The sequence below is a fragment of the Mus caroli genome, unplaced genomic scaffold (assembly GCF_978045245.1).
Source record: "Mus caroli unplaced genomic scaffold, Mus_caroli_1 scaffold_18, whole genome shotgun sequence".
Taxonomy (NCBI): Eukaryota; Metazoa; Chordata; class Mammalia; order Rodentia; family Muridae; genus Mus; species Mus caroli.
Genome location: NW_028227273.1, coordinates 9,862,941 through 10,439,656, shown reverse-complemented (window position 1 = coordinate 10,439,656; position 576,716 = coordinate 9,862,941). Strand labels below are relative to the sequence as shown.

Below are 576,716 nucleotides of genomic sequence, written 5' to 3'. Positions count from 1 at the left end.
GTCACTGAGGTCCATGTGCAGTGTCCTTACACAGTCACTGAGGTCCATGTGCAGTGTCTTTACACAGTCACTGAGGTCCATGTGCAGTGTCTTTACAGTCACTGAGGCCCATGTGCAGTGTCCTTACACAGTCACGGAGGCCCATGTGCAGTGTCTTTACACAGTCACTGAGGTCCATGTGCAGTGTCCTTACACAGTCACTGAGGTCCATGTGCAGTGTCTTTACACAGTCACGGAGGTCCATGTGCAGTGTCCTTACACAGTCACTGAGGTCCATGTGCAGTGTCCTTACACAGTCACTGAGCTCCATGTGCAGTGTCTTTACACAGTCACTGAGGTCAATGTGCAGTGTCTTTACACAGTCACTGAGGTCCATGTGCAGTGTCCTTACACAGTCACTGAGGTCCATGTGCAGTGTCCTTACACAGTCACTGAGGTCCATGTGCAGTGTCTTTACACAGTCACTGAGGTCCATGTGCAGTGTCCTTACACAGTCACGGAGGTCCATGTGCAGTGTCCTTACACAGTCACTGAGGTCCATGTGCAGTGTCTTTACACAGTCACTGAGGTCCATGTGCAGTGTCTTTACACAGTCACTGAGGTCCATGTGCAGTGTCCTTACACAGTCACTGAGGTCCATGTGCAGTGTCTTTACACAGTCACTGAGGTCCATGTGCAGTGTCCTTACACAGTCACTGAGGTCCATGTGCAGTGTCCTTACACAGTCACTGAGGTCCATGTGCAGTGTCTTTACACAGTCACGGAGGTCCATGTGCAGTGTCCTTACACAGTCACTGAGGTCCATGTGCAGTGTCTTTACACAATCACTGAGGTCCATGTGCAGTGTCTTTACACAGTCACTGAGGTCCATGTGCAGTGTCCTTACACAGTCACTGAGGTCCATGTGCAGTGTCCTTACACAGTCACTGAGGCCCATGTGCAGTGTCTTTACACAGTCACGGAGGTCCATGTATTTGGATCTAATAATGTTTTTCCAGACACATTTCCTTCTTACACTGTACAAAATCTTTCTATGCATTTCTCTTTAAGAAGACAAAATAAAGAAAGTGCATAGCAATAAATCAAGTTTTATTGTCCTTTTTAGATTGGATTTCTCGCATGTACCCAGGTCTACTCATCCACTGTGCCTTTTAAAGAAAACTTCCCTTCAATATTCCACTTAGCTTTCCATTTATAAATATCTACAGAATTCAGTACTTGTATCATGTTATGCAGATAATGATGGTATATATTTTCCATTTCACCTGGTTCCCAGTCTCAATCTTTGTGTCCTCAGCTGAACTGTAAGCTCCTTGCTTCTAGACCAGGCTTCAGGCCCTCATTTGCTCCTCTCCCAGTTAACACAGTGAACAGTGCTAACAGTTCACAGTAGGTGCTTGCCATGAGCGCCACACTGCATTAGGAATGTGCAAACGCTACCCTAATTCACTCTCTTCCTCTCCACTGTGCATATGGATGTCATATGGTCAAAAATAAAGCTTTTCAGAAGATTATCCATCGACATTGGTTATAGAGCTTGAATAAGACTACTTGAAGGTTAATTCACATAGGGTTTAATGAAATCGGGGAAAGACCGACCTAGAGTTAAAGACCACATATATTTTGCTTCTGCTGTATGAAAGGAAGAGTCATGAAGGACCCCCACCCTCCCTGTGCAGATGGAGCTGTTTGAGAAAGCATGGTCAGAGCTCTGAGTCAGGCTGAGTTCTAAGTCTGTTAGATGACAAGAAACACAGGAAATGGCTTTTAGAAAATCTAAATAAAATATTACTCAAGAACACAACACATAAGGGGCTGGAGAGATGGCTCAGTGATTAAACAAGAGTATCGGCTGATCTCCAGAGGAACTGGATTCCATTACCAGAACCCACATGGCAGCTAACAAGCACCTGTAAGTCCAGTTCAGAGGACCTGACTCTTCTGGCCTCAGTGGGTACTACATGGACATGTTGCACAGACACACAACACACGTAGGCAAAACACCCACACACAAAATATAAATAAAAAATTTTAAAAACTCGCCACTCAATCCAGGGAAGGGAAACTCTGTGGTTATACAAATATATGAATGGCCGTCACAGCTTTATCTGTTAACAGTTCAAAACCACAAACAACACAAGATAGCCTTCAATAGATGCACAGTTTAAAACATGCAGACAGATAAAATGGACCAAAGAATACATATAAAACACGGCCAATGAGCTCAAAAAGTACCTTTATTTTAATACACTTACAAAGGAAGATGGACTCTCGATCACTTCTTTATTTATGAAAGTAGGTTTTGTTTGTTTGTTTGTTTTACCCAACTATGTGGCAGGTCTATGCACTAGGAACTGCACTTAACCGAATCTGCAATTCTAAGAACTTTACGGAAAGCCCGAGCTTAGCATTTAAAGAAGGATAGACAGCAGGGATACTCCAAGAACCCTCATTTTACAGAGGAAAACTCCAGGCACAGAGAGATCAGCTAGAACTTGTTTCAGTCAATTACTGCAGCCATCTGGGGATAAAAGCAGGAGAAACCAGTTTCTTCTTCCTTTGTTTAGCACCAAGAATGTGTTTATGAAGCAAGTCTGTCTGTTAGTCTCCTACATGCAAGAGAGTATGAGAGGCACCAAGTATACAAACAATGTCAAGACACTGACAGCTAACTTTTCTCAAAAACCTGGCAGCACGGATGCAGGGCAAGGATGGCAGAAGCAGGACAGAAGGAATAGCAAATGCGTCTGTGTGCGTGCAGGACTCCAGCCCTGTCAGAGGAAAAGGCAGTCTAGTGCTTAGTTCTCTGCTCACAGTAGCCCCACGAGGACAGAAGCCTAGGCCTCAGTACCCTAGGATGGTAGTGGGGAGAGGCTAAAGGGGTTTATGAAGGTCACTGCCAGTGGCAGCAGAAAGCCTAGAAACCAAGCTGTTTACTCCAAGAAACAGGATTTTCACAGCTGATGAAAAAGGCAGGTGTTCTTTTCCTGTCGACTCCTTCCTGACCAGTAGCACACAGCTGTAGTTCTCTGGAAGAGCAGCGACCGTGTGAAAGCAAACATCACCATCCTGTGAGATGTCACCAGGTGAGTTAGCTTACCCGACTGCAAAAACCAAAAGTCAAGCCATCATTTCCAGCAAACACCAAACAATAGACGGAAAGGCCTCAGTATGAACAAGCAGATGTGCACTGCAGCAGAGAGCGACGCAACTAAGTACATCTCGTTTGCAGACCGACTGCTGCTGCAAACTGGAGGCCATGAAGGCGTTAGAGTGCAGCTCCAATGACAGTAAGACAGGCTTCCCAGTTGGGAGAAAGCAGAAGCCTGTGTAAGGATGGTCCTGACAAACCTTCAGATGACAAACATAAGGGCTCTGACCAAACTCGGCCATCACACTGAATAAAGAATCCATTTCCTCCTTTTCCTCGCTTCCCTTCCACTGCACTAGAACCATTCGGCTTCTTTCTCTCCAGGAAAGTTCACATTTCCTACCCTTTCCAACTCAAAGAGAATCAATGTACAGAAGGAATCTCCATCAGTGTAACATTGGTAAAACCATGTTTATCACTGCCATATTCTTCCCCCCTTTCAACCTAAATTAAACAAATCTCATCATTTTCTCTAGTACATAGTAAAATCTGTATGCACTTCACAACTATAAGAAGAAACCAATTATATTTGCTTTTCCAAGACAAAGTTCCCCGTAGCACAGGCTGGCTTCAAACTAGCTATGTAGCCCAGGCTGACTTTCAGCTCCAGATGCTCCTGCACCGGCATCCTGAGGACTGAGGCTACAGGGCTCAGTTTGTATCACCAGTAGTCACGGTTTTATAAGCTGATTGAACTATGTGGAACCTTAGCACACTGCAGAATTATGCCCCAGGTGCACAGACCTAAAGAGAAGCAGCACTAGTCATTTTAAACTACTCAATGGACAAACTACTTTAAGAAAAGCAAAAATTATCATCATCCTTCCAAACAAGCAATGTTTTGCTTTTGAACTACAATTTGGATTTCAGAACAGACTAAGAACTAGAGAAATGCCTCAGCCATTAAAAACAGTTGCAGCTCAATTGTGAGAATCTGGGTTCAGATGCCAGCACTCACATCAGGTGGTTCACAGACTCTTGTAACTCCAGCTCCACGGGGCCTGATGCCCTCTTCTGGTCTCTGTCGGTACTGCATACATGTGTACATATTCTCACATAGATACACAGAAAAATAATAATGATTAAAAAATAGTCTAGTATTTTCATCAAATTCTTAGGTGATTCATAATTATATCCAGTTACCTCCCTTTTAAATATATGGTGAGTTTTACAGAGTGGTAAATAGATTTTTAAATTACAATTCAGAGTGACACAAAGTTCCACTGACAGCACATATCTCATAACCTTTTTTTCCTGGGAGACATGGTTTCCGTCTGTAGTCAAGGCTAGCCTCAAATTCACAATCCTCCTACCTCAGCCACTCTAGCACTGGTATCACAGTGGTATGCCTCAGTGTCACAGTGTCTAGCATACTTTTTAATTCCTAAGACTTAGTTCTATCACAAGAAAATATATTCTGTGCTGGAGAGATGGCTCAGTGGTTAAGAGCACTGTCTGCTCTTCCAGAGGTCCTGAGTTCAAATCCCAGCAAACACATGGTGGCTCACAACTATCTGTAATGGGCATTCGATGTCCTCTTCTGGTGTGTCTGAAGACAACTACAGTGTACTCATATACATGAAATAAGTAAATAAATCTTAAAAAAAGAAGAAGAAGAAGAAGAAGAAGAAGAAGAAGAAGAAGAAGAAGAAGAAGAAGAAGAAGAAGAAGCAGTAACAACAGCAGCAGCAGCAACAGCAGCAGCAGCAGCAGAGAAACACTGTGGGTGCTGGAGGTGCAACAGATCATCTTAGGAGTGGTGTGCAAAGCATCCAAATGACGTGCTGATAGCTGGGCAATAATGGAGCAGGCCTTTAATCCCAGCACTCAGGAAGCAGAGGCAGGTGGGTCTTTATGAACTCAAGGTGGGCCTGGTCTACAGAGAGAAGTCTAGAACAGGCAAGGCTACACACAGAATCCCTGTCTAGAAAACAAAAACCAAAAAGAAAAAGGGAAAAATAAATTTTATTCTTTAAGTAATTAGCCTAAAACTTAAATTTGGAGCATGGCAACCTTTTTAGGTGAGAGGGAAAACTAAAGACCACTTAGCCAAGCAAACTGGATCCTCAGTCATGGTAAGGGAGCAACTGAACACAAAACAACAGTGACACCTGGTGTTAGACAAGCACCAACTCCTCTGCAGTGGAAACAACCCCCTAGTTAATTGCTTCTCTTCTAGAAACGGATACAACCTCACCGTGCATTTAAATTGTCTATAATCAAAATGTGTGCACAGGTTCACTAAAGATATCATGTCAAGAGAAAATATATCCCAGAGAGTAAACTCCAAAAAGCCAGAAGTACTGATTCTTCCACGTGTCTGAGTCTCTAACTTCTCCACATACAAAGGAAAAAGGAGTCAGTACATACACTGAACACATACAAAGATGGCTACGTCTCTACCTGGACACGACAAGATGACGTGCTGAATAGTTTTTTAAATACAACTAGAAAGAGTAACTGGGGGCACTTCATCAATACTTGAAGAAGATAACAAGTACAGACAGAAGCCTTGCTTATGTACCCAGAGGTAGTCAGTCTGCACTACTTACTGCCCTGCAGCCCTGCCCTGCTCCTGCTGCCTCCCAAGACCTGCTCATTACACAGTTGATCCGCCCATGGATGCAGACTAGGGTATGGCTGAGCCCACTGGAGCACTTGTACAGTCTTAGCTCACTGACGACTCTGTGAATCAGCACCTACATTAGCCTGAGCAGGCTGTGTGAAGGTGAGGTTGCACTCGGCTTACCTATTTGTTTTGGAAACTTCATCCTTTCCTCTCTTAACGCCAAAAACTCTTGTGATCAAGGAACTAAAGAGAAGTGTGGATGAATTTCTCACCTAATGTAAAATAAACAGAAAGTAAGAGTTAGAAAGTAGTTACGGCATGAAATCCATTTATAATGTTTAAACTAGATATTCAAAATCATTACCTAATTGGGTGTGGCTAAAGAAAATAAGGATTGTGTTCATAAAAAAGGCAACTGAGAAAAAAAATTCTGATAATTCATTCAATGACTTCCTTTTCAGCTGTACCAGCTGTGCAAGTCCAACCACTGCACACAACAGAGACTTTTCTAATACCATATTTCTAAAACCAAAGTGGACTTTTACTTCCCACGTCTGACAATGAGCACACCAGGGAGACCCGAGCTCCTCCTTTCATCTGTGAAGGACACTTGTGAGGTTTAACTTGATAGAATCCATGAATTAAAGCAGCCAAGACAGCGGTTAGTATTCAGGATGGTATTATTAATCTTACAATGCCAATTAGCCCCTCAAGTAATTTAACTCAGAAGATTTCTTTTCTTTCTTTGTTTTTAATTTATTATTATTTTTCCCACCCAAAATAGGGTTTCTCTGCATACATAGTCCTCCTGTCTGTCACGGAACTCCCTCTGAAGACCAGACTGGCCTTGAACTCACAAGAGTTCAAGAGTTCACCTTCCTCTGCTGGGACTAAGGGTATGCAGTTCCATCACACAGCCTCTGAGATTATTTTATGATGATTGATTAGTGAAAAGTAAAACAACCAGTCAGTGCAGCACAAGCTGTAAGACCAGGATTTGGGAGGTCAAAGCAGGAGAATCATGAGCTGCAGGCCTGCTTGGGTAATATAATGAGGGTATATAATGTCTTTCAAAAGAAAAGGGGGGAAGATCATGTGGAGAGATGGCTCAGCAGTTGTAGGACTGGGTGTTTTTGAAGAGGACCCATGTTCAGTTCCCAGCACCCATCTGATTCCTCACAACCAATCACAACTCCAATTTTAGATCTAATGCTGTTTTAACTTCCTTAAAAACAGGCAGACATGTGGTGCACACATATACATGCAGGCAAAACATTCACACAGGTAAAATAAGCAAATAAATCTCTTAATAAAGGAAAAACTATTATGAATAAAGCATAATTATTACTCCAACATACTAACAGAGCCTATCTTCACTAAGCCATCATGTCAAGATCCTTCAGAGTCACAAAAAAATCTTCACTATCCTAATATTAGCCTTCCTCAATTATCTTATCAAATGAGTGAGCACTGCGTTATACCAGAATCATGAAGAACATTCAGAATCAGAAATTTTAAACTTCTATAACAGAACCTATAGTAAAAGGAGGCATCATCATAATAATGTATGTCAACTAGTAATATAAGCAGAGAGATTATCAAAACTAAGAATGTGAGCCAGCAAAATGGCTCAACAGATAAAGGCACTTGATGCTAAGTCGGATGACATAAGCTCCGTGCCTGGGACCTCTCTGGTGGAAGGAATGCTAGGAAACACTTTCCCATGTGTCCTTTGTCACTTTAATATCGTCTTTGGAGAAATGCATGTACTTTTAATTGGGGTGTCTTTTTCTTACTGAGTTTTAAATAACCTTTATGTAGAATGTAGGATCTTGCCCATGCTAGGCAAGTGTTCTATCACTGACCCATAACCCCAGCTGTTACTTTGTTTTCTTCTGCTTTTTAATAAGCTCTTAACAATTATAATGTGACTGACTGCTACACATGAGCTGTATAATTATGTACGCAAGCACAGGAAAGTGCAATGCATATTTTTGAAGAAGGTAACAATAAAGGCAGTACAATTAGAAAGGGGCTTCCGAAGCCATTGCACTGGGAGCCACAGACTCAGCTGTCCAGAGTGCTGGCAACAGAAATGGCAGAGCACTGTGTCTAGGCCAGTTAATATCCAGCTCAGGCTGACTAGTGGCCTCCAGGGAACAGAAGACCAGTGTTGCCAGATCTTCTGTGTTTTTCAAGGGAAGCCAGAAACCTCAATTTTTATGTGAAATCTCACTATTTGGAAATGCTGGCAACAAATTAAAGGAAAGGGAGGCACCATCTTGTGAGCCAAATAAAACACAGGAGTAGACCACATCTGTCCTAATGGCCACCCACTGCCACCTCTGCTCTAGATGTGTGAATTGCCAATTCATCCACAATCACCGTGAAAATGGACTTTATACCATTCACAGTGTAGTCCCTAAACCACACAGAGATTTCCACTCAATGGTAGGCAAATCACAGAGCTCTTGTTGTAATAAGAGCAGTCAGTGTCCCCAAGCAGCACACCATCAACTGTCACCTGCAATTCTATCACTGGGATGCCCCTGCCTCAGGTCAGACCTATAGTACATGAATATTTGTTAGTGTGCTGTTGTTGCTGTTTTTACATTCTGTGGATGGCTTTGATGTGCATTTCCCTAGTGACAAAATGCTAGGGAACACTTTCCCCTGTGCCCACTGATTACTTTAATACCTTCTCTGGAAAATGCATGTACCTTTTAATTGGGTTGTCTTTTTCTTACTGAGTTTTAAATAATCCTTATTTAAAACCCAGGGTCTTGACCATGCTAGGCAAGTATTTTATTATTGACCCACAACCCCAGCTGTTATTTTTTTGTTTCATTTTTTTTTTAAAGATTTATTTATTTATTATATGTAAATACACTATAGCTGTCTTCAGACATTCCAGAAGAGGGCGCCAGATCTCGTTGCGGATGGTTGTGAGCCACCATGTGGTTGCTGGGATTTGAACTCTGGACCTTCGGAAGAGCAGTCGGGTGCTCTTACCCACTGAGCCATCTCACCAGCCCCCTCATTTTGTTTTTTAATAAGACATGATCTTGTTATGTGACCCAAGCTATCCTCTTGCTCCAGTTTCTCAAGGACTGGGATTATTGATATAAACCTGCCATACTTTGGTCATTTGAACATGGTATTAAACAGGTGTTAGACTAGTCATACAGGAAGGAAGAGTTTATTCTGGGTTACAGTTCTGTCATGGTACAGAAGTCAGGTGACAGGAATAGGAAACTGGCTGGTCACACTGTATACATAGGCAGGAAGCACAGAATAAACAGGAAGTGGGACAAGGCTATAAAGCTTCAAGACCTGCTCCCAGTCACCAGTTTTAAAGGCTCTACCGAGTAGAGTTTCACAACCTTCCCATACAGCGACACTGTGTGGAAACTCAAGTACTCAAACACATGAACCTATGGGGCACCTGGGTTATTAAAATCTCAGTGCCAGGTAGAAAGGCCAGAGAAGTCCCCAAACAACAAAGGCTAGTGCATTGTTCTTCGTTGTCTACCAGGACTAGAAGGGAAGACTCTACTGCTGAAGGTACGACACACTGTGGGTAAAGGAATCCACAGACTCTGAAAGACCTACGAAGATATTAAGAGCTGCTCTGTTTGCAGACCATCATTACTAATCATTTTAGAAGTGCAAATCAAAGCCAGAATGGGAGGGGCTAGGGAGTTAAGAGCTTTGCTGCTCTTGACCGAGGGAGGAGCTAAGTATGGTTCCCAGGTCCACACGGTGGCTCACAAACATCTTTATCTGCACTTCTAGGAGATCCCATGCCCTCTGTCGACTTCCACAGGCACCAGGCATGTTATGGGGTACATGTATACATGTGCAAACACAAAACATTCACACACACACAATGAGTCTGAAGATTTTTTTTAAAACCAGAATGGAATACTTTTTCACACTTATTAGAACGGGCTTTCAATGAGGTTTCACCACCTCACACACACAAAATTAGCTCATTTTAGTTAGTTCTTACAACATATTAGACATATACGCCTACACAAGATTGTTTGGATATTTTTGAGAGGAAGCCCCTATGGTAGAAAATATTATCTAGTATAACTCTACATGAGAATAATCAAAGCTTAGCATTATATATGACATGAGAAAATCAAAACCGAGTCTCTGTAAAGAAGCAGCAACCATTATGCTGGCATTTCTTCCTTACAGACACAGCTAGAGATTGACTGTGTCTTAGGAGTTCATTGACAACGATTTTTCCTGAAGAGAATAATTTATGTGAGTCAAAAAAATTCAATAAGAACATAAAAATCTAAAGCTGAGTATCTTCCTTTTCTCAATCGGTTTTGAATCTTCAACGCCAACTTTACACCTAAGAGATCATGTGTTTTATTCAAATCCTATTAACAATTTAAAAATACAGGGGAATGCTGGGGTGATGAGGCAGGAGTGGGTGGGGGGAGCTCCCTAACAGAAGCAGAGGGGGGTTACGACAGGGGGTTTGCGGAGGGGAAACAAATAAAGAAGAAAGAAAGAAAGGAAGGAAGAAAGAAAGAGAGAGAGAGAGAGAGAGAGAGAGAGAGAGAGAGAAGCTCTGCCGCTGTAGGAAACAAGTTCTAACAAAGGGAGCTGAATGCCCACGTGTTACAGCCAAACTGAGAGCAGAGATTCCGACCACGGTCATTTACTGCTTCATCACTCACAACTGAAAACTTGAAAACAATCTCAATGTCTATTGATATCATCTTATCAACAGAATAAGGAAAAATGGTCTATTGGCATACCAGAATATTATTCAGCCTTAGAAAGTAGAGAAATTCTGATCCATGCGACAACATACTAGAAACACATCAAACACAAAGGGACATATATTGTATTGTTTTACATATTTGATGTGCCAGGGCAGGCAGATTCAGAGAGAAACCTCTGCAGGAGCACAGGAAGGAAAGAAGGAAAGACCAGGAGTTGGTGGACAGTCTCAAGAACCCTTCTATTTGTAATGAGAAGGTCAGAAAACGGGCAATAGTGCCAACTTCTCTGTACTTGATGCAGTGAGCTGTGCATACTTACAGATGGCTGAAGTGGTAAATTAAAAAGTGATAATGGACTATTAAAAGAGGTAGCAGCCTAGTATCAATCACTGTGTATCACAGAGAAAACTATAGCAGGAACAGCCCAAAGATAAGACTATTAGAAAGCGCTCACATTTTATGTGGCGTACGTTAAAGACACACAAATGCCATAGAAACCACAAAATAAAGTCATTATCAATTAGAAGCCAACAAAGGAGAGAAAATGGAACCATAAAGGAATAAAAATGTATCCTGATCCAAAATCATCCCCTGAAAAAGTTACAAGCTTATAAAAACCTACTATTCAAAAGCATAAGTAACTCAGTGGGGATGCATGGCAAGAACACTCACTGCCCAGACAGGGGATGTAAAGCCCAGAACTGCAGCCTTAGCTCCACCAGCAACATAGGGGATGATGTTTTCTCCCAGACGGGTATCTCTGAACAAGGCTCTGAGAATATTTAAAGCATGAACCTAGAATGAAAAGTTCAAAAATTAGTGATGGATTTAAAACTATGGTAATTCTAAATATGTACACAAATTACCAGAAATGTAGAGTTCTCAAATAAACTGTACATTTAGGAGAATACCCCTAAGAACTGAACATCTACGTAAGCAGTTTACAAAATGAACAATGCAACCAAAAAAGCTTCATCCACTGAACATATGCACAATTCTGTGCCTAATACGTAAGAGTAGCAGGTTCTTTCCAAAGATACATGGAACATTTAATTTTAAAAAATGGTCATAAACCCATTCACAAACAGAATCTCAATAAATATCAACTACTGCTATCTTGTAGATTATGCCCTGATAACAGAGGAATTGGGTAGAAATACTGTTTTAATATTTTAACAAAAATGCATTTTATTTTGCTTTTTGGTTTTTTTCCCTCCAAGACAGGGTTTTGCTACATAGCCCTGGCTGTCCTAGAACTTGGTCTGTAGACCAGGCTAGCCTAAAATTCACACATATCTGCCTGGCTCCCTAGTGTAAGTCTTGAAAGGGTATATCATCACTGCCTGGCTGAAATAAATACATTTTAAAACGCTGGTCAAGGGGTTGGAGAGATGGCCCATAGCACTGGCTGTTCTTGCAGAAGACCCAGGTTCAGTACTCACAAGGGGGCTTACAACCCCAGTAACAACTTATCTAATTCTAGTTCCATGGGATTTGACAGCCTGTTCTGACTTCCATAAGAACCAGGCACATACACGGTACATATACATGTAGGAAGTCAAAGCATACATACACATAAAATAAATAATTATTAGAAATATTAAGCAATATTCAAAATATTTTAATATTTATAGTTGAATACTACAAAATCTTTTTGTTCTATTTCCCAAAGAATTATGTTACAGTAATTGGCCCCTATGTATGTATGTATGTATGTATGTATGGTGTTTAATCAGCACCAGACTTCGTCACAGTCACAGTCCACATGACGGCCCATGGCACCTGACACCACCTAAGACTTAAAATCCTATCAAGTTACTTCTCTTTTCCCTCACTGAGCACAGGCCTCCCACAGTGCAAAAGGAGCTTCCTACTAAAAGGTACTTTCCAGGGATGGAAAGGTGCACAGATTCTTCTCTATCTAGTGGTGGGGAATGGTTGTGAGCAGTGTTTGAACCCAAGGAATTAAAATATTACTTAAAATTAAAATATAAAATACTAAAATTCCTACATTACATTTTAAAGAAAGATTCAATTGTTCAGCTACAAAATGTACATTAACTCAAAAAAGCTCACACAAAATTCAAGTGTGACTCCATTTTCATTTTCAGGTTTTTAGGTATAATAGCAACACTGTGAAATATCTTGTCAAATGAATGTTTTCAAGAGTTTTAAAGTTGTCCACTTTCATCACTACATATCAACCATGGCAAGTTTATTTTGTAGATAAGAAAGACTAAAAGGGGGAGAAAACAAAAAAGTAAAAATAAGCCAAATCTCTAAACACGTCACAGTAACCTGTCTTCAGGAATTCTGTATCTTCAGCAGATACTTTAAAGAAATAAAGGTAGAGGAGAGATTTAACGGAGACTTAAGTCCTCCGTTCTTACCTGGGGGACTCTGCCCTTTGAGTCATCTGCAGACAAAGCCAAGGAGATCAGCTCCCTCATTGTTATTTTCAGCAAGTCCATTCTACCCTTCTTTGGTTCAGATGCCAACAATGCCTATGGGGGAAAAAATCCCCAAATCAAGGGGCTTTTATTTTGCACACACCTATTTGCTGGCTTTGGAATCAATCCCCAAATTTAAAATACCCTCTATTAAAAATAAGACTATTGAAGTAAGTTAATTAAGCCAGGCTCCTTTAACCAGGTAGCTTAACTTTTCTAGCCTGTTCCTGTATAAAATTAGGTTACATGTCAACTCCACAGCCCCTTCTGTCTGTTGGTTAATTATATAATAATAAGCAGCTGGTGAATAAATGGTTCTGATTGGCCACTTTGTAAGGACCAAAATTAGGTAAAACATCAGATACAATAAGCAAGGCATTCAAATAAGAAAATTTTCTCTACTTAAATAATGACAAAAATATACTGGATTAGATTTCATCTAAAGGTTTATAGTCCCTCTAGAGACTAATTAACAATTTAATTATTCACAGAAGAGTTAGTCTAATCACACCACAGCATTTGAAACAACACAGGACAAAAAGAAACATTACAAACTCCAAGGGATCATGCATTTGGATTTCAAAGGAGTGTCTTGCTTACTGTGTGACTAGCATCCCATAACATACCCATAACATAATAATGGACTTTCAGCACTTGAGGCAATGTAATAAAAATGAACGAAGTATAGACATATGTGACAACATGAAGGAACTGGGAAAATACACTGCAAAGTGAAAGAAGCCAGACACAAAAGACTGAGCACTATAAGATTCCACTTACATGAGATGTCCACCACAGACAACTCTACAGAGAAAGATTAGCTGGTTGCCTAGGGCTGGGGACAGCAGAGGGAAGGAGGGTGACATGGGAAGTTACTGCTAATGGGTAGGAGTCAGGAGATATTCCAAAATTAGATTGTGCTAATGGTTCTCGAGCTGGGAGGATATACTGAAAATCACTGTGTTGCATGCATCAGATGCATAAACTGTCCACAGGTGATTATATGTCAATAAGCTGTCAAAGGGAATTCACTTCAGTCACATTCCTGGACTTTCTTCCTTCACCTGTATGTCGTTTTGCCTGCTTACACAGAGGGAACTCACGCACTGAAATGGTAGGTTTTGCCGTAGCTGACTTTAAACTGAAGTTGTCAACAGAACAAAAGATATTACTTTATTTGTAAGTCATGTTAAGAAAAGTAGGATCCTTTTGAACACATTTTTCTAACAATTAAAACTTTATTCCACTAAGATAAAAAAAGAAAGCTACACTCCATGCCTGAGAGGTTTTGTTCCTAGAAACATGACTTGACTCAACTTCACCCAAGAACTGGGCAAGCAGTATGGCAATGCTGCCTGCTGGGCTTGGGAAATGGACTTGCTGATCACTCCGTAACCATGGGCACTGGGCACAAGATTACTATCAGCGGGAATAAGCACATAGCACAAATACTGGACAGGACATTCAGTTGCCTGACATCTGTCCTCAACAAAGAAGGCCACATGAACACAGCAGGTCTGCAGGGATTGCAGATAGGAAACTAAACCACACTCAACCAAAGTAGCTCAGCTCATCTCTCAGGCCTATCTAGTAATCTCAGTCAATCACTTCTGCAACTGTGCATCAAAAAGTCATGAAAATATTGGGAGTACAAGAAAGAAAACAGAGAAAGAAAAAAACCACAGGGGGACTAAAAGATTCCTACTTTACTTCCACTGCACTTATTACACGACCCGTTTTGTGGATTTTTGTCTTACTTTTAACAAGAATGGCATCTGATTTAGTACTGTGAGTGTACTGGGGTTTACTCTTCAGGATAATGAAAGCAACAGTCTCTAACTCTCTATCCTGTGAGGTATAATTACTTTAAAAAGCAAGAGGTTGAGCATGTTTTCATCTGTGTTTAGGAACTGTATTCATATAGTCTCATATGAAGATCTGGTCAGGGGTCAGATGGACTAGGCTTAGCAATTCTAACATCCCTTTGGCAAGTCACCTCTATATCCCTAGTCTCATATAGGATATCTTTATATGATAGCTGTACTTAGCTCATAGAGTTTAGGTAGGGATTAAATGATGTAATAGGCTCAACATAGCCACACTACCCGAGAGCTACTATTAATATTGTGATTTTTTTTTTTTTTAGGCTGTGTGGTAGTGGCACACTCTTTATTACCAGCACTCAGGAGGCAGAGGCAGGCAAATTTCTTTGAGTTAGAGGCCAGTTGGTCTATGAAGTGAGTTCCAGGATGAGCAGGGCTACACAGAGAAACTCTGTCCAAATCAAACCAAACCAAAAACAAATAAACAAAAAAAGATTATGTTTTTTATGATGGATACTTAATAAAAGGACTCAAATATGGAGACTTCCTAAGTAAGCAATCACTACGCCCACAGCGATCCCTGACTACTGAATACATGGATGGAAATCTATGCTGCCCTCTGTCTATATTACAAGACTGATCTCCTGCTCCACGAACAGACCTGACACAGAACATACTGTCCACACAGTAATACAAAGTCATGCAGGAAGACAGAGTATGGCACAGCCAGGAATGGTGCTTGCCACCAATGTTAACAACCTAAATTCAGTTCCTGGGGTCTGAATGATGGAAGGAGAGACCAACTCCAGAAAGCTGTCCTCTGATCTCTATGTGTACCATAGCATGTATATGCCTGTATACACACATAAATCACTAAATGTAATAAAAAATAAAAAGAAAAAAGTCACAAAGGCTATGGTACTGAAAGACAGAAACATCTAATACTTTCACTCACACAGTAAGAAGAGAAGTACAGTGTCCAAGCCCGGACAGACAGTGCTGCTCTTAGGGGAGTACCTGTATGTAGAAGGGAATCCCAGCACTGCGCCTCGTAGCACAGAGTTTGGATGAGGGATCACTGCCTTTAATCTCCTCCAGAACGCTCCACAGCCACTGCTCTGGCAGCTTTTGCAGACTCACATTAGAGCACCTGAAAGGTACAAGCGAGTAAATGCTTGGAATCATCCGGTACTAACAGGTAAACGTACACTAGTGATAGACGGTAACACTGTTACAAAGAAGAGACATTTTACACTGAGAAGACTAAAACTAAAAAGCTTCTTACTACACCCTATGACTACACTATTACACACACACCTATTGAATCTGTCAGTCTCACTGTCAGCCTCATGAACTCTAGAATGACCTGAGAGCCGCCCGCCTCTGGGCATGCCCGGGAAGGATCACCCTTTCTGGGGTGAGAAGACCCACCAGCCATGAGTGCGCTTTCTCAGAGGAGACAGTGAGCTCAGCACAGACTCCCACCACTCTGCTCTTCCCTTTCTGCTTTTGGATGGAGCCACTTGCAGTTCCTGGTGCCTGGCCTCCCCTGTCACGACATTCCTGTCCATGAACCACACAACAGACCCCAATTCCTTAAGCAGCTTTTTATAAAATATTTCAATCACAGTAGCAAGAAAGTTCCTAAGACACCCTCTTTACTGTGTGTCTTGGGACTGGAAGCTATTAAAGGTTCTACCTACTACAACTACTGTGTGCAGAGCATTATCTACAAATAGGTTTGATCACATAGGCTTGCCTTCATACTCACAATGGTCTGAAGAAAGCTTACTAAACTCTTACAGATATTCCAGACGATAAGATTCAAGGGTTCCAACAAAAACATCACATACAGTTTTCTGTAATTTGTTTTTTATTTATAGATATTATACACAAAGTAAATATATTTAGGCTTACATTTTAATAATTATTTGTATTGCACTTAAAATGTAGCTTCTCAAAAATAATTTTTTTCAAATCTGTAAAATATTAAGAATGAAATTTATCTAGGGAGAGGCAAGACATGTTAAAAGTTCATCTGGACACTATCAAAGGATGCTCTTAAAATTGTGTGTGTGTGCTGGGCGTTGGTGGTGCACGCCTTTAATCCCAGCACTTGGGAGGCAGAGGCAGGTGTATTTCTGAGTTCGAGGTTAGCCTGGTCTACAGAGTGAGTTCCAGGACAGCCAGAGCTACACAGAGAAACCCTGTCTCGAAAAAAAAAAAAAATTGTGTGTATGTGTGTGTGTGTGTGCAAGTGCTTGTGCATACACAAACAGGCAGGAATGCCTTGCAGAATAGTCTCTCCTGCTACCTCAGGGGATCTGAGGCTCAGTTGTCAGGCCTATGCTTAAGCCCTGCTGGCTGCTGACCATCAATCACACTGGCCCATCAGAAGACTTTTGCGCTATTGTATTAGTATGAGCTGAAGCAGCAGCATACTCAATGACAGGCAAACAGCCACTATGGAAAGTAGGCACCCTGACTTAAGGGAGTGGTGCTTAGGGATTAGACGGGGGCTTTAATGCACAGGCAGAAGCTCCACTGCTGAGCGAGCCCCTAGCCCCTTCCAGTTCTTATTTTGAGAAAAGATCTCAATGAGTTGCCCATCCGAGCCTGGAACTTGGCAATCCCATTATTCAGCCTTCCCAAGTAGGAAGTAAAGACCAGGCCCTGCTTAACTGAAATTAACACAGTAAAGTAAACAGATATCAAGTTGGAAAAATGCTTTGATTTTAAGCAGAGGAAAAAAAAACATCAAAAAGACAGCTGGCTGTAATTTGGAGCAGGAGTCACACCTTACTCAAGACACACATTTGGGATTTGGTTTTTTCTGTTGAAGAACAGTGAACTTCCATTTCTGACTATTCCAAGTAGCAACTGAAATTTAAAAATACAATTCAGACTTAAAAATAGAACTAATACTACTTAAAATGAGTGATTTTAAACCTTGACATGGGCACATGAGGGAAAGAGCCAACAAACTCCAACACGCCAGCCTTGTTTAGACCTCGATTTGAGCAAATACAATGTAAGAATACTGACAAATAACATAAAAATGTGCAAGTAGTGCAGATACAACACACACCAAGCATGGACCAGTGCAACATGAGGGAAGGTGTCTGCATGTTAAGAGACACAGCACAGGAAGGCCTAGGCATAAAATTCACAGACCAAGACTAATTATTTCAATACTTCAACAACTACCATGCAAACGTACAAAGCACGAGTGGCAAGGTCCATTACCTGAGCAATAATAAAGATAATTGGATCGATTATTCTCTCTACTTTTAAACGTGGTTTACACTCATCTACATACATACACACATTTCTATTGTAAGGACTGAAGTTGCTTCTTTCTCTATCATTTTAAAGACAAGTGTCCTATGTTGACAGAACTGAGGAGGAATCCTGCACCCTCACTGCCAGGTAACTATTCTCCCAGCAAGCTTCATTCCTAGCCACAGCTAGTAATCTCTTTAGCTTACATCAACATTACCAACTTAGAGGCCCAAGAGATGGCTCAGCAGTTAAGCACACGTACCACTCAGGTAAGAGGACCTGAACTGAGTTCCCAGCACCCACAATCCTCGAGCTCCAGAGGACTCAGCACCCTCCTCTGCCCTCTGAAGGCATCCGCACTCACATGAACATGCTCACTCATAAACACAGAAATAAACATTAAATCTAACTCAGTATAATCTTTCATTTCACTATGGAAATCAAAAACCAAAACCCAAAACCTCCAGCTTCCAGACTGCACAAAGCAATTCCTTAAGTGCTAACAGCACAGTAAGAGCTTGGGCTGCCGCCTTCTCTAAGCTTCCATTATTAAAAACAGGAAGAACATATATGGGCTAATTTAGCTCACAATAAGTAGGCAGGGACATTAAGGAAGAAAAAAAAAAAAAAAACCTAAAACAAAAGGTATTGCGTGTGTGTGTGTGTGTGTGTGTGTGTGTGTGTTGGAGTTACATACAGAAGTTAAGAAAGTCACTTTTACAGTGACTTGATGTAGAATCCTCTATAAATTTCATTTCCTTGCATTTTCTGCGCCGCAGTCTAGGGCAGGTGTAATCTTCCGATAAAACCCACCACATAGAGACAGGGAGAATCAAAGTACAGCGATGACAGGAGCTTGTGTTCCTATCAAATCACTGCAGCTCTACTCCACAGCACAAGCACAGGTGGACGCTTCTCCACACAACATCGCCTACGCCTTCCTGGGCCGTCAAATGAAGGCCACAGAAGCCAGGCAGGTCTTCAAACCTGGGTCATCCTATGAACTGAGAACTGTTCTACACTACTAATCAAATCTTGATTTAAATGACAATATTCTCCTTAATTTGAACAGCCACATAAAACCTTCATACTTTAACTTCATCAATTTCTACAAAGTCATTTTTTAATAAGGTTCTTGCCTTTGCTGGCTTCTACAAGAGCATACAACATGCACACCAAATATGCACACAAGCCCGTATTTCCAACTAAGCATCTGTTTATAGTCCCCACATCCCTCTTTATCAAAACTCATACATTTTCTAACTTATACAGAGCAGTGACTAGGCACAGCTGTACAGAGGGTTGGTGGTGTCATGGAGGAACAGGATATAAGCCAGACTTTGAAGGTTGTTCGGAAGAATGGTGGAGAATCTGCAGGGTAGGGTGCAGAAAGCAGGAGATGACCAGGGAACAAACATTAGTCAAGGTCCCAAAGACAATTCCCTCATTTAGATTCTTGGCTATCTGAACTGTAAACACTTAGCCAGGCCTATTTATTCCCTTGAGTATTACATACTAAGGACCAAATGTTCCTTATTAATTTGGGGATTTCCAAAACAGACCCAGAAGAATGTTGTACAAGTTTACAGCTGGCAAAGTGTGCTCAAAAGAGCCCGTGTGCCCACTGAAGACCTGAGACCTCAGGAAGGAGCTCTGAAAAGTGCTCAGGGCACTGCCTCCTGCCACTCCATCCAGAGCCTGCTCTGCCTCGGAATTCCCCAGCACCGAGCCAGCTTTTCTGAAGAACTCTCTCCCACTGGCTGGCGTCCAGTCCAGGCTCTGCCTCTGAGCTCTCCTGCTTTGATTCCTTGCTTCCTAGCTCTGCTTCTCTCTTGGACCAGACCCCCACCCCCCACCCCAAAGTCATATAGGAAAATCTCACTTAACAACATAACTCTTACTTGTTTTATTCATATGAAACACTGTAATTTAAACAAAACATCCTGAAAATCTATTTTCCTGCTACACTGAACTCATTTATTGTATGTCTATTATGCATCTAGCACATCAAGCTCCACACATCTGATCTTGCATCATTCTTGTAACAAACAAATGCATGTACAAATATTGATTCCTGTCAGATGAAGGTATGAACACAGTGGTTAAGGCCACCAACTAGGAAAGTCAGGGCGGACAAGCATCTAAGCATCTGGGTGTTTAGGAATCCCAACTAAGGAGCCAAGTTACAGGACCCATCCCACCTGTGCCATATAAAAGCTCTGTGATCAAGGACAAGTTACAGAGTTCTACTTCCTGTTTTTCTCTTCCATCACATTCATGAAGTTACCTTGGAGCATCCTTAAGAAGTTCTTCGGGGGCACTTTATAAAAATATTAGCTGACTATGAGAAATTTAAATGAGATACAGTAAGTGACTTCCATGTGAAAAGGCATCCCCCATGTGACACAACAGTCCCGCCTCATAACATCCAAAACACACAGAGGGAAGCCCTAAAACCAGTTCAGCTGAAGAGCAAGGAAACCACAGGGGGTAACGGCAGGTGAGACTGCTGACACATCAAAGGGGTCACAGCAAGGCACATTCAGAAGCAGCAGTGGTGACCACAGAGTTCTCTAGGGAAGGGAATTTCAGTGGCTCCCTCTCCCAGGAGAGAGGACAGAGCTGGGGCTGTAGAGAAGAAAATCCAAAAGCCCCGGGAAACTCTGAACCAGGCTGCCTAGCAACTTTTAGTTACATCTGTGATACTCCAGAGGGACTAGGATGAGATGGACCAAAACGACAATATCTGATCTATCTCCTCAGAGACAGAATCCACATAAGTAACAAAGTAATCAAAAGGTTCCTAATTATAGGCAGAAAACCAACTCTCACAACACACACACACACACACACATACACACACACAATAACTGGAACATAAATTAACTCTAAAAGAAAGCAGTTGTATAGGGCAGACTGGCAAAGACCCTAACATAACTTGGCTTTATTACGCTAAAGAAACCCTGAAGGAATGATGTCTTCTTAAGTAGCATAGGAAAGCTGCGGATGTAGCTCAATGGTAGAGAGGCCTGCCTAGCATATGCCAGGCCCTGGGTTCAATATCTTATGACAAAGGAGAAAACACAAAAGGAATATTTGCCTGCCAGGTATGGTACATACCTGTAATCCCAGATTTTGGAAGATAAAAGCAGGAGGATCATGAATTCAACAACAGCTCTGGCTACACAGTAAGTTGGAGGTCACCCTTTGCTACAAGAAACTCATAAATTTTTTAAAATGCAAGAAATTTGGAAAAAACAGTGTTGAAAAATAAAACAGACACATATAAAAATACTAGAAATATTCTGTATCAAAGTATAATTTCAAAAAAGATGATATCGATGCTAAAAAACAAATTGTATCAAAAATTTCTTTATTTTCAAATTTACTTATGTGTGTATGTATGTATTTATTTTACACTCCATATTTTATTCCCCACCACCACCACACCCATTCCTCCCCGCCCCACCATCCACCCTCCTACTGCTCCACATCCCATACCTCCTCCCCACCTCACCCCACCCCCGTCTCAATATGGATGCCCCCACTCCCCACCCCTCCTGACCTCTAAACTCCCTGGGACCTCCAGTCTCTTGAAGGTTAGGTGCATCATCTCTGAATGAACACAGAACCGGCAGTCCTCTGCTATATGTGTGTTGGGGGCCTCATATCAGCTGGTGTATGCTGTCTGTTTGGTGGTCCAGTGTTTGAGAGATCTCGGGTGTCCAGGTTAATTGAGACTGCTGGTCCTCCTACAGGATCGCCCTTCTCCTCAGCTTCTTTCAGTTTTTCCCTAACTCAACAACAGGAGCCAGCAGCTTCTGTCCATTGGTTGGGTGCAACTATCTGCCTCTGACTCTTTCAGCTGCTTGTTGGGTCTTCCAGAGTACAGTCATGCTATGTCCCGTAATAACAAGGGACACAGTATATTAAAAATGCTGAAGGATAACTAACCATTGTTGAATATCTACACCACACTAAACTATATTCAAAAGTAGAAGCAAAACCTGGATTGTTTGAGACACATTAGAAACCTATCTGCCAGGGGAACTAGATGTCTCAGTGGGACCTATGGTGGAAAGAGAAAGCTATCCTCTAAAAAGAAAGTTATCCTCTAACCTCACATACTCACAAGTGAGAAACACACAAACACACAGAGCTAGTTAATTAATTAATTAATTACTACTACTGATGATGATGATGGTCTCCAGGGACTCAGAATGAGAGAAAGCCTAGAAGATGTACTTTAGCAATTTACTCAAAGTAAACCAAAATAGTGTTTAAAGAATAATAACTTTCTTCCAGAGCTCAAGTCAAAAATCTTGGCATCACTGCTTGGCATCAAAGCTTCCTATCTGATATGTCAATGCCACAGGCATTTTACTTTGAAACGATGCAGATGCTGGTCAGGTTTTTCCATCTCCACCATCCTTCAAGCCACTGCCACCATCTCTTTCTAAATTAAAGTCATACTGTGTAACTTCCCAAATGGTCACTCTACTTTTACCAGTATCATTTATTCTCAACACAGTATTCTTAATAATCCTTTTAAATGGCCAGATCAAACTAGGTGTAGCATAATTCTAGCACTTGAGAGGCTGAGACAGAAGGATCCTGAATTTGAGGCTACTCTGGGCTAAGTAGTACCCAGCCTTAAAAGAAAGACTCCACAAATCCAGCTTATTTCTCAGTCATGTCTCAAATCTATTTACAAACCTCAGCTATGCATCCCCAAGTTCCCCCAAGAAGTAACTGAAGTCTAAATTGGTCTCACCTCACCATCTATCTACACATATTAGTTATACATGGCTTATCTGTGTTCCCTCATCTCAATCAGCCAACTGTGGTCCCCCAGACTTCTGCACTTTTGCTAACTGGGTAAAAAAGCAAAAACAGAAAACCAAGACTTCAGCTCAATTAAGAAAGCATTACTTCAAGGGAGATGACTCTATTTTCCACTAGAATTTTGGCTTAATCTGGCTGGTAATAAAGACACTACCAGTTTTTAGTCTGTTATTTGTTTCAGTTTTCACTCCCAACAAACAAACAAACAAACAAACACCACGAAGAAGAACTAGCTGGTTGTGTTCCCTGAAACCAACTTCCAAAAGACACTCATCCAGAAGGTGCTTTGGGGTGCACTGTTATGAGAAAAGTATCTTCCTAAAGGTAACAAAACACAAGTTATCTTCCAACTCATGTTATATTCAGGTTATTTTCAGAGTCACTTCAGTCTCTGAACATGTACTGTCAGAATTAAAAGGCTAAAATAGTGCTCAATGGACTAGGTGGTACAGACAGAAAGCAACCTGGCAATCGGGACAGTCTACAGAGAACTCTGACAGGGAAGCCACTTGTGCCCGGCACGAAGTGAACTGTGTCTCAACCATTCTGGAGGCACTCCAAGTCCCCTGGGAACCCGGGGAGACTTATTCTTGTTGATACGCCACTTTCTGATATTAACTGAATCATTCACAATGGCCTAAGGAAACTTTCACCTACAAACAGAAAGCAACCACTCTCACAACGAAATGTGAAGAACGTGAAAGTGAATGTATGAAACAAATTCCCAGAAATGCACCAAGACATGTACTGCCAAGAAATTAATCATGTACAAGCCCACTGGCACAAGGCCAAGGCTTGTACCTATACTTTTGTTTACCAAATAATTCACTTACCAGGCTACCATCTCTAAGGACTTTTAGGACAGAAAGAAAGCCCTTCCCCCTTGTTCATCAACAGAAGTAAAGTTGAAAACTGTCAGATTTAAAACAGCTCTAAGTAATAATTTATTCAGTTAAGTTATGCTGTCAAGATTTTGCTGAGGGGGACCCTGGTATAGCTGTCTCGTGTGAGGCTATGCCAGTGCCTGGCAAATACAGAAGTGGATGCTCACAGTCATCTATAGGATGGAACACAGGGCCCTCAATAGAGGAGCTAGAGAAAGTACCCAAGGAGCTAAAGGGATCTGCAACCCTATAGGTGGAACAACAATATGAACTAACCAGTACCCCAGAGCTCATGTCTCTAGCTGCATATGTATCAAAAGATGGCCTAGTCAGCCATCATTGGGAAGAGAGGCCCCTTGGTCTTACAAATTTTATATGTCCCAGTACAGGGGAACACCAGGGCCAAGAGGTGGGAGTGGGTGGGTAGGGGAGCAGGGCAGGGGGAGGGTATGGGGGACTTTCGGGATAGCACTTGAAATGTAAATAAAGAAAATATCTAATAAAAATTTTAAAAAGCAACTAAAATTATCAAAAAAATGAAAGAAAAAGAAAAAGGCACATCAATAAAAATGAAGTTATAGAGAGGCTGGCTGCTGATAAATTTTCATATTGCCACACCCCTTTACTTTTCTTTCCTTCATTTACATTTGACAATCATTTAACTAATTTATTATATAATGTCAAAGTGTGATTTGATATAAAATAAATGGTATGTGTTGGTTTAAGTTCAGCACCATCAGCTGCTCAAAGCGATATCTGAGGGACCAGACTAACCCCTCAGACCGGCTATTTAGAAGATCAAGCTTCGTGACCCTGAAACGCTGTGCAAAGACAGAGAGTCTTAGTCACGTTAGGCAGTGCCAGGCAGCCTCTTCTGCCCGCCTGCATACCGAATCCATTCTGAGTGCGTCTCACAGGAAACCAAAACCCGTGCACCTCCATACGCATCTGATCCATTATCTGGCCTTACAAAGCCTTATGGATTTGGACAATCTCATTAAATTCCATTTTATCCATTTTTCTCTTAGGTACCCAAATACTTATGACCAGTCCCTAGAATTCTGCTGCTTCCAATCATTTGGGTTCTTTCAAATACTACTTGACTTTAAATGAAAAAAGAGGCCTTTCTCTACCACCAAACTTTCTCACATCAAAATAAACATTGCTAAATGGGGTTTGGCGGTCACCCCTGCAACCCCAGCACTGGAAAGTAGGGAGAAAAGATCACATGTTTAATGGTACCTTCAGCTAAACAGTGAGCTCAAGCCTGGGCTATGTGAGGCCCTGTCTCAAAAAACAAAACCAGGCAGGCAGGGTAGTTCAGTAGGAGAAGTAGCTATGTATGCAAGCCTGACCCTCGGATCGCTAGATGGAAGGAGAGAACTGATTCCCAAGAATTGTCTTTTGATCTCGCAAGTGCTAGTGTGCACACACAGGGCTAGTTGACAGTGTGCTATGATTTCCTTTAAAATAAAAGCTCCGAGGAACCCAGGGCATAATCCCTCCCATCCATTTTTAACTCTCAAGTACCTACAACAGGGCCTGGCACCCAACTGGGAGGCGTATAAAAGAGCCACATGCTCTGCAATCCTCAGCATTGGTAAAGCAGAGAAGGGGAGATCCTTGCAAGGGGCTGGCCGGCCACCCAGCATGGCCTGCCTACCTGGTGAGCGCCAGGTCAGGAACAAGGTGAGGGTTTCTAAGGAATAACACCTTGTAGCTTCTACAAGGACCTGTATGCAGGTGGACCCACATGAACACATACACAGACTCAAATAAAGCTCTTCTGTACCATTCAAGTAAGGCTCACGCTTTACCGTATTGTTCCCCTCTCCTAACAGCCTCCTGTCACAATTCCTTACATCCAGTAAGATCAACAAGGGTCTCCTCAGCTGCAGCCTAGATAAAATACTCGCCCTCCCCTCATTTGGATTTTAGTTCGGGTTTTATCAGCTACTTGTGTGGCATGAACAGAGGGTTTAAAAAAGAAAATCATTACAAAGATGCTTTGAAAAATCAAGACACATGGTGTGGCGGGCAAGCTCTTTTCATCTCAGCACTCAGGAAGCAGAGGCACAAGGTCCTCTGAGTTCAAGGCCTAGTCTACACAGCTCCACTACAGTCAGAGCTACATAGAGATTCTGTCTCAAAGAGATATTCTTTTGCTTCTTTAGTGACTGCTACTAATAGAGGAGGTACCACCCTAAACATACAAAGTTCCTAAAGGCCCTGGTGAGAACTGCCCCTAACACCTTACCATAACCTCACATAAGCCTTCACGCACAGGCTACAAACATGCTCTAGGTTCCCAGTCACTCCAGCCTAGGACATCGTATTTTCAGTGGTCCCAAGAGCTTGTTCAGCACAACATCTAGCATACTTCAGAAGATGTTCTAGAATCTTTGTTGAATGACTAAATTCAAATAAACCAAACAAGCAGGGTAGGTGGCAGCTGCTGCACATTAGTTGTGTCTTCGGGTGGGCACAAAACTGCAAAGGCAGGTGTAGAAGGAGAGGCTACAACCTTAAGACTTCACAACATGAGATCGCAATAGCGAGAAAATGAAAACACCTCAAGTTCTTGCTCGTCAATGGATCTTCTGTCATCCCCAGCAAGGAAAGGTTGCTTTATAAGGATGTGATTTCAAAACATCAGGGTTACTGTTGTGGTAGGAAGAAACTGCCAGGTAAAATGAAGCCAGGAAAGACGCCCAAGAACAATGCAGCAAATTCTAGTTGTTTGTTCTGGTTCCTCATCACACAATCCAGGGGTCAGTAAGGAGAGGGGGAAATATCCTGAGTGAAGAGATGGCTTCTGCCCATACTATGTCATCACCAACCACAGAGCAGGGGAATTCCAATGTCCTGCTTCTGTCAGCAAATGCCTTCCAGTTAAGGAGGAGACAGCATGTTTGTCTGAAGACTCTGCTGCTGTGACAACCTTGTCAACCTCATACAAAACACACCGGATGTCTTTAGTCTCAAGACTACCATACAACTTCAAGTTCCTTCCTAAGAAGTGTTCAAGTCTCATCAAAAAGGAATTTAGTACTTAAATATTATTAATTTACACATAACACGTATAAAATCAGTGTACCAATTCTAAAGGAAACTTACAAAAATGCCCCCAATTCCAAGGCTGTGGAGATGGCTGATCAGATAAAGTTATTTACCACATGAGACCCTAGGATCCATATAACAGAGAGAGTTAACCAGCTCCATCCCACAAGCTACCCTCTGCTCTGCACGCACACACACACGACAGTGTGTGCATACCCACACATATACATCATCCACAAAAATAACAAGAATTAAAAAGAAATAATCTCTTTTTTTTTTAACAAGAAATGTGTCTTTTATTACTATTATTTGCATTAGTATAAGTTACAATAACAGTCTAAGTTCTCTCTACAGCCAATTTCCCATAAATATTAAATTACCAAAAGTAATGGTATTTTCTAAGTTTTCAAATGATCCTTAGATTTTTGTATCATTTGGTAGAAAAATAAACCAGCCAACCACATTTATTAATTTAGGCAATGTTTCCCAATAAAAATGTAGAAATATTTAAATTACATATTACAGTGTACCAACATGAAGTCAAACTCCACAATTACACACTCATAAAAAACCTAAACATCACTCTCAGGAGAGACGCTTCTGTACAGGATTTACACACATCTCACTACACACTGAGGTCTCAGTGTGCTACGGAGTTCAGAGGTTCTGCTCGGATGTTCCCCAAGTCGAGTGCAGAATCTGTCTCTTCATCTATTTCCCCAATGACTGCTACATTGTCGCCCCTCACAATGTATAACCCCAACACCACTTGTTCTACTCCCTGAGAAGAGCTGAACACCCGCTCATGGCTTTCATCCAAAATCAAGTTAATGGTCTGGTCAAAACCTTTTAGTGTTCCCACAATCATTCTGCCATCAGAAGTAATAACAGCCACAGTTCGGTTGATGTAGTTCTCCAAAGCAGACGTCATGCTGCTGGGCCCGGAGGTCCCGGGAATCTGCGAGGGCTCGGCAACGAGGAGACCAAGAAATAATTTCTTAAACTCTTTCACACCTAAAACTCCCTAGACTTTCACAACAAATCAGAAGGCAGCATTGTATGTAGGGAGTGAAATTCCACTTACTGAAAAAGAGTATTTATCTCACACAGGTTAGATATTTTACTATTGTTAGCAAGCTAGTGGTGGAACTTCACTTAAATTTCTACCTTTTTTTTTCTGTCTATTACTTCAAACCAAGGTGGCAAAAACCAAGCCACGGTGACTTTCTCCATAACAATCCAGAAGGGGCCAGAAGAAAGGTTTGCATGATTGTTCTCCTCTTCAAGTGGCACAGCCTGAGCCCATAGTAAAGGTAACAGAGAGCTGGGGTTAACCTCAATGGAATAGCACTTTCCTAGAATGCCAATGCTTGAGATTCAATATTCAGAACAGAAAATAATAATAATTTTCAACATGTTAAAGTTAGAAAAGTAGTAGAAATGCACAAGACTGGTGTCCAGGCCTCTGTGTTATCATGAGCAGAACACTAAAGCAATTTATTGTTCCACAAACAGATTAGTCCAGCATCCATCCATCTATCTCAGTCCTAGTAGACAAGTACCTTAAGATAAGAAAAACCCCACAACCCGAGATCAAGTTACATACGTCATACATCCACTAATTGGTCATTAGACTCTTTTGTACCAATAAATTAGATTCTCTGGGTATAAATCAGCTTTTCAGCTGCTTCTTCCATCCACCATGGCTCCATCCACCTACATCCACCATGGCTAGCTCCTAGTTGAGTTTGGATTTTATTATATTACTTGTTAGTTGTTGTTAATTGAGATATTCAACTTCCTGAAACCCTTTTGGTAATCTCCAATTATTTCATAAGTGAAATTCTTTATTCATTCTTTTTTCAGGTATTATGTTCATTATTTAAAGGTTCATGTTTTTTCTTTCGAATAAACTAAACAATGAAAGATGTGGACAGAAGACCGTATGCATTACAAAACAATGTTTAAAAGGGGACATAACTCTGAAGTATGGAGAAACTTTAAATCAGAAGAGGGATTTGCACACATGCAAGCTGGTAAAAAGGTGACATTATCAACAGAGGCCACCTTACCTCCACACTGGATCACAGCCTGTGCGTTACAGCATCAGGAGACGACGCTGGCCTTAGCTGCAGGCTCAGGCAACAATGAACAGAGGAGTGAGTAAAGAGGCCACAGTAAGAGTAAGGATGTCCACTCAAGTGCTGAGAGAAAGGGCCCAAAGAGTGGCTCTCTTAGTGTTTAGTATCATTTCCCAGAGAGCAAGGAGGAAATCCTGAAGAGTTGATTTTTTAAAATCCAGGCTACAGATGACTCACTGAGAACGAACAACATATTATGAAGACTTTGAAAACCAGTGTTACATTTTCCAGAAAAAGGGATATGATCTGACTTTACAGGGGTAGACACATGGCTCACAGAGGATACCGTCACTTGTCACTCTTGCTGAGGGTACAGGTATGGTTCCTAGCACCCACAGGGAGGCTCACAACTGTACCTCCTGCTCTAGCAGATCTAATGCCCTTTCCTAGCCTCTGTGGGTACTACATGCACCTGGAGTATTTACACACAGGCAAAACACTCAGGTAAAATAGATGTGAAAAACAAAAATTCAAAGGTCACTAGCAAGTCAGTAACACAAAATGACTTAGGAAATAAACAAGGCATCCCAGTTTTCACAAAATCTTTTAAATCCACTAGAGAACTAGAAGAAAGGACTCGGCAGAGCGGCACTTACTACCCTGCCGGCACTTGTACAGCAGAGGCACAGCACCTCTGTGAGTCCTAGGCCAGCACTGCCTACTGTGAGTTTACGGTGGCCAGGGCTAAGTAGTGAGACCCTGTCTCAATACCCACCACTCCCCCAGTTCATATGGCTTTTTAAAAAAAGATTTATTTATTTATTTTATGTATGTGGATCCACTGTTGCTATCTCTAGCCTCTTATATTCCTAATTTAATCATTCACATTTCAAATAAAATTCATAGGATATTTAAGTGAGCAATAAGTATCTTATCAAAACTTTAGACAATATAATGTTAATCAAAGTGAAATAAATTTCTTCCCCCAAAATATTACACTTAACATTTATTTTTGTCCAATTCTATGAAGATACATTCTTTTGTTTTGCAGAAAGGTAGAAGAACTTAGTTTTTATTATTATATTCCAAATGCTCAAAAAGCTTTCACTTTAATTGCATCACAGGAGCTAGAGTTAAGTGGTAAAAGATTAAATATTTAAATTATTTCTGCCATAACTATTAATATCACAAATCATCACTAGTACTTTATAACTAAACCTGCTAGCTATCAGCAGTTCATTTAGGGGTTAATAAAGTAAATATGGCTATAATTACTATAGAGATTATTTGTAGAATAACCACACTTCAGCAGGCAGCGCAATTCTCATGAGGAGCAGGATATCACAAAAGTCCCTCCTACACTTAGAATTCCCGCCAAGAATTCCCCCATACTTGGATAAATCAAAGGCCCCACTCTAAGTTTGGGAATCTTTAAAACAAAACGAACATCTTCAAATACAAAAGAGAGTTCTATGTATGAATTTCACCAGAAATTTGAATTTATTCCTAATTTAAATGTACTTAACTACTCCATTCAAACATCTGGGTAGCTGACTATGCATAAATAATCACAGTTTTAGTTTGTCTTGCTGTTGTTTTCGCTTGGGAGGAGGCGTGCTGTGTGGAGCCTCAGCCTCAGCCTCCAGAATACTGAAGTTACAATGTGCACACGGCCATACTTGGCAGTTACCGAGTTTTTAAAGAAAGTCTGACTATCTATCTCATCAAGTTCCAAACAGAACTCATTAAACGAGAAAATCAGATTACAGAAAATTAACTCCACATTTGTTTGTGTTATATATATAAATATTATTTTCAAAAAAATTTCCCAGGAAAAAAAAGAATAATATCTCTCCTGGTCTTGTTTATCCTGGATAATTGTTTAATAGTAAAGTCAGTTTACATTTGAAGACATTTTGAATAATCCTATTAAAAATCAATTTATATGATATAGTTCATGTTTAACTCTCCAGTTAATTGCCAATTAATCTTTTTAAGTGCTTTCTTCCTTAACACAGCTGTAGTGCAAAGGGTGGCCAGCAACCGGCCTTGATTTCTATGAGTTCTCACCAATGCCCAGATTTCTTTCTTGCAAATGTTTTCTTAAATGCTATATGCATAAGCAAGTTTGCATCATTTAAGCAGTTATTATTCCCTCCCCACTAAAAAAGCCCATGGGAAACAGATTTTCTTTTAAAATTAAAAACCAACCAACACCCCCTCTCCCCCCAAGAAAGTGCTATACATGATAGAGATGCTCTGTATTAAAGAAGTCACATTTGAAATGTTCCTGAAGGATCAAAATCACCAGGCATCAGACAAGAAGCCTGACAGATGGGTTCTAAGCCACCAGTAACAGCCATGACAGGATCTCTAAGACAGACTAGAAACGGACAATACACCAGGCACTGGGCCTTTCCTCTACTCTGCATTTCGTCTCCTGGAATGGACACAGTGGTTCGGGAACTGACACCAAGACATCGTGTTTCCTTTCATGCTCAGACTCACACAAAGCCTCTGTCCTTGGCTCTCTGTCCTTCTTCCATCCCCACTCTTCAATCCGACTAAGAGTGATGACTATGAAAGCCATTCCCAGACCTGTCTCAGCTGCCTCACCTCAGTCACACACCTACTCCAGCTGCAACGGGAGGTCCACTGCCAGGACAGTCCAGCACTGTCTCACACTCAAGACTGGAAAAATAAACTTACTACTCTTTTAAATTCATTTATTTATTATGTATACAGTGTTCTGTCTGCATGTATGCCTGCAAGAAAAGGGCACCAGATTACATTATAGATGGTCATGAGCCACCATGTGGCTGCTGGGTCTTGAACTCAAGACCTCTGGAAAAGCATCCAGTACTCTTAACTTCTCCAGCCCAAACTTACTATTCTCTATCAAACAAACAAAACCAAAGTTTCTCTGTTTAGGTAACATCGATTCCATTTCTGGCCACCTACAACCAGAGGAACCATCACAGATTGCCTAGTGACCTCTACACTTGCATTCAACGTCACAGATTCATTTTTCAAAGCTGGCCACTACAATAGCTTCCATCCACATACATTTCCACACAATGGTTTTGCCACTGTGCAATCAAAAAATGAACTATTCACAGAGAAACCCTGTCTCAAAAACAAACAAACAAACAAAAAAAAAACCAAAAAAACAAACACACACACACACAAAAACCAAAAACAAACAAAAAAATGAACTATCTCCAGTCTGACCTGAAGACTCTTTACAACCCAGAGAATGGGACTGGAGCAATGCTTTAAGCCTTGCCTGTCTGCTGGGGGACTGCTGCTATGCAGAAGCAGTTCAGCCACTTCAAACCTGTCATGCTGAATAAGAGGCTACTTGTGGTCCCATCTGTTAGGTCCAAAGGAAACTCCAATTCCCCAAACTCCAAAAGGCAGTCCAAATATCCAGAAATGAGTTTAACCTGGATTACAGGAAGACTTCTGTTAGATAAAAGTCAGCATTCCTCAGGAACTTGTAAAAGTGGTTCTCATTGCCAAAAGGAGTCATTTCCTTTGCCCTTGGCAAAAGGGGCATGGGGCTCTCCAACTAACCTCTAAGCACACTGAGGTCCATGCTAGCCCCCAGGTTCCCTCAGTCCCTATTCACAAGGATTTATTATACACTTCAAAGCCCATCCTAGCATCCTAGCCCTCCTCGCTCCCCTTCTACTCTAGGCTCACTGCCACAGCCCAGCTCTGTTCTCAGCTGTTCTCACTGTTCTCAGCTCCTGCTCTCACTGCTCACAGCCCCAGCTGGCATCGTAATACTCTCTCAAGTCTCTGTCCCCTGCTCGTCTCCCCTCCCTCACAGACAGCAGTCTCCAGTCTGCTGGCCTTGTTCAGTGTACTTCTTTCGCTCTGCTCTGGACTCTTCCAAGTGTCTCTGGATATTTTTTTTCTCTCATTAACAATAAAGAGCATCCCTTTAACTATATCAAGGAATGATTGTAATCGCTGGTTTTGTGTATCAACTTGACATGGGCTAGAATTATCACAGAGAAAGGAGCTTCAATTAGGAAAGTGCCTCCATGAGATCCAGCTGTGGGGGGCATTTTCTCAATTAGTGGTCAAGGTGGGAGGGCCCCTTCCTCCTGTCTTAGTCAGGGTTTCTATTCCTGCACAATCATGACCAAGAAGCAAGTTGGGAGGAAAGGGTTTATTCAGCTTACACTTCTACATTGCTATTTATCATCAAAGGAAGTCAGGACTGGAACTCAAGCAGGTCAGGAAGCAGGAGCTGATGCAGAGGCCATGGAGGGATGTTCTTTACTGGCTTGCTTCCCCTGGCTTGCTCAGCCTGCTCTCTTATAGAACCAAGACTACCAGCCCAGAGATGGTCCCACCCACAAGGGGCCTTTCCCCCTTGATCACAAACTGAGAAAATGCTTTACAGCTGGATCTCATGGAGGCACTTCCTCAACTGAAGCTCCTTTCTCTATGATAACTCCAGCCGTGTGAAGTTGACACATAAAACCAGGCAGTGCACCTCCCCAACTTGGTTCTTGGTCATGATGTTTGTGCAGTAATAGAAACCCTGACTAAGACAATGGTCATGTTGGCAGTTTATATATATGTTTTGATACTGAACACTCCAGAGAGGCACAGCCTCCCTAATCAAACCAAGCTGCTGACTTGAGTCTCCTAAGGTATGGACCATTTGTTTCTGCTACCTATCATCTTCAACTTCAAATGTCTGAGTCCGTCTCTTCAGCCACTTCTTCCCTCCATCTGTTCTCTTCTGGTACTCAGGTGTCACCATAGAGCTGCCTGATCTGTCTCTGTTGGCTCCAGGAGCCTACTACTGCTTCAAAGGTGTGCCAGGCAGCTTCTCTTGCCCTACAGAACACCCACAGCATGGCAAGAGATGCCTCTCCTTTGTGATGTGGGGCACTTCCTCTGACAAGTCTCTACACCCTGCTATTTCCCTGTCTCTTGGATAGATCTGGCTCTGTCCAGTCTGCTGACCATGTCAAGTCTATTTTATCTCTGTTCTAGACTCTTTCAGATGTCTCTGACTGTTCTCTCTTGGATCAACAATAAAGTCTTCCGTACCATGGAGTGGTCATGTCCCCAGTTTATATACCCAATGGGTCCAGTCTTCTAGCTATACCACTATCCAAGGGGCCAGAAATGTGTGCACGATTAAAAGAAGCCCCCTCACCACTTCATGTGCCAGCTACATGGTACCAGTTAGACTCAGTAAATCTCTCAAGGAAAACTATCCTTGCCCTAATTCCTACCTCCTAAAACCAAAAAATGTAATAAAATGCCTACAGTTTTCCTGTATCATTCAATAAGTCATGTGTGGAGTTGTCTACATGAGGCCAAATGTTAAGTGAAATAGCCCATCTTTGTTTCAATCTCAGAGCCTGAATCAACAAGGAAGAAGCCCCCATTAGCTCAGACTTCAATTGCTAAAGCTGGGCTAAGCTGTAATCTAGTCCTTCTTGAGCTGAACGTCCCAACCGAGGCCACAACACCTCACAGAGCCCTAAACAAACAGCAACCTCACAGTGTTTTACGTTTGTAGGAAACTATACATTCCAAAGTATGTTCAAAAATAATTTATTTGCTCTATACAACAGAAGTCAGTGAGCTCTTCAAATGGATCTCTCGCTAACCACACATCCTTGTAGTTTACTCTCTCGGCATTCCTGTAAGAGTTATCAATTTCATACACTATCTTGTAGTTTTATCCTGTTCACACACAGAGATCTGACTTTCTCAGCTGGTATGAAGCTAACACACATCCACTGCAATAGAGAGTGCTTATACCCAGTAACTCTTGGGACAGTAGAGACCTATTACACACTTCCTGGCAACACTCTGAATTTTACCCTTGCTTATTTTCCAAACTAAACCATAATCTCTTGTTCAGAGGTAAAAACAAAGGACACGTATCCTTATACTCTGGAAGAAAGGACAGTCCTCCATTTTGGGGAAGGCTCTCCTCTTTAGGGAAGGACATCCTTTCTGCAGTGAGGATGCAGCTTCAGAGAAGACACACAGGGAATCGGCTTAGTTTGGGTTTTATTGCTGTACAGAAACATCATAACCACAGTAACTCTTATAAAGAAAAATATTCAACTGGGGCTGGCTTACAGTTTCAGAGATTTAGTCCATTATCATCACGGCAGGAAACATGGCAGAATGCAGGTAGACATGGGGCTGGAGAAGGAGCTGAGAGTTCTATATCTCTATCCTCAGGCAGAAGAAGGAGACTGTGAGCCACACTGGGTATAGCTTGAGCATAGAGACCCCAAAGTCTGTCCCCATAGTGACATGTTCTTCCAAAAGGCTATATACCTCCTAAGAGTGCCACTCCCCATAGGAGACGCATTCAAACGCATGAGTCCAATAGACCCTATTCCTATGTAAACCACCAGAGAACCATTAAGGAGTCACAGTGTCTAGCAAGAAAGAATAGCTAAATCAATCCTATCCATCAACATGGTGCCAAGTGTCGCGGTCAGACTGCCCTGACACCTCAAAGGTTCTTTAGTAACAGAAACTGTGTCTCATGATGAGTTATGCTATTCTTTAACCCAAGCATGATGCAAAAGAACATGGCTAACATTCATTAACTGATCTGAAGGAATCACATACATTGCACTGTGAGAAAAGAATATTCACAGCATGACTATAAGGGAAACAAAGAATTAAAATGATAAAGTATTTTTAGAAAGACTTATTTATGTACATAAATGCTCTGTCTGCATACACACATGGTTGTGAGCCACCATGAGGTTGCTGGGAATTGAACTCAGGACCTCTGGAAGAGCAGCTAGTACTCTTAACTGCTGAGCCATCTCTCCAGCCCAGAAAAGATAAACTATTTTCAAGGTCAGCAGTTTATAGGGCTAGAAAGATGGCTTAGCATCTAAGAGCCTAACTACTTCCCAGGACCAGAGTTAGTTTCTAGTCCCTGTATATCTGGTAGTTCACAATCCCCTCTAACTCCAGATTAAAGGGAGTCAATGTCCTTCTAGCCTTCACAGGCACCTGCACTCCTGTCCACATACCCACTCAAACTGACTGACAGACAGACACATGCACAATAAAAATAGCATATTTAAATATCAACAGTTTAATGTTAGAAAGATTTTTAAAGCACCATCTAAAGAAAGTCTGTGAATGACAGAGTGTTTTTAGAGCTGTTTTACCAGGGGTGGAGGTGGGGAACATGACACAAATCGCAGTGCACAGAAAAAGGGTCACCAAAGCTACAAGACTGGCCACGCCACTTCAAACGTTTAAGGCAACAGAAATGTTTTCCTGGAAAATGCTACCGTTCTTTAGAGAATGTTTGCCACAAATACTTAAGTCATTAAGTAACTTAAGGTTTCCTTACAAGTCATTTAGAGGAAATCTACTATATGAATAAATGAAATTATCAGCGCCCATAAAGTTAAAAATACACATTTGGTTAAATACATGAGAGTTATCTAAATATTTTTTCCAGGTAAGATGAATTATGTCTATTTATTGTTATTTTAAGATTTTTCTATAAAATAAAACTACAAAAAGCTTTATGGTATTCCGTGAAACCCACATAAACCCAAAGAAGTCCACGTTTATTTGGTTCCAAATGCCAAGTTATTTTCAAACAGACAAAACATGCATTTCATCTGATGAAAAGATCAGTAACCTCAGTGCCATTTTTGGCAAAGTCTTTAGATCACATCAAATCAGCCTTGAGTGTGAGAGCAGCATAGGCGGAGACTGGAGTCAGCCATCTGCAGGCTGTCACACATGGAACCTGAGAAAGCTACCCTGTGGCCAAGCAGGCTTCCTTCTCTCCAGTATTAAAGACACACGCAATACCTACTCCTGCACATGGTCTGTAGTCTGCTCTTAAAAGAAAACCCACCCATTTATTTTACCTGTTCAGTATTTCAGTGAGTTTCACAAAGCCAGTATACGCCAGTTCAAATGCTCCTCTGTGTCTGGACTGCAGAAGGTGTTGTTTAAAGTACTCTCCTATTTCTTTAACCTTTAAAAAAATGAAAAACATTCAATTTGTGGGCAATTTATCGATTCATTAATATATCAGCAATATAATTCAGAACCAATGCTTTGGTATCCATTTAACACGGACTTAGTAGGTAACAAATCATGTTTTAAGCACCTTCCCGTTGTTTTTTGAGACAGGGTCTTGGGTAGCTCTGGCTGGCCTTGAACAATGTAATCAGGAATAACCTGAACTCTTGTTTTTCACACCTTCAGTGGGAATTATGTGTTCTACCACACTTGCCTTAAACCTTTTAAAAATGCCATCTCACTTAATATTATATGATCGATATAGCATATTTATATATTTATTGAATGTATTAATTTTATAATATATTAATATTACATTAATATATAATATATTAAATTTTCCTATGCCAGACTTGCAAATTTCATAGTATGGCCTTTTAGCTCAACATAAAACATAAAATCACAAAAAGTAGCAAACTCACATACATGATTCTGAGATAATTATGTTTACTCTTCAAATATTTTGCAATTATTATGGTAAATATACATAAGAAACTTACGATTTCAACCATTTTACAGTGTATGGTTCAATGATAGGAAGAACAGTCACACTGCTGAGCAACTGCTAACACTATCTGTGCGAAGAGCTTCCCCTCCAAACCTGAGAAGCCACATCCATTCCCCTCACATGCTAGCGATAGAGTAAGGCGACAAGTGAAGCTCAGTGAAAGGCATCCTGAAGGTCTCCCAGGCCCTTCTAAGTCAAGCCATGGACCCTGCCAGAATGCCCCACTATCAATTCCCAACGGATAGGCCGGCCGGCTTGCTCTAGGTAAGACGAAACACAAAGTACACCCATTAATTTTAAAGAAAACAACTAAGAATTAGTTGTGTCTGCTGTTCTGAACTAAAAGAACTGCCGAGCTAGTTAGCCCAACTGGGCTTTCTGTTACTTGGTGACAGATTTGGTGGCTGTTGACTTTAGAAAATCCAGACTATATAAACTGTATCTGTTCACTGTGCATCCACAGCTCACAGTATGGCAAACAGGGAAGCTGCCCCACAGTGTCTCAGATCTGCTTACCCAGAAACTTGCTCACCTCAGCAGTGACTGGGTTAGTGCTCTACATACATCAAGACACACTAGAATGAGCAGTCTCATTTTCTTCTTCTAGATGCTAAGGGCACTTGCCTCATCGGTGATTGAGTTTAAATGAGTTAAATACCAAGTTCAGAACAGACCAATTATCTATAACCTAATTTAGTTCAATATGAGCTGTCTGTTCTAAAGAGGGGGTATCTGTTATGAAGAGTGTGCTCAGTGTGTATCTGCTATAAAGAATGATACACACAGAATCAGAGACCAACAAAGCAGTACTTGATGGATTTTTAAAAACTATTTCAGAATAAATAATATGCTATGTCCTTCAGCTTAAGCTTTTTTTTTTTTTGTCAAGTATTTCTATCATTACAAAAATAATAGGTTATTATGAAGGCATTTCAGAGCAGAGAAAATAAGGACAAAAAAAAAAATAGCTTTTTCCCTAAAATGGAGTACAGATATTGTGACGTACTTCGATAAAAACGAACGCTGTTCACAGAGGGTTTCTGTGAGGGCCTGCAGAAGCCCACTATCTTCTCCTTCAGCAGACACCGCTTTTCCACCGCTTCTTTATGCTAACTCCCTTCAAATGGTATAAATAAACAGCATATCATACAACTAAAGCAGTCACACGTTTGCCTGGTGAGTGGTCCTCTCCAGTAGACCACAACCTAGGTAACCCTGACCACAGGAGTCAGAGCAATACTCTAAGGGCAAGAGTGATACATAGACAATTTTTCTTCATATTTTAATCTCCAAACAAATGTGAATTTTTGCCCTGGCTGACTGACTATATAAAATTTATTGTCACGTGTTTTTTGACATCCTGTCCAATGTTTTGCCGCTTACTGCTGTGTAAGATGAAGAAGCTGAAAAGAACATATGTGACTTCCATAGGCTTTCAGTAGAAAAAATTAATATGCTGGGTAGTAATGACAGCTGCCCTAAGATTAGAATAGTGTTCATGCTCATATCTCACACAGGGTATACATGCTTAGGTAGAATATTAGTATATGATAAGGCTCCAATAAACAAACAAACACTCACTAAGTAACTGCTATCGACCAGACAGATCCTTCGCTGGGTCCAGATCTACTCTACAGCTGCTAGGTTGGGCGGACCCGGATGATGACTTAGAGGCTTTATACCAGACAGCAGGGAAAGCTAGGCATGGCAAAGAGGGATGAACCCAGTCCCTAAAGGTGGTAAACTGAGCAGAGTAATGGGCCTTGAGAGCAAGCAGCAAAACAGAAGCACCCTGCTGACACCCTCTCAGTAGATAACCAGAACAGAGGTGACAAATAGCATCAGAAAGCAGGTAAGAAATGTGGTCAGAAATGGTCAGAAACCAAATGTATTCATTTGTGTATATGTATGTGTATGGGGTGCCTATGGAGGTCAGAGGACAGACTGTGGGAGTCCACTCTCTCCTTCCACTACATGGGTCCCAGGGATTAACCCTGGCAGAAAGCACTGAACCCAAAACTTCTCAATTTCCTTTTTAAAATGAAAAGGTCATCTGAAAATATAAGTGTTTCATTAGAAACTAAGTTTCTAAGGGTCAAAAAGTTTTATTTTTCAGTTTTTTTAAAAAAACAAACAAACAAACTTTTAACATAAAAAATAAATTCTCGCTGGGTGGTGGTGGCACACGCCTTTAATCCCAGCACTTGGGAGGCAGAGGCAGGTGGATTTCTGAGTTCGGGCCCAGCCTGGTCTACAAAGTGAGTTCCAGGACAGATAGGGCTACACAGAGAAACCCTGTCTCAGGAAAAATAAAATAAAATAAAATAAAAATTCTCCCAGAATATTTTATTATTATATTTAATTGAGCCAGGATCTCATTTACAGTTCAGGCTGGCTTGAAACTCACTACATAGCTGAAGCTGGCCTTGACTTTCTGATGATCCTCCTGCCTCAGCCTCAAAGTACAAGGATTACAGGCACAAACCAGCATACACAGGTCCCAGGGATCCTGAAGGAAACCAAAGCTAAAGTGAAATAAAAGAAGATACTGATTTCTAATCTTAAAATTAAACATGGCACTGCCCTTTAAATTTAACATATTCTACTTCTGACTTTTTATAAAACTCTAAAGCAAATTAGCAATGTTTTACAGATTTATAGGTCACTAGTCCACAGGGGAAAACAGCTACTTGCTATGTCTCCAGGCATCTATAGCTTACCATCAGATAAACTAGCAGTCTATAAATGTCTACTTTTGGTTTGACATTATACTATAAAATAGTAACCCTTAATTTAAATTCCGAGTTTAAAACAGAACCATTTCTTATAACACTGGGACTGTCTTCAGCTGGAAGACTCTAATTCCATTTTGTTTACATGAAACGCTCCATAGAACTTTAAAGCCTAATAAAATGACTATGTTTAAAAGCAATCCTTCTCCTTTATAATGATTTCTTACTAACAATGAGAATTTCTTCAAAATCTAAACATTGTTCCTCTATATCATTATAAAGGCTTTCTGGTGTGCAGACACTGTCTTAGCAGAAAGTCTATTTTCCTTGTTCTAGCAAATGCTCAGCACAGACCACCTGAACTGTTACCCTTCAGGCCTGAGCTCTCCAAGTGAGGCACTGCTCTGCTTCATTAGGGTGTACCTCAGCTCTGGGTGATCAGAAAACCACATCTGAGTCTTCTCTGTGTTCCCGCAACACCCATGCAGTAAGACAGTCTGTAAACAGGCGACTAAATGATGTGGTCTCTCCTGAAGTTTAAAAGTTATCACTGGACACTCGCCAACTGCCCACAACACCCGCCACAGGATCTTAAGACTTCTGGTGAGGGGAGCACAGCTTCTGCTCCAATCCAATTGCGCGGGACCTGAGACTGCATTAGTTAGGGAAGCAGAAACCAGCCTGAGTAGGGCCGCAGGCCTCACCCGGCCGGATCAGCGCCAGGGTAGCGGGAGCGCAGGGTTGCCTGACACCCGCCAGCTACCCACGACCCCCGCCGCAGGATTTTGGGACTGCTGGTGAGTGGAACACAGCTTCTGCTCCAATCTTTAAATAGTGACAACGATAACAACTAACCCCAGAGATTACCAGATGGCGAAAGGTAAACGTAATAATCTTACTAACAGAAACCAAGACCACTCACCATCATCAGAACCCAGCACCCCCACTTCACCCAGTCCAGGGCACCCCAACACACCGGAAAAGCTAGACACGGATTTAAAAGCATATCTCCTGATGATGATAGAGGACTTCAAGAAGGACGTTAATAACACACTTAAAGAAATGCAGGAGAACACTGCTAAAAAGGAAGAAGACAATAAAGAGGAAGCACAAAAATCCCTTAAAGAATTGCAGGAGAACACTGCTAAAGAGTTACAAATCCTTAAAGAAAAACATGATAACATAATCAAACAGGTAGAAGTCCTTACAGAAAAGCAGGAAAACACATCCAAACAGATGATGGAAATGAACAAAACCATACTAGACCTAAAAAGGGAAGTAGACACAATAAAGAAAACCCAAAATGAGGCAACACTGGAGATAGAAACCCCAGGAAAGAAATCTGGAACCATAGATGCAAGCATCAGCAACAGAATACAAGAGATGGAAGAGAGAATCTCAGGTGCAGAAGATTCCATAGAGAACATCGGCACAACAATCAAGGAAAATGGAAAATGCAAAAAGATCCTAACTCAAAACATCCAAGAAATACAGGACATAATGAGAAGACCAAACCTACGGATAATAGGAGTGGATGAGAATGAAGATTTTCAACTCAAAGGACCAGCAAACATCTTCAACAAAATTATAGAAGAAAACTTCCCAAATCTAAAGAAAGAGATGCCCATGAACATACAAGAAGCCTACAGAACTCCAAATAGACTGGATCAGAAAAGAAATACCTCCCGACACATAATAATCAGAGCAACAAATGCTCTAAATAAAGATAGAATACTAAAAGCAGTAAGAGAAAAAGGCCAAGTAACATATAAAGGCAAGCCTATCAGAATTACACCAGATTTTTCACCAGAGACTATGAAAGCCAGAAGATCCTGGACAGATGTTATACAGACACTAAAAGAACACAAATTCCAGCCCAGGCTACTATACCCAGCCAAACTCTCAATTAACATAGATGGAGAAACCAAAGTATTCCACGACAAAACCAAATTCACACATTATCTCTCCACGAATCCAGCCCTTCAAAGGATAATAACAGAAAAAAACCAATACAAGGACAGGAACCACGCCCTAGAAACAACAAGAAGGTAATCCCTCAACAAACCTAAAAGAAGACAGCCACAAGAACAAAATGCCAACTTTAACATCAAAAATAACAGGAAACACCAATTTCTTTTCCTTAATATCTCTTAATATCAATGGACTCAACTCCCCGATAAAAAGACATAGACTAACAAACTGGCTACACAAACAAGACCCAACATTTTGCTGCTTACAGGAAACTCATCTCAGAGAAAAGGATAGACACTACCTCAGAATGAAAGGCTGGAAAACAATTCTCCAAGCAAATGGCATGAAGAAACAAGCTGGAGTAGCCATTCTAATATCTGATAAGATTGACTTCCAACCCAAAGTCATTAAAAAAGACAGGGAGGGACACTTCATACTCATCAAAGGTAAAATCCTCCAAGAGGAACTATCAATCCTGAATATCTATGCTCCAAATACAAAGGCAGCCACATTCATTAAAGAAACTTTAGTAAATCTCAAAGCACACATTGCACCTCATACAATAATAGTGGGAGACTTCAACACACCACTTTCACCAATGGACAGATCATGGAAACAGAAACTAAACAGGGACACAGTGAAACTAAGAGAAATTATGAATCAAATGGATCTGGCAGATATCTACAGAACATTCTATCCTAAAACAAAAGGATATACCTTCTTCTCAGCACCTCATGGTACCTTCTCCAAAATTGACCACATAATTGGTCACAAAACAGGCCTCAACAGATATAAAAATATTGAAATTGTCCCATGCATCCTATCAGATCACCATGGACTAAGGCTGATCTTCAATAACAAAATAAATAATAGAAAGCCAACCTTCACGTGGAAACTGAACAACACTCTTCTCAATGATACCTTGGTCAAGGAAGGAATAAAGAAAGAAATTAAGGACTTTTTAGAGTTCAATGAAAATGAAGCCACAACATACCCAAACTTATGGGACGCAATGAAAGCATTTTTAAGAGGAAAACTCATAGCTCTGAGTGCCTCCAAAAGGAAACTAGAGAGAGCACACATTAGCAGCTTGACAACACACCTAAAAGCACTAGAACAAAAGGAAGCAAATTCACCCAAGAGGAGTAGACGGCAGGAAATAATCAAACTCAGGGGTGAAATCAACCAAGTAGAAACAAGAAAAACTATTCAAAGAATCAACCAATCAAGGAGCTGGTTCTTTGAGAAAATCAACAAGATAGATAAACCCTTAGCCAGACTCACTAGAGGGCACAGGGAAAGCATCCTAATTAACAAAATCAGAAATGAAAAAGGAGACATAACAACAGATCCTGAAGACATCCAAAACACCATCAGATCCTTCTACCAAAGGCTATACTCAACAAAACTGGAGAACCTGGATGAAATGGACAAGTTCCTAGACAGATACCAGGTACCAAAGTTGAATCAAGATCAGGTTAATGATCTAAACAGCCCTATATCCCCCAAAGAAATAGAAGCAGTCATTAATAGTCTCCCAACTAAAAAAAGCCCAGGACCAGATGGGTTTAGTGCAGAGTTCTATCAGACCTTCAAAGAAGATCTAATCCCAGTTCTTCACAAACTATTCCACAAAATAGAAACAGAAGGTACTCTACCCAACTCATTCTATGAAGCCACAATTACTCTGATACCTAAACCACAAAAAGACCCAACAAAGATAGAAAACTTCAGACCAATATCCCTTATGAATATTGATGCAAAAATCCTCAATAAAGTTCTTGCTAACCGAATCCAAGAACACATCAAAACAATCATCCATCCTGACCAAGTAGGTTTCATCCCAGGGATGCAGGGATGGTTCAATATACGGAAATCCATCAACGTAATCCAGTATATAAACAAACTCAAAGATAAAAACCACATGGTCATCTCCTTAGATGCGGAAAAAGCATTTGACAAGATCCAACACCCATTCATGATAAAAGTCTTGGAAAGATCAGGAATTCAAGGCCCATACCTAAACATGATAAAAGCAATCTACAGCAAACCAGTAGCCAACATCAAAGTAAATGGTGAGAAGCTTGAAGCAATCCCTCTAAAATCAGGGACTAGACAAGGCTGTCCACTTTCTCCATACCTATTCAACATTGTACTTGAAGTCCTAGCCAGAGCAATTCGACAACAAAAGGAGATCAAAGGGATACAAATTGGAAAAGAGGAAGTCAAAATATCACTTTTTGCAGATGATATGATAGTATATATAAGTGACCCTAAAAATTCCACCAGAGAACTCCTAAGCCTGATAAACAGCTTCGGTGAAGTAGCTGGATATAAAATTAACTCAAACAAATCAATGGCCTTTCTCTACACAAAGAATAAACAGGCTGAGAAAGAAATTAGGGAAACAACACCCTTCTCAATAGTCACAAATAATATAAAATATCTTGGCGTGACTCTAACTAAGGAAGTGAAAGATCTGTATAATAAAAACTTCAAGTCTCTGAAGAAAGAAATTATAGAAGATCTCAGAAGATGGAAAGATCTCCCATGCTCATGGATTGGCAGGATCAACATTGTAAAAATGGCTATCTTGCCAAAAGCAATCTACAGATTCAATGCAATCCCCATCAAAATTCCAAATCAATTCTTCAACGAATTAGAAAGTGCAATCTGCAAATTCATCTGGAATAACAAAAAACCTAGGATAGCAAAAACTCTTCTCAAGGATAAAAGAACCTCTGGTGGAATCACCATGCCGGACCTAAAGCTCTACTACAGAGCAATTGTGATAAAAACTGCATGGTACTGGTATAGTGACAGACAAATAGACCAATGGAATAGAATTGAAGACCCAGAAATGAACCCACACACCTATGGTCACTTGATCTTCGACAAGGGAGCTAAAAACATCCAGTGGAAGAAAGACAGCATTTTCAACAAATGGTGCTGGCACAACTGGTTGTTAACATGTAGAAGAATGCGAATCGATCCATTCCTATCTCCTTGTACTAAGGTCAAGTCTAAGTGGATCAAGGAACTTCACATAAAACCAGAGACACTGAAACTTATAGAGGAGAAAGTGGGGAAAAGCCTTGAAGATATGGGCACAGGGGAAAAATTCCTGAATAGAACAGTAATGGCTTGTGCTGTAAGATCGAGAATTGACAAGTGGGACCTCATGAAACTACAAAGCTTCTGCAAGGCTAAAGACACCATCAATAAGACAAAAAAACCACCAACAGATTGGGAAAGGATCTTCACCTATCCTAAATCAGATAAGGGACTAATATCCAATATATATAAAGAACTCAAGAAGGTGGACTCCAGAAAGTCAAATAACCCCATTAAAAAATGGGGCTCAGAACTGAACAAAGAATTCTCACCTGAGGAATACCGAATGGCAGAGAAGCACCTGAAAAAATGTTCAACATCCTTAATCATCAGGGAAATGCAAATCAAAACAACCCTGAGATTCCACCTCACACCAGTCAGAATGGCTAAGATCAAAAATTCAGGTGACAGCAGATGCTGGCGAGGATGTGGAGAAAGAGGAACACTCCTCCATTGTTGGTGGGATTGCAAGCTTGTACAACCACTCTGGAAATCAGTCTGGCGGTTCCTCAGAAAACTGGACATAGTACTACCGGAGGATCCAGCAATACCTCTCCTGGGCATATATCCAGAAGATGTCCCAACCGGTAAGAAGGACACATGCTCCACTATGTTCATAGCAGCCCTATTTATAATAGCCAGAAGCTGGAAAGAACCCAGATGTCCCTCAACAGAGGAATGGATACAGAAATTATGGTACATTTACACAATGGAGTACTACTCAGCTATTAAAAAGAATGAATTTATGAAATTCCTAGCCAAATGGATGGACCTGGAGGGCATCATCTTGAGTGAAGTAACACAATCACAAAAGAACTCACACAATATGTATTCATTGATAAGTGGATATTAGCCCAAAACTTAGGATACCCAAGATATAAGATACAATTTGCTAAACGCATGAAACTCAAGAAGAATGAAGACCAAAGTGTGGACACTGTGCACCTTCTTAGAATTGGGAACAAAACACCCAGGGAAGGAGCTACAGAGACAAAGTTTGTAGCTGTGATGAAAGGATGGTCCATTTAGAGACTGCTGTATCCAGGGATCCGTCCCATAATCAGCTTCTAAACGCTGACACCATTGCATACACTAGCAAGATCTTGCTGAAAGGACCCAAATATAGCTGTCTCTTGTGAGACGATGCCGGGGCCTAGCAAACACAGGAGTGGATGTTCACAGTCAGCTATTGGATGTATCACAGGGCTCCCAATGGAGAAGCTAGAGAAAGTACCCAAGGAGCTAAAGGGATCTGCAACCCTATTGTTGGAACAACATGATGTACTAACCGGAACCCTGGAGCTCTTGTCTCTAGCTGCATATGTATCGAAAGATGGCCTAGTCGGCCATCAATGGAAAGAGAGGCCCATTGGACTTGCAAACTTTATATGCCCCAATATAGGGGAATGCCAGGGCCAAAAGAATGGGAATGGGTGGGTAGGGAAGTGGGGGGCGCTATGGGGGACTTTTGGGATAGTATTGGAAATGTAATTGAGGAAATTATGTAATAAAAATATTTAAAAAAAAAAAAAAGTTATCACTTCTGCTCATCAGAGTTCAATACACTCATAATTTCTAAAATCTAATATAAACAAAATAAAAGAGGCAATTCCTTTGTGACTTATGAATACTAATGAGTGAATTCCACTTGTAATCAATCACAAAAAAAATTTAAATAATGACCCAGCAGAGGAAATGCACCAAGCCAACCGAGGACCCCTGGTCACCCAAGCATCAGCAGAATCTAAAGCAGAAGGCGCTACCAGCTGGCAATGCTTCCTCACACGCTTTCTGTGGGGACAACTACTACAGAGTGTGATGCAAGCAGGTGTGAGGACAACTTACCCAAAAGCCTGCTCTTAGAAATATTAGGTGAAATCTACAAAGACACTGATATTCAACACAGGAGTTTATTTAAAGATCAGTATCAGCATTGCACTGGAAAGAGGGCCAGCAAAATGTCCAGCAGGTCTGTCAGCAGAGCAGCAAGCTAGAAACCTAGACACACACCAGGGAGTCAGGAAACAGGAGATAAGCTTGTGTGCACTGCTTACTCGTGAAGGGTCTCAGCTTACAGCCCTCAAAGCGGCTTTATCTCTGCCACCAGCGCAGGACACTATAAAAGAACCTTTCATTGTGTGACTACAGAGCAGGAGGACAGTCAGACATGCCACCAGGTGAACAATTTTCTCTTGAAGAAGCTGGGGAGAGCACACTGCCTCACAAGAAATGCTCTATAGGAAGGATCAGGTACTCAAAACTCCAGTAGAAAGTTATCTTTCATTCCTTGAGAGAACTGGTGTGGGTAATGGGAAGGGGAAAATTAACTTAAAGAAACCTAGGTGAGCCACTCAGAACAAAGGGAGCACTGTGCCACTCGAACCCATGAGGGGAAGGACAGAGGCCAGAAATCAGCTTTGGGATCTTTGTCAACCCAGGTAATGAATCCATTTCCTCATACTGAAGGGAGCTGGGGAGTATCACAGCAATGTTCCTTCAATGAACCAAGCATTAAAAAAATCAGAATTAAAAATAAGCACCAGCTCTCCTCTCCAGATAGCAACAAAGTCCCCACCTTGTCCTCCTGCCTCCTGTCAGCCGTTGGTGTGTGTTCCTTGAGTAGTGAGCCTTTAACAGAGGTCAGGAAAGCAGGGAGATCTGGGTGAGGACAAGAGCACTACCTCCAGAACGGAAGAGGGGAGGTGAGAAGGAGACTCAGGCTGACTTTAGCCTTACAGAGAGAAGTCTGCCAGCTTCACACTCACCTAACTGAGTGGTGACCTCTCAGATTGGTGGGTTTTGTCAGCAGGTACAGCAAAGGTAGCTTTGCCAAGTGACTATGTTCTTGGAAGCACCAAGAACGTATGGATTTACCTTAGGTACAGCCAGTCACCCTGATACAAACTAATGTCCTCTGTCATTTCCATTTTTAATTCTTGAAAGAATTAAATATATGCGATCACTAGGCCAGCCTGGGCTCCATAACAAGGTCGTGTCTCAAAAGTCAATATGACGAAGAGCTAGACAAGCTGCCAAGAGCACTTGCTGCTCTGCTAAGAGGACCCAGGGCTCAGTCCCCAGTATCCCCACATGGTGGCTCCCAACCATCTGGAATTCCAGTTTCAGGGGATTTGGTGCCCTCTTCTGGCCTCCACAGGCACTGCACACACTTCTGATGCATAGCTATATGCAAGCAAACACCCAGAAAATAATCAAATCTGAAATATTTAAATTAAAAAAAAAAAAAACATTTTTTAAAGAAGCAATTTTATGTTCAGTAAAACAGAAATCCTATAGTAATGTAAATGGCATTACTTTCTGGATGGCAGCATTTTCATGGATTAAATGTTCCTAAGCTAAGACACTGGTTTAAAAGCCAACAAAACCGAGAATAAAGTTTTTCACAGAGAACAGTTTGGGTCAGCACTCAGCAATTGCTTATACCCCAGCCTTCCCCAAGCCTGTGATGTCTTCTCTCTGCTCCATATGAGGTTATCATGTAAAGGCCATCACATGTGGAAGACCAGGCAGCTCATCCGACGGGGGCGCTTCTGTTAGTGGGCAGGAGTCTCTTCACTGATGCACACAGTCACTGAAGAATTCTTCAGACTGTAAGTCTGTGTAGTTGCTATTTTTAGTTTCTTTTAAATTTTTTTTCTTTATATTAGTTCTCAATTTTAACATAGTTGTTCCACATAATTTCATTATAATATATAAACTTTGGGTGTGGTGGGGAGGGAGTCAAGGCATAATAATTTTCATAGAGAACTTCCAAGCCTTTCTCATTTATAATCAAAAGCACAATGCATTCCTTTAATTTGTCCTTGAAAAGAGAAGTTGACAAGTCAAAGGATTTAGCCTGTGTTTACTTTGTAAAAAGACGGGGCATTCACACTAGTAAAATAGCTAATCTGGATTCCTCGGCCAGAAGCAGGCATTGGCACATTAGCGCTGGAGTAACGGCTCCCAGTAAGGCAGGGACAGCAAGGCCTGCTTGATGGGATGGAGGAGACCAAGGAGACGCCCCACCCCCACCCCCCAATGTGCTGCTTGCCTTTGCCCTGTGCTGTTTTTCCAAGGCCTTGCGACATCCCTGGCCCAGCTGTTAGCCAGAGTGTGAGAATAAACATATCAGCATTCTCTCCATGGTGCGAGTCATGTGGTTACTGTGGGATAACCAGCATTAGCATACGACAATATTTGTTTTGTCCTTGAATGTTCTAATACCCCATGGGGGGATTATCTTTCTTTGAAAAGGTTAAAAATGAAAGTACATACATCTTTGCTGGGAAACTGTGGGAAGTGGATTTGTTGAAACCATATGGAAAGGAAGAAGGAATCAATTAAAAGCAGAAATCTAATAAATCTAAAATATTTCTAAATGAAATGCTTGTGGTAAGCTAATTTCTTGTAAACACTGCACTCGATCCCTTGAACAGTCCCAGATGCTGGGCTAACTTTGTGGTCTTAAATGAAAGTCAGCCAAAAACACTAAAGTGACTACAACTTTATTACTGAAGTAGTGGGAAACATGAGAGCCATGATCAGCTAATGTTTCTTTTTATTTCTTTGAAATTTTTAAGAGACCTGTGGAGTCTTACAAAATAGACATTTTCAGCTAAAATCCAAGTTTATGTATGTTAAAGAAATTTAAAAAATAATATTGCAGTCAAAAATGAGGTAAATCTATAGTTACTGATGCAAAAATATTTCTTAAAATAACACTTTTTAAAAATAAAGTGCACCATCTACTATCCTAAAATCTTCATGAACCTTTCTCAGTTGGCACCTGTAAAATATTTAAGGTTCAAACCTTTTTTTAAAAACTGGTCTACAAATAGCAGCTTGTGCCTTGGCCACAAATGCCACCTGGAAGTAGAGCGATGAACCTCACCTGCTGCACTGTTAGGAACACATTAGAAGATTCTGGCCCAGGCTGCACAGGGAGAAGCTGGCAGAGCGTGCCGAGAAGCAAAGCCACTTCCTTCATGCTCCTCCAGCAGCACGCGAGGACCATCTGAGCAGTTACGTCACACGCTTTTTCTTCTTTACCTTAAGGATTAAAACAAAAGCTATTGAACATGCCAGGCTTTTTAAGCATGTCAATGCATAATTTCCCCAAGACTGATCGTTTGAACAAACAAACAAATCTGCGTATATTCTGTTTATTCAGAGAAAAACAAAACAAAACACACTAACATTTGTAGAGCAGGAAGCATGCTGACTTCTTAACTTGTTTCAAAAACAATTAAAAAGAAACAGTACTTCCTCAAACTTGGGACTACTGCTTGAACGTTACTGGAACGAGCTTTCCAACTCTCGCTACCCATAAAGAATTACTAACGCGGCTGGCTACAAAAGAAAGAACTTTGTGTTTACGTTGGTGAGAAGGGCTGTTTGATCAGTTGAGGAATGGAGAAAACTTTTGTTGCTGTTCCTGCTTTTGCTTTTTTAGACCCAGGGTCTCCTTATGTAGCCCAGGCTACCTCAAACTCATTCACAACACTCCTCACTGAGCCTCCTGGGTGTCAGTCAGCATTACAGCGTGGGCCTCCAGAACTAGCTGAGGACGGACCTTTCTCTCTTGGTTTTTTGACAATTTTATTTTACTTACTTTATTTAGTGTAGGTGAGGGTGTATACCACATGTATGAGAATGCTGCTGGAGCTGGTCGTTGTGAGCCACTTGACATGGGTGCTGGATGGAGACCTAACCCAGATCCTTAGGAGAGCAATTGCTCTTAACTTAGCTGTTTCTCCAGAGCCTGAGATACAACTTTTAATCAGTTAATCTTCCTTCCTCCCTTCCTCCCTCCCTCCCTCCCTCCCTTCCTTCCTATGCTCATTTAAAAGCAAGCCTTACTTGCTTGTGTGCCTATTGCTCAGAGGCCGAGGGCAGGCACTAGGCCCCTGGAACTAGTTATAGGCGGTTCCAGTGAGCTAGTGTGCGGGTGCTGGAACTGAACTCAGGTCCTTCTAAACAACAGCCAGTGCTCCTAACTGCTGAGCTATGTCTTTAGCTTCAACACAGAACTCTTAAAATTAAACACAGAAAATACCAATTATATTTCAAAATATATTTTATAAACATGGCAAATAAACTAAATGTATTCCTACCTATCATCTTATCTGGTTTGAGGTGTATTTTAGCACTGATATTTACAAAGTTCCATGAAGATGAAAACGGACGTTAACCAGAGTTTCTTCTATCTTACTTGCTTTTATAAGAAAAGTTTCTAAGCTAAAAGAATAAATGCACTTACAAATACACAGCATGCACAGAACGGCTTATACACAAAAGGGGTGGGGTGGGTAGAACTGGGGAGGAAATGGACATGACTTTATTTTAAATTCATATTTCACTGTTACACTGAAAACATATTTTTTGTAATTTAAAAAATACAATTGCAAAGAGAATTTTTTTGCTAGATAATAACTCCACCTAGTGGAAAACATAGCCACAGGATAAATCATTAAGAAATCACTTCTAGCGATAAATTTTTTCAGTAGCTGTGCAGACTGGAATTCTAGAGACTTGGTTTCGTGAGAATTTTGGTTTCTCTAAAAACCCAGTTGTACTATGTTTTGGCTTTATGTTGTGGGCTATGGGGCTGCTTCAGACTGTCCACAGCAGCTGACTGGGATTTATCTCCTGCTCTGGCTGGGGCGTGGGATTCTGCCAGCTGAAGCTAGTTTATATTTGGAATTCTGGGGACTCTTTAGAGGGTACATAAATGCCAGAGTCCTGAGAGGGGTGGCGGCTCCCGCTGCCGCTGCTGCTGCCCAGCACTGCTATTTTGCTGGTTGCTGGGTCGCTGGTTGCACATATCCTGATTACAAAGACTGGACTTGCCCCTAGAAACTCAATGCCCCTAATCATCAGAAAGTAGTCTAAAAAGATCTATACCCCTCCCCCGTCTAGGCTTCTTTCTTCTACCAGTGCTGGGGATAGAAGGGACTGGGGAGAAGGATGGCAGATAGAAGAACCCAATAAAGTAGCCCAAAAGCACGGTTATACTTGCTGTAGCACAGAAGCACACGCTCCGCTCAGAAGTCAGGTTTCCTTTAAAAGGATGCTCACTTCAAGCATTGTCCAGCAGATGCCAGTGAGCAGTGAGACAGGGAGGTGGTGATGCTGCCCGAATCTATCACCATGTGTCCCTGCTCTTCCATCAGAGGGACTGGTAAAGGGTCTTATGCTCAAAAGCTATGTGTTATAGCAGCAGCTGTGTTGAAGTAAGGCACACCATTTTATTATAAGGCTCTTATAAATTCATTCCAAAACCCAAATTAAGAAGAAAAAAATTTCGTTTTCCAGAAATGTTCTGCAAATCTGCACTTTCTTACATTATCAAAAGGGCTTTGCTTTGTGAGGCTGGAAAGAAAGACGGTGTGATGGTTTGTATATTCTTGGGCCAGGGAGTGGCACCATTTAGAGGTGTGGCCTTGCTGGAATAGGTGTGACCTGGTTGGAATGGGTGTGTCACTGTGGGTGTGGGCTTAAGATCCTCCCCCTAGGTGCCTGGAAGTCAGTCTTCCACTAGCAGCCTTTGGATGAAGACATAGAACTCTCAGCTCTGCCTGCGCCATGCCTGCCTGGATACTGCCATGCTCCCACTTTGATGATAATGAACTGAACCTCTAAACCTTTAAACCAGCCCCAATTAAATGTTGTATTTATGAGACTTGCCTTGGTCATGGTGTCTGTTCACAACAGTAAAACCCTAAGACAGATGGCTTAGCAGTTAAAAGTGTGTACTGCTCTTTCCCAAGTGAGGTTAAAGCATCCACATCAGACAACTCACAACTACCCGTAACTTTAGCTCCAGAAGATTCTGATACCCCTAGCCTCCACAGATATCAGCACTTAGGTGTGTACACATACACATAATCTAAAATAAAACACTTTTTAGGAAGGAAAGTGTGCATTTTACATTACTGAAATACTTGTGGTCAGTTGGTGTACACTGGTATAGGCTCATCAATACAACCCTACATAGAATGCCTTACAAGGCCCCAGCACCATACACATACATACACATATACATGTGCACACATACACACAAGCATACACACACACACATATACACACATACACACACACACCACTGATTACACTATCAGTTTTATGTATCTTACCTTTAATTTCTGCAGAACTATCAATATTTGAGACACTGGTACTCAAGTCCCCCAAATCAAAGCTATCACATTCTTTCAGTATTTTGGTGTGGTTGAAGTAATCGTTAGTATCCCGTGGCTGAATCTCATTGAGAATGAGTTGCAAGCGGCTTGCTGACGCTGAATAAAAGATAAATGTGCATGAACGCTCAGTTCGATATCATGCGCAGATTTCCTCAGACTAATTCACAGTTGCCGTAATTTTTAACAGTGACAATCAGCTGTACCCACAAGATGGATAATGTGAAAGTTACTTACTTACACAGGCTCTTCATGATATTAGTGTGCACTCTTTGATATGAGAGTTTACACTGAAGACATGACCAAAACAAAGCTCAAACATCTACCACTCAAAGGTTGCCATCACTCTTCTTCATAGTTATCTAGACACTTGTGTACAGTGCTTAGTCATGTGGCCAGCAGAACCTGTTTCCCTAGCTCACCATATAAGATACCAACATTAAACGATAAAACTGTGTTTTAATATCTAAAAAAGTAACCTCAAGGCCACACAATCTTTCATAACACAGGCATATAAAGAGTTCCTATTTAGTTTAGAAGAGCATGGTGCCCAGTGCTAATGCTTGGTGAAGGGTCTCTTCCTCTGCCCTCTCTTGTCCTCACTTCTGTGGATCCCTTCTTTATCCTGACTAAGTCCCCCAGCTATTTCACGGCTCTCTCTTTTTCCTTTAGGGTAACTCAATGCTTACACTAGGTCTGCTTACAGGAAGATGAGTGAGTTTGTTTACAGGAACAAGTTCACCTTACCAGTGACAACACCACTGAGCAAAAAGTCTCTCCTGCTGGGGGCCATTTTTTAATAGTTACAAAGATTACTAAAAAAATGAGAAATAGCATGAAAAAAGATTCTTCCCTGAATTTAGTTTCTGTATCTCTCCAAAGAAATAAGTAAGGGAAAGATGGAGACAGACGCGCACTGGCCCTTGCCTGCTAACCTGAGTCAGTGTCCACAGGGATGAGGCCTTCAGGAGAGGAGCTCTGGATGACAGGGGCCACCACAGTGGAAAGCCTGTAGGACAGCAGCAGAAGCCTCCCCAGCACCGGCCTCCACTCGCTCGCCAGCCGCAGGCCACTGCAGCAAACACAGTACAGACATTTACACTAAAAGCAAAACCTCACCTGACAAGGAAGAGTAACACAAAGAAGGACCTGAAAGAGTCTGGGGCTCACAACTGGGTTATGTATGAAATATAACGAACTTAAAAACATGTGCATATGGGTATATAATTAAATCTAATTTTCAATTCTTCTTAAGGCAATGGACTATTCTTTTCCCAAGACGCGCTCCAATAAGAAGCTAAAGGTAGGGCGTTAAGTCTATTTCTCAAACAAGACATAGCTGTGAAGTCTTACTTTAGAGGCAACCTCTGAAAAGCTCTTGTTATACAGTGGACTCTCCCATACATTGGAAATGAAGACGCAGCCTGAAGCAGAGAGTTCTCAGCTCGAGATATTTCATCCTCAAGGTTTTCCATCAAGCATTTAATAACTAAAAAAAGCAAGCAGAAAACTGAAATGGCCTCAGTTATAAAACACATTTATAATTCATTTACAGAGAAAGAGTATACTCAGGTCAACTAGAAGTTATATTAGAGGGTGTGTGTGTGTGTGTGTGTGTGTGTGTGTACACATTTACACCTGTGTGGACATCTGCACAAGTAGAAGCCAGAGGTCAGTGCTGGGTGTCTTCTCCAGTCCCTCTCGACCTTATTTCTGAAAGCAAGCTCTCTCACTGAACCTCAGGCTCACTGCTTCAGTGGGGCTGGCTGGCTGGTTAGCTCTGAGAAGGTGGCTTGCCCTTCACAGATAGCTGGTGATTCCAACTCAGGTCACCCAGTGTGTCTCCCGAGTCACTGTTTCAGAGGTTTGGAATCAAAGATTTTTCAGGGATATCAGCCCATTACCAACTTGTAATTAAGGCAATTTTAAAGAATGGAATGCAGTCCCTAATTGCTGGAGTTAGTGATGACATGCACTCTGAACCAATCCTTCTCCATACCCTCCACCCAGGTGTCAAACTTCAGGACAATGTAGTATGACTGTGTGGCCGAAAGATAATATTTAGTAACAGTATAATCAAGATACAATTGGGAAATCGTGCAATTCATATGTGTACAAATTAGTAAAATGGCTCGGTGGGTAAAGGAGCTTTCAGTCAAACCTGATGACTTGAGTTAGATTCCCAGATCCGATGCAGTAGAAGAAAATTAGCTGCTGAAGTTGGCCTCTGACACCCACATGGTTACAAACTTACACACACACACACTCTAGATGTAATAAAAAAAATTAGAGTGTAAAACTCGATCAATTTTTCTATCATCAGCTGTATGCAAACATAAACATTATTCTAAAGCATTCTTACTGCCTGCTGTCTCTGTCTCTATCTCTGTCTCTCTGTCTCTGTCTCTCTCTCTCTCTCTCACACACACACACACACACTGTCTCTATCTCTGTCTCTCTGTCTGTCTGTCTCTGTCTGTCTCTCTCTCTCTCTCTCACACACACACACACACACAACTAAAACAAAAGGCTTTAACCAGCAGCAGCAACAGTAGTAGTCACTCCTCTATGGTAGCTCCACCATGCTCTGCTATAGGTAAGCACTGATTTCTTTTGTCCCTATAGATTTTCCTACTCTTAGCCAAATGTGGTGACATGTACTTGCAACCCTAGAACTTTGGTGAGCTGAGGTGGGAGCTCAGGAGCTCAGGAACAGCCTGGCTACACAGTAACCTGGCAGCTAGCCGGGGCTATGTGAGGCTCAGGTTCAAGAAACAAAAACAAATTAAAACAAAAAACCCAAAATGGAAACAACAAACACACTAACAAACAAAGATTCTAGACATATTATAAATAAAATGAACAGTGACTGGGTACAATCACTTGTCATATGTTTTCAAAGTTCACCAAAGCTACTACTTCACTACTTCATTCTTTCATATGGCAGTACAGATCTAACAGACTTTTTCCTGATGTGCACATGGCTTATTTCTACTTCTAGACAAGTATGAAAAATGCTGCTATGGACATTCTGTAGTCTCTGCCTAGGCTTATGCTTTCATTTCTCTAGTTATTTACAGGCTGAATGCTTGTCCTCAATCCTAGAAGTACACATCCTAGTTTCTCTTCAACCTAATTAACGCTTACAATTTGGGTTTTTTGTTTTTTTGGTTTTTTTAACCATTCCAATTGGAATGAAGTCTTTCCTCTCTGTGCTTCTGATCTGTATCTCCCTAAAGGCTGATGGTGCTGAGTGCTGCTCCGTGGAGTTGCTATTCATTTACTGAGCATGTGCAAAGTCCTGGGCTCAATCCCTGCTACAGCCATGCATAAAAATGGGTATTGTAGCTCATGCCAGTAATCCCATCACTCAGGAGAGGAAGGCAGGATGAGCAGCAGCTTAAGATCACCCCTGACTACACTGCAAGTTTCAGGCCACCCTAGGCTACACGAAATCCTATTCAAAAATAGGAGGAATAATAGGAGGGTGGGTGGTGGAGAGCTGCCCTGTTACAGAAGCATACAGACCTTAGTTTGAATCACTAGCCCTGACTGGTGTAGTGACACATGTTTGTAACTGCAGTGGTGGAGTAGGAAGCAGAGACAGGCAGATTCTGCAGCCAGTACAGCAGAAACAGCACCCAGGTTCAATGGAGAAGCTGTCTCAAAAATTAAGGTGGAGGGGTGGAGAGACACTTAGATGCTATCTTGTTCAGGTGTGTAAACCTGAGTTTAAATCCCAGAGCTGTGCATGGCCAGGCCCTGTGGAAGATGAACAGGAAGATCTCTGGGTCTTGCTGACCACTAGTGTAGCTACAGGTTCAGTGAGAAACCTTGCTTCAAGGGAAGAAAACAGAGTGATAGGACAGGACACGAAATCTTCTTCTCTAACCTCTGTGCACACACTACAGGCATACACTCACATACACAACACTTAAGTTTCAATGTTTTTAAAAATAATTTAAGATAATAAGGTGGAGAAGTGTTAACTCAGCTCTGTACAGTCACAATGAGGATGACCTAACTGCAGCCATAGAAACATGGCCATAGGCAAGAGCTGAGAGAGAAAACTGCCCTTTTAGAACATGTGTCTCATTAATGGACATTTGTGTACTTATTTAGCATAAGTCTTCTGTTTTGAAATAGGTCAGTCAGGTGGTGTTGGCTCACACCTTTAATCCTAGCACTCAGGAGGCAGAAGCAGGTGGATCTCCAAGTTTGAGGCAAGCCTGGTCTACAAAGCTAGTTCCAGGATAGCAGGACAGCCAGGGCTACTCAGAGAAACCCTGGCTCAAAAACAAAGTGTGTGTGTGTGTGTGTGTGTGTGTGTGTGTGTGTGTGTGTGTGGGAGGGAGGGGGGGTTAAAGGTGAGTAAATATTAATTTGCATGAATAATGCAGGCATTCTCCTGTGTGCTGATAAATTCTTAAGATAACAACAAGTGACTCTTAAGCCAAAGAGTGCTGACCAAATAGAAAATGAAACCGAGGGTTTGCTAAGTTACAGCCAAAGGTCACTTTCTCAATACAAACCCACTAATGTGTTCCTTTCCACCACAGCAGACTTCTCTCCTGCTCCGCGTGTGAGCTGCTGTGGGGAAGAGGCAGACAGGGAGGCTGGCAGAGCATCCTGCCATATCAGCAAGTTCAGCAGGTAGGAGGCTGTCACACAGTCATACGGTTTGGTGCTAGTGCTGAGCTCCAGCGCTGCCTGGAACAGGTCTTGCAGCTTCTCAGAATCCTAGAGAAGAGCACAGTCTTGGTCACCATGGCAGAAAGCACCTTGAAGGAACCACGTGCTTAAGAATGCCCCACATCTGGCTGACAGTCAATACGAACAGTGATGTGCACGGCCTGCTTCTCTCTATGAACATAGACTTCTTCTGTCATAGGACTTGGTGATCATCACTGACCACTTTAGAGATGAAGCCCTTTAACATCGTTTCATTGGGAAACTCAACGGGAAACAGATTAACTCTGTGCATTTGCTGTACTTCTGAGCTGTGCCACTGTCACCATGGCTACTCCGAGCACAGGCTTTAGTCAGCATTGTTTCTCCCAGTGTATGTTCTGTCTGAGCACCACGTCCTTGTCCTTTTTCTTTTTCCCTTCCATAGAACTGTTGCTTGAATGACACAGCCATAAAAAGGCTCCTCATGGTAAAACTCCATACATGAGTGGAGAACAGAGGACCAGATAGGATTCAGAAATCTGGCATCCAAATTCCTATACTGTGTAATAAGTAAGAAAACAGAACAAGGGAAAACTCACTGTAACAACTAGGGAAAGAAAGTCACTGGATTGGCAACAGGACACATGGATCCCAGTCCCAGTCACACAGCTGACAAGCCGTGTACTCGCCACTCTGAACATCAGTGTTTAGTTGATCAATAATATTATGATTCGTTTCGACTGTCCCATAACTACCTATTAGAAAGAGTTAAAAACTTATCTCTGAATTTTATTATTAGTACAATGACATTTAATGATGACTAACAATTTCAAAACAGTAGATAGCAAATGTACTGACTGTAATGTCAGTTTATTTCTATCTAAATTTTTTTCTACTTGACCTTAGAGTAAATCTTTTTTTTTCTTTTTTTTTTTTCTTTTTTTATTGAGACAGGGTTTCTCTGTATAGCCCTGGCTGTCCAGCCTGTAGACCAGGCTGGCCTCGAACTCAGAAATCCGCCTGCATCTGCCTCCCAAGTGCTGGGATTAAAGGCGTGCACCACCACGCCTGGCTTAGAGTAAATCTTAAACTACCCTACCTATAAATCAGTAAGAAGCAAAATAAACAGTCTTAAAACTGAGAACACTTTTATTCCACTTAGATCAATATATTAATATAATGAACCCTAGATAAGGTACCATGCTTAAGGAGAATCAACTTGCATAATTTGTCCTTTGACCTACACACGGACACACACATACGTACATACAGTGTCACACAGAAAAAAAAATAGATGAAAATGTAATTCAAAAACTTAAAATATTAATGTACCATTAAGATTTGTAGGGGGCTGGAGAGATGGCTCAGTGGTTAAGAGCACTGACTGCTCTTCCGAAGGTCCTGAGTTCAAATCCCAGCAACCACATGATGGCTCACAACCATCTGTAATGGGATCTGACGCCCTCTTCTGGGGTTCTGAAGACAGCTACAGTGTACTTACATATCATAAATGAATAAATCTTTAAAAAGATGGGACGTAAATCAGATGTAGTAAGGACATACGTCAGAAAGACACGCCATCATGGACATGTGTCATACACAGGGTACTAAGCTAGTGTTAAAGGTACTTACTGTGCAAAAGTTAGGGAAATACAGAGTCCATATCTTAAAGGTCTTTTTTAAGTAGGAGGTGATCAATTCTTTTATTTTAATTACACTTATTTATTTTGGGGGGTGGTAGGGAGCTGAAAGAGATTTGCACAGGCTACAGTAGTCACATGGAGGTCAGGGGAAAACAAAAAGAACTATTTTTCTCCCTCTATCATGTAGAGTTCAGAGAAAAACCCAGGTCACAAAGCTTGGTGACAAGCACCTTTACCTACAGAACCATCTCACCTGCCCTACTTTCAAGTCTTAAATGTTTATATGTCAACCATTTTACTAACATGCAACAAGACCAGATACTGTAACCGAGATCCTGACTTAAACCATGTGAGACAAAGTTTCTTCTAATGCTACAGTATCTCTGGGACAAGCACATGTTTACAGATGAAAGGCACACAGGGCCTCTCCAGGCCCTGCACAGGGTCTGTAAGAAGCAGGCCTCTCAATAATTTACTTTCTCACTGCAGATCCTCTCAAAAACCATTTGAATAATCAATGAGGCATAGCTAATCTATATGAGAAAAGGCTACATGTGATAACCAGTAAAGGAAATGGTGCAGACAGAAGAAAATCTAAATTAAATTCTTATAGGGCACAAGAGTTTAGCAGTGAGCACCAAGAACCTTCTGCTCACTAAGGTACCTGAAAAGTTTATGAATACAGGCAGATGCTGGGCAACAACTCCTAACCTGGACCCAATCAGAACAGTGACACCCTAAGATGCTGCAATGCCATACCAAACCCACAGAAGCAACAACACTGCTGTCTTGTACATCTCTGCTCCACTGAATCTTACACCTATAAAATGATGTCAGGCTGTACCTTCATACCCTACATATACCTAACAGCTGCAGTCCCCACAGGACTCTAGAGAGTATTAATAAAAGGCTAAACAAAACTCAACACCCTCTATGTCCCTGCTGACCCAACATCCCCAGAGTAAGATAAAAGGAAAGGAAGAGAACCTGGCCAGGGTTCCCCTGTAGACTTACTCTATACTCTATACTCACTCTATACTCCTACCCAACCTTGTCTCCTGCCACGGCAGGAAGAGTAGTGTCAGGTGGAGGGCTGAGGCCCAGCGCGTCAGCAGAGAACTGCAGCTAACCTCAAAGAGTCTGAGGTTTCAGTCTCGGTTTAGCTACTGCTTACTGGAAGACCGGAGCACATTGTCTGCCTTATTTACACTCAGCTTCTTGGTCTGCTAATCTGGGAGATTATCTTTAAAACCTCAAAATGACTGTAAGTGATATGTTCTGAGCAAGAATTACAAGCCCAAGGGAACTAAGGATACCACATACCTGGAACCTACCAATGAGCTTGACAACAGTAAACCTCCTGCCTCCCACACCTCCACTGCCATCGCAGCAGTTTAAAAAGCAGAGCTCAATGATGTGGATTTGGCCATTTCCCATGCTGGAAAGAGTAAGGACAGATAGCAACTGCAATAAATATCCAAAAGCTGTAGAAGGCGAAGGGCTGGGGGAATCCTGACTGCTCTCCCTAAGGTAAAGTAAAAGTTCTGCATTCACGCACGTTTATGTAGATAACGCCCAAATACCTGGAACTGTCCAGCTGTTACTGATGACAGCCTCATCAGAAGATCAAATGCTAAGGTTTTCACTTCTTCAAAAGTACTAGTGAAACACTCCATAAGTATTTGGTAACGGCCAGCATCAATGTCATGACTCAGCTGATACACTGTTTGGATGTTACCTTAAAATTTAAATAAACAAAAATCAAACTTACCAAAGTTATATGGCCAAATATTTATATAAGAGCAATACAAAAATTCATACTTCCTGCTTCATCTACAGTTAAGATTTCACTTTGTACTTCACACAACATACACTACGCACAATAGCAGAACTGTATCTTCTCAAATGACAACGAAGTACTACAGCTTTAAAAATGTGAAAAGTGATATGTTTTGAGCAAAAATTACAAACCCAAAGGAACTACAGAGACCACATACCTGGAACCTACCAATGAGCTTGCAGTAAACCTCCTGCCTCTTAAACCTCCACTGCCACCGCAGCAGTTTAAAAAGCAGAGCTCAATGGTGTGGACTTGGACCATATATTTTTAAGATTTAAAAGCATTTCCTAGAATCAATGTACATTTCATATAGATAATTTAATTTGTTGGTATGTAATGATTTTTGTATTATTTTATGTGATTTCTAAAAGTGTAGAAATCTTCAAGCAGATGGCATATATGAGAAACCACATTTTAACCACAAAGCCTCATTCATCTTATATATTAAATACAAGATAAGCCATTATGGTTTTCATTTTAAACTTAAGAGATGAAGCCCTTACTTATATCAGCACAAATAAACATGGCAGGGTAGATCAGGCAGTCTTGGTGTGGTGAGCAAGAAGACCCACACCAAGGACCCAGTTTAGTATGTGCTTAGAAAGTGACAAACAGGAGGAGACAGCTCTCTCTCTCTCTCTCTCTCTCTCTCTCTCTCTCTCTCTCTCTCTCTCACTTCCCTTCACTAGCAACTTTACTTGTGCACAAATGAGAGCTATGCATTAAAAGGGAGTCTATATAGAGACAGTAAGACTCAAACGTCAAGCATAGCAACAGCTCACACGGTGCATGTCTCCCGACGTCGCGGCCGCTTACCTTCTGGATCAGGGAACACTTCAGCTACTGAGCCTAAGATGGTTAAAGCTGAGAATCTAGTCGAGTAGGAAGACCCAGGAAACAATGCTTCAAAGAGAATGTTGCAAACAGATGACATGAAATTCTAAAATGAAGAACATATTACAGTTAAGGATAATGAAGTTAACTAGCAGCTGGTCAGGTGGGTTCCTTCAGAACTTAAGTGTGTCTGCTCTATCTGATCAGGGAGAAGGCTGCTGAGCTTGTCCTAGCTGTCCGACTCTTCAGCTTGACACCTACTACAGTTTGGACAGTTTATCCCTACAGATTCATCTGCTTCATGTCTGACCCCCAGTGGGAGGTGGGAGGGCAGGGGCTTTAAGAGACAAGGCCTGGTGGAAGGTAATTAGGTAATTAGGTCTAGAGGGTTCCAACCCTGGGCACAGGAGTAAATCACACTATTAGTTTCCACGGCAGGAGTGCTATGCTACAGATCTATTTTCTCAGCTAGCTGTACTGCCTTCACTCCTGACCACATGCTCCTTCCATGCTGTGCCCACCATGCTGCTATAGCATGGCATGGTCAGCGAACCCTTAACTCTGCTGTTTGGTCTTTCTGGCCACTAACATTCTTCTTCATAACCTAGATCCTTTCAAAGCACCCTCCCTAAGGACTTGATACAGCAGCATAAAATGGACAGTGTTCATGGCACAAACTACATCCATCATGACCTTAATAAACACTGTCTTCACAGACTCAACAAGATAAACCACAAACATAATTTTAGAAAGAACAAGGTTTATTCAGCCCTGTCTACAGCAGGGCTTTATGAATCCTGACTTCTCTGCACATCAGGCATCAGAGGTTTACAACTTTCCAAAGTTTGAGAGTAAACAAACAAACAGCCAAGAAAGACTACCAAATTGACTGTGATACAATTAATCCAAAGATTGTTTTCCACTTGCCTCCTGAGAGTGGCCTTTATTCCTGATGCTCCTGTTTCTACCTTATAAGCACTGAGACAACAGGCATTCACTTCCACTTCTAGTTTATGTAGCCCACATAGCCACGTGTTGGAGCCCACACCTAGGCTGGGATTCACCACATGACTATATGCATAGTAAGAAAGCACTCCACCACAGAGGGACTCAGATTAAGTTTCTAAGGCCTAATGTTCAAATAATGCCTATCTGCTGGACACAGTACCCATAACTATAACACAGCTCTCAGAAAACTAGGCTAGAAGAATCCCAGTTTGAGGCCGCCCTGGGCTATACAGTGAGACCTTCTTTCAAAGGAAGGAAAAAGGAAGATCCCTAAGCAAAAAACGAACTACAAGCTTTGATGAAAATGTAGAATCTCAATCCACACAAGGTTTTATGTTCCTAAGGGCGGAAGTGACAGTTCATGAATGCCATGTCACTCCTTTCAGAAAGAAACAAAAGATAGATATCTCCTCAAATGCAGCAATGATCTAAGGGAGGCTAATAAACATTACACTCACACACACACACACAGGGCAGGGCGCATTATATACTCACTTTTAATGGATCGTAGTGTTTTTTTTTAATTGTTATCAATTTATTTGTTTATTATGTGTGTATTCATACATGGGCAGTACATATCACTGTGCCGTGGCAATCAGATGCCATGTTCATGGGTAGGCCGTCACCATGTGGATTCTAGGCATGGAACTCAAGATGGTAGGCCCAGCAAGCCCCTTTACTTGGTGAGTCAAGTGAAGGCTAAAGAGGGTCTTCTCAATCCTCAAAATCAAGTTGTTCAGAGGTTTTGCCTGATTTGTATGGTTTGGTTGTTTGGGACAGAGCTCACTATGTGGCCCTGGCTAACCTGTATAGCAGGAGGTCAGGAGGATGGGGTAAGTCAGTGTAACAACTGCTATGTCATCATGAGGTCCTGAATTGGATCTGTGGCACCCAAAGCCCAGGGTTGGAATGCACGCCTTCAATCAGTCCTGGGTTAGAGACGAGAGGATGCTTGGGGCTGGCTGCCAACCAATCTAGCTCAATCAACAAGTTCCAGGTTCAGTGAGAAACCTGTCTCAAAAAATAAGGTGGAAAGTAATCAAGGAAGACACTTCCTATCAACCTTTGTCCTCCACATGCATACATGTACACACACACACACACACACACACACACACACACACACACACGCACAGAACTGAAAGTTGTCGATCTGAGCCACAGTCCAAGCAGCATCTTGTGCCATTTGAAGAGGTGGAGTTTAGAGACAGCAACTACCCAAATGTCTGAGTAATAAGTAAACTGGCCCACAAGAAGTGAATTACCAAGGTGAGCCCAGTTACGTCATTCTGACAGAGTCTTCAAGTATTGCCTTGATACTACAACTCAGGCTACCTCCAGTGGAATGCCCAGACCCAGAAGGAATATATAACTTCCAGCTTGAGGAAAAAGCACAAAGCCACAATTCATCAAGGGCTTTCTGTCTGCTACCCTCTGGTGCGTACTCGCAAGTGTGTGTGTTTTCTGAGGCCTGCATGTCTTGTACATAACCTACCTTATACTGCTGTAAAGAGACAGAAGGCTGCTCTCTGATGGATCGGTTCTCTAAGTCAGGTGTAGATTTTCTCTGTTCCAATTTAAAAAGTACCTGCGAACTTTCTTGTATCCTGTAAAACAACTTTTAAGGAGAAAGGACTTTTTGTTTTACCATATATAAGCCACGCAGTAAACTAAAACATCCGCCTGCAAGGACAATTTAAGGCTAAGAGAGAGCCTGGATTTTCAAATATTGAAATCCGCAGTTTCTTTTTCACATAAAATCAACACTTTATAGTTTTACCAAAAACAACGTATTACTGCAATCAGAATTAAACCAGTTTTCCCATTTCCTTTAAATTGGTGTGAACCTGCAAAATGATAATCAATTCTATACCTTACCAATTCCTCACCATAGATGCACTATATGTCTGATTCAGATAAGTTAGTCATGAGATTAGCATTTCATGGGTGCTTCTTCCCCCATCACCAACACTTTCTTCACACCACCTATGCTCTAAGAACCCCAACGCTGAGCAAGTTGGGGTTGGTGCGACAACTTGGCGAATTAGGGTGTATATCACCAAGCCTGACAACCTAAATCTATTCCCAGGATCTACATGACAAATGGAGAGAACCAACTCCTGCAAACTGACCTCTGACCTCCATAATTGCACCCTGGGATACACACCTGTCCCCTAAATAAATGAATAAAATGTTTAAAATTATATTTTTTAAGAGGTCAGGGTTGATATTTTTTTTTTTTAAAACACCCAAATGAAAGAACTCTGTGTGCTGGATTTTAATCCGACAGGTAAACTTGTTGAACTCAGAGTAAAACTCTGAGGCCATGAAGCCAGGTGGTAGCCCAATATCACAACCGTACCACACTCTTCCCAAATCTGGACCTTTTTAAACAGTAATTTCTAGAGCAATTACTATTTTCCCATGCTGATGCAAAATTCTACCTTTTTAAGGAGTGAGCAAATCTGCTGGCGCACCCCTGGAGACTGGCTGTTGAGATTGTAAGTGATAAAAAACTGAACCCACTGCATTTCTTCTGTAGAGACCACTTCTGTGCTCCGATTACTTTCACAAAGCAAGCCTAGTGTATCTATCCGCACCTAAAATACATGAAAATACGTTAATTTTTCTCTGAAATAAAGAAGCCTAAAATACTTATAATTTTGTGTAAACTTCATGTTACCCACATATACCTCAAAAAGGTTTCCCAGTCAATACACCTTGTATCACATCCTGTAAAACGATCTCATTACATGAAGAAGACGGAGGCCTCACAAATCCACAGTCAAAGCCTCACTTCCACAGCACGCTGCCCCACGGCTTTCTTGTCCTCTTAGTGCTACCTTGCTGCAGGCCTCCACAGATCACTTTCAGCTCACACCAGCCAAGCACCATGCACCTGGTCAGGCTCTCGTAAGCCTTACAGATAGATAAACTACCTTACCAGGGCACACTGACATGTAGGATGTGTCTCCGAGTTGTAGTTTCTTTGTGTAAGCTGTCTATGCTGCCACCAGACACTGCATAGACTGAGTACAAGGATGGCACATTCTACTGGCTCCTTAACAGGCTTCTGACAGTGCTAGGTTCAACTCAGGGGCCTCTAGCTGGGCTACTAAAGCAATTAGATTATTAGGAACTATGGATGGAACGAAACTTTCCTTACTTGGCAGTGCTGGTGAATTAAGCCTTGCTTTACCCTTGCACTACACACAAGGTTCTCCCAGGCAGGAGTTGCAGACTGAAGATGTCCATGAGCTCTAGCTGTTCGTAGACATGCCATCAAAGCTCCCAGAGCTCCTCTGTGATTACAAGACCCTAAAAGGAGAAAAGACTATTCTTGTTCCAAAAGCACAAGAGCAGAGACTATTCCTGTGCTATGCAATGACTATGACGTGTCAACTTTTATGATCCAATTAACATTAAACTTTAAATTCTAACATGAATTAAAGTGCTATTCTAAAATAAAAATGACTGGAGATGATTGCTCATGCCAATAATTCCAAGTAAGCACAATTATCTTACTAATTTAAAGAAATCATAACTTATTCACTAATACTTTTACTTTTGGTCTTAACACTGACAAAAAAAATCACCATATGTGAATTAGAGAAAAAAAAATCAGGTAAAGAAAAGTTATAAACAATTTCACAAGAATAGTAGAACACTGTAATTGTTCAAAGACTATTATTTCCTTTAAAATAAAGACTAAGCCAGGCAGTGGTGGCACACGCCTTTAATGCCAGCACTTGGGAGGCAGAGGCAGGCAGATTTCTGAGTTGGAGGCCAGCCTGGTCTACAGAGTGAGTTCCAGGACAGCCAGGACTACACAGAGAAACCCTGTCTGGAAGAGAAAAAAAAAAAGAAACACTAACCCATAACTGGTTTTTGAGTTGTTCTCATTGTAAAGAACACAAATATGCACTACAGAGACTTGCTGACTTTAGCATAGGATCAGCAGCTAAGGAAGGCGTGGGACACTGTGGCTTAACAAAATAAGCACAAGCTAGCATCAGAACAGGTCATATCTCAAGTGGTCGCTCAAAAATGCAAGAATAACTATTAAAAGACTATTATATAATAGATTGTTTTTGTATCAAGAAACCAAAATTTCCTCTCAGAGCCAATAGTTCAAAGTTTCTTCAATTGCAAATAAGGGTATATATTTTTTCTTTATCAAAAGGGTAATTTTAATCTATCCATCCATCCATCCATCCATCCACCTACCCACCCACTCGTCAATCTATCTAGAGAGTTTGTTTCATGCAGTCATGACATGTATGGAACTCACTGTGTATACTGAGCTGGCCTTGAACTGGAAGCAATCATCTGCTTCTGTCTCCCAAGTGCTGGAATTACCACATATGGACGGCCACATATTAATTACAAATCACGATTCCTTTAGCACTCGAGTCTCAGCGGGATGTTTCCCCCAATTCTAAATGACTACATAGTTTGTCTTTAAGTTGTGCTTCCTACTAAGCACAAAAACCCATCTGCTTTATTAGGCCTGCCTACAGCATTTTTAATTGCTATCTCAATCGCCTGGATAAAGAAAATTATATAAAATACAGACAGCATTCCTCTAGCTTGAGAACAAAAAAATAAAGAGATTAAAACCTTATAACTAAGGGGTGGAGAGTATAGTTCTTGAGTTAAGAGCACTGGCTACTCTCCAAGAGAGTAGCCCAATATCTACATGGCAGCTCACAACTGTCTGTAACTTCATTCCAACAGATGCAATGCCCTGTTCTGACTCCAAAGGCACTAGGCACACACATGCTGCACATATAGACACACAAGCAAACCACTCATACACATACAAATCAATCTTTTTCAAAAAACAAAACACAAAAGAAAACCCTACAACTGAGATCACTGCTTGGCTTGTTGAAACTACTTCAGCCAAAAACTCCACTCTGCTACTGAAAGTAAAATGTTTCAGTCTGAAGTGGGTGTCATTAATAGCTTTCTTTACCACTTATAGAAGGGGAGAGAGGACATATTTAAACTAGAAGATGACAAACATCTGCCCAGAGGCTTACATTTAAGTATCCTAAATAGAAATTCATAAAACAAAAATTCTCTCACCAGTTCCAGTATCAGCAGATGCCTGAAGAATCTGCACCATGTAGCGCAGGCTCTCAGGGCTGTAATTCAGTAACCGTGGCAGGTAATAATCAATCACATAAGATCTCTGATCCAAGTTTCCTCCACACAGTACAGAAAGGACAGGAAAAACCCAAGTCTCATGCCACTTGTCCATCCAGGTATTGGTGACAGTTTGGGACTTCAAAAGGCTCTTATGATTTTTAAACATGGTTTCCAAGAGGTCACTTGCATAAGGTACCAATGACTGGTCTCCCATCACCTCTAGAATTTGAGATGGAATAGTTTTATCTATTGCCAAAATATGTTCAATTCCAAGACTCTCCACCAAACAGCTGAGGCAAGCGTACTTCCCTTTAATGTGCCATTCCAGCTGCAGAAGACTCCTAGCCAACTCCAGACAGAAGGGGTCAGTGGCCAAATCTGCCCCTTCCATAGTGAGCCGGTGCATTTGCAAAAGATTTCTGAACATGACTTTGGTCTGATGTCTCAGAGCGTCTAACGGGTGCTCCCAGTGTGTGTAGACATAGTCCAGGAGTCTCCTAGGTACGCACGAGTCCCCATGCAGGTGACCCTTTAAGCCTGAGGAACCTGACTCAAGGATTTGTATGGCTGAATTGGTCCAAGATGCCAGGATTCTAGACAGGAACATTTCTAATGTTGACTCCTTAATCCTGAAGAAAAATAGACCATGATGTGTATGGTTAGAAGCTGCCTAGTAAAAGAAATTAGTATCACGACTTTTTTTATTAAATTAGGTATTTTCTTCATTTACATTTCCAATGTTATCCCAAAAGTCCCCCATACCCTCCCCCCACTCCTCCCATGACTTTTAAATACAAAGAATGAACAAAAAATTTAATGAAATTTACAACAACAAAAACAAAATTATAAATAAGGCCAAACTGAAAGTGAAATTTTCACATGAATATTTTTACTTTATAAAATAAAAAACAAATGAATATAAGGAAACCTTTACAGACCATGAATAAAACTTAATAGCAGTAAGCATTACCTTTATGATAAGAAAAAAAGCTCTAACATAATTTTTACAAGTTGGAGATACAATTTACATACTATAAATTCACAAATTTAAAGGGCACAATTTGTGTCCTTTTGTATGTTCATGGGATTGCACAACCATCACCACAGTCAACCTCAGAACGTTCCTATCTTCCTAGATGGTCATGACATTATCTTTACTGTAATGATGGTTTCATGGGTATGGGGGGAGCATACAAGTGCATGCACATATGCATGCACACAGGACAAGAGAAGATATCTGGTGTCTTCTCTTACAGCTCTTCATCTTATTGCCCTGAGACACTGTCTCGTACTGACCTACAAGCTGGCTATTTCACCTAAGATGGCTGGCCAGCAAGCTCTCAGTATTGCCTTGTCTCCACTTAGCAGTTCTGGGGTTGCAGGCATGTGTATGGCTGGAGAGCTGAACTCATGTCCACGCATTTACACAGCATATGCTCTGTGCCACTGGACCATCCCCTGGCCTCTCATGGAGATCTTAAAACAACCTGCGGGCCCAGCTGAGAAAGGCTGGAGAACCATGCTTTACTCTTGGGGTAGCTATTGTTTTAGGATGATGAAAATATTTAGAGACCAGGTCTCACTGGGTAATTTAGGCTACACTCAAACTCATCTTGCTGCCTCTGCCTCCCAAGTGTACCATCGTGACCATCTAGGAAGATAGGAACGTTCTGAGGTTGACTGTGGTGATGGTTGTGCAATCCCATGAACATACAAAAGGACACAAATTGTGCCCTTTACATTTGTGAATTTACAGTATGTAAATTGTATCTCCAACTTGTAAAAATTATGTTAGAGCTTTTTTTCTTATCATAAAGGTAATGCTTACTGCTATTAAGTTTTATTCATGGTCTGACTTTAAAAAACTTACTATAATTTATGTATTATTTATGTATTGCATATGTGCATGTGTGTCAAGGTCAGAAGTAAACTTGCAAGAGTCAGTTCTCTCCTTCTACCATGTAGGTTCAATGACTCAAACTCAGATCTTCAGGCTTGGCGATGAGAACCTTTAACAGCTAAGCCATCTCACCAGACCCTATTTGACATTTTAAATACTTGCTCATCATCCAAAATGGCCCAACACCAAAGAAACTCAGCTCTGTAAGACCTGACTACAGCATGCTCATCAGCGAGCACTTACTCTAGAACCTCACTTTATCCATCCAGTAAACTGCACCATGTTTGCATAAAATACATTATCTTACTTAGAATTTATGAAACTCATGAAACAGAGTCATGTTTTCTAAAATGGTAGCATGAGTGGAAGATATACTCAGGAGTTAAGCCAACAGACTATGCTTTCAGAGGTCCAAAGTTCAATTCCAAACACTTATGCCTGGCAGGTCACAACCACCTGTAACTCTAGTACGAAGGGACACACTGCCCTCTTCTGGCCTCCATAGCATTTCATACACATGCAAATACCCACCACACATATGCACATAATAAAATAGAAGTAATTTTTTTTAATGCTAGCAAAAATTGGGTGTGGTAGTGTACACTTATTATGGGAGAAGAAGCAGTAAGATCAGGAGTTCAAAACCAGCCTTGGTCACAAAGTTCCAAATAACATGGGACTGACTCAAAACAAGCAGAAGAGAAAGCTGGCATAGATAGTGATTGTTAGAAATGTTCATTCCACATCAGCCTGCACCAGTAATTTCTGTCTTCATCATCTGCTCTTTTTCTCACAAGCCTATTTTATTCTCACATATTTTAATTTATGACTTATCCAACCACATTTAACTGAATTAATTTTGTTGGCTTAGTTGTATCCTTCAAATGTCTTATAAGCAAAACAAAATACGAGATAACAAAGCCAAAACTCACTGTGAACTCAAGGTGAACAAAACATGTACTATATCCAAGAGCAAAGCCTCCCCGCTTGGGCCCATTCTCCCATCCTGCCAGTCCAGCATAGCAAGTGATCCCTGACACAGGAATAAGAGAGTTGAGGCTGGCACATCAGGACAGCAAAGGCTCCCACAGCTATTCGTGAACCACTCAGGGATGCCAGTGCACTCAGCTGACCGGAGAAGCAGGCTGCTGATCTGGAAAACAAGACGTAATAACATACAGTATCTTAAATACAAACCTGAATATTGTAGGAAAACTAATGAAACAGCACAAGCACTGAAATTATTATCCTAACTTTAAAAGTGAGAACAACTCGCTCTAAGCACATCCATCTTTCCCTGCTATGGAAGGTCAGCATATGAGGCAGAGAGGATGGATGCTCTTAGAGGAGTTCTGAGAAAACTCAATTGTACTCAAAGATAATGATTGTGCATGATCTCAGAATACAGACATGTTTAATATAAGTCTGGGCTAAAAGACAAAGTGAGTTTCTAGATAATATACTGAGAGGAGGGGAGACCGTTAGCAGCCATTACAAAGATGTGATTTCCATTACCAAATTACACTCTCCTTAAGAGACCAAACTCACAACCGGGCGTGGTGGTGCATGCCTTTAATCGCAGCACTCGGGAGGCAGAGGCAGGCGGATTTCTGAGTTCGAGGCCAGCCTGGTCTACAGAGAGAGTTCCAGGACAGCCAGGGCTACACAGAGAAACCCTGTCTCGAAAAACCAAAAAAAAAAAAGAGTCAGAGAGAAATTGACCCTCATATGCCTCTCTTGTATTACAAAGAATATGATTAAGTATACTGCAAAGTTTATTCTTAAAAAAAGACTTTCAGAATATTATTACAGTGTATTTAATTGGCCCCTGCATAGTTTTAATGTCAGTCATCACTTACCACACTGACACACAGATCTGAAAGCAGCCCTAGAAACACTCAGGAGCGAGTCCCTAACATGCTGGCAGCAGTTAGCTCTGCACAGCTGAATTCCAGGCAGCTCTGCTCAGCCTGTCCTCCCTGCCCTCACTTCACTTTTATATTTAGAAATGTCATTATAAGAGAAAAGACCTATTGTTAAAACACAAACTATGCTAAATAAATTTTAAAATTCAGCTAATGTGATTTAAAAATTGACGGACAAGTAAAATGGCTTAGTGAGTACAGACATGTCAAATCCAGCAACCCAAGTTTGGTCCTCAGGACCCACATGAAAGCAGGAACAAACTAACAACCACAAGTTTCCACTGACCTATGCGCAGCCATGTGCGCACACACACACAGACACACCACACAGACACACAAAATGACACACGTGTGCCCATACACACGCCACAAATAAATAACTATAAAATAACAAATAAATAACTATAAAATAACAAACAAAATATTTAAAAGTTAAAAAGTGATGTCCATCTAAACTGTCACAGTGAAGGAAAATCCTAAAGAGAAGATGTACTCACCAATCCAGGGAGCTTTTCAGATGGTCGGAACATGGTCTTAATGAAAAGAATGACAGCTAATCCAGATGTACTCTGAACAGTCTGCAGTAGGTCATCTATGGGGTGGAGGGTAGAGCAGACATCACATTTTAAAGGGTCTGGTGTCATACAAAGAACAAGTGATTTGGGATCAGGCAGACCTCACTAGTTCTAGCATGAACATTTCCCAGGCAACTAAATCCCAGACACATTACTTAACCTCCCAGAAACTCAGCTTTTTTTTTTAAAGGGGGGGCGGTTAATAACTCATACCTGATAAGCTGTCATAAAGTTTAGAAGAAAATGAGGAGAAAGTCTAAGCGCAGTACATATTCTCTATACAGAGTATTCCCTTTTAATACTCAATCTTACTATCTACATCTCTGGCACATCTTGTGACACCATCACCTGCCCCTTCCCACCACTGACACCTCTGTACCCCAAACCACAATTTTTCTTAGAGAGCTTTGAAGGTCTATGTGAAAAATATATACCACATTAATTAGAAACCTTGCTGACACAGCATTCAAAGTGACCAATTTTGAGTTGCTAATTTTTTTTTTTTTACATATTACATTAGCCTCCAGTAATGTGAATTCTTCAACTCAGACAGAGACACTGTAAGTTAAATATCCTCTGTCCTCCATATCTGGGAACAATACTGACTTTTGTCAGCCATATGCTTAGCCAGAAGCAGGATCCTTGCTTCCACAATCTTCCTTCCATCTAAAGGCAGCCCTAGAGAGTGTTTAGGCCCAAGGGCCATAGGCACAAATCCCTGGGATCTGTTAGGTTTTTTTCTGATGAAAACGCAATTGTCCCATCATCCCACTTGATGCTTGCAGCTGCAATAGATATCTGCCAAACAGGAGGTAACACACATATGGATAGATACCAGCATGATATAAATGCTAAAGCAGCATGCAGAAGTGGTCCCACATTGACGGCTGTATTTCTGGATCATCTGCCTCTGAACTTCGTGGTACAGGAAGAGATGCATCAGCTCAGCTTTCTGTTACTAGCTACACTGTACTACAGCTGAACACTTTACTACATAAAAAGCTTTAAATTCCTAAGAATGCACTGGTGAAGTGCCATCAACCGCTCAGAAAATAAGCTGTCTCTTTAAAACTCTGTCTGGGACTGGAGAGATGACTCAGCAGTCAAGAGTACTTGCTCTTACAGGGGACCCAGGTTCACTTCCCAGTATCCCCCAAATGGAGGCTCACAACCATCTATAAACCTGGTTCCAGGGATCTGCTGCCCTATTCTGAGCTCCACAGGCACCTAAATTTACATGGTATACATAAACTCATATAATCACACACAATACACATAAAACTAAAATGAATTTTAAAACAGTTTAAAATTGTGTCTTCTCTGTATTTCACCAAAACCTTTTATTTTTCAGATTATCGAATTCCCCTTTTAAAAGGCAACTATCTCGTTCAAGTTAACTATAAATTCTGTCTTGATAAAAGTAACTCACTAGGATCTGGGGAGATGGCTCAGCCATGTGCCATCTGAACCTCTGCTGCTCTTGCAGAAGAGCTGGGTTTAGGTCCAGAGCTTACACTGGATGGGTCACAGCCACTTCCAACTCTAGCCAGGCGTCCTCTCTGGCCTCCGCAGGGGCCCATGTGTACTCATAGACAGATACACATACACAGAAGTCAAAAATTCTACTTAAATTACCCAAGCAATGACGGGCGTGGTGGCTCACGTCTTTAATCCCAGCACTGGGGAGGCAGAGGCAGGCAGATTTCTGAGTTCAAGGCCAGCCTGGTCTACAGAGTGAGTTCCAGGACAGCCAGGGCTACACAGAGAAACCCTGTCTCGAAAAACCAAAACAGAAAACAAAACAAAAAAAATTTTAGTTTCCTTTAAATTCCTAAAAGTCCAAGGTAAAAAGAAAAACAGAAATACTAATTAAACAATAAAGCTATGACTTTTCCTAGTCACCAGTGTTAAATCAAAAAATTACCCCAGCAAAAGCAGAATAATTCTTACAAAGAAGAGTTCTAAACAGGTCCCCATGTTTTGTCTTGGGGGGTGTGTGTGTGTGTGTGTGTGTGTGTGTGTTCACATGCACTGCAGTGTGTATATGAAGCTCAGAGGATAACTTATAGGACTCCATCTTCTCCCATCATGTGATGTGTGTACCAGGGAATCAAGCATCAAACCCAGGTCATCTAACTTGGTGGCAAAGGCTTTACCCACTGAGACATCTTATTCACACAAAGTTTTGTTTTTAGTTTTCTGCTTCTTTAGTTTTTTAATTTTTAAAAATGTTATGTGTATGTGTTTACATCTTGTGTGCACAGTGTCCAAAAGAGCAGAAGAAGGCATAGGATCCCCTGGGACTGGAGTTACAGACTGCTGAGCTGTTATGTGGGTGCTGGGAATTGAACCCAGGTCTTCAGAGGAGCAGCCTGTGCGCTTAGCCACTGAGCATCTCTCCAGCTCCGTGTTGTTGGGTTTTAGTTGCTGCTGTTGTTTTGGCTTTTGCTTTTTGTTCACTTGTTTATTTTTTAATTTTGTTTTTTATTAAAGTTCTTATATACATTACTACACAGAACAGCAGATGAAAGGAAAGGATAATTTAATCTTTTCTGTAATACTTAAATGTTATATAACGCCTGTTTGGTTTTTGGTTTTTAAAAAATACTTTATGTATACATATACAGTTAATAAGTTATAGAAAGTGACCATGCTTGAACTTATCATGAGGAAAAGAGAACTAAGCTTCCCAGCCAGAAGATCTATCCGTGTACCTCATCCCAACCATAACCTCCTATCAGACTCTGAGGAAACACTACTGTGACTTTCACAGACTCTTCAATAGCTTTAACAAATGAGTAAGTATTACTAGACAGGGCAGCAGCCACATCATTTTTCCAATGCCTTTTAGGTATCTTACACTATTTCTTCCTTTATCTGTCTTTATCCCTTTATCTCTAATGAGGAACTCTGGCCCATCTGACTTGCAGAGTTGTCTTCAACCAGGATATTGTGTTTGTTTATTCCTGGTTTATGTCCTCTGTCTAACTCAATGCAGTCCTCTGATTTCTGCAAATTGGCAGCTAACCTAGAGATAGCATCTCTCAAATTCAATCTCTTTGGGAAGATGGCAGGTGGCAGCTACACAAATCTAAGAGATGTGTTTGTCTGGTTTCCTGTTTCTGTGATTACTGATGCCTAATGGCAACTGCATCGATCATCAGTGTTACAAAAGGCCCACAATCAACAACTTTGTCATTGTTTGAATATAATACCACTAAGAGCTCAACTCAGCTTTCCAAATCTTCCTTAAATCTGGTATCTACTTTCTTTATAACCTAAAGGCTGTGGCTTTCCAACACTGAGGTTAGTGGGTTTTCTCCTTTGTACAGAATAAACATGCTGACACATATACAGTCACAAACTGGGGAAAGCTCTTCAACCTCCCTTGCTGAACGCATATATTTAAAAGACAAAAATCAAGCAAACAAACAAGCATTAAAATCATGTACTCCAGGCCCTTTCTCCATTGGCTGACAGAGAAATTCCATATCTAAATTACATGTATGAGCAATTACATGTATGAGCAAACGCTGACTGGCATGCAGTTATAAGCGTCGTTTTGCACACTGATACACTTACCGTCATTTAAGAACTTGGTGAAGATGCTCAGCAAGCCACACATACTCTGCCAGATGGGTGAGCTGGAGTCATTCCAGAGGCTGCCCTGGGGCCCCTGTACTTTCTGTACCAATGTCATGGCAACTCTAACACCTACCAGCAAGTCACTCATTAACTGTGTTTGAACAATACGATTTCCAGCAAACTTCCTACAAAGAAGAAAAGAGAGGATTTCAGAAGGAAATTCAAATATAGTTGTCACCACCTTTGCACCCCCCTAAAACCAGCATGGTCCTGCAGCCGTCTATTTGGGATTAAAGCAGACATATGTCTCCATCTCCCATTTGTAGAAGCACTCCAGTTACACAGACACTAACTGTAAACTTCTAATACTCTTACCTGTGTAGGCCCTTTCTCCTTACCCACACTAACCTTACTCCCTACTTTAGGGCAAAGAGAAGAAATGTTTGAAAAGGGCTGGGGAGATGGCTCAGCAGTTAAGAGCACTGACTGAACTTCCAGAGGTCCTGAGTTCAAATCCCAGCAACCACATGGTGGCTCACAATTCATCCGTAATGAAATCTGATGCCCTCTTCTGGGGTGTCTGAAGAAAGCTACAGTGTACTTACATAAAATAAATAAATTAAAAAAAAAAAAAGAAAGAAAGAAATGTTTGAAAAGACATGAAGACGTAATGAGACAACTACAGACTTGAACACATTTTCTGCACACTCTTTCCCACCTATCTTCAACACGTTCTCCTAGGGTCTGTCCTCAGACATATGACTACATAGTTCTCTTCTCCCTAAACTATTTACCTACATGTCTATGTCTCTCCTCCCCCTCATACCTCGCCCCTTTCTCTCCGGTGTGAAGGATCAACCCAAAGCTTCTGATCCTCTGACAAAGAGATATAGTCCGAGCCTGCCCTCCTCTACATCAAAGCTCCCCAAGATTCAGTTCTCTATCTAATTCTCTCCCTTGATACTGATCTCATATAGCTCTTAAACTTTCAATTATACTCTGTATGTTTACTATTGCCAAAGTTTTGGCTCTAACCAGGTCTCTCCCATTACAAACTTGTATTTCGAACTTCCTACTCACTATCTGCATTTGGGTATCTAATAGGTATCTCAAAATATATGAATTTATACGTGGCTCCAAACCCACACTACCTCCTAGGATCTCTCTCTAAAATACTGTAACCACTCTTGCCGCCTAGCCTCTGTATCCCATCTGTAAGGAAATCTTAGTTCTCTCTTCAGAATATCTCTGCACCCACACTGTGTCCATGTCCATTCTCATGCCTCCTTTGGGTTACAAGAGCTTCCAACTGGTCTCCCATTCTTTAACCTGTCCCTCTTGGGCTACTTTCAATAGAGGAGAACAGATTATTAAAACTCAAGCAAGGGAAAAACAGTTTGTAACTTCCTCAACACAAACAAAATGAGCAAAGGACCCAGCTATTCCACTCCTAGGTATATAATCCCAGGAGCTGACAGCAGAGCCAAGTATGGGAGGCATACTGGAGCTGAAGCAGGGGAACTGCCACAAGTCTGAGACCAGCATAAATGGCAGTTGAGTTGGAAGCCAACTGAGGCAACAGAGTAAGACCCTCCTTTCAAAAACAAATAAATAAGGGAAAAGAAGAGAAAAAAATAAAACAGAAACTGAAACTCTTGTGCACAGCAATGTTTAAGGCTGCATTATACAGCAGCCAAAAGGTAGAAAAGCCAAAACATCAGCATATGAATAGACAAAATGTGTCATAAATACACAGTGAAATATTTGGCTTTAAAAAGGAATAAAATTCTGCTACACATTACTACATAAATCGGTCTTGAAAACATTCCAAGTGAAGTCAGCCTGACCCAAAAGGACAAGCAGGCTGAGCATGACAGTACAGAGTGTGACGGGACAGAGCAGAGCATGACGATACAGAGCATGACGGAATACACCTGTGATCCCAGCACTCAGGAGGCTAAAGCAAGAAAAATCATGAATTCAGTGCCCACCGGGACTATACAGTGAGACTATATCCTAATCACCCAAATATATATATGCAATAAATATACATATATGTGCAAATAAAGAATAAATATTCATATATTATGTGATTTCATTTATATGAAGTATCAATAGTGAACACATTCAAAGAGACAGAAAGTAGGATGGGAGTTATCAGGGTTTGTGTCATCTCAAGGCAGTGAATTAGGAGGGATATACATTTACTTAGAGGCATATAAAATAGCCACATCAAAATGTCTAGGAACCAACTGACTATTGAGTCTACTAAGGAAGAAGAGATCTAACTAGAATCTCAAATATGTAGACAGTGGCTGACACCAAAGTATCAGACAACATAAAGCAACAGGAACGAAATTAAGTGCAGGGTTGGACCGAGGTCCATCAGATGAATCTAGAAATCTGAAAAGGAGACAAGGAGCAGGAGGCCTCAGGTTAAAGTGGACACACAGCTATTACTTCTACTCCACTGCAGAGCTTCCCTAAACCACTCAGGAGTCCAGGTTTCAAATACAAACAGCATGAACAGATGCGTAAGGAACAAGGTCATAACATCAATGTTTTAGAAGATACAAAGCCTGAGACCTTTAAGAAAGCTTCCCTGTACAGAAACAATTTCCGGTGTGCACTCAGACACGTGCACAAGCATGCAAACAAACAGCACTTGCCTGTTTTCTTCCAGGATTTCAATTAAACTCTTCCGCAGAAAATGAAGCACTGAAACAGAGAGACAACAATGACAACCAGAACTCCAACCCGGAACATTTTAAACCGTCTACCACAGACGATGTCAGGAGAAAGCGGAAACCTGAGGGGCATGCGCTACGTTAGTTAGGTAGAGGCCTCTAATATTGCCAAGAAATGTAAAGCAGTCAGCTCTAAAACGCCTCAGAAACACTGTCATCCCTCAGAGCAAAAGGAAAGGTGAAGACTCACCATCTTTAAGCAGATTAACCACACTTGCTCTACCTGCAGGTAGGAAAATAACAATGCTAAGGTGCTTTTGCCAAATGAACAATTAAAAGACAGTAATGTAATCACAGACGTGACGTCACCCAGGAAAAGGCACTGAGGAGGTGCTGGCTTACCCAGGTTAAAGTTCTCCATGCAGGAAGATATGTTATCCATTACTTTTCTATAAGAATATAAGTCAGCAGTATCTAATTCTTCTTGAAGATGAAGAGTAAAACTGTGTGTTGCCTGAGTTAGAAAAACCTCAGGTAGGCCATTGAGTGAGCTGCAAAAAAGAACCAAAGGATGCAAAAGCTTACATCACTGAGTTAAGTGTGGAGGGCGAAAACCATACAACTGTTAAATACTGAACCGCACCTGCAAAATACAGCCTCAAAATTATTACCTCACAGTTATTGTGGCCTCACATGGTTACTATGACCTCACAGTTATTAAGACCTCACACAGTTATTATGACCTCACACAGTTATTATGACCTCATACAGTTATTATGACCTCAGTTATTATGACCTCACACAATTATGACCTCAGTTATTACGACCTCACAGTTATGACCTTAGTTATTATGACCTCATAGTATAACTTCACAAAGTTATTATGACCTCAGTTATTACGACCTCACATACTTACGATGACCTCAGATTTTATGACCTCATGCAGTTACTATGACATCACATACTTACTCTGACCTCACACAGTTATTATGATCTCATATTTACTCTGACCTCACACCACCACCAGTGAAATTCCCTGGCCTACCATTTCTCACCTGTCTCTCTGGCTCCATTTTGCTATTTCTGACCCCAAGGCTGTTCTCAAAGGAGTAGCCAGACAACAGTACTAGAGCAACATGCAGTCACCATCAGAATGGCTTCACCACATGGTGCTGGCTTTTCCATTTTCCCCTTAGAATGTAAGATTCAAGAAGAAAATTGAAAACCCCAGTTCCTAGAAATGTGCTTAAAGCACAATTAAGTGCTCAGCGATAATTTTAATATAAAAAACTAAACTGATGTCAAATTCAGTCCAATGATTTAACTGGAAAGAAGCATATTGTATTTGAAAAGTCCACTGCTTTTCCAGAAGAAATAAGTCTAAAAACTGGAATATCCTGGAAAAGAAAACTTAGGAGAAAGGTAACTCACTCTGTAATTGGGTCATGTTATCAAATAGTTCATGACAGACTGGGATTGGTTCAAAACATATACACAAGCCTAAAACAGTCAAACCCATGTTACATAAAATACATAAAGGTAACACTACTCCAATACAAGGGAACTCAGTGAGCCAATGTCTGGGATACAGAGGCCCTACGTGAAACAGAAAACTGGATCCCTACCTTACCTAACACTAAAACCCATTTCTAGATGGATTTTAAAACTGAGCAAAGGAAGTAAGACAGAGAAAAGGAGCAAAACGATAAACTTAAATATCCATAAAAAGAACTGACCCAGGAGCTAAGGAACTCTGGCCCACTGAATAAATGCCAGCTTTTTTTCTTACCTATAACCTAAGGATTTTGCTTTTTAAAGTTCCTCAGACAGAAGCAGAGACAGACAGTATGGATGAAATGGGTAGCAATATACTTTGGCTTAATTTTACCAAAACAGTGTGCGACTCAAGTTGCCTTTTCTTTCCCTTTCCTCTTTTAAGTGCAGAGAATGGAACCCCAGGCCTTCTGCCTACAAGGTGGGTAAGCACATCAAGTGGAGCCTCGGTCCCTGGTGGTTTTCCTACCATTCACCTTATCTCCCTTCTTTTTCTTTACCTGGCCAAAACTTTCTTCAAGGGGTTCTTCAGAGTCAAGGAAAAATAAATGCCTGCTAGAATCTCCAAACAACTCTGAATGGCAGGATCGCACACGCCGTTTCTATCGACCTTCTCCAAGAGAGGCACAATCTATAATTTAAAAAAAAAAAAAAGTAAATTTTTTCTAATGTCAAATACATCAAACTTACATGACTACAAATACTCTTTTAAGTCATTTCGCTTTCCTTTGAAGGGAATAGGGGTAATAACTTGAACTCTTGATCCTCCTCCTACGTCCTGAAAGTTGAGAGTACAGGCGTGTCTGTCTCACTGTGATGTCTGATTTCTGTGGTGCGGAGGATCAAACTCAGGGTCTGACACATGCAGGTGCTGGACTAAGTAGGCTACATACAAACTCGGGGTCTGACACATGCCAAGTGCTGGACTAAGTAGGCTACATACCGTTCTGATTCCAAGACTTATAAACCTTTAACACCAACACGGCCCTCTTTGCTCCCTGAACCACTTCCACTGAGAGTCACGTGCCTAACGGATGGCAACACAGAAAATCTATAGCATTCTTTAAAAGTGAGTAATAGATTTAACTGGTTTCAAAATAGGTATGCCTGTGTGGAAAATCTAAATGCTCAAAGACAAATAAGAACAATATATTTAAAGTTAACTTTCAAATGTGTCCACTAAAAAGCTTTAAAGATTCAAAATCAATATATATAATGTTTTAAAAAATATCTTCACAAAAATTACACAGTTGTCTCCTATTTATAGTCTCAATGTCAGTAGAAGCTTAGCTACTATTTCTATTGCTGCTCTGAATAAAAGGACTTTATATAATGAACAGAAGAGGAAAACTATTGTTTGGTGACAAATTAGCATTAAGCAACTGCAACCAAACCTGTCAGTTAATTTTTAAAATCTTTACTAGCATGCTAATATTTGAAACACACCCATGAACAAAATCTCAGCTTTACCTGTTTAATAGAGTGGATCTGTGACACTCCATCTGTGAGCTGTACACAATGTAACAGCAAAGAGGCTAGATTTTTCCCTTCCATATCAGCAAAAGCTAAGGAACACACACAAAAAAAAAAATTCAATGATGTAACTACATACAGATTAATAGTACCTGAGTTTCTCTCTCTCTCTCTCTCTCTCTCTCTCTCACACACACACACACACACACACACACACACACACACTCCTAGAACCCAAACAGTAGAGCAGAGAGCCACCTCTCAAAAGTTGTCCTCTGACCTCTCCTGTGTCGGGGCAAGCACGTGCCCACACACACACACTCAGTGTGCTAGTTTGCACTGTACTGCTGAGAAATACCACGACCAAAAGAAGACTGAAAAGGCCAGGGTTTATTTTCTCTCACACGTCCCAAGTCCCAGTCCCTCAGTAAGGGAGGTCAGGTTCCAGCAAGTCACACGCTCTGCTTACAGATCTGTTTCACTGGACAAATGAACTGTAAAAATCACATACATCTCAAAGTTTCCATGTCCTGATGACAGACAGACAGCACAGCAACCTGCATTTCTCTTTTCTTCTTCACACCCATCTTACACAGGATGAACAGCACTCTGTAAGAAAGAAGAACTTAAGGCAGTGGTCCAGTGGAGAGTTTCTCCTGCAACAACAGTGACATTTGAGGCCACGTGTCTCTTACTGAGGACGGTGTGCTGTGCACCGTAGGGTGCTTAGAGCCTCCCCAGCCTGCACCCCATTAGATGCCAGGATTATCTTACTACCAACAAATTAAGATAACCTATGGATGTCTCCCAACAATGCCACTACTGAGTGACAATCACTGAGCTGAGGAGATCTGGTTTGCCAAACAAAACCTGTGGGCTTTTTGTTTAAGGTGTTTACTGCCTTGAAAATGGGGGGTTTCATTATGTTGTCCTTAAAACAGGTGCTGCTTTGAAGGAGAGATTTCTTTTGTCCCATTTAAGAATTAGAAATTCAACGGAAGTTTTGAGGATACAGATTCCAGCTTAAGTCAAAGGCAGACCTCCGTGGTCCACTGAGGAATGGTCTACCTGCAGACCCTCCCAGGCAGAAAACGACTCAGCATGCTTCACTTAAACTCCTGACATAGCTTCCTTGTTGTCCCTACTTGTCTCTGAAGAATCAAAGCAATCTAACCATGCACTTGCTTATAAACTTCCCAAAGGTTTCCCCTTGCACTAAATAAAATGCATTAGTTATAACCAAATTTGGGTATGTGGCCTGAAAACAATCTGGCCCCAGCTTCCTCTGCCATTCATTTCAGATTTCTTTCACAGCATGTACCTAAGATTACACTACCTGGCACACCTGTCTATTGCCTGTTTTTCCTAGCACTTAGCTCCATAAAGATTGCAATGAACTAACTGAATGTTTGTGTTCAGTGTTCCAGTTCTTAACTCCTTAGTCGTTCATGCATGTCGTAAATGCTTTATTAAAATTTCATGAACTAAATCAAGGAATTCTTAATTAACAATTGCTAGAGATATTATAGGAGGGACATATATACTTTTAGAAGAAAGGTGGGCTACGTGGTACCTAAAGGGACACGCTACAGCTAAGTGACATACCGCTCCAGAAACTGAAGCATTTAGTCCATTTGGACGGCAAGTCACTACAGCAACAGCAAATGAGCAGTCAACCAAAACCGTTAATGAACACAGACAGACAGAGAGACAACAAGGAGAGGCCTTGAAGTTCTGGATTAAATTTAGGGAAATAATTTCCCAAACGAGCAGCCAGCGTGCAAAGTACTGAGAAAGTACTGAGGAAGGAAACTGAGGGGACACTTGTGATTTGAAATGGCAAGTTTGCAACAGTATTTGATCCCGGGGTCCTAGGGACTACACAGAGATAGATTCGGTGATTCTGCGCGTTCTAAGGGTAAACGTGTGTTCGGGTGAACTGGGCCGGCCCAGAGCCGAAAATCCCGGTCCAGCCCGATAGGCATCTGCCCATAGGTGCCACTTGCTGCTTCCCGCCCATCTGCCCATCTACATCTGCAGCTTCCCGACCTCCTCCCACGTGGAGTCCAAAGACTGACAGAAGGACAGATGAAAACGTGGTTCAAGGGCTGTCTGTCTCCATGGAGACCTCAGCGCCCGGAAGCCACGGCTGGCACCCTCCGGGTGGCCTGTAAGCTGCCCCGGCTGCGCTGTGGCGAAGTCGGTCCCCCGCGCCCGCGTGCCTGGCAGGCAGCGCGCCCGCGAGCCAAACCTCGTGCCCGAGGACGTCTGCAAAGCGTCGCCACCTCTGGACGAGCCCCGGAAGCCTGTCAAGTCTACGGCGTCCCTGAGGCTTGTAACGTGGTGCGCGATCCAAAACCGGTCCCCGGCGAAGGGAGGCAGGTCTGGAAGCTGGCAAGGAAATATCGCGAGAGCGGCCGAGTGCCGCTCCTCCAATCAGAAGTGAGGCTGGGTTGTGACGTCATCAAAGAGGGCGTTCGCGAGGGGATTTAGAGAGCCCGCGACTAAACAGTTCTTGATAAGCGAGCCTGTGAGGGTGAGTGCTGGGAACTGCGTGTCCCTCACCTCCTTCTGGCTGGCAGAGCTGCAGCCTCCACACCTCTAGGTGTCAGGCCGACATTTCTGTTCCAACCCAGACTTTCTACACTCACTGTGCCCAGCGCAGAGACAGGCAAAATCTACACTCGGGGACGGTTTCACCAGGGATGGGAACTGAAGCCAAGAGCAACGACTTGAACTCCACTGTCTGAGCCTTAAAAGCTGCATCTTTTACACATCTCACAGACTATCTTGCAGTCCAGTCCTTTAAATAAAAATGAGTACAAATTGGAGACCTATATCAATCACCTTAGTAAGGAGCTGGGACAAGGGACAAGATCACAGAACGGACAAGATGCTGAAAAGGCCAGGATGTGAGATGCATAGTTGGGAAAAATGAAAATTAGGTTCATCAGGTGGATGGCTTTTCTATCAATGCACTTCGTATTTCTTTGTGGTTTTGCCACGTGTATTGTGAGACCCCGACTTAAAGCGTTTCTCCTTGAAAGGTAAAGCCCCTAAAACATTTCCCCAAGCTTGTTTTCCCTGACCTCTAAAAATACAGCTAGAAAGAAGCTCTGTTCTCTATAGCCAGCAAAAAGCCTTTTTGTTTCTATACTTTACAACCAGAGATGCGATAATTGTAAAAGATCCAGCCAGGCACTTGCCTGGCTTCCTGTGCCGAGGACATGGAGATAAAAATTCAGAAAAAACTCACTCCCAACTCCTGCCTTGTAAATTTCACCAAGGACACCCGGAAGAGAAGAACTCCGCCCAACTCTTCCCAACTTCTCCCAACTCCTCCCAATTCCTCAGCTAGCTGTTAAAAGCCCCCTACTGTCACCTCTTGCTCAGGGTCAAACTCCCCTGCCCTGCATGGCAGAAAGAGTTCGTCCTCAGCTAGCTGATTTGCCCCTTCTTAGAAATGGGAACAAAACACCCATGGAAGGAGTTACAGAGACAAAGTTTGGAGCTGAGACAAAAGGATGGACCATCTAGAGACTGCCATATCCAGGGATCCATCCCATAATCAGCCTCCAAACGCTGACACCATTGCATACACTAGCAAGATTTTGCTGAAAGGACCCTGATATAGGTGTCTCTTGTGAGGCTATGCTGGGGCCTAGCAAACACAGAAGTGGATGCTCACAGCTATTGGATGGATCACAGGTCCCCCAATGGAGGAGCTAGAGAAAGTACCCAAGGAGCTAAAGGGATCTGCAACCCTATAGGTGGAACAACAATATGAACTAACCAGTACCCCGGAGCTCTTGACTCTAGCTGCATATGTATCAAAAGATGGCCTAGTCGGCCATCACTGGAAAGAGAGGCCCATTGGTCATGCAAACTTTATATGCCCTAGTACAGGGGAACGCCAGGGCCAAAAGGTGGGAGTGGGTGGGTAGGGGAGTGTGGGGGAGGGTATGGGGGACTTTGGGGATAGCATTGGAAATGTAAATGAGGAAAATACCTAATAAAAAATATTTAAAAAAAAAAACTCTTGCAGTTTGCATCAGGTGTGATTTTTCTCTCGAGGCTTTGGGGTGCTGGCCAGCTCATCCTGGGACTTGAGTGGAGGCCCAGCTTCGGGGGGTCTTACAGTATCACTAAACAATAGCTTGGTTGATTTTGTGTCTGTTATCCACCGATTCACATCTTTTAGCATTGCTTTCAGGTCACTCACCTAAAACTGAGTGGTGACAATTCTTTGACCCACTGTTAACATAATATGCTGTTCTCTACTGTGCTGCATTTGTGCTGATATGTATGGACATTTGCTCTGGAGGAGTCCAGAGCAGAGGGGCGGGAGCAGGGCAGGGGACTGGACATGGCCAGGGATAGGGAAGCAGGACGGACGTGGCAAGAATTGTGTAGGTTATTAGTAGGTTATTAGCAGGGAAGCCTGGCTACTGTTAAATTAGAGGAGGAAGTGGAAATGGCCAGGATTCTAATCTGTGCTCTGAGATGCCTAACCAGGACCTGTGGAAAAGGACCAGAAGAGTTTGGAGGCTAGCATTGGCTCTGGTGTGCACCAGAGGTGCATGTCAACAAGGAGGAAGATGTCTTCTTTGTCAGAAGCAGGGGAAATAGGAGAAAGGCTCTTCCTGACAGACAGAAACCATTCCTCAAATTTCCGAGGAACGCTGAAAATGTCAGTCAGCAATTCTATAGGGCAGCATGAGCTGGGCCAAAACTGTCATTTTCGACCAAGTCAGTGGGCATGCTTTTTAGGGCTGCCTGGGGCTTTCCTAATAGTAACAAACTACTGATAGTCAGGGGTCCTGAAATGATACAGTCTAGAGGTTTGGGTTAGGTTAATTTTTTTTTCCAGCCAGCTAAAGAATTAAAAATCAGGAAAAATCTGGAATGCAACAGTAGCAGAAAAGAAATCTCAAACAGCAGACAGAATCAGCAGTTGAAGAAAATCCCTACTCCCTCGTCAAAAATAAGTATGGGAATTCCTGAGGGTGGTTGGATACTGCTGGCCATGAATAATAAGATTTGCTGAGACAGTCAAGCCCCTCTATGCCAGCACATGGAGAGCCCAGTCCTTGGAATGGACTGAGACTGAACAGAGGGCCTTCATAGCCATGAAAGGCCCTGATGTCTGCCCAGCCCTGGCCCTCCTAGACATTACTAAGCCTTGTGCATGAATGATGCCAGAGGCACTGTCAAGGGGATCTTCATGCAGACCCGGGCAGCCTGGAAAAGATTTGGTGGCAGATCTGTTCAAGAAACATGACCTGTTCACAGCTGGATGGCCAGCAGTTATGAGAGTCATTACTGCCACCACTTTGCTGGTAAGAGAAAAAAATCTGACGGATTAACTTTAGCACACAGACAGTCCCACATTCTGTTGAGACCCTCTTGAGGGGAGCACCCATGAGATGGATGTCTAACTCCCAGATGATCCAATACCAAGCCCTGATTTGGGTCAAACCCGAATTCAGTTCCACAAGACATCAGCCCTCAACCCTGCCAGTCTCCTGCCAAATGGCAACTCCTCAGGTCCCCTGCATGACTGTCTTGAGGTGACTGACCCAATTCAGTCTATCAAGCTTGATCGGATTGGTGTACCATTGGTAACACTGGATGAGGCATTGTTCACAGATGGAAGCAGTTTCATCCAAGATGGAATATACAGGGGCAAAAGTAGTGACTTAAGATAGAACTAACTATCTGGGCACAATCTTTAAGCAGGGGAACTTCATCTCAATGAGCTGAACTTTGACTTTGACTCAAACATTCCACTGGGGAAGACAAGGCTGTCACCATATACACTAATAACACATACTGACCTGACTGCCCCAAGAAGTGGCCTTAAAACCAGTGGGGACACTTCAAGTCTTGATAGCTCTGCCTGAGCCCCATTTCCTGGACCACCTGGTATGGGCTAAACAAGAACTGGCTACCCAGCATAAACAAGGATGATGGATGCTGCAAGGCAGACTGAGAAGGCAACTGGCTTTGGATCTCCACCAAGTCACCCACCAAGAGACCACACAAACTGCTGAACTCCTCAGACCCAAGTATTATGTTCCAAATTGGGAAGCCTGACTGAAGACACCACTTTTAGATATGTCACCTGGGCTCAGGTAAATCCCAGAGGGCGAAGGAAGGTCCAACAAGAGATCCAGGCTTGAGGAAATGGGCCTGGAGAACATTGGAAATTTGACTTTACTGAAATTAGGCCTACTGATTTGGCTATAAATATTTGCTGCCATTTGTAGGCAACTTCTCAGGATGGGTAGAGGCCTACCCCACCCAAACAGAGACTCGTCCAATCCTTACTAAAAAAAAAAAAAAAAAAAAAAAAAAAAAAAAAAAAAAAAAACTTCTAGATTTGGACTACCCCCACCCCTAGCTTTGGAGTCTGACAATGGCCCAGCCTTTCATGTCTCAAAAGTGTCTCAAAATCTTACAAAGGTATTAAATATTAATTGGAAATAACAGTGTGTGTAAAGCCCACAGAGCTCATGTCAGGTAGAAAAGATGAATAGAACTCTTAAGGAGACTGACCAAATTGATCCTGGAAAACTGACAAAATATGGGGCTAACTTCCTTCCCATCCTCTGGGCAGGGCCTGATGTGCTCCTTCCTGGGAGGGGCTTCCTCCTTCTAAAGTTATGTTTGGGGGGCTACCTCCCCTCCTCTCCAAACTCTGAGAGACTTCTGAGCAGAAATGTATGATCACCCCTCTCTCCAGTCCTTGAAGGCACTGCAGGAAGCTTGCAGGGCCATTGACTGGACTGTGAAGGAGTCCTGTCATCTCCTGTGTCCAAATCCACCTAGTAGTTCCAGCCAGGAGACTTGGTTTAGGCAAAGAGTTTCCCCGCCCAACCTTGGAACCTGTCCAGAAGGGATCCTACCCAGTTGTGTTAGGGTTTTACTGCTATGAAGAGACACCATGACCAATTCAAGTCTTATAAAGGACAGCATTTAATTGGGGCTGGCTTACAGGTTCAGAGGTTCAGTTCATTATGATCAAGGTGGGAGCATGGCAGTGTCCAGGCAGGCATGGTGCAGGTGGAGCTGAGAGTTCTATATCTTCATCTGAAGGCTGCTAGGAAAATAATTACTTCCAGGTAGCTAGGATAAGGGTCTGAAAGCCCACGCCCACAGTGACACACCTATTCCAACAAGGCCACACCTCCAAATAGTGCCACTACCTGGGCCAAGCATATAGAAACCACGACACCAGTCATCCTCACCACCCTAACTACTATCAAAGTAGCTGGTGTTGTCTCTTGGAAAAAAGGTCACTGGGGATGATGACAGATGGGCCATCACTTGAACTTCAGACCTCTTAAAGATAAGACTGACCAGAGCTTACTAACTCAGGGTACACAATCCCTATTAGCCTCAAACCAGGATGTGGGGTCTCAGAAAAACTGGATAGTAAACTGTTATCTGTTGGGTAGACCTCTGCTCTCTCATGCCCCTTCCGGGGTAGAACAATATGTGTCTAAGGGGTGGACAGGAAATTAGTAAATCAGTTTGTGGAGAAGACTGGCTAGGAAAAGTCCATCAGGGATAACAGCGTTTATACCAAGGACACACAGTGCCTCTGTCAAGGACAAGGTACCTACACCGTGTCCTCCAATCACCTGGCTTGCTTGTACTAACTGGCTAAAGGTCCTCCTCCAACTAACTGGACAGTCGCACTTCACTTCATGTGTGTTATCCCCCAGGCATATGGCTATAATAGAGAAGAGGAGAGAACTCATATTGACCTTGACTCGATGTTAACAAAAGACAAATGGGTCCCAATTCTGGTTCCTGATCCTAGAAGGGGCAGGAATCACCAGTGAAACTACCACAGGCACCCCAGCCTCAAGTGCTAGAGAACCAAAGCTTTAAGGAACTTAGGCTCCAGATAGATTTAGACCTAGATCATTTGGGGAATTCTTTTTCTAGGCTGGAGAGCCAAGTTGACTCCCTTACAGAGGTGTTCCTACAGAACAGAAGGAAGCTGGACCACCTTTTTATAAAACAGGACCTTGCATAGCCTTAGGAGAGACTTTCTGTTTACATGCCAACCAATCAGGAACAAGTAGAGAAAACTTTGCCATAGTTAAAGAAATCCTAAAAGGGAAAAAGAGGAGCCAGGGATCAGGTAAATTAGTCTTGGTCTCTTGTTTACTTGGTCCCCATGGTTGAACATCGTACTGTTGAGCATCCATACTATAGGTTCTTAGTCTGACCAGGCTAAAAGTTGAACCCTGCATCCCCAATTGCATGGCCAACTACATCACAGAGAATAAACTCAGTTAAGCTACTTTCCTTAGGACCAACTGTGCCTCCTAGAATATATGTCGATCATTTGACTCAATCCTATAGAACCAATGGGGAATGTGACAGGATAAGACAGTGCATAGAGAATTACCAAACTCTATCCTAGGAACCTGAGGTCAAGATGCCCCAGCTAACGTAGCTTCTGCTAAACTGCTCGCTTGTGCAAAGACCCCTGAAACTGATGAGCAAAATACCAGGACATAGTGTTCACCTTTGTGCTGTGGACATGAGGGATACACTTAGGACCCAAACACCTGCATGTAGTCCCAGCTGACTAGAAAAAGACTTTCAATATACTGTAAACTGTGTCTAAGTGGGCTGCCTGTAACATACATACATAACTGAAACAAGAATTTTCTTGAAATATTAATCAGGAGCTCTCTGAGGCTTTTTTTCTTAAAGATTTATTTATTTATTTATTTATTTATTTTTATGTAAGTACACTGTAGCTGTCTTCAGATGCACCAGAAGAGGGCATCAGATCTCATTACGGGCGGTTGTGAGCCACCATGTGGTTGCTGGGATTTGAACTTTGGACCTTCGGAAGAGCAGTCGGGTGCTCTTACCCACTGAGCCATCTCACCAGCCCGAAGCTTTTTTTCTTAATTCTGGTAAACATTGTTTTTTACCCATTTTACTGTGTAGTAGAAAGGATTGAACCTGGGGTTTTCTGCATTCTAAGCAAGCACTCTTCCACTGAGCTACATCCCCAGACCTTTTGCCTTCTATTTTGAAAAAGTTTCTCATGGGATGTCTAGGTCTTGCCTCAAGTCTCCCAACAGCTGCAACTGCAGGTCTGTGCCACCAGTTCTGGCAAATGTGTATTTTAATGTAGTAGTTTGTTGATATCGCAGCACTTAAAAGGTGGAAGGTTCAGAGTCAGCTTCAGCCTCATACAGAGGCTCTCCTGGATTCTGTGAGCCCCTTTTATGATTAATGCTGATGGTCAACTTGACAGGACCCAAGGGCATTCCTATAGTAAAGAATTGGCTATATTAGGTTAGCCTCTTGGCAGGGTGTCGGAATGGCCTAGATTAGGCTAATAAGGGGGTGACCTCCCTTACTGTGGGTCCAGGGGATGGGGGTGGGGGGTTGGGAGTGCTGAGGACCAGCACTCATTGCTCTCTGCTTCCTGACAACGGAGTCAGTATGACTAGCTTCACCAGACTCTCACTGCTGGGGCCTCCCCACAGTGATGGACTGTGAGCCAAAAGAAACCTCTCATGGAGTGCTGTATCATAGCAACAAGACAAGTATCTAAAACAAACCCTGTTGCAAGAAAACTCTTTAAGGGCAGGGTATGGTGATCCATGCCTTTAATCCTAGCACTCATGAGACAGAGGCAGGTGAATCTCTGTGAGTTCAAAGCCATCCTGGTCTACATAGTGAGTTCCAGGACAGACAGGGCTATGTAGACAGACATTATAAACAAACGAACAAAACCCAAAAAACCATAAGGCCCAAAAAGTATTTAGGTATATATTAGTATGTATTGCTTCCTATTGCTTCCAACCCACTATAATGAACATATATCTTGCAATAGATTCCAACCATTTTATTTCTTACTAAATTATTTGAAACTATAAAACAGACATTGTGATCTTTCTGCCTACACAATGGGAGGTACTGTTGTAAAGATAAATAAATAAATAAATGGAACTGAGCTGAGATTGTAGCAAAGATTGTTGCTAGTTTGATAGACTGGACAAATAGGAATCACTGAGAAACAATTTCCAAGAGATGTATGCTATGTTGCGGTAAATCTCCAACCCAAATATGCCCCAGCAATGAAAACACAACTCAATCAATAATAATACATGCTGTGCGCCTGGATTGGGCAGATCTACCACTACACTACCATCTTCCACAGCTTATGAGACCCCTTAGAACTTGCAGTTTCTCCAGGCCAGGTGCTTCTGCTCCACTTTTCTTCTTGTTCCTCCTCCTCTGCATCCTCTCCCTCTTCCATTTTCTCCTTCTCTCTCCTCACCTTCCACTCCACCTTCCCTTTTATCTGCCCAATCATCAGCTCTCCTTTATTTTACAAATTAAGGTGGAAAGAGGTTTACAGGAATTGCTGACTCTATCCTAGTTCACAACCCCTCACAGGAGAATGGGATTAACATCAAATATAATTAGCTCCAGGGCTATCCACAGCAGATTCGGGCCCTAAGGGGTGGGGAAGCATTCCATACAGAGAGAAGAGGCAGTACCAAAGTCCTAAGGCAAGCACTTGCGCGTTGGGAGACCAGCAAGGAACTTTACTGCCTGGAGCCAAGAGCACAGAGTTAAATTCTAGGAAATGAGATTAAGGAGTTCTGTCTTGACCTGTGTCTAACTTGTTCTCCTTGCAACCTATCTCTGTAAAACTGTCCCAGTAAAACTGCCATAAACACACACCACACACATCACATATCACACCACAATTCTCTCCCAATGTTCTTTAGTGGCCTCTCTTTCCCATGCTCATGTGAGTTGGACATATCCTATCTCTCTGACTCATTCTGTCACATCTTTCTCTCATTCATCACTTTGTCTACCCCTCAATTAGATGTCACTTTCAAATATGGCTGCTTCCTTCTACAAACTAGCCTTACCTTCCTTGTTAGGGATTAAAGGTGTGTACTGAGGGCGTGTCTACATTCTAGACAGATCATACTAAAATACAGGGAGTGTCTGCATTCTGGCAGATCATATCTTTGGATGTGATCCCTTAACAGAGCAACCATGTTGCTAGATTAAAATGACAGTAACAGTGTCCAACTTGAAAGATCTCTTCAACACTCCTAAAGGCACTGACTGCTATAAACTTCCTTGAGGACAAGGCTCAACATCACTTCTTGAATTAAATCCAAGGAAATGTCCCTCTCCTTTTGTTGTTGGGTTATTTCGTTAGAGCACTGTCACTATGCCAATATATAGAATTTATTTCTGCACATCCATCAGGCCTCCTGCAAAGTTAGGATTTTTCCGATACAGAGACCATCTTTAAATCCCTGGCAACTGAGCTGTACCAAGCATAACTAGCTCCACAAACATTATGCTGAGTTAAAACAAGGCCTGCGAGTTCCCTTCAGTTTTAGTGTACAGAGATATGCCTGCCTTCTTTACCACTGTGTGGCAGCAAAGCACAGAATTCTTGCCCTTTTAGTTAGATGTCAGGCAGCACGAATATTCAAGCTGAAGACACTGGTCATTTTGAGAATTCCTTTCCTGACAAGATGTAAATAACATCTATTTCCTCTACTTCCTTCTCATAAGGTCCCAATGACACATGAAAGTCCCATCCCACCCAAGTTCAACTTGGGAACCAATGAATTTCCTACACTTACAAAGCATACAGTGTGCTTGTTGTTTTTTCATAAACTTAGACAGGCCTAAGACATATCCAGGAGGAGGGAATCTTGGGAAAGTGCCTCCATAAGATGGGCCTGTAGTGAAGTCTGTAAGGCATCCTCTTCCTTAATGATTGATGTGGGAGGTGCCATCCCCGGGTCGGGGGTCTTGGACGGTACAAGAAAGGCCACACAAACCAGGTAGAGCAAACTGCTCCGGCATCCCTATCCATCACTGAAGGAAGTTGGGGCAGGAACTGAGGTGGAAGCCATGGAGGAGTGTGGGTTTCCTTCATTGACAGACTGTGATGTGAAAGTTTAGTCAAAATAAACCCGTTCTTTCTGAGGTCGCCTTTGGATCATGGTGTTTGATTGCAGCAGCAGAATTCCTAAGGTAGCACAGGTGAGGGGCTAATGGCAGAAGTGCAGGTGACCCCAAAGCTGCCACACTGGAAAGTCTTCACCCAGCATGGTTACTGGCTTTTCCATGTCTGCATTGGTACAGCCCCCCTCAGGTGACTTCCCCTAACCAACATGCTGTAGCATTTCCTAAGGCCCATACAGTTAGGGCAGAATTGCAGGCACATGGCTGGGATTAGCAAACGGGCTCTGAGGTGAGGGTCCAATGACCTGCCGTCCTCCTCCTCTATGAGGGAACATCAGCAGTCAACAGGCCAGACTGTGATGGACTCTTGTAAGCAAACACAGCCAATGGCTATAGATGGCACCTACTTTACTTGGAGGCCCACGTTCCACAACACTGAGTTTAGGAGAATGAAATTACAGTACGGCCTCACTGCCAGTACTGTGTAGCTCTATGTTGTTTGAATAAAAGATTTGTTTCTAGAGATAGGTGTCACTGTGTAGCCCAGTCTGGCCTAAAACTCCGGATCCTCCTCCTGCCTCCCATATGCCGAAATTATAGGCAGCTTATAATAACATATTTCAATGTGAAATACAGCTTTGATACCATAAAGTGTATAAAACAAATACTTATTTTAAAAAGACTTTAGCTTATTTACCTCCTATTCAAAAGTATGAAAGAATAACTTGTCAACTCAGTTTAAATAAGTGAATTACCTGGCCTGGTGGCATACTCCTTTAGTCCCCCCACTTGGAGGGCAGAGGCAAGCAAATCTCTGAGATTGAGGCCAGCCTGGTCTACAGAGCAAGTTCTAGGACAGTCAAAAACACACAGAAAAACCCTCTTGCAAAGAAAAAAAATAAAAGAAGAAAGAAATAGAAATATGTATTATGAATAATCACTATGAAATAAAAATTCATAAAAATTGTTTTTTAAAGTCATGAACATATTTATTTAGACTTTTTACTTAAGCAACTATTTAAACCTCATAAGAAAACAGTAATAAGGAAAATAGAAATAATATAGCCTGAAATTATTAGAAAATGAAATTACATATGTAAGTCACTTACAAGTTCATAAAATATGGATGCTGTGAATAAGATTTGAAAAGTAATATGTTAAAAAAAAAAAGAAAAGTAATGTGTTGAGAACAGTAGTTTATCAGACTGGTAACACCTCAAGTTAATTCTCTCTCTCTCTCTCTCTCTCTCTCTCTTATTATTTTTTTTTTGTTTTCAAGACAGGGTTTCTCTGTGTAGCCCTGGCTGTCCTGGAACTCACTTTGTAGACCAGGCTGGCCTCAAACTCAGATATCCGCCTGCCTCTGCCTCCCGAGTGCTGGGATTAAAGGCGTGCGCCACCACGGCCCGGCCATTATTTCTCTTCTTACGCTTTAGTTTTGTAATTCTGCTTTAAAGCATGTATCTTTGTTCTTTTCTAGAATAACAACATCTCACGTAGCTCAGGCTGGCCCTAAAGTCATGATGTAACTGAAGATGGTCTGGAACTCCTGCTTTCCCTGTCCCTGCCTCCAAATGCTAGGATTTACCTGTGTGCCACCATGCCTCCCTGGGTGCGCTTGCCTTTTAAGGCCTTTTTCAGGGGCTGGAGAGACAGCTCACTGGTTATGAGTACTTGCTCCTGCAGAGAACCCGAGTTTCCTACCATCATCCACTTTAGGCAGCTCTGTAACCCACAAGATACACTGTGATCTCCTCTGGCCTCCTCTGGCACACTTAGCAAACTTAGCACACTTAGCATACAAATATACTCATGCATGCACATAAACTAAGAAGTAGTAATGATAATTTAAAAATTTGTGCACATCTTTTGTTTGTTAAGGTCTCACCCTAGTTGGCCTGGAACTCACTATGTACACCAGGCCTCAAACTCCCAGAGATCCACCCGGGTGCTGGAATTAAAGAAGTGCACCAACTGCTTGCCAGCAAGACCTGTTCATATATAGCTGCTAATTGAAACACCTCAAGTTAACAAAAACCAACGAAACAAACAAACAAAAAACCCCTCAAGTCATTTGTTTGCATTTTGTTATTGTCATCTTAAAGATATGAATGGGTTATGAAACCATGCACAGATTTAAAATGCATAGCTTTGAACCAGTGGAAAACATTGCCTGTCCATATGCAATCACAGTTCTCAGTCCTCCCCATGGGCAAGACTAAGACACACAGCTCCATTTGTGGGAGAGAGTTGTGCAAGCTTCTGCACTCACACCCAGATTAACAGCACAGTAACTAGTAAGAACAGGCAGTAAGGCACAGAGATCCTTACCCTGCAGCAGGACTGGCGAAAGGGCCCACAAAACAGCTATCTGGGGGGCATTTTAAAAATGTGCTTGAGAGTTTTGCCTGCATGTCTGTCAGTATGCCACATGTGTGCCTAATGCCCATGGGAGGAGAGAAGAGGGCATCAGGTCCCCTGGAAACAGAGCTGTGGGTACCACCAGGTGGTCCTCTAGAAAAGTGGCCAGTGCTTCTAATGGCTGAGCCATCTCTCGGGCTCATAACTGGGGCAAGTGTGTTAAGTCCTTAAGTGAATGTGTACTGTGGACACGAGCCAGTCATGTGAAGGACCATAGCCTCAGACCCATGGGAAGACAGAAAGCTCCACCCCCTCCACACCTTGACACACACACACACACACACACACACACACACACACACTTGATGAGGCTTGGAGGAACAGCAAAGCTTTCCTTTGGTTCGTGTACAGATGTTGATAGTACACACGGAATATCCCCATTGTAGCTTCCTCTCCCTGGATGTTGATGGCCCAAAGACTGCTCCACTACAGAGACTGTCCCCGCCCAGAACTGCTAGAACTGCCTCTGATTTCAGCCGTATGCGCTAACCCACGCTCCCTGTTCAGCTGTATATAATAAACAGGCTGTGGTTCTGGATACCGAGGGTTCTCCATCAGAGGGCCCAGGCCAGCCAGTCCCCATTCTTCTCTGTGTGCAGCTCCTTTCTTAGCCACTTCGTCAGTCTAGGCAGGTCCATCGCTGGAGCTGTGCTAGGCGTGGCAGACCGTCCTGGAAGAGAATCTGCAAAGGAGGGCCATTTTACTTTAAATTCAAATATTTTATTTTATTTTTTTTAAATCTTGTTATTCTGAGCTACTGAGTGCTAGACTGAGTGGCTCCTGACACCATCCCTGTGGCAATATTAATTTAATGTTAAGTTAATTTCGAAGCTCACACTCACATCTGCCCACTTTGGTTCGATTTGGCTTGAACTGAGTGGGACTCTGCATGCCAAAACGAAAAGGAATTGGAGCCAGGGAATCCCAGGGAAAGATGGGGCTGGCAGAGAGTGACAGTAACAGCCGGACATCGGTAGAGCACTTACCATGAGCACCACCCTTGCCCATTTAGACTTGTCATCTCCGTTCCCACACAAACCCCTTGGCCACTTACCATTTTGCAGATCAAAAACCAATTTGCTTAGGTAGTAAGTGAAAGGATTGAATAATTAAAAAAAAAAAAAAAACCCTAGCACACTTGTAATCTCAGCACTGGGGAAGTGGAGGCACACGGATCGCTGGTGTTCATTAGCCTGAATTCTAGGCCAATAAGAGACTTTGTCCCAAATTACAAGGTGGATGGTGCTGGGGGGAGGGGACGGATATCCAAGGTTGTCCTTTGGCTTCCACACACACGTGCATGTGTGCACACATATGTGCACACATCCACATACGCAAAACACCTTAGCATGAAACTTTGGTACCGAGTAGTAAAATGTTGACTTTCAATTAAAAAAAAAAAAAAAAAAGCCTGAAAGCCATGGACAGTGGCTGACTTATTTGGGAGTAAGACAGGAAGTCCAGGAGGTCAAGACCATTCTCAAGCAGAGTGAGTTCAGGGTAACCAGGGCTACGTGGGACCCCGTCTCCCATAAACAAATAAGACCATAACTAAATAAGTGCAATGGGCTGGCAAGATGGCTGGGTAGGAACGAGATGGTTATACACACACACACACACACACACACACACATACCCTTTGTTGATATATTGGTGTGAGAATTAAATGATATTATACATGGAAAAACCCTACCATCATTTCTGAAACACAAGTAGTCTCATCCTCCTTTGACCCTAGACCATAATCTTTCCCACTAGGCTAAACTGCATGACCCTAAAGGTCATCCTATGGTCATCCCAGGACCTAGGAACGTCATCTCCAAAGCTGTTAAAAAATAAAAGTCAGGGTGGCCAGAGGGTTGGCTCAGTGCTTCAGAGCCCTTGTTGTCGCAAAGGAATGGGGTTCATTTTCCAGCACCCACGTGGAGGATCGGTACCCGCCACCCCCTTGGTCACCAGTCATGCATACGGTACACAGACATACATGCAGACAAACCACTCATACAGATAAACCAGTCAGAACAAATTGAAAATATTAAAAATAAAAATAAATAATCAAGAAAAAGAATCTCCCTGGATCCTTCAGAAAGCAACCAGCTGACTCAGACGCTACTTTGATAATTAAGATTTATTTTATTCTTTGGCCTCCCAGAACAATGCATGTGTGCTGTTCTAAGCCACGAACAGGGTGGTATTTGTTACAGCATCAGTACAAGACCCATACATTCCCTAGGGTGAGAGAATGCCAACAGACTTCCCATTCCATTTGCCTCAGTCTCCAAGCGAGACTGAGCCCCCAGTTCTCACCTGGCTGTCTACCCTCAGCCCACTTCCTTGCCTCACAGACTCCATGTGGAATGAGACACAACTCGAGCAATACTGTACAGAGCAAGCACACTGGGTTTGCTGAGGCTAGTCCCTACCCTTGACCCACCATGGGTGTGAGAATAGAGGGGCATTCAGACAAAGTGGTGTGAAAGGTTCATTCAAGCGCAGTTACCAAGCCATCACGTCACAGCTGCACAAGCAAAAAGGGACCAACATGAGGATTCCTGGAAGAAATAAAGTGTGCTGTGTGCCCCAGCATGGAGGGGACCTTTGTGGTGTTCTGAGAGTAGCCACAAATTTGGAAGGGCCTCACAGAGGAGGAACAGTGCCGAGCCCCGGGTCTGCCTCAGGCTGGCTAAAGGGTATATTATCGGGACCTTGTTAGAGACTCCTGGGTGCCTCAGAGAGACAAGAGGGGCCCAGGCCACTACTCACACAGAGCCTGCCTGAGCTGAGAGGGAGTTCAGCCAAGCACCTAGCCTTCCTCATCACAGATCTACAAAGCCCACAAAGCCCTGGAATTCTCATCTGGTTGACAGATAAAAGTATGCAAGGACTCTGCTGCTCAGGCAAGGGCTCTTTCTAGTGCATTCCACACACTTCTCTTTTTCTAAATGCAAACACCTCTGGCTGTTTGTAGCAGCGACTCTTCCGCATGAAGCGAAACAAAGGTGTAATTACAAGGGCTTGGGAATTAATGGTACTAAATGGGTAATTTGGGTTTCATGTTAAATCCTGGAATGGATGACCCAGGGTCAGAAAGATTGGCTTTCCAAGTGTCACCTCTGCCATCTGGTGGTCAAGTGACAATATAACCACAACAACTGGGCATTGATACTGTCATCACTGCGACCTTGGGGTCGGGTGAATGGATGAGTGTGAGATCTGACTTTGTAAGGCCTGAGATGACAAAATAAAATGTTAAGTACACAAATAAAGGTTAAATGTTTTCCACAGTATTTCAGCTCAGCGTGAGAACTGTGGAAGAGTCCCTTCATTCATTTCTTCAACAAATATTTATTAAACACGATCTTAGTTGGTTTCCCTGGAAACAGACCTCAGGCAGAGACATGTGTGAGGGAGGGTGGATAGAGACTCCTCTTGAGAGCAACCCTTGTAAGGGTTTGAGGGAAAAAAGAACTAGCTGGAAAAAGTTGAACTGAGTTGAACTTGCAACAGAGGTCTGGGCCAGTCCTGCTATGAGCTGTGAAGCTGGCTGGGCATGAAGACCGAGCCTTGACATTTCTGTATCCAGTCGTCCTTAGACTAGCCCTGAGCTACGGCAGACAATGTGACTGTCTGAAGCTCCTTGATCCTAACAGCAGAACCACACCACAGTGTCCACTATAGACATCTACGCTTGCCAGAGCCCTAACCCTAACCCTAACCCTAACCCTAACCCTAACCCTAACCCTAACCCTAACCCTAACCAGGTATAGAGGTGTAGAGTGGGGTTATATAACATCTCTGCCTCTAAAGGGATCCAGAAGCACAGAGAACAGAAAGTGATACACAGGGATTTTCTAAAAAAAAAAAAAAAAAAAAAAAAATCAAAAACCGAAAAGCAAAGATGGTCAGGAAATGTATTCTGTAAGTCTGAGTGGCAAAGAAACATCTTTGCTTTTCATTACAACCGCAGAGAATCTTGAGCATACCTGGGGGAAAACATGAGCTCCTCTCTGCTGATGTAAACAGTGAGGAAAAGACTCTCCCTCTCCTGGAAAGATCCCTACAGCGGTTTAACCGAAACACTGGAGGTTGACTTCTGTAAAAGAGCCTGGCTCCCTTGTTCCCTTTTGTTGCAGCCCGCCCGCGGTCCACAACACGAACGGTTCACTGAGAATGGCAGTTCCCTGCAAAGAGAGGAATCTAGACGGGGCGGAAGAAACAATGGAGTCAAGACAAGACTCTGATCAAGACTCAATTTAATATTTCCAGACACTCAGTTTATAAAGGAAGGGGGAGGGAACCCAATTTCCCGCCAAGTAACTCAGGGTCCAGTAGCAGGACGAACACGTGTGTGACTCCAGGCAGCAAAGGCAGGTTCCAGCAGTAGGTAGGCGTGGCAGGACGAATGAGCCAGTAGCTCCACCCTTGAGCAGGCAGGTTCCAGGCTGGGGGGAAGGGAGGCCACACCCTTTGGCTGTACCCAGGCAGACATGGGGCATTGCCTGTAGCCTCAGCTCCAGGTGTTGTGCGCTGTTGGAAAGGAAGGCTGCCATAGGCAGGTGTCATTCCTGGGGGGACTCTCGTGCTGACGAATCATTTTCCCCATGGGTAGTGCTTTGGTAGCTCTAGGAAAGCTGGCTCCTCGTATCTGTGTAAGTGGGTCCTGAGAAGTTTGCAGCTCTTGGCTCCGACCTATTGTGTTCCCTGATCTGACTTGACTGGTGGTCTCAGCCATTCCTCCATCTGTTTCCTTTTCTTCTTCTTCTTCTCCCATCAAGGTCAACTTTATTTCCTCTCAAAGAAAAGCAATTCTCTCAAGGAAAAGATTCTCACCTGTTGTCCCCAACATGACAGTGAACTCTGTAATTTTGGATATAAGCTTAAATATTTGAAATGGACAAAAATATTTCTGCAAGACAGTTTCCAGGAAATCTTTTTGGAACTTAAAAAAAAAGCTAATATATATAATGTACATTATAATGTCTTTTTTTTTTTTTGTTTGTTTGTTTTTCGAGACAGGGTTTCTCTGTGTAGCCCTGGCTGTCCTGGCACTCACTTTGTAGACCAGGCTGGCCTTGAACTCAGAAATCCGCCTGCCTCTGCCTCCCGAGTGCTGGGATTAAAGGCGTGCGCCACCACGCCCGGCTTACATTATAATGTCTTACACACACACACACACACACACACACTTCTTAGGGCTGGCTGTAGCCTATGCCTTTAATCCCAGCACTCAGGAAGCAGAGGCAAGTAGATCTCTCTAAGTTCCAAGACAGACTGGTCTAAATAGCAAATTCTAGGCCAGCAAAGGTATATAGTAAGACCCTATCTCAAAACACTAGAAAAACTAACAACAACAACAAAAGCATTTCTTCTCTCTAGTTCATCTGTAGGTACCATTCTCTAAGGTAGGAGAGGTGGACTGGCCTGAGTTCTTGGTTTGGCAGAGGAATGAGGAACGGGATGACGTACTGAAATCACTGTCTTCAGAGCTTGCTGTCTGGACCCCCGTACAAGGATCTCTCTCTCTCTCTCTCTCTCTCTCTCTCTCTCTCTCTCTCTCTCTCTCTCTCTCTCTCTCTCTCTCTCTCTCTCTCCCTCTCCTTGGCCAGTGTTTCCTCCCAAATTCTCTACCTGAACCATAAGTGAGAGAAAATTCTGGAAGGCCTTATTCCTTTTACTCCCTTCTGGCTGATGAATCATCACGTTTTTAGACAACGCCATGTTTGCTGCTGCTGTCTAATTTGTGACTCTGAAAATTCCCTCTCCACGGGGGGCTTTGTGGCCTCGGTAATTTTGACATTTCTTTCTTTTTAATTGAAAATAGATTTTTTTTTTTTTACAATATATTCTAATCATGGTTTCCCTGACCCCTACTCCTCCCATTGAGCTACATTCCAGCCTGAGAACATGTGCTTCGGACAGCATATACAGTGATGCCAGAACTCAGGCACACTGAGAACTGATCCTGGAGAACCCTCCTCTGTATTAGTGATTGCGAAAAATGCACACTTCTTTGCTTAACACTATTTCCTATATCCAGGCTTGGTGGTCCACACCTTTAATTCCAGCACTTGGGAGGCAGAGGCAGGCAGATTCCTGAGTTCAAACCCAGCCTGGTCTACAGAGTGAGCTCCAGGACTGTCAGGGCTACATAGAGAAACCCTGTCTCAAAAAAAAACAAAAACAAAACAAACAAAAGCCCACAGGCTCTTTAATAGATTCCCATGCTGGCAGTGTGCCGACGCCACCTGGCTGCCTTTCCATCCTCACCTGCCATGAACATGTGATACAAAAGAAATTTGGGGCTGACTGACTCTTCCAGTGTTTTGAGACTCAGATCATCTGGCACTGCCTTGAGAAATCTTTTTTTTTTAATCTAGATATATTAATTGTCCATAAGAATGAGTTTCATCATGGCACTTTCATGCATGCATATAATGCATTTATTTTTATTTTATGTAAATGATTAGTTTTGGTTTGGGGGGTTTCTTTCCCTCTGCTCTTCTGAAAGACAGATTAGACTCCTAGTACCCACGTTGTAGCTCACAATAACTCCAGTTCCAGGGGATCAAATTCCTGTTCTAGCCTCTGCAGGCAGTGTACACACCATGTGGGACACAGACATACATGCAGGTAAAAAGAGCCATATGCTTAAAATAAAAATAAATATCTTTTCAGAATTAAAAATGTGTAAGTAAAACGAAAAAAAAATACTGAGATAGAGTCTCACTGTGTTGCTGCCTGGACTCGTGCCAAACTTCTGAGCTTATTTTTGCCTTAGCCTCCCCAGTAGTTGCATTATGAGCCTGGCCCACCACCGAGCCCCACCCCCAGCCCCACTGTAATCCTGCCATAATTTCTGTTATGCTGAAAAGTTTCAATAAATCAGTAAAGTTTGTTACTTTAAAAGTCAACTGAAGAAATGCTCTCTACTATGAAAGACTAACACCAAACTTTATAGCATGGGGGTTACAATGTGAAGTCGTTTAAAATTGGCTCAGATAGTTGGCTCCTGATGTCATGGAAAAGGGATGGAAAAACGAAAGTCAGAGGACAGAGTGGTCTGCAGCCTGTCATGGAAACTATTAGACATCTTACGGGATGAAGTAAACCCAAATTCTGGAATAAAAATATTCCCCATCAAATGTAAAAGGAGCCACATGGCAGCAGCCTTAGTCCCTAGTCTCCCTGAAAGAAATATATTCCTAGTATATTTCAAATACAGTAGTTTCTGTTATGCATATTGGATGCTTTTCCATACTTTTAAAAATACATTCTTAGGAATAGGGAGACAGATCTGTGGGTAAAATTACTAGCAAGCAGATGTACAGCATGAGGATAAATACCAGCACCAGTATAAAAAGATGGGTGTGGCCACATGTGCAGCTATAGCCGAGCACTGTCGGGAGGATAAGACAGGCAGAGACAGGAAGATCACTGGGGTTTCCAGCCTGCCAGTCTTGCTCCAGAGGTAGAGTGTGATAGAACAGGACCCCTCTGGTCTACACACACACACACACACACACACACACACACACACACACACACACACACTTTGTCAGTAAAGCAAAATATGCACATCATAAAATCTTTTAGATTTGATTTTATGTGTATGAGTGTTTTGTCTGTGTATATGTATGTGTTCCATGGTACCCACACAGGTCAGTGGAAGGCATTAGATCTCCGGGAACTGAAGCTATGGATGGTTGTGAACCACCATGTGGGTGCGGAGAACCAGCCTCCGGTCCTCTGCAAGAGCAGCAAGTGCTTTATCTCTGAGCCATCTCTACAGTCCCCATGCACTCCTCTTAGAGACTTGGCTATGACCTACTCATTTATCATCATGACTGTATGTTTATATTTATCGGAAAAGACCATGATGGATAGAGAGATCATGCTTCAAGGAAGGACTTGTCATCCTGGCCTTCTTGGATGCTGTGATCAGATTTCTCCAGCTATCACCCCCATCAGAAGCTCTCTAAACTGTTGCCATGGCCAACACACAACCATCCTGAAAACCCTACATCCAACTGCTGATCCTGGGGAGAGGTCTGACTCCCTCGGGTCACTACGAGGCAACACTGACCATGGTCCAATATGTAAGACTCTCTGAATTGACAGGTATGGTGGCACATACCTTTAGTCCAAGTACTCGGGAGGCAGGGGCAGGCAGATCTCTGGGTTTCAGGCCAGCCCGGTCTACAGAGTAAGTTCCAAGATAGCCAGGTGTAGAGAGAATATCTTGTGTATTGTATGGATGCATCATCTGTCAATTAACAATACCTATGGCCACTAGAAAAGGGTAGAAGGTGGGACATCTGGGAGGCAGAAAGAATTCTGGGATAGAGCCAGGTGCAGGAAGATTTGCCCAGGAAGATATAAAGAGACAGGTAACCAGCCACCAGACAGAATGTAGGTTAAAATAAATGGGTTATTTTAAGTTATGATCTAGTCTGAGGAGAGCCTAGCTATATGGCCAAGGTCTTATTTCTGGGAGCAAGGGTCTGGGAGGTAGAATCGGATCCTACCTCTACAGCCAGAAACCCTGCCACAGAGAAACCCTGTCATGAAATAACAAAAGCAAAAACGATTCCTTGACTCCTTGACTGAAGCTTCACAAAGCACAGAACACAGTTTTCTTGCTGGCCCTATGTCCTCTCTGAGTGCCCTGTATTGTCAGCTCCATATCAGCTTCTGATTCCACAGAAGTGAGCAGAGACACTTACTAGCAAGTTGATGGGGAGAGAGGCTCATTTGTGGTTCCTTCCTGCTCTGCTCAGGGGAAGTTAGAACACAGATGGATAACAGCTGCACTTCCCTCTAGAACTGTGCCCACATCTACATTAGTTTTACTTTGCAGATGGCTGACACAATTACTCTTTTTAATTTTAAGACAGGATCTCACCATGTAGACCTGGCTGGCCTGGACCTTGGTATGTAGACCAGGTAGGCCTTGAACTCACAGAGGTCCACTTGCCTCCCCCTCCTCCCAAGTTCGTATTGAAGTTGTATGTAAGTCTCTTATTTCTTTCTTGGTACAGGAAAAATCTGGGCATCTTCTGGTCTTCTCTGGGTAACAGAATCACAAAATTCCGTTCAAATGCACGGCGAATATAAAAGTCTTGGCTGACAACTTGTGGAGATTAAGAATCACTAAGGAAGTCAGGCAGTGGTGGCGCACGCCTTTAATCCCAGCACTTGGGAGGCAGAGGCAGGAGGATTTCTGAGTGTGAGGCCAGCCTGGTCTACAGAGTGAGTTCCAGGACATTCAGGGCTTCACAGAGAAACCTGTTTTGAAAAGCCAAACTCCACCCCCCCACCACACCCCCACCACACCCCCACCACACCCCCACCACACCCCCCACCACACCCCCCACCCCAAAAGAATCACCTAAGAAACAGATCTCTGGGTGTGTCTGTGTTTCTAAAGAGGCTTAACTGTGGTGAGATTGATCTTGAATGGAAGCAATCCACCCTGTCTGCTGGGGTTCTAGACTGAGAGCAGAGTCACGGGTGGGGCACCAATATTGTCTTCCTGAAAGTGGATGTGGTCTGCCTTAGTCCTTTGACTCCTGCTAGCACAGCTACAGATGCCTGCTCCTCCATTCATTCTCCCCCATGAAGGACTGTCTTCCTAAACTTCGAACCAGATAAACCCTTTCTTCCTTGACGTACATTTGCCAGGCATTTTGTCACATCAGTGTCAAAATGAAGCAAAATAACCATTCATCCATTCATCTGACAAACACTGAGTGAGTGTCTATGTTTGCAGTCTTGTTGTCTAAAGAGACAAAGCATGGACAGGATGTGTCCATTTCTATTGAATTTCATCTGCTGTGGAAGGAAAGCAGTGCAAGGGAGACAATAATTAAAAAGCACACATCTATCTACCTGTATGTATGTATATATGTATGTATGGATGGATGGATATAGTATGTATGGTTTGTTGAGGAAGTATCTCACGAGGCTCAAAATGGTCTCAAACTCACTATTTGGTGGAAGCTAACCTTGGACTCGGGATCCTGCTGCCTCAATTCCCCAAGTGCTGGGATTACAGGTGTGCATTAGCGTGTCCCTGTTTTGAAGACGTATATTTCAGATGTATGAAAAGTATCAAAGCTGTGCGGGAGACATCATTAATTGTGTGTGCTTTGCTGTTACTGGGGAAAGAGGCTACAAGTGAAGGAACACGGAAGAAAGCGAGGCTTTTAGTAATCCAGAGAAGCCACCCTCCACAAGGCTCTCGGGATACAAAGGAAAAATAAGTGATCCACAGCTGATGCCCCCTCCATTCTCCAAAGAGGGAACAGTTGCACACAGACCAAACCGGAAGCTGATGCAGAGACCAAACCAGAAGCAAATCTGCAGGTCTGGGGCAAGTGAGCCTTTAGGTCTGGCAACAATGTCTCGATGCTTAGACGTTCCATAGAGGATTGTCTTCCTGAAATAGTCTCCACTCTCACTTTTTACCCAGGTTAACTCCTGGTTTTCCTGTCTTTGTTGAGATACTGCTTCCTCTAGGAAATCTGCGTTCTCGCAAGTCTGAGCTTGCTGAGTCTGACCGGATTTGGGGGGCTGTTCATACTCTGGTAGTTTCTCTGCCTGTCACAGCACTGATCACACTAGACTTTAGTTGATAATTTACTTGTCCATGTTTTCCCCTGACCTCCTTAATGGAAGGGCTTAGGCACCACCGCTGGCCACCAGCTGTCAGCATAGTGCTTCAAGAAAACAGGGACCCCAGGCTTTAACTCAAAGGTAAAGTATTTGTCGCGTGTATGGTCCTAGGCTCCATGCCCAGCATGGGCAAAAAGAAACCATTACTGAGTGTCACAGGTATAGTTTGTGAAACCAATAGATGAATATTTTCAGATGCATCTCGAATCCTGCTTACCCAGGATTTATTATTTTGTGCTTTCCATTTTGAGGTACCAAGAATCACAGGAAGGGATAGAAGACAAAAATCTCATGAAGGTTGAGTTGGTAGCTCATCTCGTAGAATGTTTTCCCAGCATACACGAGGCTCCGGATTTTGACCCAAAGACCACATAAACTTGATAGAGTGGCACACGGCTTTAATTTTAACACCCGTGGGAGATGGAGGCAGGAGGAGCAGATCAAGGCCATCCTCTGTTACACATAGTGCGTTTGAGAGCAGCTTAGGCTACGTGACCTCTCTCTGTCTCTCTCTCTGTCTCTCTCTCTGTCTCTCTCTCTCTCTTTCTCACACACACACACACTTTACGTTCTAAAGTCTATAATTAAAGTAAAGAAGGAGGAGAAGACATTTCTTTAATTTCTTTTTTTTTTGATTTATTTATTTATTATATGTAAGCACACTGTAGTTGTCTTCAGACACTCCAGAAGAAGGAGTCAGATCTCGTTATGGATGAGTCAGATCTAGTTACGGATGGTTGTGAGCCACCATGTGGTTGCTGGGATTTGAACTCCGGACCTTTGGAAGAGCAGTCGGGTGCTCTTACCCACTGAGCCATCTCACCAGCCCGAGAAGACATTTCTTAATCCTACGGGGACTCAGGGAAACCCTTACTCTGAACGCTACACTCCAAGGGAGTGAGGGACTCACTCATGATTACTAGGCAAATACAATATTGGCAACGCTATGAACAATACTTTTTAAAAATCGCTCCATCATGGGCTGGAGAGATAGCTTGGCATTTAAGAGTACTAGTGGCTCTTCCAGAGGACCAGAACTCAGTCTCCAGCAACCACACGGCAACTCATAACTTCTTGTAACTCTTGGTGTCAGATGCCCTCTCTGGCTTCTTCAGGCAATGCCTGCCCATGCTGCACTTCTAGACACCCAGGCACCCACACACATAAACGTAAAATAGTTAAGTAAATTAACAGTCTTTAGAAACAGCTCCACTAATGTGGGTCAACCCTGTGTTAGTCGCTTCTGCATCACTGTGGTTAGATACCTGGCAAACAACTGAAGGACGGAAAGATTTATTTGGGCTCATGGTTTCAGAGATTTTAGTCCACGGTGGGCGCCTCCATTGCCTTTGGACTCGTGGTGAGGTACAACATGACAGCAGCAGAAGTATGCGGAGGAGCTTGTTCACCTTGGGGTCAACAGGATGTAAGAGAGAGAAAGAGGGAGCAAGAGCTATGCATAACTGTCAGAGGCACACCTCCAGTGAGAGAGACCCTATTTCCTAGTTCTTAGAACCTCCCCCAAACAGCTCTACTAGTTGAGGACCAAGCTGTTCACTTATGAACCTCAAGGGATATTTTGAATTTGAACATGGTATGACTGTTCTGGGAGATGTCATGGAGAGATTTTTGCTAAGTGTCTCTTTAGGTCTAACAATAAATCATCACAGGATGTACAAATCGACTGTCCATCTTATAAAGCTTCCCATAATGATAAAAAAAATTCCTGTTTCTAGAACATTTTAAAATCATGGACTAACACAAATAAAATCAACCAGCATAAATTCTATCAGTACAAGTTATCGATTGTTAGCCAGCAAGCCTGAGCAAGAACAATTAATGCGGGTATCTGACAAGATTAGATATCAGTCTGAAGATGTGGCTCAGTGGTTGAGTACTTGCCTGCCATGCATTTCTGGGGTTCAAGCACTGGTGTCATTGCAAACTCAAGGATGAATTCAAGGCTGTGGCCTGATGGGTGGATTTTAATTTTGGGGGCTTTGTGTGTTTGTTTCTTAAGCATAAGTTCTGAGAAAATTAAATTAAGAATTCTTAAGGTCTTAGAAGTTCTGCAAGAAATGGAGAATTCTGACAGGGGTTCATGAAGATCTCTCCTTTTTCAAGGCAGGGGACAGTGAGTGGCTGTACTAGCAGCATTTTATGAAGGTTGGGTGACATGCTACAAGCTGACCCACGGAAGAGTGGAGAACTGATCTCTTCCGCACAAACTCCATCCCCAGAGCCACGAAGAAGCAGGTGCAGTATGTTTGACCCTCTAGAAATGGGAACTAAGTAAACTTCTTTTTAAAAGCATTATTCACCCTTGTGTATTTTGTTACAGTAAAGAAAGATGAACAAATACACCACACAAGTGTGTTGCTACCACGAGTGTTTATTAAGACTTCCTATAAATAAAAAGGGGTTGTGAGCTTAGAATCCTGGGAAAGGGACGGAGGATATAACTCACTGGTAAGCGCTGGAATGCATGAGGCCCCGAGCTTGATCTTTAGCGCTGCAAAATCAGATCTTAAAAAATCCCGAAAAAGTGTTTAGATAGACAGTTAATATACCAGACTTTCATACTTATAAATGTGTAGTGTTTTAACTTGAAAGGTATACAATCACATGGCTGGAGATGGCTCAGCAGCTAAGAGTACTGGCTGCTCTTCTAGAGGTCCTAGGTTCAGTTCCCAGCACACACATAGAAGCTCATAATTAGAGGTAACTCCAGTGCCAGGGGGTTATGATGCCTTCTTCTGGCCTCCTTGGGCACCAAGCATATAGAAGTGCATGAGCATGCATGTAGGTAAGATACTCATACCCATAAAATAAAATAGTATTTTAAAAGTATACAATCATGGAATTGTATTTATAATAACAGAGTTTACCTGAGTACAAATTGCCTAAGAAGAAAAAAATCTTGTCTTTATGGTCCATCTTACTTTTATATTCTAAGTTTAGGATGTTGGGGGTTGGTTCTAATGCTTTGATTTAATCGGGAATCTGCATGTTCAAACTCTGAAGGTCCTTGTCCCCAATTGGTTTTTGATGATTAAATAAAGATGCCAGTGGTCAATGGTTGGGCAAAGGGAACTTAAGATTTGCATGGGCTAGGAACAGAGAGAGAGGAGGAGAATCGCCAGGTTTCAGAGGGAGACAGATCAGATTAGAGCTGCAGAGGGAAAAACCATCTGAAATGTAGGTGAGAAGGAATGCAGCCCCCAGAAGGGCTGCCCAGAAGCATCTTGGGCAGCAAAGACTAGAGGCCCATCCAGAAGGAACAGGGCAGCAAAGATAGATCATAGATTTAGAGGGTGTTGAGTCAGGAGCACCAGAGGGAAATCTATGTTAGCCAGCAGAGGATTTGAACTGCCCAGTCTTTGAGATAGTCAAGGCATTTTTAAAATAAGCTTGTGTGTGTGTGTGTGTATGTGTGTGTGTCTTTCATTTGCAGATTCAAAGAGTTCCTGGGCAGGTGGCTAGAAGCATTGGACCCCCTGAGAGCACAAAGTGGTGTAGCTAAACTCACTGCTACAGATGGCACCAATGTGGTAGGCAAGGACTCACTAGTAAGAGTAATTTAGAGATTCTTTGATCACACACACACACACACACACACACACACACACACACACACACACACAAGTGATATGATACAAGTCTGGGGGCAGGGGAAGTCGTTCCCAAGCAAGCTGCAAAACTAGAATAAAGGAACACAGCTGCCACCAGAGAGAGCCTCAGCTCAGCTCAGAGAGGCTGTGAGCCCCTGCTGTGCAAAGAGGCTGGCTGGTTTCCTGACCTGGTGCTTGGAGGAAGACACTGAGAAGCAGACAAGAAAGACTGCCTGCCTCTTGCAGCCAGATAAATAAAGGACAGAGATCCATAAACTTGATTCAACTGCTTTTAAGGACAGAAGGGATAATTTAGGAAGATTGAATAAAAAAATGCTTTAAAGAAATTTAAGAGTCAGTAGGTGTCATCAGCGCCTAGCTGCTTTTGTTGGCTAAGTACCACCAGTTCCCAGGTTAAACCAGGAGCAATCAGCTCTGGCTGTAATTGCTTGCTGCCATCAGCAGAGGCTGATATGAAGTGTCATCAGTGCCTAGTTGTCCCATCCTGAGAGCTACATACAAAATGCACACCACCCAGTAAACCACATAGATATTGATAAAATATTGAGGCTTTTGACCATAAATTATAGGTCAAAAAGCAGGAGATAATGAAGAAGCCCTGTCTCGATGGCCAACATTTGTTTAGATTGCTTTAATTGCTTTGAATTGCTTTACTTATCAAAATGAATGTGATTATGAGTTTGGTGGTTATATTATAATTCCTATGGGAGAGAGGTCAAGCTATAACTTTAATAATTTATGGTTACTGGACCAAGAACATGCTACTTTGGCAGAGAGGCTCTTTATTTGTGTTGATAGGAAAGGAGAAAAGGCTTTGGGCCTCTTCCAGAGTGATATAGATCAGATATGACAGGGGAAGACACCCTCCCCCCAACCCCCGAAGATCTCAAAAAAAAAAAAAAAGTCAAACAGGACAGGTAACTTGAACTGTTGATTCCTTGACATGGGAACAGCCCTGTTACTGGCTTAGCCATAAAGATGTCCCTAGCCAAAACTTCAGCTAAATTTAGACAATAAATCTTATTGGTTATGGAATCCCTAAGATTCTTCATGCCCTCCTTCATATGGTATGAATGAGGATTTATTGCAATTGGTTATTGATCAGATTAACTCATAAAAAGACAGTTGTCTTTCACCTGCTCAAACAAGGAGCAGAATTTCATCCTTAACGGATCTGTGCACCCTGCACAATCCATACAAATATCCTAACGGTACTAAAGTTTTTGTTGTGAGATTCATATGTTACAGAATGTACAGCTCTGACAAGATTCATCCTCAGCGACGTTGAAGCGACCTGCTGTCCCAGCCCCCGCTTCCTGATGCTGTCCACAGACTTGCTTCCGAAAACAGTTTTATTGCTATAGGTCATCTTGCTTCATCCAACCTTTCAGACAGAGCCAGTCAGAACTTCCGTCAAGCCCTGAGCCTTCTAAGCATCCAGAGACTGGATAACAGATGCTAACACTGGCTTTCTTAAGTCTAACCAATTTTCTAATTTTCCTACCCTCCCCACCCCTTTAAAGAATTTCTCTTTTCCCCTCTTCAGCAGGAAGAAGCCATGGAGAGTTGTCAGCCCAATTCCTTGGATTTGGGTGTCTGGCTATCCTTATTTTACAAATAGATAGGTTGTCTTTTTAAAGGATAATTTGGAAATTTTCATCATTTTGAACAGGGAGGAAATAGGTAAGGATAGATTACTAATTTTATTCTTGAGCAAAGCATTGTGTAGTCATAATCTTGCATTAATAGAAATCTTTAAAATTGACACAAAATTGAAGTTATATTTTCTTACATCAGTACAGAAATTGTGTATTGATATAGAATTAAGGTTTTCATTGGTATAAGTCTGTCTATTGATACAAAATTTGAAATTAATACTGTTACTCTTAGATAGGTATTGTGCCTATGCAACTCATTTAAGGATACAAAGCTTTGGGGCTGGAGAGATGGCTCAGTGGTTAAGAGAACTGACTGCTCTTCTAGAGGTTCCTGAGTTCAATTCCCAGCAACCATACAGTGGCTCACAACCATCTGTAATGGGATCTGATGCCCTCTTATGGTGTGTCTGAATGCAGCGACAGTGTACTCATATACATAAAATAAATAAATAAATATTTAAAAAAAAGAAGCAGTCCTTCTAATAGCTGCTATTACAGACTCTTTAGGATAGTTAAGTGTAGATTGCTGTCTGTGTGCAGGTGAAGGTAGGCACAAGATAAGGCCAGAGCCTGTGATTCAGCAGTGGAAAAGGAAGGCGGGTTGAGAATTTTAGAGCCGAGTACAGAGGGACATAGGGACAGAGGAGACAAGATGGAACCTACAGAAGAGGAAGAGGAGCCAGAACCACACAGTCCTGGGAGCCCTAAGTACTGGAGATTTCTTAGATAGATGATTAAATAGTAAGTAGGGTGCGTTTGCCCCATCTAGGTGTGTAGCTTGTGTTTATATCAATTGAGTTTGAGTTCATTGTGTGGGCCTTTTGTGGACTGAGAATTTACTGATATAAATCTGATTGATAAATTACCAGCCTCTAGAGTTTTGATTTTACAAAACGGGTTACAGAGATTTGTGACAGCCAACCACAGGGGGCAGATGGCTGTGAATGTGAGCAGAATCAACAGTAAGAGAACCTGGAGATGTGCGGTTGCTGACTGCATGGGGTTAGCCCTGGAGGTGGCGAGACAGCCGGGGCCAGAGAGTAGCCGGCATTAACGTGGGATGGTGCCTTTTAAAAATATTTCCTGCAACAATTAAGTAACACAAATTAAGGGCCAGATAGCAAACTTGTGGTTATATTAGATTCTGATTTAATTATAATAAAATGTTTTAAAAATTATTCAATTAGAAATAGCTAAGAGTAACCAAGGTTATCTTGCTTACTAAGGTTTAACAGATATACCTTATGTAGATAGTGTTCAAAAACATCACAAGTCCACAGAATCTGAAATTTAATCATTTCATTATTATTAGACATTTTGACTAGAGACATGTCTGCTCCTGACAGTACCTCCTTCATAGTTCAAAGAAGATAGTGAGCATCTTTACCTCCAGGCAAGGTTGCTTATTGTGGCAAGGCAGCCACTGGGCAGAAATTGCCTATATCATCCGCAGACCAAATACTGCACAAAAAGGAGAAATGTATGTGGTATAGTCAACTGCTAAACAGGGTCTGTCAGATGGCTCTAAGCCAAAAGGCTAAAGACAGATGCTCTGACGTTTTGAGGAATAGGCGACTGTCCAGGTAGTCATTCGTCTCTACAGTTTGTTCAAGTTTTGGAAGCTATATTTTTGTGCTCCCTAAATGTTCAGGTAGTATTTAATTCGTTCTCAGATTTCTGTCGGGGTTGAGGACTAGTTATAGTCTCAAAGGCAAACTTAAGTTGTTTAGCATTGAGAGAGCCGAGACAGAGTTATAAAAGGATGGTTTTCAGATGAGGATACAGGCTAGAATCCGAACTCAGTTCAAGTAGAGAATTATGAGCTCTTCAGTTAGGACAGATGGTAGAGTACTTTATCTAATTGACAAATATGATAGACTGGATGTTAATTGCATATCACACTCTGCAATTTATGGTTATGCCTGAGAGAAGAGCTTTTAAAAAATATTTGGACAGAGAAGGTGAGATGTTGGGCGATGGTTCTAATGCTTTGAGTTAATCAGGAATCTGTGTGTCCAAACACTGAAGGTCTTTGTCCCCAATTGGCTTCTAATCAATAAATAAAGATACCATCGGCCAATGGCTGGGCAGAGGTAGACGGGGCAGGACCTTGAGATTTGTGTGGGCTAGGAATGGGCAGAGATAGAGATTTGTGTGGGCTAGGGATGGAGAGAGAGAGAGAGAAGAATCGACAGGTTTCAGAGGGAGATGGGTCGGATTTAGAGCTGCAGAAGGAAAATCATCTGGAATGTAGGTGAGAAGGAATGCGGCCTCAGAAGGGCTGCCCAGAAGCGTCTTGGGCAGCAAAGACTATGGACTGCCCAGAAGGAACAGGGCAGCAAAGATAGATCATAGATTTAGAGGGTGTTGAGTCAGAAGCACTGGAGGGAAATCTGTTAGCTGGTTGGAGGATTCGAACTGCCCAGTATTTGAGCTAGCCAAGGCATTTCAAAAGTAAGCTAATGTGTGTGTGTCTTTCATTTGAGGATCCAAAGAGTTCTTGGGCAGATGGCTGGAAGCACCCCGGCCCTCTGGGAGCACAAAGTCAAGTAGCTAAACCCACTGTAACATAGGAAACAAACAAACAAACAAACAAACAAACAAACAAAACCCCTCTTAATGCGTTTTTAATCTGTTAATCTCCAGAGAACTTCAGACAAATCTAATTACTACCCCCTTTCCTTTATTATATTCCTTTTGCTGTTTTCCTTTTCTCTTGGTGATGTGGGCTATTGCGTGACCCCGGAACCTGTGCATGCTGAGCGGACACTCCACCTCTGAGCTACACCCACCCTTAATTGTCATATTTAACAAAGGAAATCAGGCCGAAAGTGGTGGCTCACGCCTTTAATCCCAACACTCAGGAGGTAGTGGCAGGCAGATTTCTGAGTTCAGTTCAAGGCCAGCCTGGTCTACAAAGTGAGTTCCAGAATGGCCAGGGCTATACAGAGAAACCCTGTCTCCAAAAACCAAAAAGATAAAAAAACCAAAAAACCAAAAACCAAAAACCAAAAAAAAAAAAAAAAACCCAAAGGAAATCAATTTTGCTCCAGACACACACAAAAAAATTAGGGAATTGAAGATCAACAGCTGCTTATTACATATAATTCTAACAAATTTGAGGAGGCAGAAATATCCTAATATTACACCTATGAATAACCAGGCAAATATTCTAAATGTATTTGCATACTTAATGAGTCTTGTTGATTTAAGCAACAGAAGTAACTTAATTATAAGCTTAACATCAGGGCTATTTCTTTTTTGCACACTGTCTGTGCATCCAAGCATTATCTAATTGCTCAATCATTCGTCTGAATAGTCTACTTGAGAGAGACATAAATCCTTGTGATTTGTAACGTGGTACAGAGTTCGTGAGGTTGAACAGTTTTAAGCAGATATCCCTTATTATCTTGTTTAGCGGAAGACAGTTTTAGATCCATCACTGTGGACTTAAAGCAAGCTTTAGAAACACTGGGGATTTACTGAACTCATAAAATCAATGTAAAAATTCTGAATCATAAGGCATGTGGCCCTGCCTTGAACAAACTAAAGAACCATGCTCACTTGACTTTTATGTAACAAAGTAATTTTAAAGACACTCAACCAAGACAAAAAAAAAAAATCTTCTTTTATCTTAGAATGAAAGCCCCTCTTATCTCTATCGTTAGATGGGCTATTATGCAAATATACTTTTTAGTGTCAACAAGAAGAAGCACAGCTTAATAACTATTTTCTTTTTTTTAGATACTTTGACTGCTTATCTGGCCTGCATCCCTAGAGGGAGCCTGCAACTAAATACTTCATAAAAAGCAATTAATCTTTAAAGTTTCATGAGAGAAGGAAAACAAGAAGCAAAAGAAAAGAAAAAAAATGTGAGGTATTCAGGCTCAAAAAATACAAAATCATTTTTGAAAAAGGCTAATTATGTTCCCTTTGCAAGAGAGGAAAGAGTTTTAGAAATAGAAAAATAAACACTCCACATATACACACAAAAGAACACGACATGCGGTTGGTTTCGACATCATTTGAGTCCTTGACAATTTTATCAAGCCATACAATTACAATGTCAGCTCTTATTAATTTCCAAGTACAAAAAAACAGAGCAGGCCTGATTTCTGAGGTTAAACAAAAGTTTTCACTCTTTAAGACAAGCAAGACAACAATGTTCTCATGAGAGTTTCTTCCTTTTGTTCTGATCCACTTCCTGAATGAACCATCTTGTTCATGTCAGAATTCCCCCCAAATGGCAATAGCATTTCAAATTCTCCCTGAAAAAAAAATGTGCCATCTGAAAAACTAAGGGTATGTTATTATACATGGAAACTCTAACAATGAAGGAGACAGGTGTTAGCCTAGAGTGGGCAGGGCTGTATGAGACATAAGAGACCTAAATGGCCTACGAGGTACTTGGCTTGGTGTCTTGGGAGTCTGGCGCAAGACCAGCTGTTGCTGATCCAAAGATGGATAAAATCTTCCAGTTCAGTGCAGCTGGAATGAAACAGAGCATTTCTCAGGAAAACAAAGACAAAGGCTGAGGATGAGCCTTATAAGGGCTTTTAAAGTAACCCATGGAGACATTCATTCACACTCCAAACACAGATTCTCTCCCTACCAAATCTTGCTCTTATAAATAAATACTTAGAATGCTGGTTGGTCAGGTATAGGTATGAAAGAACTAGAAAACAAGTTTACCAAATAATAAAATCATTTGTTAGCTTTATGTCGCTACAGCAAGATGCCCAAGAGAAATGCTTTAGAAGCAAGCAGATTTATTTTGACTCGTGGTTTCATCTCTGTGGTCCCGAGGGGAAGCCAACTATCACGCTGGAAAAGAATAGTAGAAGAAAGCCCCTCACCTCATGGTGGTGGAGTGGGAAGGAGACAGAGAGAAAATGAGACTCTAAGGACAATACAGACCCTTGAAGGTGTATCCCCATAACCCACTCTTCCCAAACCAGGCTCCACTAGCCCATTCAGATATAAAGTCACCAATGAACTGATCCATTGAAGTTAACACCTCTCAAAAGCATCTCTCAAAAGCACGACTGGCTGGACATACAAGGCATCCACATACAAGCATGGGCTGAGAGTGGCAGGCTTCATATCCGAATTATGAGGAACACAGGTCTGGTTCCATAAAGGAAGTAAGTTTTCCTCCAACACGGGTGGCTCCTCGGGAGGCTGAAAACAGGGTGAAGCACAGGGGTTTGAAAACAGCCTAGGCTATGAAATGGCATGCTGTCTCAAAGAAGAGGAAGAGGAGGAGAAGGAGGAGGAGGAAGAGGAAAAGGAGGAGGAAGAAGAGGAGGAAGAGGAGGGGGAGGAAGAGGAGGAGGAGGAGGAGGAGGAGGAGGAGGAATCCTAAGGATCCACATTCCTGTGAGAGCAAAATCAACCCAACCCTGAAGGATTCAGTGAAATTGACCTGAGTTCAATTCAACATCTGCACATGGAGACACAAAAGGTCTCAGATGTGTATCACGTTAGTAGGTTGAGGGTCCTGAGCCAAATCCATAAAGACTCAAATGAACTTTGTTAAACTTCTATTTATTTTTAAAATTGTATTTATTCTCTCTCCGTGTCTCTCTCCCTTTCCTGCTCCCTGTACCTTCCTCTATCTCTTTCTCCATTTTTCTTTCTGTTTCTCTGTCTCTTTCTTTCTGTCTGTCTGTCTCTATCTCTGTTTCTGTCTCTCTATCTCTCTGTCTCTGTCTGTCTGTCTGTCTGTCTGTCTGTCTGTCTGTCTGTCTCTCTCTCTCTCACTCTCTCTGTGTCTGTGTGTGTGTGCTTGCTAGCTCCAAATCTTCAAATGTGACTATGTAACCTGGAGTGACTACAGAAATCAGAGAAGTAAAAGAGGGGCCCCGGGGTGGGGAAAGAGGAGCAATGGAGAGGGGAATAGCAGGGCTTAAGCCATTTGAAAGCAGAAATGGGGAAACTGGGGAGGGTTTTAACTAGGGAGAGGTAAGGAAAGTAATATGAAGAAAGAATGAAAAATAACAGCAAGAATGTCTGAAAAAGTCATAAGGGATAAAAATATTATTTACCTACCTAAAATTGCATATAATATATATAAGTCAGATTATACATATGCATATATAGTTTAAGTGAAAGTCTCCCATCTGGGTGGACAGTGCTCTTCCAAAGACTGATAGACCATGGACCAGAACCCCAACACAAGGCACCAGAAGCTGCCTTTTGAGTTGTTGGTCAGGGTTGTCCAAGAGGCTCTCAAACAGGCTATTGCTGTTGCCTTTAGTTGACTCCCAGAGATGAAGGTAAGGCCCTATTGCTGAGACACCATGCACTTTGCACACAGGACACAGGGGATTTGAACTAGGTCTGACCTGAAAGCCCTGCCCCTGAAGAAGACTAGCTTTCGTGGTCCCAGAAGGCAATAAGCAAGTTTCCAAGAGCCAGAAGCAACCAGTAGTCCTACCTATGTATGACACCCCTGGATTAAAAAATGGCAAGAGTGGCACAATATTCCCAAGGGTGCGACACTGGCACGTATCCCCTGGCTGTAACCAACAATTAACTTAAGGCCTCTTCAACAATATGGAAATCATGCTGGGTTTGGAATTCTTCAACTTAGTGCGGTCATGGCTCTTAGAGAGCTACCACTGTCAGCTTATACCAGAATAATTCCTAACTACATTCTAAGTACTTGTCCTTAGACCTGAAATTAAGAGCTCCCACCGAAGAAGTGTCTCATTGCAATAGAGATCACTACAGAAAATCAGACTGATGAAAACACAGAGGTTGTGTGGCCTTATGGTGCTCAGATCCAACCGACACAACACAGCCCCTGAGTCTAACACCCAGGGACCACGGCAGAAGACAAGGGAGAAAGAATGTAAAGTTCAGAGGGACAGAGAGTTGGCTCTGAGATTTTTTGACTACTAGAAAGGTTTGAAAAGTTATACACATGAAGTCTAATTAACATGGCTTCTTAAACAAGACTTGAACAAGGATAACACCAATAGACAAGGTAACAGGAGAGAGATGTTTCATTGGGCCTCAGACAAAGAACTACAGAGCACAAGAAATAGCCTCCCTCAGGGAAGAACCCTCAGATTTGCTATCTAATACCAAGTGGTCAGCCTTGAAATCTTATGCATACAACTTCATAACGATTGAGAAGGTTGGGTTTATATATTTAGGAATATACATCCGTGTGTGTGTGTGTGTGTGTAAAACAACAAAGAAATAGAACCCATGAATTTGAGAAAAAAACAATCAGGTTGCAAGGGAATGATCGGATAGAAGAAAGGAAAGGGGGAAACAATGTAATTATATTTTTTCAAATGTATGTTTTCTTTTTTTGGTTGGCTGAGTTTTAGAGATAGAGTCTTTCTGTGTAGCCCCGACTATCCTGGAACTCATTTGTAGAGCAGGCTGACTTTAAACTCAGAGTTCACCTTGCCTATGCCTCCTAAGCACTGGGACTAAAGGCGTGCGCCATGACCACTGGGCTACACGTGTGCAATTTTAAAGGAGTAACGCAGAGGGTGGTGGTGCACATATTTAATCCCAGCCATCATGATTCAGAGGCAGGCGGAGCTCTATGAGTTCGAGGCCAGCCTGGTCTACAAAGTGGGTTCCAGGACAGCCAGGGCTACACAGGGAAACTCTGACTCGAAAAACCAAAATAAATAAATAAAATCTCTCAAAAAGAGAAGTGAAGATAGTTGTGACCCTGGACTCTCAGCCAGTGGGGAGGTTAAGGCAGGAATTTAACATTGGCCTGGATAACGAATCATTTTCTAGCTCCAAAAGGGGGAAAAAAAAAAGCACAGCTAGTTCTCTGATTAGATATTACGGATCTTCTTACTGGAAAGGACAGCAGACTGGAAGAATGATGAAGTGGGGCATTGTTTTGTAGTTTGTATTGTGCCTGTCAAAATTGTGAGATAGTGTTTTCATTTGTTTTGTTGTGTTAGGTTTGGTTTCATTTTATCTGACAAGCATAGCCATCTTGCCTGGTTTTGTTGTTTTGTAAGATGGCTGCTGTCCAGCAGGCCACTCAGAACTGTCTATGGTACTTCATACCTCCTCTTATTACCCTGAATGAACTGTAGTGTCAGACTCACATGGAGATCTTAAAATATGTTCGTTCTTTGAAAATTTCACACACACACACACACACACACACACACAATGTAAGTTTTTTCTCCACCGGTGGATTGTCATCCCCACAGGGGTTGCATATCAGATATCCTGCAAACCAGATATTTACATTACTATTTATAACAGTAGCTACATTGCAGTTATGAAGTAGCCATGAAATAATTTTATTGTTAAGGGTCACCACAAATACTAGGAACTGTATTAAGGGGCCACAGCACTAGGAAGGCTGACAAAGGCTGATGCACACCTTCCCGTTCCCTTCAGTGCTTCCTGGACTGTCTCAGTACATTTCTCTCCCACTGACACCGCCTCTTCCTTCTCTCCTTCTCCTCCTCTTCCTCCTCCTCCCAATAACCCACTGAGTTCAATTCATGCTGGCAATATATAGATAAATGTTTGAAATTCACTGAGTGTGGGCAAGCTGCCAGGGATCACGTTCCCAAGGAAAACTGATTCTCGGGAGCTCCAAAACCAACACCTTCCTCTCATCTAAGGAGCAGAGCCTTGCAAGTCCCTCTCCCATCCATGGAATTTCGACCGGCTTGATCTTATGTAGGTCTTGAGCAAACAACCGGAGTTGCTGTGAGTTCATGAGGGTAATGGCCTTGTCAGATACAGAGGGCCACATTTCACAGCACTCCCCAGTCCTTCGGCTCCTACAGACTTTCTGCCTCCTGTTCCAAGATGTTCCCTGAGCCTTTCACGAGAAGACTTGCTACAGAGGTGATCAGTCACTTACTCTCAGCACTGTTGTGGGGCTGGAGGAGCCGTGGGGAGTAAGCCTGGAGAAGAGTGTGGTCGGGGTGTGTCCAAACCCCAGATATTTGGTCATGAAGTCAGCAGGAGTAGAATCGCCACACACACACTCCCCAACCCCAAGCCTACATCTCCCAGTGTACATAGACCTGTGCCCAGACCTTTGTCCCACCTGAGGAGGTCATATAGCCCAGTAGCCAGGTTAGACTTCCCCTCACCTAATAAGGTCAAGTCCAGCAAGCCCCTGGAATTCCTTCTTATGCAAATGAGGCATCCCCAGCAAAGGTGTACACTCACTTTGATAGCGCCCACTCACCCTCCAAAGGTTTAAATAGTCCTTGTTCCTCCCAATTAAACCAGCTGCTCAGTGAAGTTTTCTCCCCTTAAGTCTGTTTCTGGTCTATCTCACTCAAGGCCTGCTGTCTCCATCACCCCCAGCCCGTGCTCCAGCCTCGGTTTCTCTCTCAACCCAAGCAGAGAAGGAATGGTACCAGACATGAGTCTCTGCATTAACCTCTGCTTCTCTGACCAAGGCCGTGGGCAGCACATCTATGTGATTAAACAAAAATACTGAAAAGTCAGTGTGACATCATCACCATTAAGCAAACAACATCAGCAAGTTCAGTGCCTCTCTCCTCACCTCCCCCGTCATTCCCAGATTTCCAGAGCTGTCTGTCTTTTTAACTGAGTACACTCTTGCCAAATGATGCTACTTCTGCAACTAAGAACCGAGGGCAGCCCTGAATTCTAAGCAGCCCTGAATTCTAAGCATGTAGGTGAATGTTGAAAAGACAGAAGTAATGTTCACAGCCATCCTGGTGAGACTGGGTCGACTTGGGCTATATGAGGCTTTAAGATGAACTGGAGGGTTCTGTTTTGGTTTGGTTTTTGTTTTGCCTGCACCAGCAGCACACACTATGATCCCAACACTTGTCCTATGAGGAGGAGGAGGAGGAGGGAGAAGAGGAGGAGGAGGAGAATTGGAGTTTAAAATAGAATTCTTTCCTCTAGCAGATGTGTCTAGCCTTTTGGCACAGCAACATAACATTTTCAGCTACAGGGTTCATGCTCAAGTGCCACAGAACTGAATTACAAATAGCTGTAAAAAATCCTATCATATTTTAAGTTTACAGGTGTGTGTTATGCCCTATTCATAGCTATCATGTGGTGAACTGTGACCTGCTGGCTACAGACTGGGTGAGCTTGCCAGATTCCAGTCCAGTTAGACTTAGAACCAAAATGAATGGTCTTGTATTTAAATTAAGGTTTTTCTTTTCAATAACATTGATACAAAAGGCAAATAATTGCTTCTTAACATAATAGCCTAACAGTAGTGTAACAGCAGAAATGCTAAATATATTAGTATAGGACCCTACGGTAGATAATTAACAAGTCATTTAAAATGTTTTCAAATAATACTTCAAGACAAGGAAAGTACTTGCAATAATGTGTAAAAGCAAGACAAATATGTGAATTCAGCCTAATTTTATATTAAGAGAAAACATGATGTGTGTGTAGAGAAAAAGAACTTAGAGGCTAGGACATGGTCCAGTCAGTAATATGCTTACTATGCTCACACACACACACACACACACACACACACACACACACATGAACATGTCAAACACACATACAAACTTGATAAACATTTGCACACACACTATTTACAAATGAGGGATTAAAGGAAATTCTAGTTTTCTTTATTTTTTTACATGTCCTAATGAAAACACATTAATACTGTTTTTTTATAAACAGAAAATAAAATATTAACAATGTCAGTGGTCACTTTACAATATTTTTATACCAATTTAGTATTTAACAGGGTCTTAGCACTGAAGTTCCAAATATGAGGTGACGCTATGAATATGGTTAACTCAAGGAAAAGACATTAAAAACAAGATACAAATAATTACTTCTTCATTTCAATTGTTATTTCAAAATGTGGTTGCCAAGTCATCTAGAGTTACTTTGCAGAGAACCCAGCCTATTGTGTTCAAGCACTGACTCTCGTGTGTTCCTCTCATGGTTACGCTTCCCTCTCTTCATCTGCCTGTCCCTCATCTGCCTGTCCCTCATCTGCCTGTCCCTCAGAGTTTCCCACTCTGTATCTGTTCCTTTTCAAATAATGTTTCCTGCAAGCTTCTATCAAGATTCTAACTTCTATCAAGCACGCTAGTACCAAACTTAAATCTGATTGATGGAACCAAATACCTTTTTATTCGACCTGCAAGTGACTAAAAGCTTCCACTGTACAGGATCTAGGGTAAAAGAAACTTTAGACAGACAGACGTCCTCAATTATGTTGAGGTGGATCTTGCTCAACACCCCAGTGTTAGCTGTGAGGTTTGAGACTCTCAATGGAAGCTACCGATGACTGCCAGGATGGTTCAGTCTCCTTCACAGACATTACTACAACCATTTCTGGCTCATTCCCACATATTCAATGCCCACTTTGCATGCCTTCTGAGTCTGCCCCTGCCTCGGCTACTGTAGTGATAGGGTCCTTTGACGAGCTCTGATACTGTAGTAACAGGCCGTTTTGATGAACAAAACCTTGTTTCAGTTCAGGTCCCCTATCCTCACTTGTTAACATTTCCCCAGCCATCTTAAAGATTTTGTCCACTTTGCAGTTACTAAATAGCACATGATAATGTTCTTTTAACATGTCCCTTTCTAACTGTTAGTCTTTGGGGACACTGTGGTCAGTTTTTCTCTGTTTTCTGTTCTTTTTCTTCTGGCATAAGCTGTCATGTTATGCAACACAAAAACAAAAGGGAAGATTTTCAGTTGTCAGCTGGAATAAAAACATCTGCAGTAGGATGGTAGTCGTGTGCACATGACATCTGTGTATAACAGACACGTATAGAGGTCAGAGGACGGCAGCTTTCTGTGTGTATAACAGACATGCTTAGAGGTCAGAGGACGGCAGCTTCCTGTGTGTATAACAGCCATGTATAGAGGTTAGAGGACGGCGGCTTTGTAGAGTTGGTTCTCTCATTCTACCTTTGCACTCAGCTCACCAGGATTGTCCTGCAGCTACAGGTAAAGTGCCTTTACCCACTGAGTCATCTTCCCAGCCCCACATTTGATACTTCTATATCACTGGGGCACTAATTTCTTATGTGGCTTTCACATGCAGTGTCTTAAAAAAAAACCCACAAAACAAACAAAACACCTTTATGAGGTCTTACTAATGCTCAGTAAACTCTCATGAGCTCTGAAAGTTTCAAGCTTAGCCTGCCACCACTGATGGGTGCTGCCCACAGACACAGTGATAATGAGGATACAGATCACCCAATGGGGTGAGATCAGAGAGTTTTGTCTCCATCAAAACCCATGGATTGAGAAAGTCATCATTGCCCCAAGCACTGGGATATACTGCTATACTTAGGTTATATTTGTTCCCCTAGAGTTCATGAGATAGAAACGTGGTAACCAGTGGGGTAGTGTTGGTGTGCTGAGATCTTTAGGACACAGAACCTGGGGGAAGGTAATTAGATCATGGTTCTTCCATCCTGAGTGAATTTGTACAGTCTAATAGAGGGACAGATTTGTCATGTGTACACTTGTTCTGTTGAGGCCAGTTGTTTTTTAGACTCTGACATTATTTCCCTGATCTAGTGCTTTCTGTCTCGTGGAACTTGGCCCTCGGCCACACATTCCCACCATGATGCCATCTGCCATGTTTGATGCCACAGCAATAATCTAATCTCCTGTCTTTAGTAACATCAGAAATATTTACATGCTGCACAGTCAGATATTTTATCACCGAAGTCCAAAATGGAGTAAGACTTAATACCAAGCAAGCTGTCTTCCTTGACCACCATCTCACTGGGAGGGCACGTTGGTTGTTGTCCTGGCCCCCCTTTTTTCAGATGCTTCTTTTAGTTTTAGGATGGCTCAACACACAGTATTCTGGACTCTGAGACGAGGGGTTTGAGGCAGCTTTCATTGGTGCTACATGGCAAAGGGTCATATGCAGTGAAAAGTGCAAACCTGGGTTCTGAGCCAAAGCTGCAGTGGGGCTGGAAAGTGCCGCCCAGAAGCACCCTGCTTTTGATTTTGACTGAAGTTTTGACAACTACACTTCCAGAAATCTTTCACTGTTACTAATTTATCTCAACTTCCACATTTAGTTATACGAACCCATATGGGATGTAGCCCATAGTGTGAGAGCTGTCCTATCGCTATAACGTAGTTATGACATTCCCATGTTTTATAGCTATAACATAGTTAAGGGGTACCCAGACAATGTGCATCCCTTGGGCTTCTTAGTCCCCACACCAGACATGAATCCTGACTCTGAGTTCTAACTCGAATCCGGTTACAGTGTGAGAAGCCCTTTCTTCACAGCCTCTGATGGGTGCGGACTCACTTTCCTTCCAGCCCTCTCTGCTATTCTCCCGTCTCATGTGCTCCTGGTGCTGTGGCCGTGTCCTTCCTTCAGTTCCTCTGGTATATTAGTCTCCTCTTAACCACAAAGCCTGGTACCTGCTGTTCTCCCTACCCACAATGCACTTCCTATCATCCCTTGATTGTTCCTGGTTAATTTTCTCAGATCTCATCTCAATCAATCAATAAATTAGAAGAAGAAGAAGAAGAAGAAGAAGAAGAAGAAGAAGAAGAAGAAGAAGAAGAAGAAGAAGAAGAAGAAGAAGAAGTCTTGACTTATGAGCATGAAATATCTCCTGTGCATCATTGAGCTGTGTGATACCATAGGCATTTCCCTCACAGCGCCTAGTGAGTGTATGTGTTTTATGAACATTCATCTTTCTTTCTAGGATGGAACTCCATGAACACAGAGGATCCAGCTGATGGATTTTATTCCCCTTTGTATTCCTTATAACACAGAGCCTGGGATATCACAAGTAACCAATAAAATGCATCCCTCTCTGCCTTTGTCTATCACCCAATAAATATTTATGGTGTACTTGCTGAGTGCCAGGCACTGTGCTACAAGCTGGGCATTCACTAAGATAAGAACCAGTGTTTCTGCTCTCACATCTTTTATCGAGTGAAAGAGGAAGCCAGTATGACTTTGCTACAGAAACCAGACTGTAACTACCGAGGCAAATAAGTGACTAAGGCACACACAGCTATGGGCAGTTAAGAGGGCTGATCAGGGAATTTCTATCTTCTTCCACTTAATATAGAAAACAAAAAAATGAGAAAGCCATGCTTTTTTTTACAGTTGTGGTATTATGTGTGTATGATATATCCATGTGGGCCTGTGGGTGCGTTTGAAAATACATGTGTTTGAAAATTCACATGATTGCACAGAGGCCAGAGGTCATCAGGTATCCTTCTTGCTTGCCTTCCACTTTATCTTTCGAGACAGACTGAGTCATTCACTGAACCTTGGAGCTCACTGACTTGCCTGGGTGCCCACTGAGCTCCAGGCATCTGTCTCAGCGTCCCCATAACTGGGGACAACCCTACCCAGCTTGTACATGCCTGATGAGGACCCACTCCTGCGGTGTGGCAGGCACTTGACCTCTAAGCCATCTCTCCTGCCCCTAAAAATACCTTTGAGTTGTATTATAAAACACGCAACTCACCCATTTGAGTTATACACGATCATGGCTTGTAGTGTAGTCAGAGATGTACAGGTATGGAACTTTCCGGAGACACTTTCATTACTCACCCTTCAAAGCACTTCATCCCCCCATCCCATCCCCCCTCAACCTTCCTGATGCTGTGAGCCTTTAACACAGCTCCCACGTGCTGACCCCAACCACAAAGTATTCTAGTTGCTACTTCATAACTACAATGTTGCTACTGTTGTGAATCACAATGTAAACATCTGTGTTTTCCAAAGGTCTTAGATGACCCCTGTGAAGGGTTGTTTAACCCTTGAAGAGGTTGCAACCCACAGGTTGAGAACTACTGCCCTAGACTAACACCTGCATCTTTCTCAGCCCAGGGTAACGACGAATCCACTTGTCGGAGCATCCCATATTTACAGAATCATACAATATTTCCAATTTCGTGATCAGCTCTTTTCATTTAGTGTATTTTCCAAGGCTTATTCAACCCGTAGTTTGATTTCTCTCCCTCATCACCCTGTCTGTCTTTCAGTCTCACCCTGTCTGTCTTTCAGTCTCTCACAGTCTAGGCTGACCTCAGGTTCACTATGTAGCTGACAATGAACTTGATCCTTCTAGGTCCAGCTCCCCAGCTTCCACCTCTTTTTAGCGCTGAATACTATTCCATCCTATCATGTGGAGCTTGGGGTTTTTGGTTGTTTTCTTTGGTTTTGTTTTCTACGGCCAGAAACAGGAAGCTATTGCACCTTTTAAAAAAAATCATAGCCAAATTCAGTTTGTCATGTTTCTAGAAAAAGGTGACTGTAAGTAAATATTGGCTGAGCCTTACAAAGATGGCAGTCATGTTGAGAAAGCTGCTTTTTATGACTGAACGTATTCACTCAGCTCACTAGTCTATTTAGTGTTTCTGACTCACAAACGGAAGTGATTCTATTTTGGCATCCTCCCGTCTTTCTCTTGTTGGGTCTCTGCTGACTTGCTGTGCTAAATTATGCAAGTTACTTTAACTGTTGATTTAACTCCCGGATGCTCTGTAAAATGAGCCCAGTCCAGCCTGCTTGTTTGCCAAGGCTGTTTGGAGACAATTTTTCATATGCTATGCATCATCAGCTCCCACAGAAGGCAGAAGGAATTTGACGTGTGGGGGTTGTCTGGGATCCAGTCCAAAATTAGTGCTCATCTGGAAGAAACATGGACGCCTGGTGCTTGCTTGCTGGCCTTATTTGTTTTCACTTAGGGCTTTCCCTCTAAGGAACTTTGCAAAATTTATCACTTTAGTATTTTTTTTTTTATATATATAAGGTTGGCTTTTTCTTTTGTAAAAAGACTGAAGTGGGAAAAGCCTTCTGATGCCTTCTATTAGTGAACTGTGTATCAAAGAGAGCAATTTGACCTAGTTTGATGACCTGGGGAAGGATTACCTCTAACATCCAGAATATGTCCCTCTCCTCCCACTCCCCTCCCCTTCCCTCCCCTTCCCTCCCCCCTCCTCTCTGGTCCCTTAACCTCTCCCAAGACTGGCCTCTTTAGGCCCCTGCTTGGGATGTGAAATCCAACCAGATTTATCATTCATGTGCTCACGCAATATGCTTTTGTGCGATTTGCAAAAGAACATAACAGACCCTCCCTTTGAAATGCTTGCTGGCCTACAGTGGCAATAGTAGGTCAGGCAAACGTGTGCACGCCAAGAGCAGCAAAAAACGGGACGTTCTGAGGGCAAAAAACGGGAGCAGAGGCTTCCACTATGTGGGGCAGTCTGGAGACTGTCACTGGGCTGAGAGGAGAGATAGAACTTTTAAAGGTGGGCAGGAAACAGCATGTCAATGCTCCCAGCTGGATTCCTCAGACCTCAGACCACAGTCACCCGAGGTGTGAGCAGCAGCTGTAAAAACTAAACTTGCACAACTACGAGGGAAGTTTTTCAGGCTACACACGGAATCCGTTCTTGGCCATTTAAACCCAACCTGGAAGACAATAAAGGCCTTGGCAAAGTGCACACGTACACTAGTTAATGTAGAAAGACAGACTGGCCAGAGGAGAGAGTTCACGCCTAGAGACACTGCAAGAGGATGGTCCGTAGGTCCAATCAAGGCAAAAGGAATGGAAAAAAGGTGACTAAGAGCTTCATGGGGCCTTAAAGTCTAGGTGTGGGGAAGGCAGTGGGAATACCTCTTGGGTCAGGGCTCTTTACTCCGAGGGGCACCGGGAGGAGCTAGAGTTATAAACACCTCCTCCAGTGACGCCAGGTGGTCGGCTGCGCCTTCCGATTAGCTACTCCGGCCGCCAATCCCGCAGGAGGCGGCGCTGTCCCGGCCGCTCGGAGCTCCGAGTGCGGTCGGCGCGGGCTGAGAGCCGGGGAAGCCGGCGGTGGCTGGCGAGCCGGAACATCAGGCACCGCCGCAGAGGTAGGCAGGTGGGCAGAATGCGGGGTCCAGCGTCCTCGGGGACCGAGCCTCCCGGGTCCCTTACCCCGGGAACCAGGGCGTCCTGGGTTGCCGGCGAGGAAGGGGTCGGCGGGGTCGGCGGAGTGGGACAGGGATGCAGCGCAGGACGCCTCGCGCCCTGGCTCGGCCGGGTCCCGGGTCGCCCGCATGAGCTGGCTGGGGACGGCTTTACGTACCTCGGGCTCCTGTGACGTTTTGTTAGAAGAGCAGGGCCCCTGGCTTGTGGTACCGCCGGGGGTCGTCGGGCAGGGGAGCTGCGGGGCAGCCCCGCGTCCCCGCGCGCCGTAGGTCCCATCGGCGATGCTACAGTTCGGCCTGCGCTTCTGATGAGCCGTGCTTTGAGGGGACCCCGGGACCACAGTTCTCCAGCTTTTCATTTTTAACACCTCTGCTTGCCCGACCGCCCGACGCCAGAGCGCCCAAAGGTGACATACCCCGAAATGAATCTGTTCCCGGAGGAGTTGAGGTACACTGCCTTGCAAAAACTCTCCTCTGGCCAGGCTACCTGAGGGTCACTGGCTTCTTTGTGAAAGTTCCAGTCTTTGCAAGCCTGGACCTCACAGGCTATGTGTGTGTGTCCAGGAGGAGTGTGGAGGAGAAGGCTGTTCTGGGCAGTGCTGCTGAAGGGCAGGCGTGCCCCAAGTAGGGCTAGGTGGTAAGGTTCTTTGAACAAGTATGCTTCAGACTTGTTAAAGACATCTTTTCTGCATTGGGGGTGGGCGGGACATAACCCACAACCCAACTGTTCTAGAGAATATATAGGCTTTAGGGGTTTATCTAAATTTCATCAGTGTGAGTCTAGGTAGTAACCTTCCTTCTTCCCTCCATCGCTCTTTCCCTCTCTCCCTTCCTCCCTTCCTAGGACTTTAGTCTTTTCAAACCTCTCCCACCCACTTTTAGGATCTGGAAAAGAAACAGGAAGTCAGAGATTCAGAGAAAAGAGCGTTCACTCCACAACTATAAACAGTTTATTTTGTGCCAGTAAATATTTCCGAAGTCACTGGAGGTCTTTGGAAAACCTCAGTTTTTGTCTGCCCCCTGCAGAGAAGGTAGATCCCCTTAGAGTTCAAAACTTAGAGAGGACATTTTTAGAAGTGGAAGCCATACAGTTCTGTCACTAGGGACGTTGAAAGTGTTGAGAATTCCCATTCTTAGCCAGCCAAGGTGGAGCTCTGCTGGGTTACAGCTGCCTTCTACCTAGATACAGAATTACAGAAGGACGCAGGATGCCTCTTGTCTGGACCTTGAGCTATCACAAAACCAAACTGAAGTCTTGAATTTCTTTTTATTAAGACCAAGTTGTCAGATGTATGATGTCAGCTGCATGTTTGGTCATCTTTAAGCTTTTCTACTTCATCATAAAAATGTATAATTACAACAACTAAAGACAAATAGATGTAGTCAACTTTGAGTTTTCTTGTATCGTTATCTAGGTGTCTCTACCTAGCAAAGTTCTAGGTAAGAGATATGTACTGTACTTTTCGTAGTTGGGGTTAACAGTTACTTTTCTATTATTTGAGTTATTGGTGAGATTCCTGGCAGGGATAATAACTAATAATAAATGGTTAAATCTGTAAATGTGTTCTTAGTCTATACCCATTCTTTGTTTGTGTATATTCTTTTTAATTGGGATACAATTCACAAATCATAAAATCGACCCTCATAAAATCGACCCTTTGACAGGGGATTGGGCCATATTTGTGCGGTTATCACTATCCAGTTAGAGAATAGTGTCTTCCTGCCCACTAAGAAACTCTAGGCCAGTGCTTCTCAACCTGTGGGTCGAGACCTTTTTGGAGTAGAATAACCCTTTCTCAGAGATCACTTAAAACAATCAGAAAACACATTTATGTTATGATTCATAACAGTAGCAAAACTGTAGTTATAAGTAGCACACCACACGAAGCCTGTCTCGGGCCAGTTCACCCCATAGCGGCTGCTGTTCCTTGGTGGTTACCCCTTAGTACCGCTCTCTCCAATATTCTGCTGCAGCAACCACGTCGTGCCAGACCTCACCCAACTTGTCCCCATGAACACTTCCATCCTTGTGCTTCTACTGCAACTGAGCTGCACCTTCAACAGTGGCCTCTCCTGTCCTCTTACAGTGCCAAGGCTCAGCTGTTCACCCTGACACCTTCATGCCTTCAAAACCAGTACCATCTGGGTGACTCTATACATTACCAAGTTTGTCTGCCAGCATGAGATGCAGCCTTGGCTTTCTCTGGACCACAGCTTCTGTGCACTGACTCTGAGGACATAGTCCCAGTAAAATTTACCTCAGTATTGCTGGTCTCTAAATCGCTGGTAAAATCTCAGCTCTAGCTAACCAGCATTGATTGCCCAAGTAAAGCAAAGGTCTTACTTCAGGGGCTCTGGTCCCTTCCATCAGGCTGATTCTTCAACCCCAGCTGCTCAGATTCTTAAACCAAAGTATTGAATGATCCCAATAAAGTTTTTAAGGTACCCTGTTAGTGGCAACTTGTAATTTTTTTGTTGCGGTTTTCCTCTTAGCCCAGCTAGCTCCCAAATAATTGAGACTGCACTATTCTATTTCTTTAACAAGCTTTAAGGGCACACCAGCCAGGCAATATCACTCTATTTTAATCCTCTCAGCTAATCTGGCCACCTCCCAGTCAGAATCCCAGTGATGCTTGCATTTTAGCACTGATCTGGCGATCTGGGCTCTTAATGTTTTCTCATGGTGTCTCCTTGACTCTCCTCCCCTTGCGGAATCCCCACTTTCTCTCTTTCCTTCCCTCTTCCCCATGCTGGGAAGAAGTCTAACCCTATTCTCTCCCCTGCTCAGTCATTGACTGATCATCCTTTTCATTGACCAATCAGAGAACAAATGAGGAGCAATGCCTATACAACGTTGAGGCCAGAGATACTTAGAATAAGGACTGCAATCAGATATGGGGGCCCAGAAATCAGCATTTGAAAAATACAAGGCTAATTTTTACATGGTGCACAATAACGGTATGCCTACTGTACTCTCAAACTTCCTTCTGGAACTTCACAAGCCAGGCCTCCAGTGTCTTTACCACTTGCAACATTGTCATCTCTCGGGCTCCCAAGAACAGCTTGCTGAGCTCTGAGCGCTTAATGGCTTTTCCAAACTCTTTGCACAACCCTCCTTTAAAAAACAAATCAAAACAAAGACAATAATAACAAAAGCATAGCTTGGGAGCAGATGTAGAGAATCATTAGGCCAAACTCAGAGAACCCCACAGAAGAGGGGTCAGAAGGTTTGTAGGAGGCAGAGGGGTCAAAGACACCACAAGAACCCAGCCCACATAATCAACTAAGCAGGGCTTTTAGGGACTCACAGACATTGAACCAACAAGCAGGGAGCCTGCTTGCATCTGAGCTAGGTCCCCTGCATATATGTTAACAGTTGTGTAGCTTGGTCTTCTTGCAGACTCCTAACAGTGGGAGTGGGAGGGTGTCTCTGTCTCTTTCAGCTGCTCCACAGACCTTTTCTCTTCTACTGGGTTGCCTTGTCCAGTCTTTATATGGGCGTGTGTGCCTAGCCTTATTGCATCCTGTTTATGCCATGTTCCATTGATGTCTCTGGGAGGCCTGCTATTTTCTGAAGGGAAACAGAGGAGGAGGAGGAGGAGGAGGAGGAAGAGGGACTGGAGAAGAAGTAGTGGAGGGAGAAGAAACTGCAATTGGGATGTAATATATGAAAGAAGAATAAATTAAATAAATATGGTCAGGTTGATTATAGCAATAGTATATGTTCTGGTCCAATTTCTGCCTTAGTTAAGGTTTCTATTGCTGTGATAAAACACTGTGGCCAAAAGCAGCTTGGGGAGGAAAGGACTTTTTTTTTTTTTTTTAAAGCTGACAATGCATAGATCATACACTCCGTCTCTGAGGGGAGTCAGTGCAGGAATCTGGAGACAGGACTGAAGTAGAGGCCAATGAGGAATTCTGCTTACTGTTTTTGTCCTCATAGCTAGCTCAGCCTGGCTTCTTACACAGCTAGTGACCGCCAGGGGTAGCCTTGCCCCACCCCCACGGCCTGAGCTCACCCACGTCAATCATCAGTCTAAAAAGTATCCTACAGCTTGCCTACTCAGGGAGGAATTTGCTCGGTTGAGGTTTGAATCAGGTTTCATGCTTGCATGGCAAGCACTCGGCCAAGCAAGCCCCTGATTTTGCCTACTTTTTGTCTCTGACTCTTACCTGCTTTTGGGACCCCCCTTTTTTTCTCATACTGGGTTGCCTCATCCAGCCTGAATAAGAGTGGAGGTGCCTGGTCTTACTACAACTTGATATGTCGAGTTTGGTTGGTAGCCTGCCCTTTTCTGAAAAGAGATGGAGGAGGAGTGGGTTTGTAGGGGGAGGGGCAGAGGACAAGTGGGGGGACAGACTGGGAGGAGAGGAAGGGAGGGGCAAGTGCAGTCACAGATGTATAAAGTAATAATAATAAAAATGAGAATAAGATTGTCCTCTTTTGTTTTGTGTTTGAGATGGGGTCTTGCTATGTAACTCTGTCTGTCCTGGAACTAACTGTGTAGACCAGGCTGGCCTTGAACTTACAGAGATCTGCCTGCTTCTACCTCCTTAGTGCTGCGTTTAAAGGTGTGTGCCGCTCAATCTGGAAGGTTGTTTGTGTTGCTGACTAAGTTGTTTGAATCGTTTCCATATTCTGGACATTCCACATCTCTTCTCACATACCTGATTTTCAAATCTTTTTCTGTCGGTCTGCAGGCTATCATAGTGTAGGCTATTTTTGCAAGTTCTTCATAGTGTCCTTAAGCACCCATAATTCCTAAATTTTGATGAGGTTTCATGTATCTATTTTGCGATTTCTTAGAGCGGTGGGTTACCTTTAAGCCTTTGATACATTTCATGCTAATGTGTGTATTATCTGGGATGAGGGAAGGGGACCACATTCATTCTCCTACGTCTGGCTAGCTAGTTGCACCACTTCACATCGTCTTTCCTGTTCAATGGTCCTGGTCCCCTTTCAGAAAGAAATTGATTGTAATCACAAGGTTGTATTTCTGGACTCAACCTTATTCACTAATGTCTCTCTTCATTTAACTATCTTGGGTACTGTAGCGCTTTGTATCTAGTTTTGAAGTTTGAATAAGTGACTCTTTAAGCCCTTCAAGCTTGTTTTGGTCCCTTAAATTTCTAGGTGAATTTTAGGATAGTTTACCAATCTCCCCCACCCCAAATCAGTTGGAATATTCAGCTACTGCATTGCTCAACCATTTGAGTCCTGTCAACTGCACAGATTGCGATCCATGCACACTCCATGCCTTCATTTCTTTAGACTGATATTTTATCTTGATGACATGTAGTTTTCAAAGTACCAATCTTGCCCTTGCTTCATTGAGCTCACTCCTAAGAGTCTTATTCATTGTCATGCTATCATAAATGGAATATTTTATTAATTTTCGGGTTTTTCTTTGCTAGCATATAGAACTTGATTTTTGCATGTTGATGTTGTTTTCTGAAACATCACTCAGTAGCTCTAATAGGTTCTGTGTGTATATATGTGTTTTTGTGTTTTTCTTAGAATTTTTTAAGTACATGATCTGTGACTATGCACAGCCTCTGAAAATAGTTTTACTTCCCTTTAAAATCTAAATCTAGAAACTTTTCTGTTTGTTTGTTTGTTTGTTTGTTTTTCTTACCTAGCCCAGACAGGTTAGTCTGTGTATCCCTTACTGTCCTGGAACTCAGAGATCTTCTGCCCTTAAAGGCATGCCCCACCACCGGCCAGCTGAAACGTTTTATTTTATTCTTGCCTTGGCTAGATCTCTCATATAATGTAGGGCACAAGTAGTGAGAACAGACACCTTTGTCTTTTGTTGAGTTCCAGGAGGAAGCTTTCAGTCACTGTTGAGTGTGTCTGTTGGGAGCTGCAGGCTTTTGGAGATTCCCTTACCAGGGTGAAGAATTTCTTCCTCTTGCAAGGGTGTTGAATGCTTTTCTTAGGAAGAGATTTCAGGTTTTGTCAGACTTTTTCCTGTCTTGTCAAAATGATCATGTATGTCTTGTCCTTTATTCGAGTTATATGGCACATTGCCTTGGTTTATCTTTGAATGTTGAAAAGTATTTAATGTACTGTTTATGCTATTTTTAAAACTATAGGCTAAGAATTTAAGTTATTGGCAAAGCACTTGTCTACCCTGCAGAGAGTTCAGATCTTAGCAAATCAAGACAAACACTTTACACTGGGACACGAGCAAGTTACTCTGACCATAGAGGAAAACTTACCCAGCATGAAATAGATTACATTGCTTGAGGTAGAACAGCAGCCGTATTTCTCTGCATAGTCGTTTGAATGGTTTAAGAATTAAGAATGTTTCTTTTCTTACAGTTTTTTATTGTTTAATATTTTATCTGTGTTTTCTTTCTCCAATCCCCTCTAAAGCGAAAGGTGAAGTCACAATAGAATGTAGAAATTTGTGATACCAAGATCTTCATCTTGCATTAATAGTAAATGTGAATATGGTGAATGAAAATGTCGTTCACAAGGCTAATATTTAAAAAAGAAAGAAAGAAAGAAAGAAAGAGAAAGAAAGAAAGAAAGAAAGGGAAAGGAAGGAAGGAAGGAAGGAAGGAAGGAAGGAAGGAAGGAAGGAAGGAAGGAAGGAAGGAAGGAAGAAATTAGTAGGGGTAGGATTTATAAAAGCAGGAGAATTTTCTCCAGCTCTTCAGTGATGTTTCTGCAGTCTGTGGCCAGGATCTAGTGATGTCTAAAAAGTTTGCAGTGGTTAGGGGTGATTGTAACAAAAATTGCTGCCTTTGTAGAACAATTCATTTGTATTTGTTTGTTTCTAAATTATGGAATAATTCGTTATTAAAATGAAAGCAATTTTAAGCAAAAACCATTTATCTTTGTGCTTAAGGGAAACAATTGTCAAGCTAGTCTTTCATAGCTTGCAGGACTTTTCTTTGTTAGTTTTGTTGGTTTTCTTTTGAGATGGTCTAACTATGTAGTCTTGGCTGGCCTGGAACCCAGAACTTATAGTGTATAAGTTACCTGGATATGGTATATCCAGGAGGGCCTTGGCTATACCGTAATCTTCCTGCCTCAGCCGGTCCTGTGCTAGGATTACAAAGGGAGTTTGCAATGGAGTTTTTAAGGTTTGGCATAAAATAACCTCAGGAGGTAGAGGGAGAGAGGGATCTAGGAGGGAGAGAGGAGGGGAGGGGAAAGGGGGCTGGTTCAGATACAGGAGGAGATGGGGGAGAAGTACAGAGAGTCAGGAGTTTGAAAGGAGGTGTGTAGCAGTGGGGGAGGGGGAACTGGAGAGAGCCACTAGAAAGTCTCAGATGCCAGGGACCCAAGAGGGTCCCAGGACCCAACAGAGAGGACATTAGCCGAAATACCCAACAAAGGAGAGATAGAACCTGTGGAGACCATATCCATTGGATAGCTACCGCCCCCAGTTGAGGGCTACGCACCCACCTCAAAAATAGTAATCCAGAATTCCTCCTGTCAAAAGGAAATTCAGGGACAAAGAGTGGAGCAGAGACTGAAGGAAAGGCCACCCAGAGACTGCAGAGATGGACCTAGGGATCCATCCCATCTGCTGACACCAAACCCAGACACTACTGCTGATGCCAAGAAGAGCTTGCTGACAGAAGTCTGATATAGCTGTCCCCCCGAGAGGCTCTGCTAGAGCCTGACCAATACAGATGTGGATGCCCACAACCAAACATCTGACTAAGTGCAGGGACCCCAGTAGAAGAGTTAGGACAAGGACTGTAGGAACTGAAGGGGTTTGCAATCCCATAGGAAGAACAACATTATCAATCAATCAGATGCCCCCAAAGCTCCCAGAAACTAAACTACCAACCAGAGAGTACACATGGAGGGATCCATGTTCCCAGCTGCATATGTAGCAGAGGATGTCTTTCTTGGGCATCAATGGGAGAAGTCCTTGGTCCTGTGGCAGCTTGATGTAGGGGAATGCTAGGGTGCTGAGTGGGGAGTGGTTGGGTGAGTGGGGGAGCACCCTCACTGTGGCAGGGGGATGGGGAAGGGATAGGGGGTTTGTGGAGGGGAAAATGGAAAAAGGGATAACATTTGAAATGCAAATAAATAAAACAACCAATAAAAATATGGAAAACGATTTGGCATATGTTTAGGGAACAGGCTATATTACAGTCAATACTGGGGAAGTCTGAGCCCTTGTCATCATGTGTTCTCCTAGGCTGGGGACTTGGTTCCTTTGGGAAATCCATTCCTAATGCAGATTTCATCAGTTCATGGCCAAGGTCATTCAGAAATACAGTGAGGCCCCAAACCATTAATAAACATTCAAAACTACTTTCATGGATCCCAGAGCCAGAAGCATCCAGGCTGCTGAAGTCGGTAGTCCTTTAGACTTGCAAGACAGTCTCCCTGGCCTAGATCTTCCTCCCTCCGGTGATGCTTCCCCTGGAATTAATCTCCTTCAAAGGGACAGCTAATATTATAGAAAACACTGAGTCAGCCAGGCAGTTCAGTGGTGGCACACGCCTTTAAATGCCAGCAGTCAGGAGGCAGACGCAGGTGGATGTCTGAATTTGAGGCTAGCTTTGTCTAGAGAGTGAGTTCCTGGACAGCCAGGACTACACAGAGAAACCCTGTCTCAGAAAACAAAACAAAATAAAACAAAACAAAACAAAACAAAACAAAACAAAACAAAAAACAAAAAACAAAACACTGAGTCCAGATATACTAAAGGTAGATGATTCTAATTTTCATCTTCATCTGTTTCCTCTTTCTCCCTGAAATACAAATGTATTTGTCAGGCCTCTAATAACGTCCCTGGTCAGAGAAGGCAGAGGCTTTCTGGCCTGGACCCAGATGAATCAATCCAAAGTGGTAGCAGGCCATCATTCTAGTGCAAATCTAAACTGTAATTCTAGCACAGGTACCGTATTTCCATAGGTTATTTTTGCCATGTTACCAGTACATTGCGGCAAATCTGAATGTGAATTACGAGTGGCTATTTTAAAGTCTTACCTGTTGGGAAGAGTTACTATACAATAGTCTGCGGCTGGGCCATGCTATCGCAGGTTAGAGTTCTTTTGGAAGCAACGCTGGTTCATTTGCCCCTCACAGCTTGTCCGCGAGGCCTGTGATTGTTCGCATCTCTCTGTCCTTTAGCATGGGTAAACTGAGACAGAAAACTAAGCACCCCCAGTGTGGCTTCCAGCCTTGACTTCTTGTCTGTCATTTAATTCTCCAAACTGTAGCACAGAATCTAAGACTTGTGTGTGGATGGCATTCAGAACCTTATTGGGTCATTTCTTGGATTAACTATTCTCTCCCCCACCCCCTTCTCTCAGAAGAACTATGGAGGAGCCCTCTGAGCCAGAAGGACTAATAGACTGGAAAGAGCGCTGCGTAGCTCTGGAGGCTCAGCTCATGAAATTCCGAGTTCAAGCAAGCAAGATCCGAGAGCTCTTAGCAGACAAAGTAAGGCTTCCCCAGAACCTTCATTCCTGTAGGTTATCGGACCCCTGTTTAATATGCATTAAGTGACCTCATTATTCCTGGGGGGGCAACAATTTTAAAAATAGTGAATATGGTCTAACATTTATGAAGTATTTGAAGCTGCAATTGACATAGTCTTTCACTAAATATGAAACCAAAAAAAAAAAAACCCATTTATTTGTGAGCACTAGTTGAACAGGGGAATATTACATGGTTTTTGGTTCTTTTGTTTGTTTGTTTGTTTGTTTTTTCGAGACAGGGTTTCTCTGTGTAGCCCTGGCTGTCTTGGAACTCACTCTGTAGACCAGGCTGGCCTCGAACTCAGAAATCTGCTTGCCTCTGCCTCCCAAGTGCTGGGACTAAAGGCATGCGCCACCACTGCCTGGCAGAATATTACATGTTTGATGAATACAGTGTTTATTCATTCCAGGGAGAAAAATATAATTTATTTGATTTATTAAAGGGATTTAATAGCATTTTGATCTGCTTTCTGTTGAAGAATATCATTTTAAGCCTAGTACAGTGCCACAAGCTTGTAATCCCAGCACTGAGGCAGTGGGATCACAAGCTTAAGGCCAGCCTGAGTCACACAGCAAAATCCATCTCAATAAAACAAAGCAAACAGAAAAATAATTTCAAAGTGATTGTTGAAGAAAATTCTTTACTGATAGTAAAGTGTGGTTATAATATACTTGAAAGAATTCATTCACCTGCTTAGGAATTTCTAAATATATGTTACAAAATTATCATTGAGGCTTGAATTGAGTTTATTAGTCATATTCTTCTATTAATAGTAATGCAATTAGATTTTTTGTCATTGGAATTTTACACACACACACACACACACACACATTTATTTCCTGGGAACTTGGATTCTAGACTTTGCTGTCTGATATAATATTGTGTTAATTTTCTTTCTAATGCTCTGATGAATACCATTGCCAAGAGCAAATTGGGGAAGGAAAGGTTTATTTGGCTTATAGATGTCTGGATCCAAGTCCATCACTGAAGGAGGTCAGGGCAGGAATTCAAGCAGGGACCATGGAAGAATGTGACTTCAGGCTCATTGCCCAGCCACCTTTCTTACTTCCCACTGCCCACAGTTGGCTTGGGCCCCCACATTAATCAACATGCCCATAGCCCAAGCTGATGGGGGCAGTTCCTCACTTGAGATTCCGTCTTCTCAGAACACAGTTTGGTTCAAGTTGACGAAACAAATCAGCACAGATACCGACATGCCACATGTGACCATGGGACATTTTAGCTAGACTTGTTCAAACTCAAGTATGTTGCAAATGTAAAATATACTGTGGGTTTCAGAGATTTTTAAAAAGTTAGGTATTTTCTTCATTTACATTTCCAATGCTATCCCAAAAGTCCCCTATACCCTCCCCCCCACTCCCCTACCCACCCACTCCCACTTCTTGGCCCTGGCGTTCCTCTGTACTGAGGCATATAAAGTTTGCAAGACCGATGGGCCTCTCTTTCCAATGATGGCCGACTAGGTCATCTTCTGATACATATGTAGCTAGAGACAAGAGCTCTGGGGGGTACTGGTTAGTTCATATTGTTGTTCCACCTATAGGGTTGCAGACCCCTTTAGCTCCTTGGGTACTTTCTCTAACTCCTCCATTGGGGGCCCTGTGATCCATCCAATAGCTGACTGTGAGCATCCACTTCTGTGTTTGTTAGGCCCCGGCATAGCCTCACAAGAGACAGCTATCTCTGGGTCCTTTCAGCAAAGGTTTCAGAGATTTTATATGGAAAAATAAAACTGTTCAGCAATAATGATTATATTGACTGTTTTGAAAGTATTTTGAATATTGAGTTAATTGAGCAATGTTATGTTGCATGTTATAGAGAATTTAAAATCAATATGTGGTTCTCATATTTCTAGATAATGTTATCTAGATTGATAACGTTATCTATCTATCTATCTATCTATCTATCTATCTATCTATCTATCTATCTATTCACTCCTAGTAACTGATTAGAAGAATTTACAGGTGTTTTTTGTTTTTAAGATTTTTAAATTTTATGTATGTGGATATTTCATCTGCATGTACATCTATCTGTACACCAGAAGGCAGCATCTGATCCCACAAGGCTACAGTTGTCGAGGTTATGAGCCACCATGTGGGTGCTGGGAATTGAACTCAGGACCTCTGGAAGAGCAGCCAGTGCTCTTAACCGCTGAGCCATCTCTCCAGCCCCGAAGATGTTGTTTTAAACTTAAGTTCACATCTTTTGGGATGGAGACTGGCATATGTGTCACTTCTCCATAGAAGCCTTAAATCTTTCCTGCTAGGCAAGCATCCCTTAGAAGTATCCTAAAAAAATCCAGTAAAACATCATTTTGTTGAAACCTTTGCATTTCTCATCCTTAGCATCTTTTATGTGGAAAGACTGAAGTGGTCCCCTCAGCCTGGGTCACAGAGGACCCAATAACAGCCTCTGTGGAATGTGTCCTCAATATTAATGTTGTCTGCTTGTTAATTTTAGGATAAAAAAATAAGGCTTGAAAAGATTCCAGCTTAAATATAGCTAAGGGAAATTTAACTCGATGTGACTATCATTCACAGGGTGTTATTGTTTTCTCTTTCCAACATAAGAATCGTTTCTCATGGTGAAAGGGGATTTATGTTGTATTCTCCACAAGCCCAACTACCTAGAGAGTGATTTTGTTTACCCATCAATGATGTCCTGGGCTAAACCTTGTCAATACTTCGGGTCACAGCATTGAGAAGGACAAGAACCACGGATCTCTCAGGCTTGTTTTTCTGAGACAGGATCTCTTCATTGGGATCTGGGGCTTTCTGACTAGTTTGGTGGGAGGGCCGTCGAAGCCCACGGGACTTTAGTTCCCCCTCCCCAGTGCTGGGATTATAGACCTCGGCAGCATACTTAACTTTTTACATGGATTTGCGGGACCACATCCAGGTCTTCTTGATTGCATAGCAAGCATTTTACTGACTGAGCCATCTCCCCAGCCCCTGTGTTGTTCTTTTAAAAACCATTACAGTAAGTTCCTTATGAAGATTTTTTTTTTGGCATTTTTTAAGTCATCAAAATAATTTATAATAGTTAAATGCCTCTTGAATACACATTCTATCTTCTGAAGCTAAAAGTAATATGCACTCAAACAGTTTTTTTTTTTTTAAAATCTGTTTGGAACATTAAACATGATAGAAGTAGAAAAAAAATCTCTTATGAAGTCCGCTATGAAAGGAAATTGTAACAGGTTCCTGGTTAGACAGAAATCGTTCCATCTCCAAGGGACAATACGCAGCATAACTGTGGCTTCATAGAATGAATTGGATAGTGTTCCTTCTGTTTCTATTTTGTGGGATAGTTTGTAGAGTATTGGTATCAGGTCTTCTTTGAAGGTCTGGTAGAATTCTGCACTAAACCCATCGGGTTCTGGGTTGTTGTTGAGAGACTTTTAATGACTGCTTCTATTTCTTTAGGGGTTATGGGCTGTTTAGATGGTTTATCTGATCCTGATTTAACTTAGGTATTTGGTTTCTGTCTAGAAAATTTTCCGTTTTATCCAGATTTTCCAGTTTTGTTGAGTAAAGACTTTTGCAGTAGGATCTGATTTTTTTTTTTAATTTCATCGGTTTCTATTCTTATATCTCCCTTTACATTTCTGATTTTGTTAATTAGGATACTGTCCCTGTGCCCTCTGGTTAGTCTGGCTAAGGGTTTATCTATCTTGTTGACTTTCTCAACAAACCAGCTCCTGGTTTTGTTGATTTTTTGTATAGTTCTTTTGTTTCAACTTGGTTCATTTCAGCCCTGACTTTGATTATTATCTGCTGTCTACTCCTCTTGGCTGTATTTGCTCCTTTTTGTTCTAGAGCTTTCAGGTGTGCTGTTAAGCTGCTAGTGTATGCTCTCTCCAGTTTCTTTTTGGAGGCACTCAGAGCTGAGTTTTTCTTTTAGCACTGCTTTCATTGTGTCCCATAAGTTTGGATATGTTGTATCTTCATTTTCATTAAATTCTAAAAAGTCTTTATTTCTTTATTTTTTCCTTGACCAAGTTATCATTGAGTAGAGTGTTGTTCAGCTTCCATGTGTATGTGGGCTTTCTGTTGGTTTTGTTGCTATTGAAGACTACCTTTAGTCTGAGGTGATCTGATAGGATGCATGGGATTATTTCAGTCTTCCTGTATCTGTTGAAGTCTCTTTGGTCACTGATTGTACGGTCAGTTTTGGAGAAGGTACCATGAAGTGCTGAGAAGAAGGTATATTCTTTTGTTTTAGGATGAAATGTTCTATTGATATCTGTTAAATCCATTTGGTCCATAACTTCTGTTAGTTTCACTGTGTCTCTGTTTAGTTTGTTTCCATGATCTGTCCATTGCCAAGAGTGGGGTGTTGAAGTCTCCCACTATTATTGTTTGCACGGCAAGGAGTGCTTTGAGTTTTAGTAAAGTTTCTTTTATGAATATGGGTGCCCTTGCATTTGGAGCATAGAAATTCAGAATTGAGAGTTTTTCTTGGTAGATTTTTCCTTTAATGAGTATGAAATGTCCTTCCTTATCCTTTTTATAACTTTTGGTTGAAAGTTGATTTTATTTGATATTAGAATGCCTATTACAGCTTGTTTCTTGGGATCATTTGCTTGGAAAATTGTTTTCCAGACCTTTACTTTGAGGTGGTGTCTGTCTTTGTCTCTGAGGTGCATTTCCTGTATGCAACAAAATGCTGGGTCCTGTTTACATATCTGTTTTTCTGTCTTTTTTTATTGGGAAATTGAGTCCATTGATATCAAGTGATATTAAGGAATAATGATTGTTGCTTCCTATTATTTTTGCTGTTATTTTTATGTTTGTGTGCCCATCTTCTTCTGGGTTTATTGAAAGAAGATTACTTTCTTGCTTTTTCTAGGGTGTAGTTTGCCTCCTTGTGTTGGCATTTTCCATCTGTTATCCTTTGTGGGGCTGGATTTATGGAAAGATAGTGTGTAAATTTGCTTTTGTCATGGAATATCTTGGTTTCTCCATCTATGGTAATTGAGAGTTTTGCTGGGTATAGTAGCCTGGGCTGGCATTTGTGTTCTCTTAGGGCCTGTATAACATCTGTCCAGGATCTTCTAGCTTTCTTTTTTTTCTTTTTTTTTTTTAATTTTTATTTATTTATTATATGTAAGTACACTGTAGCTGTCTTCAGACACTCCAGAAGAGGGCGCCAGATCTCGTTACGGATGGTTGTGAGCCACCATGTGGTTGCTGGGATTTGAACTCTGGACCTTTGGAAGAGCAGTCGGGTGCTCTTACCCACTGAGCCATCTCACCAGCCCGATCTTCTAGCTTTCATAGTCTCTGGTGAGAAGTCTGGTGTAATTCTGGTAGGTCTGCCTTTATATATTACTTGACCTTTTCCCCTTACTGTTTTTAATTTTCTTTGTTTTGTGCATTTGGTGTTCTGACTATTATATGATGGGACGAATTTCTTTTCTGGTCTAATCTATTTGGAGTTCTATAGGCCTCTTGTATGTTTATGGGTATCTCTTTCTTTAGGTTAGGAAAGTTTTCTTCTATAATTTTGTTAAAGATATTTGCTGGCCCTTTAACATGGGAATCATTACTCTCTTCTAGACCTTTTACCCTTAGGTTTGGTCTTCTCATTGTGTCCTGGATTTTCTGGATGTTTTGGATTAGCATTTTTTGCATTTTGCATTTTCTTTGACTGTGGTGCCAATGTTTTCTATGGTATCTTCTGCACCTGAGATTCTCTCTCTTTTCTCTTGTATTCTGTTGGTGATTCTTGCATCTATGACTCCTGATCTCTTTCCTAGGTTTTCTATCTTCAGGGTTGTCTTTCTTTGTGATTTCTTTATTGTTTCTATTTCCATTTTTAGATCCTGGATGGTTTTGTTCAATTCCTTCACCTGTCTGGTTGTGTTTTTCTGTAATTCTTTAAGGGAGTTTTGTGTTTCCTCTTTAAGGGCTTCTAGGTGTTTACCTGTGTTCTCCTGTATTTCTTTAAGGGAGTTATTTATGTCCTTCTTAAAGCCCCCATCTTCATCATGAGATGTGAATTTAAATCAGAGTCTTACTTTTCTGGTGTATTGAAGTATCCAGGGCTTGCTGTGGTAGGAGAACTGGGTTCTGATGATGTCAAGTAGCCTTGGTTTCTGTTGCTTATGTTTCTTGCCCTTGTCTCTTGCCATCTGGTTATCTCTGGTGTTAGCTGGTCTTGCTGTCTCTGACTGTGACTTGTCCCCCCCTACAAGTCTATGTGTCAGTATTCCTGGGAGACCAGTTCTCTCCAGGAGATATTTGGGTATGCAGAGCTGTGGCACAGGGTCAGCTCTAGGATGCAGGTGGAAGCCAGAAGGATCCTGTCCCTAGCTGTTGGCTTGGTTCCTGTGTCCTGATGGCTCTGGGAGGGTCCCTCTTAGGCCAGGAATTTGAGCAGAAGTGGCGGTGTTACCTGTGCTCGCAGGGTTTCAGCGCTCCTGGGAGACCGGATCTCTCCCTGTGATTTTTGGGTAAGGAGCGCTGTGGCACAGGATCAGCTCCTGAGATACTTTTTCATTGTATAAAAGTATCGTTTTCTCTGTAAGTATAAGTTGCCCTTTTGATTATTGATCTGCTTACTATTTATTTACCCTCTTTTCAGTAAATGAATATTAAAAAAAACATTCGTTCAAAGTTGCTGTCTTTTAAAAAATGTCTAATTTTTAACTCTGGCTTGAGATCTAGGAGATGGACTCGTTCACATGTGTTTTATACACTGGAAATGACACCGGTTATAAACGAGTACCGGTTATTCATGGTTCCCAGTACACACACGTGACACTGTAGGGAGACTAAGGATCTTCACAGCGTCCCTTTTTGTTGTTCTTGTATTCCATTATGCACTATCATTCTCAGGTTTAAACATTATTTTCGTTATCCACCCACATTTTAATAAAAATGCCAACTATTTATTGACTTATGTGTTGAATATTTTATAGGTAAAGTGTACTAAATTCATCTAGCAACTGTTTTATTGATTAGACAACGGATGCTTATATATGGCCAGTAGTTATCATATATATATATATATATATATATATATATATATATATATGTTTATATATTTAATCTTCCCAATAATTTTCTGAAATAGGTACTAATGTCATCCACATTTGTACAAGAGGATAATAAGATATAAAAGGCTATTTAGTTTGCCTGAGTTTTATACTAAGAAGAAAGTGATAAAGCCATCACTTAAACCCAGATTTTCTGCCTTTTAAAGTCTCAAGTGATTTGTCTGACAACTCAGGTTGCTTTCTGGTCTATCTGCCAACATTCCCCCCCCCCCCCCATACAACAGGTATATCTATCTTCCAGTGTTAAATGGATAGATATTTGCAACATTAGCCATTTATGTTACAGTACATATTTTCAAAGTAAGCCCTGTGGCATCCTGGGTAATTGCCAGAGAGAGTCAAATGTTGCATTCCTGAGACCAGTCAGCTCCACCTACACTTTTAGCTTTGTGTTGGGACCAGTATGTTTAGAGCTCCTCCCTTATAGTTCTCCACACCTTCTGCCATATGGAGGTAGCCCCAAGGCTGAAGATTCCTGAGAGAATACTAATTTGTTACTTTAGATCTTTGCCAGGAATTGTAGCCAGCTTCCTCCAGGAACAGTGCTGGTTCTTAACTTTGTTTCATTCTCTGTAGCATTCCCGCAGCCAACTCTGAGCACCAACCGTGGTTCCCAAGCTTTGACTATGGCCTTAAGCTAGTTTAAACTCTACAGGAACAGGGGTGATTGTCATTGCCTCTAATCTATAGATGGAAACATTGGGGCTTGGAATAAATGGTTGGCGTATTCACTGCCACACAGTTCACAAATGGTGAGCTGCTGTCAAATCACGCACCTTTCACATTTGTCATGATACAACTCAGAAAGTATTTGGTACATGGAAATAACCCACTGTTGCTTTCTCCCATCCTCCTCTCTCTCCCCTTCCTTGTCTCATTGAGGATTGAATCCAGGGCCTTGCAATGTTAGTCAAGAGCTCTGTCACTGAGAGCCTAAGCCCCTAGCCTCTCTTAATTCCTATGAACAGATGATACTTGTGACATACATGCAGGACAACTTGAAGGTAAATATAGATCAATACCAAACATATTTCTGAATTTTTTAAAGGAATGGTATGAGATAATAGCAGAGTATTTATAATTAAATATGGATTTCAGATATGTAAGTGAATCAAATACAGTATGTGAGGGGTTTTTTTTTTGGTAAGACTTTTTGCACCAATTTTTTAAATCACAATTTTCAAGTAACTTAGAATTTTGAAGCATGAGAAGAAAAAAGGCCTTATTGAAGTCTCAGGCAAGTGCTGCTGTAAATGGGAGAGGTCTTTAGAGGAATTTAAGGAATGGTGTTGGAAATATCCTTAGTATGCCAAAAATAAACTCTTCAGTGAAGCTGAGACGGAGCTAGTTTCCCCATTTACAAGTTAATTTTCTGAGGCAGGGAGAGAAAGGACAAGTTTGCCTTTAGGTTAAAGTGAAATGTTACTTTCTATGAATTAGTTTCTTGGTGGAAAGGGAGGAGAGATTAGGGAGCAGCCCCCCTTCAGCCATCACCATGGTAACTGACCCTGCCCTAACCTGATGTAGCCTCAGCATCAGGCATCTCCTGACTGTGGCCTTCTTTTTATGAATGCGATTCTCCTGAAGCAGTTTAGGATCTTCTCCTAGGATTGAGGAGTCCCTGGACATCAGAGCACATCCAAGACAGAACTGCCAGAATCCCCTTTAAATAAGATATCCATTCCCTTATGCGTTCTGCACACCCAACGATGCACAATGCTGACTGCAGGATCCACGTATAATAGTAAGACCTTGGAGGCCATTTTAAATGTCACTCTTCAGGGTTGTTGGATGAAGATACTATAAGAAATAAAAATGTTTAATGATAGAGTCTTTAATGGATCTTATAGGGAAAACCCAGAAGAGCCCCTGCTGAGAAATTATGTCCACCTCATTAGGTGCAGACTTTCTAAAGTATTCTGCTTGAGCTCGTCTACGGGACAGTTTTATTTGTTCACAGGGCCAGTAACAGAGAGGAGCACTGTTTGTGTGGTGGTGATGTGATCTAAGTTCAATGGCAAAGTTCTTGTCTGCTACTTCTTGTTAAGATCACTGTGGCTACAGAGAACAGATTTGGGGTAATAAATCAAGCACAAAGCTTTGATGCCAGTTTATAAAATGTTCAGCTGTATTTTCAGTAAAACTTTCTATGGGAAAATTGATCATTTCAGACTGGCTTGGTATATATTGGGTGGACTTGGACTAAGGATTACATTATAATTTACACCATAAAAATAAAATATCATGTGAATGTGTCCTGTGGGTTTCAAGTATTCTGCAAAGTTATTTCCCAGCTCCAATGATTATGATTATTAAAAAAGAAATTCACAACAGGAAAGTATTGCCTGTTAGTTTCTTACTGTGTTTGAACTGTGTGTGTGTGTGTGTGTGTGTGTGAATGTGTGTGTGTGTTAATGCAAATGCGAAATGTTAGGTACTTATGGTTCATGATTTAAACTCTGAATATTAACAATTTCCTTCTGTAAAAGTTTATCCTCAGTTTTAAGTCTTTTTGAAAATTCAGTCATTTTTCTTTATTCATTACATTTATTCAGCAAACATTTCTTAAATTTTATTGGGTAATATTTATCATCTCTGCCTCAGCCATTATTGTGTAAATATACACAGTAGAGAGGGGTAGGGGAGGGGAGAGAGAGAGAGCACCCTAAAATTCTATTAGATTATAAATGTAGGCTTGAGTTCCAAGACAGCTAGGATTACGCAGGGTAACCCAGTCTCAGAAAAAGAAAGCAGTCTCTTTGGGTTGTATCTCTATCCCTCTGTCCTTTCTGGGGTAGGTCCCCTGATATATAACTTAAAATTCTTTCTATTGGGAAGATGGCTGTCAGTAAAGTTACTTGTCGTGCAAGTATGAGGATCCGAATTTGGACCCCTAGCACCCATATAGAAGTTGCGGGTGGGGAGATCAGAGACAGAAACATCCCTAGATCTCACTGACCAACCAGTCTAGCCATTCAGTAAGAGACCATGTCCCAGAAGATAAGGTGGAGAACAAAAGAGGAAGACATCTGTTTACATCTGGTCTTCACACGCACACATGCATGCACGCGCGCACACATACAAGGATACCAACAAGAATATACACACCCCACACACTTAATTCTCCCTGTTATGAATATTCACCTGACTTAAGGCTATTTTGTTGTTTTCTGTTGCTGTGATAAAACACCATGACCAAAGGCAACGTAGAGAGTTTGTTTGGCTTATGGTTCCAGTGGTATAAGACCATGAGGGTGGGGTGGAGTCCTAGCGACAGGCAGCAGGCATGATGGCAGGGACAGGAAGCTGAGCACTCAAGTCTCAGACTGAAAACATGAAGAAGAGACTGCAGTGGGGACAGCTTTATGCTTTCCAAGCATGATCCTCTTGGGTCTTCCTTCAGCATGGCCACACCTCCTAAACCTCCCAATTGGTTCTTTCTTCAGCATGGCCACACCTCCTAAACCTCCCAAACAGTAGCACCAACTGGGAACCAAGTGTTCAAGTGTCTGAGGTTACGAGGGACATTTTTCAAACCAACACCATTTACCAAGGAAGCCTTCCTAGGCTCAGAGAGTAATGTCGGATAGAAGTGCGTGCTAGTGATTCAGTTATGATCTTTACAGTTTATGTTTGGGATGGTTGTCCTGTGGTTCTGTGTTACTCTGCATTGTGTGGGTCATCGATGCAAAGCTGCGGTTAATGAGAAGAGCGCCAGGGAGGAGGAATATAAAAGCTGACCGCCAACACCATTACTGGCTAGAAGCGTAATTCCGCACAAAGCAAACTCACTCTAAATGCAATTTCCTGTGTTCCAGTGGGAATACTTTCTACTTTGTGCAATGACTGTGAAATCATGTATTTGAAAGGTTCTCCAACATTACTAACATTTCTAAAATGTGCGATCCATTCCCTGATCTCTCTTTGCTCTGAGATTATTTTCCTCTTTTCTGTGGTTGTTTCTTTTCTGATGCAAGCTCTTCCCGTGTGTTGGCTGATCTCTGGTGGTCTGTTTACATTTGAGAACGGGACATCTGCTAACTTTGCTGGCAGCTGTGTATACATGGTTGCTGCTGGTCTACTGCTGACTTTGTTTCCTGGTAAGTGTGTCGGATGCTGCTGTGAGCTTGTAAACGTGACAGTTGTTGCATGAACACGCTCCAAACAATTTATTCAACTTTGTAAGAAAGGAAAGTTTTAGGTTTTTTTTTTTTTCAGGAAATAAATGCTCAGTTGATGGACGTTTGGTGTGTGAGGGTTAATGAATCATCTGACCAGCCACACATCTTCATTAATATAATACACCCTGTTTCTCAGCATGATACATACTTTCCCTCCATTGTTGCAGCGTTCTAAGGAGCTGATGGCCTTCAGGAGGCTCAGGACCCTCAAATTTAGGCTGTGTTTTCCATCATTACAGTTCACACTGTAATGGTTACCTACAGAGGACCTGGAGCTAGAAGCCTGTCAAGCATCTCAGAGGCAGCATTAGAAGTTTAAAAAAAAATTATCTTCTAAAACCCACCATGACTTTTTCAATGTGCACACACACACACACACACACACACACACACACGGCACATGCTCCTTTGTAGTTCCTTATCACAGTGCATTTGTAGAGATCAGCAATCAATTGCTTGCAGCAGTCAGTCAGTACTCAGTATTCTCCTTCAACCATGAGGGAGCTGGGGAGACACTTGACTTAAAGTACCTATGTCTACTGAGCCGTGTTCTCCCCAATATGAACTTTGTTTGAGAGGTCATAAGGATATTTTTAAATGCCTGCTACATCTCGTGTAACCTTTCTGAGGGATTTCAGGAGGTTGTGTTCCACTACAAGGAGGAAGTAAGTTTAGGCTCCAGAAGACAGAGTCTGGGGAGCAGGTGACCCAGGGCAGAAGAAAGTGGACAGCTCTTCCAAGAAGACAGATGGGCCCTGGCAGAGGGTAACGGTTCACATTGGCACTTCAGAGGCTTTGGGTGTGGCTTCAGGAGAAATGTGTAGAAAGCCAAGATATGAGTGAGCTCCTTGAGAGATGGCCAAGACCGTGGTGGGAATTAGGAATAACAGTGTGGTTATTGGAAATTCCATTTTAAGAACTATATAAAATTTTTATAAAAAGCCATCGAATTCTAGGAGAAAAGCTATGTAGTAAAAGTAGATACCTCAGTTGACATGTGGCTGGACATCACATCAGTCACACACGTGTTGTGGCGCTCAATCACTCACGTGCATGTTGTGGCTTTCATACACAGTAATGGTACCGAGGATCCCAGAATATGTTCTCAATAAGGGACTGTACGAAGAAACAGAGGCAATAGGAGATGTGGCGTGTGTCTAGATTGATGGCAAGGAAACAAAGCTAAATCTTTATTTTCCATTAAGGAAATAAGTCGGAAATAATTTTTAAAAACGAAGGTCTACAGAAATAGAAGCATGCTATTTAGAACATGAGGCAAATATGAAAAGAATTGGCTAAAAATGTCCACTGTGCTTATTAATAAGTCTTTTGAAATTAGTTGATGTATTTGTATATTTATAGCTTTGATAAACAAAAGTAAACAGAAAAGCCAAGTTGTGAAGTAAATAGATTTGTTTAGTCTTTTGACAGGAAATCTGAAATAATTTCCTTAGAAATTATTTAAACACAATCATTTCTTCTGACTTCTCAAAATATTTGAACAAAAATGAAACCATGTGTGACGTAGTTTTACACACACACACACACACACACACACACACACACACACGTGCGCGTGCCTAGCTTTTCCCCAGGGCCTCCCACTTCATAAGCGTTTGCCTTACCACTAAACTCCACCCCAGCTCTTCTGTATATGTTTTGATGTTGGCACACTTAGAATTATGATTGTTATGTTTTCTTGATGAATTATTCCATTGATAACTGAGCCTATTACTCATAAAACTTTGGCACAAAAATGTCCATTTTTTAATATTCTTGGTATGTTTTGCATCCTTTTACTTTTAACATCTTTGTAACATTTTATTTGTTTGTTTAAGATAGAATTTCTCTATATCCTGACTATTCTGGAACTCACTCTGTAGACCAGGATGGCCTCAAACTCAAAGAGATCTGCCTGCCTCTGCCTTCCGAGTGCTGGGATTAAAGGCAAGTGCCACCATGCCTGGCCCATGATACTTACTTGAGGTATCATCTTTAGGCATCTCTTTAAATATATCTGAAGTTAATATAAATATGCCTTATTTTTCTTTTGCTTTTAACAACTGCCAGCATACGTAATGGATGAGGAATTGGTCTGACAAGGGGACACTGGGGAGTTGGCCTATGATTAAGAACTCGGCAGAGCAACACATCAGGGGTGCTGCTGTTTGGGGGATGGGGGTGCAGAGTGATTGAAGGATCTGAAGAGCTGCTGAAACTGTTAGGAGAGCCTGTAGCCACTTGTCTGCCAGAAAGAGTTCTTTCAGGAACTGAGTGGATTTCCGGGACAAAGACTAGGTAATGCTGTGGCTTTGTTGGGAACTAGAAGACACTGACGTTTAAACCCATTCAAAACTGTAGAATGGAAAGATTCCAGGCGATGAGAGTTACTTCGGCTGTCTTGTCTTCAAGAAAACAAGTAGTTTTTTTCCCAGTGTTACCACAAAACCATGGGCTTTGAAAGTCTGTGGGGTGTGGGGTGGGCTGGAATAGGCACGGGGACGATGAGTCAATGCAACTGAAAAACTCTCATTTGGAGAATAATCCACTCACAACAACTCTTTGGGCTACCATAGCTTTGCAACAGCAAGACTGGGGGTATATGGGTGTGCACAGACACTGGATGCCAGGGATTGACAATAGACACTTTCTCTATCACCTTCTGAAGTGGAAACTTAGGGGTTCTTTGGAAAATCACTTGTGTTGGATGGTGTTTTGTTAAGACAAACATGTGAAGGAATGTTTCATTGAAGAGGGCGCAGGTGAAGGACTAAGGCAGACTTGAGAAGTTTTGCTGAAGTAGACACAAGAGAGAGGATGTTCTGCTAAAGCAGACAAGGATAAAGGACATGCGATGAAGGGTTCTTCCCTAGCAACACACATGTATTGGTCCACCTTACACCGTGTAATTGAGCTCTGTTTGTTGGGACTCCATAGAGAGAAACGCACCAAAAAACTTTTGGTGGCGTGTTACAGTTTCTTGTCACTCCTTGGACTCAGCTTGATTGGCAGAGTGATGTCAGCTGAGACAGACGCACATGCTTAGGCGAGACCTGCGGAGGACACGTGATGTTTGGAGAGTATAAACAGGGCTGGACGGACAGGGACAGAGGCTGAACTTGGCTTGCTTATAGAGCTGGCTGTGCGATGTTTGTTGGTCTTCCATTTTTGTTGATCTTCGTTTTACCGAGAGAGGCACAGCTGAGAACTTTGACCCTGGGCTTCCTGCTGACTGGTGCTGAGGCTGAGGCCTGGCTGTCCCTGCTGGCTAGTGCCACCACTGCTGGTTCGTGTTTGCTATCTCATCTATATCCAACCAGACTGTTGCTATATCTATCTATGAAGTGTTTGCCAGTGGATTGAGCTGACCTGTAAACTGAACTGTCAATTTTCAGAAAACACAGACAGAAATTGTTTTTCTAAACAGGTCCATTTCCCCCATATCCTTTCTTTTCCACTACCTCTGGTGGGTGGTAGGCTAAAAGGGCGGTTAAAACGTTTAAGAACCATCAGTAAAAATAGACTTAAAAAAATTGAAGTTACAACCCTCCATCTTCTTTTTTTGAACTGGCCCCTTCATTCACTCTAGAACTCACCAATTCTGTTACTCGTCTGGGAAACATCCTGTCGACCCAGACTCCAGGCACAGGAGCTACAGATATCCACAGGCGCACCCCGTCCTTAAGTGGGTGCTCTGGATCGCAACTCAGGCCCTCACACTTGCAGGACAAACACTCCACTCACTGAGTCATAGCTCCGCATTTGCACAAAAAGAAAACGTATAGGTTGTTCTTCAAGAAAAGTCTTTAGGGCTGGAGAGATGGTTGAGTGGTAACAGCTCACAACCTCCTGAAACTCCAAGGTGTGGTTTCCAACACCTTCTGACCTGTGTGGACACCTGCATGCATGTGGCACATATGTACTCACACAGCAGCACATACATATACATAACAAACACGCAATAATAAAATTCTTTTAAAAAATAAATCTCTGTTGGCATTAACCTGCCATTGTATCATCAATAATTTATCATATGTTTAGCTTGGAATGCATCCTAATGACTTAAACTGACATTTGTTTTTGTTTTTGTTTTTTTGTTTTGTTTTGTTTTGTTTTGTTGTTTTTTTTGTTTTTTTTTTTTTGGTTTTTCAAGACAGGGTTTCTCTGTATAGTCCTAGCTGTCCTGGAACTCACTTTGTAGACCAGGCTGGCCTTGAACTCAGACCAGGATGCCTCTGCCTCCCGAGTACCACTCCCAGCTTTAAACTGACATTTTTAAACTTCACAAAGCATTTGTTTGAGAGGAGATAAGTAGACACAGGCCCCACTCCTTTACCAAAAAGCTATTTGTAATTGATGCCCACTGGCAAAGAGAAGATACACGTCTCCAATGGAGTGCTAGTAGGTCTGGCCCCTGTCCAGCAGTCATTGGCAGACACACTACGAACTCCATTGTTCTTGGGCTTTTGTTACTTTTTTGCTCTTTTTTTGTTTGTTTCATTGGCCTTTTGTTTGTTTGTATTGATTTTTTTTATTTTGTTATTCTTTGATTGTTTCAGTTTTTGTTTTGTTTTTTGTTTTGAGAGACAACACAAAGTTGGGTGAGTAGGGAGTTGGGTAGAATTTGGGAGGAGTTGGAAGAGAGGAAAGATCATGAGGAGAATGAATGTAGGCGATAATTTTTAAATAAAAAAATATCAGTACAGGAGAGTAAAACAGCGCCTGCCACTCTTGAGTGCATTTCTCTGGGGCCCTCCGTGTTTGTATGCACGTTGGCATGGAAGTAGTGCAAAAGCTCTGTGGTTTCCATGATTATTCTGGAAGCTGAAACCTTACCTTCCTCATACCACACGTAAGTGTTACTGTAACTTATTCCCCGGCATTAACTGTTGTCTCCAAGGTGTATTGCCGCTGTCTGCTAACTCAGGCCTAGTTCTGGAAGCTTCTAGCCTCCGTACAACCTTATCTAGACCTAGAATATTTCAGCCTCTGAGACTTCCTACTAAATAAGCCCACTGTTTTCTTGTTCTTTCTGAACTCTGGCTGGCTGGTTCAACTCAGCGGTTTTGGGTCAAAACTCCTCTCCACGCTGACTGACTCAATCTGGCTTCTCTCTCGGCCGCTGACTTTGTGCTGTGCTTGACCTCAAACGAATTCTGTTGCTCTGTACTCATTCTCTGGCTCCTTCTCCTTCTCTGGCTCCTTCTATCTTCACCTGTGAACCTTGCTCTCTCTCTGCAACCTGTCTCCTTCCCCTCTCCCTATGCACTGTTCCCTCGTATGTTGGTTGCCTTTCTTTCCTCTCTCATGAGAGTACGGCATATCCTATTCTGTCTAATCTCTCTGACTAGTCTGTCTGTCTGTCTGTCTCTGTGTGTGTGTGTGTGTGTATGTGTGTGTGTGTGTAAGTGTTCTAGTAGAGTCTGCTGCCGTACAGAATAATTTTAAAGCCACGTGCTTTACTTTTTAAGGAATGAAATAAAAATTCAAGATAATAGTCTGGGGAAAGTGGGAGAGATATTCAATATGGGGCTGAATGAATGTGAAGTCCATGTTCACAAGGAAGGAAATGATACTGAGCTATGTGAAGCTATGTAAGATAATTCATGTTATGTATGTGTGTTAAACTGAAAAGTAGAAACAATGGAAGGTATTAGAGAAGCAGTAAGTTGGTGATGTTTTTAAAAACACATCTACAACATCAACTATAACCTGGCCCACCCAAGCCACTCTACCTAGCATCTTTCAGTGTGATATAAAATACATTTAGAGACCAACTTCGCAGGCAATGGGTTCATTTTCTTAGTTCAGGCATGACTAGAGTGTGCCAGAGTGCTGCTTCTCCCAGTGGTTCTTCTTTCTCCCTCGTTCACTTTCTCTCCTTACCTACAGTACTCTGAAGTCCCATCTGCATGTATAATTAGCCGTTTCTAGTTTTACCCTCTTGTCCATTAAACTCTACTCCCCATGTTGCATGTTCTTGTCTTCTGGTAAGTACTTTGTTATGTCTGCCTTTGCATATCTATTTTGTGTTGACAAATGGCTCCAAACTTAAAACCACTACAGACATTTATTATCCTGCATCGTTTCTAAGTGTCAAAGACCGTGGGAGTGAATCAGCGCATCCCTCTGGTGACGCTGAGTCAGCACTTTGGTTAGGCTTGCAGAGAGCTGACCCTTTGAATGCAGCTGCAAGCTCTGCTGCCAAAAGAGTTCCCTCGATTGTTGTTGGAAAATTGGCTGTTGGTAGGAAGCCTCAGCTAAGCATGGAGACATCTCAGCAAGGCTACCTGAGAGCAGTGAATGGAGTCCAGAGGAGATCAAGGTGAAAGACACGGTGTCTTTTATGACAGGCTCAGAAGTGAGTCTCCATCCTTTCAGAGTAACCTATCATCATAAGGGTTAGCTCCATGTAGTGAAGGAAAGAAGGCTGAAGACCACAAGGTGAGGAGGACCTTTGGGAGCTATATGGAGGCTGGCTGCCGGTTATCTACTGCGTTTTGAATTATTTTCCTACCCATTTAGTCTTTAATCCCTCCTTACGTCTTTTTTATTTTATTTTATTAGATATTTTCTTTATTTACATTTCAAATGCTATCCTGAAAGTTCTCTATACCCTCCCCCAACCCTGCTCCCCTCCCTACCCACTCCCACTTATTGTCCCTGCATCTTTTAAAAGTTAGTGTCTTTCTAATAATGGATTCTAGTCCCACTTAATCTCCACTACCCTAAACATAGTCTGAGATTTCTCACACATTATTTCCATGTTTATCTTTGTCTAAGATTGATGTTGTTGCATTGCTATAACCTTGCTACATTGTAACATTGTTACAATGGTAACATTGAATTGTCTAAATCGATTAAAAACATTGATTTTTGTTAGCTGGCTTCATGTTTTATAATTTGAGCCTATTTTATATTTAAGTTGGGGGTGTCAGATTGATACTTACTGTAAAAATACACAAGCAATCTCAATAAGGAGACGTTTGTTTCCTGTAAATGATTTCAGTCTCCTTCCCGCGTTCTAAGCCCTAGCAGCCCCTTGTATGCTTTCTGTCAAGAAGGCTACCTCCACGGAACATATCTGGATTTGATCTGTCACTATTTTATTAGGGATTTCTGACATTGCACTCATGAGGATATTAGTCTGAGCTTTGACTTTGATTGTGGCTGTTTGGTTAGGTTTGCTTTTGGTTTTCTGAGAGGGAACAGGGAGTTGGGTGGGTAGGGAGGTGGAGAGGAGTTGAGAGGAGTTGGGAGGGGTTGGGAGGGATTGGAAGAAGGGAAAGATCACGATGAGAATGAATTGTATGAGATAATTTTTAAATAAAAACACTCAAGAGGGAGGAGAAAAACATCACCTGCAACTCTTTAATACATTGCTCTGAGGGCCTATGCGTGTGTATATACTTTGTGGAATGGAGAGTTGTGAAAGCTCTGTGATTTTTCATGATTATAGTTGAAGCTGAGCCACTAGCTTCTGTACAGAACACATATGGACTGGGAGTTAGGAGGAAACAGCACTCCAATGGCTGGCCTTGGAAAGTGCGCTGGGAAGCATTGCCAGCTTGAAGAAGGTTGTTTACCTTTTGAATTTGTTTTCATTCTTACACATCTTTAGTTGACTTCACTAGCAGAGTTATGTACTTTTGGAGTTTTCCTTTTGTAAGGTTTTTAAATAGTATGATGCATTTCTTAGTTACAAGGCCCTTAAGCTAACATTTCTCCTTGGCTAATCTTTGCTATTTTATGTCTTTAAAAGAGATTGCGTGTTTCATTCAAGTTGTCCAATTATTTTTTTGCCCATAATATTCTGTTATTTTCCCCCCAAGTTCTGTGATTCTACATTTTGGTCTTCTGTAGGCTTAGATTTTTTAAAACTTACTTTTAATAAGGGTTTTCAAGCATTTTGACCCCCCCGCCCCCAACACACACACTTCTAGCCCACCATCCAATGGTGGGGCAGAAAAGGTGGTAAGTAGGACAAGGGGATGTGTTTAGAAGAAGTTCTTTGGTGTGATTCCGATTTCCATTTGTCAGGATACCAGCAGCCCAGTTCAGTAGTGCCAGGTTACCAAACATGAATCAGCAGCAGTGGCCCAATCCAGCAGAAACAGCCAGGCCTCTGCCAAATCAGCAGAAGTCAGCAGGGGAGTGGCCAGAACCAACCAGGACACCAGGAGAAGTTCTCTGCCGTGCCTCTCTCAATGAGGTGAAGATCAGTGAAGATTCCAGACCAATGAAGTGTTGCAAGGCTAGTTATGCAAGCACCCCACCACTGTCCATTGAGTTCTATTTATCTCTCCAACATTGCGTGTCCTCGCACGGGTCTGCTTCAGCAAAACACCACGTGAGTCTGTATCCCGTGACACAGCCAGACACTTCCACTTGGGCGCTCCTTGACATTCCTGGCGTTGATCATTTGTGGCTTTATCAGTGGTATTGTTCCTTTACAAACAGTTCTTGACTGTATTGTTTTTACCTTTTCTCTCCGCACTGTAATCTTTTATCAGATTTCCCTCTTTTGTTCGCCTTTGCCTCGGAGTTGACTTTGCCCTTCTTCCTGGTTAGTTTAGTTTGCGCAGACTCTTGGCTGTAAATAGTTCTCTCTCTGTGTGACCTCATAGAGATCACTATGACCTCATAATCTTCAGTAATGGTTATGGGATGCTCTGTCACTCAGTCCTCTTCTCTGGGCACATTATCCATTTACGCGTCAATCCCACAACGTAGTTTAGAATCTTTTTCAATTGTCTGCTTTCGGAAGCAGCAAAATTGCCTTTGACTATGGCAACCATTACAAGTGATCATTGTTTCTAATTCAAGATACTTCCATCTTTTCTCTTCCATTATACTTTTTGTTAATCTTTAGTAATGAACTTTACTATATAAAATAACTGAAAATCATGTCCATCCTACATTACAATGTTTGTGCTGCCATGTTCCCTAATAAACGGCATACTCGACCCAACAAAACACGCCCTGCTCATGACATCACCCTCCAAATACCCCACATCCATCAGCAGTGGTGGAGCTTTTAGTAGCTTCTTGTTTCCCCTCCCCCTCTCCTCCTGGTTAGCCAAGTTGTCACCAGAGAGGCTTTATCCAGCAACTGATGGAAACAGATCCAGAGACCCATAGGGGGAGGAATCAAAGGAGTTAAGAAACAGAATCAACTGACCTGGGCTCACAGACACTGAGCCACCAAGCAGGGAGCATGCTTGAAACTAACCTAGGCCCTCTGCATATATATATTACTGTTGTGTAGTTTGGTCTTCTTGTGGGACTCCTAACCATGGGAGGAGGGGCTGCCTCTCACTCTTTTGTTGGCTTTAGGGACCCTGGTCCCCATACTGAGTTGTCTCCTCCAGCCTTAATATGAGGGGGATGCCTAGTCTTACTTGATTTGCCATGTTTGGGTGATGTCCCTGGGAGGCCTGCCCTTTTCTGAAGAGATGGAGGAGTGGATATGGAGGGCTTTCTACTCTTTTGAGATGGAACTAACTCTCCTATTACTCATCATTTAAGATACAAACTACGTGACTCACAGTTCTATTATATAATCATAGGACAACCAGACAGCTCCTTGGTATGTATGTATAGCTCATCCCATAAAGACACTACACAATCTTTCTTATATAAATACAATTAAAAATCTTCATTAACTTTTTTTAAAACAAACTTTCCTGGGTATTTACATGTCATTCCATATATAATTTATATTTGTCTCTTTTTTTTGTGGTTGGGACTCAAACCCAAACCTTTCAGTATGCTAGCTGAGTACTCTACCCCAGAGAGACACACTCTGCCCCTGTTTTGTCTTTAAATATGTTATTGATACCTTTTCACATATATCTTTAAAAGTTCCTATTGGAGATAAGTTTTTTTAATACATGTAAGTGTGCCTCATGTGTTTATCATATAGATTTGATGCTTATCAGCTCAGGACCAGTCAGGCCATCTGTACACAGATCTGTCCTTCCCAGAGTTATAAGGTTTTACCCATCTACCCAATTTATAATGACTTTATAGTATTTAACCGTGTTACTATTTATATAGATTTAGAGAAAATCCCTTGTTTTTAGGCAGATATCTTTCCTCTTTTCTCTGTTCCCTTTCTCTTGGTGAGTGTGAGTGTGAGTGTGAGTGTGTGTGTGTGTGTGTGTGTGTGTGTGTGTGTGTGTGTGTGTGTGAGAGAGAGAGAGAGAGAGAGAGAGAGAGAGAGAGAGAGAGAGAGAGAGAGAGAGAGAGAGAATTAAACCTAAGGCCCATAAATGTTCTGTCATTGAGCTGTATCCTCAAGCAGGACACCATCGTTTTTGTATTTCAAATGATAACACTGCAGTTGCTATAATCATGGGTTGTTGTGGGTTTTTTGTTTGTTTGTTTGTTTGTTTTTTAAATGAGGGTTAGTTTTCTGAGACACAGTAGCTTTGGTTATCTTAAAACTTACTCTGTAGCCTAGGATGGCCCCAAACTTGGAGATCTGCCCGTCTCTGCCTCCCAAGCGCTGAGGTTGAAGGTGTGCACCCCCACTGCCTGATGACCATGTATTTTCATTACTGAAAAACCTAAACCCTTTTCACATTGCGGTCACCTCTTCTCTTATTTTCAGCCTCACATTTTGTAATAGAGAAGGTTGTACTATCCACATTTTATACACAGCAGCTCTAGAACCTAGTGAAAACTGTATGGTAAGAACTAAAACCCAGGCCACTTGAGTGCACTTAGCTCATTTGAACCAGAACCATCCCAACTTATGCTATCCGTAAAGCAATGCTTGTGTATGCTTAGAAATATACTGTTATAAAAGGTTTTGTGTACTATGAAGATCATTAACACATTCAGTGTTATGCTAGATGTCTTACTACTCAATTTTTATATAAATATACTAGGGGAAAAGTTATTCCTTTTTACTGACAAAGAATAGATAGAAACTTGCGATATTAAAGAAATTGTCTATCATTACACCATTCATAAATAGTGGACTCTGGGTTCTAATTTAGATCTTGCCTCCAAATTCATGGAGTGCCCTCTTTTCCTCTCTACTTTTCCCTTATTATTTCATAGACTTCTTTTTGCTTAATTAAAAATAACAAAAGTGACCTTTGAACCTATGGTTTAAATTAATTCCCTTAGAGATACATACATATATCATTTTATGCCTAGCAACAAATTTCGCCTACTTATAGATCAAAGTATTCTAAAGGGCTATGTGTTTGTATGCAAGGGAGTGTGATCTAACCATCTCTGGAAATAACCTCTCAGACACAAATAAGTTTTACTAGTCTCCGAGGTGTATCTTTATCCAGTCTCATTAACAATCAGAACTAACCATCACAGCTCTTCTTTGAATACACATATTTACATCTTTGTCATTTATCAATAATCTATGACACTCAGTATCTACTATGCATGAAGACTTGTACTAGGTTCACAACAGTAGATACTGGATTATGCAAAAGACTTTTAGTGAATCTTTGTGGGGGTATATGGATGTATGTGATGCTCCTGGTGTGTATCTGTATGGTGTATGTGTGCGTGTTTGTGTAAGTGCAGATGTGTGTACTATAGTGGTTAGCCACGTGGAGGTTTCAGTCCTTGTCTCCCATCTTGTTTGAGGTGGTCTTTTGTTTACTTCAGGGTATACCAGATTAGCCTGTTCAAAAGCGTATGTCTGTCTCCCGTCTCCCCATAGGAGCACTGTGCCCAGCTTTACAGGGGTATCAGGATCCCTTTTGAAATGTTGAGGCCTTGGCTGGGAAATGGGTGAAGATCTTCTGTGAGACCCCGTGTTAAATGTGAATCTGGACGAACAAAGCCCAGGAAATGGTCCCAGTCAACGAACCCTTTAAGAACGAAGCGTCATTGGCTCAAGCCATGCTCCTGAGGTTGAGACCCTGTAGCAGGGCAGATAGGAAGCATGGAATGTCGGATAGGAAGCATGGGATGTCGGCTGGGATGTCAGCTGGTTGGGGCTGGCTGGCCCCTCTAGCCAGCCAGGCGCTCCGCTTCTCGGTGGTGCCAGGAGAGGGCGCGACCGGCCAGCTGGTCCTCGGGGGCAGGGGGGCGGGGGCTGCCCTGGGGTCGAAGAGTTGGAAGTTAACCATGAGTTCTGGACATCTGAACCAACAGTCCTGGAAAAGAGTGAAAGTGAGCCCAGATCTAACAACAGACTGCTCTAAACTTGGTCAAACTACAGCCTCAAGAGAAAAAGACTTGAATTTCATCTGGCATACATTCCTTAATCACTATTGGGTTTCTGAAAGACGTTTATATTGTACTTTCTGTATTTATTTAGGTATTTGTGTTTCATATTCTTTCCATCCATCTATAAGACTACATTCAGGATGCCACAGCCTTGACTTAAATATACCATCCAGTAAGTTTGTGAGAATACATGCTTCCCTGGTTTAATTGTGGCTTTTTTTAAACAAACAAACAAACAAACAAACAAACAAAAAATCCTGGCTAATAAGGCATTCTGTCTTTTTATTGTTCTTAATATGTATTGACCAGTAACTTATAATCTATCAATGGACATTCTTGTAGTGTATGAGATACCATATTGAAGAAGGAAAATGCGATTGATACCAATTCTGCGAACTAACAGACAACACTTAAAAAGTCACCAGTTAATGGGCTGCAGTGTTCAAAGCATCAAGGCTTTCATCAGCCTGTAATATCGAGTGCTTTTGAATGTTGTTCATCGTAATTCATATACAATGGACTACTTCATTTATTTTTGAGAATTGATGACATTATGGGATTTAAAGTCTTTTCCCAACAGGTAAATATAAATAAATATTTGTGTATTTTATACCCTCCCTCACCTACAGATGCAACAGTTGGAGAGACAAGTTATCGATGCAGAACGGCAAGCAGAAAAGGCTTTTCAAGAGGTAGAGTATACGCCAGTCTTTCCCTGCCTCTATGTACAAAGAGTATATGCCAGTCTTTCCCTGACTCTATGCGTACAAACATTGTTTAGCTCAAAACAGGATGGCTGTCAACCTTACTGGATATTTTATAATTTTGCTCAAGAGCTCAATTCATAGAGTGGGAAAATGTACTCTATTTTGTTCCTGTACAGATTTTCCAAGAAGAAAAAAGATTTTGGTAGGATATTTTATCTTTTTTAGAAAGTCAAAGGTAACTTTGGATGGGAATCCTCACAGCAATTAGGTTTTCTATGTACCCATGCCCACATCCACTTTATGTACAGTGATAAAGAGTTGGAAATTATGTGAATCACAGATTGTAGAAAAATTAATGGGTAAACGTAAGGCCATGAACAGCTGCTGCTCAAAAAAAAAACACAACTATTTCAAATCATTTTACTGAGAACTAATAGAGAAACTTGCTTACCATTAATAAAATATGTACAAAATTCATATTTTGTATACTAATGCTTATGGGTCAGGAAAGTCAAATCCATAAGTTAAAAATTAGTCTGAGAGGAAGTTAGAAATCTGCTTGAATTGTGGCATTAAGATGATCTTTTTTTCTTTTTTTGTATTTTCATTTTTTTAAATTTTACTTTGAGTCTTTGGAAGATTTGGTGAGTCATGTGACCCTTTCTGGGCCTTGAGAGCAATGAAGTGGATGGCTTGGATATGCACACCCAGCCTGGACGTTCTTCAGTGATATTCAACCCACAGCTTCTCAATTAATGAGAAGATCCTTACCACAGTTGCTCAAAGCCACAGTTTCCAAAAGCAAAAAATACCAACCAAACAAACAAAAAATCAGCAATACAAAATTCTTTCTCAGAAATGCATAGTATAGCTAAGAGTACTGGCTGCTCTTCCAGAGGACTCAGGTTCAATTCCCAGCACTCACATGGCAGCTCACAACTGTCTGGAACTCCAGTTTAACAGGATCCTATACCCTCACACAGACAAACATGCAGACAAAACACCAATACATATGAAAATAAATAAATAAATAAATAAATAAATAAATAAATAAATAAATAAATAAATAAATCACACAGAAAGAGAGAGAGGGGGAGGGGGAGGGGAGAGGTTTGGAGAGGGAAGGAGGAAGGGAGGGGAGAGAGAGTGGAGAGGAAGAGGAAAAGAGAGGAGAGGAGAGGGAGAGAGGGGGAAGGAAGGGAGGGAGAGAGAGGGAGGCAGGCAGGGAGGGAGATGCATAGTGCTGCAGTCAGTCTTTGGTGTCTTTTGTTAGTAGGCTTTGGTGGTACCAAGCACATTTCTCCTTTAAATTTGAGATTACATTAAAAAAATTTTTTTTGGTTATTTGGTATTTTCTTCATTTACATTTCAAATGCTATCCCAAAGTCCCCCATACCCTCCCCCCCCACTCCCCTACCCACCCACTCCCACTTCTTGGCCCTGGCATTCCCCCGTACTGAGGCATATAAAGTTTGCAAGACCCATGGGCCTCTCTTTCCACTGATGTATCTTTTGATACATATGCAGCTAGAGACAAGAGCTCCGGGGTACTGGTTTGTTCATATTGTTGTTCCACCTATAGGGTTGCAGACCCCTTCAGCTCCTTGGGTACTTTCTCTAGCTCCTACATTGGGGGCCCTGTGTTCCATCCAATAGCTGACTGTGAACATCCACTTCTGTGTCTGCCAGCCACCGACATAGCCTCACAAGAGACAGCTATATCAGGGTCCTTTCAGCAATTGAGATTACATTTAACATAGCAAATTGTTAAGAGTGGCTTAAGAGATATCTGAGCAATGCCAACCCAACCTAACTCTTGCTTTCTTATTCATATTTGAAAAGAAACCTTAAAGTTTTAATTACATGAAACCTCAACCACATATAAGAGTAGAGAAAACAGAGAGAAGGAATCTCTTGGGAGTTAGTTAACTTGCGGTTTGTCTTATCAGTAGTCTATTGCTCCCTCCATACCCTGGATTATTTTGAGGAAGCCAATACCAGATGTCATACAATTGCACCCGAGAGCTGAGTGAAATCAAAGCTACCATCTCTCTAGCCCCGTGTTTTTGTTTATTAATTGGGTGAAGTTCGTATAATATAAGATTATTTAGAACAGATAACTACAATTATCATATAATCAGCATCTCTGTTTAGCTCCATTCATTAATTATTGCCACCTTTCACGATGAAGCCTGTCACTGTCACTCCCTCTGCCCTCCACCCTGGCAGTCACAGAGTGCACTCTGTCTTTGTGAATTTACCCACCGTGCATAGAACGGTGAGGCCTTGCTATGCGGTCCAGGCTGGCCTTAGAATTCTCTTGCCTCAGTCTCCCCAATGTGGGGATTACAGGTATGTGCCACCACACCTAGATTGGTGATTTCTTACAGAATTCTTCTTATAATATGTGATCTTTGTGTCTGGCTTCTCTTACTAGTAGGATAATTTTGATCATGTTCCATATATATGTCACATTTTGTTTATTCAACTATTGATGGGCATTTCAGTTGCCTCTGCCTCTTGGTTAGTATGATCACAGGCATGCACGTGTATTTATTTGAGTATCTGTTTTTATTTGTTACTATATTACTTGTAAATATAAATTTATTTATACATAATAGGTAATATTTATCATTAATGTAATATGTGTATATGCTGTTTTCCTCATTTTAAATGACTGGCTTATTAAAGTTGAGATCAGGACTGGATTGACACATTTCATTTGAGTCTTAGACTTTATTCTGTGTGGTTCTTTTTCTCTCCTTTGTTGGTTTAGTTTTTCCTCTCAAGCGTTCTGAGTTTGGAATTTGACTTATACCTTCCTAGGGTGCTGGTAAGCGTGCCTTTACTGTGTCCTTTATTTTAATTAGAATTAAATCTAAACATTTCCCTCCACCTTCGTCTCACCTTTTTCTCTCTTCCTCTGTATTTTCCAATAGCAATGGCAGTGGCATTTAGTTCCAAGGGTCTGTAAAGTGAACGTGTCAGACAGCATGCCCACTGGCAGTGTATGAGAACTGTAAATGACAGCAGTGCCAGCATTTGGCTTTGCTATTCATTTTAACTTTAGCTACTCCTGCCCTGTTCATTTGAGAAGGACTGTAATCTAAATTCTTATCGTTGGCTTGGTAAACATACAACACTCCCGTGCCATAAGTCAAATCCATCCTGTTTAAAACTTAATCTCTTGCTATCTTATAATGCCTATAACATAAATAAATTTATCTTATGAAAATGGCCCACTGATGGGCCATCCCATGAGAAAGGCTACAGCGTGGCACAACTGTAGACACTCCTGTACAACTGTGGTCCAGGTAGATATGGAGGCTACTTCTTTAAACACAGATGTTTTTTTTTTTAAAGATTTATTTATTATATATAAGTACACTGTAGCTGTCTTCAGACACTCCAGAAGAGGGCGCCAGATCTCGTTGTGGATGGTTGTGAGCCACCATGTGGTTGCTGGGATTTGAACTCTGGACCTTCGGAAGAGTAGTCGGGTGCTCTTACCCACTGAGCCATCTCACCAGCCCCTGGAGGCTACTTCTAACTCAGTGGCTCTTTATGATTCTTGGAGAAGAGTTGCCCCAATTTACCTACAACAGTCTTGAAAACATTTACAATGAGAACTCAGGGTTTGAGGTGAGCCGTTTCCCTTTCCTCTCCTCCCTCCCTCTTCCCAGAGACAGTGGGAAAGAGGTGGGGACCTATGAGACCAGAGGTTGCCAAGGAGACCAGAGGTTGCTAAGGAGACCAGAGGTTGCCAAGGAGACCAGAGGTGGCCAAGGAGGATCTGCACAGTCAGAAGAAAATTCAGATGGAGTTCATGGTTGTCCCTCTTGGGGTCAGCTGACAGCTTCTGGTTTATGGCGGATTGATCAAAGACCACAGCCTCTTCAGTCAGACTGTTGGGCTCGGTCAGCTCTCCTCTCCACTGCTTCGCTCCAGCTCTCTATCTGTAAACTGTGATGCAGTCTTGTGCCTGTCTCCTAGGCTTGTGTAGAAGTAGGTTACTAGAAGTTAGGTACTTGGAACGCTTCCGAGCACATAGTAGGAGTTAGCTATTGTAAAGATGGAAGCAGATTTAAGTGAGGCGCCTGGCACACAGTCAGCCCGCAGTAGATGGTGGTGGCAGAAGCAGTATTAGCAGTGTACGGGTTTGTGTGGCTTCCATACGGGTAGGACAATGAAAATAAGCACTGGGGGTTATGGGTAGCTCTCCAAACTACCCTTGAGCTCAACGAATTACTGGAAGCATTTACAGGATGCAAAACAAAACAAAACAACAGCAACAACAACCACTTTACAGTCATGGTTATGGTTATATACAGGGAAAAGAAACATTTAAAATCCATAAAAGAAAAGGGCACCATAGGCAGTGTCCAGGAGCGCCCAGGTCCAAGTTTCCAGTTGCTGTATCCCAGTGAAATCATGCAGGGATGTGCTGGCTCCTCCCATTAAGGTTGCATGAGCAAGATTTGCAAAACATTGCCAGCGCCAAAGCCAAAACCACAAAGTTTGGTGTACAGGGGATCGGCCTGAAGTACTCATGTGATGGACCTTAGTTATTAAGACTCTAGCTTTCCCCATCCCTCTATTCCCCTGCCAGAGTCACACTGGTACCGCGTGGCCGAGACCCTGCGTGAACAGCAACAGATATTCACCATGGTAATGACTTGAGTGAGAATATGTGCCCACAAGGTGTGTATTTGAACAGTGGGTTCCTATTTGGTGATGAAGTTAGTGGAGGCTTAGGAGGTTCGGCCTTCCTGGAGGAGCTGTGTCACTGGCAGTGGGCATTGGGGCATCAAGATCCCAGCCTCCTCCCAGTTTGCTCTCTCTGCTTCGTGCTTTCCATTCAAGATGAACTGTTTGCTGCTTCAGTCACCATGCCTGGCTGCTGTCAGGCCTCCCTGTTGTCATGGTGATGGCCTCTTATGCCCTTTGGAGCCACAAGCCCAGATAAACCCTTCTTTCTAGAAGTTGCCATGGATATGGAGTTTATGACGGCGATAGGAAAGTAACTGGTAGCACCCATCAAGTGTGTTGTTAGCATGTTGTTAGCATGTTGTGCCCAAGATGGCAGAAGCCAAGGTGCTTTTATTTATAAGGATGTCCCAAGGGCTCAAAGATTCCCTTTGCCCCAGACCAGTCAGAGCCCTGTCCTATCTTTGGGATCTGAGCAGTTCAAATCTACTTGAGCTAGTTCTTTGATGAAGAATAGCTTAGAGATGTCAGGATCTAAGGCTTAGGAGAAGATTGAAGGATATGAGGAGAAGAAGCAAATAAGAACTTACCAGGAGGAAAAGAGAAAAGCCAGGGCGTATGTGTAGATGCTTGTGAGTTTGTTTAAACCAGTGTGATTTGTCGGTGGGTTTTTTTTTAAACAACTTGTTTATTTTTATTTTATGCGCATTGGTGTTTGCTTGCATGTCTGTGTGAGGCATGTCTGTGCGAGGATCCCTTAGAACTGTAGGTACACACAGTTGTGAGCCACCATGTGGGTGCTGGGAGTTGAACTGGGACCCCTGGAAGAGCAGTCAGCGCTCTTAACTGCTGAGCCGTGTCTCCAGCTCCTCATTCGGTGTTTGTTACTGCTTGGTCCGAGTAGCTAAAATTCCTGTATGGTTAAGGTTAAATGAATGGAAAAAGAACTGGGCTGTTTTCCGTGTGCTTGTGGTAGGATATTTTAAAAGACGGCTTGTTTCTTCTGTAAACTTAGCATTCCTGTAGACATCTTATTCATAGTGATTACCAAGGAAGGCTGGGAATCCTGGTCATACAGGGCCAGCTGGCAAGCGGGATGCTGGTGACTATTTATTTTGTGATTCTTTAAGAGACTTTGCACACATTTGCCAATATTTTCCTCGCCTCAGAAAGTCGTTTATCCAAAAGTAGTAGTCACCTGAAAAGAGTTTCAGATGAGAATGGTTCATCCAGGGATCTTTTGGTCATGTTCATGCGTAACACAAAAACACATTCTTTGGTTATAGACCCTAGCTGTCCAGAGCTATAGGAATGTAGTAATTAACCTTCCCTAAGTCATGAAAGGGCAGTTTCATGTGACATCTAAGTGTGGCTGCTCTGTTCTCACATGGTTCCGAGTAGCCAGACCTTGCATTGCTGTGACAGAGACCCCGAGAACAACTGTCTTCAGGAGAAAGGTCATTTCTTTTTTGGCTCATGGTTTCAGTCTGTGGTCAGTTGGCTCCTGAGATGAGACAAACAGCAGGGTGGAGAAAGCAGGTGACAAACAGAGATGCTTATGGTACAGCCAGGAAGGGGAACAGGGGCTGGGGGGAGCAGTAACAGGAAGGGGCTGAGGGTGGGGTAGAGACAGAAACAGGCACACTTGGGATATATAAGAATGCCTCCAGGGAACAAGAACTTCAGACTCTCGCTCTCGGATGATCCTTACCCCAGCCCCAGCCCACCTTTCCACAATGCCATCAGATTCCTCTCCCACCAGTGGCTGAAGTAATCCATTACTGAAGTCAGAGCTCTCGGGATCAACTGTGTCACAGTGGCTGGCTCTACAGGGTTAAACCAAGCCTTCTATAGATGAACACTTTGGGAAATACTTTATATCTAAACTGTAACTGAATTCTGAATTCTCTTCACATTTCCTTCCTCTCTGGTATATATGTACATGACACACACAGAGCAGAGCAAAGTCAGGTGTCTTCTTCAATTACTCTCTTCCTTTAAATCCTTTAAAAATTTAGCTGGGTGGTGGTGGCGCACGCCTTTAATCCCAGCACTTGGGAGGCAGAGGCAGGCAGATTTCTGAGTTTGAGGCCAGCCTGGTCTACAGAGTGAGTTCCAGGACAGCCAGGGTCACACAGAGAAACCCTGTCTCGAAAAAAAAATATTTTTGGGTAACTGTACAGATGAATACGTGTAGTTAGATCATGTCCACCCATGCCAACTTCCCAACTCCAGTGTCTCCTGGGCCTCCTTCAACAACCCACCTCCCCTAACTCTTATTATGTCTTCTTCCTTCCCCACCTTCTTTTTCTTCTTCCACTCTTTGTCCAGTTAATCCAACTGTGCACATGGACCACGAGCATCCACCATGGGATCCACACATTACTATAGAAAACTTTCCATCTCCTAGTGACCATCAACCGTCAGTAGTCACTCCACTAGAGGTGGGGCCTCGATTGCTCTTCATTCTCCATGTTACAGGGTCGATTGGCTTGATCTTGTGGCAGCAGCCACAGTGGCTCTGGAAGGAGTTAATGAATTCAAGGATCTTGTCCTTCCCGGAGGACATACCTCACAGCAGTCTTCCAGGACTCTGGACTTCCAGGATGGCTCTTGCCATTCCAGCCCTGCCTCTGAGCCTCTGTAGAAGGCTATCCTGCTGAGGGCTGCACACTACAGTTATCCACTCACTGCATAGCTGTGTTTTTCTTAACCTCAGACCACTGCATAGAGCCGTTTCTTTGATGAGGTTGACCTTGTTTTTGGAAAGAGTCTCACTGAGCCCACAGCTCGTGGATTTGGCTACACTGGTGGGCAGTGAGCCCCAGGAATCTCTTAGCCCTCCTCCTAGCACTGGGAGCTGCCACGCCCAGCTTTTATGTGGGTGCTGGGGATGCAAACTCAAGTCTTCGTGCTTGGGCAGCAGGCACTTAGCTGACTGAAGCTTGAGGAGGTCCTTCTATTACTATATTCTCGGAGAGGGGCTGACATATTTGACACTACTCTCTTCAAATTCTGTCGCTACAGAATATCCTGCTGATTGATAACTGGGGAAACTGCTTGGAGATTGGGTATTCGCTGTCTAGTTTTCTCCCACTGGGCTATTTTTCATGGCAGATCTCTTAGGTAAACCTTTGTCTTTATGAGTTTTTATGGCTCATCCAAAACCAAACCAAAAAAAAAATCACTGCTTTATGTTAATTATGTTAAAGCGTCTAAACCTAAGGCCATTTAAATTATTTAAAAAGCAAAATGGGTTTTCCTTCTTTGATTTTGTTTTTAAAGTTTCCAGCTATGTATGTGTGCATTGAGTATATATATATATATATGAGACAGTGTGTGTGTGTGTGTGAGTGTATATATGTGGTGCATATGTGTGTATAAGTGAATGTATGCAGATGTGCTGTATTTGTATATGATTGTATGTATGTGTATAAGTGTGTGTGTATGTGTGTGTGTATGTGTGTGTTGTATATGTATGTGGTGTGTGTATATGAGTGTGTGTATGTGTTTGAGTGTGTGTATGCATCTTACATGTGTGTGAGTGTATGTATGTGTCTTTTTGTGTATATGTGCTGCATGTGTGTGTATAAGTGTGTGTGTTTGTGTGAGTGTACATATATGTATGTGTGGTCTGTGTGTATGTGTGTGTAAATGAGTATTGAGAATATATATGTGTGTCTCTGTGTATGTATATGTAGGTGTCTGTATTTATATGCATTGTGTGTCTCTGTATGTGTACTGCATGTGTGTGGTGTGTGCATGTGGTATGTATGTATGTGTGAGTATAGGTATTTCTTTGTGTATGTGTACTCTGTGTTGTATGTATATGTGTGTGGTGTGTGTTATGTGTGTGTGGTGTGTGTGTATGTGTGTTTTTGTCTATGTGTCTGTATGTGTGTGTGAATGTATGTCTCCTTCTCTGTGAATGTGTGTGTGTTTGTGTGTATGTGTCTGTCTGTGTGAGTATATGCGTGTCTCTCTCTCTGTGTGTGTATGTGTACTCCATGTGTGCATGTGTTATATTTAGTTAGAGAAACTTTGGCATCTGATTCCCAGTTACATTTACACAGTGAACCCACAGATGAAACCTGGTTTCATGTTTTTAAAAAATAAAACCAAACTTACTTTTACAGCTTTCTCCTAAAAATATCCTATAGCAAACATGTCCAAGTTTCAACTGACTTTAAGAATTCATTACATTTTTCCCCTGGTGTTATTAAAATGATGGACAATTTGCTTTGTTTGAATTATCGTCTATAATTCCTCAAATGCATTCGTGTTTTTCTTCATGTCTATAATCGCTGAGCTTCTGATACTTTCTTACCTATTTAGAATATTATGATATTATAGAATATTGTATAAATTCCTTCCTTATTTAGACCTTCTCATGAAGTCTCAGGTGAGGCTTCAAATACCATTAGGCTCTCTACCATGCAGGGATTGGGTCTGTGATCTGCCGAAAGAGGACAGGGACGGTTAGAACAGTAAGTCGACTTCACTGAGTTGGGTAGATTCACAGTGTGGGGGGAGCAGACACTGCCCACGTATCCTTCAAAGATTCCTTATGTCTCAGTGTTCTTTGCAGAAGATGCAAGAGGAAGTCTGTCTGTTTTAGATATTAAAGAAGCACTGCTCACCCACCTGGCTCACACGTGTTACAGTTACATACCACTATTTTTCTTTGAATTCTTTTCTTGCCTACATATGGGGAACGTTTGCTTCCATATGGACACTTTGCACACTGTCCTTGCTCTAGTCGGCACGGGCTTTACCCTGTGTATCCGCAGCGGTCTGATGATCTCTTGTGCCTACCCTGAAGGAAACACCACGTGTCAAATAGTCTTCAGACTTTGTAATCGCTACAGTTCGTCACACCTTACTGTTTAATGGTTTCAGTTTGTGATACGTTTTAAGAACCTAATGTTAAAGTGCAATTCTAAGCTTAAATCTCTGACAAATTAAGTGTGGCACAATGGCATAATTTACCCCCTGAATTTAGGTACAAGTGATGGAAGAGAAACTAAAAGCAGCTAATATTCAGACCAGTGAGTCAGAGACGCGGCTCTATAAGAAGTGTCAAGACCTGGAGTCTGCGATGCAGGAGAAGGATGGCATCATTCAGAACTTGGCTCTGCGGCTTGAAGAGCAGGTTAGGAAACCGAGTTGTCAGTTGTATTAATATGTGCTCATTGATATAGAGTTAAAAACAAAGCCTAGATATGGCACTATGGAGAATCTTACTCATAGGATTATGTCACATGGTTTGGTAAGAGGTGCAGGTAAGAAAGAGGTCGTTCCATTATTGTCTTGGGTGCCTCAAGGCCTCAAGGAAAGATCTAGCACTCTTTATTATGTGTGAGCTCGTGCACATGTATATGTGCATGTGTGTGCATGTATGTGTGTGTGCATGTGTGTGTGTGTTCTATATGTAGAGGTCAGAGGGTACTTACAGGAGTTGGTTCTCTTCTTCCACCACGTGGTCCTGGTGACAGAACCCACGACATCAGGCATAGTGGCACATGCCTTTACCCATGGGCCCTCTCTCTGGCCTCAGATCTAGTAGTTTTTTCAATATGTCAGTGTTCTTTAACATTCAGACTTTAGAGTTTAAATGTGATGTTTTTCATTTGGACATACTTAGTTTATAGCATGCATAAAATGTTTGCAGCCACAGTGGATATGGTGGTCCATGCCTGAAACGCCCGAATCCTGGAGAATCATTAGTGTGAGGCCAGTCTAATGAGACTATCTAAAGACAAGTCATTCGCCTGGTACATATTATGTTCGAACTAATCCTGCTCAGAAGTCTTCCGTTTCCAGCTGCTCCCTCTGAACAAGTAGACTTCTGTCATTTTTATGACGAAAATTCACCAGGAGTTGGGTATAATCAATCAACCCAGTCATCTCAGCTCTTGAGAGGCTAATGCAGGAGGATTGCTACTACTGAATTAAAGCCAGCCTGGGTTACAGAGCGAGACCTTGTCTCATTAGGATTAAATGACACTCAGGTAGCCAAAAATGTGACTGCTGTGTTTGTTAAGTGCATTAACATTTTCATTTGTTTTTCCCTTCTCGGTGGGCTCAGTGCTTTAGTGCAGTGAGTTCTCAGCATCCTAGCAGCCTGATCCCCACCCCATGTGACTTATGTGTTATTCACATTCTCTGGAGTTTTGTGACCAGAGCCAGGTTTTAAGGTTGTTAAATGTGACAAAATAGAGTTTCTCTGTGTTTGTTTTTCTGTTTTGTTTTGTTGTTGTTTTTTCTACTGTTTGAAGGAGAAAAGAACCCTGCTCCTAAGCAGATTCGTGTTCTCCGCCTGAATTAGTAGGTCCAATTTCTACTGGTCCAGAAATAGTTCCTTTTGTTGATATATTCAAGGGACTCACTGCATTTTATGAGTCTCTGGGGGGTGGGGAACCCTGTTGCTCCTATGATCAATGCTTGTGGTACTAGATGGATACTTTGTGTTGCTTCAACAAGATACCTGACAGAAGCAACTTGAGGAAGGAAGGGTTTGCTTTACTCACAGTTTGAGTTTATAATCCATCACCACAGGGAAGACATGCGGCAGGAGCAAGCAAGCTGTACCTTGTATCCACAGTCAGGAAGCAGAGAGAGATGAATGGTGGTCCAAGACCAAGGCAGGTCTGCCCATATCAATCAACCCAGTCTAGAAAAATCCCTCCGACACGCCAGAGTGTTGCTTTCCTGGAGCTCTTACGTCCCGTGAAGTGGTCCGCCAGGTCATCGTCACATCTGCATGTGCCTTTTCGTTTCTTACTCTGCTGAACACTTTTTCTTTACTTTGCTTCCCTTTTCCATCTTTTTGTTTTAACAAGATCTACTGTTCAGGCTGGCCCACACCCCATGATCCTCCTGCCTCAGCCTCCAATAGCTAGGATTACAAGTATGTACCACTATGCCAAGCAATTCGGGCTTTTAAAAATCTGTTGGGTTACCTGGAGGTAAATGTATTGACCTGGAAACTGGTTTAAAGTGGTTTTGACCTCCATATTTTATGATATAATGTCATATCAAGCTTATGTTTAAACTAAACCAGTTGTTATGTTATTTCAGAAACAAGTGAGGATACAAGAAGCTAAAATAATAGAAGAAAAAGCAGCTAAGATCAAAGAATGGGTAACAGTTAAGTTAAACGAGGTATTTATGGCTACATTTTTCCTTTATTATTTATTTCTTTTAATTAAAGTCTTTAGAATAGACAGCCCTGAGTGAGACAATAAGTCCTGACCAGTTGGTAATTGTTCTGTGTTTTGATAAATTTGTGATAGACTGCTTTCATTTTAATATCCATTATATTTTTTAAATTTAAAAACACTGATATACTCATGATGGTGACTGTAAACAGGCATATTTTAATGAGTTGATTTTAAATAATTATGAATATTACATGTATATGTCATAAAGTTAATAAGTTTGGTATCAAAGGAGCACAGACTAAATGCTGAAATAGTTTTAAATTACTTTACAGTGGGAAATGCGTAGTGACGAAAACTTTTATTGTTAAGGTTGACAGCCTATACTAATAAGCTTACCAGCTTGCACATAGAGTAATTATATATTGCTATTTTCTAAATTATACAAGTTATTAATGAATTTAAAAATTATTATTTTGTATTAAAGAATATCATTCTGCTCTTTTATTCAGCTAGAAGTAGAGAATCAGAATCTTCGTTTCATCAACCAAACCCAGACTGAAGAGATAAGAGCAATACAGTCAAAGTTGCAAGGTATGACTATTTTCACTAAGATAGGACCATGGATGTGTTTGGCTGTATAGGAGTTTACTATTAGTGTTTTAAGGATATGATTATGACTATCATATAAGATGCTGTTGTCAGTAAATGAAAAAGAATTTCTCCTTCCAAAGAGAAGTTGGACTGAGAAGCCACAGCAAAAAGTGACAAGTGATGATATATTAATTTATCAAAGTGGCATTATGTAGGTCAGAGAAAGATGACTGCATGGTAATTTTGCCTCTCTCTGTTAAAAGGAAATCCATTTAAAGACCAAAGAATCCAATCTGCTAGTATTACTACTTGTTAATGTCAGCCTTGGAGTTCAGGGATCATAGGCAGCCGGCCCTGTCTCCGATGGTAACAGCTTGTTGGTTTTTCCAATCAATGTACTGCTACATCTCTGTTATCTTGACGGAACAGAGAGGGTAACAATGAAGCCAAATGGTAGAAGGATTTGTGCTGGAGGTTTGTTCTTCAGCATTCTGAGACCTGAACTTGAACTTTAGTTGGGGGTTAACAGCTCAGAAATGTAGACTTTTAGTTGTCCCTGTGTCAAGGGCTTTCAAGGTTCCTTGACTTTATGCATTCTGAACACACCCCTGAATCTGGGGTTCCTTGAAGGCTGCAGAATGGTTCTGTGGGTTCCCAGATGTCTCCTCTGGTTGTGGCAAATGCCACAAAACTCATCTCACCCACACGTTGTCAGTGCTCTAAGCTTTCCAGGATCAAGTCTTCTGGAAAGGGGATGAATCTTGCCAAATGGGAGTATCAGTCGATACTCACTCCAGGATGTCTGCAGTGGGTCTGATACTCCAGGATGATGTCTGCAGTGGGTCTGATACTCCAGGATGTCTGCAGTGGGTCTGATACTCCAGGATGTCTGCAGTGGGTCTGATACTCCAGGATGTCTGCAGTGGGTCTGATACTCCAGGATGTCTGCAGTGGGTCTGATACTCCAGGATGTCTGCAGTGGGTCTGATACTCCAGGATGTCTGCAGTGGGTCTGATACTCACTCCAGGATGTCTGCAGTGGGTCTGATACTCCAGGATGTCTGCAGTGGCTCTGATACTCCAGGATGTCTGCAGTGGGTCTGATACTCCAGGATGTCTGCAGTGGGTCTGATACTCCAGGATGTCTGCAGTGGGTCTGATACTCCAGGATGTCTGCAGTGGGTCTGATACTCCAGGATGTCTGCAGTGGGTCTGATACTCCAGGATGATGTCTGCAGTGGCTCTGATACTCCAGGATGTCTGCAGTGGCTCTGATACTCCAGGATGTCTGCAGTGGCTCTGATACTCCAGGATGTCTGCAGTGGGTCTGATACTCCAGGATGTCTGCAGTGGGTCTGATACTCCAGGATGATGTCTGCAGTGGGTCTGATACTCCAGGATGTCTGCAGTGGGTCTGATACTCCAGGATGTCTGCAGTGGGTCTGATACTCCAGGATGTCTGCAGTGGGTCTGACCTGGTTTTAAAAGGGTTCAGAGGCTGGGGTTTGAGTTCAGTGCTAGTGTTTGCACTGCATGTGTGAAAGGCCCAGTCTTAGCTCCAGCGCCACAAACATATGAAAAGATGTCTCCTCAGAGTTCTTCATAGAACCTGGCTTCTTCCTGCATTGAAAGAAGCCATCTATGACCATTGACACTGGTTGCCTGAATTTAAAGTGTCTCCTCAATAGAATTTACTTTAGTTTCAGTAGGTTTACCATTAGAGAGGTAGTCTAGACTTAGTCCACCGTGTCCTACAGACACAATTAAACATTCGATTGAATAATTGAAAAATGGCGACACTGATTTCAATATTTAATTTCAGATATTTTTGCTTTAGAAATGAAAATCAGTTGTTATTTTCAATTTTTTGAAATTTACTTCAAATGACCTTTTCTCTATCCATCCATTTTATGTGAGTCAGAGCAGTCACATGTATGGAGAGACCACTTTCTGTGTACAACTTCGTGTCTCTTCTTTTATCACCTTTTATCTACCTTATTTTTGGAGGCAGCATCTCCCACGGAACCTGGCGCTCACTAATGTGGTTAGCCTGACTGGCTAAGATCCCGGATCTACCTGTGTCTGCTCTCCTACCCAGGCTGGGGGCTAAAGGCTTTTGCCACCACATTTGGCTTTTCTGTGGATACCAGAGATCCACACCTGGATCCTCAGGCCCAGCAAGCACTTTTTTTTTTACCCACTAAGCCAGCTCACCGGTTTCCCGTCTCCTGTTTCTTGACTGTCATAGAAACTTACAGCCTAGACCTTGTCCTTCGTATTTTTCCGCTATGGAGTTTAGCTTCCTTCTAATCTCAAAGGCTTGCGTAGCTGTCATGACAGAGTTCTGTAGGCACGTCCTGGTGGTAACCGTTCAGGTGCACACCTGCATGAGGAAGAGGTGACTCCATAGGTGTGTGCATGTGTTGCGCTCACTCAACTGCACCTGCTAGACTATGTCAAAGCAGTGCTGGGACAGGTAGGTCCTCAGCTCTGCAGCCTCAGCCCCCAAACCATGGATCCCACACGATTGCATTAAGAACAAACTGGTGTGGCTGAAAGAACATGATTTTTGGTTTCTTAGAGGCTTTTTTCTGTGTAGCCCTGGCTGTCCTGGAACTATCTCTATAGACTAGGCTGGCCTCAAACTCACAGAGATCTGCCTGTCTCTGTCTCCCAAGTGCTTGGATTAAAGGCTTGTGCCACCATGCCCAGCTGAAAGAAAACAAATTTAAAGACATTTTAATGTCCCGCTATTAATAATAACCATGTTATTACTCTAGAATATTTAATATTTTACGTTCATAATGTTGTGATTGTGATAGTAGCACTGGTTTCCTGAAGTAATACATAAAGTTGTTGATGGACAGGATCTTTCTCACTATGTAGAGCAGACTGTTCTGGAGCTCACTGTGTAGCCCAGGCTTACATCTTCCTCCTCAGCCTCTTGAGTGCTGAGATTACAGGTGTCGACCACTACACATAGTAAGATAAGTCTGCTTAGGGCCTGCTAATACTTGCTTTCATCTCCTCCATCTGAATGATAAAAGACAGACGTCTGCCATGACTGACTGAAGGACCATATGTAGAATTAAGGCTTCCTGTTTTCTGGACACTCACCATCACTGAAATAGGTTGAACGTACCACTCGTGTTTCCAAAATATTATCTATTTTCCTGATATCTCTGGCTTGCAATTCTAGTCTTCATTGATAGACTCTCGGGTTTTAGATACTAAGTGGTTCTGATTCTTGGAAACTAGGCTTAGACTGGAGCAGAGAGCACATATATACTAGATTTAGTTTTCTTATAAAATATATATGGATATATTATAAACTATATATTATATATTGTACACAGAATACAAAATATGTGTATATATTACAATATACATATTCACACACATTCATTCATACATACACATGCAGTTGTTTGTCAGTACCGCAGAGGATCGAGTCTAGGATCCCCACAAATACCAAAGTCTTTGAGGATGCTCTAGGTCCTTAAATAAAACATCCCAAGGATTGCACATAATGGTCTGCACACATTCTCCTATAATCGTCTTCAGGTTACTATAATGCCAAGCGAAAGGTAAAAATTGTATAAACATTTGTTAGACTGTATTTTTTAGTGACTCATAGTAAAACATCTGTATATATTCAGTAGAGACAGTTGTTTTTTCTAAATACTTTTGATTTTCCATTGATTACATCCACAGATGCAGAATCCGTAGAATTGAGGACTAATTGTATATAGTCATGACTATTTATTGTGAATCCATTATGTGATAGATGATCAACATAAAATATTTAAAGATACATCTGAAGAAATGCTTGTCTTTATTATCAGTTGCTATTCAGGGTAACCCACCTCACCTCTGTTGTTTTCCTGGTGCTCGGAAGTTAATTTTCTCAGGAACTTTTCTTCCTAGGATCTCCATACTTTCGGCCTTACAAACAACAATGTCAATTACCCTAGAGGTGGGCTAATCTCAGTTAGCAATCTGAGGCCTGCACTCAGGTCACCAGGATTGACAGCAGGCACCTCTACCCACTGATTCCCCTCCCACCCCGCCCCACTCCCAACACACACCACAGATTTAGGGTTCTATGCTCTTTATCAGGCCTTCCATTTTCTTATGTATAATGTATACTTATGTATAAGAGGAAATTCAGTCTTTCTGGTTTTTTTTTTCTGGTATTAAGGGTGGTTTATTCAAGTCCTTATGTTTTCATTCAGCAGTTCTAATAAACTGCTATTAAAAAGTCATCTCCATTTTGCTTAATGACCTTACAGAACTCCAAGAGAAGAAGATATCCTGTATCTCCACACCAAAGACCTCAGAAGGGCAACGCAATTTGACATTTGGATGTTTCTTGTCCCGAGCAAAGAGTCCTCCTTGTGTAGTAAGATGTGAGGAAGTGAGCAAGATGGCCTCAAGTGAACCTGAGATCACGGAAGGAAGATGTGTTGAAGGTACTTACTAGTGGGGGACACTTTTGATAACTACTTTTTATTCTTTGTTACTTCAGAGAAGAAAATACTGCCTACATAATCCAGCCTTGGTTCTGGGCCCTTCATTTTCAGTCTGCCTCTAAAGTTTGCCTGCTGGTGCAGCCTGGTGGCAACACCCCACGGTCAATCTTGTTTGTTGACTTTCCCCAAAAGTTCTAGAGAAACCTGAGTTTGCAACTTACCTACATCCCACTCTAGTTCCCTTCCAAGGCCTGAGAAAAATGACTGCAGTAAAAGCCACCTCTCAGCTGGGTTTTAACATTTTGAAAACTACACAATGCTTTTTCAGTGGAATGCTTCCTTGTGACCTATTTCTTGCTGTTACTCACATTTTGTTACTTTTCCAAGAAACCTTTTCAGTGGTCAGCTCAGCATGGCTGAATCTGCCTGCTCAGCACTTGAAGATGTAACCAATCCCTGCAGCAGAACCCTTGACAATGTAACCAATCCCTGCAGCAGAACCCTTGGCAATGTAACCAATCCCTGCAGCAGAAGCCTTGAAATGTAACCAATCCCTGCAGCAGAACCCTTGACAATGTAACCAATCCCTGCAGCAGAAACCTTGACAATGTAACCAATCCCTGCTACAGAAACCTTGACAATGTAACCAATCCCTGCAGCAGAAACCTTGAAGTGTAACCAATCCTTGCAGCAGAAACCTTGAAATGTAACCAATCCCTGCTACAGAAACCTTGAAACTATAACCAACCCCTGCAGCAGAAGCCTTGAAAATGTAATCAATCCCTGCAGCAGAACTTGAGAGTGTGTGTGTTTGGCCTCTTGTCCCTTAATTGTGAGGTTCATATTTATGTTTTCAGGGTTTCTTTTCTATTCAATCTGGAGTTTTAAGTCATTATTTATGAAGCTATTGGTATGTGCCATTTCTCCCGGTGCTAACAAATGGATTCTGTATCTAAAGGCATTTAAAGAGGCTGCTCTTGTTAAAGCACATGGAATTATAGTTAAACAGAGAGTAGAGGAAAGCTTTTTCTGTGATTTTACACATTTTATGTATTGAAGCGTGGCTACAAAGTTGGTTTCTGAAATTGTGGTTTTTGTGTTCATGTTTGGGCTTACATTATGATGGTTTTGAAGGTTAATGGGAAAAGGGCTGTCATTTTCTTTACTTCTAAAAATGGAAGTAATGGTGTTCATTTTTTTGGACAGCTTCTTTCTTTGATCGTCAAATTGATCCTTCTTCACACTCCACTCCTTCTCTCTTTAGATTGTTGCCAATTTCCGTTCTCCAACATACTTATTTGTAAAAAGCAATTTACTTTTGATACAATTAAATTGAAGTATAAGGATTATATGTTTTCATAAACCCTGCAGTTTTCAAAGGTGCTTATTAAGAAGGCAGAAAACTAACAAAGAACAGTAGAAGCTGACCATATTCGCATGAAGTTGCCAGCCTCTTCAGTGTAGTTAAGTCAGGCAGTGCCAATGCACACATGCAGTCTAGTTATGTCAGTTTTAACGGCAACCTGTCAATGTGCTATGTCTTCTTCTAGAGATGGAAATTGCGGAGAAGCCTGCTGACAACCAAGTCCAAGAGAACAGCAGAAGCCAGAGAAATTTGCACGAGACCTCTTGCAGCTCAGAACAGAACCAGAAAACAAGAGCAAGCTTTGCAATGGATGGTGGTACGTCCCAGAATTCTGGGGTTCCAGTGAGTGACTGGAGTTCAGACGAGGATGATGGAAGCAAGGGCAGATCTAAGTCCAGGTGCACATCCACCCTTTCCAGCCACACGTCTGAGGAGGGTGGCCAGTGCGGCAGGCTGGGCAGCGAAGCCTACCTCACAGCATCTGATGACAGTAGTTCTATATTCGAAGAAGAGACTTTTGATGGGAATAGACCCGAGCAAAAGAAGCTGTGTTCTTGGCAGCAGAAGGCACCATGGAAAGCTCAGGGTAACCTTGCAAAGGGGAGGTCTCAGTCAGGAGTAAAGGAACAAGATAGTTCCTCAGATGAACTGAATAAGAAATTTCACTCGCAGAGACTGGATTATACATCCTCATCCAGCGAGGCCAACACCCCAAGCCCTATTTTAACCCCAGCTTTAACTCCCAGATACCCTAACTCACTCCCTGGAAAAGGAGGAGTCCCGTTAGTGCCTCCTCCATTCCAGCCACCCCCAAAGCTCAGGGTCCCCAATGTTTTCAGTATAAGTGTGGCACTCACCAAGAGACACCTGAGCCAGCCACAGCTATGCTCCGACCGGATGTTTGGCACGAACCGGAACGCCATAAGCATGATCCGGCCGCTGAGGCCCCAGGAAACGGACCTTGATATGGTTGATGGGGATGGGGCCGAGGCTGTGAACAGAATGGACACTGGTGGCGATGACGGCTTATTTTCCTATGACTCCCAGGATCCTCCTCCGTGTGCAGATGACCAGGAAAACAGCGAGGCCCCAAAGAAGGCCCCGTGCAGCAAACCCCCCACCCCTCCTCTGCACCGCTTCCCCTCTTGGGTAATTACATCCGTGTGCAGCACGCGCTCAGGGGCCTGTTCTCAGCACAGACTCAGGTTTCACACTACCCGCACCCCCACCCCCACACCCTCACCCCGTTTCTTTTCAAATTCAGCATTGTTCTGACAACTCTCAGTTTTCAGAATTCAGTTTCCCCTTCTCTTCCCCAACCGTGTTCTGAACAATTGAGAACCAAGACAGATGGGAATCCAAAATACGACTTTAGTTACGGATGAGAGCCCTGGGTCGGGGGCAGATGAGCTTTTCAATGTTAGACTTTGGAATTAGATTCCCAAGCTGGAGCTAGGGGGGAGCGAGGCCAGGGGCCCCTCTAACTCATCCACTGTGAAGATGCTTGTTTCCTGTTGGAGCTCGCTCGGAGAGAGGACCAGTGCTGGGCTGTGCGGCCCCACCACACAGTGGTGATGTGGGTGGATGTGGAGAGCAGGGGTGTTCGGTGCCTGGAGGCCCTGACCCAGGACACGTGATGAGGTGGGAGGGAGGGGTTTCCTCAACTGATACCATGGAGTGCTCCAGAAGCAGCACTGAGGTCTTCCTGCTCAGGCTCTGAGCTTTTCTTTTCGCTCGATTAATAGAGGTTTTGCGTTACTCCTTGTTAATTTACAAAGCCCTTACTTCAGCTAGATTAGCTTCTTACTAACCTAGAAGAGACTGGCTTCTCTTTGGAAACATTGTGACTACAAAAGCAACTTGTCAATGATTAGATATTTCTTAGACATATCTACATTGCCTGATTTAAAAAAAAATCTCTCTTTAAGCTTTCGCACTTATGTATTAATGGGAGGAGTAAGCCTGCTGCAGGGTACGTGTGGAGATCAGAGCACAGCCTGCAGGAGTTGTCACTCTCTTCCATCATGGAGGTTCCGGGCTCAAACTTAGTTTGTCACTCTAACCTACCAGCCATCTCACCAGCCCGAATAGTCTACTTTTAAAATTAAGTGAATTGGTCTGCTTTGTAGACATATGTTTTCCTCCCATATTGGGACAGTTTAACCTCTCACTTCAAAAGAAACATCTGGGATGCCAGGCATTTTGGGTTTTGGAGTCATGTTTTTCTAATTGTTATTATGGTTATTTTGTTTAGTAGCTGCTATAACTGTAAGCAAATTACAATGGCCATGGCTTCCCTAACAGAAATTCAGACTTAAAGATGTATCTGCTTTTTATTTACTTTCAAGAGAACATTTTTTTCCTTTCAGTAGCCACATGAAACTGCCTCTTGTTTATTGCTAAAATTCTGCACTGCACAAAAAAGTAGAAGCAAATGGCGTGTGGCTCTCTAAAATTCTAGCTATGTTACCCTTAGGCAGTAAGACGCTGAGATTTGGTTTGTTGTTGTTGTTGTGATGTTGAAGATCTTCAGAGATTGATGTCAAGCTTTCAAGTTCACTTTTATTTTGCAGTTTTACCTTTTCCTTCTTTTCCTCTATTCAAGCTATTTGGTCCTGGAAAAGTCAAATGCTTCTCAGACTTCTAATGTACTGACCCGGAGCAAAGGTTCCTATTTTTAGGTTTTCGGGAGATGTTCTAGCTACCTCAGTCAGTAAGATGCTAATTTAAAGCAAGCATCCCCTGTTTGAATTAGAGCATTATTCAGAATGGAATAGTCACTCTGGTGGGGCAAGCTCTGAGCCAACACTAACTACCTCTGACGGCCTGTTTTCTAAGTGACCTGGCTTGTCTTCTCATCTATGGTGACTCTCCGATTCCTTCCTGCTTCCATGTCTGTCTCATGCTCACCCGGACCCCAGGGGACTCGAAGCTCCCGCTCATATTGCTTTAGTGTTGACCTCTGCAGTCCATCTCTGTGTGTAAATCCCTCCAAAGAAAGCACACCCGTTCTGTTTGGCACTAGTGCATCGAACAGACCCCCATCATCGGTGTCATCAATGAACTTGTACCAGTCACTGTTGCCACTGGCGTGACATCTGTTGCCTTCCGTGTTCTAGTCCAGGCAAGACCGTGTTCAAGTTTAGATCTTTCATAAAAGGCATGGCACAGTGATTAACGCACTGGGAACCACTGGGATCCTTCTTGTTAGCTGGCGATGCTAACCTTGCAGTACCCGTTTCAGAGATCTTTCTTGAGAAGAGGAGGAAACACAATAAGCTACTTTTGGAACAAGATAATCATTCCAGTGTGATTCTCAAATCCATTTATTATTAGACCCAAAGTCTTTTATTTTATTGAAATGTACATTGAATAAGAAGGCAGTAACATTTAATGCTCTGCTGTGATTCTGAATGTACATAGTCCCCCTTTCTATCCTAGCCATGGTAACAGATATTAAAGGCGATATCTGTGTGTAATTAGTGACTGTAAGCAGTTGGCTTCATGCTACAGGTATCCAGGGTTTTCCCCTTTAACCACATGTAGGATGTTACAATGTTAAAGAAGGGGGTTTACCTAAAATCAGTGCTTGGCAGTAAGCTCTCTAATGCTTGTTCTTAAATCGCCTAAAGTCAAGATGCCAGGCCAAAGTTTGGGAACAAAAACAAACAATAGAATGGCTACTGAATGAGCTATCCACACCGGTGCATTTTTATCAGCACCGATGAGTTTTGTGCTAACTAGGGTTTTGTATTTGAGTGGATGATATCTGAAGAACAAAGGAAGAGTGTTGTGTTCACTGTAATCATTTCGTGGCTGTAAGTGCCTGGTGCAATCTCTCTTTTATATTAGGAGAGCAGGATATATGCTGTAGCCAAATCAGGCATCCGCGTGTCTGAGGCCTTCAGTATGGAGCATGCTAATAAAAGTAAGTGCTGTCTTTGCATGTTGTGATGCGGGTGAGCCTTGAGGACGGGTACGCTTCAGAGAAAAATGGGATGCGGCCACAGAGAGGCAGGAGCGCAGAATTCTGTTACAGAGTTCATCAAAGCAATCAATCACAGAAGCAACATAGGAGGATGCTCACTGGAGGATGCTCACAGGGAGCGAGGAAATCGGGGAAGGGGAGATGCGCTTTAGTGGGTATAAAATTTCAGAAGTTGTAGAGGTCTGTTTTACAGCAGGGTGAATAAACTCCACCTTAGCAAATTATAAATGTAAAATGCTTAAGACAGTAAGTTTTACTATTTATGGCTTTAAAATACTGTAATAAAGGGTTTTTTTTAACTACATGATTTTATATTGCTGTTTCACCTAGGCAAGACCTTCCTAAATGTCTAATGTTACTAGAATAATGGAAATATGTAAGTGTTCAGGATTTGTGTTAAAACTGATATTTATTTTTTAGGATAAAGGCATGAATATATTCAGACCTGATGTAGAATGTACTTTTCTGTTTTTTAACACCTCCCCCTCCCCCCAGTCCCCTCCCACACAAGGCAAAGTAGAACGACAAGGGCATTTTATCTGTTTTAAGCTACAAAAATTATAAGAAAATATTGGCTTCTATATTATTTTCTCCTTTCCTTCAAAAATTATTATAGAAATAGTCATTCTCACTATAAAAAATATAAGGTCAACGCTTCGTAGGTTGAGGCAAGAGGATCTAGAGTTAAAAGCTAGTCTCAGCAACATAGTAGGATCAAGGCTAGCCTGGGTTACGTGAGACCCTGTCTCAAAATCACAAAACAAAATAACTCACACAGAAGTGTCTATCTGTAGTTGGATATGCTGCCTCTAATGCCAGCAATCAGGAGTCTAGGCAGGAGGAACACTGTGAGCTCGATGCCAGCCTAGGCTCCACAGAAAGACCCCGTCACAAATAGACAAAGTATTTTGTATAGCCACAGATCTAGAAATGGCATGGCTCATAAAGCAGAATGATATTAATCACCACTACCGAGTGATCTGATTTCTTTTCAGTATATATATTCGTAAGCAATAGACCAGTGTGCTAGTTGGAAGGAATTTCTTTAATGTCCTTTTCTGTTTCAGATTCTGCAGACACACTTTCCTACTCTGCAGCAGGCCTTTATACGTCTCTCATATACAAGAACATGACGACCCCAGTCTATACAACGTTGAAGGGGGTAATGAGCGCATTTCTCGTTGTTAGACATATGGTTCTCTCTAGGATAGTCAGGGACTCCGCTCTTGGCATTCTTACATCCATCCCCCTCTTTGTAGAGCTTTAATGATCATATCAATATATCATTAAAAGGAAGAAGAAACAAGAAGGCCCGGAGAAGGTGATAATGGCATGGTTCTCTTTAGCCCCACCCTGGGACGTTAGCTTATTATTAATGATGCAATGGAAACTCCTAACTTAGAAAGGTCTTTGCGTACCTGCCAAGGTCCCCTTCTTTGCTAGAAGAACCTAATTAAAACAAGGACTGTCAGATATTGACAGCCTTATGTTTTCAAGAATCTTTTATAACTGACAAATTCCTAGCTAATTAAAATCTAAGGTTTTGAAGACAGATTTTCATGATGTCAAAATACGCTATTTTCTTTCTTTTAAAATACGTACCAGTAACCAACTTCTGTAAAGCATTGCCTGTGTAAAGAGGACAGTGACTTTAGAGGTGGACACAGTGGGGCTGTGCTGTTTTTTCTCTAGAAGGCGACACAAATAAGTAGCAGCCCTTTCCTGGATGACTCCTCGGGCTCAGACGAAGAGGATGGTTCTAGGTCCAGCTCCCGGCTGTCGGAGTCAGATGCGCGCAGTCGCAGTGGGCCAAGCAGTCCCAGAGCCATGAAGCGAGGTGAGGGAAATGCGCATGTGCAGGAAGCAGTGCCCGCACACTGTGAAGTTTGATTCGGGACTTAGCTCAGTAGGGTTTCTAAGAATACAAACCATAAACTGGGCGTGGTTGCGCACGCCTTTAATCTCACTCGGGAGGCAGAGGCAGGCGGATTTCTGAGGCCAGCCTGGTCTATAGAGTGAGTTCCAGGATAACCAGGGCTACACAGAGAAACCCTGTCTCGAAAAACCAAAAAAAACAAAAAAACAAAAAAACAAAAAAAAAAACAAACCGTAATGGGCATGAGCCTAGGACTGAGACAATTATATTCTAGTGATAATTTTCCACTCGGTTCTCTGTGATTTCACACAAACCACTCTTTCATTTTAATCTTATTGCTGATGTTGTTATTAGAAGTAGTATATTACATTATTATAAAAAGAAATAATTGGCCAAAATGAGGGGTTTTTGTTTTGTTTTGTTTTTTTGTTTGTTTGGTTTTTTTTTTCATAGTTACCTTGTGGCATGTTGTCTAGTTTGTGGGAAGATTTATTTATAGTTCTTTTTGCTTGTTTTTAATTTATTTTTTATTGGATATTTAATTTATTTACATTTCAAATGTTATCCCCTTTCCAGGTCTTCCTTCCAGAAACCCCCTATTTTATCCCCACTACCCCGCCCCCGCCTCTATGGGGGTGCTCCCCTCCCCCACTCCTGCCTTCCCATCCTGGCATTCCTCTACACTGGGGCATCGAACCCCAACAGGACTAAGGGCCTCTCCTCCCACTGATGTCCAATAAGGCCATCCTCTGCCACATATGTGGCCAGAGCCATGGGTCCCTCCATGTGTATTCTTTGGTTGGTGGTCCTGTCCCCGAGAACTCCTGGAGTTCTGGCCAGTTGACATTGTTGCTCCCTCCATGGGGCTGCCAACCCCCTTAGATCCTTCAGTCTCTTCTCCAACTCCTCCACTGGGGACCCCGCACTCAGTCCAATGGTTGACTGTGAGAATCCACATCTGTATTTGTCAGGCTCTGGCAGAGCCTCTCAGGAGACAGCTATACCAGGCTCCTGTCAGCAAACACTTCTTGGCATTTACACGTTATTTATAATTCTTAAATGTCAAGAAAACACACCTACGCTTTGTGTTGGCTAATCTGATATTAATGTATAAAACAACTGTAACTTTGCTTCGTGCATTCGCATAGCTTTTCATAATAATTTAAAAGTCGTATGTGCACATGTGAAACTACACACATGTGAAACTCAGAGGACAGCTCCAGCGTTGCCTCCCACTTTGAGACAAGGTTGGACTTAACACACGAGCTAGCAGGCCCACATGCTTCTTGGGGCCTCTTGTTTCTGTTTACCATCTTGTGCTGGAATCACACATCCTCACCACTGTGTCTGCCCTTATCTGGATTTGGGGGATCCGAACTCAAGTCTTCGTGCTTATGTCTACTTTGTCCCTTGAGCTGTCTCTCCAGCACAACTTGGAGTGAGTTGTGCGCACAGACAGAGGCTACGGAGAGGTCTGGTCTCAGTAAGTGGTACCTGTACTTTAGGGAAGCCTTGGATATGGGCTGATTTTCAAACTGCGTGGCACGCAACTGCTGCGGCCTTGGGAGCCACAGGCTTCAGTTGCCGCTAAGCTGCCTGTGGATCAGCGTTTGGGCTTTCGCCAGTTTCCTTGCTCCATCTTGGTTATGTCACATTGTTGCTGTGCCTGCAGCTGCTAGTGTTCCTCAAACAGCTGTCAGGATCCCCTTTTATGTCTTTAAACCCCCTTTCTCTTCTCTTCCCTTAGTCAAGGCTGAGCTCACAGGCCCTCTTGTTTACAGGTTGGGTTTGTTTGTTTGTTTAATGCCTATTTTGTTTTGAGACAGGGTTTCTTGTAGCCCAGGCCAATCTTGAACTTGCTCTGTAGCCCAAGTTGGTCTTCTTCTACCTATCTTCCTGCGTTCCCCATCCTCCCGAGCGCTGGGCGTATTTAGATGTGTACCATCATGCTTGACCCCCATGTTTGTGTAACTCCTCCTCCTCATGGCTCTGTTCAAACATGGCTGGCTCTACCCTGACCAAGCCCTTCAGATCATTGTCCTTGCCATTCTTTGGTGGCCTGCTTGTCCTATACACTTTAGTCTGCTCTGCATTTCGTTGTTGTTGTTGTTGTTGTTGTCACACTTACTACCTGTTGGGCTTCTGTTTTCCTTCACTAGACTCTGTTACAAGAGGACTCAAACATTTCTTTTGTTGTGCTTCATAGCCCTAGCACCTCAGACAGGACTTAGTGCGTTAGCCCTGGGCTTGGAATCTGAGCTTTGCCCTCCAAAATCACCCCTGGCTAGTTGTTTGACTCTGCACAAATCCTGCCGTCTCTGGATATTTCGCTGCTTAAACAATGAGGACATTAGCTAGGATGATCTCTGAGGTTCTACATGTCTGGTGTCTGTGTCAGACAGCTGTTGTTTGTCTGAACAAGTAAGCAAAGGCTAATATTATATGAGTGGTCTTCTTGTGTGCCGTTTAGTAACCATCCTTTTAGATGCATATTAGCCTAAGTTCTTGCGTTAGTGTTTGTAAATCTCCACTTATATTTACCATCTATATATGGCTTGGAACTCACAGGAAACTTTGTAAAAAGTCAACTCAATTAGTGTGAAAATGTTCCATTGCATTTTGCTTCATAGCTGTCAATGTATGAATAGCATGTTTGCGTCTTTGAGGCTTACGCCATATCTTTAGTGAAGGCTTTTCAAAGCCAGTAAGCTGGTTAATTGTTTACTAGACTCTCATAGAGAACTCTATTGAGCTCAACATCTGTTTGCCTATGTAACTATATAAATACACATATTTTAAGTCTTTTAATATGATGCACTAGTGAACTTGGATGATATTTGATATATGTGAGAAAACTCACGGTTCCAATCATACCAAAATATTATTTATGTTCTTTTGACTTCCATGGAAAATTTGAAAGTTCTCCATGACGGGAAGAATGGGAGTAAATCTTGTAAAGTTGGTTTAGGATGTAGGAGCTAGTTGCTGTCCGCAGGAGAACCTACTAGCTGCTGGCCAGCACCAGCAGGAAATCGTGACTCAATTTCTATCTTTGTTTTCCTAGGCGTGTCTGACTCCTCCGCGGCTTCTGAAAGTGATTATGCCATTCCTCCGGATGCCTATCCCATAGACGCAGAGTGTTCGCAGCCTGAGCAGAAACTTCTAAAAACCTGCCTGGCCTCCTGTGACAATGGGAAAAATGTAAATGAGCAATCAGACTCTGAAAAAAAAAGTTTGACTTGCCAGGAGGAAACAAAATCTCATTGTCAAATGTTTTCTCTTCATTAGGAACCATTAGAAAAATCTGGGTACCTACTAAAAATGAGCGCGAGAGTCAAGACTTGGAAGCGGAGGTGGTTTGTTCTGAAAGGAGGCGAATTACTTTACTACAAGTCTCCAGTGAGTGGGCAGTGCTCGCTGTTGGGAGTGCTCCTCTTGGCAGTGCTCCCGTTAGGGCCTGAGTTCCTCACACTGTAAAACAGACTCCCAACTGGGCTTTTTTTTCCTCTCTGTGATAAAAAATAATAATTGTGGGGCCTGGAGAGATGGTTCAGCATTGGCTGTTCCTGCAGAGCATCCTGGTTCCTGCAGAGCCCAACACTGACATGGAGGGCTCATGACCATCGTAACTCCAGTCCAAAGGGATCTGACAGCCCCTCTGGGTGGTACAGCCATTGCATGCTCATGAAGTGTAGACATACATGTAAGCAAGACATGCATACACATGAAATAAAAATGCAGGTTAAAAATCAATAATAGATTAAGGACACAAAACATTTCCTGTAGTTGCTGTTATAGCTGCTAATCTCTCTATTTTCGCTCCTTTTGCACAGAGCGATGTGATTCGGAAACCCCAGGGCCACATTGAACTGAGTGCATCCTGCAGTATTTTACGGGGCGATAACAAGCAAACAGTTCAGGTACTCATCACTTCAATTCATTATTCTTTCTTTTAGTTCCATTAAAAAAAACAGTTCTCAGTTGAGATTAGATTGTTTGGTACATTTTATTAGTTTTAGAATTGTAGTTTAGAATTGTAGTTAGTTTGTAATAATTCAATTTTTTTTTTTAGCTAACTCCGTACTTCAAACTAAGTATGGGTATTTCCCACTACTGCCCTGTGCCTTTTCTCCCTGAGTTTTTATTTAATCTCCTGAGCATTTCCAGCTCTCAAAATATCAGGCTTTCAGGGGAAGTTTATCCAGTAAATGAATTTCTGAGGTGTTTGTAGCATAATATTGAATTCAGGAACCCTTGTATAGAATCGGAGAGTGACAATTAGTTTTCCCATGAACCCAAAAGAGGGAAAGCTATTGTTGACCAGAGGCACAGTTCTGCCAAGTGTTATCAAAGATGGCTGACTCTCATCTCACCCAAACATAAGTCTTATAAATTTAAATCAGGCTCTGAGATAATCTAAATTCATACACTTTGCTTCTGACATGTTTCAATAACATTTGTTGTTTGTGGTGGTGGGATTATTTTGTCTTTTTCTAAGTAGCCCTGGCAGTCCTGGAATTCACTTTATAGACCAGGCTGGCCACAAACTAAGATCTGCCTGCTTCTGCCTCAAGTGCTGAGATTAAAGTTTGTGCGCCCCCACTGCTGGCCATCCACTGTATTATATTATTGTCGTTAATCAGTATTGTCATATCATCATCATTATGATTTTGTCTTGCTCCTGTGGAGGGTAAAAATTTGGCTAGAAAGGCTCCATGGTTGATGCTCTCACTGGGCCGGGGATGCCTGAGGTTAAATGGATGGATCAGGGAAAGCTCTGTCGTAGAGCATGACTGTAAAGAATTGATTGGAAAGCCCTGAAATTTTGGGGCAATTGGCAACACAGTTAATTTGCGACTGGAATGCTGTGAGTTCGTGGAAAAGGGTCACGTGCAGCCTCAGGAGTTGGTGTAGAATTCTTCTCATTTGTTTATGGTTCCTTGCTTCACTTTTCTTCACGAACATCCCTCTTGCACTGTTAACTGTGCATGAGTTTACCGTCACCTTCAGCCTTTCTGTTCAGCAGCCTAGAGCTTGTCACACGGAGGGGAGAGAAGGGACATGTGACAATTACAGATATAAAACCACAACCCTAGATTTAATAGTATGAAGCATGTCAGACCCACGTGAGAAGGATTTTTAACTCAGTGGCCACCATTCTCAGACAGTGGCTAAAGGATTCTCCATTTCCTTGAAACCAGACACTAGGTGAACCATGTGCACTTCCCTGTCAGTAACGATGCTTGACTGGACAGGATTAAGTCATCATGATTGCCTCTCCGTATCCCTTTCCAGCTGGCCACAGAGAAGCACACGTACTATCTGACGGCAGATTCTCCCAATATATTGGAAGAATGGATCAAAGTGTTACAGAACGTTCTTCGAGTACAAGCTGCTAACCCTCTTTGCCTGCAGCCTGAGGGCAAACCCGCAGTAAAGGGCTTGCTCACCAAGGTAGGACCCTTGTCCTCGGCAGCATCCTAGGCTGCTGCTTTGGTAAGCGCCATGCATCATGAATGGTGAAGCTCAGATAGTAAATCTATATCTAATATTCTGTTTGGGGGTAAGATAGCTCAAAGTGCTTTCTGCCAAGCCTGAAGGTCTGAATGTGTGTGTGTGTGTGTGTGTGTGTGAGTGTGTGTGTGTGTGTGTGAGAGAGAGACAGAGACAGAGAGAGAGAGAGACAGAGACAGAGAGAGAGAGAGAATTTGTGCACGAGAGACTTCACAATACATCATGACATACTCCTATTGCACTAAGTACTTACGTGTGGGAAATGGTTCTCATCTTAACCTGAGGGCTCTGAGGTTAAGTGTAGACCACTAGACATGGTGTTAAGCACCTTTACCCACCAGCCCTGAGCTTGTTCTGTGAGACAAAGGTTTATCAACAAGGCTAGCTGGTCAGAGGCCCGAGGGATCCTCTTCCACACAGTGGGATTAAAAGCACACACCACAGTGCTTGGCTTTTTCTCTGGGTGCTGGAATAAACTCAGGTCCTCATATTTAATAGTATGCACTTCACCTTCTGAGCATGCGTCCCCAAGCCCAAATATCAAATATTTTAAAAACACATCCATTTGGGGGCTGGTGAGATGCTAGCTCAGCAGATAAAGGCACCCAGGCCCACGCCTTGGATGTAGTCTCTGGTATGAAGAGAACAGTTCTCACACACTGTCCTCTGACTCCACACATGTAGTGTAGCTTGTGCTTATCCATTGGGCTGGATGGATAGATAGATAGATAGGTGTGATTTTAAGCATGTATAAAGCAGTTTAAAACATTCCATGTGAGTCCTCTCTGTTGGAAGAATCTATCTTTAGAAGTTTTCATTTGCAGGACACTATAGGGAGTTACAAAGGATGGAGTCCATATTCATTCAAATGTTTAAAACATCCTGTTGGTCACTTTTGAGAATGTACAGTAAAACATTCATAGTGATGTGCTTGAGTCCTGTTATGCTAAGAGGTGAAAATTGTATATCTACTACACTGTCACTTGTATCTAATGATAACATGGGTAACACTCAGCACCAAAAGTAAGAATTCACCAGTGTATTCAACAGGGACACGTGCTAGGGGTGTGTGTGTATGGTGAATGTGTGTGTGTGTGTGTGTGTGTGTGTATACGTGTGTGTGTATATGTCTCTGTCTATGTCAATGTCAATGTCTATGTCTATGTATATGTATATGTATATGTATATGTATATGTATATGTATATGGTGTGTGTATGTGAATGTGTGCATGTGAGAGTGCGGTGCATGTGTGAATGTGTGTATGTGTGTGAGCTGCGTGTATGTATAAGTTAGAAGTTCAGGTCAAGTGTCTTCAAGTGCTGTCCACCTAGCTTTGTTTGTTTCTCTTACTGAGCCTGGAGCTGACAGGAGCTTAGACTGTCTGACTTAGCAGGCTTTGGGGTGTTCCTGTGTCTGCATCCCTAGCACTGGGGTTTACATGGGTTCGAGGAGTCCTTCATCAGGGTCAGACAAGTGCAGCAAACGCTTTTACTCATTAAGTCACCTCTCCGGCCCATGCCTGGGTTTTCAATGAGCTTAAACAATGGAGTTAAATAACTAAGCCATTTGTGCTTGTGGATAGGATGCGAAGATTTCTCTCCTGATGCTTAGGATTGTTTTTGTCAGGCAGGGTCTCACTATGTGGCCATGGGGGCCTGTAACTCACTATGTAGACTGGATGGCCTCAAACTCATAGAGATCCATCCACCTCTCTCTGTCTTCCAGGTGCGCAGAATAGAGGTGTGTGTATGTGTGTGTGTGTGTGTGTGTGTGAGAGAGAGAGAGAGAGAGAGAGAGAGAGAGAGAGAGAGAGATGCCACTTTGGCACCTGATAATATTTTTATTAAGAATAAAACATAACAATTAATATTACTAATACTATGCATACTGTGAAGACATTTATGAAGAACTTGACTGATTTAATTCTGGATCTTGTCCTTCAACAGTTTCTTTAAAATCAGAGTCCTCCAGGAGCACATGGACACATGGGTGCTGTTAACAGCTTGCTCACTGAGGAAGATGAATTTGTGGGAGGCACGATAGAGCCTAAGAATAGCTGAAGCCATGGCTCTCGTACACATGAAGCTCTGAACTATGATGGGAAACAAAACAGGAAGATGAATTTAAGTGGTGGCCATCAGTAAGACCAGCCTGGATTGGGGTTAGGAAGTAGACAGGATTTTATAAGTATCCAGATGAAGGATGGGACTAGGTAAGAACGCTGGTGAGGAAGGAGCAGCTTTCAGGAGATGGGCAGGTGGATTCGGGACATACTGATGCTTTGGGTCCCACCCAGAAAGACACCTTACTTAAGGAGCAGCACAGGCTAGCAAGGTGGCTCAATCCAGCCAGCAACCTGAGCTCAATCCCTGGAGACATTGCCTCACACAGTTATCCTGTAACCTCCTGATGAACGGCATAGCACTGTGTGTTCAGGAGGAGAAAGCTGGCTGAGACAGGAGGGCTTGAGAACTTGGCATCATTTAAGTGACTGTTAGCAATGAAGATAAGAGAAATCACCCAAAAAGGACATACTGTAGGTATTCAGCATAGGGGACGGAGAATGGAACGCTCTAAAACGGAGGGCGTGTAGGGGAATGGGTGAAAAGTCCAAGAGACCAAGAAAACCGAGGGGTGGAACACTGGAGCAGGAGTTGGGTCATGCCTGACATGCTCTGGGAGGACAGCACATTGTAGAGGGATGGAGGGGAACTGGGAGGCCTGTGTAGCATGCGAGTTTATAGACTGTCTAGACTCTCCAGTACTTCAGAAGGTGTCCAGCTGGGGGACGTGAAGTCAGAAGAAAATGGGAAAGACATGTGCCTGGGTTTACAGGCTGAAGGAAGACGCCAGGAGACCTGGGAGATTAAGATCCAGAAGTGAGTGGGTGAGAGTCGGGGTAGGGCACAGTGGAAGGATGTGAGGAGGACTGTGGACGGACATCTGCATTGGAGGGACATGTAATGACGTCACTTCTAATGTCCTTGGTTTTCTTGGTCTCTCTAAGACAAAAGTATTTGCTAAAAGTGGGAAAGGGGTTGGCTGTGGTCACTAGAAGTGTGTTGTAGCCTGAGACACGTGGGACTTTACATGCATTGCTGAGGCCTCACTGAACTGTAATGGTTGCAATTCATGTCAATAATTTGTCTCTGGTGTCTCCAGTCAGTGCACATGTTGGAGGCAGAGATGTTAGAGTGTGGGGTCAGGAGCATCTTATGTAAATTTTAAATATGAAATAGATTTGGAAGAATTTCTACAGCAAACACCCATATTTCCATCACCTGGATTCTAGAATTGATTTTTTTTAACATGCTTTACTGCCTGCGTGTCGAGGTGGTGGTGTGAAGTGTGTATTTTTGTTATAAAATTTCAAACATACAAGAGTAAAGGCTGTACAGTCCCCTCACAATCAGTCGCAACAGTCATCAGCTATTGCTAATACTGTTTCCGGATACCCGCCCACCAGGGGTTCTCCTTCTCATGCCCTCCCCTGGGCTAGGCAAAGGCTTGCAGAGGTGAGGTCTGCAGAATGGATTTGTTAGGAGCATATGTGTGCAGTTGGGTCATGGCCCTGGAGCAGGGATTGTCTTATGATCAAATCCCAGGTCGGCAGAGAAGGAGGAGAGACCAGGCAGGAATGAGACACTGGAGACGGTTCAGATTGGGGGACCTGGGATGGGAAGAAGGTCAAAGAACAGTGATGGTGTGAATGAGAGAGCCAGGGAGTGGGAGGCAGTGGCTGTCAGCGGCTGCAGGGGGTACGTTACAGAAGTGAATCCTTTCCCTGTGGAGAAGAAAGACGTAGGGTGTGAAGACAAGGGCTGGGTGGGCAATGTGAGAAATGACAAGAGTTTACTGGAGATGGAAAGCTGAAGAGACTCTTGGACTGAGATGGCAGGGGGGAAAGCTGGTGAGCCACACTGCCTAGGCATGACCTGTGTGACCCGTGCCTCCGTATCTGCAACCGTGAAGTGGGAGATGGTTATAGAGACAACCCCCCAGGGTTAAAAACATGAAAGATGTTTCGTTTAATCATATAAAGCACGCTCAGGCAGTACCTGGCCCATCAGAACTATTCAAGAATGGGAGGTTGTGTTGTAGGAGTTTCTTGTAGATACTAAAGTCAGCCAGGCTGGTGACAGGATTTTTGTTGGGGACACTATGAGGATAAGATGGCAGGAAGGGAGAGGACCAGGGAAGCTTGAGTTTTGTGTGTTGGACAGAGAATTAGAGTAAAGTCTATTTTAACTACATTGATATGGAAAGCCTTTGTTATCAAAGGTCAAAATTCAGTTTTTAAATTATTTGATCTGCCAAGCCTTTGAGGTCGCCTTTATATCGCCATAAGGATTTGTCTAGTATAATATATTTTGTTAAAATGCTTTCAGATCCAGAGTTTGAAGAAATCCTAGTATAAGATGAATGCATAAAGATGGTCTGTGTTTGTATTTGTAAAGCACAGCTTCTCTCTCTCTCTCTCTCTCTCTCTCTCTCTCTCTCTCTCTAGCTCTCTCGCTCTCTTGCTCTCTCACTCTCCACCTCCCTCCCTCCCTCTCCCCCCATCTTTATTTTGGACACAGGGTCCAGCTCTGCAGCTCAGGCTGGTCTAGTATTAGCTAGGTATCCCAGGCTGGCCTCCAACTCCATAATCCCGCCTCTCCCCCTGAGGGCTGGCATTACTCAGCTGAGTCGTCAGACTTTGCTACAGTGTAAAACACAGCTTTACAGTTTTAATAAAGGACCTCACTTTTGGTCTGGATGTAGTCATTGTTCTGTCTTAAAACTAAATCCTTTCCAAGTGCACAAATTAGACTCTGGTTTTGAGGAACCTTCTTTCGGAGCTGTTTAAAGAAAGAGGAAACAGCCCTGCAGTGTACTGTTTAAAAGCCCAGGATATTCCTCTGTAAATACATGTTTCCAAATTTAATTAAACTGAGGGGTGTTGTGCCAAATGCAACATTTGGTTGTTGCTGTTTCTCAAGAAGCATTCTAAATCCATCAAAACATTAGGCAGAGTTATTCGTTTAAACCATAACTTCGAATGCTGCAGGCTAGCTGGTTTTTGTGGTTTTAAGAGAGGCCATGTATTTGACTCTTTATATAGTGAGGAAGGAAACATTTATTGCAGTCACTATTATATTTTGATTTTATGTGTTGTCTCATTTGGTCAAACGATAGCCCAGGGTTATCCTACATTGTGACAGGGTAAGTCACTTGCCTGGGGATACCGGAGCATGAATGTGTGTGTCTCTGTGTGCGTCTGTGTTTGTCTATGTGTGTCTCTCTGTGTATCTGTGTCTCTGTATGTGTGTGTTTGTGTGTCTGTGTGTGTCTGTGGAGTGGGAATAATGAGGCTTCATCTTAACCTTGCCCACTGGTAGGACTGGTCTCTTCATGTCCTTGGAGAGTGGAGGATGTGGGGTCTCCACCTTGAATACCTGTGCCGTGCAGGACTAGTGCGGATGGGGACTCACAGTCCAGAGCTGTCAAGGCTACCAGGTTCTGACCCTCACGGTACTCATCTGATCGGCGCCTGACCCTAGGCCAGCAGTCCCCAACTTTCCTAACGACGCGACCCTTTAGAATAATTGCTCATGGTGGGGTGACCCCAACCATAAAGTTATTTTCATTGCTACTTCATAACTGCAACTTTGCTGCTGTTATGAATCAAAATATAAATATCTGATATGAAGGATATCTGATATGCAGACCCTGTGAGAGGGTCTTTTGACACCCCGCCCCATAAGGTGTTCTATCCCACAGGTTAAGAACTTCTGTTCTAGCCTGCAGCTTCTCATGTGACACACAGCAGACTCTCCGGAATCGTTGCATGGTACGCTGTAAAACTTCCAGTCTGTGCAGTGCCATCAGCCACTGTCACAGGCAAATCTTGGGCAGCGTTTGAGCAGTCTGCCCAGATGACCACTTCCGTCTTGAGCCAGCATTTGTGGAGCCTCACAGAGAACATGTAAACTATACTGCAATTTTCCAGACTTCTGAACCACATTTTAATCCATTGCAATGTAATTCCAGGTGAAGCATGGCTACTCTAAGAGGGTCTGGTGCATGCTTGTTGGAAAGGTCTTGTATTATTTCCGCAATCAAGAAGATAAGGTATGTACCCATCCTAATATCCCAATGAGAGAAGGAATTTTGCTTGTGCTAGCTTAAAAAGCTTTTCTTTTTGGCTTTTCTGTTGCTGGGGGAAACGGTAGACTTTTTGGTAGCTTGGTGTCATCTACATTTATTTCTTTTTTTTTTAAAGATATTTTCTTTATATACATTTCAAATTTCAAATGCTATCCCGAAAGTTCCCTATACCCTCCCCCCGCCCTGCTCCCCTACCACAGTAACCTGCTTGGCCTTTGCTTTAAACTTTGGCTTAGTCGCTTGTACCTACCGTACTTCCTAAGAACTGGAAGAGCAAAGCCTTGTTTTACTGCTAACATTCCTTAACAACTCTCCCCAGGGTTCTGACCAATTAGAAAAAGCTACAGGATTTGAGCAGCTCGGCTGTAGGGTCTTGGATGGCTGGATGCCTCTTACCAGTCCATCCATTTACGTGTTCTATCCTGTCTATTCATTTTTAAACTAATATCTGCCTCACACCCAAGAACTGGACTCATCCTCACTCTGAAAGTAGAAAGATAGGCCATCTACCCAAGGTAAAAGGGCCACAGGTCATGGTGGACACTCAGTCACCTTGGTGTTACCACAACTACATGAATTTAGCCAATATCGATGAGCCTCAAGCTCGTATAGAATGACGATGTCAGCAGCCTGTGGCTGGTCAGTTAATGACCCTAGACTCGGTCCAGTGACCACGTGGGTCAGTCATTTCCCTGGTCCCTTTTCTCAGACTGTACTCTCAGGTCTACCAGCTGGATTTAACATTCAGGCTGTTGCTCTCTCATTGCCGGTGGCGTGGGAGTTTAACAGTCACAGCCGTTAGAAAGATGTGTCCAGAGGAGCAAGGAAGAGCTTGCATGGCAGTGCTGCCTGAAGCTTTAGGCCCAGTGCAGAGCGACATTCAGCATTCCCTGCTAAACTGATGTTCAGAAAAACTGGGCGTTAAAGTTCCGATATGGAATTGGGGCACAGTTTTAGAACAGTTCAGTAAGTGAATTTATCTTTAAGATAAATTGAGGGGATAGAGGCCAGGGACTGGATGCTCTTCTAGAGGACCTGTTTGGTACCCAACACCCACACTGAGACAGAAGCTCGCAGTCACCTGTAACTCCAGTTCCAGGGAATCTGCCAATCTCTTCTGGACTCTGCTGGAACCACAGACATGTAACATAACATAGACAGACAAACATATATGTATAAAATAAAAATCATTTTTTAAAACTCAAATACATTCCATGTGAAAGACAGTATGTGTAATTAAGTAGTCCTTAGTATTAACCAGCCACCAGGTAGATTTAGCACAAGATAATCTTTATTCATTAAGGTGTCTCTGGAGTGCCGTGTTCCACTGCCTCCAACTTTTACTCTGAGTGAGACAGGACACACTGGAGGATTTTGAGCAGAGCTGCCACAGTCTCACCCTCTTTAACTTAGGAACAGGAACAGGGAAGATTCTAATCAGGAGACTGGTAGACTAATCCAGTCCGAGACAGCTGTGGTTGGTGGAGGCGCTAATCAAAAACAAGCATATATTCTGGAGTTCTTCTAGATGAGAACTTATGCCAGCAAAGTAAAAGGGTCAGCGGTACTGTCAGCGTTTTTGGCCCAAACTTTTGGAAAGATGACATCACTGAGGGCAGTCGGGACAGCTGGGGGAGCAGGTGGCTGAGGGAGACGCCGAAGGGAACTTGAGATGCTGCTAGATATCCGGGTCCAGATCAAACTGGAGTTAGGCATCTGGGAACAGCTAGCGTAGGCTGGGACTAAAGCCATGAGCTTAGATGAGATCACCCACTGCGTGTGTAGGTGGTCAGGACAGGGAGGCCAAGCACAGAGCCTTGGAATGCACCACGGAAGCGGAGGAGAGAGTGCACATGTCTTTGTGGTTAGGTCTGGCTTTTTCAAAGAATTGCAGCCAGTACTTGGAAAGCTGATGCAGGGGGATGACTGCTGTACCTGCATGTATAGTAAGGCATTGTCTCAGCATCCTTCCCAGCCAAAAAGAAAAAAAAAAAGTAATCTCTGCAAACATTTTTTGAACCTGGCCAAATATTTTAGGAGCTATAAATCTGAAGAATGCCCTGCAATGTCCTTAACTAGCGTAGAAGTTTAAATACATACAGATCTACTAACTGGCTAGCCGGAAAGGCAGCTATGTCAGGAAAAGGAAGAGTAAACTTTAACAAAACCAGCGGTAGGAAGATTTACTTACCCTTAAATTGCAGTGGAAAGAGCCACAGCCTTTCCCAGGGATGTGTGACACACTTTGATCCATGGTCTGAGAACACAGGTCATCAATGGGGGTCTAAGCTAGCCTCTGTACCAGCTGCCTCGTTATGTCTTTCTGTGGACAATCTGGAGCCTATGTCTACATTTTACCTCTTGATTGACTAGCTTAAACCAAACCACTCAGTAATCTGTGAGGAAGACAGTCCACTGAGTATTTAGGCTGAAATAGAACTGTATCCTGAGCCAGGAATCTGTCACCAGAGTGCATCCTGGTTATTTTTGTCTCAAGTGTTAAATGTCCAGTATTCACTCAGTGGTTTTATATCATAGTTAGGGTTTCTGCCTTTTGCTGTCATGTTGTGACAACATGGCCATGTTAGATTTCAGTGAGGTATTTGTCTCTCAAAGAATGCCTTTTAAAGAAGAAGAGGAAAGGGCCGAAGTAACTTGTAAAGGAAGAGACAGACAGCGCCTTCGCTCGCTTAACTGGCCTTCGCTTCAGTTCCCTCTAGGTCAGCTCAAACTCTGGGAGGCTAAGGTGGAAGAGGTGGACAGGTCCTGTGACTCAGACGAGGACTATGAGACCCGGGGGTGCTATCTGCTGTCTACTCACTACACCATCATTGTCCACCCCAAAGACCAGGGCCCTACTTACCTGCTCATCGGATCTAAGCACGAAAAGGTACCTAACATCTCCCCAGTTCTTCTAAAGTGACCCAGACGTTATACTTCACGTACTGAGGGGTTCAGGCCAATTTTAATGGGATTAAGAACAAATTTGGGGGAGGAAAAATGCCTTTTAATTTCTGTTTTCTGTGACTTTTTTTTTTACCTCTCAGGAAATAAGCCTCATCTAAACATGCTGGTCTTCAATCTATTGATAAAACTGTCTCAAGATCAAAATTAGTGGCGGTCGTGGGGGATGGATGCTCCTTCTGTGTACAAGTGTGAGCATCCTAGGCTGGGCACACCCAGTGAGCCTAAGGCTCTAACAGCTTTCATTCTTTGTTGGGTTTTTCCTGTAAAAACTTTGGTTTAGAGACAACAAAAGTGAATAACTATATTTGCTGTATGTATATAACTATGTATGATAAAGAACGAATCACAAATTGATAGGAAATAAATGGATTGTGTATGTATTATGCGTATTATTATGTTTGTTGTGTTTTGATGAAATTAGCTATTAAGGAAAACATAATTTTTCATTTTACACAATGGTCAAAAAATTAATTTCCGGATGAATTGAAAGAGCTAGAAGAATTTAATGAATTTTTTTTCTTTAAAAAGCTTTTATCTTTGAATCGAAAGTGCTTTCTAAGAAAAAGACACACTGTGAGAAAATATGCTGGAAGTGGTAGAGACACCTTAAAAATCTAAAATCCAGGGCTCAGCAGTAAGAGCTTGCAGCTCTCTCACAGGGCACAGCTTGGGTTCTCAGCACCACGCGGAGGCTCACAGCCCTCATAGCTCTCTGGAGTTCTCAGCACCACGCGGAGGCTCACAGCCCTCATAGCTCTCTGGAGTTCTCAGCACCACGCGGAGGCTCACAGCCCTCATAGCTCTCTGGAGTTCTCAGCACCACGCGGAGGCTCACAGCCCTCATAGCTCTCTGGAGTTCTCAGCACCACGCGGAGGCTCACAGCCCTCACAGCTCTCTGGAGTTGTGGTTTCAGGGGTTCCAGTGCTCTCTTCTGGGCTCCAAGGATATGAGGCACCCAAGGGTGCACTTATATACATGCACACAAAATGCTCATGCACATAATAAAATAAGCATAAATATGTACTAAAATCCTTCATATCAAATAAGATTATAAACACAATTATGTTATATTAGAAAAACTCAAAACAGTCCCTGTGTGGCTACTGTGTCTTGAACATACAAACAATAATGTCTTCATGTTGGTGGTTGTGTTTGAACACATGTATCAGGCAAAGTCCTCCGTAGACATCGTTATGTTTACAGTTACTCTTGCAGGAGATGGCTTTATTTCTACTCCCAGAGAGAAAAACAGCAACACTTGCCTGTTGAGATTTAGACCCATTTCCTGACTCCAGAATCCAGGCTCCCAAACATTCGTGTTTACTGTTTCCCTTTGATTAAACCAAATTACATTTCTACTAGCAAGATGAGAGAAGGCTCACTGAAAAACTCCCTAAGGCAGTTAATCATGAGTAAAGAGAATTCTGACTTCTATAATCAAAGAGATGGAAAGCATGAAAAATGACAAATTTCCAAATCAGCAAAGATTTAAAAACTTTTGTACAACCCAGTACTGGAGAGAGCACACTGAGCTGAGGGAGCACACTGAGCTGAGGGAGCACTTTGAGCTGAGGGAGCACACTGAGCTAAGGGAGCACACTGAGCTGAGAGGCACTTTGAGCTGAGGGAGCACACTGAGCTAAGGGAGCACACTGAGTGGAGGGAGCACACTGATGGAGCACACTGAGCTGAGGGAGCACACTGAGCTGAGGGAGCACACTGAGCTGAGAGAGCACACTGAGCTGAGGGAGCACTCTGAGCTGAGGGAGCATACTGATCTGAGGGAGCACACTGAGTGGAGGGAGCACACTGATGGAGCACACTGAGCTGAGGGAGCACTGAGGGAGCCCACTGAGCTGAGGGAGCACACTGAGATGAGGGAGTACACTGAGCTGAGGGAGCACACTGAGCTGAGGGAGCATACTGAGATGAGGGAGTACACTGAGCTGAGGGAGCACACTGAGCTGAGGGAGCACTGAAAGAGCACACTGAGCTGAGGGAGCACACTGAGCTGAGGGAGCACACAGAGCTGAGGGAGCACACTGAGCTGAGGGAGCACACTGAGCTGAGGGAGCACACTGAGCTGAGGGAGCACACTGAGATGAGGGAGCACACTGAGCTGAGGGAGCACACTGAGATGAGGGAGCACACTGAGATGAGGGAGCACACTGAGCTAAGGGAGCACACTGAGATGAGGGAGCACACTGAGCTGAGGGAGCACACTGAGCTGAGGGAGCACTGAGGGAGCACACTGAGATGAGGGAGCACACTGAGATGAGGGAGCACACTGAGATGAGGGAGCACACTGAGCTAAGGGAGCACACTAAGCTGAGGGAGCACACTGGGAAGTTCCTATAGCGTCCACTGGAGGTGTTTCTGTCAGTCCCTAGGGTCTGGTTCTTCACCATGACCCCTATTTATTTTCCAAGATCATTCACTAGGGAGGTCACAGGTGCAGCTTGGTGGTCATACATGTGCAATGTCTAGATTTGATCACAGAAATTTCTTTAAAAGGAAAATTATATGAAGAAAATTATCATAATTTAATTGGCTACATTATTTTAAATTTTTTATTTCAGAAATATTTTCAAGATAGAAAAATATAACAAATGCCTCTCTTAACTAATAGGTGTTAGATGGGACAATATCTTTTATCCAAAAAATTAATAATGTTAAGTATTACTAAAGTGCAGAAATTATAACAGTCTGTTTCAGTATAGTATCAACTATCATAAAAATTTAGTCTAAAAAAATTTAGTCTACATGCCAGGTGGTGGTGGCACATGCTTTAATACCAGCTCTTGGTAGGCAGAGGCAGGGAGATCTCTGAGTTTGAGGTCAGCCAGGTCTACAGAGTGAGTTCCAGGATAGCCAGCACCACACAGAAAAACCCTGTCTCAAAAAAACCAAAAAAAAAAAAAAAAAAAGTCTACACATGTATTTCTACAGAGGAAAAACAGAAGTTGAAAAATTGGGTATTACTTTTTTCATTACTTTTTTATTTTTATTTCTTCAGTATTTTGTATATACTACTTTGGTAGTAAGATTTTTAAATTGACTAGACTTTGTTGTATTTCTTAGAATACAAGAATTATCCATCCTAAAATAACTTTAACCAGCTCTATTTATTCTAGACTTTTAACATGTACTACACTCCTTAGTTTTATCATGCTTTTCTAAGAAGCCTGTGTAGAACAGAGAAAACCGAGTGTGGCTCAGGAGAGAGACCTCCTCGGAAGCTTACCAGCAAGCTCGAGGATCTGAGTTCCAGACCTGGAACCCACAGGGTAGAAAAAGAGAGCTAGCTCCCTCAGGAGCTCTACACGCATGCACACCCCTCATGCATGCATGGGTGTGCACACACACTAAAATGTACAAGTTAAAAATTGAAGAAAGTGGCTTCTTTTCTGTCTCAAGGTTTGTTTGTTGGTCGTTGGTTAGGTGGTCTTTCTTTGTTTTGTTCCGTTTGCTGTTTTTGCAGGTTGTTCCTTCTGGTGAAATGAATGGGCCATCTTGGCTAATGTTTGTTAACACGTTCTCTTTTGAAGGAAGCTTGGCTGTATCACCTCACTGTTGCAGCTGGAAGCAACAATATAAATGTTGGATCCGAATTTGAACAACTGGTTTGCAAGTTGCTGAATATAGAAGGGGAGCCCTGTAAGTTCACAAGCACGTAGGCCCGATCCCAAACCCTTAGCCTAATGGGGGCTTCACATCATGGGTTACTCTTTCTCTGTGGCTGGCCGCCTCATCCCTGGCTTTCCTTGTACTGGGCCAGAGTTCTCAGGCCCTGGGAGCACTGGCAACCTTCATGTTCATGCCTCTGCTTCTACCTGCATTGCTCCCCTTGTCTGCGGTGCCCCATCCTGGCACCTCTCTCGTTAGCCTTAGAAGATCCCTCAGCCAGCTCGCTCAGTGCAGTCCGACTCTCAGAAGGAGTTTCACCCGTGTTGAAATTAAGCCCCAATTCACCTTTTATAGCAGGTGTAGCTTTGCATCGGCATCAGTCTTACAGCTATGGAGTAGTATTACATTTGTTACTGCTGTGATCAACTGCTTGACTAAGGAAGGTGAGAGAGGAAGAGGTATATTGTGTCTGCACCTTGAGGGGACACAGCCTTGAGGGGACACAGCCTTGTGATGCAGAAGGCCCTTTGGCCCGACAAGGAGGTGATCGTATTGCTTTCTCGTTTTTATCCACACTAGGACTCCAGCCTGTGGAGTCGTGAGGCCCAGCTTTCAGGGTGGGTCTCCCTTCTCTGTTAAGCCATCTGGAAATGCTTCACAGACAAGCCTAGAGGGAGATTTCTGAATCTTGTCCCACTGAGGTTAAAGATTAGCTTGAAGTTCAAGATTAGCTGTCCTATAAGGTTATCCATTGAGACTCTAGACTCTGTCCCGTGGTTTACGTACAGAGACCACATTCCATTGGTACTGACCAGTATTAGGCAGTGATAGGATGGAGCCCAGGGCCTGCCGCATGCGCAGCACGGACTCTACCACCAAGCTGCACGGGCACCCACAATGTAGGGATTTAAGAAGTATTGATTTCAGGAGTGACTTCATGTTCCTGTCTTCATACTTCCTCCTGTTTGGCTTCTCTCTCCATCCTTTCCAAGACCTTTGTTGTTAAAGTTACTTTCCTAGCAGGCTCACCACCTGTTGGCATGTGGAAGCGGCATGGTGGCAAATAGAGAGATGACACCCGAGTCAGTCAGGACTCCACTCTCCTGTGTTCACTCTGCCAGAAGAGAAACATGGGAACCGCAGAGGCCTGAGGATGACAGAAAACAGCATTGCTAGGAGGGTTGTTGTTGTGGTTTTTGTTGTTTTTCTGATCCTTGGAGAAAGTGAGCCAGGCCAGAATGGGCTAAAGGATCAGGTCAGTGGAACCTCATGTGCTCTTCTGTGTTCAGCCTCCCAGATATGGAGACACCCCATGCTGTGTCACAGCAAAGAAGGAATCCTGTCCCCTCTGACCACACTGCCTTCGGAAGCTCTGCAGACCGAGGCCATTAAGCTATTTAAGGTAAGATTGTTACTTGTTGGCAAATCACGTGATTAATCGAATGCAATCATTTGTTATAATGTTTGATGCTAAGAAAATTCAAGCTGTGATGTTGGTAGGATGGTGATGGTGGTGATGGTGATGATGGTGGTGGTGATGGTGATGATGATGATGATGATGTTGAGAGAAACGAGCACTGTTCCACTGAGCTATATCCCCCAGCCTCGCTGTCTTCTGGAGACATGTAGGCTATTATGCTGTGTGTGGTAAAGGAAAGCATGGGCATTTTAAGGAGGGCAATGGAAAGTATTTAACAGGCCCAACTTGAACTTTAACATGAAGATGTGAAGGTTAAAATGGATGGCTGACTGTGAGGTGGATGTGTTTCAAAGCTATCATTAGAGATCACAGTGTAATTGCTGTGTCTTCCAGACGAACAGATGCCTTACCATTATAACCCTCTTTTGTCTTTGGCAAAAATCCTTTGGCTCTGAGGTCTGCTTGGTCTGCTTTTACATTGGCCTCTGCAAATTTCTTTTGTTTGCAGTTATCATAATATACCTGTTTTCACTGTTTTAGACAAAAAAAAAAAAAAAAACTATTGCTAATAAATAGAATGGCTATGACTTGTGCAAAGTAAGCCTGATTGTGTGTCACTCGGGTGTATTCTTCCCCATTCAGACCTGCCAGCTCTTTATAAACGCTGCAGTCGACTCCCCTGCCATCGACTACCACATCTCTCTAGCCCAGAGTGCGCTGCAGGTCTGCCTGACGCATCCTGAGCTACAGAATGAAATCTGCTGCCAGCTTATTAAGCAGACAAGACGGAGACAGCTGCAGAACCAGCCAGGCCCACTGCAGGTGTGTACTGATGCATGTGACATCTGAGAATACAAGCAGCGCAAATGGAAGATAGTTATTGATATTTTGATGTATATCCTTTGGGTTTTCTTGTCTATCCTAAGCTTCTATATAACTGCATATACAGTTCCACAGTGCTCCACACCCAAATACCTCTGGGACACACCCGTGAGCACAGGTAAGACCACTTCTGCTCCGAAGGACCTGCCCAGAGCCCTCAGGATGCAGAAACCAAGGAACAGCCCTTCAAGTTTCTGTGTATACCCTGGAGCTGACCCTGTGCCACAGCTCTTTGTACCCATATTCCTCAAAGAGAGAAGTGATCTCCCAAGAGTACTGACACACAGACTTGCAGGAGGGACAAACCACAGTTAGAGACAGCAAGACCAGCTAACAACAGAGATAACCAAATGGTGAGAGGCAAGGGCAAAAACATGAACAACAGAAACCAAGGCTACTTGGCATCATTAGAACCCAGTTATCCCACCACAGCAAGTCCTGGATACCTCAACACACCAGGAAAGCAAGATTTGGTTTTAAAATCACATCTCATAATGCTGATAGAGGACTCTAAGAAGGACATAAATAACTCCCTTAAAGAAATACAGGAGAACACAGGTAAACAGGCCCTCAAAGGGGAAACACAAAAATCCCTTAAAGAATTACAGGAAAACACAACCAGACAGGTGAAGGAATTGAACAAAACCATCCAGGATCTAAAAATGGAAGTAGAAACAATAAAGAAATCACAAAGGAAGACAACCTTGGAGATAGAAAACCTAGGAAAGAGATCAGAAGTGATAGATGCAAGCACCACTAATAACAGAATTCAAGAGATAGAAGAGAGAATCTCAGGTACAGAAGATGCCATAGAAAACATTGACAAAATAGTCAAAGAATATGCAAAATGCAAAAAGCTCCTAACCCAAAACTTCCAGGAAATCCAGGACACAGTGAGCAGAGAGGAGAGAGTGAAGATTCCCAACTTAAAGGGCCAGTAAATATCTTCAACAAAATTATAGAAGAAAACTTCCCAAACCTCAAGAAAGAGATGCTCATAAACATACAAAAAGCCTACAAAACTCTAAATAGACTGGACAAGAAATTCTTCCTGTCATAAAATAATCAAAACATCAAATTCACAAAACAAAGAATATTAAAAGCAGTAATGGGAAAATATCAAGTAACATATAAAGGCAGGCCTATCAGAATTACCCCAGACTTCTCACCAGAGACTGTGAAAGCTAGAAGATCCTGGACAGATGTTATACAGGTCCTAAGAGAACACAAATGCCAGTCCAGACTATTATACCCAGCAAAACTCTCAATTACCATAGTTGAAGAAACCAAGATATTCCATGACAAAAACAAATTTACTCACTATCTTTCCACAAATCTAGCCCTACAAAGGATAATAGATGGATAATGCCAACACAAGGAGGGAAACTACACTGTAGAAAAAAGCAAGGAAGTAATCTTTCAAAAAAAGAAGATAGCCACACAAACATAAAAATAACATCAAAAGTAGCAGGAAATAACAATCACTCTTCCTTAATATCTCTTAATATCAATGGACTCAATTCCCCAATAAAAAGACATAGACTAACAGACTGGATACATAAACAGGACCCAGCATTTTGCTGCATACAGGAAATGCATCTCAGTGACAAAGACTGACACTACCTCAGAGTAAAGGGCTGGAAAACAATTTTCCAAGCAAATGGTCCCAAGGAACAAGCTGGAGTACCCATTCTAATATCAAATAAAATCAACTTTCAACCAAAAGTTATCAAAAAGGACAAGGAAGGACCCTTCAAACTCATCAAAGGAAAAATCTACCAAGAAAAACTCTCAGTTCTGAATTTCTATGCTCCAAATGCAAGGGCACCCACATTCATAAAAGAAACTTTACTAAAGCTCAAAGTACACATTGCACCTCACACAATAATAGTGGGAGACTTCAACACCCCACTCTTGGCAATGGACAGATCATGGAAACAAACTAAACAGAGACACATTGAAACTAACAGAAGTTATGGACCAAATGGATTTAACAGATATCTATAGAACATTTCATCCTAAAACAAAAGAATATACCTTCTTCTCAGCACTTCATGGTACCTGCTCCAAAACTGACCATACAATGAGTCACAAAACAGGCCTCAACAGATACAGGAAGACTGAAATAATCCCATGCATCATTAGATCACCATGGCCTAAGGCTGGTCTTCAGTAGCAACCAAAACAACAGAAAGTACACATATATGGGATCTGAACAACATCCTCCTCAATGATAATTTGGTCAAGGAAGAAATAAAGAAAGAAAGACTTTTTAGAATTTAATGAAAATGAAGGCACAACATACCCAAACTTAGGGGACACAATGAAAACAGTGCTAAGAGGGAAACTCATAGCTCTTGAGTTTCTCCAAAAAGAAACTGGAGAGAAGGGGCACAGTGTCCACACTTTGGTCTTCATTCTTCTTGAGTTTCATGCGTTTAGCAAATTGTATCTTATATCTTGGGTATCCTAAGTTTTGGGCTAATATCCACTTATTAGTGAATACATATTGTGTGAGTTCCTTTGTGATTGTGTTACCTCACTCAAGATGATGCCCTCCAGGTCCATCCATTTGGCTAGGAATTTCATAAATTCATTCTTTTTAATAGCTGAGTAGTACTCCATTGTGTAAATGTACCGTAATTTCTGTATCCATTCCTCTGTTGAGGGACATCTGGGTTCTTTCCAGCTTCTGGCTATTATAAATAGGGCTGCTATGAACATAGTGGAGCATGTGTCCTTCTTACCGGTTGGGACATCTTCTGGATATATGCCCAGGAGAGGTATTGCTGGATCCTCCGGTAGTACTATGTCCAATTTTCTGAGGAACCGCCAGACTGATTTCCAGAGTGGTTGTACAAGCTTGCAATCCCACCAACAATGGAGGAGTGTTCCTCTTTCTCCACATCCTCGCCAGCATCTGCTGTCACCTGAATTTTTTATCTTAGCCATTCTGACTGGTGTGAGGTGGAATGGGAACAAAACACCCATGGAAGGAGTTACAGAGACAAAGTTTGGAGCTGTGATGAAAGGATGGACCATCTAGAGACTGCCGTATCCAGGGATCCATCCCATAATCAGCTTCTAAATGCTGACACCATTGCATACACTAGCAAGATTTTGCTGAAAGGACCCAAATATAGCTGTCTCTTGTGAGACGATGCCGGGGCCTAGCAAACACAGGAGTGGATGCTCACAGTCAGCTATTGGATATATCACAGGGCTCCCAATGGAGAAACTAGAGAAAGTACCCAAGGAGCTAAAGGGATCTGCAACCCTATAGTTGGAACAACATGATGAACTAACCAGTACCCCGGAGCTCTTGTCTCTAGCTGCATATGTATTGAAAGATGGCCTAGTCGGCCATCACTGGAAAGAGAGGCCCATTGGACTTGCAAACTTTATATGCCCCAATATAGGGGAATGCCAGGGCCAAAAGAATGGGAATGGGTGGGTAGGGAAGTGGGGGGCGCTATGGGGGACTTTTGGGATAGCATTGGAAATGTAATTGAGGAAAATATGTAATAAAAAATATTAAAAATTAAAAAAAAAGAAACTGGAGAGAGCACACACTAGCAGCTAAACAGCACACAAAAAAGAAGTAAACATACTCAAGAGGAGTAGACAGCAGGAAATAATCAAAGTCGGGCTGACATCAACCAAGTGGAAACAAAAATAACTACACAAAGAATCAACCAAACCTGGAGCTGGCTCTTTGAGAAAATTAACAAGTTAGACTAACCAAAGGGCACAAAGACAGTATTCAAATTAACAAAATCAGAAATGAAGAGGAAGACATAACATCAGAAACCAAGGAAATTAAAAAAAAAAAATCAGATTGTACTGCAAAAGCCTATACTCAACAAAACTGGAAAATCTGGATGAAATGGAAAAATTTCTAGACAGATACCAGGTGCCAAAGTTAAATCAGGATCAGATAAACCATCTAAACAGTCCCATAACCCCTAAAGAAATAGAAGCAATCATTAAAAGTCTCCCAACCAAAAAGCCCAGGACCAGATGGGTTTAATGCTTAATTATATATCAGACCTTCAAAGAAGACCTAATACCAATACTCTTCAAACTATTCCACAAAATAGAAACAGAAGGAACACTACCCAATTCATTCTAGGAAGCCACAGTTACACTGCGTATTCTTCCTTATAGATAGATTGGTTTCTGTCTAATAAGGAACTTGTCAAAATTTTCTTTCATAGAGGACTTCATAAGAGATTTTCTTTTACTTCTATCATGTTTAATGTTTCAAATAGATTTTAAAATCTGGTTGAGTGTGTATTACTTTTAGCTTCAGAAGATATCGTGTATTTAAGAGGCATTTAGTTATTATAAATTATTTTGATGACTTAAAAATGTCAATACTGAGTTGTATGTTTTAAAATAAATTGTATTAGTTTAATTAAAAAATAAGGTTTGAAAAAAATTAAAGTTACAACATGCCATCTGCACAAAAAAAAGTGTATATACATTATACACTCCCATGGGATTCACTTGGGGGCATATTGTGCATACTACCTTCTAAAAACTGAGAATATAATCGCTTCTCCTGGGTCCTTAAACATGATTCAGAAACGAGGCTAGAGAGATGGTTCAGAGTGTATGCTCTTCCAGAGGACCAGAGTTCACTTCCCAGCACCCACAGCAGGCAGCTCACAACCGCCTGCAGTGGCTTTGGAAGCTGAAGGACAGAATCTGACGCTAGGAGCTCCTCTCTCCCTGCTCCCTGGGCAGCGAACAAATGACCTGTCCTTGGTCAGCAGTGGATGAGCCCCAGCCCACCCTGGTCGGCAGGCACACAGTGCCTCGCCGTGCTCTCCGCTGTCACTGGCATGGTCCCTCTTGGATCCCTCTCCTCCTTTTCCATCTTCTACTTTACAATCCATCCCAGGAAAGCTCTCCTGGCACCCCCAGCCATTGCCTCCATGCTATAAAGCAATTAATTCATGATATTATCTTTTAGTATAATTTTTTGTGGGTTTATATAAGCTCTTCCTACTAGATTAGACTTCTCATCTTCTCCCCTTTTATGTAAAATTCTTAAAAATACTGGTGTTATACTTGTTTCACAAGGACCAATACATAGAAAAGAACACAGAAAAGAGAGCAAAGGAAAGACAAATCACATATGACCCTATTATCCACGTCAATCTGTCAATATTTTATACTTTGCCCTTACATGTGTATGCATATGAGTGGATTGGGGTTGGAGGATATGGTTTTTATTTTTATGTTTTTGCCACTTTGCAATCCACTTTCCTCCAAGTTCTGTTTAAATGGATAAGTAAAAACCATAAAGGAGCAACAGAGAGCGAAGTCCCCAGGCTTTGTGTGTGACATCAAAGAGAGCTGCATAAGCTCTGGTGCTGTGGCTGTAGACACAGTGCTTCATGCATCTGACGCACTGTTGAATTTTCATGCCTTTATGTGAATGCTCTGAAGAGATCACCTGTATGTGACTGAGGTGAGCTGTGAGGGTTAGGAGAGCTGGTCACAGCTCCTCCCCTCCCACCCTCTGCCAGGCACGCGGCTCTGATGTGTCTGTGTAACTGATAAACAATCCTTCTCCTTACCCAGGGTTGGCAGCTCTTGGCACTCTGCGTTGGACTCTTCCTTCCCCACCACCCTTTCCTGTGGCTCCTCCAGCTCCATCTACAAAGGAATGCAGATTCCAGGTGTGCAGACCGCTAGCCAGCTGAACTATTTATGTGGCCTCCAGGGTCTACGATAAATCCTAAGTATTTAATAACCTGCCAGGTGTAGTCTCGAAAGAATGTGTGAAGCAAATATTGGGACAGGAAGCCTTTTGCTCTCATTTTACGTAGAGGCTGGAAAACATTTCCTTTATTATGTTAAATATCTTATGCAAAATTGCTTGGAGAGCTTGAAGATCTGACAAAGAACATCAAGTGAAAAGACCGTGTACATTGCAAGTGAGAATGTCTCGCATTCCTGGGTAAAAGCAGCTGTTTGCTTTCTGAGTTCCCCCTTTACACAGTTTTATGCTGACTAGATTCTTTTTGTGGCAGTCTTCCCTCATGGTCTTCTTTGGTTTTGAATATTCAAATTGCTTCTGTTTTTGTCTTGTTGGTGGTGGCGTTGTTGTTTTATTCTCTTGGAAAAGCTATGCAAAATCCATTGTTAGAATGATCTTTTTAGACCCAGGGCTAAGGCAGTTGGCCAAGGCTTTTCCAGGTTCATCTTGTCATCTGAGAGAGGTTTCTGGGAGGTGGCTTTTGTGGTGCTGGCGATTGAACCCAGGGCCTTGCTGAATGCTGTGTGAGCACCCTAACAAATGAAGCATACCCCAGCCCGAGAGGTTAGCGTGAGCACAGTCATGGTGAGCAGCACACACAACACATACAAGGGAACACAAGCATCTTGGAACAAAAGCAAAACACCCCTTAATCCATCGTGCATTGTAGAGAAGAGGTGGTCAAAGTCCCGTGACTATCGAGAGGGATTGGCTCCTGACAAATGGTGGCACCATTGAGTCTGTCTCTTGAAAGCACTTGAGTATAAGTGTATTTAGAAATGCCATTTTCTAGGAACAACATAAAATTTGTGTTTAATTTTATGCTGTATACAAATAAGGGCAGAAAAAAAACTCTTGATCCCACTTATCCATTTATGTCCTTGAATGTTTTTGCTCTGTGTGCTGTTTATAGGATATGAGTTTTTGCATGAAGGCATTTTCTTACCTTGTTTAACAGTTGAACGATCTACATGTTCTTCAAAAGAGATTGCTGGGACACCAGGGGGTGGCACTTAGAGGTAGGGTGCTTGCGTACTGTGCCTGAGGCCTGGGGTCAGTGTGGAAAACTCTGCCCTGTAGTTTTGTTATAACATATTATTCTTTGGGGGGGGGGGCTTGGGGGATTCGAGACAGGGTTTTTCTGTATAGCCCTGGCTGTCCTGGAACTCACTCTGTAGACCAGGCTGGCCTTGAACTCAGAAATCTGCCTGCCTAACATATTATTTTTTATGCATTATCTTCTTTCAATTTGTTAGTACCATGATTATATATTGACCATATAATTACTGGTGATTTAAAATTCAGCTTGTGATTATAGCCATGCAGAAAGATTGAGGGGAAAAAAAAACAACAAACTTCATGAGGATGTCTGAGTCTGTTGCAAAATTAAAGAAACTGGAGTCCAGTAAGCATTAACACTATGAAAGATGTATACGTTAGAGTGTCTTAATTTAATTCATTCTTAGGTTTTTATGTTAAGTTTTGCATTACAGGACAGAGTTTGGGAAATATGCCATTTACTGCCAGCGATGTGTAGAAAGGACACAGCAAAACGGAGACCGAGAGGCCAGACCGTCCAGGATGGAGATTCTCTCCACTCTTCTTCGAAACCCCTACCACCATTCTAGGCCCTTCAGCATACCCGTGCACTTCATGAATGGGCTCTACCAGGTGAGGGCGGCCAGAGACCAGGTCTCAGAAACAGAGAGTGGTGTGACAGGAGAAACAATTTTAAGCATTATTGTACAAATGGAAACAGAGAGTGACATGAGAAACAATGTTATAATTTTTGTACAAATTATGAGAATTAAGAATGCTTCCGTGAAGTTTTCCCCACCTGTGGGCAGGCAACATAGTGAACTGGTCCCAAGGCACAAACAGGCAAGTTTCTCCTCTTAGAGTCTCCAAATCTCAGGAATTACCTGGTAAGACATTCCCAGGCTTTCCCAGTTCTCTGCTCCAGATATTCATTTGTTAACATTGCATGTTACAAAGTTAGCAATTACTCTTCCTACCCATAAGCCTTTCATCATGAGTTCAATCCCTAGACCACACAGTTACAAGTTGTCCTCTTACAACCACCCAACTTGGCATGCCACATGCCAGATACACACACACAAACACACACACATACACACCAATAAAAAATTGTTTTTTGTTTGTTTTGTTTTTGTTTTTGTTTTTCAAGACAGGGTTTCTCTGTGTAGCCCTGGCTGTCCTGGAACTCACTCTGTAGACCAGGCTGGCCTCGAACTCAGAAATCCACCTGCCTCTGCCTCCCTAGTGCTGGGATTAAAGGCATGTGTCACCATCACCCGGCAAATTTTATTTTATTTTTTAAAGAATAAACATTAGATACACAGAGGTGCTCATTGATTTAAATGAATGTATTTTCCTTCATACACTATTGATATTATACTGTATTTCTTGGTTTATTTTCAATGGGTCAGCCTATTTGGAGCTGTCAAATTCAGTTTTGAATGTCTCTGTCTGTTGGCTGAAGCTGAAGTTTCTGAACTGCTGGGTAGCAAGTCTTCTTTGTTTTTTTCCAGCAGAGCACTGGACAAAAAGTTAAAAGTGCCTACAGAACACACTACCATTAGTCAGGCTTTGCGTGTGCCCTGCTTCCCCAAGGCCTGCTCAGCACGTATGGTTTTCATTAAGAGTTTTACTCCCTTTGGCTAGGTAGTGGGGTTCGATGCATCCACCACAGTGGAAGAATTTTTGAACACTTTGAACCAGGACACAGGAATGAGGAAGCCAGCGCAGTCTGGATTCGCACTCTTCACAGATGATCCTTCTGGCAGAGACCTGGAGCACTGTCTTCAGGGAAATATCAAGGTGAGACTTGGTTCTTCAAAGGACAGCAAAAGACTCTCTAGTCTGTGCAAATGTAGTGCAGGAATTTTCCAGAAATGTAAGAAACCCGATCAGCACATTTTTTTAAAAAATTGCCAAACTCTGGCAAAGCTGTAGAATTCTTTTCTGGGGCAGGGGGGCTGGGTGGGACATAGAATTCTTAAGATGCCACCTGTGCACACAAACTCTGTATTAATAGAAGAAAAAGAGCTATAGTTGTTATGGTAGTCTAAATATTAGGGAACTTAGAATAGTGGACCAGCAAGATGGCTCAGTGGGTAAAAGGGTTTGCAGCCAAGCCTGACACACCCTGAGGTGGATCCCTGGGACCCACATGGTGGGAGGAGAGAACTGACTCTCCTTTGACCTCCGTGCATGTGTATGGATACAAACAAATACAAAATGAACCAAAAACAACAACAAAAAAAAAATGAAAATGTGGAGGCCTTTCCCCTTCATTCATCTCTATTTCAGTATCCTGAGGGTTAAGTGGGATCTTGGGGTTGGGGGATGATGAGGGTGGGGGTGGCAGGCACGACACCGAGGTTCCTGCTCTCAGGGATCTTCAGTTTGCTTAGAAAAGAACAGATTTATATTCTGATAATCTTACCACAAATTAAACGTGGCAAGTGTTTTAAGAAGGGAATTTCAGCTTTGGGCCTATAGGGAGATCTGAACTGCAGTCGGCTAGGAAAAGAACCAATTGGAAAAAAGAGATACTTTTAAACATCTTTTCTAGCTCATAGAATAAAACAACAACAAACCCCACAAGATTTCATGGACTGATGGCAACAATTAGAAATACAGAATTACTCAACTGAGGGACCTCAGAGACATTGTCCATTTGTGTTGCAAGCGAGGAAGCAGAGGGAAAAGCTCTTCACTGCATCAAGCAGCTAGCCCTGAGTGGCGAGCACTCTTGTCTCAGACTTCTTTGGGGTACCTTGTTGTTCCAATCTTGATAAATTCACAAGGTGGAAAAAAATTGCTTCTTCAGAGATGAAATCATGAAAAAAATCCCTGGAATCTCTTTGTTTCCAGCTCCATGCAGTCCTGCCTTAAGATTCCTTTCTGGGTAAAAATGCAAGGCCACAGTCCAAAGTTAATGTGTGTCCAACTTGACAAGCCGACCAAAGAAACAATGTATAATTAACTCCTAAACTCAGAGCTCTGCGAAGCTAAAACTGACAACGCTGGAGCTAGTGTGGTTGGTGTGTATGAACTGAAAGTTCTCAGTCCCAGGGGTGGCTAGTCTTTTTAAAGTGTTGGTTTTAAAATTCTTGTGGATCTCAGCTTTCTATTTCCTTTCTAGATCTGTGACATTATTTCTAAATGGGAGCAGGCGTCCAAAGAACAGCAGCCTGGCAAGTGTGAGGGCAGCCGGACTGTCCGTCTGACTTACAAAAACAGGTGTGTAATGGGGGATCTGATCACAGAGCTGAGCGTGCGAGTGTCCAGACCATGGGCCCTTGGGCTGGTCTCCTCCTCACTGGCCTTGAAGGCACAAGATTAGCATGTGTGCTTACTTTCTAAGTAATAACTCTGTTCTGGGTGAAACTGCCACATGAGATTTTGTTTCTAATTCTTATTCTTTCCTAGTCCAGTCTCTCTCTCTCTCTCTTCTCTGGGTTCTCTCTTTCTCTCACCCTCTCCCATCCAACCACCTTCACCTTTAACTATAAGCTGGTCACTTAGCTAGATAAACACTCAAGGTAAAATGGTGTAGTGATGTTAGGAACAGACATAGGGGCAGTCTGTGACCTTTTGGAATTTCCTAGTTAACAAGGATGACAGGTGGCTCAGCATAGGTCCTCTGTAGAAAATGTGTCACTCTACATTAAGCTAGTGCAGTTCCACAGAAGCATGGGACACACAGAGTCACACCTAGGCAGGAGCTGTCTGCAGGGTTTATTTATTTATTTATTTATTTATTTATTTATTTATTTATTTATAGATGGCATTGATGCTAAGTTCAGAAAGGGGCTGGCTGACAGTGGAAACTTTAAAAAGTGTATCTGAAAGGGTGGTTAGCACCCGTGGAGGGAGGCTCATAGTCTGTGTCAAGAAAGCATGAGCCTTCTCAGCAGATGAAGTATAACACACTTTGGCATGTGGTCAGAAACCCCATTTTCTTTCTGTTTCAAATACTTTTCCTTAACCCATTTTGGCAGAAGATGGCATGGAACTGCCCACCTTACATGACATGCACCTCTGAAAAAGATGTTTTTCTATTTTTTTTAATCTCATAGCTCATAAATTAATCTATAAAATATCAGGCCAAGAACCTGGCAGAATTACTGGCACAATGTTGAATTCTTTCAGAATTGCTTTTGGAAGATCTTCAGAGACTTGACATTGGAATGCAAGCAGTCGAGGCATTATATAATATAGAAAGAACGTTACGACCTTTCATCTAGTTCAATATTTCTTTGTCTGATAATTGATCCTACAGAAATACCCACATAAATGGACAGAATATTCCTGTGTGACCCAGGATCTTCTTTCCATAATTTTAGAATAGTGAAAAATAATGGGAGGCCTTGAATATTCATCAGTAAGAACATGGTTGGATTAGGTGGTAACTTCATATGGTAGGCTGCACCTTGCACACTCAGCCTCCAAGCGCTGGCGACCTTCTCTTGAACAGACTCCTTTTATATAACCAGTGCTAGTTGCCACCCATTGGAGTCTCTTCATTCAGGAACTTGTGAGCTGGGATGGTTGCCCATCTTACAGATGGCGAGGTGACCATGACATGACAGTGTTCTAGTTTGCTGTCTGTTGCTCTGATAAATATCACAATTGAAAGCAAATTGAGGAAGAAGAGATTTATTTTCACCCTATAGGTTATAGCCCATCATTGAGGGAAGCGGGGCAGAACTCAATGCAAACAGCTTGATGTTGACCACTGGCCCCTCCCAGGCTCGAATTCAGCCAAGGTTCTTATGGGCCTCAGGCTCAGCTGCCCAGGGTTGACACCATTCACAGTAATTAGCAATCAAGACAAATGCCCCATGGCCATGCTCAGACCAGGTTTCCTCTTCAAGTGTTTAACAAGAAGATTGGCCACCTTCAATTGGTGTCCACAGTCTTAGACCATCCATTCCTAGAGATCTGCAGCATCCTTTAGACAATGGAATGTGAACAAGTGTTTGTTGAGATCCAGCAATACCTGCTCTGAGTAAGACGGGTTTTCAGGCTGTCCCTTGTCCATTTTGCAAGTAGCTCTTGACTCTACTATAAGATGTATAATATGATTGCACCCTGAGTGGATCCTCAGACACCATCCGCCCAGGACCACCCACACAGCACAGGTGGATAAATGACTTATTCCTAGGAATAGGAAGTGTACCCCTGAGAATTTACTGAGGTGAACTGAGACTTTCCGTTCTATTAAAATCACATCACAATAGTTCAACTGGTATTTCTATGGATGGCAGCCTTCATATGTGGCTGTTTAGTAACTGGCAAAAGCAGCAGGCTAGATGCCTGCTACAGCCTCTGGAGTCTACATTTTAGCAGCATCCTGGATGGTTCGTATACCCTGACGTCTGAGAAGGACCCATCTGAAGGGTCACATTTTGCCATCTCCATCTGTTGATCTCTTTGTGGTTATGTCTAAATTCAGTTTGACTTTGTTGGAACAAAATGGGAAGACCACCATATCTAAGACAGTTCCTGATAATTAATATCTTTGGCTGGATTTGCGCATTCTGATTCTGGTTACAAGGGCCACAGCTGGAACCAAAATGAAATTTAGGTGAAATGGACAAAGGCATTTGAAGTACTTACAGATAAGAGTAATAATGCCTTTAAGGCCTCGCTTGCCACGAGAAAAGACCAAGACCAAGGTGGTAGCGTGATGAAACCACATTGTTTAAACAACAGACAACTCCAAGCATGAGGATTGGTGTTTACACAGTCTGCAAAGCCCAGAGAGCCGTGGCTCTGAGAAAGAGCACTGCTTCTAAACATGGCCTCGCTTTGGTATGTTTATAAATAGCTTAGACAATGAGCCCTCATTTCCAGTGACACAATCCGGAGGGGAACTAGCTGTGACCTGTCGTGCCGCCAGGAATCTGATTCTTCCTCTGCCAACTTGCTTTGTAATGACTAAAATACTGAATTTTCTTCGTCGTTGTGGAATCTTAAGTTTATATTTAGCGAGTTATGAAATTTTAATTATTTGGACTCAGGGATCAAAGGTCTAACTTAATTGCCTTTGAACATGCTCTCAGACACAGTCACTTGGAAACACGTTTGTGGACTCTAACTTGCATGAAAAGGTTCTTGGTCGATTTGCTTTCTTGCTACATGCGTGCAAAAGTCAAGGTGTAGCTTTAACGAAGCAAACTGGCAAGGGTGCTTCCTGCGGGGGACACTCTTCTCCCTCCTGCTTGAAGTCAGAGCTCATTTTTGGTAACAGTTTGTAGTTGCTGTTTTCTGGAAGATGGACTGACATTCCCCGTTCCACAGCGAGCTAACCGGAAGAGTACACGCATCCATTGGCTCCTAAGGTGAAAGGTCTTGAGAGACCATCTAGCTTATCCTGTTTCACATGTTAAAGACTCCAGAATAGAGGGATCCCAGTGTGTAACCCAGGCTGGCCCTGACTCACCCCCACAGGTCGGCTGAATGCAGGGATTACAGGTGTGCACCGCCATGCCTGGTTGACCTTCTTGCTTTGAAATGCAGCCCCCTCTTGCTCATTTTTGCAATGCTTTGCTTGTTCTCCAGAACTTTGCTTGACTGTTGGGGCCTACACTGTGTCTCATAGGAGTCTGAGCCTGCCCTTCCTACGCGCTGTGCTCCCAAACTGTGCCCCTCTGGGATTGGTTTCCCTGCTTTGCTAAAACATTTTGCTTTTCTTTCCCAGGCTGAACCTGGTGGCCGTGCTGGGAACTGTAGAAAGCACACTGGTCCCTTTCTCCCTGTAGACATAACACACTTGTATCTGTATCAAAAGATGGCCTAGTCGACCATCACTGGAAAAAGAGGCCCATTGGACACACAAACTTTATATGCCCCAGTACAGGGGAACGCCAGGGCCAAAAAATTGGGAATGGGTGGGTAGGGAAGTGGGGGGGAGGGTATGGGGGACTTTTGGGATAGCATTGGAAATGTAATTGAGGAAAATACATAATAAAAATATTAAAAATTAAAAAAATAATTTTTAATAAAAGATTTTATGTGATTTACACATGAAAAAAATAAAATAAAAGAGAAGAATTCCCAGTGATCACACTTTCCTTCTGGGTCACGGGAATGAACCATGGGGTTTCCTACTTCGACCAAGGAAATGAGCCCGGTGTAAAAGCTTTGATTTTCTGTCTCTTCTCTTAGTGTCACACCACTTTCCTGGTGACATTTTGCATTCATTGCCTATGTCTGTTGCCCAACTACACCCTTCTGTCTGCTTAACAACCCTATATGTTTGTGGATGGAGATGGGGCAGTAGTTGACTTCTAGAAACAGCTCTGATTGTCAGCCGGGCATGGGCGGGAAATGATCAGAACTGGGTAGAACAAGCTTTGCAGAGAACACCTGCCTTGTTTCTCCAGATTGTAAACACAGACACACACACACCTAACGACTACTCTACCAAGTCTCTCTTTTCCACCACTGTGTTGTCACAGCAGCAGTTGGGCATCTCAGGTGGGTGCTTACCTGCCCTGTTGTCTCTGTACTTTGAGCATCCGTAACACTTGTGGCTTATTCTGAAACCAGAATCCCACACCACAGTGAGCATCACAGCCAGGCAAGCAAAAGCCAAGTCCTGAGCCAGGCATAGTGGAACATACTTGTCCTAGCTACTTGGGAGGGTGAGATGGGAATACCACTTGAAGCTACCCAAGACCAGATTCAGCAATGCAGAGATGCCCCCACCCCCATCTCAGAACAAACAAAAGCCCATGTCCTGTTTCCACGAGGAATAAGAGTGTGCTGGTTTTTAATCTTTCTAAATAAGCTCATATGCATGTGACAAAAAAAAAAAAGAAATCAAGGCAGACTTGAATGTACAAATATTATCTTTTAGACATCTGGTGAAAAGCCTCCCCTGACATTTGATGTTAATTGGAGTTGATTTTTAAATTAAAATCCTCATGTCCTGTTTAGCATATCTAAGATGTTGAAAAAAGATTGTGTGTTGAAAACTGGGTTTATTCAGCTCATTGGAATGAAGAGTTTGTTGCATCCTGCTTTCCTTACAGGGGTAAATTTAATGTCATTTGGAGTCTTTTTTTTTCCTCTTTTTTTTTCTATATCAGCCCTATAAGTGCCTTGTGCCCTTCCCCCCCCCTTTTAAAGTTTTTATTTATTATCTTTATATGAGTACACTGTAGCTGTTTCTAGACACATCAGAAGAGGGCATCAGATCCTATTACAGATGGTTGTGAGCCATCATGTGGTTGCTGGGAGTTGAACTCAGGACCTCTGGAAGAGCAGTCAGTGCTCTTAACCACTGAGCCATCTCTCCAGCCCATCATCTGGAGTCTTAAGCCCTTCCTCCAGGACTGGTTTAGTCACTGTTCCATTGCTGAGAGACACCACGACCAAGGCAACTCTTGGTCAATAAGAGAAAGCATTCAATTAGGGTCTGGTTTACAGTTTCGGAGGCTTAGTCCAAAGTCATTATGGCAGAGAGTATGGCTACAGGTGCTGTGCTGGAGAAGTAGCTGAAAGCAACATTTTTATCCAGAAGCAGCAAGGGGGGGGGGGGGGAGGAGAGAGAGAGAGAGAGAGAGAGAGAGAGAGAGAGAGAACCCATGCACCTAGGCCTGGCATACACTTTTGAAATTTCAAAGCTCACCCCCAGTGACACACTTCCTCCAATAAGGCCAACCTGTGAATCCTTCTAAGCCTTTCAAATAGCCACTCCCCTGTGACTAAGCATTTAGATACATGGGCCTGTGGGGGGGTCAGTCTTACTCAAAACATCACAATGACTTAATCCTCAGGACATTTTTAAATTTTAATGTAAATAGAAATGTTCTTCCACTTCAAAGCAGTCTGCCTAATGTGTTCCAGATGGTAGCGATCCGTTTGTATCATGTAGTGGGACATTAAAACAGTCTGTGATGTATTGTCACTGTCTTCCATGTGGTAGGATAGCTCAGTGGCTGAGCACTTACCTGCGCTGTCCCTCGTTCTGTCTCTGTCATGGAGAAAAGGGGACAATGAGATAGATGGTACATACACACACACACACATGCACACACTCATACTCACATTCACACACATACACTCACATACATATACACATGCACACACACGCATACATACACTCACACACCTATGCACTCTCACACATATATACTCACACACACGTACACTCACATAATACACACTCATGCTCACACACAAAATAAATGTAGAATTTTTTAATTAAAATTAAAATATCATGAGAAATCTTCTCTTTTCTTTCTTTTTCCCCAGACTATATTTCTCAATGCAAGCTCGTGGAGAAACCGACAGAGAGAAGCTGCTGCTGCTGTACCAGACAAATGACCAAATCATCAATGGCCTTTTCCCTCTGAATAAGGATCTGGCGTTAGAAATGGCAGCGCTTTTAGCTCAGGTAACTTCCGAGTTGTCTAAATTAGCTCGAGGGGAGGGAGCAGTGCCGGTTTCCTCTGCTAACTGCAGGAAAGCAGGACACCGTCAGCAAGCCTTAGGGTTCACTTTGCTATGATTAAGAAGCCACTGGAGACCGCAGGCATAAGGACTCCATTATACCTCTGCAGAGCTGTCAAGACGCTGCACTTGTCCCCACTCTGCCACCTGTGGGTGTCCTCCTCATGACCCTGGGGTCTGTTTGAGTCCCAGCACGTTCTGGAGTCAGGATGGTGGGCTGAGAAGGACCTGCCTTCCTGGCTTTGGGAAAACAGCTCAGAACGTACACTGGCCTCTCCATGTAAGCCCCGGATTATAACAGAAACCCATGGTCTTGCCTGCCTATGCAGGAAGCCAGGAAGTAGTCCCTGCCAGCCAGCAACGTGCCTAGACCATTAAAGTCTTCATCCTCAAGAAGAGGTTGTAAAATACACACCCGCGTCTGTGGAGGGGAGCATATAAGCTTCCCTATGAAGTGCCTCCTTGACAGATGCCCACGCCCCACGTCTGTAGTCAATGGATTCTCACCGGCACACCATCCAATACCTCACCCATTTTTTAGCTCATCCACAACACGGGTGATGATTCCCATGTCTCTGCACTCCAGTTTATACCTGTCTGGCTACAAACTGCCTGTCACCTCCGCTTTGCTACGTTCCACACCTTCATCATGTCCCCCAACACACACACACACACACACCAGACCTCCAGGGAAGCTTCCATCCCAGCGGTCCCCACCACCTTTCCCTATTCTCTTTCCCTTACTTCATCTTTTCACTTTGAGCTCACACTTCTTCCTCTGCTCACCCCCCCCAACGTGGCCCCCCACTGAGTTCTCCCTCACACAGCTGCTTGAGGGACTTCCCCAGTTATCCACTGATGCCTAACAAGTGACTTGAAGTTGAGTGTGGTGATGAATGCCTGCAGCTGATAATTCTAGCTCTTAAGAGGCAAAGGCAGAAAAGATCACAAGTTCAGGACAATCCTGGACTACATAGCAAGTTCCAGGACAACCTGGGATACATACCGAGACTTTATAGCAAAAACAAACAAAGCAGAAAAGGATACAGCAGCAGTAACCAAAAGCTCCAAAAGTAATTCGGGCAGATCTGCAAAAGGATTTTAGTGTCTGTTTTCTGTGGCTTCTGTAGCTTAGCCTGAGGGACAGCTGTGACACAAGGATGAGGGCTGGGGTCACTGCCAGGCTCATTTATCTGCATGTCTGTCTGCCTGTGATGCTGGCTCACAGCTGAGACTTCTACAAGGACCGTCCACTCTACAGTGGTATACACTATAAACATGACCGTGTTCTCTTCGAAGAATTTATTCAAGCTTCCAACCAGGATAGCGATCGAATGGCAAAAAGCCATACCCCAAAAGAGACGTGAAGGAAAACCTGTCCTTGTCCCCAGGCCTGAGACTGGAAGTTGGCACAGTGACACTTGTCCATGGCGAGTTGTTTACACAGCATTAGTACCTGACAAAGAGACAGAGCAAGGAAAGATGTCCTTCCCACCTAAGGTCATTCATGATCTGCCCTGGCAGCTGCCTCCCCAGCCCCAGCATCTGTAACTGTCCCTACCTGGAGCTCGGGTCTGGCGTCTGCTTCCTTTAGACTTTACTGATCTTACTGGTTGGTCTCCATTGTCTGGAATGGCTCTGCCTCTGCTCTGTCACGTGCTAATTTCACCTTGCCCTTAGCTTCCCTGGTAGTTGTATGTATACTAGGGAACCTTGCTGAAGCCTTCCTGGCAGCTCCACTGGCCCTCTGGGGAGTTTCTGCAGTGTATCACACATGTGTGTCCTGACGATGGTGGCGCATAATGACTTGTAGTTCTGCTTTGCATCAGTGACTGGGGCCTCCCCAAGGGCCACCACTGTGCCTGGCCCTCCTACTTAACAATCTTTCCCATGAGCAGTTTTCCCCACTGCTCTTGGAAGAATGGACACTTAGTAACTGGCTTTTCTTTTAGAATACTTTTAAATCATCTGTACTTGAAAGCTTGCTTGCTGTACTCCGTGTTCTTTTGATACAAATGGGAAAAAAGGAGGGAAGGAACCGGCCCTTACTTTCTAGACAGTCGCTGCTGGCCGATTTAGGGGTCATGCTCTTAAATTCTAAGCTGTCTCTCAGCCCTAAATCCACCTCTTAAGGATATGTATTGTTGACATTTTTGAAATGGGTCAGAAAGTTGAGACCGTACACCAAGAACTCATGGAGTCTATGAATAACACTAGAAATTACAATGTATATAAGGAAAAATGGAATACTTCCATCTTTCCTCAGAGGGCTGTTGTTTTTGGAAGGACATGGGTTTATTGAGTACACATAAGGGCAGAGCCTGGCCAGCAAAAAGAATGCTACCTGTAGTCATCTCTGAATTTTTTTTTGAAGATTAAAACATAATAAAGGGGGGCTGGAGAAATGGCTCAGTGATTAGCAGCTTTGGCTGCTCTTCCACAGGTCCTGAGTTCAATTCCCACGGACCACATGGTGGCTCAGAACCATCTGTGATGGGATCTGGTCTGCCTGAAGAGAGCCACAGTGTACTCATATACATAAAATTAAAAAATAAAATAAATTAAAACAAGCTAAGCAATGCAGAATTATTTATTCTGTTGCAGATTTGATTCTGTGGCGGTCTTATGATGTTGCACAGCTTTAAAAAAAATAACACACTGAGTGAGTGAATGAGTTGGGAGACAGTCTGCGGGGCTTGGCTCTCTCCTCCCTCCACGTGGGGCCAGGTGATAGACAGTAAAGGCTAGAAGTGCCTTTACCCACGGATCCTTCTTCCCAGCACAATGCTGTAGCTTAGTGGAGGAGTTCTTGGAGTCGATCTCTGTGCTGGCTAGTTTTAGGTCAACTTGACACAAAGTAGCGTCATCAGAGAAGAGGGAAGCTCAGTTGAGAAAATGTCTCCAGAAGACCCAGCTGTAAGCCATTGTCAAAATCAGTGATCAATGGGGGAAGACTATTTTGGGTGGTGCCATCCGTGAGCTGTGGTCCTGGGTTCTATAGGAAGCCATGCTGAGCAAGCCATGGGGAGTAAGCCAGTAAGCAGCACCCCAGCAAGGCCTCTGCCTCAGCTCCTGCCTCCTGTGTTAGACTCACTAATAGGTTTGTTTTCTCTTAGCAAATACTGCTAGGAGGTTTTTAGTTTCTTTTCTATTGCTGCCATAGGATACGCTGATAAAAGTGTCTTTAGGAGAGAAGGCTTCACGGGGCTCACAGGTCACATGATTGGCCACACTCCACCCACAGTCAAAAAGAAATAATTATTCATCCATTGCCCCCTGTCCCTGATTACGGACGTCATGTGACCACTGTGGCTTCCCTACTATCTGTACTATAAAATGGAACTGAGAGCCAAAATAAAGCCTTTCTCTCTTAAGAAGGCATCACCAGGGTGTCCCCGCACAGCAACATGAAAAGAAGCCTAGGACAGGAGTTTCGAATGGAAATGGGGCTGAACTGCTTGTCACAGAATCCCTCCTAAGTTAGATTTCAAGTCAAATTTATATTTAAAACAACAGCTCATATACATGATTATAAATTTTATCGTCACACAATCATGACACATAGAGTTGTATTTTAGTACAGTCATGACACATAGGTTTGTGGTTTACATACACAAAGGATGTCTCAAAAGACCAAAAGTGATTTTCTTTCTGAAAGCTGTTCTTGCTCTGTGTTTTCTTCCTGGGAACTTCCAGGTGGATATTGGAGATTTTGAAAGACCTTTCTCAACTCCAGCGGGGCCTGTGACTAACCAGTGCAAGGCAAATCAAACCCTCAAACAAGTCATAGAGAGATTTTACCCGAAAAGGTACCGAGAAGGGTGCTCTGAGGAGCAGCTAAGGTAAGGGGGTGCCTGGGCTTTGTACAGGGGTGGAGTTGCGCTAGGAATTTAGTAAAATTTCCTGTATGGATCCTTTCTTAGAACATTTAATTCCAATGTATTGCAAGAGGTTTTACATATTTTATGGGGACATAAATAAATTTACGTGGGTTTTTTTTTTTTGAGGAAGTCTCATGTAGCCCAGGCTAGCCTCAAACTTGGTATGAGCTGAAAATGACCTTAAACTCCTGATCCTTCAGCTTTTCTCTCCACCATGCTGAAGTGACAGGTTTGAAACAACTTTCTAAGTAAAAATGACCAAACTTAGACTGTCGTTTTGTCTGTTCTCAATGCTGGATTAATTCTGGCCAGAAAGAAGGTTTTAGCTATACAATGGAGGTAGCTGGCCCTGGGTTCAGTCTGAGGATAACTGCAATCAACATTCCTCCAAACTGTACCATTTGGGCACCATGACTAGTGTTGGAGTTTGAGAAATGGAAATATTCTCTGGAAAAATGACCTGGCCCCCTGACTCATGCTGAGGTCTGCTGTTAGCCATGTAGGTGATAAAGATTTCCATGCTAGGTTGTGTTGGGCACTTCAGCGTCTCCAGAGAATTGGGGGAAAGCTTTTCAGAAAGGTGGGGGGTCAAAGGGGGCTGCGGATGAGGCTGAGCAGCGCTTTGGGAGGCTCTACTCACGGTTTTGCTTTTGTGTCTTGTTTTTGTCTGATTTTTTTCTTTTTAGGCAGCTCTACCAGCGACTCTCAACCAAATGGATGGCCCTCCGGGGACACAGTGCGGCTGACTGCATTCGCATTTACTTGACAGTAGCCAGGAAGTGGCCATTCTTTGGCGCCAAGTTGTTCTTTGCAAAAGTAAGAAAGAATGGGAAGAAGACTCGACTCATAATAAACACCCCATGGGCACATCTGGACACATTTACCCTGATACACCATATTCAGTTTCATTTTAAAAAATGAGGGGATTCTCAGCAATTTAAGCATAGAGGAATGCTGCGTAATGGAGAAGGCCCCTTCCTCTTCTCCTCCTCACCTCATCCTCCCGCCCCAACCCACCCCCACACTGAACCACTTTGGGAATCATAGGCCAGTCCATCAGGAGAGCTCGCCGAACCCCCTTCCAGTCCCCTCACTCGTCCCCAGTCACTAACCGTGTCGCTCGCTCGTTGACCTAATTTCTTAATGAGTGTTTCCTGAGTCCCGTTTGGCAACCATTGAGATAAGCCCCAGGGCCCCATAAAGCACAAGGTTTGTAGAGTGCTGTACCAGACTCTTCAGGGCAATTCTCAGCATAGCCCAATGTCGCAACAGGCCTGTAAAGAAGGCCCTGTGTGGGAAGCACCCTTTGAAGAGACCAGAGGAGTGCTGTAGAAACACTGGGCAGGAGACAGCCCTGCCGGGGAGTTGGCCGGCCAGTGCCCCGAGGGAAGGCATATGCCTTTTTCTTTTGGGAGCATTTTGGTTTTCAATCTGGTGCTGGGCATTGAAGCCAGGTCCCCTGGAGCCATACCACCAGCCCCAAACTGTGCCTTGTACTTCTTTTTCTTCCCCTTAAATGACGCCACTTGGAACTCTTTTGCTCTAAAGATGCATCCATCTTGTCTTGTATTCTGTCTTCCTCATTAGTGCATGCGCACTCGGAGAGTGAGCCCAGCATCCTCCCCTGGTGACCACCACCAGGGTTTAGAAGGCATTATCACTTAATAAATGCTTGCTAAAGAGCCAGGCTATGCTGGACAGATTGATCAAATTAACGGATCTAGGTTTTCTCATCTTTTAATGAACAGTGTAGGCTAGAAAAGTCAGGTCCCAGGAATCTTGTCACTGGTCGTTAAGGGTAGAAATTACTTTTGCTACTGGAACTAGAAGCCATGCATCAGAAAAACAATACCTGTTAGGATCATGACATCTATACAGTATATCTGCAAGGAACTCAAGGGGCTTCTTTTTTTTTTTTTTTTTTTTTTTTCATTTTTCAAGACAGGGTTTTTCTGTGCAGTCCTGGCTGTCCTGGAACTCACTCTGAAGACCAGGCTGGCCTCGAACTCAGAAATCCGCCTGCCTCTGCCTCCCGAGTGCTGGGATTAAAGGTGTGTGCCACCACTGCCCAACTTCAAGGGGCTTCTTATTCTTACTTTTCAACATAAAGAATAAGCCTAGCATAGTGGTACACACTCCTTAGTCCCAGCTACTCAAGAGCCTGATGCAGGAGTAATTGAGACTAGTAATAAGAGACTGCCAAGGTATTATAATGAGACCATGTCTAAAAACAGATGGGTAATTAATATATAGACTTGAAATGTGGACTGTTTCACAATGAATTTTACCCCCAACTTCAGCATGGAAAGTGCTGCTAACTTGCACATGCACACACACACTCAAACACACACTCATGCACACATACTCATACACACATACACATGCACACACCCACATGCATACACACTCACACACATACACTCACATGCAAACACACTCACACATACACACATACACACAGATGCACACACACTCACACTCACAAACACACATATACACGCACACATGTACACATACATACACTCACACACACTCACACACACATACACACATGTGCACACACACTCAAACACACACATACACACACATGCACACACACTCATACACACATGCACACATACTCATGCATGCACACACATACACACACTCACACATACATACACCACATGCACACACTCACACATACATACACACACACACTCACACACACATGCACACACAAACGCTCACACTATGCTCTTTCCTGGGCCATCATTAGCTATGACGCTGTGTTTGATGTTATAGGACCAGCGTTTGTCTGTCTTTAGAACAAGGAGGCGTTTCCCTTGTTGGCTTCATGGTGCCCCTCCCCCATTTCTCATAATTGTGGGGAAAATACACATGACACATAATCTACCAATACAGCAGTTTTAAAAGGATGGCACTCCAGCATTAAGTCCATCTCACTGCATCACAGCTGTCCTACCTCTGTAAACCAGGCTGGCCTGAAACTCACCCTGTAGACCAGGCTGGGCTCTCACTCAGAGATCCACCTGCCTCTGCCTCCCCAGTGCTGGGATCAAAGGTGTGCACCACCACCTGCCTCTGGAAGCTTTTTGTCTTCCAACCTAACACTCTATGCCCATTAAATATTTGACTTTCCATGCACTCCTGCTCGCCACCCTGGAGGGCACCCTTCCGTTTCTATGAATTTGTCTACTCCAGGAACCTCAGACCACATGTTATTTTGTAGTTAGGTGATGCCTTCAGGATATATCTGTGATGCAGCATGGATCAAATTTTTCTTTCTTTTCAAGGACTGGATAATATTCCCTCACACGCCCACACCACGCACCACGCTTTGTTTATCCATCTGTCAGTGGGGCTTAATCAAGAAGAAAACACAGTCCTCCAATACTATACACCACTGGCCTTTTGTTCTATGGTGCCGGAGATTGAGCCAGGGCCTTGTATAGTCTAGAGGAGTGCACCCCACCAAGCTACATCTGCACCTCTTTCTGATGCCCGAGACTGTTTGAAACCACCCTCAGTAGAGGCATTGGTAACCCTATAGTTGAGATTTACTGAATCTTCATACTTAAGATTTATTATATACAACATAAAATCCAGCACCCCCCCACACTCTTCTCTAATAGAAGTAGCTAAGTTTTTGTTACAATTTCAGTTGTTAATCAAATAAAACAATCACTGTAAAAATGGTCAAAAACATGTTTGGATTTTGACTAGGTTTTTCTCATGGGAGACTTTTTTAATTAATAAAATGTTATTGTTTTGGTCATAAAAGTTGTATAGAAATTCCAGTTTACACGCAATTTTCTTCTTTCCTCTTTATTCTGTTTCTGTTAGACATTGACTATCAGGAAAAGTGTGCATGTGTCACCACATTCCTTCACGCTCCTAGCGCCAGCACCTTAGAAATCTGCTGCTGTGTTTCTTTACGAATGCGGTCATCACAAAGACCGTCAAAACTGTTGACAGCTGTGTAGTTTGTGAAACAAAAAGAAGATGTAAAAATTAGTGTTCTTGTGTGAAAGATGAGAAAGCTGAGTCCCCGTGATACAAGACATTTGTCTGAATGCACACATTACTAAATAAAGATGGGAGCCCGCAAGCCAGCTGGCCTGAAAGGAATGAATTTCTGTGGCCTTCAGTGTGCCCCGCCCCACTGCCCTTGCCTCCCACATAGATGTTCAGTATTTTTGCTGAGTTTAAAACTGGCAGATCTTGCATGCATTTAGACTAAAAAATACAGCTATAATTTTGCATGTATAATACAGAATATTTTCACTTCTCCGTAGCCAATAGCACCATCATCACTTGGCGATAATTCCGTGTGGCTGGCTGTCCATGAAAATGGGTTGAGCATCCTAGAATACACCTCCATGGTAAGATCAAACCTGGCTTCTGTAATTGAATCTTTGATTTCCACTGCTCAGGGTACAGTAAAGTAATGCTATTCTGAACGGCTATCTTCTGATTTTCCTGAGCTTAGAAAATATTTTCCCTAATACTCTCTAATAAAGTGACTTTACAAATAAAACTATGTTACAGTCCAGAGTTTCAAAACAGTATGAGACAGGCCGTGCTGAATATAGAAAAATATTAAGATGCTAAGATTAAGTTACAATCATCATTCTGGGGTGTGTGTGTGTAGTAAATTCAGGGGGAGGCCAGAGGACAACTTACTGGAGTCAGTTCTACTGTGTGGGTCCCAAGGATCGAACTCAGGTGGCCAGCCTTGGCAGCAAGCACCTGTATCCTTTGAGCCATATAACTGGCCCCCTACAGGTTTTTTTTTTTCTGTATAAAATAGGAATGTTTAAGTTATTACAGAGTAGAAACTTCACTTGTCAAAGTTTAAATTTTCAGTTTCACTTAAGTTTCCGTATCTTAATATTTTCTAGTTCTCAGTAAAGTCACCAATTCCACTCACATCAAGGTTACATAGCTACTAGAACTTAGAGTACATTATTTAAAAGGACCTCAAGCTGGACAGTGTGGCACATGCTGGTAGTTCCCAAGCTGAAGACACTAAGACAGGAGGGTCGCAAGTTCAAGGCTAGTTGGGGCTACATTGTAAAATCCTGTCTCAATTTTTCAAAATAGAAAAAAAAAAAAAAAAAGAAGAAGAAAATCACCTGTTCCTCCTGTGTGCGTTTGTTTATGTGAGGTCATCGTTTTCTATTGTGTTTCATGGGATATGGTGACTCTTGTTTACTGGGGCCTCAGGTTTTGCTCCCCCACTGACCTGCACCCCAGGCTGGTGGCAGGGGGCGGGGGGCCGTGGCGGTCACTGCAGCGTTAAAGATAGTATGGGAGCTCTTTACCCTGCAACAGTCAAAGAGCACTCAAATATTCTTGTTTTTATTTTATTTTTGAAATGAAAATATAATTAGATCCTATTCCCCTTTCCTCCTTCTGACCCCTCCCATGGACCCTCACCACCAATTTCTCACTCAAACTCATGGCCTCTGGCCTCTTTTTCTTCTATTGTTGTTGCACACAGGCACATGTGTGCACACACGCACACGCACACACCACATTACTTAAGACACTAACAGAATGGTTTAGCTCTCGAGCAGCTGGGCAACTGTGTAAGATGGTGGTCCATGTTCGTCTGTTGCCCAGGATGATGGTCTGGGAGAGTTTTGAAGCACAGTGCTGGGCAGCGTGAATGACGCTGTTTCTGTTTGTATCAAAGTCTGCCTAGCAGGGGAAACGTGGGTCTGTCAACGTAGCGTTTGATCGTTTGGGCCTTAAATTGATCGGTTTTATATGGATCAACCTTATAGCGAGATTTAAGTTGAATATATAAAAACATATTAACAATGATCTTCTACTGGGTGCTGTGACTATAGATGTTGATAGGTGTTCTAATTTGGTTTCTCGGGGTCAAATGAATGCTTGATGGTATAGGTTGACGATCCCTAAATTAACTTAACAAGACTATTATTTACATTAATCGAAATAGACTTGATCTTAGAAAAATTATGTTGACAGTTGCTGTAATGTGCCTGTATCTGCCTGCGTCCGTCATCTTTTTTAGTGTGATCAGAACCTAACAGTTCCTTTTTCCTTCTCTTTGAAGAAATTAGTGGTCAGCTATATGTACAAGGGTCTGATGACCTTTGGGGGCTATCAAGAGGATTTCATGGTAGTCGTTAGTACACAGTCAAAAGACCGGCCAACAGAGAAGTTACTTTTTGCTATGGCAAAACACAAGGTGAGTAGAACCCTTTCTGCCAGGGACACAGAAAGAACCTGTCTCAAAACAAGACAAAACAAAATTAGTGAAGTGAAATTTTCCAAGTGGGCCAACACCTGGTGACAGGAAGTTCCAAGAGCAGTGGTTGCTACCGTCTTCAGGAGTGAGATTGGGAGGGGTGGGGTTCAGGGCACTGAGGTGGCTTTAGGTCCCTGTCTCAAAAGGGCATAGATGAAGAGTGGAGTGGGTCCTGTGGCTTATCTACTTGGAGTTATTTGTTTTAGCAACTCATCACTGTATAGCAGAGTTGTAGAGCTAAGATGTCCTTGTGCCTTTGCTATATGTAACACACTGTAGTTTCAATGTCTCTAAAGCAGCGGTTTAAAAGGCTGCATCCTAAAATGTCATTTAGCTCTGAGGGGAGCTCAGTGGGGGAGTCCTGGGATTCAAACCTAGTTAGAAAAAAAGAAAAGCAAAAAATCTCATTTTAGTAAAAAGGGAGAAGAAACTGCTTTTCCTAGAACTTTCAACTTTAAAAAATATTTGTATGGCATTTATTTATGTTATGTGTGTGTGTGTGTGTGTGTGTGTGTGTGTGTGTGTGTGTGTGTGCGCGCACGCCACAGCACACATAAGGAAGGACGACTTGGGGGAGCAGCGTGGCTTCTCCTTCCACCCCCAGCTGGGTCCTAGGGATCCGAGCCTAATTATCAGGATCTGCGCAAGGACCTCTACCCGCTGAGCCATTTCTCAAGCCCTGTTTGTCCGTTTTTATGGTAGATCTCTCTGCTAGCGAGGTCTGTGCTTTAACGTGAGAGCAGTTAACCACAGAGTGCAAAAGGCCACACTACCTTCACTGTCTTCATTTTAACAGAATGCATACGACAATGTATCTCTCTTAGACAAGCGTCACATTTCCTACTGTTGTCACTAAGCTTGACTGGACTTTGGGAGTCACTCCTGCTGCCATCTGGAGTAGCAGGAGAATGTCATGGTGCCTTCATGGTGCCAGGCTCTTTAAACCTTTGTTTGATCTAGAGCAGTGCTTCTCAGCCTTCCTAATGCTGCAATCCTTTAACACAGCTCCCCATGTTATGGTGACTTCCGGTTACAAAATTATTTCCTTTCCACTTCGTAACTGTAATATTGCTACTGTTATGCAGGAGATGATACGCAGTATCTGATATGCAGGATATTTGGCATGGGACCCCCTCAAAGGAGTCAGGACCCCCGGGTTGAGAACCTCTGTCCTAGATAGAAAGGCTAGACTGGCCAAATGCAAATGAGATCCCCCACAGACAGGGCAGAGAACTTCTCCAGAGCCTGACCCCGTGGTTTTTCTCCTTTTCTTTTTCTTTCAGATTCTTGAAATCACCCTTCTGATCGCCAGTTACATCAACAACTTCCACCAGCAGAAGACAACGGTTCACCACCTCTCTGCCCCAGCGCTGCTCTCACCCAGGACCCAGGCGCCCCAAGCCAGGCTCGTGGGCAACCAGCCCGCTCTGTCCAACAGCAGACCTACCAAAGGCCCTACCTTACTCTGACTCCTGAGCCTGGACCTTCACTCCTCCACCACGTGGCTGCACCCGCTGCAAGTGTTTGCACCCGGCCAACATGGAGCATGCACACATCAGCTCTCCAGACGTTAGCAGTAATGGGCTACTCTCTTATCTGACTCTTAATATTTACATAACAATAAACACAAACCGTGTCCACACCTTCATTGTGTCTTAGACAAAGTAGGTTAGAATTTGTCTCCCCCCGCCCCCCTCCCGCCCCTTCTTGGCCATCAGAGATTGTGCAATAAGGCTTCCCAGTTTGCTTTTAAATATCCTGGCAATCTTTAAGTCTTCCCAGTTTGCTTTTAGATATCCTGGCAATCTTTTAAAAGGGGGATTCCAAACTCTCACTTGGTAAACTAGATGACTGTCTGGAAAAGCTCACTGCCAAAGAATGCAAGGATTGTAATCAAATGTGCCGTAATGCTAATGAAGCCATCTTTAGGAAGGAGTGAGGTTCCGTGTAGGACTCAGCTGTGGGAACATAGGCAGAGGGCAAACTCTTAGAGCAAGCGCAATGAATTGTCTGAGGCTGGGCCTCATTCCATGAGATGACAGGCCACCAATCAGAGCCGCCTTGGCCGGGGGTTTGGAAGTTTGTATGTATCCTGCCACCTCTGCAGATGTGGAGTGTGTCATTTAAAATAAGGTATGGAGTCCAGGCAGCCCTGCCTGTCAGCATAGCCTAAGATCATTGGAACAGTGCCCCACATTCACAAGTGTGTTTAATGCTAGCTCAGCTTGACCTTGCTTTGTTGTGGTGTCTTTGGAAACAAAGATGGCCCTTAAAGCCTTGTCCTTCACACGGTCTTTTCTAATTCTCTAATTAAAAATGGATTCCAAAGTAAATTCTAATAGAGAAAACTTCAGCCAAAGTCAGTACATTTTGAGTTGAGCTTGTCTAGGGATATCCTAGTTATCCCACGGCCGTGGCAGAATGCTTGGCAAAAACAGCCTAAGCGAGACATGATTGTTTCGGCTGTTTCAGAGAGGTCTGTCCCTGGTAGCTTGGCCCTGTGCAGTTGGTGGCAGGGACATGTGGCATGAGAGGTTTCTTCAACTCGTGGTAGAGAGGAAGCAGAGAACAAGGAAGGGACCCGAGACAGGAGCAACTTCAAAAGCATGTCACCAGTGACTTACTTCCTCTAAGTTCCAACTCTCAAAATGCCTACCACCTTTCAAAACTAGCACACCATCTGCGGTCCGAGCGTTGGACACATGAGCCTCTGGGAGCATTTCATGGTTAAATCCTAACAGCTACGTCAGTGGCCAATACATTTCAAACTGTGTCAAGGCGATGTAATTAGTATTCCTGATAACGTGAAACTGTGATAAGATATGAAAATTCTATTATAATTATGTTTAACCACAAGTCTACCTAATTTTATTTATGTGTAGAATACTTGTATTTATTTTTAGGCATATATTTATCACTGTTGTGCTGTATGCTTTAAACTGATTTGAGAGAGTGCTAGGTGCCCAATGAAATTGTTGGCAGAGTCCCTGTGTCGTTGTCTTTGCTGTGGCAGTGTCCCGTTCTCACACTAAGCCTTTTAAACACGCTCTGCCCTTAGGAGCAAAGCCAGGAAGCATGTTGCTCCAGCCATACTGTACTGCCTTGGTAATGACAAAGGTATTTTTCAGGCCCCATAGAAAAGGCCTTCAAGTGGCCGTTCACCCTTCTGTCTTTTAAACCACAACCGCTCCCTGAATGAACAGATTCGTTTTTAAGAACAAATGATTAACAATTTGGGGTGACTTTCAGGGTGGGATAAAGTAGTGTTTTTGTGTGCCCATAAGACCATTTACTAATCATTAGTGGGTGAGGCAGAGGCTGGGGCAAAGCTCTGACTTACAGGTGCGAACTTTGCTCTCACCCAGCAGCTCCTTCACCAGCTGGTAAGCAGTTCCATCTGCCATATCTTGAGATTTAGAAGTAGTGAGTCCTCAGGCGGGGCGTGGTGGCGCACGCCTTTAATCCCAGCACTCGGGAGGCAGAAGCAGGCAGATTTCTGAGTTCGAGGCCAGCCTCATCTACAGAGTGAGTTCCAGGGCTACACAGAGTGAGACACAGGGCTACACAGAGAAACCCTGTCTCGAAAACAAAGCAAAAGTGGTGAGTGCTCCCCTTCAACTACAGTGCCTTAGGCTTTGTCCTTGTTTTTTACAGAGCAGAAATAAAATATTTTGACGGAAAGAAGTCAGTTGTGTACAATCAGTGATGTGAAAATTTGATCTCCTGGGAAATTCCTTCCATAGCCACTTTTTAATGCAAGTGTATTATTATGATTGACTACAAGAGAATAATGTTTCATGTTTCATTGTAATTTTTCTCAACTACCCTTTTCTCCCCTCTCAGTTACAATAAATGATTTTCCAGTTCCGTTTTGAACATGATCTTTTGAATAATCTTCAAAAATGCCTCACGGTTTCATCGTCGCAGCTGCGGTGTGCTGTGGGGAAAGTGGCAGTCACTGCCCCCTGGTGCCTTCATTCTGCGTCTTCAGTGTGACTCTGCTCCAGTCACCTCAAAGGAGGCTGCTTAGGCAAACTGTAATTTTCGTACCTGTGCGTTTGGAGACGCATAGACTATGTAGAGAGGCAAATAGAAATGTATGTTTTCCCATGATTTCATAATAAACCCCTTAAGAGAGCTTATTTTGTTTAAGTGAGTGTTCTAAAAATTGATTTAAAGTGTTCTATAGTCTATGTGTATGTGTGCACACATGCATTTGTGTTTCCTAATAGTGAAATACTGCCATTCCTTACAAGTGAATTGTAACTCAATTTACAAGAGACATCACCACAACTTACAAGGAGACTTTGTCCCAAAAAATGTGTTTCTGAGTCAATTGTTTGACTTTTTTTTTTTCCATAGAGAAAAATATAGTGACCAGGTTCCTAGAACAATTCACCTTTAACTGTTAATCAAACGGCAACATAATTGTGAAGAGCTTTGCAGTAAAGGCTTTCAAGTGTCCCCGGGATGCCAGTCCCCCCATATGCTGTCACCCCGCTGCTGTAGAACCTGCACTTGCCCCTGCCTTAGGCTGATTTCTGTGGGGCCCAGTGCGGTGAGGCCTAGGCAGGGCATGTGGGGCCCAGTGCGGTGAGGCCTAGGCAGGGCATGTGGGGCCCAGTGCGGTGAGGCCTAGGCAGGGCATGTGGAGATACTCCTAGGCTCCTAGTTGGTACAGAAGCTCCGTTTGCTCTTAGATCCCTTTTTCCTAAAAGAAGACAGAGATTTACATCCAGAATAGAAACCTTTTTATCAATTTTAAACTTCAGATTAAGCTGAGTTCACACGTAGATATTTAGGTTGACATGAAATGTGTCCAAATTTTCAAATGGTACCAAGGTGTTGTAGGCCATCCAGGAGGTGATAGGCCAGGGCCTGAAGCTGGCATGAGGTGAGATGGCGCTTGCTCCAGACTGTGGAATGTTTGCCAGATGTATTTCCCTAAGTAGAACGTGGCAATGGTGCTCCGTGTAGGGAGTAGGTGGCTGCCATCAGCCATGTCTCCTAGTCTAACCTTATCCAGTGGTCCCTGGTGGATCACCCAGGTCCTCTCAAACTCACAATGCCCCCTAAAACCTGGCTCTCTCCCTCCGTGCTATCAACAGCTGGCTAACAGAATCTCCCATCCATCTGCTACCCAAGAGAAGTGTTGACTTTTCTGCTTTCCCAAGACCTGTAGTTACTTACGCTGTAGTAACTACATTAGATAGTTTGGGGTAAATTTCTAAAATTAGACTTTAACTCATCCAGAAAACAATGAGAAAACATGCCTTTCCCAATTCCATTACAAAGATACTCGGATCCCTCAAGTAACTAAACAAAGTCACAGAAGGACCTTGGGAAGACCCAGGGGACCTTGGACCAGGACTTCCTGTTCACATGAGTGTGTATGCTTCGTGCTCTTTAGCACGAAGATTTAGCAGAACATATGGTAATTTTCTCCAGGATGGAATAGCCTGCTTTTTCAGATCATAATTTGAAGAATTCCAGGGAAGGGTTCTGATTAACCCAGTTCACAGTTCATGCTTGCGCCGAGTCAGCTCAGCATCGAATGGATGCCGAAAGAAAGGATGGCAACACATCTCATGGTGGAAGAGCGTGCGGCCAGCAAGTCCTCTGACGATGAATTTGTAACTGTTGGTGGAAATACTTGCTTCAAATTCGGACTTTTACCACAGTACAGTCTTAACTCCAAGAAAAATAATTAGGTATAAGGTATTGATACGTTGAATGTTTATTTCTTCTGGGTAAATTTACTTCACCAGTCTTCTTCTTCCACACTCTTGTTCTTTCTCTTTTTGAGTGCTAAGGACTCAACACAAGACTTTTCACATACTAGAGAAGAATTCTACCAGTGAACCCACAGTCCCTGTTCTCTCTCTCTCTCTCTCTCTCTCTCTCTCTCTCTCTCTGTGTGTGTGTGTGTGTGTGTGTGTGTGTGTGTGTTTCCTGTATACCAGTTTTTCCTGCAAGAAGTTTGTATAACACTGAAAACAAAGGAGACATAAGAGCTCTGTCACTTTCCTGGCTGCTGGTGTTAATAGTCTCCATATGGTCTAGGTTCCTCCAAAAAATCCTCCACACAGCTGCAAAAAATTATCTCACTGAAACACAGGACGAGTCAAGGCATGCCTGTTTTAAAATCTTATTTGGCTTCTTATAACCAACACAGGCAAACCCAGACTGCATGATCCTTCCCAGCACTCCAGCCTACCTGCCTAATGTGTGCTACTGCCTCAGCTCCTCAGGCCCCTTCTATCCTTCTGGACAATACATAACTCTCCAAACAGTTCCCACATGCACCTATATGTACTGCAGTAGGCAGTATAAAACGTGTTCCTCTGCCACCACCAACTTTAAAATCCTTGAGCCTTCTTGAAGTGATGCAGAAGCGGGCTCAAATCTTTACGTCCCACTTTGCTTTATGACTGTGACAAAGACCATGAGCAAAAGAACAACTTGGGGGAGGAAAGGGTTAATTTGGATTATGTGTCCAATCACTGTCCATCACTGACAGAAGTCAGGGCAGGAACTCAAGCACAGCAGGAACCTGAAGGCAGGAGCTGATGCAGAGGCCATGGAGGGATGCTGCTTACTGGCTTGCTCCTCATGGCTTGCTCAGCTTATTTTGTTATACTGCCCAGGACCACCAGCCCAGGGATGGCACTGCCCATAATTGTCTGGGTTCTCTCAAATCAATTATTAATCAATACAAATGCACCCACAGATGTGCCCATGGGCTTATCTGATGAAGAGAGTCCTACGAGTAAGGTTTCCTCCTAACAGATGGTCCTAGCTTCTGTCAAGATGGCACAAATCTAACCAGCACACTTTGTTATTGGATGTCCTCCATAGTCTCGGCATTTAAGCACTTGGTGCCCCGTAGGCAAACTTCATTGTTTGGAGAGGTTTCATAGGTCCAGCCTTGGTGAAGGAAGATTACCACCCGGAACAGGTTTGGAGAGTTTAAAGACTCCAACCCCTGTAGTTTACTCTCTCTGCTCTGTGGTGTGAGGTGTGTAAGCTCTTAGCTCTCTGTTCCTGCTCCCTCAACTGTTGCTTCTTCCCATGCCCTGCCCCCACTGGACTCTAACCCTCTAGAACTGTTAGCCAAAATAAACTATCTCTTCTCTAAGTTACCTTGGTTTTGGAGTTTTATCCTAACTGAAAGGAACTAACATGGCATTGCACTAAAGAATGATTTCCCTCTGTACAGGAAGAAAGGTCACCTTCTTTGTTCAACTACGAAACCTCAGTGCAATTAAAGGAGGAAGACAAAACTCAGCTGCCCAATCAGATCAACTGAGTCCACCTTGAGTTCATGCAGATGATCAGGGCTCAGACAGATAACCCTTGATCAGTGGTTCTCAACCTTCCTGTTCCGTGCCCCCCTTTAATACAGCTCCTTATGTTGTGGTGACCCCTACATAAAATTATTTCATCGCATGCTTGCTTCAGGGGTGCATATCCTAAAATACGAATGATACAGGGAAGATTAGCATGGCCCATGCACAAGGATGATGTGAAACTTCGTGAAACATTCCATATTTTTCTGTGTCCAGTCCTGCAGTGACTTGATGCACCAGGGTGGTCTGGTACCCAAGGGGGCCTCCCTGTATCCAGAAGAGAAAGGGAAGGATGGAGGAATTGGGGGGGGGCACTGAGAGGAGAGGGGCAGCTGGGATCTGGATGTAAAGTGAATAAATGGAAAAAATTATTTTGTTGCTACTTCATAACTGACTTTGCATCTGTTATGAACCATGATGTGAATGTCTGGTATGCAGGATATATGACATGTGACTCCTGTGAAAGGGCCGTTTGACTTCCCACAGGAGTCACGACCCACAGGTTGAGAAGCACTGCCCTCGATCTTTCCCATTTACCAAACTCCCTCCTCCAACCGTCTCTCCTGGTTAACCAAAACAATTACAGCCTTGAAGAGGTACCTGGCAAGTTGTGCTTAGGAAATGACATTAGCCACCGCAACTGTTATCACAATGGTTGTTAATACCTACCTGACTTCCTAAACAGCATGCTAAACCCGGGAAGAGATTATAAACCCAGAATCCCAAGTCATTACAGTAACAGGAGTTCACAGGCCACAGGCTGGCTAGCGCCAGAGCACAGAGGGCAATGAGTGAGGAGTGTTTGGCTGTCTTTGAAAACGTCCTTCCTCCACTGAACACTTTCGCCTCAGCCCTTCTGACCAGACTCTTTCCTACCACCACAGTATTGAGGAGAGTTTGTTCCCAAAGACTCCATCTGAAGTGGATGTTCTTCTTTTACAAACACTTTGCTTCATTTCCAGGAATATACTCCTTCTGTCTCTACATTCAAATCTGCCAATAGGGCTGAGGTGGTAACTCGTGGTGTAAGGCACCTGTCTGGCTTGCAGGAGACCTTGGATTCAACCTTCTGCATGCTAGGAACTGAATCTCAGCACATCTTATTCCAAACCCCAATGTTCTTAAACGTCACACCATAGAAACTGAACCCAAAGGCTTGGAGAGAATTCCCTTCAGACATTCAGATATCTGGGACCTGGGTCTATTCAACATTCAGAACAGGTCAAATAGCAAGCCTGTCATGAATGTTTTGTCAACTGCTTCAGCTGTGGTCACTTTGTACCTTTCCTACAACAGTTTGCTTTCCCTAGCTTATGATTACAATTAGCTGTGTCCATCTATTTTAAAAAGGGTTTGTATCTCATGTCTTACTCTGTATTGCCCAGAGCCTTCCTTGTACATAGAAATAGTCTATATAAGTTTGTGGGGATTCTTGCCTATGTATAAAGAGCCCACAAAGTTCAAACAAATATAAGCCCTCCTGCATAAAGCAAATTAAGTATGTAGGAGAACACATGCTTCATTGACTTATTAATAAATCATCCACTGCTTCATAAAACACCATACATCCAAATGTTCAGAAAACTGGACAAAGCTGGGCAGTGGTGGTGCATGCCTTTAATCCCAGCACTTAGAAGGCAGAGGCAGGCAGATTTCTGAGTTCAAGGCCAGCCTGGTCTACAGAGTGAGTTCCAGGACAGCCAGGGCTACACAGAGAAACCCTGTCTCGAAAAAAAACAGTCTTCCGGTCAGAAAAGCACCAGGGTAGCTAGGGCGGAGGGTCGGCTGACACTCGCCAGCTACCCACAACACCCGCCACAGGATCTTAAGACTTCTGGTGAGTGGAACACAGCTTCTGCTCCAATCCAATTGCACGCGGGACCTGAGACTGCATTAGTTAGGGAAGCAGAAAACCGGCCTGAGTAGGACCACAGGCCTCTTCCGGCATACCGCCAGCTACCCACGACCCCCGCCACAGGATTTTGAGACTGCTGGTGAGTGGAACACAGCTTCTGCTCCAATCTTTAAACAGTGACAACGACAACAGCTAACCCCAGAGATTACCAGATGGCGAAAGGTAAACGTAATAATCATACTAACAGAAACCAAGACCACTCACCATCATCAGAACCCAGCACTCCCACTTCGCCCAGTCCAGGGCACCCCAACACACCGGAAAAGCTAGACACGGATCTAAAAGCATATCTCCTGATGATGGTAGAGGACTTCAAGAAGGACTTTAATAACACACTTAAAGAAATACAAAGGAACACTGGTAAACAGGTAGAAGACAGTAAAGAGGAAGCACAAAAATCCCTTAAAGAATTGCAGGAGAACACTGCTAAAGAGTTACAAATCCTTAAAGAAAAACAGGATAACATAATCAAACAGGTAGAAGTCCTTAATGAAAAACAGGAAAACACATCCAAACAGATGATGGAAATGAACAAAACCATACTAGACATAAAAAGGGAAGTAGACACAATAAAGAAAACCCAAAATGAGGCAACACTGGAGATAGAAACCCTAGGAAAGAAATCTGGAACCATAGATACCAGCATCAGCAACAGAATACAAGAGATGGAAGAGAGAATCTCAGGTGCAGAAGATTCCATAGAGAACATCGGCACAACAATTAAGGAAAATGTAAAATGCAAAAAGATCCTAACTCAAAACATCCAAGAAATACAGGACACAATGAGAAGACCAAACCTACGGATAATAGGAGTGGATGAGAATGAAGATTTTCAACTCAAAGGGCCAGCAAACATCTTCAACAAAATTATAGAAGAAAAGTTCCCAAATCTAAAGAAAGAGATGCCCATGAACATACAAGAAGCCTACAGAACTCCAAATAGACTGGACCAGAAAAGAAATACCTCCCGACACATAATAATCAGAACAACAAATGCTCTAAATAAAGATAGAATACTAAAAGCAGTAAGAGAAAAAGGCCAAGTAACATATAAAGGCAAGCCTATCAGAATTACACCAGATTTTTCACCAGAGACTATGAAAGCCAGAAGATCCTGGACGGATGTTATACAGACACTAAAAGAACACAAATTCCAGCCCAGGCTACTATACCCAGCCAAACTCTCAATTAACATAGATGGAGAAACCAAAGTATTCCACGACAAAACCAAATTCACACATTATCTCTCCACGAATCCAGCCCTTCAAAGGATAATAACAGAAAAAAAACCAATACAAGGACAGGAACCACGCCCTAGAAACAACAAGAAGGTAATCCCTCAACAAACCTAAAAGAAGACAACCACAAGAACAGAATGCCAACTTTAACAACAAAAATAACAGGAAACAACAATTACTTTTCCTTAATATCTCTTAATATCAATGGACTCAACTCCCCGATAAAAAGACATAGACTAACAAACTGGCTACACAAACAAGACCCAACATTTTGCTGCTTACAGGAAACTCATCTCAGAGAAAAAGATAGACACTACCTCAGAATGAAAGGCTGGAAAACAATTTTCCAAGCAAATGGTATGAAGAAACAAGCTGGAGTAGCCATTCTAATATCTGATAAGATTGACGTCCAACCCAAAGTCATTAAAAAAGACAGGGAGGGACACTTCATACTCATCAAAGGTAAAATCCTCCAAGAGGAACTATCAATCCTGAATATCTATGCTCCAAATACAAAGGCAGCCACATTCATTAAAGAAACTTTAGTAAATCTCAAAGCACACATTGCACCTCATACAATAATAGTGGGAGACTTCAACACACCACTTTCACCAATGGACAGATCATGGAAACAGAAACTAAACAGGGACACAGAGAAACTAAGAGAAATTATGAATCAAATGGATCTGGCAGATATCTACAGAACATTCTATCCTAAAACAAAAGGATATACCTTCTTCTCAGCACCTCATGGTACCTTCTCCAAAATTGACCACATAATTGGTCACAAAACAGGCCTCAACAGATACAAAAATATTGAAATTGTCCCATGCATCCTATCAGATCACCATGGACTAAGGCTGATCTTCAATAACAAAATAAATAATAGAAAGCCAACCTTCACGTGGAAACTGAACAACACTCTTCTCAATGATACCTTGGTCAAGGAAGGAATAAAGAAAGAAATTAAGGACTTTTTAGAGTTCAATGAAAATGAAGCCACAACATACCCAAACTTATGGGACGCAATGAAAGCATTTCTAAGAGGAAAACTCATAGCTTTGAGTGCCTCCAAAAGGAAATTAGAGAGAGCACACATTAGCAGCTTGACAACATACCTAAAAGCACTAGAACAAAAGGAAGCAAATTCACCCAAGAGGAGTAGAGGGCAGGAAATAATCAAACTCAGGGGCGAAATCAACCAAGTGGAAACAAGAAGAACTATTCAAAGAATCAACCAATCAAGGAGCTGGTTCTTTGAGAAAATCAACAAGATAGATAAACCCTTAGCCAGACTCACTAGAGGGCACAGGGAAAGCATCCTAATTAACAAAATCAGAAATGAAAAAGGAGACATAACAACAGATCCTGAAGACATCCAAAACACCATCAGATCCTTCTACCAAAGGCTATACTCAACAAAACTGGAGAACCTGGATGAAATGGAGAAGTTCCTAGACAGATACCAGGTACCAAAGTTGAATCAAGATCAGGTTAATGATCTAAACAGCCCTATATCCCCCAAAGAAATAGAAGCAGTCATTAATAGTCTCCCAACTAAAAAAAGCCCAGGACCAGATGGGTTTAGTGCAGAGTTCTATCAGACCTTCAAAGAAGATCTAATCCCAGTTCTTCACAAACTATTCCACAAAATAGAAACAGAAGGTACTCTACCCAACTCATTCTATGAAGCCACATTTACTCTGATACCTAAACCACAAAAAGACCCAACAAAGATAGAAAACTTCAGACCAATATCCCTTATGAATATTGATGCAAAAATCCTCAATAAAGTTCTTGCTAACCGAATCCAAGAACACATCAAAACAATCATCCATCCTGACCAAGTAGGTTTCATCCCAGGGATGCAGGGATGGTTCAATATACGGAAATCCATCAACGTAATCCAGTATATAAACAAACTCAAAGACAAAAACCACATGGTCATCTCGTTAGATGCAGAAAAAGCATTTGACAAGATCCAACACCCATTCATGATAAAAGTCTTGGAAAGATCAGGAATTCAAGGCCCATACCTAAACATGATAAAAGCAATCTACAGCAAACCAGTAGCCAACATCAAAGTAAATGGTGAGAAGCTTGAAGCAATCCCTCTAAAATCAGGGACTAGACAAGGCTGTCCACTTTCTCCATACCTATTCAACATTGTACTTGAAGTCCTAGCCAGAGCAATTCGACAACAAAAGGAGATCAAAGGGATACAAATTGGAAAAGATGAAGTCAAAATATCACTTTTTGCAGATGATATGATAGTATATATAAGTGACCCTAAAAATTCCACCAGAGAACTCCTAAGCCTGATAAACAGCTTCGGTGAAGTAGCTGGATATAAAATTAACTCAAACAAATCAATGGCCTTTCTCTACACAAAGAATAAACAGGCTGAGAAAGAAATTAGGGAAACAACACCCTTCTCAATAGTCACAAATAATATAAAATATCTTGGCGTGACTCTAACTAAGGAAGTGAAAGATCTGTATAATAAAAACTTCAAGTCTCTGAAGAAAGAAATTATAGAAGATCTCAGAAGATGGAAAGATCTCCCATGCTCATGGATTGGCAGGATCAACATTGTAAAAATGGCTATCTTGCCAAAAGCAATCTACAGATTCAATGCAATCCCCATCAAAATTCCAAATCAATTCTTCAACGAATTAGAAAGTGCAATCTGCAAATTCATCTGGAATAACAAAAAACCTAGGATAGCAAAAACTCTTCTCAAGGATAAAAGAACCTCTGGTGGAATCACCATGCCGGACCTAAAGCTCTACTACAGAGCAATTGTGATAAAAACTGCATGGTACTGGTATAGTGACAGACAAATAGACCAATGGAATAGAATTGAAGACCCAGAAATGAACCCACACACCTACGGTCACTTGATCTTCGACAAGGGAGCTAAAAACATCCAGTGGAAGAAAGACAGCATTTTCAACAAATGGTGCTGGCACAACTGGTTGTTAACATGTAGAAGAATGCGAATCGATCCATTCCTATCTCCTTGTACTAAGGTCAAGTCTAAGTGGATCAAGGAACTTCACATAAAACCAGAGACACTGAAACTTATAGAGGAGAAAGTGGGGAAAAGCCTTGAAGATATGGGCACAGGGGAAAAATTCCTGAATAGAACAGTAATGGCTTGTGCTGTAAGATCGAGAATTGACAAGTGGGACCTCATGAAACTGCAAAGTTTCTGCAAGGCTAAAGACACCATCAATAAGACAAAAAAAACACCAACAGATTGGGAAAGGATCTTCACCTATCCTAAATCAGATAAGGGACTAATATCCAATATATATAAAGAACTCAAGAAGGTGGACTCCAGAAAGTCAAATAACTCCATTAAAAAATGGGGCTCAGAACTGAACAAAGAATTCTCACCTGAGGAATACCGAATGGCAGAGAAGCACCTGAAAAAATGTTAACATCCTTAATCATCAGGGAAATGCAAATCAAAACAACCCTGAGATTCCACCTCACACCAGTCAGAATGGCTAAGATCAAAAATTCAGGTGACAGCAGATGCTGGCGAGGATGTGGAGAAAGAGGAACACTCCTCCATTGTTGGTGGGATTGCAAGCTTGTACAACCACTCTGGAAATCAGTTTGGCGGTTCCTCAGAAAATTGGACATAGTACTACCGGAGGATCCAGCAATACCTCTCCTGGGCATATATCCAGAAGATGTCCCAACCGGTAAAAAGGACACATGCTCCACTATGTTCATAGCAGCCCTATTTATAATAGCCAGAAGCTGGAAAGAACCCAGATGTCCCTCAACAGAGGAATGGATACAGAAATTATGGTACATTTACACAATGGAGTACTACTCAGCTATTAAAAAGAATGAATTTATGAAATTCCTAGCCAAATGGATGGACCTGGAGGGCATCATCTTGAGTGAAGTAACACAATCACAAAAGAACTCACACAATATGTATTCACTGATAAGTGGATATTAGCCCAAAACTTAGGATACCCAAGATATAAGATACAATTTGCTAAACGCATGAAACTCAAGAAGAATGAAGACCAAAGTGTGGACACTGTGCACCTTCTTAGAATTGGGAACAAAACACCCAGGGAAGGAGTTACAGAGACAAAGTTTGTAGCTGTGATGAAAGGATGGACCATTTAGAGACTGCCGTATCCAGGGATCCATCCCATAATCAGCCTCTAAACGCTGACACCATTGCATACACTAGCAAGATTTTGCTGAAAGGACCCAAATATAGCTGTCTCTTGTGAGACGATGCCGGGGCCTAGCAAACACAGGAGTGGATGTTCACAGTCAGCTATTGGATGTATCACAGGGCTCCCAATGGAGAAGCTAGAGAAAGTACCCAAGGAGCTAAAGGGATCTGCAACCCTATTGTTGGAACAACATGATGTACTAACCAGAACCCCGGAGCTCTTGTCTCTAGCTGCATATGTATCGAAAGATGGCCTAGTTGGCCATCAATGGAAAGAGAGGCCCATTGGACTTGCAAACTTTATATGCCCCAATATAGGGGAATGCCAGGGCCAAAAGAATGGGAATGGGTGGGTAGGAAAGTGGGGGGCGCTATGGGGTACTTTTGGGATAGCATTGGAAATGTAATTGAGGAAAATATGTAATAAAAATATTAAAAATTAAAAAAAAGAAAAAAACAAAGAAGAAGGAGGAGGAGGAGGAGAGGAAGAAGAAGAAGAAGAAGAAGAAGAAGAAGAAGAAGAAGAAGAAGAAGAAGAAGAAGAAGAAGAAAGAAGAAGAAGAAAACTGGGCTAAAAGTTCGCACACCTTGTTCCTTGTTTTAATTTTAACGGTTGAATTTTTTTCCTCCTATGTGTTACTAGGTAACTGCCCAACATTGTTTCAGCTTCCAAATCATGTCACTAGAGGAAAAAAGTAACGATAAGAGAGCAGAGGCTCCTGGCATACAGTCTGCACTCCGTATAACTAAAAACAAAAACAAACAAACAAACCCTTCAAGCCCCCAACATTTTCAATCCAGATGCATGAGCATGCTCACCATATCATCTGGCATCCTAGGGCTTGATGCTGAATACGGAGAAGTAAGCTGAAGGTCGAGAACTACACTTCCCATGAGGCTGCTCTTTGGGACGCAACCTCGGCCATGACGTCGTTGCCATGGCAGCCGGGGAGCCTGCATTCTCTGGCCCAACTAGGTGCTTGCAGCCCGCCTGGGTCAGGGTTGTTCCTCACGCGGAGCCCAGGACCTCTGGGGCGGCGCAGCCACCATGCCCAGGTATTGCTGAACCGGCCTGCGGGGCTCTCACGACCTCCCCTCTTTCCCACCAGAATAGGGAAGGGACACGGAAGGGTGGAGCGGAGGTACCCAGCCCTGGCGATGTGGGCGATGTGGGGCTGGCCGGAGCAGTAGTACCTTGCTGTCACCACCCCCCATCCCTATCCCACCCTCCTACTCAAATCCTCCCCCCCCACACACACACACACCCGACCTAGAACTTGAGGATTCTGTCACAAACTAGAAAAGAAAGCGATTTGAAAAGATCTTCAACTCCATCCATTCGCTGACTGCAGTGAAGTGTTTCGATAGCCACATGCTGTTGCGGGCCAGCGCATGGCGATGAACCAGACCACAGAGCCTTCTCCCCAGGGGCCCCTGCCTGGTGGCACAGGGCTTCTGTACCTCGGAGGAAAGTGTAACATCTCCTTGAAGGCACAGGGTTGGGGAACTTGATGGCTTGTGGAATACCCTTTAAAGTACCCGAATCTCCCTCCGAATGGCCTACCAAGACGTCAGGGAGAGGGCCAAGGGTCCACCAGAGCGCAGTATAGATCTTTCGCCACTTTGTGGATAGGAGGCACGAGCTGCAGTAGAGTTTATGAAGTTCCGGACTGGAATTGAGTCAGCTTAGGTTACTGTAGTGAAACTGTGATTGCAAGGGGCGGGGGTGGGGGGGGGGGGGTTGGTTGTTTGTTTGGGTTTTGGCAGATTGAAGAACCCTTTCCTTTCCCTGGGTTCTTGAGAAACAGAGAACCATATTTTGGGAGAACTGGTGTGTAAACAGAGCAAGCAGAATTCTCAGCCTGTGAAATAAGAGTTCAGATCATTCGGGATTTCGATTTTGACTTTGTTTTCCTGTTTTGACATTTTAGAACACTCCCGTTTTGTTCGTGGGTTCTGGGAATTGAGCTCAGGGCCTGATGCATGCTAGGCAGGCACGGTAACCGCTTTAACTTTATCACCAGCCCTGATTCAGGTTCTAGTCTGGTAATAATTATAGGCCATCAATAGCTTTGGTGGTTTAAAACTAAATGAACAGTGACAATGTAACAATCACTGTGGCCCCCAAAGCAGATACTCTTTTTTTTTTTTAATTGACATTTCAGAGACAGCAGATTTGAGCTAGAGGATTAGCATAGAGGCTTGCATGCATTAGTTGCTCAACAAATACTTGGTGAGGGCTGGAAGATGACCCGGTGCATAAACTCCTTGATGTTCAAGCATGAGGACCTGAGCTGGTAAACCTAAGGTGCAGGACCCATGTCTGTAAACGCGGGACTTAGGAGGAGGGGTGAAGACAGGCGGGTCCCTGGAGCTTGGGGACAGCTAGCCTACCCCAAGAGGGCAAATAGGCATGTGGTCATTCTCTTTGCTCTTGGCTGTGGGTATGACTGGCTGGCTGAAGCAAGCTGCTGTGGCTTTAACCTACCCGCGCACTGTGACTCCTGAGATGTGAAGCAAATAAATCCTTGCCTTGTTGCGGTGTTTGCTCACAGCAGAGGAATGGATGCTAGGGCACTCTGTCAGTACTCTCCATGAGCCGTTTCCAAGTGAAGACAGTTAGAAAAGAACTCCTCTAGTGTTTTACCTAGCTATTGACTATCAAGAAATAGTATTTTTATAAATCTTACTGAAATAAAATTTCTATGCGGGAAATAATATCTCTAAGGATTCCTTTTGTTTCTCTGACATTTGTCTTTCTATTTATGCAGTGAAACTCTCTGGGAAATCGCAAAAGCTGAGGTAGAGAAACGGAGAAGTCATGGGAGCGAAGGGGACGGAGCTGAAATCGGAGAAAAATCTGTTTTCTTCATTGGCAGTAAAAACGGGGTAAACCTTTAATAGTTTTCAGTCTTCACAATGTAGCGATCAGTGACAAGTTTTGCCTTAATATGTTGATAAAATTTACATATTCTACACTCTTTAATCAAATGTCCACCCTGATTTAGCATAAACTAGAAAGGGCTTATCACAGATCGGGGGTAAGTTATAATCGTGAACAGAGTGTCTGCAAGACTTTCAACTATTTTTATGTCATAATTTGACACTGTTGTGCTTCCTGCTTTGATTGCATATAAAGGCCAGGGTCCTCCGAGTCAGCCCCTCAGGAAGTCAGTCTCTTAATGGCTGTCACACTGCGGACTCGGTGACTTCACTTTTAGGAATCTCTAGGAAGGATGGCTGACTTGCGTTAGTGATGTAATGAGAGACTTAGTTGTTGTGGTGGGAGGTGTGAAGAGAATGGAGTGGCACACCGCATCCTCTGTGAGGTCAATCGAGTGCACGGAAAACGTGGGACGTGGACACCCAGCAAGAGTGGGTGTGTCATGTCCATGCACAGAATTCCTGCGTGTGAGAAGGGGCTGCTAGCAACATTGTCCACAAAGGATTAAGGCTTGTGAGCCTCCAGACGCTACAGCCTGTGTAGCATCGGGCTGGTTTCTCTTTGGGGTTAAAGTTACTATTCATTCTATGAGGCCACGGACAGGAAGCTTACAGAAATTAGGTTCTGTACCGGTGAGGCTGCATGTTCAGTGGGCAGCCTGAGAACCCCTCTTTTTTTTTTTTCAGTACCTCCTCAGAATTGTCACCAGAACACCAGACATCCCCATTTGGGGTTTTCATCTTCATTGTTATTAAAAAATTATATTTACTGGTATAAATGATTATATAACGAGACAAGTTGGAGCTGGAGAAATGGCTGAAGAACTCCGGCTACTCTTCCAGAGGACCTGGGGTTGAGTTCCAGCATCCACATGGCAGCTTATAACTAGCTGTTTCTTCAATCTCAAGGGATCAGAAGCCCTCTTCTGCTCTCCTCAGGCACCAAGCATACATGTGCCACACACATGTAGGCAAAACTCCCATACACATAAAAATAAATAAATAAATAAATAAATAAGAGATTTAAAATGTAAAAATATGTGTTTAATTCACTAATGTGAATTAAAATTAGCAGGGTGAAATTTTTATATATAACCTGTTCTGTTGTATTAATGTGTTATATATTAATCAGTATATAAAAGATAAACAATTTATGGATAGTAAATGTTTAATCATTGTATTTTCATTTTATTTTTAATTTCTGTTCTCTCCAAATTTCTTATTGGCTTATTCACTGCAGTTTTTAATTTAAATCTGAACATGCATACACAAGCATACATGTCACAACACACAGACACATAAATAAAATTCTCATAGGAATTATTTATCCTCACAGTTTTTAAGCCAACACGAGTTTGCTATTGTGAGTAGAGTCATTTTCTTTCTTTGTAATATTTTTTTAATTTAAAAACTGTTTCGGTTTTTTGGAGACTGCCTCCACTACATGTAGCCTAGGCTAGACTTGAACATGCTTCAACTTCCCAGGGGCTGTAATTCCTACACCAGTGGGTATAGAACTTGAGCCGTTTTCTGTCAGGGGCAGACACGGTTATATGTTCTATAGTATTATGAAAAGTTCATTCAATCTTATCGTATTGCACATATACTCGGGAGTGGTTTATTACTAGCCTTTTGGTAAAAATTATAGCCTATTTAGGAGAGAGACAGAAACAGAAACAGAGACAGAGAGAGATTGTCTCTTTGGCAAGGTTTCCAAACTTTTCCTTGGAGCCCAGGGGCTTCCTGCAGTGGGGCTGGGCCTGCGTTCAGTTCACACCCCATCTCTCAAATAGTTATTTACTTCTCCACTGAACCAGTCTCTGGGGAGGTTGCAGGTTATGTTTCACAGTTAGTAGCCAGAGCCTATATTTCTTGACTCCTAAAAAGGAAGTTGAAACCTCTAGAATGAAAAGCAAGGTCTCTAGCAGGTGACTGAGCTGTCAGCCGCCGCCAGTGCTCCTACAGCGCAGCTTGTATTTGTGTGTTAGCTTGTGTCTTTATTTCCACCTCGACAATTGGGATGGAAACATTTTAGAACGCTCTTGTCAGGCTAACCCTTAATTAGCATTGCTGAGTTAAGGAAGTTTAAGACAGCTGTCAGGTGACCACGAGCGTGAGATGTGATTTGCTACTGTTGTCATCTGTGGACTTGATAATTATAATAATAGCGGTGTGGTTACTCTGTGATAGAAGTTTGACAGCTCACTTTTCCCACTTATCAAACTTTGACGCAGTTCTGAAAGTTTCTAGTTTCCAGGTAATTTATCATTCAAATTATTTAAAAAGCTATTTTGGACCACAGTTACAAACACTAATAAAGTTTTACATGTGGGTGACATTAACACAGTATTCTTTCTTCTTGATGTCTAGGGAAAGACTACCATTATCCTAAGGTGTCTTGACAGGTAAGTGTTTCGTCAACCTCTCTAACACAGCACTCCGGTTTGTTCCAGTTACAACAGACAAGTTAGGCCTCAAAAGGCTCGGAAGAAGGAATAATTTTGAGACTCAAAATATTTAATTCTCAAACTTAATTGCAACCTTAAAGATATTCCGAATCTTGAATACAACCTTTAAGGGCACCTTTAAAGATAAGACTAAGAAAGCCAAAAGCATTCAGGATCGATACTAGATGTTCCTGTTCAAAGAAGAAATGTCACCTCCCGGTGCTCATATACTTTGGGGCTGTGTCGCTGTGGTGTGTACGTTCTTTTTACTCTGCCTGATTAATGAGCAATGATTGTGATCAGTGTTTTCTATAATAAACCACCCAGTGTAACACTAGTTTAAAGCACTACAAGCTGTCGCACTGGGTGGGAATTGTTCATCTAGGCTTTCTTGTAGTGTACCCAGACACGGAACGATTTTTCAAATTGTGGTTTAACCGTGTTAGATGTTTTATTTTAGGGGAAGTAATTTGCTTCCTAAAAGAGCTATATCTTTAAGAGCTGTATCTTTAAGAGCTATATCTTTAAGAGCTATATCTTTAAGAGCTATATCTTTAAGGAGACATAACTAAATAATACTTGGTGTGCATACCAAGAATATCTGCCAAGATAAAGTTCAAAATATTCAACAAATAGAAATATACAAATCACAAATTCTAAATTCGTGGCCTTTGTTCTCCTAGTTTGCACTAAGTATAATATTATTCCACCTCGAAAGGGAAAGAGAGCCAGCATTGGGCAGTACCTGCTGTCCTTGCAGAGGACCCAGGGTTGCTCCCCAGCACCCACACGGTAGCTCACGACGATCTGTAACTCCACGGGATCCAGATCCTCTGACCTCCACAGGCACCCGGCATGCTCACGGTGCACACACACTCATGCATGGTGCACACACGTGCACATGTTGTATACTCACATGCACATGGTGCACACACATGCATGCAGGCCCTACTCATCTACATAAGGAAGTCTTCCATTTAAAAATTCTTTCATATTCTATAATGTGTGTGAACTTTGAGGATACTATGCTATGTGAAATGAGCCAGTCACCAAACAGACAAAGCTGTCTGATTCCTTCTGTATGGGGTCCTCAAGCAGCGAGTCTCACAGAAGCAGAAGTGAGGGGGAGAAGCTGAGCCTGAGAGGAAGGGATGTGGGACATTATTCAGTGCATATGGAGTTGAGAAGTCACGAGGATTGGGTGCACAGCAGTGTGAATGAAGATGCTTCACACTGTGAACTGCACACTTAAAAAGGTATGCCAAAATGGTTTAGTGCATATATTTTTTTACAACATTTAAAACAAATATATACCATAAATTGCTTTCCAAATAATTTAAAGTTATATAAGTAATTTATTAGATCATTTAAATATCTTCCAAATCATTTGTTGGTTTTATGTCCTTGTTCATATAGTTTTTTTTCAACTCTCATATTTTGGCTGAGATTTGAAATAAAGAACAACATAAAAATCTCCCACAGTGTCCTTACTCGGTGCCTGGCATTTGGTTCTCAGCTCAGACATCGAGGCTGATCCAACGAGTCAGTATTCCCCACATGGCATGGGTTCAGAGAGCTGGGGACAGAAATGGGGACAGAGCATGGCCCTTGGCGCTGCCCGCTCGCTGTGTCTCCGCTGGCCCCGCAAGGCAGCCATCCATTTGGGCATCGGGCATCGTTGTTCACTCCCGCCTCTGCCACTACAGCCCCAGGACAGTGTTTGAGGGGCTTGTCTGTGCCTTGTGGAATAACACTGTTATAGCTTTACCTCGGTGCCAGTACCCATTATTAATATAAAATATTCGATATTATTCACAAAGTGTTTAAGAGGAGGTGAGAATGGCCCACCATCATGCTAATAACGTCTGCCTTTATCGTGCAGGGATGAGTCAGCAAAGCCGACCTTAGCGTTGGAGTACACTTACGGACGGAAGACCAAGGGGCACAACACGGTGAGTCCGTCCTGGAGTCCCGTGCCAGCCTCAGGTGGGAGGCCATGGTGCTGAGATAGCTTACGTTATCTGCAAACAGTAAGCCCACCAGTGGTGCACGGCACAGGTGTGGGCTTTAACCTCACATGCAGCTCAGCTGACAGGAAGTCTGTGTGATTTGAGAGAACATTTTAGCTTTCTCTTTTGTACCTTAAAGGGTTGAAAAAGGTTTATTTACAATGTCCGTCCAGTTCTTTGGCCGACTCCTGCCCCTCTGATTGTGAGTTCCTTGTTCCGTGTGTGGTGCTTTTGCTTTGGGCCTTGGGGTTTTGTTTCTTTTTCCACTCTGTATCTCAGGCGGGCCTGAAACGCATTATGTAGCCCAGATGGCCCCAAGTTTGCAACCCTCCTGCCTCGGCTTCTGAGTATGAATAAGTTACAGACAGACATGTGACGGCAGCCCAGCATGAAGTAAGATTTCTTTGGAGCTCATGGTCTAGGGTTCTTTGACCACCTACAATATAGATGGCACTTTTTCTCTTTTTCAAATAAAAATAACTGCCTCCGTTCTTATAATTTAAGAATTATCTCTAGACTTGTCATACACACACTGTATTTGGAGCATACTTCCCCTTCCCCAAGCCCTGCCAGATCCTCCCCTCCTCTCCACTCCCCCAGCTTCAGATTCTTTCTCTCTCTCAAAAGTGAGGGGAAAGCTGAAGTAAACAAAACAAAGACAAGAAGACAAAACCCACCAACCCACAACAACACCAACAAAAGCCACACAGAAAAGCCTGGAATCACTGCATTTGTCCACTCTGCTCCTGGGCATGAGGCCTGCCGGGAGCGTGCCTGACACAGAGTAACATGTGGTGTGGGGACAGAAATTCCTAGGGGACCATTTCTTAAACGTAAGTGTGGGAAGAACAGGCCAGAGAAGGTCCTAGTACTCCATACAGAAGCACATTTGTAGAGAATGATCTAGTCCCAATGTTCTCCCACTAGAGAGTGTGTTAAAGAATGCTTTGGTAGGACACACCCATGATCCCAGCACTCAGGAGGTGGAAGCAGGTGGATCTTTGTGAGTTCAAAGTCGGGCTAGTCCATATAGTAAGCTCCAGTCCAGTCAGGACTGTGTAGTGAGCCCTTGTCTCATAAAATACAAAAGAAAGAGAGAGAGAGAGAGAGAGAGAGAGAGAGAGAGAGAGAGAGAGAGAGAGAGAGAGAGAGGAAAGAAGAAAAGAAGGAAAAGAAAGAAAGAGTTATATGACACATAAATGTACAAGAATCGAAAATGCCTGCTATTGGTTTCCCGATCTACCTACAAGAGTGGGTTATTAAAACCGGGAAATTAAGAAGCAAAGGACACACTGAGACGCAGGAGGAGCATCTCATTTTGTGATTCACATGCTTTATGATGTGAGCTATCCTTTTTATGGGAAACTTGAAACCACTCTCACAATCTTGACTTCTGAGAAGGGCTGTAAAACCTTCCTTTGTCACATTGTGAAGCAAGGGAGATTTTCCAGTGAAAACTGATTGATTCCACAAACATTAGTGACTGAGTACCAACAACAGTAAAATGGTTTTAGAGATTATGAGAGTTTGTCCCGAGGAAAGGAAAATAGCATATATTCGTCTAAAATGAGCTTAACTGCCATCCACCATCCTTGTTCATGGCAGCAGGCACATGAAAACCCAGGTGACGACTGCCTGTCACCTGCTTTGGACTGTAACACGGGGACTTTCTAAATCTCTTCTCAGAGCCTCACATCTTTGTCAGGTTAAATGTTTTATTATGAGTTCTAGATGGAACACACAACAGCTGCTTGCACAGCACAAAAGTGCTTGCTCTTCAGAGCATCCGCTGATGATGTGGAGACGCCCCAGTGGGCAGTCCTGAGGGGTAGTCCTGGATCACACTGGTTCAAACTGCATGGCTGCTTAGCCTTGTCGATCCTCTCTTAGCTAAGAGCCTTCCAAACTGAAAAGCACTCTAGCCTTACCCCCCCACACAACTGTCATCACCAATGGTAGCCTCTTGGGGTCCTCGGGGAACAGTCTTACCTAGGCCTAGGTTTTGCTCAGGTCTTACCTGCACAGCCCACTCATTTGTGAGCATCCGTACTTTACATCAGAATGCTCTAGTTCACTATCATGTGTCCATCGAGAACCCTGAGCGTGCACAACTGAATTATAACTAAATTGTATTTCAGTGTATATTTCATATGATATTGTTGTTTATGAAGGGAGCACTGTGAGTATCTTCTACTAGGTATAAACAGAATTGGTCTTTATTTTCACGGGAACGCGTTTATCTCTGACCGCTCCTTTGTTCTGTAGAATGCATTTGATGTAGTTCAAGGTATGAAGAGAGGAAGGAAAAAGTTTCAAGAAAGAAAAAAGGGTTCATGAGGGCTGAATATTTTGCACCTATAATTATTATGGCTAGGTGCTAATAAAGTATAGCAAAACACTTAGAGCTTAAAATTGAATATTTTTAAACCCTCTGCTTTCTTTCAGCCAAAAGACATTGCTCACTTTTGGGAACTGGGTGGAGGAACCTCCTTACTGGACTTAATCAGCATACCAATCACAGTCGACACCTTGAGGTGAGCGGGAGTCACCGGCTTCCAGGGGACAGGTTCATAGTGTCTGCGGGTGACCACAGCCCCTTCCTTCCCATGAGCTGGGACCGTAGTGCTTCCAGAGAAGTCTTGAAAGAGCCGAGGCTCCTGCCAGGGCTGAGCACGTGAGGTGCTCGCTGCCAGCAATGTGAATTATAAGCCTGCTAGAGGGAAAAGTGTCCACGAGGATTTGGGTGATGAATTCATTTTCAGAAGTATGAATGAAAAGCTTGATTCTTCCCACTCGATCTTAGTGTGAGTTAACTCAGCCACGGGATTTGTCTCAGCTGGCTGGTGTCAGTCTCTCGTGGAGTTTAACACACTAATGGCACTGGCCTCCATCCAAAGGATGCCTGTGTTGAAGAGGAGAGGTCTCTACTGAATCAGAACCCAGGGGTAAACCCCAAACCCACAGATGCTCCCACGCATTGGCCATATCAGATGTGGAAACTTGTGACATTTCTGTGTTGCTGGGACCTGATCTTAGCCAAGAAAAAAATACATTAAATCTGGAATACTTCTTACTAGAGACTGGCACAAACCATTGCTGTTGCCTAAACCGAATACAGAGGACCCCACAAGTATTTGTCACACTTCAGGCATGAAGAGCCCTAGAGACAAAATCGTGTCTTCTTTACAAGGCAGCTGCTTTTCTCATTCATAGAACCTTATTCTCACTTGTTTTGAGACAGGGTCTGGCAATATTGCCCCAGGTAGCTTTGAACTCATAGAGATCCACCTGACTGCCTTCTGAGTTCAAGGATTAAAAGCAAGTAGTATCATGCGTGTGTGTGTGTGTGTGTGTGTGTGTGTGTGTGTGTGTGTGCGTGCATAGGTATGTGTGTATGTGTGTGTGGGTGAGTGTGTGTATGTGTACTTGTGTGTACATACATACATGTGCATGTACATGTGTGTGTGTGTGCATGTGTGCGTGCTCACGTGTGGTGTATGAGTGCCCGTGGTTGTGGAGCTTAGAAGAGAGCATCAGCTCTCCCAGAGCTGGAGTTACAGTAAGGCATCCAGCATGGCCTGCGGCCCCACAACTGGACTGTTTTCACCAGCAGGCTTCCTCTTCGGCTTTGCCGTGGGGAGCAGGCTGGATGTCTCAGCTACTGTGCAGTAGGTGCTGGAATCCTGAAATGGAGTTGCTAGCAAGAGTGAGAGGAAGTAGAGAGCCAGCTTCCTTCTTCGTGCCTTTAGATAGGGCTGCCAGGAGATGATGTGGCCCAGATTAAAGGGGAATCTTCCCACCTCAGAGATTCAGATTTAAAAACATCTCTCACAAGCATATCCAGCCACTTGGGGTTTAGTTCATTCCAGTTGTAGTCAAGTTGACAATTAAGAAGTCACCACAGACTCCACTGGACAAAGCTAGGTTTTCATTTGTAAGGTTATCATAGCTTCTGGGACCCCATCTGGTGCAGACCCATGCAGGTCCTGTGCATGCTGCCTCAGTCTCTGAGCTCATGTGTGCACAGGACCTGTTTATTTGGAGGACCTTGTTTCCTAGGTGTCTTCCAGCCCCTCTGGCTCTTACAGTCTTTCCGCCTCCTCTCCAGCAGGGTGCCCTGAGCCCTGAGAGGGGAAGCCTTCAATAGAGACAGTAGGGTTAAGGCTGAGTGGTCCCAGGACTCTGGTTCTCAGCATGTGTGGCTGTGGGTCTCTGTTTGTTCCTGTCTTGGATGTGGCTGAACACTACTGACCTGTGAGTGCAGCACAGTGTCCTTAGTAGTCACTAAATTGCCGAGTTCTTTTAGTGGCACACAAGTGTTTAGTTTTATCCAAGGTCCCTAAGCTCTCTAGTGTCGGGTTCTTGGTTATGCAAGCATTGTGGGGTGGGGTTCCCTCTTCTGGACTGGCCCTTAAATGAAGTCAGATCTCGGTTGTTTCCTCTCACAGGCCTTGTGCACCGCTGCACCAGCACATCTTGTAGGCAGGACACTGTTGTACACAGAAGGGTTTGTAGCTGAGTCGGTGCATATGTTTCTCCTTCAGTAGTACGCAGAGCACCTTGTTGTTCCAAAGACGTTAGCCCACAGGGGTGAAGGCTCTGTGTAGTCACCAGCTTGATTTCTCTGTGCTCAGTGTGTTGTGTAGATGTTGCCTTTAGCGGTGGGGCCTTGTTGCCAGTTTGTGGAGAGCAGCCTTGACAACAGCCTAGGTTGTTTGGGGGTTGGAATGGAGCCCCTTTGGCCAACAACTTAATTAGGTGTAAACTGTTCCCAGTAATGGAAGCTTCATTTGGTGACAAGATGCTCAGCTAGGCTGTGTATATACATGGAGGCCCTTCAGTTAGGCTGCATTGTGTATATGTGGAGGCCCTTCAGTTAGGCTGCATGTGTATATGTGGAGGTCCTTCAGTTAGGCTGTGTATATATATGGAGGCCCTTCAGTTAGGCTGTGTATATACATGGAGGCCCTTCAGTTAGGCTGTGTATATACATGGAGGCCCTTCAGCTAGGCTGCCTATATACATGGAGGCCCTTCAGCTAGGCTGCCTATATACATGGAGGCCCTTCAGTTAGGCTGCCTATATACATGGAGGCCCTTCAGTTAGGCTGTGTATATACATGGAGGCCCTTCAGTTAGGCTGTGTATATACATGGAGGCCCTGCGATTCTGCTTATAAATACCTTTTCCCTACGACATTAGTTGTTGAGGGGGTGTTGTTTGTTTGGTTTGGTTTGGTTTTCTTTTATTTTGTTTTGGCTGGTTGGTTGGTTTGTTAAAAAAAACTTACAGCATTTGACCTTGTTGTTTGTTGTTGTTCCTTACTTTCTTTCTTCCCTTCTGCTGCTTCTTCCTTTTCCTCTTTCTTCTTCTTCCTTTTCCTTCCTCCCACTTTTTTTTCTCAAACAGGATTTCTCTGTTTGACGTAGTCTTAGCTACCCTGGAACTCTGTAGACCAGACTGGCCTTGAACTCAGAGATTTCCTCTGCCTTCCGAGTGCTGCAATCAAAGGTGTGCACCGCCACTGCCCGGCTCTTGGATGGAGATAAGAAAAGCTTCCTAGGAGGTAGCAAGTTTGTAGTTGACCATTGAGAAGAGGCAGTAAGAGTGGAGATGGGGAGGGTGGGGAGGAGCTAAGAGCCCGCTGCCACCTTGTGTTGCCAAGAGGCAGGAAGGCTGCAAGCAGAGGCCCACTTCTGCCTGTACTAGGACAGACTTGTATGTAACTAGGCAGGACAGACTCGTGGAAATTCAGGTTTCTACAGGAGGTGAAAACTTTCCATGTTTCTTTAATACCTCACTGCGTGGGGTCTGAGACGTCCTGTCCCTAGGCTCCCGGACAGCTGGAGCCAGCTTTGGGAGAGGGGACGGACCGGGTTGTAATGAATTAGGCCCAGGTCTGGGTCCAAAGTTGGGTGTGTTTAGTGAGGCTCTTCCTTCCTGTAGTTGAGCCACAGAGAGTTCTTAAACTGGAATTAGTTTAACACATAATTTTCTTGTTTAGGGCAAACCCCGGCACATTGAGAAACTGATGTATTGCCACATGCAATTAAATATTGTTTACCCTTGACATAATGTTCATAGAACAGACTTTGATTTGTAAGGGTCCACAGTTCACTGAAGAATGACTCCCTGGACTCAAATAGTATGTAAATGCAAAGAGTGTTTTATTCTGCAGAAGTCCCGAATGCTGGGCTCTCCCATTCATTACCAAGATAGAAAGACACCCAAGAGAGCTCACAGCCTGATTTAAAGCACATTAGGGAATTCCAGGGTAGGTGACCTCCATGTTAATCTGCTGGGTCCATCTCTACAGACATTCCATTACTGGGGTGTGGGGGCTGGAAACTTGCTGGGGAGGTCTGGAAACTGTTGCTGAGGATGTAGCTGAGGAAGTCTGGACACTGCCGCTGACCCATTGTCCTTGCCTCAGGCCAGGTGGCAGGGGCAGCTTCTGAGGCCTGGACTGCATGGACTTGCCCAGTTCTTGGAAACAGAAATTTAGGCATTCGTAACTGCCCACTTGAAGCCTGGCACGGAGTTGGCCTGGCCCTCTCAGATTAACTTGCAAAAGAGCATTTCCTGTGGACCAGTCTCACTTTAAGAATTTTTAAGCTGTTTACTTAGCTAACATTTTCTGTAAAGAAGGGACAGAGAGACACAGTGCTAGAAACAAAATGTTAGTTAATCTGTTTCTGTTCTGCCTGTTTTCAGGGTTAAAAGTGATTTTTATGTTGTACTATTTGACTATAGTAAAAAGGTTACAACCGTCTTATAAAACAGAACCAAACCATGGTACGCTAAAGCTCTAAGAGTAAAATTCGTTTCTTTACTAGTACATATTTAGTATATGACTCTTTAGAGAAGCAGACTGTTTATAAACTTAATTAGGTGACATAGAAATGACGAGCTAGACAGTAATTTTACAGATATGTTTGCTATTAGTATCTAAAGTATCCTTACTAAACTGAGACCACGGGCACAGAATTTAGATACTGTTTTGTATGAATTACCCAAAATAGCTGCTTTGACTGACCCCACAAAAAACCTGAATAGCATCATTTTTATCTCCTAGCAGAATATTTACCTGTTGAGTAAGAATGTTGGCTCTGAGCTGGGCGTGATGGTGCACAGATGTGACGCCAGCACTTGGGAGGCAGAGGCAGGCGCATCTCTGTCAATCCCAGGACTGCTGGGCCTACACAGAAAAACAGAGAAACTTTGTCTCAAAAAAAAAATGTTGGCCATGATTTAATGTCTACATACTTATTCTGAACATTTTCTAAAGCATTCATGTGTGTGTGTGTGTGTGTTTCAGTTGGCTAAAATATACACAATATAACATCTCCCACTGATGTACTTCATGATGAGGTCTTCTGTGGCATTGAGCACATGTCCACGGCTGTACAGCCAGCACCACCACATTCATTCCTAGGACTTCGTGGTCTTCCTGCAGTAAAGTTCCTGTGGGCTCCTAGTGTTTGACTCCATGGTGTCTTATATAATGAGGTCATGTAGTATTTGCCTTTTTGTAGTTTATTTAACTTAGTATAATGTCCTCAAGGTCATAGTATAGCATGTGTTGAACTTCCCTCCTTTGTAATAGCGGGCAGTGCTTCACCATCTGTATATCCTACAGTCTGTTCACCCATCAATCTGTCCATGGACTTTTGGGCTATTCTGCCCTTTGGCTATTGTGGATGCTGCTGCCATGAACACTGATATCCACATAGTGTTTCGGTCATAGGTTCCCTCTGGGCATAGTGGCTCATGCCTATAATCCCAGCAGTCTGGGACCCAGGCAAGCAAATGGTTCAAGGCCAACCTTGGATACATAGTAAGTTCCAGAACAGCCAGGGCTACAAGGTCTCAAAACACAAATAACAAATATTCTTCAGAATTCGGGCATAGACCTGGAAATGGAATGTTGAACCGCGTGGTGTTTCTGTTGTGTTGTTTCAGGAACTGCCACACTGTTTTCCAAGGCTGCGACACTGTTTTATACCCTTGCCAGCGATGCACAGTTAAATTTTCTGTATTCTCAGCAGCACTTACTTCCTATGTCTTTTCTTAGATAACAGCTACCCTAATGGCTGTGAGAGCACACTCTCTTTTTGAGTTTTTTTTTTACAACTTTCTCATAGTTGAAATTGTTGAGCATTTTTTAAATGTTTATGTGTATTGTTGTTTTGCCTGCATGTTAATGTGTATCTGTGTACCACATGCATGCAGTACTTACAGGGGCCAGCAGAGGGTGTCAGAACCCCCTGGAACTAGAGTCATAGACGCTTGTAAACCAGGGATTGAACCTTCTGAGCCATCTCTCCAGTCCTCAAGCATCTTTTCATGTGCTTCTTGGCCAACAGCTATCTCTTTGGAGTTATTGGAATCCTTTTTTAAATGGGTTATTTTGTTGTAGAGTTTAGATTTAGATTTATGTTTAATGTGTAGGAGTGGAGCCCACTGTCTGTGGTGATGGCAGAGTCCTCTGCTAATCAGAGCCCTGTTTTCAGAGAGACAGAGTAGTATAGCTGGAAAACAGACGACTTTGATTTAAAAGCACTTTTCCAGCTTACTAGTTATATAAATAAGCGCTTCTAATTTCAGATCCATAAAACGGGCATCAGTACATCTAGGGAAACTGCCTAGAAAAAGCTTAAGCGAGCCCGCTGGCTTCCCCATAAGGCTCATCAGTGTGTCCATTCCCTTCCGTATACATTGCGTTGCTGCTGACCTTGGCAGTGAGAGTTTTGCTCCTTTTCTGTGGAGTACCAGGTAAAGTCAGGTCTAAAAGTGGCATCATCGGACCATTCCCGTTCAGCTTCTCTGTCTGAACTGCATCATTCTTAGCTGTCATACTGAGTACCAGTAGGAAGGACCAGAGTACACAAGGCTCTAAGTGAGCTCTCACTCCGTCTTGGAATAATAGCATGCTGGGGTTTATAACTATATTAGATAAATTTCAGGACATTTCACATCTCAAAACAGTTACCACGAGGAATCTCTTTGTTTACAGCCGTTTTATCTCTTTAGGACGTTTTCTATTGTTCTTGTTTTGGATCTTTCCAAACCTAATGATCTTTGGTCAACCATGGAAAATCTGTTGCAAGCCACAAAAAGCCATGTAGACAAGGTGATAATGAAGCTGGGCAAGACAAGCTCCAAGGCTTCGGCCGAGATGCGGCAACGAATGTGGAGTGTGGTGCAGAAGGACCATCCGGTGAGCTTTCCGGTTTGTTCTGGCCTCAGTGCCACACCGAGTAGAGACAGTACCGCAATACAGCTTCTTTCATTTTCTGCATGGCTTAAAATGTGTTTGATGTAAATGAACTGATTTACTGGAAACTTACAGCAATTTCATAAACCTCAGAAAGAGCCAGAGAGGGGGAAGGCGCTGACGTCTCCTCGTCAGACAGCTGCCGTGTTCACTGCAATGTACCTTACCACTCAAGAGAAAGGGAGTTTTAGAGTAGAGTTCTGATATTGATTGTATAATCTCTGTAAAATGAAGATGAAAATCTGGGTTGAACTGGGAAGAGGCTGGCTGAAGCTACAGACTGAAGCAGGAGCAGAGAGTCAGCTGCCTCCCCAGCAACAGGCGTCTGCATTCATTCAGTGGCTGTCATGTGACTCCCCCACCATCCACAAACTATCAAGTTATAGAGTTGCTGTGGTGGCAGCACAAGTTTTTTAGATACAGTCCTGAATGTCATCATCTAGCAAACTAAGAGAAGCATTTCCTAGTGTCCATAGTTTGTGCGCCTGCGTCTTACAAAGAATCAGGACCAAACTCAGCCAAGCAGCACTCACTTTACATAAATGAGAAGCCCCTTAAAGATGATGTCCTTGTAGGGAAGACCAGCAGTAGCTGGGTGGAGCCCTCGGGAGGCAGAGGCAGGCAGATCAGAGTTCGAGGCCAGCCTGGTCTACAAAACAAGTTCCAGGACAGCCAGGGCTACACAGAGTCTGTCTTGGAAAACAAAACAAAACAAACAAACAAACAATCAAACCAGAGTAGCAGACCACAGAAGTGAATGGGCGCCATGGTGTTATGAAAATTGCCATTTCTGGCTTCACACTTAAAATATAGCACAAAGTGAAAGTTAATATCATAGCAAACTCTATGACAGAAAATATGGTGAACATCAATGACGAGAGTAAAAGGTGTCTTCTGAAGTAAACAGAAATTCCTGAGGACATAGCAATACACAGCTATAATCAAGTATATCTGTTTATTAACAGGACCGGGAATTAATTGACCCATTTCCAATACCTCTGGTCATTATTGGAAGTAAATATGATATTTTCCAGGTAGGTGCTTCCATGTCTAGCTGTTCACTGGGCATGTGTAGCTCTGCTTTTATGGGAAAATGATGAAATAAGAACAGTACCTCTGGAAGGGACCAGCTCAGAGACACCCATGTAAAAGATTTTAGAAAGGACGATATGATAAGGACATCCCAAGGAGGTCAGGAAAACGAGCCCATTGGTTAGAACGGGGTGAGGCAGAAACCTTAAAAACACATCTTGGCACTGAGGGGTAAGACTTACTCCCCAACTGTAAACTGCAGAAAGGAGGGAATTAGTTTCTTCTTATCTTGGCTTGTCAGGGAGTCCTTAGGGTATTGCGCGGGATGAAATGTGTGCTTATATCTGGACTCTCTGAAGCCAAGCGTTTAAACAGATCTGATAGCAGTAGGAGACTGCGGCTTGTTCAGTCTCTCCAGATGTGAACGTGGAGGTGACCGAGCCAGACTCCTCAGGGTGGGGATTTAAAAACAAATAATGTGTTTCTCCCCACGTGAGCTGTTGAGTCCTCTGGCTTATTTTTTCCTTGTAATAATTTTCTTCCACAGGATTTTGATCCTGAGAAGAGAAAGGTGATATGTAAGACCCTGCGCTTTGTGGCACATTACTACGGAGCCTCGCTGATGGTCAGTGCCTCCCTGCCCTCTGGGCGTGTGGAGAAAGGAGAGGGCTGCCCAGATGGGAATAATAGAGACCTGAGCTCGCCCCGCCCCCTTCCTTCTCACTTCCAAAGCTCTGCTTAGACAGGGCCCCTGCAGAGCCCTCTGCCCATGGCCTCCCCACCTTCCTCGGCTTGTGTCTGTAAGCCCAGGCAAGCTTCAGAGATACGTTGGTGTGTTCACACATTTTTATTTTTGTCTTCAAGAATTAGAATCTATATTCCTTCAATGGAAGGGCCCAGAAAGAGGGGGGCAAGGGCGGGATTTAAATAAGATGATGTTTTATGTAAAAGCAATGCTGGTATAGAGGTTAAAATCATGAATCTTGGAGTCGAGCTGCCCAGGTCAGTGTCACTGTGACCAACTCCTTGATAGACAAGGATTCTGGACCAGCCACTTAAGCTTCACATCCTCTGAGGTAAAAACGAATGGGAACCATGCCTGCCTGCTTCATGAGGAGCGGCGCGGGCCTGAACTGTGGAGCCAGTGAATAAATAGTGAATAAATAGCCCACCTCAGGAGACGGATGGATGGGGCAGGAAGTGCTCAGGTTCAAGGCAGCCTGTGCGGCTCAGAAACAACCCGAAAAGCACAGGGTTGGAACGATCTTCTGAGGTGGGGCCAGACTTTGCTGGTTATCCTTTAAACAAAAGATAAAATGTAAAACTATTTTGCTGGAAAATACTACCTTAATTTCTGAACTGCTTTTGCTAGGCAAACTTAAAATGTTTGCACGTTAAAAGAGTAATTGTGGGAATTAAAATAGTCGACCTTTTCTGGGCCTCTATAATGAGACCCTGTCTCAAAAACAAACAAAACAAACAACAACAACAACAACAAACAAGGCTATCTTAGCTGTTGAATAAATAGTTGGTGGTCTGCTTTCCTGAATCAAAGTGCTCAGAGAAATGTAGAGCCCCAGGGCAGGGTAGAGCCTGTTGCTGCCCCAGCTGTACCAGCTGTACACGCTCTGTATTCTGTGTATGTTCAATATCTATGCATTTAGAGCACTTCCCATTTCTTTATGTGTTCTCTTTACCTTCTTAGCCTGAACTCTGTCTGCCTATACGTCAGGCTTTGGAAAGTTTTTTTTGCCATTTTGAAAAGAACCAGTGGGGAGGAAGTTTCTAGTTTATTCATTTCCCCTAATGAGTGGAGAGGAGCACCTCCGAGGGTGGGAGGGGTGGCTCTGGGGAGGACACGGGGAGGAAGGAGAAGGGGGGAGGCGGTGAGGGGGGGTTCCCAGCACTAAGCTGACTCTGGAGCACCAGCAGGAGTGGAGGGAGGGGTTTGAGAGGCAGCAGATGGTGAGATGAGTTGGTGCTCTCCCACCCCTCGACCCTGAGAAACATTTGTGCTTAGGCTTTCTCCTCGCCCATGTGATAAAAACAAAATATTACAAAATTACATAGTTTAAAGCAATAACAATATATTATATTGTAACAAATATATAATTTCTTAGTAAAACTAAGTACAACAATCTTTTTTAATTAAAAAAATCCCTATTTTACATATCACACGGTAAACATGATCATTATTAAAGTCTTTGTTTTAAATGAATGTGTCTGACCTTTGTGAGCCCTGTGTGCTGTACTTCCTCTGTGAGCCTGTTCTTACACCAGAGTCAGCGTCATCCTGTGGAGCTCCCCCGGGAACCAGAAACTTGCTATCTTTGATTTATAAGTATTTCATTTCACTTCATACATCCGAGCCGTTCTCCTTTGCCTTTGAATAGCAAAGTATTTAGAAGGCAAACAGTGACTGACCGTCTGTAGAGGACACACAAACACACACACACACATCCTGCTTACTCAAGAGTCAGAGCCTAGCTCTCGGTGGCAGGCACCCCCTTTCACGGTCCTGGGGTGCTGCAATTTGGCTCTCTTAGATCAGCCCAGGGGAAGATTCAGGAATTGCCCCCCCCCCAGCTCTGCAGGTGATTAAAAAAAGAAGCTAAAAAAAATCAATTCAGGGAGTGCCAGTGTGACTGTCCCCGCCTGCAGCTGTCACAGTTACTCTTATATATGCTTCTCCCTGTCTAACTGACCCAGTTAGATTGGGGGACATTTTCTTTTAGAACATTAAGAATGTTTGTGTTGACACACACAGCAAACATTTCAGGCAAACACTAATGTACAAATTAAAAACAAATTCTGATGATGGAGCTGAGCTCGTGAGATGATTGGTGAGCTCTCTGGGTCCTTCCTGCATCACACACTCATGAAGTCGGTACCGAGGCAAGCTGATCGAGGCTGCCTTAGTCAGCCTGTTTTGTCGACTCAAATGTACATGTTCTGAGGAAAAGAAGTTGTAATTCTCTGGCCAGTGTGCTTGTTCAGAGCTGTGGTTTTTACTGTTAGAGGATGAGAGAGCAGAGTGTAATTTATCTCATTTGTTTCTAAGTTTACCAGCAAGTCAGAAGCTCTGTTACTGAAGATACGCGGTGTTATCAACCAGTTGGCATTCGGTATTGAAAAAAGGTATTGGTAAATATTTTCCAATCAGTTCTCCCTGTCCCCTGGCTTCTGTATCCCCCTCCACCTTACCACTTTTCTGTGCTTAGGATTTTCTTCTGTTCATTTTAAATGGAGTTGGAAGTTTTCCCATATGTCTTCTCTGACTTTGTTCTTTCTCGTGGTTTGAGCTGACTATGGGGTTAGTCTGTCACAACCAATGGTACTGGCCCATTTGGGTCAATGCTTTTTCATCCATGACTTAGATAAAATGTGGCCTGTGTACTAATACTAGAACGTGGCAGCATATTTAATTGGTGAACTAAATTACAATCTTTTTCTTTGCCATACAGCAAATCAATATGTGTGGATCAAAATAAGCCACTGTTTATCACAGCAGGACTGGATTCTTTATGTCAGATAGGTGGGTGAACTTATTAATATTGCTTAATCTTTTAAAATTGCTTATTGATTTTCTCTTCCTGCCTCCTTGGTCTCCAGCACACCACCATTCTGGCTTCATTTCGTAGCAGTTATTTCATAAGCATCCATTTGTATCCCCAGAATTGAGGAAGCTCCCAGCACATTGACGTACTTGTGATAGCAGGCAGGGCACTGTGTGGAGAAGTAAGAGCCGGAACTGAGACGTGGCTCAGAAATTAGAAGCACTTGCTGCTCTCCCAGAGGACCCAAGTTTAGTTCCCAACACCAGTGTTGGATGCACACACACACACACACACACACTCAAGTAGGGAATCAATACTTTCTCACCAAAATGATAAGGGAACCTTGAAGGTTAATAGTTGAACATTTTGGGGGACAATAAAGATGTTAGAAAGGATAAAAATCTCAGGTTATAGATCAAAAATTGCCAGAAAGTGACTGAATTTTTTAATTTTTTCAAATTAATTTAAATATTCAAGTTATAAATATATTGTCCTCATTAAAATAGTAGGGACAGGGACTGTAGCTCAGTGGTAGAGTGCCTCAAATGAGTAAGGTCCTCGGTACAACCCAGCACTTCGAGGGGGAAGAAGGAGCTGAATCTTGTGTGTGGTATGTGCGTGTGCATGTGTGTGCATGTATGTGTGTATGTGTGCACGTGCGTGTGTGTGTGTGCATGTATGTGCATGTGTGTGGTGTGTGTGTGTATGTGTGGTGTGTGTGTGCATGTATGTGTGTGTGCAAGTGTGTGCATGTATGTGCGTGTGTGTGTATGTGTGTGTATGTGTGTATGGTGTGTGTGTGCATGTATGTGTGTGTACATGCACATGTGTGTGTGGTGTGTGCATGTATATGTGTGTGTGTGGTGTGTGTGTGCACTTGTGTGTGTGTGTGTGTGTGTGTGTGTGTGTATGCAGGATCCCTCACACACCTCTCTGGTACTCTGCATTTATACACATGTATGTGGTGTAGAAACTTTACCAGTCTGTATTATTGATCTCAGTATACTTTAATGGGTTTTCTATGTATATTCTGCCTACAGTTCTAATTAATATTTGAACTCTTTCCTGGTTATGGAACATAGCCATACATACTGCCAGTTTATTCTCTATAGTAATGAACTTCTGGGCAGTGATCGGTTTTATGTAAAATGGATGACACTGCTGTATGAAGTCTTTACCATGAGCACATGCGTATTTCTATTGTGAACACTGAGACCTGGAATTGCTGAACAGGGCACAGATACCAGTGTAGGGAGTGGGAGTCAGAGTTATAGCTCACCCGTTATGTCTTGCTGCCTCTGTTTCCAGTACAACAACCAAGATAGCACAATCATAATAGTGTCTGTAATATGGAGATAGAAAACAAGAGACCTAGGACTAGTGCTTTAATAAACGGCATCTGCTTGTTAATAGTTTACAAAAATTGAATCTTTGTAGTCAACTGAGGTAAACTTTCCATTTTAGGGTCTCCTCCTGTTGCTGACAGTGACATTGGAAAGCTTCAGGCCCACTCACCTATGGAGCTGTGGAGAAAGGTGTATGACAAGCTCTTCCCACCAAAGGTACATGTTCTTCATTGCTGGGAAGCTGTCAGCTGTGACGGGAGATGCCCAAAGGCCTGTTCTGATAACTCCAGCTCTCTCTCATGTTCCAAAATGGTGAAATGTTTGCTAAAACTGTTGTAGACAAAGCACCATGGAGATTAATAGCTGAGTAAGGCATGGCCCCTGTCCCTTCCATACAGAGCTCTCTGGCTGTTAGAAGGCAGAGACACCTGACCCAGGCTGGAGGTGGGGAGCACGGGTGTGTTTGCGGTAGATTTCTGAGAGTCTGACGGAAGCTGTAAACAGCAGAGCGCTCTCGATGCCACGCTGATGGAGCTCGGCCTCGTAGACAGATGGTGACTATGGCACTGTGGGCTGTGGGCGTGAAATGACGTGGGAAACTGTAATTTCAGAGTACTGGCACCCTGAAGGCGATCCAGGACCCAGCCCGAGACCCACAGTACGCAGAAAGTGAAGTGGATGAGATGAGGGTGCAGAAGGACCAGGTATTTCCAAACCCAGTGGTATTCATCGGGAAGTTCATACATTTTCATAATTTCTTACTTGCAAAATCACCTAAGTATTATATCTATCTGTATAGAAAAAATTCTGATATGCATATAAAAGAAACTTGAAAGTCACCCACCACTCCACCACCCAAAGGAAATGTAAATATCTACACAGACCCTTTTCCAGTGTTCCAGTTTACTTAATGTTGAGATGGGTCCTGGCTCCCACGCTCGCTTGGGGAGGCACTTAAGACACTCCTGTTTTAAGAGTCTTTGAGCGCTTTTGTTTCTCATTCGGTCATTAGACATGGTTATTCTTCCCTTGTCCTAGGAAGGTTCCCTTGTCCAGTTAAGGACTCTACCCTGTCAGACCAAGCTCTATAGGCACACCTGACAGAGTCTAGGATCTCGGAAGAAAGTGCTTAGACGTAGGCACGGCAGGAGAGCCCCATTTCAGAATCAAATCTTAAAAAAGAAAGCATGTAACTGTTGGTGAGGTCCACCGTGACACAAGTAGTGGACACAGATTTCGTCAGCCCTCCTTTTACTGTGATAGCATAAGATGTCACACCATCTGTCCTTGTATGAGGACACACTTGTAGAGCACACTCTGCAAGCTGGAAGCATGGCCACATCTGGGCAGGTACGCAAAACAATGTAACTCGGACAGTCGCACTGTCACAGGGGTTACTTGGAGACATCTGTCTACTGTCCCAGCCCCCAACAGTCCGCTGGGACTGGTGACCAGGGCATTTTTCCTAGCACTCACCCTTAACCTAAGAGGTCCTACAATTAACAAAGTAAACAAAGTGTTTTATTTAAACACATTCCAGACAACTTGATAATATGCGTGGATATTTGAATGGCTTTGTATCTGTAGGGAAGCATGAAGCATAATGTAGGGGAAATGGAACGACCTAATGTAACCCTCATTGTACATGAGCCTTGGCTGGAGAGTTTATTGGAGGTCACCTCCCAATTAGTTTCAAGAGTCAATCATTAATCATTATTATCTGTTTCTATGGCATCGTGACTGCTTTAATAAGGTCACATGCACGGGTGTTAGTAATATGCTGACGTATGTGGAACTCTGAACTTACACTTTGGAATTATATCTCCTCTGACTCCATGTTAGATGAAAGTGGAGCATCCATCCTTAACCCTTGTGTTCAGACAACACAACAGAACAGCCAGACTCTCTTAACTGACATAGTCTTTTTAACTCACCTACAAAAATTATAATATCTTCATTTTGCCAGTTTTATTTGTGTTGTCCTAGTAGATAAATTGTGCGGACTTCAGATGGCCCATATAGAATCTTCATACAATTTGCACTTTGCTGTAAAAGTTGTGACAGTGATTGCCACTTAATGCTTGATTATTTAATTAATATTTGATTCTAAAGATTGATATATAAAGATAGGTAGATAGATGATTGATTGATAGATAGATAGATAGATAGATAGATAGATAGATAGATAGATAGATAGACAGACAGACATGATGGATAGATAGACAGACGGAGGATGGATAAATGTTAGATACATAAATAGATGATAGAGATGGAGAGAGAAAATAAAAAACGATAAGCTTAGGTGAAAGTTTCACCAGCTGTCTAGACTTCTGCCTTGATGTTGCCTCCTCCATCTTTTGATGACTATTGATTGCTGGGTAGCATTTTCCCCTTGAAAGTAGCATTGAGGTCCTGAGGTCTGAGTTGACACTGGGTGATAGCATATTCATTTAAAAGAACAGAGCTCTGCCGCTTCTGACTAAAACATACTCAGGATTTGCCTCTGGGTGTGTGTGTGTCGCTGCTAAAAGCAGCCTGCAGGCTCTCAGGACCGTCTGGACTGACTAATCTGACACCTCGGACCCAGAACTTGCTTAGTCTTGCTCTTCGGAGAAAGAGATGACATCCTACATCATCAAATCACAGACACTAGACTTGGCCTTCCTCTCGTCTCCTTCCCTACCCCCAAACTGCAACAGTTAGGCCTGAAACAGAAAGTGGTCCCCACTCACATGTGTGCGGTGAGGTTAGAGCATGGCATGGAGTTTAGGATGGAGAAGCAAGCTCAGGAATTCCATTCAGATCTGCCAGCTTCCATGGAGATACCTTTCTATAAATAGCCCCCGGTGTAGGGGCGGCACCCCACCACCACTGACCGCAATGCCACATTGGAAGTCTTTGTGATAAAGTACTTCTTTTATGGTAGCTGTTCAAATAAAACTATTTTTGGTGGTCTCATTCTGTAGCTCAGACTGGCCTTGAACAAACAATCCTGCAACCTTACAGGATTCCCCGGAGGAATTCCAAGAATGTGCCGCTGTGCTGGCTAGTTTTATGTCAATTTAACACAAGCTAGAGTCATCTGAGAGGGAGAACCTTAATTGGAAAAAAATGCCTCAGTAAGATTGGAGTATTGACAGGCAGGAGGGATGGCCCAGTAGTTAAGAGGTCCTGAGTTCAAGTCCCAGCACTCACATGGTGGCTCATAACCATTTGTAAAAGGATCTGATTACACCTTCTTATGTGCACAAAGACAGAACACTCAACATATACATTTTATATACATAAATACACGAATAAGTAAATCTTTAAAAAACAAAAACAAAACAAACAAACAAACCAAAGGCCTGGGTGGTAGCTAAGCCTGTGGGGCGTTTTCTTAGTGGTTGATGGAGGGCCCAGTCCATCCTGGGTGGCACCACCTCTGTGCTGGTGTCTTGAGTGCAGTAACAAAGCAGACTGAGCAAGCTGAGGAGAGCAAACCGGTCAGCAATCCCTCCATGGCCTGTGCCTCAGCTCTGCCTCCTGTTCCTGCTGCCCTGACTTCCCTCCCTGATGAATGCAGCAGGTATATATGTAAGTTAAAATAAACCCTTTTCTCCTCCAAGTTTCTTTTGGTCATGGTATCATATCACAAAATAACTAGGGCAGCCACCAAGCTTGAATCTGCCTTGAACTGAGTTCTTTCCGACACAGGAAGGTCCTGTGGTCTGTGAGACCAGCCCACACTGATCAGAGGATGGGTGGAAAGACCACAGCTTTCCTCCAGACAGGCTGTTTACAGATTAGCACTCTTTACTCTTATGGCTCCAAAGTCTCTCCTGTCAGATTGCACCGAGGCACCAGGGACTGCTTCTTCAGTATCTTGAGGTGCCTTTGACGTCCTCGAGCTCTGCACCATTCCCGACTCCAGGAAATGAGAACGTGGAAAGTGCTAGCTTAGTCCCTCATCTTGTCTCAGTATCTTTGTTAAAGGACTATTGTCTTGGTCAGGGTTTCTGTTGCCACAACAAACCACCATGACCAAAAAGCAAGTTGGGAGGAAAAGGGTTTATGCAGCTTACATTTCCATATTGCTGTTCATCACCAAAGGGAGTCAGAACAGGAACTCAAGCAGGACAGGAACCTGGAGGCAGGAGCTGGCGCAGAGGCCATGGAGGGGGGCTGCTTTCTGACTTGTTCTACGAGGCTTCCTCGGTTTGCTTTCTTAGAGAACCCAGGCCCTCCAGCCCAGAGGCGGCCCCACCCACATGGTCTGGGCCCTCCACCATTGAGAAAATGCCTTACTGGATCTCATGGAGGCAGTTACTCAAGTGAAGCCCCTTCCTCTCTGATGGCTCTAGCTTGTTCAAGTTGACACAAAACCACCAGGACAGGAAAATGATCATGTTGATGCATGACTTTAATCTTAGCCCCGGAGAGACTGTACTCTGCATAGGGAGCTGCAGGCTAGCGCAGGCTACACATTGAGACCATGTCTTTTTAAAAAGGAGTTGAGGGAGGGAGGTTTAGGCAAATGATTGCTTTTACTTTTAAGGTCTTCTTGTTTAGCCATAGTTACCTTGTTTAGATCCCCAGTCTGAAACAATCAGCTCGCTCCTCGGGCTGCAGATTTATTAAGCACACTGACATACTGGGGTCACGTGGTTAGAGAAGAGCGGTGCTACTGTCCTTTGCTGAAGATGCTCTGTCATCCATTATAATGTTATTGTATCGCATCATATAAACCATAGACCGTGTCTTCAGAGTCTTCAGGGCTTCTTAAGAGAGCAGGGGTGGGTAGGGGTGAGCCTGGGTAGGGGCTTCCTAGTTTTGCTTTTTAATGGCTCTGTAAACAGACACAGAATCGGTATAAAGAAAACTCTACTGTATCTTTCAAACATCGGCTGTACTAAGTTCATCCGATAGCAATATTGAAACAAACTCCTGTGTTTGTTTTTCCTGGATCAATCAAAGACACCTTTCCCTTCTTTGGCATGGCCAGGTGACCAGGCTCATTCTTTTCTCTGTAATGTTATATGCAAGTTGTATACCACAGCCAGCAAAGAGCTGCAAAGCAGTAGACTTCCCTTGGTCTTGGTAAGAACAGCCAACCTTTTCCAGTTAAAGATAAAGCTTGCAGTGCCTCTTTCGTAAATTTTGTTTTGTTTTGAGACAAGGTCTAGCTGTATAGTCTTGGCTGTCCAAAAACAAACTATGTAGGCCAGGATGGCCTCAGACATCTAGAGCTCCTCTCTGCCTCCTGAGGGTTGGCATTAAAGGTAGGTGCCACCACACCCAGTTACCTACCTTTTATGAGTTAGCAATCTTCAGTGGTGTAAGTGGAAACTAACTGGCAAACTGGATTGGCATCACTCAAACATAACCCAAGCTGAAGACTGCTTTGGAGTTAGTATCATGAAAGCATTCTAGAGTCTTCACACAGCTCAGCGTTCTAGAGTGTACGCACAGCTCAATTGTAATGACTCAGTTGTAATGTAACAACTTAAGCATAACCGTGGAAGATAATCTGTACTTTTTATGATCACAGCAGTGGATTTTGTTTGTAGAAACTGTGAACGTTAGTAACCCCAGCCAGTGGGCAGTGCTCACCTATCCCAGAACAACCACCTTTGTTTATCCAGAACCGTGATACCCGTGTACATTTTGTACAGTTGCTTAGACAGTCACCAGCACAGGGTGCTCGCCCGGGGATGACCCCTTCCGAGGACTGCTGTCCATCCCCAGTTTCTTCCACTGCTGTTAGAGATGGAAAAGGAGAGGAACTCTCCTGTCTTCTTCCCACTGTTGCTCTTCTTATGGGGCACATATGTCTACCATTGGTTTCACTAGGCTGCCCAAGGCTGACTGTAATAGACACTGATTTTAGTCAGTCCTTTCTGCAGACAGCTGGGTTTCCAGGTATGGATGCTTTGCAGGGGCATCTGTCTGTCCACACCCTGCGCCCTTCACTGTTGCTCTGTTTTGTTTGTTTGTTTTGTTTTGTTGTTCTTTTTTGATGTGGGGATTTGAACTCGGGTCTTAAGCTGTCATTACAAGCTCACTTACCCAATGAGCCATCTCCAAAGCCCATGTCTGTTAGTTTCTGTCTTTAAGAAAGCCAGTGGTGGCACATGCCTTTAATCCTAGCAATTGGGAGGCAGAGGCAGTCTGACTCACAATCTCTGTGAGTCTGAGGCCAGCCTGGTCTACAGAGCATGTTCCAGGACAGCCAGGGGTATGTAGTGAGACTGTATATTGAAGAAACAAAACCAAAAAGTCGTTTTTGGGTTTTGAGGGTTTTGTTTGTTTGTTTGTTTGTTTGCTTGCTTGCTTGCTTAAGTCAGGGTCTTGCTGTGTAGCCCTGGAATTTGCTATGTAGGTCAGGCTGACCTCTGCTGCCTTTGCCTCCCAGGTACTGGAATTAAAGGCATTTGCTACCATGCCTAACACTACAGTTTGTCTTCTCAGTGATGGGGAAGAAACCCATAGCTAGACGAGCACTCTACTCATGAGCCACACCCCAGGCCTTGAGATCTTACTGTGAAACCTAGGCTGACCTTGAACCTAAGATTCTGCAGCCTGCCTCCCCAACGCTGGCCTTCAGATATGCACCAACACACCTAACTCAGTATGACAAGTTTCTTCTTTAAATTTTTGTATTATTATTTTATGTGTGTGGTTGTTTACCTGCATGTATTCTGTGCACTATATTCGTGCACAGACCAGATGAGGGCTTTGGATCCCCTGAAACTGCAGTTATAAACATCTGTGAGACACACGTGATGGCTGGACTCACACCCGGGTCCTCAGGAAGATCAGCCTGTGCTCTTGGCCACTCAGCCATCTCTCCAGCCCTAGGAGGATAGCATTTCTCAAAGCAAAACCACTGGATTGAAGAACATCTACATCTCAAACACTGCTAACTTCAAACTAACTTTAGGAAAGGGCTGAATTTCACTTTCAAATCGATCTACTTTTAAATCCTCGAAGTATAAGCACCTTGCTTTGTTAATTGAAAAGTTAGTTGCATATTCTGTATAGTAAATAATTTTGTCTGAAATTTTACTAGATTCATCTCTGAGTGATGCTTAGTCTGCCCAGAGTCTCTGGGGGCTGTCCTCTAGAAGACAAGCTTTTAGTAGAGTCACAGAGTCGGTCTCAGGAAGCCTTGAGGATTACAGCCGGAAAGGCTGCACTGTGTGGCCTATGAGCGTTCACCTGAAATTATGTCTTGTCTTAAAGTGATGCACATCTTTATTTCAGGAACTAGAACAGTACAAGAGAAGCTCCTCTAAGACCTGGAAGCAAATTGAGCTGGACTCCTGACCTGCTTCTCTGCTGTGGGCGTGGCTTTCTTTCCAAGTTCGAGAAAGATGATTTTCTTACCTTCTGTGGCAACATGGGAAGAAAGTTGAGCATATAATCTGTTAGAGAAAATCTGTTTCTTGTTCTGGTGCAACTTTCTGAATGCTCTGAGGTCTTTTAGAAGGAAAATATTCACTATATGTCATTCTTTTTCAAATAAAAGAATTTTCTATCACCTAGTTGCAACATCTAAGTATAAAGTTTTTGGTATGTATAAGTGTTTGCTCTTATTCTTTAGCAATATGAATCAAGGGTGTTTGGTACCAGTTTTTCTTATTTACTTACTTATCCTGTGTGTGTGTGTGTGTGTGTGTGCGCACGCGAGCTCTCGTGTGTGCACACACACACATGCCATGGTATGTTTATGGAGATCAAAGAAAAACTTTCAAGACTCCTTGTACCATTTGGATTCTGGGTATCAAACTCAGGGCAGCAGGCTTGGTGGCAGATGCCATTAGCCACTGAGCCATTTTGTTGGCTCTGGTAGCAATTTTCATATAAAGGTGGGTGCCCATGTTGGACACCGTCCTTCTGGAAGGTGTACTCAGATGCAGCTGTCAGGAAACCAGGAAGGAGTTCTCTGTTGTCATGGTCTCCCTTCAACAGAGGGGCACAGGAAACAGCTGCAGGTGCGCTTTCCTGGTCCTTAAACTCAGATTCCAGCTGCCTCTGGAACGAGCCACCTAAAGCAGCCACCTCCACCCCCACTTCTCCCCTCTTCACCCAGTGAGACTGTCACATTCGCCTTAAATATCACCTTTTAAAGAACAGGCTAGACTTATGGGCTAGCATGTCACTAAGCTGACCAAAACTTCATGAGAGGAGAAATATACCCAGAATGACTCCCGGATGAGTATCGCATGTAAGAAGCCAGTTCTGGGTAAGTGCAGCCATCATCATAAGTCAGGAAAGTGTATTCTTGTAACCTGCATGTCTCTTCACACACTACAGGCACAGCTTCAAGTCAGCAGGTCAGCTAAGAGCAGGAAGGTCGGTGGGGGCGTGTGGTAGGGAGTCGCCTTTGGGTCATTTTGATGGAGGAAGAGTCTGTTGGCTGTTTGTCTTGCATATGGTTCTGACATTTGGGGATAATGTTCAGCGGATTTATGACACATCTGTGCTGTGGAGAAAGCCCTCCTGTGGCCAGCACCTTGATGGCGCAAACAACCCAAGCTATAACAACAATAGTAGTGTTTGTTCTGGAAGTCGATTTTCTTCTATCACTCTCCATTATGTGACTTGAGACACTGGCTGTCTCGTATTGAAAGCCGGGGTGTTTCTAGGGTGCTATCACTAGCATTTAATAGCGTGAAGTCACTCACAATGTCAATTTCCCAGATGTTCCTGAACTAGAATGAAATTCATCTGCATGTGAATAGCAAAGGCCCTTCCACTTCCTCCTATCCTCAGCAAGTTGAAATCAGTGACTTCCAAGGAGGCTCCTGAGGGACCCTGTTTGAACTGCTTGAGTAGATTACGTCTCTAAGGCTGCATATAACTGATGTGACATACATAATCTGTAAGACATTGTGTAACTATTATACCATAATCATTGGTGTCACAGACCTTTTATAAAAACTGACAATACTATACTGGTAATGTACCGACGCCTCAGATCCTTAAATACAGTTCTGAGCAATAGGCTTCCACGGTGGCTTCCTTCATTCTGTGATGGGAGGCATTTCAAGTGCTATAATTTATCATTCTTTACAAGCTAGGTCGCAGTAACAGGACAAGTTCATGCGCTCTCTCTGAGAGCCTCGCTCGTCGTTACCATGGTAACATTGAGAGAATTAAATTTGAGAGTTGCTCACGAATTACTTGCAGATCAATGAAAAAGATAATCAATCATTTAGCAGAGAATTCATTTCTAACAGCCCACACCCATCATTTCATCTCTGGAAGTATGTTCATGTGTCTGCTCTTATCAGCATCCCTCCCCTCCACAACTCTGGACCATGGATTCCTGGTGGGGGCGGGGCGGGGGGGGAAGCACCACTTGACTAGTTTTCTTTTCTTTTTTTAAAAGATTTATCTATTTATTTTATGTATGTGAGTGCACTGCGACTGTACAGATGGTTGTGAGCCATCATGTAGTTGTTAGGAATTGAATATTTAGGACCTCTGCTTGCTCTGGCCAACCCTGCTCCCTCCAGTCAGCCCCATCGCTCTCGTTGGCCCCGTTCGCTCAGTTCCCTGCTCGCTCTGGCCCAAAGATTTATTATTATACATAAGTACACTATAGCTGACTTCTGACATACCAGAAGAGGGCGTCAGATCCCATTACTGGTGGCTGTGAACCATCATGTGGTTGCTGGGATTTGAACTCAGGACCTTTGGAAGAGCATTGCTCTCACCCGCTGAGCCATCTCGCCAGCCCTTGACTAGTATTCGATGTGGACGTTGCATAGCAGCTGCCCCCCGCCCCCCAGACTCACATAGCTCATTTCTATCACATGCTTCATTGTAAAAGGCAAGCTATGCTAAGAGTGGAGAACAGCCAACATTTGTCTGATATCTGGAGCTCAATATTCATCCTCTTCCTGCAGTTTCATTGCTGCGTATCAGGGGTGTTCACCAACATCTGCCCAGCAGCTGTCTGCTGTGGTCAGGTGACCCAGCCCCATCATGTGGACAGCATGGAGGGGGGGCAGGTTAAACGGCAGCGGAAGTTCCTTATCCTCGTCTGTAGGAGGCTTCCTCAGTAAAACCCAGAGCATTTCCCCTGTATTGCTCAGTCAGTAATCATAAGCATTTTTTATTTTTATCAAATTCTTTATCAAATGTAAACATAATTTTTTAAATGGGTTTATTTTTCTGTGCCTAGAAAAAAAACACATAGTCAAGCTAATGTCCTGTAGGTTTATGAATTATTATTATTTACATTATTGGACCAGTTCAGTCACAATGTCCAAGCACCGCATTGCCCCACAAGCTGGAATAGCAGAGGGCTGTGAGTTCTCGTTGCCCTTGGGGCTCCGGATAGACACAAGGGTCGCAGATGGAATCCTGCCGGTTTGAAGACAGTACGTCTCTGTGCTCCACAGTGGGTGTGCCTGCCCATTAACCCTTTCCTGCCTGTCATCTTAACTATCTGCTAATCAGGTAGTCCCTGACTTTAAAAACCACTATCCCTAGGATGACCAGAGCTGGGATGAACCCATATAAGATGAGGAAGTTTGCCGTGAATCTGGATGTGGCACCTGGGCAGGTTTTCTCGATGAACTGGATCCCTTGGGTGATGGCGCACATCGGGTGATTTAGCATAGAGGTGTTGGATCCACCTGCAAGGAAAAGGCAGTGTCAGCTCTCCCGGGCCTCAGATTATCCACTCACAAATGTTCCCCTGATGTTGAGAAAGTGCTCAGGCCTCTAAGTAGCCCTCTTCATGAAAGACACACAGTGTTTGGAGAACCCAGAGTTAACAGTGCAATGAAGCAGACATGAGCCTGGCAGGGGAGGAACCCTGGCTTTGTGGAGATGGAAAACTATTTGCTTGTATTTTAGATTTATTATCCTCTTCCTGATCTTCACCTACCATCAAATGCCCTGAAGTTACCTGCATTGTTAGTTGAAGATTTTTAACCACTGAACTCTGCCAGGCACTGGAATTTCCAGTGGCCAAGGGACTTGTGTTCTCAGTGCCCAGTCATGAGCTTGGAGGCTGACTTTTGTCATAAAAGATGGGTTTACTCATCTGTAATCTATGAACATCTTGGGGGACAGAGGCCACATTAGCTTGCTTTGGTGTGCTCAGCAGATAAGAACTGAGCCTATCTGGAATATACTAGCAATTACATAGGCCTGTCACTTTATAAGAATATCAAAGTGCCCGTAAGCTATTGACTACTGACAGGAGACTAAAGTTGACCTCTGAATAGTTTCCTTTGAGAAACAAGAGAGAGTGGGGTGTGGCTGTAGAGATGGCCACAGAAAGAGCACTGTCCACTCATGTAGAGGACATGGGTTTGCTTCCCAGACTTCACTCAGCTGCTTACAACTGTCTGGAACTCCAGTTCCAAGGGACCTGCCTCCCTCTTCTGGCCTCCGCCAGCTGCTAGGTACTCACACAGCGCACATACAGACACACACGGAGGCAAACATTCCCAGGTGAAATAAATATCTTTTTTAAATGCCTTAAATCAGAGAAAATGGTGGGTTTTCTTTCAAATCGAGGTTTAAAATACTTTTATTATGAAAACACAATATTTCGGAAGCTTAGGACAATAACTTAGTCAGCAAAGCCACAGAAGCAAGAAGACCTGAGTTTGGTGTGCACGCACAAAACGCTGGGCGTGGTGACACATGTAATCCCAGCACTGGAGAGTCAACAATCCCTAACTCTTGGTGTCCAGCCAGCCCAGCCCAGTCAGAGAGCCCGGGTCTCAGCTTAGTTAGAGTAGCATGCAAAAAAAATATTATAAAATAGAATACTTACCACAAGTGAAATTCAGGCCGTAGAACTCATTGACTACGAGAATCTCACAACAGTATTTTTGGAATGTAAAATAACCCAGGATTTTTAAAGGAATGGGCATTTCTTGTATGTTTCTTAAGAAAAAAGAGAAAAAGAGAAAGAAAATTCAATAGGTTCTAGGAAAGTTTTGCTAAATGAAAAAAAAAAAGATGTCTTTATGTTTTCTAATCTAAATATAATCTTGCATTTCTATGGATAAGAGTGACCGTTACTGTGAAATCTTCAAATAACACGGAAAACTGTAAGGAAATAAATACCATGACCTAGAAACAACTGCTGACATTTTGGCGTTATGGTATAACATGTGTGTTTGTGAGACTCACACCATGTAGAACTAGACTGTTCACACTCTGGGTGAGCTTTACTCCCACCTAGATCCCAGTCACCCCTCCATGTCAGTCAGCGTGGTACTGGCATCTACCTGGCAGCCCATCTCAGTAGAGACCTAAAAGCCTCTCATGGCTGTTGGCTTGTTTTCTCTCTCTCTCTCTCTCTCTCTCTCTCTCTCTCTCTCCATTACTTAAATAAACATGCAAGAAATCATACACCTAGCACACACAACATCATCTGACTAAGCAGAGATCTGAAGGTCCTAAGGGTGATTCAAGAAACAGATCAGAATATAAGGAGTCTGGCTGGGGTGAAGCACACCTTTAACCCCAGCACTCGGGATGTAGAGACAGGCGGATCTCTGTGAGTTCGAGGGCAGCCTGGTCTTCAGTGTTAAGTTCAGGACAGCCAGGGCTACACACACACACACACACAGACACACACACACACCCTGTTTCAAAAACAAAACAAAACAAAACACCACCACCAAAATACAAGGGGAAAAGCTGAGCCTGCAAGCAGAGGCTCTCGGGTTTGGGATTGGGTGTTCCCCGCCCCTTGTTCCTTTCTTTATCCTGTGAAGCAAGCTCCTTTCCACTCTGTCTCGGGAGGAACTTCCCACTAATACTGATTCCCTCTTGGACAACTGTATGGTTTCTATCAGTAACCATCTATTATGGGACCTGTGAGATGGCTCAAGAGTTTGGAGCAGTTTTTGCTCTTGTAGAGGACCTAGGTTCAAATCCAGCACCTACTTGGTGGCCCACAGCCACTTGTGACTCCAGTTGCAGAGGGCGCAACAGACTCTTCTGACTCCCTTAGGCATCGGATATACATGTGGTACACAGACATTCACACAAGTAAAACAATCAAATATATATTAAATAATTTCTCTTTATGAGACTCTAATCCTAGGTGCTCAGGAATTCTTGTTGTTGTTTTAGTTTTTTCAAGACAGGGTTTCTCTGTGTGGCCCTGGCTGTCTTGAAACTCGCTCTGTAGACCAGGCTGGCCTCAAACTCACAGAGATGGACCTACCTCTGCCTCCCAAGTGCTGGGGTTAAAGGTGTTAAAGGCGTGCTCCACTGCCCGGCACTTTGGGATATTTTTAAGTATCCTATCCCTAAAGACCTCACCATGCAGTTGGGCACATAGACTGCACATCCTCAATGGTACAATAGAATACAAGAGCACACCGACAACCAATGCCACTTGTCCACCTCACCCTTACGGTTCACGTTTGTTGTCTCTCCTATACCCAGGTGGTCCCCAGACCCTCGACTTGGAGCTACTGGCAGCTTTCCAAGATGAGGAACTGTGGGCTGGGAAGGGTAGATGGGGAAGAAATTACAGAGGAGAAGGAAAACATAAGGAGGCAGGCAGATGGCCTAAGCACAAGCCTGTCAGCCCCACAGTGCCACTAGACCGAGCGAGGGTGGGAAGTGAAGGCCAGGGAGATGAGCTTGGGAAACAGTAGGTCTGGGCCTTGAAATGAGTTGACCCTGAAGAACCATGAAAACAATCAGGGTGTTTTAAGGAAGTGGACGCAGTGCCAAGAGGCAGAATGAGGAGGGTGTGACTGAGGCAGCAAAGAAGGGGGAGCAGGCTATGGCAAAAGACCAACTATGAGATGAAAAAGACCTGGACAGGGTGGTGGCCCCAGAGGGACTGCCCTCTGGGGCCTGCCCTGCTGTGTACTGCTGCTTTGAGGTCAGGAGTGTGCCCTCATCTCTCCCTGTGCACCGAGCTGAGCACAAGACATGTGCCCCGTGTGCACATATACTCGATATCAGAAAGGGAACCTACACAGCCAGCACCTGACCCCTGTGTAGCAGCCCAAAGAAAGTCGTTCACTTCTTCGTTCAGTCTAACCAGTGACTTTTGCAAACTTAATTGGCTCTAGGTCCTGTGCTGCTCACTAAGAAAGACTGGTGATGAATGGTACATACTGCTGCTCTCAAGACCGGCAGTCTTAGATATTAAAGAAAGGATGCAGTGTAAGATGGCCTTAATGATGTGTGTGTGTGTGAGCATGTATGTGTGTGTGTGTTTCTCTGTTTCTGTGCGTTTGTATTGTGTGTATATGTGTGTGTTTGTATTTGTATGTGAGTGTGGGTGTGTGTGCATGCTTGTGTGTGTGCATGCTTGTGTGTGTATGTGTGTATGTGTGTGCTCATGTGTGTGTATGTGCATGCTTGTGTGCTCATGTGTGTATGTGTGTGCTCATGTGTGTGTGCTCATGTGTGTGTATGTGTGCTCATGTGTGTATGTGTGTGCTCATGTGTGTGTGTGCTCATGTGTGTGTGTGTGTGCTCATGTGTGTATGTGTGTGCTCATGTGTATGTGCATGCTTGTGTGTGTATGTGCATGCTTGTGTGCTCATGTGTGTATGTGTGTGCTCATGTGTGTGTGTGCTCATGTGTGTGTATGTGTGCTCATGTGTGTATGTGTGTGCTCATGTGTGTGTGTGCTCATGTGTGTGTATGTGTGCTCATGTGTGTATGTGTGTGCTCATGTGTGTGTGTGCTCATGTGTGTGTATGTGTGCTCATGTGTGTATGTGTGTGCTCATGTGTATGTGCATGCTTGTGTGTGTATGTGCATGCTTGTGTGTGTATGTGCATGCTTGTGTGTGCTCATGTGTATATGTGTGTGCTCCTGTGTGTATCTTTGTGCGCGCGCGTGTGTGTGTGTGTGTGTGTGTTCTCATGTGTGTATTTGTGTGTTCATGAGCACACATAGGAGCCCAGAAGAAGATACCATGTATTCTTCTCTGTCTGTCTCCATCAGGTCCTACTGAACCTGAAGGTTGTGATTTGGGGGCCAGGCTGGTTCCAGCAATCCCTCTGTCTCTGCTGGGGCTACAGGCCATGACTTTTGTGTGCATGTGGGGAGCCCACACTCGGGTCCTCCTGCTTGCAGAAAGCCATTTTCCCTCTGAGCACTGCACCAGCCCTTTAAGCTAAGTAAACAAAGCCATCACCATTCCCTTAGGGCTCCCTACTGGATCCCACATGTAGTGTTGCTTAGACAGATTTAACTCTTTACATTTTTAGACCCTTTCTGTGACTAATTGTAAAACATATGTGCATTGCATGTGTGTGCTCTTGGTTGTAAAATGGTATATGATAGGAAAATTATAAAGTAAAATGCAAATAGAAATTAAATATCATCCAGAGAATTTCAGTGTTGACTTTGGCACATGTCCACTAATCTTTATTCTCTCTTGAATAGCACTTTATCCTGTTGGCTCTTTCCTTACTTGACTGATTTTAATTCCAGAGCACCGATGCTTGCCTCCTTGCTGGCTAGTGCGAGGACGGGGGATTAGCCAGGTCAGCCACATCCCCTTCACTAGTGTACAGGGTTCTGAAGAGATGGCTTAACTGTGTGAGAGCACTCGGCTGCTCTTGCAGAGGTCCTGAGTTAGGTTCCTACCACCTACACGGTGGCTCATGACCATCTGTAACTCCAGTTTCAGGGGATCTTCTGCCTTCTTCAGACCTTTATAGGCACCAACACATACATGGTGCATATACATACATGCAGGCCCTCGAGCACACACATGAAATAAAAATAAAAATGTTTAAAATGGGAATTGAGCATTACTTGTACCGGTTAGATGTGAGCTAAAGTGCACAGTTTGGCTGTAAAATTGGGCTGAGAGTCTCCTAGAGAATCCAGATCGCTTCGTGTCTTTTGTTTTACTAGCGGTTACACGTGAGGCACAGCAGTAATGTGCTTACGTGGTTGTGTCCTGATTTCTACCGAGAAGGCATCTTTCTAGCAAACTGAACAGTTCAAAGTCTGAGGCAGTAATGGTTGGCAAGTGGTAGAGCCATCCCAGACTACAAGTGCTGAGTCTAGCAGTGCCACTGAGAGAGCCTGGCTTTGCTCGATGACAGTCATTGACCACACATCCTGCCAGACAGAAATCGCTCCAATCATTTCTTCTTACCTGATAAATCCAGATCCAACAAGCAGCCCAGAGATGCTGAGCAGAGCCACTATACTGTTGACAATATTAGGGTTTTGGACTATACCAAGCAGCACAAGTGTTAGAAATTCTCCAATTAAGTGAGGGGCCAAAAGAGCAGCAGAGAAATATCCAAATCTGGCAACCTCAGGATACAAGCCCAGAGTCCTAGAAAAACACGAGGTCTTCAGTTTTCTCCCCATACACTATCATTTAAGACAAGGACCATATTTGCCTCCCGTGACTACCCCTTGCTGGCTAGTGAGAGGTGGGAATAGCAGGGGGAGCCACAGTCCCCTTTGTCAGCCCTCGTAGGAACAAAGCCGACAGTTTACCCACTTATTATCACAGTTGCTTCTATTGCCTTCAACTCAGTGTGCATTGCTTGTTACAGCTCCTCGAGCTCTCACGGTAAAATATTAAATTGCTTAGACAACAGCCTCCCAGCCTGGCATGTGCAGGGCTGTTGAACTCTCCTGGTCTCTTCATAAATAACTGTGGTCTTCCTGCCATTCCTACCCCAACGCCCAGGGCTCCCCCACCGTGCCGCCCTGACCCCATCCCTATTCTGTAGGATCATTGCCAGCATGCAGTCGCTCACCATCCACACATTACCCTCCCACTCCATCTCTGTAGTGTCATTTATTCTAAGAGCCTTGACTTGACCTTCCTATTCTTGGAAACAAGCTAACCTGTATCTCTGTACTTTCCTCACACATGTCTTTCATCAACTTACTCTCACCGGCGACAGTGTGTCTTTGTACGGATTCCACCCAAGAAAGTTGAACTTTTGGATTGTCGTGGCAGCCAGTTTTTATGCCGTGCTGACTATTGAACCCAAGGCTTTGTGCAACTTGGGCAAATGCTCTACCAACTGAGCCACATCCCCAGCCCAGATAGTGTGTTTTAAACTCTCGTTAGACTTGGGGGCCCATCAGTCTGTTTGTAGAGCAAAGGAAAGAAAACAAAACAAAACAAACAAACAAACAAACAAACCATGTTTGATCTGCAATGTGCAGCCTCCCCGCCAGCCTTGAAGGCTCTCCTTTCCCTTGCTCAAATCACCATGGTTTTTATTATGTTAATTTTCTTCTCTGTCATAGTCTTCTGGTCATAGTCTTAAAACATTCTGTCGCCTTTAACATTTTTATAGTGTGAGGGCAAGGATCAGTCTCCACCCCAGCCTTTTCCCTCACTCTTCTAACTTCCTTGACACGGAAGCGGCTCCTGGTCATCTGGTCTCCACTGCCTAACCTCAGCCCCTCGCTTGACAGTGATCAGAATCTTCCACTTGCAAAAATTCAGCCTGACGTTTTCAAGCCTGGCCTCTGCCCCTCGCCCCCAGGCCTCTCTGACTCCTGTGCTTGCTCCCCTCTGTACCTCTGTCCTAGGAACCCTGCCCACTTCAGGGGTCAGAAGTCAGCATGGCCTTGCAGTGCCAACTGGATCCGCTCTTCCACGTCGCTATTTTGCCTTAGCTGGCTTTGAGATCCCCTAAGGTTTTCTCTTTACATCCTGGGGTCCAGGGGAAGATCATCATGGTGCATAGACCTGTATTTAAGTTACTTTCTCTCTCAGTGCCCCAATCTCACTCTCTTCTCCATTCTCAGAAAGAGAACTTACCTTCTGCTATGTGAATTTCTGTCTGTCTGTCTGTCTGTCTGTCTGCCTATCTATCTATCTATCTATCTATCTATCTATCACCTATCATCTCTCTGTCTATCATCTATTTATGTATGTATCTATGTATCTATCTCTATCTATCTATCTATCTATCTATCTATCTATCTATCTGTATTTCTCTTTCTCTCTGTGTCTGTGTCTGTCTGTCTCTGTGTGTGTGGTGTGTGTATGTGTGTGTGTGTGTGTGTCTGTATGTGTGGTGTGTGTGTGTGTATGTGTATGTGTAGTGTGTGTGTGGTGTGTGTGGTGTGGTGTGTGTGTGTGGTGTGTGTGTGGTGTGTGTGTGGTGTGGTGTGTGTGTGGTGTGTGTGTGGTGTGTGTATGTGTGTGGTGTGTGTATGTGTGTGGTGTGTGTATGTGTGTGGTGTGTGTATGTGTGTGTGTGGTGTGTGTATGTGTGTGTGTGGTGTGTGTATGTGTGTGTGTGGTGTGTGTATGTGTGTGTATGTGTGTGTGTGTGTGGTGTGTGTGTGTGTGTGTGTGTGTATGTGTGGTGTGTTTCCCTCCATGACTAGGTTCACTTGCATTCACAGTGCCATGCAGCTCTGACACCCCCGTATACGTAACTGGGCATAACTACTTTGGGTGGAGTGCTCATCTACTCCCGATCTGTTGGCCTGCATGTTAAGTTTGCAGCGCTGGGGAATCTAACTCTGGACTCTAGGAGAGCCTTCTCACGGAGCTACACCTCAAGTCCTCAAATAGATTTTTAATGGTTTTCCTTACCATATTCTAAGACAACTACTCCTTAAGCCCAGTAGCCATGGGGCTCATGCTGGTTTCTTTCCTTGCTCTCCAAGTGGGGTGCATGCTGCACTCCCCCCAGCCTAATGAGAGTTTAAGACACACTGTCACTGGTGACAACAATTTGATGAAAGAAATATACAAGGAACGTATAAGGATTAAGCCAATGTCCCTCTTCATCCTAGCCAGTACCAGCTCATATACTCACTGCTCCTGTCAGCTCATGCCCTGTTGCCCTGTAAACCAGACTGCACCCCACTGTGCTCTAGACTTCTGGAAGATGTCAATGGCCAATGACCTCCTCATGTCATGCCTTCCCTCCTTCAACCTGTCCTGGTACTGAGCATGCTCATAGTGCATGCGCCTCACCTCTGTCCTCTGAGTAAAAGTGCCTCCTGAGAGCATGCGCCAAGCCCTGCAAACCCTTCGTTCTGGAGCCTAAGCCTGCCTGCCCTTGGTTGTCTTACACTTGCATGCGTGCAGCTTATATACACAGTTCATGTTGCATGGCACGGGAACTGCAGAGGTTGCAGCTAGGAGCACCTGCAGAGGACACCAGGCAGTGAAGAGAGACAGTGTCTCGGAGACCTGCCCAGAGTCCTCTCTCCCTTGTCACTAGTGGAGTCAGGACAAGTCAACTTGTGTTCTCCGTGGCTTTCTACAGCAGAGCCACATAGGGAAGAGACAGGGCAGAGACAGATGGGGAACCGTTCTAAGCTCTAAGCAACAAAGGTCTAAGAAATAAAGAGCAAAACCCGCAGAAGTGATGTGGTTCCCAATGCCTTCTTCCCGTAGCCATTCTCTTCCCTGAAGCCCTCTCCACCCACCAAACTGTGATGTGCAGCTCCATCAGCAAAGCTTCAGGTTGAGGGGCTGCTATGCCCTGGGGAGGCCAGCTAGCCCCGGCACCTGTGTCCCAGCTTCTTGTGAGCACTCTTCTGTAGCCCAGACCCTCAGAGTATGACACAGTCGTGCTGGCTGCTCTTGAGTCCCAAGCAGCCCTGGGGGGGGGGGTTATTCGTAATAAAATGTGTGCCCTGCAAGGCAGGTTATTGCATAGACATGGATGGAGCGGTTCTCCCGGGAGCTAGCTGCATCACACGTGGCCCATCACCTCCGTGACCCCATGAGGAACCTGGCTCAGGGGATCCGAATGTCCCTGGACACCGCCTTACCAATAACACACACTGCTGAAAATCACCGTGGCGATGACGCTGAAGGGGAGGGCGTGCAGGACGTAGGCGAGCAGCATCTGCCACTTCTGATACAGGCCATCCTGACTCTCCTGGTCGCTGACGGCTCTCAGCATGGGAACTGGCATAGAAGATGTGTTCCGAGAAACAGTCAGTCACTGCACCGCTGAGGGAGGGAAGGCTACCCAGGCTGATCTCGACGTCAGCCAAGATGGTGGCCAGAATCACGAAAAGACAATACATGTGCTCCCACCTCAAAAATCTACACACTACCTGGGGACAGTGTGGTAGCAAAGACCCCACACTTTGCTCTCTTCTCTCTAAAGTAATAAAGCGCACAGAAAGGGGGTGTGAGTGAGTGACTCAGAGTCACTTGTCCTCTCCTGCAGGACCCTGGTCCCCACAGCAGCCAGGACATTGCTTCCCAGGAGCTGGAAAAGCCTGGTAGAGGCAGAGGCTTAAACATCACCCTCCGCCCCGTCTGCAGCCAACTTTCCAAAGCACGGGTCTTCCCTCTTCCCTGCCCTTGGTGTCACATTTTGGAAGTTCCTCCAATGCCTATTCTGCAACCGGCAAACCATAGCGCCAGGCAGCACAGTGCTGCCTCTGGGTCCCCACTGGGTTTAAAAAATAGGTGTTGGCTCTTCCAAAATAGGATCCAGCATGATAACCGAGTCTGCGCCAACTGAAAGTCCTAGTCTAACAAGAGTGAAATGATGAAAATCTCTTTTCAAATTCTAAACCACATCACCTGGCGTTTTCTGGGTCCTTCAACCCTCAGAGATGCCCATTTGGTGAGCTCACATCAAGGGGATCTACAGTAAATCACCTTTCCTCGGAGAACTGAGAGAAGGGCAGGCTTATCTTAGAGAAATTCCTTTCTAATGGTGAGCTTTTGGAAGGCAACGTCTGGAGCACACAGTCTTGGGGGAGAGAGAGCTCCACCCCCCCCACACACACACAGGCACTTACACAGATTCACAGCATTGAGCATGCCGGTGTATGGGGTGGCACCCACAAGCTGATAGAGCAGCCCCACGCGGTCCTGCACAGCCCCCTTTAGCATGTTGTTCTGGACGCGGAGAAGGTAAAAAATGAGGAAGAGGCCCATGATCAGATTCTGAACGAGACGCATAATCACTGCCTGCTTATTCCTCATTAAGTTTCTTGTTACTCGCCTGAAAACCAAACAAGACCATTTCAGCTTCTTTATTTCATCATTGTAAATGAGTGTGAAGAGCTAAGACAGCCCTTGGCTGTGTTTCCAAGGCTCTTACCTCAGCAGGACACCAAGCTTGCCGAACACCCCCGGAGGATCTTTTGTTTTGAAAGGAACCGTGGGTAAGGTTTTCAGGTATCTTGCTCTTTCAATATTCTCCAGAATTTTGTGACAGATGTCAGATTCCTTGAAGGCGGATTCCAGCATCTGTACTCGCTTGTACGTTTCTACTTCCCGCTCTCTGCTTTGGGTGTCCACTGATGTCAAGTCCACTAAAAGTTTTACCCAAAACATATGTGTTTCTAAATACACATGCACACACATACAAGCACACAATGAGCAATCATACATGATTCATCAGCCACTCTTTACCCTATCTCAATGAAGAAGCTCTTATCACTAATGACTGTCTGGTACACTAGAATGTCTAAAGCTACCCAGAAAGGCTATGAGCATCCCATGACAACTGCCTGGGAGGATTCCAAAATGCGACTAGTTTTTCTCTGACAGTCTGAGAGAGAGGCCCCATCTTATGCTCTGCTCAGTCAGTAGAGGCAGGTTAACTGACCTGCCAAATTAACTCCTTGAAAAAAAAAGAGAATATCAAAACAAAGGCATAAGCAAAAGTCACTAAACCAAAAGCCTAGAAGAGCCGGTGTCATCCATGCCAAAATCAAAGATAAGGAAGATTTAGGGTTGGCAAGATGGCTCAGCGGGTAAAGGCGATTGCAACCAAGCCTGATGACCTGACTTTGATCCCTAGAATCCATGTTGTAAAAGGAGAGAGCCTACTTCTCTGGTTGGTTGTCCGCTAACCTCTCTACATGTAGACTATAGCACGAATGTGCATGCAGGCACAGGAGTGAACACACACACACACACACACACAATTAAAACATATTTCCAAACAGCCATGATAGTAAACATTTTTAAAAATACACTTACTGTAGAAATCAAAGGGGTTGGAATGTTCAGGACAGGGGTAGCCACAGTTATTGAAGAATCCAAGCATCTCCTCTGGGGTGCCACAGAACACCAACTCTCCGTAAGTCAGGATGGCAATTTTGTCGAAGTGCTGCTTGGGCAATAGATGGTGTTATTGTGTGCTCCACAGCCTGGGTTACTCCCATATATGGGTGTTGCTATATGCCTCTGAGTCCCAGAATCAATCACACTTGGGCCACTGAGAGGTGTTTTGTGTGTTGCTTGGTTTTGAAATATTAAATCATCATCTATTGACAAACAAACAAATACCGGCTAACTAAAAGGATGCCATGGGTATCAAATGAAGTTTCTTTGGGATAAAATCTATAATGTGGTGATGAAATGGGGCTTTGGTGGCTAACTAAGTCATGACACCACTGCCAGGTGCCTCCCCTCCCCGTGTGTGTGTGTGTGTGTGTGTGTGTGTGTGTGTGTGTACATGCACACATCAACATCATGTGTCTTGCTTAATTACTCTCCATCTTGTTTGAGACAGTGTCCCTTACTGAACTTAGGGATTCAGCTAGACAAAATGGCCAGCAAGCTCCAGAGACCTTCCTGCCTCTACCTCCCTTGCACTGGGTACCAGCATGCGCCTCAGTGCCCAGCTTTTACAGGCATGGGGAGTCCAAACTCACAGCAAGCACATTACCAACGGAGTCATCTCTCCAAGCTGCCACCAGCAGCATTTTACCAGCTGTGTGATTCCGGCTCCATTTTGAGTCATTTCTAACTTGTCCCCTTTTCTCCCTTCAAGTGTGTATGTGGATGCTTAGCCCCAGGATTGCTTTGTGGACTAAATGATGGTGGCCTGAATGAGCTAGTGTATAGACTATGCTTGGCATGCCTTCGGTACTGTGTAAAGCAGCCCATGTTCTCTCATTGCTGGCGTGTGCTCTTTACCCGGCCCTGCCATTCCTAGTTCAAGACATGATGCTCCTACCATTGGGTTCAGTGCATTCCCTTACTTGGAAGAGCTCAGAGCGAGGCTGGTGGATGGTGACAATCACAATTCGGTCCCTGCGAGCCAGCTCAGCCAAGAGAAGGACAATTTGATTTGCAGTCATGCAGTCCAGTCCTGTGGTCGGCTCATCTAGCATCATGACCTCTGCCGGCAAAGAAGGGTCAGGGGTCTGAACCATTGCCCAGCATGCTCTGTACTTAAACCTCAGGGTTTCTGACCAGTCCTTCATTGAGATGCCGTACCCCATCCAAACTGCGTGGTGAGAAGTAGCCACATGGAGACTGGCTTTCAACCTGAGCCCAGGAGAAAGAACCTGACCTGGGACGACCCAGCTCTCAGCTCTGGAGTACACCTGGAGACAGGAGAGAGACCGTATCAGGCCTCTTTGTACTTTGAACTACTTGGGCTCCATGCCTGGGACACTGACAGAGACCAGGGATAGCAGGCAGGCTTAGGGAGGGTAAGGAAGTAGCTAACGTTTACCTAGCCCAACCCTGTTTCATACCAGGGCACTTGGCAGTATTAATGAGGTCTGGTCTTTGCACAGCAGAAGGAAGAAACAAGGTCTGAAGTGTCAGTAGATGGACAGGAATTGGCTGGGCTCCTTAGACGCTTTAACTATATCCCATGTCTACCCAAGAAGTGACGAGGGCTTTTTATCATCTCCTGACCAAGCGCCATCAGAAGAGGCAGGTTTATTCTAATACAGAGTAAAGAAAGAGTCCAGCTGCAAAATGACCTCTTGAAGGAGCACGTAAGTGGTAAGGTTGGTCAAGTTGGGAGAATGAGCAAACCAGGCAGGGGGAGGCAGAGGACTGGCTACCTCACCTTCATAACCTCTTCCCCACGGTACATACACTCATAAATACCTCTCATCGTTCCAGAACCCATGGTCCTTCCCTATGGGGCATAACGGTTCTGTGCTCATAAGTCAGCATGGACAGGGTGGGCCTCATATTCATGGAAGGCTCTAGTGGACCACAGATACACAACCTGGTAGCCATGGTAACCATGGTGAAGGGAAACCATGGTATAAACTGAAGATGCACTTAATACGCCCAACCTACTGAGCAACTTAGCTGGGTAACAGCGCACTGCAGGGCCAGTCATTTCCTCTCACGGGCTCACTGCTGCTACCTAGCATCATGAGGGGATGTGCTACCATTTATCATTAGTCTGAGAGAGGATCAACGTTCAAAGTTCAGTTGAGTGTGTATCACTTTCACGTTTCTGTAAGGCTGAACTGTGATAAGTTAAGGGACTGTCTCCCAATTACAAACCCTCACCAGGAAATGAGCTACATGACATTTTCTAAAATTGGAATCTCGAATTTTCAAAAGCCCGGGGAACCCAATCCTACACAAACCATTTTTACCTGGGAACTGTGAGGACAGAGCCTCAAGCGCACAAGGACACACAAAGGACACACAAAGGACACCCCGTTAGCATCTGGTGAACGGTTTGTGTCCCACTTACTGGGGTCCTGAAGGAGTTGGGCTGCGATGGAAACTCGGCGCCGCTCGCCACTGGAAATTCCCCCAAAATTATAGCTGCCAATCATTTGGTCTGCCACGTGGCTCAGGCTCAGCTCTGTCATGACTGCCTCTACCTGTAAGAGACACAATACCCCAGGGCTGCCACCTGTATCTATGGCTGATACTTCAGTTTATGGGTTGTGATGGCCCCAGAGAGATAACACTGCTCTAAAGTACAAGGGCTACTTTCAGACTCACCATACCCTGGGTAGAAAAGTCCATTAATAAAATCCACCTTAGTTTAATACATAATACACCAGTCAGATTTAAATAAAAGTTTTAAGTCCCTGGGGAGAAAAAAATTGCTTATTCTTGCAACAGAAAAATGTCCCAAAGGCATAATTATGACATAGATTATGTTAAGTATTTGGGTTTTGAAATTTTATTATCATAAACATTTTTTGTGCTTTAAAAAAAAAACAATTTGGTTTGAAGTGGCCCCCGTATCCCCTTTGTAACCGAAGTAAGTCCTGGAGGCTCAAGTGGCCAATCACAATGTGGTTTTAGATCAAAGGAATATAATCCAACCTCCAAAAGTAATTAAAAGCCATTCTAATCTTTACTCAAATCTCTTCGGGAAACTTCAAAGAGTCCCCAACATATAATCCACAGCTCTGTGCTTGTCCAGGCTTCTAATTCCCCACCAATCCTCTCCATTCTCCTACCCTGCGGCTCCCTGCAGTCCGCTTCTTATTCCCCACACCATAACATTCCAAAACAGCGCTCACTGGCTTGCTAAGAAGGCTGCCCTTTCTCCCTCCCCTGCTTCGGTTTACTGCAGCCCCCCAGAGACCTTTGGGAAATCTCTACCTCTCTCCTTCCTCGATGCCCGAGTCTGCAGGAAGCCCTGGGGGAAGCAGGGGCAGGAATGAAATAATATAGCCAAGAATTTGTTCCTATCTGCCTTTAATGAGATTGTGTCCCTTTCAAAATGAAAAAAAAAAAAGTAAAAAAGGAAAGAAACTGGCACATTTCTTCGAAAAAGAGCCACAATATGACTGCAGGGAAAGAGATGTAGTAGCTTTTGGAGCGGAGTTCCAGAGAAGAGCAGCCAGAGTCACCAGCGGAAATGAAGCCCTGGCCTACAGAAGATGCGAAGGAGAAACGAGGCAAGCTATCAGAAAGCCAGTAAGATCTGATCTGGGGAAAAACAAAAACAAAAACAAAAAAAAAACAGAGTCTCCTCTTGGAGTTAGATGGAAGGATCCCAGAGCGGAGCTTTGCCTGACTTGTGGGTGCTCTGAATGGAACCCTGCTTGGTCCTCTGAAGAACCAGCCAGTGCTCTTAGCCACTTATCTACAGAGCCATCTCTCCAGCTCCCTTCTCAAAAAACTTTAAGTGGGATTTCTCCTATCATTTTAGATTTAAAGAAATTACTAAAGCAAGCAGAGAGACGGCTGCAGAGGGACCACATGGCTTGTCTCTTCCTCTGTCGCCCGGCTAGGCCCACCAAGCCACGTGAACATGTTTCTGCACAACCATCTCCCAGGAGAGTATACATGTCCTCTCAGACTGTAGGGCTCCCAAGAAAGCGTGGAGTCAGAGGGTGTGGGTTTCCCCCATGGGGTGGAGATGAAGTTCCCTCCCCCAGCTTATATTAGATATCAGTGAGATAATATTAATATCAGTAAGATACTGTATTTATACAAGCCTGAGGAGTGCCGATCAGAGAGGACACCAGAGACAGGACCCATGTAACACCCACCCCTGAGCTCTCTGGGTAACCTTAGTGGGAGAGATAGATGGCTGAGGCATCGCTATGTGGGGGCTGGGCACCTCCAGCCAACTGCCTCCCTGGATCCAGCTGTCCAGGATTCTTAAGTAAAAACTGTCTGCTCACTTTCCCAAGAGCTCGGTAAGACGCCCACCTATTTCTTAGGGAGCTTTTCCTGTTGCAGGTGACAGCCCTGCCTGGTGCTATTTTTTTCCCCAGGTTTCCCAGGCCTTCACAGTTCAGACTGAACGAAGCAATGTTTCTAAGATCAAGGTGAATTTGTTTACAGCTACTTGCAAAATGGGTGTGGTCAACAAACAAACCTAGATGAAAAATGACTCCATAGTTTCTTCCTTAATGGAAGAAACTTAGTCTCCTTGGCATGCATGAAGCCCCGTAAAGACAAGACAGATAAGTGGGTAACAGCACCGACCACCTGAATTGGATCCCCTGAAGCCACGTGATGGAAGGACGGAACCAGAGGCATAAGCACACTTGGGTTGGAGTGGTCACATTTCAGATGTTCAGACAGCTCATGTAGCTGCCGCTTAGGATGGCAGAGGTGGAGGTGAATACAAGCGTGAAGCAAAGATTAAAAAAACAAATCAAAACAAAACAAACAAACCAACAGAAAAACAGGAGGACCAGGGGTGGCCAGAGGAGGAGCTGGTGAGGCACCTGGTCTTGTCCCTTGGGGAACTGGCCTTCACTAGGCTTTAACTTCAAGTACCTTCTTGTTGTAGAAGTCCTCGGAGCTGCGGCTGAGGGCCAGCATCGCTGTGTATCGCAACGTCTCGCGCACAGTGAGGCTGCTCAGAAAAACGTCGCTCTGCAGGAAAGGGGACACCAGGGTCGTCGAAATCCCGGGGGTAGGGGCCAGAGCCCGGGCAGGCTAGGGCCAGGGACACGCCCACCTGCAGGACGTAGGAGAAGCAGTCTTGGAACTGGTCCCTGCGCAGCCCGCAGCCGTTCACAAACACCTCCCCTTCCAGGGTCCCAGTTCGCCGCAGCCTCCCGGAGATGGCGTCCAGCAGCGTGGTCTTCCCTGAGCCTAGGGGGTGACAAGAGAAGGCCCTGGAGGAGCCTCTGCACGGTGAGAATGGGGGCACTTCTCCAGACCTTTTGTGTTTCAATGGGACCCTGACTGCACCATGGCCCGTGGTCAAAATCCCAGGGTTTAAATAAATCTTTCCAGTTTATCCTCTGAGTGAACTGGGACACGCCAAGTAAAGAGGCCAAACACCACATGGAAGTGTCTTCAGGATTTGGTGACAGGAAAGCAGTCCTCTTGCCCTTGGTAATGACAGAACTGGAATCCAGGCCTGAAGAAGCTTCGCATTTTTACTCTTTATAAAAGAGGGCTCAGAAGGGTGCTTGCAGCCAAACCCGAGGACCTGACTTCAGTCCCAGAGGTAAAAGGAGATCCTGAATTATCAAAACTTGTCCTCTGACTTTCCACATACACGCACACCATGGCATGCATTTGCCCGTGCACATACACACATGCATAAATAAATAGTGGGGGGAATTTGGGTTGAGAAAAATGCAGGTTGCTGGGAAGTGGTGGCCCAGGGTCTGAATCCCAGAACTAGGGAGGCAGGAGGCAGAGGCAGGTAGATCTCTGTGAGTGTGAAGCCAGCCTGGTCTACAGAGTGAGTTCTTGGACAGCCAAGGCTACACAGAGAAGCCCTATCAAACAAAACAAAACAAAACAAAACCAGAAAAACAAACAAAATAAAAAACAGTCTCTGTGTGTGTGTTTGTGTGTGTGTGTGTGTTTGTGTGTGTGTGTGTATCTGTGTGAGTGTGTGTGTTTGTGTGTGTGAGTGTGTGTTTGTGTGTGTGAGTGTGTGTGTGTGTGAGTGTGTGTGTGTGTGTGAGTGTGTGTGTGTGAGTCTGTGTGTGAGTGTGTGTGTGTGAGTGTGTGTCTGTGTGTGAGTGTGTGTGTGTGTGTGTGTGTGTGTGTGAGAGAGAGAGAGAGAGAGAGAGACCCCGGGGGAGGGCTGTTGGAAGCATTTGGCCTAGGACATAAATTGCTTTTTGTGATCCCCTAAGCCTGTCAAGCTCTGCATGAATCTACATGGCCTTGCTATAGCCTTCTGACTCTTCTGACTTGTGGTCTGAGACCCTGAAATGGAGACTCACAGGTCTACTGACTGTGACTCAGATTTTTAACAAGTTTCCACGAGTGTTAGAGTGTGAGGGACACTGGCTTAGCAGCCTTTGGCGAAAGCAACCTCAGCCTGTACCCAGAGCCTTGGCTACAGCCAGCCAGTTGCTACCCCTGCTACCCCAAACGCAGAGTTCTAGAAAAGCAGCTGCCTGGACCTTGAGGTGACAGAGGAACATGCATCTCTGTTTTGTTTTGTTTTGTTTCCCCAAGGTCACATCATACACAGGTTAGCCTGGGTCCCAGAACCCCTAGAGACAGGGCAGACTTTTCCTGGTGATTCCTGCTAGCTAACCAGACTTACTAACAAGAACACAGGCAGGAGGCTCTGAAGGGAATTCTGCCAGGCTGAGCCGCTCACACAGGGCCAGACAGAAGATCTTCTATCCAAGCATTTTGTAGAAACTGCTTTTGCTTTGAGGGGTCCAAAGATAAGTCCCTACAGCAACCACCATTGTGTCTAAACCATGTCTGACCGAACTCGGGAGTTAGCACGCATGTGCGGGTCGTGTGGAGCAGAAAGGAGAACAAGTGCCTCCTTTAAAGGAATGGGCTTCCAGATGTCTTCAATGGTGGTTTGTAACCTGTAAATGTTGATAATACACTGTTTATTACACCTCGCTGTTCACGAGACTCACTCCGTGGCTCTTCCGCCCACGCATATTGGGGAGGCTGTTTGCAATTGTTTTCCAGTGACATTAAGAGTGTAGTTCATGTGGGGAAACTTTAGCAGTTGTCGTCTCCCCACCTGTATTTATGGGTGTTAGCTCAACTGCCTCGCTGCAGAAAAGACTCATTATCACAGTCAGTGTATTTGTAAACTGCCTGAAACCAACGTGTGGGCATAGAAATATTTTCTTGTAATAAGAGAAAAAAATAAATCGTGGGCTGGGGGAATGGCTCAGTTGTAGAACATTTGGTTCAACCTCCTGTTACACACACACAAAGAGAGAGAGAGAGAGAGAGAGAGAGAGAGAGAGAGAGAGAGAGAGAGAGAGAGAGAGAGAGAGAGAGGAAGAGGTGGGGGCAGAGAAGGAGGAAGGAAGAAGGAAGAGGAGAAAGAGGACAGTGGCCCTCAGAGGGATTTATGACCTGACTTCCCAGCCGTGAGCCCTGCCCTTTCAGTGAGGTTTCTCTAAGCAGAGCCTCAACTCTACAAGGTAGAGCGATGCCTCAACCCCTCCTTGGCATTTGTTCCTGCTGCCTGCCCTTTCTCTCTGTCTCTCTGTCTGTTGGTCTGTCTGTCCCTGCAGCTTCTCAGCCTCACACAGAGACCTTTGGGCTTCCCCCTGGCCTTCTCTCCCCTCTGGTTCTCACGAAACAACGCCAAGGACTAACTTACTACATAAGTATGGCAGCCTAGGAGGTAGATTCTTAGTCACACACAAGGTGACTGAAGCAGAATTATGAAGTATATTGGAAGCTGATAAGACATTGCCCTCACAACTGAAGTTAGTGTACTTAGGAAAGAGCCTGAGGGTCAGGGAGATGGTTCAGTTGGAAAACTGCTCATTGTCCAAGCGTGAAGATGAGCATTAAAACCCCAGTAAACAAAGCCAGCATAGTGACACTTGTAATCCTGGCACCACAGAGGCAGAAACAGGAGGGTCTCTGGGGCTCACTGGCTTCCCAGCAGCCTTGCCGAATCAGTAAGTTCCAGGTAGAACTCATAGACTTTGTCTCAGAAAACAAGATGGGAAGCCAATAGTGGCAGCACATAACTTTAAGCCCAGAAATCTGGAGGCAGAAACAGGTAGAGCTCTGAGTTTGAGAGAGCAGGTTGGGTCTACATAGCAACTTCCAGACCAGCCAGGGCTGAAAAGAAAGAAAGAAAGAAAGAAAGAAAGAAAGAAAGAAAGAAAGAAAGAAAGAAAGAAAGAAAGAAAGAAAGAGGAAAGGAATCAAAACAAAAAACCACACACACACACACACACACTCACATCTACCCACAAACAAAATACAAGCACAAAAAAGAAGACACCTAGGTTGATTGCAGGCCTTCACAAACACAAGCCCCTGCACATACACACACACACAAAGTAATTTAATTAATTAACTAAAAATGTAAGAGACTTGGGAGAAATCCCACAACTCTTCCATTATGTGAGATTAGAGCCAGAAAATACCAGTTCTGGAGAAGCCAGCGGCTGTAACTTGAATATAAAATGTGCCCCCCCCCCCGCCCCCAGCCTCTTAGATCCCCAGTTGCTGGTGCTGCTTGTGGGAATTCTGGGAACTTTAGGAGGGGGTGACTAGCTGGAAGAAGTAGATCACTGTAGTGCTCCTCGGGGGTGCTCCTCGGGGGGTGCTCCTCGGGGGGTGCTCCTCGGGGGGTGCTCCTTGGATGTATCTTGTTCCCACCCTTCCTGACTCCTCTCTAAGCTTATCATCCATCATGATATAAGCGTTCTGCTTGCCTCTCACTGTGATGGGCTGAACTCTTAGAAAGCGTGAGCCAAAACACATCTGTCCTTCTTTAAACCATTTATGCCAAGTGTTTTGCCCACAGTGACAAACAGCTAGTACCCAGCCCTCACCACAGACAGCTCTGTCAGGCCTTTGGTCTTGGCTGTCAGTCTCTTGAAGTCTGAGGAATCCACACTCTTGCTCATAAGTCACCTAGTGATTCTTTTCACCATATGATTCTGTTCTTACAGAAACCTAATTAGACTAAGACAGTCAGCAAATTAACTGTTGCTTATTATTGTTGTTATTATTTCATTTATTCTTCATCTATTGTCATATAGTTGTGCTTGGATGGATACTCATGGATTTAATCTGAGGCTAGAAATCTGTTTTGTATTGCTATAGGAAAACTCCCGAGACTGGACGCCCAAGGCAGAGTAATCATAGATGTGTGTGTGTGTGTGTGTGTCTGTCTGTCTGTCTGTCTATCTCTGTGTATGTGTCTGTTAGTCTATCTCAGTGTGTGTCAGTTTGTGTATCTGTGTGTGTGTGTGTGTGTGTGTGTGTGTGGTCTGTGTGTGTGTGGTCTGTGTGTGTGTGGTCTGTATGTGTGTGTGTGGTCTGTGTGTGTGTTGACCCACAGTCTTGGAGACTTAACATTCAAATGGGCTAGCCTCATGTGTCTGGCCTTCTGGCTGCACAGCACCACGGTAGGTGTCATTGTGAGTCAACAGGTTCCGAGCTGCCGCATGATAAGACAGAAGCCAGAGGGACGCAGGTGTCAGCCCTTCTTTCATAGCAACTTTCTCTGGTGAGAACCACTTTGGACACCGCATGAACTACATTCAGAGGGCTACACCCCGTGGCCCTCCATCCTCCCTAGAGCACCAGGCCTCTCATTTCCACAGGAAGGACAAGCTCCTGTCACAGCTGTGGGACTCACTCTCAGCTACACCCAACAGTGTCATACCTGAGTCTCCCCACAGCCTTACACTGCCTGTTTCTAAGAGAGCACAAGGCAAGGGGACAGTTAAATGCTGACTGTTTACAAGGTGCTGCTCAGTCAAGAGCGTTCTGTGAGTCTAATATGCCAGAATCGTTAAGCAGAGGCATTCAGAATAACCCAGTGTTGCGAACACTGCGGCATGCTACCCAGAGCCCCTCTTCTGGGCCAGTGTACCCCTCCCCAGCTGCTGCAGATAGGAAACTTTACAGCTATAGGTTTTGCAGGGGCAGAGGAGGAAACCCCTCAGAGGATAATGACAGTTAGTGGAAGAACACAAAACAAACATGGAAGTCACGTTCAAAGGTTAAAATCTCACCTGGAAAGAAGAGTGAGACACGGGGAATACACACAGGTGGGCTCAGTGCAGTGTGTGTGATGCTTACCTCCTGAAGAGAGAGGCCCAAAGAAAGCCTGGTGTGCTTGGTGTGCTCGGTGAGACTGGATAGTAACATGAGGTCTTTTATAGTGGTCTCTGTTCTCAACTGTGTGTCTGATGACCATCATAATGAAAAGACAACTAGCGTCAGGAATAGAAGTTAAGTCCTGCCTAACAACTCCTTGACAAGAACTTTCCAGATGTGGGAATATCAGTTGAAAGTAGAATTGGGGGCCTTCGAAGGAACTCCACAGGAAGACCAACAGAGTCAACTGACCTGGGCCCTCAACAGAGTCAACTGACCTGGGCTCTTAGCTCTCCTAGGCCTCCCTGCACCACAGTCAATCAAACAAGCAGGAGGGGTGGCCAGGAGAAGGACAGTGAGCAGAATGCAAAGTAAGAAAGAAAGGAAGAAAGGAAGAAAGAAAGGAAGGAAGGAAGGAAGAAAGAAAAGAAAAGAAAAGAAAAAAAAAGAAAAGAAAAGAAAGGAAGAAAGGAAGGAAAGAAAAGAAAGAAAGATAGAAGGAAAGAAGAAAAAGAGGGGAGAAAGGGGGAAGGGAAAGGAAAGGATGGGAAGGAGGAAGGGAGGGAAATACATCTGGGGCTGGGGCGCTGGGGCTTTACTGAGCTTGGGTTTACTGAGCTTGCCCAAGGCTCTGGGGCAGAGGGCTTACTGAGCATGTCTAAGGCTCTGGGTTTGCTCTCTAGCATCACAGTTAATCAAACAAGCAAAGAAGGCACTTACATGTTAGGCAGGACTTTCCACTCTTTCCAGGGATTTTCCTCAAGATTTTACTTTGGTACTAGGTTCTATTCACAGCCAGACAAGTCACCAGATTGTATTCAAATGCCAAATGCATGACTGCCTCTCTACAACTTAAACTTACTTCTTAAACATTGTGCTTAGACGGAGCCAAAGCCTCCCAGAGCCTGCCTTAGAAGTACAGGAGCCCCCCCCCCCCCCCAGGCACTTACCTGAGCTGCCTAAGATGCACATAATCTGGCCACTCTCAATGTACAAGGAGACATCTTTGAGGATTTGCCTGTCCCACTTCTGCTGGCATGTTTTGATGTTCCACCAGGGCCCAACACGGTTGCTTTAAAGGAAATCCCACAAGGGCAAAGGCAGAGTAGGGTCCTGGAAGGCGCCAGACCCCTGCTCCCAGCCCTACCCCATCCCAGTTGCCCCTGGACAGGTTGACAACTCTGTTTTAGCCTTATGTACCACTCTGTTGTCCTTGGAGGTGTAATGACAAGTTGGCCACCACTCAAGGCGGGTGCCTCCCGTTAGCTGCTCTGATTACTGGGTCTCTGACTGGGAGATGGTACACCTGCACACTGCTTTATTCTTGAGGTGAACTCTGCATTCTTTCAGCCGTGTTCATTCCACTTTGTGCCCTCAGCACCCCTACTCTCCGAGCCTTCTCTGTCTACACAGGGCAGGTGGTGGGCGAGTCAAGGAAGGGGGAGAGCAGAAATCGGTGAGAAGCAGCAAGTGGCTTCAGGCAGGGCATGTTTTAATGTCCAGGCTCTGCCCTGCGCAGGAGGAGGAGGAGCGACTCACTGTTGTTACAGACTGTCCACTTTCACCCTGATCTGATGGACAGACAGCCCAAAGCCCACAGGCCCACCCACCCATTCAGAAAAGGCAATCAGAGAGGATGGGAAGCCTAGCTTTTTGCTGTGGGGTCCCCTTACCTGACGCTGTAGGACACATGCAGGACACCTAAGCTGTGCCGAGCCTCCGTGCCTGTGACTGAACCTTGCTCCAGGGAGCTCGGAGACCCTCTGTTGCTGTGAGGCCCTCTGGCTCCCTCTGGACTCAGAAAGGGCAGCTCACCCATGGCCAGCAGAAAGCAAACGCAGTGAATTTTCTAGTGGCCTGTCCGGCTCCAGAGCAGCTTTAACTGAGGAGCCAATGGGAGTGCCCTGTCCGATCCTACCCAGCCCTGGAATCCTCGTGAGACAACAGTTCACCAATTTGGCCAACGATGCCATTATCTGATGTACCTTTAGCCAGAATGTCCTTATCTCGACAATAGGCAGAACACACAGTGTGTTTATAGGAGTGTTTGCCAGAGAGGAATGCTGGGAGAAAGGCTGGCACAGAGGAGGGCTCAGGTGCCCCAGCTCTAAGGAGCAAAGACAGAGAGAGCCCAACAGCAGGGGAGGCCACACAAAGGGTACAAACAGCACTGGTCATGGCTGAGAAGACCAAAGATGAGACCCAGCTGTGGAACGGCACTGTACTTCAGGATGCTTCGGTGAGTGAGCTCTGCCAGGGTGGAGGCAGTGTGAGACTGACCTTTCTTTCCTACCACAGGATTGGTCCTAATGTACCACCAGGACTTCAAGTAGAATGGAAATGGGGTGGCAGGGCCCTGTCTCCTCAGTGTTGGTGGTCTGAGGGGAACAGTCTCAGGAGCCAGGAGACCTCTGAGGTCACTTCCCCATGACAGCATGCTCCTGTGAATGACCGGGATTGATGTTTTCCAAATGACATTCCATCACAGAGCGTTGACCCATGTGACCGTCAGATCAAGAATCTCAGTGGTAGTCAAGAGACAGCGGAGAGGTAACAACAGATCGCTATGCTGCCATACTTATGTAGTAAGTTAGTCCTCGGTGTTGTTTCCTGAGAACCAGAGGGGAGAGAAGGCCAGGGGAAGCCCAAAGGTCTCTGTGTGAGGCTGAGAAGCTGCAGGGACAGACAGACCAACAGACAGAGAGACAGAGAGAAAGGGCAGGCAGCAGGAACAAATGCCAAGGAGGGGTTGAGGCATCGCTCTACCTTGTAGAGTTGAGGCTCTGCTTAGAGAAACCTCACTGAAAGGGCAGGGCTCACGGCTGGGAAGTCAGGTCATAAATCCCTCTGAGGGCCACTGTCCTCTTTCTCCTCTTCCTTCTTCCTTCCTCCTCCTCTGCCCCCACCTTCCTCTCTCTCTCTCTCTCTCTCTCTCTCTCTCTCTCTCTCTCTCTCTCTCTCTTTGTGTGTGTGTAACAGGAGGTTGAACCAAATGTTCTACAACTGAGCCATTCCCCCAGCCCACGATTTATTTTTTTCTCTTCTTACAAGAAAATATTTCTATGCCCACACGTTGGTTTCAGGCAGTTTACAAATACACTGACTGTGATCATGATCGCTTGTTGGGGAGTGTCAGGATTGTGTGCTTGCAATCTTATGGTCTGGGAGGGAGGCAGGGTGGACAGAGAGCAGCGAGGTGGCCAGGAAGTGGAGCTCCTAGGCCTCCTACCTCATTAACCGGAGAAGCGTTTGCTTGATAAATGGCCTTTGACTCAAGTTGTGGGCAAGCTTTGAAGCAGAGAAGATCTCCCCCCTCCCCCCAGCTTCTACACCCGGCCCACTTTTCTGGAGAGAAAGACCAGAACAGGATGGCCACGTCCAACAGGGACGCCTCAGTCCCCTGGTCTAGGGAAGACAGGATTGCCTGGGATTGACCAATCCTACTACCAGGAGCAACAGCTAACTCTGCTGTCAGAATTCCCCATGAGGCAGACAGAGTCTATGAGGAAATAACTCCTTCTACGTCTTTGATGCTCCCTTCCTGAGTAGGATATAAAATCAGGGGTGGGGGTGGGGGCTTTTGCCCTTCAGATTACAGCTAAAAAGGCAATGAGCTGTCAGAATTCTATATCCAAAAGTGTGCCTAGGTCCTGCCACCTACAAGTTCCTCCTGTGAGCTCCTACTGTTGTAGGTGCCCTGTGATGGCCCGCCTCTGACAACTGCAGGGCTGGGGGCAGGGGGGGGGGACAATGACACTGATATGCCCTGTGCCTCCATTCTTAAAAGTTGTCAGTCAAGCTAAAAACTGCCCAATGGTTTCCAGCCTCTCATCTCTGTATGCAAATTTAGAAAACTGAGCATTTCTTGAGGAGCTGGCTGGCTTCTGCTCCATGCCGTGGCCATCCATCTCCTTCTCTGCCCACCCAGCATCTCACTCTACAAAGAACTCACATAGTGGCCACACTGTCTTTCTACTCATATTCGAGTTAGGTCTTCACAGAGACTGGCACTGCCCATACTCAGTGATGGCCTGGAAGGAGGGAGGAGATCAGGGCTATCTCACAGGGAATTCTGGCACTGAGTACCAGGGCGCCAGGACCCATGGTCTACAGCCTCCTCACACTGCAAACAGGAACAGGGATAGGAAAGCCTGGACTCTTAGCAGAGGCAGATGAGATCGTGTCTGCAGGGGTCAACAGAGGGCCAGGTACGTGCCTTGGGCCAAAGACTTACCATATAGGTCCCCACCAGCCACCACCGTTTTCTGCACATTTCTCCCTTTTTGTGCCCTCTGGATTTTCCCACGTCTGTGTTTCTGACTCAGGAATGTAACCAGAAGTTAATACAAGGAGATGTTACACTGTAGCCCAGCAGGAGCCACACTAGTTACCTACAAATAAACCCGCTTTCACTTTTTTAGGGTGTCACCTGTCACAGATTCAAATGATGTTCTGACAGTCGTGCTGATTAATGTGTCAGCCGAATAGATATTTAAGGGTTTGAAAAATAGAGAGAATTTGTCAAAACCTCAGGAAGAGTCTAACAAATCCTTCCTGGGTGCCAAGGAAAATATTTTAAAATGGAACAGAAGTCATCCACAAGCCAGACAGGATATTTTTTTTTTCCTTTCGGAAGCTGAGTTGTCTGTGAGGCTCCTGGAAACCCAGACTCTCCGTGTGGGCGGGGTCAGTGGGCTTGAGTGAGTCAGAGTGGCGACCTGGGCACTAATCAACTGCATCCCTGTCTTCCACTCTGTCCTCTCTGTCTGTCTAAACCCCCAGGTCTTCACATTAGCGCAGTAACCTGAGAGCTCTCCTCCCTCAGTAGCCCCTCCACCCCTGAAGCCAATGGAAGAAACTTTGTATCAAGTACAAGTATCTAGGGACAAATTCCTAGTCCACGCAAGTAACTAAGGTCTCACCTAAAGATAACTGATTTGAAAACCAGAAACCCCAGGGACCCGGTATGTGGTGCTATGGTTCTGTCAGTATCATGACTGGCCTAGTATATGCTATGGATTTGATTCCCCAACACACACACACACACCCCAAAAGAGATCTCCAATATATTCCTACTTCAAAGAGATGAATTATATTACAGGGGAAAGGATGGTTGGCAGTCAGATCCTGGGCATCAAAGTGAGATGGGAGACATAAATTCTAGTGTTCTGAAGCACAGTGGGGTGACCATAGTTTATACCATTGCTATTATTATTTTTTAATAAAGATCAGAGGATGGAGCTGGAGCAATGCTCAAACATTAAGAGCACCTGAGAATACCTGGACCCCATTCCCATCACACACAGATGGTTCACAACTACCCATAACTCCAGGTCCAGAGGACCCAGTGACCTCTTTTGACCTCTGAGGGTGCCAGGTATGTGTGTGGCACACGCACATGCATGCAGACAAACAGTCATTCACACAAAATAAAATAAAAGTTTTACTTTCAAAGCAAAAGACTCGGAGAGAAAAATCTGATGGTTTCCGACACAAAGAAATAAGAACCCGGGAAGGCGCTCTCTGCACGTGACCTTTACATCTTGACTACATGTCTCCCAGCAGGGCCTCCAGGACAGCTTGTTCTCCTCGGAAAGTGACAACAGTCTGTATTTCACCTACAGTGGCCAGTCCAACACTCTGGAGGTCAGAGATCTCACCTACCAGGTAGGGGCACGTGCCTGGGTTCAGGGGAGAAGGGTGGGCAGCTAACAAAATGTTCAGGGGAAGGAAGGGTGAGTCCATTCTGTAGGTTCTCTAACCCCAAGGGTGAAGTTCAGACTGTCCTGGGCGCAAGCCCCACCTGCAGCTAGAGGTTTGGAAAAGGGTAGAGCCCCTCGTGAGGATGCTAATGTTCACTGTGAAGGCCTGTGGGGATGTCTCTGGTACTCATAACTTTAAAAGTTGAAATCCTTCTCTCTATATATCTAGATCTAGATCTAGATCTAGATATAGTGTGTGTGTACATTTATGCACATATATTTTTATGTTTGTAACATTATATGTTTATCATATACATAAAATATATGTGTGTTTGTATATACATACATACATATGATATAGCTATACAATATATGGCATATGTGAATGTATTATATATCTGTATTAGATGACAGATATCAAAGGGGCTGGGGAGATGGCTCACTCAGTAAAGATGGCTCACTCAGTAAAGTGCCTGAGCTCAGATTTCCAGAACCCACAGAAGACAATCTGGTCTGGGTGGCACAAGTCTGTGGTCCTAGAGTCTAGAGGATACTTCATGTCATTCAGCCTGGCTGAATCTGTAAGTTACAGGTTCAGCAAGAGACCAGGTCTCAAAAGTAAAGTAGAAAGTGCCATTTACCGCTGGGCTCTCAACACACATGTGCAAGGTGCATTTACACACACATGTGCATGTACATACCTGTAGAAAACACACATAGCAAACACACAGTGTTTGTGGAGACACACTTTTTGCCTGGCTTCCCTTGAAGTCCACATCTTGCAAACTACATAGTAATTATCAAAACTAGGAAATTAACAATATGCTCTTAAGTAAATGACAGTTTGTTGAGATTTCGTTCACTTAGATCTATCATCATCTATCTGTCATCTATCTACCTATCATCTAACATCTATGCATCCATCTATCATCTATTATCTAACATCTATCCATCCACCTATCATCTATATATTATCTAACATCTATCTATTATCTAACATCCATCTATCATCTATCAATCTATCATCTATCTATCTATCTATCTATCTATCTATCTATGTACCTACTTATGGTCTATTTTTATAAAATATGTTGTCCCATTGCTCATAAAACATGTAGAATGTGAAGGCCCTCATGAAGGCCCCCAGAATGCCTTTGTCAGAATGCAATGATTCCCCACCCCCCATTTTCCCAGGGGTAGACCACATGCTGCCCAAGTGGGGTGGTGAAAGTCAGAGTCCCAAGCCAGCCTTCTTGTGCCTCTGAGTCTAAACAAAGGAACGAGCCACTTTGTAACCTCTCTCTGCTCTGCCATGCACTATAAACGGTACGAGCTTGAGAGCATTCCTTAACTGCTTTGAACTGATCAGTAAAACAGACAATAGTGCCCACACCATATGTTTGCAATGAACAGTAGATGGATAATGATATAAAGTGATTATTGTAATGACTTGCAGCTGGTAAACACTTGCTGGGTTTTTTTTTTCTTTCTGATATTTCACATGCTTTCTGGTCACCCACCCTCTCAGCTCTAGACTTGAACAGGATGGTGGGGTCTCGCTGCCATGTTTGTTACGACTGTGGTGTGGGATGCCTCAAGGTCTCTTATGCATCAGTATCCATTGGGGTGTCTCCTGTGAGAGGAGTTATACAAAACGCAGTAGACACTGCTGAAGCCCTCTGAATGGTTCAGCTTCCCAAGGGCTCGCTAACCTCTCCCCACAGGTGGACATCGCCTCTCAGGTGCCTTGGTTTGAGCAGCTGGCTCAGTTCAAGATACCCTGGAGGTCTCACAGCAGCCAAGACTCCTGTGAGCTGGGCATCCGAAATCTAAGCTTCAAAGTGAGGAGTGGACAGATGCTGGCCATCATAGGGAGCTCAGGTACCAACAGAGGCTGTCAGGGGACAATGGCTTTTCTCCCCTACGGTTCAGAACAGCCTTCAGCCATGAATCTTGCGTGCAGAACCCTGGACTAACAAAGTAATATGGTAAAATGGCTTAGAGCATAGGTTCTCAGTCAGATAGACCTGGGTTCAAATGCCCCCTCCCTCACCCACCAACTCCTAGATCTTGCTGCTGTTGTGCCCCTGAGTGAGAGTTTAGTCCACCTGCAGCTCTGGCTATCATGCGGGCCTACAGTTCACACTGGACTAAGACGATACACAAGCAGCTTTAGAACGTGATGTTCTTTTCAGAGACTTCCCCAACCATGGGTGCCTGCACAGCCCGCGTCAGGTCATGGTTAGACAATGACTCGGCAGGGCCGAGCTGCCACTGCCCCCTCCACAGTCCTAGCATAACCTTCAACCGCCTGCCAAGAGGCAGATCCTTGAAGTGTCTCAGGCAGTCGCTGTCACAGGTCAAATCTGAAATTACAGAACCTTGCAGATGAGAGGGGCTTGGAGAATGGGGTTGGTTTCCCATATTGGATCCTGCCTCATACCTTTCCCGTCTGGAAGCATTTTAGGGAGAAGATTTTTAAATCATCTATCTAGTCCTCCATATTTCTAGAATGTTCTTTGTGAGAACACGCACACACACACACACACACACACACACACACACACACACACTTGACAGGTGAGAACACTAACTCCAAAAGAGTTGAGTGAGACTCCTAAGGGCAGGAATTTGCCTAGCGCCAGATCTTACACTTACATCTGATTATGAATCCCGGGATCCCTTTATGCAGGATTAGAGAACTTTATACTTTTTAGTTAATCATTTCCAGAAGGGAAAATTGCCCAACACTTTGAACATCTGTTCCAAACTTGCACACTCTTCTGATAGACTTGTTTACTGTCTAACCAAAGAGCAAATAAGCTACAAAACGTAACCGTACTTTGTAACTGAAACAACATGCATACTCATTCGGTCCCTGGCCCTGACCCTGCGATGCTGAGCTAAACAGGCAAAGGATATTTGGATTTATAATGTCTGATAGCTTGTCTCCTTGGATCTGTCTTTTCTGGGCACCTCGGCGACCTAGGAACCATTCAGCCATGATGCCGAATACTGTTGAATAAGTATCCATACGGCCCCCTGGCCAGCAGCACCCTGACTTTTAATTAGGAGAGTGAAGTTCCAAGAGGCAGAGCAGGATTTACACTGACTAACGTCCAGTTAGTCAGGGTTAGCTTTGCTTGGCTTCAAGATTACTTGACTGAAAATTTTGAAGCTTTTTTAGAAAGATTTAGTCATTATACGTCCTGTGATGTTAATTACTTTAAATACTATCACACAGGGAGAATATGAATATGCATAGTAGCCATTATAATAATTTTTAAAATTATTCTAAAACATTTGCTCCAAGTATTTAGCTTGTTCTGTAGAATCGGCCATACAAAAGGATTTCGAAGTTAATGAAATTCCTGGTGAGGAGACGGCGGCCACATTGCAAGGCTCTTGGGTGCCATGGCTCCTCAGAGAGTATTTGCCCAAATGCACCAGGCGCTCTTTGCTAGGCAGTCTGCCTCTAGCTTTTGGCCACAATTTTGTTTAGGAAATGTGATATTCCTGCCTTCTGACTGAGGATTCCTGGTACCTGCGGTGCTGGCACAGTTTCCAGCACTCACAAAGTCAGTGTCTGAGGCCGAACAGGCGCAGGGCTGGGGTCTCTCTCTGTCTCTCTCTCTCCTGAGTGGGGCATGCCTAGCAGGCAGCCCTGGATAGTAAACAAGGGGATTATATATGAAGGTCCTTGGGTTTGTGGACATGGCAGGCAGCATGTGACATATGGCAAGGAGAATTTGTCACAGACTGTCTATAGGCATATGTCTTGTTTACAAAAGGGGACAAGAGCTACTAATTCCAACAAACCCTACACAGTGGGGAAACCAACACCTTGCCTGGGAGACTCAAACAGACTCTTGTCTCCAGCTTGGAACACGGGAGGGTGTTCTCCAAGCATGAGGCGAGTTCACATCCACAGTTAAACTGGTTATAGGTGAGCCAGGTATGGTGGTGCCCACCTTTAATCCCAGTACTTGGGAGACAGGGGCAGGGGACAGGGCAACCTCAGTTGCATTTGAGCCAGCCTGGTCTATATGGTGAGTTTTAGGGCAGCCAGGGCTGGGTAGTGAGACCCTGTCACAAAACAACAAAATTAATTACAGGCGTGCTTTTGAAAACAAGATTCGGTGCTCGCTTCTCTGCATCAATAGGCATGAATATGATGTTCAGGAGTGGATAATGGGATAATGCTTGTTTGCAAGGCAGAAGAAAAAAGACACTGATTTTAAAAATGAGAGAAGGGTATAGATATTTGGAAGCCAATTATTTTTCCCAAAATAGGTTGTAAGTTTTTTTGTTTGTTTGGTTTGTTTTTCTGGGTTTTGGGTTTGGGTTTTGTTTTGTTTTTGGTTGGTTGGTTTTGGTTGGTTGGTTGGTTTTGGGGTTGTTTGTTTGTTTGTTTGTTTGAGATAGGGTTTCTCTTTGTAGCCCTTGCCATCCTGGAACTCACTCTGTAGACCACACTGGCCTCCAACTCAAAGGTTCCCCCTGCCTCCTGAATGCTGGCTGGGATTAAAGGCTAGTGTCACCACCAAATAGCTAAATTGTAGTTCTGAGTTCTTCAAAGACAGACTCTGAATGCTCCAAATTAGTCATTCCCACAAAGCCACCTCCGAGCCCAATGATGAATGAGATGCTGGCAAAGTGTTTTCAGCCAAAGAAATAGCTACTACACTTTGTAGTGTAATTAGCGCCAACTTGGGAGAAAGCCATTGGTTAGTGGTGGGAGAGGGACAGCAGCAGGCTTGTAGCAGTAAGGACTACAGCGTCTCCTATCTGAAACCTCTTTATCAGTGTGTCTGCTGGACTGTCCCACCCAAATCTAAGAACGGCGTTGGTTTCCCTGGAGTTTGGTGGCTTCTGAAGAGCAGTTCCGGAAGTAGTTGAGGGCAAGCCCGGCAGAAACTCTGCCCTCAGGGATATCTCTGGATTTGCAGGCTGCGGGAGAGCCTCACTACTTGACGTGATCACAGGCAGAGGCCACGGTGGCAAGATGAAATCAGGACAAATTTGGATAAACGGGCAACCCAGTACGCCTCAGCTGGTGAGGAAGTGCGTGGCGCATGTGCGGCAGCATGACCAACTGCTGCCCAACCTGACCGTCAGAGAGACCCTGACTTTCATTGCCCAGATGCGCCTGCCCAGGACCTTCTCCCAGGCCCAGCGTGACAAACGGGTAACCAGTTGGCTGGTTGGTGTCCCTGGTGTCTGAGACTTCCTTGGTTTGCCAGAAGACCCAGTCTAGCTGGGTAGTTAAACCAACCCACCCTACAAGCCAATGCTCTTAGCCCCAGGAGTTCCCTTCCCCCCCTCCCTTGTCAAGTGGGTGATAATGTGTGTGTGTTTATTTGTGTAAGGTTTTTCTGGTGCTTCGTGTGAGTGGGGAGCCAATTATCTGGTCTGATTCCCAGTCCACAATGTGTGCTCTTCAGGGCGAATCTGCTCAAAACCTGGGGTCACGGGAGGGGGGGGGGCGGGGGGAGCAGAGTGGGGGTCGCCAAACAATGCTGCTGGAAAATATAGTGGAGAAGCCTTCCTTTGCATTAAGTGAGAGTTTGTGCAGCCCCTGGATGCTTGTAACACTCCGCCTGTCCTCAGGTGGAAGACGTAATCGCCGAGCTGCGGCTGCGGCAGTGCGCCAACACCAGAGTGGGCAACACGTATGTACGTGGGGTGTCCGGGGGTGAGCGCCGAAGAGTGAGCATTGGGGTGCAACTCCTGTGGAACCCAGGTGAGGCCTGGGAACCTGAGGGGCGAGGACCTGAGCCTACAACCTGTCCGGCAGCGGCAGCGTGGTCATTGGGCTCCCTGTGCAATATCCCCAGGGATCCTTATTCTGGATGAACCTACCTCTGGCCTCGACAGCTTCACAGCCCACAACCTGGTGACAACCTTGTCCCGCCTGGCCAAAGGCAACAGGCTGGTGCTCATCTCCCTCCACCAGCCTCGCTCTGACATCTTCAGGCTATTTGACCTGGTCCTTCTGATGACATCTGGCACCCCTATCTACCTGGGGGCGGCGCAGCACATGGTGCAGTACTTCACATCCATTGGCCATCCTTGTCCTCGCTATAGCAACCCTGCCGACTACTACGGTGAGTGGTAAAGGCAGGGACCTGGAACCTGGTGCACAGACATTTGCTGACGCCCCCTCCAAACAAAAGAAAACAAAACAAGCACAAAATCCTTACTGAAAAGATCTAGGGGAGTCCCTGTTATGCATGCCCGGATGAGAGGGGGAGCTGGGACCAACTGGTAGCATGCAAAACGGGAAACTGGTCAGTTTGCCAGGGTCGAATGCAAGGCACTAGTACTGCAGTCTTCTGACAAACTGCCCCTCTGGACAGGACAGGAAGGGGTAGAAGACTGCAGATGGGTGAGCAGGTACATAATCCAGGAGATCTTGGATCCATGTGTGGTCTTTATTGCAGGCTGTAAGAATGTGTGTGTGTGTGTGTGTGTGCCTTTGTGCTCCACAGAGGCAGGTAGCATAGGTAGAGGGCCCAGGACAGGGCCAATGAGTATGTGAATATAGACTGCTAGATAGGTCACTGCCTTAACTTTGGGGGGGGGGGTCCCAGGTACTCACTCTTTCATGAAGAACACCATGAACCGCTTCATTCATGGGGAACGGTGGCCTTTTCAGGCCACTGCATATGAAACACCCATCAAGAGTGCTGAATGCTTGATCAGCCCAGATGCTGATCAAGTGGCCAGTGTACTGGAGCCTAGGAAAGCAGAAGCAGTAGCCGGTCTTCCAGGCGACCAGGAACCCCAGAAGCTTCCTAGGATAGCCAAGTGCTAACCTCCATGGTCTCTATCAAGTCAAGGTCAGGTCTGGTTTTGTAGATGAGCTGAGGAACCTCATCCCTGCCCTACTGTGTTCTAGAGCAACTGTGGGAGCAGGCCCAGGGCTCCCGTTGGTGAGCCTGGCTCTCAGCCTTGACTCTGGTCCATTCCACCCACACTGTCACCCCAGCATCCTTGGCTGTCCCAGGAGGAAAAGCTCCTGGCTCCTTTCCCTGCCCTTTGAACTCATGCCCTCAGTGAACTCCCATACAAGCCATCTTTCATGCTCAGGGTGACATCCTGACTTCCATGTGTCACACTCTGGTCAGTGTCCTCAGATAAGGGGGCAGAGGGCAGTCGCCAATCTGGCTACGAGGGGAAGTATGAATGAGCCTGCGAGGGCTGACCCAAGCCAAGTAACCGCGGCAGAAACAAAGACTTCTTTTCTGTCTTCCTTTGGATGGAGTAGGGGTAGAGTCCTTGTCTACCAGACCCAAGGCAGGTGGCTGTCACTAATAAGGGGTGCAGGAGCTGTTCGTGTGGGACACAGGGTGCCCAGCAAATGTAACATTTGAGCTACAGCCTGCACAGTGGGAGCCTGTGTGGTCCATAGCCCCTCCCTCCCTTGAACCTCTTCTCTTGTATCATGCAATGCATACAGATGAGGGAAAGCGATGGAGAGGACAGCCCAGCCATGCACAGTCCTGGAGTCTCCAGGGGATAGCACTGCCCGGGCTTTGACTGCTGGGCCTGGTGCTTTCTGTCACTGAGGGGGAGTTGGAGGGAGGGCAGAGCCCATTCTCAGCTGCACGATGGGACTGGCACATGCAGGGTGTGGCATCTTCTCAGATTCCCCCAGTCACCTGGTCCCCAGTTAGGTGGGCTGCCCTAGCCTCTCCTGGGGCAAAGCTTAGCATAGGTAGTGAGCACTGGATGTGGCTGGTGCCCAGCACCCTGGTCACTTGAAATTAGAGCCAGCATCTGCCTGTAACGACATATCTGGCTCTGAAGGCACCTGCCCACTTTAGGAATCTCTGTGGTGATGGGAACGGGGGTGGGGTGGGGTGGGTGGGGTGTGGTGGGACCCCTGCTGTTGCCTACTTTCTGATCTGTGGCCCTCTCAAGGCATCTGCATATGTGGTCAGATCAGCCAGAGCCAAGGACCAGGTCTCCGCCTTTCTGCTCTGACCATTGCATCATAGTCCCTTCTCGGAGGGTGGGACCAGGTTGACTATGGCCTTGTATCTTCTGCTTACAGTGGACTTGACCAGCATCGACAGACGCAGCAAAGAACGGGAGGTGGCCACTGTGGAGAAGGCACAGTCTCTTGCAGCCCTGTTCCTAGAAAAAGTGCAAGGCTTTGATGACTTTCTGTGGAAAGCTGAGGCAAAGGAACTCAACACAAGCACCCACCCAGTCAGGTACGGGAAGCCCACACCGATGGGAAGCTCCGGTGGTGCCCCCCGCCGCCAGCCTGATCACATAATTCACATACTGTTCCCAACAGCCTGACCCTTACACAGGACACTGACTGTGGGACTGCTGCTGAGCTGCCCGGGATGATACAGCAGTTTTCCACCCTGATCCGGTAAGTCTCCCTCCTTCCCTCCCTCTCTTCCTCCCTTCCACCTTTCCTCCCTCCTCCTCCTCCTCCTCCTCCTCCTCCTCCTCCTCCTCCTCTTCCTCCTCCTCCTCCTCCTCCTCCTCTTCCTCTTCCTCTTCCTCTTCCTCTTCCTCTTCCTCTTCCTCTTCCTCTTCCTCTTCTTCTTCTTCTTCTTCTTCTTCTTCTTCTTCTTCTTCTTCTTCTTCTTCTTCTTCTTCTTCTTCCTCTCTCTCTCTCTCTCTCTCTCTCTCTCTCTCTCTCTCTCTCTCTCTCTCTCTCTCGTCCCTGCCTCCTCTGCCTCTGGATATCAAAGCAAAGCATTCCCATTGGAGGGGAATCTAAGTGAAGGAGCAAGCAGTGAAATTGTTTAAAAGCTAGCACCCCTAGGACCAGCCAAGCCTTCCTGCGTCCCCCTGATGCTCTTATTCTCTAAACAAGAATAAAACTGCATCAGTGGCAAAGATCATGGAAATAGTCACATCAGACACTCAGACCCAGAAAGGGCAGATGCTGATTGAAGGCTCCATGCGCCTGCTGCACTCAGGCTTCCTGGGGTGTGCACACATGCAGAGGCCTGGGACCAGCTATTTACCCTAAGTGTCATGCCCCTGCCTCCTCTCTGATCTGAGCACTCTGGCTTGGTCATACTTCGTGTACCCTGGTCTGTTTGGATGGCCACCTTACTTGGAGGCTTTCTTTCAGTCGTCAGATTTCCAATGACTTCCGGGACCTGCCCACGCTGCTCATTCATGGGTCGGAAGCCTGCCTGATGTCCCTCATCATCGGCTTCCTTTACTACGGCCATGGGGCCAAGCAGCTCTCCTTCATGGACACAGCAGCCCTCCTCTTCATGATAGGGGCGCTCATTCCTTTCAATGTCATCCTGGATGTCGTCTCCAAATGTGAGTGTCACCTGCCCTTCTCACCAGACTGCGGGGCAGTGGGATGACCTTGCTGTGCTGCGCCACCCCAAGGATTCCGTGCCTCTGAGCTCCGTGCTTCTCCCGGCCCCTTGAGACAATGGCTTTATGGAGCCATTTCATCGTGATGGTATAATGAGTGCAGCAACCGTTTGAAAAAGTTTTCGCACGAATATCACCATACAGATTATGGGGTCTTTGCACTTCTTGTCCACGCAGGGTTTGTGCATGTCAGCAACTAGCTGCAGTATCTGGGGTACAGTGGTGTCCCTGTGCCTGTGGATTGCACAGCATGTGAACAAATTCAGAAAATAGAGCACTTTCTCCCCCAGTGCCAGGGATTGAACCCATAGCTTTGCGACGGGTGAGCAAGTGTCCTGCCACCAAGTAAGACGCCCAGCTTTATATCCTTGCTTTCAACGACATTACAGGAGATGCAGTGCAGCATCAGTAACACTGTAGACGACCATCACACATTCATTTCCTTCTCCTCCCCCATCTTTAGGTCACTCGGAGAGGTCAATGCTGTACTATGAGCTGGAAGATGGGCTGTACACTGCTGGTCCTTATTTCTTTGCCAAGGTCAGGGCTGGGAGCAAGGGTCGGAGGGCACTGCACACATCGCAGGAAAGAGTTTTACAGAACTGCTCAGCCGTGCAGTCTCTAGAAGAGGTTCAGAGACTTGCTAGTCATTAAACTGTCCCGAGAGGCCAGGGCTGTGAGGCAGAAATGATACTTTTGTGGGCATCCAGAACTAAGAGAGGAAGAAGCAGGAGACACCAGGGAGTGCTTGTGTCCCTGAGCAGCCTGGCAAGTGTTACCAGGATGAGGCTCAGGAGGTTATGAGACTCTTATAAAGCCACACAGCCACTAGGTCTGGGTGGGCAGGGTGGCCATCAGGCTGGGTGGTAGCAGAGCGTATACCAGCCGCCTTCAGGGAGCACAGCTCTGGAGCGCGCCTGCAACGGCAGCTTGGTGAAAGGTCAGGGTCAGAGGTCTTCCCTGGCACCCCCTCATCGAGAAGAACCATGGACATCCTAGGTGTTGTCACTCTTTAAAACGTCTTCAGATAACAGCAAACGCCGGTGTTGGCTCCATAGCTTAGTGAAGCTGTGCTTTGCAGATCCTAGGAGAATTGCCGGAGCACTGTGCCTACGTCATCATCTATGCGATGCCCATCTACTGGCTGACAAACCTGCGGCCCGTGCCCGAGCTCTTCCTTCTGCACTTCCTGCTCGTGTGGTTAGTGGTCTTCTGCTGCAGGACCATGGCCCTGGCTGCCTCTGCCATGCTGCCCACCTTCCACATGTCCTCCTTCTTCTGCAATGCCCTCTACAACTCCTTCTACCTTACCGCCGGCTTCATGATAAACTTGGACAACCTGTGGATAGGTGAGGCCTGCTGCCCCGCCCCCCCCCCCTTAGCCAAGCATCTGTAGGCCTCTGTGGCTGCTTAAGTCTACACCAGTTAGGTCTCTCCAGGCCTTTGCCAGATGCACAGCAGGCTATGGCCCAGAGGTCACCTGACTCCCCCACCACATTCGCCAGTGAGCCAGGCCCGAGTGCTCCCTCGGTTTCAATCCGACCCCTCCCTCATCGTTGAACCCAGAGCTACCATAACCATCTGGTCTCTCCGTGGCCTTTGCAATGTTTACCTATGCCGGGCAAACTTTCTTGGGAACAAGCTCTTGTTCAAAGCCTCTCAGAGCTGCTAGTTCCCAATGCCCCCCAACCCCCAGCTCTTGTAAAGCTTCCAGTACCTTCTCACTGTGGAGCCCACTAGGCTGTTTTCTGTATACACCGTTTCCCGGCTTTGATACCCTCTCCTCAGCCAGCCTTTGCTGACATCTGACATTTACAGCTTTCTCCTCTCCCAGCAGAGTGCTCCCCAGGGTCAGGGTCCTCCTCTCCCAGCAGAGTGCTCCCCGGGGTCAGGGTCCTCCTCTCCCAGCAGAGTGCTCCCCGGGGTCAGGGTCCTCCTCTCCCAGCAGAGTGCTCCCCGGGGCCAGGGTCCTCCTCTCCCAGCAGAGTGCTCCCCGGGGTCAGGGTCCTCCTCTCCCAGCAGAGTGCTCCCCGGGGTCAGGGTCCTCCTCTCCCAGCAGAGTGCTCCCCAGGGCCAGGGTCTCTGGTGTGGTGTTATCTGAGTATCCTGTGAAGCTGGGCACATGCAGCATTAATGAAATGACTGTCCAGAGTAAGTAGCAATCCGACATGTAGGTCCCCTGTTCTTGGCCCTCTCAGCATAGGGTCCCCAGTCACAGCTGTTACTCCTTGTCTCTTTTGCTCCTTGGTCCTTAGAGGACTCTTCCGGCCACAGCTAGCATGAGTCCTCTCTCCAGAGGAGCAGAGAGCATGTGAGTAACATAGCTCTTGCTGTCTTCAGTGCCTGCATGGATCTCCAAGGTGTCGTTCCTCCGGTGGTGCTTCTCGGGGCTGATGCAGATTCAATTTAATGGACACCTTTACACCACGCAAGTCGGCAACTTCACCTTCTCCATCCTCGGAGACACGGTATGTAGCAATGGCTGGGAGTTCTAAATTCAAGTGCTACTCTGGGGACAGCGTCCTTGGGCGCTCACCAAATGTCTGTCCGCAGATGGTCAGTGCCATGGACCTGAACTCACATCCACTCTATGCGATCTACCTCATTGTCATCAGCATCAGCTACGGCTTCCTGTTCCTGTACTATCTGTCCTTGAAACTCATCAAACAGAAGTCAATTCAAGACTGGTGACACTCAGCTTTGCTCTCACTGGCGGGACCCTTCCCCCACCCCCCACCCCCCGGGGCTTGCCACCCCGAGGAGGAGCCGGACTGGGGACAAGGCTCACACACATCTCTCAGGCAGCAGCCACATCTTAGTGCTGCAGTGGCACAGGTCAGCCACAGGATGGCAGTAGAATAAAGACAGTTGAGAGGTGTTTCTGCTCCCAGGCCCGGGCTTGTGATGGGAGAGAGAGAAACAGGTACGTTGCTCATGCATTTTATATCTTTATATAAACAACCCAGTATGGAATGGGAACCAATTATATATGAATTAAGTAGCTAGGCTATGCAGAAATTTCTGGAATCCTGAGAGGATAGCGGTTTATAGCAAAGTGTTTAGCTTTCTCTTCTACTATTCTCACACTGTTAAGCCACTCCCAATACAAAGGGCGACCTAAAACAAACTAGCAAAATGTTTTTCGCTTATCTCTGCGTGGATCCATGGACTCCAACCCCCAAAGTTGGACAGCTGAGAGTTAATTGAGCATCTACTCAACGGGTACGGTATAAAATATGATGTGTGGCTATTGTCATTTATTCTTGGAGCAACCCACTGATGTGAGCAGCATCCTGTTATTCCGGTGAGGACACGGTGGCAAAGACAAATCCAGTTGTCTCAGCTTACAAAGTGTTTTGTGATAGAATCAAAAAGACCTTTGGGCTTTACAGAGCAAAACGCCAGGCCTGAGATGCCTCTAGAAACAGTTTGCGGAGTCTGTGTGAGCTCAGCCAGGCCTCAGAGTTGCATCCGCCTAGCCAGGGCTCGGGATCGGCTTTCACAGTGGCCAGAGGATGCGCTGCTTGCTGCACATCCAGATTGCTTGCTTCATGCCTGTGTCAAGGAACACCTCCCCGCCCCCCTCCCCCCCCCCCCACCCAAAGCACGGAGCTGGGAGGGGCTTGCTCCCAGAGGAAAACAAGTCTGGAATGAAAAGGACCAGGGGGGAGGGTGTTTGAGGACAGGAGAGGTGTTCTCCACTGGTTCTCCAGGTCCTGACTGTCCATGACGTCAGTGAATGCTGATGAGGTAGGCAAAATCCCAGGCCTGCCCAGATCCATGGACTCAGCATCCTGTATTCAGGCCCCAGTGTGAGCAGCAGCCCCACAGCACCCACTGGCCTCAGGGACTCCACACAGCCCTGTCGCATAGATATCACGCAAGAGCCACAGGGCCCTCATTCGGAGCAGAGTCAAAAGCACCCTCTGATTGCTTCTTTCAGTTTGGAAGAGCTAGCTCTTCAGTGCCCACTGACTTTCTAGGGTAGCTTTTAATTTGGATTTATCTGGGGCATTTCTCAATTAAATCCAGGCTGGGTCAGAATATCCAGGAATGAAATTGGTTTTTCCCTAGTGTGTCCCATCAGGCGGCACACGGTTCCCAGTTGTTGCGTGCTGTTGACTTTGATTGCCTGACAGAAGGCATGTCTGCTGGACCCCTCCACGTTCCTCGGTTCCCTCTTTTCATAATTAATAAAGCTTTTGGATGCCATGCCTGGAGACCATGACTTGTTCATTCTTCCTGAGTTAGTGCTATAAATTATATACTCGTGGAGTCCCATTTTAATTTAGCAAGCTGTAATCCATTGCCATAGTTAGCTTGGGTACTCAGATTGTCCCTGATTTAGCCAGTGAAATACTCAAGCTGGCTTCCATATCTTTTTTTTGTGTGTGTGTGTGTGTGTGTGTGTGTGGCTTTTTTGGAGACAGGGTTTCTCTGTGTATCCTTGGCTGTCCTGAAACTCACTCTGTAGACCAGGCTGGCCTTGAACTCAGAAATCCGCCTGCCTCTGCCTCCCGAGTGCTGGGATTAAAGGCGTGCGCCACCACTGCCTGGCTCTATCTTCTTAATCATGTTCCTTTCAGTCACTGGGAACTCTAACAAAACAAAGTCATTGGGGATTGGGGATCGTCTCGATTTTCCAAGCTCAGCCCTGGGGTTGGATGCTTCTCTGTAGAAACCTGACTTTTTAGTGGGGAAAGATAGATAGGAGCCCAGATGTGAATGAGTCTGCTCTGCTGCTGTGCATCGCTACTTCAGGACTCTCAGTGGACAGTGAGTGAACACGTGTGCAAATGTGCGTGTGTGTACTCAGTCTTAACTGCATATGTGTTCATGTGCATACGCCATAGTTCATCCAGCACTCGCTCTAACAGCTCTGTCTTCCCCAGTCTGTGCATGGGAGACACCTGGGTTCTGGGTCTGTCCCTCTTCTGATGAGTCCTGTTTGTACTCTCCCTTTGGTTCATTCCCCATGCATGACTGTATCTGCAGAGCCTCCAGTCTGTTCTGCAGCCCCTCCCCAGACCCCAGCTCTGTTTTGGTAACCCACTGTCTTTAGGCCTGGATGGAGAAGTATAGGAGGAACGCTGGCAGTCATCCGACTTTGTAAGCTTGTCACTCAGTGGGGTGTGGTACCCAGAACTCAGAGCACCCTAGGCTCTAACTCCATGGGTTTGTTTGGTTGAAAAATATTCTCCAGGGCACACAAGGCCCGGGAAGAGAAAGGCCGGGGCACTGGGAACACCCAGTACTATCCAGTGCCCCTTATCTTCATTGCAAAGGGGCAGAGTTTTCTTGTGGGTTGTAAATTTTTTCTGCTAAGGATATTTTAGGTTTTGAAAGCCATATATATAGCCTGCCAGTAGGCTGTGCTGGTGTGAGCTGTCACAACCACAGTAGAATGTGGAAGATGTGGGTGTGTTTCAGTAAAACAGCTTATAGAAGCACATAGCTCCTAGACTTGGCCTGAGGCTGCAGCTTGCAGACTCTTAATCCAAAGATGAAGGTTATAAAATGTACACTGTAAACTTTCCAAATTCAAGTTACACTATTGATGGGGGACTAACAATTAAACTGAAAATAATCATCTATGTTTTTGTAATTTTTTAAAACCGCTCTTGCTCTTAAAGATACTTAAAACAATCTTTCCCTGGGTTGACCTATCTACAGGGGTAGACATCCTGCTTGCTTTTTTAATGTAGATTAAACTACACACAGAGAGAACATACTGAAAAGTATGTTAAATCCAAGTGGTAGCAGACCTGTGCCCAAGGGTCCTTCCAACACTCAAATTACTTAGCAGAAAATCGTGGCCTGGCACAGGGGAGTAGCTTCCTTAGGGCAGACCAGCCATGAGGCACCGGGAGGAGCCGGCTGCAAAGGAAGCAAGCCCTTGGGTATTTTGCTGCAGATAAATGTGTTATTGGACAACACAGTCAGTGTACGTGCCTGAAAATGTCCTTATGTCGGCTACCATCTTACCTCCGATGTCACTTGTGTTTGATAAACTGGTCTTTCATCTAGGATGGCTCCGGTGAACAGCTAGGGTAAAGAGCTTGGTGGCAGAAGAGGTAATTAAATCAAAAGCCTGAGGCTCAAGCCCCAACACCCAAACCTAAAACAAATATTGCCAGCCATGGTCCAGAGCAACGCTCAGTGTCCATGTTAGGGAGGGCAGGCTGGTACAGAGAGTGGTACAGCAGTGTGTGGGGCTTCCAGCGCGCAATGGAACAGAAGCGTTCAGGAGGTGGGTTAGGCTTTCTCAGCACTTGCCTGCTGTCCACTGCCTAGGTGACCTGCTTGTTTGTTGTATGTGACAGCCTTGTCTGTTTGTAGAGTTGAAGTGTTGTTTCTCCAAACTGAAAAACAGCTCTGCTGTTCCTTGCTAGAAAAAGGAAGCCTTTTTTTCTTTTCTTTTCTTTTTTTTTCTGTTAACTTCATTACTGCAGCACTGAATCTCTAGTGTGCTAGGTCTGACTTCAGAACACAGTTGAAAGGTTGCCAACAGTAACAAGTATCTGAGGTCATCAACTTACAGATTTCACATCATGATCAGCTGGCCTCACTGACAAAGCTTTTTGTTCTGGAGGACTCCTTGGGCCTCAGATCCACCCTCCCAACTGAGCCACATTTTGGGGACCAAAGAATAGCACATGGAGGGGAACTGTCCAGTGTGCACAAACCAGGCATTTCATAAACAGAGCTTGCAATGTGGCCCACTGTGAACCCACCAGGTAGGTCTGCAGAACATTAGGAGAACCCCAGGGCTTTGGAAAGAATAAACAGGCCAAGAATGGTCTCCAGTGGCTGCCCGGGCAGGGTCAGTGAAGATGCTACAGATGGATTTCAGCACCAGCGACTGTCCAAAGCAGCTTGCAAGAACAAGAAGTCTGGAGTCTGTCTTACCTGGAGCTGATGTTTCTATTCCTTATGCAAAAGAGAAGTGCCTGCTTTCACTCTGCTAATGCAGCCACTTTCTCTATTTGTACTCAGGCTGTATAATGTGGGCTTTGTAAAGTCTGCTGGCCTGAAAGCAGGATACATTTCTAATGGAAACACTCCCACGCATGATTGTACAACAGCAAAGCGATAAATTACCGTGATTTTGGACCTCCTGTGGTTATCAGTTCCACCACACTTGAGGAAATGTTGCTTTTGCTTAGAAATTCTACAAATATTTTTTTCAGAGAGGCAAATATTAAATGAAAACTGTGCTGAAAGCCATGAGGGGAGGTGTGCAGAATGCATGCTCTGCGGACTGCAGGCTTGATTATACCAGAAAGTGATTTGCAACATAAAGCTTGTTTATAATTCGCTGCGACTCCGAAACTTCATTATACCAAGCACTGGCTACTGGATTAAATAGAAGAAAAAACGTTTTTCAGTGTACAATGTCCAGAAACTGGTAACACTGTATCAGTGTGAAGGGTGTTTTGTTGTTTAAAGTCCATTCTGACTTTTAGCTGGACTGCCTTATTTTTGTATTCTCATGGTTACTTTTTCTTTTTTCTTTTTTCTGAGACAGGGTCTGTATGGTCATGGTTAGCCTTGAATTCAACACCTACCTGCCTCTGTTTCTCAAATGCTGAGATTAAAGGCATCTACAACTATGCCCAGTGGGAAAGACTTTGAAAAACACATTTTTATTTTACCTTCGTTTTTGCCTGCATTTAAATGCTTATATGTGCGTTTAACACACATGTGCATGCGGTGTCCAAGGAGACCATAACTGGACACTCTGGGAGTTACACACACAGGTTGTTGTGGGCAATCACATGGGTGCTGGGTGGGAACTGAACCCAGGTCCTTTGCAAGAGCAACAAGTTCTTGTAACCACTGAGCCATCTTCCAGCCCAAGAAAAAGACTTTTTAGAAAGCCCTAGCTTATATCTGACTTAATGCTGCAAACCTACGCAAACTGACTTAGGTTTTCTTATCCTGATAATCAGGCAAGAGGCGTGCCTGGTATGGTAGTCAGTGCTTAGGAGCCATGGAACTCAATGCACCTGATTCAATTTGATGTGATGCTGCAGGTCTGTGGGACTATGGGACCAAGAGCCAGAGTTCACAATCTCTTCAGAAGGTAATGAGAGATTCATGCAGCCATGGGAGCCTTGGACAGGTAATACTGATGGCCGAGTGCTTCTGAATTCTGTGACCATCTCTGCAGTGTGTAAAAGATGCTCCTCCCCTCGGAGTGTCAACACATCTGAACTCAATTGTTTCTGCCTGAGACAAGAGTTCTAGAACTAAATATGTAAATCAGGTTGGCTTTGAACTCAGAGATCTTCCTGCCTCAGCCTCTGGTGCTAGGACTGAATGTGTGTGCCACCTAGATCTATTTCTCAATTCCTGGCAACTTTGCTTCTCAGAGACCCAGTTTAGCACAGCAAACAGCTAACTAACTCACTGGTTCTCCACATCAAGCCAGACATCTCCACACTTCTACTAAAAATTCAAGACTACAGGCCTTTGAGATGGCTTCAAGCCATCATATAAATATTTGATAGGATCTTTAAAATTGGCAGTTCACAAGTACTAAAACTGACTTTATTCAGAGAAATTCTCATTTAAATGACATTGGCCTTTGGCACATGAACGTACATTTGCATGCTCACGGGGTTGGAAAGCTGGTTACTGTTAGAATGAAGGACTTTGCTTGCTTATTTTGAGAGTAATTCCCAACAAAAGCCTTTCTAACATTTGCTGGTGACTTCGCCATCTTAAATCTGCTTCAAAGTCTTACATGTAGGCTCTAACAAGCATTAGAATAATGCGGGACACTACTGTCTATTCTCATATTTGACTACAAACCAGTATTTAGTTTATTCTCTCATGAATCACAGTAGCTTGTACAAACAAAACCCTAAAACCAAAAAGGGGGCACTCCAGCCACTGCATTTGGAGCTCTGAGATCTTAAAGAAAATGTCATCAATTTATGTTTAGAAAAAAGGAAATAAACAACCCCCCCAAAAGGCCCAGCAACTAAATATATATTCTTATTGGCAATACAGTGGTGAATGGTGAATTTTATACATAAAAAATACATAAACACTTAAATTTTCATTGGTTTATTTTCCTCTCAAGTACATTTTAGAAATAACATTTAGACACAGGCGCGTGCGCGCACGCACGCACACACACACACACACACACACACAGACACACACACAGACAGACAGACACACACACACACAGCCGTGCTGCTTCTCTCATGAAGGGCTCTCGCTTGCTTCCTTTAGTTGCTTTATATAAAATGCAAAGCTTTCCTGTTAAGGAGAGAGAGAGAAATGACAGTTACGAGCAAGCAGAACACAGACTTTAAAGCAGAGAGCACGGGGTCCCTGCCGCTTGGCCGCAGCTGAGTACCCGGGCTTTCAGCCTGGGCAGTCTTCTGTGTTTGCAAAATGCCAAGTTCAAAAGCCTCAAGCTCTGCATTAGAGCACCAGGGCTAAGTCAGACCTTATGTAGAAAATGCCTGAGAAAGTTTGATAAAGCCACAGCTAAAGGTTTGTAACACACCTTGCGTCCACCCCAGGGCACCCCACCCCAGCCCACGGTCACTCACTGCTCAGGCCCTTAGCTCTCCCACGGATCCTCAGACACCTACTTCTTGGAAATTATTCAACCTGTTTTCTCTTCACTCTCCTGGTCCTAGAGTATCCTTAGGCACACATGAACCCATGCGGCATCTCTCTCTTAACTAACAATACTCACAGGGGGCTCGGGGAAGGGGACTGGTTCGCCGACATCCTTGAGCAAAGACGCATAGCGCTTGAGAAACAGGTCATTCAGCTTCAAGTTCTTGGCTGTCAAATACTCATACAGTGCTTTAGCCGAGGCCACATCTTTGTCTAAGGCTGAAGGAAAAGGAGTCAGAGGAGAGAGATGACTCGCAGGTGAAGAGACCCTCTTCTTTCCCTTGCACTCTTTGCTGCCCAGGCACTCCAGGGTCTGAGACAAGGGACTGCAAGGTCCCATAGGGGCCACTCAGAACCCACAGTCTGCCTCCCTCCACCGCGCTCACTGTGAGGTAAGGGAAAGGGTGGGCTGGCACAGGGAGCCTGAAGAACACCATTCATGGCACCAGGTGTATCTAGCGGAGGAACCACGGTGTAAATGGAACGATCACATTCTCAACTGTAGAGCATGAGGCTGTGAGGAGCAGGGGTTAGCCCTGATGCTCTCTCTCAAGGGGAGGAGTGGGGACCTGCGAAAGCTCAGCCAGGCAGCTTCCCTGTGAAAGGGGCACCCCTGCTGCAAGGACCCTCATTCTGCAGGCCTGGGTCTGCATCCTTATTCACCTCTGCCCTAATCGTCCACTTTTTAAGGCATTTGATATAGCTTGCTACTCACATAAGGAGGTCTATGATGTCTGCTGTTTGTAAATATTGCAAGACTCCATGTGGGAACAAAGAATCGATTTACTAGTTCTAAGTCTGCTGCTCCACTATACCTCAGTGTAACGAGCAGGTCTGAGGGTGGGACACGGACACATCAGCATTTCATCTGCTCTGTGACAAACCTTCCACTGCCTCCTTCTCATGGACTGTCTGACTGTGAACATCGATGGCTGTGCACTTCAGCTGAGGCAGGAGATTAGCCTTGGCCTCAGGGAACGCAGAGGCAGGAGGCGGCCGCACTTCTCCCCTACAGGGCGGGCCTTGGGAGGGAGGAGCGGCTTCCTCACAGAGTCTGCCCGGGACACTCCGGAGGTGTTCAGGAACGTTTTTCAATGTTAAAGCTCTAGGAACAATCTCATGCTTTTCTATAGTAAGTGAATGAGTAATTATCTGAAATTTAGGAATATTCCTTTGAGCTGATCTCACAGTTGACTATACTTAGAAATATTTACATCACTTGAATAATGTAGTAAGATTAAATTTATTACCATAGCTTTTCATGCTGCAAGAATATACTTTATCGTTTTCACGTAACTCAGGAATCAGTTCTAACAAGGTCTTCAGAACTGGTGCCTAGAAGGTAAACAAAGGTAATACTCAAAAGCAGCCTGCAGAGGTAGCAGACACACACAGTGTCATAAACTACTACAGTTAGAGCAGAACCACCGCGTGACTTAATGCATCATTTGACTTCTGTGTATCTCAGCATTTGATATTAATTTGATAAATCATAGCCAGATAAAAATCAACATTTTTAATAATTAAAGGCATTTCATTTACATATCTGAGTGCTTTCAAGAATAAATATAAAACAAAATCAAAGGACTGAACACTTCTTTTATCAACTGTTAACTTATCAAAAAGTTGTAAGATAAACTTTACAGAAATAAGTTGTATTTTATGTAAAAAGAATTCAGGATAAACTATGAAGAGAAAGGCTCTGCAGCGCCCCCTATCTGGTACACAAGTGCATTAGGGTTTCCCAGGAGGGTGACTTCACTGCCTGGAGGGCTTTCTGCAGAGAAGACTGAGTTAAGTCTGCAGTGACCTTCACATAGTTCTTACCCAAGTCCAATCTAGCCCACTGCACTGCCAATGCACTGTGCTCAGCACGTAAAGGTCCCAACCCCACGCCCACCCCTCAGCACAGAGTCAGATCCGCCCGAGGCTCTTCTGAACTCCTTCTTGCCCATCTCCTGAGGATATAAGACTGAGGGTCATATCAGGATTTGGCGCACCCTAAGAAGGTTCTACCATCAAACTATACACCAGCACCCAAAACATCAAATAGGACCTGTTGTCTTTTACACACTTACACACACACACTTACACACACACACACACACACACACTTTTAAAAAGTAGCCAAATATAGCCAGGCCATGTCTCCTTCCTGTGGAGTTTTCAGTGAGGTTCTGAGCCGCACTGGGTCAGGACCATCTGACTGAATGGCTAGTAACAAAGCTCCGTACCTTTTTCGGTTTCTGAGCAGTCCTCTGACAGAACACCGACAGAACTGAGCTCTGCTCGGCAATGGCACCGCATCTCTGAAAGGTAGAGCAGTGTCAGTGTCAGTGTTAAGTGAGCCAGCCAGGGCAAATCTCCCAATTAAGGAAGTTCCCGGTGACACAGCAACGCACCATGCCCACCAGGAGCCCAGCATCCGGCCAGGTTTACTTAGGCACGAAAGGGGGCGATGGGCGAGCTGTGTCAACCCTGGTGAGTGTGGCTCTCTGCATCAAGGATGAAGTTTGTTTAAAGAGAAAAGGGGAAAATTAAACTAATGCTTCAACAAGCACAGAACAAGGCTCAGGACTGCAAAGCAAGAGGGAGGAAGGACCAGCGCTCCTCGCCAATTACTCTGCCAAGCATTCACAAGTGAGCGAGGGATCATAAGGTTAATTATACATTTAATAAGGTGTCAGGGAGATAACTGCTCGTTTCTTTATAAAAATTAAAATGTACAAAGCAAGTTCTCTTTAAAGTATAATTACCTACACTTATGCATACAAAAGGACTGATTTCAATCTCAGCAGTTATAAAAGGCTTTCACTGCAACAGACAGCCAGTGCTCGAGAAAGAGACAAAAGTTATACTAACAAAGTTTCTATGACAGACCAGATAAATCAAGTGTCTATCCAGTCCTACATGCTTTAGTCAAATGAAATCTGGCAAGACAATATTTTAGTTTACATCATCGCAGATGTCATCCTCCACATTTCTGACAGCACAGTGCTTGCTCAAAGCTTTATAACACTGTCAGTGCTAAGATGAACAGCACAAAAAATGGCTGGGACACGCACAACATTGGCGTCATAAACACCCGGGAGCCAAGTGCGCCTCACTAGAGAAGCTCAGCTCCTCATTGTGTGGCAGGCAGAGATGGGGCTGCTGTCAGGTCTGCACTCAGCCACCACCGAGAGCTCCAAGGTGTGGTACGGCTGCTGGAGACAGCTCTGAGCACGGCTGCTGGCAATTCTACTTCTCTGGAAGGCATGAAAATGGTGGCTCACAATGAGCTGGTAGAGCCAGCAAGGTCCTCCTCTAGAGAGCAATCAGAAGAGTGTGTTCAAGGTGAAAGAACACCTTCACCAGTGTGACTAGGTATCTGTGCTTACAGCCCAGGGTAACCTGTTAGCTCCAAACCCAGGGAGACAAAGCGTAAAAGAAGGCTGGCTCCTGAGAGAACAATGAAGATTCCCATAAAACTATCGTCCAATTTCCTACCAAGGAAGTAACCAAACCAAACCAAACGGCAGAAGCAATCTGCGTCTTTATGTAACTGTTAAAGCAGAGGAAAATGTTCAGACTCGCCTCTGTAAGTGGCGTGGCTTGTGCTGTCAAGCTAGACACACTTGGATCAAACCTGAAGCTCAAGCCAGTGGCTAGAGCGCGCCGTCCACATCTTCACTTACTCCTCCCAGCTGGTAGGAGCAGAAGTGAACATAACAGTATTTACAATCAGAAATTGGTCCCAGGCCTCAATTTGACACAGGGAGTCTACACAAACACAGCCGCTGGCGGGATCACCGTGACTGTTTGACTGCCACCTGCTGGGAAGGGGCCCCCGGCGGTGCCTGTTTGTGTACATTGCCAGCGGCGGCGGATCACCCACCGCTCCAGCGCGCTTGGCACAGCTTTCTATTTAGAGCTGTTAAAATGGCATGAATGCAGTCATCTCCTCTCCTCCAGATTGCTGATTTAACTGAGTGTGGGCCACAGAGAGCCACATTTGTCATTTAATATGTCTGTGACACATTAGTGAATAGAAAGCAAATTCAACTCTTAATAAACCTTGAATAAGGCACTGAGAATGTTTGAGTATTCAAGTGAGAAGCTGTACGTGAAAAGCAAACATTTCCTACTTCTTGTTTGCAAACTGTGTTGCCATGGTGATGCACAGTATTTAGAGCATTAAAGAAATTAGGAAACCAAAGGATTTGATGCTTTGCATTACCCATCTTTGCAGAAACACTTGTCTCAGTTTCCTACTTCAACGCCTGTCTTAATTACTAGGATTTCCAGTTCGACCTGACATCTTTAAAACTGGCAATATACAGCCCACAGGGTCATCATGCAATCTGGATTCACACTGAACTTCAGGGTTCTAGCAGGAGTGTCGTCCATCCCGTGCACTCCGGTCTAGTTCACTTTTCACGAGCCCCGAGCCCCGATAAGGAGTCATTACCTCTAAGAGAGCTCTGGCCTCATCCACCTTGCCTGAATCCACAAGCTGCAGGAAGAGGTCAGTGACGGGCTTGTAAAGTGCAAACTGATTCGCCATTCTCTCAGACATGATGCTTACTGCAAGAAACACAGGTAAGGAAAAAGTGGTCACTAAACGGGAATGGCTCACAGGCCAAAGAAGTCTAGGCCAATTTCACCCAAGACAAAGATGAGCATCTACGCTCTTTTCACAGCAAGGCAACTCACACTTCTCCAGCGCTGGCTCCATCTGCTCCTCGATTACTTTTCTGAATAGATACGACAAGCCAAAGAACTGAGGTTCTATGGCTTGGTTCTCTGAGGCAAGCAAGTGCTCAATGTTTTCTATGGCAGCATCAAGTTTATTACTGTAAAAGAAAACAAAATCACAATAAGGTATTTACTTGTATAAAATTGCAGTCCGTTTTAACTCATGTGGATACTCATGCAAATACTTCAGAAAAAAAGGACTATATTTATAAGCAACCAGATTAATAACAATAATTTTCAAGGCCTATCATGTAACATAACCTAGTTATATAGATATAAAATGCTATTAATTTGGGCTTTATAGATCACAGAGGGCACTAGAATATGAAGCAAAGACAACACACGACATTTGGAGATGAAAAAAATAAAAAGATCATACAGCGAAAAGTTGTACTTTCATGGCTAACGGAGATTTCTTTTCATCGGGCACCATATATTTGGAAAATACTCAATACTAGAATCCTCAGAAAAGGGCACTTTTGGGGGGAAAAAAAAGAAATTCTGTGGCCTTCCTGAACAAAGTAGGAAACAATATCCTTCTCACTGTCTTATGATGAGGTAATCTATGACTGATCCGTGCAGTTATAACTGCTGACATAAATGAACTTCATGTTGAAATTAGTATATTAAGAGTGAGAATTCTGGGCTGGAGAGATGGTTCAGCGGTTAAGAGCACTGACTACTCTTCTGAAGGTCCTGAGTTTAAATCCCAGCAACCACATGGTGGCTCACAACCACCTGTAATGAGATCTGACACCCTCTTCTGGTGCATCTGAAGACAGCTACAGTGTATTTATGTATAATAATAAATAAATCTTAAAAAAAAAAAAGAATAACAATTCTAATTAAAAACAAGCGTCTTATGGGCTTAGGTAGAAGAGTTATTAAGTGAGTAAAAACATTTCCCACAGCATAAAAAATAATATATCATAAATTTAAAACATTCATCTAGCTCTTACATAGATCAAATTTTAAAAATCACATTTTCTTATTAAAAATGAAGTTTGAAACTCTATTTAGGGAAATAGTTTAAATCTATAATGGCTGTCTTGCCTGCATGTTGGTATGGATATCAGGGGAAGTGTCAGAGCCTACATGGCTGGGAGCTGCCATGTGGGTGTTGGGAACTGAACCTGGGTCTTTTGGAAGACATCGATTGACTCATAAAGAAATGAGCCATCGCTCTAGCCCCGAGGAAACAGTTTAAAGTTAAAACCAAAACATTTTCTACTAAAAGAAACAGGAATAAACAAACAAAAGTGCCTCTTGCAAAACAGCGTTTCCCATCCTGTCTCTATACATCCAAGCTTAACTACTAAAGAACATCTCCCTTCAAAGTGCTAGCAAGACCAGTTCTAGACTGTTCTTAGACTGTGTTTCTGAGAAAGGTTTCATTACACAGCCCAGACTGTCATCAAACTCATGATCATCCCCCTGCAGCAGTCTTCTGAGCTCTGGGGTTATGGGCCTAAATCATCTTGTTCACTCTCACGACACCTTAGTATGAGTAAGGTATCAGGGACATCAAAGAAATCTGCCTGCCTGCCTGTCCCTCTCCAGCGGCGATGAAGTCTGAACATTTCTCTTCTTGTGGATGTGTACTGACAGGGAGAGATGCTGAACCAGTTTTTAAAATGCTTGGAAGAGAACTCAGGGTCTTATGTTTGCTGGCCAGGTTCTCATCACAAAGCTACACACATCACGACCATGGAGACGTGTGTGCTCTTAACAGGCTTCCTAAGTCCTGAATCAGTACTCTAGCAGTGTGTTAAGACGCTAAAGAACTGCTGGTTAGGAAAAGAAATGACTTTAATTTTTATAAAAGAAGTGTTTTAATAACGACGCACACGTGTTCACATTTTATATACACACATGGGAGTGTACATGGACACATGCACATACAGCTTGTATGGATCGTGCACACATACGTGAGTCAGCAGCTATGGAGTCTATTTTATGAATTATAAACGTTTAGTTTAAGACTAAAGATAAAATACATTTTAACATGATTAATTTTAATAGTAAATAATGAACACAGTAATTAGGATGGAACATTTCCTATGGCTGACATGTTTTCCAAAAGATGTAAAGGACAAGAACATTGTAAAGGTGGTCATCTGAAATAATCCTCAGTCAAGAAAGCTTGACAATATACTCACTTCTTCATCTGGGCCAAAGCGATGTTATTGATAAAAACCATTCTTGAGAGTCCAATTGTGTCAAGTCCAGCCACCATCTTCTGAATGGCCTCTATGCTTTCCACATCACCCTTCAAGGCCAGCGCCTGGATGAGGCGGGTCACGGCGATCTGGGACGGAACCTGCTTCAGATCCAACGCCGCTCTCAGAGTTGCCAGGGCCGCTGCAGTGAGAAGCGGAGGGAGGACTGACACGCACTGACTTTAACCTTGAAACCACCTTTTAGACAAGAGCATCAATGGCTAAACTAAAAAAAATATGTAAATATAAATAATTTACCTTAGATTACAGAAAATATTGACACTTTGTAAAAAGTCTTTTTAAAACTGATGCATCTGACTGTGCCGTGCGAGGAGGCAGCAGCCATGACTGACACCAAGTTCCGTTCTGCTCATGGACTGGGTCATGAGGAAAGTAAGAGAAAGGAAGAACTTTTTTGTAAAAATTGTGTATTAGTGTTCTGTCTGCATATGTGTCTGGGTGAGTATGACAGATCTCCTGGAACTGGGGATACAAATAGCTGTGAGCTGCCATGCGGGTGCTCAGAATTAAACCCGGGTCCTCTGGAAGAGCAGCCAGTGCTCTCAACCACTGAGCCATCTCTCCAGCTCTGAAAGGAAAAACTTTTTCTCAAAAAAGAATAAACCAAAACCAAAAAAAAAAAAAAAAAAAAAAAAATAAACAAAAAACTAAAAAGCAAACAAATAACTTCGATCCACATTAACAATTTCCCAAGTTTTACGAACTCAAAGCCCACATAATTATGAAAAAATTTTAACAACTCATTTTCATTCTTGAAAATGGTCCAAACAGAAGCGAATCCCACAAACCCAGCCGTGTGGAGTGAGTGTCACGGAACTGCACACTCACACATCTCCCACGCAAGCAGGCTCCTGGCAGACATTTGCTGCATTCAGTTTTCAGAGAGAATAAAGCTCATTGCCTCTTAGGGCTACAGTCAGGGGGCTTGCTTGTGTAAATGCTCCTAATTACAAACACTCTCACAGATAAATATGGATGCCTTCCTACTTCACAGCCGGGCAGGGCAGCAGGGGATGAGATGTGTGTGTTAAGTGAGGTGGAGGAAGAGAGGAGCCGCACGCGCGCGCACACTCATACTCAGCCTAACAATCACGACTTCCCAGCGGTGCAGCAATTAAACCACTGTACCCTAGGCAACGCTAAGGCTCTCCAGCCGCTTCCGGGAGAGCAGCTTCTCTTCAGGTGGGAAGGCAGAGGGTAGTAATTAAACAGTCTATTAAAAACAATGAAGTAAAAGCCGTGATCGATCTAGTCTTCTTTACTGAATAAACTATTATAATTTCAAATTTACACATGATCCAGACCATGGACTGTCAAATACTGAAATGGGGAAACAGTTTAAAAAGTGGTAGATGTTACAGATATGTATGCACACACCAGAAACAAAAATGCCTCTATGCTACTTTAAAATATGATGCCCAGACAATGAGCTTGATAGGATCTTGTTAAAGGGTGGACATGCACCGGCAGTTCCGCTCAGTGTCCTGGGTATTTAAGCCCACTGTCAGAGAAGAGCTTTCTGCTAGTGGATGAGTTTTAAAACAAAACAAAACAAACACAAACGGCTCGGACTGATTAAGCGTTCACAGGCACGGGCTCAGAAGCCCTGTTCAAAGAGCCTTCCTGCACTTAGAAGCAGAGGCTTGGTGGCTCAGTATCTCTTTCCCCTAGGTTAGAGGCCCGGAGCAGAATGCCGGACTAAGACCCTTCCCCACTCCAGGTGCTGCACCTATAGGACAGGAGAATCGAGAGGCAAGCAGGACAGACCAGTGTGTGCCTACCCAAGGGGAATACAAGAGCTCCTTATATAAACCACACCACAGAATGTGCCATCTGTACCATGAATGACCTAAGGAGTGATCCCTACCCATGCCCCTTGTCTCCAAGTCGTCTCCAACTCACTCAACATTCCAATAGTCCTTCAATTACTCTCTAGTAAGACTGAGTGTCCTGCTTAGCATAACAGCTATTGACAGTCTGCAAAAGTATCAGTTTGTAAATTACTCTAAGATTTAATTGCTGTTTACTGCCACAGAGAAATTTCATTAAAATAAACTTGGAAGAGTCAGCAAATCTGAGACTGAAGAAAATCAGGAACTCTCTTTGGCTACAGAGCAAATGTGGACACAGACTATTCCTGCCTTGTTGATGAGCCCTGTGCCTTCACAGAGGTCAGCACAGTGTGGCTTGGGGTGGGCAGCAAGGGCTGGTGGAAGTGGAAGGAGGAGTCAGTGGGCTCGTGACTCCTCCAAGTGTGCCCACACCTGACAGCAGAGACTCCACCACGGCACTGAGGGAAGGGAGGGAGTCAAGAAAGGGCCTTGGGACATAGTTAGTTCCAAACTGAATTCTTAAAGTTAAAATAAATCTGTTCTTTGTGTCCATAGAAATATTAGCTATTTAAAATTTAAAGCCGACTGTAATCCCCTCTTTGTTTCTGGGACAGCCTCACTGCGGTCCAAGTCTAGGCTGGCTCAAATATGAACAGTCTTCCTGCCTCAGCCTCTCGTGTCCTAGGATTACAGTGTGCACTGCCATGTCCAGTTCAAAGTTTCAAAGTCTTAAAATCTACACGAAAAATAAATCTCACAAAATCATTTCTATTGAAAATAAAACCTTCAAATTTTAAAAACAAGCCTTACTGCATCTCCTGATTACAATTCAAAACTGTCAAAAAGACTGCTGGTATGCAGACTACCTGAGGAAGAGCTGAAACTCTGCAAAGAGAAATGGTCGCCGTCGGGGAGGAAGACAGCTGAGGACCAGCAAGCTAAGGTACTGTAAGTCACTAAGGCTGAACATTCACACAGCCAGCTTCCTCTCAGGAGATGCAAACTACTTGATGAATTGCAAAGCAAAGAGAAGCATTATTATCAGAGCCTGGGAAAGAAACCAGCCTGCCAGTTAAGAGCAGACAGAGCTTCTAACCCGAGTCTCCTAAGGGCGTTTGTTGCTACACTGACTAAAATTCAGCCCTGAAAGTTAATTGAAAAGCTGCTTCCCTAACCTCAAAGTCATCACTGACCCCCTTGAGAGCTAATTTACCCCACTGTAAACCCACGAACAGGCTCCACGAAACCGTCAGCTCCCATGTCCCAGTCCTTCTTAGTCACCTTTGTGTCCTCAGCGTTACCCTTGTGACATGCAACTCTAAACAATTGCTGCATTTCACTGTTCTTGGAGTTATGAACTATTTAAAAAGTATCAGATTAGGTTTTTAAAAAATCAATATTACAATCATTTGGTGCACAATCTCACACACTTAACACTCAATTTAACTCATTTGCTATCTCATATACAACCAACACAACATGCATGAAATAACTGCTGGGAATTGTTTCAGACCTCCAAAGTATGTTAATTTCCAAAGCAAAATGACTTGTGCTGTGAATTTTAACGCACTTGAAAGCCTGTACTTTCCCTCGCTCTGGAACACGAATTTTGCATGTCTGAAGAGCTGTGATTCATCTTAAGAAAGCCCATCTTGTGTTAAATGGGATGGAAACTGGACTAAGTGGTCAGATGACAGCACATTCATATTCAAGCCGTATTATAAATGCATGTACAGTAATTTACGTCTCTCAGCTACCACAAAAGGCTCTTGATAAGCAGGTAATTTGCTAAATGGACTCCTTTATCCAAGTATTCGAAGGGCGTTACAAGAAACCTCTGCAGAGGCATTAACGTGACGCAAAGGTCAAGCATTCTGACATACCTTTCAAATAATCCCGCCTAACTTGCCTTATGATGAGGAGGCTGTTGGCAGCATCGTTCAGTGTGAAGCCCTTGATGTGGGTCTCCGCGCTAAAAGAAGCAGACATTTAGAAAGGAATTACTGACATGCTTCTGATACGATAATAAACGGTTGAGCACCAAGGTGAAATTATAAAAACTACTGTTCGTATGTTAAAAATATTGCTGCAAAATATCGACCTGGAGACAGCTTTTGTGTTCTCCTGTCAATGGTTATAGAAGGATAATTTTTTTTTGCATTCTGACAGATGACAAAGTTGGAAATGAGCAACAAAAGAAACAAAGTACAAGATTTTTTTTAAACAATCGGTTCAGATTCTTGAGTACTGACATATTAGGTGACTAAAATAACCGCATGCCCTGCATTGTTCGCTATATCCTAGGCTGGATACTTCTCTCTCTCTCTCTCTCTCTCTCTCTCTCTCTCTCTCTCTCTCTCTCTCTCTCTTCCCTACATTTACTATAATTATAAAATATAAAACTATTCTTCCAGCAACAAAAATGAACTATTTTCAGTACTGTATACTTTACATATAAACTAACGCATATTACTAACACCATATCATTTAGCTGATTAATTTTCAAATTTCTGTCATCTAGATACAGTTTTTAAAGGTTTTAAACAGAGCACAGAACCAAAACCATTGTAACACTAAAATAAAATTTCACATGACCACAGACTTAAAAACAAACTTCCTAACTAAAACTCAAGAGCAAAAAATAGCTTTACTTAGCACCAAATCCTATAGGAGTTAACTAAAACCAGATGAGACGGACAGACAACCCCCTGAAGTCTAACCGGAAGCACTTTGTTTGCTACACTGTTTGTCCATCCATGTCTTGGGATGAAATGTTAGCATCCCCAACACCCCAGGGCTGACTTCCGATTAGGAAACACTAAGAGGTCACAAGGAGCAGGAGCTGCCTTATCAGCTCAGCAGTGACCTTACTGTCAATCCCCATGGCTGCCAGCACAGAGTGAAAGTCCTGAGCACGGTACAAGAATACCAGCCAGACAGCGCCACCCTCTCAGCCACTCTTCAGTCCCCACACACAGGACCTCCCCATTCCCCCTGACCAATCCCCATAGCTGCCGCTTTGTATGACCTTCTCCCTGTTCCATTTGTCAAAGCTTCTAAGTCAACAACTCTTATGTGACACCAACTGTTTAAAGAACCTGCTTCCCAACCTGTAGCCTGAATAAATACAAATCAGGCACTACTACAGTCTCACTTCTCACACTGTCATCATCATCATCACCATCTGCAGTGCACCATAGTCACTTAAGCATATTACTTAGGCTGGGTGGCAGTGGACCATGTCATCCCAGCACTCAGGAGGCAGAGCAGAAGAATCTCTGCGTTCCAGGCCAGCCTGGTCTACAGAGCTAATTTCAGGACAGCCAGGGCTTTAGAGAAACACTGTCTCAAACAAAAATAAAAAGGGAGATGTGTATGTGTGGGGGGGAATGAATATGAAAACATACATATTCTTACAGTCTAAAACTAGCTTTTAATCCTAGCGCCTGGTCTGTAGAGAGAATACCTAACAGGCCAGCAATAGCAACACAGTGAGACAAAGTGTCCAAACTAAACCAAACCACCACCACCAAACCTCAAAATAAAAACACCAACCACAAAAGCCATCTGAAACCATGAGACAGTAAATCTTGTCTTTTAACTGACAAGAATAAGCAACAAGCTTTTTGAAAACTGCATAACATCATTTAAATAGTCCTCAAAGAGCTCCCTGTATTTGTTTCAAATATGAAAGTAGAGATTAATATGAGATGGAAGAAAATTTCCTTTATTAACTCAATAGTAGAAAATGTATTCTAATCCGGCAAAGAGATAAAAAGTATGAAGTTACTCAGAGAAACCGTTGGATCATTTATACAAACTCGAGAAATTTAATTTTGGTTCCTAATTTTTTAAAAAAGATTTATGTTATTACTATATCTAAGTACACTGTAGCTGACTTCAGACACACCAGAAGAGGACGTCAGATCTCATTATAGATGGTTGTGAGGCACCATGTAGTTACTGGGATTTGAACTCAGGACCTTTCGAAGAACAGTCAGTGCTTGTAACCATCTCTCCAGCCCCCTTGGTTCCTAATTTTTAGTTTTATTTTTTCGTTACTAAAATGTGATAAAGGGAATGCCCTTTTTTGTGCTGTTAGCCACTAGCCACGGGAAATATGTAATTAAATTATATTTCATTTTACATAATTTAAAGTCACACCTAGGCTGGTGGCTACTGAAGTGGGCGGCATACAATTTCAGACTTTTGGAACAGTCAAAATAAAGAAAAAGTTATGGAGAGAAAAGGGTTTCCATCTTACAGCTTCCCTTTAGCTGCAAATATTAGTCCTTTTAAACTAAGGAAGAGTGTGTTTCAGGGAAACTTCCATCATTTCGGAGCAATGAACGAACTGTGGCTTGTGCTTATAAAATACACATGTAAAATATTTGTCAATGCTTCTAATTTATGTCACCTTGAATAAAAAAACCTGGTGAGCCCAGTGAAAGCAGTCAGGGGCCGACTAAGCACCATTTCTAGGCAGAAAGAAACAGGAAGGCAGTGAGGGCTGTTGTCTAGGCTTCCTAAGAAAACCACTTACTGTTTGTTCCAGACACTGAGAATTGCTGATGTCAGCATCCTGGCTAGCGAGGAGGAAGAGGAGGAACAGGAAGAGGAGGAGGAGGAGGAGGACCAAGACCAGAGCAATGGAGCCCACACATGGTCTCCATAATAAAATCAAGTAGCCTGTACACCCAACTGTTATTTTTGAGAAATGATTTTTATACTTGTGTGTGCGTGTGCGTGTTGGGGGGGGGGCACACACAATCTACAGAGGTCAAAGGACAAGTTGCAGGAGTCGGTTCTTTCCTCAGGTTGTCGGCCTTGGCGGCACGTGCCTTTACCCACGGAAGGAACTAACCTGCTAGCACAATCAACAAGTATTTTCTACTCTGATACTGACTGATAAAGAACTGGGAGGGGGAGAGACAGCCAGGAATGAATCCAAAGACATTAACATGACATACTTTCAGTAACAGTTAGTTGCATAATTCCAGTACTTCCAGTGCAGGAACAGTCCTACAACTTGCTCTGTAGACCAAGCTGGCCCTGAACTCAGAGATCTGCCTTCTGAATGCTAGGATTAAAGGTATGGTCCACCAACTGGACCTCTGCAAGAAGGGCTTCAAGTTACAATCTTAGAGAAGGATGAAAAACATTTTAATGGCTCAAGGTTAAAGCCTGTCCTAGGGTTTCTATTGCTACAACTAAGGAAGGTAAGGGCTTGTATGGATTATACTTTCACATCACTGTTCTTCACTGAGGGAAGTCAGAGCAGGAACTCACACAGGGCAGGAACAGAGGCAGGAGCTGATGCAGAGGCCATGGAGGGATGCTGCTTACTGGCTTGCTCCCATGACTTGCTTAGCCTGCTTTTTTTTTTTTTTTTTTTTTGGCTTTTCGAGACAGGGTTTCTCTGTGTAGCCCTGGCTGTCCTGGAACTCACTCTGTAGACCAGGCTGGCCTCGAACTCTCTTATAGAACACAGGACCACCAGCCCAGGGATGACGCCACCCATTATGGTCTGGGTCTGGCCCCACTAATGGAGAAAATGCCTTACAGCTGGATCTCATGGAGGCATTTCCTCACCCAAGTCGCCTTCCTCTCTGATGATTCTAGCTTATGTCAAAAGCCAGCCGGTATCAATTCCCCTGTTGATTCTCCACATAGCTACATAGGGGTCCACATAGCTACATAGGGGAAACAGCTATAGAATAATCCTTGTAGGATATTGTTGAGGTAAATCTCCAGCCCAAATCTCCCCTGGCAATGAATACATGCTGTGCGCCTAGGTTGGGCATATCTACCGCTACACTACCATCTTCCACATCTATAAGACCCCTTAAAAATCTGTGCTTTCTCCAGGTCATGTGCTTCTGCTTGGCTTTTCTTCTTTCATCTTCTTCTTCCTCTTCCTCCTCTGCATCCTCTCCCTCTTCCATTTTTCTCCTCTCTCTCTCTCTCTCTCTCTCTCTCTCTCTCTCTCTCTACCTTCCGCTCCACCTTCCCTTTTATCTACCCAATCATCAGCTCTCCTTTATTTTACAAATTAAGGTGGGAAGCAGGTTTACAGGAAAACACCTGGGTGCTGAGTCTTTTTTTTTTTGTTCACAACCACTCGCATGAGAACAGAATTAACATCAAATATAATTAGCCCCAGGGCTATTCACAACAGGCTATCACAGCTGGAATATAAGCACTGTGAAGTATACAGGGAATCTTATCTGTGGAGTCTAAAAAACTGAGAAGCAGAGAGCAGCTGGAGGTTGCCAGGGAAGAGAGAGGAAGTGGAGAGATGATGACTATGGAGTACTAGTGAGTCAGGTAGGCTCTGGAGTCCTACCCAGCAGTGCCTACAGTTGATAAAACTCTACAGTTGTACATCATCAGTGCAATTACACATCCTCAGAAAACCCAACAATGATAGCAACGATGATGATATCATCGTTGGGAGGGAACTCTGGATGGTGATGGATATGTTTACGGCCTTGATGCTGGCGCTGGTTTCACTGGTATACACTTATCCCCAGAGTTAATGAGATGTATACATTAAATATGTATCTTTTAATATGTCAATCATATTGTAGAAAGGACTCATAAAAACCTAGAGAGGAAAGAAAGAATATGAGCCTGTATTTTACAGGCGGTGGTGAAAGGAGAGTAAGAGCTATGCTTCTAACCATTCAGGTCAGCTTTGCCTCAGATGAAGACCCACGGCAGAACTCCAGAAATGGTTTACAGTAGTGATACTTGAGCAAACCCATACACAAACACGCTCAATGGCAATCAATATTCCATGACATGGTCTTTATCTACTTGAAGTGCTTTGGTATTTTCAAGGCTATTTCATTTAAGAAATGGTTCATTCTGCCCCACTAAATAGTGGCACCTACAGTTTGAAGCTATGCTAGCTAGATCAGTAGCCTTCACTGAGAGGAATGCACAGCACTGAGCGTCATAGGAAGCAGGGTGTCATGAAACACACGAGATCTACAGTACAAGTGGCCATCAAAGAGTCTGAGGCCCATGACTTAGCTGTTATCTGAGTCAGAACCTTAGCTCTGGAAGATGGCTCAGTCAATGCAGGGCTCAGCATACACAAGCCCAATCAAGGAGTTTTTGTGTGGTAAGCGGTATGCATGAGTGTGTGTGTCTGCATATACACACAGATATGCATGTGCACACCCATGTGTGTGTAAATTCCTCAATTGCTCTCCACCTCACTTACTGAAAGCAGGGTCTCTTGTTGAACTTGGGAGTCCACCAATGACAGCTCTTACCTAGCTAGCTTGTCCAGCTTCAGTGTAGGTTCTGGGATCTGAACCCTTGTCTTCATGCTTGCATAGCAAGGACCTGACCCACTGAAGCCCCTCCACAGCCCCAGGGTGAAAAAGACCTTTCTGCTTGACTCTGGGGAGATCTTTGGAGTATTTGTGACCAGCACTCAAGATTAAATGGTCTTTGACTTCTTACATTTTCCTCCCTAACAATTTAAGTTCCCTACATGTACTCCTTAACACGGGACTCTCTTCTGTTTTCTGCCTCCCGGTCTTTCCAAATTACTTATTTCAGAACACCCTTGGTTATGTATAGTAAGATGGAGTTCCACAATGATTTTCTGAAAAAGTCAATTAACCCGCATCCCACACCACAGAGGTTAGAGCTGACAGGACACCATTAAAAAATGTTTTAAGGCAATAATTGAAGTGTAAATAAGGTCTGAAAAAATGCGCAAGTCAGAGTACATTAAATAGGTTCAGGGTCCAAAAGTGACTGTTGGTGTCAAAACACACACATGGACCAGGCATGGTGGCAAACATGCCTGTTATCCCAGCACTCGAGAGGCAGAGGACGGCTACAAGTTTGAGGCCAGCCTGGAAAACAGTGAGACCTGCTTTAAACAAACAACTCATAAAATGAAGCACGTTACTTTTCTGGGCATCTGAGACGTCTCAGCTTGTATTCCTTTAAAGCGAGGGTTTCCACAGACAAACAGATACTCACAAATCCTTCACGTGCAGTGCCTGTGTGAAGTCGTCCTGGCTCAGCAGCAAGCCTATCAAGGTGCTGTAAGTTTCACTGCTAAACACAACGTTTTGCTTTTCGGCTTTAAGGAAGATATTATATGCATCTATAAGAGAGAAAAAGATAAAAAATGGAGACAATATTATTCTGAACCAGCAAAACAAAAAGTCCCAAAATATATTCCTGTCCACCAATCCTTGGAGTCAGGCACTGAGCACCCCAGTGTGCTCCCAACTCCCAAGACAAACCATCGAAAAGAAAGGGGCTTCTTTTCCAAATTACTTTTTATACTTGCTTTGAGTCAACAGATCATGTTCTTCCGAATAAAAATGAAAATCAGCTCTTCTACATTCAAAAGATCGCAAAATAAATCGCAAAATATGTGTTAAAGTCCAAATAAACCAGAGGTATAATTTAGATTGAGGGGTGCAAAAGATTCACTTTCAAGCTATCTTTAATCTATAAGTGGGTGGTTACAATGGTTAACATTTCAACACAATAGCATTAAAGTGAATATAGCCTATAATTCTAAAATTAGAAGATCAAATTATTTGGCTACGACAGGACTTATACAAAAACATACAATTTTCAAATATACAGATACCTAACAAGTAAACGAGGCAACATTTGTCTGACTGATTAACAGTTTTATTTCATTCGTTCACAATAACTGTCAGTGAATGAAAGGATGTTACCGAGAGAAGTACCCACACTTCCCAGTCACTTACTTTTCTGAAATGAAACTGCTTGTGTATAAAGAGCCACCTGGAACTACAATCCACTCGTGTGTGTAAACACATCACAACAGAGAGAAGTACAAGTGATCTCCCACAGACGGCCCTCTATGAATATAACTCAGCCGGAAAGAAAGGCGAGGTATTAAACAGGCACACACATAATGCTAACGACCACAAGAACACTCTAGAAACGTCTGAACAGGCAGAAATAGTTGTGATTTTTTTTTTTTTTGTATAACTTAGGAAGTTTGTATTATCCTCTCAATAACACTCAAGTGGCAATGTCCAAATTGCATTTAAAACTGGAAATTAAATTGGGAAGAAAAAAAGATGACGTATGAGAATATTTATCAGTTGTATCTTAGTTGAGATTAGGTTTGTGTGAATGAATGTAACTGTCGTGAAAGTCAGTCAGATGCTAAACAAGCTTTCAAAAGCACAGTCTCCTCCGAGTGATCACGTGACTGGCCTTGCACCAGACTACGTGCTAGTGCCTACATGAAACAGGCACTAAAGAAAGGCAGAAAACCAGAAGACACTCAAGGAAGGGAGAGTGTCACTGACGAGCCACTGCACTTTGCCACTGAACGCACTCTCCCTTATTCTTTCACGTACAATACACTGGAATCATCGCCCCCCGTCCTCCTGTCTTTCTTCCTCTCTTATTCTCAGCTCACCAGTGTTTCCAACAGGCCTCCCCTGCTGTCATGCCATCACCAGCCTTGGATGTGTGACCCTCGGCACTAACTGGGGATGTTTCGTGAGTGTGACCAAATTATCTACTTGCATGAGCAAGAGCAACTTTGCAGCGAGGACACAGCTGAGGAATGACTCCCCTGGATCCACCAACTGCCTATGCCCTCTGGGATGGAGGCACGGATCTCAGGAGTATCTTCCCCTAGCCAGTCATCCCTTGAATGGCAGTATCAATCCATCATCAACTTAAAAAAAAAACTTAACAAAATACAATAATATTTGCTAAATCATGACACAGAGCAAAGCCACAAAAGGACCTGGTTCTCAGCCATGGTGCACCTGCTCTCTTTTATACAGGGTTACAAGTTAGGTTAGGATGCAGGCTGGAGAGATGGCTCAGTGGGTAAGAGCACTGACTGCTTTCCAGAGGTCCTGAGTTCAAATCCCAGCAACCACATGGTGGCTCACAACCATCTGTAATGAGATCCGATGCCCTCTTCTTGTGTGTCTGAAGATAGCTACAGTGTACTTATATGTAATAAATAAATTTTAAAAAATTAACAACAACAACAACAACAAAAACCCCAAAGTTAGGATGCGATGTTCTTATTGTCCCTTTACGTCACATAGTTTGTTGCTGAATGAGGGCACAGTATCATTTGAATATTGGAAATTAATAAAACAAAAGTAGGAAATACTACTGGTTCTTTCTTGATACCACGGGAGCTGCACTCACTATCTATCAACCTGTATGAGTGCTTCTATGTTATAAATTCACTAACCACAACTATGCAACAGATTCTACTAAAAGCACTGAATTTTCAAAGCATTTATATTTTGCTAAGTGCCTGAATCTTGAGATATACAAAATCAATATTTAACAGGCTAAAACAACAAGCTGAATGACTGTATAACATTTAATCACATAGTTAAATGTTTTCCTTTAATTAAAAGAGCCTTTTTCTAAAAGGTAGTATATAAGCTAGGCATAATGGTACATATCTGTAATCCTGGGACTTGCCCTAAGCTGGGGGAGGGAGGATAGAGTGGGGAGAGTGGTTGAATGTGAGGCCAACCTGGGCTACATAGTGAGGCCCTATTTTAAAAAGAGATACCAACCAACCAACCAACCAACCAAGAGCATTATCATAAACTCAGCCTCTCAAATGCACAATTGTACCTAACAAGTGCTGCAGGGCTGTATGTCTGCCTAGCAGCTGGGGCGCCCAGAGTGCCACGGCATGACCCAGGGGAGGCAGAACACAGTCCCGTACAGGGCGTCTGTGTGCCCAGTTTCCTGTGTGCCCAGGCACTGGTGGGAGTTGGGAACAGAGGTCCCAGGTCCGCACTTCCCCTCTGGGCATCCCCTCCAGGCATCTGAGCACCGGGATCTTGTGCCAAGATTGCCTCTCACAGCATAGTGTGGTAGCTTTAAGAGTCTTCCTGATAGACCTACCACCTAAAAACCTGCAGCTCAGACTCCTCCTAAGGGAATATGGCCAGAGACATTGGTAATTGGCAGCATTCACAGCCCAGCTCAGAACATTTACAGCCAGAGAGCGGGGAGGGGGCAGCACTCCCCTGTCTACATACCTCCTCAGCATGAAAAAAAACCTCTAGGTTTTTAGGTTATCTGACTGACAGCCAAGGTCTGCTCAGTGGGTGGCACTGTTCTGTGTTCCAGAGCAGGGAGAGGCAGGCAGGGAGTGGCTCCACTCCTTCTGTTCTGGATTCTGAGATTAGCCGGCTTTGGGCTCCCTCAGTCTTGGCAGGTCAGTTCTCCTGTTGTACAGCCCACTTGCCACAAGAGTTACTTTTGTTTTTGATATTTGAAACAGAGTTTCTCTGTGCAGCCCTGGCTGTTCTGGAACTCACTTTGTAGACCAGGCTGGCCCTGAACTCACATGGATCCGCCTGCCTCTGCCTCCCAAACCATGGGATTAAAGGCGTGCACCACCACTGCCCAGCATCTAACAATTATTGTTAACATCTGGCCACATGGCATTCCTTTGCTCTTGTTTTCATCCTTAAATACTTACACTCATCTCAAAATTTAAGGACACTGGCTTATAAATTATAACTTTATAATCATAATTAATAAATTCCTTAGTATATAGTACGTTGATGAAAAGTATAAAACGTGCGTGTGTGCCTGCATGCCCATGCTCTGGCCGTGGCCCTGTGGATACTCACCTTTACTCTTCTTCAGTCTGCAGTTAGACAACAACGTCTTCTCAGCCGCGGCCTCTCCTGCCGAGGACGAGGATGGACTCAGGGAAGGTCTGTCATCTCCAAACCACAACTTTAAAACAAAATGACTCAGTTCAACAAAAATGGTTAAACCCAGCAACCTTCGCTGTATAATACTGAGCTAAGCTACGTCCTGGAAGTCTTTTAGGCTTGTGCTAATGACAAGTTACCTCTGGAACGTCGAAAGGAACTTCCTGGTTGCCGGTTTTCAAGATCTCAGCTAAGAGCCGCAGTGTCCGCTCTCGAGGGATAATGTTCTCTTCTTGCATTTTGTTCCACACAGCATCCGCTCTTTGCCAGTCACTGCTCATTTCTACAGAATGTGATCAAGCAAAACTCAATGGCTCTGCCAAGCAGAGCTGGTGAAGTGCTAGGGCAGTCTCACTTTACGTTTAAATATGCATTATTCTCAATGCTGCTGTTGGGGAGAGGAAACATTTAGTTGTAGCCGGGAGGTGCGGAGACGGCCACAGAAATCTTTCCTCTGCCAAACCAACTAAACAAAAGCAAAGACAGTAACAAAGTAACAAAGCACCCAAGCCTCATCCAAAGCTCGGAAAACCATGTTGATAAAAAAGTTGTTTTTAAAGAAATTGAAAAATAGCCCAATGTGAAAATCAAAATCAGAAACAAGTAACACACACCCTTTAGTGTTTGCAGAAATGATAAATAAATACATGCATACTGCCTTGTGAACACCTATGGTTCTAAAATGGCTCTTACAAAGTACTCCATTTCCAGATACGTGGACTTGGGCGAGGAAGAGTCTGCAGCCACAGATGCCACTGATGACTACAGAGTCTCCTGTAAAGGAAACACGTGGCTTCTCTGTACCAATAACCTAATTACTGCTCTGTGGTGATGCCCAGTGTGCACAAACCAAGGACCCAGGGCTGGCTGGCCTACTTCAGTCTTTCTGTTTTATTTTGCACGGGATATTTTAGAGAGATGAACAAACACCCAGGGAGCGTGAATATGTCTGTCTCTCAGCATCTGAGGGGACGTGTCACTAACATCAGTGGGATTTCCCTCGGCTCTGCCCCTCACTACTGATGTCAGTGGGACGTCACTAGACTCTGTCTCTCTAAAAAGAAAACTGAGTTTCTGACAACTAGTCACTAGTAAAGTACAAACTTTAAAGAGCAGAAAGCGAAGCCCAGTCACGCTGACCTAGAAATCAGCGATAAGGAATAAGGGCAAAGGGGGAGAGGATGACTTCCCTAGGCCAAACACAGGCTGCAGCCCCCATTTTAAGAGTGATTTTATAAATAGTTGATAATAAAGTCAATCTAACCAACATAAACCTTACACTTATAGTCAGCTTTTAAAGCAATATTCCTTTTGAAGGTAAGGTCAAGACAGAGTTTTTTTGTGTAACTGCCCTGGCTGTCCTGGAACTCACTCTGTAGGCTGGCCTCGAACTCATAGAGATCTACCTGCTTCTGCCTCCCAAGTGAATGCCATCATGCCCGATCCAAAAGCAATATTCTTGTAAGTTATCTATACCTTACCTTTATTAAAATGTCCTCCTACAATATAAAACCTAATTATTATAAATACTTTAAAATATAAACTTGATCACAAAAACAATCCAAGCCCAAGAATCTTTACTGTGTGGGAGGAAGCACCTGAAGCAGTTCGCTTGTGGGGAGGCTCTGAGGTGACAGTCCAGCATCCTTGGACCATGGCTCGCTTTAAAGCCCACACAAGCACTCTAAGCCATGAAGAGGAGTTGAGTGGATGATTTACACTAGCTATACTCTAGTCTCTGAGGACCAAGAACCCTAACTTTATCCTTGTTTCAAAGGCAAAAGGTCTAAGCTGGACACTGAGCTGCCAAGGACATCTTTGAGCAGGGGGTCTGTGCACGGAACACACAGTGACAGTTTCACACTCAGCTGTGCACACCTTTAATTCCAGTGCCTGGAAGCAGAGGCAGGCAGATCTCTGAGTTTAAGGCCAGCCTGGTCTACAGAGTGAGTTCCAGGACAGCCAGGGCTACACACAAAGACTGTCTCAAAAAAACCAACAACAAAACAAAAATGGAAGGAGCTTGTGGGGGTGCTTGAGAGATGCCCGACTGACAGCACATGCTGTTCTTCTAGAACTTTCTGAGAATAGACAGAGTCGTGGGGCCACATTCCTGGGGACCTGGGTGTTTCTGAGGCACCAAACTAGGAAATGAAGAACTCTAGTCCTGGGTTTTACCTCTAAGGCCAACAACTGTTCCAGTATTGCTGACAGAACAGAGCTACCTCCACCCCTCCCCCCCCCCCCCTGCAGTTCTGTTATCTAAGCGCCACTCCCTTATCAAATGAAGGCCTCAGGTCTAGGGCAGGAATCATGTGCCATCAGCCTGAACCCTGGGTATGTCAGATGACACAGGAGCTTTAAAAGGAGGAGGCTCCTGCTGGCCAAGGACTGGATAATTTGAGTATTGAAAATAACTAAAACAAAACAGTTTTTTAAAACCCATAAATTCATTAAGAAAAAAAAAATCAACTTTGGAGGTTTCAAGGACACCAAAAACTTACTAATTGTTTCATATCATTAGCTTAAAAAACAACAACAACAAAAAAAACCCAACAACAAACAAAAAAAGCCAGACTGTAGAATACTCAATGTAGAACTCAGAACAATCAAACCAAATGCAGCTGAAACAGTAAGTGAAGGGAAGTGCGTGGAACACACGGTGACAGTTTCACACTCAGCCAGCAAACTACTATGCTGTGTGAATTCTTAGTGCCTAGAATATAGCCACTTTTACTAGTGTAATAATTGAAGAGAGAAAGGCCACACAGCATGGAATATGCCTATATGCACTGGATGCAAAAACCATAAATAACTTGAAGTAGGATAAGACATCAGGGCTGTAAAACTAAAAAGGCTGCCATGAGGCATTTCCTATGCAAAACGCCAAGTCAAAGGTGGCGAAAGCAGTGATGCGGAGCTTGGTGGTGCAAGTCTCTGATCCCAGTACTCAAGACGCAGAGCTGTCAAAGGTGACTCTGGAGGTTCCAGGGAAGCCCAGGTTTTAGACTGAGACTTGTCTGAATATAGTAGCAAAAGAAAAGAAACACACCACATACAAACTCAAGTCTCTTCAAAGTCAGAAAGTGTCAGACTTGGAGCCAATAATGCCATTAGGGAAACTTCCACTGAAACATGTTCCAAAGAGAACATGTCATTATCACCTTTATTCACTGTGTGATGATGTGAAGCCACTGTAACAAAACACAGGGAGACAGAGCCATCTCTAACTAGAAAAGCAAAGGGTAAACCAACGTCACTGGCTACGCACTATCACAAGAACGGGTCCATGTATGGGCTGCATAAACAGACCTCAGCATCATTTGCCTGTAACAATGAAATTCCCACCACTCCACTCTTCCACCTTAAGAAATACCAGGAAGTCAGTCAAGTGGAAATTAAGGGTGTGAACCAAGATTTGGTACATGGAAAACTAGAATCTATTCACAGAAACGGGATCGGTAAAATAAATTCTAAGATAGCCAACCAGTTTATTAGTACTTACAGATGATTAAAATGGAGAAAAACATTATAATATGTACTTGAATAAAAAGTGTAATATGCTCATATTAAATGGTAGTTTTCACACAGGTGTACATGTTCCTAAAAGATCCACCTGTGAGCATGTTATAATTAGCCACTCTAGGAGGGACCGAGGAAGCTACTTCAGGATTTACAGAAAACAGAAAAGAAAGTTTCTCAAAAGATCCTCCTAAGAACTGTGGCTTTGAGTTCTTTCTGAGTTGGCTTAAAAGATTTAGAAAACATTTGTGTGTATGTTAAATATGAGTGAAAGTTGGCTTTACAGACAGAAAAGAACCACACACAAAACCAACCAACCAAAGAAAACAAACCTCAGAGCAGGCAGCTCAAACCCTCGTCCTAACGGTTAAAGAGAAGGACAGCCTCCCAGGCCCACAGCCTGCCGTCCTCCTCTCCATGTCTGTGTGTGTGTGTGTGTGTGTGTGTGTGTGTGTGTGTGTGTGTGCGCGCGCGCAAGCGTGCATGGGTGCATCCGAGAGTGTGAGGTACAGTTGATTTGGTACCATGGACCATCAGTCTGAGTAACTTCATTTTAGTTTGGTCTCTCAGGCCTAGCACAGAACACAGGGTGAGCCAATGGCTTCTTCCTACACGGTTCATGAAACCCTAAAGAGAAGTAGAATCGTTTTATGAACTGGTTGGGCTCCCAATCAAGATACCACTTAACCCTGAGCACAACTTAGCTTTCCACAAGTGACTGTTACAATGCCCTCATTTTCAAGAATTTAAAACTATCAAAAAGACAGCTTGCTTTTCCTACAGACTTCCCAATCCCAGTGTGTGTCCCATCCCTTGCTCACACATGCAGGATGTGTCAGGGTGCACAGAGATCTCAGGCCTGTAGGCATGGACGAGTATAGCAGATCTTCATCACACGGTGTCACATGTAGGTGTGGGCTCCAGGAGCACGCCAAGAAAATGACTGAGCGGAGGCTGGTTCACCCCTCATTACCACAGCAAGGAGGTCAGCTTTGTGGACATCACACAGCAGCTTCTAATGACACAACTTAAAACTCCGCAGGGTGGCTCAGCTAGCCTTCCCTCTGGCCTCTGTGGAAGACTCCACAACTGACAATCCCTAGACTTCTTCCAAGCCCAACATTCCTTCCCCGCTGTGGCCTCTGCAGGCCGGAGTGCAAGCAGGCGAGGCGCGTCACTTACTGTATAGCTTCAGTAAGTTGTAGTACATCTGGTCCCTGTCACATTCAAACAGCTTCTCAGTCAGCTCTACCATCTTCTCAAGAGTTTCAACCTTCAAAAGATGATGAGATTGGTTACACCCTGGAAGAAGTGTATTTTACAGTTACACAAGCGGCCAATGACCCGCTGGGTGAGCGTCGCCAGAGGATGGGTTAACTTTACCAAGAGACTCAGGGTCAGGCACAGTGGCAGGGGGTGCCTACTTAATCCACAGAGCTGCACACGGACAAGTGGTTAGAACAACAGATCATTATGCTGTGAATATCTGACCACAGTAACAGGAGTTTACAGAACAAAGCACCCACAGCCTGAGAAGACCCTTTAGAGAGCACCTTGGAGACACAGAATCTGAGGCAGAACAACCAGGAGCACACAGGTGAGGCAACCTTGTCCCTGGCCTTTGCCCCTGTGCACTGAGAATGAATGATGGAGGGAGCCGAGAGAAGGCCCCTTCCTGACAGCACACGCCTCTCACTCTTCACACAACACAGGCACGGCCAGCTTGCTCACACTAGCAGAGGAAGGGCAGGTGAAAACTCCCAGGGCCCCGACCAGCACTCTTAGGACTTCTAATGTCCCCTGGGGCCATAAAGCAGGAGAGCACTTATTTGGAGAAGCACTGAGGGAACATGGTGTCCACAAGGGCCGCTCGTAAACTCCTCAAAGGCTTATGATACTCACTCACATGTTCCTGAGTGTTAGTGCTTCAGACATCAGAAATCAAATACCAACCTGATTAGTGGCAATGCATCTATCACAAAACCACTGGAGTCTTGCAGGCCGAGCTCTAATGCCTGGAGTCTGTAAGACAACATGTAAGACTCAGCTCAGTTTGCCCTTGAAGGTAGTATATTCCCTCTAATTAATTCACTGTCACACATATTTGCTAAAAAAAACAAAACAAAACCAACTAACCCAAAAGTCCTTACAACGTAACCCCAGTTACCACAGGCATTTAAGGAGGTGAGCCCCGAACACCCAGCAGACCACATTCACCACTTATCTAAAGACTTTGCTGATTCCAACCTGCTGCTTCATAGCTCAACAGTCATTCCATAATCTTTTTGTTTTATGGTCTTTTGTTTTTTTTTTTTTTGTTTGTTTTAGTACTGGGAATTAAACGCAGGGCCTTACATGTCATTCCAAAAAAAAAAAAAAAAAATCTTTAAATAATAAAATGACTGCATTTTATTTAGTTCAGGAAGAATAACTAAATCAACCCCAGAATATGTAAAGATAAACTCATCCCTGCACATGCATGCTCATCCCACAACACATGACCAAGTGCCCCGCCTTCCACCCATTCACTACAACATCCCAACAGGCTCAGTAGATACGACTTACTAATTTGCCAAGTAGAATCATAAACAAATTTTAATCTTAATAAAAACCAGCAGCTTTCAATTTTAGAAGAAACATACTTTGATAAAAGTACTCTGCCTAAATTAATGAGGCTCAATTGAAGGGAAAGAAAAGTGATTTACCAATCACTGGATGTGTTGCTTAGAATCTAAAGTCAGTTAAATACTTAACATTAGTTTATCTTGATTCATTTTAATAGTTGAGATGCATGTTAATTATATGGTCAGTCAGAAATTCTAAAGGTTTAGTCAATAACTCTGGCTTCAAGCCCATGTTTCACAATGTTGGATACTGGAATAAAAGACAAACCCCATCATTCCAAGGATTTGTACCTGTTATGATAGCATTTGCATCATCTGTAAGAGGTTTCACCATGGAACACCACACTTCAACCACAGCATCACGATGAGACACGCACATTCTCATCTGCCCGGGCTGCAGGCCAAGTCAGAGGATGTCCCCGGCCTGCTCGCCACTGCTGCGCATGAGGCCAGGTGTCCCCAGAGTGCCAGGGCTTATGTATAAGCTCCAGGAATTCTGGGATTTTCAGAGATGGGGTATTGCTATGTTGCCCTGGTTGACCTACCTCAGCTGCATCCTACAGTAGCTGGATTACAGGAGTGCTCCACTACACTCTGCGCTCCAGTAAGTCTAGTTAAAAACAAACACACTGCACAATGTTAATGAAGACAGTACCACCTTTTAGCTTGGGTAGCAAGACAGAAAACTGTAGAGTTTAAATTGTGAGCGCTCATTTTAGCCATGCAAGTATCTATATTCTGGGGTATAAAATCAAATGCAGAGTAAATTGATCTTATCTTAAAATATACTAGATGTTAACCTCTACATCTAGACTGTATCCAAGAACTCCCTCATATCTACTTTGCCACATACATCATAGTGGGTATGAAATCAACATCAATGTAGATAGAGAGCCCTTGAAAAAGAACAAATAATCCTCTTTAGAACACGGCAAAATCCAAGAGCTACATTTACTTACAACTTCCAGTGTGATTACAGATCCAAATCCTTAAGACCTGAACAGCACAGCTCCACGGTAACTCTTCCTGTTTGGGGCTGATTAATCCTCATTGCTGGCAGGACAGCTGACTTATACACCAGGTCTCCCCTATGCTTCATTTTGAAATTGAGAACTGTTTTCGTATATAAATCTCAATCATCAAAAGAACATCTAGGTCAGATTAACTAAATCTCCTAGGCCTCTGGGACGGCGATGCTCTGGCTTACCTCCGAGCATCTTACTGAATTTTAAACACTGCAGTTGAAAGCAGCAATAAAAAATGCAATAGAAACACATCAAAGGCCAGCTAATGCACATCAAAATAACAAGGTGACTCCTAGTTCTTTCTCATTTTCCTTACATATAACTTATTTAATGGGCAGAAAGGCTAAATAGTTAGAATGACTGCCATGTTTGTTTGTGCCCAAGTTACTGCATTGCAGAGCACAGCTTTCTGCAGTTCTAATGCAATACTTAGCTCAAATGCATAGGCAGAAAGTTAAAATACTTTCATTACTCAATAACTTCCTTCCATAACTTTATGGGCTCAGTTAACATCTATGTATATTAATAAAGATAAATATAAAATGTTTTCCAAGAGAAAGGACATGAAAATGTCTCTACTGTGTTCCAAACCTTACTTTATAGAAACTTAAATTTGACTCAAACAGTAAATTTTTCCTTTCTTGCCAATACTAATGAAACCGTGGGAAAAAACCCAAACAAACCGCAATGTCAATAAACCATACTCCATTTGCGAGTGCAATAGAAAGCAAGAGATGTGCACCAGGTTCTTCTAGAGGCCACTTCACCTCCGCATCCCTCCAGGTGGGCTGGGCACAGGGGACAGTGGCACCACATCACTCAGTGAGTCTCTTAGCATTGGTCCCTGTCTCTAGAACCTTCAGAGATGCATTTAAAGATCAGGTATATAAAAGAGCAACATGCTGCTGAGCAAGTCAAATGGACAGTCTATTATCAACAGCAGTGGTCCTTTTCACAGGGATTAATGGAAGTCAATACTAAAGGAAACTTCCAACTACATGTCAGGGGAACAGACATACATCTGAGAGCCAGATACACCACCACCTTAGCACAGTGCATACAGAATTGAACTCTAATTAAGGAAGGCAAGGGGATACAATTTTATGTTCGTCAAGTAGACAACAAACAGTAACAAGAATGGCCCTAGACTCCAAAGTTCTAGTGTTAACTTTGACACCATCAAAATGAGAGTCTTCCCTTGCACAGGATAGTACACTGACTTCGAAGAGGGGGACACAAAGTAAGAGAAGGTTGCTTTTTTAATTTGGTGGTAAGCGGTGTCTACAGAGCGTGAAGATGGGGGCCATACTGAAGATGGCCTGGGAAATGGGAACTGTCCTGATTGCAAAAGTCATGGCTGCCAGGCCCTGACTCTACAACCTACACTCTGAACCTTAATTTCTTTGTCCTGTTTCTCAGAGTTGTTTGTGAGGCTCATGTGAAGATGTGCCTGACTGTCACTTAGCATGTCACACTGTCTAGCTGGTGACGCAGGTCTGAGTCTCAGGGAGAGGGTAGAGTTAAGTTGAATGCTCATCTGTGACCACAGCTTTGCAGCCTTGACCCATGGTCAAGCAGTGACAACTGACCACTAGGGACTTGGGATGAAGTGAAATGGCAGACTTCTCACAGAAAACCTTAAGAGCTAGGTAAAATTTCATATCATTAGTTAGCCTTCCCTACTTCTACATGTCATCTCTTCCTGAATTTAATTTACAGTCTTGAAATAAAGTGGATCACACAAAACACATTTTATTTTATGCTCTGTAATTATGACTGTATTAGAAGGTAAATGAAGTACTCAAACTCTAAAAGAATGAAGTAACATTTTGTTTTTTCTTTACAGAGAAATACCATCTTATTTGACCATAATTTTTAAATAGGAATTCTAGGCTAAAACTTAGAGACCTGTTTTCTACTCAAATCTCTAGCATATTGAGCCAGAAAGGAGGTGTGTGTGTGTGTGTGTGGGGGGGGGGGTTCATCTATACAGACATATCTCTCTTAATTAACTCACTACCAAAAAACCACCTAAAGAAAATGGTCCAAAAACCAAAGATGAATGTGAAGACATGAACGAAGGTGACGACTCAAGTCAGAGTGGAAATGCTTCTCGAGCGAGAAATAAACCAGATGCCTTTCCTCTCAACAGTGGAGCAGTGTGGTCACGCCAACTCTTAGAGAAGCCTCTAAAGAGCTTCACGCGGGGAAATGAGCTGCTGATTCCAGTGAAGCATTAAGTAAGATACATGAGTCCGTTAATTCCAGCTATGGACAAATGAAAGAAAGCCATTGAATTAAAAGTACAGAAGGCTCACAAAAATGACTAGATGAGTAAGTATTCGAATTAAGTCTTTACAGTTGACATATTTTAAAATAAGAACTGTAATTTATACTTGGTTCTATATTTGGGGGTTGGGGTGGGATAGGGTGGGGCTGGGAGTATGACTGAACATTGGAGCAAGGTGTAGAATATACCTCACAGCCTTTACCTTCTTGACAGAGCAAGGAAGTGTTAACCGTTCTCAATGGTGCAGTTCATTCCAGAACGTGCCATGTGCTGGAAGTGGAGTCTGTAGAGAATACACTGCTAGGGGGACGGGAGCCCAGCACAGGGAAGGGCACTGAGTAGGTGTTGACCTGAGAAGCATGGTCGTCCAAGGCTGACATCACACTGCTTGTGTTGTTCTATGAGGTACAACCCAGAGGAAGCGCTGTCCTTCCTCAGGGTCTTTGTGCTGTTGACCTACGTGGCCTGAATTAATTGCTTTATGGTGTCAGTTCCCAATTCATCTTTTACTTCTCCCCTAGACACCAATTCCTTAGGAAGATCCACTCTGAAATAGCCCTTTTCCACACAATATATTCCTGATAGCAATATATTTTTAAAGGCCCATCTCACTGATGAGACCATAAGACATGATCAGTATTTGTTAAGAAGGAAAGAGAGAAACTGGTCAAGATGAGAAGCGCTTAGATGCTATCAGTCACCTTAGCAAGAGGTTTCAGATGACGGCCAAGGCATGCCTACCACTCACAGGCGGATATATATATATATATATATATATATATATATATATATACTGAGTAAGCCTCTGTTAATTCACGTGACCTTCTATGTCATTACTCTTGAGTATTATCAAGAAAAAAGCCCTATGCCCAGAACCCTGAGATCCTCATTAATTTCACAGTCTCAGCTGCCCCGCCCCCATAACCTACCCAGAATCCTTTTGTGTACATCCAGAATCTATTACTCTTTGAATTAGCCCCATCTCCTTATTCTAGCCCCGAGGGTTTCTAACATCTGGAATCAATTTACCCTGCCCAAGAGTCCCTTTCAGAACAAAGGGAGAGCTTCCTTCTTTAAGTACCCTCTATCTACACCCTAAGCTCATCCACGTTTAAACAGCACCATTTGCTCCACACCACAGGGTGAGGGATGGCTGTCCTACACGCTCAGACTTCCCCATCCCTCAAGTCAGTGAAGACTTCCCTTCTGTAGACAGGAACGTGTCTCTTTCTCTCTGTCTCTCTCTGTCTCTGTCTCTCTCTCTCTCTCAGATCTGTTCAAGGAGCCTTACTTCGGCTCCTAAGACTCTTCCTACTCCACTCTTTCTCATCCTTTTCCCCTTGAAAAACACAATTTTCAAAAACTACTCACTGTAAAAACTTAGAAAGTATCTAAGCTATGTTAACAACCAGCTCTAGTTCACCCTCCTGACCTGTGTGTAGAAATACAAGCCTGTGTTAAAAGACCACACAGCACATAGCATGTGTGTGTACACACCAGACACTTTATAAACAAACTGGTATATTATTCATAAATTCAATCTTACTTATATCTTTTGTCGCTTTAGCTTTAGTAACAAAGTGTTAGAAATTCTCACCATAACTTAACCTCCATTAGCCACAAAACAATAAAAACAAAGACCTGTCCTACAGTCTTGGCAATGGGACAGACCTTTATAGACTCTCACTTACCCCCCCCCCCAATCTCTTCTTGTTGCTGCCATTACAGTGGTTCTACAGTTATTTTTAATTTTTCTGTGCATGCACACATGTGTGTGTTTAATCTAAGTGTGGATGCCTAGGCTTGTATGTGTGGAGGCCGGAGGCTGACTCCAGATGTCCCCTTATTTGTTAGGACCACATCTCTCTCTGAACCTGGAAGTCACTGATAGCTAGAGTGGCTGCTCCTGCCTCTCTCAGCCTTCTAACTACAGAGTCCCAGGCAGATGGAACAGGCTTTCACACGCGTGCTGGGATATGAATTCAGGTCTCCATGTTTGCAGGGAAAGCACTTTATCCACTGAATCATCTCCTTAACCCCTCCCGAGACAGAATTTTTTCATCCAGTGCACAACTCTATAGACGTGCACTGACCTGGGCAAATACTAAAATACTAAACGCTAGCCTTCTCCTGCCATTCATGTGACATCTGTGTACCTCACATAAAGCCTCACACTAAAATCATGTAGAATAAAGAAGAGAAACAATCCCTACCTTTGAGGGGCAGAGAGAATTACAATTACTGCTCACTCACCATAATCCAGGAAATGCGCAAGCTGCTTTGCACACATTATGTGATTGAGTCTTAGAGACAGATATTACATTCCCTCTTACAGACAAAACAGCTTAGCAAAGTTTAATAGATGCCAAAAGGAAACTGGCTCGCATTCCTCTGGCAGGGTTCTGCTTCCCCTACAGAGAGGGCACAGATGTCCTCAGTTAGTGGCCCAGAGACACGGTGCCACAGACAAAGCATTCCCTTTAGAGCTGCTGAACCACTTTCTAGACTGAGTTTTCCAAGCACCATCTAAGATACTGACAGCGATGTAGACAGAAAAAGAGAAAAAGAGTTCTGAATGTCACAATCTCCTGTGGGGCCGGGGAGCAGGCTTAGAGCAAGAGTGGGTAGGGTCCAAAGCCCGGAAATCTCATCCTGAGATCGATGGAGCAGGACTGATACCACACAACCGAAGGCCCGCACGTCCCAGGGCACCCTGCCCTTTGCCCTACCTTTGCCCCACTAGATAAAGGTAGGTTAAACTTCATTTCCTCTTATAAGGTCATGTCCAGCAGCATCTAGAATTCCGCCTCATGCAAATAAGGTATGCCCTGGCACTGGCCAATGACATACACTCACCCTAACAGACCCAAGTAACTCTCGCAAAGGTTTAAATAGCCTTTGCCTCCCATTAAAATGAACTGTCTTACTGACGCTGCCTCCCAGAGGGTCTGTTCTTACTCGGCTCACTGAGCCTGGGGCCTCTCAGCCGCCTGGCTCTCCTGCTCCGCTTCCCTATTCAGGATCCACCAGTGGCAATCAAGCCTCGGTGGGCAAGAAGAGTTCCTCACACTGCAACTGTTCCACAGTGTTCTCTGCTTTGAAAACATCTGAAGATGGAAGCCAGGCATGGAGGGCCATGCCTTTAATCCCAGCACTTGGGAGGTGAAGTTCTAGGAGCCAGAGCTACATAGTGAGACACCGTCTGGAAAACAACAACAACAAAACCCCCAAAAACCAAAAACCAAAAACCAAAAAAACAAAAGAAAACTGAAGCTACAGGAATGCTGTTCTGGGTCCTGATCTACACCCTCAGTTCCACAAGCAGGAACTGAAGTTTCTGTTTCTGTACAAATTAGGAGACCAAGCGCCAACCTGGAAGCCTGGACACTTTGAGAGAGGCAGCAGCAAAGGGTGACTGGAACCACATAATTCCTGAGTTGTTCAAGTTTCAGTGACACGGCGCCATTCCTGCTGCACCATGGCAACTTCCAGTAGAGTGTTCTCTTATAGACACGGGACTGCTTGATAATGAAATTAACCACCAGGTGGACAGACTTCACATTAGCCTTTAACTTATGAATTCCAGTAAGAAACACTTCAGTAAAGCCTAGATAAAATATACTAATCCTAAAGAGGCCAGGTTTGTCACCTATTTCCTATAAGCTGCTTACCATGGTAGGGACAGAGGAAAAAAAAAAAGGAAGAAAGACAATGTAAATGAAATGCCCGCCACTGCAGACAGTGCGTGTTTGGTTGATTACCTTGTAGACAAGCATTACGAATAAATCTGAGCCTGGTCTGCAGTAAATTGAATTTTCCTGCTTTTAAGAACAAAGAACTCTTTTGCAAAGAGGATTAGCAACTTTACACCCAGGAAAACCAGTTTAATTTAATTGTTTTACAATTCAAGATTTAATATGCAAATATCATTTTGATATATAACAGTGAATTTAGCAAAGTGAGGAAACAAATTCAATATACAACCAGACTGCCTTTTCTGAACTGTAATTATATTCAATAAAGCTGGCCGAGCCAGCTTCCTATTATTATTGGGACTGAATTCGATTAACATGAATAAGAACAAGGATAATTAAAGGTTAAAATTTTAAAATGTATTCTAATTAAGAGTCTAAATAGCTGTACATCAGAATAGCGAAGTTAAAACCCATACCTCAATGATCTTCTTGGCTTCTTTGTAATTCCCCGTCTGCAGGAAAGCAAAGAAGAGGTCGTAGAGCATCGTCATCTCCCCTTGTTCTTGGCTCACAAAGTCCATTGCTGGACAGCAGCGAAGGAAACACACACACCACAGGAAAACGTAAGACAGTATAGTAAGTACCACACAATTTAGACAGGTGAAAAAGAACAAACACCGAGGCTAGTAGATTGTAGTTTCGTCTAATTTACAGAGTCCTTTATCTGCTAGCACTCACTGATGGCATTACACACTTAAGAGAACCATGAAAAGGTAAATTATGTATTCATACAGACACATCACCAACAAGACACCGAAAACCAGAGGTTTCTTCAATACCTAGAAGTAAAACAGCTTCTCTGGAGGTGTCTTTCTAGTCTTAGACTTTCCTTTCACATCTCAGCATTCAGATTAAAGATATTGACAGTCACTAACCTTTCTGGATTAAATCGGTCTCGCCTTTCTCTACTAGCTTACACAAGACATCATGGATCCTGGGTAACACTTTATATTTTTTATGGCAGGTAATGCTGGCTTCAAGAGCAGCAGGTAAGTCATCCCTTGAAAAATAAATTGACAATGAAGAAAAAAATTTATCAAATTCAGTTTAGGCTCTCAGAAACAACAGAGCAAAGAACCTGTCAGCAACTAAACTTACTAAGATATAAAACCCCCATTTTCAAGTAGACAACCCAGAGCAAGCCTTTCTGTAGTGCCTGTTCAGTAACAGCTCCCCACTTTCCCTGCTTGGTCTTCTATTCCTCTGCCTCCGAAATAGTGTTTGGATGGGGGAGGAAGGTCGAAAAAAGAAAGTCGTTCTCTAACCTTATTCTATATACAATGTATATAATAAATTGGTATCAGGCTGCTAGTTCTAAAAGCAAGGACTACGGCTGTCCCATTTCCTTCCCTATTACTTCAGGGACCTTGGTGACCGTCCAGTTTCAGACTGGAAACTCTCAGGCATGTGTAAACACTTAGCAATGCTATCATAGTATTTTTCACCAAAAGCCGTAACAGGAGAGTAGGATAGAGTCCTCAAACTAGGGTATTCTCATCCTGCAGTGAGCTATTCCATTCTAACACTGTGTCTTTAGCAGGTAAACTTGAAAAACTGCTTCCTTTTAAGTCATGGTACCTTTATATGTCGTACTTAATAAGTCAGAGTTTCTGAAGAGTGTTGGGGTTCTTCCCTTTTTTTTTAAAAAAAGATTTATTTATTATTATATATAAGTACACTATAGCTGTCTTCAGATAACCCAGAAGAAGGCGTCAGATCTCATTACAGATGGTTGTGAGCCACCATGTGGTTGCTGGGATTTGAACTCAGGACCTTTGGAACAGCAGTCAGTATTCTTAATGGCTGAGCCATCTCTCCAGCCCTGTGGGTCTTTCAAAAGTACTTTTTATTTTCCTTTGAAAGGACAAGTGACAGTGTGAAGAAGGGCCCCGGAACAACCATAGAGACATCAAATATAATTCTCATGGTTGGGCCTCTTCATTTTCTTCCTTTCTTTCTTTCTTTCTTTCTTTCTTTCTTTCTTTCTTTCTTTCTTTCTTTCTTTCTTCTCCTCCTCCTTCCTCTCTCTCTCTCTCTCTCTCTCTCTCTCTCTCTCTCTCTCTCTCTCTCTCTCTCTTTCTCTCTCTCGTATTTTTGAGACAGGGTGTCTCTGTATAGCTCTGGCTGTCCTGGAACTCACTTTGTAGACCAGGCTGGCCTCGAACTCAGAAATCCGCCTGCCTCTGCCTCCCGAGTGCTGGGATTAAAGGTGTGCGCCACCACCGCCCAGCTCTTTTTTTTTTTTAGAGAAGAGCCAATGAGGCCTCTAGAGTCACGGCTTTGCCTGAAGAACAGAGTAAGCAGATGGCAGTACTGGAGGCACTGGAGGCACATTCCAGGGCCTCCTGTTCTCAGCCTAGGCACTTCACTACACAGACACTGGGAAATCACCAAGGCCTGCAGGGCACTCATTTGTTATAAGAGACTTCACATTAAAAACAAGAAGAGAGAGAGAACCCGGGGCTGGAGCAATGGCATAGCACTTAAAGGGTAGTCGCTTCACTTCCCAGCACCACATGGCAGCTCACAGCTGTCAGAACTCCAGTTCCAGGGGACATGAAGCCTCCACACAGACATACACCAACACACATAAAATAAAAATAAAGAAGTCATTAAAAATAGTATTTTTTTTAAAAAGAGAGAGGATGAAATATATTTTTAAAGCACAGTTCAAGATACAGCGACACCCGGAGACACTCCTCTGGACAGTGTAGTCTCTCACACACAAAAGAAGGCTTTTTATAATTTACCGCTAAAAGCCTTACATTTTGTCCAGCACACAAATGTTATGTTGCCCTGGATTAGATTCCTATTTTATGTAGAATAACGATTTTTAACTACAGGAAGGAGAGTACACAGACAACGTGTTCCCTGTGAGGTGCTGACACGTTGAGAGACAAGCCCACAGTAAAGGGAGGTCTGCCTACAGCACCATGCCCTGTTTACAGTGCATCTTCTGGCACCCCACCGAGTCATTTGAATTTTTGTCATTTGGGGTGAAGACTAAATTGCAGGTTAATTTCAAAACTGAAAGTCGATGTTGCAGGCTAGATTACTGTCATATGAAGGGGATGCTATAGGAGCTCCTACAGATGCTATAAAGCTTCAGATGATCAGGATTTCCCTCGGCTTTAGACACAGGCTCAGTTATTGCCTTTCTACTTTCCCCTTCACAGAAAACTAGGAGCACATTTGTAAGAGAAAAACTGAGAACCATTTTTTTTTTTTGAATGGCAAAATCTGCTTTTTCAGATTGACTCTCAAACTAGAACAGTACTGTCTCAACTGTATTTCCCCTACATTAGGTCAAAACTATCAATAAATGAATGAATAATTTGTTCTGTCAGTCAAAGCGACATGTTAATAGTCCTTAGTCTCCAAATATATGCTTCTAACGATTATACATGCTCCAAACAACAGAAAAGACAAGACCAGAAAAATGGAAATAATTCATATATTTGTTAGTAACTTTAGACGCCAATGTTATCACCCCTTAGGCTGCTGACAGAATAATTTAATCTACAAAACACTCCCTACGAATTGGACTGAAGACAGAAATAAAGTAACTGGAGGCTGCTTGCTTCCTCACTGTCTCTTACTTCCTGCTTGCACCTCGTAGGTGGCTGGTGTCGCTTAAGTTTGCCTTCCTCATGGCTTTTACGTCATCCTGATCTTTTCCTGGTAGAGTTTGTAAACAGGTGATGGAAATGAAAAATGTGTCCATTCCCAGGACTCCAGATTCTGACCCTCACTGAAGGGTGCAGTCCAAGCGGCACAGAAGGAAGCCCACTGTGTCCCAGCTCATCTGGGTCATGCGTCACTCTGCAGCACCATGCTTTCAGAGTGAAAGCACTCAGAGCAGCAAAACAATGAAAGAAAAGGGGGAGAAAACTCGTCCTGGACGCAACGTGAGAGCCCAGCACAGCGCGGGGCAGCACAGCGCGGGGCAGCACAGCGCCAGCCCTGTGACCTCAAAGTACTCCATGATGGCTTTATTCACTTGGTACATCAAAAATGACGACTGGAAAATAAATGATACTTGTTTGAAAAAGAACTTTTAATCTGTTAAATCTATATTCAAAACATTTGGTCTGTTATTTCAAGTCTGTTGGGCCCCTAAGGTTCTGTATACAATTGTAAAGTTTATTCCACAAAAAACAAATTCCAGTCATTGTTTTCTCACAAACCAGATCTCTCTCTCTCTCTCTCTCTCTCTCTCTCACACACACACACACACACACACACACACACACACACACACACACCCTTGCACTATCTTTAAAGACTAGAGACTAGAAATTCTATTCAAATATGTATTTGAGGGACCACATAAAATAATTCTTAGAACTAAAATTGTTTAATAAAGAGCAATTTTGAACAGCAGTGTTTTGACTAATGCATACTTATAAGCGTTATCAAATCATGTGAAATAAAGATAAAAGAAAACGTGATTCTGTACTTCTAAATTTTCAGGGTACATACAAATTCATAATAGGAATGCATACATCTAAGAAGTAATTTGAAAACTTACGAAAGCCTTGTCTTTATTAACCATGGTGTCCCCACTCACTATTTATTTTAGAGTTTGTATTTCATTTTTAAGAAAATATGACTACACATAAAAACTAACATAAGCTATTTAATTTTACCACTTCACACAACTTTTAAAAGGGCTGTGAAACTTGCTTGCATGGTGGATCTAATGTTGCCCATTTTAGTTTTGAATAGGAAGTTAAGGTGGACTACAATACCAACAACAAAAGAGCATGCCCGCAATCCCATAGAAGCTTGCTGGCCACACACACACTCACAGAAAGGTCTCTCTGAGATAACACTGAAAGGCTTCAGGATGCTACCACACACCACACACATGCTGCACACAATCCTGACCTCCTACAACTAAAAGACAACTGCCAATTCACATCGTTAGCTTGACTTGGTCTCCTCACACATCTGTAGGAAATAAATTTCAAATCTGAGGTAGATACATAATTGAAGCAACAAAAAATATGACAATTGTTTTTAATTGGAATACAGTACTTCAGCATCATGTATAAAGGATTATTGAATTTCCTCAAGAGCTTAGCTTACTGGCTGACCAGCTCCCAAATCTGAACTCACCAGGGATAAGGAGATGAGGATGGAGACGGGAGGCATCGCATACAAACAAGCAAAAGGCCAAACCCCTATAAACATCCAGGGTTGGGATGGGGGAGAGCGGTCAGGACACCGTCGCCTTCACACAACGGGTCTGTCAACAGGACCAGCACCTTGAAGGGCCGAATAAATGGAGGGTTTTTTGTTTTGTTTTTCTCCTGTTCATCATCTATAAATGAGAAATCTTCAAGGAGACTGGTGTTGCAATTACAACTAATTCTCCCCAAAAAATTAACTGTGTTGAAGGCTTTGTAATTTCCCTAGGTACAATTTAGCTGTCACTTACTTTAAAATTTACTCAAACACGCATTGGGAACAGCACTAACTTCACATGTCAAGTGCTTTCCAGCCAATTGAGTCTAAACTGGAAGTCGGTGTTAAACAACTGAATGATTAGACAAGATAGCTCATTTCCCTGCTCTTTTGTTCAGAGTAAAATGCCACATTTACATTATCAGGCTCAACAGGATTTTCTGACAGAGGGAGAAACCCTTCCCGCACACTGTCCGTAAGAAGCCCACGAAGCCTGTCATTTACCAATCATCCTTCAAAGAGCAATAGCCATGAATGTAACTTAATTACGACCCAATGATCCTTGACGAAAAATCATCTTATCACTGTCCTGTCCCCCTAGGGCAAATGAAACACTTTTTGTCCTTTGGCACTGATGATGCTAAATTCTTAATTGCAATAATGGAGTAAAAGAGCCAAACCTCCTTAATTTCCTTTCAACATATAAAGAGTTTTGCTCGGGAAGGCAAGCATTCCCACATATAATAAAAGTATCCAGTACAAATGAAGATGCTCAAATTGAAGGGGAGTGTTTACCACGAACAGCCGGCAGTTTACAGCGCGCCTCTCATTTATGTAAGATGTATATAATCAGGCTACACCATTTCAACATTCACATTTTTACCAGTTCATCTTAGGGAGATTCTAACATTAACTTAGCAGAAGCTCTGGGAAGAAGTAAACAGTATCTGTTCATCTCTAGATTACAGCACAGACCGGCACACACAAACTCCTTAACGGAAAGCTGAAATCACAGCACTTTAGTCATCCGTCCGTCCCCATAAAATCCAGTGCAACAGCCTCAGACACTTTTACACACGCAACAAAACCAACGGCTGGTGTGACGCAGGAGGATCTGAGCAGGCACCTCACACTCGTCTTCATTTCGTTTTCTTTACTATAGCGGGAAGACTATGCAGACGCTGTTTTAACTCATTGAAAACAAGTTCCTTTCCCTTTAATAACGGCGGACCTCTGTCATCTCCCTAAGTCAAGAAGGAGTGCAATAAAATATATAAAATTCACAATAAAACACAGAGCATTTACAGGAGCATTCATCTGGACTACATATAGATATAGATATAGATTAGATACAGATATAGATACAGATAAAGGCTTACAGATGGCAACAGTAAGAAAGAAGCACACCAACATTGAGCCCCTTCCCTTTCTGGGCAACATTAACATTATCCTGTGGACAATGTAAACCAGCTTAGTTACCGGATGCTTTATAATTACATAAACCTATGGCTTCCCTTGACAGATGCATAGTAACAAAATGTATTATTTCTACAGTACACAAATAACACAAACTAACATACTATAGTTTCCTCTGGATTTTATTCAAATATTTGAAGTCAGTTCAACATGCAAGTTGACAGACCCTTGACGACTTGCATCAGAACTGTAATATGAAAATGATGTTCCCTTTAGTCTTTTGCAGTGACATCCTGGAAAGACACTGGCCTTTAAATGAAACAAGGAAGATCTTTAAAATGATGTACTGAAATTGTTTTCATAATTTTATCCCGAGTGTGAATAAAAGCTCATTTTGCAGATGAGCTCATAACCTGCAGCGTTAATCCTATGATATTACTACAAAGTGAATGCTATGGAATCAAATCAGACAGTTATGGTTGTCTGGGAGGCTCGGCACAGTTAGTCCTGCACTTGTCATGATTCTGGGTTAGTTAGGTTTCTTCTATCAGTCAGGCAAAACATAATTCAACTAAAGTTGCCAAGTCAGTATTTTATCCCAGTTTTTCCTGACGCAAAGCTACCAGAGATGTTTTTCCGTTTTTTTTTTTTTTTTTCGGAGGGGGGACGGGGAGGAGGACAGTGGGGGTAGTATTTTAAATATGACGCTTCCTTTGTTTCATTTTTATTATTTTTACAAATCTAGGGCAGTCAACATAATGGTTTTGGTATGACAGATCAAACAGAAAGACCTTGTCAGGGAGACTGTCTCTGTAAACACACAGAGAGAGAGAGAGAGAGAGAGAGAAGCAGAAAAATACAAAAACAAAACCTCACACAAGTGAATACAGAAGGGAATAACTTCTCTAAGTATCTGTAAAATCTACCATTTTAAAAAGGTCCTGACTTAGATTTCCTCAAAGACAGCCAAACGAGGCAGAGACAAGCACCTAATGGCTGTGAGCAAGCGCCAACCCGAACACTGCCCCTTGGTTTGGGAGCCCCGTCTGCAGACCTCTTTGGAAACCGTTCACGTCTCCTCTGCCTTCAAAGTGGCCCTGTCTGTAAGATACTTTTCTAACATGGCCTCGTTTCTTTGTTAGTTACTTGGTTTTGCCCAGTGGTGTAGGAGGGCCTAACTCTTCTGGGCACTGGGCCCATTTCTTTCAAATCCCCGGGTAGAGTTCCACAAGCAATTTGCAGAGATGGGCCTTTTAAACAATCAAGAAAATCCACTAGGAAGCATATTAATTATAGGATTTCTATTTAAAGTTGCAGTGAGTTGGAGAACTCAGTAGCAGCAACTGTTTGAATGCCCCCGACAGGTGACGTGAAGGTCTGCATAGCATCTAGCCTGAGGACGCTGATGAGCAGATGGCCAAGCAATTCTTTTGGGTATGTGCAGGTCCAATGTGCAGATATACATTTTCTAATGGGAAACTAGTTAGAAAAGATATTTTCAGTTCCATATTTTAAACCCAACACTATCATTATCATATATAGTCACAATACTAGCTAATAATACTAAAACTAACAGAGATGATGACAGGCAATGAGAACAATTAAAAGATAAAAGGCAGTTTTGCTCTAACACTGACAGGACAATACCACAGAAAAATTAGGAAATCTTAATCACAAAATAAACAGATTATAAACTACATTCAGCCAGGGAATACATGGCAAACAGGCAAGGAGTAGGAAATTCAAACAAATCTAGAAGGAAAGGAAGGGAAGGAAGGGAAAGAAGGGTGCTTGGCCAACCTTACAGCTCTTTCTCCTTGTTAGAAGAAACACTGACTTGCTCTGCAAGTAACGCCTTAAACTGGGCACCAACCAACAAGGGCATTTGCAAAGGAAAAAATTCCAATCTCAGAAACTCTTGCCTTCTCAACAAAATTCATTTCCCATAAAGAGAAACACTTCTCAGAGCTGGACTCATGTCCTGGTGCATGTGGTTACAGAGCAAACAGAGGAGGAATGCCAGGAGAGGTCTCTGTTTATCCCTGGATAACAACCACAGGGTATAAGGAGAAAGCCTTCCAGAGGATCTTAGTTTCTTATAGTCATTAATAACCAGCACTTATCAGACTCAAAGGTTGGAGGAAACTTTGTATTTACTTATTCATTTCTTTACAGTTCTCACACTATAGCCCTGGCTGGCCCAGGACTCGGAAATGTGCCAGCCTCTGCCTCCCACCTCCCATGTGCTAGGATTAAAGGCATGCACCACCATGTCTGGCTTGTTTTTAGTTTTTGGAGTTAAGGCGTTGCTTTGTAGCTAAGGCTGGCCTAGAACTCACTACACAACTCAGACGGGTCTAAACTTGCTATCAGCCTCCAGCCTTAACCTCCAGAGTGCTGGGATTATAGGTGTGTACCACCACACCCGACCACAGATACAATTTCATATAATTCCATTATACGCTCTTTAAAAAACAAGAGTCACTAGAGACCTCCACTGACAGGTAAAAGACAGCCGCTGGGCTGCTGGTGTCCAAAGGGATTCCTAGTCTACCTTGGTTTCCTTATACATCAACAAATGAGTCAAGGGTTCTACATCACCAGAGTATTTGCAGAGCAAAGCCCCAGACATCCAGGCACATCCTGGTAATCCCACCATCCCAAATCCAAAGTCAATGAGCTTACTTTTCCAGGTGCACAGTGACCAATGGGAAGCTTATGTTGCTGGACGGCTTTGCCAACCCAAGAGTCACGATGGCTTCATGCAGCTGTTTTACTGTTTCAATTTCACCTCTTAAAGCTGCACCATTGAGGATGTGGAAAAAGGACAAGACTGTTGCATCTTTGATAACAACATCCTTCTCTTTCATCTCCTTTAGAATGTTAATAGCATCTACAATGAAGTAACACAAAAGACCCTTAGGTAATTTCATGTAGGGAAAACAAACTGCTATTAGACCAGCATTTCGAGCCCAGCAGGAATGTAAATTCTAGTGTATAATGCCGATTTCGAGTTAATTACTACTTGCATTTCTAAACGAGACTACAATTATAAATCCACAATAGCATGGTTTTATCATTTCCCTGCAACTTTGACTACAAATTATAGATAGGGACCGCGTGCCCACTCTGCACCACGCAGCCCTGTATGGTCTGCCCTGTAGCTGTAAGATCCTGCTAAATGGATGCTTTTATCGTTCAGAGCTAACATCTGCTAAATCACACCATTGTTTCTTCGGCAGATGGCTTGTCAGGAGGCCAGATAATAAAGATGTGTTTACACTGTATCTTCAGCCAGACTAATGGTCTGATACCGATACGGCCTGTTTGCTATGTCGATACTAATTAGCCAAGCAGAGCCAATGAAAGCTTTCCAAAAGACCGCATACTAATACATTAGATTCATTAAGCTTCATTAGGAAGGCACAAACAAACATTTTAGAATATGGAGTAAGTGCACTTTTATAATGTTTCTTCTCAGTTATTATACAGACAAAGGTTTTGACCACTTCACAAAAACTAATTTTAAAAAGCAGACTAATTTGTGTTAGAAAGACTTCCTAGGAAAAATGTCAACATTCAAATCAAAAAGAGCTCCCACTCCGTCTCTTCTGAAAATAAAAGAGAGGAAACGTAAGGACCAGGTCCCGGTACCAGGCTAAGAGGACCAAGAACAACAAGAGCAACAGGAGGACTGCATAGCAAGTGCAAACAATTAGATTATTAGGGTTAGCAATTTTCCAACAAGGAAATTAGAGCACGCAAACCATCCATGTAATCAAATTCACTTTTCAACTAAAATATCCGTCTTGCTACTGTCGCTAAAGGTTAAGACAAAATTTGGCAGTTCAGATCCACATCTATCAGGTTGTGTTCGCAGGTTGTAGGTTCAGCCTTCAGATCTTTTTAAGCAAAAACAAAGCCATTAGTGCAGGCACATAAGCAAACTGTGCCATAAGTCATGATCTTCAAACTCAGTCCAAACAGCAATGCTAATAAAAACTAGCTGCAGAAATGCAAAAGGCACTGAGCTGTGCAAAAGTAAATGACAAGCCTGCCTATCCATTAAAACTAATGGCCTGCACTGCCCATGCAGTCGCTGCTCGGATTCACATGCAAATTTGTATGCAAAGTATTCAAGCACTTTGAAGAGCATGATAGCCATTAATATCAATTCACGTGTGATTCCAGGGTAGAGACTGGTGTCGCAGAGTCCCTCCATGTCCTGGGGCTTACCTTGGAGTCTGCTGTGCTTTCCCAATACTTTTACAAGGGCTACGTACTTGGCGGTGTCAAGAATAGCCGAAGGATCTAAGCGGTCACTATAAAATAAGCCAGAGTTATGGGAGTCAATTAACTATAAAAACGACAGTCGTAGTCAATTGATCACTTCCCAAAAACTAACCAAACAGTCTGCAATGTGATACCCGCCTTGACACATAACATGTTTGAAACCATGTATCAATTCGAAGTTAATTACAGTCATGAACGCATAAGGAGGACTGCAGAAGCACACACTGCCTGGCTGCACAGGAAGACACTGAAGACACACTTTGTCTTCACGGGTCTTTTCATGTTCTAGCCTTCACTGTGAACACCCGAATACCTACACTTACTTATCTCCGTGTTAGAACCTGGTAGTAAAGAAACGCAAGCTGCCTGGGGTAGACAGGACTGTGTGCAGCACTACAGGGCAAGGGACGGACGGGCCGCAGCTCACTGGAAGCGGCTGCCGCACTCCTTGGCTTGGGAACTAGAATGTTCTACTACACAGACAAGGCCCTGCAGGAAGTCTGACGTCAGTAACTCAGGAGCCCTTCCAGCATGGAACTTAAACAAACACTGAAAACAAAAGAGCTTTTACAAGAATGTAAGAGCAATCTTCAATCCATTCAGTGCATCAGGGCACTTTATGCATCTGCTGGTTTATTCCAGTTGCAAGGCACTTACACTTCTTGTTTCAAGTTCCACGCATCTTCTGCATTATCATGTCGACAGCACAAATTTATTAATGCTGCATAGCCACCAATAACCATGTCTGACTCATATTTTGCTTTCACCTCAAGGGCCTTTTGCATATTCTACAATAAAAGGATTTAGTGAAAAGAGAAAAAAAAAAAAGTTAAAATACCACGATTTTTTGTTGTGTTGTTCAGAGTTTTAAAAAAGTTGACAGTATTTTGAAAAAAAAAAAATGGTTTCATACTCTTATTTCTGCTCCTAAGGGTGTGTGTGTGTGTGTGTGCATGTGCAAGCCAGTTGTATATATGCAGGGCTTAAAAGATTTCTTATCTGTAATTTAAAATTAGACTATTACACTATTTTCCAAGTCTTCTCTAACAGTCTAATTTCCAGAGGTAGAAATATACAGAATTGAAAAGCCCCTCAGAATAGTTCAGTATACAAGCAATGTGACGAAACCTGGTTTGGATGTAACAGGGCCATGACATCATCTCAAAGTTTAGTCACAGCACACTTCTCCCTAAACATTCACAGGCATGTGAACAAGTCTATTCAAGCAGAAACTTCCAAAGTGTAGGGATACAGAACAAACTGCACACACACTAACATGAACACAAGGTGCAGCTGCAGGCCTGCTGGAGAAGGCAAGGGACCCTTTATCTCAGAAAGCTTTTTCCTAGCAGGAAAATGGAATTTCAATCCCTGCATTAACAAGCTTGTTGTATTTGACTTGCAAATGACTCCAGCATGGATCAGTTGCTTGACAATCTGGATATGAGAGACCGGAGCCATGGCTTGAAAGGACATTTGGCATGTATGATAAACCTATCACGCTGTTACTATCATTCACTTTGCAGATTATCATAAACAAAACTACAGCAACCTGAAAACATGTCATTCAAGGTGTCGCTGAAATTAGTTAGCCTTTCATTTAATTGAACTGTTCTCAAGCATGACACATAATAATAAAGTGTAAAATTCATAAACATTATACTTGGTTTGACTTACTGTGGTCTATATAGAGTGTCTCACCCCGAAAGCATGCGTGAAAAGGAAAGAGCTGTCAGTGTTACCTCCTCTGAGCACAGCAGCAGGAGAAGCTGCTTCAGGACAGCTCCCACAGGTTGGCCTTCAGCTTTGAGTTTCTCAAGTCTTGACTCCAAATCAGATGAGGTAACTTGAGAAGTCTACATGGGAAGAACAAAAGTTTACTACGGAAAGGAAATACAGTCCTTATCACTCAGCCCTGGGAGTGCCTTGCTTCTCTCTCTGTCATAAATGCTCCAAGGGATATTAAATATTAATCTCAGGTCTGCAGAGGGGGAGAGTTCACAACTCTCTCCTAGATCATATGGAACATCCTAGATGTTCTTCTGAGATGGCGAATAGATTTACCAGCTCAGAGACAGACAAGATCGCTTGCAGGGACACTGTTTGGAATTCTCATTAGAAGTAGTTAAAAAAAAACAAACAAACAACAAAGTCAGATACTACTTACTTTTTGAGAATCTACCTTCTCTCTGTCAACCAGAAGCTTAATATCCTAAAATTGGGAATCAAATTAGTACAGAATTAGAAAAAATAGGGGAAAAATATGTTAGTGAATATTAAAGGCAAATTTTACAGCCCCACCTCATTTTAATGCTACCTTTCTAAATTTTTGCAGGAATCCTATTCATATTGCATTAATCACTGTAATGTTTTAGATGTGCCCTTTAATATATAAACAGTTTCTACCAGCAATCAATAAAAGCTTTATTTTTATGGTTGTTTTTGGAACAGAAAAATTTTGACCCTTCAAGTTAAATTTAAGTAATTTAAGTAAAAACTCTCTACATATAAATGAAGCAATTAATAAAGTTTGATGGATTATACCCACACACCTTAATCAATTCAGGAACATGGTAGGTATTCAGCAAATTACAAATGCCTTTGTAGATGTTTTCAGGAACTTTAACATTCTGTGAGAAGGAAAGGGAGGGGGTGAAGAAAACGCTGAGTTTGAGACAACCAACTTGAAATTTCTCTAACAGAGATTACCTCAGACATAATTTAAGTCTCTAACTCTCGCGTGTCATTGAGAAGCAGTCCGGGTGTTCTTAAAAGCAGCATTTGAAACCTAATAGATACATGTCAGGCAAGACAGGCAGTATGTAGCAAAAATGAAATGGTACCATCTCCTGCAGCTGATGGAAGTATTGTCTCAAACGCTCCTCCTTGGCCTGTACCTCTGAGTCACTCATGCTGTCAATCAAGTTATAAAGAAAATAGCCAACAGCTTCTGTGGAAAAAAACAAGAGAAAGCATTCCACTAAAATTACCGAGACTGTCATGTCATCAAGATTAATTTATAAGAAATCACTCTGGTATGCGATGTCACCCTGATGAGAGGCTCTGAGGTGGCAACAGTGATCACTGAGGCATAGAGACTGTGGTGTGGGAGCGCATCTCTAACTGCTGAGTGAAAGGAATATTAATTATGTTCAGACCGAGTGACAGCTTCTCAGTACTGAATCTTACTTCAATCTACTCTCTCAACTGCTCTGTGACAGAAGTGGTCCTGCCCAGGTCTCACCCTCCCCTGTCCAAAGCACACGTAGTGAGTGTAAATAAATGTCTTCACATAGTTCTATACTAATTTTTTGTGGACAATATTTTGAAAATTAGAAATGACTGATAAATACTGAGCATACAAAATTAAAATAGTGTTAATGAGCAGATATAGTAATCCCATGGAGAGCTGCCTATTAGCCAATGAAAAACCAAGATTAACAAAGATGCTTTTGTAACAACAGTAATTTTCTTATGCATTCAAGCATAAAATTCATAGGGCCATGTGTCAGTGCCTAGGAAAGGAGGTTTGAACTTCCAAGAGGGGCACTTTCTTATAGGAAACTATATAGTCCTGACATCATTAAATTCTCAATTATGTCTTTTAGTTAGTAAGCTGTATTTAAGTGAAAAATCGAAGCCCTTTCTTACTTTATGCATAAAGTTAACCACACATGCAAAACACTGAAATCATAGACAGGGAGACACAGTAGTTTCTAACCCTATCTTCACAGATAATATCAGGAACTCTGATCTATACCTCAAGGGCTCCACATTCTGTCTTAAATATATATATATATATATATGTAGTAATACCATACACTATAGTGTATACATACATACTCTCAAAATGTACTTCTCTATAGAGATTATTATAACCAAATGTGTTCAAATTTCCACTTTCAAAATCAAGAGTATTTGCTGCTGTAATCCTTCTAACCCATCATTACACAAAAGAGTGGCTCTGTGGCTAAGTTACAATCATACAGACAGAAACGCTACCAGATGGTCCCGGAGGCTTTGAGCAATAGCGTCCATCCTTGTACAACAATTCTGTTATCTGTTAAGACAGGAAATACATGCATTGCAGCAAGAGAAGCAAAAAACAAAACATAAACTAACAAAAAACCCAAGTACAATATGAGACTGAATGTTTGAACTAACAATGCCTTACCCAGTGAGGTATTACTTTCTCACGGTAATCCCACCCTACCCCACCGCACCCACAGATCGTTTGGTTTTTAAATAGTACACTTGTTTTCTAAAAATAATTTTTAAGTAAATGAAGAAAAACTGCAGTATTATGAAACATCACAAAGAAAGGCTCTAACGTAACACTTAAATTTGACTCTGGACACTCAGAAGAGCACTGTTTCTCATCATAGCAGTCGGAGTCTACTCAAATTGGATCAATTGCTCCCCTTTTGGGTAAAATATTAGGAAAATAACAAGTAAAATGTGCTAGACCAGAAAACAATATGCACTTTGCATTTCTCATTAACATTTTTCATTCACTTAAATTTTCAATGTAAAAATATCCTACAAGTACAAACTTTATTATTAAGATGACTGTATACCTCTGGCACCGACCTGTTACCATAAATAGTGTTTGACCCTATCCTGAAATCCTCAGGCTGAACACGGAGCAGAAACATATAGTAATGGTCTAGATGGTCAGGGTCAGGACTCTGGCTGCTTTATGTGTAGTCCACAGCTGAGCCTAGCCTGGTATATATCATTAGTGTTAATAAAAGCCAAACTTGAGTTACTTCTGCTATCATGAATGGTATGCTTCACCTAATGCAATCCAAAGGGTAGGTGACAGTAAAAAGAGAAGCAGCCCTCTATAAGCTGCCCCTTAGGCAACACAAAGGAAAGTACGCTAGTAAATTCTACAAAAACTGTAGCTACACAGAGGATGTGAGACAACTGGAGTATTCAGTAACAATTTTCAACAGATCCATCTAATGAATACACCAGTAAATGTCTCCTAGTCGATGGGCTGTTTCTCTATAGAACCCAACTACATACTACAATTAAGCATCCACTCTGAAAGGCAGCTGCAAGAATGCCAGGTAGAGAACTGGATGAAATTTATACTTAAAAAAATACTTGGGCCTGACTTGCTTATTAGCACGTGTAAGTCTCTGGGTTCAAGTTGGACACCAAACATATAAAACGTAACAAACTTAAACTGGGAAGGTTAGCGAATGGCGTCCATTCAGATCTTCTTGACCTAAAATCTTTTCATGCAGTCATTAACTGTTCTGGCATTAAAAACCAGGTGGTTTCTTTCAAAGATAGCACGCAGTATTGGGTTGGTCTGCATACCACTCACCTACAGACACATAACCACACAGAGACACACGTGAATAGATCAAGGAAACTGGGCTGGAAATGAGCTCAGTGAAACCGCTCACTGAGGAAATGCAAGGACCCACCCTGGCACCACCAAAAAATTATTAAGCCTGCAAGATCAAATGTCACCACAATAATTCTAGCATTTTTGTCTTGAAAGATGAAAACCATAGTAAGAACTTAAGACTAATTGAGTAACATTTTTCCTGCTGTTTTAAAACTATGAATATCAAAACTCTTAATCCATTAGCTTGTAATAATACATCAGAAATGTGTGAGGCTATTAAACTTGGTTTTGATAATTTTCCACATATCACATTGTGTTGCAGTATTAGGAATTACGTACCTTGCTCCAAAGATCTATGTTCATCGACCTGCAGAGGGCAGCAAAGGATTAAAAATAAGCCCAGAGGTTCAAAAAACAGTAATTATATGATATAATCAATAATAATAATAAAAAAAATCAATGCCTTTAACAAGTAAATAAATAACAAATTGAACTATTCAAGAAAAGGAACTAATTTTTCAAAATAAACTTCGGTTTGGATGGGGACCACTAAAAAGCCACCTACCTCTACATGTTGGGGTCCAGGTCTGAAAGAGTAGGCTTATCTGCATGGGCCCCAAGTGTCTAACTCACTTGAAATATGGAGAACTCAACCACCTTGCCTGAGTGATCGATACTAGTATCAATCACTCCCGCGTGCCATGGGTAACAACCATGTCTTTGGATGCAGCTCCCTGAAAAAGCAATCTAGCACAGGACATACAACCTGCAGCTCAACATGGAACCACTGTGAGAGATCGGTGTCATAAAAGACAAAGTTATTCCAGATTAGAGAACATTTTAAATAAATGGCAACTAATAGCCACCCCTGAATAGGACTTTGTACAAAAAGGGAATAAGATATGAAAAAGGACCTAAACTTTAAAACAGAATCATAAACTGTATGTTAGCTAAAAGTAGCCCAGGAATGCTTAACTTCCTAAATGTGTTAACTGAGGTCACAGGAAAGAACATCCTTGTCTTCTTAGATTACATACTAAAATACCAAATGGTAGAGGATGGCCACGCGATTAAGCTCAAGTAATTCACAAACACCCTCTTCCTGCCCGCCCCCCACCCACGCACAATGTGACAGACATAGAGGCAGTACAAATGATGAGACAAGATACTATACTCTAGAGGGTATATGTGGATTCTTTGTATTATAAAACTTGAAATCAATTCAATGAAACAAAGAAAAACCTTAGACTTAAATATGGCCTGTTTAAATGACACACCATTTTAAAAACAGGACCATAAATGAATGTGGACTTCTCACGACCGCTGAGCTTTGTCCTCAGGTCCAGCTGTATATACTCAGCTTCTGTGGTAATTTTACACTATTAGGAATGCCTGCTTCTGGGATGGAAAGATGGTTCAATGGTTAAGAGCACTGACTGTTCTTCCAGAGGACCTGAGTTCAATTCCCAGCAACCGTATGGTGGCTCACAACCATCTGTAATGAGATCTGATGCCCTCTTCTGGTGTGTCTGAAGACAGCTACAATGTACTCATATACATAAATTAAATAAATAAACAATCTTAAAAAGAAAACAGAAAAGAAATAACTGAAACCATTTGACCCCAGATACCACAGCTATGAACCTTGGCATCTGCCACTAATAAATTAACAAATAATTCTTGCTTCTGTTTTACCCACAAAATAAATTTCTGAGAAGGCAGAACTTGTAAAGGACAGTTTTGTTGTTGTTTTTCCCTACACTACCCTTAATTTTAGTCTGTTTTACTTAAGGATGGGTTTGTTTTGTTGTGAAGAACAGGACTGAAAAAAATACTGGTACTATTTCTGTTGCGGACTGACTACAGGTTTTAAGCAAGCTTTTTCTAGAGTGATAATGGAATTTGGGAGGACAATTTGTAAGAAAACATTAACATTTGGATTGTGTTATGGAGTTTAAGGTCAGAGATGTCTGGGTACCAAAGTCTGTGCTGCTGACAGCTCTCCACCAGCTCCTCCTTTAAAGTCTGCCTGGCGAAGCTAGAAAGGGAGCTAGAGCAGACAGACAGAGCAGACAGACCTTCTGATGGCCAAGGGGAGCAACAATGAGAGAAAAGACAAAACCAACACAGTGACCTGGGCTTATTTCCCCATGACTTCTGCTTAAGCCTTTGGCGCATTTCCTATACGAATTAGGAGCAAACATCCCATCTCTCAGTTCTGGTGAGGTCAGACAACACCAAAGGCATCTCATCCACTGTTTACAAAGAGGACTTGAAGATCTGGCATTGATTTGATGACTCCAGTAAGGCTAATAATGACTTACACAGTTTAGGTTCAAGAAACCAGCTCTTTCATTTCAGCATATGGCTGGCAACCTTCCCAAACAACATCCAGACTGTTGTGAATTAAGTCAGAAAATCCGTCCTGACCAAAGAGTAAAGAACCCTGGTCTGCTCCCTCCCCAGTGCTTTAACATCTCGTCAAGGTGCTGCTGACTTGAGTGCAGAAGCTGCCTCCCAATGGCTCAGGACTTTCAACCACAAGCCAAGGGAGCCCTCGCCTCCTTTCCACTTACACTTTTGTTTTGCTGTTGGTAAGAGGAAAGAAAGTCTCACTCTTTCTAAACACAACTGCATCCTACATTTGACTGAGAGCTCCGACTGTGGCTTATTCACGTGCGTGAAGTCAGGGCCCCAGGTAGCCCGAGAGGATGTGCTGGCTGCTCATGCTCCTGCCTCCATCTCCAGAGGGCTGAGATCACAGGCACAGATCATTTTGCTCCATCTGCTTCACGTGGTGCTAGGGACCAACTCAGAAAAACACGCGTGCTAGGCAAGCAATCTACAAACTGAGCTATGTATGTCCTAAGGCCTCAAAATATTTTTTGTGCAGCTTCATTTTTTTTTTTTTAGAAAATTTGAAGTAGAAAATCTCATTATAATAAAAAAAGGCTTTAAACGTAAATGACTGAAACTTAAGTGATTTTATCTATGTATGCTATTAAACAATTTATAAAGTGAAAACCATATATAGAGGAATACCCTAATGTTGAATGTTTTTTGGTTTTTGTCTTTGGAAAGACAGCATTGTATGTTTTAACAACTTTCCGAAGGCCCCATAGCCAGGTTCCCTGCAGCAGGCATGGCCAGGGCTGGTGGTACCCAACAGCCTTCCCCGGAGCGGCTTTCCAGCACTCTCAAAGTTCTTACGAGATGGGCCTGGGAATGTGTCTCAAGTGGCAGCACAGCGGAAGGAAGGGGTGGTACTACCTATGACCCCAGCATCCGAGTGGGAGGAGGATCACGAGTTCAAGGCCACTCTCAGCCACACAGGAAGCCTAAGGTCTGCATGGGTTTCAGAAGACTGCATACAGAGGGCCAGAGATGGAGACACAAGCCAGTAAGCTGGCGAGGCAAGTAAAGGCTGCTCACAGCACAGCCCATGATGCACGGCTGATGGAGAGTGAGGTGAAAGGGGAACATCAGCTCCTCTGAACCCCACATGCACCATCCCCTACCCAACAACAACAATGCAGTTAAAAAAGAAAGTGCGTTAGGTAGACTTCTAACCACTTGACACAGGCAGAGTCCTCTAAGAAGAAAACCAATTGAGAAAGGCCATCAGATTGGCTTATGGACAGTGGGCTTTTCTTTTCTTTTTAAAAAAAAATTCAGTTTTTATTTATTGATTGATTGATTGATTGATTCATTTACTCTATATGAGTAGTACACTTGTAGCTGTCTTCAGACACAACAGAAGAGGGCATCAGATCCCATTACAGATGGTTATGAGTCACCATGTGGTTGCTGGGAATTGAACTCAGGATCTCTGGAAGAGCAGTCAGTGCTCTTGACTGCTGAGCCATCTCTCCAGCCCAAAACATTGGTTTTTTTTTTGTTGTTGTTGTTTGGTTGTTTGTTTGCTTGGTTGGTCTCTTGTTGTTTTTCAGTGCTGAGTCAATTCTAATTCTATTCTAAATTTGATCACATATAACACGACTCTCCAAAGTACACAAAATAGGTGGCTTGACTACTATACAGAATGTTCTGCAACATTTTAAAATATATTGCTATTTATTCTAACAACACATTAAAGACTTGACTATATTAATGCTGACATAAAGGATTGTAATTACCCTCGTGTAGTTTTAAATTTTTGTTAAGTTTTGGGGTGAAGTAGAAGTAGTGACCACATCTATATTCTTATGGATGTTGTTACTTCAACCTAAAATTTTATTGCATCTCCAACAAGCCACTGATAGAGAAGGCCATGAGTCAGCAGGATCAGAGAAAACACAGCAAGCAGACGGCATCTTCCAGGGTCAAGAAGCTGTAAGACTTCAGTCAGCTCAACCTCTGCCCCAGGCAAGTAGCAGGCTGTACCCGTTAAGATTTCTGTTCCTACCACAGTGGCTTAGCTTTATGATGCAAGTATTCCACAAGTCGAGAAATTTTGAAAAATGCCACTCAAACGGACTAAAAAGTATTGAGATCAGAAGACACACTGAGGAGCCGAGGTGTAAGTGAGAAGGGATCTTGTCGTGCATCAAGGACAGACATATGCCGTCCTTCATTACCAACACTGCGACTGTTTCTTCTTCAGTCGGGTTCTACAGCAGTCCTCCCTGCGCCGGTAGACTCTATGCTCTACGGGCTAGGATCACGGTGTAAGCGTGGCATGGCTCACATGCAGAGGCAGAAAGAAGAGTGTGTCTGTATGTGCTGGTGTGTCAGTTCCAGGGACTGAGCTCGGGCCACTGGGCTTCCAAGTGTTTTCACCCACTGAGCCATTTCACAAAGTGTGTGTGTGTGTGTGATGAACTTGTTCATGCACCAGCAGACCAGTATGTATGCTCATGTAGGGGCCAGAGGCCACTGCAGGAACCTTTTCCTTTTCCACCGTATTCTTCGAGACAGGGTCTCTCACTGAGCTGGCCACTGAGCTGGAGGGATTTGTCTGCCTCACCTCCCAGCACTGGGAGTACAGTGGCTGTCATCACACCCAGCTTTACACATAACCCTGAGTCTAGGGGGAAACTGGGTTCTCCTTCTCTCACGTGGGATCTAGAAATTGAGCTCAGGTATCAGGTTGGCAGCAGCGACTCTGCATACTAAGTCATCTTAAAATAGGAACATCTGGGGCTGCAGAGATGGCTCAGCAGGTAAGAGCACTGACTGCTCTTCTGAAGGTCCTGAGTTCAAATCCCAGCAACCACATGATGGCTCACAACCATCCGTAATGAGATCTGATGCTCTCTTCTGGTGTGTGTCTAAAGACAGCTACAGTGTACTTACATATAATAAATAAATCTTAAAAAAAAAAAAAGAACATCTGAGCATGGACTATATGAATCACATGACAATATATTTCAAGTACCTTAGGGATAATATTGATATTCTGAAGAACACTGCACAGCCAGGGTGTTATGTCTACAACTTAAAAGTAGTGCAGCAAAAAGAAACCAATGTGTATCTAGGCATTCAGCAGGATCAGAATGGCAGTTAGAAACTTAGGAAACCATGGGATACGGAGGCAATCATTCACTCTGCTTTGATTTTTCTGTGACTATTTAAAAAGTAACAAAATTGGTGGGTACTAAGATATGACTTGAGTTTCTTCCCAAGGGTTCGCATAATGGAAGCTGGGCTCTCACTATGGCCTACGGTAAGATGTAACGGAGGTCTTCCATCACTGGGCAGTTGTCCTGGGGAGGGGTTAGAGTATTCTCCTGAGCTTCTCACTACAACAAGTTGTTAAGAGTGAGCCCAAGCCCAGGCTGCTCTTGGCTTCCGCCCACTTGTTCTCATCATAGTGTGAGGTGGCATCCACTCTGTGCTTCAGCCCAAACACTCACGGACCAAATCAACACCAGTGCAGGCTTCAGAACCTCTCAACAAAAGCTCTCTTCTCTGTAAGGTCTGCCTGCTTCCTGCTTCCATATCTCAATGCAGTAATAGCAACAGAGGGACACACCTCTCAACAAAAGCTCTCCTCTCTGTAAGGTCTGCCTGCTTCCTGCTTCCGTATCTCAATGCAGTAATAGCAACAGAGGGACACACTAGGGAAAGTTCATTAATTGTCCTCAAACATCTTAGAGTAAATTAGTAGCATGTACAGAATAAAACCATTAAAACTGAATGCTCAAAGAGTGATGTGAACGTGCATCTCGCAGGAAAGGTAATGGAAAGACTGCCCAGACCTAACTCAGCCTGAGTCTCACGAGGGTCAGAGCTTGTCTCAGAGGCAGTTTTCAACAAACACAGGAGCACTAGGGAAAGGAGTCCAGTGACAGAAAATATTTAGGCTGATACTCTTACCTCCTGAAGCCTAGAATTAGGCTGCTTCTCAAGGAACTAAACGAGAAAGGCAATGTATTCGATTCCACTGCAAAAGAAAAACGATTGTCAAAACATCTCAGGCCAAGCAAACAAAATGACCCACACTAAGCTGCAACTCATGTGCTGACTTGGTTTGCCTACCTTTGCACTTTCAACTGGGAAACATTACTTAGAAATAAAATGTCTCACGTAAAGTTACTTCATGATGCAATGTAAATAATATAAATATAAATAATACGTGTAACAAGACATCCTTTAAAGCCTTGCTTTCATACAGTAGCAAATTCATAATAAATTGCTCTACTACATAACTAAAAGTGTATTCACCAGACACCGGCACGGTAAGGAAATTAGCAAGGTGACTTTCTTCCTTCCCAAAGACAAAACAAAGTGATTTTCCAAGAGTTGTCATGGGGCCCAGTGAACCTTCAGTTTTTCTTCCATTTTCCACCATGACCACTGTCTGCATCCATGCTAGGGCAGCAGCTACCACAAGACAGACCCTCCCTTCTGCGGCTTCCTCTGCTCCCCTCCCCCTCCCTCCCACTCTCTTTGCTCTACCACTCATGCATATTTAACAGTCTACAACTGCAATGCTCCAAAGTTGATCAGTAAGCGTCATTTGCCATGTAAACCTCGCCAGAGAGTTAGTTTTAATGACAGGGTCACTGCGGGCCTTTCCTGACCGTGGTTTTTGCTTGCAGCAGGAGTAGAATGGTCTGGTCTAATTAACGAACCCTACACTGTATGTAACATGGCTGCTGAGTGATGGAATGAGTGGGTTGCGAGAAATCCATAATACAGTCAAGACCTGAACATGATGCATAGCAGAGAAAGAGTAAGACACTTGACTTCATTTTTAAAAGGCTGTGGAAAGAAAATCATTTTTAATTTTAACTCAAATTTGTACATAAAATTTTTACTCCCACATAAGAAGTGTTTTAAGCCAATTATAAAACCCTGAACAAGGGGCTTATGTTTTCCATTAATCTCATAGTATTTAGATATTCACTGAAATATCTGAAAATTGTTTACAATATGAGCAAACCTGAAATGGACATAGCACATGCCTCGCAGCAACTCTGAGCTTTGACATGCCTACAAATGAAAGCCTGTGTCCTACACAAATCCGATCAAGAGAAAACTGCTATTCTTCCCCAGAATATGATGTTCTTGTGCCTACCTAAGAGCTGCCAAGGACAGATACCAGCAGTTACATACAGCTCTTCAAAGACCTCGGAGTCTAAGGGAAGACTGATAAAAATAAGCTCAGGCATTCTTTGGTCTTAACTCTCTGGCATCTTTCCTTTTAAAATGCAATTTTACAAAAATACTTTGGGGCTGGAGATGACTCAGCAGTTAGGGGCACTGGCTGCTCTTCCTGAGGACTTGGGGTTCAATCCCCAGCAACCACACAGTGGCTCACAACCATCTGTAGTGGGATCTGATGCCCTCTTCTGGTGTGTCTGAAGACAGCTACAGAGAATGGCGTCAGGAGACTAGGTGGGACGTGCCACTTCTCCTGAGTGTGAAGCTGAAGTAAGAAGAATGTCCAGGAGGGGAGCAGCCCAGGGGGTGTCCCTCACAGTAAGGCCTGCTTTCATCTAGTTACTATGGAAAATGCGTCCATTATGCATACAGGAGAGGGCACAATCTACTCAGAGAGCAGCCATTACACAATCACTGACTGCTTCTCCACACAGGATGCTAAGCCTCCCCTACTAACAGTCTCTGGTGTAAACGCCAGAGCTTCCCCCATACACTCTAAATATACAACAATCAAAGGTTAAGGAGATCAAAACTGCTTTGTGCCAGGCAGAGGTAAACCTTTAATCCTGGCATTCGAGAGGCAGGAGACAGGCAAATCTGTGAGTTCAAGACCAACTAAGTCAGTCCTTCTTGAAAAACTCCCCAAAGAAACTAACAAAACCCTTTTCCCACAATCTGAATTCCTGACAAATAGTATCATGAACATGTTAAAAAACAAAGACTTTAAGAAATATTTATTTACTCAAAATAAAATATAAGGTCTGCAGAAAAAGACAAAGTTAAAATCAGATTTTGTTTCTGGCTGTTTGCTTCCCTCACTGCCTTTCTGTCAACAGGACTGACTTTACGTAGAAGAGCAAATGATGCCTTTCAATGTTCAGCAAGCGTAGGCTGTGCTTTCTCTTACCTAAAGCTGGGAAGCAGCTTCCAGTGGCTTACCAGATGTCTCACCAGATTCCACAGTCCACCATCAAGCTCCTTCCAACCTTAATATTAACTCCAAAGTAGCCACAAGCTCAAGCCCTGACCTTGCTACTCAGTGTGACCTTAGTAAAGCCTGAAGCTGTGCTTGCTCGCACTCCTGTGCACATGCTGAAGTCAACACCAAGTCGATCTTACATGGAATACTTACAAAATGACAAAATGTTCTGTAAGTTCCCTTTTATTGCTTCATTTTTCACTTCAGCTTGAGCAAACGTACTACTTGCAAGGAGACATTCATTTTCCTGGGGATAAAGCACACGTCAGTGATAATACTCTTCAATAGTAAGAATAGCTAACAATATTTTGATATGTCACTTCAGTTTCCAACATTTCATATGTTTTCTATCAGCGTGAACCAAGATCATCCATTATCTTGTTAAAGAATAACCTTCTGAGCCGGTGTGGTGGCTCACGCCTTTATTTCTTACTCGGGACCCAGAGGCAGGGGCGGGGAGATCTCGAGGCCAGCCTGGTCTACAGAGCAAGTTCCAGGACTGCTGTCTCGAGAAAACGCACACACAAAAACCCAACAGAAAAGGCCTTAAAGTACACAGAGCTGAGTGAGGGAACCTTGGGCAAACAGTAACTTCAGCTCGAGGGCCAGCTCCTAAGAAGCAGTAGTGCACAGGCAGCCTGCCTACATTTCACTCAGGACAGCAGTGCTCTCACTTACAAGGCCAGCACAGAAAGAAATGGGAGCTTAAAAGAAATACACATTTCATTTAATGTTTATGGATCTTTTGGTTCCATGAATGTCTGTGTATAACACGTGTGCCTTGTGCTTGCAGAGCCCAGAAGAGAGTGTCAGATCCGCTGGAACTAACTGTGGGTTCTAAGAATCAAACCTGGCCCCTTGAGGAGCAGTCAGTGCTCTTAACCACTGAGCCATCTCTCCAGTCCCACTAAAACGGTATTCTGATACATGCACTAAAGAAAAGATCAAATTGATTTAACTCCAAATGGTTGTTTATCACCTATCCCAACAATAAATAACTTAAATGTATGAACCAAAATTTAGTTCAAATGATTTTTATATAGTTCAGTGTTACAAACCACCCTGATAATTTAAGGCAAAGAATAAAAATAAATTATGATATATCTATAAAATAAAATGTCACACAAGCACTGAAATGACTTACAGAATTACATATTACTATAGGAAGAAAGCAAATAAAATGTAAGATGATGAATAATAACCACTTTTCCAGAGAGATTTCTTAAGCACACTCATGTATGAAAAGAAAAATGTTAAGAAAAAATGATTATCTAAAAAATAAGACTATCTCAAGGACCCATTTATGGATGAGTTATATAGTTACTGACGAATAGTCTCCAATTTATCAATGAATGACATATAATACTGTCATAATTTTAAACTGATGAAAATAATATTTTATTTGTAGCTAAGAATTAAAAAAAAAAAAAAACTTAGTAATACCATAAGGTCAATTAGGCATTTAACAGTATGGTTGTTTCTAAGCCAATAATGCTTAATTCTGAAATTTTAACAATGAAAACAAAAGGTAATTAAAATAATAATATAGGCAATCGAAGCTCGGCAAGTTTACAATTTAGGTCTAATTTTCCCCTAAAAGAGTTCTGAGAAAACAAGAGTACCCCAGACGGCACTGGACCCTCAGGCTGTATTTCTGCCAAGAATAAACTATGCAGAAAGTCACTGTTCACAAATAGTTTCTAACTGTAGAGCGAAGACAGCAGGAGGTCAACATGCTCTTCTGAGACAGAGCTCACTTGTCAGAGTCACAGCATGAAAACATGACAACATGGCTACTGTATCAGTATAAGGAAGCTGATGCCAGAAGGTCACAGTTACAAGTGCCACCTGAGGCCTCATCCTTCCTGAACAGGAAGCGAGGAAGGTAAAGGCCCTCAAGATATAACTCCCAATTTTAAAATTGACTATGAAGCTGTTTCAAGGGAAGAGAGGAACATCCTGACAGACATCGAGACTGTAAGGTACTGTCGGCTCCGCAGCTTGTTCTGTTCTGGCACAACCTGTATTACAAACCTGGGCCTCGGACCCGCTTTTCCTAACTGTATAGATAGCATTTAGCTTTGAAATTAGAAAAGGCAATTCTTGTATTGTTTTTTTCTATTTAATGTGTATGAGTGTTGGCCAGCATTCATGTCTATGTACCATGAGTGCCTAATACCTGTGGAAGCCAGAAAAAAGTGTCAGATCTCCAGGTACTGGAGTTAGACAGGTATGAGCTACCACTTGTGGATCAAATCTGGATTTTTTTTTTTTTTTTTTAAAGATTTATTTATTTATTATATGTAAGTACACTGTAGCTGTCTTCAGACACTCCAGAAGAGGGCATCAGATTTCGTTATGGATGGTTGTGAGCCACCATGTGGTTGCTGGGATTTGAACTCGGGACCTTCAGAAGAGCAGTTGGCGCTCTTAACCACTGAGCCATCTCGCCAGCCCTCAAATCTGGATCTTATAAAGAGTACTAAGCCCTCTCTCCAGAAGCGGCTCTGCAGGTGACACTCACCCACACCATCCCTATCCTGGAAGGGCCACGAAGCATGGCGGAAAAGCGGCGTTTCAAATGCAGGGTAGTAAATGCACTATGAATGCAGGGTAGCAAATGCACTATGAATGCATTTAGGGAGACTAGTGAGAACAGTTTCCAGGGAGATTAGTGAGAACGGTAAGAATGAAGAGCGAGTCTCCTTAATGTTCTGTCTACTAGCACACAGTCGCATCAGCACAGAAGGAGGTGCTCTTTGGTTATGCTCTTTTGTTATGTTACGCGGCTACATAACACTGACTGGCGTATTTATAAAGCCTGAAAACTGTACAAGACCGTTCTCAGTGCTCCACTCAGTGTTGCTGTCCTGATAATGAAACACCAGGAAGAAAGGGCGAGATGTTCTTCCATTAGCCGTGAAAAGCGCACTTGTACCCACCTGCAAAGCAGCGCGCACGGCCTGTGCATTATCGAAGCACGGAAACACGTAGTTTATATATGTTTCCTGGTCAGGATCCACTCCCATTTCGTTCATTATTTTGAGGATATCTATTATTCCTGTGAGATAAAATACAGCATGGCAGAGATAAAGAACTTGGAATTCAGGGAAGTTACAAGGTTTAGTCTGACGATTCTCTCCATCAGCGAGAATGTGTCCTCAGTTCTTTGTCTAACCCACATCCTAGGGAAAGAGACACCATTTACCTGGACAACTCCCACCCTCTAAGACTGTCTATCATGGCTTCTATGATCAACCAAATATGTTTTTGGACACAAAAGCCTTTTTAAAAATAGGGCACCTCTACTACAACTACCACACCTTGACTCCGAGAGCACTTTACTCTCTGGGCTCCCCCTCCAAAAAACTTCTTTGTTGTGGAGATGGGGTCTCCCTAGGTAGCTCTGGCTCACCTGGAACTTACTATAGACCAGGCTGGCTCCAATCCACTTGTCCCAACCTCCAGAGTACTGGCTAAAGGCGGACATCACCTGTCTGGCCCAGTCTTTCATATTCTTACTTTTATGCTAATTATATCAAAGGACATTTGGGTCCTAATTCTGAGCTTTTCCTCTCATTTATGTTTGACCACTGAAAATATGTTATATTCTAAGTAGTGACTTTTCTATTTGTACCACAGAAAAGCATGAAGGACTCAAAAGAATCTCTGGGTGGCTGGTGATGGTGAACTTCCTCCCTCAAATTCAATAGGAATGCAATCATGGCATTATTGAAACCTCGGTTCAATTCTGCCTGTTTCCGAGGCTTTTCTCACGCCTTACGCAGCATTCCTGAGCAGCTGCTGTCCCATCTTCCCACCAGTTTAGGCAGGATGCTGACTGGACAGAGCAGGCTCATTTGGCCAGTGAGAATATCTGATTTCTGGCCTTCCACGCAGTCATAGAAGCTACAGAAAAACATACAGCCCCGACCGACGGTTACTTCTGGGACTGCACAGGACACTTTCCTATCTTCAGGACCTCCAGAAGAGGAGGTCTAAAGCGAGCAGATGCTTTTTAAAAGTTGAGGGACAACTGACACTTTCTTGTAGTCCTGAGTCAGTACCTCTAACACAGCAGAGGCTTCCGTGGTTTTCCAAGTGATTTAAAAATCTCGTTCCTGAGAGCATATCCTTAGTATGCACTCCTGTGTCTCGTTGCCAAAGGACAACTAGAAATGTGAGGAAACCCGGGGCAGCCACTGAGCAGGGACAGCAGGAAGCATCATTTCCACAGGCAGAAGCCATGTGGATGCAGACATACTGACGGCCAGCCAGGGTCAGTCACCGAACCCCTTTGCCTCTCAGTTCCCTTGATAATAACATGTGAGCTTTCATATGCTTCCTCAAAATCTCACTTCTGAGATCTGAAGGACAGACAGATGTAAGATAAGCCCATCTTCCACAAGTCCAGCTCACTCAAGCTACAAACAGCTGCTTTCTTTTGTTTTCTAACTGCTAATAGCGCAGTACCCAACGCAACTATAGACCCTACAACATGGCACAACCAGGAAACTGACCCGACACACAGACACACATAGGTAGGTCACAAGCATTTTCCTACTTGTGTAAAGGCAAACAGTACTAGTGTGGCCAAGAGTTTGGCGGAAAGCTGTAAACTTTCTGTGATAAGAAACACTAAAGGTTGCCTCCTGCTTCTTCAGCACCGGAGGCACACAAAGAGTTAATCAACTCACATATTGTTTCACAAAGACTTTCCTAAAAAGGATTAGAGACTTTTATAACCAGAAACAATTAGGGAATACTTGTTTCACTATTTCCTCTAACCCAGAAGACGACTATATATTTAAAATCAAATTGCCACATGAAAGTCTGCTAAAAGCACTTTTTGTTGTTTGTGCGCTGTTTGTCACCCAGTGTCACACTAACAACTTTGCATCTCATTCCACAGCACATTACACTGTGAGGTAAAATGAAAAAAGAGCATTTTGTTTCCCCAAGGGGGAGGCACTTCTGTTAAAAGCCTCTTTTATGAGACTATTCTTTCTGATTACCAGTAATGCAAACCAAAGAATTAGATACTGTGCTCTAAAATTTGATATTTGTTCCATTTTATTCATATCCTATAGACATCCCATGTGTACAGGGAAAAGTACGCTAAATGCCTAAATGTACTTAAGAAGCTAAAAGACTGAGCATTTCCGTCCTTCAATCAGCAGGCTGTCAGGTCACAAGCACCACTTTACAATAAATACAAGTTTCTGTACCTTTCCTGCTGCAGTGGCCCACAAAGGGAATCGTACAGAATGGTACAGAGAGAGCACACACTCTCTGCTTTATCAACTCCATCCTATGTAACTTTACTACAGCTAGAGAAACTGTTTACAACCACACTCAACAGCTCGAAAACTGAAGAGATGAACTATGAAATGAAATGAAGGTGGAAAAATCCACTTCAGCCTGATTTAACCCAGTTCCAGTGTCTCGAGAGATCTCATTCTCAGAAGTGTGCTTTTAAAGAACACAAACAGACTCTGACTAGTTCTGACCCCAGAAAAGGCAACCTCACCTTGCACATTTTTTGTTTTCTGATGCCCAGCAAGCAACGGCCAGAAATAGTGAGGTCGGATAGGAGACCCTTCTTCCCTCAAAGCCTCCATCACTGCTTTTGCCAAAGCTGAAAAAAATAGAAATAAAAATCACAGGCCACGTCACCAGGCTAGCTCAGAGACACTTATTAACGTTGCTCTGCACTAAAAGACCACAGCACCTGTCCTATTGGCTTGAAGAGCACAGTGCAGCGTGAAATGCAGTGAGGAGCTGTGCAGCTTGGCGTCCCTCAGCCTCCGACAGTAGTCTATCAGCTTCTCAGGGGGCTGTGGAAAAAGACACCGAGTCAACCGTCGGGCAGAGCCTCAACAGGCAGAGCCTGTTGACTCTGTGCAACATGACTTTGTGCAACAGTCAATCCTTTTGGAAATAAAATCTGAATTTCTCCTTTCTATCCAGAAATCTTCAACATTACAAAGTTTTACGTTGTTTACAATTATTCTAATCTCATGAATTTTCTCCTGTGAGTCTCACTTCAGCACTAAACACAATCTACAAAGTGGAAACAGGCAGAATACCGTATCCATAGCCACACAGTGCCGCAAAAAGAAACTGCCAAAATTATTGGAGCTCTCGTCCTTGGACAGGGGTAATGCCAATAAAACCTGGAACGCAGTGTCTTCTAACTTCTCAGTGGCTAAAAGCAAAATGAGGTTCATTGCATCTGCGAAGAAAACAAAGACATCTGTTGTTACTAAACTGAGCAATCTGTTTAAATTGTAATCAACACTAAAGAAAAAATAGGGCCAGCAGCACGGTTCAGCAGAGAAAGACTACACATGACCTGTGGTATATGCACACCCAAACACACACACATGACCTGTGGTATATACACACCCAAACACACACATATGACCTGTGGTATATGCACACCCAAACACACACACATGACCTGTGGTATATGCACAACCAAACACACAAACAAAAATGTTTACATTTTTAAAGAAAAAACTTAAGAACTGCAAACCCCACAAAGATCTAAATCTCTAAGAGTAACCCCGTTCCTGCTTGCACCACCCAGGTACTCACTGTTCACCTCCCCACAGTCCTCGCTGTTAGGGGAGAAACAGGAAGGAAGCCACGTGTTAATGGAAGGCGTGCAGATAAACGTTCTGAAATACCTGGAATAGACCTTCTCTCATAGGTAACCTTCTCCAGCATGTCTGAGACATACTGAGGGTAGCCAGCCTTACTGAAGCTAACAATCACTTGCAAGAAGTCACGGTCCATGAAGTAATGGTCTGACTTCTCCACTTTCTCCAGAATCTAAAGATGGTTGTAACAATCAAAATGAAAAGTTAGAAGTATTATTGCTAAATAAACAAGACTTAACTGCCCAACCCAACAGTAACTGCGGCCCATCAACATCCTACTAAGTTCTCTTGGAACGTTCCTCTTTACAAAGAGAAATCTTTAAAACAGACACAAGCTATGGGTTTTTTTTGTCTGTTTTGGTTTTTTTTTGGTTTTTCGAGACAGGGTTTCTCTGTATAGCCCTGGCTGTCCTGGAACTCATTTTGTAGACCAGGCTGGCCTCGAACTCAGAAATCCGCCTGCCTCTGCCAAGTGCCAGGATTAAAGGCGGGCGCCACCACGCCCGGCACAAGCTATGTTTTTTGCTTCACATAAAATGTAACACAAGTTCATTTAATGACTTCAACATTGACTTGGACAGCATAAACCATACCTGCTTAACCTGGCCAATGTCACCCCTCTCAGCATGTGCATTCAGCAAGGCCAGATACGTGTCTGGGCCAGGATCAATGCCGGCCTGTTTCATCACTGTGAGAATATTTTCTGCACTTTCCATATCCCTGTAAAGTATTCCAAAGAAGACATAAGATTACTGAATACAATCACCCAGTTTAAAATATAAGGCCTAACCTTATTAAATCAATCCTTTTAAACCCGTGGGACTATCCCCCAAGTGGGCAAATACTCATTAAACTGATTACATAATTCTGGAATACTAGACGTTCTCGTAAGCACCTGCAGTATTTACAGGTAACCCCACCCCCTTATGTAAAATTATGTAAGCATTAATTAAGAATCCCTCTTACACTAGGAATGCAAGGACACAGCTTTACCTAACAACAGAGCAGACTACTCACTTGAGAAAAATAAAATATTTCTTAGATCAGTAAACTTTATTATTTAATTACCTCAAATCAAGCCCTATATTTAACCCTGAGCAATTGTAAATTCTGTGTATCAAGTTTCAGGAGAAGTCATAAAAATCTCGCTGTGTTCCACCTCACATCAGTGTTTGGAACAGGAGTCAACACGCTCGGTGAGTTCTCTACAGTAACCTAGGACTTAAGCCTGCTGACAACCAAAGCCCAAGTGGGAAGTTACCTACCCAGCTCTCGAATGCCCTGTGACGAGAGCACTGAACACGGCCTCTGTGATCGGAAGGTCCTTCGTTTTCATAAATCCAAGGATCTTGCTGCAATAGAGAAGGGACATTTATCAGAGGCTTAACTGTGATTTGTGTGTGAACGAGGCTTTAAGTTACTTTTATTTATCATAAAAACATGTCCTTGTTAAGCAAAAACAAAAACAAAAAACAACAAAGGGAAAGATAATCCCCTTCTCAGGAAATTTTCCTTGAAATATCAATCATTTGAATACTCTTGTTAAAGCTCCAGGGTAAGCCAGGAGTGTGGCCTGGTGATGAGACACTGCCCGGCACGTGTGAGAGACCCTCGCTTCAATCCCTAGCATGGGGGCAGGAAGGAACATCAATATAGACTGCGTATTTCAACCTACGCCTTATTTCTTAAGCTTCAATTTAAAATGGCAATGAATTTTATATAAGCAGAGAAATATTGCAACTGATTTTACCTGAATCGGTGGGGGGAAATCCTACTTTTGTAAATGAACACTTTAAAGTGCTGATGAAGTTCCCTTAGGACGCAGGTTCTTAAAAAGTAAGTCCAGCTTTGCATCTTAACAATTTATGCTTCTGTTCTGACCAATTAGATCATAACTTTTACTTTTTTCCCCTTTTATACAATAATATCATTTTACTAAATTCACTACATTAAAATACTTCTGAAATAATTACCTTTATAAAGAAAAATATTTTTTTAGAAAAGTAGATATATCTTAGGATTTTACAATTTATAAATCTACTTGTATAAACCTCCATTTAGGGCTGGTGAGATAGCTCAGCGGTTAAGAGCACTGACTGCTCTTCCAGAGGTCCTGAGTTCAATTCCCAGCAACCACATGGTGGCTCACAACCATCCGTATGAGATCTGACTCCCTTTTCTGGTGTGTCTGAAGACAGCTACAGTGTACTTATATATAATGAATAAATCTTAAAAACCTCCATTTATAGATGATGAGTTAGATAGTCTGTCAGGCAAAGGAGCTTTTGGCCAAGCCAGACAACTGAACCCAGAACCAGAATCCATATGACAGCCAGAGCTGACTCCTGTAAGCTGTGGTCCTTGATTCCACGCTCATGCACACACATATATACACATAAACACACAATAAATACATGAAAAGGAAACTACAAAGTAGCCCGCATTTACAGAATACATACCTGGCACCTTCAATGTCGCCAACATTACAGTAGGCAGCTATCAGCCTCTGGTATGTTACCTGCAATGGAATGGGCTGCTTAGCATTTTCATGCATAATCATGCTTCTCTGAAAACCAACAGAAGTGGCTCCGGCGACCCAGGACCCACAGCAGCAGTTACCTACTCGATTTGGTTGGATGTTTGCTCCCTCCATCTTTGCCAGGAAGTCAGTAGGTGAAAATTTGTATTCATTTTGAAGATATACTTTAAGTAAAGCATTGTAATGACTGACATCATATACGACACCTATAAATGAAATTTAAATCAAACGTTCAGAAGAGCATTTAACATCGTATCTGAAGTATCACTAAATTCTGCAGACACTAATGGGTGCTTACTTACGAAACATAGTACTGTCTTCATATATGAGAACTCACTAACAATACCTCTGTATTTAAAAGTAACAGAGGCAGCCTAGAGATGGCTTAGCAGTTAAGAGTACTCTCTGCTCTTCCAAAGGCCACGAGTTCAATTCCCAGCAACCACATGGTGGCTTACAGTCATCTATACTTGAATCTGATGCTCTCTTCTGGCATGCAGACACACACATGCAGATACACTGAATGAATGAATGAATGGTAGAGGCATTCCTATAAAGTGGTCCTTACCATGCTACAGATGAACCGTGACTACAAGCCTTTTAAAGAAGCCTTTTAAAGAAGGACTGTTGGCATTTTTTGTTTTCTTTTTTAATTTTTACCAGGTCATTTAAAGCCTTTGCCTCAAGGACCTGCTCCTCCTTCAGCGAGAACACCATTTTCAGCCTGCTAGCATGATTTAGTCATAGTCTAACATCCTTGTCTTCTTCCTGTGTGGATACTGCCTATGGTGACATCTGTTAGGACAGCCACTCAGCTTATTCTACACACAATATTCTACTGATAGGACACCATGGCCATCCTATCAGTCTAAGAGTGGTGTCTAGTTTTTTGGCAGTGCAGTATGCCTTTGACCAAAGGTCTTCAGTTACATTCACAGCTATCCTGGGATGTGTGTGACCTTATAGGCAGGCACTATGATGGGGAGTCCAATCTCTTTAGTATTGTAATGATTTTTAGTAGGGCATTACAAGGAATGATGTGTTAGATCCATAACATGATTGTGCAACAAAATTACCACAGAATGTCCTAAAATGTATTTTTTTAAAGCATCAACACTTATTTAAAAAAAAAAAATCAACTCAAGGGGTGGGAAAGGCGGCACACACAAGGTGGACGGCTTTAGACTTATCACATTGACTCAGCTTCCTTCTGCTCTTCAATCACTTAAAAATCGGGAATGAATACCAGTTATCAAGTAGGCTTTGAATTATTTTTTAATATTCAAAATTTTAGTTTTGGATTTTTTTAAAGACTATGTAGACTAGACTGGCCTCAAATTTATAGAATGCTGCCTGCCTCTGTCTCCCAAGTGTTGGGATTAAAGACATGCACCACTATAACTCAGCTGGTTCAAAATTTAAAAAAAAAGACATTTAGCCAGGCATGGCGACAACGTTTAGTCCCAACACTGAAGGTAACCATCCCCTGAGAGCAAGATCCACGAGTAACGTCACGGCAGCCTGTCTCAACAGAGCAACAGCACAAACAGAATGCACTCAGTAAAGATTATATGTGGTGTTTGTCATTTTTCAGACCAGAAATACTTCAATATAGTGGATACACATACACAGGGAAAGGTACTCGCTGTGGTAATGGTACACCGTGTATGCTGCTCAGCATCTTCATTTTTGTGTCTAGTTCACCAGTCTGCGCAGATTGATGCGACTCTATCACAGACGCTCCATAATGTATAGATCTGATCCCAGTGAGCCCCCTGCTACCTAAGGAGCTACAGCAGAGCCTCTTGTGTGAGTCGCTATCTGGGAGCTGAGCTCTAACAATGCTTTGGGACTGTGGGGTGTTAAGTTACAACCACAGCCCAGTAACTGTTCTCTCACTTATCAAAATCCTAACTCATGATATGAAAACTACTTTATTCTTAATGCCCCTAGATGTCACTAAACTCACCAAATAAACATATTGCAAAAAAAGTACTGAATCAAGAAGTCATGATAAGGGCTGGCGAGATGGCTCAGGGGGTAAGAGCACTGGCTGCTCTTCCAGAGGTCCTGAGTTCAAATCCCAGCGACCACACAGTGGCTCACAACCACCCATAATGAGATCTGAAGACAGCTACAGTGTACTTACATATAATAATAAATAATCTTTATAAAAAAAGTCATGATAAAATAAGTTTATAATACTTATGTGAAGAACACAGTGGAACAGAAAAAAAATACACCTACACCTTACGTTACGCAGTAAAACAATCATACCTAACTGCTGAAGTTTGTCCCAGATCTTATGAGCAAACTCTGTCCTCTCGGCGAGACTCAGTTCGGGCAGGAGCGAGCCACAGCTGCGCAGCAGAAGCAGGGCTTGGTTGCTCCCTGGGCTCCCTGTGCAGAAACAGTTCATGGATCACGGTGGCTGCCCCAATTCCATGGAGGCAGCAACAAAGCATAATCTGAAGCTTATAAACGATTTGAACATCCTCAGGCTTTTCAAAGACGTCAAGAAAAATATCCCTCAATTATCCACAGCCTCATGGCTCACCAAAGACAAGACAGTACCCAGACACCACCCAATCCACAACACTAGTGAATAATACAACTTAAAATTGTACTAGTAGTCTGCTTTGAGAAGCCTAAGGTTACAAAACTTACACAATCTGTAAAACTATTAAGTCCAAAGAGAAACAAATTTTTAAGCAGTGCTTGCTACATGTTCAAGGCTAAGCTTCTTGGTGTCTTATGACAATGACAGAAAGCAGACAAGGGCTCATCATTATCAAACTTAAGTTCATCTCCATGTCCCTAAAAACAACTTTAAGATGAAACAAAAATAAACACGTATTGTATAATTCCATCTACAAGTACATGCAGAGCAAGGACCTAAGGGGGCAGAAAATACACTTGTGGGTGCTTAGAACCTGAAAGGATGAGTGGGGTTGGGGAGGGTGCCCATGGAGAGTTGTGACAGCTCTGAGTAGATGGGAGGTTCTGGTCCTTCAGTGCACAGAAGATCTGCTCCATACAGAATGGACCCCACAAACAGGCTCTGGGAGTTTATAGAATCTTCTTTAAATGCACACAAAATTGTACATGTTAGTCCATTCGCCTTTGTAGCTGTGATGTGAGAGGGAAAGCCTGGGAATAAGGGGCCTGCAGCTCCTGTCAGAGCTACCTTTTAACAGCTGACTGGTGTCTATCAGTCTTCGCTGCGCTCATCTCAGGAGAAGCTGACACCACAAGGAAAGAAGAGAAAAGCTGGTGCCTTCCACCTCAGCTTACCACTGCAAGCTACCCTAGGCGCCAGGGCGAGCAAATGGATGTTTCTATTTGCTGACTCTGAAATGAACTCTAAATGAGGTATTTTTATGTTACTTCAAACTCTGCCTGGATGAACTGGAAGGACAGCAGGGTCAGAGTCACAGCAGACAGATGGACGACAGTAAGTATCACAGTCACAGCTGACACTGAATGTCAGGTAACACTCTTCCAGTGCAGTGAGCTTCCGGGGACACGGTAAAAACTTCAGCTTCCTACAGAAACTCTCAAATACCTGAACGACAAGTGCTCTCAAAGACTCTCTGCAGAAGCCCCTTTGTGATGCGGCCTGTTCTCCGGACAGAATTCTCCAGTCTCATCAGCGCCCAGTCAAACTGACTGCCGCTCTTTCTCACAGGAGCAGGCTCCTCTTGAAGATCCCTTTTTTCAGCGACAATGGCATACAATCTGGCTTGGCTCAGAAGCTCTCTGAAAAATGAAACACAATTAATAATAAACTAAGTAAATAAACTGTTATCTACACAGGGCATCACTTGTGTGAAGTTACCAAGTTCTGACAGTCACTAAAACTGCAATGCAATAGCAGAGATACTTGGAGAAGTATACACTAGCAACAAATCAATCTCTCTCCCTCTCCCTCTCTCTCTCTCTCTCTCTCTCACACACACACACACACACACACATACACACACACAAACACCCCTTCAACCTGAAGTCATGTCAAACTAACAAGCTAATAGGATGTTTCCTTACGAAAGCAGAGTAAAGCAGCCCATAACCAACTCTTCACACTCGGGAGAGTGAGACACAAGGCCAAGGTGGTCTCCAAACTCTCAAACCACCCTCATGTTTCTTTCTGGGCATAAGCTTATTATGACCGTAACTAGGTTACATCGTTATGGCTGTAACTAGGTTACGTCCTTACGAATGAGGCGCCCGCTTTCACTGCTCTGTGTCGGTCAACACAGTTTGAATGCTTCCCTCGCTCTTTAAAGTAGTAACCATCAAAGTGAAACTTCACTCTGAGCGTAAACATTATTATTTTTTTTTTTTTTTTTTGGTTTTTCGAGACAGGGTTTCTCTGTGTAGCCCTGGCTGTCCTGGAACTCACTTTGTAGACCAGGCTGGCCTCGAACTCAGAAATCTGCCTGCCTCTGCCTCCCGAATGCTGGGATTAAAGGCATGCGCCACCACGCCCGGCATAAACATTATTTTTAAAGATGTTATAAGAGCTTAGCTAAGATCATAATAATGTTTCTACAGAATAAAGTATCTTTTATTTTCTTATTTTTTGAAACAGGGTCTCACTGAGTCCAGGCTGGCCTGGAACTTCCAATAGAACCAACAATAACTTTGAACTTCTATTTTCCCTGCTTTTCCCTCTGCTAGGGCCCATGCTAATCGAGCACCCTACAATCTGAGCTACCGATATCTCTAGAAGAAGCAACTCTCTTTAAATAAATATGTTGATAGTGGAGCCTAATATACATTTCACTGTTCTAAAACATGCTACCAGTGGTATTCCATGCTACAGGAATAAATGCTATACCTGGTTTCCAAATGTCAAATCTAAAAAGTGATCCTCACATGTAAAGAATACTGTCATACATAAATCTTTGATTTTTAAAGGCTTTCTGTGAGTTCAGTATCTTACTTTTTAACATATACAATTCTTGGGGATCTACTCCAAATATATTATTCTTAGCTGCCACTAAGTTATACTACATATTACGCCTAAAAATATTAAGTCAAGAAATACTTTCAGGATAGCCACATTCTCTGGCTTGGAGACCTTTTTAACCAGTCAGTGGTGAGCTAAGTGCCCAAGTCAGCGACAGAGCATGTGTTTAGCATGCAAAAGGCCCTAGGTTTTTTCTCACTGTCCCCAAAGCCACCGTTTTCCTACATCATCAATTGACCGTGTATGTGAAGTTGCATCAAAAGCTCTGTCACTTATAAAGCAGTCTGTAACTGATACTGGAGTAGAAATTATACCAGTGACCAGAGACAAATCACAACCACCTGACCATCACATATACAGAAATAAACCAGAAACTATGGTGCGGGGGAGCGGGAGGCGGGACCTAGGGATATTGCCAAATAAGGTAATATCCTCTGCACATGCACGAGTGTGCGGACAGCTGTTTGTTAAGTAAGTAAGCAGAATTACTTAAACGATAGGTTAGCATCCCCAAACCAGAGAAGATGCATATTTCCCCCTCCCTATTTATCAAAAGCCTCAATGGTTATTCATTACTATAATAATCATCAAAAACTATTGATGACTCAGAACACCATGCAATAATTCATATAATGCAGAACTTTTTGAGCAGTAGAGGTGGACTTGCTAACTTCTATACAAATCAAGTCAGAGGACTATTAAAGAGCACACACACAACTGTTTTTACATCCCGACTGCGGTTTACCCATTTCCCCTCCCTCCTCTCCTCCTATTCCCTGCCTCTTCTATATACTTCCCCCATCACTCCTCCTCTGTTCTCTGCAGAAAAGGGCAGGCTGGGCATATCATGCAGTGTGACTAGGCACCTCCTCTCCTACTAAGGCTAGCGAAGGCAACCCAGCAGGGAAAAGGGTTCCAAAGGCAGGTAGGTGACAGAGGCAGAGACAGCTCCTGCTCCCACTGTTGGGAGTCTCACATGAAGACCGAGCTACATGACTGTGACATGTGTGGAGAGTCAAGGTCAGTCCCATGCAGGCTCCCTGGTTGGCAGTTCAGTCTCTGTGAGGTACATTTTTTTTAATGGAGCTTTAAATACTAGTATACGTTATCATCGACAACAACAGCAGCAGCAACAACAACACAACCCAGAATTTATTTTTTCCATTAATTTCCTTGTACCAGGCTGGTGACTAAACCAGAGTTTCCCATACGCCAAGCCAACACTCTATCCTAACCTGACTACAGACAGCACTGACTTTGAAGTCACCTCTGGCTTCACATCATAAGCAATGGGCATGCTGTCACAGAAAGGAGAGGGACACACTCATGGTTGGCCAAGCTGGGTCCACACAAGTTAGGAGCCCATCATTCAGGCCTGCACAAGCTGATGTATCCTGCCTCTAAATTCTAAAGCTCCACAGAAGGAGAATATATCAGCTCATGCAACTACCAATGGTAACAGCTTCCTCGTGTTTTAAGGTAAACATATTCCAGCTACCCATGCATTTTCTCCAGTAAAATCTGGTATTTTATAGTTTTGTTGTTGCTGTCTTTTTTGTTAATAATGGTGTGGCAGGTATCCATATTTTGAAATACATAAATACATGAATGAATGAATGAATGAATGAATGAATGAATATGTGGACCAGAGGATAAACTTGAGCCACTTAATCATTTCTAAGCCTGCACCATTTTTTTTTAAGAATGATTTTGAGAAAAGCAGAGCTCACACACATACACCTTCCTCTCCAGTCTCCCTACCCACCGCACCACACTAGTGTCCTGCATTAACTGGTACCTCCTTCCTGGTTAGTTTTATACCAACTTGACACAAGCAGAAGTCATCATAGAGGAGGGAGCCTCAATTTAAAAAATGCCTCTATATAGATCTGGCTGTAGACAAGTTGCTGGCACATTTTAATTAGTGATCAATGCGGGAGGGCCCAGCCCGTCGTGGGTGGTGGTCCTGAGTTCTATAAGAAAGCAGGCTGAGCATGCCACCAAGAGAAAGCTAGTAAGCAGCACCCTCCAAGACCTCTGCATCAGCTCCTGCCTCCAGGTTCCTGCCCTGTTTGAGTTCCTGTCCTGACTTCCTTCAGTGATGGACAATGATGTGGAAATGTGAGCCACATAAACCCCTTTCTCCCCAGATTGCTTTTGGTCAAGGTGTTTCACTGCAGCATAGAAACCCTAAGACACCATAGCTGGTGCTGGCTGGCAGTTATGCTCACTCTGGGATGCATGCCCATACTGATGGACCCATGGGATGCCTACAAATACAGTATGCAGCCACTGTTGGAGGACCCTACAGAATGATATCACTGTGCCTGTGTCCCACCCCATCATCCTGGGCTTCGTCCTAAATGCATGGCAAATGCAGATCATTCTACGCTTCCAGTTTGTCTTTTCCAACTGCACAGTAGCGCACAGCCACTTCAGAATGGCTCCACCTTGTAAGAACAGCGCATGTCCCTCCACACCTTTTCACATAACTTTATGAATGAAAAATACTTCATAGTGTGAGTAAGCTTACTTTATCCACTTACCTACTGAAGGCTATCCTAGTTTTTGCCAATTTCGAATAAAGCTGATATACATGTCTGTTTTTTAAGAACATAAGCCGGGTGTGGTGGTGCACGCCTTTAATCCCAGCACTTGGGAGGCAGAGGCAGGCGGATTTCTGAGTTCGAGGCCAGCCTGGTCTACAGAGTGAGTTCCAGGACAGCCAGGGCTATTCAGAGAAACCCTGTCTCAAAAAACAAAAACAAAACAAAACAAAAAGAACATAAATACTTTGCAAACGGTTATAAAACTAGCTTTTACAACAGCTATACAAAGCTTATCCCTATAGCTACCAAGAGAGCTGGTTATAGCCCTGCCAGCATTTGGTTTCCAGTTTTGGTGTACGTGGCCATTCTTCCAGGAGGAGGAGGAGGTCCTCAGTGTCTTCATTTACCATTTGCTACTGACTTGTGAAGGCTCAGGTATTTTCCATATTTATGTGCAATCTCAGTCTTCTCCAGGGATGTCTCTGCTCAAGAGTTCTGCCCAATTACAAGCTGGATCATATACTCTCTAAATGTAGATTTTTAAAATAACTGCCATGTTTTTGTTTCAAGAGTTACTCTTTCCTTTTACTGAACATGCAAAGCTGCTCTGCCGTCTTCAGACGCGTCCACCCCTTCTCTCCTTCCCTGGTGCATGAAACGGCTTAAAGTCACTTAGGAACTGTCAGGGTTAAAGATAAGGATGGGCATATAGGACAAAAAGCATGTTATTAATATTTAAATGTATTTAACACACACTGAGTAGCAGGAAATTACTACGACAGCCCCATCTTACACATGAGAAGACTGACAAATACTTCCCAAATCACAGAAAAGCTAGCTAAAGAAGTAATGGCGGAACCAACACTGACCGACATTGGCAGTCCTGTCTGAAATGAGCCCCACAGGGGACGCGAGCATCTGAGACAACCAAAGTTCAATCTCTGGGACCCACATGGCCAAAGAACAGAACCAATTCATGCAAGTTGTCCTCCAACCTCCTCAACATGCAAGCCACAGTGTGTGCACATGCCTTTAGGCGTGCCTGTGTCTGTATGGTGGCACACACCTTTAAACTCATTATTTGGGAGGCACAGTCAAATGTTCAAAGCCAGCCTAGTCTACATTGCAAATTACAGGCCACTAATAGAATACATACTGAGGCCTTGTCTCAAAATACATCAAGGAAGGGAGGGAAAATAAAGAGCAGAGGGTTAGGAAGACAGCTCCATTGCCATGAGTGTTTGCTGTGCTTGCAGAGGACCCAAGTTCGATTCCCAGCACCCACACTTGGCAGCTCGCAAATGTCTTTAGCTCCAGTTCTCAGAGGACAGGCATCTTCTGGCATCCTTCTAGATACTGGTGTGTGTGAGCGCACAGACACAGACAGACAGACATATACACACAGACACACATAGACAAACACACAGAGACATAGACACAGATACAGACATAGACACATACAGAGAAACAGACACAGATAGACAAACACACAGAGACATAGACACAGACAGATACAGACACACACACACACACATTTTAAAGTAAGAAAAAGGAAGGCCTTCACCAATGCCAACTTCTTTAATACTGTACTTGTAGGCTTTCAAAACTATAAAAAAAATATTTTTTCTGCTTCTAACTAATTACTCAGTCTCAGATACTCTCCCTTTAAGCCTAACCCTTAAGAGGACAGGGAAGAAAGCTGGCTCAGTGGTTGAGAGCACTGGCTGCTCTTCCAGGAACAGATTCAATTCCCAGCTCCCAGCCAGCTGTGAACTCCAGTTCCAGGGGATGTGACACCCTCTTCTGGCCTCTGTGGGCACCAGGCACACGTGTAGTACACAAATCTACATGTAGAAAGACGCTCACATACATAAAAGTAAACCACAATGTTTTTCACCAAGAGGACAACAGCACTCCCTTACAAGAGCATTACTTGTTAGAGTAACTGAGATCATGCAGTGAGTCTTACAATACACTTCCAGGCAGGATGGTTTCAACATCACATGTAGACAAGGAGTCTCCATTTCAGAAGGTTTACTTCTTAAAAGATTTTAAAAATCACACCTAGCTCTTTTCATATCAACATTTTTGCTTAAGACAAATAAAGTTATAAAAATATTAGTTTAAGGGCTTCAGAGACGGCTTAATGGTTAACAGCACTGGGTGCTCTTCCAGATGAAGTTCAATTCCCAGCACCCATAGGTAGTCAACCATCTGTAACTCCAGTTCTAAGGGAATCCGATGCCCTCTTCTGGTCTCCATGGGTACTACATGCACATGGTGAACAAATATACCCATTTACATAAAATAAAACCAATTTATTAAACGTCAATTTAAACCTAAAACCAACGTAAACAAGATATTAAATATATAAATAGTAAGTACTCAGAATGGGCCCAACAAGTAAAAATCTGCAGACAGAACACAGTGCCCTAGGTTTGGGCAACACTAAGAAAGTGTCCCTAATGGGCCTAGCAAGTAAGCTTAGCAAACGTAATCAAAACACGTGCTAGGTACTGGGCATGAAAGAGGCAGGTCTGGATGCAGGTTTGTATTAAAGGGATTCCTGCTTGTCCTGATCTCCAAATGTACTCTTCCCTCTACACCCTAACCAATCTGCTGTTCTCCCTCCAGGGAAGGAAGCTCTTTGGTCCTGCATTACTCATTGAGGCCACCAATCGGCAGCACCAACACTGTTTCTGACAGGCCATGCTGTCTTTCTCACAGTCGACATACATTTTGTCAAACTCTCCTCTGGGTCAGGACCCACCACATCAATCAAGGAGCTAACACGGCAATCAAGCGGCTTTTTCAGCACCCCATTCAAAATCAAAGCGTGGCTTAAGTCCAAGGTCTTTGGTTTACCCTGTAAACACTCTGAACGCACAGTGCATGTCTGGCTCCCTCTTGGGCCTGGGAGGTGGGTGGCTCAGTGGCTAGAGGCATTTGCCTCAGTCTGGTTGTTGAGGGGAGGAGAAAGCTGAAAGCTGTCCTCTGCCTTCATATGTTTACTGCGGCACATGCACCCATACACATGAGAACGCACACACGCTCAGTCGGACCAAAGGACAAATGGCAGATGGACGGTCTCCATCCCAAAAACAAATGTGACTGCCCCTTTTTGAAATTACCAACCAAGTATTGAGTTCTTCTTATGAGGTTGTAACGCCAATAAATGGGACTGCCTGTCATAGCCTCACGAGCCTGTGTACAGAGAGCAGAGGCTCAGTCCCGGGATTCACAAGCCCAAAGCCTCAGACTCTTAAAAACTATTGAAAGCTTTCCAAAATGTTTGGTAAAAATAGAACATTTTCTTCTCTTCCAATGACAGCATCATGTTCACCTCTGGGCCACAAGCATCTAGCTAGGTGCACCTTTATACAGACTTAGCTTCAAGATTACAGGTTCAGCTTTCCTCTGGAAGGTGGAAAATCTCAGGAGAAATAGGAGTAGCCAAGGGGAGAAACAGCAGGAGAGAGCAAAGCCCTCCTGACCCTCTTCACAGAGAAGATAAAAATGGGAAGAATTGGCTTTTAAAAAGGAGAGAAGAAAAAAATACTAAAAGGGAAACTGGAGAGCAAGAAATATCCAGAGGTGCATATTCCTGGGTGCTTTGATTGTGAAAACTGATCAAGCAATTCTAACAACTTCACTCAATAATGCCTATTTGTCCAACTCAGAACAGCAGAGCTGGAAAACAAAACCAGGGTGAACACGCAGCACCAGCACACCCCAGGACCAGCACACCCCAGGACCACACACCACAGGGCCACAGTGCAGCACCAGCACACCCCAGGACAACACACCACAGCATCACGCTGCAGCACAGAGAGGGCTAAGGGCTCTTTTCAATCTTCATCTCATGCTACCCCTCGCAATATCTACTTGTTTGTTGAATGTTTGACACCTACTCCATGAACACAATTAGACCTCAAGGGAGGCAACATAGTAAGAGAAGTCCTTTAAGGACTAGCAGCAGGTCTACAGTGTCACAGGTAATAGCATCTGGTGGTTATGTATGTACCAGGACTTAAGGGACAGATGGCAGAGGCAGTGGGAAAGGCCTGCCAGTGGGAGCGAATTCTCAGCACAGGAGAATGAACACCACATTCAAAAGTAGAGAGCTGTACATCTTGGTCCAGTAAAGCCCTCATGATCAGTCCAACAGCACCTCTGTCGTCTGCAGGCTTGCTAAGACCCTGGCCAGGTCTCCAACGTCAGTCTCCACATGTTCACATGATCATTTTAGCTATGGCAGGGATAACAGCTTACATGGAAAGACAGAAGGCGTGAGACCACTCCAGTTTCCAAAACACCTGTGAGAGCAGCTGCCGGGCCGTGGCTCTGGAAACAGCTGCAGTGGGGAACATGAAATGACATGGCCACTTCTCCAGGAACCCTGGGGAAAGGATGATGGGGGCACCAGAGAGGAGGCACCCATTCCAGATGAAGGAGAGCTCCCAGGATTTTATCATTTGTTAATGAAAGGGGACAACAAGATGTATGTGGGAAAATAAACAAAAGAACAACAAAGCACAAACACGCGTGGGCTCTAAGTAACAGAAACGGCAACACTCACAGCTGTGTTCCATTCAAGACGTGTTGGGTTTGAAGTACCTGTAGCTGGGCAAGGAGCTATCCAACTGACTATCCACCTCCAGGAAAAGCAATGCAGCTGCCAGGCTAGAGGGGCAAGCAGTGCCTAAGGCACTGGAGATGACAGGGCCAGCTACAAGGAGGACACACAAGTGAGGAGGCAGGAGCCGCTGCGGCCAAGCCTCTAAGCACGTTGAGCATCTAATGTACAACACGGGCACAGCAGCAAGAAGGCAGGTGCAAAACAATCCTGAGAAACAGAACTGACATTGCCTTCCTGGTGCCTCCTGAAAAGAAGAGGAAGAGAGGCAGACTCTGTCAGAGACTCAGGCCCGAAACACACTTGATAACTACGGTGTCTCCAGCAAAACTCAAGGAAAACCAACACACATCCACACACTCATAAATGACTTTTGGAAACACACTAACAGTATGATACTACTGGCTCTCTCTGGGTGACAGTTAAGGAAACACACTAACAGTATGACACTGACTCTTTGGGTGACAGTTAAGGAAGATTGTTATTCCACAAGGAGCATGAGTTCTATGGTTTAAAAAATGTAAACGGGGCTGGGGAGGTGGCTCAGCAGTTAAGAACACTTCCTGCTCTTCGAAGGGACCCAAGTTCAGTACCCAGAACCCACGTCAGTACCCACGTCAGTACAACTCCAGGGGCCTTAACACCTTCTGAAGACACCACACACACAAATACATACACCCGAAAGAATATTTTTTTTTCTAAATAGTTAAGATTCTGGTCATATGGTACACACATTTTATTTCAGCACTTGGAAGGCAGAAACAGGTCATTCTCTGTGAGTTTAAGTCCCCCAAACAGCCAGGTATCTATATACTGATACTGTATCAAAAAAAAAGTAAGAAATCCAACGAAGCCTCAGGCACAACATGAAAACAGTGTACGACAGTGAATGAGAAGCTAGCAAAGGAGACAGGAAACCATGGGCAAGAAAGAGAGCAACTGGGAAGCTTCTAGAATAAATAGAGTCCTGAGAAAGTTTGTGTTTTCCACACAGGCTTAGAAACTGTGGGATAGGAGACTGGCAGGAAAGTGTTCAAAGTCCAGAGAAAGAGAACAAATACTACTTCACTGGCTGCCATGACCTGAACACGCGTTAACAAGACCACGTACTATGCTTGAGTAGGTTCCTCTCTACGGGGAAACACGCATGTGGGGAAACACGTGCATGGGTCACCCCGGCATAGTCATGTTACTGCTTACAGCTTTTCTTCCATTTATCTTTTGTATGTGCATGCATACTGTGGAGGTCAGAGACAAGTTGTGGGAGCCGTTCTCTCCTTCCATGTGGGTCCTGCATTCAATCAAAGGTCACCAGGCTTGCAGAGAAAGTGCCTTTTCTTGATGAGCCACCATGCTGGCTGACCCCATGCAGCCAGTTTTCAGATCGTGGGAGAGAAAGCTCCTGAAGAGACACCCGGATGCTGAATGACTGAACAAGCTTTACAAAGACACTGGGTGCCCTCCCTTACAGACAAGTGAGATCCAGGGGAGCTTGGTCAAAGGTCCATTCAAGAGTATGCAGCGAGGAAGTGGAACCCGGGTCTGATGAACACCCAGATGTGTCACTAAAATGTGTTCAGTTTCTGCCAAACCCAACAGCAAACATCAATGCCTGCACTGAAGCAGCACTAGCCCTGGCCCCGAGGGGCCTCGGGTGAAGGACTAGATTCTAGTCACTAGAAAGCTAAAGGAACTGGCACTGCTGTCTCAGAAGACATGAAAGTTAGGGCACGATTTCACTGTTCAAGCCTACCACAAAAATAGAGGCAAGATCCTAACTTACAAATAAGCATCTCTCCAAAGACAACCAAGTTGTTCAGACATCATGAAGCAGTTCCTCCATCTATCTAGTTATACGCCGTGCCGGGCTGGCCCATGAAGACAGTTACTTCTATTACAGTGTTATTAGGATACACATCAAGCCCTGGATCTCATGAAATAGTCCTAACCTTATACTGTGCCCACCTGTGTGCCTAAAGAAACTTAAGGCCTGGGCTGTTGAGTCATTTGTCCAATAGCATAATGCAAAAAAAAAAAAAAAAAAAAAAAAAAAAAAAAAACTGAAGCACCCTCAGTCCATGGCGCCCCACTCCAGATCATACTTCCTAAGCCTGTTTGCTAGACCCCAAAGTTCTTGTGTGGGGCGTTCAACTGTCAATTTCTTTCCGGTACTAAAACCTAAGCACCCAACCTTCCTATATCAGTGGACTAGAATATCTATGTTCATTATGTGAACATACTTGTTTCCCTATAGCCTCGATCCAGTAAGGCATATACTCACAAAAATACAGGACACTAACTAGGATCTTAACTTGTTTTTGCAGTAGGTACATAGATCCCAACAGAGCACCTTGCACGTGTCCTTTAATCCATTCTAGTGTGACAATCTCCAACCCACGACATCTGTATAAATACTAAAGGAAAATTCCACTCAGCACAACGCAAGCAAAAACCCGAACTGGCCATGATCAAATGTCAAGTTCTAAACTATCCCTAGATCACTAGAACTTCAAACCCCAATCCCAAGAAAAAGAAAATGAAAACCCAAAGCCTCGTAGGACTACAGACTAGCAGGTTACTGGTCACCAGCGTGCGAGAGCACCCAGGAAAGGGTACTCCTAAGGAAAGGCACAACCCCTGTCCCCACCTCAGCCCCACCCACTCCCCCAAAGCCATTGAGCTTCACGGGCCGTTCCAAAGCTAGAGCAGGTAGCGACCTCAAGCAGCAAGCCGGAAGCCAGCCATGCCCTCGACCATGACCTTCTCAAGACGCTCAACCTTGTCACCCCAAACCACTGGCAAAGCATGGAGGAGGGGGTGGCCTCATGCCTGAGAAGCCGGGACCACGGAATTGGAGCAAATGAGCAGGACACCAGCCCGTCCACCGCAGCCGGTCAGGAGGAAGGGTCCGGTACTCACCCTGCAGCGGGCCGGCTACCAACAGCCGCGACCCGGACGACGGAGGACAGCCGGCCGGGGCCGCCCGCAGGGAGGCGCAGGGACAGCGGGAGGCGCGGGGCCGCCGCGGCCCCGAGCAACCAACGCGCGGGTCTCAGTAGGGCTGCCATGGCTCAGCGTACCCAAGGCAGGATGCACGCTCCTGCAGAGGACCTGGAGGAGCACGTGACGACCCGGTCGCCCCTAGTGGGACAAACTAAGGACCGAGGGCGTCCAGCGGAGGGGGAGGCAGATCCCCGCCAAGGCTCACGGGAGAGGAAAGCCGAGTTCACGGGATACCCTGGATCCGCCTTCTGTTTTACTATACATTGTTTTTTTGTCTTCCGTTCACAGTGTCCCTGTTCCTTTGTCCAGCGCCCCGGCTCTCAGCAAGCCCGGCGACAACACCCCTCCACTTTGAAGTTGGTAGAGCCCCCTAGAGGTCGGCTCCGCCCATGCCCGCGCAAAGGCTTGTGGGGGGCCAACAAGGAGCGAAACCGAGGGTTGCCGGGAAGGGCCGACCGTGCAGATCCCGGGGTGCCTACGACGTTCCAGCCTTGCGCCTCGGTTGCTACCGAGCCGCTGCCCTAGCTGCTCAGTGACGTAGTTCCTGCCGAAGCTCTCAGAAACGGCGGCCAGAGGAAAGCTTGACGAAGAGAACTGGGAGGCTGTGGACCTCCAGGTTAGCTACATGCTATTTGTGTGACTGGGGATGGGGTAGATGAATATATAGACCTCATCCTAAGTGCCTCGCTTCATGAAATCAATGGATTCTAATAAAGGTCCTATAATTTTAAATGTCAAGGTTGAAGTTTCTTTTTCTCAGTGCCCCGCTCCTTCCAGTTAATGCACTAAGCATCTAAGGTAGTGAGTGGTGCCGTTGTCTGAAGATAGGTCTGGAGCTAGGAAAACAAGTTCTTGCCCTCACAGAGCTCGCATACTGAAAGGGTTCCCTGTGCACTCGTGTGAACCTGGGAACAGGTTTCCACTCTACTTAGTTATTCCTTGACTGCTACCAACTGAACAGTCAAATTCTCCCTCTGCAAGTTTTCCCATCTGGCTGTTTCTCCTGCTAGACAACAAACTTCAGAGTGCACAGAATCAGAATGCGGCCTCTTTTATGGCGAAAGCTCGTGATCAGTTGAAGACACTTCGTGCTTTGAGCACTTATTGAGTGGATATACGTTCAGAGTTAACTTGGCTTAGCTTTCTTTTGGAGAAGCTAATACCGCTCTGCAAGATGAATTTACTCTGAGTTACTATAGAGCACTATGATAGAATATAATTCTCTCATTCAGCATTAGTACTATTTATTGAGCACATATTTTGTGTCAGGCACTATTTGGAATGCTGGGAATACAACATGGGGGGGGGGCGGAATCTCAATTTCGACAAAATTCCGTACATCTAAAGAAACATAAGAATTGTGATATAAATAAAAGATTAAAGGTAGGTTACAGTCTGTGGTGATTAATTTTGATAGGATTTAGTATTACCTTGGAAACCAGCCTTTAAGCAAGTGAGGGAGTTTTTACATTGGATTAGTTGAAGTGGCTAGACCCACCCTGAATGTGAGTGATACCACTGGGTCCCACTGAGTGTAGCTGTGACGCAAAATCATTTGCTATTTTTAAAAAAATATTTATTTTATTATGTTTATGAGTGTTTTGCCTGCATGTATGTGTGTAACCACAAGTGTGCCTGGTGCCCTTGAAGGTCAGGAGAGGGCTTCAGATGTCCTGGGATTGCTGTTAGAGACGGATGCAAGCTGCTGTGGTGGTTGCTGGGAAATGAACCAACCAGCAGAATGCAGAGAGTCCAGGCAATAGTCACACCCAAGGAAGGCTAGGGCTTTGGATGCAAATGTGAAATGAGGTTGGTGGAAGTAATTATGATGATGGACTTTCTAAGTGTTTACTCCTAAAACTCTACTCCTCCGTTGTGAAGTGTGGTCTTAATTGTCAGCATGATGGAACGCAGAATCAATCGCCTTGGGAACGGGCTTTTGGGAAGCCTTCTTGGTGTTAGGGTTTTAAGTGAGAAACCCACCCTGAGTATGTCTGTGAATGTGTGTGTGTGTGTTTGAGTGTGTGTGTGTTTGACTGTATGTGTGTGTGTGTTTGAGTATGTGTGTGTTTGACTGTATGTGTGTGTGTTTGAGTGTGTGTGTGTTTGAGTGTGTGTGTGTTTGAGTGTGTGTGTGTGTGTGCACGTCCCATGGGCTGGAGTCCCAGAGTGGATAAAAAGACAAAGCAAGTGCAGCCCCAGTAGCTCACCTCGCTCTTCCAGCTAGAGATGCAATGTGACACAGCCAGGCCTCCCTCCATGACTGTACTCCTTCTCAAAGCATGAGCCGAAACATCTCCTTCCTCCTTTTCACTGTTTCTTTCAGGTATTCTACCACCACAGTCAGCAAAGTAACCTGCCAGCCGACACCCCATCGCCACACCAGCCTGTGTTAGCTAGTTGTAACTGTGACACAGTGGCCCACATGAACAGCTTCCAAGGAGGAGAGGTCCATTTTTGTTCACATTTTCAGAGGTTTTGGTCGATGTTTTCTTTGCCTGCCTCATTTGAGCAGAACATCACAGTGGCGGGTATGTGGAGGAGGGTCTTAGTGAGGGTCTACTGCATGGTGAAGAGACACCATGACCAAGGCAAGTCTTATAAAGGAAAACAGATATTTGGGGCTGGCTTACAGGTTCAGAGGTTCAGTCCATTATCATCAAGGTGGGAGCATGGCAAGATTCAGGCGGCATACTGCAGGCAAAGCTGAGAGTTCTACATCTTCATCTGAAGACTGAAGGCTGCTAGTGGAAAACTGATTTCCAGGCAGCTAGGATGAGGGTCTTAAGCCCATACCTACTCCAACAAGGCCATGTTGTAACCCCCGAATTACTGATACTAGAGAGACTTCAGTGTTGTACAAACAGTTTGCCTCTGTGTTCCCCGCCAGAGGCTCCCATCCTCCCTCCCCTTCCCCTAGTGTTAGAATGGCACGAAACACTCCTGCTGATAAGCAGCAAAACTCCAGGTGCCTGTCCTTGAGACCTTAGAGAAATAACAAGCCCCAGGGAGACCATGGGGGAAAAAAGGTAAACAGAGGTCAGGTCACAGACAGTTAAGGCTGGCCATAAAATTAGTCCTTGAAGCTGGGCGTGGTGGTGCACACCCGGCCACACTGTTCCTAACTATACTGTATATAAACCCAATGTTTTCTAGACTCAGGGTTGCTTGCCAACATACATGAAGTGAGTGCTAGGTGGGCAAACTGAGTTTGAACTTGAAAATAAAAGACTCTTTTTCAAGATGCAGTGGACTTTGCAATTCTTGGGCTCGTCTGGGTTTCCCGTGAACTCAGGGCACAACAGCCACACCTCCTAATAGTGCCACTCCCTGGGCCAAGCCATCACAAGGGGGTCCTTTGCTTCATGTAGGACAGGAAGTGGAGACAAGAGAAGGGGACTGGTGACCAGGTATAACTTTCAAAGGCAATGACTTAATGGCCTACTTTCTCCCTGTAAGCCAGTGGTTTTCAGCCTTCCTAATACTGCGAGGTGTTAACACAGTTCCTCGTGGTACGGCAACCCCCAATCATGCAATTATTTAGTTGCTACTTCATTCTGTAACTTTTCTACTGTTATGAATCTTAATGTAAGAATTTGATATGTGGGATATCTGCTATGCGACTCCTGTGAAAGGGTCACGCAATCCTGAAGAGGTCTCAACCCCCAGGCTGAGAGCCACTGCTCTAAGCCCTGTCTCCTGAAGTTTCTACCATCTCCCAAAATAACAGCACCAGCTGGGGCAAAGTGTTCAACACCTGAACGCGTAAGGGATATTCCGTATGTAAACAAGCGTTCCACCCTTGAACCTGAAGGATCGTGGCCATCTCAGAATGTAAGATGCACACAATCCAGCCCGAGTTCTCAACATCACCGCTGAATCTCAGCTCTTGCTGTTGTTGAGCTCTGACGCTAAAAGGTTGAAGTCTGACATTACTGGAAAGCCCCGAGCTCAGTGCAACATGGTGGACTCCCTTGGTCAGCAAGGCTTCCTCTTCTCAACTTGGGAGATCCCAGACCCCACATCCTCTTCCTGCAGAATGTCGCATAGTCTTGGTTAGATTGCAAGTTCAACTTCCTTCCTCCAGGTAAGAACCCACTCAGCTAGAACCTGAAATTCCTGGAACGCCTCCCCATGCTAATGAGGTGTCTCAGTACCTTAGCCTTCAGCCAATGACCTTTGCCCACTCTGGACATCCCTTCCCCCATCCCGATAATTATACAGCCTTTGATTCATCTCAAATAAAGTTGATCTGTCTCCCCGAAGCTGATCTCAGAATGTGTGGTCACTTCTGTTCATACTCACAGGCCCTCTGAGACCCTGTTCATCGACTCCGCTCCCTTCCCTCGTGGGCTGCTGGCCATCTACCCCATGAGAGATGAGAGAAGGGAAATTCACATCTTAGCTGTAATCCCCTTTTAAAAAAGAATTAAAAGACAAAAACAAATTATGTACTTCAAACTTACAGTGACACAGTAAACATCTCCATTCCCAAAGGAAGCGATGGGGCCTTAGAGAAGAGGGATGGGACCAAAGAGACCAAAACCCAGCAGAACAAACATTAAATGCTACAACTCCATGTCCAGCACCCAGGCATGTGATATCACAATGGAAGATTCAATAGTCTTGAGCAGCCCCAGCACTTGGCCCTGCTATTTACAAGTTCTAGTAAAGATGGGGGCATGAGAGAAAGGGAGGGAGATGGGAGGATCATGGGAGAACAGGGTTTGCTCATTTTCGGTTCAGACCTTGCCAGTATCTTCAAAGGATACCTTAGGCATACTCACGAAGCAGGGCGCAGCTGAAGAGAAGTCCAGGGGGAGAATCCTTGATCTCCCCTTGGCTTATTCTGAATAATGTAAAACCTTTCAGATGTTGGTAAACTAGAGTCCTGATTTCCATCGTCTGGAATAGTCTGAGTCGAGTTACTGAGGAAAAACAACTTAGAAGTCGAACTTCACAAAAGTCTGAACTCTGTGGTTTTCTGTTGTGTAAAACTAGTTGCCCTGGCTAGTTTGTATTGTCAGCTCGACACAACCAAGAGTCATCTGGGAAGAGGGAGTCTCAACTGAGGCATTGTCAAGACCGGAAGGGCTTACGGCAGTGTCTCTTGGGAACTGTCTTGATTATTGACTGGTGTGGTAGGACCCAGGCCATTGTGATGGTAGCACCCCTTGGCAGGTGGTCCTGGGCTGTATATGGAATTAGCTGAGCAACCTCAAGTGTGAGCATATCAGTACACAATACGTTTCTGCGTCAGTTCCTGCCCATCACTGATGGTCTGTGACCTGAAAGAAAGCAGATAAACCCTTTCTTACTTACTGCCTTCTGAAAAATTCTGCCCCAGCCCTCCATGCTGTTGCCACCTAATTGGTGCTGTAACTGTGTCTTAAAAGGCCATTCCATCTTTCTATCAGACCAGCTGCTTCAAGATGATAGGGAACATGGTAAGACCAGTGGATTCCATGATTGTGGGCCCACTGTCACACTTCTCTGCCTGTGAAATGAGTTTCTTGATCAGAAGCAATTCTGTGTGGAATACCATGCTAATAGATAAGGCATCCTGTGAGTCCACGGAGGGTGGTTTTGGCAGAAGCATTGTATGCAGGAAAGGCAAATCCATAACCAGAATAAGTATCTACTCCAGTAAGAACAAAACGCTGTCCTTTCCACGGAGGAAGTGGTCCGATGTAGTCAACCTGCCACCAGGTTGCTGGCTGGTCACCTCGAGGAATGGTGCTGTATCTGGGCTCAGTGTTGGATTCTGTTGTTGGCAGATCTGGCATTCAGCAGCAGCTGTATCCAGGTCAGCCTTGGTGAGTGGAAGTCCGTGTTGCTGAGCCCAAGCATAACCTCCATTTCGATCACCATGGCCACTTTGTTCATGTACCCGTTGAGCAATGACAGGGATGGCTGGGGAGAGAGGCTGACTGTCCACAGAACGGGTCATCTTATCCACTTGATTATTGAACTCCTCAGTGAAAGTCACCTTTTGGTGAGCACTTACATGGGACACAAATATCGTCACATCCTTTGCCCATTTGGAAAAATCTGTCCACATACTTCTTCCCCAGATATCTTTCTCACCAGTTTTCCAATCGTGATCTTTCCAAGTCTCTGACCATCCAGCCAATCCATTGGCTACAGCCCCTGAGTCAGTGAACACTCACACATCTGACCATTCTTATTCCAAACAAACTGTAATACCATGTGTACTGCCCGAAGTTCTGCCCACTGTGAAGATTTCCCTTCACCTGTGTCTTTCAGGGTTGTCCCAGAAAGGGGTTGCAATGCTGCAGCTGTCCACTTCTGGGTAGTGCCTGCACAACGTGCAGAGCCATCAGTAAACCAGGCCCTAGTCTTCTCCTCTTCGGTCAGCCGATCATAGGGAACACCCTATGAGGCTCTAGGCACACACTTAGCACCAGATGGCATTGTAACAGGAGTAGAAACCATAGGCATTTAAGCAACTTCTTCATGTAACTTGCTTGTGCCTTCAGGACTCAGGCCTGATTGCATATATACCACTTCCATTTGATGATAGACTGCTGCTGTGCACGTCCTACTTTCTGATTTGGAGTGTCTGATAACACCCAGCTTATGATGGGCAGTTCAGGTCGAATGGTAACTTGGTGTTCTATTGTCAAATGTTCAGTTTCCACTAAGGCCCAATAGCAGGCCAAGAGCTGTTTTTCAAAGGGAGAATAGTTGTCTACAGATGATGGTAGAGCATTGCTCTAAAATCCCAAAGGTCCCTTCTGTGATTCACCTACAGGGGCCTGACAGAGGCTCTAAACAGCATCTCTATTTGCCACCGACACTTCAAGTACCATTGGGTCTGCTGGATCATCTGTTCCAAATGGTAGAGCAGCCTGCCTTCTCCTGTTCCAGGCCCCACACAAAGCTAGCAGCTTTCTGAGTCACTTGGTAAATAGGCCTAATTAATACACCCAAGTGAGGGATGTTCTGTGTCCAGAACCCAAATAGACCCACTAAACATTATGCTTCTTTCTTGGTTGTAGGAGGGGCCAGGTGCAACAATAACTTATCTTTCACCTTAGAAGGAATATCTGAGCATCCCCCACACCACTGAACTCCTAAGAATTTCACTGAGGTAGTTGGTCCATGAATTTTGGTTGGATTTATTTTCCATCCTTTGATACAAATATGTGTTACCAATGAGTCCAAAGTGGTTGCTACTTCCTGCTCACTTGGTCCAATCAGCATAATGTCATCAATATAGTGCACCAATGTGATATTCTGTCAAAGAGACAGACTACCAAGATCCCTTGTAACTAAGTTATGACACAGGGCAGGAGAGTTAATATATCCTTGAGGCAAAACTGTGAAGGTATACTGCTGGCCTTGCCAACTGAAAGCAAATTGCTTCTGGTGGTCCTTATGGACAGGTACTGAGAAGAAGGCATTTGCCAGATCAATAGCTGCATACCAGGTACAAGGGGATGTGTTAATTTGCTCAAGTAACAAAACTACATCTGGTACAGCAGCTGCTATTGGAGTTACTACCTGATTTAGTTTTCAATAGTTAACTGTCATTCTCCATGATCCATCTGTCTTCTGCACTGGCCAGATAGGAGAGTTAAAGGGAACTGTGGTGGGAACCACCACCCCTGCATCTTAAGTCCTTGATGGTGGCAGTAATTTCTGCAATTCCTCCAGGAATACGATACAGTTTTTGATTCACTGTTTTCTTTGGCAGAGGCAACTCTAAAGGCTTCCATTTAGCCTTTCCAACCATAATAGCCCTCACTCCACAGGTCAGGGAACCAATGTGAGAATTCTGCCAACTTTTAAGTATATCTGTCCCAGTTACGCATTCTGGAACTGGGGAAAAGACCACAGGATGTGTTCAGGGACCCACTAGACCTACTGTGAGTCAGACATCAGTCAAAATTCCATTAATCACCTGTCCTCCATTAAGCCCCTACTTTAACTGGAGGGCCACAATGTTTCTTGGGATCTCCTGGGATCAGTATCAACTCAGAGCCAGTATCCAGCAGACCCCGAAAAGTCTGATTATTTCCTTTCCCCAGTGTACAGTTACCCTTGTAAAAGGCCGTAGGTCCCTCTGGGGAAGAACTGGAGAAAGGGTAATAGCAAAACTTTTGGGTGTCTTACCAAGATCTTTCCTCAGGGGGAACCTGGCCACCCCTTCATTCAAGGGGCTCAGGGTCTGCAAACTAGCTCAAGTCTGGAAATTGATTCACTGGCTGAGATTGCAGTCTGCCATGATCCAGTGTAGCCTTTCTTTCATTTGTTTGAGAATTTTTCTGCTTGTACAGAACTAACAGATATGCAGTAGGCTTCCTATCTATTTCATGCCTAGAAACACCATGACTAATTAGGTAGTACCAAAGGTCCGAACACGTCATGCCATTATAAATCTTACCTCTCCTGTGCTGACCATTATGGGCTAGGTCATTATGTACATTGTTTTGTCCATTGCTGTCCATTATAATAATTACGATCACCTTGTCTCTGGTGAGTCAATGCTGCCACCTGGCCCTTGCTACCTTGGGACACAATTAAACCCACTGCATTCATCCATTTGAACAGCAGCATCTCCAACCCTAAGGTCTGGCACAAGGAAAAGGGCAAGAATAAGACTCTTCAAATGTGCTGGTGCCCCTCTCACCAGTTTGCATCTTATAGGATTCATGAGGGCATATCTTCTGGGCCTTCCCATTGTGGAGGATTAGGTTTCACACAGCATATCTACTCTAGCATTGCAATTTCCCTGAGCCTTAAAATCCCTTCATCAACACAAAGCATCAGTTGGGATATCAGGCATCTCCAACTCCTCTTCCGTAGGCCACCTTTTGATAAATGCTTCAACCAACCATTCAAACAAACTTCTGATTCCTTTTTTAACTGTGTGAGCTTCCATATTAAACCTAGAATCTCCACTCAGAGGGCCCATGTCAATAAACTCAGCCCGATCCAGTTTTAAGTTTCTTCCACCATTATCCTACACCATATTCCCCAGGCTTCTGCTTGAATGGATTAGCAAACTCATTAAGCTCCGTAGTAGTGTAGCACATTTCCTCATGGACTACACTTTCTACCTCCCCTCTAGGGGCCTGTTTTGCCTTGAGTCTGGTTACAGGTCTAGAAGAAACTATTGGTGGGTCTTGAAGAACATCAGCATTGTCTTGCCTGGCATTTTCTTCAGGAAATGCTGGTCTACCAGACTCTGAAGGATTAATTTCCTCATGTGGGGAAGGCATTATTTCAAGGGGTGGGGCTGAGGGTACTACTTCCTCAGGTGGGGCAAACCCTTGAGAATCTGAAGATTCAAAGTTCTCAGCTTCAACAGGGTCCTCCCACACATCCCCACTCCAAGTTATAGGATCCCATTCTTTGCCAGTTAATGCCCTTACAGTAAATGCTGTCACCCTCTGAGGCTGAGACTTGAATTTTTGCTGTAATTCAGCCAACCTTATAACGAGAGCTTCAATTTGATTTTCTGCAACTTGAGCTGTGGTTGCTGGACAGAAGAGTCTCTTCAAGGGCACACTTATCAATTTTTAGATTGTTTATTTGCATCTGGAGCCATTCAATTTTATCATACAGCTCATTCTTTTCCTTCATCAGTTTGTCCAGAGATACTAAGAGCAACAAGCCAGCAAAATCATTTTCCTTCAAATTGAAGAAAATTCTGTGTACCCAGTCATCTAATTTATTGCCAATTACAATTAATGGATCAAGATAATCAAAGGCATTTATTTCTTTAAGTTTGAAATATAGTTTCCACCATGGTCTTTCAATATTATCTGAGTTCCCAGGAGAGATACAGTTTCTGGAGAGGTTTCAGTAGTTGAAGTTGCTGGTGAATTATAAGGTGCTGGCAACTAATTAAGCCAATTCCAGATTCTTTAAAGATTCATTCTTATACTTCTGCTTCTCTAGACTCCACTCCTGGTACCAACTTCTGCATTAGTTGGGGTTCTCTAGAGTCCTAGAACTTACGGAATGTCTCTGTTAAGGGAATTTATTGTGATAACTTACAGTCTGTAGTCCAACTAACCCAACAATGGGCAGCTATGAAAGGGAAGTCCAAGAATCTAGTAGTTGCTCAGTCCCACCAGGCTAGTTGTTTGAGCTGGCCTTCTATAGAACTAGGTTCTAACAGATGTGCTGGCAAGTAAGTGCAAGCAGGCAAAGAAGAGTGAGCCTTCCTTCTTCCAATGTCCCTTTGTAGGCCTCCAGCAGAGGGTGTGGCTCAGATTAAAATGTTTACCACCAAGCATGGATCTGGGACTTGTTTTGTCCCAGACTGACCATGAACTCAGATCTCCTAGTCTCATTCTCCTAGGATTAAAGGTATACTACCTTGTCGGGGCCTAAGCTTTTCATAGCCACTATGCCTCAAGATCTCCATGTCAAGATCCAGGTCAGAAACTTGTGTCTACCAGCCTCAAGATCTGGATCACAGGTGTGCCCTCTAAATCTGGATGTAGTTCATTCTGGCTATAGTCAAGTTGACAACCAGGCATAGCCATTACCTATGCCAAATTATGCTTCAGGACAAAAAGTTGTGCATATTCACGGGAAAAGATAAAACACTGTACGCAAACCACATTATGTAAGACAATGCAATGAATGTAACAAAAAAAAAAAAAAGAAAAAAAGAAACTAGACAAGTGACAATTGGCTGAAACAACAGAAGGTCTCATGATGGGAGGGGCATCAGCCTTTGGAAGCCAGAAGACAAGAGAGACAGTAAACATGGTGGTGAGGGAAAAGCCAGGCAGAGGAAACATCAAGAAACAAAACAGACAGCCCTTCACCCCCTGCCGCTCCCCCACCCTCTCTCACCCCTTCCACAAAATTCAAGGCTAGCCTGCACTACGTGAAGACCCTTTCTCAAAAAAGAAAAAAAAAGAAGGAAGGAAGGAAGGAAGGAAGGAGAAGGAGGGAGAGAGAGAGAGAGAGAGAGAGAAAAGGAAAGGAAAGAGAAGAGAAGAGAAGAGAAGAGAGGAGAGGAGAGGAGAGGAGAGGAGAGGAGAGGAGAGGAGAGGAGAGGAGAGGAGAGGAGAAGAGAAGAGAAGAGAAGAGAAGAGAAGAGAAGAGAAGAGAAGAGAAGAGAAGAGAAGAGAAGAGAAGAGGGAAAGGAAAGGAAGAGAAAAAGAAAAGAAAAAGGAAAAAAAGAAACTATCATGAAAGAATAGTTGTATTTCGCGTTATATGCTATATATCCTTGGATATTGGCTCACCTACTATGTCTCATTTTTTTAATGCTGATTGATCTTAGTATGAACAAACTAATTGTAATAAGACATTTTGTTTGAGACAGAGCTCACTGTGTCGCCCTGGCTGGCCTGAAACACCTTATGTAAACCAGGTTGGCCTCTAACTCTCACAGAACTGACTGCTCCCCGACAGCTGGGATTAAAGGCATGTGCTGCTGTGCATGGCTTGAAGATATTCGTGAGACCTTCAAGGCAGTTTCACTGTGCTGGATAGCTTTATGCCATCTTGATACAAGCTAGAGTCACCTGATGGAGGGAACTCAATTTAGAAAATGCCCCCATAAGATCCAGTTTTAAGGCATTTTCTTAATTAGTGATTGATGGGGAGGTAAACCTGGTAGAGTGTGGCACAGTCTGTTAATCCCAGCATTTGGGAGGCAGAGGCAGGTGGATCTCCGAGTTTGAGGCCAGCCTGGTCTACAGAGCAAGTTCCAGGACATCCAGGGATATATAAAGAAACTCTGTCTTGAAACATACACACACACACACACACACACACACACACACACACACACACACACAGAGAGAGATTCTGAGCTGAGAGGAGGATGCTTTTCACCAGGATGGGAAATTTGCAAAACTGAAGATATTAATCTTGTTTGGCTTTGATCAATAAACTTGTTTCTTGCCTTATAGTAGATTTCAAGACTCCCAAAGAATGAGAAAGCAACGCTTATCATCCATAGCTTCACGTTGACCTTTTGGAGTCTCTTTCGATCTTCACACAAACACATTCACAGTTTGAGTGCAGAAGCAAGCCATTGCCTGGAGTTTAAATGCCTGTCTTGCTTAGAAGCTTTGGCGAATTTTAAGTGGCAGATTTCATGTTCAGCCAGGACTGGGTTTTCACTTCGGGCAACTTAGCTGATGAGTCAAGGGCTTTTTCCGTTTGTGACAACATTTTTCAGATCCAAGTTTATTCATGTATGTAATTCTCAATTATTCAAAAAAACCTATTCTGCTCAGCCCCCTTGTTTGCATAGAGCCCCAGGATTCTCCTGGAGAGCGGAGGCCCACGCCATCGTGGTTACTGCCTTCAGCCACCCTTCTGTCAAACAGATTCTTCCGTAAGTGCACAAAGCAGAGAGACAGATGCAGAGTCATTTACTAGAAGAAAATAAGCTGTGCTGGCAACAAGGAGCTGTGGCTGATATTTTCACAGTGCCTCCAAGTGTGAAGGCTGGCAAGTCTATGTGTTTCCCATAGGGCAGGTACTGTCCGGGTAAATCAATACAGAATGATGCTCAAACATAATGGGCATATCCGTGTACTATACAACTGACTCCCTTTAAGACAGGAACTGGTGGTACAACCCTGGAAAGCAACTTTAGGAAGTCTCTATTGAGGAAAAATTGTTAACTACTGAAATGTGATGTGTTTCTTAATCTCCTGCTTGACTGATGTTTGTTGTTGTTTTGTTTCTAAAGAGCTAGAAAACATACTTAATTTTCTCTGCATTTATGTGATGTGAACTTTCTGTTATTCTCTCTATGAATTAAAAAAAATAATTTCCCATCAGGTGGTGGCAGCACATGCCTGTAATCCCAGCACTGGGGAGGCAGAGGCAGGCAGATCTCTTTGAGTTTGAGGCAGCCTGGTCTACAGAGTGAGTTCCAGGACAGCCAGGGCTACATAAAGAAACCTTGTCTTACAAACAACTGCTGAGCGGTGGTGGCTCACGCCTTTGATCCCAGCACTTGGGAGGCAGAGGCAGGCGGATTTCTGAGTTCGAGGCCAGTCTGGTCTACAAAGTGAGCTCCAAGACAGCCAAGGATACACAGAGAAACCCTGTCTCAAAACAAAACAAAACAAACAAACAAACAAAAAACCGAAAAAACAAAATCAAAAACAACAACAAGAACTATTATTAATATTATTTTTTTATTTTATTTTATACAATTTTCCTTCTGATAATTTCAGTGAGTTTAAGAGAAAAAAGAACAAAATATTTTGTTTGGTCTTAGCAAATAATACATGAAAGGCTAGAGCATTTGCCCAACCTGTGTGGCCCTGGGTTCGATCCTCATAAGTACAAAGGAAATTGTTTATCATTGCAATAATTTTCGAGATCCTGATATATGAACGTATGTAGGCCTAACTAATATGTTGCCTTGGCTGAAGTAGTGATCCTATAAATAAAATCTGGTTTAATCGAAGTTCTACAGGACCTAGTAAGGAAAGTGTTTTAATCATGTTTCTGTTGCTGTGAAAAGGCACCACTTCCAAGATAACAGTTATGAAATAAAGCATTTAGCTGGGGACTTGCTTACTGTTTAGAGATGTCCACGATCATCATGGTGGGGAGCAGACAGCATAGCATTGGAGCAATAGCTGAGAGCTTTACATCCCAATTTGTAAGCAGCAGCAACAGCAGCAGCAAGATTGAGATTCTAACTACCTAGCTTAATTTTCTGGATAGAGATCTCGACCTGAATTCTAATCCTGAACTCTTCAGTAAAGTGGAGCAGTAAATTCCTGATGGTTTTACCACTCGACTCAGTGGGGTTTGTTTTTTCCATCTGAAAAAGTTCTGACTAATGTAGGCTTGACATAGAAAGATAGACTGTTATACTGAAATTACTCAGTAATTACAGTAGACTAGAGTCTTAGAGAACTCCTCAGAATAAAACAAGCCAGCATATAAAATATGTGTTCACACACACATACACGCTCGCGCGCACACGCACACACACAGAGTCAATAAAGTACTTGCCTTGCAAAAACAAGGACATGAATTCAATTCCAAGAATCCATATTTTTGTTATTGTTCTTCTGTTTTTGTTTTGTTTGTTTGTTTTTAAGGCAGGCATGGTGAATAGGAGAATTGAAAACAGGTACATCTCTGGGGCTTGCTGAGAAGTCTGAGAAGTAACACTGAGTTTGTTCTTTGGCACACACACACACACTTTACTTAGTTTGTCTCACGCTTTCATGCTTATAATTTACTGCCTTACAGGTGCTAAGTACACAACTATCACTGGGCTACATCCCCAGCCCTGCTTGTTTTCTTATTCATTTTCGGTCTCCAGCAGTGATCTGGCAAAGAGGACCCAGCTGCTTTCCATTCTATCATCTAAAAGCAGAAGGAGAGTGTCACCTTTGTGACATTTCATGCCATGTGATCACTGTCCCTCACTCCCATTGCCAGCTTCATCAGAGGCAGCTGTGACTCCTCACCAGAGACCCTTAAGCTGGAGTCTGTGGACATCCCTTCATGGAAGGATAGGGAGGGTGATTAGACACTCACTTGAGATCTTGGCCACTCTCTAATGTGCCCCCTGCCAGCCATGTGTAATTATGTCCTGATTGCATGTGGCCCCAGGGTCCCAGGAGGTACTACAGGACACAAAAGACAAAAAGGTAACTGCAGGTGGAGACACCGCCTGTGAAATGATGGGAAAGTTGTCATGGGGGGGGGGGAGGTAAGGACAACTGTTTGAGGTTACCTGTATGCCTGATAGCACCCCCACACCCATGCTTTGTAAGTAAGCCAAATAAACTCACTGGCCTGCCAAAGTTCACTTTGGTGGACTCACACTTGTTCTGGTGTTGGTGCCCTATCTGGTGTGAGTAGGTGCTTGTTTGTGTCTCCTCAGGAAAAGTTCACACAACACACCTTTGTTGCCCAGTCATCTCTCCAGTTGCCCCCTGTCTATCTCAGATCAATGATGGTCTGATAATTTGGATGTATGGAGAGGCATCCCAAGTGAATCCTCAGCCTTAAGTCTAAATTTGTGTGAAGTTGAAATTACAAGATTTACAGCTGGAACTTGAGAGAAATCAAAGACTAGAGAGATGCCTTAAGATGGTTTTCTCCTGAGCCTTTCTTCTCTGCACTGCTTCCCCCGATCAAAGTGGTAAATCCTCCTCTGTCAAGCACCATGCTCTAGGGGGACAGGTCCACGCTGCCTCCATCTCTCATTAACTCATAGGTTGTCAGCTTGGAGGACAGAGACACACAGAGAGACAGGGACACACAGAAAGAGACAGAGACAGACAGCGATGCACAGAGACACAAAGAGACAGAGACAGGGTGTGTGGTAAATAACCTCTACCACACAGGTCTACTAAGGGGGTGTCTCCAGACTAATTCAGAGGATGTAGTTTGACGAGGTCTTGACATTGCTTACTATCTCCTGTTAACCCCATTGACTAGAGTCTGAAGGGCAACTCTAGTGAAACTGAGAAGTTCTGACCTTTGAAGACATGGTTTTGAGATTCGACAAAGCTAGCAAGCCTAGAGCCCTCCGAAGACATGTCTAAGAATCTTTCTCCAGCAGTTCCAGATGTGGCCATGAGGAGGAAGAGATTAAGGAAATCATTTCATTAGGTATAACCATTATAGTCAGATTGCAGATCAAGGCAGTGACCCCTGCTGGGCAGTGTAGCACACACCTTGGATCCTAGCATTCAGGAAGCAGAGACCAATGGATCTTTCTGAGTTCGAGGGCAGTCTGGACTACTGAGTTTCAGAACAGCCAGGGCTACACAGTGAAAGCCTGTCTCAAAAAACAAAAAGGAGAGAGAGAGAGAAAGAGAGAGAGAGAGAGAGAGAGAGAGAGAGAGAGAGAATGGAAAGGAAAGGAAAGAGACAGAGACAAGAGAAAGACAGAGACATACAGAGATAGAGAGACAGACAGAGATACACAGAGAGACAGAGAGAGAATGGAAAGGAAAGAGACAGAGACAAGAGAGAGACAGAGACACACAGAAAGAGACAGAGACACACAGAGATAGAGAGACAGAAAGAGATACACAGAGAGACAGAGAGAGAATGGAAAGGAAAGAGACAGAGACAAGAGAGAGACAGAGACACACAGAAAGAGACAGAGACACACAGAGATAGAGAGACAGATAGAGATACACAGAGAGACAGAGACAGACAGGACAGAGAGACCTGCCCAACAGGAAACACTCGGGACTGTACTAACTGTTGGTTATTTTCCACCTTTGCCATTCTTAAATGAGATTTAAATTGTGATTATTTGATTTTTCTTTCCACTTCTATGCCTTAAGCATGTTTAGTAGGAACAATCTATAATTTAGACATAGGCTATTAGGTCCTGATGAGCCTCACCCAGTCTTGAATGGGAAGAATGCAAGCCACCTGTAATTAGAGAACACAGTAGGATGTAAAAGTGGTGTTTCTATCTTTAGGTTGTCTCCCACTCGCTGGAGGGTAAGTGGTATTTTTCTAATTGTATGTGATTCATTTGAATTGTGTTAAAAAAAACACTTTTGGAATTAATTATGGAGGAAAGATATGCAGTTATTGTTGCATGTTGGGAGTCAAGGGGATGAGTTAGTCTTTTGTAATTGATGTTAAACAATGATTTCCATGTAGACATACTGTGTGTGTGGTGAGTGTACCTGTGTGTGTCCACCTGTACATACGTGTCCGATGCATGCAAGAGGTTGACACCGAGAGTCCTCCTCAGTTTCTGTTTGCTTTGAGACAGAGTCTCTCTCTCTCTCTCTCTCTCTCTCTCTCTCTCTCTCTCTCTCTCTCCCTCTCTCTCTCTCTCTCTTACTGTAGCTAAAGTTCACTGGTTCTGCTAGATTGACTGGCAGTGAGGCCCACAGATCTGCCTGTCTCTGCCTCTTCCACACTGGCATTACAGATGTGTGTTGCCCTGTTCAGCTTTTGATGTGGATGTTGGGCCTCATGCTTTCAATACAAGCACTTTACATGAATGAGCCATCTCTCTCCAGTTTGTAGATAGACCTTCCCCCCCATTTTTGTTTGTTTTTGGTTTTTGTTTTTGTTTTTTGAGAGAGAGGTTTCTCTGTGTAGCCCTGGAACTTGCTCTGTAGACCAGAGTGGTCTCCAACTCAGAGTACTGGGATTAAAGGCATGCACCACCATGCTGGGTTTAGGCATACATTTGATTTCAGCCTGTGACACGGTCCTAGTTTATGTGAATCCTAGCCTTTGGCTAGAGGTGTTGTTTCAGGAACCCAAACCAAGCCAACCAGAACAATCTACCGGACGCTTCCCTCTGTACCCAGCAGGAAGGAAAGATGTCTAATCTTCAAGTCCCAAGGCGTGAAGATGCAAACAGTGATTGCTGGTGAAGACTCTCCTGGCTCCTACTTGAGTCCCCTCCAAAGCCTGCTGTACCAAGAATACAAGGACACAGCCTCAGCTAGAGCCTCAGAGAGAAGTGGCTGGCGACACCATCTCAGGCTCCCATGGGTGTCTTTAAGAGACTATTTTACACTTCATCGTAGGGAAAGGTCTAACCTGATACACGTTGAGTCAGGGCCAGAACCATCGTTCTCTCCTTCAGACTCGTTCCTTTGACATCATGCTTCCAAGCGTGCATGTAAGTGTTCCGTCTGCATTGTTGTGCGAGTGTTTCAGTTGTTCCTCTGCATGCTCTTGTTACTGTAAACTCATTTTGTTGGTTAGAACTTACTTCATCAGGTTTTTAAAATGATACACTAGGGCAGGGGAGATGGCTCAGCTCGTAAAAGCACTTACTGTGGAACCTGATGATGTGAGTTCTGTCCTGAAAACGTGCACACCACGTAAAGGGAGAGAGAGAGAACCAACTCCGGTTAGTTGTCCTCTGACCTCCACACGTGCACGCACACGCACACGTGCACACACACAACGCGCACGCCTTTAATCCAAGCACTTGGGAGGCAGAGGCAGGCAGATTTCTGTGAGTTCAAGGCCAGCCTGGTCCACAGAGTGAGTTCCAGGACAGCCAAGAAAGATCCTGCCTTGAAATTCCTCTCCACCCCACTCCCCCCCCCAAAAAAAAAACTTTAAAAAGAAAATGGTGAAAGACTGAAAGACAACCCAGCTCTTCTCTTATATGAGACAATGCCACATGCTCTCTTTAGAGAACCTTGGCTAATATAGCCAGCTCTGCCAGCTCTGAGGAGGTAGATATCCCTGGTGCTCACTGGCCATCTAGCCTAAGCTGCTTGGTAAGCCCCAGGCTAGTGAGAGAACTCTCAAAACCACGGTAAACAGCCTCTGAGGGACAAGAGCCAGAGTTGTCCTCTGGCCTCTACACACACACACACACACACACACACACACGCACACGCACACGCACACACACACACACACACACACATACACACACCCCTCTACACTTTCACACTCATGTACACACACATGAACATGTGTGTACACACACACACACACACGCACGCGCACACACACACACACACACACACATACACATACCCCTCTACACTTTCACACTCATGTACACCTACACGAACATGTGTGTACACACACATAATAATTAAGTTGAAACTAACACCCTAAAAATATTCCACATTAAAATAGTGCAAAAAGTTAAGATGCAGTGCAGCCTAAGTGATCTAACCTGCCAACTAAATGGCTTAGATAGGAGACTTTCAAAGACAAAGCTTTCAATAAACTTCTGTGCTCCACACTACCACTGTCTCCCCAGAGAGTCCAGATGCTCTAGAGGACTGTTTTTCAACTTCTGTAGACCCCATGACATATACTTTAGATAAATTCCCCGGGAAAGAACGTTACGTGGTAAAATGAAATTTTACTGAGTACGTTATGTACATCATCTAGTTTTCTAACTAAATAATTCCCAGTGTCTAGAGCTGGGACACCCATGCCACCCACTGTGGTGTCTCAGGGGCTGGGACATGGCCACAGGCCTTGCATGTTAATACCTAGGGAGCCTGACCCTCAGGTCAGCTTGGTGGGCTATCAGATGTGGTCATGTTATCATTTGGTTTGACTGGCACAAAAGAGACGGGTAGAGTGGCCAGAGCATATAGGGCCTACCACGGGCCTTGACCCTTTATATAAAGATGAGGATTATACCATAACAGTGTATTGATTGGACCAGATGGAGAGTTTCTAGAATATTTTGGCAAACCATGAAAAATGGTGGTTCAATTTGTGTGGTGGTTATGAATATGCTTAGCCCATAGGGAGTGGTACTGTTAGAAGGTGTGGCCTTGTTGGAAGAAGTGTCTCACTGTGGGGGTGGGCTTTGAGGTCTCCTCATACGCTCAGGCTTCACCCGAGAATTGTGGAAGAGAGATTCCTCCTAGCTGCCTGAGGATGCCGGTCTTCTTCTGTTTGCCCTCAGAACAAGTTGTAGAACTCTCAGCTCCTCCTGTGCCATGCCTGCCTGGATGCTGCCATGCTTTCCACCATGATGATAATGGACTGAACCTCTGAACCTGTAAGCCAGAGCCAACGATGTCTTTTAGAAGAGTTGCCTTGGTCATGGTCTCTTCAAAGTGATGGAAACCCCAACTAAGACAAATTGTTACACAGGTGGGGTTCCAGGAAAAGGAAGGGTTCAGAGTGCCATCACAAGGTGACCCTCTTGCTACAGAGGAAGGATCTTCCACAGGAGCCAGTATATAATGTAACCTATGGGAATGGCCTTTATACCCCGAGAACAAGTCTTTAGATGGTATGTTATCTTTCAGTTCAATCAAGATTCTCTGAAGGTTATAACCAAGCCTGCTATAGAGCTACCAAGAGTCCAAAGGGCCAGAGTAAGCTTGGCCAGTAGACAGCAGGCCTCACAGAAGCAGTAGGGAGAGGGACCCTGGTAACAGGCCCTCAGAGAGGTGTTGCTGCCTTGGCAGTGCCTTGGACCATGCAGAAAGAGTGTCATTTCCACAGTGTTCTTACTTTCCTCCATTCAAGAGCTTTGGTAGCTGATAGGCAAGCAAACTTTGTGCCATTCAAAGATAATCTTGATACTCAGAAGAAAAATTAATCTCCCTTGTAAATGAATCTCATTGAAGGGTTCGAATTTCATTTCCCATCAGCAGAGGCTGACTTGATTACCAAAGAGGGGAGAAAAAACCTATTATTTAGCTTTAGCTGTTGGATTCCTCTCTCTGTCTGTCTCTCTCTCTCTCTCTGTCTCTCCCTCTCTCTGTGTCTCTCTCCCTCTCTCTGTCTGTCTCTGTCTCTCTCTGTCTTTCTCTCTCTCTTTCCCTCTCCCTCTCCATCTCCATCTCTCTCTCTCTGTCTCTCTCTGTCTCTCTCTGTCTCTCTCTGTCTCTCTCTGTCTCTCTCTCTCTCTCTCTCTCTGTGTGTGTGTTTAAATAGCTAAGTGATATGCCAAGTTTTCAATGGCACATACAATAGAAATGAGGCTATTGATCATGACTGTGAGAAAGTATGTGTTCTAGGTTGTGTTCATGTTCTAGGCTGTGCAGCACATAAGATAAAATGTCATCAATTTAACAAAGGAGAAAAAGAATGTTATAACATAGGTTTTGTTATTAACCCCATTTTATAACAAATGGAAGCAGGAGTCCCATTTATGAATTATTGATCTTAGAGCCTGAGCTCTTGGTGTTCTGTTAAGGAAGTTGTCTCCTGTGCCAATGGATTCAAGACTATTCCCCACCACTACTTCCTCCTCTTCTTCTTCTTCTTCTTCTTCTTCTTCTTCTTCTTCTTCTTCTTCTTCTTCTTCTTCTTCTTCTTCTTCTTCTTCTTCTTCCTCTTCCTTTTCCCCTCCCCCTCCTCTTCCCCTTCCTCTTCTTCTTCTTCTTCTTCTTCTTCTTCTTCTTCTTCTTCTTCTTTCCCAAACATTTATTTATAATTATATGTAAGTATACACTGTAGCTGTCTTCAGACACACCAGAAGAGGGCATTGGATCCCATTATGGATGGTTGTGAGCCACCATGTGGTTGCTGGGATTTGAACTCAGGACCTTTGGAAAAGCAGTCAGTGCTCTTAACTGCTGAGCCATCTTGCCAGCCCCACTTTTTCTTCTAGATTTAGTGTATCCAGTTTTATGTTGAAGTCTTTGATCCACTTGGACTTGAGTTTTGTGCAGGGTGATAAATATGGATCTATTTGCATTCTCCTACATGTAGACATCCAGTTAGACCAGCACCATTTGTTGAAGATGCTTGTCTTAGTCAGGGTTCCTAATCTTGCACAAATATCATGACCAAGAAGCAAGTTTGGGAGGAAAGGATTTATTCAGCTTACAGTTCCACATTGCTGTTCATCACCAAAGGAAGTCAGGACTGGAACTCAAGCAGGTCAGGAAGCAGGAGCTGATGCAGAGGCCATAGAGGGATGTTACTTACTGGCTTGCTTCCCGTGGCTTGCTCAGCTTGCTTTCTTATAGAACCCAAAACTACCAGCCCAAGAATGGTATCACCCACAATGGGCCCTCCCCACTTGATCACTATTAAGAAAATGCCTTATAGCTGGATCTCAGGAGGCACTTCCTCAAGGGAGACTCCTTTCTCTATGATAACTACAGCTGTGTCAAGTTCACACAAAACCAGCCAGTACAGTGCTTCCTTTTTTTCCATTGTATACTTTCGGAGTCTTTGTCAAAAATCAAGTGTCTATAGGTGTGTGGCACATCATAAGACTGAAAAGCTTCTGCAAAGCAAAGGACACCATCAATAGGACAAAACGGTAGCTTACAGAATGGGAAAAGATTTTTTTTACCAACTCCCCATCTCACAGAGGGCTGGCATCCAGAATATATAAAGAACCCAAGAAACTAGACATCAACAAAGCAAATAGCACAATTTTAAAGTGGGGTACAGATTTAAAGAGAAAGTCCTCAAAAGACAACTCTCTAATGGTCCAGAAGCACTTAAAGAAATGATCAGCATCCATCTTATACCAGTCCAAATGGCTAAGACTAAAAACTCAAGGGATAGCTTATGCTGTTGAAGATGTGGAGCAAGAGGAACAGTCCCCCATTGCTGGTGGGAGTGCAAACTTGTACAACCACTTTGGAAATCAATCTGGTGGTTTCTCAGAAAGTTGGGAGTAGATCTACCTCAAGACCCAGTTACACCACTCCTGGGCATATACCCAAAATAGGCTTCATGATCCCACAAGGACACCTGCTCAACTATGCTCATAGCACCTTTATTAGTAATAACCAGAAACTGGACAACCTAGATGTCACTCAACCAAAGAATCGATAAAGAAAATTTACAAAGCCGGACAATGGTGGCACATGCCTGTAATCCCAGCACTTGGGAGGCAGAGGCAGGCTGGTTTCTGAGTTCGAGGCCAGCCTGGTCTACAGAGTGAGTTCCAGGACAGCCAGGACTGCACAGAGAAACCCTGTCTCGAAAAAAAAAACAAGAAAGAAAGAAAGAAAGAAAGAAAGAAAGAAAGAAAGAAAGAAAGAAAGAAAGAAAGAAAGAGAAAAAGAAAGGAAAAGAGAAGAAAAGGAAAGAAAAGAAAAGAAAAGAAAAGAAAAGAAAAGAAAAGAAAAGAAAAGAAAATTTACACATTTATACAATGGAATCCTACTCAGCCAATAAAAACAATGGCATCATGAAATTTGCCAGCAATTGGATAGAACTAGAAAAGATCATCCTGAGTAAGGTAACCCAAATCCAGAAAGACACCTGTGGTATATTCACTTGTAAGTGGACACTGATCACAAAGTACAAGATAACCAAACTAAACCACAGACCCAAGTAACAAGTAACAAGTAACAAGTAACAAGTAACAAGTAACAAGTAACAAGTAACAAGTAACAAGTAACAAGTAACAAGTAACAAGTAACAAGTAACAAGTAGGGTTCAAGGCGGGATGCTTAAGTCTCACTGAGAAAAGGAAACAGGTTAGACACCAGATGGATTAGACAGTAGGTGGATGGATGGAGGGCACAGAATGTGTGGAGGTGTGGGGTTGGGAGCATAAGTGATGAGGTGAGAGAGAGCAGAGGGAGAGAGTACTGGGAGAGACAATTGGATTGGTGGGGGCACCTCTGCAATGAGCTAGAAACCTAGAAACTCTCAGGAATCTAAGTCTCCTAGCAATGGGGGATGTGGAGCCTGAACCAGCCATCTCCTGTAACCAGGCAAGACTTCTAATGGAGGGATTGGGAAACCAACCCAGTCATAAGACTTTAGTCCCACAATTTGTCCTGCCTACAGGATGTACGGGGGTCGGGGATAGGGCAGAATTTACAGGAAAGGCCAACCAATGGCTGGCCCAGCTTGAGACCCATAGGATGCCATGAGAGGGTGCCACCCCTCACTACTGATGGTATTTTGCTACACTTGCAGACAAGGGCCCAGCATAACTCATTAGAGAGGCTTCACCTAGCAACTGAGGGAAACAGATGTAGAGACCCACAGCTCAACATTAAGTAGTACTTGGGGAATTCTGTGGGAGAGAGGAAGGAAGGATTGTAGGAGCCAGAGAGGTCAAGGACACCACAAGAAAACCTAATTCTGATCAACTAACCTGGGCCCATAGGGACTCACAGAGACTAAACTGCCAACCAGAGAGCATGCATGGGACAGACCTAGGTCCTCTGCACATATGTGCACATATATAACAGTTGTGCAGCTGAGTCTTCATGTGGGACTCCTAAAGTGGAGGAGGGGCTGTCTCTGCCTGCCTTTGGATCTCTTTCCCCTAAATGGGCTGCCTTGTCTGGCTTCAATAGAAGAAGATGAGCCTAGTCTTGCTGCAGCTTGATCTGCCAAGGCTGGTTGATATCCATGGGAGGGCTCCCCTTGTCTGAGGAGAAGGGGAGGGGGAGGGGTTGATGGAGGCAGGAAGGAGAGGTGAGAGGAAGGGACTAGGAAGAGGGAGAGAAGCTTTGATAAATTGGGATGTAAAGTAAATAAATAATAAGACAGAAAAGGAAATGGGACCAGAAAGGAAAAGTCACTAAAGATCACCCTCCTAGAAATGGTCAAGCCAGGTTTGAAATCCTGGTAGGCTGGTTCCAAGCCAACGAGTGCATTTAACTACTTCTGTATACTGTTTTAAAGAACTGCCTACATACAAAGACATAGCAAGAATGGTAACGATTGCATGCAGGCCAATAGAAGACGTGTTTGAGCTCATTAGACCCATGGTTACACTTTCTCCCAAGAATTCTTCTAACCAACATTGGATCTCCTTATTTTCAAACTCGGAAGCTCAGTGTACTTAAGTGTTTCATCACGCCGTTTGCTCTGCCCACCATACCTTCTCAGCTGTAGGAGTCAGGACTTACGGAGAACAGAGGACCTGTTTTACATCTCCATTTGGTTATGAGACCTGGAACGCTGCCTTGTTTGCCGTTGATCAGATTTGGGTGGCTAGCTAAACTCTAGAACCCTTCTGGGTTTTAGATTCACGGAGGCCTAAAGTCACATGGTTTACACTGCACTGTCGGATCCTACCCTTCTGTAGTCACGTGGTTTACACTGCACTGTCGGATCTTATCGATCTATAGTCACGTGGTTTACACTGCACTCAGATTCTACCCTTCTGTAGTCACGTGGTTTACACTGCACTGTCGGATTCTTTTTTTTTTTTTCAATGCCTGGCAATTCATTTATTCTCAAAGTCAAAGACAAATCATTTTATTTATTTATTTATTTATTTTTGATTTTTAATATTTTTATTACATATTTTCCTCAATTACATTTCCAATGCTATCCCAAAAGTCCCCCATAGCGCCCCCCACTTCCCTACCCACCCATTCCCATTCTTTTGGCCCTGGCATTCCCCTATATTGGGGCATATAAAGTTTGCAAGTCCAATGGGCCTCTCTTTCCATTGATGGCCGACTAGGCCATCTTTCGATACATATGCAGCTAGAGACAAGAGCTCCGGGGTTCTGGTTAGTACATCATGTTGTTCCAACAATAGGGTTGCAGATCCCTTTAGCTCCTTGGGTACTTTCTCTAGCTTCTCCATTGGGAGCCCTGTGATACATCCAATAGCTGACTGTGAACATCCACTCCTGTGTTTGCTAGGCCCCGGCATCGTCTCACAAGAGACAGCTATATTTGGGTCCTGCACTGTCGGATTCTACCCTTCTGTAGTCACGTGGTTTACACTGTAAGGTCTGAGCCTACCCTTCTGTCGTTTTACCACCAGTACCTCCCTTAAGTTGGGCCAGATAGCCGCATTTATTTCGCTCATCAGATTGGTATGGGGAAAGTGCAGACCGTTCCTGAGGAGGGCAGCAGACCTTTAGAGATTTTCCTTTTGCCAAAGCTTTTGTTTGTTTCCTAGAAATAAACATGTGAGGACAAGATTATTTTATCCCGATGCCAGTGATGGAGGTGACATTCTAATTATCCTCCAAAGGTAAATCATAAAATGTGTCTCAAAACCCATCTGTTGTGCCTCTGAGCATTCAGAGAAAACGAGTCTTTTACCTGGTATCACTAAAGTAAGCCCGGTACCCAGAGACGCTGAAGGCTTGGTTGCACTGAACTGTATATTGAGTCATTACTAACTTAACCTCCCGGAGGTGGCTCGTGACTGTTGTGTTCAGCCTCCTGGCTATGCTGCCCGGAGCAGGGTCTGGCAATGATTCCCCTCTCAGCACAAGGAAACCGCCCAACCTCGCTGCAAAATCCACTGGGCGGTGCTTGCCCTCAGAGCCTGAAAGTACCTGAGGTCTTAGGAGACTGGAAATGTGTTTTTTCCTTGTCTTAACTGGCAGAATGAGCCGCTGGCATTTCTAAGTACTACTCATTACTGTCTGCCCCAGTGATGCTAATCTGTCTGTGTTTCAGGCTCAGGACATTTTCCAGTTGCTTCTGCCACAACAATCTCTGCCATCTCAGTGCCTTCGATGTCCCCTGTGAATCTGTGACGCTCCGCAGCGCCGGCAGGATGTCACAAAAACTGATTACTGACCCGTCTTCTCCCTCTTTCATCTTTCAGTGTCAGCCAAAGCCCCGAAGCTTCGTTCAAAATGGGGCTTTTGTTTGGTATGAAATAAGACAAACTGTTATTGCTTTAAAAAAACAAATCACTAGAAAAGACTTTGATTCTGAATTTAGGGCTTTTATAGCACAGTCTGAGGGATTTAAACCGATAGTGATCGTATTAAAGAGAAACAAATACTAGAAGAAAGAGCTATGATATTGAAGGAAAGCAAACAAATCATAGTTGAGTGGATGACTGTAAGGGGTCCAGGATGGTCCTGGGAACTCTTGAGTGTGGGAAGGGGGAGGGGCGCTGGATGGACACATGGCTCTGCGCTCCATCCCCAACTCTACACAGTAAATAAATAAGCAGGTGACACCTTAGTCAGTGAAGCGCAGGCGGCATAGGCATGGGGACCTAAGTATGATCCCCAGAACCCATATTTTAAAAAACAAAAGTCAGGTGCCACTGAGTGCATGTGATCCTGGCACTGGGGAGGTCAAGACAATAAAATAGATCCCTGGGGTTTTCTGGTCAGCCCCTGAGGCTCCTTTGCAAGTTCTGGGGTAGTGAGAGACCTGATCTGGCTAGAGCACACACTAGATTTGATATGGGACTTGTCATGGCATCTTACCCTGGTCCATTCTCCGGGAAGCTGAGCCTCACTAGTCTTGCTGTCTGAGCTGCGGTTTGGCAGTTGTGGAAGGGAGGGTGTGTCTTCTCATCCTTTCTTTCTCAGTGCCCCCGGTCTTCCCATTTGTTAACATGACACGAAGCTGAACTGAACAGTAGAGCTGGTGGGTGATTGTTAAAAGCCTAGGCCTTTTATTTAATTGTCAGAAAACCCAAAGCTCTTGGGTGTTGGTAAGGTGCCAGATTGACTAATCAGAAACAAGCGCCTGAGATTGGACCAAGGATTGTCTCATTAGCATGCGATGTCCATGCTGGATCCTGGGTAGAGAGACCAGAGGGACCACAGGAAGAGTTGGTGAGAAAGAAATCAGAACAAAAAACAATGCAGCTTCCCTATACTGCTCGGTGAAACCTTCCACAGAGAGTGTGTCCTTCTCCCAGGTGCCCGGTATGCTGCAGTTGTACTGGCGATACACAAGGTAGTGATTCCACTCTCAGCGTTCATTCCTCTCAGGCCTTGTGTCTGAGGCTGGTCCTTGTTTGTATTCAGAGCCCACCTCCTTCTCTTGCCCCTGAATCTCCCCCTTCTTTCCCCTTGCACGTTGGTTTGCCCCTCTCTACTGAAAGAGCCCTATCAGCATACACTATTACATCCCTCCTATCTGAGAAATGAAATCAGGGAAGGTTCTCAGACTCTACTTCTGCTTCCAGCAAACTCACTATCATCAGGTGTTTGCTTCCACCATTCTGCTCACCAGTAGACTTGTAGCCAATCCCATGAGTTACCCTTTCTGAGTTTATCCCATAGGGCCTTCTGCTTTTTCCAACCTCTGAACAGTGTGCCTCTTTTTCTTTCTACACTTGCTCACCTCCCACACCCCTGTGACTTTATAGGGTGACAATGAAGATGCCTACTTCATGTCTCCTCTGAGGTTCAACCTCCAGTCCCTGCCTGGCTGGTCTCTTTCCTGGCTCTTTCACTCTCCCAGTTAAGCCTACATGTTACCTAGTGTCCTCCTTTTTCTAACAGGAACTGCATCCAGTACAGCACCCCACCAGCTCCACCATGAAGACATATTGCATCTCGCCCCTATGTCATCCCTTCCCCTTCCCCGCCAGCTCTCACCTGGACAAGTGGAAAGCCTCCTGATTGCTCAGCTTTAGAATTGTAGTCTGTTACACACACACACACACACACACACACACACACAAACACACACACACACACAGCAGTCAAAGTCCTATTTTATTTCCTTCTTGGTTGGTGGGAGTTGGGGTGGGGTAGCATTAAGACAAGTTGTCATGTTAGCCAAACTGGTTTTGTAGCTAAGGATAATCTTGACCTCTTGACCCCGCTGCCTCTACCTTCCAAGTATTAAGATTGCAAGTATATACTACCATGTCTAGTTTCTCATTAATATTTTAAAAATATAAACCTAATCAACGGATTCCTCTGGTTAAAGTGCGTTGTAGCTTTGCCATCACACTTAAAAGAAAAACCCCTGGTTACCACGTGACTTAGTCAACGTACTATTGCTGTAGAGACACCATGACCCTGACAGCTCTTATAAAGGAAAGCATTTGATTGGGGCTGGCTTATAGTTTCAGAAGCTTAGTCTAGTATCATCATGGTGGGAAGCATGGTGGATTGAAGGCAGATGTGGTGCTGGAGAAAGAGCTGAACGTTCTGTATGGATACAGGCAGCAAAAAGAGAAAGCCTGTAGGCCTGGTTTGGGCTTCTGAAACCTCAAAGCCCATGCCTCAGTGACAAGGCCACGTCTACCCCAACAAGGTCACACCTCCTAATCCTTTCAAATAGTGCCACTTTCTGTTGACCAAGCATTCAAATTAAATCAATGAGCTTTAGAGAGAACAGTCTATGCAAACCAGCACTCCATGATTATGTGGGACATACATAGTATGGTGTGGTCCCTTCTCATGTCTCCACCCCAGCAACCTGCTAGCTATGGGTGGCATCTTCCCTCGGTGTCTCAAGTTGATCTTTCAGATGGCAGAGTCTCATTTGTCATTAATCGTTACTTCATACCATTTATTGAGCTTGCTCTGTGTGAGCCAGTGCATTAATTAGGCACCTAACATAGTTTGTGTGCACGCACACACATGTGTGGATGTGTTCCTGCACACATATCCAGAGGTTGTTGTCCTGTGTTTTTCTCAGTTTGTCTCTACCTTCTTTTCTGAGACAGGGTCTCTTGCTGAACTTGAAGTTGACTCATTGGACTGGCTGGCCAGCAAGCCCAGGACTCCTCACTCAGCTCTGAGGTGACAAGCACATCTATGTGGGCGCTGGGGAGCTGAACTCAGGATCTCATGCTTGTGCAGCAGGCACTGCACCAACTAAGGCGTCTCCCCAGCCCCAACATAGGCAAGCTTTAATCTGAGAGTCACAGCCTCTATACAGATGTCTGGCTTCTCTTTACAAATAAGGAAACGTAGGTCCAGTGAGGCTCAGGCATTGTGTTCATAGTAGCCTAGCTAAGGAGAGGCACTGCCAGAAGGCTTTAAATTGAAATTCCTTTCTTCACAGCATATCATTTCCTTTGTTTATTTTTATTATTTTAGTTTTTCATTCTTTGGAAACCAAGTCTTACTATGTGGTCCTATGAACAAAAACAAAACAAAACAACAAACTGACCTAAAACTCATGGAGATCCACCTGCCTCTTCCTCCCAAGTGCTGGATTTAAAGGCGTGTGTCACCAGGCATGGCTAGACAATATAATCTCTTTTAAATGTGAAGTTTTATGATCTCTTTTCTGCGAAGTGTTATCTTTTTGTAGGGTGGGGAAGTACTGGGCAATTGTCTGGTGCTGAGGGTCTTTACCCTGGGTGAAACTTTCTGGTCCGAAGAGCAGAGAGGAGGTTACCAGCATTGAATTACCTGAGTGACAGAGCCTCCAGGGTTGGGAAAACCAGCCCCTGGCAAGTGGCTGTGGTGAAGTCTCTCTTTTGTCTCCAAATGCTAATAGTTCTGGATTCAAAATCTTTTCTCTCTTTGACTGGACCCGGATATAATAAAACAAGAAACGTACAGCATATAATTTGGCATTTTACTGGTATGGGAAGCTCACAAAAATTTTGTTCTCCCTGACAAGGCTCAGCTAATTCTATCAAAATAAATCTCTGGAGGAAAAAAAGCTCTCTTTGAAAGACTATGAGAAGCCCTTTCAAGAATAAAAATAACACTTAAAACCGATATTCTGTGTATCTTCTTTTTCTTCTTTTTCAGAAGAAATCCTGCCCTTTCTGATAATAGGAAATAAAGGGTGTCATGGAAAATGTGTCAGCATCAGCACGCCGTGCAGACTGGAAATTTCCTCACACTGCGAGCTGAATTTTAAAGGGCTTGGGGCACAGATTGTGCGGCGATCACGTTTCCACGCTCACGTGTCCCTTGCCAGTGCAGGCTGTGGCTCTGTGCTCTATTAGTCAGTAGTCAGACCTCAGCTGTGGAGCACACTAAAGTCTGTTCTAGCTGTGATAGTATCTGAGATAGGACTGTGAGGAGGTGGAGCCCACGCAAATGAGATGGCATCCTTAAAAGAAGAGGCCAGAGAGCAGCTTGCCCTCTTCTGTGCCATACGAGAATGTTGTAAGAAGACCTGGGCTGTGGTCTGTAACCCAGATGAGGAACTTTACTGGGCCCTAGCTTAGATAGTATTCCAATCTCAGACTTCCAGCCTGTAGATCTGTGAGAGAAACTCTTTTCACAAGGCATAATGACATTTTTTGTTGTTGTTTATTTTTAGTTTTGTTTGTGTGTGTGTTTTCCGAGACAGGGTTTTTCTCTGTAGCCTTGTCTGTCCTAGAATTTACTCTGTAGGCCAGGCTGACTTCGAACTCACAGAGATCCTCCTGCCTCTCCTAAGTGCTGATATTAGATGCCTGAACTACTACCACCCAGCAATGGCACATTTTAAAATCCTGACTGAAGAATAGGATAGGGTTGTGAGTTCTAAGCCATCTTAAGGTAATTAAGAAATGCTCTATACCAAAAGAAACTAGAATGAGAAGGGGAAGGGGAAGGAAGGAAAGGAAAAACTAAATTCTATTGTTCATAAGCTACCTATAGTTCTCTGGCATTTTCTTGTAGCATCCCAAACTGACCACAGTGGATTAGACAGTCTTTCCAGGAGAGAATTCTGGATTTTAATGTTTATGAATCCTCTCTGTATGCAATACAGAAATAACAATTTGTTCTGCTGTGAGATCAAAGTAATAAGTTAATCTTGAGAAAGAAAATGAGATATGCACAACTCTGGCAGCTGGGCTGGACCTTCAGCTCCTTTGTCATCATGGTTCCCGAATTAAAAGAAACAACCAAGTCTGCCAAGCTGAGCTGTTTCAGCACCGCGGACAGCTCCACCAGCCCTCCTGCTAGCTAGTCTCCTTCCCTCCCTCCTTCCCTCTCCCTCCCTCCTCTCCCTCCCCCTCCCCCTCCCCCTCCCTCTCCCTCTCCCCCTCCCCCTCCCTCTCCCCATCCCCCTCCCCCCTCCCCCTCCCCCCCTCCCTCTCCCTCTCCCCCTCCCCCCTCCCTCTCCCTCTCCCCCTCCCCTCCCCCTCCCCCCTCCCCCTCCCCCTCCCCCTCTCCCTCTCCCTCTCCCTACTTAGTGTTCACATGCACACCCCAAACTTCCTGAAAACTCACACTAATTCTGCTTACAGAAATTGAGGATGCTGGAGAGGAAGATGGGATGGTTTTAAAGTGCACTTTCACCCTTCTGATCTCAGCCTTCCCTGAGAAGGTACAGAAACATGGAGCCAAGATTTACCAGGATGTTGGGAATCTTTTTTTTTTTTTTTTTCCAAGACAGGGTTTCTCTGTGTAGCCTTGGATGTCCTAAAACTCACTCTGTAGACCAAGCAGAAATCCATCTGCCTCTGCCTCCCAAGTGCTGGGATTAAAGGCATGCATCACCACTGCCCGGCTGATGTTGGGCATCTTCTTAAGACCAGTCAGTTCTCACTGATTGGAAATCCAAAGCTTGCTTCTTGTTGAGGTCAAAGATATATTAAAGGGCCAAAAAAGTCCTGAAGAGGTTTGGTTGCCTAATCCTAAGAGTGAAGTTTAGCTGATCTTGTGTTAGTTTGTTTACTTCTCATTTCTCATCTGTAAACATCTTTAAGAAGCTTAGTTTAGGACTGGTGACATGGCTCATAAATAAACATGCCTGATGCCAAGCCTGAGTTCAGTCCCAGGACTCAAGTGATGGAAGGAAAGACACACACACACACACACACACACACACACACACACACAGAGAGAGAGAGAGAGAGAAGTGACAATAAATAAATATTAACACACACACACACAGAGAGAGAGAGAGAGAGAGAAGTGACAATAAATAAATATTATAATTCTAAAAAAGGTTTGCTATATGCTATGAGTATGTGTGTATGTGTGTCTGGCCTGCATAGATGGCTCTGTGCCACTTGCATGCCCGGCTCCTAGTTGAGACCAGAAGATGATGTCAGATGCCCTGGAACTGGAGTTACAGATTGGTGTCAGCCACTATATGGGTGCTGGGAATTGAACCCAGGTCCTCTGATAGTGTATCCAGTGCTCTTAACCACTAAGATATCTCTCCAGCCCCTGTTATAACATTTTTTAAACAAAAATAGAATAAAAGTCTTAACTTCAGTTTCAGTCTAAGTAACGTTTCAGGGCTGGAGCCAGGGTAGAGGATTTGCAGAGGGGGTTAAGGGAAAGAATATATTCAAGTCTGTAAATGGATTTAAATTTGTAGCACATCTCCTGAATGTGGTGGTGGTGTGTTATGGGGGAGTCACGGGGGAGGGCCCGTTTCTGGTTGAACTCTCAGAGCTTAGACTGGCTTTGGGGATTTCTGTGTCTCAGGGAGGCTTTCTTTAGACATTTCCCTGGTCATCCTCACAGCTGACTTCTTGCTCACCAGGAGTCCTCCTTTCTTCATAGAGTGGTTTTCCCCCTCAGGTTTCAGGGGCTTTTGTGTGTGTTTTCCACACCCCTCTGCTTGGCAAGCTTCAAACACGCACACATTTGTTTCTTCCTGAGGACCTCACCCATCTCTTAAGGTCTTTGTTTCTCGGGCTTTTCCTAATTCACCAACAGAAGAAGAAACTTGGTGGCACCACCCCTGCATAACCTTGCTTTGAACTTGGGTTATCTTGTCTGCACTAGATTGCAAACCCCTCCAGAGAAGTGCAGTCACTTGTGTTGTTTGTCAGGGAAAACTTCCAGGTTTCTGTCTCTGTCTGCACACCCGTTCATCAATGAGACCTTGCACAGCAACCATGAAGGCTGAGAACTTCTAGATGTAAAGGAGAAACAGACAGGACTGGAGCAGGTGGCCACCAGCAACCCCCTGCTCTCCGCTGTTTGTGAATTCCTTTGTAGCAGGGAGAGCGCTGTGCAGACTCCCCCATTTAATCATCACTATGGGTTCTGAGGCTCTTAAACATTAACTTTGCCCTGATGCCTTTCTAAAGTGCCACTTGACAACAGTGTACAGGTATTTTACATAACTACTGTATACCGGAGGTGTCTTCAATAGAAGGTAGTGATCAAAATCGGGATCCTAATTATATCCCGTCAGTGTTGCCATTATGAGCTCCCTCCAGAAGGGTTTGTTTCTCGTTTGTTTAATTTGTATCAGGCTTCAGTCTGACATGCAAGTTCTCAGTCCTGCTACAATGGAGGGAATCTTTGTCTGCCTCAGTACATACATTTTAATCAGTACAGCGATTCCGTGTGTGGAAGGCTGTGCTACTCTGCTGGGGAAGTCAACCCAGCCTGTGCTGGACACTCCTAGGACACTGGTGTCATGACAGATTCCGGGAGTGATTCTGATGGTCTAGACTGTGGTATTATTACTGTTCAGGTCTCCTGTGACCCATCCTATGTCTGGGGCACCGACCTATAGCACAAATGGCTCAAGAGTTCTCGGGAACATGAGCACTGTGGCTATGTCTGAATCCTTCTGGGAAAATCCTAAGGTGGGAAAAATCCCTGAGCATCTCTAAGGAGGGATGCCTAGCCTGAGCTATCTCAGGCTATCTTGTTACCTGCTGACCTTGACAAGCCACACATCCTTAGCGTTTTCCTTGGTAAGAGTAAATATTTTATTTGCTTTCCTCTGCTGGGTTCTTCTTAACCTCTGGAGTCTCAAGGTTGCCGTCCCTGGCAGAGGATGTGCTGGAGCATGGTGGGAACTGCTTGCCCACACAGATGTCTTTCAGGATTGAGGCCATTCCCCACACCTGTTCTCTCTTGCTCTGAGTCCTCTTCTCTTGTGATAACCAGTTTGTTTCTGAGGCATCTGCAGTGGGCCTTCCCTCCTTCAGCTTTACGCCGATGTCCTTTGGACTCTCTGATACCAAAGACTAAAGACTGGAAGAATAAAGAGAATGGGAAACAATTAAAGTTAATTTTTGGATCTCATAAGTGTCTTGCAGGAATTCCTCATAGAAAATTTTTCCATGGAGAAATTTCTTACTTTGGCAATTCAACCCAAAGACTATTGATGTAGCTTCCATAGCTTACTGATCCCTCAGGTACCAAGGGAAAGGATTTGGTATTCCATGGGTTCAGCAAACTCTTATTGAACAAGCCAGCTAGACACTGGCCCTCACCCACAGTACCAAAAAGAAGCGCTACTCAAAGAGAACTGTAATAAGGGCTCAGACCAAGAAAGGGTTAAAGGTCATTTCCCAGAGGACATTTGTCCTGAACTAAGATCTGAGGATGAGTAGGAGCGACTTGGCAAGGAAATGGGAAAGAACAACCCAGCCCGGAGAGTCCCTGAAGCTGAGAGCATGTGCGTGGTGTACCAAGATCGCGCATAGCCTAGAGCAGAGGCTTTTAAACACAGCCCTTCTTTCTTTACTAAAATCATTAAGAAACACTCACAAGATGAAATAAAAAGGTGATGGTCAGAAAAATTCAGAGTGGATTTATCATACTTAGCATCATATATAATAATGGTCATAAAAATGTAAATAAATGGGAGCTTGGAGTGTAGCTCCATGGTGGAACATGTGCTTAGCATGTGCTTAGCATGTGCTTAGCATGTGCTTAGCATGTGCTTAGTATGTGCATTGTTCTGGGCCCACTCATAGTCCCAAAAGCTATAAATAAGAATATGTGGGCTGGTGAGATGGCTCAGTGGGTAAGAGCACCCGACTGCTTTTCCGAAGGTCCTGAGTTCAAATCCCAGCAACTACATGGTGGCTCACAACCATCTCTAACAAGATCTGACTCCCTCTTCTGGAGTGTCTGAAGACAGCTACAGTGTACTTACATATAATAAATAAATAAATAAATCTTAAAAAAAAGAATATGTAATACATCATAAACAGAAAACCCAGTAAAATTACATTATAAATCCATAACTGTATGTTTAAAGTTTATATTTATCTATTTATTTACTTATGCTTGTAGGGAGGGTGTACACATCCCGGACACACTTGAGGAGGTCAGAGGATAGCCACATGGAATCAAACTCAGGTTGTCAGGGTTGGGGGCCAAGTGCCTTTACCCACTAAGCCATCTCACCAGCCCCCATAATGTACCTCTGAAAGGATAAAAAGATGTCTCCTTCTTGACCTGTTGCCGAGTTCACAGTGACACCACAGACACTCTTGAGATGTTGTTCCTACATACATGTAATGAACTGGACCGCTGTCTTTGCACACTTCCTCCCAACAAGCAGGATAGCCAGGTTTCTAGACCCACCTTTACTCATAGAAGATAAAAGTGGATTTTTATCCATTTCACTTTTGAAAGTTTATTTTTCTTAGGAAGCATTTACTATGCAAATATAAGTTTTTAAGTTGAGGGTAAGGGTCTGCAGAGGTGGTTCAGCAGTTAAGAGCGCTTTCTGCTCTTTCAGAGGACTGGAATTCTCATCTCAGCACCAGGCAACTCCCCACTGCCTCATGTACTGTAGAGATGCGCTCTGAAGGCAAGGGAAACGTCCAGTGTTTCCTGAACCTCCCTGTGAACAAGAGCCCCATAAGACACACACTAATGTGTGCCATCTAAGAGTTCCCTAGGGAGTGAGAAACTCGGTGTAATTCCCATGGTCTGCAAGAGGGGCTTTCACTGGAATGTAGACAGACCCGACCGTGTTACTAAAGGCTAAACGCTGATGTTGCTCCAGGAGCCTAGGAACCTGAGTTTGTCCATAACTCCTGCAGCCGTGGAACTCAGCCTAAACTCAGGTAGCGGCTCTGTCTCTCCCTGAGCCTCCCTGGCCCCTCTGCAGTATTTTTCCATCATTGTCTCCTGTAACATTTGCTTCTCTGTCAATGGAGTTAGGAATTTTGTTTTTATTCGCTGCTCGTACCACCACTGGGATGCCGGGTGATTTATAATACGGTAAGAGCAAAGCCATTGCTGTTGAATCAATTAATGTTCTCTGGTGGAAAGATCCTCCTAAGATCTGGGCTGGGCGCCGGGCATGGTGGCGCACGCCTTTAATCCCAGCACTCGGGAGGCAGAGGCAGGCGGATTTCTGAGTTTGAGGCCAGCCTGGTCTACAGAGTGAGTTCCAGGGCAGCCAGGGCTACACAGAGAAACCCTGTCTCGAAAAACCAAAAACCAAACAAACAAACAAACAAAAAGATCTGGGCTGGGCTGGTAGCGATCTCTGCTTGAACACTTCGTGGCATGACCAGGATTAAGTTCATCCTTTCTTCTGCCTCAGCCCAAACTCGACCTCCTTCCAATCCTTCATGGTTTTTTCCCATAAGAGCACACATCCTCTTCTTGATGCTTCCCTTCAATCTAATCATTTCTTTCAACCCTACCTCCTAATTCCATCATAAAGACAGTAGGGTTCACCCTGGGAGTTTTAGGTAAATACACTTAGTGGTTAGTAAACTGTCAGTTATAAAAGATAATCATGAAAGGAACGTGGGAGGTGGGTGGTGTTAACCTCTGTTATCCAGGACTCAGGTGTCGCCGCAAATATGCCACTTCCTGGTCTTCTTCACCCCAGTGACTAATCCCTGGCTACTAACAGCTACCTCTCTCCAGCTATACAACTGGCAAATACGCTCTCCATCACTAAAGGTGGATCAGACCATCCAACACACTATCCACTATAGCTCCCCAAAGTGGTCAAGGTCCAAGTGAAGCAGGCTGGAGGGGTGGCTCAGTGGTTAAGAGCACTGCTCTTGCAGATAACCAGGATTCAGGTCAGCTCCCAACACCCACCTCATGCAGCTCACAGCTGCCTGTTACACAGCTGCAGAACATCTGACTTTTCTCTTTTGGCCTCCACTGGCCCCTGTGTACGCATGCATGTACTCATACACTCAACCCATCCATGCACTGTGTGTAAAAATGAAATAAATCTTTAAAAAACAAAACAAAACAACAACAACAACAAAAACCCTTAGCCAAATGACTGTGGTTTCTTCCAATCCACTTCTGTGATCGATCGGTTTACGCCTCTCCTTTTACTGAAAACGTGGACGATCCCTCTGAGCAGCTCACATGCAAACGGAGGGGTGTGGTCTGGAAAAATAAACCACACAACTGGAGAGAAGCATACAAATGAGAGGAAACGAACTCACGATTGACTCGGTGTGGTGGTTGATTGGGAAAGGCATCTGAATCCCGTGATGGATCCGTTGGGAGTTATTGATAAGAGCTGGTAAGAGGGTACCACATTAGTTCTGGGACAGATATAAAGGTCATCCCTAATTCCTCTTCTAGACTCTGTATGAGTCTCTTAGACATATTGGGAAATTATTGTGGAAAAAGGATAAAACTTGCCCTGGCCCCTCGGCCAGCCACAGTGCCCCAGCTGGCTCTCAGGGTCCCACTGTTCAATCACAGGCCCTCCGGTTCACCAAACATGAAGAAGAAGAAAGAAAACATCATTGTAAAATAAGGAGAATATTCCCAGTCTCTGCTCACCCTAGAGGCTTATTTTGAAAAATCACAGTGATTTAACTTGTTAGCAGTTTAATTCACTTTAAAAAGATTAACCAGACTAATTATTCGTCAGATTTCACCACCTTTGTCAGCCTCAATAAGGATCTTTTGTTATAGTGATTAATATGTTTTAATTGTAGCTTCTCTCAGGGCAATAATTCGATCGCACAGTATTTGCCGAATCCATGGAAATCTTGGAAATGCTTTGACAGCTGAGCTATTCTTGGGAAACGAAAGTAAAGGAATATATGTACCTAACAAAAAAGTGTTTTATAGCGTATCATTAATATGGATTTTTCTCTCTCTGACAGAACTTGCTCTGCCTCAGTCCGTGGAGCTGCTTGCTGTGCAGTCAATTTTCCATCCAGAGACATCGCGATGGAGAGATCAATTAGTACAGGTGACTGGATGGTCTCCCATCTGTGTCCTCAAGTAGCCACTAGTGACAGTAATAGCCACAGCAGATGCACATAGATTGCACAGACAGTCAATCTATTAATCAGTGTCCATAAATAATCATCCAATTAAGAACCCAGGCCCTGCATTGTCTATTCAGTTCTCTGCATAATACCACATCTCCATTCATTAATCCTTAACTATACGGGCTAAAAGATGTTTGTAGAAACTGGACCAGAAACAAGTTATATGGGCCGCTATTAATTTCCATTTAAAATGTGGTTCAATATTATTTTGAAGTCACAGTGGTTGTAAATTTTGGAGTCAGACATATGTGAAATTGATTCTTGGTTTTATATTAAGAAGCTAAGAGATATTGGGATAAATTGGTAAGATTTCCCCTCTATGAGCCTTAGTTCCCCATCTGGGAAAGAGCTATAAAAAGGCCCAACACATAGTCAGGACTTAAGCTGTTGACTGTAAGACCATGTGGCTTGGTCTACACTAAGTATTGATTCACTTTTGAGGAAACTATAGACCTATATATTTAAGAAAGCCATGGCCTGGAGAGGTGGCTTAGAGGATCAAGCACTTGTCACACAAGCATGAGGACCAGAGTTCAGATTTTTTAGCATCCACATACAAACTGGGCCAACAGCAGTCTAACTTCAGCCCTCAAGCGATAGAGACGGGGTATCCCCAAGGCCAGCAAGCAAGCTCATTGCCACATCTAGGAACACAATGGTTGCTCCACGATAGGTCATCAAACAATGCATCACCAGAACACTGGTGATGCAGAGACGCTCCTAGCTGCTCAGCCCACAGATACCTCAACAGTTCCAGGTTGGCACTGAAGGCGTGGAGGATTTCTGGAGAGATGCTGGTCTTCAGTCCAAGGGGCTGGATCCTGATGTCAGTAAAGGACTGTGGTACAGTAAGTCCAACAATGGCTGTCTACCAATGGAGTGTCCAAGAGTTCAGTAGCCATTCAGTCATGACACACCAGAATCCCAAAGAAGTGGGCTCTGATGCCAGTGGAAAAATGGATTTGCCAGTGAGAGTAACCAGGAAAAGAGAGCAAGCTTCCTTCTTCCATGTGCTTTGCATAGGCTGCCAGCAGAAGCTGTGTCCCAGATTAAAGGTGGATCTTCCAACTTCAAAAAATCTGGATTAAAAGTAGGTCTTCTCATTTGAAATAAAATTTTCTCTTCCTTCCTTCCTTCCTTCCTTCCTTCTCTCTCTCTCTCTCTCTCTCTCTCTCTCTCTCTCTCTCTCTCTCTCTCTCTCTCTCTCTCTCTCCCTCCCATTTTTGTTTTTCAGGAAAGGGTTTCTCTGTGTATCCCTGGCTAACCTGGAACTAGCCCTGTAGACCAAGGTAGCCCCGAACTCACTGAGATCTGTCTGCTTCTGCCTCTCTTGGGTGCTAGAATTAAGATATGCAACCACGAGCGAGCTCTAGTCCTGAAATAATTTACTTAAGAAAAATTCCTTACAGGTGTTCCCAGATGCTTGCTTTTTGATTAATTCTAGATGAAGTCAAGTTGACAACCGAGACTGGCCATCACACTTACCTTCCAGGGGAGCCCCAGGTTTAGAGAGAGACTCTGACTCGGCAAAGTCTACGGAAGAAGATGCCTGATGCCAACCTGTGACCTCCACAAGCACACACATGTACGTGCACCCACTCTGCTGTGCTCATACACATGCAAATATTCATACATGCATGCTTACACACCACACACATACATACTTACCAAAAAAAAAAAAAGTAAATCAGGGGTAGGAGGTGGCTCAATAAAGCACTTGTCCTGTAAGTGTTGAGACTTGAATTTGGGGCCACCGAACCCGAATGAAAGGCTGGGCATGGCAGAGTGCACAAGTAATTCCAGCAAAGGGGGGTGGGAGGCGGAGACAGGCAGACCCCTAGAAGCTGCTGGGAATGATAGCCTTTCCTACATGGTGAAGTTTCAGGCCAATGAAAAACCTGTCTCAAATAAGAGGTAAGTTTAGGCCAATGAGGAACCATGTCTCAAATAAGAGGCAAGAAGTGCCTGAGGAGCTATAGGTGAAATTTTCTGCTGATTGACACATAAGCCTTGCACTCACTTATACCGGCATGTACACATAAACACATATACACTCTAGGAAGACATATGGAACCAGGAATGGGCTATCTCACCTGTAATCCCAGAACTTGGGAAGCAGAGTCAGGAGGATCATAATTTCAGGCTAACCTGGGCAACATAGGGAGCCTTGTCTAAAACACAAACAAACCAGAGAGCTGGGTGCACCTCAGCACTGAAATCTTCTTCAGGACTCTAGGAGTACAGAGATGTGGAAAGTTGGAAACATAGTAGCAACTTTATTATCTGTTGACAAATGTTAGCCTCTTTGTTGGGACATAGACATCACTAATAACGAGTGATGTGAACTATAAGCTAAGCAGATTTAATTTGCAGGGCAAACTTCAGAGATTAATAACTCCATTGTCCCCATGTACAGCTGAAGACATAGAACCTAACAGACACTAGATAATTTGTTTAACAGAAGCAAACCCAGGTGTGCCCAGGTGTGTAAAATACAAAGAATCTGTATTTTAACCATATAGTATTCAGACAAAATGCTGTCTTGGAAAAAGGACTGTTGCCAGGGATGGTAACATAGACCTGTAACCCCAGGACCTAGGAGGAGAGGCAGGAGGGTTGCTGTAAGTTCGAGGTCATCCTGGTCTAGGCAGGGATTATACACAAAACATAAAACTAATAATAAAATGAAAAAAAAAAGTGGAGATTTTTTTTAGTGAGACCCCTGAGTTCTGTATGTTAATCAGTGGCAATGATAATAGCTGTGCTTTGGAGTACTGCCACGGCTCAGGCACACAGCTCAAAAGTTCCTTTGCCTTCAGAGCTAGAGACTGGGCACCTTGGGGTCTCTGTACATGATATGATCTCTGACAATAGAAAAAAGTTCTCAACGGTCAGAACTTAATGGATTCTCCCCTGGTGTTCACAGCATACATTTGCATAGAGAAATGATTAGAAAAAAAAATCCATTGTAGCAGCCAATCGCTGTTACAAACCCCAATTCCTCAACTTATTTTTGACCATGGAAACTTCTTTATAGCTATGATCATTAAGAAGCTATTAAGACTCATTAAATACCTACCAAAGCCACCAAATTTGTCTAGTGCTTAGGCCATCCCGAATGAAGTCTCAGAACTTCATATGGATTAACTCAAGTTCTAATCACCTTATGAAGGAGGTGTTTTTAGAACACTCTCTTGAGGTAGATCCGTTCACAGATCACAAGCTCCTGTTTTAAGAGGCAGAGCTAGGACCCAAATGGAGGCTGTCTCCCCAGAGCCTGCAGAGCTAGGACCTGAATGGAGGCTGTCTCCCCAGAGCCTGCGTTTGCTCATCTTCCATGGAAGATCTAGCTTCACCTGCCATACTCAATGATAAGCTCCCCCCCACCCCCACCCCAAGTTAAACCTGGGACATATAGGCCACGTTACATTGCCATTTTGTTCCATTGCCCAACTAAGGGGAAATCACCAGGCATAGTCCAAACAACCAGATCCATTTATCTGATCTCAAAATGTAGCTATTTAATCCTCAGGGACTTTCATTATTCCAGTGATAGACATTTACTTATATTTCATATCACAGAAGGTTATGGTTTCAGTCTGTGCCCCTTCCCCAATTTCTGTGTTGGAACCTTAATTCTTCAGTGGAGCATGGGAAGGTAGGAGTGGAGCCCTCACAGATGCGGGAATACTTTTTAATGGGGAAGGGTTATTTACTGTGGCAACTCAGCTCCCACGCCTTTTCTCCTTGGAATGACCCCACTTGCCGCTCAGCTTTCTACCACAAGTTGAAGTGGCTCGAGGCCCTCACCAAAAGCTGAGGAGATCCTGGTGCCACTCTCTCAGACGTCCCTGTCTCTAACCATACTGAGTTCAAATATGCCTTTGCTCTTTATGTTGCCCAGTATGCTTAAGTATGCTGTTAGAGCAACAGAAACGGACATAAGGTCATAGTCCCATGTCATCCCGTTCCCCAGGAAATAACCACTGTAGGTTTTCCTCTAAGCCACGTGAACCAGAGTCAGACAAGTAAGTTTTCACTCAGAAAGAATCAGAACCAGGCTGGAGAGATGGCTCAGAGGATAGGAGTTCATATTGCTCTTCCAAGGGACCAGAGTTCAGTTCCCAGCATCCACATCAGGGGCTCACAACTGCTATAACTCTTGTTCTAAGGGGTCCATTATCTTCCTGTGGCTTCTGCAGTTACCCACACAGGTGGTTGGCTCACGGAAGGGATGATGGGGAAAAGGGAGGAAGGGAAAAAGGGAGGGAGGGAGAGAAAGAGAAAGGATGGACCAACAGGTGAGAGGTTATTTATTATATAAATATGTTCTCATTTAACTAGAGATGCTGCAGTCTAGAAAAGGGACTGGAAGAAAAAAAAAAGCCAGGGCTTGCAATCTGTAAGAGCCCACGAAGGCTTTCAGGGGTTGCCAGTCACTGCTTTTCTTTGATCCTTTCTCCCTACAGAGTGGCACTATTTTTTTTTTTAAAGCATACTTTTCCAAGTTGTTACATTAACAAATTTGCACTGGTTTCTTGATCCTTGTCATCTAAAGGCTACCTTGTTGGCGGATGGTGAACTTTTCCTTCATGCCAGGCCTGCTGCTATGTCTAATGTCACAAATGTCTGCTCACATTAGCTCCCAGAGACTGGAGAAGGTTCCGCATGGGGCCTTTCCGGCAAGTTGATTTGACAGAATGAGTCCCCATGCTAGCTCATGGCACTTATCCGTTAGTCAGCCTTCCCCGGGGACCAGAATTTAGAGTGCACCATATTCAGTTTCCAAATCAACTGCTGTCCCCCCAGGAAGCCCTGCGTTGCATTATTAAAAGAGATGCCTTCAACCACAGTGCCATACTTAAACATTCATCTACATTTAAGGGGAAAAGAAAAGACGGACAGTCTGGGGAGATGACAGACCTGAGCCCCATCTCAGCACTCTGTTAACCCTTTCACCCCTGGCTTTTCCCTATCCCATGCTTACTGCAGAGCTCTGGAACTTTCTCAGGAAAGCATCAGGTCGTGCTCACTTTTGAATGGTCTTTATTCACAAAGGGCGGCTTCTGCGTGGCTGTGTGGGCTGATGCAACATCCCCTTACCTTGTAAGGTGAGGGCCTGAGGTCCCCATGCTCTTCTTTAAAAGTTCCCATTGCACAGTGCACAGTCAATTCCAGATGTTTAGCTGAAAAAAATAACGATGGCTTTGATTGCCTGCCTATGTATGTATGTATGTGTGTATTAGACTCATATATATTAATTCATGCATTATCTATGAATTAGTTTTTGCATGAACGAGCAGGCCTTGGAGTCAAGGGTTGGTGAGTCTAAAGCCAGAACTTCAGAATTTTCTAATCTTTAAAGGTAACATGTGTCCCTTAGACCTTTATCCTGGCAAACAAGAAATTGGCAAGATTGCTGGAGAAAAGAGGAGGTTCTTTTAAAAGCTGCATGTTGATATAAATATGAAAATGGATTAAACTGTGCTTCCAATTTCCAAACACATGTACTCCAATGAATATTAAATGGCAGCTCCTATCACCATATGACTTATTTACTCACAAGAGTTTTTTATCAACAAGGGCCTGAAGTTGCCTCTGGAGCGTGAAAGGCTCCTGTAATTGAGTTTAGAGTGGGAAATCCACTAAACAGGCCACGGCCCCAGAGACACCCCGAACCCCACCTGTCAACTGGTGTTAGATCACAGCTCAAACAAGGCATGGCGGGTGCTCCTGCTTAAATATTGCTGAGACAAGAAAGAAAGAAAGAAAGAAAGAAAGAAAGAAAGAAAGAAAGAAAGAAAGAAAGAAAGAAAGAAAGGGAGAGAGAAAGAGAGAACGAAAGAAAGAACGAAAGAAAGAACGAACGAAAGAAAGAAAGAAAGACAGAAAGAAAGAAAGAAAGACAGACAGAAAGAAAGACAGAAAGGAAAGAAGAGAGAGAGAGAGAGAGGAAGAAAAGAAAAGAAAGGAGAGAGAAAAAAAGGAAAAAATTACGCAGGGACTGAGACGGGCTAGGGGCAAATCATGAGGGCGGGCAGGATCGGGAGTCCTCTTTTAACAGCTGCCCAATGTCGTCTGGAATCAGTCTAAAGCGTAGCCTGGGGGTGGAGGAGCTGGCCCAGCCTCCATCAGTAAGGCTCATTTCTTCATTTCAGCCACTTATTGCAGGGCAGGCGGAGCAGCCCTGCCACCAAGGGCCAGAATCCACAGAGGCTTATGATGGGGCAGGCAGAAGAAAAAAGTCTGCATCCCGAAACACAGACACGTTTCTGACGAAGAAACAGATCTCCAACTAGAAGTTGGGTTTGCCTTAATTGGCTAGATCATACCCGAGCTAAAGAACCTACCCTTTGTCCCATAACACTGCTTTACTGTATATATGGACTGTTATATCCATTGTTGAATATATTACGGTAAGATATAGTCCTTGCCTGAAGCACCACTGGGGAAACACTCCATCTGACAATAACTTGTCAAGTTGCCTTAAAATAAGTTAGAAAGACTATTTGGAGGAAATCTGTGCACGCAGGGATTTTTAGAATGAGTGGGATTTGACAGGCAAAGGAGCAAGGGAAGACAGGCATGGGAACAGTGGGAACAAGGAGACTTGTACTCTGTGGAGGAGACACGCTGTCCAAAGGCTGGAATAGGTGATGAATGGGCCTTAGAGCCTGGGACTAGAGAGGGGGAGGAAGGGGGGTGGAGGGGGGAAGGGCAGAATGATGGGGGGAGGAAGGAAGGATGGAGGGGAATTAGAGTGGGGAGGGAGGGGAAGGAGTGGGAAATGCTAAATGATAGAGGACGTTAGCAACTAAAATATCTAAGGTTCAAACTCAAAAAATAATAAATATTTTTTAAAGGCTAGTGTTTCTTGGAAAGCTGTGGGGAGCAAGGAGATCATGTTGAGCAGGGGAAGAGTGTGGTCAGAATTGCCTTTTAGAAAGACCTGCCTGGGTGTGGGGGTGTGACCTACGCAGTTGGCAGAGTGCTACCGTGTGGTGGCACATGCTTATAATTCCAACAGGGGGATCAGAGGTTCAAGGTCATTCTCTGCTACCTAGGAGGTTCAGGGCCAACCTAGACTACATTAGACCCTGTCTAAAATAAACAAAGTCAGCAAGGTGGCTTGGAGGGCAAAGGTGCTGTGTCGCCAAGCTTGACCGCTCGGGTTCCATCCCAAGACCCGTGTCGTGTAGGAGAAAACAGACTCCTACAACTTGTCCTCTGCCCTTCAGACACAGGCATGCGTGCAAATAAAAATTCATATGATACTTGGGTCATGCTCACAGTAAAATATTATTTCTGTTGAAACTCAAGTTTAACATGGACCCCCATATTTAACCTGGCACCCCTACTTGGGGACCACATAAATGGGTGACCCATTGGTCAGGCTGTGATCACCTAGGCAGCACGCTCATTCGGCAGGACAAGGTCAAGGTAATGGTTTTTATTTCCTGAGATAGGTGCTCGAGGGATGCGTCAGAGGGATGATCAAAGCCCAGACCCCCGCCCACACACACACCCAGTACCTTTGGGCCCTCTGTAAGGATAGCTTTCGTAGGCCTGTAGCCACGTGTGTGTTTCGTCCTGAGAAGAACTAGAAACAGACACAGTCAATTTCTCTTGCTGGGATTTAAAAGAAAGTCATCCATGCCCCATTCCTTGAGGAGGCTGCTGTTTACCTGGCTTCCTGCTCCTACCACAGTTGTTCGCTGAGGGAGCCAGGGCAGAAACTGAAGCAAGAACGCAGGCAGAAAACAGAAGAATGTTGCTTACCGCATTCCCCCCCTCCCCCCATGGGCTTGGTCATCTTAACTTTCGTATACATTCTGGGACCGCCTGCCCAGGGGCGGCAACACCCACCGTGGGATAGGCCCTTTCGCCTGAATCATTAATCAAGAAAAGATTCCACAGACGTGCCACTCTAACGCAGGTAGATTGCTCTACGGAAGCTCCGTCTTACGAGGTATGTCCGAGTTTGCGTCAAGTTGACAAAACCTAAACGGCACAAGTATCCTTAACTGTTTTTTTGTTGTTGTTTGTTTGTTTTTTTTCTGTTCACTGGCAGAAAGTTGAACCGGAACAGAAACCCTGGGCTCAGAGATAAGGAAAGAGCAAGTCTAGAATGACAACCTGTGCTGTCGATTGAGTCCGGCTACCGTTACACACGCAAGTGTTCTTCAGCACACAGCTGGATATGACAGCCCAAAGCTTGGGAGGCTGATGATGGGAACCCGATGATGGAAGGAATCGGCTTTGGGGAAGATGAGAGCTCCTGGTCAAGTGCAAGATGACTCAGAGGATAAAGGGCCTGCTGCCAGGCTTGGCCATGTGAGTGCTAACCCTGAGACCCATTCAGTGGCCTACAGGAACTGAGAATTATGGACAAGAAAGCCAAATGCTACCTTTTCCCTTTTGACATTTTCTTTTCTGGCTCAACCTTAAACTTTACCCACGAGTTAACAGAAACGATCCCGAGACACTGTAATAATGTTCAAAAGCTTTACTGCCAGACATTGCTATTCAATGAGACTGATGGTCTTCTTGTTGGGTTTTGTAGTGCTGCTGATGGAACCCGAAGCCTTAGACATGCTAAGCAAGCACTCCAACACGAAGGCCCATCTTTGTCCCTAAACTCATTATACTTCATCCTTAGCTGGGAGGTGGATATGTCCTTGAGCCCTATGGGTATTTGTACATTTGTACATTTTCTGTGGCTATTCTAGAGTGTGACTGTATATACATGTGAATATATATGTGTGTGTATGTGTATAATATGTATATATAATATCATATATATTTATAATATCATGTACACATACACACACACACACACACCTCCTTACGTAGCCAGGCTGGCTTCCAATGCTCTATGTAGTGAAGATGGCCTTGACCTTGGATGACCTTGACCTTCTGATCCTGCTGCCTCCACCATGATGACTTTATAGGCATGCCTGGTTTATGCAGCACTCAGACTGAATCCAGGTCTTCACACATGCATCTCCAGACCCTACGTGTGTGATTTTATATGTACCTCCATAGGTCTACAAGCACACAGGTTATCTGTTCCTCAGAGTTCTGTTGTATGCACTATACATGTAATTATACACGACTTTCCACGTATATCATGGGCAATGCTAATCATTTTGCTTAATTAGTGTACAGTCCCTAGAACTGCCAAGAAACAGCTTTCTCCGTGTCTCTCATATAGAATCCTCTGGGTTTGTTTTGGAAATTGCATTATTTTAAAAAAGATTTTACAAATATATGTATATGTGTTTAATGTAATATATATGTGCTGGTCCCCAAGGAAGCCAGAGAGGGCATTTGCTCTTCTGGAGCTCAAGTCAAAGACAGTTACAAACTCAGATAAAGATGAAGGCAGTATGCATGCTGGAAAGTAACAAGCTTTCGGCTATAGGAGAAAGAAATCCAAGTGAGGCTCCATGCTCAAGAACTGAGTGAGGTCAGAGCTCCAGCTTTGGATGGGCCTCTTTTTGTTCTTACCACTCCCAACCTTGAGGTCACCTTGGCCTGGGGCTCTGCAGAGGCCATTTGTAGGTTTGCTCAAAGGACTAACTGTCTGCACCTCTGGCCCCTTTGTCTTGTCTGTCTCCATGTGTGCTCTCATGCTAGCTGCACACGGATGCTGCCCTGGGATGATCCTTGGCTTGCTTCCCTCCTTCAGGTGCCCTCTGTAGACCAGCAGGGACAGATGCCCAGGATCTCTCTTACTATCAACCCCTTCCCAACTCCGGAGTTCGCTCCATAGGAGACCCAGTAGCCAGCACCCACTTGGTTCTGAAGGCCACAACTTGGAAAGATACTGAGCTGTGTGGAAAACTGACTTGGCTAATCAAACAAACCATTCTTTGTCATAAAAGACAGGGATGGTCTCAGAAATGCTCATTGCCAAGGGGAAGAAGGGTTTAAAGTCTGTAAAAAATGCACTTCAGTCAGGTTCCAGGGAATCCGTTATTAAAAATAAAAGAACACCAATTTGGATGGCCATGAAGAGGCTAGAACACAAACAAGTGTGTACATGCATGTGTGGAGTGGGGTGGGAGGGGTGGGAGGGGTGAGGTGCGAGGGGTGGGAGGGGTGGGGTGGGAGGGGTGAGGTGGGAGGGGTGAGGTGGGAGGGGTGGGAGGGGTGAGGTGGGATGGGGTGGGGTGGGAGGGGTGTTCATGAATTGTTTATTTCTCTCAAAGTAATCACCTGCCCTTAAATTGTTAGAAGCTTTTGGCAAAATCTGTGGCTGTTTATTGATTTTTATTTCTTTGTATTTCCAACAATAATCATTCCGTCCGTAATGACTTTTCACCATTTCTTAGCAGCAAGCCCATCCAGACGTTGAGGAGTGGCCCTGTGCCACAACAGCTCACTGGCACTTGTGTGGGCAAGATGTGAACACTAGATGGCAGCCTTGCCTTCTAGATGAGAGTTCTCTATTTTCTAGCCTGAAGTCCTGGGCAGGCTGTGTGTGTCTTCGAGTCAGTATTACCCAAGTCCCAATGGATTCTCACAGGTGAAACCTACACCCCCCCCCCCCCGTGACCGGTCCCTGGGGGGAGGGGAGAAGTCTGGTTTGGGGTGTATTTTGTAGGATGTCTGCTTTCGTCTTCACCATCTCCTGCACCCCTATGTGCTTTTCCAGGTCAGGATCTCAGTTTGGGAGTTCACGAGCCCCAGATGGACGTATACACACATTGCAGACAGACACCACTCCTGTACTCTGATTTCAGTGTAAGCCAATGATGGGACTGTTGCCCTTAAAAAGTTCATTCTCAGAAGCCTGAGGTTTGGTTGTTTTGGGGATGAGACTGTGTTTGAAGACAGAGCCTTTAGTTGAAGAAGCCTTAAGGGTGGTCCAACCCACATGCTTACACAAGGAGAGATTTCTGACACAGAAAAGGACACTAGGAGGGCTGAGGAGATCACTCAGGGGGTAAAGCAGTTTCTGTGAAAATGTGAAGATTAGATCTCCAAAACCCATGCCAAATCCACAGGGAATAGCATCCCACCATAATCCCAGTATGAGACACAGAGACAGGGAGTCCCCCGTCCTCTGTGCCAACCCTCAACAAGCTGGCCAATAAGACTAGCCTAAGCAACCAGCTGTGGGCAAAGCAATAGACCCAGCCTCAATATGTAAGGTAGAGACATTAGAGAGGAACCTTAGGTCTCCACACTTGAGTGGACACACAAACACACACATACACACACATACACACACATACACACACACACATACACACACATACACACACAGCTAAAGAAGCTGGGTTCTGATGGCAGCAGAGGATGGGAGCAGCAATGGGCAGAGACACTTACTAGCAAGCCACAAAGACAGCCCAGCAAACAGCATGGTCTTTCCTCGGATCCCTTCTACCTGGAGTGCAACAGAAGGCACTACCCACTAGGCTTGGATCTTACCACATCAGTTAGTTCTCCCAGAAAATACCTCCCAGGCACACCTGGAGGAGATGTATCTTTTAGATGATTCAGATCCAGTCAAGTTGACAGTCAAGAGTAACCATCAAACAGGGAAATAGACGCAGAAGAAACCAAGCCTACTGATAGCGTGACCTTGGACTTCCAGGTTCCAGAACTGAGGCAGATCATTGTTAAAGGTGCCCTGTCTGTGGCATCTCTACCTGACGGTTATGACATGATAGTGATGTGAACATATCTGGCATATGCTCACAATATACTAAACATGATATACCATGGGATGCTCTTTTGTCAGCACACCCAGCCTCTCTGGGAATCTTCTTTGGCTGGGTAGTAATGCACACATGCCTCTGGTCCCTGCTCTTCCCAGGTAGATAGAAAGGGCAGGGGAAAGAAAGGCTTGCAGAAAAGAGACTTGCTCACAGTTGGTTGTGATGTGAGCTGCCCTTCCATGTTCCTTCTAGGAAAACAAGTTCAAATTTGATGAGTAGGCTGATCCAGGTCTCTGGAATGCTTGCTACTAAAGCTGACCTCCCCAAGATGTTAGCAGGACCTTGACAGCCTAAAGGCCATCACGTCGATGTAAATCTTGCTTGTGTAAGAGAGAAAGCAACAAAAGAGGCTGCTTTTTAGAGACTAGATTAGAGCCAGGTGCCTGTGTAAAAGCTGTGAGACCTGGGGGGTTACTGGCAGAGGGGGGTAGCAAAAGGAGGGACAGGACAGAGTGGGCAGTGGAGATGACAGAGAAGATGAAACTGAAGCAAAAAGCACACCTCAGGTAAGGTATACATCCCCTGGGAATGCCCTGCTGAGAGGAAGCTGCTTTCTGTGTCACATTAAGTAGCAGGAAGTTGTCTTTTGAAAGCAGACTGAAAGTAATGTATTTTCGCTAAGATGGAATGAAGTGGAAATTTCTGGTTTCTTCGGGAACTCAGTTCTGTCATATGACTATCCCGAGCTACAGTTCTCGCCGGCAAGAACACACTCGGGACAACTGGAATCTTCTGCAGCAAAAAGCTTTATTGCTTCTTCAAGAGGGAAGACCCCGACCCCAGAAAATGGAGTCGCTTATATAGCCCTCAGCCATGGCGTTTCAGCACCTGATATGGTGTGTCAGCTCCTGATTTGTTGCTCGCCCATCACCCCATTATTACGCCCCGAGAATGGGCAGTGACTAGGAGTGAGTTCACTCTCGCACCTGCATACAAGGCTTGTTTACTAGTTAGGCACAGCGGAGGCCAGCGCCATCTTATAATGGCGATTGCTCGCAGCTCGCGATTGCTCACGGCATGGCTCTCCACATATGACATTTCGAAAGGAAGTTTTGCTGAAGCAGGAACAAGAGGACTCTTGATGTTTAGAAAGAATATAAGTATGACCCTGAGCCGGGTGTGGTGGCGCACACCTTTAATCCCAGCACTTGGGAGGCAGAGGCAGGTGGATTTCTGAGTTTGAGGCCAGCCTGGTCTACAAAGTGAGTTCCAGAACAGCCAGGGCTATACAGAGAAACCCCGTCTCAGAAAAAAAAAAAGTATGACCCTACAGACAGTGGGAAGAGGCTCTGGCAATTGGTTCGCCTTGCTCTACCTCACTAGTCTTCACTGATGAAGCTCTGGCCTTGGTTACTGACATCATGTTGCTGATCTTCATGGTGTCATGACTTTGTAGAGATAAGTCACCAAATAACTTCTTATGATGTTACAACAGCTTCTCGGTGCTTCAGCAGACTTGGGCTGTCTGGTGGAGCCTCTCAGTTTCTCCTGGATCAAACTGCTATTGCTGATTCATGAGTGGTGATTGCCTGGTAAACTGGACTACTGAATAGCCCCCAAAGAACTATTTCTAAATAGGTCTACAACCCCCGTTTCCTAATAACCATTCTTTGCCACTACCTTTGGTGGGTGATGAGCTAGAAGGGAGGTTGAAGTATTTAGGGACCCTTATTAAAGTAGGTTTTGAAAAATCTAAGCCAACAGTGGAATTTCTAGACCATAGTGCAGGCAGAGGTACCATGATGAGCAGAGGAATCGAAAGCAGGTTTGGCCCTCCTGGGTGTGAGGGACAGGACTTTTTTGTGGCAGTTTGGCCCTCCCGTTCCTCACACTACCAGAGACATCTCTCACTACCCTTAAAGGCCAATAGGAAGAAGAGATTTTCTCCAACAGGAGCACAAGCAGAGGAGGCCACCATCCATAAAGAATGTCTCCTGGTCTGGGCCAGGCCCTGAGCAGACCTTGGGTGCAAACTCCACAGCCAGCCCTACAACACCCAGAGGCAACTCCACTTCCAGGTGCTCCAACACCCCAGGATCAGAGGATCAGAGGTGAGGAGGACACAATATCTGTCCCAACACCAGGAGTAACTGGGACCGGCAGGACCCAGGCACACAAGAACTCCGCCAGATCAGTGGCATGGGTTTTTTCTTCTCTCTCTCTCTGGGCCGGCACCCCGAGCAGAACCTGGGCACAAACTCTGCAGTCAGCCCCACAACACCCAGAGGCAGCTTCACTCCCAGGTACTCTAACACGCCCAGGATCACAGAATCACTGGATTCCAGGAACTTGGTCACACCAGGATCTCAGAATCCCAAGGGCAGCTTGACTCCCAGGAGCTTGGACACACCCAGAACCTCAGGATCCAAGGATCCCAGAATCACAGGATCACAGAGACAGCTTGACTCTGAGGAGTTCTGACAAAACCAGGATCACAGGAAGGACAGGCTCCAGTCAGACACAGCCAGGGCAGGTAGCACTAGAGATAACCAGATGGCAGGAGGTAAACCTAAGAACATAAGGAACAGAAACCAAGGTTACTTGGCATAATCAGAACCCAATTCTCCCAACATAGCAAGTCCTGGATACACCATCACACAGGAAAAGCAAGATTTTGATCTAAAATCACTGCTCATGATGATGATAGAGGGCTTTAAGAAACACATAAATAACTCCCTTAAAGAAATACAGGAGAAGCCGGGCGTGGTGGCGCACGCCTTTAATCCCAGCACTCGGGAGGCAGAGGCAGGCGGATTTCTGAGTTCGAGGCCAGCCTGGTCTACAAAGTGAGCTCCAGGACAGCCAGAGCTATAAAGAGAAACCCTGTCTCGAAAAACCAAAAAAAGAAATACAGGAGAACACAGGTAAACAGCTAGAAGCCCCTAAAGAGAAAACACAAAAATCCTTTAAAGAGTTACAGGAAAATACAATCAAACAGGCAAAGGAAATGAACAAAACCATCCAGGATCTAAAAATGGAACTAGAAACAATAAAGAAATCACAAGGGGCTGGAGAGATGGCTCAGCAGTTAAGAGCACTGACTGCTCTTCCAGAGGTCCTGAGTGCAATTCCCAGCAACCACATGGAGGCTCACAACCATCTGTAATGGAATTTGATGCCCTATTCTGGTGTGTCTGAAGAGCACAATGGTGTATTCATATACATTAAATAAATAAATAAATCTAAGAAAGAAAGAAAGAAAGAAAGGAAGGAAGGAAGGAAGGAAGGAAGGAAGGAAGGAAGAAAGAAAGAAAGAAAGAAAGAAAGAAAGAAAGAAAGAAAGAAAGAAAGAAAGAAAGAAAGATAACAAAGGGAGATAATCCTGGAGTTGGAAAATCTAGGAAAGAGATCAGAAGTCATAGATGCAAGCATCACCAACAGGATACAAGAGATAAAAGAGCTGGGCATGGTGGCACATGCCTTTAATCCCAGCACTCGGAAAGGCAGAGGCAGATGGATTTCTGAGTTCGAGGCCAGCCTGGTCTACAAAGTGAGTTCCAGGACAGCCAGGGCTATACAGAGAAGCCCTGTCTCGAAAAACCAAAAAAAAAAAAAAAAAAAAAAAAGAGAGAGATAAAAGAGAGAATCTTAGGTGCAGAAGATACCATAGAAAACATTGACACAACAGTCAAAGAAAATGCAAAAAAGCAAAAAGCTCCTAGCTGAAAACATCCAGGAAATCCAGGACACAATGAGAAGACCAAACCTAAGAATAATAGGTATAGAAGAGAGGGAAGAATCCCAACTTAAAGGGTCATTAAATATCTTCAACAAAATTATAGAAGAAAACTTCCTTAACCTAAAGAAAGAAATGCCCATGAACATACAAGAAGCCTATAGAACTCCAAATAGACTGGCAAGAAATTACTCCAGTCACAAAATAATCAAAACACCAAATGCACTAAACAAAGAAAGAATTTTAAAAGCAGTAAGGGAAAAGGATCAAGCAACATATAAAGGCAGACCTATCAGAATTACACCAGTCTTCTCACCAGAGACTATGAAAGTTAGAAGATCCTGGGCAGATGTCATACAGACCCTGAGAGAACACAAATGCCAGCCCAGGCTACTATACCCAACAAAACTCTCAATCACCCTAGACGGAAAAAACAAGGTATGCTATGACGAAACCAATTTTACACAATATCTTTCCACAAATCCAGCCCTACAAAAGATAATAGATGGAAAACACCAACACAAGGAGTGAAACTACAACATAGACGAAGCAAGAAGTAATCTTTCAACAAACCTACACAAACAATTCCACCTCCAACAAGAAAATTAACAGGAAGTAACCATCACTTTTCATTAATATGAAAATTAATATTACAAACATATCCTAATCAATTGAAATTAAAAAATATGAGGAGTTAGAAATTTGTCAGCTATCATCCCATGGTCTCTCTAATTTGATAATGGGAGAAGTAGGTCCAATATTGTACAATCCATATACACTTTCTGCTTGTTTGTACATATAATTGTCTTGAAATCATGCTTCTCCTATCTCAGCCTATTAGTAGGATTGTTTATTTGATGTTTTCATACTATACTATGGTTTTCAGAACAGCTTACTCATTTCAAAATTATTTATACAGCCAAAAGAAATGTAGACAATTAATTTGGGAGATGGCGTGTAAGAGAACAGCAAAGAGTGAGACTGAAGGCTTTGCTTGATATTTATAATTATTGTATCAATTTTGAAGAAGGGGACTTTATAAGTTACTCTTATGCTTTTCAAAATCATCACAGCCAATGAACCAGAATCTTACCCTCGCCTCATGTCTGTGCCACCCTCCAAGCAGAACCATTGTTCATTGAAACAGTTAATGAATGACTTCATGGATGGACCATCTTAAATACAGACACCATTTCTTTTTTTTTCTTTTTTTATTTTTTATTACATCTTTTCCTCAATTACATTTCCAATGCTATCCCAAAAGTCCCCCATACCCTCCCCACTACTTCCCTACCCACCCATTCCCATTTTTTTTGGCCCTGGCGTTCCCCTGTACTGGGGCATATAAAGTTTGCATGTCCAATGGGCCTCTCTTTCCAGTGATGGCCGACTAGGCCATCTTTTGATACATATGCAGCTAGAGTCAAGAGCTCCGGGGTACTGGTTAGTTCATAATGTTGTTCCACCCATAGGGTTGCGGATCCCTTCAGCTCCTTGGGTACTTTCTCCAGCTCCTCCATTGGGGGCCCTGTGATCCATTCACTAGCTGACTGTGAGCATCCACTTCTATGTTTGCCAGGCCCTGGCATAGTCTCACAAGAGACAGCTATATCTCGGTCCTTTCAGCAAAATCTTGCTAGTGAATGCAATGGTGTCAGCGTTTGGATGCTGATCATGGGATGGATCTCTGGATATGGCAGTCTCTAGATGGTCCATCCTTTCGTCACAGCTCCAAACTTTGTCTCTGTAACTCCTTCCATGGGTGTTCTGTTCCCAATTCTAAGGAGGAGCATAGTGTCCACACTTCAGTCTTCATTCTTCTTGAGTTTCATGTGTTTAGCAAACTGTATCTTATATTTTGGGTATCCTAAGTTTTGGGCTAATATCCACTTATCAGTGAGTACATATTGTGTGAGTTCCTTTGTGATTGTGTTACCTCACTCAGGATGATGCCCTCCAGGTCCATCCATTTGGCTATGAATTTCATAAATTCATTCTTTTTAATAGCTGAGTAGTACTCCATTGTGTAAATGTACCACATTTTCTGTATCCATTCCTCTGTTGAGGGGCATCTGGGTTCTTTCCAGCTTCTGGTTATTATAAATAAGGCTGCTATGAACATAGTGGAGCATGTGTCCTTCTTATCGGTTGGAACATCTTCTGGATATATGCCCAGGAGAGGTATTGCTGGATCCTCTGGTAGTACTATGTCCAATTTTCTAAGGAACTGCCAGACTGATTTCCAGAGTGGTTGTACAAGCTTGCAATCCCACCAACAATGGAGGAGTGTTCCTCTTTTTCCACATCCTTGCCAGCATCTGCTGTCACCTGAATTTTTGATCTTAGCCATTCTGACTGGTGTGAGGTGGAATCTCAGGGTTGTTTTGATTTGCATTTCCCTGATGATTAAGGATGTTGAACATTTTTTCAGGTGCTTCTCTGCCATTCGGTATTCCTCAGGTGAGAATTCTTTGTTCAATTCTGAGCCCGATTTTTTTAATGGGGTTATTTGATTTTCTGTAGTCCACCTTCTTGAGTTCTTTATATATATTGGATATTAGTCCCCTATCTGATTTAGGATAGGTAAAGATCCTTTCCCAATCTGTTGGTGGTCTTTTTGTCTTATTGACGGTCAGACACCATTTCTTAAACGAATGTAACCTGTTCCTTGTGGGCCGAGAATGATGACAATCACTTAGGTCAAATAGCTTTGACCATAGCAGGAAATCTGTGTCCAAAAATTGTGCCTACAATTCATTTCTTGGCACAGCAGAACTGTCAACTCTTAGCTTATCTACTACGGAGGTAAAATCCTTTGGTGATGTGAGGGACATTGAAGTACAGCCTTATTACAATGAACTCCAATGTCCAAAAATTGTTCTTATTCTGTGTTTGTACCACAGTAAGAGCCAAGATTTTAAGTTTTACTAAAAACAAAACAAAACAAACAAACAAACAAACAGACTTTATTCATGTTCATTAAAAAACCTAATAGTGATATATTATTTTAAAATATAATACAGTTAATACATTTGGAGTTATTTAAAATTTATATTGAGAAAAACATATGCATTTTCAGTATTGCTGTAGACAAGCATCTACATAGGACTGTTCAATTGATTATTGTTTTATATCAAACAACTTTTATAATACTCATTTTTATTGTTACAATATTTTATAAATTTTAAAGAATATGATAAAAAACTAAAGGTATTGCAGGTTTTGAAGGAGGGGTCTCTGGGGGGAGCTGGGGTATAAAAGGGAAAGAATGTGATGTAAGTCTATTTACTCAAAATATGTTTTTAAATGTTAACAAATTCAGATAAATTATGTATCTTTTCTCATCATAATGCAACAAAACTTAAATCAAAAAAAAAAAAAAAAAAAAAGAATGTCTCCCATCTTGGCACAAATATCCAAAATGGAAGCAAGGGAAAGACAATATGATTTGTGATTCTTCTTTTGTCTGGCCTTTTTCTGCTGTCCCGAGTTCCCAGGTTAGCTTGGCTTAGATGAGGGAGCTAAGAATAGTCTCACCACTCATGTCTCATAGTCAGAACTCAGGGGATTCCCCTTTCTTCCCACCCCAAAACCTGACCTGACTGCCTCACCCAGTTCCACACTTGTCACAGGGGGTGTAGGTTCTAGCCTCATGCCACCGAACCTGTATGTATGGGCAGTGGAACGAGGAGGTTGCCCGTAGTATTGGGCAATACTTGTGACCCTTAAAAAAAGAGCAAACCATGAGCAACTCAGAAAGCACCACAGTCATGCTTGTATCCTCCTGACGAGGCTGCTGAGAGCCAAACGAGGAAATTACACACTGCAAGTTTATAAAGATGTGATCAAATCTCTAGTATGTCTTATTAAATATATCAACGCCATGAAGGCCAACACTTCCCAGAGTTGGGGACGTAGTTCAGATGATAAGGTACTTATCTAGCTGGCATGAAGCTCTGAGTTTGAGCCTCAACACTGCTAAAAACTGGTGTAATGGCACTCTCCTGGACTCAGGAGGTAGATGCAGGAAGATCAATTCGAAGTCATCCCTGTTTGTGTACTGAGTTCAAATCTACCCTGGGATACCTAAGACCATGTCTGAAAGCAAAAACCTCCCAGCCAGGCTTGGTGATGCTCACCTGTAATCCCAGCATCAAGAAGATAGAGGCAGGAGGATTACAGCAAACTGCAACACCAGTCTAGTAGGTTTGCATAGCAAATCCCAGACCAATTAGAAAGAAAAGAAAAGAAAGTAAAGAAGAAAGAAAGGAGCTAAAGAGATGGCTCAGCAATTAAGAGTACTTGTTGCTTTTTAGAGGTCCTGGATTTCGTTCCTAGCATCCATGTTAGCTGCTAACAACTGCCTGTAACTCCACTTCCAGAAAACCCAACACCCTCTTCTGACCTCCGCCGGCACTGCATGCCTGTGGTGCATAGACATACATGCAGACAAAACACCCATACACTTGAAATAAAAATAAATCTATAAAAAAAAGCAAGCTCCCCCAAATACATTCCCAAAATAAATAATAAACAAAAACATATCCTATACAGCAATAGCTCAAATCCAGTCTTTGGAGCAGTTTACAATTCCTGTAACTATTGATGTCAGATGAAATTCTGAGTATGTACACGCACGGGAGGAGAAATTACATATGGATGTGTGGTCAAATCAGAACTTAGGTTTTACAGCAGACATCAATGAAGCAGGACAGCTGACTGGCAGGAAGACATCTAGACCCCTGGTCCTGAGAGCACAGAGGAGGAACCAGGGATGCTTTGCATGTAAAGAGAACACTTTTGAAGACACGATAACGAGCTTCAATGGATAAAGCTTGATGATGCAATAGCATGGGTCACATATGGACTGACCATCAGGGAGAAGCAAGGACCCAGACCTTGTTAGATTCTGGTCAAAAGAAGGAATCACTTTCCTGTTATTAGCAAGAAGAAGAGAACAGGTAAAATGTGAGTCACAGGAGTAAACCCTGTGGACGGTTCCCTTGGAGGAGCCTCAAGGATGGATAGCTGGCCATGTTGGAGCCAGTGCGCCATGCCTAGGTTGGAGAGGGAGATAGGAGCTGAGAGTGCATCTGCGCTAGGGCACTGCTCAGGCAGTGAGCTGGTGGTTCAGCCTCAGCGGTCCATGTGCAGGATGTGGCTAATCTACGTCTATGCAGTTCAGACGCTTCCTGTGCGGGGATGTGGGAACCTTCTGCAAGGCCCATCGGAGGAAGGCTCTTAGCTGCAGTGTGGTTTCCTTTGTGCTTCTGAGTTTCAGACAAGCTATCACACGTGAGATATTTTTGAACAGGATACGTGATGCATGTGTGTGGCTGGGGATTGAAGGTAGGGCCTCATGCAAGCTAGGCAAACACTGTAGCTCTGAGAAACACCCTGGTTGAACAGCATAGCAGTGCTGGCGTGAGTATGCTCTGTGATCTCAGCCATTTTTAGTGGGATAAAGAGAGAGGGAGGAGCCAGCAGCAACTGTGAAAAGGCCACAGTTAGTGAAAAAACACCCGATATTAGCCTACCGACACTCTCTTTACTCAGACATGTTCCAGTCTCTGGAGCACAGCTGCTGTCTATAGTGTAGTTGTCTATTGCCTCTCTTCCAGGAGCGTCATTTACAACCCATGCAACTCCAACCAGCAGCTCAACAGGAAAGCAGGGACCCTGAGAGGGGCCAGTGAGCTTCTCACCACACCGGAGTTAAATAGCCCTGACTCCCAACAGTCCAGCTGATGGTAAAGGAACGCTTTGTCTCTTGGCCTGATGGCTCTGCATTGGACTGGTTTTCAGGACAATCACCCCAGCTTGCTAATTCTCACACTTGCGAGTTGATCCCATAGCATTTTATTCTATTTTACATTATTCAGAGACGACTTAAGCAGTGTAGCGCACAGATGGAAACTACTGAGTGCTTGCATCCCAATGTCTAGGCATTTTGTCTGTCTGAATGGTTTCTTCAGACACCAAATATATACATTAATAATCTCGAAACCAGACTCAATATCTACGATGCAAATTTGAACGACCTGCACACGAGTGAACACTCAGGCTAAAAGTCTTGTCATTTTCTGTTTGTTTACTTATTTGTTTGTTGTGGTTTTTGTTTTTCGAGACAGGGTTTCTTTGTGTAGCCTTGGGCATTCTGGAACTCACTCTGTAGACCAGGCTGGCCTCAAACTCAACAATAAATTTTTTAAAAGGATGATCATTATCATCATTATTTATGTCTATATGTGTGCACCTGCTTGTCTCTGTGTGCACCACGTGCATGCATTGTCTGTGGAAGCCAGAGAGGGCGTAGGATCCTCTAGAACTGGAGGTGCAGACAGCTGTGAGGTGTTGAATTACAAACCTGGGTCAGCTACGGGAACACGAGGGTTCATAACTACTGCCCTGTCTCTCCAGTCCTTGCAGTCAATTCTTGATCAAATCCTTTGAACTCTACTTTCACAATCCGGTATAGGGATCCAGAAGATGCTGATAATCATGCCTGCGGCCCAAGCCAGAGTTCCATCCCAGAGCTCACACAGATGGAAGGAAAGAGCTGATTCCATGGAGTTGCCCTCCAACTTCCACATGTGCACTGTGGCATGTATTCTACCCCCAACAACAGCCACAACAGTATTATCTATTATCTAGTGTCAGAACCCAGTCTTTTCTCAGAGCATCCACAGACATCATCCTGGTTGAAATCTTCCACATCTTCCCCGATGTGATTATAACAGTTCCAAACCACCTTCTGTCTCTGTCTCAGTTCCCTACCTTGAAGGCTATTGCTGGGTAGAGTGTGCGGGTCATAGCTTGAGTCATGTCATAGGATTCAAACTAGGGATCCTGATTTTAAAAAACTACAAGAGATGTTGCTTTATTTTTCATGGTTTATAATACCACATCTTATAATGTTGTTTTTATTTGGGAAAAACAACAACAACAACACCTTTTTAAAAAAAAAGATTATTTCTTTTTATATATTTGAATACACTGTTACTGTCTTCAGACACACCAGAACAGATGGTTTCCATTACAGATGGTTGAAAGTCACCATGTGGTTGCTGAGAATTGAACTCAGGACCTCTGGAAGAGCAAGCCATTGCTCTTAACCGGTGAGCCATCTCTCCATCCCACCTTTTTTTTTTTTTTTTTTTGTATCATTTCACCACTCCAAATCTAGTCTCATGGATAGATAAGGGGAGAAAAATCTTCCTTGTTACCCTTTAAGAAAACAGTCACAACCCCATGCTCATCTGGTGAACAAGACAAATAACATACAATTTGATAGATAGAGACCTCTCCTCTCTGCTTAACTGACTGGCACTGTCAATGGCGTACAAAGGAGGTCTCCTCATTGTAGATCTGGGCATCATTGGCATGTGGTCCCCCATGGTTGGCATCATACCAGGAGCTGGGCCACAGGCTCAGGAGCAAGGTCCATTTGGCATCATGGGAGGCCTCCCACATGACGACATGACGTGCTGACATCATACCAAGGTAAGGGAGACCTGGGCACTGGGGAGAGGTGAGATCATTGTACCTTCAGGGGGAAGAGCAGAGACGGAGGTCGAGGCACCCTGCTTCCTTGAAATGTGGTGGTTCTGTTGTCGGTTAGGCTCTGAGCCTGCTCTCCCATCCACTTCTGGTAGTCTTTCCAACCTCCTTGGTGTTTCCTCCCCTTGCCATGTGTCTTCCTCACAGATGGGAGTCACCAGTGACATCTGTGTCATAGTAGTTTCCATAGAACTTGGTCACTCAGGCTGTAAGCTTCTCTGATCCACATTGTCAGGAAATGCCCAGTCTCTACAGTCCTGTGGGATGCTTCCTTCTAGAAGGACATGCTCTGCTGTGGGTGCAATAGCAGGAGAGAGCAAGGAAAGAGCTGGTGGAATCCAGACTGGAGTTGCCTTGAGGAACAGGTAGAATTTTGTCTTAAGGTTTCAATTGCTGGGACAAAACTCCATGACCAAAAAAAAAAAAAAAAAAAAAAAAATAGCTTACACTTCCACACTACTGTTCATCACCAAAGGAAGTCGGGGCAGGAACACAAGCAGGGCAGGAACCTGGAGCAGGAGCTGATGCAGAGGCCATAGAGAAGGGCTGCTTACTGGCTTGCTTCCCCTGGCTTTCTCAACTTGCTTTCTCATAGAACCCAGGACCACCAGCTCAGGGACAGCACCACCCACAATGGCCTGGGTTCTCCCCCATTGATCACCAATTAAGAAAATGCCTTGCAGCTGGATCGCATGGAGGCATTTCCTCAACCAAAGCCCCTTTCTCCTTGATGACTTTAGCAGCTTGTGTGTCAAGTTGACACACAAAACCTGCCAGTACCGATTTGATGGGCAAAGATAGCATTGCATCATGGGAAATGCCATTAAGATAAGGTCTCCAAGGTAGTTTGGATCTATTAGGGGTGGGGGTGGGGACCTTCATAGTCGGGACTACTTGGAAAGACAGACAAGAGTCAGACAATGGAGGAGGTGCTTGCATGCCATGCTCAGGTCTCTGGCCTTTATCCGGCATTTTTCAGGAAGCTTGGCTGTCCAGGGTGTGGGAGTAAGGCTGCAATTCACTTAGCATAGTTATCTCAGCTGCCTGCCAAGTAGTCTATTTAGTCCAATTCACAGGCAGAGCTTTGTTGAGCATTGAGAAGTCACTTGCTCCATGTGAATCCAATCACCACGGCAGGCACACCTCAAAGAGGGAACACACAGCCGCCTCTGAAAAGCCTGCAGCACACTCGGGCAGCTCAATTCATGAATATGCTTTTCCGACGCCCAACACCGCTGCTTAGCAAAGATATTATGGGACAAATCCCTGATTTGACCTTTTGTGCCTCTGTCCATCCCACTGTGCTAAAAGCAATTATGTGCATCTTGTGTGTGGCTGTTGGAATTGGGAGTCACTTAGCGACCGGTCCTTTTCACACCCCAACTGTCCTCTCCTTCTTTCCTTTTCCTCTCTCACAAGCCCACACAGCAGGCCTCCACCGCTGCTTGGCAGAGTCTGAAATGGCATTAGGAGGAAGCGAGCCAGGAGTAAACAGGTGGAAACAGTTCCTGTCATGGCGATTAGCGTTCCCCTTGGGCAGGCACAGCTATGGATGAAAGAATGGGGCTCTGGGGGGACAGAGAGGTGAAAGCTGACTAGGAAGCAGGAAGCAGAAAGCATGAAGCAAAAGGCGCAGGCAACTCTCTACAGAAGCTTCCTAAAGAACAAAGCCATCCGGCTGGCATGGGAGTGGGCGGCACTAGTCTCTGCTAGGGACAGAGTGCCTGTCAGCAGTCTTCCCTGTCTCGAGTAGATTCATGCATGCTTGTGGGTGTGTGGTTTAATATGTGTGGAAGGATCAACACACGATAGGTGTGAATGTGTGTGTACGATTGCATGTTAACAAGAGTTCCACGTGTGTGACCTGTAAGTTGTCTGTGTGCATATATATTTCTTATACTTAGATGTCTCCATGTATGAAAGGGTGCATCTATGCAACATGTGTGCCTGCACACATGACCAAGTGTGAGCCATCTCTAGGTGTGGTAGATTCCTCCGTCTGTACGTGGGTATGCTGAAATGGTGTGTGGAAAAGAACTCCCCTGTCCTTTTCAAGGTAGCTTCTGGGCTTGGTTGCTGAGATCCTGGCCAGAAGGAGGGGCCCTGATCTTGCTACACGATCTGAAATTCTGAACCTTCCGGGACAGACAGCCTTACTCAGTCACCACTCCTCCCAAACTCCAGCCCTAAGTGTAGCAGGAAGACCTCAGTCCTTAGAAGATGTGCAGGAGCCATAGAGGGGGAGGGGACACTGCAATGGGGACTCTGGAGAAACTGGAAGAAGATGGGGCCTTTTTGTTCCTAATTTTTTTTTTTTTTAGGTTTTATATTTTTGTTGCTGTTTTATTTTATTTTAGTTTTTTGCTTTTGTTTATTTTGAGACAGAGGCTCACTATGCAGACTTGGCTGGGCTGGAATTTGGTCTGTAGACCAGGCTGACCTTGAACTCAGAGATCCTCCTGCCTTTACTTCCCAAGTACAGCATTAAAGGCATGTGCCACCCTGCCAGCTGCTCTCTCTCTCTCTCTCTCTCTCTCTCTCTCTCTCTCTCTCTCTCTCTGTGTGTGTGTGTGTGTGTGTGTGTGTGTGTGTGTACATGCACGCTTCAGTCCATGGAGGCCAGCAGAAGGTGTTGGAGCCCTCGAAGCTGTCATTACAGGCTGTGAGCCTGACTCTGCTTCGGGGAACTTTAGTCCTCTGGAAGAGGAGCAAGTGCTCTTAACCTCGGATCCACCTTTCCAGCCCCTTACTGAGGCGTTGGATATAAATTATTTACACCAGTGTGTGAGCTGGACTATTGGGCAAGAGGCAGATGCAGACAATGAAATATCAGAGAGAGCGTTACTGTACAGTGCCCAGCTTCCAGACCACACTCCCTCCTGAGTGGGTAGAGACCCAGCTGTAAGGGAGAAGTGGGGGCAAGCCTACAGAAATTACTATGTTACTTACCTTCTCTGACAGAATACCTGGGAAAGGCCCCTTTAAAAGAGGGCTCACAACCTCAAAGGTTTCAGTCCATGGTCACGTGAGCCCATTATTTGGGACCTGTGGTGAGGCAGAACATCAAGAAAGGGGTGGACTAAAGCTACTCACTTCTTGAAAGCCAGGAAGCTGGCTTGCATTTTTAACATCTCTCCCCCAGCCCCACTAAATCGTGACTCCGCAGATGGGTTAATCCCTTACAAGATTACTTCCCTAAGGCTTCTGGACACTGCTGTATGGGCCATTAAACCTATAACACATGGATTTGTGGGTGAAAGACATTCAAACCCAAGCCACAAGTGACCAGATCATCTCATCTGAAGACAGTGGCAACCCTCCTGTTGAGCACGTCTGATCGCAGATGCTGGAGCAGAATGGGGGAAACCTTCTGTGTTAGAATCACAGCTAAGTTTGCTCCCCAGATACGGTCTTCCCAAATGGTAGCACTTGCTGCAACTGGCAGTTTCTGGTCACTCCAGCTCCCCATCAGCCTCCTGTGACCTGCCACAGTCCCTGCACCCACTGTAGATCACCTTTAGGCTACACAGATGGTTCTCAAAGCAGAGAGGGCAGGAAGAAACCTCAGGGTCGGGCTATTTGCTTTAAAAACCATCCAAAGGGCGTGCTCAGACAGACCTTTCCTGATTGCACCTTGATTGTTCATTGTATTCAAATTGAAAGAGAAAATGAGATTATCTGTGAGGATTCAACCTAGAAGTAGCCACCGCTGAGCGCTTCAGAAATAACCAGTACTGAGAGCGTCTCTACCTAACCTTCCACACTCGTTCCTGTCTCTCCACATCTATATATGTATCCATAAGCCGGCTTCACTACTTAAAAAAAAAACATGTATTAACCTCAGATATCTTTTTATGTCACTTTATATGAATACAAAATATCCCATTGGATGGACACATTGTAATTTATTTAACTAACATTTTTTTAGTTCTAAATTGTATTCTTTATTTGTATGTGTTTGTGCCTGGATGCATGACTATGTACCATGTGTGTGCCTGATGCCTGAAGAAACCAGAAAAAGGAGTTCTCTGGATTTACTGATGGCTGTGAACTGCCATGTGGGTGCTGGGAATCCAGCCCAGGTCCTCTGGAAGAGCAGCTGGTGCTCTTAATCTTAATCGTTTCGGAGTGCCTTAGACAGTAGTACAAGATGATAGAGAAGACGAGCTCTCCGCTAGTGTGGAGTGTCTCGTGTGGAGAATCTCTGAAGTATAGGTTATGATGGCGCATGCCTTGAATCCCAGTACTGGGGAGGCAGAGGTAGGCAGATTTGAGTTTGAGACCAACCTAGTCTACAAAGCAAGTTCCAAGACAGCCAGGGCTACACAGAGAATCACTGAGGTACCTGAAAGGTGACCTGCTGCATGGCTGACAGGATCAGGCATGGCTCTTATTGCTACCTGGAATCTAGAGGTTTCAGAGCCTCGTTCAAGCATTCAACCCGGATACAATAAGGTGATGATGGGTAGCCCCAGAACTGTCTGGCTGCGCAGGCTCTATGTACTGAAGTCATTTACATTTGTTGAGTAGCTACCTGTTCTGCCTGGTACCTCAGACTGGGATGCAAGAGTAAAACTGAGCTAAGAAGACGGCCCACAATGGTCAGGGCTAGAGTCTGGATCCTCCAACTAAGCTGATGATAAACCCAGCACTAAGTAGTCAGTCAGAGGGCTCCTGGGACAAACTGGAGAGTTAGACTAGGTGACATTGGTGAGCGTTAGGTACAGGGAGCCTGCCTCAGTAAGTGGGCAGTCACCAAGGAAGACACACCCAATGTCAATTTCAAGTCTAGGCACATTCATGGCTGTGACCTGTACACATGTGCCGCCCCCACAGGCATGCATGCATACATGCATACAGGAATATCACACACGAATTCTACATATACATAAGCAAAAATTACAGTTTTAAAAATATCACACATGGGCTCGCCTCCTTCCACTCGCTCCCGGGCTAAGGGGTATGGCCCTCTAGCCACCACTACTTGGGTGCCCAATTACCTGCCACCAGTGAGCTCTGCCTTTAGTGGGGAGGTTCCCCGGCGCTAGCGTGTAGCTTTTCTGCATTGGCCTGCACTCAGCACCCCGCTTCTTGACAGCCTTCGCCTATTGGAACCACTACCTCAGCTGTGCATCCCCGTGTCCGGGTTCCTGTCTTCGCTGCCACCTCAACTCCAGTTTCAGTGTGGTGGAGAACCTTACATTGCTCCTGCTCGCCTACGTCTCCTTCTCCAAGGACTTCACCACCCACGAAAACGCTTTCCTTGTGCTTATCGTGGCATTCCCTCAGTTACGTGCTCCTCGCCTGCATTCTCTGACGGCCAAGAAGCACACAGATCCCAAGTCCTACAGCTGGAAACAGCGGTTCTTCATCACCAACTTCACCTCCTTCTTCCCGGCGCTGGCTGTCTACTTCCGGCACCATGTATTGTGAGGCTGAAGGTGAGGCCAGGCTAGGATCTGTAAATAAGTGACTTCAGAGCAACGGTGTGGTTTTGGTAATGGGCAGCGGTCTAGGGCTCTGGCTGTCACTGGTTGGTAATGTGATGATTTAAGAAGTCACTAAGCCAGGCGTGGTGGCGCACGCCTTTAATCCCAGCACTCGGGAAGCAGAGGCAGGCGGATTTCTGAGTTCGAGGCCAGCCTGGTCTACAAAAGTGAGTTCCAGGACAGCCAGGGCTACACAGAGAAACCCTGAAGAAAAAAAAAAAAAAGAAAGAAAGAAAAGAAAAGAAGAAGAAGAAGAAGCCACTAAGCCGGGCGTGGTGGCGCACACCTTTAATCCCAGCACTCCGGAGGCAGAGGCAGGCGGATTTCTGAGTTCGAGGCCAGCCTGGTCTACAAAGTGAGTTCCAGGACAGCCAGGGCTATATACAGAGAAACCCTGTCTCGAAAAACCAAAAAAAAAAAAAGCCACTAGAGGGTAAAACAGGAGGTTCATCGTGTTCTTGTGTCTTTGAAACATATACCATCTTTGCCATCCTGGAGAACCCTGCTCTCCTAAACAGCATGGCATTCCACACGACAGCCTGGTGGGACTTCGGGAACAAAGAGCTGCTAATAACCTCCCAGCCTGAGGAAAAGAGATTTTAAGCCCTTCTCTGACTCTGGCAAACAAGAAACCACTCTGGCCTTCCCTGTCTCCATGTCCTATCTGGGCCCTTCTCAGTCTGGGGACTGGGAGAGAAGAGAGGGAAGGGGTATGGCAGGGCTCACCCCAACACTGCTGACCTCTCCCCACCACTCATGGGGATCTTCAAGAAGCATCACCATTCACTATAAAGTCCTATAACACTGAGCCGGCAGGAACACTCCACCACTTGGTGCAAAAAAAAAAAAAAAAAAAAAAAAAAAGTCCCGAGTTCACTAACATTAGGGTCCAGAGCAGTGGCTGCTACCAGAAGACCACAGCCATTTCTCTCTGGCCACTCATCTGTCTAGCAATCTACCTTGCACACCCAGAGCTTGTTCACCCAGGTGCTAGAGCTACAGATTTGCCCAGGTGTTCTAGATATATCCTCTTCTCCATCAGCTTCATTGTGTCCCTGTGTGTGACTGGGGGAAGTATGTTGTGTGATGTCTAAGGGCTTTTGTCTCTGAGGTCGTCCAATGGAAGTAGTGTTGGGCTCTGTGCTTGACAGATAACTTGTCCCAGAAGAAGCATCAAGCATAGGATTTATTTTTCCTTCCCATCTAAAATCTCTGGCTTTTTGGAATACGTCTGTACAATCCCAGCATGGTGGAGGCTGAGATGGGTGGACTGCTTCAGGATCCATGCCAACCTGGGCTACACAGTGAGACCCTGTCTCAAAATGAAGTAAGATGTCAGGCATGGTGGTACATGTCTTTAATCCCAACACAGCAGAGACAGGCAAATATGTGTTGAGTTCAAGGCCAGCCTGGTCTACGGTGAGTTTCAGGCCAGCCAGGGCTATACAGTAAGACCCTGTTTCAGAAAAAGAAAGAGAGAGAGAGAGAGAGAGAGAGAGAGAGAGAGAGAGAGAGAGAGAGAAAGGAAGAAGAGAAGGAAAGCTAAAATCACAGGCTTATACAACCCTTCCCTCCTTTGACAAGGGGGAGGGCTCAGAGGTTGATTTCCCTACTCTAGAGTGGGTTCCTTGGTTTTCCTTTATCTTCTCTACTGTCCCAGATCCTCAGATTTTATTTGTATATTTTATTTCAAAGGACAATATTTTTTTCTTTTGAAAAAGAAAAAAGAAAGAAAAGAAAAGAAAAAGAAAAAAGAAAAAGAAAAAAAATCAAACAAGGGTCAGGAATGGTGGCACATACCTTTGGTCCCAGCACTCCGGAGGCAAAGACAGGTGACTCTCTATAGATTCCCTGCCAGCCTGGTCTTCAGAGTGACTTCCAACACAGCTAGGGGCTATATAGAAACCTAGTCTCAAAAAAGCGGGGTGCTGGTGGCTCATGTCTTTAATTTCAGCACTCAAGAGGTAGAGGCAGGCAGATCTCTATGAGTTTAAGGTCAGCCTGGTCTACAGAGCGAGTTCCAGAACAGCCAGGGCTACAGAGAGAAACCCTGTCTTGGAAAAAATAAAAACAAAAAACAAAAAAAGAAAGAAAGAAGAAAAAGAAAAAGAAAAGAAAGAAAGAATCCACCATGGAAACAGTGCTCACAATCAGCCAGGGAATGCAGCAAATAGACGACTACAGTACATTAGGAGCTACAGCGAGGGAAGGGAAGGAGCTATAGCGAGGGAAGGGAAGGAGCTATGGGAGGCCACCTGAGTCCAGGAGGCTTCCCAGACACTTGTTATGTCAACTGAAGTCTGAAGGACACATGAAACGTTCAAAGACCGGCAAGAAGAGAACAGGAAAAGAACAGGGCAGACGCTTCCTCTTAAAGGTTAAAGTGTTACCTCTTAAAGGTTACAGTGTTACTAACGAGCAACAGGGAAGCAGGAAGGGGCTGACAGTGATGGAGCGTCATACTAAAGAGATGGGTGTATTGCTGAACCTCAAAGATCCGTTCCATTATTCCTGGCTCCCAGTTCTGATATTTTTGAATAAGGCTTCATGCTCACAGGGAGTGTGGGTAGGGGAGTCAGTCATAAAGAATTTTGTCTATAATCATGAAGCTATTTGAAGTACGCACAAACTCATTAAGGGGTGAGACAGGCATTGTGTTTTTGTTTATTTACTTATGTACTTCTTCCTGAATGTAGACATTACAGTAAGTAAGACACAGCCCCCAGGCTGTCATGTGGTGCCACCTCGTATGTCTCAGAGGCACAGAGGAGGTTGCTGTAGTGAGCCAGGTGGGGAGGGGGTGAATAGAAGAACGTTCGTGCACAGACAGGGCTGGGTGGAGCTCATAAAAGCAACGGGAAAAAGAAGGTCTCATCCAGATTCATACAGGCGTGTTGACTTGGAGGGGATGAGAAATCAATATTGTTCTCTAGTGGAAAGTTTGATTGTGGATCAAAGTGCACAAGCATTGACTGGTGTTTCTCATCAGAAAGCAGTTCCCTTGATGTGTAGGCTTAGCTTGAATTTTGTGTTGCTTCCTGGGGCAAAGATTATAAAAGAAAAATTGAAAGCAGAAACATGCTCTGTTGCCTAGAGGGGGTTGCCTCATATCTGGCTGTAAGTTAGAGAGGGGCTTTCATTCAGGAAACGGAAAATGGGGCCACCATGCTCAGGCCCCGCTTGGCTTTCTCCTGGCTCTGCACTGCTCCCGGGGCTACCCATTCTGGCTCCTGTTACTTCTCCAGCTACCAGCTTCCACCTCCTACCTGAGGAAAAGCCTCTTTCATTAACATATCTGTTTATGTCTGTTTGCCTTTACCTTAAAGTATTGAGTGTCTTCTAATGGGATAGTGTCTTACCCGGTTTTCACACTCTGCTGGGGGAAGGCAGACACATGCAACATTTAGGACGCGATAATTGTTTTTTACAGAGAACTGAGCATGGAGCAACAGGAAGAGAGACCTCAGTGAATGTTTAGAGGTTCAGAGCCAGCACCCATTGTCTCTCTGTTCTGCTGCCAATAAGAGGACAAAGCAAGGGCCCAGCATGGAGAAAAGGGGGTGAAAGGTCAATAGAGAGAGAGAGAAGATCTCCTCTGGAGGGGTGCGGGTTGTCACCAAGCTCAGTGGCAAATTCTAGAGTGAACTTTTTTCAGTTGAGATATCCGCAGGTCTTCACTGCACACACCTCTTCTCATACAGGGGAGAGGGGCTAAGAAAATATGGAGGCAGCTCTACGTAGCCTTACCTACCAAGTAGAAAGGGGTGTGGTGGGAGCTCTTGGTTACCAACTTGATTGGTTAAGCACACGTCTGACTTATTTGCACCAGTGTTGCTGGAGGTGAATGTGGGTAAACAAATAGGAGGCAGTACATAATGCCTAAATGTGAGTGGCACCATCTGATAGGCTGGAGGCCCCGGCGGGATAAAAGTCAGAGAGAGTATACGTCCTTCTATGTGTGCTGTTGATCTCCTTCTCCTGAGCAAATCACCCTTGGTGGTCATCAGACTCCAGCTTGAGTCTTTGACCATGAACTCCAGCCAGAAACTCTCCAGCCTTGGTCCTTCATGCATCATGGGTCTCTCTTGCTCTAAAGCTTCCGTCCTCTTGGATAACCACTTCCAAAAGCTACGGGTTTCTCTGGTCCCCCGAGGACAGCCGTGTGAGACTACCCAGCTCTTGATTGTGTAAGCTGACATTACAAGCCCTTCTTAGAACGATGCATGCACTTGGCTCTGCTCCTTTCAAGTTGGATTTCTCAAGCTTCTTCCCACTCACAGCCTCTTTGTGCCTACAAACCATGTGTGTGATCTCAGCTATGCAAGTATACAAAATATGTATATGTATCAAACATCCCTGATGACAATTCATGAAGAGATTTATTTAAAAAGAATTCTTGGCTCTTCGTGTAGTTTCACCATTTACTAAAGACAAAGGCAGGTTGCATTATAAGATGAGTGTGTGTGTTTGTTTTTACACAAATAAATCTTGGCTGAATATTTGATACTGCAGGACCTGGAGTATCATAACATTTTTCAGAGTTAGTTGATATTTTGATTTTATAGTTGTGGATACTGGGCATGCCACTTTGCATAAATATATAGTACCAAATAGGAGATGTGTGTTTAAGGCCATCAGAAATCGTGTGCTAATCCCAAGCCAAAAGTCATGTAATGGCTTCTTATGAAACTCAAGTCAACAATTCATACAGTCATTTTTTATTTAATTAATCTTTCTGCATAATATTTAAATTTATTTTATGTGTATGACTGTTTTGCCAGCATGAATATATGTTCTCTATATCCATGCCTGATGCCTAAGAAGTTTAAATGAGTGATCCCTGGGACTTGATTTAGAGATGCTGTGAGCCACCCTGTAGGTGCTGAGACCTGACTCCAGGCCCCGCAGAAACAAGTGTTCTCCATTCCTGAAACTTTTTTCCATCCCCTCATACAGTGATTCTTAAAATCCAACATTCTGCTGGGCGTGGTGGCACATGCTGGACGTGGTGGCACATGCTGGACATGGTGGCACATGCTGGACGTGGTGGCACATGCTGGACATGGTGGCACATGCTGGACATGGTGGCACATGCTGGACATGGTGGCACATGCTGGACGTGGTGGCACATGCTGGACGTGGTGGCACATGCTGGACGTGGTGGCACATGCTGGACATGATGGCACATGCTGGACATGGTGGCACATGCTGGACATGGTGGCACATGCTGGACATGATGGCACATGCTGGACATGATGGCACATGCTGGACATGGTGGCACATGCTGGACGTGGTGGCACATACTGGACATGGTGGCACATGCTGGACGTGGTGGCATATACTGGACATGGTGGCACATGCTGGACGTGGTGGCACATGCTGGACGTGGTGGCACATACTGGACATGGTGGCACATGCTGGACGTGGTGGCACATGCTGGACGTGGTGGCACATGCTGGACGTGGTGGCACATGCTGGACGTGGTGGCACATGCTGGACGTGGTGGCACATGCTGGACGTGGTGGCACCTGCCCACAATCCCAGTGCTAGGGATACAGAGGCAGGTAGATCTCTGTAAGTTTGAGGCCAGTCACATCTATCCAGTGAGTTCTAGGACAGCCAGAGAGCTACATAGCAGGATCCTACCCAAACAAACAAACCCTCAACATTCTCACACATTGCACGTCAAAGATAGACTAATTTAATATTTACATGCTGAAGAATGATGGGAGACAATATTAAGTCTGTGTTTCCTATGAACTTTAAATAAAGGAAAAATAGAAATAAAATTTATTAATTTTCTATATTTAAACCATAACTGCAGTTCTGAACACACAACTTGAGTCACTTTGTGTGTGTGTGTGTGGGGGGGGTAATTAGGCTCAGAAGCCACAGTTAAAATAGTTGCCCCTGGAGCGGTGGTTCTCAACCTGTGGGTCTTGATCCTTTTGAAGGCTGGACAATTGATTAGTATCTGATATCCTGCATATCAGATGCTTACATTACAATTCATAACAGTAGCAAGATTGCAGTAATGAAGTAACAATGAAAATAGCTTTATGGCTGGGGGGAGGCACAACATGAGGAAGTGTACTAAAGGGTCACACAGCATTAGGAAGGCTGAGAACCGCGTCCCTAGAGAACAATAATCTAGAGAGCAAGGGGGTGAGATGGCTGCTTCTTCCCTTGCTTTCTTCTAGAAGTTGAGTGCTGAGTGCTTCCTGGGGGGGGGGGGACGGTAAAAGAGACAGACTGATTAAATAGAGTGCTGTCCATCTGTTCTGGCTTGCAGAGTAGCTTAAGGGGTGGGTGGGTGTTCACAACAGACGGTGGGTGACACTCTAGGAGTCTCAGTCAGTGTACAATGCCTGGATCCCTTCTTCCATCCCTAACCATTAGCTAGGACCATCTGACCTTGACTTCTATGTCTCAAGAAGTACTGCTCTAGTTTATGTGATAGCCAGTGTCTTGAACACTATTTAATCTCTCTCTCTCTCTCTCTCTCTCTCTCTCTCTCTCTCTCTCTCTCTCTCTCTCTCTCTCTCTCTCTCATGTGTGTGTGCGTGTGTGTGTGTGTGTGTGTGTGTGTGTGTGTGTGTGTGTGAGAGAGAGAGAGAGAGAGAGAGAGAGAGAGAGAGTGAGAATGAGTTTCCTGTCACTCCATATTGATCAGCAATAGATCTAAAAGGTACTAGGAAAGATGTACTAGTATTTCTACATCCAGACACAGTGGTACACACTTGTAACCCCAGCACCCAGGGGCTGAAGCCAAGACAAGGACAGCCTGGATAGAGGAAGAGGATCTATTTCAAAATAAAATAGAAATTTTATAAGTACTTATCTAAGTACTCATAAAAACCCAGAGAAAAGCCATTCTTTGTCCAGTTGTGTGGGTACAGCTACCACACCATATCCTTCTGTGAATGGAACTCACCTGAGGAACTGTTCCCAGGGCTCGAGGGGACAGAGGGACACTGAAGTAATCCAACTCATAACTGTAGGTGGCAACTGCGCCCCTTCCAGCTACAGCAACAAAGGAACACAGTCTTGCTCCTTGAACTTGAGGCTCTCTGAAGCCACCCCTCCCCTAGCACTGCAAAGGGAGGTTGGGACTGGAGAGCTGAAGGGGACATGGAGACCGAGAGGCTGAGCCCACCCTGAGAAGGCTCTGCCTCCCATAGGGGATGGTTCCTCACAGGACAACAAGCAACTTGGAAGTACTGACTTCCTCCTCCAGCCTTGCAGCCTCTCCGCAACTTCCCAAGCCTGCTCTGTGCTCCACACTGTAAAGTCTAACGGGAAGCCTGCTGACAGAAAGAATCTAGTTTGCGCGGCCCCAGCCTGAGACAACAGAAGACTGGAGTTGGCCTCTTCTAGGAGACAGCTTTCACTCACTAACACCCCAGGGGCAGGCTGACGTTGATGACAGGATTTTGCCTTCAGCTATAAGTGCCTTCAGTCTCCACCAAAAAGAGAGAGCAGATATAACGCCTGCTTCTGGGGGAACAGAAGTAATGCTCTAGAATGACGCATTACTCTGGCCTCATGGGACCAGAACTGTCACCCAGCTAGAGCTGGGATAAGTTAACTGAGAATGGGGATGAAGAAGAGGAGACACTTAGGCCAACTGTCCATTTCCAGTGTTGGGAGGAGATTAGAGATGTATGCCACTGAGCCTGTGCCGGGCACGCTGTGATGGGCTGGCTGGAACGGCTCAGATGGTAAAGTGCGAGTTGGAAATCAGTTGCAGAGGCAGTGCAAACTGATACAACCAAGTTGCTAGAAGGAGATGGCTTCTAGGGGAGAGGGTCACAATCGACCCCAACCCAGGGAACATAGCTTGTTGTGGTGCAGCAGCAGAGGTGAAGGAGACAGTGAACGGCATCTCCAGATGAACAGGAAGAAACATCGCAGTGGGAGGATGGGGTGAACAGCAGGGACCCCGTTCTGCACACCATGAGGCGCTGACCCACCTTTACCATATCCATCTTCCCTTTAGAGACAGAATCAGGAGGCCAGCCCTCTCCAGAGGGGAGAGGCAGTTCTGCCAGGGAGTGTTTGGAAGACTGAAAAATTTGCACTTGAAGACAAATTTCTCAACTGAATCTGGGTTAGCAACCTCCCATCCCCTTCACTCTGCCAATTTTTCAAAGCCAGATGGGACCTAATTACCTTTAATTAGGAAGTTTAAATTGTCACTTCTACCCTGGATGAGACAAATGGAGCCTTGAGAGAATGATAAAGTTAGCTGTGTCCTTTTTCTTACAAGTGGATGCAGAGAATGATTCCCCTTGCAGAACAGAGCTCAGAGAAGGAGATACCAAGCATGGCAGGTGACACGGTGGTCCTCATGGCAATACACGTAAGAGGATACCAGGTCTCAGAATTTCTTTATTTTCTAAAACCAGTATTTCACTTGGTTATCTTGTTGGGAGGGAGTGAGTCTGTCTTGGTTAGATATTACAGCAGTTTATCCACTTGTAAAATCAGAACCAGACACATTGATGGATGCTTTACCGGACTAGTAGAGGTCTAACCTGAGCTACGCGTAGTGAGTTCAAAACCAACTTGAGTGGGTCTCAGGACTGCTTTTCAAACAAACAAACAAACAAACAAACAAACAAACAAAACCAAGTCATAAAAACTATCACTGCTTATTCTTCTAACAACACATCTTCTTCACTTAAGGAAAATACAGATCTCCATGGCTTCCTTCTCTTCTTAGTTAGGGTCTTATGAGACCAAAACTGAGCCTCACAAGTCAGGCTAGACTGGCTGACTAGGGAACTCCAGTCATCCTCCTGCCTCCTCTTCTCCAGTTTTGAGATTACAGGCACTTGCTATCCAGCTATTTCTATATGTATGTATGTATGTATGTATGTATGTATGTATGTATGTATGTATGTATATTTCACTTGCATTGATGTCTTGCCTGCATGTATGTCTGTGTGAGGATGTCAGATTCCTGGAACTGGAGTTACAGGTGTTTGTAAGCTGCCATGGGTGTGCTGAGGATTGAACATGGGTCCTGTGGAAGAGCAGCAAGTGCTCACAGCCAAAGCTGAGCCACTCTCTAGCCTGTCACCCCAGCTTTTACATTGGTACTGGGATTGAGTTTGGGTCCTCAGGCTTGTGTGATAAACACTATACTAACCAAGCTGCTATATCCTCAGACCACACAGTGGGATTTGTATACTAGAGAAGGATATGAAATCGCTCGTTAGAGGCCAGCAGAATGGCTCAGCAGGTAAAAACATTTGTCAACCCATTTGGTGACCTGAGTTCAATCTCCAGAATTCTTCTTTCTTTTTAAAAAAAGACCAGAATGGTGGTATATGTCTGTAATCCCAGCACTCCTATGGTGAGATGGGAGGTGCAGACAGAATTATCCAGAAGCTCAGAGGCCAGCCTAGAGCAGGTAGCACAGAAACAAACAAGAGAGACTCTGCCTCAGGCGAGGCAGAAGGTGAAGACTGATGCCCGAGGCTGCAGTGACTCCCATGCACTTTTTAGCGCACGCGCGCACACACACACACAAACACACACACACACACGCTACACACACATTATATATACAGACACACTCATCACACAGAGACACACCACAGACATACACACATACGTGTACACACACACACATGAAGAGGCCATAATTTCCAGTGTTCATGTTCCCAACATGATGATCTGAACAAGTAACCCATCACTTACTAGTTTTTAGGGTTAGTGTCCTAACTGAGCTCATTGTTCTGAGAGTTCAGTGGTTGTAAAGCCTTTGGTGCTCAGAGGCCCTGATCACAGCTCCACTGCTTAGAGCACTTGTGGGAGGTAGATGCAGGTGGATGGGGAACTCAAGAGCATCCTACATTGCACAGTGAGTTTGAAAAAAAAATAAAATAAAATAAAATAAAATAAAATAAAATAAAATAAAATAAAATGCAAACAACAACAAAATGTAGTGGTCATTTCTGTCCTGTAAATTTTTCAAGATGAATGTGAAGTCTTATTCAGGGGGAGATTAAAGAGAAAGTTGGAGCTATTTAATTGCAATACAAAAGGATTCTATTTTTAGCTAATCTTAAGAGCTCAGTACTGTTGTTTTTAAAGGCTACATATAACATTTGCTCTGTCATGTCCCATTGGATCTAACAACATACACAGGCCACCTGCTTTGTGACATCTAATCTCTGGTGGGTTTTTTTTTTGTGTGTGTATGTGTTTAAATTTTTAAAAATTAGTTTTTTGAGAATTTCATGCAATATATTTGGATCATATTCACCCCACCACTCTCTAATCTCCTCCTAGATTCACGCCCAACTCCCTGCCCCTCAACTTCCTGTCCTCTTTAAGGAACACATCTAGATCGACATATGCTGCCCATACTCTTGGGTGTGGGCCATCCACTGGAGCAAAGTTGACCTACCAGGGGCTACACTCTTAAAGAAGATTGACGCTCGCCCCGAGAAGCCATCAGCTCTCCATAGTTCCTCAGTTAGGAGTTGGATTCATGAATTCCTTCCCAGTTCAGCTTAGATGTTAACTGAACTGAGCCCACATAGGTCTTTTGGGTGTGAGTAAGGCAGTCCTGTCATGTACAGAAGATGATGCTTTGCTCAGACCCTCCCCAACCTCTGGTTCTTACAATCACTCCATGGTTCCTGAGACTGGGATGGGGGCGACGATGCTCAATGGCCCATTTAGGGCTGAACATTCCACTGACACTCTTCCATGCACTTGGATCAGTTTGCACACTAACCACTGCTCTACTGCACAAAGACTACACTGATGAGGTTGAGAGTCACACTAAATGCTCGAAGGACAGCTATACATTTACGGGGTAGTTTGATAACATGTGCATTTAAAATAACGGTAGTAAGTTCATCTCTGGGGCATGGGAACTACCCAACCATGGGTCCTTGCCCAGATTTACCACACCACAGTGTGTTTCCTCATGCAGAGTGAGCCTTAATCCAATCAGAAGATGGTTAGGACCTTCTGCCCTACAATACTTGTGCCATTAGTGTGCCCCTGGGCAGTATCTTGGGTTTACAGCTGGATAAGACTGTAGATGAAGTCCCCCAGCCCCCATGCCTACATAGCACCATCCAATACTTTGAAAGCTACTACCAGAGAGGAAGCCCCTCAGTCCATACGAGCTCCATTTCTCTGTGTCCTGTGACAAATTTGTGTGGTATTTTCATCTTAGGCTGGCTTTCGGTCTTATTCTAAAGGTCTGATGGGCAACCAAGAGCAATGGACAACAGCCTGTCTGCATGGAAAAGAAAAAAAAGAAATAAAAGGGAGGTCTCCTCCTAGGTGTGGTGGAGAAGAACATTCATTGTAGATTAAAGGGAGAGCATAGAGGCAGAGACACCTGGGAGAGGCCAGAATGGTCATGGTCATGGCCAAACTGAGCTGGGCTCTGTGAGGACAAAGGGGGAAGGAGAGCAAGAGGGGAGCAGCTGACCAAGAACAGTGGCCTGGGCCAAGAGATTGGCCAAGAGAGCAAAGGGTACGGGCTGGAGAGATGGCTCAGAGGTTAAGAGCACTGACTGTTCTTCCTAAGGTCCTGAGTTCAGTTCCCAGCAACCACATGGTGGTTCACAACCATCTGTAATGGGATCCAATGTCTTCTGGTGTGTCTGAAGACAGCTACAGTATACGCACATATATAAAATAAATAAATAAGAGAGAGAGAGAGAGAGAGAGAGAGAGAGAGAGAGAGCAAAGGGTAGACCAAAAGGAACAGGTAAGCAAAATGGTTGGATTATACATGAGGCAGAGGAGTCAAGGGGAGGGAAGCCCAGCCCTTGGGTTGGAGAGTTTTAGAGTAGCAGATGGAGTATGACAGCCATACTCTGTAACAGGTAGAGACTAAGAGATGCTGGGAGAGCCTGGCATCCAGTATCTGCTTTGATGTTAATGGGTACCTCAGTTAACAGCTTGTCCTGGATTTGAGAGGATTTGAGACCTAGCAGTATCTTGTTTGGGGGTCTTCAGGATAACGTTGACTAGGGGTGGTATCCATTCCCTGGTAATTGGCTTTTTATTTGGCAGCCTATAACTTCCGGAAGAAACATAACCCTCTGTTAGGGGTAGTTCTAACTACCCCTATTTTAGTTCTATTTTAATACATATTCATATAAATGCATGTACACATAGTAACACATTAATATAGTCATATTCAAATGTCGTGAGTGCTAGCTATTCCATGCTCACAAACACTAGGTTGGATTGGACTTGGGGGCCATTACAAGAGATCATTTGTTAAGTAATCCTATTCTCACTGTCTGCCCTTGGTCCTTCCCTGCCATGAACAGGAGGACAGAATTGCATCATGGTTCTCCCTGGCACAGTCAGCACACCAAGTGCTCTCTATATTTAGCCAACATGAAGTCACTGCAGCCCTGAGCCTGCCCTGTGCAATCGCTGCTTTGTTTTGTAGCTCACATGGCTGATGCCCTGACTGTTCTGCGTGGCATACGCCCTTAAACGAATTTAAAGGGGCTGAAAGTCTGTTACTAGGGAAGTTGTGCTTGGTAACAATTGAAATTCTAAACCAAGACTCCCCTGGAGAGAATCCTAAAATGAACCTTTGATATCTCCTGCCAAGCAGGGAGACCTTGTTTCTTCTCTTCTTGATAAAGGGGGAGATTCCCAGAGAGGGCAGGCTGAGGAGGGAGGCATCGCCCGCATTCTCCACGCAACCAGTAAAAGCATGGTGTCTGTGGTTCCCAACTGGGGTCTCAACTCTGTTCTTCCAACAACCTGCAGTGACAGGTCTGCCCAGAAACACAGTGCATCCAGGCAGGCAATCCAACTGGACAAGGGACAGGGAGCGGCACCCCTCACACGGCTCAGAAGTTCAACAATTGTCTGTTGACAGAGTCCTGGAGTCAACTTCATTTAGCTTAAAGTGTGTGTGTGTTTGCAGTGTGTGTGTATGTGTGTGTTTATATGTGTATCTTGGTATTGACAATAAAAATTGAAGTTTGTTTGTTTGTTTGTTTGTTTAAATTTGGTGTTTGAGACAGTATCTCTTTATGTAGCCCTGGTCCAAAACTCAATATGTAGACCAGGCTAGCCTCTTACTTACAGATGTCCACTCTCCTCTGCCTTCAGAGCATTGGAATTGAAGGTGTGCCATCCACACACCCAGCTGCAGTTTGCAGTATTAATTCCCAGCTTCTTGTTTCTTGCTTTGGATTGCAGGAAGAACTGGCTTCTACCAGAGGATCCCATTTTGTTTTGCTTCTCCATGGGTAGGGCCAACAAAAGAAGGTAGCGCTATTAAAGATAATTAACCTAACAAAATTTCAGAAGCCTGCAGTGCTGTGCAGAATTTGGAGAGGCCAGTTGACATCTCTGTTTGTTCTTCCAGAGCTTCGTGAAATTTTCTTCTGCTCTCAACCATCATTTACGACACAGACAACTTTAAAGGATACTGAATATTATTTAGGGGGAAATTAGATGTTTGAGATGTAGCTCAATTAGTAAAGTCTTTCCCTGGCATGCACAGAACCCTGGGTTCAGTCTCTTATACTGCATAAAACTGGCTGGTTGTAGCCTGGCAGTGGTGGGCACATGCCTTTAATCCCAGCACTTGGGAGGCAGAGGCAGGCGGATTTCTGAGTTCGAGGCCAGCCTGGTCTACAGAGTGAGTTCAAGGACAGCCAGAGCTACACCTTGTCTCGAAAAACAAAAACCAAAACAACAAAAAACCCTGGCTGGTTGTAAATGCTTGATCTCAGTACTTGGGAAGGAGAGGCAGGGTGGTTAGAAGTTCAAGGTCATGCTCAGCTATATAGTAAACTTGAGACCAGCATTGTAAAAGCATAGTTCTTAACTCAAAAGAAAGAAGGGAGTTTATTCTAGAGCCGTTGTTGAGTGCATGGCTGAGGAACATAAATTTAAAATTTACCCCCAATTCCATGTTCTAACCTGGAAGTGGAATCATGAAGTTTATAATTTATAGAATAAAGTCATAAATCATAAATAAAATACAGAGGTGGCTACAGAAATATGAGGATGCTTTTCTACAGGCCTAAGATGTCTGTGATGACAGTCTTAGATTTTGGGTTGGTGGAAGCCAGCGAGTCTGCTAAGGTAAAAAAATTTGAAGGTTTTTAATCTACTACTCATAGAATGCTAGTTGAACATACAGGTGGATAAGCAATGGTTCTTCAGCAGGCTAAAGCTAGCCTGGGATTGGTAATTAGGCTCTGGACTTGCAACATTCCAACCTCTCTCTATCACTGCCCTGATATTTGACACACTGTCAACCCCCAGGTTGTGTTATTTACTGAAAAAAAAATCTGTTTCTACTTGTGATGTGGCTCAGCCCTTAGTGTCACCTTTAATCACAAATGATGAAGGTAAAGTAAGCTTGTAGAAGGAAGCACCTGTATTCAAAAGTGATGTCTGATTGAGTAGCAGACAAAGTGATGAATCAGAGAAAGATTTGACAGAATATAATATGCCCAATTCTCACAAGAAGAGAGAGGACAGAGACGTTACTTAACAGAGTAGTGAAGAGAGAGAATGGAGGCAGGTTTATAGAGACAAGATAAAGAGAACAAACTAGACACAAGTAAGCACAGAACAAGCCAGAGAAGGAGGAGCCAGAAGATTAGAACAGATTGTTAGAATTAATTTGAAATCAAGCAGAGCAATTCAGGGGGAGAGAGAGAGAGACAGAGACAGAGAGAGAGACAGACAGAGAGACAGAGAGAGAGACAGAGAGAGGACAAATTGAATCAGTCAGCTTATTGAGGAGTTTTGAGCCAGGACAGATGAATTGAATCAGACAGCCAGAGTTCAGAAAGAACTAGAAAGGGTGAGTTTATTCAGCAGCAAGTCTCAGAAGCTAAAAATATTCTAGGCCCAGATAAAATTATACAGAGGCTAGAGGCTTCCAGAACTAGGCCTAGGTTAGCAGACAGGCAGTAATCCAGGAGACTAAAGTTCCCTTCACATCAGTCGGCCATTCTCTGCAGACACGACAGCTCTCTGTTGACGCTCATCGACACCATTGCCAGCTATTTCTTTCAGAAAGAAAAAAGAAAAATAATATTTTTAAAACTGCTGTTTTACAGCAGAGAACATGAAAATGCATAAATAATCCAAAAAAGCATACCTGATTTCATTAGTTTTATAAATACAGAAGGTATAAGTCTTAAGGGTCCATGTATTCATTCATTCAATAAATACTTGTTGAGTCCTGGGTTGATAATATTAGCATACATTTCATTTTGTTATCACCATTCCATTAAATAATCATTCTTTGTTCATGTTTTACTTTAATTTGCCCAGCTTTCATCGTATATATTTACAAGGTACAAGGGTGGATTCGAATTTACAAATACCATGTGGGATAATCAAGCACACTATTTAACATATTCCGTACTTCAAATATCTTTGTGCTGAGAACAGTTGACTATTCTCTAGAAATTATGTGCTAATCACAGTTTTTGTAATTTTGTCAAATTGTGTTTTCAGTATCACTTTAGTTGCAATTTAGATTTTCATTAAGGTTTTTTTTTTTTTTTTTCCTTTAGGCAACATTTAAAAGAAAATGGTTCAGGGGTTAGAGAGATGACTCAGCCGTTAAGAATACTGACTGCTCTTCCAGAACATCTGGTCTTTAAGTCCAAGATCTGACTCCTTTACACACACATACACGCAGGCAAAACACCAGTGCATAAAATGGAAAGAAAGAAAGAAAGAAAGAAAGAAAGAAAGGAAGGAAGGAAGGAAGGAAGGAAGGAAGGAAGGAAGGAAGGAAGGAAGGAAGGAAAGAAAGAAAGAAAGAAAGAAAGAAAGAAAGAAAGAAAGAAAGAAAGAAAGAAAGAAAGAAAGAAAGAAAGAAAGGAAGAAAGAAAGTTACCCTGGGCATAAGACTATAATTCCAGTACACAGGAGGCAGAGCAGGCAGATCTCTGTAAACTAGTGGCCAGCCTAATATTATAGCAAGGTCTAGGCTAGCCACGGCTACATAGTGAGTCCCTGTCTGGAAGGAGAAGAGGGTATAGAAAGGAGAAGAAGGAGGAGAGGGAGAAGGAAGGAGAAAACAAAGCAATCAGATGAGTTCAACTTACAAGGCAGGACTTGGCATTAATGTCTCTTCATTATATCCCTGTAGGCTGTCACCTAGAATGTTATGACCTATGACCTATGGCCAATTATCACCATTTGATTACTCTCATTAAAGGAACGTGTAGGCGGGTGAGATGGCCCAGTAGGTAAAGGGGTTGGCACCCAGGCCTACCTAACAATTAAATTTCATCCCTGGGACCCACATGGTAGAAAGAGAGAACTAATTCTTGATGTTGTCCTCTGACATCCACATATGTGTGCATACTCACCCCCAACCTACTTCATATACACACAATAGATAGATAGGTGGATAGACAGATAGATGATAGATAGATAGATAGATAGATAGACAGATGATAGATAGATAGATAGATAGATAGATAGATAGATAGATAGATAGATAGACAGATGATAGATAGATAACAGATAGATGATAGGTAGGTAGGTAGGTAGGTAGATAGATAGATAGATAGATAGATAGATAGATAGATAGATAGATAGATAATCTTTTTGTTTGTTTGTTTGCTTCTCTGTGCAGCCCTGGCCATCTCTCCTGGAATAACAGCCCAGGTAAAATGCATGTTTTAAATAAGAGAATTTTGAAAAGAAAAGCCGGCTGAGCTAATTTCAAGAGAAGCACGGAGTTAGCTCAGGTTGATTAAATTATTTCAAACTCCTGCACTTATTATTAGTATCAAGTTAATTTCCACGCACCCTGCACTCTAATGAGAATGGCTGTGCTGGCTGGTTACCAGTCATCAACACCTCAGTGTGAAGAAAGAGCTGAGAGAAGATTCTCAGAGATGAAGGCAGTGGGGAGAGGCCAGAACAGTGGACATTTGGAGCAGGGACGGGTCTCCAGGGGAGAAGCGTCTATAAAAGTGCAGTTCTGCACAAGGACATCGCTCTCAAGGACAGAAGGAAATCCCATAGATCCCAGTTTCACTCGCTTTGAAGCTCACAGAAGCTATGTTCTTTATGATTGTGGTCCAGATTTTACTTTAACTCCATGCAAGGATTCCCTGCACTAATTATCAAGACTTTAAAGGGAGTTAGGTCCTTCCAAATTCATACATGACAGTCTCTGCAGTCACCATTAAAAAGGTTAGAGTGAGAATTTTGTTTTGTTTTGTTTTGTTTTTCGAGACAGGGATTCTCTCCATAGCCCTAGCTGTCCTGGAACTCACTCTGTAGACCAGGTTGGCCTTGAACTCAGAAATCCTCCTGCCTCTGCCTCACAAGTGCTGGGACTAAAGGCATGTGCGGACATGCACTGCCCAGCCAGGAGCTATACGCTTAAATAATGAATATTTTCTATGTAGGATTACTATTCTATAACAGTCAAGATATGCCATATGAAGCTGGGCAGTGGTGGCACACACTTTTAATCCCAGCACTTGGAAGGCAGAGGCAGGCAGATCTCTGTTAGTTCAAAGCCATCCTGGTCTACAGAGCAAGTTTTAGGTTACACAGAGAAACCCTGTCTCAGAAAAAGAAACAGTATATATTTTATATAGTGATCAATAGTGTATATGTTAGGTCTCACAGGAAGTCTAGGAATATATTCAGCCTATGGGAAGATTTTGGAGTCTAGTTAAAAGCCATCATTGCTCAGAAATTTGTGAAACTGGTTCCCATCTGCCAAAAGAAGGCCTTTTCCTTACCTCGGGCAGAAGGAACACATGGCTACCTACGGTTGCATATCAAAGCCCACGTGGGCCTCCAGGCTCCCCTAGTCCTCAGGGGCCAGTGCTTCATGTACAGGACACAGCCCCCAGCCTTCTGACATGCCTGGCTTCTCTCCTTCCTGATACCCATTTGTTCTCTTTCTAAAGGCGAGCTGCCCATCCTGTCATGGGTCGTATCCCCCCACCCCCGCCCCTCCCTGCCCCACACACATTCACACCCCCCCCCGCTACCCCGCCCACATTCACCCCTGCTACCCCGCCCACACTCACCTCGGCTACCCTGCCCACATTCACCCCCCCACCCCGCCCACACACACACCCCCGCTATCCCGCCCACATTCACCCGCCCGCGACCCCGCCCACATTCACCCCCGCGACCCCGCCCACATTCACCCCCCCGCGACCCCGCCCACATTCACCCCCCGCGACCCCGCCCACATTCACCCCCCCGCGACCCCGCCCACATTCACCCCTGCTACCCCGCCCACACTCACCTCGGCTACCCTGCCCACATTCACCCCCCCCACCCCGCCCACACCCCCCCCCGCTATCCCGCCCACATTCACCCGCCCGCGACCCCGCCCACATTCACCCCCCCGCGACCCCGCCCACACTCACCCCTGCTACTCTTCCTCTTCTTGCAGCTAGCCCTGCCCATGTCCAGTCTGTGCTCTCTTTTACCTCTGCTCTCCACTGTTCCAGTTGTTTCTAGATGTACTCTCTCTCTCATCATAATAAAAAACCTTCCCCCTCATAATGGAATCATCACACTGGCAGTTTCTTTACTGTGCCCCCTCGCATACACTACATTCAAAACAATAATTTAAATGTATTTTATAAAGATGATATGTTTCCATAATCTGTTTGGAAGCAAGAGACTACTCATTAAATGGTATGCCCACTTGACAAAATCGATGTGAACCTCTGCCTCTCTCTCTCTCTCTCTCTCTCTCTCTATTATATATATATAATTTTTTTTCTTCTGGCAGTACTGAGGATGGAAGCCAGCTGAGCACCCTACCACAGGGTTCTACCCCCATCTGGATACACTTTGAGATAGATCACCAGCCCAATCCCCGACTTTACACAGGAGGAAGGAGGTGCAGAGATGCTCATTGCTGTGCCTCACGTCACTCACGCACATCAGATATGAACAAGGGAAGAGGAGGCTGCAGCCCTCCCTGTTCATACCAAAGTCAGTCTTTGGATGACTGGGGAGAGAAACAGAGGAGACCAGGTCTGTGTGCTCAGAGCCCCCAGCATCTGTAACGGGAAGACAACCCTCAGGCCAGTTCTGCTAAAGTCCGTTTCTAATGGATGCAAAGACGAGGTCTGCCACCAAGTCTGGACACTGACACAATCTGAATAGAAACCACGAGGAAGTCCATACATGTAGATCTCTGGTGGCTTTAGTGATCTCTCAGGTCAGGGGCTCCCCCGAACATTCCAAAGACGCCACAGGAGCAGCCATCGTGCGCATCCACGCATCTGTTTCAGTATTTATCAAGCAGGACCTGCACACTAGGCCACCATTGCGCACATACAGGTGTTTGTTGGGAAGACGAGCCTGCAGTAAGTAGTTAGATTTTGAGAAGATACTTCATTTAAGAATAGGTATTAAGGGGCAATGAGATGGCTCAGCAGGTAAGGCGCTTGCCTCCAAGCCTGATGGCCTGAATCTGATCCCTGGAGTCCACGCGGTGGGAGAGAACAAACTCCTGTAAGCTGTCCTCTGACCTCCACATGCATGCTAGGGTGTGCCTGCCATCTGCAAATAAAACAGAACTGTAAAAAAACGAAAACAGAAACAAAAACAAAGCAATATTAAGGTCAACAGGACATGCTGGTACATGCCTGTAACCCCAGTGTTTGGGAGGTGGAGGCAGGAGGATCAGGAGTTCAAAGTTATCTTCGGCTATACATTGAGTTTGAACCCTGTCTCAAAATGAACAAACAACTCCAGACAGTCAGATTAAATAGTGAGTGGTGTAAGCATAAACTGAATTAACTGATCAAAAAGTATTTATGAATCTTTTCACTCTAAAAGTGACCTAAGTTTATGTAGGGAATAGTGATGAGTCCGTTTTGTGTGTGTTTCATGGCCAGGCCTGACAGGCAATGTTTTCGGATGCCTGCCTTCTGTATACATGGTCATTTAAGCACCGTTCATTCTTATTTGCATGAGGCCTTCTGGGTCCCCACTCACCTGCCTGCCATTCCCTCTCCCCTATTTAGTGATGTCTGAACCCTTTCTGTCAGTAGGCTTCTAAAGGTCTTTTTGCTGTCTCCACAGCAACCCTATGCAAACCAGTACCTTTCACCTGGACCAAATCCTAACACATCTTCTAACTTCCAATCCGAGGCTTCTCCTTCAATCCACCCTCACACGACTGCCAAAACCTCCAGTCTGACCCTGCCATGCCCCATCGCACAGGCTGAAGTCCAAGTCACTCAACAAGGCATTTGGCAGCTGGGCTCTGCTAAGGCTTCCAAACCCAATCACTGGCAGTCAGGGCGAGGGCCTCTTTCTCTCCTCAGTCCGAGTGTCTTCTTCATGCATCCTCCTCTTCTGCACAGGTCGTTTTCGCCCAATGGTACCTGCAGAACCGATTCACACCTCTACAGCAGGCATCTTCAATAAACCACCTCAGGATGTAACAGACTTGGTGGGGAAGAAGGTATTTTAAAGAGATATGTGTGTCCCTCAGTTTGGCTAGCAGACAGCTGAAACAACAAACCCCAAGAAATTGGAATCCCTCGAGGGTCCCATGATAGGAAAAGAAAAAAACCTGAAGCGTGGGCTACTCAGAGAGGACACAAAGGGATTGCAACTTAGAAAATGATGGCTCAATGGTGGGTGGGACCAACCTTGGCCAGAACTAGTTAGGGATGTGTAACTTGACTGACTACCTGGACCTTAACCTTGCTTCAGGACCCCAAAGATGGACTCAAGGGAGGTCACTGGGTCTGTTTGTCCTTCTTCCTAATGTGGCCACATAGAATACATTTTTTCCTGTTTTTTTTCTTCTATTTTTTTTAAGATTTATTATTTATTATTATATGTAAGTACACTGTAGCTGTCTTCAGACAGACCAGAAGAGGGCGTCAGATCTCATTACGGATGGTTGTGAGCCACCATGTGGTTGCTGGGATTTGAACTCTGGACCTTCAGAAGAGCAATCGGGTGCTCTTACCCACTGAGCCATCTCACCAGCCCTTCTTCTAACTATTAATTTGGCTGTTTTAATTAGTTTATGGGGGATGGGTATCTGAAGTTGGCTTTTTGGGGACAGGCTGTGACCCCAAGGACACAGAATGTCATCAGTTACACCAGACGTGGATCAGGAACTTATATCACTGAACACAAGAGGTCGTAGCTCAAGCCAGGAACAGTGAACACAGAAAAGAATGTTTATCATTAGGCGCCAATACCACATGGCCATGGTCTATGTCATCTCCACTTGCCTTCTAATGGAAGAAGCAGGTGACTTCAGAGAGGAGCTGGTGACTCATCAACTCAGCCTGGCGGAGCAGTAGCTGAGCTGTGACCTCCAGCGTAACCATCTGTAAAGAGTGGCATGCCCGCTTGCCAGGGACACAGGATTAATCCAAGATCCCAGACTTGGTGAGTGTCAGAAACGTGTTGAGAGGATGACTTTACATTTCTGATCCTTTGGTCTCCTTGTTTCAATGGCTGGGATTACAGGTGTCATCACCACACCCCATTTATTCAGCAAACCACGAGCTTCAAGCATGCTGGGCAAGCGCTCTTCATGTTCGTGCGGAAACTGAAATTACAAGTGCTTTGATTTGCCTGGTACGGGCACTTAAAATTGAACCCCTGGTTCTCTGGGAGAGCAATTAAACACTCTTAACTTCCAGGCCACCTCTCCAGCCCCTATTTGGAGTTTTTTGACTGGCATCCCTCCTCCTACATGAATTCTCAAACACTGCTTCAGGAGGTGGGCGTGGCTTTGCTCAGTATTGTGTGTTCTGCACCTGGCACAGGCGGCGTGGACTAAAAGAGACCAAAGGGCTCTAATTGTATTCTGGATTTATCCGAGGAAGAGGAGTGAGGCTTTGAGGAAGGGGCTAAAAAGCTCTTTTAGAGAAGATAAACTGTTTGGGAGGGGCCATGACAAGTCACTGAAGAGTTTCAAGGAGGGAAAGGTACATTTGGAAAAAAGAAACTGCTTCATGTTAGAATTCTTGGTTTTTGCAGGTTGAATCTCCCATGACCTGTATTTAACCATCAGACCCTCCAGTCTTCATGTCTGATCTTCAGACCTCTAGGGAAGAAGCAGGAGGAAATGAGAAAAACAAAAGCTGGGCCGGGCGTGGTGGCACACACCTTTAATACCAGCACTTGGGAGGCAGAGGCAGGCGGATTTCTGAGTTCGAGGCCAGCCTGGTCTACAGAGTGAGTTCCAGGACAGCCAGGGCTACACAGAGAAACCCTGTCTTGAAAAACAAGCCAACAACAAAAATTCCAAAACAAACAAACTGTCAAACAATGCTTGCAGTGGTGCGGTGGCGGTGGCAGTGGCAACAGAGGCTGCGGCAGTGTGTACACCTTTAATCCCAGCGCTGGGGAGGCAGAGGCAGGTTGATCTCAGTGAGTTCTAGGCCAGCCTGATCCTCTGAAGAGCTAGTTCTAGGACAGCTAAGGCTACATAAAGAAACCCTGTCTTAAAAACACAAAAACAAAAACAAAAAGGTTGCAAACATAAGAAAGCCAGTCTCAAAAAAAGGTAAAATAAATCAGAAACAAATATAAAATATGCCAAACATCATTAAATATTGCCAATTCTCTTCTTTCATTAATTGACATAGAGACTTTCTATTGGTCCAGGCATAGTCCTCCTGCTCAGCCTCCTAAATTCTGGGCAGACAGGTGTGCCCCACCATACCCAGCCTGATGGACTGCCAACTGATGTATCCTGTGGGAAGCCACATGTGCCGTTGCAAAGTGGCACAGGCTTCTGCTGGCCACCACGCATATATAGGCAGGAAAGTTTTTTGCCAAGATGAGGTTTTGAGAATTGACCAAAATTGACCAATCAGAAGAGAGAGAAATTGACCAATCAGAAGAGAGAGAAAGTAACCAATCAGAAGAGAGAGAAAGTAACCAATCAGATAAGAGAGAAAGTAACCAATCAGATGTAGGAATGCAAATGAGGTTGTAAGCATCAACCAAACACAACACAATCCGGGTGTGAGACACCCCTCTCCTAGGCCTATATAAAGCAGCACCAGGGCTGGGCTGAGGGTCTTTTCGCCTCTGCAATCAAGCTCTCCCAATAAACGTGTGCAGAAGGATCCTGTTGCAGCGTCGTTCTTGCTGGTCGAGTCAGACGCGCACAAGAGTATCCGACTCTTCCTATTAACATGAATTTGGCACGAGAAGTCCTTCCAGCTTCCTCACAGTTTGTGAGTCATCCCCCACCTCTGAAGGAAGGGCTGTGAGAAGAGGGACACTGAGCTGTTCCATCCACAAAGCCCTTCGCTCTCATGCTATCTATGAGTTCCAGATGGAATAGTCACAGATGGTGGCTCCTCTGTTAACTTAGCCCTGATCCTCCATGACGATCCTCCATGGGACTTGGTTTGAATACAAATTGTGTCCCATTGTAATAAGCCTCTGAGATTAGGGGCACATGTTAGATGCCGACAAATCTGCGTCTGTGAATCCATGAACACAATGATGTAAGGATGCTATCACTCAAACCATTCAAGCCTGGAAGGAAATCATTTCACACTGTGGGGATTAAAGTTGCTTCTTTGGGGGACCAGAGCATGCCACACCCATGGTCTGCCACAACTGACATTGCCAGTCCAATTTGTTTCACTCTGGAGAGGAGCTCACCATGATGTCCAGGCTAGCCTACGTGGTAGATTGTGCTATCCTGCCTGCCTTAAAGTTCTTCTTTGAAAAAAATGAAAGTTAAAAAAAAAGAAAGAAATTAAGAAAGAAAAGAAAGTAAAAGAGCTGAGTGTGGTCACTGGGGCCTGCAATTCCAATCCTCAGTAGAAGAGACTGAGATAGGTGTTCAAGGCCAACCTGGGTTACATAACGATTTCCAGGTTAGCCCAGGCCAACAGAGTAAAACTGTCTCAAAAACAAAAGGAAGGCTGGAAAGAAGGAAGGAAGGGGTAGAGGGAAGCAAGAATAAAGGTTTTCATAATGCTATGTTTACTATTTTAACAACACACACAGTTATCTGCAATCCCTTCCTCCCTCTCTGCAGAACTACGCTCGGCCACACTTGGCCATGGAACTTCACAGGGCTTCCTCAATAGGAGACTGTGTGTATCTCCCCTGCCCCACACATTAGATGATACGAGGCTAGGAGCATCTTCTGATTTTGCCTGGGCCTTGAACACCGAACCGTCAGAGATAGGACAAACTTTCTTTCTGGTTCCTTTGCAAGAACGGAATCACGTGGAGTCGGCCTGTGTGGGACCTTGAGCTTGGAGTCCTGCCTGCCTGGTCAGGGCATGGCAGACTTTCATGCCCACTAGCAAGGAAAGCATAGATGTTGTCCTCAGCCGCTGAGAATCTGAGGTGGTTGGTAAACATTCCGAGCAAATGGACTCATCTGAAAGTAAGCCGGTCTTGCTTTTGTTTTTATTACGTTAAAATTCACCCTTCATCTTCTTTTCGTGGATGGTCTTCTAAGGGAAATAGTGACGCGTTTCCGACCTTTTCTCACCCCCAGCACATTTCTGGGGCATCTCCCAGCATGCTGGTTGTGTAATGCAGAAAGCTGGGCAGCCTCTCTCTCTCACATTAGCCTGACAAGAAAATAAATTAGAACCATGATACTCCCTCCCCCGCCAAAGTCCCAAGGAAGCCTAAAGCTGCACAGAAAAACGGGTGGCCTTTGTCATGAGCCAAGCCAGACAGCTAGCTCCATGTAGAGCCTGATAATTTATTTATTTATTTAATCAAGATTGTCCCTCTATGAAAACCCTGTTCCCACACACATTTTAGTCCAAACGTTTTTATTTTTTAAACTAGCAAACAATTCGTGTGGCATTGACCACACCGCCCTCCAGGTGGCAGTAGAGAACCGCTGCCTGCCCAGCACACTGACGTCATCTTGTTTACCAGGTTCCGGGTCATTTTTAGATCTAAGATCACAGGATGTTAATCAGGCCAATGATTTCCCATTCGTTTGGCCGAAGGCCCTTCACATGGGCATTGGGACAATTATGGTGTCCTTTTTGATAAAAAAAAAAAAAACTTTGCTGCGGGAAGTACTTAGTTGCAAACATTTGTAATTTCATCTTTAGGAGATGGAGAAAATTGTACATGGGTCTGTGCTGTGGCCATTTGGGGTTATTTTCATTTTGGAGCCGGAATGTGAGTGACCTTAACTGAAGAGAGACGGAAAACTACATATTACATCGGCGACCCTTCTCAGAGGCTCAGGCATCTTTTTGCTTGTCTTCCCTTTATTTATATATTATTCAGCAAGAAAGTATGTAGGTTTTTAAATTTGGAGGGAAAAGGAAAGGAGCTTAATTTAGTCTGGCTGTGTCTGATTCCCTAGGAGACACCCTGGAGTTTGTGTGTTAGGAGGCCCTTGCTGGCCACACCCAGGAGCCTCCACCCATCCTTTACCTTCAGTGAGCTTGTCTGTGACTGTTAAGCAAAAGAAGCAAATCCCTCAGATGCTGGGCATTGTGTACCGACCTGTAATCCCAGCTACACCGGAGGCTAAAGCCAGATCGGAAAATCAAAGTTTATGTGGGCAACAAAGAGAGTTCAAACCTGGCCTGCTCAACTTAGCAAGACTGTCTCAAAATGAAAAGTTTAAAAAATGAGGCGGAGACAGGAGGTGTCGGGGCACACCTTTAATCCTTGCAGAGGCAGGCCAATCTCTGTGAGTTTAAGGCTAGCATTGAGCGTTGTCCACAGAATGAGTGAGGGGTGGGGGTTGGGGAGGTGGAAGTGGGATATAGTTCTAAGCTTGGGGTCCTAGGTTCAGTCTTTTATGTAGAAACAATAATAATAGTCAAACATGGTAGTGCATACCTGAAATTCCAGCGTCCTGAGTTGGAGGCTGAAGATTCAGAAGTCAAGGTCAATTTCTATTACATAGTGAGTTACAGATCAGCCTGGGCTAGATGAGACCCTGTCTCAAGACAGTAATAGCTATTAGTATTTAAAACGTAAATAAGAACTCCTCAGCTGTGCAATCCTTTGCAAGAGTGCAGAAACTGCTTAATCTGAAAAGAGAAAACTCTGGGGTGTTAAAAATAACGAGCCTTCGGGTTTTTAAAAAAGTCCCCGTCCCTCCTCTGCTTCGTCCTTTGACAAGCTGCTGCTGTGACCACACAAAACCACCTCCCAGAGAGTCCAAAGTCCCTCCCTGGCACAGTCTGCAGTCCACTGGAGTGATCACACCACCCAGAAGGGATGGGTGACTTTCCTGCAGGCCGGAAGAGAAAGGATACGCAATTTAGTTGAAACGCCCATTTATTGAGCTCTGAATCTGACTCAGCTCTTTGGCCTACAGTACAACTTGTAAAAAGAGGAGAGACCCGGTTCCTGCCACCTTGGAACTTTGAGCCTATAAGGATTTCTAGACGTAGAGTATTTTTTTGTTGTTGTTGTTCCTTTTTTTCCCCCCTTCATGCATAAAACAAATGAGGGGTTGAGAGACCCAGCATAACAGAAAGGTGGACTGTGGGGCTTGGAAAACCATTCACCTCCATTTTGCTTTTGTGTCTGCCTCCAAGTGATTAGGAGTTAGGGTTAGGGTTTGAACGAGGCAGAGACACACTCAGTTGGGTCTCTGTGAGCTCGAGGCCAGCCTGGTCTACAGGGCAGAGTTCCAGAACAGCCAGGGCCACAAAAAGAAACCAGCCTCAGAAAACAACAACAAACTAACTGACCGATCAACCAACCAACCAAACGGTGCTTTGGGGACAGGCCCTGGGAACAGCAGAGCCCTGTCGGTTCTCTGGAGGGTTCTCTGGAGCATCAAGGGAAGTTGAGAGAAGAGAGACGCTTCTTGCTCCAGCTGGTCAGCAAGGACCACTGACTCTGCCAGAAATGCTAAAAGCCTGGGGCAGCTTCTGCGCATTCTAGGTGTGGGTTCAAAGCAGCATTTAGACTCCGTTGGAGTTTCTACTTCTGTGACTAGGAAGAAGGGGAGGCACGGGTCCCCTTCCCACCAGTGAGCGTCACCTTCTCTAAGGCTTGCTGGCAATAGTCTGGCTTCGACTCAGGCTCCTCCTAAGCACTGGGAAGGGCAGATGGAGAGAGCGTCAACCGTGAAAACGTTTTTTTTAATGGGTACTTGACGTTTAAAAATACGTTTGAAAAAAAATGTTTTGTTGGCACTCTGTGGCAGAGTATAGGCTTAGCTAGTACAAGGCCCTGACTTTGAAAGGAAAGATTTTTAATTGTTAATAACAGATGAACACAAATAACAACATGAGCCACATGTTCAGCGTCATAAAGCACACAGAAGTCACTCTAGTAATGTGGCTTACAGTCATAAGCAATGTCTGCAATCGTGAGCAATGTCCACAGCACAGCAAGAACTTTTAAAGCCATGGGACAGTTACAGTCTCCAATGATAAATGGGAATTCTTGACCAGTTTTGAGGCAAAAGACCTTTAGCCACCAGGCAAGCAATATTCGTTGAGCACATATGGTCGTGTGTAGAGTATAGGGCCCTAGCCCCAAACATTTACCTGAAAGAGACAGAAAGGAAGGAAGAAAAGAAAGGACATAGCATTTATTCAGTACCATATGCTCTGTGTTTTTTTTTTTAAGATTTATTTATTTATCATATGTAAGTACACTGTAGCTGTCTTCAGACACTCCAGAAGAGGGCATCGGATTTCATTACGAATGGTTGTGAGCCACCATGTGGTTGCTGGGATTTGAACTCCTGACCTTCGGAAGAGCAGTCGGCGCTCTTAACCACTGAGCCATCTCACCAGCCCATGCTCTGTGTTTTTACTGTAAGATAAAAATCCAGCAGGCTGGAGAGATGGCTCAGCAGTGAAGAGCACTAGTTGCTGTTGCAAGAGACCCAGGTTCAGTTCCCAGTAGCCACATGGAGTTTTTCAACCATCTCCATCTCCAGTTCCAGGCAACCCGATACCCTCTTCAGCCCTCCAAGGGTACCAGGCATGCACATGGTGCATATATATATATGCAATGAGCAAACACTCATTAAAAATAAATGATAAGTAAAATATCACCGTTGCTCTAAGGCTGTTATTGCCCTCACTTTTATTTATTTTTATTATTATTATTTTTTTACAGAGCTAAGAGTTGTACCCCAAGTCCTGTGCTAGCTAGGCAAGCTCTCTACAACTGGGGCACAGGTCCAGTTATTCCCTCCTTACACACGAGGAAACAAATTCATGGAGAGGTTAACTAATTCCCCAGAATAGCACCTAAGAGACAGGCTCTTGAGTCCAGGTTGTCAGGTATGGTTGGCACATGACAGCTGTAGTCCCAGCACTTGCTACTCGGAGGCAGGGGGACCAAGAGATCAAGAATATCTTCACAGGCGGGCGTGGTGGCGCACGCCTTTAATCCCAGCACTCGGGAGGCAGAGGCAGGTGGATTTCTGAGTTCAAGGCCAGCCTGGTCTACAAAGTGAGTTCCAGGACAGCCAGGGCTACACAGAGAAATCCTGTCTCGAAAAAAAATCCAAAAAAAAAAAAAAGAATATCTTCAGCTGTATTGTGAATATGGTGCAAGCTACAAGAGTTACCAACAAATGTGCTCAGAAGGGAATCCTGGGTAAAGAGAAAAGGTCACACGCAGAACTGAGGTGTCACAGCCCAAGGCTGCCTCTGTGGCTTGTGGTCACAGCTGCTGTGAGGTGGCCCTAGACATGCAGGACACACTCTGTAGGTTGTGATGACCGCACCTCCCCTCTCTCCTGCAGGCCTAGGGGTGGTCAAGTAGCTGTGGTTTCCCCACATCCTGCCCACACCTTTGTAAATGGCCTCTTTATACAACTCTCTTCAAATTACCCAATTTGAGTGTCCCATCTGTTTCCTGCCCAGCTCTGGCTTAGTATAAATAGCAAAGAAGGAGTTTAGAGGCATTCCTTGTGGGAACAGGGCTAGTCACAGGTGGATCAAGGTGACCTCTCATTTGAAGGACTTGGGGACAGTTGCTGCGTATGCGAGTCACTGCAGAATGAGGTTATTCCCTTAAACTTGGAGTGTCTTAGACCAAGACAAGCCACTAGTGCAACAGTTTTCAACGTAGGGGGGGGTCTCGAACTCTCTGGGGGTGGAGATCAAACGACCCTTTCCCAGGGGTCCTCTAAAACCATCAGAAAACATAGATATCTACATTAAGGTTCATAACAGTCGCAAAAGTACAGTCATGAAGTAGCAACAAAGGTAATGTTACAGTTAGGGTGAGGGGGTCATCACAACATGAAGAATTGTGTTAAAGGGTCACAGCATTAGGAAGTCTGAGAACCTACACAGGTGAGTCTACCCGTTAACAGAGCTTTGCCTCTTTCAAGCAGATGTATATGAAGGAAGCAGAACGTGCAGAGATGAAAGGGGTGGGCTCGACAATTATGTCACCTGCATCCAAGCCCCAATTCTTCCACTTCCCAGCACTCAGAAGGACTAATTGTATGGGCTGTGTGGGTCTGGACAGTTACTTAGCCTCTGGCAAATATTGTCTTGTTTGTGTCTCCTTCTAAGGAGAGATAATGCAGTCTCTAGCTTGTATTAAGGGCTCTAATGTTAAGGGAGATCTGACATAAACATTTTAGCCCTTGAAGATGAAGAGGTAGATGAATCATGCATAGCCAGGGAGCATTGGAAAGCCAGACAGTGTGTGCTGGGGCAGATTGTCACAGCTTGCTGGTCCAGGAAAGAAAGGCTGAAAGCACGGGAGGAAAGGGGTCTACCGAGACCTCTTGTCTTCATCTTGAACTAGACAGCTCTTTGAGGGAACATAGGTCTTAGTTTGGCTTTTATTGCTGTGAAGAGACACCATGACAACAGCAGCTCTCATACAGGACAACATGTATTTGGGGCTGGCTTACAGTTTCAGAGGTTTATTCCATTAGCATCATGGTGGGAAGTATGGCACCGTCCAGGCTAACATGGCACTGGAGGACCCAAGAACTCTACCTCTTTGATCCAAAAGTCACAAGAAAAACTGTGTGCCACACTGGGCATAGATTAAGCGTAGGAGACTTCAAAGCCCACCCGCACAATGACACACTTCCTCTATCAAGGCCACATCTCCTCCAATAAGACCATTCGTTCTAATAGTGCCATTCCCTATGGCCAAGCATTCAAACACATGAATCTATGGGGGCCAAACCTAATCAAACCACCACACGTAGAATAGATGTCTGACAGAGGAATAGAACAAATATAGCTGTGTTGGAGCTCACAGTAAAGACGGGGCTGTAACTCCATGGTAAAACACTCACCTCACCAGTAGTGGCCTTATTCATAATCCCCAACACCAAACGAGTAAGCAAGTAAGTAAACACACATGAAACAAACAAACGAAAGACAAAAGTAATGTTCTCTGGTTCCCTCCCAAAGGCTCCCCCTGCACGTGTCATGTCTCTTGGATTGCTCCCCTAAATCTCCATGGGAACATTCTTTCTCTCTCTCTTTTTTTTTTTTTTTTTTTTTTTTTTTGGTTTTTCGAGACAGGGTTTCTCTGTATAGCCCTTGCTGTCCTGGAACTCACTCTGTAGACCAGGCTGGCCTCGAACTCAGAAATCCGCCTGCCTCTGCCTCCCGAGTGCTAGGATTAAAGGCGTGTGCCACCACCCCCGGCTCCCATGGGAACATTCTCATCGCTATCAAAGATGCCAGAGGATTCAAATTTTCCTTTCATTGTCCAACCCTCTTCCACCCCGCTGGTCCCATTCTCAGCTGACGATCTTTTCAGAACCATCAGTAGATGTCTCCTTCTGTTATCGCCTCAACATGAGTCATTATTGTTTGAGTCCTGCCACTCCCCAAGTCTGGGCTCACCATCTCTGTCATGGTCTCCTTCCTATCTGTGCTAGCTTCTCAGCCACCCTCGGCAAAGTAAGGCACTCTTCACATTGACACTGTGAATGTCTTCTTTGGCTTCTGCAGAGCTCCTGCACCAAGTATCTCGTGGACTGTCATGAATCTCCATTCTTGGATCTTCTCTCACCATTGTGGACTTTTCTGTTGGGGAAGATACCTACTCCTCTATTCTTCTCAGTGCCTCAGAGAATGCAACGACAAGTCATTGTATGAGGCTGGTAGAAGTCAGAGAAAAGACAGGCATATGTGAGAACCCTGGAGCTGGTCCTCAGGAGTTCCTAGTCTTCTGCAGCAACAACCGTAAGATCACAGAGTAAGCAGGTGGTGACACTCACCTCCAGGCTTTTATGATCAACAACATTTAATATTTTACAAGGGAAGAATAGTATTGGGAACAGTGTGGGATTTAGTAATTTCCCTAACCAGGGGCATACAAGGAGAGGCAATATCCTGATGAATGCCTTCCCCACAAGTGCACTGCAGGGTCTCTGGCAAGGAAAACTCAGTCTCCAACACCTTCCAATGCCTTGACCTGGACCAGTGCTCTCTAGAGTAGCTCAAGATCAGTATGGGACCAGATCTTAGTCCAAGAGGTCATCACCACTGTCCCTCTCGGATGTCAATAGGCGCCATGCTTTGTCTTTTGCAGAGAAATGTCAGAGGCAGAGCAAGAGTGAGGAGGAGCCAGGCAAACACAGGAAGCAAAGCTGCTTTTGATCTCGTCTGCAGACTTTGCTATGCAGGTGAGAGTCAGGCTTTCCCACCGTGAAGCTTGTGTGAGGGCACCTTCTATTATAGCCTCTGGACTTTACAACATCTACATGCCATGGCGCTGTTCTTAGGATCCCCAAAGCAAAACCATCTGAAGGCATTTCCCATCCCCCTCTGTTCTCTGTAGCAGCACCCAGGACCTCTGTGAACATTTGCTTTGGAGAGGGACCGGGCCTTTACTACCCATCCAGGCAGTTTCAGAAAGTGAGAATTCTGTTTCTTCATTTCTCCTACCCTATGCCACCAACCGGCTACAGAACCAACTGAAGTGAAGATGGGGCTGGGTCCTGAAAAGATCACTGGTGGTTGAAATGCCCTACATTGGAAATGCACTAGATTCATCTAATCTTCCTCAGCAGCACAGTGCCCTGCAGACTAAACAACTGTTGCTTCTCACCATCAGGTGGATGTATGAGAGCTCACTATCACTGCTCAGTGTCAAGAGAGAGAGAGAGAGGAACGCACTGTGTCTCATCAGCTTACAGAAAGATGAAACCCGAGTTTGATCTGTGCTGCGCTACATAACTAGGGGATGTAAACAAGTGTGTTAGTGCTCTCGGAGCCTTACCTTCCCCATCTGTAAAATACAGACAATACAAAGACATTTTATCAAATGTTTTAAAGTCAGTGTTTCTAGAGTCCTGATACACAAGATAGGCGCTTAGTAGGCAGTGCTACACTAGGGAGCACTTCCACACAAATCTATACAAAAAGATCTTGTTAATCACTTCTGACCATCAGAATGCTGTCAGCTGTGAGAAACAGAATCCAGTGGGCAGGGGTGGCAACACACCTCCAGTTTCAGCATATGGGGGTCTGAGGCTGGCGGACCATCAGTTCAAGACCAGTCTGGGCTAAGTAATGAGATCCTGTCTCTCAGAAGCAATAAGAAATAAAACAAAACATCAATAGCAAAACAAAGGCAAAGCCAAAACAACCGGCAAAAATAAATGAAAAAATAAACTGGCAAAATGAGAAAGACATCGTTCTGAGATGGCCTTTTACCATTAGAGAGTGTCCAGGATCTCTGCTGGTGGCTGTACCTACTTAGTGAGAAATCTGGAGGTACCACAGCTACAGGGCTAGCTGATGCATTGTCAGTGTCTCAGGAGCTACCTGCCTTCTACCTCCCCGTTCTGTATCTTCAGCCTGTGTGCTGTATCCCCAGGTAGCCCTGGCTTCATGCTTGGCACAGCTCTAATGTCGAGTGAAAACACGACATCCAACTGCAGAAGGTGGCTTCATGTTTGCTTTGCGTTTTTTTTCTTTTTTCTTTTCCTTTTAGGTTATTTCTTCTATTCCACATATGTAAGTGTTTTATTTGAACTATGTAAGTGTACCACGTGTGTGTCTGGTGCCTTTGGAGGTCAGAAGAGGGTGTCAGATCCCCTGGCACTAGAATTACAGATGATTGTGGTTGGCCACGTAGACACTGGAAGAGCAGCTAGTGCTCTTAACCACTGAGCCATCTCTCCAGTTGGTTTGTCTGCCTTCTTAAGCAAGGGATACTTTTGAGACTCTCCCAGCAGATTCCTTCTTACCCCATTCTTATTCTTATTCTTATTCTTATTCTTATTCTTATTCTTATTCTTATTCTTATTCTTATTCTTATTCTTATTATATTTATTTGGTTTTTTAAGACAAGGTTTCTCAGCCGGGCATGGTGGTGCACGCCTTTAATGCCAGCACTCGGGAGGCAGAGGCAGGTGGATTTCTGAGTTCGAGGCCAGCCTGGTCTACAGAGTGAGTTCCAGGACAGCCGGGGCTACACAGACAAACCCTGTCTCGAAAAACCAAAAAAAAAAAAAAAAAAAAAGAGAGAGAGAGAGAGAGAGACAAGGTTTCTCTGTGTAGTCCTGGAGCTCACTCTGTAGACCAGGCTGGCCTCGAACTCAGAAATCTGCCTGCCTCTGACTCACAAGTGCTGGGATTAAAGGCGTGCACCACCACCACTCGGCCTCCTTCTTACCCCATTAACTAGAATTACCCCGTGTGCTTGTGTTTGAGAAGGGGAAACATGATCACTTAAATCTGTTGTGTCAGTTAGGTGTGACCCCAGAAGCAGGGAGGATCTCTGTCGCTGTGCTCGTTAGCAAAGTCTGAAACCACATGTTCAGCTCCTCTTCTGTGTTCAGACCCGTGAAGCTTCCTGTCGAAGTCTAGGTATAGAGAATGTCACTACCGGGCTTCCTGACTCAGAGAAGACACCGAGGAAATGTCCTCTGAAGCTAGGGAATGAGGGCATGCTCGAGGTGCAGGGGCCAGGTTCACAAGCAGGGATGGTCAGGGAGCAACAGTCGCAGAAGCAGGACTTGGCAAAGAAGTAAGGAACTCCCCACGTTCCGCTGGCACTCGGTCCCCAATTACGATTCCAGAATTATTAGCTTTGATTCTGTGAGAAAGGAATACATCAAAGCCAGAATCCTATGAATTAAAACGTTGACTAATCGAGCTAATTATAGTTCAGTCATCTGAATGTTCACACAATGAACTGAGTTCTCATGAAAGCCCGTTCTTAAGCAGGAAGCTTTGATGATGATGTAGCTGCTATTTATGTCCTAGAACCAATCCTCCTCGGTCTGGCCAGGGGGCTCCTTGCTGGGGTGCCTTCTGCTAACTCAAACCTTGATGGATTCAGCCCCAGTTTCTTGAAAGCTCAGCAAGCTCCGTGGAGGTGGAGCTTATGAAGGTGTTGGGAAAAAGATGCCCTTCCTTGGGGAAATAGCTAAGCAGTGTGCCAGCATGCCAGAATGTCATTCTCATTCTCAATTTTATTCCAGATTTTCAAATACTTGGGGGATTTACATAGCGTGATTATGCCTCAGGGAGCGCCTTCTCCCTTAGCATGTGTTAGCTATCAGACTAGTATAATACACTTTAATCACTGTTTAGATGTTCCTTGCTCAAGAGTTAGTAATGTAGACTAGCCCCAAGTCTTTGATGAGCCAGGATGGTGAACTCTGGGCATGAAACAGCCTTTTCAAGAGAGAATTCATTTATTCTGAAACACCCATTGGGCACCAAAAAACATGATGCATTGAGGTACATCCTCTCTTCCTGCCCTGCCAGGGACATTTGTCACATCTGAGGACAGTTTTAGTTGTCATAACTAGAAGTCAAGGTGGAGGCAAGCCATCCTGGCACCTGTCGTGGGCTGCTGATCATCTGGCAACACACAACCCACCTTCCCAAGTTAAGCTAGGAGTAGGTAGCAGCACACACCTGGCATGTCCACTCTCGGGAGACCGAGGCAAGGGGATTGCTTTGAGATCAAGGCTAGCCTGAGCTACACAGGATGACTCTGTCTCATAAAACAAAACAATCAACAACAACAAAATCCCACGACAAAGAATTATCTGACCTAAATGTTGCTAGTGTCAGGGAGGGAATCCATGTTCTAGTAACCACGTTTCCTATGGCTGTTAGAAAACAGTCTGACCAAGGCAGCCTGTAGCATGAAGGGTTCATCTGGGGCTTGTGGTTGCAGAGGTGTAAGAGCCCATCCCCCGTCACAAGGGGAAGCATGGCAGCATGCAGGCATGGTGACTGGAGCAGGTGAGAACTCAAATCTCAAACCACAAGCAAGAGAGACCATGGTCCGAGGTTTGAAGCCTCAAAGCTGACCCCCAGTGACACACTTCCTCCAGCAAGGCTAGATCTCTAAATCTTCCCCTAACTGTGTCTTCAACTCCAGAGCAATCATCCAAGTGCCCGAGAATATGAATATGAAGGAACATCTCATTTAAATCACCACACTTATATAAGGGGGAAATGGGTTTTCTTTTTTTTTTTTTTTTTTTTTGGTTTAGAGAAACGTTGTTGTTGTTGTTGTTGTTGTTGTTGTTGTTGCTGTTTAATGGTAAAGCTCAGTAGACTCCAGCACCAGGACTGGCATGGAGTCAAAGCAGCAGGGATGGCTGGGTGACCCCAGGGAGCCTCACTTGGTGAAGAGGATGAGGAAGGCGACCATCAAACAGAAGAGTCCCATGGCCTCAGACAGGGCAAACCCCAGAATGGCATAGGAGAAGAGCTGCTGCGTGAGAGACGGGTTCCTGGCATAGCCAATAATTAAGCTACCAAACACTGTGCCAATGCCAGCCCCTGATCCAGCCACACCAACTGTGGCGGCCCCAGCACCAATGAACTTGGCTGCTGTGTTGATGTCCTGATGTCCCGGGAAATGACACTGGTCTGGAATTCCTGTCGGGCCACCTGGAGAGGGGAGCTGCTGCAGGAAGGCTGTTTAGATGGGGCCTCTGGTCTGCTCAGGAGGGAGGCAGACACAGGCCTGATTAGACCCCTGGTACAGGAGCGAATCAGAACTGGAGAAATGAGCAGTGCCTTGGTGGTCTGCATTTTTCAATCTGCACTCCCACTCCCCTGCAGCTCCTGCTCGGCCCACAGCACACTCCCTGCTCCGGGTTTTCATTTATATTCCTATGTATATTCCCAGTTATACTCACACGTATTCAAAGTGGACAGTCTCTATTTAAGAGGTGTTACCTGCCACCAAAACCCATATTTGTGAAGACTGCTTTACCCTTGGCATTTCTGAAGGAATGCTAACAATAAGTGAATTGAAGCCAGACAGCGCTGGCGCACACCTTTGATTGGGTGCTTGGGAGACAGAGGCAGGTGGATCTCTGAGTTTGAGGCCAGCCTGGACTACAGAGAGAGTTCCAGGATAGCCAGAGCTACACACAGGGAAACCCTGTCTCAAAAGAGAAAAAAAGTAGATAGATCAAAAGGTGAATCTTAGTCTCATGTCTTGCGGAGGATCCTTAATGCTTCTTCCTCAATATGCTCGTTATTTTGGTCCTGGAATACAATTGAATCCAGTGACACCTGATTACAAGTGTACAAGCTAACGAGTGAGGTGGCCTCTCCGGGGACGATTAGAAAATTAGTTCTAAAGGCTGGGGAGAGGCCCAGTTAGTAAGGTGCTTGCCACACAAGGGGTTTGGGTTTTTAGAACCCAAACAAAAGCCATGTAAAGCGGCATGTGTCTGTAACTCCAACACCGGTGGGGGCAGAGACAGTTGGATCCACAGAGCTCATTTGCCAGCCTGCCTAGCCAAACCAGTCCAGTCCAATGGGAGACCACATCTCTAAAAGGAAAATAAAAGTGGATGAAAAAATAGATAAAAATAAAGGGTAAAGGTGAGGGAGACAGCTGATGTCAACCCCTGGCATGCACACACTTGTGCACACATGTACATGCACACCCTAACAGCCACACGCCCATACCCACATGAACATTTACACACACATACACACACCATAATGTTTAATTTTTGTCAATGACACAAGCCTGTAGGCAAGTGTATGGGGAATTTTTTTTTTTCATTAATGACTGACATGGGAGGGTTTATTCTGAGGAGGCACAAAGGTCCCTTGTGCTCACAGATAAGCAAGCAGTTAGGGGACCTCAAATGTTAAATACACAGGGTTGTTCCTTCCAAATGAGGGGTGCATAACCTGTTATCTGCCCAGAAGGCTGAGAGAAGATGTGGTTAATAGCCTCTATCTGTGTGGCTGAGATGCACGTGTCCCCCCTAACCCCCCACACAGTGAGCTTGTTTTTCCTCAGTCGATCCATCAGAATCTCAGAACGAATCTTTATAGAAGGTGTCACATAGACTTTACAAAGAGTTTCGATACAGTCGCGTCTGACCTTTGCACAGCTTACATTGTTCCTCCAGGAGAGTTAAGGAGTCTTCATTGTGTACCCTGATTCGCTTACTCATCACCGGGAGAGTTTTCACCAAATTGCGCTGGGCTTCAATAGGCCCCAAAGAAACTTCTTGGCATAAAAAGCAACACACTGCTTCAGAGTCCTGAAGTCTGAGCCGGCTCCAGCGACTTAGTGTTGAACCGAACTGCCTTCTTGCCTCTCACGGTCTGTCACCCTGCTGGCTGGAGCGGTTGCAGAGATCCCCCAAACTAGGCCACTGTGGATGGTGTCGCCTCTGGGCACATGGTCCTGGATGTTAAAAAAGCAGGCTTAGTCACCCCTGGGAAGCAAGGCAGGAAGCAGCACCTCCACAAGCTCTGCTTCAGTTCCTGCCTCTGTGTTCCTGTCCTTTGGAGTTTCTGCTTTGGCTTCCATCAGGGATGGACTGGGACTTGAGACTTGTAAGCTAAATAAACAATTTGCTCTCCAAATTGCTTTTTGGTTATGGTATTTATCACAGCAATAGAAAACAAACCAACATACGTACCCAAGCATACACACATTTACACACACACACACACCACACTCACACACACTCACACACACACACACACTCACACACACTCACATACACTCTCTCACACATACATACACTCACACACACTCACACACACTCACACACACACACACACACTCTCTCTCACACATACATACACTCACACACACACACACTCAGACACACACACTCACACACACACTCACACACACACATACAGATTTGCAGAACATGATTAACTAGCCATGTTTAAAAACATTTAGGCTAACTTTTATTTTTCCTTTTTGTTTTTGAGATAAAAGCTCTTGAAGCTGAAGCTGCCCTTGAACTGACCACTCTGCCTCTGCCTCCCAAGGTCTCGAACTACAAGCATGTGCCAGCATGCCTTGTCTGGCTAGAATAATTTATTTACTTATTTATTTTTGGTGCTAGGTCCCAGGGCCTTGCATATGCTAGGAAGTAATTTGTCACTGAGCTACATTCCCAGGGTTTTTGTTTGTTTGTTTTTTGTGGGTTTTTTTGTTGTTGTTGTTTTGGTTTGGGGGGGTTGGTTTGGGTTTTTGTTTTTGTTTGTTTGTTTGTTTGCTTGCTTGCTTGCTTTGCTTTTTGTTTTTTTTTTTCGAGACAGGGTTTATCTGTGTAGCCCTGGCTGTCCTGGAACTCACTCTGTAGACCAGGCTGGCCTTGAACCCAGAAATCCGCCTGCCTCTGCCTCCCAAGTGCTGGGATTAAACGCATGTGCCACCACCACCTGGCACATTCCCAGTTTTAATTTCTTTTATAATGTAATAATATATAACTAGAAATTCTAAAATCATGTCATACAAGAGTACAAATTAAGTGTTCTTGTTATTAAGCCTAGTGGCTACCAATCGTGTTTAAGTGCACTGAGAAGCCCTTTGGTCTCCTTGGTTTGGCCCTTTCTCATGTCTCGGGACAGATTTGGAATTGAAGTCAACTTTGCCTTTTTGACACTCTTGTGATTGTATAGACCTTCTGTTTCATTTTGGCCTTTAAAAGAAAGATAATTTTTGAGTTTTTAAAATGAGTACATGCACATAATTTTAAATGCCCCATAATAATATTAAAAGAGTAATGAAGCAGGGGACAGAGAGTGGGAACCCAAAGTGGACTTCCTCAAGGTGGGGAGTGGAGGCTGAAGTCAGCCTGGGTTACAGACCTTGATTTTAGGAGAGAGGGAAAGAGAAAGGCACACACACAGACACTACACACAGAGACACACACACACACACAGAGATACACACACACACACACACAGAGGTGGGGAGGAAGAGGGAGAGAGGGAAAGGGAGAGGGAGAGGAAATTCAACAGTCTCTCTTCTTTATACATTGTCATAATTTAAACATTACGCATGTACAAATTATTCCCTACACCACCAGCACCTGCTTTTTAAATCTTCAGAGCCCACCTAGAAGTGTAAGAAGGAAACGAGCTCTGCACAGTTCCCTTCTGACCTCCACGCTTGGGCAGCTGGCACACGCACTCTCTGCCCCCTGTCCCAAACATGATGTAAACACACAAAAATAAATAAAGGCAGATGCATTATTTCTCAATAACAGTAAAGGAGAATTCAGCACTCGTGTTTTCTTATTTTTCTCCATAATTCTTTCCATAAAATTCATTTTTGCTAAATCAGCACCTAGTGTTTACAAATGTAAACTACATGGACCATTTGTAGGGCACTGTGATTAAAATGTGTTATCACTTTGTGTATCCTGAAGTTAATAATTATCATGGTTTTCATTAGTGACTACTTTAGATTTCTTCCTTTGCAGTCACCTTTGCCCAAAATACTGTCCTTGTGACCTGATTTCTCTTTGCAAAGGCCAAATTTAGCTGACATCCTGAGATTTCAGCCCCCAGATGCCATCTAGTTTTTGACTCATTGAGAACGCTGTAGCCTGGAGGCATAGCCCATTTCCCATGAGTGACTTTATTTCCTCCCAATGGGTCATTATTCAGTCAGAGGCTCCATTTAACCTGAATACTGAACTGCAGCCAGGTATATTGACACGCACCTATAGTCCCAGCTACTTACAAGGTTGAGGCAGGATTGCTTGACCCTGGGAGGTCGGAGCTAGACTGGGCAACACAAGACAAGAATATATCAAACTTATGAATCAAAACATATGCACAGTCAGCAGAGAGTCTTCGCAGAAGGGCTGCTCTCTCTAAGCGTGCTGGCTCCTGAGGTGCTGATCGAAGCACCCTGGATGAGCCGACTTAAGCTCTGTGCTTTGGGGGGGCGGGGAGCGGGAGATGCTTAATCACAGGAGCTTCCAGTGGAAACTGGTGTTAGCCCGTTAAGCCTGAGTCTGTCTGTCCCTTTGGAGCAGAGGAAAGTAGGATTTCTTCTCACCCAGCATTAAGGCAACAAAGAATTGAGGCAAAGCAGTCTACTTCATCAGACTGCAAATCACCCAGATCCTTCCCCAAACCTAAGGACTCTCACTTCAGTGAACCAGAGGTAGGCACAGATACTGAAACTCCCTGGGTACTGTTTCCAAAAGTTCATCTTTGGCTTTACACTTCTCAATGTAGATCATGTGGGTTTGTGAGACAGACACACCCTACATTCTGGATTCCCAGAATTTAGTTTTAGAGTTAGAAACACAGGAGTCACTGAGATGTTGGAATTGGAGGTGTGCATGCCTACCCATCTTCCCAGGGATACATGTCTCATGTTACTACTTAACTAGGTCTCCAGTTCTCTGAGCACACAGACTGTCTGCTGCAGGTAGGGGGAAGAGGGGCAGGTGGCACTGGGAAAGCTGACCTAGGATTAAAAGTTAATTGTGCTTAGTTTTCAAATTAGATCATTGTAGGCAGATGGCTATGAATTTTAATGCAACTGCATATTTTAATATTTGAGGAGATTTAAACTCTAGTATTCGCCAACTGGGCAATTGATGGACTCACATTTCAGCTTTAGTTCTAACTCATCACAAGTGGAATTACAGGGCTAGGAAAACTCCACCAGCCATCCACAGCTGGAAAGAAACACGCCCAAAGCAGTAGGAATCACTGACACATTTTAAAAAGCGTCTAATTGAAGGTATTCCACCGTTGTCTTCCTTGGGAGTGAATTCTGCTGCTCTGCCTTCCGTTCAATTAGTCTCTGCTCTTGTTTCTCTCTGTCCTCTGTGCTCCATGCAGCTGGACAGACAGAGAAGCCTCCTGCCCTCCACCCCATACTCCCAACAGTGTCAGGCCTTGGCATCTGTATGAGGCTGCCATCCTGTCCCATGCAGTCAGACATGCTAGATGGGGCACACCTGTAGGAGACACAGGGGGAAATAAAGGGAACTTGGGGGGTGTTGGGGTACAGGGTTCCCACATTAGGGGTAGGATTCTAGGCTGCAAGGAACTAACTCAATCCCACAGGAATGTTCAGGCTTTTTAAAAACCCAGCACTCAGGGATAAGAAACCTGGAACAGTGACACTAGGCCTACTGTGTGGGTAGTGTTGTATAACAGGGGGAGAGCCCAAGCAGCAGTGACACTAGGCCTACTGTGTGGGTAGTGTTGTATAACAGGGGGAGAGCCCAAGCAGCAGTGACACTAGGCCTACTGTGTGGGCAGTGTTGTATAGCAGGGGTAGAGTCCAAGCAGCATCAAAGAAGCCTGAAGCACAGGACCAGAGAATCCATGGAACGCATCTGCCAGTGAATGAGGGCACAGAGAATTTCTATTTATTTATTTAGGGGAAACCGGTAAGAGTAAGTGTCCTAGTCACTGTTCTATTGCTGTGAAGAGACACCATGACGAAGGCAAATCTTATAAAAAGAAAGCATCTGTGGTGGCTTGAATATGCCTAGACCAGGAAGTGGCACTATTTTGGAGATGTGGCCTAGTTGGAGTAGGTGTGTCACTGTGGGCATGGACTCAACCTAGCTGCCTGGAAGCAAGTCTTCTCCTGTCTACCTTAAGAGGAAATGTAGAACTCTCAGCTCTACCTGCCTGGATGCTGTCGCATTCTTGCCTTGATGATACTGGACTGAACCTCTGAACCTGTAAGCCAGCCCCAATTAAAGGTTGTCCTTTATAAGAGTTGCTTTGGTCATGGTATCTGTCCATAGCAGTAAAACCCTCACTAAGACAGCCTTTCATTGGGGGCTGAGGTGGAAATGTCTGGTTCTAGGGAAAGTCAGTTATATGCCAAAGAACGTTTCACTGAAGCAGACACAGGTAAACGGATGTTTTGCCAAAGCAAGCACACGAAAGGATGTGTGATGAAGGGTTTTTTGCTAATGACACACATGTATTGGTTCGCCTTACACTGTGTTGTGGCACTCTATTAATGATAACTCCATAGAGAGAAATGCACCAAAAAAATATGGTGGTGTTCTGGCAGCTTCTTGCCGCTTCTGTGGACTCGGGCCAATTGGCGGCATGATGGCAGATTTTGCTAAGACAGACTCACGTGGAGTGAGGCAAGACCTGTGGGAGAATACGTGATGTCTGGAGTGGGTACTAATAGGACCCAGAGGACAGTGATGCAGGCTTACATAGCTAGCTTTGCAAGGTTTGTTGGTCTCAAGTCTTCTTCTTTGCTGATCTTCACTTTTTTAAGAGAGGCACGGCAAAGAGCTTCTCCTGGTGTCCCTGTTGGTTCTAATGGTTTCTGCTGACTCAGCATGAGTCAGCAGAGCCTGGCTGTCTCTGCTAGGTCATGCCACTGCTTCTGATTTCATGTTTGCTATTCCAACACTACTGAAATGGACTGCTGGCGTGTTTGTGAGGTGTTTGCAAGTGGCTCAAGCTGCTGCTGCTGACCTGTGAACTTGAAAGACCCACAACGTGAGGACTACCCCACATTCTGACTCAGGAGAGGCGACACCCCAAATCACTCACAAGAAACGGTCTTGCTGCAAACTCCAAGAAGACTTTTATTTCAAGAGCACTCTCTGGCCCACAGTCAAACACCACGCAGCGGTAGAGGACCGTGGCGAAACCCCCACCCCAGTAGCTGGGCAAGGGGGTATTTAAAGGAAGAAACCACAACTCAAGGAGGTGGGGAAGGCGTTGCTGGAAAATACCAAAAATAACGGATAAGAATCACGAAGAAGTGGAAAGTCAAGACAGTTTTCTAGGAGCCTCTAACAACAGCACCTTTGCATAGCGGGTTCCAGCAATGGTCAGGGTGGGTTAGGGTGACTTTCTTTGAACGAACACTCCCTGAACCCAGGAAGCAGGTGGGTGGAGGAATGTCGCTATCTGTTTTATGATTCGCACGCCTTGGAGCATTGAGTCACAAAGGTCACATTCTCAAGCCTGGGCCTAAAGACCTAGAATTTTGTTTTTACATTATACTTTTTCAAACTGAACTGCTGATTTCCTGATAATGCAGATTGAATTTGCTCCAAAGAACCATTTCTAAACAGGTCCACTTCCCCCATATCCTAATAACCTTTCTTTTCCACTACCTCTAGCGGGTGATGGGCTAAAGGGAGATTAAAGCATTTGTAGACCATTAAAAAATGTAAGCAACAGGGGGCTTGCTTACAGTTTCAGAGTTTTAGTTTCTTATCATTATGGTGGGGAACGTGGTGGCATGCATGTAGCTAGAGCAGTAGATGAGAGCTTTACATCCTGTTCTGCAAGGAGAGAGAGAGAGAGAGAGAGCACCTGGAGTGGGTGTTTGAAACCTTAAAGCCCACTCCCAGTGACAAACTGCCTCCAACAAGGCCACACCTCCTAATCCTTCTCAAACAGTTCTACCATCTGGTGACTAAGCATTCAAAATACATGAGTTGGGGGTTGGAGGCTGTGGCATTTTCTTTCAAAGTACCTCAGCCACCTTCCCCAGGAAGTCTTCCTTGTGTAAGTATCCTTTTTAGCTCCTCCCAAGCCCCCAGGCCTTTCTTGGACCTCATGTTTGCCTCCTGTGTCTGTCTTCCTAATTAGTCTGTCAGTACCTTAGGAGCAGCTCTGTAATGGGGAGACCATGGGTTTCTGGTTTTTTTGTTTTGTTTTGTTTTGTTTTGTTTTGTTTTGTTTTGTTTTGTTTTGTTTTGTTTTGTTTGTTTTTTGGTTTTGGTTTTGGTTTTGGTTTTGGTTTTGGTTTTGGTTTTGGTTTTGGTTTTGGTTTTGGTTTTGGTTTTGGTTTTGGTTTTGGTTTTGGTTTTAGTTTTCTGAAATAGGGTTTCTCTGTATATCCCTGGCTGTCCTGGAACTCACTCTGTAGACCAGGCTGGCCTCGAACTCAGAAATCTGCCTGCCTCTGCCTCCCAAGTGCTGGGATTAAAGGTGTGTGCCACCACGCCCGACGACCATAGGCTTTCAAATCACCAAGCCTGTGTGTGAGAGCCAAACTTGGGGTCCTCATATAAAGGTCTCTACCCCATTAGCTATAAAACAGTTCACACGTCCTCCTAAGCTATTGTGAGTGACAAACAATCTAAAACACCTGGCACCACACTTAACACTTTTTGATGCATAAAGTGCCAGATGAAGAAAGAACAGGAATAAAGGCACCAATAGGCTTATGGGCTTGTGGTCAGCCATGGGCTTAGCAGAGAGATGACAGAGCTAGGTGGCCTCGGTGAGACCATGCACCGCTATAGCAAGCCCGGGCTGTGGCAAGCCTTTCCTGATGGCTAGTCCCCTGGCAGAGGGCAGAGTTGCCAAGTGCCCTAAGCTAGGACAGGGCATTAGGACGGACATTTGCACCCTCACTCAGGAGCTTCGATGATGATTGCTGGGAGGTGGGGGTGGGGCCAGTTCACTGTAGGTGAAGCCACCCCTGGGCTGGCGGTTCTATAAGAAAGCAGGCTGAGCAGGCTATGGAGAGTAAGCCAGCAAGTAGTGTCCCTCCATGGGCTTGGCTTCTCCTGGTTCCTGCCCTAACTTCCCTCCACAATGCAATGTGGTTGGGACATATAAAGTAAAATAAGCCTTTTCCTTCCAAGGTACCTTTAGTCATGGTGTTTGTGACAGCAATAAAATCCCTAAGACAATGATTATATTTAAAATGTCTAGTAATAGCAATAACACAGAAAGAGAATATCCCAGCATACAGCTTCAGCGGTAAAGTACCTGCCTGGCATGTGTGAAAGCCTGGGTTCTATCCCCAGAAAAACAGCAGCACCAAATCAGCTAACATTTATTTGAACACTGCTTGGTCCTCTACCCGGTGGGTTTCCTATGTTAAAATGTCTATCAGTATATATTAACCAGAAAGGGACATCATGGTGAGCCTTCCATCCCTGCCTGTGAACATACTCTGAGCACATTCACTCCCCTTACTCAGTGTTTTAACAAACACTCTGTGGTTGTCTACAACAACCTGCATATTCGTTCTTCAAAAAGTTCATTTCACAGAGAGCAGGCCCTCCAAGAAGTGAGTTTACGATGTGGCTTTCAGGGAAAGCTGACATTTGTTTTATATGTCCTTGCTTCTCACTTGGCCCTGAAATGTCTGGTTTTGCAAACATGATCAAAAGTTATTGCTAGTGAGGGACTGAGGATGTGGCTCAGTTGGTAGAGCACTTGCCTAGCATGCAAGAAGCCCTGGGTTCAGTTCTCAATACCACATAAAACTGCATGGTGGTGTATGCCTATAATCTCATTATTGGGGAGGTGGAAGTAAGAGGATTAAAAGTTAAAGGACATCCTTGGCTACATAGTGAGCTATGGGCCATCCTGAGCTACAAGAGATCCTATTTTATTTTCTTTGTTTCTTTCTTTCTTTGTTTCTTTGCTTCTTTGTTTCTTTCTTTGTCTGTTTCTTTGCTTCTTTGTTTCTTTCTGTCTTTCTTGAGGCAGTTCTGCATTTGCTATCCAGCAGGTTAGTTCTCACCCACAGTGACCATTGGCCTAAATGTGGTAACAGGTATGTAAGTTTCCAATATGTAGAGCTTGTTTGGTGAATTCCCATACTCTTTACATTTTCAGGACCAACGTACTCAGATTCAATATGGAACATTCCTTATTCCTTTGGTCCAGACATCTTTATTGACCCTGGTTTCAATTCACAGATCTGGAGTCCCCATCTCCTTCATGGCAAATTTGAATGCCCGAGGGCCATCTTTCTTAAGATCATACCATGGATATGCTTGTGAATGTTGATGGTATATTCTTGGGTCACCATCTCAATGATGACAGAATGACTCTTCTTCTTGTTCTTCTTCTTCTTGTTCTCCTCATCCTCATCTTTCTCCTTCCCCTTCTCCTTCCCCTCCTCCTCCTCCTCCTCCTTCCCCTCCTCTTCCTCCTCCTCCTCCTCCTCCCCCTCCTCCTCCTTCTCTTCTTGCCACCCTTTTTTGCAGGAGTCATTCTGCCAGGCCCAAGTTGGTTTTTGTTTTGTTTTGTTTTATTTTGTTTTGAGACAGGGTTTCTCTGTGTAGCCCTGGCTGTCCTGGAACTCACTTTGTAGACCAGGCTGGCCTTGAACTCAGAAATCCGACTGCCTCTGCCTCCCAAGTGCTGGGATTAAAGGCATGCACCACCACGCCCGGCCAGGCCCAAGTTGAACAAGAGATCCTACTTCTAAGAAGAGAACTACAACAACAGCAAGATAGTGAATTTATACAACACAAGCAGTGCCTTTTTCCACTTAGCCTAGAGAGGGATTTTTAAATTTATGTCCTTAATGCCATCATTGTAGAAGCCAACAAAACGCAAGACAGAAATCTACAAGTTCATGCCCACTGTGTGTCCCTACACACATGCCTCCTGCCACCTTCCACCAAAACCCATTCTTACTAACATGACAACTTCAGAGCTGGAGAGATGGCTCAGCAGTTAAAAGCACTGGCTGCTCTTCCAGAGGTTCTGAGTTCAATTTCCAGCTCCCACAGGGTTGCTGACAACTGTCTGTAACTCTAGTTACACTCTTTGGGCCTCTGTGAGCACTACACATACATGTGGTACACAGACATACAGACAGACGAAACACCTATGCACATTAAAAAAAATAAATAAAAGAGAAAAGTAAAAGAAAGCTTTGTGTCGATAGAATATTTTCCTTCCCTCAAACTGGGAAAATCTATAAAGTGGTTCGTGGTCTTCCTGGAACCTGGAATTACCGAACTGTAACAAGACTAAAGACTAAAGGGACTTCCAGTCCCTCTGGAGAAAGAAGTGACAACTATTTTAATTCAATCATCTCTTCCTTGGAAATGAACAGTTCATGTCTCTACTGATTTAACCCTCTGTCCCTGTGATTTTGTGGCGTTTAATGAGGACAGGCTGTCCCAGGATTATTTAACCCTGCCCGTCTTCTGTTTGAGTAGCTTTCTGTAAACTATAACAGCCCCATTACATGGAAGACTCTGATAGACGGAGAGAGACCAACACCTACACCTCTGCCAGTTCTTCTCAACACTGGAGGGCTGGGAAAGTGGAACACTGGGAGGACACCGTTGTATCAGGGCCTACGTTCAGTCCCCGACACCGCAAAAATCAACAATGACCATCCTGATAAGCTCCTACATATAGAGATTTTAGCCTGTGGTGTTGTCTGTACTTCTGAAACTTCAACTATTCAAAAAACAAAAACCACAACAACAAAGCATTAGGACAATAAGCAAGAGCCAGTGCAGGGAAGAAGAAGGAAAGCAGCTGGCCCTGGTTTTCTTTCCAGAGCCCTTGACTTTGCCTTAAGAATAGGCTAGAGCTGTGCTTGCTTGTGGAAAGATCATCTTGCTGCGGGTAGAAATTATGACAGTGGCCTAAATTAGGCACCGTGACTTCAGCATTGGGACAAGGAGGAGGGAGAGAAGAAGGGAGGCCGGAGCAGCTGTTTCAAGTATAGTAGTGGAGCGAGGGATGGATCTGTTTTCTATCTGAGGAGGAAGAAGCCATGCCCTTGATCCTCTGACATCTCAAGGACAAAGAGAAGTCTTCTAAATTGTGGAAGACACATAACAAAGAAATGAGAATGTTCACTGAGCCTGCAGAGGCCTGGAACTGAGGAAGAAGAGAGTGGCAGGCAGTTGTGTGGGTACTGAGAGAACAGAGACCCCTGACCCATTCCTCCCTGAGACAATGTTTCAGTGTCATCGGATAGCATAGGCAACTGAACATCTCTGGGATCCTCCATGCCTTCTCCTATACCATCTGGAAGGAGTCTCTGTGCGGTCAGCAGGACTGGTCCTGCTGGTTCCCCACCTGGGCCCTGCCATATTTTCTGTTCCTTTTCTTATTTAAATTATACATGGATGGGTATGGGGTGGGGGGAGAACATTGTTCTGTCCCGTGGCCTGATTTTGAGAAGTCATTTCTTTCTTTAATTTGTTTGAGGAGTGGGTGGGTAGGGTTTACGACAATGTATCAGGTAGCCCAGGGTAGTCTCAAACTCTGTAGCTGAGGTTAGTTTTGAACTTGGTCCCTCCTTCCAAGAGCTAGGATTACAGGCACGCACCGGCACACTCAGCTCAGTTCATTTGAGTTTCACTTTTTCCCCCCATAATTCACAGCTATGATGCTAGTGAGAAGGACATAAAAGAGAAAGCATGAACATGCTAGGGATCATTTTATTCAGAGCACAGACATGCAGATGTTCTGCTGTACAGAGCATACACGTTTCAGTCTTCCAATAGCTAGTAAGGCAGACACTAGCTGCACCTCTATGAGGAGTGAGGAAATAGACTGGGAGCATGTGTGACTTTCTGGAGAACATGGGTGTGCACATATTCAAATTCAGTTCTCACTCATTGGCAGGGAGTATGCTCATACTAACTCCACACTGCCTCTATAAATGAGCGCGCCAGCTCTCTGAAAGTGTGTGTCTCTCTGAAAGTGTGTGTCAATAGAACAGAGCTGTATCGGGCTCTTACCCGATACAGAACCACAGAACCATCTTTATTGGGCAAATTAGAATGGACCAAGGATCCTAATTTACAGATTAAACATCCAGGGAAATTAATCTGCACAGAACTGCAATCTTTTCTAGGTGAAAGAGAACTCTGATATGACTTAGGTTTTCAGATTTCCATCCTCAGAGGCCCCGCCCCGAGCTCTGTGTCTCTGTTTTGCGCTTTATCTTCCTTTCCGGGTAGCACGGTGCAGACTGGCTGGGAAGCGAGCTCTTCCCTCATGCGCTTACTGTGGATGCTTGGCCTTGCTTTTGTGACATTTCACTGTGCATTCCAGAGATCAAGAGGCTCCAGGCTCCTCCTGACTTAGCTCTCACCTTAGTCCTATCTCTTGGCTGGGTGTCTCCAGTATAAGAAAGGACAAATATCAAATGTGAATAATCAAGAAGGATATCTTCAAAGAAATATCTTAGGAAGGCAGACGGGCCCTGCCGAACATGCAAAGTTAGAGTAAGTGTCACAAAGTAGAAAATGAGGATGGGACAAAAATAAGAAGAAAAAAGAGTGTTTTGTTTTTTGTTTTCTCTTATTTTTCTCCATTTAGGAAAGTCCTTAGTCTGTAGCCCTTGAACTCAGTCAGGATCCTCCTACCTCTGTGTTCTAAATGCTGAGATTACAGATTTTGACAGAGTCTGCAAATGATAGTAAAAATGACTACTAGAGAGTTGTCTCTTGTGGTAATCATTGGGATCCAGAAATTCCCTCACAAACCACACAAACACCAATCTCAGTCAGACAGGGAGAGTTTATTGAGCATATGTCCCAGGACTGGTCAACCAGGCCAAGGTCCAGATTTAGGAACTCAACCATGATATTGAGTTTAAGATCCTACTGGGTAGCCGGGTGTGGTCGCGCATTCCTTTAATCCCAGCACTTGGGAGGCAGAGGCAGGCAGATTTCTGAGTTCGAGGCCAGCCTGGTCTACAAAGTGAGTTCCAGGACAACCAGGGCTACACAGAGAAACCCTGTCTTGAAAAACCAAAAACCAAAAACCAAAAAAAAAAAAAAAAAAAAGATCCTACAGGGTTTTTAAACCCCAAATCCACAAACATCTGTGCCAAGTTATTTTACCAATAAGGATATTGAAATAGGGGGACATCTTTGCTGTACACTTATCCTGCTCCCATTGGTTGGGTTATTCGACTGTGGCAGGGAACCTGCCTTGTCTAACATCCATGTCTTAACTTGTCTACCAGGATATCAGTTTCTCACATGCATGTCTCTTTCTGCCAAGCAGGATGTCAGTTCCCAGAGAGGTCTTAGGGATTTAATTTTTACTAGACCCCTACTCAAAATGGAAGTCTTATTTAATTGGGTTCTTATATTGGTGCAGGTGTCTTCGTTATGTCAGGAAGTGCTGCTGGGTGGTTGGCTCAGGTGCAATCTTATTGAGGTTAACTGTATAAAACAGTTCTACTGACTTCCATCACGACTGATTTCCATGGGCACAGAACATGCAATCAATCTTGGCATTAGAAAGTATTCTAGTAACAGCAAAAACATATGAGAAAGTTTCATCATGGCAAGCTAGCCAGTCATAGTCACCTTGGCCTTCACATTTTTACCTAGGCCTTCACATTTTATTTAGGCCTTAATATTTAACCTAGGTCCCAAGAGTAATAAACAGCATGTGCTACTCTATGAATCCCATTCCTCGATAATTTATGAAATAGCTATTGTTTGCCCAGTGCTATATTAGGCAGAGGAACCTCAAGGTGAGTAAGACAATGTTCTCGCCCTGGAGGGATTCATGAGCTGTCATGGAGGAAACTGAGGACAGAAGCTTAAGATGGTGACAGCCATGTGGAAGACTTAGAATCCAGGATACTTAAGGAGGGGCCGTTCCATTCAGCCTTTTCTATGTGAGGTGGGGGAGGCAGGGAGGTCAGAACACCCTTGATGGAGGCTGCTAACACCCGAGGAAATTCTAGACACAGGAGACTGGCAGAGGAGGAGAGCCCTGTTCAACTTCATTCTCCCTTTTCTTGTGAGGATGGGTAATTCAGCAAGGCTCCTGACCATGAGCCATGCACTGATTAGAACCCATGCCCCATTGCCTCCGGGCTAGTGCCAGCTGGAGGACCTGCGTTCAGTGACTGGACATAATGTTTTAAGGTTATTTCTTCCCACAGCGATGAAGCCGGCTGTCCCTTAGAATCAGAGCTTGGAGGCTTTTAGGTGGCTGAGGATGCATTTGCCTCCTTAAGATGATTGCTGAATAAGCCTTTGCTGTGGTAGCCACACCACCCATGAGCTGGATGCTTGAGAGGATACGTAAACAAGCTCCTCTCATTATGGACACGAAGCTGCTGAAACAAATGGACTCTGTAAGACCGTGGCTTAAGCCCAACTCAGGTTTGCCACTTTGAAATGTTTCAATACCTCATCAGCCTCTGTACTTTCCCTCAGGGAGACCCAGGACCATGTGAGGCTCTGCATCCCTTGGGCATACATTTCTCTCTGTCTCCAGTACAGCAGAGACTAATGACAATATGGACATTTTCCTAAAGGGCGATACTTAGGACTAGCTGACAGCATTTCCCCTCTCATGACTCCATATGGCTGCAAGGGCTGCTGAGAACACAGCTGCATGCTGGGTAGTGGCTGCCGGTCATATGTACTGCTGTGGACATGGAAGATTTTACTTCGTCACTAGTGTTTCCATCACAGAAACAGAGAGAAAGTAGGTAGGATGAATAGCCAAAGAAATTTTAACTTAGAATGGTCATTGCAATAATGTCTGTCTAGTCAACTGGGGGTACTGGCATATTGCTGTAATCCCCAGGAGTTGGCAGGCAGGGTCAGAAGATAACGGACTTTCGTTCTAGATTCCTAAATGCTGTTCTCTGACCTCTACACAGGAGCCATGCTCTGCCTGTACCCACACATACAACAAATAAATAAAGATAAAGAACACCTCACAAACTCATTTTAAAGATACCTGATGAGTTCGAGGCCAGCCTGGTCTACAAAGTGAGCTCCAGGACAGCCAGGGCTATACAGAGAAACCCTGTCTCGTAAAACCAAAAAAAAAAAAAAAAAAAAAAAAAAGATACCTGAATGGATACATAGACTTTCTTAAAAGCTTCAGACAGAAGCTGGGCAGTAAATGGACCACAACCAGGAACACACTCATTAATAAAACCTATTTTTTGTTTTCCCACCTGAGCCAGAGTTTTTTCACGTGCAGCCCAGGTTAGCCTCAAATCCCATTATCCTCCTGCCTCAGCCTCCTGAGTGCCAGGATTACAGGCTTATACCACCATGCCTAGCAGTTTTATTTATTATTTTTCATTAAAAATTTGGGCTGAGTGGTGGTGGTGCACATCTTTATTTCCAGCACGCAGGAGGCAGAGGCAAATGGATCTCCGAGTTCAAGGACAGGCTGGTCAGAATGTACGGGGGAAACGCAGGGTTTGAGCAAGATCCCCCAACTAGAAGTAAAGTGTGGACAGACATTAGCGATGGGGGAGCATTGCATTTGAGAAAGTTCTGGAGACAGAAGAGAGCAAAGCAGACAAGAGGCAAAGTGGAGACCCTCATGGGTACAGAGTCTCATTCTAGAACCAAGGTTTTATGGAAGGGAAGGGGCAGTTACATTTCTGTTCTCTGGGTGGGAATGAGGCAAAAGGTAACATAGACAGGCTTAAAAGGACCTGAAGTAGTGTGTGAATACTTATTAAAAACACTTAGAGGCTAACAAGATGGCTCAGTAGGTAGGGGGCTTGTTTACAAGGCTTCTGACCTGAGTTTGATTCTTGGGACCCACAAGATGGAAGGAGAAAAGTGACTCCCAAAAGTTGTCTGGCGTTTACATGTACACCGTGGCACGTCAGCATACTCGACTCGCACAGACAATACATAAATGGAATACCAATGCAAAACACCTCAAACACTTAACTAAATGATATATTAACCATTTATTGAAAATATTTGCTTTTTGTGTGCTCCTTTGTTTGTTTTTTGGTCTGGAGCAGACTGTACATTTTTGAGCACCGCAGACATCTTTCAGACCAAAAGGAAGATTCCCTGTAGCATAGCTATGACTGGTCTGACACAGTCAGTAAGTGACCAATGGGAAATTTTTACTTAACTAGTAAACTGATTGACAAATGTCAGCCGGGCATGGTGGCACACGCCTTTAAGCCCAGCACTCGAAAGGCAGAGGCAGGCGGATTTCTGAGTTCGAGACCAGCCTAGTCTACAAAGTGAGTTCCAGGACAGCCAGAGCTATAAGAGAAACCCTGTCTCAAAAAAACAAAAACAAACAGACAAATGTCATAAGATAGGCTCACAGACTGATTGTACAGTGGGCAGAGTATAAAAGCAGTGTGATTTCTATCTCCTGGTTAGACAATCAGACATGAATCTAGGCAGTGCTACAGTACAATTCTGCATAACTATAATCTCACATTAGTCAGCCTTAGGTTGGGGGCCAGCCCTTTAAAGGTGGTTTTCTGTTCTTATAGCAAAAGAAGATGCACCTATGAAAGGTGAAGTCTCAGTGGGTTCCTGCTAGCAGGGAGTTGTCTTCAAATGTAAGCAGCTAATGGGAATTAGGACATCGGCCTCAGGGAATGAGAGTCCTGAGTGCTTCCAAGAAAGAACTCAGTCTGGTCTCTACTTTGCTTTTAGCCTTGCAAGACTCTCTCTGTGGAGAGACTAAGAAGTAAAGATCACTTTGAACCCTTAAGTTTGTGGTGATCTGTGACATGTATATGTATGTGTATGTGTATATGTATATATATGTATGTGTATGTATCTATGTATATGTATACAAGCACAGTCAGTTTAACGTTACTATGACAAATTACCCAACACAAACACTTTAAAAGGAGGAAAGATTTATTTTGGCTCATGGTTCCAAAGGTTTCATTCAGTCCATGGTTGGTTGGCTCCATGGCTGCTATGGGCTTGGGGTGAGGCAGCACATTGTGGTGGATGGCAATGGGGAAGTCAAGCTATTCACGTCATGGTAGCAGGAAACAGAGATGGAGAAAGCTGGGTGGGGAAGAGACAACCACAGATTATGTATATGTATGTGTATGCATATATGTATATGTATATTATACGTATGTGTATGTGTAGGCATATGCATTTGCACATGCATATGTATATATGTATATTATATGTATGTGTATATATATGATGTGTATGTATAGCCTTCAAACACTCCATGATTTACTCTCTCCATAAGGCCCCCGGCCTCATTTCCATTATAGTGCCATCAAACTATGAATTTGTATTATTTCATTGATAATATCAGAGCCCTCATGATCCAGTCACTTTCCTTAAGCCCATCTTTGAGCTTTGCTTAGGAAGACCAAGTCTTTGCAAAACACATCATATCCAACTGTAGCACAAATGTACAATTTCAGATCATGTGCCAGTTCTCCATAAACACTTCTCTTTCTTCCTAATGTTTTACCCACCCCTGACTCCCAGTGCTGAGGACAGATTTCAGGGCCTCAGGCTTATTCTACTGAGTTCCTCCCCTAAGCTATACTCTCAGCCTGACTTCTAAAGGACTTAGTTTTGCTTGTTTGCTTGCTATCTTGGAGTTAGGGGCTGGAGAGATGGCTGGGCAGTTCAGAGAGCATGCTCCTCTTGCGAGGGCTCTTTGTGCCTAGCAGCATGCCAGGAAGCTCACAGCACTTACATTCTAACTCTATCTGGAGGGCCCGATGCCTCTGGCCTTAAAGAGCACCTCTACTCATGTGCATACACCACAAACACTCATAATTAAAAAATAAATATTATTTTTCCTTTTTGTTTCTTTGAGACAGCGTCTCTCTACATAGCCCTGGCTGCTGTGGAACTCATAGAGATCCTCCTGCCTCTCTCTCCCAAGTGCTGGGATTAAAATTAAGTGCTACCATACCTAGCAAAAATAAATAAATCTTTAAAAAAAAGATTCTGGAGTAAGGGGTCAATGAGACAACGAAGGCATTAAAGCACTTGCTACACAAACGTGGCAACCTAAACTCAACCTTCAAAGGCCATGGAAGCAAGGACAGAGTTGTCCTCTGATCTCCACTCCGGGGTCATGGCCTGCTCATTCCCCTCCCGCAGTTGATCATCCCCCTCCTCCAATGATAATAGTTCTTAGATTATATATATTTATTTTATTCTATGGGTATGATGGTTTGCCTGAATGAGTGTGAATGTACCACATGGATTCCTGGTGTCTAAGGGGGGCAGAAGAGAGCATTGGATATCCTGGAATTGGAAGTACAGATGTGTCGTAGGGTTTTACTTCTGTGAACAGACACCGTGACCAAGGCAACTCTTATAAGGACAACACTTAATTGGGGCTGGCTTACAGGTTCAGAGGTTCAGTCCATTATCATCAAGGCAGGAGCATGGCAATGTGCAGGCAGGGATGGTACAGGAAGAGCTGAGAGTTCTACATCTCCATCTGATCTGACGGCTGCTAGAAGACTGGCTTCCAGGCAGCTAGGACGAGGGTCTTAAAGCCCATACCCACAGTGACACACCTACTCTAACAAGGCCACACCTCCAAATAGTCCCTGGGCTAAGAATATACAAACCATCACAAGGTGATTGTGAGCTACTATGTGGTTTCAGGAAATCACACCCAGGCATCTACAGGAATAAGTCTTCTCACTTGACAGGCCATCTCTCCAGCTCCAAACATTTTACAAATTCTGCAGTCAGGGAAACAAAGATAAAAAGATTGCCTAGCATGTGAGAAGTCCCAATTCTACAACCAGCACTGCAAAAATACATAAAATTAAAGTCACTTGTCACATACTGTAAGGCTCTCTACACACATAGCTTGTCTTATTCCTCAAGATGGTCTGCTCACATTTTAAAAAATATATTTACCTTTATTTTATGTGCATTGGTGTTTTGCTTGCATGTGTGTTTATGTAAGAGTGTCAGATCTTGGAGTTACAGACAGTTGTAAGGTGCCATGTGTGTGCTGGGATTTGAACCCAGATCCTCTGGAAGAGCAGTCAGTGCCTTTAACCACTGAGCCATCTCTCCAGCCCTCAAGGTGGTTTGCTCTTGGTGACAAGAACCAAACTTTAGCTGTGTCTGCTTCCAAGAGTTGGAGAGTATGGGAGCAGTGATGTGCAACCCAGATCCATCAACACACGTAAATGGAACCTGACAGACACAACATCCTCTGGACAAGCAAATGTCTCTCTCCCCTAGATAACTAAGAGACTTGGGCTGACATTCAGCTGCTGAGATTCAAGTTAAAGATATGGGGGAGCCAGGCCAACCTGGGCTATTGCTGCCCCCAAACCAGAATGACTGGCCTGACTTGTGAAGACATAATTGAGTCCCTTGCAGTTATGACTTTGTCTTATTCTTAGTGCTAGTGTGTATCCAATAACCATAATTTCTCCCTAGCCCTGTTTGCTGCTGAGGTTGTGACTATAGCAGGGACTGGAACCCCAGTGTTTCTTTCTTAGCCTCCAGATGGAGTTTTCTCTCCCTTCCATCTTTCCATTCTGGGGATCAAACCTAGGGCCTTGTTCATAACAGGAGTTGTACCATTGAACTACACTTCCAACTTAGTATTTTTGTTTCCATACACACACACACACACACACACACACATACACACACTCTGACATCCCCTGCCCCAGAGGCCTACTTCTGCCTCCCCCAGTGCTTAGATTACATGTGTGCCACCATGCTAGCTATTTGGGATGTGTCTCAGGGCTCAAATTTGTACAACAAGCACTTTACTGTCTGTGCCCCTTCCCCTACCCTGTGTTTTTGAAAGCACAGTGCCTGGACCATGCCGAACAGAATAACTACTTACTAAGATTACAGGTTCTTGGGCACAGTCTAAAGGCTGTGGGATCAGAATGACAGAGACAGGAGCCAAAAATGTGCATTGGTATCACATCTGGAGTGATTCTCCAATAACAAGGACCATTCGGTTTGGGTTTTGGTGAAGCTGGGGAGCTGAGCCCGAGCTGTGACGACTAGTGTGGTTCTTCTATTATGGGGTCACCGTGGGGAGCATTTCCAAATGACTCCAGTGCTCTACATTTCTTTGTGCCCACAACAGTAGTCAGTAAATGACACTCCAACTATCGGATACCTTAGCATTTGAGGAAATAGCAGAAGCAGCAGGCAGCAGCTAGAAACAGGAGCTGTGGCTGTAGACAGTGACAGAGTGTGTGCCTAGTGACCACGAGGTCCTGGGTCCACTCCTGATGCAGGTCATTAGACCTAGCTAAGCCCCCCTGAAAACAGCTGTAGGATTTCATTCCAGGGTATCCTTGCCCTGTGCCCAGAGGATGAAAGCGGTTTGATCTTCCAGATAGTGAAGACACCAAGAATCCTAAGAAACAGCCTCCTATGTCCCACGTGTCCTTCACACAAACTTTTCTTGGCCTTGCTGCTTCTTGGGTAGTGCAAACCCTCCTTCAGAGTGGCCTGTGGCAGGCAGGTCTCCCCTGGCTCCCCTGGGTGGGCTGAGAAGAAGTGGTTACACTGTCCTAGCTGCATCATGATACTGTTACGTTAGCTGTTTATCTGTTTCTCAAGGAAATAAACTTGGTGAACTGGGTACAAGTGAGGGCCTGTTTATCTCTGTCACCAAAGTCAGCCAGTCTAGAAGCAGTATTCCTAGCAAGCATTTGTGAATATCTAAATAAACAAATGCACAATTTTTAGATTTTAGTAAAAAAATGTAACTTCATACAAGTGGAAATAGATTATTTGTTTTTTGAGACAGGATTTCCCTGCATTATGTAGAGCAGGCTGGCCTCAAACTCAGAGAACTAGCTGCCTCTCCTCCGAGTGCTGGGATTAAAGGTGTATGTCACTACCACTTGGGGACAAGTTGAAACCGTTTTAAAGACATTGTAAATTTGGGGGGACTTGCTTTTCTCTAGTAGACAGATGGGTGGGTGGTCAACAGCATCAAAGATCACTACAGCTACCATGGAGCGTCCACCTCCATAGATAAAAATTCTAACTTTTTTGCTTTCCCAGTCCTTACGAAGGATGTCCTGAACCCTCTTGGAACGTGCCACAGGAAAACCCGATGGGAAAGGAATTATCCAGTCCTGGGTTCGACTCTCGCCTTGCCAACCTCTAGCTGTGCTAGACTGAACAAGTTTTAAATTTTCTTTTATTTCTAGATATGAGTCTTCTTCTACATTATGTAGGTCAGAAAACAAAACTTCCAACCTATAGATAGATGGAACAATAAGACGGGATCACCGAGGGGAAATGGTATACAAAATGTAGATGTCCTGTTTCTGAGTTCTGCTACTGAGTTCCTGTCAGATGCCAAGTGATATTGAGAATGGAGGAGTGCAAATCATATGTGGGGGAGGGGGAGGGGGGAGGAAAGGGTATGGGATGGGAGGGGAGGGGGAGGGGGAAGGAGAGGGGGAGGGCCTTTCATTCCAGAGGTAACATTTTGAGTTTATAAGATACTGAATATTACAAAAACAACTAAATAAGCCAGCTTTGTTGCTGAATTTTATTTAAAAACACTCACAGAGGGGCCAGCAAGATGGCTAAGCTACTAAAGGCACTTGCCACCAAGCTCAGCTCAACACCTGAGTTTGAGCCCCAGAGCTCACAGAGTAGAAGCAGAGAATTGCCTTCCAATCTCCACATGAATGCCACGGCAGGTATAAGCATGGCATATGTGTAAACACACACACACACACACAGAGGCACATACATACACACACACCAGGGTGAGCAGTTGGAAATATTTTTTAAGATATTTGCTTGGGAGTTTGAGGCCACCTTGCTCTACAAAGTGAGTTCCAGGACAACCAGGGCTACACAGAGAAACCCTGTCTCCAAAAAAACCAAAAAACCAAAAAATTAAAACAAAAACAAAAACAAACAAACAAACAAACAAAAAGATATTTGCACATATTTGCTTGGCTGCTGCTTTTGCTCAGTTGGTAGAATGTTTGTTTGGCTTACACGAGCCCCAGGTTTGATTTCCCCAACCCCACCAGCTCTAGCATGGTGGTGGTACAGCACGTGGAAGGTGGAGGCAGGAGGATCAGAAGTACAGAGTCACCCTCAGCTGTGTAGCAAGTTTAAGGCCAGCCTTGGGATTTATGAGAATCTCAGAGTGAGAAGCTGAGGCAAAAGGAGATCACTCCAGCCCAGGAGCTGGAGACCAACGTAGGCAACAAGGCAAGACTCTCTCTCAAAACACCGGCACAGCGTCAGCTATAAGGCTGCTTGTTGTCTTCCAGAATCTAGTCGCCTTGTCTCCCACAGAAGACCCTTCATTTTTTAAACACTGCTGATTTATTTTTATGTGGGTGTGTGCATAAGCCCATGTGGACATCTGTGTGACTGTGGCCAGAAGAGGGCATCCGGTGTCCTCCACTACCACTCTGACTTCCTCAGAGGCAGGGTCTCTCCCTGAACCTGGAGTTGGCAACTGTTTTCAGCTAATAGGTGCTAGTGATCCTCCTGTCTCCACCCTCTTCATAGCTGGGGTTTACAGGCACACATGCTATGCCTAGCTTGTTTAATACACAGAGACCTGAACCAGTCCCTCACGGCTGTGCAATCAGTGTTCTTAACTGCTTAGCCATCACTCCACCTGTAGAATCCCTTACCTTTCAACCAAGTGCATGGCGGCATGCAATCACATTTACATGCCTAGCCTCCTTCGCAGTCTTGTCTGGCCATTCCCTTTAGCGGCGTCTATTGAGAGAGGAAGACAATGGGAGAAAAATTCATCCATAAGGAGAGGATGCTCATTGCCTGTCTTTTTCGTCTGGCTGGTTGGCTGCAGATTCAACAGCTGCAGCCAGGGGAATCGTTTGGGGCCACAGTACTGAGGGTGCTGAAGCAGTGGAAATTCAAGGATGTTGATCCCCAGCAATCTCAGACACCCTCATTGCTTATGTTTATTTGACAGACAGATAAACTTCAATCTGCTGTTGCTGGGCTGGGGGGTTGTTAATACCCACAGATGAAGTTAATCCTAACTAGTACAAACTAAGGCTGGCATACAAAACCCGCCAGCTGTCTTTGAGCTTTTTCTTAGAGAGTTTATGTCATAAGAAGTGAAAACAAGGGCTGGAGAAATGCCTCAGCATTTGAAAGCGCTGGGTGTTCTTCCAGAGGACCCGGGTTCAATTCCCAGTGTCCACATAGCAGCTCACAACTGTCTATAACTCCAGACGCAGGGGATCTGACACCCTCACACAGACATACACGCAGAGAAAACATCAGTGCACCTGAAATTTAAAAAGAAAAAAATAGTGAAACCATTAGAGATAATTATACATGTACAACTGCACAGAAGATATAGTGATGGGAATATGCCCAACTCTTAGCTTATTGACTTAGGGTGATAAATTTGTACATAGAGTTTTTGTTCTGTTTTGTTTCAAGACAGGGTTTCTCTATGTAGCCCTGGCTGTCTTGGAACTCACTTTGTACACCAGGCTGGCTTCAAACTCACAGAGATCCTCTTGTCTCTCCCTCCTTAGTGCTGGGATTAAAGGTGTGTGTCACCACTGCCCACCTGGCCCTAGATGGTTTTTTTCTTTGGTTTTGATTTGATTTGTTTTTTTTAAACACTTCGTGTTTATTTCTTCTCAATCCATCAGTGGAAAGAACTCATACCTCTCTCCCATCCCTTTTCCTAAGCTAGATTTTTGTAGCTTGTTCTTTGCTGCTGGAAATATATTTGGGTTTCTAGTTTTTCACAGTAGCTTTGCTGTGTGGATGCTGGGAGGGGTGGGGGAGATCACTCAGGGAAGGTCTTAAGCAATAATCTAAATAATTGAAGTTAGATACAAGTGTTCTGGGCAGGGTGGGAGCCAGGGAGGGGGAGACACATGAATTCAGGCAATATATTCTTCAGGTTTTTTTCACTAACATTTCCCCTCACAACAGTCAAGAGTTTATTTTCATTGAAAATTCTAATTGAGGAGCAGCAAGATGGCTCAGCAGGTCAAGTGTCTCACAAGCCTGATGACCTAAGTCTGATCCCTGGAGCCCATGTAGAAATGGAAGGGGGGAACCAATTCCACAAGGGATCCTCTGACCTGCACAAGCATGCTCTGCCATGCGCACAACCACGATGGAAGTACGTTTCTAAAACGCAAAGGAAATGAAAATTTAAGACTATAAAGTTATACATGCTTATAATGTAAAAGAAAACCCACAAAGAGATCTCAAGAGAGTTAAAAGCATGTGTTATTTTTTAAGAACAAGAATAATTTTTTTTAGTTTTTAATTAAATGTGGATAAAGTCCCAATATCCATAAAGGAATACATATATCTGGTATTATCTTCATTAGGAGACAATCTGGATCATTATGGCGCTACCATTATTTGTAGTAGTTAGATCCAAAAGTTACTTAGTTTTGTGATAAAAAGTGACAGTGTCTTCTGTATGCTTCCCTCATTGTCAAGAACCATAAATACTTTAATCACATTGTATCATAAATTATATATATATGTATATATACGCATATATAATACACACATATATATATATACATATATGTGTATATATAGTGCATTGCATATCTATGCATAATACATAATTTTATTTTTTTATTACTTATGCAATCAATTTTAATGCAGGAAAAAGCTGGGCATGGTGGCACATGCCTGTAATCCCAGCACTCGGGAGGCAGAGGCAGGCAGATTTCTGAGTTTGAGGCCAGCCTGGTCTACAAAGTGAGTTCCAGGACAGCCGGGGCTATACAGAGAAACCCTGTCTCAAAAAAACCAAAAAAAAAAAAAAAAAAATAATAACCAACCAACCAACCAAACAAACAAACAAACAAAAAAGAAATGCAGGAAAAATTGGTTGAGAAGCTAAATGTTAAGCAGTGTTATGAACACTGCACTGAAGGCTGAACTTAGAGATGTGTGACTTCGTTTCTCTACTGTGAACAGACACCATGACCAAGGCAACTCTTAGAGAGGACATTTGGTTGGGGCTGGCTTACAGGCTCTGAGGTTCAGTCCATTATCATCAAGGCAGAGAAGTATGGCAATGTCCAGGCAGGTTCTGAAGGCAACCATGAGAAGGCTGGTCCCCATGTGGCTAGGAGGGGCATCTCAAAGCCCATCCCCACAGTGACCCACTTCTTCCAACAAGGTCACACCTCCAAATAGTGCCACTCTGTAGAGGGAAATACTAAAAAAATGCAATCCATGCTATTGCCTTGCAAGGCAATGGTGGGCCTTATTCTCATCTTGGGCAAATTCTCTGACCTGGAGCTCTGAAGTCTCACCACTTGACTCACTAAGTTCCCACTGGCAGATCACTACCATGCCAGGCCCCAGGCTTCCAAATTCCCACAGCCTTTTGAAGTGTTACTTCTTGCAAACCCAGGCTTTCTCTCTGAAACCCAGTTGAGCCACCACATGAAGGAAAACACCACACAGACTTAGTTCAGGGTGAATGGCAACTCAGTCACTGGTGCAACAACTAACATCCTAATTTATAGGCCATTCTAAGTGAACCTGCCACCTGAAAGGGGGTCTCCACTGTCTACATTTTCACCTCCATCCCCCATCCTCCAACCCATTTTCTCTCCTCTTCCACTGTCCTTCTGTCTGACCTGGAAGTCCTGCCTTCTCACCCAGTGATTAGTTTCTTTCTTTATTCATTAGAAGGATCACACGAAGTCCTGAGTTGTTGCAAGCAGCCCCTCCTGGGGAAGCTGTCAAAATACAAACAGCACCAGAGCTATCTATCCACAACACTCCCCCCATTCTGTCCAGTAAAAGGTTCTTCCCTCTCAATATAAATTGAGCACAACGATCACCATTCTGTAATTTATAAAGTACAATATACACCTAACACCCAGTCCCTCATTTTTGTCAATGAAATAAAACACTGTTATCTATCCTAACTTAAAAGACGCTTATAGCTGGGTGTGGTGGTGCACGCCTTTTATCCCAGCACTCGGGAGGCAGAGGCAGGCAGATTTCTGGGTTCGAGGCCAGCCTGGTCTACAAAGTTAGTTCCAGGACAGCCAGGGCTATACAGAGAAAACAAAAACAGGGCTGGAGAGATGGCTCAGTGGTTAAGAGCACTGACTGCTCTTCCATAGGTCCTGAGTTCAAATCCCAACAACCACATGGTGGCTCACAACCATCCATAATAAGATCTGATGCCCGGGCTAGTGAGATGGCTCAGTGGGTAAGAGCACCCGACTGCTCTTCCGAAGGTCCAGAGTTCAAATCCCAGCAACCACATGGTGGCTCACAACCATCCATAACGAGATCTGGTGCCCTCTTCCGGAGTGTCTGAAGACAGCTACAATGTACTTACATATAACAATAAATAAATCTTTAAAAAAAAAAGAAAAGAAAGACAAAACAAAACAAAAATCTTAAAAGAGGCTTATAAATCCATGTTATAATCTGGGTTAGCTTGTATACTATCTGAAAACTATCTTCTCAAATATATTTTCTCAATGTTAAATAGCCTGGGTTGGCTAAGAGACGATAACTAGTCTTCGATCCTCTCAGAAATCCAAGAACAACCAAAATATAGGAAGCCTGACATAGCTTCCAGAACTAAGACAAATAGTAGAGACAGCTGCTTACCACAGCACCAGTAAGTCAGGAAGTTGGAGCATCGTCTTCAGCCTTCTGGCCCAAAATATTCTGACAGACCTTGAAAAACAAGAATTATTAAGGACTAGCTTATTCTGTCTCTGCTGAACTAAGCTGTCCTAACCTGTCACTTGTGTCCTCTCTGCAGGAGAGATAGGCACTTTCTGCCCAGTGACCACCCAGCCACAATGTACAGCCTCACCTGGAGGTAGAGATGCTCAGCTGCTTCTGTGCGTCCATGAATGGGGAGCTGTTAGGAGCAGATTTGTCTCAACAACAAGTGAATACATAACATTAAATGTCATATTCTGTGGCACCTATGGAGCCTATAGGAAAGGAAGAGGAGCCAGAACCACACAGTCCTCGGAGCCATAAGTATTGGGGATTTCTTAGATAGATGATTAAATAATAGTAGGGTGCATTTGCCCCATGTAGGTGTGTAGCTTGTGTTTATATCAATTGAGTTTTGAGTTCATTGTGAATGTGTTTTGTGGGTTGAAAATTTACTAATATAAATCTGACTGATAAATCACAAGCCTACAAGCCTCTAGAGTTTGATTTTACTGGGACTGGGAATGTGACCTGAGTCCACAGCAAGAGAACCGCGAGATGGGTGGTTGCTGCATGCTGGAGGCGGCGAGACTGGGCCAACACTGATTCAAACTGCTCCATGCTTCCTGATCACGATGTTTGTGCAGGAGTAGAAACCCTGACGAAGACACATGTGTAATCCCAAAATCTGGGAAGCTGAAGCAGAAGGATTCTAAATTTGAGACCAGCCTGGGTTATATAGAGAGACTCTGTCTCAAAACAAACAATCCAACTAACTAACTAACTAACTAACAATGATACAAATATGATGCATAAAACACAAAGTGAGTTATATGTTTTGAATCATTTTATCCTCGAATATTAATATATTAATTAGTTAATGATATCAATATCCACTTCCCAGCTGAGGAGAGTGAAGTTGATTTGAGTTAGGGATTCTCTAACAGGACACTGGTGCTGTGTGCTGGGTACCCAGGCAGTCTGAAGTCAGTCTTTTGTCAGGACACTGGTGCTGTGTGCTGGGTACCCAGGCAGTCTGAAGTCAGTCTTTTGTCAGGACACTGGTGCTGTGTGCTGGGTACCCAGGCAGTCTGAAGTCAGTCTTTTGTCAGGACACTGGTGCTGTGTGCTGGGTACCCAGGCAGTCTGAAGTCAGTCTTTTGTCAGGACACTGGTGCTGTGTGCTGGGTACCCAGGCAGTCTGAAGTCAGTCTTTTGGGGGAAGAGGGTGGCTTTTGCCAATTTCAAGGAAAAGAAAGGTAGACATTTGGGGAAGACTAAAGTCCCAGAGTACTGTGTAAAAGTCGGCCACCTTGAGCTGGGACAACCACTCAGCCCCCTGCGTCCTGCAGAAGTTTGCTTTTCATGCCACATCCCTCAGTGTGGCAAGACAAATGTCCTTGTCATGCCTGAGGGGGAAACTCGAATATGGAATATATTCAAGCTGGAGCAGCCTAAGAGATGAAAGCTAAGTTTCCCAAAGAGAAGTACTCTGTCCCTCCAACTCTGCTCAGAACAGTGTGACCCTTCGGGGAAAGAAATGGCAAAGTAGAAAAGCTGTGCAAATAAAAGAAGAGAAATCGAAGTCACCTCCTTGCCTCAACCACTGCAGGCTCATGATAGATCACACCAGTTGTGTGGGCTTTTTCCCTTTTAAGATGGCTGTCCACAGTCATAGTAAGCACATAGGGCACAAACATTTGAGTGGGTTCGAAGGCTAGTCAGCCTCACACCCATTCACCGCGAAAGATATTGTAGTGGCAGTGTGCTGGGTTTGTCCCAGACGCTTTAGTTCCAGTGCTGGCTGGACAGAACTCTGGTAAGGGCTCCGATTAGCGTCATGCTCTCTGTGACAGCTTGATCGGACATAGTCATGCTGGGTTCTCAGGGTTCAGCCTGTGAAATCGATAGGGCTGGTATTATTAGCCCCATTCTGCAGATAGGAAACTATTTTTAGGTAAGTAGGACAAGGTATCATTGCCACCCTCGTTTTATGAATGAGGAGACTCATTTTATACAAGCAGTGTGCTATAAATAGCTTTGGGAGGAATGCGGGCCCGTAGAAAGTACACAGAAATCCGTAAACTGTTTAAAACCAGGAAGCAAAGGAAACATGGGGCCCAGCTGAGATGCTCTTGGAGACTGCCGATTCACCAAGGCTTTGTAGTTACCACACTTGCATAAACTGTTTCTAAGCTAACAGGACACTAGCCTTCCAAGCCTTGCTCTGTAAGGACATGATTGGCAAGACTGTCCCTTACACTGCTCTGTGCAACAGCACTCACATGGATATGATGCAATCCCCTAGCATCGCTTAGGAGTGGCAGGTGTTCCTTAGACGTGACAGAGTCTTGACCCTAAATCAGAGGCACTACGTAGACACGACGGACATAAATCTCTGGCTTTGTCTTCAGTTTTCTCTCATCCGCGTCATCTGCTGTCTTCTCCAGTAGCTTCTGTCCTGATCTCCCCTTCCGTGAATCATATATTTTGGTATTTGTTTATGTCTATTTTAATTGTGTCTTTTTTTTATTTTTATTTTTATTTATTTTTTATTTTTTATTTTTTTTTTTTTGGTTTCTCGAGACAGGGTTTTTCTGTGTAGCCCTGGCTGTCCTGGAACTCACTCTGTAGACCAGGCTGGCCTCGAACTCAGAAATCCGACTGCCTCTGCCTCCCGAGTGCTGGGATTAAAGACGTGCACCACCACGCCCGGCTTTATTTTTATTTTTTAAGAATAGAGTCTTGCTGGTCTTGAACTGCCACGGACCGAGCCCAGTCGGCCCCCCTCAATTCGTGGGAATCAGGGGTTCTGGCAGATGGGCATAGAGTCGGCGGGAATTGACAGACAGACACAGACATGAGAGAGCGTGCTGGATCTGAATGTAATTTGTCAAACTGAGCATCAAACTTTTTATACAGAAGAAAATAGGGAAGTTAGGTGACGTGACACACTGGCAAGGTACAAGGAGGTTACCGAATTCTTACACAAAACAGAGGAATGCAAACACAGAAGGACTGGAAGGACTGGCTGGAACCAACTGGGATAAAATTCAATGTTAACATCTGGGATCAAAAAACAGCTCCACCTAAAGTCCACTTAATCTTAGAAGCCAGGGGCAAGGGCTTCGTGCCCTTGCCATAGTTCCTATTCTAGTCTATTGTATAGTCCACCTTCCCCCTAGGCCATTGTAAATACTTGTATAAGGTGTAACTCAGCTATCTATAGTTTTAAGTATCTACTCTGGTTCCTCTTTAGGTCACAAACTTCCTTCTTCCTAGATAATGGCAAATTCCTGTGTAGGGCAGTAACTCAGCTATCCATGCCCAGGGTCGGCTCAAGAACTGCCTAGAATCTAACTAAGCTATATGTCAAAATATCAATCCTTAGGAGCACTTGTAATAAAGCAATATTAAGGGAAAGCACACAGGTCCGTTTACCAACTAAAGCAAGGACACTGAAGCATTCTTTATACAGGATGCCACAGTCCAGGAGACTAAGGTTCCATGAACTTTTCGCCTCGGGACAGTGCCCAGGTTTTGGGGGCCTGTCACGCTTGTCACTACTGGAGTGGATGTAGCATCGAACTCCCGGTGATCCTCTTGCCCCAACTTTCTAAGTGTTGTGCCTGGGCTCATAATTAATGTTTCTACATAATCTTCTATGTTTCACTGTTGAAATTTGACTCCTCGCCGGGCGTGGTGGCTCACGCCTTTAATCCCAGCACTCGGGAGGCAGAGGCAGGCGGATTTCTGAGTTCGAGGCCAGCCTGGTCTACAAAGTGAGTGCCAGGACAGCCAGGGCTACACAGAGAAACCCTGTCTCGAAAAACCAAAAAAAAAGAAATTTGACTCTTAGAAGTTTTATATTCTTATAAAGGCTGTAAATCTGGAACTAGAAACTGTTTCCACATCTTTGTGTTTCAAGTTTTCCTGTGCTTAATGATAAGCAAAATAGTTTAAAAGTACAGTTTCAGTGTGTGTTTAAAACTTAAAGTCATTTAGCAGGGTGCTGTAGCAAGGGCCTTTCGTCCCAGCACTCAGGAGGCAGAGTGGGCAGATCTTTGTAAATCTGAGGCCAACCTCGTCTATACTGCAAGTTCCAGGATAATCAGGGCTACACAGAGAGACCCTGTCTCAAAAAAATGAAACAAAATTGGCATTATTTGTTATAAGTATGGTTAAAGATCCCAAATAATTCTAAAAAAAAAAAAACTATACCACGAAAAAAATTTCCTTTTAATTTTACTAATTTGTTTACATTTCTTCTCTCTCCCTCCATCTCCCCCTCTGTCCTTCCCTTTTTTCTTTTCTGACAGCGTCTTCTGTTTCTCAGGCTGGCTTGAAACATATGACGTAGCTGAGGGTAACTTGAACTCCTAATGATCCTGCCTCCATCTCTCCAGTGCTGTGATTGTCGGTGTGCACCCCCATTCGTGGTTTCTACAGTCCTGGGGGTCAAGCCCTGGGCTTCACGCATGCTAAGCAAGCTCTTTCCCAGCTGAACTATATCCCCAGCCCCATTATGCATGTAGTTTTCTGATGGTGGGGTTATTTTAAACTTATATTCCTTTATTTGGTGACTCACAAAGACAAACAAATTAGAAATCTTTTTAGTGCTACTCCAGAACAAATCCAAGAGCAATGGTCATTCCAAGCTATAGTGGGATTGCATTTCCTAAAAGAGACAGTATCATGTAGCTTACTTATCACACTTAAGTTCCAGATAGTTTATGTAACTATCAGGACTGTGAGGGAAATCTATCTTAATTTAAAACGACATTTTTTAAAAGTCTGTCAAAGGCTGGCAGCAGAAACTTGACTACACTAATAGCTTAACCAAAAGGAGTTGTTTTGTTTTGTTTGAGTCAAATACTTGCTGTGTAGCCCAGGCTGGCCTTAAACTCGTAATCCTCCTGCCTCAACCTCTGGAGTGGTGAGATTAGAGACATGCACCTTCGTGCTTTACTTCTGAGGAGGTTTTTGCCAGACAAAGTTGCCAGCTGTGATGAGCGAAAACACAGGGCGCTCAGTCAAACATGTTTGTTTGTTTGTTTGTTTGTTTGTTTGTTTGTTTGTTTTTCCCACACAGGGTTTCTCTGTATAGCCCTGGCTGTCCTGGAACTCACTTTGTAGACCAGGCTGGTCTCGAACTCAGAAATTTGCCTGCCTCTGCCCCCTGAGTGCTGGGATTAAAGGCATGCGCCACCACGCCCGGCCAAACTTGGTTTTGATGAAAGCAATGCATACTATTTTAATGTCAATGTGCTGCATACACAAATTTAGGTGAGCAGCCTGCATTTTAATCGGTCAGTCACAGAAGCACTGGGAAGGTGGAGTTGTGCAGGGGTGTCCACAAGCTCCATTTTCCATTCCACTCACCCAGCATTTCTGTTGCCTGCACCACTGCAAGCTGGATGTCCCACTTCTAGGTTCAAATCCATGTTGTCAGTGGGACAAGAAGGGGAGGGCAATGGCCTAAGACAGCTTCATCTGACCTGCTCCCCTGTGAACGCCATCCTTCCATGTCCCCTTACATTCTATCTGCCAGAACTAGACATATGTGTTTGTGAATGTATGTGTGCATGTATGTGTGTGTTTGTATGTGTATATGTATAAGTTTATGTATATATGTGTGTGTGTGCATGTAAGTGTGTATACATGTGCAGGTATATGTGAGTATGGGTTTATTATGTATTTGTGCATGTATGTTTATATGTGTATATGTATATGATTATGTGTCTAGTGTTTATATGTGTGTGTGCATGTATATGTAAATGTGTGGATCTGTGTTTGTACATGTATGTTTGTGTGTGTAGATGTGTGTATGTATGTGTGTACATAAGTGTTTATATATGTGTGTCAGTGTGTGTGTGTGTGTGTGTGTGTGTGTATGCATATGGGAATGTGTGTGTAGATGTGTGTGTGCTATGTTTATGTGCACCGATGTATATGAATGTGCTAGTGGGAGTCAGGCAACTTAAGATGTCAATCCTTAGGAAGTTGTGCACTTTTGTTTTTATGACAAGACCTCTCACTGGCTTGGCCTTTGCTTTGCTACTCTCAGTGAGCTCCAGACACCCACCTGTCCTCACCTCCCAGTGGGATGGAGGGGTGGGCCTCTACCCTGTGCTCCAGAGACCCACCTGTCCTCACCTCCCAGTGGGATGAACAGCATCAGAAGTAGGGTCATGCGGTGACCTTTGCCTGTTTCAGGTTTTCCTATACTGATAAAGAATGTAAAATAAGAATATAACTTCAGAGCCGGGCGTGGTGGCGCACGCCTTTAATCCCAGCACTCGGGAGGCAGAGGCAGGTAGATTTCTGAGTTCGAGGCCAGCCTGGTCTACAGAGTGAGTTCCAGGATAGCCAGGGCTACACAGAGAAACCCTGTCTCAAAAAACCAAAAAAAAAAAAAAAAAAAAAATTCATCATGAATATTTCTAGTGTCAGTACTATACAGAAATGTACACAAACAAAAATAAAAACTTAGTTTTAATAAGGGTTTTCTCTCTCTCTTTCTTTCTTTCTTTCTTTCTTTCTTTCTTTCTTTCTTTCTTTCTTTCTTTTTTTTCTTTTAACAATTTAATTACCTGTATGTTTTTGTTAAGTAGTGATCTCTGGTAAAATAAAAGTTTCTAGTCTAACTGAATAAGCAGCATAATTATTTTTGTCAGAGTAATAAAAACGAGTGGGTATCTCCATTTTTGGGAGTGGTGTGGTCGTTAGAAGCTCCCAGAAGGCATCATTCAGATAAGGTCACACCAAATAGAAGTTAGCTCACCAGATTAAAAATAGATTGGCTCAGTGACTCAGCAGGTAGCCTGCTGTTATCACCCGCTGAGAACATCCTAATTCTCCCTTGTGCTACATCACAGAGGCGGGTCTAGCGGCTTTGTGAGGATTAGCTCGTTTGGCTACTAGAAATAAGATCACAATATATCTAGGACATTCTGAGAGATGAGGCCATTATGGGTCGGATTCTAGTTAAGAACACATAAACACGCATTCAGCATACCTGTCTGAGCTCCTTTCTCTGAGTATATTCTGGGTAAACTTCTGGGAGAAGCGTAATTAAGCCCACATTCATAATAATGACTTGCTTTTTTTTTTTTTTAAATCGACCATGGTGTCAGCTTGAATTGGAAGTGAACAGAGGAATCAGGTTACAGAGAGAGCTGGGCTCTGGGTTCTAGAGCAAGACCTTTGCTCATTGGAGGACTAAGAACATAACTTTCCACTTGTAAAAGCGGTCCTCTCTCACACCAAGGGAAGGAGAGCAATGGTGACAGCCCCAGTCTCCTGCCACACGGTTCAAAGCCCCGCTCCAGAAGTGTACCTCCACAGGGTTCTCTGCCATCCTCTGGAAGCTCGCCTCTAGTCCCTTTTTCTTTGCCTATGCACCTTTCAGACCATATCACCTTTAGATGGTATATTAATCCACCAGTTTTACCATTCCTTTGGAGGTAACTGCCTTTCTTGGTTAGGTGTTTTGTTTTGTTTTGGCCAACTTATCATAAATCATAGTCACTTGGGAAGAAGGAATTCCAAGAAAATGTCTTCCTGGATTGGCCCGGGGGTAAGTTCCTGAGACATTTTCTTTTTTTTTTTTTTTTACTCTTGGCTTTTTTTTTTTTTTAAAGATTTATTTATTATATGTAAGTACACTGTAGCTGTCTTCAGACACTCCAGAAGAGGGCGCGTTCTGGATGGTTGTTAGCCACCATGTGGTTGCTGGGATTTGAACTCTGGACCTTTGGAAGAGCAGTCGGGTGCTCTTACCCACTGAGCCATCTCACCAGCCCCTGAGACATTTTCTTGATTAATAATCAGTGTATGATGGTCCAAGCCGCTGTGGGCAGCGCCCTGGGCAGGTGGTCCTGGGGTGAATAAGGAAGCAGGCTGCACAAGCCATGAGGAGCAAGCCCGGAAGCAGTGTTTCTGTGTGGTCTCTGCCTCAGCTCCTGCCTTGAGTTCCTGCCCAGGTCCCTTGGTGACCCTGTGCGATTTCAGAATTGTAAACTGAAATAAACCCTTTTCCACTAAGTTGCTTTTGGTCACATCAATAGAAACCCCGTGACTCTTTTTCGGAAGCCCCAATCTGTCTTTTATCATTTTAATTTGCATGTCACAAGAAACCCTAAGAGTACAGAAAAGTTTTTTTTTTATTTTTCTCCCCTATATCCACGTTCAGGCGTGACCAAGAAAACTTACCTCCACATCCAGGACAATCAAGGACGGTCTTACACCTGAGCAGAGTCTCAATTCTCCTGGAAGCAGACATGAGGAGTGGAAGGCGCTATGGCTTGGATGTGTCCCTGACAAGGCATGTGTTGGAAACCTGATCTTCCACGTTGCCCTGTCAAGGATCAAGCTTAAGGAATGAGGAGGAGGAGGAGGAGGTCACAAGGGTGGATTCATGGTATCACGAGACTACTTTTACCCTTGTAAGACTAGGCTTTGTCCTCTCTTGTTCCCTGTCTTGCTGTCTCTTGTTCTCTCAAACTCTACTGAAGAGATACACATCAAGAGAGCCCTTATCAGCCGGGCGTGGTGGCGCACGCCTTTAATCCCAGCACTCGGGAGGCAGAGCCAGGCGGATTTCTGAGTTCGAGGCCAGCCTGGTCTACAAAGTGAGTTCCAGGACAGCCAAGGCTACACAGAGAAACCCTGTCTCGAAAAACCAAAAAAAAAAAAAAAAAAAGAGAGCCCTTATCAGGTACCAGCAAGGTGCTCTTGGACTTTCAGTGAAATATATTCCTTTTCTTTATAAACTTGATCTACTATGGCAATAACATAAAAAGGGGGGGGGGCGCTAACACGGAAGGCCCATTCCTTCATCTCTACAAATCCCTGCCTATTGGTAGGGATATAAAGCTGCAATGGATGTAAAGAAACTCAGCGTGATGCAGGTGACATCATGAAGGACTTGTTAATAGATTTGTTTAGGAGCTCTCAAGTCACACAAGTACAATGTAGCTAAGGGATCACTGCCCCCAAAATGTCCCAACGGTAAGTCATGTGCTAGCCAGGCCTGTTAGAGGTGAACAAAATATAAAACATGAGGATGTAAATATCTCCTCTCCAGGATTGACCAGTCACAAGGCTCCCCTCCCATAACGAGAGACAGCACCGGCTTATAACCAGTCAGTAGGGCCTGCTCCCTGATGCTTACAACAACAGCTCAAGGGCAGTGGTTTAGGATCACAGCCAGTTTCAAGTTCTCTCCTGCCATTAGGTCCCCTGTGCTTATCAGGAAAACCATAATTTTGCCGGATAGGTGAAAAGCCCTCAGTAATAACAACTAGGAGGTGGAGGACACTAGCGTTCATGAAATCATCCTGGCAAAGTCCAATATCTCTGCTGGGTGAATCTCCTACCTGCCTAAGAGGCCAGACTTAATTGCAGTCTCCCATCTCCTTAAATGGTTGGGAGCGTAAGCTGGGGTTGGGACCTGGAAATGGTTTAAGAATGACAGTGTTTCTGGAATGTATACACCTAAGATGTACACATGTAAGGAACAGCTTGCGTGAGGGATGGGCTCTCATTTGGGTGTTAACCACAGTTTGACTGCCAGGTGCTCCAATCCAGTGCTTTTCCTGCTTCTCGAAGTCTGCAGTGGTTTCTCACTGGGAAGGAACATTCTTTCTGTAACACCAGCACCCATCTAAAACACCCCCGCCCCCGCCGCCTCGGATGCTAAGTGCTGAAGAGCTAAAGACAATGAAATTGGGTCTTGACCAATTCAGTTGGCTCCTTTTTCTCCAGAATTGATGGTTTTACCACAACTTCTCTCAGTTTCCTGTCATGTGGGGACCTCTCATTAGTCATAGTCATAGAATCAGAAAGCTCTAATTATTCCAGGCTTACAGCTAGGCATGGTGGCACAGGCCTTTAATCCCAGACTCTGGAAGCAGAGGCAGGCAGATTGCCGTTTGTTCCAGGCCAATCTGGTCTATGCAATGAGTTCCAATCCAGCAAGGGCTACACAGTGGGGCCCTGTCACAATCAATACATCAATCAATCAGTAAGATAAAATGAAGAAAACAAAAACAAAAGCAAAAAACAGTCAAATAGTCTTCCAGTGAGTTCCCAGTGTTGTGAGAGCGGTGTCTCTTGGGAAGGTCTCACATGTAGACCAGACAGACATACCGACCTGTGCTTCTAAACTCTTGTCACTATCGGAAATAATTTAGGGATAAGACAAAGGCAAAGTAAGGAACTTGGAGGCAGTATATTACTGGGTATTCCAGGGTGGGTGTGGGCTTCTCAAGAGAGTGATCCCTTGCTGGGATTTAGGATAGTTCATTGAACAGGCAAACTTTAATGAGGGGAGAATTATTCATGAGTGCAGGGTGGGGTGGGGGTGGGAGTGGTGGTGGTGGGGGTGGGGTGGGGGTGGGGTAGAAGGCAGGAAGTTCCAGTACTGGGTCTGGATTTTCCTCAAAACGGGGTTGGTGCCAGGCAGTGGTGGCACAGGTCTTTAATCCCAGCACTTGGGAGAGGCAGAGGCAGGCAGGTTTCTGAGTTGGAGTTCGAGACCAGCCTGGTCTACAGAGTGAGTTCCAGAACAGCCAGGGCTATACAGAGAAACCCTGTCTCGAAAAACCAAACCAAACCAAACCAAACCAAACCAAACCAAACCAAACCAAACCCAAAACAAAACAGGGTTGGTGCCTCTTTTCGTTCTCTTTTTTTTGGGGGGGGGGCGGGGGGGTTGAGACAGGGTAGCCCTGTGTAGCCCTGGCTGTCCTAGAACTCACTCTGTAGATCAGGCTGGCCTCGAACTCAGAAATTTGCCTGCCTCTGCCTCCCAAGTGCTGGGATTAAAAGTGTGCGCCACCACGCCCGGCCCTCTTTTCTATCTTAATATAGGTTTTTCCAGATGTGAGTTGGTATCAGATGCATGATGGAAGCATACAGCTTCTCAAGGCATTGATAGGAGCTGAAGTTCTCATGATGCAAAGGAATACATAGAGAGCAGTTCTAAGAGGCCTGGAGTTTTTATGGCTGGAGTGGCCACATGACATCCTGTTGTACTACAGCTCTGCTGTTGCATGAGTTTCTGCGAGTCTCTCAGCCCACCTCACTGTTTCATATTTGTGTGTTGGAAAGCGCATAAGACTGTGTGCATGAGCACACCGCACAGGAGTCTGGGAAAACTCGTAAGGCTGTGCGCATGAGCACACAGTCACCTCAATAGTTAACCTGGGAGGTATCCTACATTAAGGCTTTGCCCCAGGCCCCTGCCCTGGGCTCCGCAGTCATTTGGGGATGGTTTCAATTTGTCTTTCCAGGGTTTGTGTGTTGAGAGCCTGGTGCTCGAGGCCGGTACTGGGACATGGTGTTACTTTTAAGAAGACCTAGTACAGCGCTTCTGTGACCTAGTAATTTCTTTGCTGTTTTAAGAAGGAAAGCTTAATGAGCACACTGCACAGAGGCAGCAGGCTGGGCAATATTGGAATTCTGCTTTGACTTTCACCTAATAATCTCTTAAAGGTTCCATCCACCTCTGGGCTAGACTACACCTGTCACACAGCGTTTAAGAGGGAGTAAGAGAGGAATACAGGGACTACAAAGCCAGCCAGGGCTACTTAGTGAGACCCTGACTCAGAATAAAACCTCACAACCAATAAGCAAAACAAAGGTTACTCTATGCATCATTATGGCGCGAAGAAGAAGCGTCTGACACAGAGCCTTGGGGGATGATTTAAAACCAAAGGATCGGGGCTGGCAAGATGGCTCAGTGCATTAAGGCTCTTGCTGCCAAGCTTGGTTTTTGGTTCTAGCTGGGATTCACATGGTGGAGGTATAATACTGAAATTCTGCAAGCTGTCCTTCACAGGAATACACGTGTATGCGTACGTACACACACACACACACACACACACAGAGTCACAGTCACACATGTATGGATGCACACATGCTCGTGCACAGGGGTGACCGCATAACAAATCCCATAGCTGCAACATTAAACATAAAAATAATATGTCTTGGGTTGGGGGGTTATCTTGCTTTGTTTTCTGAAAGAGGGTTTGTTTCATCGTGTAGCCCTGGCTGGTCTGGAACTTTAGGTAGACAAGGCTGGTTTAGAACTCCCTGAGGTCTACCTGTTTCTGCTTCCTGAGTGCTAAAACTAAATGTGTGCGCCACGACAGCCAGGTAAAAAATTCTATAGTTAAGTTTATCTATGTACTATGTAACCGTGAACACACGGGGCGAGGTCATGAAATCCAGTGTTGTGCACACATCCTTAAGCATTCTAGCAGAGAGCCACACACGGGTGCCCATATTAAAATAAATAAAAGAAACTGGAAACGGATGACGGAAGTCTGAGGCCGCTGAGTGACTGTAAACTAGATCCAGTGTACACGGTCCACCTACTGAAAGGAAGGAGAGAGACTCCTCACTTCTCCCCCTTCCTGGCGATTGATTTCTCTGTGCTTTTCAAAAGGCTGCAAATCTTCTTCATGGCTAACCAAACCTCTGGCCAGAATCTACACTCAGGAGTGTTTTCCAAGGACCCAGGAGCTCTCTGAAATGTAATCACCAAGGGTGCTGACTCCCATCCCACCCACCAGCTCTTGAGGGAGGTTTGGGTCTGCCAGCTTTGCCCTCTGACTCTGAACTGTGAAAGCTACCTAACACTGGTGTCGGGTTGTATCTGCTTAGCCATAAAAAGCATTGGATTCCTTTCTGTCTTTGCAAGCCTCTCGAGTGAGCTGTCAGTTTGTCTCCCGTTCTGATTTAATGCTTATTTGGAAGAAGAACAATTTTCTTTCTCTTCTTCGGGGAGATATAAGCAGTTTTCAACAAAACCATCAATCCTCTCCAGTTCAAGTACTAACAGAGAATGTATGTGGTGGTGTCTTAGTCTGTGTTCTATCACTGTGAACAGACACCATGACCAAGGCAACTCTTATAAAGGGAAACATTTAATTGGGACTGGCTTATAGTTTCAGAGGTTCAGACCAGTATCATCATGGCAGGGAAAGCATGGTGGTACCCAGGCCGACATGGTACTGGAGAAGGAGCTGAGACTACTGCATCTGGATCTACAGCAGCAGGAAGAGAGAGACTCTGGACCTGGCTTAGGCTTATGAAACCTCAAAGCCCACCTTGAGTGACATACTTCCACCAACAAGGCCACTCCCCCTCTAACAAGGCCACACCTCCTAATCCTTCTCAAGTAGTGCCACTCCCTGATGACTCAGCATTCACTATATGAGCCTATGGAGGCCATTCTTTTTTTTTTTTTTTTTTCCTGAGACAGGGTTTCTTTGTGTAGCCCTGGCTGTCCTGGAACTCACTTTGTAGACCAGGCTGGCCTCAAACTCAGAAATTCGCCTGCCTCTGCCTCCCAAGTGCTGGGATCAAAGGCGTGCACCACCATGCCCGGCTATGGAGGCCATTCTTAAGCAAACCAACATAGACATAATTAGAAGTAGAAACAAAATTTTCATTTTCCTTCCTTTCTACCTTATTACTAAAGTAGTAAAGGGATCTTTTTGTTAACTCAGCACTAGAGGTTAACTTTAATCTAAATCCTTCTGAACAGATAAACTCAGGCTTTCTCTTGTTAGGACCACGTCCTACATGTGCTTATTATCCATTTGCCTCATCAGAGCTAACAGGACACATCATGTCACACGATATGACTTCATCTCATTTTTTATGCTTATTTAGTATCTAGTAACAGAAACCATCATTTATTTAACCATCTTCTACTAACTATTGTATTATCCCCAAATCTGGCCTTGCTTCCACCACGCTGCTGTGTGAGCTTGTAGGAGCATCGTCCTGTTTTAGTTTCCCCAAGTTATCAGTGAGGCTGCCTCATCCACATACCCACGGCTGAAGGGCAGATGTCAGTTTTCTTATCGCATCGCCAATTGTATCAGTATCGCTCATCGTAATTGCAGCCAATGGGGTACTGTTTTTAAATCTACACTCATCTTTCTTCATGACTCAGGATCTTCTCAGATGTTTTGTGAGCATTTGTACTTATCTTGTAAGGCCCCTGTTCACACTCTCCCATCGACAGTCCTGGGTACTAATCTTGTAAGGCCCCTGTTCACACTCTCCCATCCACAGTCCTGGGTACTTATCTTGTAAGGCCCCTGTTCACACTCTCCCATTGACAGTCCTGGGTACTTATCTTTTAAGTCCCCTGTTCACACTCTCCCATCCCCTGTCCTGGGTACTTATCTTGTAAGTCCCCTGTTCACACTCTCTCATCAACAGTCCTGGTCTTCTTCCCAACCCCCCCCCCCACTTTTTCTGCATCTCTTCCTTTTCTTCCTCCTTTTTCTTCTTTTAGGAGACACTACGGTCTCCAAAGCTTGCTTAAGATTTACTTTGTAGCCGAGGCTGGCTTTTAGCTCTTGATCCTTCTGCTTCCAGAATTCTAGTAATAAGTGTTTGTGCCAACGTAGCCAGTTTATTTTTCTACTTCCTATCATTGGAACGGTAGATACTGCAGAGTTGGAGCTGTTCTATCTATAACTGTCCAACCTGAGTCTGGTCTCCTTCATCTCTTAGCCTATTTGGAACACATCTTATAACTTTCTGCATCTCTGCCCCTCTGAGTTTTATCTGGGGACCAAATACAGGGCCCCATATGCTTGCTAGGCAAGAGCTCAACTATCGAGCCTCACTTTCAAGGCAAATATAAATCTTAGCTATAAAAGAATGCTCTGATGGAATGAAGCTAAGAAAAGTCTAGAGGGATTCAGAAAAGCCATTTACTTACTAATCTAAATGTTACTGTTTAACTGTTGGAAATAAACTCAGAGATGATGTTAAGAGCTATTTCCAAGCTTCCAGCTCCAGAGCCACATGATCTCACTGATAACTTGGGGACCTGTGACCAGAAAGCTGATGGTCCCATGAGCAAGCCATCTTAGCTGTGACCCAGGGCACCAGTAAGCCTCTTGTAGATGCTGCGCTAAATCGTGGGGCCATATTCAATGAGGAACCCAGAGGAAAGCCTGAGGGAGATTATGCGCTAGTGCAGGGTGGAAGGCAGATAACACAGAGGGGAGTGCAGAAAAGTCTCAGTCAGAAGAGGGCGGGGCGGGGCTCCAGGGAGCGCTGGTTTCGAGCTCAGGGAGGGCTTTGGTGAGAAGGTGTTGTCTAGTGAGGAAAGGACTCTAGTGAGGAAAGGAGGAAATGAACAGCCTTTGAAAGGTCTGGAGGCTGAGGAGAGAGCAAGCAGGACACTGAGAGTGACCCTGGCAAGCTTTAAGGACTGGAAAAGAATCATGAAGAGGAGGGGGATAAGAGGGCATGGGCTGGGGAGAACTGGGGAAGACAAAAGAGGCCCCCACACAGGGAATACTAGAGGTGAATATAGTACACTGGCTTATTAGATGTCTGGTTTTCTTCCTTCTAGTACCCCAACAATCTCATTTGGGTTTTTTTGAGACACGGTTCTCCATGGAGCCCTGGCTGTCCTGGAAGTCACTTTGAAAGCAAGGCTGGCCTAGCCAGTGTCAAGAGACGCATTCTCCTTAACTTGATTTTACCCAGAAGGAGCGAGCATACCTGGTGTGCTGGCTGAAGCAGTTTCTTCACCGTGTTTTGGAGAGAGGCACTGTATGGGGCTTGTGTTTCTGGTGATTCTGGCCTTCTTGGAGCATTGAGCCTCGGTATGTGTGTGTAAAAACTCTTCCTAATCAAAAACTGTGAGGCTGGTGGTGGCTCCCCGGCATGCCTGGGTTCTCTAGTACTGAAGAGAGTCAGCAGGCCAGGGTGAGAGGGTGACGGGAAGCTCTCACAACAGAGGAGTTTACTCCCTGGCAACAACTGGTAACATCTGGATACACTTGACTTTCCCACTGAGAGAATGCATTATGGGTTAGATATGATTGTCCTCCACAAGGCTCCTGTGTTTAAACACCTGAATCTCACTTGGTGTTGCTGCTCTGAGATGCAGGGACGAGCCCGAAGAAGTGGGTCACTAGAGAGTGGGCCTTGAAGAGATTCGCCTAACCCTGCTTTTAGCTCCTGTTTCTCTGATTCCTGTTCTACCCAAACATTATGTATTTCAGACATACACTCCAAACACCAGGCAGGAACTCTACCACTTTACCATGCTTTCCCTACCATGAAGAGATGCCATCTCTCAAATTCTGAAAATAATTAATAAATACTCCCTCCCTTCCGTTGCTTCTGTATGATATTTGGCCACAAGACAAAAAAAAAAAAAGAAGGTAATAAGATTATCATACAATTAAATAATGGGTAGAGAGGCCAAAGACCCTAGGAAAATATCATACAATGTACAGGACAGTCCCCGTCACAAAGAATCGTCTCATTTCAAATGCCAGTGAAGCCTGAGTGAGCAATGAGGGCTCAAGGTAATGAGAAAGATCCCAGTCAGCACAGAACCAGACAACGGCAGCCCTGGGACGTAGAACACAGAGGGAGTGGGAACCTCAGGCAGGGGAGCACGTGGCTTAAAACGAAGCCATTCCAAGGTGTCAGGATGAAGAGCAGAGATGTCAGGGGGCACCGCGCCTTCCTTCTGATTCCGAGGTGTGAACTGGCAAGAAAAATGAACCTGTATGGGTGTAACTTGTAAAAAGTAAAGTAAAATATGCTTGTAGGGACTGGAGAGGGAGAGAGGGAGAGAGAGAGAGAGAGAGAGAGAGAGAGAGAGAGAGAGAGAGAGAGAGAGAGAGAGAGAGAGAGAAGAAAGAGGTCAGAGAGCTGGAGCAGGTAAGGACTGGGTGAATATTCAGAGGCTGAGAGAGGAGTCGCAGGCCTGCTTCTGTAAGACAGTGACTTTGGTAAAATCCTATAATTTTTTTTTTCAGAGTATTGTCACATTTTAGACATTAATTCCTCCCACCCCCTCACCCAGCTCCATCCTATTAACTAGAGCGCCTCAAATCTCTCCTAACCGCTTGCTCGCACTCTCTCACTAGCTCCTGATCAAAGAGACTCTTGTTCTCATTTGTAAATCAGCTGCCTCATCAAGTCCTTAAATCCTCTAAGTCCCAAATACATTCTCAGACTTGACTCCAGATAACCGCGCTTCTGGAACATTCTCTCCCTTTCTTCCCCAGACAACCTCCAGCACCTTGGAATTATTTAGAAATTATTGCCAAGGTTGGCCCTCTGTGAAATCAGGAAGTAGGTTATTGGATTCCAGAGCACAGCAAGCCTGCGGGCTGTTTTTCTCTCTGCAGAAGAAAGGAGTGTGTGCCTGGAAGTTTTCATCCTCGCCCGCTCAGGCACGAAGTAGGAAGCTGTGAGATCTTTGCCTATTAAAATAAATATTTTTGTTTGTTTTTTCAGTTTGGGCTTGGGTGGAGCTCAAAGGTAAAATACTCCCCTAGAATAACTATACACCACCTATAGAAAGACTACCTGAATTTTGTCTGAGACCAACACAAACATTTAATAGACTAGCTACTCACAGACCTGCTGCAGTATAATTTTTAGATTTTTCTGTTTCACTTTATATGTGTGGGTATGTGCACCATGTGTGTGCCGGTGCCCAGGGAGGCCAGCAGAAAGTCTCAGATCCCCCTGGAACTGCAATTCTGGGTGAGCTACCATATGAGTACTGGGAATTGAACACCTGTCTTCTGTAAGAGCAACAAGTGCTCGGAATTACTGAGCCATTCTCCAAATATAATTCATTGCCTATATATTTGGTCTGAGTTCCCAGGCACACTTGAGAACTATTACAGATTTAAAAAAAAAAAATCTGTGAAGTGTTGTTGTGACGTTGGGGGTTGAACTCAGGGCCTGTTCTTGCCATGTAAGAGCCCCACCATTGAGCTACTACTTTGCCCATCCCCACTTTTTTTTTTTTTTTTTTTTTTTTTTGGTTTTTCGAGACAGGGTTTCTCTGTATAGCCCTGGCTGTCCTGGAACTCACTTTGTAGACCAGGCTGGCCTCGAACTCAGAAATCCACCTGCCTCTGCCTCCCGAGTGCTGGGATTAAAGGCGTGCGCCACCACCGCCCGGCTCCATCCCCACTTCTAAAGCTTCTACTTTGAAAGTTATCCAGCTTAAGTGGGCACTGTGTGGCTCGTCTGTAGTTTCAGTTCTTGGGAGGCAGAGGTAGGAGTTCAAGGGCATCCTTGATTATATAGTAAGTTCTGAGGCCAGCCTGGGCTACACGGAACCTTAAAGTAGGGCTTGTGGGTAGGAATCAAACCTGCAAAGCTTTCAAAATTAAAACAATAAAGTACATCTTTTACCCAGTTTCCTGTCCTTCATTTCTATACGTGTTTCCCCTTCCTGTCTACTTTCATCTTGTTAACTAAGTCACTGAAATATCAAGTTCTATACATCATGAGACTTTATCCTTCAACACTTACTATGCATCTCCGAAGGCCAAGGATGTTTTGCAGTTATTAAGCTTCAAAAATTGGTCTCCCCACAGGGAATTTAACATTAGAATGACTGCTAGAATTCCCTAATACATATTCAAACTTTAAAAGTTGTTCCTCAGATGGATCTTCGAAACGATTTTTCCCTCTAACTTAGAATGTAATTGACATTCATGTCTATCTAGACTTATTTACTTTACAAAAGTCATTTGTCTTACCCTTTTTGCCTTTTTGTAACACTATTTTTTCCTTTTATTTATTTATTTTTTTGTTTATTCTGAGACAAATTCCTCTGTGTAGCCCTGGCTGTCCTGGAACTCACTTTGTAGACCAAGCTGGCCTTGGACTCAGAGATCTGCCTGCCTCTGCCTCCTGAATGCTGGAATTAAAGGTGTGTACCACTACTGCTTGGCTACATTTTTTATGCTATGGCCTTGTCTAGAGTGAGCAACACCTTGGGATCTAAAAAAGACTGAAATATGGCTACTACAGATAACTTAATGAGCTTCATTATGTTTTTTTAATATGACACATATTTATAATTAATATTATTTGTAATATTTAACATTAGTTAATTAGTTATATGTTATATATAATATAATTAACACTATAAGCAAATTTGTTGCAGAATGACCCACAATCTCAGGTCAGTTGGTTTCTGACTAGTTTAAGGTTACAAGAAATCATGGTGTGGTAGGCATGTCTGTATTCCTAGCACTCAGGAAGTAGCAACTGGCCTTGAAAAGCTCACCGACAGCCAGGGCTCCGGCTCAAAAACCTAAGCAGGGCGCTGGAGAGCTGGCTCAGCAGTTAAGAGCCCTACATCCTCTTTCAGAGGCCCTAAGTTTGATTCCAATCCCACAATGAAACTCATTTGTTGTATGGCTTGCCAAAGTCTCCCTGGAGGATCCAGTGCCTTCTAGTGGCCTCTGTTGGAACTGCAAGCCTGCATGTGGCGCACATACATAGATGCAAGTCAATTACACCCATACACATAAAAACAAGGAAAGAAACACAAACATAAGCCTCGTCCTGGTGGAATGTGCCTGTAACCCCAGCACTCAAGAGTCAAAGGTAAGAGGACGAGGAGTTAGGGGCTAGCCAGGAATACCTGCTGCCCTGCCCTAAACAAACAACTTTGTGAATGTATGGTACAGGCAAAAAGCTATATCCTTTCTTAAGACCCAGGAGGTTATCATCATCTAGACTGAAGTGTTACCACCTCAATCACATCCAATTTGCCCAAATCACACCTATCTTGCTATAAAAGGATCTAGGGCATAGATACTGCTAACAAAGGGCAGTAGCCCCTGTGAACGACCAATGACTCCCACTGAGCTGGGCAAAAGTTGAGAAGGCCCCCCGGGGGGTGTTGTGCTGTGAGTTTCCAGTCTCTCACAGTGCCTGCCTCCACTGAGATGTGGTCTCTGGCTTCTCTGCTGCAAACTCGCACTTATTTTTGACTGTATGTTATCGGGTGTGCCACCTCACTATGGCCCACAAACCCTTCTCCTGGATCACTTTGTTCAGACGTCTTCCTGGGTCTTGGGGACAGTTAAGTGGTAGAGCCTTGTCTAGCGTGAGCAAGACCTTGGGCTATATCTTTAACACTGACAAGAAGTACCTGAGATCAGCCTTGTGAAGACAGTGAGCTTAGGGGCAGGCGAGGATAAAGGTAACTGCATTCATTATTGCTGGATTCAATTCAATGGCCCTCCTCATGTAAAAACCAAACATTATAGGTGCTGGAGAGAGACCTCAATGGTTAAGAGCACTTACTGCTCCTGAAGAGGGCATAAACTTGGTTCCCAGCACCCATATGGCTGCACACAAGTGCCTGTACTAGAGGATCCAGTGCCTTCTTCTGACCACCACCAAGGGTTCTTTTCTTCCATGCATGTGGTGTTCACATATTCACTCAGGCATGCACACATGCATATAAGTGTGAGTGAGTGTGTGTGTGTTTGGTGCAGGATGTGGTGTGGTGGTTCGTGTCTTTAATTACTCGAAGCATGGTCTACACATCAAGTTCCAGGCCAGCTGGAGTTCGATGGTTAAACTCTGTCTGAAACAACACAACACAACACAACATTCTATTCAGGGCCTCTGAGATAACCAAAAATTCACTGACCTCCATTACTCTGAAGGAATGGAGTCCAGAGTTTCTGAGGCATATGTGCCTGGAAGAAAAGGGACCCAGTTCTGAGGAGTAGCCAAATCGCTGTAGGAGCTTTGGCAAACGTCTACTGGGGAGTCATGCAAAAAAAAACCTCTGTGGCTGTCATGTTGATTAGCATGTTTCAGAGAGACCAACAAGAGCTCAACTGAAGAGAAAGGAGAATTGTAAGAGAGAAGGATCACTAAGGGCAGCCTGGAGCGGAGGGTGCTCAAGACCTCAAGGCAGAATGTAAGGGGGACAAAATAATATGCAGGGCCCACAAACATGCAAACCACTGGGCTCCCACAGAAGTGAGACTGCTAAAATCCTCAAAGAGAAATAAACGCATCACTCAGAAATAGACAAAGCAAACAACAGCAACAAAAACTTGCATGTCTTGAACTTGACCCAGAACAAGAATAAGATTAAAAAAACAAAAAACAAACAAACAAAAAACCTCCCTAAAGGTTTGTTACACAAGCAGGCTCTAGGCTCACACTCAGCTGGAACGCAAGCTCCCTGGAGGTCTGAAACCCAGCTGATCAGAGACCTTGACGTCCTCCCAGGTCAGTAACTCCCTTAGGCAATAGGCGAGAAGATCACAGCTTCAACCTGGACCCCAGGGAAATCTAATGGATCAAATACCAAGGCTAGCCATTCAGCTCTGTCTCTCTCTCTCTCTCTCTCTCTCTCTCTCTCTCTCTCTCTCTGTCTTTCTGTCTGTCTCTGTCTGTCTGACTGCGTCTCTCCCAGAGACAGAGAGTAGACAAAAAAACCCACAACAACACAAAGAAATGAGGCACTTAGGGCAAAGTGCAGCAAAAATACCACATCGTAACCAGCTCCTCAAAGACCCCAGGCGTGGCTATCATCAGAATCTTCTGAGGTTAGGGCTCCTGCAGTGGCTCAGGGGCGGAAAGCGTGCCCGCCTGTTCCGTGTTGAAATCTACTTTTCCAAATCCACCACTATGAGGGATGGGAAGAAAGGAGGAAGAAAAAAACTTGCTATGTTTAACATACTGAAAGAAATTTAAAAACAAACCGGGGTTTAAAATACAAGCAAAGAATAAGAAGGCTACAAAGCTGCATCCCAACACGATGGAGAGGGCTTGGGAGGTAGCTCACTGGTTGCTGCGTGGTCTGCAAGCGTGAAGTCTTGAGTTTGGACTCCTAGCGCCCATGTAAAAAGCCAGATGTGGTGGAAGTAAGTGCTTGGGGGGTGGAGTCAGGAGGATCCCGAGGGGCGGAGCATGGGGCCAGTCAGTCTAGCCAAGTAAGCTGAGCTCTAAGATGGGGGGGTGGGGGGTGGGGGAAGACCCTGCCTCCATTAAAGTAGAAAAGATAAAGTCAACCCGAGTTTGACTTCGGGCCTCCATATGCCTGTGTGCCTACCTGCTCATCCACACCTACACCTACACACACACACACACACACACACACACACACACACACACACACACACGAGAAGCCAAAACAGATATTTTTAGAGATAAAAACATTAAACACTATACTTGAAGACTCAAAGATGGATCAAGCATAAGAAGAGATACAGCTGAGGAAGGGTCTGGTCTCATCTAATCCGACAGCTACGGTTCTGTTAAGGCAATTTCTTATCTTTTTTTTTTTTTTTTGGTTTTTCGAGACAGGGTTTCTCTGTGTAGCCTTGGCTGTCCTGGCACTCACTTTGTAGACCAGGCTGGCCTCGAACTCAGAAATCCGCCTGCCTCTGCCTCCCAAGTGCTGGGATTAAAGGCGTGCGCCACCACGCCCGGCGTTAAGGCAATTTCTTTCTTTCTTTCTTTCTTTTTTTTTTTTTTTTTTGGTTTTTCGAGACAGGGTTTCTCTGTATAGCCCTGGCTGTCCTGGAACTCACTCTGTAGACCAGGCTGGCCTCGAACTCAGAAATCCACCTGTCTCTGCCTCCCAAGTGCTGGGATTAAAGGCGTGCGCCACCACACCCCGCAAGGCAATTTCTTAATTCCAAACAGGATCAGAGCTCAGCCTTTTTGCCCCAGTTCAGGCCTGCTTCGGTCGGTCGAGGAGTCCCAGTTGGAGGTGTTATCTTGTCGGCTCCTCCTTTCCTCCTCTGGCCCCCTGACCCTAACTGCTCCGTGCATCACTGTAAGAGGGCCAGAGGGAAAGGGACGCCAGCGGGTGCGCCTGCTTCGGGTTCATCCAGCATGGGTGTGCCCTGGGCATGGAGCACCCAAGGCCTTTTCTCTAGGATGTTTTCTCAGAGCTTACCTTTCCCCTTCATCTGCTCTCGTGGTAACTGTCATGCAGACAACACTACTCTGGCTATCTGCCTTTCAACAGTCTTTTACCCTTGGCTCCTTTCCAGATGACCCCAGGGCACCATTTTGTACGTCTACGTCTTCCCTTGAGTGTCACCTTTACCTATTGTCATGAGAGTCCTGCTCACGCCCTATGCGCCTGGCATTCAGGCGATAGCCACGTGCCTACACTTTAGACTCAAAGTTACTCTTCAGACTCCAGGGGCCGTTTCTAGGCAAGTCTCTCCCCGACTCCCAGCATCCAACCAGCATCCTATCCTGTGCACGGTAGGCAAGCAGGTCAGTGACCTGAGCTGTTTTACTTTGGGATGGCTTCTAAGAGTAGTGCCACTTAGGATATCCTGTTTTGTTGGCTTTTATCCCAAATAACTGAAATCATTATATTTTTAAGAGAATCGAAGCATGGGAGTAGAAATGATACAATACAATTTCTTCTGTGTAAAAAAAAAAAAAATCGAAGATGAAAATGCTAACCATGTACACAGGGAGTCAGGAACCTCTAAATAGACAGCACCAAGGGCTCATCTTCAGGATCTATAAGGAATTACTAAAAGTCAGAATAATGGGAGAAGGGTGAGGTGGAGTCTTAGACAGGCCCCTCATAAAAGGAGATGTTCAAGTAGTCAATGGAAATGAAAATGGGTTCAAGCTCACTTGTTATCGGGGGGGGGGGGGGGGGAAAGCACATAAGACCGCCGTGAGCTGCCCATTGCACGCACAGCAGAGTGGCTGAACCTGATAAGAGTGTGAAGAAGCTAGACCTTTCTCTTTCAATGTGGTGGACATTTAAGTTGATAAACAAACATGCTGGGGTGCTGCCTAGCAGTGTGAAGTAACAGCATACGTATACATGTTTGGAAAAAGTAGGTTGTAATAATAAAAATACTAGATGGACATAAAGGTCAAGGACAGTTTTATTGTAGATATCGTTGTTTCTCTGGAAATGGCCTAGAAGAGGACAGAGCTCAGTGGTGGAGCCCTTGGCCTAGCATTCGTGAGGCCTGGGCTCACTCCCTAGTACTGGAACTCCCAAGTGCTAGTCAGGAAATAGAGGCCTCTCGCACTATTTAATCCCCATGAGTCACCAACAGATGTACTCTATAGCCGCACAGATATGTGAGTCTACAAGATAAATTTAGCAGCCTTTCATGGCAGTGAAATATTGGCATCTCAGTACAACCGCTGTGTCTCAATGGACAATTATAGGAAAGCCTTTCCTCTACTTTTAATCTGGATGTCTCAGTTACAACTATTTTCATTGCAAATAGAAACCAACACAAACTAATTTAAGCAAAGAAAAAAAAAAAAAAAGAATGTAGAGACAGCTTACAGGATTCCAGGCAATGAAGTTGCTGGGCTCTAGGAACCAGAGACACCCAGACTTGAAGGATCCAGAGCCTGCTTCCTCCTCCCCTTCCTTCTGCTCCTCCCGGGGTATCTGCTGCTGGCTGCTTCTCTCCACAGGTTGACAGTCCCCCTTTCCCTGGGCACAGTATGGGAACTGGTGGCTCTGAAACAGGTCCAGCTTGCAGCCTCTCCTCTCCAAAGTCTAGTCCAATCTGATGGGCGTTTTCTCAGCCAGGAATCAAATATTTAAGGAGCAAAACCAATTTGGCCTGCCTTGAGAAGAATGCCACCCTGGTCCAGTCAAAGAGGCAGAAGGAGAAAGTGAGTTTTACCATGGGTTCAATCTCTGGCGCAAGAAAAAAAGGAAATAAGCAGGTTATGAACAAAAGCTGTTATTCAGTTTTACACACATATTTTAACTTTAAACAATTCTTTCTTTTCTCCTCTTCCTCCTTGTTCATTTTTAAAGATAGGGTCTTTGTGCTGGGCATGGTGGTGCACACCTTTAATCCCAGCACTCGGGAGGCAGAGGCAGGTGGATTTCTGAGTTCGAGGCCAGCCTGAGTTCCAGGACAGCCAGGGCTATACAGAGAAACCCTGTCTTGAAAAACCAAAAAAAAAAAAAAAAAAAAAAAAAAAAAAAAAGAGGTTAAAGATAGGGTCTTTGTAACCCAGGCTCATCTTCAGTTTGACTTGTAGTCTAGGGTGAGCTCAAATTCTTGATCCTCCTAGCTCTACTCCCATCATGTTGGAATTACAGACCTGCACCCTTGCACCAAGTTTATAAGGTGCTGGGAGCAAATCCAAGCACTCTATCAATGGAGCTACGACCTCACATCCTTTTCTCTTTTCTTTGAGAGGGTCACCATGTAGCCCCGACTAGCCTGTAACTCTTGAGCTCAAGTGATATTCCTGTCTCAGCTTCCCATGTAGCTGGTACCATATGCATGGAGTCCAGCATTCTTATTGTTATAGTTGCTGTGGGGATGGGAGGTGGGAGGTAAGAAATAATGATGGGCTAGAATCTTACTATGTAGCCCTGGCTGGACCAGAACTCATTAGGTAGACCAAGGTATCCTTGTCCTTCTCCAGGGCTAGGATCACAGCAGTACTTGCCCCAGTCCAGTTGCTTGCCTTCTGTGTCTACAACCTTACACAGAATGGTGCCACAGCACATCATTCTTACCACCCAGGTGATTGTCAACTGGGTGTGGGGGGGTGTTCTATAAACCCATTATAAACCAACATATTTCTGCTAGGCATTTGAAAGTGGGAGGTGACGGCTGGATCGGGTTCCCATGGCAGTGTATCCTAGGTCATGGAAGGTTCTTGCTGGGGTAAGCACAAGGACTGGTGAAGAGCTAACCACACCCCATTACCACAACGAAAACGAAGCCGCTGAACAGAGGGAAAGAGACCATGCCACCTTATGAAGAGACACTGGCTGATCTCTAACTTTCCAGTCCCTAGTTTTGTCTCATGTGGCTTGAATTGCAAAACAAAAGCCTCTTGTCTTCTGGCTATGGACGGCCATGTAGCTAAACTGACTTAAGTGGATTTATGTTCACTGTAGTCAGGGGATCAAAGTGAATTAAAAAACATGGTGAGAGTCCCTCTCACCCTTCTCCTGTTACATGAAGCCATTGACCTTGACTTCTGGCCACAGTTGTACAAAACCAGTTGTTCATTTGGATTTTCCTATAAATAATCAAGAAGACGTGACAGTGTCATCATGTTTAACATAAAAATAACACCAGATATATTATACATGGGTTTAGTGTCTGTGACTGCAGTCCTGTTGAGAATATGTAACATTCCTAAAACAATGAAAGACCACTCTAAAACAGTGTATAATCATGTATTAGACTGTGCACAAGGGGCTGGAGTGATGGCTTAGTGGGCAAAGCACTTGCTGCACTGGAGTTCGAATCCCCAGAGCCCACATAAGAGTCACATGGCACTGGCCAGTTATCTTAGCTCTAGGAGGGCAGAACTGAGGAATCCTTGAAAACAAACTGGCTTGAGAGACTATCCAAAACAGTGAGCTCCAGGGTCAGGGAGAGCCCTTGCCTTAACCAATAAGATGGAGAACTAGGGAGGAACACACAAGATGTCAGCCTTGGAGGCAAGGCTCTACCCACATATGTTCACATATGTGAATACATGTGCACAGCTACCACAATGCAATATGCAACAAGACAACACCAAACCTTTATCATTGCACAGCCCAGAATCATTACTAGCGTGTTTCTGGAAAGAGCGTTAGATCCTGGTGAGTACATGGGACAGAGAGACACGGGAGGCAGAGGCAGGAGCCTCTCTATGAGTTCAAGGTGAGCCTGGTCTGCAGAGGAAGTTCCAGGACACACATGTGCACACACAGACACACAGAAACACACACACACGCACAGAAATGGACAGAGAGAGGATGATCAATGCAGACTAAATAAGTTCAATTGCTAGTTGATAGGAATTCCCTTAAAAAGAGTTTGAGGCCAGCCTGGTCTACAAAGTGAGTTCCAGGACAGCCAGGGCTACACAGAGAAACCCTGTCTTGAAAAACCAACCAACCAACCAACCAACCAAACAAACAAACAAAAACAACAAAAAAAATAGTTATTTGGCTCTGATTGCTACTCCAGCTCCTGTTGGGCCCTAGTGTAATGGTGAAAAACACAAGCTGCTTGAACTGAAAGTGTTCTCAGTGACCTTAGGGATTTTCAGCAGTCTTTTTCATAGAAGTAGCTTGATGTTGGGAGACTATGTTGTCCTGGGTCCAATCAGCTCTTTGTCCTTCTCACAAAGTCCTTTGTCGCTCTTGTTGACTCTTCTGTGCTGTTCTGCATAGTGTCCTGACTGGCATAAAAAAAAAATCACTTAGATATGCAACAACATGTGTGACTTTATAACCTAATCACCTTGTATGCATCAAATAGAAGTATTCTTTTAAAGTTACAGTAAAAGAAAATCATAGCACTTTCGTGTACGTCTTCTAAAACACGCACAATGCAGTCAGGAGAATGACACAAAAATATGTGTTGTTTTACAGATTATTATTTCTGTAATTGTCACAAAATGTAAAATTGATCCATATAATTACCAGCAAAGGTCTTTATTTGGTGTTATCTTACCATGGACCTTACAGACTTTTAGTAGAAGACATGACGTGGTGGCTCTTTGTGGGTACATGGTCACTGTAACTGAGTTTGACCATCAACTATGTTCAGAAAAATACAATGAAAATGGTGCTTTAAAGGATGGCTGTCCCTTCCCCTAGTTCAGCTGTTTCCTGTGCCAAATTCAGACTTAAGGTGCAGTGCAGCATAAATGGAGCCCAGCTGGAAGATTCTCACACGTGGCCTGAGGTTTTAAATGGTGCTCAGAAAAGGGTCATTTTCTTTCATCTCTAGTGTCTTTGTTTGATCTTTTCACTTCAAAGATAATCAATTAGCTTTTAATTACCTTTTCAGACATTAGAGTGTTGCATATTACGTATAGTTTCAATTTCTATTTAGAATTAAAATATTTTGAGGACTTACTTATTAGGTAATGGGACCACCAGAGAGTAAAGTTTGTTCAAAGTACATATTTTTTTTTTTTTTTCGAGACAGAATTTCTCTGTGTAGCCCTGGCTGTCCTGGAACTCACTCACTCTGTAGACCAGGCTGGCCTTGAACTCAGAAATCCACCTGCCTCTGCCTCCCGAGTGCTGGGATTAAAGGTGTCTGCCACCACGCCTGGCCAAAGTACATATTCTTACTTACTTACTTACTTACTTACTTACTTACTTAATTTGAGATAAGGTTTCATTCCAAAACCCAGGCAGGCCTGAAACTCATTATGTAGCCCAGGCTAACCAGGCTAACACAGGGCACATTTCTGAGAAAGATCATAGGGCTAGAAATGGAGAGAGGACCGGTGTGATGTGGCAGTCATGTATGGGCTGTATAATCCCTGTGACAGAAGCCTGGGGCCCGGTATATACTGTTATTGGCTCTATTTTTCTGTGTTTAAACTTTTCCTAATAAAGACTTTTGAGGCAAGCACAGCTGGTGAGAATTTACCACTTCAGCTACTGGGAGACTGAGGCAGGAGGATAGCCCCCTGGTGTTTATTGGGCAAGACTTATTGGGCAACATAGTAACTGTTTACCTCAAAAAACACAAGGAAGTTTCAGACAAACAAGAATAATTCCCAAAAGCCTCTGGAAAAATTCTCACCAAGAAAAGTCTTCGATTTCTTTCTTCCTTGATTCTATTATGGTGATTAAATACCCTGAGTAGAAACTAAGGGGTAAAGGGGTTCATTAATGCCCTCACACTGTCAAGTAACCACCTCCCAACATGAGAAACCCAAGGCAACAGGAGCTGAAGTGGCTAGCCACATCCTATCCTAGACAGGAGCAGAGAGAGACCCAGACCCAGCGTGTACTCCGCCCACTTTCACCTTTTTTATATAGTTCAAGATCCAAATCTAGAGTGTGGTGCTGTCCATAGGCCATGTCTTTCCACCTTGATTAATGTAATCAAACCGTCCCCCACTCCAGACATGCCCACGGGCTGCCTAATGTAGAATATCCCCCATTGAGATGTCTTTCCCAGGTGTCTCTAGATTAGGTCAGGTTGACAAAACCACAGCACAGTCTTCAACGCCCACAACACAGCTTCTAACTTAACTCTTTAATACCACGTGGACTCCCCACACCTCCCCCCACCCATAACCCAATATGCCCATGAATTAGTCTGTGGCAGGACGGATCTGAGAACTCTTAGCTGCCACAGGTTCATCTTCCGGCTGTGTCTGCCATCCATCCCCTCTGCCCACCGATCTGGGAATCTCCCACTAGATCTGCTTCATCCCAGAGCCTGAATTCATCACCTGTGATGTCCAGCCATCCCGTGGCCAGGCCCACTGAGACCCTGATTTTTGACAAGTTACCTTACTGCTGGGGCTCTGCTCCTTGCCAGAAACACAAAGCCTTTATCTAAAGGAGCAGAGCTGTGGCCCGGATAAAGAAGCCTCTTACACTAATAGCATTCAAGTCCTGCATTTCTCTCTCACCATGAATGTTTTATTCCTACAACCCTTTCCCTTGCTGGTTCACGGAAGAGTCTATCTGGGACCTCCTGTCTGTGTTCATCTCCTTTGTGTCTGTGTGATCCTCAGGCTGCTTAGAGTCTCAAAATTAGGACTCAAGTCCAGCCTCAAATCTCGGGGGAGAGAAAGACAAGTAAACGGGGAGCGAGAGCTTGCAGATAAAGAAGGAAAATAAGGGAAAGTAGGTTTCAGGTTTCCATTTGGTGTGGGAACTAAGAGAGGAAGAGCTGGTACAGAGATAGTATTTACTGTAAAAGACAGCGACACACAGCAAAGCGAACGAATAACGTAAATGTACTTGGTTATAAATGTTAAACTGTTTACACTTGCGGTTATTAGCGTTGTCCACTGTCAAGCACTTTTAAACATTTTGTAGTTCGAAGCATTTCCAGTTGGGCACCGTGAGGACCATCTTTCTGATACCACCCACAGTGTTGTAATCGTGATCTCAGTCAACCCATGTGCATGACATGAGCTCTGAAACACAAGGAAGGGCTGGCTCTGGGGCCACTCGCTCTGGCCTCTCAGGCTATATGGACTGCATGCAGGATGGAGATAGCTTGACCAATTTCCTGTCTGAGGAGGAAGCGGGAAGGTATAGGGGGAGTTGCGCCCAGCCTTGAATGGTGGCTCCGAGGAAGAGAAACATCCGAGCAAACGCCTTGAAATCCTCCAGATACAGTTCAGTCAGTCAACGGTGGCTGTGCACCTACTGTGTGTCTTGTACAACAAAAGAAACTGTGCACAGCAAGAATATTACCTCCCCCAGGCCTTTTGGTTTTTTTTTTTTTTTGCTCTGTTGTATTTTATAACACGAAGTTTGTAAGATTACCAAGGGAACCAATGACTGCATTAAACAAACACATTTATGATATAACAATATATATGTTTGAACATTATTGGTTGTGGTATTACTTCTTTCCAGGGCTGGAGATGAGACCCACGGCCTTGCACAAGCTAGGTAAATGGTCTACGGCTGAGGCCTATCTCAGCCCTAACTTCTATTAACACCGTAAGTAAAAGGGGCAGTGGATCTAACAAATCCTACAACTTCTAATCAGTTTGAATGGAAGTTTCTGTGGGAAAAGCCCACCTTTGCTAAAGAGTCTAGAAGGTTGATCAACCGATTAGAACTTGGTGTCTGTGGAGAATTAGACACCCCCACCTCCCACCCCACCCCCACCGCTACTCCCAGTCCCCCATGTCTCCCTCAGCTCAGAACTACACTCCTTGTAAGAGAAAAGAAACTGAGGAAAGAGACATTAAATCCCAAACATTTCTTTGACAGCTGGCTTAATATAAAACGTTCAGGTATGTTTCTGCATTGTGTTACAATAGCCAGGTTAGGAAGCCCTAGGGTACCAGCCTTTTTTTGGGAGGGGAGGGTTTGTTTTTTTCAAGACAGGGTTTCTCTGTGTAGCGCTGGCTGTCTTGGAACTCACTCTGTAGACCAGGCTAGCCTCGAACTCAGAAATCCACCTGCCTCTGCCTCCCAAGTGCTGGGATTAAAGGTGTGCGCCACCACTGCCCGGCGGTACCAGACTTTTGTAGAACATACTTGTGAGACAGGGAGGTGGAAAACCTTGTGGGCCAGGCCACCAGACCATTTTCTGAGACTTCTGATTTAGAAGTTTCCCCACAAATACTTGTAGCAGTTACAACTTGTGTGTTCTTTAACTGTGCAAAAGGACCAATTTGATGGAAGTAAATATTTTAAAAATGTAAATGTGTATATGCTGGCTATTTCTTGTCCCCTCCAGATGCCCCTTGCTCTGTGATCTGTAGGGATAATATCAAGAGGCTTCCTCTTGTATTAGTTGTGTTGGTCACTTACTTCATGGCTGTGGCAATGCTGGTGCGCATCCACCTTTCTCCTTTCTATGCACACTGAGGACCTCAGCCCAAGAATGGTGTTGCCTAAGAGTAGGGTGTCTGTCTTAGTCAGGGTTTGAATTCCTGCACAAAACATCATGACCAAGAAGCAAGTTGGGGAGGAAAGGGTTTATTCAGCTTACACTTCCACATTGCTGTTCATCATTAAAGGAAGTCAGGACAGGAACTCACACAGGGTAGGGACTTGGAGGCAGGAGCCAATACAGAGGCCATGGAGGGATACTGCTTACTGGCTTGCTTCCCCTGGCTTGCTCAGCTTGATTTCTTATAGAACCCAGGACTGCCAGCCCAGGGATGGCACCATCCACAATGGGCTGGGCTCTCTCCTCCTTCCTTGACCACTAATTGAGAAAATGCCTTACAGCTGGATGTCAGGAGGCATTTCCTTAAGGGAGGCTCCTTTTTCTCCCAGCTTGTGTCAAGTTGACACACAAAACTAGCCAGGACAGTGGGTTTCCCCACCTCATTTGACCTACTAGAGATAAATGTCTCACAGACATGCCCGGAGATCTCAGGATAGATGGGGCCAGTGGGTAAGTCTACCCTGAGGTGATAGGGAAGGAAGAGGTGAGACCGAGAAACCCACTTTCGAGTTAAAGAGGGTTCTTCTCGTCTCTCATCTACAAATTGGAGTTCCTGTGAGGAGACTGGACTCACGCCTCCTCTCCTCTTCTTCTCTCTCCCGTTTTTACTTTCTGAACTCATGATAAATCCTCTTGCCTTGGTCTCCCAAACAAATACTGGGAGAGCTGAGCCACTGCTCTTGGCAACATAAGTTCCTTCTGTGTATATGTTTCTGTATTCTCTTCTTCCTCACATCCCTTTGGATACATGAATGAGCACAGACATGTAGCTTGGGAACTAACACTAGGGGATAAACTTGGTGACTGACCTCTTCTGCCTTGCTTGGAAATAGCTCTTCATTAAAACCTGCCCAATATTCCAGACCTGACAGCACTGTTAAATTTTCTGCTGGGCTGGAAGACAGTTGGTGAGAGAGTAAATTACATACAATTTAGTGAACTTAGCGTTATGTGCTGCATTGGATCCGCTCGGTTGTCGGGTAAGCTGGAAAGCGTCAAGCGTTAGCATCTCAAAGCCTGAGGTTCTAAATGGTTCTGGATGGAGAAGGCTGGGCTCATCAACAACCTGCTGATGTCTGGATGGTCAGGCATCTTGATTTTGCCTCTGTTTGGGTTTATTTTCATCTATGCATAGATAGAACAGAAGCACGGTTGTAAAAGTGTTTATAAATGCCAAAAGGGCCAGGTTCCTAGTACCAACATATCAATAACAGGCCATGGATCCTGAGTAACCCAAGCTAATGTCATGCTGGAGATGAAACTCACAAGATCATGCACTTTCTACCATTGAACTACATCCTCAGCTCAATCCAGAAGTGCCTAAAATGTGGTCCCCAAATGTATTAGTCAATGTTCTCTAGAGAAATAACTTATATAACATATATAATAGAATACATATAATAGATTATATATAATAAAATACATATATAATATAATATATCATAAAAGGTCCAAGAATCCAGTAGTTGTTCAGTCCATGAGGCTGGATAGTCTTTAGTAATATGCTAGAATCATGAAGAAGTAGGATTTCATGCCAGTGAAGGAAGGGACTTACCAGTGAGAGTGAGAACAAGTAGGCAAAGAGAGCAAGCCTCCTTCTCCTGTGTCTTTTATATAGGCTTCCAGCAGAAGGTGTGGCCCAGATTAAATGCATCTCTTCTCACCTCATAAGAACTGGGCTAAAGGTATATATTCCCAATTCAAAGCATCCGAATGAAAAGTTGGTCTTCTCACTTCAGATAATTTAATTAAGAAAAAACAAAAATTCCTCACAGGTCTACCTAGCGAGTTGCTTGGGTTCTCCTTGGTTCTAGATGTAGCAGGTTGACAACCAAGAATAGCATCACACCAGATCAGAGCACCAGCATCACTCGGGAGACCCACATTCTTAGACTCCAAACTGAGAGCTATAGACACTTCAGAGGTGGAGTTTAGCAGTCCAGGTCTTAGGGTCTCATTCAGGTAAGTCTGAAGCTCAGCAATCCCTGAGACTCTCTGCTGTCAGGAGCCTGTGAGCTCACACTTCCCAGACTTCCTCATATACCGTGCAGTTAGAAATGGTCATGTGAGTCTCTCACCCCAAAGCTTTAGGTCTGACCATCTTAACTACCTCTTCAGTCAGCATCTGTGATGACTTGTATATGCTTGGCCCAAGGAGTGGCCCTATGAGGAGGTGTGGCCTTGTTGGAGTAGCTGTGTCACTGTGGGTGTGGGTTTAAGACCCTCACCCTAGCTACCTGCAAATCTGTCTTCTCTTAGAGGCCAGCAAGTAAAGATGTAGAACTCTTAGCTCCTCCTGCACCACGCCTGCCTGGAAGCTGCCATGCTGCATTGCCAGCCGCATTGGTGATAATGGACTGAACCCCTGAACCTGTAAGCCAGCCTCAATTAAATGTTGCCCTTTGTAAGACTTGCCTTGGTCATGGTGTCTGTTCACAGCAGTAAAACCCTAACTAACAGGGATTACTGCTTGGGACATCACTGGTTACCTAGATCAATTCCTATCCTGTACAGCAGTGGTTCTCAACCTTCCTAACACTGAGACACTTTAATTTAGTTCCTCATGTTATAGTGACAGCCCCCGCCCCCAGTCATGCAATTATTTTGCTGCTACTTCATAACTGTAATTTTGCTACTGTTACAAATTGTAATGTAACCATGCAGGATATCTGATACCATACTCCAAAGGCGTTTCGACCCACAGGTTGAGAGCCACTGCTCTGGAGGGTTTTTGTTGTTTTTAATGTCGCTGTATAGGTTTTCTGTTACTCATAGTCAGATACAGTGAATATTTCCACCAATATTTAAAATACTAATTTAGCGTGGTTAAAAGTTTAAAAAGAGCCGGGCGTGGTGGCGCACGCCTTTAATCCCAGCACTCGGGAGGCAGAGGCAGGTGGATTTCTGAGTTCGAGGCCAGCCTGGTCTACAAAGTGAGTGCCAGGACAGCCAGGGCTACACAGAGAAACCCTGTCTCGAAAAACCAAAAAAAAAAAAAAAAGTTTAAAAAGACATTTCTCTTCATGATGGCAAGAATATAAATGTGATTTTAGTATTATTAAAAAACACACATGTGGAGCAGAGAAACAGCTTCAAAAAAAATCAAATTTATTTTATATGTACGGGTGTTTTGTTTGCCTGCTTGCAGTTTTGCCCTGAGTCTAGGAAGAGAGTGTTGTGTTGGATACCCGGGAACCAGAGATTGTGAGTTGCCGTGTGGGTGCTGCGAATCCAATCGGGTTCACTGGATAGCCTTTCTCCAGCCTCCTCTTGTGCATTTTTTTAAAAAATTAGTTATTTTTTGAAAATTAAAGACTTTTTGCTTAAATTTTTTCAGTTTAGTAGGCATTTATAAATTTCAAATAAAGTGTAAACATATATATATATACATATACATATATATGCCAATAAATACTTATATGAATGATAGTATTTTTCCCTTTTTTTTAATTAATTATTTTCCTCATTTACATTTCCAATGCTATCCCAAAAGTCCCCCATACCCTCCACCCCCACTCCCCTACCCACCCACTCCCACTTTTTGGCCCTGGCATTCCCCTGTACTGGGGCATATAAAGTTTGCAAGTCCAATGGGCCTCTCTTCCCAGTGATGGCCGACTAGGCCATCTTCTGCTACATATGCAGCTAGTCAAGAGCTCTGGGGTACTGGTTAGTTCATATTGTTGTTCCACCTATACTCTTATGCAATTTTCAGGTAATATTTTGACAGTATAGATCACCTCTTGCTGAATGTCCACGCACCTAGACATACATCCCCCAATTGTAAGTGTTTTTCCTCTGCAAATGCTGAAGCTTTTTTAGGGAAAAAAATTTAAGGAAACTGAGGGCTGAACGCTGCTAAGAAAAGAGAATCCATCATGATGGATCGTGGATCATGGATGGAAGCCCAGCACTTGTGGGGACAAAGCAGCAGGCTTGCTATGAGTTTGAGGCCAGCCTTGGGTATGTAACAAGTTCCAACCTGAACTATACAAGAAGACCCTGTCTGAAGGTCAGAAGTGCCTGTCTTAGTACCCAACTAGGTGGATTTGTTTTGTTTTCCTTCAAGTCAGGGTTTCTCTGTGTGTCTATATGTAGCTCTGGCCATCTTGGAACTTACTCTGTAGATCAGGCTGGCCTTGAACTCACAGAGATCTACCCGTCTCTTCCTCCCAAGTGCTTTGAGTAAAGGTGCATCACG

At 44.0% G+C, this 576,716-nt stretch overlaps 7 protein-coding genes, 1 long non-coding RNA gene, 1 other non-coding gene and 2 pseudogenes across 17 annotated transcripts in view; 5 read left to right on the top strand and 6 right to left on the bottom strand.

Annotated features, from left to right (window-relative positions):
• The window catches only part of Thada (THADA armadillo repeat containing), a 284,103-nt gene extending 199,391 nt beyond the window's left edge, over positions 1-84,712 (bottom strand). Inside the window, exons 1-26 of one of the 2 annotated variants that reach the window (XM_085833257.1) lie at positions 84,581-84,712; positions 82,841-82,938; positions 82,327-82,421; positions 81,357-81,487; positions 79,705-79,853; positions 79,553-79,585; positions 79,281-79,333; positions 76,613-76,796; positions 72,953-73,047; positions 71,463-71,683; positions 68,568-69,259; positions 66,643-66,794; positions 65,921-66,076; positions 64,972-65,094; positions 62,451-62,574; positions 61,378-61,532; positions 58,013-58,220; positions 54,834-54,969; positions 54,416-54,552; positions 53,421-53,579; positions 50,177-50,334; positions 36,801-36,910; positions 15,759-15,891; positions 12,859-12,972; positions 11,141-11,263; positions 5,901-5,992 (exon numbers count right to left, since the gene is read on the bottom strand). In XM_085833257.1, coding sequence (XP_085689383.1) covers positions 5,901-5,992; positions 11,141-11,263; positions 12,859-12,972; positions 15,759-15,891; positions 36,801-36,910; positions 50,177-50,334; positions 53,421-53,579; positions 54,416-54,552; positions 54,834-54,969; positions 58,013-58,220; positions 61,378-61,532; positions 62,451-62,574; positions 64,972-65,094; positions 65,921-66,076; positions 66,643-66,794; positions 68,568-69,259; positions 71,463-71,683; positions 72,953-73,047; positions 76,613-76,796; positions 79,281-79,333; positions 79,553-79,585; positions 79,705-79,853; positions 81,357-81,487; positions 82,327-82,421; positions 82,841-82,916 — 3,809 coding nt within the window. In that variant the 5' untranslated portion in view covers positions 82,917-82,938; positions 84,581-84,712. Of the gene's footprint in view, positions 1-5,900; positions 5,993-11,140; positions 11,264-12,858; positions 12,973-15,758; positions 15,892-36,800; positions 36,911-50,176; positions 50,335-53,420; positions 53,580-54,415; positions 54,553-54,833; positions 54,970-58,012; positions 58,221-61,377; positions 61,533-62,450; positions 62,575-64,971; positions 65,095-65,920; positions 66,077-66,642; positions 66,795-68,567; positions 69,260-71,462; positions 71,684-72,952; positions 73,048-76,612; positions 76,832-79,280; positions 79,334-79,552; positions 79,586-79,704; positions 79,854-81,356; positions 81,488-82,326; positions 82,422-82,840; positions 82,939-84,580 lie in introns of those variants that run through there. The other variant, XM_029471016.2, reaches the window with a different exon arrangement.
• On the bottom strand, positions 27,083-27,826 carry LOC110312627 (U6 snRNA-associated Sm-like protein LSm8). Its single transcript, XM_021186383.3, has one exon. The coding sequence runs from the start codon at positions 27,741-27,743 to the stop codon at positions 27,453-27,455; it is 291 nt and encodes a 96-aa protein (XP_021042042.1). The 5' UTR covers positions 27,744-27,826; the 3' UTR covers positions 27,083-27,452.
• A 44,732-nt stretch (positions 84,713-129,444) lies between the features above and the next one.
• On the top strand, positions 129,445-238,403 carry Plekhh2 (pleckstrin homology, MyTH4 and FERM domain containing H2). 5 transcript variants are annotated; one of them, XM_029471537.2, is made up of 30 exons: positions 129,445-129,545; positions 138,894-139,023; positions 163,167-163,229; positions 172,954-173,103; positions 175,032-175,115; positions 175,624-175,705; positions 179,998-180,177; positions 181,728-182,692; positions 185,396-185,471; positions 186,599-186,693; positions 187,224-187,368; positions 190,472-190,608; positions 190,696-190,806; positions 191,241-191,327; positions 192,703-192,861; positions 198,956-199,036; positions 201,783-201,962; positions 205,589-205,697; positions 206,957-207,069; positions 207,730-207,909; positions 213,562-213,659; positions 215,233-215,410; positions 216,425-216,580; positions 217,911-218,008; positions 224,036-224,177; positions 227,930-228,075; positions 228,801-228,930; positions 232,413-232,499; positions 234,203-234,337; positions 235,681-238,403. In XM_029471537.2, the coding sequence occupies exons 2-30, from the start codon at positions 138,901-138,903 to the stop codon at positions 235,864-235,866; spliced, it is 4,476 nt and encodes a 1,491-aa protein (XP_029327397.1). In that variant the 5' UTR covers positions 129,445-129,545; positions 138,894-138,900; the 3' UTR covers positions 235,867-238,403. The 5 variants fall into 5 exon arrangements, with proteins under 5 accessions (XP_029327397.1, XP_029327398.1, XP_029327396.1 ...); XM_029471538.2 differs by lacking the exon at positions 129,445-129,545 and adding an exon at positions 129,795-130,009; XM_029471536.2 differs by lacking the exon at positions 129,445-129,545 and adding an exon at positions 129,795-130,050 and having other exon boundaries at positions 138,897-139,023.
• A 3,444-nt stretch (positions 238,404-241,847) lies between these two features.
• On the top strand, positions 241,848-241,952 carry LOC115029824 (U6 spliceosomal RNA). The gene has a single exon (XR_003835381.1). It is a non-coding gene; the product is annotated as a U6 spliceosomal RNA (small nuclear RNA).
• An 8,100-nt stretch (positions 241,953-250,052) lies between these two features.
• On the top strand, positions 250,053-279,248 carry Dync2li1 (dynein cytoplasmic 2 light intermediate chain 1). The gene is made up of 13 exons (XM_021149080.3): positions 250,053-250,168; positions 251,884-252,001; positions 254,426-254,460; positions 256,385-256,454; positions 258,957-259,045; positions 265,544-265,730; positions 266,753-266,821; positions 267,367-267,444; positions 269,881-269,957; positions 270,284-270,354; positions 271,841-271,938; positions 272,334-272,426; positions 278,968-279,248. The coding sequence occupies exons 1-13, from the start codon at positions 250,161-250,163 to the stop codon at positions 279,028-279,030; spliced, it is 1,056 nt and encodes a 351-aa protein (XP_021004739.1). The 5' UTR covers positions 250,053-250,160; the 3' UTR covers positions 279,031-279,248.
• On the bottom strand, positions 271,945-277,194 carry LOC147000352 (uncharacterized). The gene is made up of 3 exons (XR_015045887.1): positions 277,012-277,194; positions 276,284-276,550; positions 271,945-272,295 (listed from the first exon to the last, which is right to left on the bottom strand). It is a non-coding gene; the product is annotated as an uncharacterized LOC147000352 (long non-coding RNA).
• Positions 279,249-281,917: 2,669 nt separating the features above from the next.
• On the bottom strand, positions 281,918-305,848 carry Abcg5 (ATP binding cassette subfamily G member 5). The gene is made up of 13 exons (XM_021149107.3): positions 305,545-305,848; positions 304,822-304,943; positions 298,803-298,939; positions 298,619-298,717; positions 296,115-296,247; positions 294,643-294,782; positions 293,636-293,765; positions 292,749-292,962; positions 292,444-292,649; positions 291,454-291,592; positions 287,834-288,019; positions 283,508-283,620; positions 281,918-282,353 (listed from the first exon to the last, which is right to left on the bottom strand). The coding sequence occupies exons 1-13, from the start codon at positions 305,688-305,690 to the stop codon at positions 282,160-282,162; spliced, it is 1,959 nt and encodes a 652-aa protein (XP_021004766.1). The 5' UTR covers positions 305,691-305,848; the 3' UTR covers positions 281,918-282,159.
• An 18-nt stretch (positions 305,849-305,866) lies between these two features.
• Positions 305,867-323,151, top strand: Abcg8 (ATP binding cassette subfamily G member 8). Of its 3 annotated transcripts, none has more exons than XM_021149104.3 (13): positions 305,867-306,110; positions 309,437-309,538; positions 311,298-311,454; positions 314,523-314,761; positions 315,184-315,316; positions 315,411-315,680; positions 317,633-317,795; positions 317,882-317,962; positions 318,680-318,879; positions 319,403-319,479; positions 320,021-320,288; positions 321,280-321,407; positions 321,493-323,151. In XM_021149104.3, the coding sequence occupies exons 1-13, from the start codon at positions 306,048-306,050 to the stop codon at positions 321,628-321,630; spliced, it is 2,019 nt and encodes a 672-aa protein (XP_021004763.1). In that variant the 5' UTR covers positions 305,867-306,047; the 3' UTR covers positions 321,631-323,151. The 3 variants fall into 3 exon arrangements, with proteins under 3 accessions (XP_021004763.1, XP_021004762.1, XP_021004765.2); XM_021149103.3 differs by having other exon boundaries at positions 309,434-309,538; XM_021149106.3 differs by lacking the exon at positions 305,867-306,110 and adding an exon at positions 306,203-306,456 and having other exon boundaries at positions 309,434-309,538.
• Positions 323,152-327,998: 4,847 nt separating this feature from the next.
• On the bottom strand, positions 327,999-411,699 carry Lrpprc (leucine rich pentatricopeptide repeat containing). 2 transcript variants are annotated; one of them, XM_021186193.2, is made up of 38 exons: positions 411,482-411,699; positions 399,971-400,164; positions 398,683-398,805; positions 396,490-396,611; positions 396,326-396,384; positions 395,132-395,218; positions 394,460-394,586; positions 393,894-394,038; positions 393,291-393,436; positions 392,933-393,038; positions 392,732-392,839; positions 390,144-390,262; positions 387,355-387,448; positions 384,933-384,999; positions 378,954-378,981; positions 377,252-377,309; positions 376,093-376,199; positions 375,802-375,879; positions 375,417-375,461; positions 374,992-375,105; positions 373,907-374,037; positions 373,193-373,278; positions 371,642-371,849; positions 363,226-363,350; positions 362,767-362,873; positions 354,610-354,678; positions 353,839-353,929; positions 349,275-349,417; positions 349,048-349,156; positions 345,401-345,527; positions 339,277-339,365; positions 335,481-335,682; positions 333,280-333,419; positions 333,035-333,150; positions 330,819-330,893; positions 329,835-329,919; positions 328,661-328,803; positions 327,999-328,212 (listed from the first exon to the last, which is right to left on the bottom strand). In XM_021186193.2, the coding sequence occupies exons 1-38, from the start codon at positions 411,628-411,630 to the stop codon at positions 328,156-328,158; spliced, it is 4,179 nt and encodes a 1,392-aa protein (XP_021041852.1). In that variant the 5' UTR covers positions 411,631-411,699; the 3' UTR covers positions 327,999-328,155. The 2 variants fall into 2 exon arrangements, with proteins under 2 accessions (XP_021041852.1, XP_085689083.1); XM_085832957.1 differs by lacking the exon at positions 411,482-411,699 and adding an exon at positions 400,450-400,550.
• Positions 411,700-477,427: 65,728 nt separating this feature from the next.
• LOC110312317 (acyltransferase PGAP2 pseudogene) lies at positions 477,428-478,597 on the top strand (annotated as a pseudogene).
• A 34,920-nt stretch (positions 478,598-513,517) lies between these two features.
• LOC110312318 (ATP synthase F(0) complex subunit C1, mitochondrial pseudogene) lies at positions 513,518-513,996 on the bottom strand (annotated as a pseudogene).
• Between the last annotated feature and the right edge of the window lie 62,720 nt (positions 513,997-576,716).

Excerpts from the sequence above, each read along its gene's own strand:
- Abcg5 (XM_021149107.3), bottom strand. The coding sequence starts at position 305,690 with ATGGGTGAGCTGCCCTTTCTGAGTCCAGAGGGAGCCAGAGGGCCTCAC. Across the intron at positions 304,944-305,544 it reads CATGTGTCCTACAGCGTCAG|CAACCGTGTTGGGCCCTGGT; the intron begins GTAAGGGGACCC and ends TTTCCTTTAAAG. Across the intron at positions 292,963-293,635 it reads CAACCCCTTTGATTTCTACA|TGGACTTGACATCAGTGGAC; the intron begins GTAAGTGTATTT and ends TAAAACTTTTAG.
- Lrpprc (XM_021186193.2), bottom strand. The coding sequence starts at position 411,630 with ATGGCAGCCCTACTGAGACCCGCGCGTTGGTTGCTCGGGGCCGCGGCG. Across the intron at positions 385,000-387,354 it reads ACAGAACATTTTGTCATTTT|TGGAATCGAATACATTGCCT; the intron begins GTAAGTATTCCA and ends TTTCTTTTGCAG. Across the intron at positions 371,850-373,192 it reads AAAGCACAGCAGACTCCAAG|ATGCTATTAACATTCTAAAG; the intron begins GTAAGCCCCAGG and ends ACTTCATTGTAG.
- Plekhh2 (XM_021149120.3), top strand. The coding sequence starts at position 130,025 with ATGAATCTGTTCCCGGAGGAGTTGAG. Across the intron at positions 175,706-179,997 it reads AATACAGTCAAAGTTGCAAG|AACTCCAAGAGAAGAAGATA; the intron begins GTATGACTATTT and ends ATGACCTTACAG. Across the intron at positions 213,660-215,232 it reads CAAAGGAATGCAGATTCCAG|GACAGAGTTTGGGAAATATG; the intron begins GTGTGCAGACCG and ends TTTGCATTACAG.
- Dync2li1 (XM_021149080.3), top strand. Across the intron at positions 252,002-254,425 it reads TCATTGGCAGTAAAAACGGG|GGAAAGACTACCATTATCCT; the intron begins GTAAACCTTTAA and ends CTTGATGTCTAG. Across the intron at positions 272,427-278,967 it reads TGAGGGTGCAGAAGGACCAG|GAACTAGAACAGTACAAGAG; the intron begins GTATTTCCAAAC and ends TCTTTATTTCAG.
- LOC110312627 (XM_021186383.3), bottom strand. The coding sequence starts at position 27,743 with ATGACGTCTGCTTTGGAGAACTACATCAACCGAACTGTGGCTGTTATT.
- Abcg8 (XM_021149106.3), top strand. The coding sequence starts at position 306,319 with ATGACCGGGATTGATGTTTTCCAAATGACATTCCATCACAGAGCGTTG. Across the intron at positions 306,457-309,433 it reads TATGCTGCCATACTTATGTA|CAGGGCCTCCAGGACAGCTT; the intron begins GTAAGTTAGTCC and ends CATGTCTCCCAG. Across the intron at positions 319,480-320,020 it reads GTCCTTATTTCTTTGCCAAG|ATCCTAGGAGAATTGCCGGA; the intron begins GTCAGGGCTGGG and ends TGTGCTTTGCAG.